The 576,716-nt window shown below is 42.2% G+C and overlaps 5 protein-coding genes and 1 non-coding gene across 20 annotated transcripts; 2 read left to right on the top strand and 4 right to left on the bottom strand.

Moving 5' to 3' along the window:
* The first annotated feature begins 147,994 nt into the window (after positions 1-147,994).
* On the top strand, positions 147,995-336,324 carry RAPGEF1 (Rap guanine nucleotide exchange factor 1). Of its 7 annotated transcripts, none has more exons than XM_036749198.1 (27): positions 147,995-148,266; positions 233,220-233,359; positions 233,971-234,084; positions 241,842-242,020; positions 247,793-247,949; positions 257,792-257,880; positions 259,079-259,234; positions 259,838-259,961; positions 261,760-261,943; positions 264,322-264,828; positions 279,316-279,503; positions 282,254-282,409; positions 302,418-302,690; positions 305,168-305,260; positions 307,204-307,292; positions 309,069-309,180; positions 311,306-311,381; positions 313,571-313,655; positions 317,044-317,136; positions 319,738-319,923; positions 321,279-321,363; positions 321,568-321,662; positions 322,610-322,688; positions 322,791-322,892; positions 325,306-325,403; positions 328,183-328,311; positions 332,320-336,324. In XM_036749198.1, the coding sequence occupies exons 1-27, from the start codon at positions 148,242-148,244 to the stop codon at positions 332,468-332,470; spliced, it is 3,765 nt and encodes a 1,254-aa protein (XP_036605093.1). In that variant the 5' UTR covers positions 147,995-148,241; the 3' UTR covers positions 332,471-336,324. The 7 variants fall into 7 exon arrangements, with proteins under 7 accessions (XP_036605093.1, XP_036605092.1, XP_036605095.1 ...); XM_036749197.1 differs by having other exon boundaries at positions 282,251-282,409; XM_036749200.1 differs by lacking the exon at positions 233,971-234,084 and having other exon boundaries at positions 282,251-282,409.
* A 9,746-nt stretch (positions 336,325-346,070) lies between these two features.
* Positions 346,071-352,107, bottom strand: PRRT1B (proline rich transmembrane protein 1B). The gene is made up of 4 exons (XM_036751412.1): positions 351,754-352,107; positions 347,870-348,435; positions 346,906-347,043; positions 346,071-346,649 (listed from the first exon to the last, which is right to left on the bottom strand). Exons 1-4 carry the CDS (start codon positions 351,761-351,763, stop codon positions 346,500-346,502), a joined length of 864 nt encoding a protein of 287 aa, XP_036607307.1. The 5' UTR covers positions 351,764-352,107; the 3' UTR covers positions 346,071-346,499.
* Positions 352,108-357,909: 5,802 nt separating this feature from the next.
* Positions 357,910-366,398, top strand: UCK1 (uridine-cytidine kinase 1). 2 transcript variants are annotated; one of them, XM_036748946.1, is made up of 8 exons: positions 358,308-358,447; positions 358,820-358,979; positions 360,246-360,342; positions 360,589-360,731; positions 360,818-360,912; positions 362,363-362,411; positions 364,271-364,317; positions 364,964-366,398. In XM_036748946.1, exons 1-7 carry the CDS (start codon positions 358,343-358,345, stop codon positions 364,306-364,308), a joined length of 687 nt encoding a protein of 228 aa, XP_036604841.1. In that variant the 5' UTR covers positions 358,308-358,342; the 3' UTR covers positions 364,309-364,317; positions 364,964-366,398. The 2 variants fall into 2 exon arrangements, with proteins under 2 accessions (XP_036604840.1, XP_036604841.1); XM_036748945.1 differs by lacking the exon at positions 364,271-364,317 and having other exon boundaries at positions 357,910-358,447.
* POMT1 (protein O-mannosyltransferase 1) lies at positions 366,198-403,316 on the bottom strand. The gene is made up of 20 exons (XM_036748944.1): positions 402,631-403,316; positions 401,086-401,233; positions 398,169-398,275; positions 397,347-397,397; positions 396,774-396,920; positions 391,694-391,805; positions 390,237-390,302; positions 390,057-390,150; positions 389,618-389,773; positions 386,618-386,748; positions 385,252-385,347; positions 384,282-384,374; positions 379,056-379,152; positions 377,044-377,136; positions 375,796-375,916; positions 375,151-375,248; positions 374,021-374,134; positions 369,570-369,696; positions 368,839-369,016; positions 366,198-367,454 (listed from the first exon to the last, which is right to left on the bottom strand). The coding sequence occupies exons 2-20, from the start codon at positions 401,205-401,207 to the stop codon at positions 367,280-367,282; spliced, it is 2,178 nt and encodes a 725-aa protein (XP_036604839.1). The 5' UTR covers positions 401,208-401,233; positions 402,631-403,316; the 3' UTR covers positions 366,198-367,279.
* A 1,095-nt stretch (positions 403,317-404,411) lies between these two features.
* PRRC2B (proline rich coiled-coil 2B) lies at positions 404,412-510,684 on the bottom strand. 8 transcript variants are annotated; one of them, XM_036751747.1, is made up of 32 exons: positions 510,299-510,684; positions 461,352-461,521; positions 459,877-460,054; positions 457,255-457,357; positions 452,181-452,253; positions 447,493-447,636; positions 442,353-442,594; positions 441,819-441,940; positions 441,244-441,386; positions 440,674-440,764; positions 435,875-436,067; positions 434,181-434,496; positions 433,285-433,472; positions 429,496-429,706; positions 428,440-428,662; positions 425,689-427,776; positions 424,117-424,322; positions 423,576-423,721; positions 422,584-422,725; positions 420,033-420,115; positions 419,205-419,396; positions 418,876-419,070; positions 418,285-418,371; positions 417,474-417,578; positions 417,057-417,246; positions 416,013-416,110; positions 415,272-415,399; positions 414,714-414,954; positions 413,039-413,218; positions 412,568-412,659; positions 411,136-411,217; positions 404,412-409,250 (listed from the first exon to the last, which is right to left on the bottom strand). In XM_036751747.1, the coding sequence occupies exons 2-32, from the start codon at positions 461,464-461,466 to the stop codon at positions 409,119-409,121; spliced, it is 6,729 nt and encodes a 2,242-aa protein (XP_036607642.1). In that variant the 5' UTR covers positions 461,467-461,521; positions 510,299-510,684; the 3' UTR covers positions 404,412-409,118. The 8 variants fall into 8 exon arrangements, with proteins under 8 accessions (XP_036607642.1, XP_036607644.1, XP_036607643.1 ...); XM_036751749.1 differs by having other exon boundaries at positions 413,039-413,215; XM_036751748.1 differs by having other exon boundaries at positions 419,205-419,393.
* Positions 416,632-416,715, bottom strand: LOC118845174. Its single transcript, XR_005010039.1, has one exon. It is a non-coding gene; the product is annotated as a small nucleolar RNA SNORD62 (small nucleolar RNA).
* Positions 510,685-576,716: the final 66,032 nt, after the last annotated feature.

The raw sequence follows: 576,716 nt of genomic DNA, 5'->3' as shown, positions 1-576,716 counted from the left end.
TTCAATGGATGGAAATAGTTGGGGGAGGGAAGGGAAAGTTTGGAGTTTGTTCCAGGTATGCAGGAAGATGTGAGCAGGACAGAGATGGGAAAGAATAGGGTGATATCATGGAATGAGAAGTGATATAGTTTGGTTTGTAAGTAGACTGCCTAAAGAGGAGTCTGAGAGAAGGTTAGAAAGATCCATTTGGTGTTATGCCATGGAGGGCCTCAGTGCTGGTCAAGTGGGTATTTTATTCTTTAGGCAATGGGCAGCTGTTGAAAGTATAAGGATAGAATAGTGATCGCTGTGCATTAAATGTATTACCATGGGATTTCAGACCATCCAGTTCAACTCATACCCAAGAACCCCTTCCACACTATCACTTAGTGTTTATCTAGCCTCCAATTGGAAACCTACTCTAAGGTGGAACCCGTTTCCCCCAAGACAGCCCATTCCCTTTTGAACAGAGCAATTCATCTTTTATTAAGCTGAATGCAGTCTCTCTGCAACTTTTGGCCATTGCTCCTAGCTTTTGGTAGCAAGCAGACATGGAGGCAGAAATAAGGCATCTCTAAGGATCAGAGAACCAAGGGGTGGAGTCCAGGGTTGCAGTATAATGAAAATGACAGTAATGGCCAGGCTAAATAGTATGGTGAGACGATGGCTCTGAAGTGGTATGGAAGCCTGGTTAAGCAAAAGCTAGTTCTTGCTAGTGGTCGAGTTTGTAGTGGGGGGAGGTAAGAATAATGACAAGAGCCTATTTATTCCACTTGATTCAAAATTACTCAGGCATCAATATAGATGATGGATCAGAGAGGGGATAAACTAGAGAGACAAGAAGATCACTTAGCAGGCTATTACAAGAATCTAGCTGAGATGAGATAAGACCCTGAACTGGAGTATGGTTGCCATTAGACTGTAGAGGAAGTATGGCATGTATGCAATATCCCAGATATAGAAACAACAGAACTTGTCAGTCGGTTGAATGTGTAGGATGAAGGAGAGGAAGGAGTCAAAGACTACTCCAAAATATGCAGGGCTATGTACTAGCTGTCTGTCTTATCTCCCCAGCCCATCTGTAAACTTTTTGTAAACAGGAATTGTGCTTTATACTCTTTATATCATTCACAACACTGTCTAGCGCTTTGCATGTTGTATGTGCTCAATAAAGGACCATTGGTTGTTTTGAAAACAGTCAATCAGTTGATATTATCTCTGTTTTGAAGATTAAAATTATTTTCTTCCCCAATATCAAGCAGGAGCAAGACTTTATACATTCCTGGCAACCATTAGAGTCTTCATTCCATTACTAAGAGGTTGGGGACCGTTACTGTATTATAGACCCTTAAGAGTTGCCTAATGCAGAAATCCCCTGAACAGCACTACTGCCAGGCTGTTATCTGCTCTAAAGCTTGCAGTGTTGAGGGGCTCACAACACAGCTCATTTTGTTGTTGGTTAGCTCTAATTGTTAAATGTGTGTGTGTGTGTGTGTGTGTATACATATATACATATATATACACATATACACATAGTTCCTTGTATTGAGCTAAAATGTTTCCCCGTAATTTCCACCTGTTAACCATGAAGACAAAGTCTTCTTCCTTTTCCATCTCACAGCCTTTCATCTAGATGAAGACATTAATTATTCAGAGACACAACAAGTGGCACTTTGATGGAGGCCTACCTGAGAGGCCCTTCCTTTCTGTACCTTTCTGTATCCCCTTCACGCTCCCAGGTGTCCAGTGCCCTAATGTCTTTATGCTACCTGGGCTCTCAACTCAGGTATCTCCCCATGACAAAATCATTTCACCCAAGCTCAAACCTATTTTTCTTTGTCCCAGTCCTTCTGATTCTCTTAGGAATTTGACTGATAAACTCATCAGATCAAAGCTGTGAATGTCTAATAATTAGTTTAATGAATCGCCCCCTCCATTTTATCCACCAACTTTCAAAAAGCTAACTTTTGGGGGAAAGGGTGAGATTCAGCCACAATAACATGCCAGTGGGAGAAATACTGGAGGTTCCCCTGAAGCTGTGTCCCATAAGTGGTTACCAGATCAATCTGTGTTAAGGCCAGTGTTGTCTCAGCCCTCAGAATCATGAGGTAACACTCAGGCAGTGTTGTTTAAGGCAAAATCCCAGAGAAAAACAGTGGAAAGAGCAGGCCTGACATTCAAGACAGACCAGATTTCTAGTCCAAGCTATCTTGTTAACACTCTGTGTGATCTTAGGAAATCCTTCCCCTCTGAACCTTAATTTCCCCATCCATAAAGTGAGAGAGGGTTAGATGAGAATCTCTGAGATCTTTTACAGCTTTAACATCCTGTGGATTTTCCTAAGGTGGCAGGATGAAGGGGAAGTTCTTCCAGGTACTCTCCCAGCCACAAGCATTAACCTCTCCACAGACACTAGCTCTGGGGAATGGAAATCAGCATAAAAATGAAACAGGAATTCAATCAGAGGCCTTCAGGGGCTTAGTAGAGTGGGGTACAGGGTGAAATGGATTGAACTGCTCTGTGGCCATGGAGAAGACAGGCAGAGAACACTGCAAAGCTATGAAAAAGGAGAGAGTGCTGGGCCCCTTTTCCCAGACAGGAGCTCTTAGAGCCAGAAGCCAAGCTGATGTGGATAGTATCAGGGTCACTGCAGCCTGCATCCTGCCTGGATTCACCCATCTTAGTGAAGCAGGGCAGCACAGAGGAAAGAAGTCTGAACCAGGAGTCAAAAAATCTGGCATCTAGTCCCCATGGGATCATTAGCTTGCTGGGTGACCTTAGAAAGATCCTTGCCCCCCATACTTGTTTCTCCATCTGTAAAATGAGATTCCTTTCCAAATTCATTCCAAAAGATCAGTCTGGCCAACTTCTAACTTGGGACTCACATCTGAAAATATTTGCAAGTGTCTCATTCTGGCTTGGGAGATGGGGAAGGAAAGGAAGGGCTAGCCCCTCCCAGATCATGTGTCCACCAAGTGCCTGAATCATGCCCTTTTCTCTTTATCAGTCTGAAACTGCCCCATTCTGTACATGTCTCCTCTTAGGTACATACATTCGGGGGCAGCAGGCTTAATCGGTTACTTCATTTGCTGCAAGGAGAATATTGTGTGGACTTCAGTCGACTCAGAACTCATTAAGAGAAAATGTTAAAGTGCCCACAATCATTCTCCCTCTCTGTAGCTGCATTTGCAAAAGAAACAAAACTTAAAGACAGTTGGTATTTTGTTAGTTGATTTTACTAGTTGACCCTTTGTTCCCCCAAAGAAATTAAATTTGGAAAAGTGAAATTAATTAGCAGCAACCAGGGCCCACATTCGAGTAACTTTTTTGTCTTGTCATATTCTTGATCCTGTGGTTATACAGTTCAGCTTTGTGCTGTCCTCCAGCTTGGATTGCAGAATCTCAGAGTTAGAAGAGACCTCAAAGGCTGTCTAGTCTAATTTGTACCTGAATAAGAATCCTTTCCTTAACAAACCCAACAGGTCTCCATCCAATCTTTTTTTGGGGGGGAAGGGGGCGAGGCAATCAGGGTTAAGTGACTTGCCCAAGGTCACACAGCTAGTGTCAAGTATCTGAGGCTGGATTTGAACTCAGGTCCTCCTGACTCCAGAATCAGTACTCTGTCCACTTCACCACCTAGCTACCCCATCCAATCTTTTCTTGAAGATCTCTAGGGATGGGAACCCTCAACTCCCAAAGCAGCCGATTCCATTTTGAAGGAGCACTGATTGTTCTTAAATCAAATGTAAATCTGCCTCTTTCAATTTCCACCCATACTGCCTAATTCCATCCACAGGGGCCAAGAAGTCCTATTCCTTATCCTAATGACAACCTTTCAAATGGCAATTATGCCTCCCCACACCTCAGTTTTCTTTAGGTTGAATAAGCTTGAGGCCCTTTTTCCTGATTTCTTCTTATCAACTGTGGCCTACGAAGGGCAGACTATAGACCAAGACGATCACCTCCCTATCTTGTATAGAAAACTTCTTGATAGAGGATGACCTTTTTCAGCCACTGAATCATGCTGTTGATTCATATTGACTGCGTAATCCACTGACCATTCTTTTAATAATATATTCTACAGCCCAAGAGAACATTATACACAGCACCAGTAATACTGTGTGACGATCAACTATGGTAGACTTAGCTCTTCTCAGCAATACAATGATGCAGGACACTTATGATGGAAAGTGCCATCCACATCCAGAGAGAGCTGATGGAGTCTGAATGCAGATTGAAACATACTATTTTCACTTTTTTGGGTGTTTTTTCCCTTTTGTTCTATTTCTTCTTTCACAACATGACTAATGTGGAAGTATCTTTTACATTATTGCACACATATAACATATGAGATTGCTCACAGTCTTGGGGAGGAGGGAGAGGAGGGAGAGAGGGAGAAAAATTTGGAACTCAAAATCTTTCAGAAAATGAAAGTTGAAAATTGTTTTTTGTGTAATTGGAAAAAATAAAATATTATTAATGAAAAAATTGTATTTTCTACAATATAACCAGGAATCAGAGTCAAGCTCACCAGTCTATAACTACTTAAAAATTCTGCTAATTTCTGTTATTTGAAAAATCAAAATATTTTTCCTCCCTTAATCCTTTGGCACCGCTCTCATTTTCCATGATATTTTGCAGATCACTAATAGTGGTTTAGTGTTTTTTCAGTATCCTGGGGTATAGCTCATCTGGGCCAAGTTACTTGAATTCATGAAGGGCAGCTCTCCTACCATCTGCCTACTTATCTTGGGGCCTTGTTCCCTGTTCCACATTTTTGTTGTCTTTCAACTCCAACAGTTATCCCCTTGGTAGGGAAAAACAACATGAAATAAGAGTTGAGCAGCATTGCCTTCTCTCTCCTAATAATCGTCATTGTGCCATCTACTTCCTAGCAGCTGGTTTTTGTTGTTATTGGTGATCATCCACTCTTCTCCAAGGTGGCCAAAGTCTGGAGAAGGAAATGGCAAACCACTCCAGTGTCTTTGCCAAGAAAACCCCAAATGGGGTCACAAAGAGTCGGACATGACTGAAAATGACTGAACAGAAGCCAAAGTCTTATTTTCCCCAAGAGAGCTTTGTCATCTTTAGTTGTCCTTGCCTTGGTTTTCCTTTGCTTAGGTCACTCTGAACTGTCATGCTCCTATTCTTACTGAACTGAGCCAGACTTCTGTGTTTATCCTGTTACCTGTGCTCACTTCCTATCACTGTGCAGGTCTTCAAAAAAAAAAGCTACCAAGTTACCTATGCCCTGGTGTCAGTCTCTTTAGATGCCCTTTCCTTTTGTTTGCATTGGAATTGTCTTCCCTTGTGCTGTCAGAACCTCATTCTTGAGAACTTCTCACAATTAGTTGCCCCCTTGTCTTTACGTATTTCACATCCTGCCTTGCATCATCACCACCATCTGCTTTCTCCACTCCTATTCCTGGGCTGCTGAACACTCTGGGAGGAAGTCACGCAATTGTACTCGCTGAATCTCCTTGCAACAGAGTCGTGTTATCTAATCTCAATCGGATCCTCACTTATTCTTCCTTGATTGATGCTTTATCACAATTCCCACAGCAACTGATCTAAACCTCCTCTCTCTCCACATCCCAAAGCCACCTACATCCCACTCGACAGTGTCACTCTCACTTCTTGCTTTACCCAGAAAATTGAAGCCATCGATTGTGAGCTTCTCCATGGGCCCCTTTCTACTCCTCAGAACCCCTCTGCATCCTTATCTATCTATCCTTTTGTTCCAGCCTCAGAGGGAGGTGTCCTTTCTTCCTCTCTAGTCTCAGCTGGGCAGTGTAGGTAGACAGAATGCTAGACTAGGATTCAGAAGTCCTTCTTCAGATACAGTCTCTTTGTGACCCTGGTCAGGTCATGTAACCTCTATGCGGTTTCCACCACAGCTGCTTGGGTTCCTCTGGACAGATATGCTAGTGTGAGTCTTTACAAGATATACCCTGGTTTACAAGATTTGCCATGGTTGGTAGATTCCTGATAGGGAGACTTGATGAACAAAGTCTCCTTCCACAGGTCTGGGGTTAGGTTGCTGTATGTTTTGGAGATGGCATCAAAGGTAGCTTTAGACAAGTTGCCCAGAGTGGCAGTACAGCCCCCAGTAGAAGTGTAGCAGTCATCAACGATGCCAGTAGCTCTCAGGGCACCAGAACTGATCCATATCGCCCAGTGATCTTGCAGGGCACAGTGTGAGGCTTGCCAATCTTGTTCCTCCAGTAGCCATGTCTCATAGGAACGATGGACAGCTTGGCCAGAATGATAGCACCACGAATAGCCATGGCCACTTCCTTAAAGCACTTGATGCCCTGGCCAACATGGCTATTGTAGTTGCCAGTGGCCACAAAAGCCTTGAAAGTCATAAATTGTCCAGCTCTGATCTGTTTCTAAACAGCCAGGAGCTTCAGAACCTCATTGTTCAATAAGGGCCCCAGAAAAAAATCTGTAATTTCAGACTCCTTGATAGGAAGGGAGAAAAGATAAATCTCCTCCAAAGACTTGATCTTCCCAGATAGTAAAGGGGGCGAACCCAAGATGGTTGCTGGAAAGCAGGGACTAGCGTGAGCTCCCCGCCAAATCCCTCCAAAAACTTATAAAAAATGGCAGCCTGGATGGTCTCTGGGTGAGGTCTATCCCACACGGAGCTGGGAGCTGGGAGCTGGGAGCTGGGAGCGGAGCAGAGCAGAGCCCAGCGTAAGTGGCTTGGACCAACCAGACCAGGAGCCGGGCGGAGCGGGCCCTAGCGCCCTGAATCAGTGAGCTGCGGCAGTTACCAGACTTCTCAACCCACAAACACCAAAGACAGCAAAGAAGGTTAGTGGGAAAAGCTTCAGGAGTGGAAGGAGTTCGAGGTTCGGCCACCGCCCTGGGGCAGCGGAGGTGGGGCAGCTACAGCTGCTGTTGCTTCTGGCCCCAGGCCCACCTGGTGGGAGGAATTAAGTGGCGGATCAGAGCAGGAGTGCACAGCCTGCTGAAGATCTAAGCCCAGTCCGGGTTGGGGGTTCTTGGGGAAGGAGGAGTGCTGGTGTGGCAGAGCTGGCGCATCCCCCCCAAACGTGGAACATAGAACTCTTTAGTCTACAAGCAGTCATACCCCACTGAAAAACTCAAGGGTCAAGTTAGTTGGTTGGGAATATGGCCAGGCAGCGAAAACACACCCAGATTCAGTCTCAGACTTTGGATTCTTTCTTTGGTGACAAAGAAAACCAAAACATACAGCCTAAAGAAGTCAACAAAGTGCAAGAGCCTACACTAAAAGCCTCCCAGGCCATGGAAGAGCTCAAAAAGGATTTGGAAAAGCAAGTTAGAGAAGTAGAGGAAAAATTGGGAAGAGAAATGAGAAGGATATGAGAAAACCATGAAAAACAAGTCAATGACTTGCTAAAGGAGACCCCCCAAAATACTGAAAAATACACTGAAGAAAACAACACCTTAAAAAATAGACTAACTCAAATGGCAAAAGAGCTCCAAAAAGCCAGTGAGGAGAAGAATGCCTTGAAAGGCAGATTAGCCAAATGGAAAAGGAGGTCCAAAAGACCACTGAAGAAAATACTACCTTAAAAATTAGATTGGAGCAAGTGGAAGCTAGTGACTTTATGAGAAATCAAGATATTATAAAACAGAACCAAAGGAATGAAAAAATGGAAGACAATGTGAAATATCTCATTGGAAAAACCACTGACCTGGAAAATAGATCCAGGAGAGATAATTTAAAAATTATTGGACTGCCTGAAAGCCATGATCCAAAAAAGAGCCTAGATATCATCTTTCAAGAAATTATCAAGGAGAACTGCCCTGATATTCTAGAGCCACAGAGCAAAATAGAAATTGAACGAACCCACCGATTGCCTCCTCAAATAGATTCCCAAAAGAAATCTCCTAGGAATATTGTCGCCAAATTCCAGAGCTCCCAGATCAAGGAGAAAATATTGCAAGCAGCCAGAAAGAAACAATTTGAGTATTGTGGAAACACAATCAGAATAATCCAAGATCTGGCAGCTTCTACATTAAGAGATCGAAGGGCTTGGAATACGATATTCTGGAGGTCAATGGAGCTAGGATTAAAACCTAGAATCACCTACCCAGCAAAACTGAGTATCATGCTCCAAGGCAAAATATGGATTTTCAATAAAATAGAGGACTTTCAAGCTTTCTCAGTGAAAAGACCAGAGCTGAATAGAAAATTTGACTTTCAAACACAAGAATCAAGAGAAGCATGGAAAGGTAAACAAGAAAGAGAAATCATGAGGGACTTACTAAAGTTGAACTGTTTTGTTTACATTCCTACCTGGAAAGATGATGTGTATGATTCATGAGACCTCAATATCATAGTAGCTGAAAGGAATATGCATATATATATATATGTTTATGTATATACATATATATATGTTTATGTATATACATATATATATAAGTGAATGTGTATGTATGTATATATGTATGTGTATATATATCTAGAGAGGGAGAGCAGACACAGGGTAAGTTGAAGATGAAGGGAAGATATCTAAAAGAAATAACATCAAATTAAGGAATGAGAGAGGAATATATTGAGAGAGGGAAATAGGGAGAGATAGAATGGGGTGGATTATCCCACATAAAGGTGGCAAGAGGAAGCAGTTCTGTGGGAGGAGGGGAGAGGGCAGGTGAGGGGGGAATGAGTGAATCTTGCTCTCATCGAATTTGGCCTGAGGAGGGAATACCATACATACTCAATTGGGTATCTTACCCCACAGGAAAGAAGAGGGAAGAAGATAAAAAAGGTGGGGTATGATGGAGGGGAGGGAAGATGGGGGTGGAGGTAATCAAAAACAAACACTTTGGAAAGGGGACAGGGTCAAGGGAGAAAATTCAGTAAAGGGGGATGGGTTGGGAAGGAGCAAAATATAGTTAGTCTTTCACAACATGAGTATTGTGGAAGGGTTATACATAATGATACACATGTGGCCTATGTTGAATTGCTTGACTTCTTAGGGAGGGTGGGTGGGAAGGGAAGAAGGGAGAGAATTTGGAACTCAAAGTTTTAAAAACAGATGTTCAAAAACAAAAAAAAAAAAATTTTGCATGCAACTAGAAAATAAGATACACAGGTAATGGGGTGTAGAAATTTATCTTGCCCTACAAGAAAGGAAGGGAAAAGGGGATGGGAGGGGAGTGGGGTGACATAAGGGAGGGCTGAATGGGGAACAGGGCAACCAGAATATATGTCATCTTGGAGTTGGGGGGAGGGTAGAAATGGGGAGAAAATTTGTAATTCAAACTCTTGTGAAAATCAATGCTGAAAACTAAATATGTTAAATAAATAAATTAAAAAAAAAAGACTTGATCTTCACATCCTTGACTATCCCACCCAACTTGTGACAGAAATCTATTCCTTGTCTTTGGCCTTTCCTCCCCAGGCCCTGCGGCCATGGCTCTGGCCTCAACAACAGTCCAACCTCGACCTCTACCTCAGCTCCCACTGCCAAAGCCATGTGGAAGCTACCTTGGCCTCTGACTCTGGAGCCCACACCCCACCTCTTCTCATGCAGCACTGGGGTGTCACCTACTCTTTGGTGTTTACTAGAAGTAGAAGTATTAATGCAAACTCAACATTGCATCTCCTACCTGTGTATATTCACCCAAACCATCTTCCATGCCTAGAGCCCACCCCCTCCTCATCACCACCTATTAGAATCTTCATCTTCCTTCACAACTCATCTTAGGTACAGCCTCCTCCATAAAACAGCTGTTGGCATTCCTTCCCTCCTCACATTGCCTTGCATTGCCTTAAATATCTATGTACGTGTTATAATCACCTAGTAGAATGCAAGCTTCTTGAGGGCAGGGGCTATTTTGTTTCTGTCTTATATCCCTAAAGCCTCGCACAATGTCAGGTGCTTAATAAATAGTTTTTGAATTGTTCAATTGAATTGAGTGTCTTTACTTACAGAGTTTATTTTATTTGAGCATCTCATGGTACATTCCAAATTGTCTGTGTTTTAGGGCTTCCTTAAGATGAAATGGGTCTGGAATAAATAATAGTGTTTTTCCCCTTTATCCTGTGCCCATATGAACTTAATCATCTATATGAGATCAGGTTAAAATGACTATCAAGGGCCACCTTGACAGGGTATGAAAAGATAAGCCATGGAGGGTTATAGATGATGATGGGGAGCAGGTGGCAGTGATGCAAAGGAAGGGGCAAAGCACAGTCCCATCACTCAGCCCTTGTGATGGAAAGAAATTCAGGCTGACCATAAAAATATAAACCTTGGGTCTTTTCTGGCACTACCCTCTGCTTCCCTGAGTCACTGCCCCACAAAATTTAGGGCCTTGGTCAATTAGGGGCTGCTCTAACTTTAATAGCCTAGTGGTAGAAGTTTATTTTTTAAGAGGGAATGGAAGGGGATTCGAAGTATAAAAAGAATGAATCAAAGAGAAATGCATTATAAAATGGGGATTTGCATGGTTTGTGATTGATATATGTGACATTCACATTGACCCAGAATTGTTATCAATTAGATGACTCAGAGGTCATCCAACTCAAACCATAACTGAGAAGTGATGCCCTCTACAGAATTCCCAAAAAGTGACCTCCAGTGATGGAGAGCCCACAACTGCCCAAGGCAGTCCATTCCACTTTTGGTCTGCTCTATCAAGAAGTTTCCTTCCATCAGACTAAATCTGTCAACCTCCATCTTCTTCACATTGTTCAGTCCCTTGGGGCCAAGCAGAACCATTCAGATCCCTCCTTCATATGACAGCCCCACAAATACACGAAGATAGCTGTCATGGCCTCCTTAAGTCTTCTCTTCTCCAGATGAAACAACACCAGTAGTTTCAAGCCATCCTTATATGTGATGGTTCTTAACTTTTTCATTATCATAGTCACCCTCCCTAGGAGTGCTCCAGTTTAGAAATGCTATTACTAAGATTTAGTACCCACAACTGAACATGATGTTCCAAATGTAGTCTGATCAAGACAGAAGACAGTGGGATTGCCACCTCCCTCATTTCTCCTCTCTTAATTCAACCTGAGATTGCGTCAGCTTAGAGGTAAGGGTTGCGTATTTCAAAATTGACCTGTATTGAACTTGCAGCCCACTAAAACTCACAGGTTTAGTGGGTTTTTTATATGAACTGTTTCTAGCCATGCTCTTATCTTATACTTATGCAGTAGATTCTTGACCCAAAATGTGAGCCTTTACTTTAATCTTATTAAATTCCATAATATTAGATTTCAGCCAAAGTTCCAGTTAAGATCCCTTTGGATAATCTTTTTGAGCCATTTCGACCTGGCCTAAGGGAAACATTTATTTGTAAAACTAGATAATTCCTTATCTCAAGTATCATCCAATTCCTTGTTTCTTTCCCTGACACTGTTGCCTATCCAAGTCGATAACCAGGATAGTGGTAGATGTCTCATACTCTAACAGCGTGTACAACCACATGAATCAGGGCTTGGGGGAGTTTAAACTCAGACTGAAATATCTTGGTATTTAACAATGGTGAGAAAGGACATGGCTGGAAAACCAGAGAACTTACAGTTAAATGTGTCACTGAATGTTCTTTTAGAAAGAAGCTTACACTTTAGGCAGATTTCACTCTGCTATCTTCTTTGACAACTTGAAATTGGCCATTTAGGAGAGGGCTGGACCTGAATTCAAATCTGGCCTCAGACACTGCCTAGCTGTGTGACCTTGGGCAAGTCACTTAATCTCTGTGTACCCCAGTTTCTTCTTCTGTAAAATGAGAAAATAACAGCGCCTGGTGCTTAGAGCAGCGTTCCAGGGTTGTCGTAAAGAAAAAAATGAGATAATATTTATAAATCACTTGGTAAACCACAAAGCACAGTAGAAATGTTATTATTGTTCTGGTTTGATACATTTTTTTAAAAAGACAGGCCTATTAGGAGCAAACAGAAATTTAATGGAGAAGAATCTCTTTTATTGAGAGGTTGGAATGAATGAATGGAAATGATGGTACCTAAAGGCTGGCAACTCTGGAGGAGATTATATAAGGCCAAGTGTAATGGCTCAAGCCGAGCAATGGAAGACAAAGCCCTGAGTTCTGGACCACCAGCCACTGGTCAGAGGGAAACTCACTGTCACTCATTCAAATAATTTTACATGTATGATTCCATAGCCAAAATAAAGTTGAGTTATTCCTCTATTTCCCTACATATGCAGCCTTGGTAAACAGTCGCACCGCCAACAACAAAATCACAGAATATTAGAGCTGGAAAGAACCTCAGAGCTCATTTGGCCCAGCTCCCTCATCTTGGAGGCTAGAGGAGCTGAAGCAGCTTGTTCAAGGTTGCTCATCAAAGCAGTGGGTACAGCCAGACGTCAAACCCAGATCTTGTGACGCTGTCCCCTATGCCACACTTCTTCCTTGCGTGAAAGAAGAGGGGTGAATTTGCATTTGTGTGAATTGGACCAATTAATTAACTAAAAATTTTATTGAACACCTGCTCTGTGCCCAGAACTCTAAGGGTATAGGGATTTGTCACCCAACATGCTGGTCAGCTCTGCCCCCACACTCTGCACCTCAGTCAGCCTGCCTTGCCACATGGAGCAGTCCAACAAGCCTTCATAGAGGATGTAGGATTTGAATTGGGATGAAATCCATGACTGGACTAGGAAGGGGCATACGTTATTCCAAAGAAACAGGGCAGGTAAAAGAGAGGAAAGCAGAATGTGGCATTGTATATTAAGAATGTGAGGAAATCCAGGAGCCAGAGGGAGAAAGCATGGTGGAGTGTATTTGAGCAGAGGCCTGGGGAAAGAGAAACAGAAGGGATTTTTCCTTTGGAGTGTACTACAGACCTCTTGGACAGACAAGGAACAAACAAGAAGTTTGGGAAACCCCCAAGCTAGAACACAAGCCCAGCACAGAGGTGTGATATAATAATGATGAGGGCCTTCCATTATCCAGATATCTGCTGGGGTTCTCTCTCTGCCAAAAGCAGAACAACTAATAATTTCCTGACTTGCCCTAGCGATAATTTCTTCTTCAAAAAGTAGAGGAACCAACATCAGGAGATACCATTCTGGATTTGATTCTCACTAACAAGGAGGTACCGGTTTCTGGGGTGAAAAAGATGGGAACCACTGGGGGAAGTAACCATTATATCTAAGAGTCTGTAATAGAGAAATAGAGGAAATCTGGACACATTAGTCTGACACACATTCTAGATTTTGAGAAAGCAGATTTCGAAAGGTTCAGTTGGAAGATAGGATTACATGGAGTAAAATGCTTCAGGGGAAGTCAACCTACAAGGGAATTCTGAAGACACAAAGAAAGGGAAAATTATTCCATTGAGGATGAAAAGGGGGACTTGTCTGAAGAGAGTGATATGGATACACAGAGAACTCATCAACCAACTTAGATTTTAAAAATATATGTACAGAAAATGGAAACAAGACCAGGTGACAGAGGATAAATATAAGAGAATGGCACAGTCCTGTAAAAATAGGATTTTTAAAACTCAGAATGAGCTATGGTTGGTATGGGAAGCTAAGAACAATAAAAAGGGGAGGGTAGTTTAGTTATGTTGTGAGAAAAAGGAGGATCAAAGAAAAGAGAAGACCTTTGCTTGGTTGGATGGGACAATGATAACTAGCAGAGATGCTCAATTCCTATTTGTTTCTGTTTTCTCTGAAAAGGAGACCTTTTTACTGGTCATGATAGAATAAAGATGGCTAGCAGGTTGTCGATACCAAAGGTAAATCAAGAGTTATTAAGAGACTGCTAACTGCTCTTGATGCATTCAGGCCATCAGGACCAGCTGAATTACCTCCTTTGGTGCTAAAAGAACCTGTAGCTGAGATTGCTGAGCTACTGTCAGTGATATTTGAAAGACTATAGAAAAGAGAAAAAGTACCATAGGATCAGAGAAGAGTAAATTTTCCAGTTTTCCAAAAAGAGAAAAGAAAAGAGCCAGCAAACTATAGGCCTGTGAGCTTTTGATAAAGTATCTCATATAATTCTTGTGGAAAAGATGGAGAGATATAGATTCGATGATGATACAATCAGTTGGATTCAGAACTGGTTGGATGGCTGAATTCAAAGAATAGTTGTAAATGATTCAATGTTAACTTGGCCAGAGGTCTCCTGTAGATTGCCCCAGGAATCTGTGCTTGGTCTTGTTCTATTCAGTATTTTTATCAGTGATTTTATTAAAGGCATGGACACTGTGCTCATCAAATTTGCAAATGACACAAAGCCAAGAGGGAGAGCTAACCCAGAGGATGACAAACTCAGGATTCAAAAGAATCTTGGCAGGCAAGAGCACTGGGCTGAATCTAATAAGATGAAACTAAAAAGTAAAGTCCTATACTTGAGTACAAAAAATCAACTTCACATATATGAGATGGGGGAGGCAGAGATAGATAGCAGTTGTTCTGAAAAAGATATGGGAGTTTTAGTGGACTGCAAGCTCAATATGAATTGGCAGGAAGATGTGGACACCAAAAAAGTGAATGCGGTGTTGGGCTGATTCAAGAGGGGTGTAGCTTCCAGAAATAGGGAGGTGAATTTTGCCCTGGTCTACACATCTGGAGCATTGTTTAAGAAGGTTATTAATAAGCTGAAGAGTATGCAGAGTGACTGGGCAACCAGGATGATGAAGGGCCTTGAATCTATGACCTGTGAGAAGCAATCTACAGAACAGGATATATTTAGCCTAGAGAAGAGAAGATTCAGGGGGGAACATGATCATGGTCTTCAAGTGTCTGAAGTACTATCATGTGGACAAGGGCCTGGGTTAGTTCTGTTTGGCCTCAGAGGACACAGTCTGGAGCAAAAGATGGGAGTTACAGATTGGCAAGGAAATGAGTCTGGGGTGTGCAGGGAAAAGGGAAAGAGGCCATCCTAGCTGAAGTGGAGCCTATGTATCTGAGTGTAACTGAAGATAAAGGGGGATAAGGTCAGGTTACGGGGGATTTTAAAGCTGGCCAGAAGATGTGGTGATGATAGAAAGCAAAGTAATATGACACTCTGGCTGTAGAGAGGAACAAACAGACCTCATCAAGGGTCCATCACTCTCCACATCTGGCTGAATATGGGAGACGATGGGGAGCCATTCCGGCTGCTTAAAGCAGGGGAACGACGTGATGAGAATCAGATAGCACCTCCCCGTTAGGTTGCATATAAAACATACCAGAGAAATATCTCATCTTTTGTTAATGGTTTTCTGGGAAGAAAAATCCCTACGCCTTTGTCTGACACATCCTATTCCTATACTTAGAATCATGATCTAGGCCTTATGCCTTTCCCTCCCACCCTGGACTTTCTACCCAGGTGAATAGCAGTTATGTATGTATATATATATATACACATATACATACACACACACATATATTAGTTGAATGCATATATACATATATACATACACACATACATACATATATATATATATATATATATATATATATATATATATTAGTTGAATGCAAACCTCTTGGAGTTAGCCCAATCCCCTAGTTAGCTTCTGGACCGATGGTGGAGTCTCCTTCAGAAAGATTAGATAAAGGATCACTCGTCCTTGGCAAAGTCAGTACCACTTTCTGTGGATAACTCCAGAATGTGCCCCAAGCAAGCTCTTCTCTCAATGTGAGTGGTTTCTGGGAGATGAGACTGCTTTTTGAAATGTTTTGTGTTTTTTTAAAAAGAGATTCTAAGTCTGTTTTGGACACCGGATAATTAGTTGTCATAAAAGCCAGAATTTTTCATGAAGCTGTTTGAATTTGTTTTCCCTTTAAAGACTAGTGTTCAAAACAAAGCTAGCTTCCCATTTGGCTGCTGGTGAATACAGGGAGAGCAATGAACCCTCAATGAGGTCGCAGTTTGTTCCTTGCTATAACCAGACTGTTTTATCATTTTGCTTTCTATCATCTAGATAGCAAAACAGCAGCACTGAATTTCCACGTCTGCATTTTAAAATTGGGGGTGGGGAGTTTGGAAGGAGGTGATGAGCAAAGGGAGAGAAGAAGGAAACCGAAAAGAAGACAAAGGAGTTTGACAATTTCAAATGGCATTTCATTATGCATTCCATCCTCCAAGCCTAATCCAGGAGAGGCAAGCTTTCCCAGGGTAATTATAATAGGGCATGCAGGATGGCGGATAAATGCTTAAGAAGAAAGCCATGTTCGAAAAGTGTTAGAAACTTAGCATGGAGAAGGCCTCCTAACAATGTTACCAGCCTTCGAAAGCTCAGCTTTTCTGTGAGAGGAGCAGCTTAGTGTGGGAGAAGGCGTGGGAGTGGGTTTCAGAATAACTGGGATACCTGTCTTAAGCTACTCCCTGACTTATAATCTTGGAGCCCATCTCTGAACAACAGGCATAAAGGTGGTAGGCTCCTTCTTTTTCATTCTCACGGTGTCATTCAGGCTCAGAAAGCTTAGAGCATCCAACTGTTTTCCCTCTCCCCTCCCTCTCCCTTACTAGCCTCCCAGGCAACTTTTCCTTCTGGGTGTCATTGACATCTGTCCCTTCTTTTCCATTTGCACTGTCACCCCTGTAGCTCATCACTTCATGTCCAGATCATTACAGTACCCTCTTAATTGATCTCTCTGCTTCTTGTCTCATAACATTCCCTCTCCCATCCTATCTTGAAATGCACAACTGCCAGAGTCATCTTCCAAAAACACCGATTTTATCATGTCACCTGTTCAAAACCTTCAGCAGCTCCAGATACACGAAGGATAAACTCTAAATGCCTCAACCTGACTTCCAAAGCCCCAGCCTACCTTTGTAGCCTTGTGTTTCATTGGTTCCCCTATCCCAATCCTGGCCCTTATACCTGCACAGTCAAGCTATGATACTTTTACACACCTTGGTGTCCCCAGTGCCACCATCAGAAATAACCTTACTCCTTTCAGGCCAGAACCTATATTCAAGGGACCTTGGGCAAGTCACTTCCTTTTAATGGACCCCACTTTTCTCATCCGTAAAATGAGGTTAAACCAAATCATCTCTAAGGTCTCTCCCAGCCCCGAGTCAATGATCCTGTGAACTCGAACTCTGCTCTTGTGAAAAGATTTCTCTAACCACAGCAACTCTTAGAAGCCTTCCTGTTTTAAATGCCCCAACCTCTGGCCCCCCCATACAGTCTGCTTTGTACTGTTAGTTATCTTGTATGGGCATAGGACTTATCTCCTCAGTTTTACCAAGAGCTTCTTGAAGACAGAGACTATCGCATTTTATTTATCGTTGTATTTTCTGTGGTGCCTAGTAAAGTACTATACCTATAGTCATATCTTGATGAGTATTGAATTGATTCATGTTTTCACCTGAAAGTATATAGATGTTTGTCTTTGGATTAAAACCTGAGAGGGCAGGGACTGAGAACTTTAGTATTTTAAGCAACACGTGGAGCCTGGCTGGTAAATATGAGTAAAAAAGAAGCAAAGGCTAGAACTGCAGGGTTTAGAGCCCAAGGGGACCTCAGTTATCATCCAATGCAGGCCTGCACAACCTGCAGCCTGCCAAAGGATTTTGGGCAGCCCACGAAAAATGCAGAGAGGATGTTTTCCTCTATGTTTTTCATGGGCCACCCCTGCAGGCTGTGCAGGCCTGATGTAATGCAAACTCACTTTACAGATAAGAAAACTGAGCCAAAAGGACTTTCCTAAGATCGTACAAGGAGCAGCACTGAGATGCTTAGCACTGTCATCTGACCTCTAGATGGAAAGGACCGTGCAGAACATCCTAGGCATTCATTAAATAAATAAGCATGTATTAGTTACATACTATGTGCCAGGAACTGAACACTGGGGATGTAAAGACAAAAATGAAACAATCCTCCTTACCCTCAAGAAGATTACATTCTACAGTGGGTAAACCATATGTACAGTCACAGATATCTAAAGTAAATACAGAGTAATTCGGTGGGGTGCAAAGGTGAGCACTGACAATTGGGAGAATCAGGAAAGGCCTCACGTAGGAGATGGCTTTTGGACTGAGTCGTGAAGGGAGTTGCTGTTGTTTCAAAGAGGACCAATGACATTGTGGCTTGCCTGTGAGTCGGATTTAAGTGAGGCAAGGTTGCACAAAGTGGTCAGCCCCGCTCTTTCTTCCTGAGTCATTGAAGTCCAGTGACGAGAAGACTGGAGATGGCCTGGGATGTAGTGGATGACCTTGGTATCTTTGATGTCTGACCAAGCTCTAAGCCTCCACAGCACCTGCTTTAGCTGCCTTCGTGGTGATTGGAACAATTTGTTCTCATCCACCCCTTCTGCTAGGGAGGGATCCCAGGAGGCAAAGGTAAGAAAGGCAAACATTCCAGGCAGGGGGATGGACTGTGTAGGCTGTGCAAAGGCATAGGGCAGGGGATAGACAAAGACAAGGTCAGAGAAAGCCGAGGCCCAGAGAGGTTCAATGATTTGCCAAGATCACAGGGCTGCTAAATAGAAGAGCCAGGACTCCCTCCTCCCCCAGATCCTCTAACTCTGAACCAACGCCAAACCCAGTGCTCTTTCCACTCAGCCACACAGCCTCCCTGGCCAGATGCTTGAATGCATAACTCTGCACTCCCTGTAAACTCACAGGAAAAAAAGTGCAGAGCATAAGATCCCTGTGATGCTAGTCAGTCCAAGTTTGCTTCCTACTGAAGCAAAAGTGAGCAACACCGAGGAGGGACAAGCATTGGAGCCTACAATGCAGTTCTGGTCCTTGTCACCCCAGATGTTTCATGTGAAGCAGCATTCTGGTCATTCATTCAGCAAGTGTTCAGTGAGTGTCCACTACGAGGAGGCCCTTGTGCCTTAAGGGAGGTAAAGAACAATAAGACACATCTTGCCCTCAAACAGCTTGCAATAGACTCAGAGTAGGTTTCGATGTTTCTGCTACATTTTCCTCTTCTGCACCAACTAGCTTATTTGATGCTTCTTCAAAGAGAGCTATGATTTCCTTGGTGAGTGTCAAAGTCTTAGGACTTTCCACAAAGGTGCGGCCCAGAGTGAAGGGAAGGACACAGCTTCTTGTTTACCTTATGACACAGGGTTGTTACCGCCCAAAGACTTTGGTGTATGTTATGCCTTGGGACTTGCAGCAGTTTGCAGAACAGCCTGCTGTGCAAGACTCTCCCTAGAGACACACAGTACACAAGAGAGTGCAGACTGACGTGAGAGAGGTCACCTGGGCTCTCAGAGCTGCGTGCACAAGTCTTGTCTGGATACATAGCAAGTCAGCTCTGCAGCCGGCTCCAGCTTCCCAACTCCAGTCGGGAATCTTGTGCTAGTTGGCTTTATGGATTATTTATAGGCAAAATCAGAAGGGAAGAGACTGCTGCCCACATCAGGGTTATTGGCATTAGCTGTTACCTTCCTGCCCCACAAATAAGTTGTCCTGCTTTCCAGATTGTGATAACTTTCACACTCTCCACACAGAATCATCACCTCTCCCCACTTTGATAGCCTTCATGAGCTGCTATGGATGGTAATATAGTGGTGACTCCACACTTAGCTAGTCTGTGCCTTGGACAACAGAGCCAATCATTAGATACATAGCTGAAGCCATTCTAGCTTGATAGGGACTTCCAGAGCATGGACTTCATTGGCTCAGCTTTTAACCAAGTTTTGCTGCTCTGCCATGATGGGGCATCAGGGGAGGAGGACATTAGTGGAGGACATACGAGGAGCAAAAATGATGATATGGTTGAAGTGTGGCCCAATAGCCTTGGGAGGCAAAGGCAAATGGCTATCTTCTCCACGAGTCACTATTCTGGAGACCTGCTGAGTATGCACATTTTTCTCCTTATAGAAAAACAAGAGAAATCATTATAAATTGCCCACAAATTCACAACATAGAGAGGATGTGGCCCCTCTGAAATTGTCTCCAAAAGTGGAATAGTGGGACATCTTTGTCCAAAGATGCAGTCAGTCCTTGACTCTAACATTAAAGACTGCTGCTAACTGATACCTCCAGGAGCTGGAGAAAGGAAAGAAACAACAGCTTGAGCCAATGGAAGGAGTCTTCGATATGGAATCAGAGGACCTTGATTCAAATCCCGCTTCAGTCATTTGTAACCAGTGTGAATGTGAGCAAGTCACCTAATCTCTCAGAGCCTCAGCTCCTCGTCCACAAAATAAGGCCATGGGGTTAGATGAATTCTAAGGCCTCTCCCAGCTCTCACTCAGTGACCCCAAAGGAGCAGTCAAGTGGGCAAACTCCTGCACTAGGGGTGGGGCTCCTGGGAAGCACAGGAGGAATGAACTCCCACAAGGCCGTAGGATCATATAGATTTAGAAATGGAAGAGAACTTAGAGGCCATCGAGTCCAACTCTTTCATTTCACAGAAGCAGAGACTGAAGCTCAAAAGGGTAAGTTACTTGCCTAGGGTCACACAAGTAGTAAGTATCTAAGGCAGGATTTTAACTTAGGTCTTCCTGACCCCAAGCCAGGCATTCTATTCACTAAGCTCTCCCAGCTGCCAAAGACAGAAAATGCTAAAGACAAAAGTAAATAGGAAGCAAGGCAACACCATGACTAGTTATTCCCCTTCCAAAGAGATTTCATATCTATGGTCTCCCTAAATCTTTTCTGATCTGCAACTAAATCCAACAAACATTTATTAGTCACCTAGCATGCACGAGGCACTGCTAGACGCTGGGGCCAGAGGGGCAAATTGAAAAATACATTCTTCCCCCAAGGAACTGATATTCCCCATTTATCCTCTCAGACCCCTCCCACCATCTTGTTTTGCACCTCTCTAACGTACTTACCATGTAGTACTGGGCAGTATTGTGTAATATTGAGATGTGTGTATATTGTCGTTCAGTAGTTTTCCAGTCATGTCCTAGTATCCATGACCCCACTTGGGTTTTTCTTGGCAAAGATACTGGAGTGGTTTGCCATTTCCTTCTCTAACTCATTTTGCAGATGAGGAAACTGAGGCAAACAGGCTTAAGTGACTTGCCCAGGGTCACACAGCTAGTAAGTGTCTGAGACAGACTCAGGTCTTCCTGACTCCAGGCTTGGTGCTCTATCTACTGTGTCACCTAGTTGCATATGTATATTATATGTAATATATATTATTTATATATAATATAAATAAAATGCTACCTGTACTTATATTGTATTCTCCTGCTAGACTGTGAGCTCCATGAGGGCAAGGATCATCTCTTCTCTAAATTTTTTATCTCCCCCCAGTAACTAGCACGGAGTTGTGTAGGCCCTTGTAGGCCACTGTAGGCATTTAATAAATAAACATAGGATCATAGAGTAAGAGCTGAAAGGGACCCTTTCACACATAAGAAGTCTGAGACCTGGTAAGGTGACTTCCCCAGTGTCACCCATTGAGGAAGTGGCAGAGATGGGATCTGAACCTATTCTGACACAAAGCCCAGCACTTTTTCTTCTCTGTCGTGCTGAATGAATGAGTATTGCTGTGTCAGAGTCACATGTCCCCATGTGGCCCAGATACAGGATTTCTACTTTACAGAGGAGGAAGCCCAAGCCCAGGGAAATGATCAGTTTGCCACCGTGACAAGTTAGTGGTCAAGCTGGGACTAGACCCTAGGTCTGCTGGCTCCTGGATCCCCTGGGCCTAACACTGGAGCTGCCCTCCCCCAGGGAGTTGGGGGTGGGGTAGTTCGCAGGCGACCATCTGGATTTTAGATCGTCCATGACTAAGGAGCAAGCCTGGTGGTACAGAGCAGAGAGGGTTGCTTTTTACACTTGGAGAAGTTAAAGGTCAGGAAATCGCATCTCCTTGAGTCACCAGCACACTTTCTCACACGTTTTTCAGATGCTTGGGTGGGAAAGAAAAGCCACCCACAGGCAGCTGATCACTTTTTAAACCTCTCCTCCAGTTTCCTCACCCTCTTTCCGAGGGCCCTCAGTACCCAGTGACATATAGCTGTTTCCTCCGTGTCCTACGTCAGCCTTTTCTTCTCCTAAAGCTTCATGCCCAAAATACCTCGAGTGGTTCTCCATTTGCTCCTCGCTCTTTTCTATGAATCTTGCCCCACCATTTCTCTTTACAGGGTTCCTTCCCCCTCCAAAGTTTCTATTGATCCTGCCACTTTGTAGGAGGAGCAGGAGAGCCGACACCTTTCATCTTCTGGCTCTCAGAGATTGTTTGGCCTGCCAGGTATTGGATGGGATAAGGGCTGCAGTCGTAAAGGACTAAAAATCTTTATGTGATCAAAGGATCCTGTCCTCTGCCAGGAGTTCAGAGAAGGAGTAGTGGCTGGGACAAATAAGCCCCCGGGGGATGAGGGAGGGGACTGAGTGCTTGTCTCGGGAGACCAAGCACAAAAGAGGTTGATGCAGAGAGCTGCATCAAGGAGATGAGAAAACATGCTTTGAGGACTGAAAAGTACATGTGTCATCAAGAAGGAACTCTAAGTGATATCATCTTCACTTAGGAAAATTCACAGATTGTACTTCTGTTTTGACATCTAGTAACAAGTCTTATTGTTTCATAAAAAGACTTTTGACTTCATTGACTGTTAGGATGTGAAAATGTTGGCCAAGATCCCTGGCACTGAATGGGAGATCTTATAATATGGACGTGGTATGATAGAGATCCAAGAGTTAAATATTCCTGTTTTACAGATGAGGAAACCGAGGGTAAGAGCTGGAAGGTGACTCGTCCAAGTTTCCTGGGCTTTGACTGTAGGATTCAGGAAGATCATTTCAGACAGTGGGGTTGGGGGCGCAGGAGAAGTGTGAGAAAGCACCAAGGCAGGATTGTGCTCCTCACGCTAGAAAAACAGTGAGTAGGTCAGGGGAACCAGAGCAAGGATCAGGCTGGGACCCTAGAGGAAGATGGGGCTGCAGAGGCAGACTAGGACTTTGAAAGTCAAGCTCGATTGTGCAGCATTCTTAGGAAAAGCAAGATGCAGGGCTATGGACCGCATGGATGACCACCACACTGTCCGTCACGGAGGCCCCTCTGCGGAGTTAACCTGGAACCTGTGTTTTCTTCTTGAACACTGGGTAAGGAGCAGCTAGGTGGCGCAGTGAGTAGAGCACCAGCCCTGGAGTCAGGAGGACCTGAGTTCAAATATGACCTCAGGCACTTGACACATGTAGTAGCTTGTGTGAAGTCACTTAGCTTGGGCAAGTCACTTAACCCCAATTGCCCTGCCAAAAAACAACAACAAAAAAAAAAAAACCACTGGGTAAATGTGGAGCTGGATCCTTAGAGGAGCTGAGATTGTGGGAGATCCACTTTAGAAAACACACCAACTAAAGCATAAGGAACTAACCCCGGGAAGTGTTCATCTGCTTTCTACAACTGGACCATTCAGTACCCTCATTGGAAAGAAATAGCCATGTGGTCTCCCTGGGGCAGGTCAGTGAGATTGTCCTTCCCAAGTGCATACAGTGGAACGTTACAGCAATGCCCATAAATGAGTAAAATGACACGATCTCAATCACACAGATACTAAGTGTTGGAGCTAGGATTTAAATTCAGGTGCTCGGACTCCTGGGCAGCTGCGTGGTGCAGTGGATAGAGTGGTGGGCCTGGAGTCAGGAAGTTCAAATCCAGCCTCAGACACTTACTAGCCATATGCCCCTGGGCAAGTCACTTCACCCTGTTTGCCTCAGTTTTCTCATCTGTAAAATGAGCTGGAGAAGGAAATGGCGAACCGTTCTAGTAACTGCCAAAACTGAACAGCAACAACAATACTGTGACTCCAAATCGGTGTTCTTTCCATGTGTGCAGGCAGGTTTTTGGCTCCACATAAGGAAGAGCTGCCTGTGAAGCACTCATGCCCACCATGGCCAGCGGAGGTCCTACTCTGGCATCATGACATCGGCATTCTCACCTGCTTGGGGAAGTAGCGCAGCAGCTGGTGTACCAGAAAGAAGTGCTAACCCCAGAGTCAGGACCCCTGGGCTCTGGCTTCATCTGCGCCACTCACTCTCTGTGTGACATCATTAATTATACTGTCTTGCCTCGGGGGCTACTGGGGTGCACACTATATATTTTTATACTTCATGCATCGCCTCCCAAGCCCTTTCAATTCTGGCCCCTTCCCTCAGTTCCTTATTTCCTGTTTGTGCTGTATATAGCTTGTTTTGCATATATTTGTGTGTATGTTGTCTCCCCTATTAGATTCTAAGCTCCTTGAGGACAGAGACTGTCTTTTGCCTTTTTCTGTATCCCCAACACTTAGCACAGTGATTGGCACATAGCAGGTGCTTCACAAGTGTTTATTGATTAATTATTGATCATTCGCTGTGCTGCCTCTTCCCTATCAGCTCTTTCTTCTCCCTGCTAGGGCTGTGCCTGTTTACTCGCCTCTAAAAGCTCTCCTGACATAACCTATAATTGCTGACGTGGGAAATCGGGTCATCAAACTTGCTAAAATGAGGTCCAAACTAAGAGTCAAGAGACAACGAATAAGTGCTAGAGGGGCTCCCCTAGGAATGCGGTGCACGAGCTTGAGTGTGGAGACTTCGGTGACAGCGCTCTTGGCTGCTCAGATTCCTCCCTTCTCTGCTAGAATTCCAGAGAGTGGGGTTTGCCTGCTAAGTGACTTCCTCAATTCTTAACTCACTTTAATTATACACACAGTTAAGGGAACTGTGTCCTTGGAAATTAAAAAGGGTCCCTGGAAATGGAGGCTTCCTTGTAAGTTAAGCTACCCTCACTCCACTCCTTCCACTCCAATTCCATTTGGATTCAATTCAATTTTTAAAAGTTTGTTAAGCCACTACTACATAGAAGGTACTCAACTAGATTCTATAAAGCTATAAAGACAAACACAAAATAGCCCTGCCTTAAGGTGCTTACATTTTACCGGGGGAAGGGGGAAAGGCAGGAGGAAAGGCTGTGAGAAACAACATGAACACAAAAGCCAATACTACATTTTTTTTAAAATAACATATATACACCATATATACATAGGTGCATATATAGTTGTAGATATGTATTAGTAAACACAAAGACTATACAAAGAAATACAAAGTCATTTCAGGAGAGAGAGAGAGCTGATGATTTGGGGAAATCTAGGAAGGCCTTGAGGAGGAAGGAGGTGAGGAGGTAACACCTGACCTTGGCTTTGAAAGAAGGTACAACCTATAAGACTGATGGTGGGTGGAGGGCACTTCCAGAGAGAGCATGCTCTTGCCACCTTTCAATACCAGCCAAGTGGGCAGGCCTAGAAAACCAAATTCCCTCTGTGGCTTGAAATGCCAGTCCTTTGGATGAGAAAAGAATGCTCCAGAGCACATAGTTTGGTTCAGGTACAGCCACCCCATGGCAGCTGGAGTTGCCCATACTTTGTGAGTAACTGTCTATTTCCCATCTCTTTGGAGTGGAGCTTTTAAGTAACTGTTTGCATGGAAACTTCTAAGAGCCCCCCACCCCCTCCCCTGCCCCCATGTCCCACCAGCCAGAGAAAGCCATTGATAGATTAGTTTGAATGAAGATTAATCAAGAATTTATGCCGATGTTTTCCCACTCACACTGGAGAGACCAGCTTTGATATGGCTTGACAGGGTCAGGAACACCTTGTTTTAATTAAACCTGAGGCTGAAAATTAAAAAAACAACCCAGCCATCAGCTATTGGCTGCTGAAAATCGAATCGATCAGCAATCAATGAAGAGGGATGGAATAAAAGAGTGGTATGTTTGAAATGAAACTCCAGATTCAGCAGATGCTTTTGAATAGCTGCCTTTATGAAGCATATTAAATGTAAATATATTTATTGGCATCTTCTCATAATGTGGCCTTTAGGAAGTGAGCTGTTTGCATGCCATGATGGATGGCTCTAAGAGCTGTGTTTGGGAACCCAGCCTGCATAGTACCTTGTTTAAGAGAAAAAGAACAATGGGACCGCCTCCCTTCTAGGGTGGGGAGTGTGGAGACTCAGTGGATCTCAGCAAAGCACAGTACACCTTGGAAAGGCCTCTGTCTTTCCAAGAGGCAGTCATTTACCTTGTCCATGCTGCTCGTTGGGGAAGTAGGAGGAATCATTGAAGCAGGAGTAGAAAGAGAATCCTGTTTGTGATGTACTCTGGGTACCTGAGAAAATGCGGAAGGGAGGTAAGGCACTATTTTCAGATGGAAGGATATATCATTCAATTCAAATGAATTCATCAGGGGTTTGGGGGTATTCAATAACCTTATTGGGGGTGGGGAGGTGGGAAGTCTTATATGCACCAGGAGCCCCTGAAACAGTGAAGTATAATTAAGGCATGAATTCTGTTGAACTGAATTGAAGGCAACAAACATTTATCGCACACCTATTTGGTGTAGACCACTAAACTAGACAAAGACATTTAGAATCATAGATCTAAAACTAGAAAGTACTCCCAGCCCCCACATTCTGTAGATGAGGAAGATGAAGTCCAGAGAAATTAAATGACTAGCCCCAGGTCGGATGAGTAGAACTTGCAAAGCCATGATTTGAAACCAGAGGAATTGTAAAAGATAGCAAGGCGGAGCAGAAATGCTGCCTCCAGAGCCAGGAGTCTTTCCACTGTATTGAGCAGCCTCCAGGTAAGGCTTAGTCCTCGCATTCATTGAGTTTGTGGTCTAATGAGGAAATATGACACACAAATAACTATACCATATAACATCACATGACGAAGGATGGGGGGAGTCTGGGAAATCCGCATATGGGAGGCAGCATTGAATCAAACTTTAAAGTGTGGCTAGGGGAAGAGGGAGAGGGAAGGCTTTATACTGCCTAGTCTACATTAGTGCCCACTATTCCAGAAACCACTCCATGCTCCATTCCAGTGAGGCCTCTCTCCCCTCAATATGCTCTACTAACTCCTAACTCCAAGCCTTGGCTCTGCCTGAAATGCCCTATTCCCCATCTTCTCCCACCTTTCAATCTAAATCTTGCCTCTCCTTAGGGGCCAGCACCTCCCTTGGGACTTCAACCAATCCAGACAATCACACAAAGGCAGAGGTCAACCCTTCTCTTGAGCCAGCTACTGACTCCTTACAACAAGGCCATCGAATCCCATCTACTCACTCAACTCTTTACCTGACTTCTCCCCTAAAGGCAGTTATACCTAGGGTCTGTGGAAGTGACAGCTCATCCATTTGCTCTTTCCATTTGGCCTCGATCTCTCTTTTATGGTTCCTCCTGTTTTCAGACCAAAATAGCTATTGGGGAAACAAGTTCTGGGCACAGCAAGACAGAACATCATTTCACAGGGGAGAGATTGCCGTCAAAACACAGGCCTACCGTCTTGGCACCAGAGCAGCGGGCTGGGGAGAGGGGGAGGCCACCTCGTCAGCTCTGCAGGCTCACAGCTGAAAATCGAGTTGGATTTGCACACAGACAAGCTGGTGATTCTGTGGTTAAAACTGTCCTACACACAAGGTGACTTTCCCATGACAAAATAGGCCCTAGCATAAATTATTAACGTATAGAATCTTGAAGTACACTAAAAAGGGGGGAGGGGGTTGCTTTTTGATTTTTCTTTCCTCTTTTAAAGAGATTTGTCAAATCTGCTCCTGGCAAAGAAACAGAGAATAGGGGAGTCTGGGGAGGGGGGAAAGAGCATTGAGAGCCACTGGCCTCTACTGCTCACAGAAAAGCAGGCAGGGGTGGGCTGCATGGAGGGGTTTGAAAGCAGCTCCTTCTCCTCACCTAAAGGAGACAGCCGCCTGGCTGGTTGGGCCTTTGATTTCTCCCTGACAGGGTGCTGAAGGATTGATCTGAGCACTGATAAATAATTCATGAGCTTTCGAGCAGCTGTGAATTTTGAAAAGCCAGTTTCCGCACAGCAGACTATGGGACTAAGAAAGAACAGTTTGAGGAGAGTGGTTTTTATTAGGAGGGTGAGGCACAGTGAGAGATGGAGCTTGCAGCCTTTGCTGGAGTCCCTGCCCTCCAGAGGCTTTGGCCTGTCCTCTGGATGCCCAGGAAGCAGAGGCCCTGGGAGTCACCCCCATCAGGAAGGATCAGCTCCAAAGGGAAAATTTGGGTCTTTGGGGAAATGATCTTTTTAAAGGCTTAGGGATTTACCTATTTGGCTCCTGCCTTTTGTAGGTGAAAATGGTGCCTCAGACACATGCGGGAAGCTTTGGGTTGGTTTTCTAGTGACAGAGGTGGAATTGCATGGAAACACCTGTACTCTCTTGCTCCCCTTTATGACCACTAGGACACAGCATCATAGGCACATAGAGTTAGAGCTGGAAAAAGGCTTGAAGGTCATCCAGTCTGAGACCGTCAGAGATGAGGGCTGTAGCCTAAGGTAGCTTATCCTAGGTCTCCACAAGTCCTATGGCTGGCCGATTCATAGCAGCAGCATGCCATAGTAGAAGGGCCAGAGAATCTAGACTCAGAAGACCTGGGTTTGAATCCTGCCTCTGCTCAGTCCTGCCACTGTGACCTTAGGCAAATCACTTTTCCCTTCTGGGCCTCAGCTTTTCAGCTGTAAAATGATTAATGCTGTCTAAAGTGCCTTCCAGCTCACAGTCCTGCGATCAATCCTCTGGAAGTAGGACTGGACTGAGCAAAAATTGGGCCCCGATCTTGGCCTATAAAGCCAGTTGTTCCTGTGCCTGCTTGCCTGCTTCATCTTCTTTAATGGATTCTCTATCCTCCTTGCCAGGGCAGCTGTCCCACACCTCTGGTCCCTCTTCAAGCCTCCTTCCCTGCCCCTCCACACTTCAGGACCTTGCCTCATACTTCACCTCTCCAACGTCATCCTCCATTCCCTCTTCCTTCAGTCTCTGATGATGAGTTGACCCTTCTCCAAGGCCAAGTCCAATTCCCCTACGCACCCTTTTGATCCCTTTCCCTTCCATCTTTTCCATTAAATTTTTCCCACCTCTAATCTTCAGTCTACCTTTGCCCTATCCACCGACTCATTCCTTGCAGCCTACGAACATGCCCATGTTCCCACCCCTACGTTCTGCTGGGAGGGCTTTGAAAAGTAAAAAATAAATCAGGGCAGTCATGGAAATCTGAGGAGGTGGCAGAGATCAGTAGCCACTAGAGGTATCCTGTAGGAGATGTCACATGAGCTGATATTTGCAGGAAGCTGGAGTCCTTTTAAGGGGAGAGTGGAAAGAGGGGAATAAGTATTCATTAAGCACCAGCTATGTGCCAGGCACCATGCTGAATGTTTTACCATCATTGTCTCATTTGATTATCACAACAACCCTGGGAGGTAGATGCTGTTATTATCCTCATTTTATAGTTAGGGAAACTGAGGCAGGCAAAGGTTAAATGACTTGCCCAGGGTCGCACAGCTAGTAAGTGTCTGAGGCTGGATTTGAACTCATGTCTTCCTGACTGCAGGCCCACTTAGCTGCCTGAGGTAAAGAGGGAGAACATTCCAGGCATGGTTAATGGCCTTGCAAAAGCACATAGAAAGAGAAGATGAAGGGCCGAGTGAACTAGGGTGGCTGGAACACAGAGTTCATGAAGGGGAGTGCTATGCAATAAACCTGGAGAGAAAACGTCAAGCAGAGGGGTTTATAGTTTATGTATATTTCTATATTACATAATATATATAATATATAGAGGGGTTTATATTTTATATATATTTAGATGACAGGGAGCCCCTGAGAGCAGAGGAGGGAGCCATAATCAGGCGCATCCCACAGGAGGGTATGTTGGCAGCTGTGTGGAGAGTGAATCGGAGAGGAGAGAAGCTGGAAGCTGGGTGTCCAGTTTAGAGGCTCCCAAAATGGCACAGGTGAGGAAAGAGGATGGCCTAAACAAGGGAGAAAGTCTGGGGAGTCAAGAGAAGGGCACAGATGCAGGAGGCAATATGCAAAGGGAATTGATAAGACTTAGGGACTCATTGGACTGGATGGGGTGAAGGAGAGGAAAGAGCTGAGGATGACGTCAAGGTTTGGAACCTGCAGGACACAAGAGATGATTATGCCCTTGATAGAAATGGAAACATCGGGAGGAGCGACTGGTTTAGTCTAAATCCTCCAGTAAACCTGGGAGGCAAGATTCAAGGCACATTCTAACAGCAATGAGTTTTCTCTTCATGAGTTTGATGGTGGATTGTTTTGTCTTCCCCCTTCAGGCTCTCTAGGAGCAGAGGCTATCTCTTGCTTTTTAGAAGTAAGCTACCACAAATTCTCAGAGCTGAATCACCAAAGATATGCAGATTTCCTAAAATGGTTGTAGCCAGCTAGCTCAGCTGGGTTTTTCACAACTTCATATTTGGGTGAACCATCCAACTGGGCTCTGTGGGTGCTTGCTAGGGTTCCGTGGGGCTACCTAAAAATGGAATCATGCTTTAGGTCTTCTGGCAAAACTAGCAATTTTTTTTTCACATTTCAGCTTATGGATAGATATTATTGCTGGAATTCAATTCATCTTCTTCTTCTGTCTCCAAATTACACTCTCTCATCATCACCCTGTTGTACTGTATTTGTTCCCAAGTATAACAAGAACTGGGCTAAGAAACAAATGATGGTAAAGCTTTGTCATTTGATTCAGGTTCTACAATTTAAATTATATATATATATATATATAGCCTATATTTGTATATAACCTATATATACATACATATGTGTACATATGTGTACATGTGTGTGTTCTGTGAAGTTTGGGGTCAGTCAAAGGACTGCACTTGAGGACCTAGAGGGCTACATGTACCCTCGAGGCAGCAGGCTCCCCATCCTTGTTCTAGACTTTTGAAAACTCCTCCTTAAAAGTATGATCTGTTTTATCTTTACAGAGTCAGCATGACAGTGAACAGAGAGCATAATGGCACTGGAGGCAGGAAGACCTGAGTTCCTGGTGAGCCTCTGACCCACACATACTGCCTTCATGAACCTGGGCAACTCTGCTAACTGGCATGGGTAGAGGGAACCTCCTGACCCGGATACATTAGATCACAGGTCCAGCAACCGCAACTGACAAGAGCCAGTGAGTTCAGCATGGTAGGACACTGGAACAACTTGACTTGGAGGCAGAAGACCTAAGTTTGAGTCCTGACTCTGTGACTTACTAGTTCTGCAATCTTGGTTAAGTCACTTTAAGCTCACCTGGTCCAAGTTACCTTATCTGTGAAATGGGACAATAACATTAATAATAATAATACATAACTCACAGGGTCGTTGGGAAGGTCAAACAACATAAGGTAATGGGAGGCCATCCTCAAGGTGCTCTGTCCTAAAGCTGGTAGAATAGCCATGCAATCCTTGTATCTGAAGGACAGCATAAAAATTAGATGCAATTTCACTGATATCTCCATTCCAGTTTTGACCCCCTCATGCTGAGATCTGTAAATGTGATTTTCCTGCACCCTTGAACACAATTTGAAATTATCTTCTCTGAGTTGTAAATGAAGTGAGGAAACGGGTTTCCAAGTATATAAATTATCTCCTAACAGCCAACACAGCCAGAGAGACTGGGTGGTATGGTAGAGAGAGCCCCCACCTGGGAGGCAGGAAACCTGGATTCCAGGCCAGATTCACCGCTGATGAGCAGCATGACCTCGCTCCCCTCATTCACTCTCCCCAAGTCTCAATGTCCTCCTCCATAAAACAGGGGTGGGGGAAAGGTGGTTCTCTCTAGTGAACCTACGCACTATAATAGTCTGTTGTCCTGTGATTTGCAATGGGGCCCTGCACCCAATTTTTTAACCAAAGGGCGTTCCAAGCAGCCACAATGAGTAGCTGAGAAACACCTTGACATGTTTCTCTAAGAAAAATTAATTACCCTAGTTTTCAGGAATAGAAATAGACAGGAGTTGTGGCTTTGGAATTCAGAGGCAGTTGAAGTCTGCATTAAATTTGGCATTTATGGAAATGGTGCAATAGAATCGGGATGTCTCTACTCGCATCCAAATCTAGAGGGATCTCTCCAGCAATAATACAAACCAGCTCAGAAGAATGTTTGCTGCAAAAAAAAAAAAAAGATTTATTAAAAAGCCCAGGGTCTCCACTGCCACAGCTCATCCAGAAACCATCATCTCAGAAGCCCTAGAGCACAAAATGAATCAGCAATGTCACAAGCCCACAGGCAGAGCCAAAGCTGGGCACCCATCAAACAAACCTGGGGAGCATGTTGGGGCTTTTTAAAGTCCCCTGAAGATGCTTTGTTTATAAGAGTTTTAAGGCCAAGGCCAAATAGACATCTCTTCACCAAATGGTGTCACCCCTGAGGTCACACTGGGGTCGATTGGGGAGGGGCACCTGGGGACGTCAGATATGAAAAAAGCCAGGCAGACTGTAGAGAGAAGTTTACAGTGACCAGAAACCAAGGACAGGCTAGGGATCAGAAGCCTATTAGTTAGAGGAGGGTTGGAGGAGCAGGCAGAACTCAGCAGTAGGATCCAGCATGAGGTGTGGAATTCAGGTAAGCAGGTGAGGTTTGTAACAAAGGCTGAGGGCGGGCTTCTCCAGAGATCCTGGGATTAAAAGATTTGGAGCTGGAAGGGCTCTTGAAGACCCTCTAGTCCAACCCCTTCATTTTAAAGATGAGATTACGGGCCAGAGAGGAAGTGACTTGCTTAAGATCCCCCAGCAGAACATCCTGTGACGCCAAATCCAGTGCTCTTTCCATTAGGCCACATTGCCTCCTCCAGTTAAGTTACTTAAGTCAAGCGCCAGCCATCAGGACACAGAGTTGGGTGGAGCCCTGATGCTGAAATGAATATCATCTGAGCTCAAGGCTCCTTTTCCATTCTCTGGCATCTAAGAACCGGCGTCAGAGTGAGGCCTGGAATCCTAGGACGGAAAAAGAGAGCGGCCGACAGAAGACGAGCCGGATGCTCAGAGAAAGAAAGTGCTGGGGTGCCTCTTCCCAGAACTGAGATCTGAGGGGGCTGAAAGGGGGGAAGGTGTCCTGGAAGTGGTGAGTGCTGAGCAGGGCCACAGACAATGGCAGCTGCCTAGGTAGGAGGAAATTAAGAGACTCGGTAACAGCTGCCACTTAGTTGCACTAATTACTTCTCACATTGAAATGGTGGTGCAAACCCCAGCGGAAAATGGCATCGAGGAAGCCTGTGCTGTTTAATAGAAAAGGACTTTCTCCTCCTCACAGTGATTACATGTACATGGTTAGCAGCCACTTCACACAGAGACTAATTAATTGCTAAGGGGAGGGCAACTGGGAAAGATTTCTCTCTCTCCCTTTCTCTCTCTCTCTCTCTCTCTCCCTCTCCCTCTCTCTCTCTCCCTCTCTGTCTCTCCATCTCCCTCTCCCTCTCTCTCTCTCCCTGTCTGTCTCTCTCTCTTTCTCTCCTTTTTCTCTCCCTCTTCCCCCCTTTCCTCTCTGTCTCCCCCTCCTTTCCTCTCTCTTTGCTTCTCCACTTTCCTCTCTTTCTCACCCTTCTTTCTCTCCCTCCACTCCTTTATTCCCTCTATGCTGAAGTTTTCTGGAAGGCTCCGAGTTCAGCTTTTGCTTTTAATCTCTGAGGGACATAGTGTCCAGCTGGCCTTCCCAGATTTATACATGGCTCTTTTAGCCAGCTGATGAAGCCGGCTCCTCTGGGGAAGGGCTCCGAATAGAGGCCAACCTGTCCAGGGCTGCCCTGGAACCTAGCCAACTGACCAGTACAGCAAGGTCCCACCAAGCAATTTGGGGAAGTAGATTCAATCTCCCGTTTCTTTTCTTTCTCATAGTTTTAGTCACGTATGTCTCAGCTGGGTTGTTTGACCAAACAAGCTTTCCTATATAGGCATATTGAAAAGCCCTGGAAAATGTTACTGATACACAGAATATCGAGCTCTGGCTTTAGAAACCCAGCTCCTGCCTCTCCCCCTCTCTCTCTGTTCCCTAGGCCTTCTGATAGTTTTATAGCCTGGGCTTAATGTGTTCTCATGTCCCAAGGACAGAATAATCCTCACTCCTTGGGCCTTAGGGCAGGTCCTGAGGAGCAGTAGTCTGGCTTCAGAAGATGCTCTGGGTCTATCAGTTCTAATCTGCTAAAATGCTATGTGACTCTGGCTAATTTATTTAACATGTCTGGGCCTCCATTTGCTTCTGTGGAAGCTAATTCACTATAATACTGTGCCTGGACACTTGGATCATATGGTGTATGTGTGTGGGTGTGTGTGTGTGAGAGACAGAAACAGAGAGGGAGAGGGGGAGAGAGGGAGAGGGAGAGAGAGGGAGAGACAGAGAGACAGAGAGAAAGGGGGGGGGAGAGAGAGAGAGACACAGAGAGAGAGAAAGAGAGAGAGAGAGAGAGAGAGAGAAGAAATTGGTTCTCAAAAAAAATCAGACCAGCCTGAGTAAGGCTGCTGAATCAAAGTGGAAAATGCAGGCCTTACTACCTACATTAAGTATTTCCTCAGGTCATTAGTTGATATAAATGAGAAGGCACAGGAATGGTTGCATGCTTATTAACTTTTTGAACTTGTAGCCAATGCCGAGTCTAATTATCTAATTTGTTGGTTATCTGGGATGCTGGCTTCTTCCCTTGTTCTCTTTTGCTCTTCTGGCTTGTGACTATTTCTCATCAGCAGAGCCAGTCTTATGCACTGGCAGAGTAGGTAGCAGCTTGCATACTTCAATATATTCCTTTCTTCTCATTTTTCTTCAGTGTTGGTACTGATTTTGATCTGTCCTGTAATTAACTGATGACCTGACTGCACACAGACATCAGATGCTAAAATGTTTCCTATCTGTATGGCAGCTAGGTGGATAGAGGCCTGGGCCTGGACTCAGAAAGATCTGAGTTCAAATTTGACTTCAGAGAGTGACTAGCTGTGTGACCCTGGGCAAGTCACTTAATCTTCTGTTTGCCTCAGTTTCCTCAACAGTAAAATGGGGGTGATAATAACGCCTAATTCAAAGGGTTGTCCTGAAGATCAAATGAGATAATATTTGTAAAAGAGCACTTAACACACTGCCTGGCACATAGCAGGCTCTATATTAATGCTGGCTATCATTATTACTATATAGTCAATTTCATTTTTGGTCACTAAATCCATTTAGTGCTCACCATATCCAATACAATTCTCTTCTTAAATAAAGTATCCATGTGGCTTTTTTTGTAGGGTGCAAGCCCTTGACCCCATTTGTTTCTTAATTCTAAATAGCCTACCCTACCAAAAACTTCTATACCTACCACTGATGCCTGAAATTCTACCATGCCAGATAATTCCTTTGGGTACAGGTTTCTTGTCCTTTATTCAAATAGAAATGCCCCTGAAATCTGGAACAAACTAAACCTTGGGAGCCATTCACATCTTCTCAGTTTTAAATCCTTTCCAGAAAGCAAATTTTAATTGGATGGAGAGAAGGATGCGAATATTTACTGTTTTGCCATCCATAGGCCTGTCTTGTCATCAGTGACTCCCACAAGAATTAATTAAGGCAAGGAGAGAAAGGGAAACTCCAATCCATCAATCAATCCATTTCATGCTATCAAAAAATTAACTACATGAATATAGGATAGGGAAGCTGGAACTAGAAAGCAATTCATGTTTTTTTTAAAAAAAAAGACTTGTGGATTTGGAATTACTTAAGAAAAGTCACTAAACTATTTATTTATACCCTTCGGCCTAGTGATCCTACTATGGGCATCTATCCCAGGGAGCTCAATAACAGCAGGAAAGGCCCCACGCATACCAAAATATTCATGGAAACATGTTTGTGGGAGCAAAACTCAGAAAACTCAGTGGGGATGAGAGAGAGAAGGACAAGAATCGGCAAATGACTGAACAAATTTTAATATATGAATGGATTTGGAATGTTATTGTACCATTAGCAAGGGCAAATGAGAAATTCAAAGAAACATGGGAAGATTCGTGTGAACTAAAACAGCTAGGTGACATGGCACAGTGGATAGAGTACCAGGCCTGGAGCCAGGAAGACTCATCTCCCTGAGTTCAACTCTGGCCTCAGACACTTACTAGCTGTGTGACCCTGGGCAAGTCACTTAACTGTTTGCCTTAGTTTCCTCATCTGTAAAATGAGCTGGAGAAGGAAATGGCAAACTATTCTACTATCTTTGCCAAGGAAATCCCAAATGGGGTCACAAAGAGTTGGACGTAACTGAAAAACAACAAAAACAATGCAGACTAAAGGAACCAGAAGAACAATATACACAATGTTAAAAGACATTAGAATTCGGATTAAATACCATGAACCTTCTTGATTTCAGAGGACTGAAGAAGCACCTTTCTTTCCTCTTGGTTCAGAGATGGTGGATTTACAAGTGTGGACTATTGTATATGCTGTTTGGTTTTGCTTTGCTATTTTCCTTTGTTATAAGGTTCATTCTACGGGGGAGGGGATAATATTGGGAAATGATGTGGCCGGAAGACAAAAGGAATTGACAAAGACCTGTCGCTATTAGTAGTTGACCACCAGTTCAATATGCACCAGTTTTAAAGCAGGGCTGCTGATCTTCTGCTGCATTACCAGAAATCTGGCCTCCACAATAACCATTGTCCCTGGTCGCTTTATGACTGAAGGGTCTAAAAGGCACCACCTTTTGGGTGGGACATTGACGAGCACAAAATGCAACCAAGATAGTGAAGGAACTCAAATCCATGCTACGTAATGATCAGTTGAGGGATCTGGGGGTTGTTTATCCTAGGAAAAGGATACTAGATGGGAGGGGAAAGGTGATACAATCACTATTTTGATATTTGAAAGGGTGCCATTTGGAAAAGAGAACAGCCTATTTTCCATGGCTTTAGAGGCAAAACTGGGACTAACTGGTTATAAATCACAGAGTTCAGCTCAATATAAAGACTTCCTAACACTATAAGCTGCCATGGAAGATGCTGATTTCCCTGTCACTAGAGGTATTGACACAAGGACTTGTCAGGGTCGCAGCATTTTAGGTAAGAGTTGGACTCACTGGGATCTAAGGCTGTTTCTCTTAGAGTTGTGGTTTTATGAACAACTTTGGTGAAGGGGTGAAAAGACCAGAGAAAATAAGGGTTTTGGTCTTCTAAGTCCTTCCAAAACACCTTGCCTTTGCAATTTAGAAATTGCAGCGTGTGGGTCAAGCTGACAGCAGCAGAGTAGAATCCCCTCCTGGAGGTCACAGGGGCTGGAGAGAGTTCCCTGCCGCAAACTGTCCTGACAGTTCAGTGACTCTTTCCAGCTCCCCACAGGGCTCCCCTCCCCTCTGCTTGCCTTTGGCAGATGCTGACTTGGGACATCTCTTCTGCAGAAAGAAAATGAAGCCACCTGTGAGCTCAGAAGAGGAAGGGTTTCTAGACCTGTTTTTTAAAAAGGCGCAAAGGCATTCTAGCCCAATCCTATCAGAATGCTTTGGCCCGAGAGCCACAGAGTGGGCCTGGGGAAGCTGAGTGCCCTCCAGGGATGATCACTGGGCTGGTCTTTTGTAGTGTTATTTCCTAATATTTCATTGTAGGAGCCTAGATCTGGAGCTGGAGGGAGCTCAGAGGTCATCTAGTCCAACCCCCTCATCTTACAGAAAAGGAAACTGAGGCTCAGAGAAGTGAGGGGATTTGCTCAGAGTCACACGAGGAACAAACAGTAGGGCTAGAGTTTGAAGCAACATCCTCTGACTTCCAAATTCAGTCTTTTCACTGCCTCCCTAATTTCTAATATGAAAATTTATTCACCCAACATTTATTATGTGTCTGTAGTATTTGGGGCTCAACATTAGACTCTGAGGATACAAAGACAGGGGATACACACACACACACACACACACACACACACACACGTGCGCGCACACACATCCTACTCTGTAGGAACTTAGAATCTTAAGGAGAAAGGAAGTGGAGGAGAAAGAGTGGCACCAAGAGAAGTACATAAGTAACTATGGTGAGAGACAGAGAGAGAGACAAAGAGAAAGAGATAGAGAAAAACAGAGGCACAGAGAGAAACAAAGACAGAGAGACAGAGAGAGAGAAAAGAGAGACAGAGAAGAGGGAGACTGAGATGAGAGAGACAGAGACAGAGAGAAAGAGAGAGACAGAGAGAAACAGAGAGATGGAGAAGAGAGAGACTGAGATGAGAGAGGCAGAAAGAGAGAGAGAGAGAGAGAGAAGAGAGAGAGAGGGAGAGGGAGAGGGAGAGGGAGAGGGAGAAGGGAGAGAGGTGTGTTGGTAAACAAAATGGGCTCTTAGCACTCAGTTCAACCAAGTGCCCTTGAAGAGTTTGGCCTTTGTTTCCTTGATTAGATTTGGGAGTCCTTGGTGACCTCCTTGCCTCAGGGGAGGGCCTAGTTTACACATGAGTTTGAGTGACATGTTTGGGACATCAGAAGCTTTTAGACCACGTGGGTTTAAGTCGCCTCTTTATGACGATTTTAGGTCACGTGGGTGAGTCACATGTGTGACTCACCCTTGACCCTGAAAAAAATATAAAACCAGGGGTTGACTTTCTATTTTTAGGAGCTCTTACCCACGGCCATGGTGGCACACGTGACTCTGGGCCAGCCCTTGTTATGAGCTCCTGGGCTGAACTTAGATGCTGGTAACTATGAATTGTATTTGGTCTGTCTGTCGATGTTTGTAATTTGTTTGTATTTTACTCTGAAGTTCAGGATGCTGGATTTTTCCCCTGAACTAAGTGAGTGGTATTTGTATGCTGGATTAAAGTAAGATTGTTAACCCCTTAATGTTGCTCTCCTTAGTAAAGCAGATCAAAAGAACCTGGGCTTTGGCAGCGTGCTGGTAGCGTGCTTGTTGTTGGGCTTGTGTTGGTCTTTTACCCCCACAACAGCTGCTAGCCAGATTGTCGAAACAGGAGGTAGAGAAGGAAGGAGAGGGAAAAGGAGAGGGAGAGAGAGAGAGAGAGAGATCCAAAGGAGAAGTCCGGCCAAGGTCTGATGAGAGATCACTATTACCTGGGAGTGTCAGGGGAGGCTTCCTGTAGGAAGTGGCAGCCCTGCTGAGCCTTGAAGGAGGGAATGGGCTTCAGGAGACAAAGGAGTCCTTTGCAGAGATGGGGGCATCGTCAACCAAAGGCACAGAGAAGAGAGAGGGCCGGATAGGAATAGGGAATGGAGAGCAAGTCCGTCTTAATTAAAACGTGGAGCATGAAAAGGGTGGGAAGGGAGTGTAGCCTTCTATGGTGGTGGGGTGGAGCCTGGTGGTGGAAGCCCTTGGGTGCCAGGATCATTTTATCCTTTGTTGGGTAGGCACACGAAGGCTGCTGAGCTACAGTCTCAGTGCCCATGTCCACCTTTGTAAAGGGTTCTTTGCCTTAGTTAGTTTTCAGAGTGTTTTCCTGTATATTTTCACAGTTAGCCTCACCGTCTCTGGTCCTCCCACTGCACCTCTGGTCTCCTTGCCGAAGAATTCATAGTGGACGGCATCATTCACTGTGAGGCCTGGCCCCAGAAATGCAGCCACACAGTCAGCTGAAACCAGACTCCTGCTCCACAGCACTTTGTCCTTCAGGATTCTAGACTCACTCTAGAGACCAAATTCTTAACAAGAAAAGGCAGAACCCAAAACAAAACACGGAGGCCCATTCTACTGCAAAGAAAAACAAAAACCACCCCCTAAACCACTGGCCAAGCAAATTCACAAATTCGCATCAAACTAGTTTGGTTTTTAAGTTGGCCAAAGGCCTGCAATCAGGCTGGCGAGGCTGGGAGCAAACAGATGGGAATCCTATATGAAGCTACTGACTCACTCAACTTACGAAGAAAAAAAAAACTCGTTAGTCAACGTTTCAAAGGGCTGCGACTTTGCAGGAAGCTTTCACAGGCCCACTTATCAAAGGCCCTCAGCAGCTGGTCCTGCCTGGAGCAGCAATGCCCAGGCATCCCACAGGGTGATAGCCAGCCTGGCTCACACCTGGGGACTCTCCTCCCACACTCCCTAGGGGAGGGTCCATTCCACCTACAGCAAGGGTTGGACAAGGCCAGAAACCATTTGCCTTTTCTAAGAGAGTTAAAGTTGCCAGGCTCCATTTCCCAACATGATATAAAAAGAAAAAGTCCTTGCCCTGGATTCAGAGGATTTGAGTTCAAATCTTACCTTTAACAAGTACTATCAGTGGGGGAGTTGCCAAACTCCCAAGGATCCTAGGATGCCATCACCTCTGGCCCATCCCCTTGGGATATCAAACAGGATGGCATCTATCACTGTGAGGCCCGGTTCCTGAAACACCACCCTGTATGTGGTATGAAGCCAGGGGCATTTTTTTTCAGCTCAGAAGGCAGCTCACAGCGTTGCTTCATGGCTGCCAGCCAGAGTATAGTTCTCGTGCTTTGTCACCACCCCTTGGGGTTGCACTAGTTGTCATGCAGAAAGACCCTTCAGTAGTTAGATAAATATATACATACATGTGTGTGTATGTGAATATATGTGTGTATACACACTTACATATACATATATACATCTATATTACATAACATGCATACTTACATATATACATATATATATATATACAATTTACAGCTAGAAGGAATCTTAGGGATGATCCATTCCAACTTCATTTAGTAAATCAGGAAACCTATATAAGGGAAACTTAATCAGGAATCATAAGTTAACTGAATTAAGGTCAAACAAAGAATAAATAGCAAAGTTAGAATTTGAATGCAAGTCTGCTAACTCCAAATGCAATGTTCTTTCCACTCTACAATGCTGCTCATAAGGAATTAGAATGCTATTTGGAGAGAGGGGCAGCTAGGTGGTGCAGTGGATAGAGCACCATACCTAAAGGCAAGAAGACATTTTCCTGAAATCTGGCCCCAGACATTTATTTGCTGTGGAACCCTGGGCAAGTCACTTAACCCTTTTTGCCTCAGTTTCCTCATCTGTAAAATGAGCTGGAGAAGGAAATGGCAGACCCCTGCAGTATCTTTGGCAAGAAAACCCCAATTGGTTACAACCAGTGTCTCTGATAAAGGCCTCATGTCTAAAATACACAGGGAACGGAGCCAAATTTATAGGAATACAAGTCATTCCCCAATTGAGAAATGGTCAAAGGATATGAACAGGCAGTTTCCAGAGGAAGAAATTAAAGATATCTATAGGCATATGAAAAAATGCTCTAAGTCACTACTGATTAGAGAAATGCAAATCAAAACAATTCTTAGGTACCACATCTCTCCTGTCAGATTGGCTAAAATGACAAAACAGGAAAATGATTAATGCTGGAGAGGATGTGGGAAAATTGGAACACTGTTACATTGTTGGTAGAGTTGTGAACAGATCCAGTCATTCTGGAGAGCAATTTGGAACTAGGGCCAAAGGGCTATAAAAATGTGCATACCCTTTGACCCAGCAATACCACTTCTAGGGCTGTATCCCAAAGAGATCACACAAGTGAGAAATGGACCAGTATGTACAGAAATATTTATAGCAGCTCTTTTTGTGATAGCTAAGAATTGGAAATCAAGGGGATGCCCATCAATTGGTGAATGGCTGAACAAATTGTGGTATATGAATGTAATGGAATACTATTGTGCCATAAGAAATGGGGAAGATATGGACTTCGTAATAACCTAGAAAGACCTACATGATATGATGCTGAGTGAGAGGAGCAGAACCAGGAGAACATTATACACAACCACAGACATATTGATTCTGTGATGACTAACATTGATAGACTTGGCTCTTCTCAGCAATACAAGGCTCAAAGACAGCTCCAATGGACTCATAATGGAAAAAGCTATGCACGTCCAGAGAAAGAACTGTGGAGTCTGAATGCAGATTGAGGCAAACTATTTGCTCTCTTTTTTTCTCTCCTTTTTTGATTTTGTTTCTTCTCTCTCATGATTCATTCCATTGGTTATAATTCTTCTTTACAACTTGACTGTTGTGTAAATAAGTTTAATGCAAAGGTGTATGTAGAACATATACGGGATTCCATGCCGACTTGGTGGGAGGAAGGAGGAGAGGGAGGGGAAGAAAATTTGGAACTCAAAAACTTGTGGAACTGAGTGTTATAAACTAAAGATAAAAATCTAATAAAAAAATAAAAAAAAGAAAACCTCAATTGGGGTCATGAACAGTTGGACAACAGCAACAAATGGAGAGACATATTGTGATGTAGAACTTCAGGGCTGGTAAGAGGCTAAGCAGTATGGTCTAAAGGAAAGAACACTGGACTGATAAAGTCAGAGACATGGCTGGAAATCCTGATTCTGCCTTTCCCAGCCATGGGGCTGTGGGTAAGTCACTGACCCTTACTTCACCTCCATTTCTTCCTATCTAAGATAATAGAACTTACACTTCCTGTCCTACAAGGTTCTGGTGAATACCATGTTTCAGGAGCCAGAAAGAACAATAGACTTTTCTTGTCCAGGCCTCCAACCCTTCCTTGAAGAGGCTCGGAATACCCTCCACCTCTGTGACACGTAGCTCTCCAGCTGGTGCTTAAAAACCTCAAGTAATGGAGAACTCACTACTTCTGTGGGCCAGCTCATCTCTGAAAGTTCTATTACTGTCCAGACTATAACCATAGAAGTTCTTCCTTGTGTTTAACCAAAATCTTCTTCTCCATAACTTTCCATCAACAATTCTAGTTCCACCCTTAGATACGCTGCCATTTTAGTTCTGCCCCTTCTCTTTCTAGAACCTGACAATCTAATTCAGCAGGTACTTATTAAATATCTATATGCCTAGCTTTATGCTAGGCACTATGGAGGATAGAGAAATACAAAAAATGGCAGCAGGAGGAGGTTCCTCCACCTTCTGTTACCAGCAGAAATCTCTAAATCTCTAAAATATCCTTCTGGATTGGTTGCAAGGTTGTGTGTGGGTTTCTCTCTTTCTCTCCCCTCTCCTCTCTCTCTCTCTCTCTCCTCTCTCTTCTCTCCTCTCTCCTCTCTCCTCTCCTCTCTCTCTCTCTCTCTCTCTCTCTCTCTCTCTCTCAAATGGAAGGTCATAAGATCTTGGTCTTTGCCTCCCTATTTAATGAAAAGAAAACCAAGACCCCCAAATATGGTGACACATCGAAGATCACATAGCAAGCTGGAGCAGATGAAAACTCTCCAGTCTTTGGACTCTAGTCCACACCCCGTACTTCCCTTAAGTTGCAGTGACTTCACAGCAGCAAGTGTGCTCTTTCTAGGTATTCCTGGGAAGCTGTTTTCCCCAGGCTGGGCCTCAGTCCCTACCCCCTTTTGCTTACTGATTTCCTGTCCTTCTTCAGCTAAACATGCTCTATGATCCATCCAGGTCACTGCCAGCTCAAGAGGCCAAGCTGAGGAGGTCACTGCTAACTATATGCTAATAAGATCAGGAGCCAATCAATTCCATCCCCCTCCTTAATCAGGCAATCAATGTGCACTGCAGGGAAGGAAAGCAGGAGGAGGGAGAGCAGGGAGTGGGAGCCGCCTAGGGTTTGGATGCAGACCATGCTCAAAGCCCTGCCCACTTCTGACTGCTTTTGAAATCATTGCTCAAGAATAAGGGGGGGAGGGGGGGAAGCACCTTTTTAATCAAAGTCCTGATCTCAGATTCGGCTAATGATTCCACGATTCTGCTGTAGCCTAGGTTGATTGAATACCTAAATACCCTCCCTCCAAATTGTGTTTGCTGTCCTTTTCCACCGAAAAGGAGAAGGACATCTAGAATGACCAAGCATTACATTTCAGAGCTGGAAGAAACTTGGGAAATAATTCAGGCCACCCCTTTCCTTTGACTCAAGGGGAAACAGAGGCTCAAAGAAGGGAAGGGACCATTGAAGGTCCCATAGTGAGTCCCAGTGGAAGGGTTTCACTCGAAACCATTACTCAGGCTTCTTGATTTGCAGTCTAATGAGCTTGTCATTCTGTCATGCTGACTTCAATTAAAAGGCCCTTGGTCTTTCTTTACAAGAAGCTGTTTGATTTTGTTTTTTTCGGGGAATTACTGAAAGAATGTAGGGGCACATAGTGATTCAAGTCCTCAGAGCGAAGTCAGAAAGACCTAGGTTCAAATCCTACTTGACACTAGCTGTGGGAACCTGGGCAAGTCACTTTAAAGCTCCGTGTGCCTCAGTTAATCCCCTAAAACGTATCTACTAAGTTAGAGGTGGGATGCAGTCTTTGTGGAGAGAGTTCCCTCAGCTGATGAAATCCCAGAGACTTTGAATAGAGAGAGGAAATGCTCAAAGGTAGCTCCAGAGGAGATCACGTTTCCTCATCTGAGCTTTTGTTTGGCCTCCTCTCAGTATGTGTCTTCCCCTATTAGACTCAAGGGTCTTGAGGGCAGGGACCGCCTTGCTAGCTGATCTCTTATCCCCAGGGCTTAGCAAAGTGCCTGGCAGCACATAAGAAGTGCTTAGTAGATATTTTTGCTTGCTTCTTTCATTCTCCTACATGTGACACAGCAGCTCCGGATATGCTCCTTGTAAAGCTCCCCCTCTCCCAGGCCACGTTCTCCTACTACACTCACAATTCCAAAAGACTCATGATGGAAAATGCTATCCACATCCAGAAAAAGAACTGATGGAGTCTGAATGCAGATTGAAGCATGCCATCTTCCTGTTCTTTATTTTTCTCATGGTTTTTTTTTTCTTTTGGCCTGTTTCTTCTTTCACAACATGACTAATACAGGAATATGTTTTACATGATTGCACATACGTAACCTATATTAAATTGCTAACCATCGTAGGAAGGGGATGGTGAGGGAGGGAAGGAGAGAGAGAATTTGGAATTCAAAATTTTTTTAAATGATTGTTTAAAATTGTCTTTACATGTAATTGGAAAAATACTATTAAAAAACCTTACCTTTCCAGAAGTATTTCACATGACTCTTCTTTGTGTATTGGAGTCAAACTGGTCCAGCAGTCATTTCCTCCCCTCATCTGCCCACTCCTGCCATTCTCCAAGCCGAGAATAAACAGCCTCCATAGTGTGGCCCATTGAAATCATGCTCTCTATTTTCTAGCCAAACAGGCCTGAACTTGGCATTCTACCTCCTGCCATTATTTCTTTGCACAGCCTGCCCCTCACACTTGGAATGCACTCTTTAAAAATTTATATGATTTTGAACTTAGCAAACACCAGAAAGTGGGCATTTCTGTAGGTATAGTAGAACATAAAAAGATGGTTGTACATAAAACTGCAAATCTTTATTGTGTACAATTTACTTTTCTTTGATAACTTTCAAATTTGCCCAACTTATTTGTGACTGTTTCTGGTCTTCCTTCTGTTCTCTTCTGTGTATTTAAAAAATGCTTTAATGATCCCCTCCCTTTTTGGTAGCCTAACCCTATCCCCTCCACTCTCCTACCCCTGTTGGAAAAAAACCCCGATACTCTTATAACAAATAAACACAGTCAAGCAAAACAAATTCCCATATTGGCCACATTCAAAGATGTATGTCTCATTCTGCATCATGAAGACATCACCCCTCTGGCAAGAGGTCACTGGCAGGCATCATCATGGCTACTCTGGAATTAGGGTTGGTCATTGCATTAATCAGAGGTTCTGAGACTTTGAAACTTACTTATCTTTACAATAATGTTGTTATTGTAGGAAATGTTCTCCCGATTCTCTGTGAAATGCACTTCCTTCCTTCCTTCTTTTCTTCCTTCCTTTCTTGTTTTCTTCATTCTTCCTGCCCTCCTTCCCTTCTACTTCTTATAATCGCTAACTTTTTTAAAGACTCAATTTATAGAAAACACATTCTACTTGGATATAAATTCAGCTGTGGCCTCTTCATCCCTCTTTAGTGGTTAGCGCCTTTTCCCTTCTCAAATTATCTATCTCCTGATCTCTTTACATGTTGTGTCCCTCACCATGAGCTCCTTGCAGACAAGAACTGTTTGGCTTTTTGTTTTGTTATGTTTGGGGTTTATTTTATTATTATTATTATTTGCGTCCCCAGCATTTAGCATAGTGCCTTACATATAGTAGGTACTTACTAGATTGGATTGAAATTCTTCCTTTCCTAAAACGGGCCCAGTTTAGGTACTGCCTTCTCCATGAACTCTTCCTTGATTCCTCCCCAACTAGAACTGTCTCAACCTCTCCACTCCCATCTCATCTTGAAGAAGCTGATGCTATAGTGAATATGGTGCTGGGCTTAGAGTCAGGAAGACCTGAATTCAAATGTAGCCTCAGACACGTAATAGCTGTGTGATCCTGGGCAAGTCACTTAATCTCTGTCTCAGTTTCATAATAACACCTACCTTGCAAGGTTGTTGTGAGGATCGAATTAGATACTATTTGTTAAAAAGTGCTTAGCACAGTGCCTGGCACATAGTAGGTGTTATATAAATTAAGTCCCTTCCACCACCACCCGAAACTCTTAGGCCTTCTCCTACATACTTTTCTCATCCAGACTTGTTGTAATTAGTTTGTTTGTATGTCTTCATTTTTCCATGACTCTGAAGGATGATGTCAGGATATGTCTGATGTTATCTGCATACTTCCTCATACCATATCTGCCTGCTTCTACCTTAAGCACAAAAAGGGTGCTAGCCAGGCTGGGGAACTGGCTCTTGCCCTAAACAGGAAGCAAACTGAAAGAGCAGATGCCTCTGTCATTTAAGTTTGTTTTGCGATTGCTACTGTGCATCTCCTTTTCTGCTTCTTTATTTCTTCTAGGTCCCCTGGTTGCTATCAGCCAAGACGTTTGAATGAATGAATGAATGAACAAAAAAGCATTGAAGTGCTATGTGCCAAACACTGTACCAGTCCTGAGAATATACATATAAAAAGAGAGTTAATGTCTGCCCTTGAGAAGCATACACTCTAATAAAGAAAGGTAACACACATAGGGGAGTGGCTCAGGGAAGGAGAGGTTTGGTCTGGACAGTCACGGTGATGATGGGTTGACGTTGAGGGCAGCCAGTAATGGTACCATGGATTTGATTACTTTGCCCAGGGAAAGAGATGAAGGCAGAGCGGGTTGGGGGGGGGCTGGGGAAATGGTACAACAGAGAGGTGCTGGCATAATGATAGGCAGATGACCAGATGGTCTGGATGGACAAGTGGGTGACTACGTTGTTGTTATTGTTCAGTTGTTTCAGTCATGTCTGATTCTCAGTGACCCCATTTGGGGTTTTCTTGGCAGAGATACTGGAGTTGCCGTTTCTTTCTCCAGCTTATTTTACAGATGAGGAAACTGAGGTAAGCAAGGTCAAGTGACTTGCTCAGGGTCACACAGCTAGTGTCTGAGGCCGGATTTGAACTCAGGAAGATGAGTCTTCCTGACTCCAGGCCTGGCAATCTATCCACTGTGCCACCTAGGTGACTAGATGAGATATTTGCGGCCTCTTGATTCCCGGCTGCCTGGTTTCTGAGCAGCGGATTGCACTGAGTTCCAGGATTCATACACACATTTGTTTCTACTTACTTGACGGCCTTTTTTTCTGTTAATGCCCCGTAACAATTCACGGAAGCAACCAGAGAGTATTGGTTACCATTCATCTAAGCCTATGCAATAGGAGGGATTAGGCACCATCAGTAAAACTCTTATATCCACCTGTTCTGTATCCTCTATATCCCTCCATCCTCCCCAATCCAGGGAGCACCCTGGAGAGTAATAATAGCTAAGCTCTCCGCTACAAAGTGAATAGCTGGCCACTCCTCCCCCTTGTGGGCGGTATCACTTAGATGTTATCTAAAGCGGTTTTGTGGACTCCCCAATCAGAATCTTGGCTCGGCTGCCATCCTACTCAGAGAACTCCCTTTTGTCTCACCCTTTCTGAGTACGCTGTTCTCAATTATTCAAGCCATCGTGTATGGTTAGAACAAGAATTTAATGGAATTTGATAAATGGTAATAAGATGTAAGCAGCAAACACATGTATTTCAGAATCAACAAATGCCACCTCAGCCTTCCCCATCTCCCACCTGGCTAGAGCTTTCCTCTCACTTCTTTCCTCTTCAGGATGGAACAAAACACAGTACACAGTGCTTCACAAGTGCTTAATTCAAATATCCTAACCCTTTTTGGCACAGAGTAAGGAGGAGCCACCCTATCCCCACTCAAAGAGTTTTAAAGACCTAGCAGTGGCGTTCTATATGATCCCAGGCTCCAGGATCTGCTCTTCGAATTCTGTCCCCTCCCCCATCCTTACCAACCCCTTTTGTGTGGCTTGCTCATCCGCTGGTACCCTACAATCTTCTCTGCTAGTGAATCAGGTGCCACTTGTCCAGGACTTCAGTAAACTTTGCCCACCCCTGTCATTCCCACACATCCCCCCCTGCCTAGTGTGAAGAGGCCTTGGGAGATCAACCAGGAGCTACCTTCTATGCTTTGGAGTCTTTCACTAGCAAAACAACTTGCAAGAGGCTGATTCCTTTCGGATCTAATTCTTGCATTCTCTTCCCCTTGCTTTGCATACCTTGAAGTTCTCTGGAAACTCGAGTGGTTAGCTAATTGTTCATTGGGAAAGTCCTTTTTAGCATCTAATTGTACATGACTCTGCAGGCCACAATGCGGGTGAAAACTGAGCTGCTTGAATAATGCAGTTGTTTCTTTCTATTATCACCACTGGAAAATGTGATCCCCTCTCTTGGAGACTGAGCCATGGGCAAGCATTGGCTCTCAACATCACCATCATTTGCAGTTCCTACAACAGGCCACAAGAGGGAACTGCTAATTCGTACTTTGAAGCTAAGGGGAGCTTTAAGGATTCCAACTCCGATTAGGTGCAGGAGTAACTGACCTACATGGTCTCGTTGGCTCCAAAGATACAGGTTGGCCAAGAGGCAGTCTGGTGCGGCGAAAGGAGCCTCGGACTAGGATCAGGCAAACAGTGGGCACGGGAAGAGCTGCTGAGCTTGGAAACCTTAGGAGCAGGACTCCAGTCCCAGGCCTGCTGTTGTTTGTGTCACCTTGAACAAGTTAACTCCCCTCTCTGATGACCCATCTGTGAAGTGAGGGGGCTAGATTAGTGCTAGCTTCCCTTCCTCCTCTAATATTACATAATTCTATTATCCTACTCGGTCGCACATCTATCATGCCTACTGTGAGCACAACACCTGTGTGAAAAGGGAGCAAATATAAAATATGGTGTCTTCTTTCAAGGAGTTCATAGTCGAGTTCACAAAACACACACACACACACACACACACACACACACACACGCACTAATATAACAGTCTTGGAGAGGTGCTAAAAAGAAAAATGCCAAAGTGAATGATACTGACAAAAGGTCTTTAAGAGCACAGAAGACAGAGACAAAGTCACTCTCCTAGCCAGCATCAGCACAAAATAAAGTGCTAGATTAGGTAGAGGATTAAGTGATCTCTACCACCCCATTGGCTTCAAAGACATGGATTGGCCAAGAGGCAATCTGGTATGGTGAAAGGAGCCTCAGACTAGGAGTGGGCAATCAATGTGTGCTGCAAGTGTTAATGATCAAACAGGTAGTAAATAAATCATTTCTGGCTGGAAGATCAGGGAAAGCTTTGAGGAAAGCGTAGGATTTCAACAGGTAAAGCTGGGAGAGGCGGTAAAGGGAAGGATATTCTAGACATAGGAAATGGCCTGAGCAAAGGCCTGGAGGTGGGAAAGTGAGGAGACTTGTTCCGGGAACAGAGAACATTACAATTTGGCTGAAGCATAGAATACACATCATATTTTAAAAGATCTGCAAGGAAGATTTCCTCAGGCTTCTTCATTCTCACAGAGTTCTTTCCTTGTTTAGGTTTAAGTGATGTTTTCTAAAGAGGAGAACGTCCCCCTCACAAGAGAACAGCTATAGTTAGAATAAATTTCTCCCCGCTCCCTAATTTATACCTACCAATTGGCAACATGGAGAATGGGATTATTAGTATAGACCAGTGAGATCAGACTCAAACTCAGTGGGGGCCACTGACCCAAATATTAGTATTCTATTGGGCTGCACATAGACTTAGAAAATAATATATTAACATTATCTATCATTTATTATATTTTATTTATTTTGTTAAATATTTTCTAATTACATTTTAATCTGATTTTAGCTTAACTGGGGAGTTATGGGCCAGATGTGGCAGCCCTCATATTTGACACTTCTGGTATAGACCAAAGCCCTTATCTTTATAAGAATAGTCCATGCTAATTAGAGACAAATCACTGTTGCTTCAGAGGCCTCTCTTTCTGGGAGCACCTGTTGCTGACTTAAAGTCGATGCGCCTTGGCCGTCTGGGTTCTGTTCATTGGGATCACAGACTGGCTGCTGCTGGCTGACCCAATGGTAATCAAAATTCTCCCCAGATAAACAGGAACCTATTAATCAGGGCCAGACTCCCCAGCCACATTATCACTCAATCATGCCCTTTACCAACAGGCAGTTCTCTGGAGACACAAACCCCAGGATCAAATGATGGGGAAAAAAATGGTTCTTAAAATATGGCCAGGATTTTTGAGTTGACTGCATGCAGCCTTCATAGGAAAATTACTGGAGCTATGGCCCTGTCCTTTCATGCCCCCTTTGCTGCCCTGCCTTCTCTTTCCATTGGGCTCTCTGGACTTCACCCACTGCCCCTGTTTTGTCATGAATGAAACTTCCCTTCATCTTAGACCTCTTCCCCTTCCTCCTTAACACCCCCCCCCCCCATATGGCATGACAGAAGAAGCAGTGAGCATGGAGTCACTGAGTCTGAGTTCAAATACACCCTCGGCCATTACTACTTGTTTCACCCCACCCCAGGTCCAACAAGGGAGTAAATCACTTCACCTCTCTTAGTCTGTTTCCTTATCTGTAAAATGAGATTTGGATTAGATAGTCTCTGAGGTTCCTGCATCTCTAGAAGTGTGATGATGTGATATGATGTGTGTGTGTGTGTGTGTGTGTGTGTGTGTGTGGTCTCTCCCAGCAGAATGTAAGCTCCTTGAGACCAGGAACTGTCTTACCTTCATGTTTGTATTCCCAGTGCTTTGCACAGAGCTCTGCACATATACCCTAAGCCCTAGGGCAGCTAGGCAGAAAGTGGATAAAGTTCTAGGCCTGGAGTCAGGAAGATTCCTCTTCCTGAGTTCAAATCCAGCCTCAGACCCTTACTAGCCATGTGACACTGGGCAAATCACCTCACCCTGTTGGCCTCAGTTTCTTCATTTGGAAGATAAGCTGGAGAAGGAAATGACAACACACTCCAGTATCTTTGCCAAGAAAATCCCAAATGGGGTCACGAAGAGTCAGACACGACTGAACAACAACACTCAGCCCCAAACAGATACTTCATTCATTCATACTATTTTAGTCTTCTTTCATTCACAGAAAACTAGGCCCTCCCTAGGAAACACGGCATCCTCAGTCATCCTCTAGTACCAAAAGCATCTTTTCCCATGCTCCCTTAACACACTTAGCCATGAGAAAGATTAGGCTTACTCCCCTTCTTCATCATCGCTTTCAGCCTCTCCCTCTGCCCCCATCTCTTAGTTTGGGGTTCATTCATTCCATCTGTGTCACCCTTCTTTGTTGGAGTCATCTACCGGCCTCTGGCTCATTTCCCTACCTGCTTAAGGAGTTTAATCACCTCTGTCTCACAGTCTTCATCTCCATCCAAAATCCTTCTCTCATGCTTGGTGACGTCAAAAGATGCATTGAAATCTCCCCCACAATTCTGATCTCCCAAGTCATCATCCTCCTAAACTCCTGTGACCTGCATTGTCATTATGCCTCTGGCCCCTCAGGGAAGGTCATGCCCTTATCTCAATATTGCACATAACTGAATTATTTTCATGACCTGGATTTCTGAAATTCCTCTGCTCATGGCTTCTTAGTTTTCCTACTCATACCTATGAGAGAGTTGTATGATCTGCTTCTGTTCTCATTTCTTTATAGTAGGATCTTTAATATTAAGGTCACATATTCATTTAGAATATATTGGAGAAGATGGTTTCAGTCTAACATCTGCCAGACCGCTTCATAGTTTTCCCAGCAGTTTTTTTTTTATCAAATAGGAGGCAACTAGGTGGTATAGTGGTTAGAGCACCGGGCCTAGAGTCAGAAAGACCTGAGTTCTAATGTGGCCCCAGACACTATGTGACCATGAACCAGGTCATTTAGCTTCTGTTTGCCTCAGTGTCCTCAGCTGCGAAATAGAGATAATAATAACACTTACCTTCCAGGGTCATTATGAGGGTCATTTGTAAGACACTTAGCACAGTGCCTGACCCGTAATAGCACAGTGCTTGGCACGTAGCAGGCTCTCGATGGATGCTTCTACTCTTCCCATTCTGTCTTAATTTAGGTTTTCCATTTTATCAAACGTAGTCATTGAAACAGCCTCCCATCTTTCCATATCTTCTATCTCCCTCCTCCAACATCTCTTCTGGCTTTTCCCTTCCAATCCTTTGTCACCATTCATGCCGTAACCAATTCCAACCCTGGATCATCTCCGTTGTCCACCTCAGAAGTTCCTGCCACCCATAGTGCTGAACACCAATGGAGAAAATCACAATTGTACAACTGTTTGAATAAACTTATTCAATAGAATTCAACAGACATTCATTGTATGTAAGGCACTATTCTGGGCACTAAGAGTACAAAAACAAAAAGGAAGCCGTTCCTGTTGGGGGATAATAGCTTTGGACAAATAAGTATGGTACTAGGAAAATTAAGGAAAGTACTAAATGAGATGATCAGAGGAATTCCGTTTTAGACACAATGAACTTCAGGGGCCTACAAAGCATGTAGGAGGAGATGGCTAGCAGGTAGTTGATGATGCTGGGCTATGGTACGGGAGAGAGGTTAGGGTTGAATTTGTGGATCTGGCCATCATCTGTACAGGGATGATTATTGAACCCGTGGGACCAGATGAGATCGCCAGCAGAGAGGATGAAAAGAGGAGAGAGAAATGGAAAGCAGAAGAGGAAGCCTTACCCAAAGCCTGGGAAACTCCAGTGCTAAGGGGTCAGAGATGGAAGATAACTCAGCAAAGGAGACTGAAGATCACTCAAACAAGAGATCCCGGAGAGAGCCACGTCACCGAAGGCCAAAGAGGAGAGTGTCCAAGAGGAGGACAGTCAGCGGTATCAGAAGGTGGAGAGAGATCAAGGAGGACTGAGTTTTTGTCCTGTGTTTCTCCCTTTCCCAGTCAAACTACCTCTGCGCCCTTAGTTCCCACACTTCTCAACCCTTTGTTTCTAACTCCACCTTCCCTCTATAACTCTACCAAGGATATCTTACCTGGCTTTTCCACTGGCCTTTTCTCAGTTTATGTTCTTTGAGCTTTCTGCAGCTTTTAATATCTTTGACCAACTCCTCCTTCTGGATACTCTCCCTTCCATTGGCTTCACCAACACTGCTCTCTTTGGGTTCTCCTACCTGTTTAAACATGACTCCTCAGTCTCCTGTTACTGGGTCATTGTTCATCTATCACTCCCCAGGGCTCTGTGACGAGCCCTCTTCTCTTCCCTACTCATTCTCCATTGGTGATCTCATAGTTTTCATAGATTAAATTCTTGCCTCTGTGCAGAAAACTACCAAATCTTTATATCCACCGATAATCTCAATTCTGAATTCTAGTACCTAATTACCAACTGCGTGCTGTCTAGCTCCACCTGGGTGTTCCATTGGTATCTCAAGTTTGACGCGTACTCACTCTCTTCACCCTTAGGCGTGTCTCTCTTCCACGTTTTCCCCTTCCTCTTGAAGGCTCCACTATCCTTTAGGTCACCCAGTTTCTTAACCTTGATGTCATTTTTGACTCTTTATTCTCCCTCATCACCACCATCCTTATCCATTCAGTGGTTAAATCTTATTGATTCTTCCTCCACAATATCTCTTCCATCTACCCCTTCTCTCATTCACATAGGGAAGAAGGAATAAGCATTTATTAAGTGCCTATTGTATGTTAGGCACCGCACTAAACTTTTGACAAGTATTATCTCATTTGATCCCACAAGTGCTTACTATAGACAATCACTACTTGCCTGAACTACTGTAATAGCCTCATAATTGCTCTCCATGATTCTAGTCACTCCCCCTCTCTAACCTCTTCTCCATACAGCTACCAAAATAACATGACTAAGGCACAGGTCTTAGGACGTTACTCCCATGCTCAAAAATCCTCAGTGGTTCCCTATTGTCATTAGGATTAATACAAATTCCTCAGCCTGGCATTTAAAGCCTTTCACCATCTGGTTTTAGTTTTCTTTTCTAGACTGCTTTCATATTAGTCCCCCTTATGCTCTCTTTATTCCAGCCAAAATGACCTGCAAGCTATTCCATGAAGACGCTAATCCCAGCTCTGTCCCTATGTCCCCATGCCTCGGCACCCCTTAAAATCTTCATGTTCCTTCAGGGCTCAGCCACTTCCTCCAGGAAGCTTTTCTTCCTCCTCTCTACCGACCTTCTTAGGGCTCTCTCCTTCCTCAAATCATCTTGCATTTGTTTATCTGTTTACATATTGTACCCCTCCCCCCCCAGTAGAATGTAAGTTTTGTAAGAACGAAGGCCAGTTTTGTGGCTGTTTTGCCAGGAGAGGATGCTTTGCATCCCCAGAATCTAGCATGATGCTTTACATGTTGCAAGCACTTAATAAGTGTTTGTTCAATTGAATTGAAGAGAGCAGGGAAAGGTCTTGACGACTGGGCCTCCTGGAGGCAGCCGCTTGGCAACAGCACCCTCAGAGGCATCGTTGGAAGGAAAAAGAAAGAGGATACACCCTGTGAGTGACCGGTGTTGGGAGAGGTGGTGGTGAGGACTAGAATGAGTGTTCAGCTCCGTTACAAAGTCTGTGTTGCCCCTGCTCGGCTGGCCTGCCTGGCACTCCACACAATTCCACAGAGACACTGCTGCCCTCCTGTCTTCAGACGGAAAGCTGTTCAAAGGGAACATTGTTTTCTTGTTAGATGGAGTTTTCCACACACAAAGACACATACACCAATCCAGAGAGGGATTGATTTTTACTTTTCTTATTTTTCCCACCGTGTACACATACTCTGATAAGGTCTTTGTTTTTGTCACATCCTATTTCTGTCGGCATCAAACCCTTTTTAATTGAAAAGAAACACATAGGCGCAGACAGAGAGCGGCTGATTCAGAGAAGGAAGGAGCGGCGAGATTGTCATGCTTAGTGTCCATCTGAGAGCTGAACAGGGCCAACCACAAGGCCATGGCTCATCATTTCATCTTCCCTCAATACCAGGAATGTCCCAAGAAGTCAAAATGAGCTTCTTACAAATCAGGGAGTCCATGCCATTTTGGAAGAAGCTGGGATCTTTCAGAAAAATCATGACCTTAGTTAATTCTCCCTGTTTAGTTTATTCTCCAGAGGAGATTGTAAAGATAGTCTTCTGCCACAGGGATAGGGTTGGTGGTCAAGGGCTGGATATGGCTTTAGGTTAAGTCCCCAGAGGGAAGAATGAGATGATCTCTCCTCCACTGAGGCTGAAGACATGTGTTCCCAAACTGCCCATTGGGCCAGAAGGGTGGGAACGTGGAATATTATCAATATCCACACTAACTTGTTACCCTACTTTCGAAAATAGGAGGAGTCCCCACTGGAGTAAGTTGTCTGGGTTCCCACAGCCTCTTCCCCAGACGTCAGGAGAAAATAGCCAAGAGCTCAAAATGTGTCGGTGGCATAGCGATCACCAACTTTAATTAAACTTCATTATTGCCCGGCCCTTTGGGTGTGCTCTGTGCCTAAAGCCCTGAGCACCCCACCCCAGCACCCAATGCACAAGGATTATGGCCCGGATATATACAGTACTGAAAATCAGGAAGACCTACATAGGTAATTGAGCTCCTGAGTTACATTACACTGTTCTGCCATCAAAATTTCCCACCAGACTTTGTTGCTCTCTCTCCTTCCAACAGTTTTATGGGTCAGGAGATCCCAGTTCAGAAGTCTAAGCAAGCTCTGCATTTATAAACTGCCTTCAGGCAGCTTAAAAACAGGAGTGAGAACAGATGCCTTATTAGGACAGAATGAAAGTAGCTACTGCCCTCTCCCCACCAACAATAATCATTCGCATTTATACAGTGCTTGAAGATTTGCACAATGCTTCCCCCAACAGCCCTGTGAGGTGGGTAGTAAAAGTGAAGCCATGTGGTGTGGTAGAACTGCTGAATTTGAAATGCTGACATTGTAATCATAGGACCTGAATTAAAATCCCAGTTCTGAGTGTGGACACATCATTTAAACACTCTGGGCTTTAATTGCCTCTTCTGCAAAATGGGAGGATTAGACTTGTTTTTTAGTTGTTTTCAGTCATGTCTGACTCTGTGACCCCATTTGGGGTTTTCTTGACAAAGATGCTGGAGTGGTTTGCCATTTCCTTCTCCAACTCATTTTTACAGGTGAGCAAACTGAGGCAAACTGGGTTAAGTGACTTGCCCGGGGTCACACAGCTAGTAAGTGTCTGAGGCCAGATTTGAACTCAGGAAGATAAGTCTTCTTGACTCCAGGCCTGGCACTCTAACTACTGTGCCACCCAGCTGCCCCAGAATTAGATTAGATGACCTCTTAAGTCCCTTCTAACTCTAAATCTCTGATCCTATGAGCCAAGAATTATCCTTCCCACTTCACAGATAAGGAACACGCAGCTCTGAAAAGGTTGACGCATGATCGTCCAGGTAAATTTCTGAAGCAGCACTCAAACCCAACCCTGTGATTCCATAAACTACCCCATGCTGCTTCTCAAGGCCATCCATGCTGGTAACATGGCTGGTGTTTCGGTGGTAACTCAAGGATACCCCACCACAAGACCAAGAAGTAGAGATAGAAAGAGGGAGGGCTTGGGATGCCCGGCCTTCAATCACAAACCAACACAGTCAGTCAAAAGGACTGAGCTTAGGCAAGAAAGATCAGACAAGTACTCACTGAGCGCCTTTCAAGCTCTGCGTGATCTGGGTGCAAATACTGTTCTTCCATTCACTGCCTACCCGTGCAACCTTGGGCAAAGAAGAACTCGTCTGGCCTTTAGTCTCCCCTGCTAGAAGATAAGGGGGTGACCTGCGCAATTTCTAAGATCCCCCAGAGCCCTAAATCTATGGTCTTATGACCCTACGGTCTGTTACATGTCCAGTCCTGAAACAGGAAAGACAATAGTAGAGACAGTAGAAGTAGAAACCACAGTATCAGTCGAGGAGACAGAAATAACAGAGTAGGTGAAAAAGACTTGGATTCTGGAGACCTGGGTTCTAACTCTAACTCCTATAATTACTAACACTCTGACCTGTGGTAAATCACTTCACTTTTCTGTGACTCAGTTTCCACATCAGTAAAATGGGGGTCATAATTCTCCCACTATCTACTTGTGGGAGAAAGTGCTTTGTAAACCTTTAAGCATTGTAGACATATGGGCTATTATCTTTTACGTGGAAAAAAATGGAGAAGAATTTAGTATTAAGGGATGTTTTAAGGCTCATAGAGCAGTTAGGTGGTGCAGTGGGTAAAGTACCAGGCCTGGAGTCAGGAAGACTCATCTTCATGAGTTCAAATTTGGCCTCAGATACTTACTAGCTGTGTGACCCTGGGTAAGTCACTTAACTCTGCCTCAGTTTCCTCATCGGTTAAAAAAAAAAGCTAGAACAGGAAGTGGCAAACCACTCCATCATCTTTGCCAAGAAAATCCAGAACATGGTCATAAAGAGTCCGACAACAGCAACAGTACAGTAGGGATCCAGAGAAGGAACAGTCGGAGAAGGATTTATGGAAGAGGTAGGATCGAAGAAAGACCTGAAAGAGTGAGTTGGAGTCACAAAAGTGTCAATTCCACAGAATGCCACACGATTCCCACAAAAGAGGGAAGTGGGGGGAGGGATTCCAAGAACAAAAGCAAGGAGGCTGGAGCAATACATGAACAGGGTACTAGCAGGGAGAGCAGTGAGGAGGAGAAGCATCTTTATGACTGGGCGTAGGCTATGTGTTGGGGAGAGAAGGAAGATGATTCCCTTGCCTGGACCCGGGACCCTTGTGATCTCATTGTAGCCACGCTCTTTCTTGATGACACAGTATTCCAAAATACATCTCTTTCACAGCCAGTATTTAAGTGACTTCCAAGGTTTCATCTAGTTAACCTAGCAAAATATATTGTCATATGTGACAGACATTTTCAGCCATTGGTGATGTTTTGCTTGACTTTTGCTTATTTATTATAAGGGAAGTCTCTTTTTTTTAAATTTAAGGGACAGAGAGTGAGGGAAGCTGGTGATAGTCTTGTCAAAAAAGGGTCATTGAGATTTTTTTTTCAGTTGCACAGAAAAGAACAAAAAGAAGTTCAGGAAACAGATAATCAGGACAGCTTAAAAACTGACACCCTCATTTATTATATACTGTTAAAAAAAAGTGAACTGTTCATAATAATGAAACTTTGTGGTTTCATATACAATCCTCTTTTTCTGTTCTTTGTTATAGAAATATTCATGTTTGTCAAATGCATAATAATAGAATAAAAATAATTTAATAAAAACAAACTAAACTATGTTGTCATGCTAATGAGGTATAGGGCCAAGAACCTCTCTCTCATTTCAGGCAACTGGCCTGTGAATGCAGCTCTATCTTTGTTGCCTGATCCAGAGGAGTAACTACTGATGGGAATATCAGGCACCATCGAAAGCCAGTGGGGGAGATGTTTGGTTGTCTATGGGCCTTCAGGGAGCACACAACATAGGGAGCTGCCAACGTCACTTACCCACTTATGTGGAGGGCCTTCCTTGTAGCTGTGGCTTTGTTTCCCACCCTAATAACTGACCCTCCCAAACCGGGGAGCCTGTAGATCCCCAGTTTATCAGGCCTGGCCAAAAAGCGGTCAGCAGGGACCTTTCCCATCTTGCCAAGGTTTGGCTGGCCTTTGTCACCGAGGAATTCCTGGCTCAGAGGCAGCCCCAAGCCAGCCCTACCATACAAACCTCACTACAGAGAATGCAAGGGGGGCCATGTGGAGAAAATCTGCTCTTAGTGAGTTAATCCTGGATCCAGGAGGACTGCCTGTCGAGAGCAAGCAGCCTCATCAGAAAGTTTATGGACAGGAATTAATCAGGAGCCTCAGGACAGCTGGGGGTGGGGGGGTGATGGAGGTGAAGGGGGGAGTAGGTTCCCCCTCCTAATCAACATAGGAAAGAATTCTGTGGAATATCAATGGTGTTCAAGACAAATCAGAGACTAAAAGAGCAATAGAGGTGAGGAAAGAAGGGAGTTGAGAACAGACTCCGGGAGCTGTTGGACAAACTAGGGTTGATTACCAGCCTGCCTCTGGTCTCTGAGAGAGAAAACCATTGATGACATGGAGAAAACAAAACATCCGGTAGGCCAGGAGATGCTCCCCCTTAGATTGAAAGGTCAGACTATTCAGTTATCTTACCCACCTAGTAACAGAAGCCAACGCAGAGCAGCTTTTAAAATCCAACTCAAGATTCATCACGTATGTGAAGCTTTTGATGTGTCAGAAAGTATTCTTTGAGCCTTAAAGTCCTCTGTGCTGTGAACTATCAATACTCGTCCAACTATACCAGCCTGTCAATACATCCAAGAGCTGGGAATTTCATCAGCGCAGATGTTCCATCCACTGATACAAATTACACCCCTTCTGTGACTTAGAAGAGAGTCTTCAAGCGTGGCTATGGCTGAATAATTCACCAGCCCACAGACAGGTGGCTGATGAGTCTCTTGGACCTTTACTAGGCTGAAATGTTGTCTTTCACCTGCCGCAGACACACCATTACTGATGCTTTTAATAATAATAACTAACCTGTACATACTTACATCACAAAAGCTGCAAGGTTTTTGTAAGGCTTACAGAATACTTTCTATACAACAACTCTGTGAGGTAGAGAGATAGTGTATTTTTATGCTCGTTTTGCAGATCAGGGAAGGGCAGCTAGGTGGTGCGATGGATAGAGCGCTGGTCTTAGAATCAGGAAGACTTGTCTTGCTGAGTTCAAATCTGCCCTCAGATACTTACTAGCTGTGGGACCCTGGGCAAGTCACTTAACCCTGTTTGCCTCACTTCCACATCTGTAAAAATGGAGAAGGAAATGGCAAACCACTCCAGTGTCTTTTCTAACAAAACCCCAAATAGGGTCACAAAGAATCAGACATGACAGAAACAACCAAATGATGACAACACAGATCAGTGAGATCAGGCTACTTGCCTGCAGTCACACAGCTAATAAGTATTTGTCAAGAATCAAACCCAGGTTTCCTAGCTATAACGTAGGTCAGTACTTTTTTCACTACACTATATTATTATTATAATTCAAAGGAGGTGTTACAACATACACTCTTCTGTACTTGTCTGCCACGTCCTTCAATTTATACAATTCTATTGCTCTCTTCTTGTATCTATAGATGAGGGTGTCCATCTGTCCATTTGTCTCATCTCCCCTTAGTCTGTAAGCTTCTTTCATGTAGAGATTAATATTCTTGCCTTGTGAGATCAAAGAAAGAGGAAAAGGACTCACATGTACAAAAATAGTTATAGTAACTTTTTTTTTTGGTAATGGCAAAGAACTGAAAACTACAGAGGTGCCTATCAATTGTGGAATAGCTGAACAAAGAATGTCGTATGAATGCAATAAAATACTATTGCTCTATGAGAAATGATGAAATGGACAGTCTCAGAGAAACCTAGAAAGACTTTATGAACTGATACAGAGTGAAATGAGCAGAACCAGAAGAACAATTTCTATAGTAACAAGAGCATTGTAAAGATGAACAACTTTGAAAGACTTCAGAACTCTGGTCAATGCAATGACCAACTAGGATTACAGAGGACTGGAGATGAAGAATGCTATCTACCTCCTGACAGAGAGGTGGTGGCAAGAAGCAGAATGAGACATGGTTAATGTGGCCATTTATTTCGTTGTTGCATATTTGTTACAAGACTTCTGTTGTTTTTTACAAGACTTTTGTTGAGGTTTTTTTTTTTCAGTTGGGGGAAAGAGGTGGGAGAGAAAATTAATATTTATTAATTAAAAAAATAAATTTAATTTTAAAGATCTTGTTTTTTAAAAAACCGCAATACAAACACCACAGCACAAAATGCTACAAGCCCCTACTGTTTTGTTTATCTGTTCAAACATATTCAATATCATCAATGTAATCCACAGGGAATAAAGACAAGGTCAAATGAGCAGAGAGGCCAGATTAAAATCCATTCATTAGTTCTTACATCATCACTTCAGAAGCCCATAATTTCGTTGGCGTGAGTTCTCCCTCCACCAAGGCAGCCTACAACACTTCATAGAAAGTCTTTGAGGTTTGTTGTGGGTAAAAAAAAACAGCACACTGTGGCTGACCTGGTGATAGGTCTCTGAACCTAGCCAGACTTATCCTCGATACAGTCTATTTCCAGTCCTTAAATGAAAGCCTTCCCAGCCTGACTACGGCCTGCCACAGTCTGCACTCTCTTAGTAAAGCCTTTGAGAACCCAGGCTGGCCTCTGAGCCACAGTGAGACCTGGAGTAGAAGAACTTTAGTGGAATGTAGTCATTTCAACAAAATGAAAGAATGCGGGCCTCTGGGAGTTCACTGTATAATGCTTCCTCTCATCTATGATAGTTTTATCTGCTGGATGCATTGAAACCTCACTGAAGGAAAAGATTGTATATTGCGCTAAATACCTGGGCTTATATCAGGTGTTCACTAAATATGAACACAGGATCACAGATCTATAGTTGGAGGGGGCATCAGACAGCATCTAGTCCAACCCCCTGTTTTACAGAACACTGAGGATTAGGGTAGTTAAGTGACTTATCCAGGGTTGTGCTTTGATATCAAAATGCTGCCCTAAGGGTTCTGTCCACATGATTTTTTTTCCTTTTCCCCCTCTCTCCCCATCCCCCCACCCACCCACCACAAACACATAGAAAAGCTTCAGCTCTTCAGGCTGAGCATGGATCTGGGGCTCTTTTCAACTTCTCTTGCCCTCCCAACCACCCCTTCCCACACTCCTTATTCTCTCTTCTGGATCCAACTACTTTCAGAACATCCTCAGTTCAAATGAAAGCTTCCCCATTAGCACTCCTTAAGCCATCATTCTTATCTTCACCATAACAAGTAAGTCGTTAGACTGGAAGGGAATTAAATGAGGTAAAGTGAAAAGATTTAAAGAGGATCTGAGGTTGAATCAGACCACAAAAGAAAAATCTCTGAAGGCTTAGCACATGGGAGAGATTTGAACCCAGCTAGGATAGGGAGCAACTAGGATAGGGAGATGGTTGGTTTGTCCTTGTGGGTATTACTTCATTGGAAAGTTGGGTGAGGCCTGGTGTGAGGTTGAATTGCAAAATAGGCAATTTGTCTTCAAGATAAATTCATCTTCCTTTTGCTGTCTCCCCCTAGACTAATCCTTAAGTCTTAACTGTCATATTATTTTTTCATGTGTATCTTGTCTCTCTAACTAGACAAAAAAAACCCCTAGAGAACAAGAACTATGTTGCCTACTCATACCTAGAAAGGGACCAGGCACTTAGTAAGTATTTAATGAATATTTGTTGATTACCTTTGCTTTGTAGTGCGGCCTGAGTGGAAGAGGTTTAGTTACTAATATATCCAAGGTATATATTCTCTCATATTTCCCATACACCCTGCATGGCATGTCCTCTGCTCACTTCTCTAGATGGTTTAGAATAAGTCTCTGAGAACATGACCTCTGTCTTTGTGGTTTGTCCTTCATTCACCTAAGAAACCAGTGGGAAGGGGTGGCTCAAATTTATATTGTCAAGGACATAGTAATGACCTTGTAACATAGAGTCATTTATAATCATTCAACTCTTTGGTGTACTGTCCAACTCTTTGTGATCCCATTTGGGGTTTTCTTGGCCGAAATACTGGGGTGGTTTGCCATTTCCTTCTCAAACTTATTTTACAGATGAGTAATTGAGGCAAACTGGGTTAAGTGACTTCCCCAGGGTCACACAGCTAGTAATTATCTGAGGCTAGATTTGAACTCAGGAAGATGAGTCTATCCAGTGCTCTATCCACTGCACCACCTAGCTGCCAATGAGTTCCTTTGAAAGCTTTAAGAATATTGGCTCTGGAACTCTTTACTACTTTTCTGAGGCTAGTATGGCAGTGTTTTGGGTAATCAGTTATGCAAATTGTGACTCAAACTCCTACCATTAAAGCCCTCTCTATTCATAGACCATGTCAAAGGTACAAATCAAATAGCAAAGGATGTGATTAAGACATAAAAGCAATCCAAATAACAAGGGAGAAATAATTATTCAACAGAGCCATGTTCCCCTACACAAAAATGGGTATAATCCCTTATAGGATACAGGGCAGAAACTTACACAGTGGGGAAGCCACCCCTCCTCAGCATGAATAGACAGGGTGAAGGAAGAGTCATTTGTTCTCTCATTTCATCTCAGTATTTTCTCTGTAGCCAGTTTCAAGATCTACCAGTCTATTGGGGCTGGATTTGCATCAGCCTCAGTTCTATGTTATGTTTTTGTAGAGGAAATTTCCTGGGTTCACATCCTAAAAAGTTTCTGGAACTCAATTCTATGAAATATAGACTGTGGCACTCGGTAAACAGCATCCCAAGAGGCAATCTCTGCCCATGTTGTCATAATGCCCCAGGCAGCTTGCAACATAGCCTAATGTATGAGATTTTCCCAAGGACACCCAGCACAGGGGAGTACAGCCACACAAGGAAAGCCACCCACATAATCAAACTCTTTACAGCTGCACTACTGTCCCTACAGTCAATATACTCAGCTCTATAACCACTGTATAAGGGCTAATTTAGAAGCACTAGCTCGGGGACCCCAGATCTCCCTGCTTTTTCTGCTGCCAACAGGCAACCTCAGAGTAGACAGATGCCTTCTTTAGGGCTACTGGAAATAGCTGGGTTTTTTTTTTTTTCTACAACCTCCCTGTCCCAACTAGCCCATTGTGGTCAGCACTTCCTCAGGGAGTTCCAGTCAAGTACAAAATACCTGGATCTGACAGGAGAATTCAATCAATTCAACTCAATGAACATTTATTAAATACCTTCTAAGTGTAAGGCACTTACTTGTGCTATGGATAGAAAAGTAAATAAGATACAATCCCTTCCCTTCAAGTAGCTTATAGTTGTGAGAAACGTGGTTTTGGGGATCACTGGACTTCCCCAAATTGGGAGAAAACACAGCTTTGGGGATCACTGGACTTCCTAGGCAGGGCCAAAGTCCTGAGGAAGAACCCTGTGATAATCCCTAGGGAAGGCTGTACAGACCACAGGACTCCCAGAGGAAGACCAAGTGGTAGCCCCCCCTTAATCTGTGGGGATCACAGGGCCTCCTAGGGGTCAGACCCTAAGGAGGACCCAAGTGATGGCCCCTTTAGAACAGCGGTAAGATCACAAGGCTCCTGAGACAGGGCCGGAAGTCCTAAGTGATGTCCCCTTACCAAGGCTGTGCAGACCACAGGGTTCTCCAAGGGAATCAGGAGTGGTAGCCCTCTTAACACCACAGTGGGGATCACAGGACACCCCAAGGCAAGATCCAGGAGTAAGCCCAGGACAAGCTCCTGCTGCCTATTGCTTCCCTTCACTTGACCTTAGGAAGATCCACGTGATTTGTCCATTCTCACCCAAAGAACCCAAGACCAGAGTGGGCAGAGGAAGGCATTTTATTACGTTCCTCAAGAGAGTGGGTGTAGTGCTCACTGGAACACTCACACTGATACAGCTGCAGGAGCAAGGGTAACCATTCCCTCCACTCCTGCTAGAGTTACGGTTAGTTTACAATCTTTATTTTTTACATAGTTTTCCTAGGTTATACAGTTTATACAGGTAGGATAATAAGGATACAGAAGCAAAAGTGAAGTTAATTATATTTTCCTTGTCTTAGTTTAGGATTAAACTATATTCTTTTACTTCCCCTACTTTCCCTCTTAAACATATGCAAATTATGCCAATCAGTAGGCCTGGATTCTTGACCAAGACCATACCCTAGATAAGCTTGAACAGGTTCAAGGGGTTTGGCCTCTCTAATTCCCCTGACTGCCTTCTCAAAAAGCACTCGGGATGCATACAAGCCTCTGACCTCTCACCTGACTGACCTTGAGGCCTGGTTTCTGCTAAAGCTGGGGTGGGAGAGGGCGGGGAAGCACACCTTTAGTTCTGTGGAAACAAAACTCCTCCTCCCATTTCTTACATAGTCTTGCAGTAGGGAAGATAAAGTATACATAAATCACTGTAGTACAAGTTAGAACAAAATGAGAGAGTGCTGGGAAAAGTCTTTGCAGGACAAATTCCTAGTGTTTGTAAGAATTATTAACATACATACCATTTTGTCTAAGGATAAATTTTTTTTATCACTGAGTTCTTACTGAAAGTATTGGTCCAGTGGAAGATGTTCACCCGGTGCCTTCAGTCAATTTGCATTTCCAAGAGGTGATCGTTTGTATATGCTTTCTTGCACTTCTAGCTGATCGAATCAGGGAAAACTTTACCAAAGGGATGGCCCCCAAGCTCAACTTTGAAGCAAAGGAAGCATTTCACCCAAGTATGGGGAGGGCATGAGCAAGAAGAGATCAGACAAGGGCAACTACCCCAATCTGGCTGGAACACAGTGCAATAGAATAGAAAATAAGGCTGGAAAAGTGGTTGAAGACAGAGGCAGTAGAACGGCAGGCTGCGGCACTGATCATTTTATTTGGTAGGTGCCTGCTAGTGTTAATTTCAAGATTTTTTGATGGGGAACCTGGACATGATGTTTTGGACACTGGCTAAGCGGAAGTTATAGGCAGGGAGACAAGACAAGAAATTATAGCAGTAGTCCAACTGAGAGGAAGTAAGGACCTCTTAGTATAAATGACTTATATTTGGAATTTGTTTTGTCTCCAAGGTCCTTTTTGGGGACATGGGAACCATGAGTAACATGTGTACCATGCACGTGCTTCCCCATGATAGGTCAGAAATGCTGGGAGTCAAGATGGCGGTTGGAAAGCAGGGACTTGCGTGAGCTCCCCCCCCCGCCCAGGTCCCTCCAAACACCTATAAAAAATGGCTCTGAACAAATTCTAGAGCTGCAGAACCCATGAAATAGCAGAAGGAAGCAGGGCTCCATCCCAGGACAGCCTGGATGGTCGCTGGGTAAGGTCTATCGCACACAGAGCTGGGAGCAGAGCAGCGCAGAGCCCAGTGTGGGCTGCACCTGGACCAACCAGACCAGGAGCCAGGTGGAACAGGCCCTAGCACCCTGAATCAGTGAGCTTTGGCAGTTACCAGACAACTCAACCCACAAACACCAAAGACAACAGAGAAGGTTAGTGGAAAAAGCTTCGGGGATGGAGTGAAAGGAGTTCACCATTTGGCCCCCGCCCCCGGGGGGGGGGGGCAGCGGGGAGCAGGGCAGCAGTGGTGATGCAGCTCTGAGGCTGCTTACAGAGCTACAGCTGCAGTTGCTTCCAGCCCCAGGCCCACTGGTGGGAGGAATTAAGTGGCAGATCTGAGAGGGAGTGCAGAGCCAGCTTAGACCTGAGTCCAGACTGGGTTGGTGGTTCTTGGGGGAGGAGGAGCACTGGTATGGCAGAGCTTGTTGTGTAGAAATAACTCTGAAAACAACAGCACAGCCCCTCAAACTTGGGACAAAGTATTCTATACTCTACAAGCAGTCATACCCTGACAAAAAACTCAAGGGTCAAGTAAGTTGGCTGGGAACATGGCCAGGCAGTGAAAACAGACTCAGATTCAGAATCAGACTTTGGAATCTTTCTTTGGTGACAAAGACCAAAACATACAGCCAGAAGAAGTCAACAAAGTCAAAGAGCCTACATCAAAAGCCTCAAAGAAAAACATGAACTGGTCTTAAGCCATTGAAGAGCTCAAAAGGATTTGGAAAAGCAAGTTAGAGAAGTAGAGGAAAAATTGGGAAGAGAAATGAAAGTGATGTGAGAAAACCATGAAAACAAGTCAATGACTTGCTAAAGTAGACCCAAAAAATACTGAAGAAAATAACACCTTAAAAAATAGACTAATTCAAATGGCCAAAGAGCTCCAAAAAGCCAATGAGGAGAAGAATGCCTTGAAAGGCAGAATTAGCCAAATGGAAAAGGAGGTCCAAAAGACCACTGAAGAAAATACTACCTTAAAAATTAGATTGGAGCAAGTGGAAGCTAGTGACTTTATGAGAAATCAAGATATTATAAAACAGAACTAAAGGAATGAAAAAATGGAAGACAATGTGAAATATCTCATTGGAAAAACCACTGACCTGGAAAATAGATCCAGGAGAGATAATTTAAAAATCACTGGACTACTTGAAAGTCATGATCCAAAAAAGAGCCTAGATATCATCTTTCAAGAAATTGTTAAGGAGAACTGCCCTGATATTCTAGAGCCAGAGGGTAAAATAGAAATTGAAAGAATCCATCAATTGCCTCCTAAAAAAGATCCCAAAAAGGAAACTCCTAGGAATATTGTCACCAAATTCTAGAGCTCCCAGATCTAGGGGAAAATACTGCAAGCAGCCAGAAAGAAACAATTTGAGTATTGTGGAAACACAATCAGGACAATACAAGATCTAGCAGCTTCTACATCAAGGGATTGAAAGGCTTGGAATATGATATTCTGGAGGTCAGTGGAGCTAAGATTAAAACCAAGAATCACCTACCCAGCAAAACTGAGTATCATGCTCCAAGGCAAAATGTAGATTTTCAATAAAATAGAGGACATAGAGAACTTTCAAGCTTTCACAAGGGACTGACTAAAGTTGAACTGTTTTGTTTGCATTCCTACATAGAAAGATGATGTGTATAATTCATGAGACCTCAGTATTAGGGTAGCTGAAGGGAGTATACATATATATATATATATATATATATATATATATATATATATATATATATATATATATATATATATAAAGAGAGAGAGACAGAGACAGAGACAGAGACAGAGACAGAGACAGAGGGCACAGGGTGAGTTGAATATGAAGGGATGATATCTAAAAAATAAAATCAAATCAAGGGATGAGAGAGGAATATATTGAGAGAGGGAGAAAGGGAGAGATAGAATGGGGTAAATTATCACGCATAAAAGTGGCAAGAAAAAGCAGTTCTGTAGGAAGGGAAGAGGGGGCAGGTGAGGGGGAATGAATGAATCTTGCTCTCATTGGATTTGATCTGAGGAGGGAATAACATACACACTCAATTGAGTATCTTACTCCACAGGAAAGAAGGAGGAAGGAGATAAAAAAGGGGGGAACGATAGAAGGGAGAGCAGATAGGGGGAGGAGGTAATCAAAACCAAACACTTTTGAAAAGGGACAGGGTCAAGGGAGAATATTGAATAAAGGGGGACAAGATAGGATGGAGGGAAATATAGTCTTTCACGACATGAGTACTGTGGAAGGGTTTTACATAATGATACACATGTGGCCTATGTTGAATTGCTTGCCTTCTTAAGGAGGGTGGGTGGGGAGGGAGGAGGGGAGAGAATTTGGAACTCAAAGTTTTAAAAACAGATGTTCAAAAAAAGTTTTTGCATGCAACTAGGAAATAAGATACACAGGCAATGGGGCATAGAAATTTATCTTGCCCTACAAGAAAGTAAGGGAAAAGGGGATGGGGGAGTAGGGTGACAGAAGGGAGGGCTGACTGTGGAATGGGGCAACCAGAATATATGCCATCTTGGAGTGTGAGGGAGGGTAGAAATGGGGAGAAAATTTGTAATGCAAACTCTTGTGAAAATCAATGCTGAAAATTAAAAATATTAAATAAATTAACTAAATAAATAAATAAAAAGAAAAAGAAGAAATGCCATGGCATTGTCACTGGAATAAGGAAAATCTAGTTCCCAGCAAAGAAGATTAACTTGGTGGTTCCTGGAATCTCCAGGATCAGAATCCAGAATATTATCAATAGGAGAATCTAGCTCTGAAGGGGACTTCAAACATTCTCTAGTCCAATCCCTTCATCTTACAGGCAAGTAAACAGAAGCCCAGAGAGGATAAGTGATTTATCCAAAGTCATACAGGGATATAAGAGGATCTTGGAAATCTAGTCCATTTATTTAATCTCACAGAAAAAAAAAATCTAGCCTGCAACTCAGTGAGGAATTAACTTGTCCAAAATCACAGTTACTGAGTGGAAGACCCAGGATTAGAGCCTTGTAGTGTTGTACTAAATTTGACAGCAAAGCTACAAGACTGGAGGAATGGGACCTCAAATCGGAAGCACCGTTCCCCACCATAAACCATTAGAAGGTACAGTGAGCCTCAAGAAGCCTCTTTGCATGGGACGTTGCCAGTAGTAAGAACCTAAAGCTGTCTGACCAGGAGGCACTGTACCTGGCCCGAATGACTTTGAACTGTGTCTTCTTTGAGCCCCAGTGGATTAGGAGACCCTAATGACCTGTCTAAAAGAAGACAGTGACACCTGACTTTCAAGGTGAGTTTTCATTATAAGGCATAAGCGAATGACTGAGAAGACCTCTACTGATTGGCAGCTTTTTTTGTTTCCACTGGTTAATAACCCTCATTATAAGTCTCTCAGGTTGCAACTTCTGTTCTCTGTGGACACAGGGAGACCTGACCTCACAATCCTCTTAAGAACCAGAATCTCATTTGTGATGATGGTTAATATTCCTGGCAGTCTTTACTAACTCTTACTGAATAGTTCCCGATTTTCCAGCTGCTCCTCCCCTGCCTGGCCTTATAATTTAACATAGTATAGTAGAAAGAGTACTGGATGCGGAATCTGATGACCATGGTCCAAATCCCACATCTTTCACTATTAAGTTCATAGATCTTGAACTGAAAGGGACTTCAGAGGTCACCCATTACCCTGTCATTTTGCAAATGAGGAAACTGGGGCCTGGGATGTTTAAGTAACTCACCAAGATCACACAAGTAGTGATAGAGATAGAGTTTGAACCCAGGACCTCTGACTCCAGAGGCAACACTCTTTCCTCTATACAACACTGCCTGCTTGTTCCTGCCTATGCGACCTTGGGAAAAGGACTTAACCTTTCTGGGCCTCTGTTTCCTCACATAGTAAAAAGAGGAGGTTGGCTTCTTAGGTCCTTTACAATTCTAGTTTTATGATACCACCATCCACATCTCCCCTTTCTCTACCTCTCCTTGACCATCCTCAGTTTCTCCTGGTCCTCTGGGGTGTGCAGATTGGGTCTGGACAGAACTCCCAGTTCAGTATAAAATGTATGCTCAGAAGTCTCGGAACGCCCGTGATGGTCTGGGCCCAAGAAAGAGTAATGCAGACTTGATGCCCTAGGGCAGATCTGGGCCCAAGTGAATGTAGAGCAGATGTTGTAGTGGGAGAAGTTGTAGATTTGAAGTCAGAGAACCCGAGTTCAAATCTTCACTCTGCTACATATCACTTCTGTGGCCCCAGTCAAGTCACTTCCTCTTTGTGGAACTCAGTTTTCTCATCTATGAAATGACAGGATTGGACTAAATGATCAATAACATCCCTTCCAGCTGTAAACTTAGATGAAAAGCTTAAATGTGACATCACCAGGTCATGCCAAACTGGAAGCGACACACACCTTCTGCACTCTGTGCTGCTGCTTCCTGGGTTCTGGGTGGGCAGCAGCTGCAGTGTCGGTGCTGGCAGTGCAGCGTGTGTCTTAACTCAAATGGGTGATGAAAAGGATTCTTGGAAAGTGAAAACTTTAGATGAATGCTTCAGGAAAAGAAGGGAAGAAACAAGAAGAGAAGGTAGAGTTTGCACTCCCTGAAAATTCTCCTGATGGGCATGCTAAGTGGGATTCCCTTGAAGAGGGGAAGCTGAGAGATCACCACATGGAGATAACAATCAGGAATTCACTTTATAAGAAGGCAGATTCCATGGAAGATAGAGGTGAAGAAGGTAACTCCCTGGCCATCAAATCACCCCACAAATGTCACACAAGGAAAAAAGCTCATCACAAGAAAGAGGAGAAAAGGAAATAGAAAGGTGGACATCACCTTCATTCAGCAGAATGAAACATGCCAGGGTGAAAGAGAAGGAGTGAGAGCATGAGCTGTGAAAAGGGCATTGGAAAGAGCAGGTTAAAGCTTGGTGGAAATGGGAAAGGCAGAAGAGGAGGGAGATAGCTTGAGAACTTGCCAGGAGGGAAAGGGATTATCTTGACCAGCTGGAGCTAAAAAGAGAACCAGAATGGAAGATGAGGGAGCAGCAGGAGGAGGAAAAGAGCAGAAGGAATGGGAGAGACCTCTGAGAAGAGGCATAAAGAACAAGAGTCCAGAAGAGAAGTTTCTGCTCATCACAGAACAATTCAAGAAGACTATAGGAGGGCATGGCAAGAAGCTAATCAAAGGGGAGAAGCCAGAAGAGAGGGATCCCCTATGATCCCATGACCTGAAAGAATGAAAATAAAATCTCACCCCTTTTAGACATCTGTCTGGGTAAATTATCAGGGCCATCAATAAATGTAGGCAAACAGGGAAAACACTGGGATGAATTTGGACGTTACCGGCACCTGTGTAGTTGAACCCCCATGGGCACCAACTGATGCCGGTAATTGGCCACTCCATGGATTCCTCTATGTTTGGGTCTCCTGGAAGGGATTTTAACTCATAGGTTAACATAAGAAGGGGAAACGATTCCCTCTCTCCATGCTAAGGCTTTTGGTAGACCATGTGCTAGGATTGGGAGAAGCCTCAAGATCTTGGGAGAGCAGGTCTAACTGGGCTCCATCCGAGGCTCGGGTGGTGTTCTCTGTTCTCCTAAATGGTGAGGCATGCATTTGCTGCACTCTCTCTTTAAATGTTATCTCATGTTATCAAGTCTCGACTGTTCTCAGAGCTTCGTTTCTCACCTCAGCTTTCATGTTCTCTCCAAGGCTGTGTCCTTTAGCTCTTCTGTTCTCTCTGAGCTTTTCTTCACGAGCCCAGCTTTAATCTCCAGTAACTTCTCTCCTTCCTTTCCTATGCTCTTTTAAGGCTTGTCCCCCTAAACTCAGCAGTCAGCGATCTCTCATAGCTTTCTTAGTCTTCCCTCCATATTTGCACTGAGCCTGTATACTTAAGCTCACTTCTCAGGTTGCCTCTGACCTTCTCTGAGTTCAGGCTTCCTGTTTTTTAGGAAATGGATTCCTCCTGGATGATTCTTTCCTCTCTGACCCTTACCCAACCTCCTCCAACCGGACCAAGGTCATATTTTCTTCCTGTGATTTGTTTCCTAAGGTCAGTCCTAAGTGTCTCCACTGGTTTTCTTGTAGTGCCACCCTCATGTGCTCTGCTAGCTTTCTCACCCAGCTCTTGTGTCTGTCTCTGAGCACCCCTTCTAATCTGAGCCCTCGGGTTGTCTCTGCTTTACTTTCTCTACCCTCAATAAGATGTTGATAAATGAATGCTGTCTAAGATTTTTCTTATGAGGTTGCTACTGTTATTGGAATTTAAGCCTATTTCTTCCCTCTGGCCCTTGTTCTCAAAGAGCCTAGAAAGGCTACGGGAGGTGAACATGCATATAATTGAAAGAAAGCCTTGAGACCAGTCACCTAGACTTCACAACTCTGTAGTCACCCTCAACTCTTCATTCTCCCTCCCACCAAATAGCCAGCCAGTTACCAATTCCTGTTGGTTGTAACTCTGCATCTCTCCTATACTTACTTCCCCTTCTCTCCACTCATGTGGTTACCACCCTCATTCAAGCCCTCATCACCTTAATATGGATTATTTCATTAGCCTCCTTATTAGTATTAGTGTCCCAGACACAAGTCACTTATAGGTGCCAAAGGACATTGCTAAAGCACATGTCTGATTATATCACTCCCTGCTTGAGAAGCTCCAATGGCTCCTTATTACCTCTAGGATCAAATACAATCTCCTTTGTTTGGCATTTAAAGCCTTTCACAGCTTAGCTCCAGATATTACTGTCTCCCTCCTGATATTACTTCATATATACTTTAAATTTACTTGTTTATGTTTGTAACATCTTCCTTGATCCACTCAACTGCTAGTGCCTCTTCTCTTCCCTCTCCTCCAGTCCCCTTGGATTTCTTTTGCATGTACTTATGTACCTAGATATTGTTTCTGCCAATAGAATGCAAGCTCCTTGAAGGCAGGGACTATTTAATTTTTCTTTGTATAGCTGGTGCCTAGAACAGTGCCTGGCACGTCGTAGGCACATAACATGCTTGTTAATTGATTAATTAGTTGACTTAAAGGGGGTGTTGAGGTCATGGTCCCCCTCCCAAGGAATAAAGCTGCCTGGGAGATAGGAGGAAATGAGTGTCAAGCTAGGAAGAAAGAAATTCTGCTACATCATGCAAATGATTTCTGGACCCAGGCTCACAGGCAATTAAGCCAGGATCTGAGAACTTGAATTCTGTAGTCCCAGGCAGACTCAACTTGTCTTCAGGGACCCTCTTAGATATAGAGGCCATATGATCCAGCTTGTCCTTGGTCCTCCTTGCTCTCCATTTCCGAACAACCATTTCAGAGAAGATGGTGATTCCTTGGAGGTGGACAGATGTAAGAAGTAAAACTCTAAATTTGACCTAAATTTGGCTTTAGACTGTAAATCTGGATTAGGAAGCCCCAGTCCCAAACCGTTTGGTTCTAGAAATCTTTCTATTTGCAGGTGTAGCTACAGGAATGCGAGATAAAGTCTGCCTGGTACCCCTTTCCCCGGCTCTTCTTATTAAGAGAAACTCCTGGGTAATCTGCACAGTTCTATTATAAACTTACAGGAGCATGGCAAATGTTGAAAAAAATTACTTTTGTTGGAGTTATGACACATACCCCAAAATAGGCCCAGTTAAATTGTATGTGGCTTGAGTATTGTCTTTTTTTTAGATTTTTTTTATTTTTAGTTTACAGCACTCAGTTCCATAGGTTTTTGAGTTCCAAATTTTCTTACCCCCCCCCCCCAGTCTCCGAGTACTGTCTTTCTTAAGTGGACAGAAAAAATGACAGCATTAATTATGTAGAAAGTGCAATATCTGATTGCCCATGCAGTGATGCCCATTTGAACCACCAGCCTTCTGGTCTTCAAAGTTACTTTTTCTGGCATGTGCCTGAGGAATTGCCTTTTTACAAAAGGGCTGTATGCCCAATGGCAGCCCCCCCCCCCCCCCCCGCCCAACCCCACAGCCTTCGGTGGTGACTCACTGACTGGGCTCAAAATTAATCTTGGGGATAGAATGGAATATTGCTCAAAATATTGAAATATGAAATCTGCTATTTATAACTTGTTCATGAGCCCCTGCCCTGTGCACACTATGATCCCATGGTTTATTATACATAAAGTAGAAAAGTAACTAAAGTTTCCAGAATAGAGGCATTCACCTCTAACTTTCTCCCAGATCCCTTCCTGGTTACTCTCTGAGATCTTCACATTCAGCTTGGGAAATCCTGACCACATTCAACTGTGGCTTATGGGAAAGGAATAAGGGTAAAGAAATCTGATTCCCCGTGAAGAATCATGTACTAGAAATAAAGGAAAACAGGAAAGACAATGTTTTCTCCATTCACTTGGCTGCAGGAAAATGGAAGTCAAACTGACTACCTGACTTTAGTAGCTTACTGTGCAAGACCCTGGTAGATCCTGAGGATTAAAACAAAAAAAGAGATCATTCCCACCTTCCAGAAGCTTACATTCTACAGCAGTACACAACATATATGCATGAATAAATAAATATAAGGTACTTTGAAGAGAGGGGATAGTCACAACTGCAGGGATTTGGGAAGGTGTGATAGAAGCAATACCTGTCACTACAGGCTGTGCTTGGTTGTTGTTAGTAGTTCTTCAGTCATGTCCTGGTCTCCATGACCTCCCTTGGGTTTTTCTTGGCAAAGATGCTGGAGTGGTCTGCCAATTCCTTCTCCAGTTTATCTTACAGGTGAGGAAACTGAGGCAACCAGGTTAAGTGACTTCCTCAGGGTCACACAGCTAATAAGTGAGTAAGGCCAGATTTTGACTCAGGAAGAGGAGTCTTCCTGACTCCAGGCCCAGCACTCTAAGCACTATGGTGCCACCTAGCTACCTGTAAGCTAGGTCAGTTTTCTCTTAAAAGGTACGTGCACCATATTGGAGATTTAATTAGCACAAGGTACAAAGGCTTGGGCTGCTGGTTGAGCTTCTTGGCGACTTATATACTCCACCACCCCCTCTATTTTATAGATGAGGAGGCCCAGAAACATTAAGTGATTCAGCCAGAGTCACACCAGAAGTAGCTGTTAGGGACAAGATTTGAACCCAAGTCCTCTGACTCTATATTCAGTGCTTTCCCCCCAGCATCATGCTGTCCCCTTCTCCTCCTACCTCTCCCTGTACTCTAATCCCTATCCATCTCCACTATGACCTTCTTGAATCTCTCCCCATCTTCCTCTGCTTCCATTAATCCCTTAAGGACTCCCCTCTTACTAACTCTTCTGTTGATTTATCTGCCTTTGTTTCCTCCATGTTCTTACACTCTCAGCTTTGTGTGAAAGGCACCTGATCTCCTCCCATATATTCCAGTCCTGACTACTCTTTTTTCATGTCTCCTTACACACTGGACCTAGAGAAGGAATAAAGGTGCTCCTTGATCTCCCCCACCGCCAGCCACTCTCAGACTTCCCTTCACTACTTTTCCTCTGTGGTTAATTCCATCCACGTAGCCCTCTCTCTCTAGATCCTAACTTCACTTTCCATCAACAGCTCTGCTTGGTTTGGACTCCAAGAACATCATGCCCCTCTCAGAATAAACTAACCACCTGAAATCTCATCATCGTGCTGACTGACTCGGTGTTAGATGCTCTAACTTTCTTAACTCCCTCAGCCTCCTTTCCCCTCTGACTGGAGGTCTAGAGGGTAGAGCCTTCCTTTATAAGGTGCTGAAATCTGAACTTTCCAGCTAACTCTCTACTTTCCATCAATAGCTCTGCCTGGCTTGGTCCTCACAGAACATCATGAGCCCATCCCAGATAACTTATGGTTCTACACACACACACACACACACACACACACACACACACTTTCCAGCTTTCTTTCATGTGTTATCTTCCCCCCAATGACATTGTAAACTCTTTGAGGACAAGAATAATCTTTCTTTTTCTTATTTGTATCCCCAGCACTTAGAGCAGTGCCTGGCACATAGTAGGCACTTAATAAATGTTTATTGAGTTTCCTTAATGCTGCTACATACCAGGTCACTGACTCTCCCTCTTTTCCTTCCCTCTCAGTACCTGGCTCACTATCCCACCTTTCCTTCCTAATTTCTGCCCTCATCCTCAAGGGCTTAAATATTCACGATGTCCCTCCAAACATCCCAGATCCCCAGGTCATCAGCCTCTTTGGTTCTAATGACCTTTATCACTGCTCTACCTCAACCACCTGCACGTTTGGCCATTCCTTAGTCTTCACTGTCAAAGTGACCCCCCAAATGATAAACCTCTGAGGTTCTTCTCCTCCAATCATTATTTTCTGTCTTTCCATCTCTCCCTCTACTTTGTTCTTCCTTCACCCTCACTTCAATCTCTAGTCTTTTCATACTTCTCTCTCACCAGCCCACTGCGTCTGTGCTGATCTCTCTTACTTCTTTCCAGTCTTGACTCAGCAAGACTCTGTTCTCCACCCTCTACTCTTCCGCCCTGCCCCCTTGTCCTTCTGTCATTAATACTCTCTCATCCCTCTGCCCTGGGTTGCTCCTACCCCCTATCTAAATGATGCCGGAGGAAGTCACAGCACCTTGCCAACTGAATCCACCAGAAGTCCATACTGTCTCATCTCAACTGCATCCTCACTGTTCCAGGTCAATCCTTTTATTTTTCTCTGGTTGATTCTCCTGGCAGATGTTCCAAAACTCCTTTTCTCTCCTCAGACCCCTAATGTCACTCTCGGCCTCCTCTCTCTCAGCAGATGAACTCACTCTGTACTTTCCTGAGAAAAATTTGGGTGTTCATTCTGAAACTGCTTCATTTCCTCTACTACATGCTTCAAAATCTTTCTGCCTTTTCACTTCTCCTCTCCTCCTTTTCTTCGGTCACAGGGGCCCATAAGATCTTAAATCTAGACATGGAAAGAACCTCAGAAACCACCTTGTCCTACCACCCCATTTCACAGATGAGTAAACTGAGGCCCAGAGAGGTTAAGGGACTTGCCCAAGGTCACACATGTGGCATTTGTCAGAGGGCTATTTGAATGTAGCTCCTCTGATTTCAGTGCCAATACTCTTGACTCTATGTGACACTGCTTCAAGTGCCTCTTCTGGAACTTTCCCCATTGATCATATTTTCTCCCCTTCTGTCCCCCTCCTTCTCTCTGCTGCCTAGAGTGCATTCCATCCTCATTTCCAACTTTTAGAATCCTTATCTCCCTCAAAGGCTCAGTTCAGGTGCCATCTCTCCTGTGAAACTTGATTCCCTGATTCTACCCTCTTTGCCTTTCTCCTCAATGTTTTCTGTAGTACTTTGTATTGCTATTGCCTCTAACATTGTGTTATGTTTATCTATGTACGTGTTGTATTCTCTAGCCTAGTAGACTGTAACCTCCTGGAGGGCAGGAACCATTGAGCTTTATATCTTTGAATCCCTAGTGCCTAGCACAATGCCTGGCACAGAGCAGACACTTCATAAATGATTGTTGAATTAAATTATTGAGTGAACCCCGCAGCAGCAGAGAAAGGCCTAATCATGGAGAGACTAAGGAATTGAGGCTGGAGACTCCTCTCAAGAGCTCAGGTGGCGCTGAGGATATTGGGTTTATACGCCCAAATCCGTTGGGTAACTACTCACAGAATGAGGTCAACTTAGTTCAGGTTCAGTGAGAAGTGAAAGTTTGACTTATTAATTTAAAAAAAACCCAACCTGATGAAACTGCTGCCTTATTGTAAATTGACTCAATGTCACATTTTAAATTCATGCCGACCCTGTTTCTCTGAAGGCCCTACAACTGGGAGAGAATGCTTGTGAAGGCAGCGATGTACACAGATAATAAACCATCACAGGGCAAATGGCCAGTAAGAAACAGAGCACAGTTCAGCACTGGCTGAACTTGTCACTTCGTCCCTACCTCAAGGGCCAGATGTGTGTCTGGGGCACAAATGTGCATTTAATATTTAAAGGTGTTTGGGGTCGGAGTTCAAGTCCACACACACTAAAGAATGAGATAGGACCTGGGCCAAGAAAGTGTCTAATTCTCTGTAGGTGTATGTGTGTTTCTATATATGTATGTATACGTAGCTATGTGTGCCTGTGTGTGTACACTCTTTGTATATCCATCAATGTGTTGTCTTTGAGTTGTTTTTCAGTCATGTCAGTACTAGAGTGGTTTACCATTTCTTCTCCAGCTCCTTTTACAAATGGGGAAACTGAGACCAACAGAGTTAAGTGCGTTGGCCAGGGTCACACAGCTAGGAAGTGACTGAATCCAGATTTGAACTCAGGAAGAGGAGTCTTCCTGACTCCAGGCCTGGCGCTCTATCCACTGTGCCACCTAGATACCCCATCCATCAGTGTACTGAAGGTTAATTTGGTTCAGGAAAGGTAGATGTGTTTCCCTTTTAGCAGTTACCCTCCTGACAAAGTGAGCATTAACCTTTGGCTAAACATCATTTGTATCTTCTGACCATTTTTCTTGAGCACAAACAGCGGCGTTGATCATCTTCAGTGTGAAAGGAGCAGTGAAAAGCAGACAGTGAAAGAAATGACTAGATTACTGAAACAAGAGAAAAATGTGCATATGGAGAACTGAAAATTGATCATTCCTCTGGTTGAGTAATTACTGGATTGTTGGATATCTTTTAGATATTAAGGAAGAATGATACTGTGCAGCTCCTTAAATCAGTTAAGGCAGGGCTTCTTAACTTGGGGTCCATGGATAGATTTCAGGGCTTCCATAAACTTGGATGAGAAAAGAAATGACATGTTTACTCCAATGGAATGTAATCCTGTGTGTTTTATTTTATGTATTTAAAAGCATTATTCTGAGAAGGGTTCACCAGTTAATTAGGCAGTCAGTCAATAAACCTTTAATAAGTGCCTGCTGTGGGCCAGGCACTGAGCACTGGGGAGAGAAATAGAAATAAAAGCAAAGATAGTCCCTGCTCTCAGGGAGCTTACTATCTAAATGGGAAGACAACACACAAAAAAATGCTGAAAAGACTGCCAGAGGGGTCTTTGACACACACACACACAAAAAAAAAAAAAATTAAGAATCCTTGAGTTGAGAAGCAGGTCTACAAGAATTTTGATAAATTTGATCATTGTTATATGAATAGAAACCTCATGTCATAGAGGATAGTGAGTGGGCCTTGGAGTTAGGAAGACCTGGATTCCAATCCTGCCTCATGCACTTACTAGCCTGTGCAACCACGGACAAGGCACTAACCTCAGTTTCCTTATCCCCAAAACAAGGACCATAATACCTGCAACACCCACCCAGTAATCTGGTTGTGAAGGCCACCTGTACAAAAAGCACTTCGCAAACTTTAAAATGCTATACAAAAGTTAATTATTGTAAGTGTGTGTATTTTCTATGGATGATAGAAACCTAGAGACCCAAGGCTTTCTTCTAGATGGAAGAAGATTGGCTTTTAAAGTATTGAGGTCTCTTTTTTGTATCTTAGATTTAATCAAATTTACTTTTTTTTTTAAATTTTTTCAGAATTTAAAATTTTTTTCTCAATTACAGATAAAAACAATTTTTAACATTTGCTTTTTATAATTTTTTAGTTCCAAATTCCTTCCCTTCCCCCACCCTCCTTGAGAAGGCAAGCACTTGGATATTGATTATACATGTACAGTCATGCAAAACATATTTCCATATTAGCCATGTTGCAAAAGAGAACCCAGACAAAAAACAAGAAAAATAAAGTAAAAAAAAAGTTTGCTTTGATCTGCATTTGATCTTCACTCCATCAGTTTCTTCCCAGGAGATAGACAGTATTTTTCATCATAAGTTCTTCAGAATTATCTTAGATCATTGTATTGCTGAGAAAAGGTAAGTCATTTACAGTTGATCATCACACAATAGTATATAGTGTTCTCTTGGTTCTGCTCACTTCACTTTGCATCAGTTCATATAAGTCTTCACAGGTTTTTCAGAAAACCTTCTGCTCACCATTTCTTACAGCACAATAGTATTCTATCACAATCTTATCACACAACTTATTTAGCCATTCGCCAATTGATGAACATCTCAATTTCCAATTCTTTGCCACCACAAAAAGAGCTGCTATAAATATTTTTTGACATATAGAACCCTTTTCTTTCATCTTTTTGGGATACAGATCCTAGTATTGGTATTGCTGGGTCAAAGGGTCTTTTGGTTCATAGTCTTTCGGGCATAGTTCCAAATTGCTCTCCAAAAAAATGGTTGGATCAGTTCACAACTCCACCAAAAGTGCATTGGTGTTTCAATTTTTTCACATCCCCTCCAACATTTGTTGTTTTCCTTTTATATTATATTAACCAATCTGATAGGTGTGAGGTAGTATCTCAGAGTCGTTTTAATTTGCATTTCTCTAATCGATAGTGATTTAGAGCACTTTTTATATGACTATATTTAGCTTTGATTTCTTTAAAAACTACTTGTTTATATCCTTTGATTTATCAACTGGGGAATGACTCATATTCTTGTAAATTTGACTCAGTTCCTATGCCCAAAGGGCTATAAAAATGTGCATACCCTTTGACCCAGCAATATCACTCCTAGAGCTATATCCCAAAGAGATCACACAAGTGGGAAAGGGACCTGTATGTACAAAAATATTTATAGCAGCTCTTTTTGTGGTGGCAAAGAATTGCAAATCAAGGGGATGCCCATCAACTGGGGAGTGGCTGAACAAGTTGTGGTATATGAATTTAATGAAATACTATTGCGCTATAAGAAATGGGGAAGATACAGACTTCATAATAACCTGGAAAAACCTACATGATATGGTGCTGAGTGAGAGGAGCAGAACCAGGAGAACATTGTACACAACCACAGATACATTGCTTCTGTGATGACTAACTTTGATAGACTTGGCTCTCCTCAGCAATACAAGGCTCAAAGACAGCTCTAAAGGACTCATGATGGAAAAAGCTAGCTACATCCAGAGAAAAAACTGTGGAGTCTGAATGCAGATTGAGGCAAACTATTTGCTCTCCTTTTTTCTCTTCTTTTTTGGTTTTGTTTCTTTCTCATGATTCATTCCATTGGTCACAATTCTTCTTTGAAACTTAACAATTGTGTAAATAAGTTTAATGTGAAGGTTTACGTAGAATCTGTATCGGACTGCATGCCGTCTTGGGGGAGGAGGAGGGAGGAGAGGGAGGGGAAGAAAATTTGAAACTCAAGAACATGTAGAACTAAGTGTTGTAAACCAAAAATAAAAAATCTAATTAAAAAAAGGATAAAAAAAATTGATTCAATTCCATATACATTTGAGAAATGAGGCCTTTATCAGAGAAATTTGTGGTAAATTTTTCCCCCAGTTTTCTGATTTTTACAAGTATAATTTGAATTAAGTTTTTTTAAGAGATTGGATATAAATTGGGCTGTCTAAGCATGAAGTAGAAAGCATTCTGGGTCTGGAGTCAGGAGACTTTGGTATGAATCTTGATTCTAGAGGGGTGGGGCCAAGGTGGTAGAGTGAAGCCATCAGTTTTTCCAAGATCTCCCAATACATTTCCTCTGTAACAACTTTTTAAAAGTGCCAAACTAAATTCAGAGTGGGAAAACCAACAAAAAGACATAGCAAGTTATTTTTCAACCCCAGGGCAGCTTAGGAAGCCAGGAAGAGAGGTCTGCGTACATTGGGGTAAGGACCAACCAAAACACAGAAGTGGCACTGACTTATGGATTGTGAAGTAGAAGCAGTGCCCATGGACAATAAAGGGACTGAACACGTGGTCAGAGATCCCAGGGACCCTTGTACTAGCCCTGAACATAGGATCAAGTGCCATTTGGCAGCTCTGTCATTCATTACCCAGTTCTGGGTTGCAGTTCCAGGGCAAAAAGAGAAGTGGTCATAGTTACAAGGAAGTAGGGGGCCTACCTGTGTAAGGATCAGAAAACAGACCAGAAGGGCAAGGACCAGACCTCTTCCCAGATCATACCACATTAGAAACACCAAAAACTATACAACTATAGAGTTGTAAAAGCAACAGAAGGATATAAAAGACAGAAGCTCAGGGTAGATATCCCCCCTCCACTCCCTGTCCAGGGGTGAGCAGAGCCCAACTCTGATATAACGTCCACAGACAAGAAGTAGGCTGGAAAAATGAGCAAACACCAAAAAAAGAACCTGACCATTAAAAATGTGCTATGGTGACAGGGAAACTCAAGAAACAAACTCAGAAGATTACAATGGCTTGAAAAGATCCACAAGCAAAGCCTCAAAGAAAAATGCAGACTGGACACAGACCCAACAAGAACTCCAAGAAGCATTAAAGAATCTTGATTCTAATCCTCAGGACAGCCAGGGAGTTAGAGTTCCAGCCCCCTCATATCACAGTTGAGGAAACCAAGGCCCAGGGAAGTTAAGTGTCTTCTCCAAGGTCACATAGTTGGTGGCAGGGCTATGTATAGAACATTTTAAGCCTCTTAGCTCTCAGGCTGCGAATCTTTCCATTATGCCAGTTTCCTCATCTGTAAAATAAGAGGTGGTGACTAGCTAATTTCTAAGATCAGTTCCAGACCTGAATTCTATTATCCTCTGATCCTACACCCTGATTCTCTCCCCTAGTTGTGTGTCCTTGGGTAAATCACTAAATGTCTCTGAGTCTCCCTTTTACCATTTATAAAAATGGGAATAACAGTAATTGCACCCACTACCTCACAGGATTGCTATAATGCTTCTAAACCTTAAAGTGGTATAAAAATGTGAGCCGTCATCATCGTCATCATCATCATCATTAAATATTAATATTACTTTAATCCTAAGAATAATACTTGACACAGATTGGTACTTTATGGTTTGTAGAATGCTTCACATACATTTGTTAGAACCACTCCATTACTTGGAATGACATTTGCCTGGAAATGTTATTTTTGGACAATATCTATTGTCAATGGCATATTTGATTATTATCCTCCACACGGCACTCGTTGGGGCACAGAGTCATGTGACCCTACTTGGTTCTCAAACACCACCCCTCTGGATCACCATACTCTGCTAAATTCTCTCACACACAACAGGATTTGAGCAGTGTTCCAGCAAAAGACAATCTCTGCTTTCTGAGAACCCACCTTACAGAGAATGGAAAGGCTGGACAACAGTTAATGGAATCTTTGGCCCCGACAACATCTGAAACAAAGAAAAATAGAGAATATCCCTTAGTCTTGTGCAGCCCCTGTCTATCTCTGTATTAATCATGATCAAGTAGTAGAGAAAGACAGAAAGAGCTAAGACTATACAGGACATGTCCAGGAGTCACACAGGATGAAAAAGGAAAGATGAGTTATTGCTTGCACTATTGGAGAGAGTTCTCATATAGATGAGATCACAGATAGATCCATTGAAGTGTTTCCCCATTATGATGGTGTCTTGTTTACAGAGAGTGGGATTTGAAACTAGAGGACCTGGGTTTGAATCCCTATTCTGGTCTTTACTGCCTAAGGGATTTTGCATAAATCACTTAATCTCCCCACGTCTTGGATTCCTCATCTGTAAAATGAGAAACCTAGACTACATGATCTCTGAGAATCCTGTGAACATTTGCAGAGAAGGGACACGTTGAACGTAATAATGCTTTCAGTGGTGTTTTGGGTATAGCCAGCATGAAATAGAAAATTGGGATACACAAACATGGTAGAGTAATCAACGTAAATAATTTAGACCTTTGCATGCAGAATGCAGATTTAGAATGCGACCGACCTTACTGAGGAATGGAAACAGACTGGCAGTTTGTAAATTACTGTTATTACATGCAAATATGGAAGAAGCTATGGAGTAATGCCAATGAGAGCTGCGAATTAATTTGAGCATATTGGGAATATTTAATGTGATATAAATTGGAAGTGGGATGAGTGTGCTGTGGCCGGTGTGAGCTATGCCAGGAGCTGTGGCTATAAACCCTCAGCCTGGGAGCAAAGGGCTTTGTGGCTTAAAATCAACTAGGCATTCAACAGTAAGCTTTAATGACTGTTCGATCTGTTTCTCAGAGATAATAGTAATGGCAGTAATGAGAGGATGTGCTTAAAGTTCTTTGCTGATTGTAAACCACTATGTGAAAGTTAGTTATTGTTTTTATTAGAAGCGATCATTTGCACTTGTTGTATTAATAATTGTCATTAACATGGTGCTTTAACCTTTGCAAAGTGCTTTACATCTAACTGTTTCATTTACACACAATGGCAAATACATGGATTCACAGAGGAGAAAGACAATTTGCCATAGCAGATAGGGCACTGTATTTGGAATCAGGAAGAACTGGGTTGGAATCCTGTTTATGATGCTCACTAGCTGTGTGACTCTGGGCAAGTCACTTGAGCTTTCTCTGTCTCCATTTCCTCTTCTGTAAAAGGAGGAGGTTAGACTCTATGGCCTCTAAGGTTCCTTCCGACTCTATATTTAAGATCCCATGAGATGGTCCCAAATAAAGTATTTGGTTGTGAGGGTTCTGGAAACAGTTCTTCTATTATTTCATAACTACAATTAAACTGATCTGATTTCATCATCTGGGAAAATTTGGCTCTTATGTCTTTTTCTTTATTTCCTATATGCTATATGGAAGGAAAGTAAAGGACTTGGGCAGAAGGCAGAGGTGGGTAAAGACTATGAAGGAAATGGAAGTCATATTGGGAATTAATCAACAGGTGCTTGGGGCATTCCTGTGTCCCAAGACAGGGGAGGAGGTTAGGTCTAGAATGCCCTAATGCTGCTAAGAGGAAAAGTAGTCGTGATCAAGAGACTTTTAGGTAGAGTAGGAATATGCTGTTGGTATGAGGCCAGGACAAAAGGAATGGGAGTTGACAGTGGGAGCTGTCAACAAGGAGAGGAGAGTGAGCAGTAGGCTTGGGAGGTCCCTGGCCAAACAGAACAGCAGCCGTATTACAAACCATTCTCACAATCATTAAAGGTATCATCCAGGAGATGTATGATTGGAAAAGGAGGCGGGCTGGCCATATAGTAAGAACGAAGGTTAACAAATACATGACCTAAGTGGTGCTATTCTTGTACCTAGGTAATGTTAAAAAAAAAAGAAGGCCTAAAAGAGGAAGCCATCGATCATTTTGGATAGGCCCCCACTGGAGGATATATGGGAGGAAATAGACAAGAGTCATACAGGATAAAGTGTGAATGGTTTTCAATCTGCCCAGCTGGAGGGAGTACCCACATCAGTGAGATAATGTAAGTATTCCCACAGGCCAGCTCAAACACCTATTAATAATTAGGAAAGGGTTGTGAGGCCTGGAGGCCTATGAGAAACTCAAACCTTCCTAAAGGTGAAACATTATAAAGGAGCTCATACACGGTATGAGGGCAGTTACACTGGAGAAAAGGCCCTGGGGGTTGGACAAACTGTGTGTGAATGGTGCAAGGTACTTGTTCCCTTTCAGTAGCTACAGCAGTACTAGGTAAGCATTGGTTGGTCTTGACTGGGCAGTCCTGGAAGAGTTTTTAGTGTTCCTCCAAACCTATCCTTAGAAGATTATATATCAGTCAAAAAGCAGAAGACTCAGCCATCATCCCAAACAACGCCCAGCAAAGCCAACTACTAGCGCCCAGATATCTATCTCTCCAGGTCCAAGGCTTCCCGCCTGATATGTGGTGCCGTGGTGGAAGAGTGAGTGGAAGAACTATTGGCCAAACAAGCATTCTAAATGTGCAAAAAGTACTGCCAGTTGGGGCAAATCACTCCTTGGAAATTTTCAGAACTTTTATAGTTTAGACTGTCAATTCAGTTTAGCTGATCTTCCCTGGTTATGAATATCTACTGTATTATGGACATAGGTGCGTGCGTGTGTGCGTGTGTGTGTGTGTGTGTGTGTGTGCGCGTGTGTGTGTGTGTGTGTGTGTGTGTGTGTGTGTGTGTTCGTGCGCACAAACACTGTAGGGATGCCCAATTTCATCATTATAGGTACTCTTTTCCCCCAGAGAAGATCATGACATCTCCACCTGGGTGGGTAGTCTTAGAGTTAATGTGACTAGTAAAATTCAGTACCTGGCATTAGAGAAGAGACATGACAACCTGTTTTGCTACTGCAACCAGAGAACCGTGAGACCTTCCCATGTGACTTGCTGCGGAAACCTTCCCTATATATTGTCTCCCCCATAAGACTGTGAGTGCCTCAAGAACAGGGTTCTGTTGGACTTTACTCTCTGTATCCCCAGCACTCAGCAGATGACTTTGCACATAGTAAGCACTTGGTAAATGCTTTATTTCTCCATTCATTCATTCACTTATTCATTGATTCATTCATTCATTTAATGACCAATATTCTGCTCATGAGCTTTTTTGAACTTAGAGCTCTTTTGGCTCTGATAAGGAGACCACCTCATTCTGTTGGGAGGTAAGGCGAGGGAGTCCTCAGGTGCAGAACGTTGCATGTATTTCTAGATTTTTGTGATGGGCTTGTCATTTTTGCTGATATTTTTCTCTGCCTTTTCTTCTTAGAAAATCTTTATTATACGAGCTGTCCCTCTGGGAATTTAGGTGATGTAAAAATCAAAATTTATTTTAAAAAAACCTTAGGCCTGGTAATTGATTGCCCAAATTGGTGGTGTTATCTTCTTGTTATTTATTAGAATTGGTTGGCAGAAAATGGGAACCAGGTGAAGCAGATCTGCTGTCTAGCTAAGCAGTCCTGACATATTTGTCCATGATGGTAGCAGAGGTGACCTGATAGGCACCATGAAGGAGTGACTAATGGCCCACACTTCAATTGGACCATGCTTTCATCTATTACTGAATTGGTTCTTTATGCTCATATTACTGACATTAAGAGAGGGGGGATCGTTTAGAAGAAAGGGCAATGGACTCAGCAGGGAGCCTGGGTTCAAATCCTGGCTCTCTCTCTACCTGTATGACTTTAGACTAGTCACCTAGCTTCACTGGGCTTCTCCCTATTTCTAAAATAAGCAAATTGAGATGATCTCTAAGGTCTTTTCCAGCTCCAGAATCTGTGATTTTCTATCATTTGTGATTTGCATTTTTAAAAAATAGGTAACACCCTTTTCTCCTGGTTCCATCGAGAAATAGAGTGGGAGTATAAAGGGAGGTAGCCTGGTGCCCATCCAACCCAGACCATATCCCATATCTTGGCTACATCTATCAGCACCAACTTAGGTAGATCGATTTTCCTATTTATTGCCTACACTTATACTTTCTCTGCCCTCCCTCCCACAGGGGATTTATTTTATTTTTGTAAATACTTTGTCTGCAATTATCTGAAGTTTCCCAATTCAGACCTTGGCCTTTACTTGGTGGCTTTATCTTCTTGTTAGAAAAACCACAGCTGATTTCCTGGCACCTGAGCACCTCCATTAACAAAAGCCTTCCTCCCACTACCTTTTCTTTCTTTCCTCTCTCTCTCTCTCTCTCTCTCTCCTCTCTCTCTCTCTCTCTCTCTCTCTCTCTTCCTCTCTCTCTCTCTCTCTCTCTCTCTCTCTCTCTCTCTCTCCCCCCCCTTCCATCTTTCTTTTTCTTCCTCAGAATGAATTAAAATGACACTTACATAGAGTTGATGTCAGATATGCCAACAGAATTCCAAATCTCTGGTGACTTCATTAGCTCCAGTGCCTTGAGTCAGCTCGAGTTCTGGTGCTTTCTTGTATCTCCCTATCTCTCCCTCAGAGGGGCCTCATTAACTGGAAAATATGGACCATTTAGTAGTCCCATTTACTTAATTCTTCCAACTTATTTTATCTTTAGTTTTCCTGATGCTCTGCCCTTTTGCCTGTGAGTTAGCTGGAACTTCACTCATTAGCACAAGGTATCTTCATAGAGTTAGTTGTCCACTTCCTTTTTCTCTCTCCTCTTCCTTCCTTCATTTTCCCAACCTCGCTGCCAGGAGTAGGGAAGCTGAGCCTCTGAATCCTCCTGATGGAACATCAGATCCTCAGAAACAGACATTGGAGGCAGGAGAATGGGCGCCCACCAGTGCCTGAGCCTGGAGGTTGTGCACCAAGAGCACTGCTTCTCTTCAGTGAGGGGCTTTAATTCTGCTTTCAGTGACTTCCCCCTATTCCTACTGACTTCCTCATTCACTTCCCACCTTCTCCCTCTTCTCTCTTACTTCTTTGTCCCCTCTCTCCTCTTTATTCAACCTTCTTCCCTGGCCTGTGTAGTGGGTAGATTATTAGGCTAGGAGTTAGGAAACTTGGGGGTCAGTCCCTGCTCTACCACAAAGTTTCTTTTTCCTCTTCACATCTAATTTTTCCCTTTCTTTAGTTCCTGTCTCTGTCGAGGCAATGAGCACTGGCCTGGGAGTCAAAAGATGCTTGAGGTATTAAATGCTACATCCCCTCCTACCCCACCCACCCCAGGACCATCTGCCTGACATTGGCACTAAAGGAGGAGGGGTTTGAGCACTACCTATAGGGTGATATCTGCAAAAGCCACTAGGCAGCATGCCAAGTTCTAGCTTTCCCGTCTTCCCCAGGCAAGGGGGCTCCTAGGTTCCACTCTCAAGTGGTAGTAGTAGTAGTAGTAGCAGTGGCGGTGGTGGTGGTAGTGGTGGTGGTGGTAGTGATAGTAGTAGTAGTAGTAATAGTAGTGGTAATATCATAGCTGACATGTATATAGCACTTACCATGTGCCAGGAGTTGTGCTAAGTCTTTTATAATGATCTCCTTTGAGTAATTAGCTCATTGCCAATTGAATCTGCTCAGAGCAAGACTGGTGGATAGGTTACCTTAGCCTATCAAATGAGATAATTTGTAAAACCTGAAAGTTGATATAAATGCTGTTATTATCTAATCTAAGGGTATGATTTAACTGGATCAAAAGTCGTGTTATGTGGTCATGTTTGTCCCCAACCCACAGTGATGCTTTTCCCAATTTCAAGTGACCTGAAAGGAATGACTCACTCACATGTTGACCAGAGTCCATTTGCTGCAATCTCACCTGGAAAAGGGCTCCAGATCCTTGCATTAGAGCAAGTTTTCTGGCTTCTGCCTCTCTCTCACCCTGCCTTTTGCTGCAGTCGCTGAGTCCAGCTCAGCCCAGAAGCCCATGTTCTATGTGATAGGCGCACCTATCTTCTGGTCTCCCACCTATCCCATTCACCCTGGCTCCAGGCGTGGTTGGGGATGATTATCCACCTGAAGTTAAACACTTATTGGCTACGTGACCCTGGGCGAGTAAGTCTCTCTCAGTCTCAGGATCCTCATCTGCAAATTGGGAGTAATACATCCTGCCTCACAGAGCTGTTGTGAACATCAGGTAAGATAACATGTGTAAAGCACTTTGTCAACACACTCTATAAATGTGAACTATTATTCATATCGTGTGCAGTAAAAACAATTCAGAGCATTATTTGACAAAACTGCCAGCGACAAAATACCTGAATGCCATGCAGAGCCTATCACACGCACATGTATCTATGGCACATGCAGACAATTGGCATATGAGCGAATAAGCACGTCAGCCACAAGCCCAGAAGTCAGGCATTCATGGTTAACGTGAGTCAGCAAAAACCAAACCACGTAAATTATAGTCAAAGAACATGGACGTGTGTTTGTGTTGTCATCTGGCACTGAGGACAAGACCTTCCGCCTCATCCGCAGCATCATAAGTTAGTCTGGTCACTGACTGTCTGATTTTAGCCGTTCCGTGACCTATTGATCTGTCCGTACTTCTATTGAATGTGGTGGACAGACTATGGCCTGGGAGCCAAATATGGCCTGTTTTTGTATGGCCTATGAGCTAAGAACGGTTTTCACATTTTAAAGTCAAGTTTTACTATATTTTAAAATGTAAAACCATTCTTAGTGTCCTCGCCATGAGCCTGCAGGCTGTAGTTTGCCAACCCCTGGGTCTAGGTGGACCATTAACATCCTCACACTTACAGGTCTGAATTTCCAAGCCTGAGTTGGTAGATGGTCCATAATGGCTATCAGCATCTGCCATCACTGTCATTGTTCCTAGGGGGTCTACAATTGAAGTACTAGGCAGAAAAGGAGCTGCCTTTAGATTCAGAACAAATTTGAATTGAGGTCTCCCTCAGGCTGAGGCAGAGTCAATGGACTTTACCATAGGTAGGTCAGAAGGAAGGAAACCTTTATTAAGTACCTATTCTCTGTCAGGCACTGGGTTAAGCATTGTAAAAATATTATCTGACTTAATGGTCACAATAACCCTTTTTGCAATTGAGGAAATTGAGTCACACAGAGGTGAAGTGCCCAGGGTCACACAGCTGGTAAGTATCTGAGGCCAAATTTGAATTCACATCTTCTTGACCGCAGGCCCAACGCTAACCCCCGAGTGACCTAGCTGCCGTACTATAGGTGACAGGACAAAGGATCTTCATCCAAATCGTCAGCTTCTGAGGTTCTAGCTCAGAGTCTTTCCACAGCTGGTGAGTGGGATCTTCTCAGTCTTTGTGGTTCATCGTCTATCACATCTTTCTTCCTGCTCACCGGAGAATCCGACTAACTCCCCATGAGCAGCAGGAGGTAGTGATGAGGCTTAGAGCTGGAAGAAACCTGGGACATCATCTTGTCCGGACCCCTCCAATTATGGATGAGTAAACTGAGGCCCAGAGGAAGGCAATGCTTTGCTCAGTGTGACACAATTAAGTAGGTAGCAGGGCTGGGATGTGAATGCAAGTCTTCTGATTCCAAATCCTACGTAGTCCCAACTGTGTGACTGGATGTGAGAAGAGTAGCCACTTCCATTTACATAAGCTTTAAGATTTGCAAAGTGATTCACACACATACATTCTCATCTGGGCCTCAAACAGCCCAATGAGATGGGTGCAAGTATCTCTCCAAATTTTAAAGACAAGGAGGTAGGTTTAGAGAGATGCAATGCTTTTACCAAGCTCAAATGCCTCATGAGGAGCAGAGTGGGAACTCAGAAGCAGGCTTCTGAGTCAAAGCTGACCATCCTTCTGGATACTTTACAGACCGGGAAGAGTAACTTTAGCTTGAAAGCAAAGGTTTTGCTTCCAAACAGAGACATGATGGCTTCAAGATGCAGAATGGACATGGCCAGTGTAGAAATTTGGTTTGTTTGACTAAGCATATTTGTTACTAGGGTTTGGTCTTTCCTCTCCCACCCCCCTCCATGGGGTAGAAGAGGTAAGAGAAAGAGAAAATCCAATGCTTGTTAATTTGAATATTAAAATTTAGTGACTGGATTAGATGAGCTCCAAGAACCCTTCCAGCTCCAACATTCCAGGGCTGATTACAAATTGAGAGCCTGTGAAGTCTCTCATCTTTTTAACCAAGTCTGAGCTTAGACCCCATCTCATAGTTTTTAACATGCCTTTAAAACCTGCAATCTTGAAAAAAATACAGTCTTCCTTTATCCCAGTCTCAAGAGTTCATCCTTTTCTCCTTACCTTCCCCCACCTGCTCTCTCCCCAACCTTGTGTAGGGAGATAGTACTTTAATCAAGAGATATGACTATTCCCATTAACTCTTTCTTGGCCTTTGGGTTACCAGAGATTGTGGTAAAACCTGAGCACTGCATCTCATTAATCCTCCCTGTCCCTACCCCACTTCGGGTAGCCATTAGATGCCCATCTTAGACTAGTAAAGGGAACATTCTGATCAGGCCAAGTGCCCATGGCAGCTATGAACATGAAGCCCATTTCAGGACCACAAAAGAGAGAGAAAAGAACTGGCCAGGATAGGGAAGAGAGAGGACAGAGGAGGTCCAAGGGAAGCATCTACTCCAGGAAAGAATAAAAATCTTCCCAGAAAGAAGGACTTTGGTCAAATCACTATATGAAATGGATTTGGCATAGCAAAAACAAACCCAGAAACTACTGTGTGACCTTGGGCAAGTTTCTAGGCCCCAGTTTTCTCATCTGTCAAATGAGGAGTTAGACTAGATCATTTCTAAAAAGTTCCTTCTAGCTGTAAATCCTAGAATGTTCATTTTTTTAAAAAAGTTAAAACTCCCTCATGAATTAAGACAGCCTCAACTTCTGTAGTGCTCTAATGTTTACAGAGCACTTTCCTCACAGCATCTCTGTGAGGTAGATGAAGACAATAACCTTATCCCTTTTTTACAGACAAGGGAACTGCAGCTTAGGAAAATAAAGTAACTTGCTTGTGCCATACAGCTAGAAATTGATCAAGCTGATTCCTGAACTTCCGGCCCTTCCACTCCACACTATGTTTCTTATTTCCAATGAAGAGAGTGACCTTGAAGTTAACAAAGCCCAGTTTGAAAGAAATTAGATGCCCATCAATTGGGAAATGGCTAGACAAGTTGTGGTACATGAATATAATGGAATATTGTGGTGCCATAAGAAACAATGAATACGATAAATAGAGAGAAGCATAGAAAGACTTACATGAACTGATGCAGTGAAGCTAGAAGAGCCAAGGAAAAAACATATACAGTAACTCCAACAATGTAAATGGAAAGATCAGCTACCATAGCTACAACGGACAGTGAATGTTGCAGAATTATAGTGATCAGAAGATACCTCCTCCTACTCCTTTGCAGAGGTAAGAAGTCTTGAATAATTATGTTCCTGCCAAGCTGGCCGAATTTCTCTTTGGTGAGTCTGATTTTTCCCCTGCTATATAAAGGTATGGCCCATTGGATTTTGGAACCTGGATATAATATCTGTACAGCCAGGTTGTGATTGAGTGGGTGCTGCGTATAGGGACTATAAACACCTAAACAAAGACATCAACTTCTACCTCCCGTTGCTATAGCTCATTTCTTCAAGTCTCTTCCCAAGTTCAAATGGACAATCTGGGGAATAAATAGGTTCAGAAAAATTTGGAACTATGCCCAAAGGGCTATAAAACTGTGTATAACATTTGGCCCAGCAATACCACTATTAGATCTATACCCCCAAAGAGATCAAAGAAAAGGAAAAGCACCCATAAGCACAAAAATATTTATAGCAGCTCTTTTTGTAGTGAACAAGAACTGGAAACTGAGGAGATGCCAATCGATTGGGGAATAGTTAAACAAGTTATAATTGCAATGGAATGCTATTGTGCTGTAAGAAATGATGAAGGGGATGGTTTCAGAAAAACTAGGGAAGACATATATGAACTGATGCAAAGTGAAGTGAGCAGAACCAGAAGAACATTGTACACAGTAACAGCAATACTGTAGCAATGATCAATTGTAAAAACTCTCAGCAACTCTGATCAATACAATCATCCACAAGATCTCTTCTCCCTTTTAGGTCAACTTCCCCTCTCTCAAAGCTCTAGCCATGAACTAATATGCTTTGATAGCAATTTCAAATAGCACAGGAACAGAAATGAGTATTTAATTCAAGGCATAGCAGGCTACAATAAAAATAATAACTAGCATTTACATAGCATTTTGGGGTTTGCAAAGCACTTTACAAATATTATCGCATTTGGTCCTCACAACAACCCTAGGAAGTAGGTGTTATTACTACCTGCATTTTACAAATGAAGGAACTGACCCAGGTAGAGATAAAGTGACTTACCCAGAGTCACACAGCTAGAAAGCGTCTGCATCTGGATTTGAACTCAGATATTCCTGATCTGAAGTCCAGTGTTCCATCCATTGCACCACCTACCCGCCTAGGATAGAAAGTCAAGGAAGGTCAAATTTCTTCTTCTTCTCCATCCTTCCTTCCCACTGATCAGAGGGGCAACCAGGAAGAATGTGATCAGTCAGGCATAGACAGAGGAGGTAGATTGCTAGCGCAGGATTCCAAGGAAGCAAGAGAAACTGTGGTAGCAAGTGTGGCCGCCTCGCTTCACAGTCTCTGGGGACGGTCTGGACCAGTCTGCTCTCGGTTCCAATTGGCTTTCATTGGCTTGCCTCTTGAGGCATCTCCCTTCATCAGGTCATCACATGGCTTCTGCTCTCAGTCTGATCCCTTTTCCCATGTTTTCCGTAGTTGAGGCTGGGGAGAGGGAGTGAGCTATGACCTGAATGCCCAATCCCCTTTCCCTACCAGCTTGGCAGGAGGAGCCAGGATCTGAGTGTAGCCCTTCTACCTTATTTTCTCTCTTTCTCTCATGTGTCTTGTCTCTTGAAGGAAATTACCTCAAAGTCAAAACGGTCATCTAGGTGGCCGTAGATAGAGCATGAGCCTGGAATCAGGAAGACCCGAGTTCAAATGCAGCCTCAGACACTTACTAGCTGTGTGACCTTGGGCAAATCACTTAACCCCTGTTTGCCTCAGTTTCCTCATCTGTAAAATGGGGACAATAATAACACCTACTCCCAAGGTTGTTGTGAGGATCAAATGAGATGGTATCTGTAGAGCGCAATGCCTGGCACATAGTAGGTGCTTAACAGATGCTTCTTTCCTTCCTTTCCCTCTGAGTCATGCCAGTAATCCCTCCAAGCGACCTAGTCTCCGCGTCAGTATCTCTGAGGGAGGGATCACAATGGAAAACTCAAGAAGACAGCAGACTTGTTTCAATCAAATATTTGAGGAAAAAATGATAAAACGTTTTTCCTGATGAAACACTAAAATTTCTGTACTCAATAATAACTTTACTTGAAAAATCCTATCTTCAGTGGCATGGGTGTCCTTTTCTCTGATCAGGACTAAAACCCTTTCGCCCCTTAGTAGACCGATTCACAAGCGGCCACGGCCTTCTCTCCCGCCGATCGATGACCCCTCTGAGTGCTGTTGGACTGGCCCTCAGATAACAGTACTCAAAACCTTTGCAGGCTGATAGGCCCTGAACTCTACCAGCATAACCTTTGAGAAAGAGTGATCATCTCCGTGAATCTCCCAAAGTCCAGGAGGAATTCAGGGGAGGTAGTCAACACAGATCAGCAGATAAAATATATACTGCTATGGGCATTGAGCTTAGAACTGAATTAAAAACATTTGTCTTTATATCCCCGATCTGCCACTTCCCGGCTGTGTGACTGTGGGAGAGCCATTTAACTTCTGAGTCTCAGTTTCTCCATCTGCAAAATGGAGAAAGCACCTGCCCTGCTTACCCCCACAAGCTTGTTGTGAGGAAAGGGTTATGTAAACCATAAAGCACTACAGAAGTGCGAGCAATTCTTCCTACCAATAAATCGACTGCTTATTAATTGACAACTGAATTTTCTCTGGGTTATTGGTATATTCAAAGAATGTCGGGTGGGACAAAGTGCTTATCATCTTGGGATACTTAATAGTTAGATGATGCTCTGAGATTTATAAAGCCCTCCCATTTCCCATAGTCATTAGGACTTGTCCACAGGATCTCTCCCCATGCCATAAATATTGCCTCAGTCATGGCAGTCATTCCACCTTGGGCACTGGCAGCAGGAACAAGATAGTAGTCAAAGAGACTCTGTATTTGATAAACTCATGTTGCGTGGTTGCTGAGAATAAGTTCGTGACTTTCCCCATCAGTTCGTTGAGTTCAGAATCCCATTGAGTTCATCTCTGTGAAGTGAAAGCTACCTACATACCTGGGTAGCAGGGGACAATTCAAATTCAGCAGGTATTTATTAAGCATGTATTGTGTTCAAAGGCGCAATCTGGGGACCAGGGTAGGGATGACATCGAAGTGGAAAATGACCGTCTCTGCCATAGGATATAATATAATAGTCATTCAGATAAAAGTACAGGACACCCTATATTTAAACAAATACAAGATAATCCAGCTGAATTCAGCAAAGGACACATCCCAGAACAGTACTCCAGTCAGCCAACAAGCATCCGGGGAAGTTTCTGGAGGTGAACCTCCTTTTCAGTCGGGGGAATCTGAGAAGGCTCCATGGAGTAAGTGGTACTTGCTCTGGCCTTGGAAAAAGAGGAGGATTTTGACAGGTGGAGATGAAGAATATGTTGCAGACACGCAGGAATTGTTCACACGAATGCCTGGAGGCGTTGGAAAGGAAGACAAGCTCAGGGAACAGCTAGCTGCCTGATTTGACCGTAATGATCATATAAGGAGCAGACAACTATCCTCTCCCTCTCTACACCTAAAGTACTCTAATAAAAGTACACAGTAAGTGCTTAATTAGTGCCTCTTTCATTCACAAAAGGAGAACCACATGGTGTGGTGGAAAGAACAATGAATCTGAAAGTGGAGACTCTGTGTTTCAGCATCGGATCTGCAATATCCTACTGTGCGACCATTGGCAAGGCATTTCACTTCCCGGTACCTCAGTTTCCTCATCAGTAAATGAGGTGTTGGACTAGATGATCTTTAAGGTCCCTTAAAGCTCCAAATCCCATAATCCTGTGAAAAGGCCAGTAATACACAAAGTAGTATTTCTAAGGCTTTTGAGTCCTCGGTTTGAAGGATTAACATTGCAAATTGCGCTTTGGAGCCTTCTTAATAACCCAGTAGCTGGCTCTGGAGTGTCTCTCCCCCTGGATTGATGAGGACGTGTTGCTCATTTCGATTTCAGAAGATTTCCCTACTGGCCAGATTCCCTTTGTTCATTTTGACTTTCTCATGGCTCTTTGGGCTACAGGCTACGTGTCCCACGGAGCTCCTCTGCAGCCCCTCATTTCACAACACCCCTGGGCATCTCCGGTGAATTCAAGGGGCTAGCCAGTAATTCTCCAAACAAAATTAATCTTACTTTCCTTTCATTAGAAAATAATAAACCATCAGGCTCGTGTTAGGGCTGGGTACAGATCAGTGACACAGAGAGAACAGTGACTCTAATGGACGGCCTGGCCTGGCTTTAGACACAGGGTGAAGGATTTCAAGGGACTAGAAAGGTCCCCAGTGTGGTCCCTGAAACCCTCTTTTGACAGATATCTGAAGGAGGGCTATCAGAGCTTCTTGCCTTTTGCTTTAAAAAGAAAATACTCCAGGAAAGGAGAATTCTCTGAGATCCTGTGAACGAAGAGTCTTGAGAACAGGTTTCCATAAAGAAATAAGGGAAGGGAGGCATGAGGCTGGTAGGGTTCTGTAGGTGGATGGAAGGGAGAACCACTAGGGGAGAGAAATGGCAAGAAATAAGGGGAGGTTAGGGGCACTTGAAGATGAGCTTTGCCGACTCCACAATATTATTCATGGTAGACACACTGCATAACAATTTTTGGAGGCAGGGTCTTCTGATGTATTGATTTTTGGACCTTGTCATTGCTGTTCAGTCTTTCAGTCGTGTCCGACTTTTCGTGACCCCGTACACCATAGCGTACCAGGCCCTTCTATCTTCCTCTATCTTTTGAAGTCTTTCCAAGTTTATGTTCATTGCTTCCATGACACTATCCATCTCATCTTCCTCTGCCCCCTTCTCCTCTTGCCTTCGATCTTTCCCAACATCAGGGTCTTTTCCAATGAGTCCTGTTTTCTCATTATGTGGCCAAAGCATTCAAGCTTCAGCTTCAGTATTTGAACTTCCAGTGAATAGTCTGAATTAATTTCTCTACGTAGTGATTGATTTGATCTCCTTGCTGTCCAAGGGACTCTCAAAAGTTTCCTTCAGCATCACAGTTGGAAATCATTGATTCTGCAGCTCTCAGCCTTCCTCATAGTCCAACTCTCAGAGCCATACCTTGCTACTGGAAAAACCACAGCTTTGACGATATGGACCTTTGTCAGGAAGGTGATGTCTCTGCTTTTTAGTATGCTGTCCAGATTTGCCATAGCTTTCCTTCTAAGAAGCAAGCATCTTTTAATTTCAAGGCTGCAGTCACCATCTTTGAGCCCAAGAATATAAAATCTGACACTGCTTCCATTTTTTTCTCCCTCTATTTGCCAGCAAGCAATGGGACCAGTCGCCAGGATCTTAGTTTTTTTGTGTTAAGCTGTAAGCCAGCTTTGCACTCTCCTCTTTCACCCTCATCAAGAAGCTTCTTAATTCCTCTTCCCTTTCTGCCATCAGAGTGGTATCGTCTGCATGTGTGAGATGCTGATATTTCTCCTGGCAACCTTAATTCTGACTTTTGATTTGTCCAGCCTGGCATTTTTGCATGCTGTACTCTGCATATAAGTTAAATAACTAAGGTGATAATATACAGCCTTGTTGTACTGCTTTTCCAATCTTAAACCAGTCTTGGAACTGGTGGCTAACAAATGATTCTTACAGGTGACATGGGAGGATATGACAACAGCAATGGCTTTGGACACTGTCTTAGGCAACCTATCATATATAGGCCAACATCCACGTTATCGCTACGTCCATGCTTAGAATTATAAAGTCTCACGGCTGGAAGCTACTTTGGAAGTCCTTTGGTCCACCCTAAACTGGAATCCCCTCTATGGGACTCCTGACAGTTGGCCATTCAGCTGTCTTCAGCTTCAACACTTCCAGTGACAGGAAGCTCCTTTTCTCGCATGGCAGCCCCTTCCATGCTTTCATAGCTCTGATTGTGAGAAAGGTTTTCCTAAGCTTAAAACAACAAAATTGCCTCCTTGGGACTCTCCCACATTGACTCCAGTTCTGCCCTCTGGAAATATGCAGAACAAAGCTACTCCCCCTTCCTTGGATATATTCGAAGATAGCTGTTATATTTCTCCTTTGTCTTCTCCCACTCCTTCATGTAACGCTTCCAGGGCTCCCCACAACCCCTCAGGTTGATCAAGCATTTCCCCAGAGATGATCTGGATCTTCTGCATTTTCCAGGATAGGAAAGTAATCCACTACATCTAGAAACCCTTGCCTGGCATTAGTAACAACTCACACTTGTACAGTTCCTTCCTCACCATAGCTATGTGAAACAAACATTAAAGGTATCATTATCCCCACTTTACAGATGAGAAAACTGAAATTCAAAGGGGGTGACATGACTTGGCCAGAGCCACATAAGGATTTGGGCGAAACATCAGAATTTGAACCCAAGCCTCTCTCGACTCCAAGCCCAGCTTTCCTCCCACCCCACCAGTCTGTCTCTCTTTAGGGGAAGCTTTCTCAGCCTGCCCCTTTGATGGAAACCTGGAAGTGGTAGGAGCAGCTTCCAGGCTCCTCTGTGGGATGCCCACCACTCACTGAAAGGGCTGGAGACTTTCTCTCCTTGGACTGACCCTTGTAAGGATCCCCTGAGATAGCTATGATGGAGGGGAGGCATACTGAGTTGTCCCAGCACACACACACACACACACACACACCACGCCCCGCAGGTGACAAGAAGCCGTCGGGCGTTTATGACAAACTCATCTATCATGGAAGTAAGGGCCATCATAACGCGAGGCTCACAAGGGAAGACAAAGGTAAGGATGCTGGAGAGCAATCGATACATTATTTAACAGTGAGAATGCAAATGACGAAAAATTAATGAAGGCACAGCGGCCCCCCGCCCCCCGCCCGCCTTCCCTCTCCCCTCCTCAGCTGTGAGAATGCTGACAAATTCTCTGGAAAATATCAAAACAGCCTCCGGCTGGAACCTGCCAGAGTGATGCACCATTATCTATTATTGATGTAAACCTTGACAAGTTTTCTTTTTAAGGAAGGAGAGCGAGGGAGCGAAGCTAATCTGTGTTTAAAGGGATAGGCACTCATTTCCCCCTCCCTGAGGCTGTCTGCCACTGGAGCTGGTGCCAGCTGCCATCCCCTACTATCGGGTCTGACCGGCAGAAGGCAGCCAGGAACATCCCCCTCTTCCCTTCCCCGCCCCCATCTCACCCGCAGGCTAGCGCCTATCTGATAAGATCTGATAAGATCAGGCTTTATCTTCCTCCGCTAGGGACTGTTTCCTGGGATTCAGGAGTGGGGGCAACAGGAAAATTGTGTATTTCAGTTTCTCTCCACATTCAAATGCTTTGATGCTCCTTGCCTCAGATTCCCCTCTGTGCAACGCTTCCCTGGGAGGTTGTGAAAAAGCCTGGTATTCGATTTGAACAAAGGAGGAGCCTCCCAGATGTCACAGGAGGCCACACATTGAAAGAGATGACTGGGGATCTCCTCGGGAAATGTCTGAAAATGAGGGAACTATTCAACCCTCTAGGATGATTTCGGACCTTCGTGTCTGAAGGCGAGGAGGTAGACTAGAGGGTCCCGTGAAAGTTCCTTCCAGCTGAAATCCTGACTTTCTATTTTTTTGTTCAGTTGTTTTCAGTCATATCCAACTCTTTGTCACCCTATTTAGGGTTTTCATGGCAAAGATGCTGGAGTAGTTTGCCATTTCTTTCTCTGACTCATTTTACAGATGAGGAAACTGAGGCAAACAGGGTTGAGTGACTTGCCCAGGGTCACATAGCTAAGTGTCTGGGGCTGGATTTGAACTCAGGTCTTCTTGACTCTAGGCCCAGCATTCTATCCACTACGCCCCCTCACTGCCCAGATTTTCTCCTTACACAACGAAAAAAATAGATCAGTAAATATGAGAGGTTTTATTATTATTCTTAGTGTTATTATATCAGTACCTTATTTATCCAAGGACTGATTATTTGGCAGTTTCAAGTATCCAGAGCCACACTGAGAACTTGCTACAGAAAAAAAGCCACAAATATTGTGCACTTTATTTGTAAGAAAACTCCTCAGGTTCTCAGTCTGAGCCCATTTACTCATACTTCAGACAAAATTCTAACAAGCCTGTTGTCTGGCTCTCTAGCTGACAGCTGACTAGAAGCAGCAAATTTGAAGAGGGGAAGGGGCCACTACAGGCAAATGCCCTGAAGATATGAAAAGCAACAGCCGACACCCTGAATGTAAAAGAAGGGATAGAAAAAGCTTCAAAAAGCAGACACCAGAATCCAAAAAGTATAGCATTCTGGGGCCATTTATCATAAAAGCCAAAAGCCCTAGACACTGGGAAACATCACCATGGAACGTGATAGTACAAAAATGGATGTCCATAATGATCATACTACCATACAGACCTAGAATATTGAAGATAGAAGGGACCTTTGAGCTCACTTAGTCAAGATAAAGAAGGAAACTAATGGGGCGGCTGGGTGGCACAGTGAGTAGAGCACCAAACCTGCAGTCAGGATGACCTGAGTTCTAATCCGACCTCAGACACTTGACCCATTTACCAGCTGTGTGACCTTGGGCGAGTCACTTAACCCCAATTGCCCTGCCTTCCCCCCTCAAAGGAAACTAAAAGCCAGAGGGGCAAAGAGACTTTCTCAAAGTCACTCAGTTATATATAGATGACTGAATGAATTTAGATTTCCTTTCTCCAGATCACACTTTGGAATCAGTGGGATTGGTGGATAATGATAGAAGGAGATAGAGACCATTATATCAAGGGTTCTCAATGTAGGGTTCCCAGTACCCCTTGGGGTTCCATGGATAGATTTCAGGAGTTCTATGAAATCTATGGGGAGAACACCTTCATTTTGAATAATCTCTAGCTGAATTTAGCATTTCCTTCAACAGTGAATGTGGGCAACAAACATTACTCTGAGAAGGAGTCCATGGGCTTTGCAAGACCATTAAAGGGATAGATGATACAAAAAAGGAAAGATCAAGACCTCCTGCATTACAATACGTTGCCCCCAAGAAAAGTTCTGGTCTGGAGGCATGGGAAAGGGAACCCTACCTTGAGAGGCAGAAAGAAAAGGAAGTCATGAGATAACAAAACAAGTGCAGGGAATATGACAACTCCCCAAAGAATGGCAATAAAAGATTGTGTGAGCCAGTGCCAGGCACCTATCTAACAGAGGGACGCAAACACAAATACGGGATGAATATTTGATAAATGTCACCGTCCAGGTTCTCGGCAGCCCAGACAGCATCCTTCCCCAGCAGGATTGACGGGTCCTTGACAGCACAGGGCTGCCTAAACCGAACGACCAAGTACCCTGTCACCCCATCTCCCAATCTCCAGCATAGGTCAGACAAAGGGCCGGCCAGGAGGTTCTCATTTGTGCTGGTTTCCATTGTATCCAAGAGCCCTTGAAACACCAGCTGCCCCAGTAGACCTTCCTGGGCCTGACACCTTCTGGGAATGCTGTGCCTATCTTAAATTAACACTGTTATCCTTCACTTCTTTGGCATTACTGGCAAATGAGCTGTAAACTTTCCAGATTACTGAAGCTTAACCTTTAAGTGATGAATCTTATTTATATTTTAAGCTTTTGGGATAGGAATGTTTTTAAAATGCATCACACACTTCCTTGCCTTCTGAAACAGGATACTGAGTAGACAGAACATATTTTAACTTTCTTCTCAAAGCATAATGGAAACACCAGTGGATTAGGTCTTAGGCAATTTGGGTTCTAGTCCCAGCTCAGCTATAACCAACTACATGACCTTGAACATGTCAGATCCCTGCTCAAGGGTTCAGTTTCCTGAGCTAGACGATGATTTGTGAATCTTTAAAGTCCCTTCCAGCTCCGATGCTTTGTGGCCTAAGTTTTTGTCCAATACTAAGTTCCCCCAGGGCTGGTATTCAATGGTTCTTATATCATGGAAGAGATGAAAGAACTATGGAGAAGCAAGAATGTAGATGGAGCAATTCACACAGTATGCCCTTCAAAAAAGTTAAATATTGCCTAAAAGTAAAATATTTGCAATATAATTTGGAAGGAGAATCTTAAGAGAAATTATACTCTTATGAAGATGCTATTTTCCATATGCTTCTTCTACCCCCCAAATTAATTTGTATTTATTTTGTATACATTTTGAATTTTGTTATCTGCGTACACATTGTTTCTGCCTAGTAGAATGTAAGCTCTTTGAAGGCAAGGGCTGACTCATTTTTGTCTTAGGTCCCAGCACCTAGCACAGTGCCTAGCACTTAGTAGGTACTTAATACATGTTTATTGACTTGAACTGGATTGACTTGAGTTGGCTGCAGTGTTGACACATCTGGGCAGCCCCCAGGAGAGGATGGTGGTGGCTGATGCCACTTAGAGATGCTAGGCCAGGGTTTCAGGGTAATTATTATTTGCAAGGCCCTAAGCAGTCCCCCGCTCGGGAGGTGGGCCCATTGCACAAGGTCAGAGGGAGCCAGCCTCGGGCAGAGATGGAAAAGCCCTCTGGATTTAAAAGCTTACAGAGAGTTTAATTAAAGGGTCTTACTGTTACTTTAAAAAAAATACCTTCTCCCTGCATTGATCCTCCTTCGAAAGGCACTTTCTCTAACAATATGTCCAGGGGTTTGGGGATATGGAGAGAAAGAGGGGAGAGGAGAGCATTCAGGCATTTTAATGTGGATAGGCATGGAAAAAGACTTTGCTCCCTTTGCTATCTGTTTCCCAAGAGTCCATTTTCTCTGTGAGCCCCAGTGGTCAAGCTTCCCCATTTTGGAAGGGTTTTGCTTCAATCTGCAAAATGACTTCATTAGAAAAGGGCTAAAAATCCTCCCATCCCCCACCCTTCGGAGGGCCTTTGGCTTGCCTCCTTGGTGCTGTCCCTGGAGGTGCTGGAGGTGGCTGCCGTGACACAGCAAAGAGGCAGAGCCCTGCGCAAGAAACTACTTTCTCTCTCCCTAGGGAATCTCCAGAGACTTCAGCCAATGGCCCCATATCACCTCGGGGCCTGGCAAGAATGCTGCTTCAGCACAGCCAGCATCCTGGCTCTATGCAAGCAATAGAGCTCTTCCCATGAGTTATTGCAGCACTAAGAAAAAGCCAGCCCTAGGTCCCAGATCTGTGCATTCTGCTGGATCTCTGCGCATGCCAGCATCACCCTAAGTGGCCCCCAGTGCAATGGAGTTTTTTTACAGGGCAATGGGACTTCTTCCTCATACAGGGCACTGTGATGCACAGGACACAGAGCCCTATCCCTGTGCAGTGAACTCTGCCTGAATGATACTGGACATTAATTAATCCTTGTTCATCCAATGAATCTTTGTACCTCAGATTCCTCCTCCGAAAACCTTGGCTAACTCACTAGGCTTAATGAAGTCCCAGAGGGATCATATATTTATGAAGCATCTTTAAGAAGTTTCTTGGGGGACAGGGAAGGGAGTGGCAGGGGGAGTGGATCAGGACCCCTGATCAGTTGAGTTCCTGGTGTCTTGATGTAATTACAGGATATTAGAGAAATGTGACAGAGACAATGAGATAGAACAGTTTAGTCCTTCCAGATGCTGAGCTGTTGAAGTTGCGTGTGGTAAGGATGTGTGCCAAGAGAGTTCTGGGGGGAAAATGTACTCACAACATAGTTTTAAGTTTAATCTGCATTATTACCATTTTTCCCATCACTTTCTTTTGTTATTGTTTAGTCATTTCAGTCATGCTTTATTCTCTGTGACCCCACTTGGGGTTTTCTTGGAAAAGATACTGGAGTGGTTTGCCATTTCCTTCTCCAGCTCACTTTGCACATGAGGAAACTAAGACAAACAGGGTTAAGTGACTTGGCCAGGGTCACACAGCTGGTAAGTATCTGAAGTTGAATTTGAACTCAGGTCTTCCTGACTCCAGGTCTGGTGTTCTATCCACTGCACCAGCTAGCTTTCTTACATCAGACAATCCATAAAATAATTAATCAAGTGCTGATTTTCATTTGCTGATTCTTACACTGAAAATTTAACAATCAGCTCTCCCTACATGGTATATCCCTGCATGTGCCACTTTCAGACTTTGAATGGTTCATTTGTACCTTGTAAGATCCTGAGACTTTTGAGGAGCTCCATTTGTATAAGTAAGTGTCAGAAAACTCAGCCAAAGATTGGTAGAGACAATAGGCTTGTCCAGTTTCATTTGTCCCTTCTGGGCCCACTTATTAATGTGGAAAAATGGAAAAGAATAGGAGTTTACAAGTAGGAAAACTGACCCTGCAGAGAAAGTTATGGAGAGAGCCTGTTATGAAGGAAGGCACCAACTGTTGAGTTCACCCTTTCTCTTGCATTTCTTAAAGTGTACAAGAAGACATTGGAAGGGATTTCTTTCTCTTTCCCCTGCCCTTGACATTGACTTCTTGTAGGAAAAGCATCCAATTGAACAGAGGCCAACTAAAAAGTTGGATCAAATTGACAAGAGAAGTCAAGAAGCCAACATCTCGAGATGAGATCCTTCTCAGGAGACATCTAGTCCAAGAGCCAAGACGCTTGCTGGTCTTAGGCATGGGTTCTGGCTCTACAGCTAACTAACTTTGTGATATTAGAAAAGTCACTTTACCTCCTCATCTATAAATAAAGGGATTGGACTAAATTGTCTCTATGCTGATCTTCCAACTGGTGATAGGTCAAGAATTGATTTAAACATGGCTTATCTGGCAACAGCTATTAAGGAATTCCCCCCTCCATCTCCTGCTAGATTACCTGGGAGCACATGAATGGGCACACTGTACCCTCAGAGGAGTGGCCATTTGGAAGGAAGGGTCCTTTCTGAAGAGCATTAGGAGCTGCTTTGTCTGCTCCTTGAGAACTCCTCAAACCTAAGAGAATGAACCTTCACCTTCACGTGGGCCATTTCTACCCAGGGTTACTAAGTGTGCCATGACAGACAGTGGAAGGCCAAGAGGAGGCATGCTCATCGTGTATCTTTGTGTTGCTGCTTAAGTAATGCAACCATTTGGTCATATGCCCAGATGCTTTAGGGCATCAGAATACAAGGTCTTGAGTTTCCATCTAAAATGGCACAGCTCTAACATTCTAATGCCCCCCAGTGGTTTTTCTTCCAATGCACAGCAGTGGGGAAAAAATGCTGGGTTTAAAATCAGAGGACCCTGGGTTCAAGTACTGGTTCTGCCAGTTGCTACCTGTATGACCTCAGACAAGGCACGGAAACTGACCAGTTTCCTCACCTATGACACGAGGAGGTTGGCTTATTTGACCTCTAAGTAAGGTAACTCCCAGCTCAGAATCTATGAACTGAGGAAACTAATTTGGCCGGAATAGAGAATTCATGAAGTGAAGTCATATGACTAATGTTTCAAAGGCAAATGGGAGCCAGATGAGGCCTTAAATGTCAAGCCAAGGAATTTATTTTTATGCTATTGGCAATGGGGAGCCACTAACATTTTTTTGAGTAGGGGAGTGATGTGGTCAGAGGTACACCTTAAAACGACTTTGGTAATGATGGAATGGATGTCCATCACACTCCTCTCTGTCCATTATACATTGTTTTTTCTCAATCACGTGATACAAACTTAATTCTGTTAAAAAGTGGCAAGTTGGCCTCATCAGATGCTGTAAGAATAGCACCGAAGTGTTACATCACCAGGATGATGAAATATGATTGGCCATGATTTACAAAATGTAGTTATTTTCATGTTATAAGAAAAGACTTTTTTCATGAGCTTTAAATTTTTTAAACATATGATTTACATTTTAGTTCCCTCAGAATAAAAGAAGGGGACTATAGAGACTCTGGAGAGACTCTAAGCAGGGAGGCCAATTAGAAGACCATTACAGAAGCAATTAGACTGAACGAGGGCAGTAGCTTTGTAACTAGGGAGTATGGGGATGGAAGAAATGTGGAAGGGGTGGAACAGACAAATCTGGCAGATCATTGGATGCAGTGGGTGAGGGAGAGGAAAGAGTCAAAGACTCCGAGTTTATAGACTTGAGCGATTGAGTAGATGGTGATGCCCTCAACGGAAATAGAAAAAGTTTGAGAGAGTGCCAGGTTTAATAATAATGCACTGGATTTGGGATGCCTATGGAACATCCAGGAGCTGATGTCCAGGAGGCAGTTTATGATGATGGGAGTTTAGGAAATGGATTAGGGTTGAATATATACAGATGTGGGAGTCATCTGCATTGAAATAACACTTGAATCCTTAAGGGCTTTTAGGAGAGAAAAGAGTATCTACATCAGAGCCCTGAGGAACACACATGCTAAAGGGTTAGAAGATAGGCAATGATCTAGCAAAGGAGACTAAGAAGAAGCGGTCAGACAGGTAGGAGGAAAACCAAGAGAAGGCAGAAGCCATGGGAGGAGAAAATGTCCAGGGGGAAGGAGTTGTCGGTAGTTTCCAAATCTGCAGAGAGATGAGGACTGAATAAAAACCAGTTGAAGTCATTAGTAACTTTAGAGGAAGCAATTTCAGCCTAGTGGAGAGGTCAGAAGCCATATTGCAAGGAATTGAAAAGTGAATGGGTGGGAAGGAAGTGGGGACAGTGAGTATAGACGATTCTTTCTAGGATTTTGGCTGTGAAAGAGTGGAGAGATGTATGATGACAATTTGAGGGAATGTCAGGGTCAAGTGAGAGTTTTCAAGGATTGACCTCAGCATGTTTGCAGGCAGTGGGGAAAGAAAACAGCACATGGGGAAAGATTGAAAACGAAAGAGAGAAAATGACGGACGAGACAAGCTCCTAGATGAGTTAGGAGAGGATGAGTCCCAGGGCAGAAGTAGGGACAGGTTGGCCTTGACAAGTGGAATGGCCATTTCTCCCTCAGAGACCAGGATAAAAGAGGAAAGGTTAAATGAAGAGGTCTTTTTGTTTGTTTTTTATTTTGTTTTCAGGAAGAGGGGGAGGAAAGGGAAATCCCAATGAATGGCTTCTATTTCCTTAGTAAAATAGGTTACGAGGACAATTGTCAAGAAGGGTGGGATGAAAAAAGACATGGAGCTTAGAAAGAGGAGTTTGAGAAGAGAAATAACTGCTAAAGGGAGTGGGATAGTGAGATAATCAAAGAAGAATAAAAGTTTTTAGATGAAGTACTGAAGGCCCATTTAAGATGAGATTCCATGAATTCTTAGTGGACTCAATAGACCAAATGGTGATGTCTGTGATGTGATGTCTCAGGCACTCAGGGCTTCAGTTTCTCCATTTGCAAAATGGAAGAATTGGGCTAGATGTTTTGTAAGGTGGATTCCAGGTCTAAATATAATGATAAACCACTCTGTTTCCTTTTCTCCTGTGGAAACAGTAGTTAGATAGCTCATTATCTCTTCAGGTGACTTAAGAGAACCCAGTTCAAATCAACTTCTTCATCTTCCTCAGAACATGCTGAACACAAATGAGACAAAAAAGCCCAGATTGTATTCTTACAATTGAGTGGCCCAAATTTTTGCCTTGTTTCATGCAGTTGGGACTAGTCTCTTCCATTTTTTTGGTTCCCCTCAGTGACTAGGATGCTGGATGAGATCAGTAGATCTGATCATTTGGTCTTTCCCAGGGTGGTTATACAAAACTTCAAGGCAATGGTACCATCCCTGAATGGATCACCTAGCTCTACCATGTCCCATGGATGGTACAACTCTAGCTTTTTTTACATCTTTGAACACAAGGATGAGAGTGACTGAATCCGTAAGATCAAATTATAGATCCAAAGGTCTTTGGATTTAGATCTAGAAGAGGACTGAAGGAATGTTTTGTCCAATCCCTTCCCTTGGGAAAACTCGGGCCCAGAGAGGTTTTCTAATACACCTAGATCATAGAACAGATTAGACTGTTAGAGCCATAAGGGAATGTGGGGATCTTCTGGTCCAGGACTTACCATTTTTGAGTCATGGACCCTTTGGCAGTCTGGTGAAATCTATGGACCCCTTCTCAGAATAAAGTTTTTAAATGCATAAACAAAAAGTACATAGGATTACCAGGGAAACAAATTATATTGAAATTCAGTTATTAAGATATTTTTTAAAATTAAGATTTTTTTTGGAAAACCATGGACTCCAGGTTAAGCACCCCTGATTAGGTGAACCCTTTTATTTTGCAGATAAAAAAAACAGCTACAGAGGGGAAGGAATCTGCCCTACATTAAACAGCTGGTTATTGGCAAAGTAGGGATTGGAATTTAGCTCTTCTGACTCACAAAGCAATACTCTTTCCACTACACCACACTCATTGGAGGCAAATGAGAGGCTTCTTCCTTTCTGGGATTCAGAACCCAAGATAAGGTGACAGAAGCAGACACATGTGGCTAAGATAGGGAAACAAGAACAGAAATGACAACTGGACTCATCACACATAATTTGTACAAGCCGACGTTAAGATCCCTTCTAAAGAAGGCTTGAGTTTGGTGGCGAGCTTATTCCGACTTGGCTTCAAGCCTGCATTTGTGGCTTTATAGGCTTTCATCAGCAGATTCAATAAGTGCCAACAGACTTGGAACAAACCTTGAAGATCATCTGTTAAGCCTCCTCCTCATTTTACAGATGAGTAAACTGAAGCCCAGGGGGAAGCAACCTGCCCATAGTTACCCAGAGAGATGGTAGAAGAGCTGGGACTAGATCCCAGAGCTCTACCTCACTCCAGATCACGTTGTACTAAACCAAGGTCAAAACTGTACCTGGATGCGCACTCAGACTAAAGCTTTACTTCTCTCCCTAGACTCCAGGTGTGAGCTGAGGGCCTCCCTACCTGCCAGGACCACAAAGCCCAAGCCTGTCTTGCAGCCACCTTCTCAGGATTAACCTGCACTCTTAGGGGCAATGAGAGGAGCCATCTGGACCAGCCCCACATGTTGTGTTCAGACGTAGATCCTGCCTTATTTGCCTTATTCATAAAAATACAAATTCACTTCACAAAATTACAGAATTTGCAGGTGGGAAGGGACCACAGAAGCCACCTAATCTAACCTGTACAGGAAAGGAATCCTTACCATATTATGCCTGAGAAATGGTTGTCCAGCTCCTGGTCCTGCCTTCTTGGTCCTAACTGAACAAATCTAATCTGTCCGCATGATCATTCTTCAAATACCTGAACATAGCTATCAAATCCCCTGAGTCTTCTCTTCTCCAGACTAGACATGCCCAGTTCCTTCCATCAATCCTCCTATGACATGGATTCAAGGCCCTTCAGAATCCTGGATGCACTCCAATGGATATTCTCCACCTTATCATCTTAAACTGGGGTGCCCAGTTTAAGCCCAGAATTTGACACATGCCCAGAATTAAGCACAATCCTCCAAATGAAGCCTGAGGGCAGTGGGACTACTACACCCCCACCTTGCTATTGCAGGGAGCCATTCCCCTCTTAATATAGCACAGCCCAACACTAACTTGTTTGACTGCACATTCCGAACTTACATGGAGTTGTCGGTCCACTAGAAATCCCAGGTCACTTTCAGAACAACTACTGTCTATCCATGATTCTCCCATCTTATACTTGTGAAGCTGATTTTCTGTACCTAAGTTAAAGGTTTTACATTTATCCTTATTGGATTTTATCTCATTAGATTCTACCCAATGCTCTAACCTGTCAAGAACTCCGGGAGCTTGGTTTTGTCTTCCACTGAGTTAGTTATCCCTCCTGGCTTGGTGTCATCTGCAAATCTGATAAACATGCCATCTATGCCTTTATCCAAATCACTAATAACAACATTGAAACAACACTGGGCCAAAAAAAAAAGAAACAACACTAGGCCAAACACAGATACATGAGGTACTCAGCTGGAGATCTCCTGCCAAGCGTACATTGAACCATTAAAAAATAACAGATAGTCAGGTGATGGCATTGGACACAAGGCATTGGACTTGGATTCAGGAACACCTAAATTCATATCCTGCCATAGACACTTACTAGCTGTATGACCCTGCAGTCACTTGACCTTTCTTTTTTTTCTTTTTCATATTTTTATTATTTAATATTTTTAGTTTTCAACATTGATTTCCACAAGATATTGATTTAAAAATTTTCTCCCCATTTCTGCCCTCCCCTCCACTCCAAGATGGCATATATTCTGATTGCCCCTTTCCCCAGTCTGCCCTCTCTTCTGTCATCCCACTCCCCACCTTATCCCCTTTCCCCTTACTTTCTTGTAGGGCAAGATAGATTTCTATACTGCATTGCTTATATATCTTATTTCCCAGTTGCATGTAAAAAAACAACTTTTTTTGAGCATTTGTTTTTAGAACTTTGAGTTCCAAATTCTCTCCATTCTTACCTCCCCACCCACCCTCCTTGAGAAGGAAAACAATTCAACATAGGCCATACACATATCATTACGCAAAACATTTCCATAATTGTCATGTTGTGAAAGACTAACTGTATTTCCCTCCATCCTATCCTCTCCCCTTTTATTCAATTTTCTCCCTTGACCCTGTCCCTTTTCAAAAGTGTTTGCTTTTGACTACCTCCTCCCCCAATCTGCCCTCCCTTCTATCATTCCCCCTCTCTTATCTCATTCCCCTCTACTTTCCTGTGGAGTAAGATGCCCAATTGAGCGTGTATGTTATTCCCTTCTTAAGTCAAATCCAATGACAGCAAGATTCACTCATTCCCTTTCACCTGCCCCCTCTTCCCTTCTAATAGAACTGCTTTATCTTGCCACTTTTATATGAGATAATTTACCCCATTCTCTCTCTTTCTCCTTCTCCTCACTCACTCCTTGATTTTATTTTTTTTAGATATCATCCCTGTATATTCAACTCACTCTATGTCCTCTCTCTCTCTCTCTCTATATATATATATATATGTATATTCCCTTCAACTACGCTAATACTGAGAAAGGTGTCATGAGTTGCAAATATCATCTTTCCATGTAGGAATGTAAACAAAATGGTTCAACTTTACTAAGTCCTTTATGATTTGTCTTTCCTGTTTACCTTTTCATGCTTCTCTTGATTTTTGCATTTGAATGTCAAATTTTCTATTCAGCTCTGGTCCTTTCATTGAGAAAGCTTGAAAGTCCTCTATTTTATTGAAAGTCCATATTTTGCCTTGGAGTATCATACTCATTTTTGCTGGGTAGGTGATTCTTGGTTTTAATCCTAGCTCCTTTGACCTCTGGAATATCATATTCCAAGCCCTTTGATCCCTTAATGTAGAAGCTGCTAGATCTTGTATTGTCCTGATTGTTTTTCCACAATACTCAAATTGTTTCTTTCTGACTGCTTGCAATATTTTCTCCTCAACCTGGGAACTCTGGAATTTGGCTACAATATTCTTTTTGGGATCTTTTTCAAGAGGCAATTGGTGGATAGTTCCAATTTCTATTTTACTTTCTGATTCTAGAATATCAGGGCAGGTTTCCTTGGTAATTTCTTGATAATTTCATCAGTCTAGGCTCTTTTTTCAACCATGGCTTTCAGGTAGTCCAATAATTTTTAAATTATCTCTCCTGGATCTATTCTCCAGGTCAGTGGTTTTTCCAATGAGATATTTCACATTGTCTTCCATTTTTTCATTCTTTTGGTTCTGTTTTATAATTTCTTGATTTCTCATAAAGTCACTAGCTTCCACTTGCTCCAATCTAATTTTTAAGGTGGTATTTTCTTTAATGGTCTTTTGGACCTCTTTTTCCATTTGGCTAATTCTGCCTTTTAAGGCATTCTTCTCCTCATTGGCTTTTTGGAGCTCTTTTGCCATTTGGGTTAGTCTATTTTTTTAAGGTGCTATTTTCTTCAGTATTTTTTGGTTCTTCTTTAGCAAATCGTTGACTTGTTTTTCATGATTTTCTTGTGTCACTCGTTTCTCTTCCCAATTTTTCCTCTGCTTCTCTTACTTGCTTTTCCAAATCCTTTTTGAGCTCTTCCATGGCCTGATACCAATTCATATTTTTCTTGGAGGCTTTTGATGTAGGCTCTTTGACTTTGTTGACTTCTTCTGGCTGTATGTTTTGATCTTCTTTGTACCAAAAAAGATTCTAGAGTCTGAGTCTGAGGCTGAGTGTGAGTCCTTTTACACTGCCTGCTCATGTTCCCAGCCAACTACTTGACCCTTGAGCTTTTTGTCAGGGTATGAATGCTTGTAGAGTAGAGAGTACTTTGTCCCAAGCTTTAGGGGCCTTGTGTTGCTGTTTTCAGAGCTACTTATACTCCACAGTCACTGCAAACTCTGCCACACCAGTGCTCCTCTTCCCCCAAGAACTGCCAACTAGGACCACGACCCAGACCCAAGCAGGGCAAAGCAAGAGAGCCCTGCCTCTGCACCAGCAAAGCAATCCCTGCACTCCCACTCTGATCTGCCACTTGATTCCTCCCATCATGTGGGCCTGGGGCCAGAAGCAGCTTCTGCTGGAGCTCTGGAAGCAGCTGCAGGAACTTCCTGCTGCTGCTGCTATACCACCTCCACCACCCCGAGGCTGGGGCCAGACCATGCACTTCTCTCACCCAGATCCAGCAGTTTTCCCACTAACCTGCTTCATTGTCTTTGGCGCTTGTGGGTTGAGAAATCTGGTAACTGCCACAGCTCAGTTATTCATGGCCCTACGTCCTGCTCTGCCTGACTCCTGGTCTCATCTCTCCTAGCACAGCCCATGCTGGGCCACACTTTGCTCCCAGCATGGTACAATAGACTATCCAAGCCGTCTTGGACTGGAGACTTGTTTCCCTCTGTTATTTTGTGGCTTCTATAGCTCTAGAATTTGTTCAGAGCCATTCTTTACAGGTGTTTGGAGGGATTTGGGGAAGAGCTTAAATGAGTCCCTGTTTTGCAGCCACCATCTTGGCTCCACCCTCTCACTTGATCTTTCTGTGCTACAATTTCCTCAACTGTAAAAAAAGGAAAGTGGACTCAATGGCCTCTGTGGACTTTCTGACACTAAATCTGTGACCCTATGAGTCCATCCATCTAATCAGTTCTGAATTCATCTGGTTGTATTTTCATCTAATCCATACATCTCCATCTTTTTCACAGGAATAGTATAAGATATTTTTATCAAGAGCTTTGCTAAAATTTAGATAAACTATATTTACAATATTCCCCCTGTGTATTGGTTTAGTAATCCTGTCCAAAAAAAAAAGAAGCACAAGAAACAGTGCTCTGGACCCAAAATCAGGACTCAGACTTTACTGGCTATGTGACCTTGGGCAAGAGGGCTTGCTGAGCCCTTTTCAGGGCTGGTCATCCATGTTTGGTGTCCATCTCTCACCCCTGTGGCTCCAAGAAGCTATAGCACAGCAATGACCACATGCCAGTAAAACCATCTTGACAGGTTGAGGATAGCCAACATTAAACCCACTGGCGTGTTAGGGTGATGTCTACCCCAAGCATGTGAAGACTTCCCCTAGTGGAATGGGCAGATGAGAATAATTTGTTCCAATGGCCATGAAGGTGGCTGAAGCAGGCCCTGTGGAGAGCTTAGAGCTTGGACAGATTTTTGAAGATGCCGAGGTCATCCACAGTATCCCAGGCCATCTTTCTTACCACTGGGCTTCAATGACTCTGGAAGAGAGTGAGCCTGTCAACTTTGTGCAAGTGTGCCTCACTTAAATTCAATTCATGCACAAGTCAAGACATCACCCTATGATATAATTGGTCCTCTTTGAAAACAAAGGATGAACAACTTTTATCTTGAGTATCGCCTCCCTATTAATCCTTTTTGTTCCATCATTTCCAGTAAAGGTTATTCTTTACAGAGAAGATAGAAACAATGAGAATTGAGCAACTCAGCCTTCTCTCTTTTGTCATACATGATTTTCCCATAGAATTCAAGCAAAGATTCTCTCACTTGTTTGCTCTTCTGTTTCTCTCAATGTGGCTTTAAAAAACAAAAACAAAAAATATCTTTGTTTTTCTTAGCATTTCTCCATAGCCTCAGCTCATTCTGAGTTATAGTGTTCCCAACACTATTTTTTACAGGATGGTGCCAGGTCCTTCCATTTGTTCTCTTTTATCTACACTTACTTCCATTTCCTGGATACTGCTTTTTAAAATATGAGTTGGTTGGAAAGTTCATTGTGCTTCCATACTGCTTTCTTCAGATGAATACCTTTTTTTTCCTCCTTGTTGGAATGACTTCCCTTTGTGTCTTCAGATTTTCCTTCTAAATCATCTTCCATCCCTCTTAGGCTGACTTTACCTGAAGCATTTTACTTCATGAGATCCTACCTATCTTTCCTCTGAGCCATTTGAAATCTGCTTTCCCAAAACATAGACTATACTTGGTTTTCCCTTCCTCTATCACAAATTCCAAGCTGGAGTAATCACTTCCTACCAAGGTTCCCATCATTTCCAGCCTGTAAACAAGTTTCTACCTGTTAGTAAGAATTAGATCCATAATAATATTTCCCCTTGTTTATTCTTCTTCCTTTTGAAGGAAGAAATTATCACTAAGACAAATAAAAAAGTTATTAGTTACTCTCCTTTTTGCAGAGATCTCCAGTAAACATCTATATAATTGAAGTCCCCATGGCTACTACATCATACCTCTGTGCCAGGTTTGTGATCTGTTTCCCAAGCTCCTCTTCCACTTAAGTGGTTTAGATTTATAGCAGATGGGTTAGCCCTCCAAACACTAGATTTCTGAATCTGAGTATAAAATTAATGCTTACCCTTCCTTCCTTCCTTTTTTGCTCCCTTCCTTCTTTCCTTCCTTCCTTTTAATTTTTTGTTATATGGTCATTTAGATCGCTATGTCAATGATTGTATCAGAGGCTTTCCTAAACACAACTTTTGATATAGAGAAAAGGGAAAGAGACTAGGAGATTGAGTCCCTTTTCTGAGAATAGATTTTGACAAAGAAAAGAGAGGCTGCTGACACTTGGGCACCTTGGAGGAAGGGAAAATACACAATCCCATTCACTGCTAGTAATCACCTATGTGACTTTGGGCAAATTACTTTCTATCCCTTAATTTCCTGGCTTTCCTCCCTTCCTCCCTCCCTTTCTATTTCTCTTCCTTCCTTCCCTTCTTCCTTCCTTCCCTTCTTCCTTCCTTCCCTTCTTCCTTCCTTCCCTTCTTCCTTCCTTCCCTCCTTCCTTCCTTCCCTCCTTCCTTCTCTTCTTCCATCCTTTCTTCCCTCCCTTCTTCCTGCCTTTCTTCCCCTCTTCCTTCCTTCCTAATTCTTTGTTATAAAAGATGACTCTCTGGGAAGGAGAGGTGAAGAGACAGAGAGGGAAACATGTGTGAAGTAAAACCAAAGCTATCGATAAAACTTAAAAAGAACAGAGCTGAAGTCAGTTTCCTCATTCGTAAAAGGATGGAATTGAGGCTGATCAGGAAAAAAAAAACTTTGTATCTGATGTCTCTGGTAAAGATTTAATATCTAAGATATATAAACAACCTACTGAGGAACTAAGACCAAAAAACCCCATTCCCCAGAAAAGAAGGGGTTGAAAGACATGAAAAAAATAATTCTCAAAGAATTGCAAATAACAATTATTGAAAGAATTCTCCCAGTATAGTAAGAGAAATGCAAATCTAAGCAAATCTGAAGATACCCAGCAAACTAGCAAAAATGACTAAAACCTGTCAAAGTCAATGTTGGAGGGGTTGTGAGAAGACAAGCATGCTAATATATCACTGGTGGGGCTGTGAATTGGTCCAACCACTCTGGAATGCAATTTGGAATTGTCTAAAGTCTGTGGCAAGGGGAAAATGAAATGACTGAGGAAACAAAGGTTCGCTCTCCCAAGAATTTTTTTGTTAGGTAATGCTTCAATCTGAGACCAGACTTCCTCAGGTTAGGTCTGGACCCCAAATACAGAAGGAGACAGACTTTTATACACAAAAAACAATTAGTCAAATAAGGCTAAGTAATTAAAAGGAAACAGTACAACATTATGTAATCTGATTTCTAATTGAAGGAAAGATTAGGGACTTTCCAAGTTGGGAGAGAGAGAGCAAACAGGTGCAATTCCCTGAATTCAGAAAAGGAGGGGTCCCACTGCCCCCAACTAACTGTAAACAATCAAAGGAACATGGGAACAATAACTGATCGATCAGTATGGGGCCGGTTTTCAGATAATACATATGGGTTGCTTGAGGTGTACAATTGTGAGAAGACTCCTTGCATCAATCTTTGGATCTGCCTGAGTTTCTGGTCAGCATAACCTAGGTCCTTGGTTAAGGTCTCTAAGCAGCAGGTGGAAGTGGTCCAGTTTCCCAGCCAGGCAGGACTTAGGTTCAGACAATACAATAAAGTTTTCTCACAATTCCCGCAACTGAATATGGTTTTCTTGCAAGACAAAAATTGGACTAGACCCATAATTGAATAGAAAAGGAACTGAGTTACCTCCAGAATTGAGTCACAAGATGGAATCAATGTGGTTCATGTAATTCCCACAATTAACCACATGCTGTCCTAATCCCCTCAATTCCCTCAAGTCTTTGACTCTGAGATTCTACTGCCAGGCATATACCCTAGGGAAGTCACTAACAAAAAGAAAGGCCCCATATATATCATAATATTTATAACAATATTTTTGTGACACCTTAGAATTAGAGACAAAATAGATGTTCGCTTTTTGGGGAATGGCTAAACAGATTGTGGTACATATATGTATCAGACTATTACTGTGCAATAAGAAATGTTGTTTCATTGTTTGTCCTTCGTTCTTGAAGTGAACCACGACATCAGGAAGGTGATGCTATGACTTGCAAGTGAATTGGATTTAAGCGAGGGAGGGCTGTGCAAAGTTACCAGCCTCACTTTCACCTCTGGAGCCATCTGGGTCCAGCGGCAAGAAATAAATCAGGGTGGCTGGTATAAGAAAGGACAAACATGATGAATACCAAGAAGCCTGGAAAGATTTGTATGAACTGATTCAAAGTAAAGTTAAGCAGAACCAGAAAAATAACATAGACAATGACTATGACATCCCTATTATACTGCAGTTCCTATGCTAGCTAACTTTTGTATCATGACTCACCACAACTTGGAGGGACCTTAACGATCATCTAGCCCAGGGGTGGGGAACCTTCGGCCTCGAGGCCACATCTGGCCTTCTAAGTCCTCAGGTTCAGCCTTTTGACTGAGTCCAAGTTTTATAGAACAAATCCATCACATCCACCCCCATCCCCACTTTCCGGTCTTGCTTTGGGAACCATAATCAGATCAATTCTCCCATTGCAACTGGAAAGGGCAGGTCTATCAGCTCCCCTTTGGCTCCAGTTATTCCTCTAAACCGTAATCCCTAGCCACCATTCTCCTATAGTATTAGAATGTATACTCCTTGGGAGCAGAGATTGTCTTGCCTTTGTATTTGAACTCTCGTTGCTTAGCATAGTGTTTGGCACATAGTAAGCACTTATACTTATTCATTCATTCATCCATAATCAAATATGCAGGTAGCCCAATTAATAATAGCCATAGATACAATCCATGCTCAAAGATTGCATCTAGCCCAACTAGAAAAAAGCTAGCTGTTTCCACCAGGTGCACCTCTGAGTGGGGGTGGCCAGATGAGGGGGACTTGAATGAATATGCAAGATTTAATATACACTGAAAGCCTGTGACAGAACAGCAATGTCCTTGGGGGTGTTTTCTAGCCATTCATTTCAGGTTTCTCTGCATTCCATGTTCTTGCTCGGAGGAGAGGCTTAGAACAGCTTCATGGAGATACTGCCTTTCCTCATTCTACTCTTTTCTGGATGCACCATAACTAATAATGCACTTTTCTATGGCATTTGTCTCACAATGATTCTGTGAGGCAGGTGGGGAAAGTATTTTTACTCCACTTTGCAGAAGAAGAAATTGAAGGGCAGAGAGGTTATGGGATTTGCCCACAGTTGCACAGTTGGGAAGTATCAAATCTAAGACTCAAACCTAGGCATTCTGAGCCTAAATCCAGTGAAGATGCGAGATACCACATTGCCTTCTTAGAAAGCATCTTGGCCCTGAGGCTTGTCCTTCCCAGCCAAGCTCCTAAAAAGGCTAATAGCACTTACCACTTGCTTTCTGCTTTCTGCCCAAGGTACTCCCAGCCCTTTCTGGAGGATCCAAAGAGCATAGGATGTTGAGTGGGGAGGGACATTACAGATCATCTTCTCTGACTCCCTAATTTTAGAAGAAGAAATTGAAGGCCATTGTTCATTCCTCTTTTGGACAGTCCTAATTGTTTGGAAGTTTTTCTTGGCTTTGAGCCTATTTTTTTCCCTTAACAACTTTCTCTCTTTCTGCCCTCACTGCCCCTTCCCCCTCCCTCCATTGTTCCTCTCCCCCACCCTACCCAAACATTGCTCTTAATTCTGTTCTTCTGTTCTCTGGGACCAAGCACAGCAAGTCTAAACCCTATTCCACATGACAGCTCTTCAAATGCTTGGAAGCAGCTATTATCTCTCTTTCAGTCTTCTCTTCTTCAGTCTATTAATCTTTCCTCCTTTGTCGAGTTTTTGTTATAATCAGCCCTCAGAACTTTGGTATCATAGTTTGCTGCAACTTGGAGGGACCTTAGCAATCATCTAGCCCAGGGGTGGGGAACCTTCGGTCTCGAGGGGTTCAGCCTTTTGACTGAGACCAAGCTTTAGAGAACAAATCCTTATATTAAGGGGATTTGTTCTGTGAAGTTTGGATTCAGTCAAAGAGCTGCACTTGAGGACCTAGAGGGCCTCAAGGCTATAGATTTCCCACCCCTGATTCTAGCCCAACCCCCTCATTTTACAGATGTGGAAACTGAGGCTAAGATAGAGGAAGTGAATCATCTAAGGTCATGTGTTTTCATATGTGTGCTTTATCTATCTAACCAGATAGCTGCCTAAAGGAAGAGACAATTTTCTTATACTTTTCAGTATCTCTCAAGGTACCTAGCACAATGCTAGGCATAAAGAAAATTCCTCTTGGAAGTTTTTCCTGGTGACTCCATCCCACAGTGATCGATCTCTCTCTCTCTCTCTCTCTCTCTCCCTCCCTCTCTCTCTCTCTCTCTCTCTCTCTCTCTCTCCTCTAACTCCTTCTGCCCTTGTCTATGCAGCATAATTAACCCTATTGTACAATGTCTTCTAATTGTCTGTATGGCACAATTCACTTCTTTATTATCTCAGTGGAAAATGCTGATAAATCTATTACTGTCTTGTTCATTAATTGTGCGCATATGTGTGTGCATGTGTGTGTGTTGTAATTTCAGCAAGATTGTAAGGTCCTTGTTCAAAGACTTTGGGTTTTTTTCCCCTTTTCCTTTTTTTGCCTATTTCTGTTATACCCCACAGCACTTTAAAACAGTGCTAGACTCACACTAGACTCAACAAACATGGGATGATTGATTGATGGATGTCTTCTTTTTGCTCTTGCAGAAGGGAAGAATTCACCACAGAGGACACTGAGTCCTTCATACCTTAGGAGGTCTTCAAGCAGAGCTTAGATAGCCACATGTCGGACTCAGCAGTCATGATCTGGGGGTGGGATTGAACTAGATGACCTCCGAATAGACCTTCCAACTCAGCAGTTCTCCAATCCAGTAACTGTCTGTGCGACCTTGAGGAAGTTGCCCTATCTGAATCTTAGTTTCCTCATCCTTGAAACACTGGAGTTGGACTAGATGGTCTCCAGGGTCTCTTTTAGCTTTAAAATTCTATGACTCTTTGAGGATAGGTCTATATCAGGACGGAAGTGCTGTAGAAAAATGCCTTGCATTCCATGCATTAACTTGATCAATAAGTGCAAGCCAAGCGACGACCCCCAACCCCAATTGCAGACATCTCACTCCTATCAGTTTTGTAAACCAGGCAAAAAAAAATGAAGCCCATGCTGGCATTTTGTAATCACTGCTTCCCTTTTTAAATGCTTGTTAGCCATCTCTTTAATGACCCATTCTAGAATTTTCCAGGAATCAAAGTTGAGCTCTTGAGTCTGAAAACTATGAGCCAATGAGCTTGACTTCATTTTCTAAGAAAATTACAAAGAGCCAGCAAGATTTTATCAAGAAGAGGTCATTCCAGACTAACCTCATTTCCCTTTTTGACAAGGTTACTAAATTGGTAGGCAAGGGGAATGTCACAGCTATAGTTTACCTAGAGTTCAGCATAGGTTTTGATAAAGTATGTCATAAAATTCTTGTGAAGAAGATTAATTTGCATTATACGATCATTTAATTAGATGAAGGTAGAACTGGTTGAATGGCTAGACTTGAGTTGTTGTTAATGGTTCCATATTAACGTGGCAGGAGGTCTCCACTTGGATGTGCCAAAGATCTCTTCTTGGTCCTATGCTGTTTAACCTGTTTTTCAATGGCTTAGATAAAGGCACATATGGCACACTCATTAAATTTGTAGATGGCACAAAGCTGGGAGGGACAGCTAACACACTGAATGACAGAGCAAAGATCCATGAAGATGGTGAAAGGCTAAGGGTAGTTATAAAGACTTATACTTGAATACAAAAAAAAATCACCTTTACAAATACAGGATAGTTAAACAAGATTAGGTAACAATTATTCTGAAAAAGATCTTGGGATGTTAGTTGACTGCAAGCTCAATATGAATCAATTACATAACACGTCATTCAAAAACATCTAATCCAATCTTGAGCTGCCTTTAAAAAGTGGTAGTTCCTGGAAAGATAGTCTCATTGGATTCTACCCTGGTCAACCTTCATCTGGAGTACTGTGCTTGATACTGGGCACCTCAGTTTAAGAAAAACATTAAGAAGCTGGACAGTGTCCAGAGGATGTCAACCAAAGTAGCCAAAGGCCTTGAGTTCATATCATATAAAGATCAGCTGAAAGAACACAGGATGCCTGTAGCCTGGAGAAGAGAAGGCTCAGGGAGGTACTTGACAGAGGTCCTCAAGTATCTGAAAGGCTGTCAAGTAGGGGAGGGATTAGCTTTGTTCTCTGGTGTCCAACAGCAGAACCAGAAGTCACAGGCAGATGCTACAAAGAAGCCAATTTAGGTTTGATGTCATAGAAACCTTCCAATAATTAGAGCTGCCCAAAATTGGAACAGGTTGCCTCAAGAGATGGTGGGTCCTCCCTCCTGGAGGTCATTAAGCAGATGCTAGGTGGCCACTTGTGAGGTGTGGGATAGTGGGGATTGCTTTCATGTATGGGTTAGACCAGATTATCTCTGAGTTCCTTCTAAATCACAGATTCTGTGATTCCTCAGATTTCTTACAGCATTTTTCTTGTACCTCCTTTGACATTATCATGCTCTACTGAGTATCACATTTACTTGTATGCATGTCATATGCTTCCTTCTCTCTCCCATTAGAGTACAAGCTCTTTGAGGGCATGGACTGTGTCATTTTTCATGTTTGTATCTCCAGTGTGGAATATAGCACCTTGCATGTGGTAAGGCCTTCATAAATTGGAAGGGGATTGAATTTAATTTAACAACATGCTTTATTGGCTAATGGATCACTTAAACATGTTTTCAAAAGCCCTAACGTCTAAAATGGCCCATTTTCTAATGGCTTTAAACTTTGCAACCTGAATAAAAAGTAGTATGCATTATGAAAGAAGTTGATCATCTCTTCATCTCTGTCTGCTTCAGTTTTCTGGGTGCGATAGCATCTACCTCTCAGGGTTGTTGTGAAGATCAGATGAGATGGCATTTGGCTGGGGGCAGGCTTCTTTTGAGAGGCAACTGGAGTTAAGTGACTTGTCCAGGGTCACATAGCTAATAAGTATCTGAGGTCAGATTTGAACTCAGGTCCTTCTGACTCCAGGACCAGTGTTCTATCCACTACACTACCTAGCTGCCCCTGAGACAGCATTTGTAAAACACTTAGCACAGTGCCTGGCACATAGTAGGTTCTATTTAAGTGCTTGTTTTTTAAAATATGTTTCTCCGTCTAGAGGAAAAATTGAAGGTGTGGCCCATATGGTGACCAAAAATGCGTATCTATCAATATTGCTCTTTAAAAAAATTTTTTTTTACCAATGTGGACATTGCTAGAGAGAAATCCTTCTGCTTTCTATATCACAGGCAAATTCCCTTGTAAGTCTCAAATTCCCAGTCTCTCCTTTCTCCAATCCATCCTCCGTACAGCTGCCAAAATGATCCTCCAAAAGTATACATTTGGCTGTATCATTCCACTGCTCAAAAAGCTTTATTGTCTCTAGGGTAATGTACAAACACTTTGCTTGGCATTTAAAGCCTTTTCCATTCTGGTTTCAGTCTACTTTTTCAGAGTTATTTCACATTATTCTTCTGCATGCACACTAGGTTTTAGCTAGCCTGATTTACTTACTATTCCCTGAATCTAGCCTTTCATCTCCCACTTCATGCTTTTGCAAAGGTTGCATCCAGTACCCTCCTCACCTCTGTCCCTAGAATCCCTAGCTGCTTTCAAAGTTCAACTCTTACATGTAGTTTTTCCCAATTCTCTGATTTGTTAGAGCTCTACTTCACACCCCAGAAATTACTCTGTTTGCTGTTTATATTTTGTGTTTGTTTATATATTATAATATAAGCCCTTAAATATATATGCATATATAATGTGTATATATATAAACCCCTTAAAGAAAAGAACTCTTTCATTTTTGTCTTTGTATCCCCCAATCCTAGTACATTTCTGTACACATTAGGTGATTAATAAATGCAAATTGAATTGAATTTCACCAAACCCCAATGCAATGCACCTATAATTGTAAAATCCCCTGCATTTTTTATTACTATCACACCAGAAAAACAGAAGAGCTGAAGGAATCCAGAGAGGTTAGTAAAATGATGAAGGGGATAACCACATGAGAAAATCCTAAAAAAAAAGGACTCAAGGGTAGATGACATCTTTTTCTTTTAAGCTCTTAAGACTCAACAAGCATTTATTAATCACCTGCTATGTGCTGGATACTGTGCAAGGTGTTGGGGTATTACAAAGACAAAAAGAATGACAGAATCAGTGGTATGTTGGTAGATATTTGACAATGACTCTCTTGGGAGAAATGTATGTATAATACACTTTTAGGTCTAATCTGCATTGTTAACATTTTCCCCATCACTTTCCTAAGTCTACACAATCAACAAAGCAGTAACTCAAGCCCTGATTTGTAGCGTTTGCTAATTTCTGAGGCATAAATGCTTATACTGAAAATCTAACAGCTGGCTCCAATAGCTGGTTTGAGCTGGCTTCAGCATACCCCCGGATCCTTATTCTTACAAATAGGAATTATTAAGGACAAGCTACATATGTTTGATTACGTTAAAATTTTAAAAACTCTATTCAATAAAAATAATAGAGTAGGAAAGATATTTATCACCATCATGATAGCTAGTATTTATATAATAATAGCTAGCATTTATAGAGTTTTTAAAGTTTGCAAAAGACTTTACAAATATTATCTCTCATTTGATCCTCATAACAACCCTGAGAGGTAGAAGTTATTGTTATCCCCATTTTACAGATGGGGAAACCGAGGCAGGCAGATTGAGTGCCTTGCCCAGGGTCACCCAGCTAGTAAGTGTCTGAGGTTGGATCGGAACTCAGGTCTTCCTGACTCCAAGTCCAGCACTTTATCCACTGTTCCATGTGGCTAGAAAGACTTTTATGAAATCCTGCAAAGGCTTTTTCACAAAAAAAAAAAAAAAAAACTAGAACACAGTAATTAGGACCATAAAAGAGGAAATGGAAATGAATGGGAAAACTTAGAGGGAATGACTAAAGGATTTTTATGACATGTTAATATTCATTTATTTAAATGTAAATCAAGCAAATTTAATTGCATATGTGTTTACTATTATTTTTATGATATTGTTTCTAGTCAGTAATTTTTTTAAAAATGAGTTTATTTCAGAAAGATGAAGGTTGAAAGGTGATATGATGAAAGTCAAATCAACAAACATTTATTTAGCCCTTTCTATGGGCCAAGCACCGTTCTAAGGGCTGTGGGTACATATGCAAGCCAAAGGAAAGATGATGCCTGCCCTCAGTGGATGTACAAAGGGAACTGAAAATCTAGAGAAAAGAGAGAAGGAAGATAGATGGTGGTGAAGAAGAGAAGTAAATACGGCTAAGAACTTACCAATGGGATGTGGGTGCTGCAGAGGCAGAAGGCAAAGGCAGCAGAATCATGGAGGAAGGTAATGTAACCAAGGTAATACAACCAAAGTTAACATCACCAAGAAAAGGGCAGATGTTGTGGCCATCTTTTCCCTACCTGGGATATGAGAATTATGAAGTTCCTCTTCATAGCTTCTCATTGCCTTTGGGATAAAATCCAAACTTTCTCATTAGCCTGGCTTTGAAAGCTCTTTACATTCTGGCTCTAGACTTTCTTTCTAGGCTTATTTTACATTATTCCCCTTTACACAATCTGTATTCCAGCCAAACTAGCAGACTTATTTCCCCCAACTTCAGTTCTCCATTTCCTCCCTCTGTGACTTTGCCTGGGCTGTGCCTCATGTCTAGAATCAACTCCCTTCTTCCCTCTGCCTGGCTTACTAATCAGTTCTTTCACCTATTGGAGGCCTTTCCTGATCCCACAAGCTGTTTGTCCTCTCTCTTCTTCAAATTATATATGTAATATCAATATCAATATATATTTATATGGATATAGATGTAGATGTAGATATATAGATATAGATATAGATATAGATATAGATATAGATACTTATTATATATTTTGGCCTCTAACCAGAAATGTGAGATCTTTGCGGGAAGACATTTTTTTTAAATTTTATCTTTGTATCCTCCATATTTAACACAAAACCTTCTGCACCATAAGTACTTAATGAAATCTTATCAGATTACATTGGATCAGATTGGAAGCTACCAGATGTTTTTTAAGAGTGATCTTCCACCCTGCCTTGTGTCAACATCCCAGGATCTCTATCTCTCTCTCCGTACCAACCAAGAGCACTTCTCCCCCCTCTTGCCCAAGGCACAAAAATTACTGGTGCTGGCTCTGTAGAACTGTTGTGAAGGAATGTACTTTGTAGAGGGGGTGACTTTGATGTTTTTTGAGGGGAAGAGTTCATTGTGTCAAAATAAAAGGGATCAATAAAAATTTTATTATCAATGTGATAGTGGTTGAGAATCGACTGGCCTCCTGGAATTTTATGTCAGAAAGACAAACATTCCCTCCCAGCCTTCAAAGGATGCCAGTAAAATTTTAAACCCTTATTACATTATATGTCTATATCTATATCCATATCTATCTATACCTATATCAATATCAATACACACATAAAAAATCCTATACACATACATGGGTGTGTATTTATATGTATATGTAAATCCTATACATACACACGTGCACGTGTGTGTGTGTTAACCATGGGATGGTTAGCTAGATGGTACAGTAGATAGAACACCAGGCCTGGAGTCAGGAAGACCTAAGTTCAAATCCAGCCTCACATACTAGCTGTGTGACTCCTGGCAGGTCACTTAACCCTGTTTGCCTCAGTTTCTTCATCTGTAAAATGAGCTGGAGAAAGGAATGGCCAACCACTCTAGTATCTTTGCCAAGAAAACCCAAAATTGGGTCACAGAGTCATACACAACTGAACAACAAATATTATACATACTCAAGAAGGACTTCATGAGACATTTATGGCTGGAAGGGAACTTTTAGACATTTAGTCCACTACTTCCTACTTGTTTTATAGAGGAATAAACTGGCCCAGAGAGGTGTTCAACATCACAGCTGGTTGGTACCCGGCCTCCCCCAGAACCCAGGTTCTGAGACTCCAAATCTATACATCAGAATAATCATGGCTCCGCCAGTGTTTGTGCTAAGGCCTAGGGAACCTTACTGTTATATTGTGTACCAGGCAACAGGGACAAGAGTACCATTGTGGTCCCCATTCAAGCGGAATGCAACCTTGACCGGCTAAGCAGGGTTTTGAGCTTGGCGTCTCCTTCTGCCATACTGTGCTGGCCTCTAGTGGAATGCGGCTGTAGTTCTGGAAAAGGGGGAATCTTGGATGGACCCTCCTCCTTAGCAACTGTTCCCTTCTTTGTGAAAACTCTCACAGGATCCTTGACTTTTTGGACATCATTTGCTAGCTCATCAAATCCTATCACTGGCGATACATATCGATCATGTCCTGAAATGATATACAGGGAGTGGAACATTTGTTGATTCCTGGGTTGGTTTAGTTTTTTCCTTCTTTAGAACAGATGTAAAAATGCCATTGGTTCAGGCTTCGAGGGAAAGTCATATTTTAGCATTGTAGTATAATTAGATAGGCATGCTGTGGAGGTAGAGAAACAGTCCTGGGTGGGGGAAGGGAAGGACCCAGAAATCAAGAGGCTTTGTTGAGGTCTTTGCCTAGTGAATCTTATGCAATGTTACGTCTATGAGCAGCGTACTATGAAAAGCAAAACAGAAAAATCCCGTATTCACACCTATAATTCGTACCTTACCACCTACAGATCACAAACATAATTATTCAATGTAGTTAAAGAAACAATGACTAGTCTAAAAAAAACCTTTGAGTTGTTTCTTTTTAAAATGTTTTACTGTTATCTTCTATTTTTACACCTTCACTTCCAAATGTATCCCTCTTCTCTTCCTACTCCTTCCAAGAGAGTCAAGAATCTTCCACCTGTAACAAAAAATAAACAAAAAAGAGAGGGGCAAAGGAGTTCAACAACACAAGCCAACTCATAAACCAAGTCTGACAGTTTTATACAATGTTCCACACCCACAGTTCCCCACCTCTGCCAAAAACAGAGAAAGGAGAATTTTCTCCTCTCTTTTTCAGGACCACGCTTGATCATTCTCATTACATAGCATTCAATTTAATTTCTGCCGGTGTTTAGAAAACAGATTTTTCCCCCTTTCCGTTTAAATTGCTAGAGTGATTGTTTATGTTATTTTCTTGGTTTTGGCAACTTCTCTTTGCATCACTTCATATACATGTTCCCAGCTTTCCTTTGAGTTCAGCTTCACCAGGGCCACTCATAATGTCTTGCTGGCTGTGACTTCAGTCTCTGACTACAGATGGGCCCAGGGCCAGAGAGAGGAATCGAGGAGTGGCAGAGGACCGGTGGTTGCGTTTGTGAACTTTACAAGTGAATTGCATGAGTTGATACAACTCTACCCTCCCCCAGCAAAGGTTCTCCTTTCAGAATGTGCGCAAGATCAAAGGACAAGGGACCTCAGAGAGGCTATAATCCAACTGCCCAAATTTAAAGATGAGGAAATCGAGGCCCACATTTGGATGGTTTCCCTGTTCAAAGTTGAAAGCATAGCAATAGGACCCTGAACGGAAAACAGATTTTCGTAGCTGAGCCAGTCCTCCCTGAATGGGGAATACCTTCAAGTTCTCCAGTTTGCAGCACTCCTTTGGGATCCGGTAATATAGGGAACATGGTTAGCTAGGTGATACAGTGGACAGAGTGCAGGGCCTGGAGTCAGGTAAGCCTCCTCTCCCTGAGTTCAGATCTGGCCTTGGACACTTGCTAGCTGTGTGATCCTAGGCAAGTCCCTGAACCCTGTTTGTCTCAGTTTCCTCATCTTTAAAATGAACTGGAGAAGGAAATGGCAAACCCCTCCAGTATTTCTTACTGAAAAGACCTCCAATGGGGTCTAGAAGAGTTGGACATGACTGAACAACAACAACAACAGCATGGGGAACTTCTGGCTCGGAGCTCAATTTTGTCTGGCCCTTGGACAAGCTCTAAGATATTTCTAAAGCACACATCTGAACACGTCAGTCCCCTGCTCCATAAGTTACAATAGCTCCCTTTTACCTCTGGGATCAGCCATAAGTGCCTTTGGCATTTGAAGCCCATCACAGTCTGGCTCCAACTTGCCTTTCCAGCCTTGCACATTACTGCCCTTTATGAGCTCCTCAGCCCAGTCAAACAAGCGTTCTTGCTATACCTACACACTACACTTCACCTCCTGTCCCCATGCCTGGAAGGTACCCCCTGAACTTTTACTTAGAATCCCTAGCTCCCTTCAAAGCTCAGCTCAGTTTTTTCCTGATACACACAGCACGGCTCGTACCTCCTCAGCAAAATTATCTTGTATTTATTTTATATGTACTTATTTCATATGTTGTCTTTACATATATTATCTCCCAAATGAGATAATAATATTTGTAAAGTGCTTAGTACAATGCCTGGCATATAGTAAGTGCTTAATAAATGCCTATTTTCTTGCCCCCTTCCCATAGAATGTAAGCTCCTACAGCAAGGACTGTTTAGTTTATGTCTTAATATCTCCAACCCCTACCACGGTGTTTGACACTTAAGCTTAATAAAGCTTAGTAGTTACTCGTCGAGTGATACCAAAAGGGCACAGCCTCATTTAGCTTAAAATGGTAATATCTTAAAGGGACACCAGATGGCGACATTATGCTATGAAAGCAACCGTTTCCTCTAAAAATGAGACTAAATTTAGAACATGAAGAGACCTGAGTGATCGTTTGGTCCATCTTGCCCATTTTGTAAAAGACAAAACCAAAGCCCAGAAAATTATCACACCTCCCTTCCCAGAAAATGTAAAGAAAAAAGATTTAAAGACTGTTATTTCACATCTTCCATAGGAATTAATCATAGATTTAGCATGAAAAGGATCTATAAGTTCAAGTCCAGCTCTTTCATTTTACAGGTAAGGAAACTGAGCCTCCAGAAAGACTGAGTGGTTTATCTAAGGCCATACCAGTCATAAGTGGAAGAGCCAGGATTTAAACCCAAACCTCTGATTCCAAATATTTTTTAGACAGTTCTGGCCTAGCCATATTCTCTCTCTCAAATTGTCGAGGGTTGTGACTTTTTAAAAGTATGATTAGTGCCAAATGAGATAGCATGTATAATCAGGAGGCTTGCAGTCAGAAAGACTGGATTCAAGTCTTGCCTCCGACACATACTGGCTATGTGACTTGAGGCAAGACTATTAACCTTTTGGTGCCTCTATAAGAACAGAGGAGTTGCTATTTGCATAGCCAGAGGGAGTTTCCACACAGGAAGGCACCTACCCCCATGAAAACATAGGTTGGTACAATAACAACTGAGATTAGTAAGTGAGTTGTTTCTTCTTTGGACCTGACAAACACAAATTTTTACCTTGTCAAGATTATGTTTTGAATAGCCAGTCTGTTCTTCCTCTTTCTCTCCCCACTCCACATGATTTCTCTCTGCTTTTCTAGTGTCCTTTAACTGGATTTAGTATATAAAATGCAAGTCACAATATTTGTCATGTTTTTGTATAACACAACTCAAGCTCCCCACCGCATCCCCACCTCTCAAGATTCTGGGTGGCTCCCATGAATGACTCCCGGGTGGTCATTTTCATCCTTTGGCTCACCGCTCCAACTGTGAGATGACTGGGCCCCAGTTTCCATCCAGGGACTTACGGTAGCAAAGTCTATCGGTAGTACAGCTTTCATTTTATGTGACAAATTTATAGAAGATGCAAAGGAACCCCAGGAGACCACAGATGGATACCAGGGGATGCGAAGTACTTAAATAACCCGTCACTCTCCTTGGAAGGGAATGAGCATTCTAGTTAATCCCTAGCCCTCTCATAAGGTGGTACTCAGTCTCTCCCAGACTTGCAGTGCCCCTCTAAGGTTTGGATTCCTCCTGCTCCTCCCAAAAAAGGCAAACCAAGTTTAGGGCTACTGAACAGACAATCCTCTCTTCACTAACTTGCTAGTCCTTCCCCTCAAGTAGGGTGTTGTTCAGGACCTCTGTGACTGAATTTCTTCTTCTTCAAGGATCTGGCTGATGATGGAAATCCCCTTCTTACTCTAGAATGTCTAAACTTGGGGGTATTCACAAAGCAACCCCCCAAGGCTGGTCCTGCCCAGGAAATCCCCCTTCTCTGGCTAGAAGACTTGCTTCTGAAGTTGTGCTGCCTAGAGAATTCAACATTCCCTCTACTCTACACAGAAATTTAAGGTTCATCAATAGCCCTTACCGGGCTTTGTAGTCATACATGTGCTTGCTTCCTCTGTGCTCTGAGTCACTCTCTCAACCCACACTTGGACTGATAGATCAAGTGCCCAGAGCTGAACTGCTACTAATCTCTTCAGGGTTCTAGGGGTAAGCCTTGAGAGGTTGTAGAGTTTCTAATATTGTTGCTCACAAGCCCCCATCCAGTATGTACCCCCAATGCCATTTGCCCAGTTAATATCTCCCCATTATCATCTGACCAGCTGATCTCTATTCAGTATCAATTAAGCAATTAACATTGATTAACATTTGTGGAGAAGGTATAAAAAGTACAAAAGGGCCGGAACTGGTGGTATATGCCTTTAATCTCCACTATTGGGGAGTCTGAGGCTGGTACAGCTCTTGAGTTCAGGAGTTCTAAGGTTTGGTGGGGCTATGCTGATTGGGTGTCCAAACCCAGTGTACTAATAAGGAAAGCCCCTGGAAGCAGGGGGCCTACCAAGCTACTTAAAGACCAGCAAACTGCCCCAGGTTAGAAACAGGGTATATCAAATCTTCTGTGCCGGTGAGTAGCATGACAGAGCCCATGAGTGGCCACTACACTTTCTACCTGGGCAAGATAAAGGAGAACCAGTCTCAAAAAAAAAAACCAACCAGAATAAAACAAAACAATGACCCAAATATTAACACCTCAAAACCTGAGGAGAGTGGGCTTAAGGGGCAGCTAGCTAGGTGGCTCAATGGATAGAATGCCAAGCCTGGAATTAGGAAAACTATCTTCCTGAGTTCAAATCTGGCTTCAGATACTTACTAGCTGTGTGACCCTGGGTAAGTCACTTAACCCTGTTTGCCCCATTTTCCTCATCTGTAAAATGAGCTGGAAAAGGAAATGGCAAACTACTCCACTGTCTCTGCCAAGAAAACCTCAACTGGGGTCATGAAGAGTTGGACACAACTGAAACAACTGAATGACAACAACATAGAGCTCTAAAGTTTGCAAGCCACTTTTACAAATATTATCTCATTTGATCCTCATAACAATCCTGAGAAGTAGGTGCTTTTCAGCTCTTTTTGTGGTGGCAAAGAATTAGACATTGAGGGGATTTCCATCAATTGGGAATGGCTAAACAAGTTGTAGTATATGATTGTAATGGAATACTATTGTGCTACAAGAAATGACGAGCAAGATGATTTCAGAAAAACCTGGAAAGACTTACATGAACTGATGCAAAGTGAAGTGAGCAGAACCAGAAGAACATTGTAGCAATATTGTATGATGATTCTATGGTGATCGACTGTAAATAACTTAGCTATTCTTAGCAACACAATGATCCAAGACAATTCCACAGGATTCATGATGAAAAATTGTATCTATATCCAGAGAAAGGACTGGTAGAATCTAACGGCAGATCAAAACATACTATTGTTCCTTTATTTTTTCATGGTTGTTGGAGTTTTTTGTCTTTTTTTCTTTCACAACATGACTAACATGGAAATGTTTTGCATGATTGCACATGTAAAACATGTCAAATTACTTATTCTCTGAGGGGTTGCGGGGGAAAAGGAGGGAGAGAATTTGGAACTCAGAGTTTTTAAAAATGAATGTTAAGGTACCACATCTCTCCTGTCAGATTGGCTAAAATGACAAAACAGGAAAATGATTAATGCTGGAGAGGATGTGGGGAAATTGGAACACTGTTACATTGCTGGTGGAGCTGTTAACTGATCCAGCCATTCTGGAGAGCAATTTGGAACTATGCCCAAAGGACTATAAAAATGTTCATACCCTTTGACCCAGCAACACCACTTCTAGGGCCATATCCCAAAGAGATCACACAAGTGGGAAGAGGACCCATACGTACAAAAATATTTGTAGCGGCTATTTTTGTAGTAGCTAAGAATTGGAAATCAAGGGGATGCCCACCAATTGGGGAATGGCTGAATAAGTTATGGTATATGAATGTAATGGAATACTATTGTGCTATAAGAAATGAGAAAGATACAGACTTCATAATAACCTGGAAAAACCTGCACGATATAATGCTGAGTGGGTGGAGCAGAGCCAGGAGAACATTGTACACAACCACAGATACATTGATTCTGTGATGACTAACCTTGATAGACTTCGCTCTTCTCAGCAATACAAGGTTCAAAGACAACTCCAAAGGACTCATGATGGGGAGAGTTATCTACATCCAGAGAAAGAACTATGAAGTATGAATGCAGATTGAAGCACACTGTTTGCTCTCCTTTTTTTCCTTTTGTTGTTTTTTTTTCTCTTTTGTTTTTGTTTTTGGTTTTTTTTTTGGTTTTGTTTCTTCTTTCTCATGATTCATCCCATTGGTCATAATTCTTCTTTACAACTTGACTGTTGTGTAAATAAGTTTAATGCGAAGTTATATGTAGAAGATATATCGGATTCCATGCTGTCTTGGGGAGGGAGGGGGAAGAGGGGGAAGGAAATCTGGAACTCAAAATCATGTGGAACCGAGTGTAGTAAACTAAAAATAAAAAAATCTTAATTTAAAAAAAAATGAATGTTAAAAATTATTTTTACATGTGACTGGGAAAAATAAAATATTACTAAGATAAAAAGTAGGTCTTATTACTACCCAGATCTTTACAGATAAAGAAACTGAGTCAAACAGAGACTATGACTTATCCTGGGTCATAACAACTAAGTATGTGAGACAGGATTTGAACTTAGGCCTTCCATAGCTTCCAACTTCATCACTATCCACTGCACCAGCTAGCTGTCATCTAAGACCTACCTTCTGGGGCTGAGAAAGCACACATATTGCTCACTTCTGCCATAGGATTTAGCAGGAAACCTATCAGTGCCCCAGGGCCTGCCATCTCTTGAGCCAGTTAAGTCTATTTCTATGATCTCTCCTCTTAGGCTTCCCTGGGGCAGATACAACTCCCACACACCTCTGCATAAGGCTATCATTTCCAGTTACTAGTGGGGAGGGACTATGTGAGAGCAAAGGCTTCCCTCTCCCCAGGAGCAAGTCTACTCCTCTGTGTGCTGGTGTGTCTTCTGAACAGGAGAAAGTAGGAAGGGACCCCCCAAAAGAGACAGCTGACCTGTCAGCTCATTTTTATAAGTCGCAAGCTCTTCCCAACAAGGATCCTTCTCCATGAGTACTAGGCAGTCGGTTATGTTGGCTGGAGGTTTGCAAGGCAGCCCAATGAATGAGAACCATAAAGTAGCACTTCTGTATCCTCTCTGCAAGAAATTTGCCAGCATGCCTGGATTCCAACAGTTGGGAGCCCCTCAGATGCCTCCATACAAAGTCTTGGAGGAAATCATCACATTGATCAGTACCTTCTGATCCTTACACTCAGAGTTTTATGTGCCCTAGTGTTAATTTTAAAAGGGATGAATGGAATCATATATCATTAGTTAGAGATAGAAAGGATCCTAGAGAACGACAAGCCCAACCTCTTCATTTTTCACAGAAAACGGAAGCCCAGACAAGTGAAGAACTTAGTGGAGAAGTTAGGGGCAAAGTCAGAACTAGAATATGGCTCTCCAGATTCTCATCCAGAATTCACAAGATCATAAACCTAGAGCTGAAAGGGACCTTGTATATAATCTATTTATCTAATATATAATTTATTTGACTAATCCAAACTTCACAGAACAAAAATTTAGATTCAAAGGGCCACACTTGAGGACCTAGAGGGCTACATGTAGCCTCAAGGCTGCAGGTTACCCATCCCTGCTCTAGTCCAATCCCATCATTTTACTGAGGAGCCAACTGAAGCCCAGGGAGATAAGATATGCCCAAGGTCAAACTAAGGTACTAAGCCTCAGAGGCAGGCATCAAACTCAGGTTCTCTGACACTGAATCCAGCCTTCTTTATACTGAATCACAGTGTTTCCACTAGCTCTTTCCTGTCAATCAGGTGATCCCCATATTTCCCATTTCCTTTCTAAAACAATAGCGATACTACAAACTAAATAAGGTTGCTGTTTATTTTTGTGGCCCTTGGTTGTTTTTTTTTTCTTATAGATCACATGATAGAGTCATACATTAGAGCTGGGAGGAATCTTATTGATTGTCCAATCCAACCTCCTAATTTTACAGATAAGGAAACTAAGGTCCAAAGAGGGTAAGTGAAGCCTTATTAAGCTTCAGGTCCTTGGTTACCAAAAACTTGACTCTCAGGAGAAAAAAGTTCCCCTTCCCAGACTTAAGGCAATGAAAGTCCCCCTTTTAAAAAAGCAAATATGTTATCTGAGAGAGATTACGTTACTCGAGGCTTAATGTGAGTTTGTTTGTCAGATCTTCTAGGTAACAATAGTTCCTAGTGAGATTAAATACAGCATAGGTCAATTTTGATTAGAGGAGAAGGATGAGGAAAGGTCCCTGAGGAGCACAGAGTACCACTGAAGAAAGGGAAACAGAGTGGAAGGTGGGAAGAGGGCAAGGTTGAAGGGAACAAGTGTCTCTGGGCCATTGAGGAAGCAGCTGGAGAGTAGTAGACACCAAAAAAGAGAAAAGTTTACAACAACGGTAAATGAACGTTGGTCCCCAGGGCCAACTACGGCCTGCTGCCTCCTTCTGTACTGCCCATTTTTAAATAAAATTTTATTGTCATTTATTTTTATTTGGCAAAGATCTGGCTGCAAATGCTAGATAACCTCATTCACCTCCAGCTTCTTTAGGGCTGATGGGATCTCCTGCCTCCAGGGAATAGCATCAGTAGTGTTTGTAGTCGAAAGAGACTGGAAATCCTTCCAAGGTCTATAGAAATAGAATTACTGAGACTTGTGTATTCTACACCTCCTTCCACTTTCCATTAAGATAGGCAGCTCTTCTGAGCATAAGAAGTGAAAACTGGGCCAAAGAGCTAAAACACGAGCTAAAGAGGCACATAGCATGTAGCTATGTCTTCACTTGGCAGATTAAACAAAGCATTTTTTTTGTTTTTCCAACTCAGGTTGGCTGACATCAACTCCTGGTATATTTCTGGCCCTCTAGCCTATATCCCACCCTATCCCATGCTATCAGATCATTTGCACCCCAAAAGCCAAAGTCCTCAGGAAATGTGGGGGGTGGAAATGCTGGCCTGGAATTTTTAAAATTCGATTTCTTGCCTTAGCACCTCGCTAAAGTAATTTTCCTTTCCTGAGCCTCATTTTCTTCAACTGTAAAAACAGCTCTTTGCGTTGAATTCAAAAGTTCTTTGACTCTGCATTTATTACCTAAGGAAAACAGAATCTGGAAGGATAATCACGTGTAGGGTTTTTTGCAGCTTCCTATCTCTTTGGTGAGCCAATGCCCCTCTCCCCGGGAATGTCCCATGTGGGAAACGAAATTGTGAGATACAAATCTAATATTGAATTAGAGCTGCTTCTGGGCCCAAGCGGCTTGGGCCTTATGTCCAGTCACCCAAAGAGAACCCTCTGCTCTGGACCTAGCAGGGTGCAGTCCTGGGAGAAGCCTAGTAGGCACACCTATCAGATTGGCAAAGCTAACAAAGAAGGAAACGACAAATGTTGTAGGAGTTGGGTACAGAGGGAGACAGGAACTGGCTTATTAATGTACTGTTGGTAGAACTGTGAACTGATTCAGGAATTTTGCAAAGCAATTTGGATGTCTCAAAAGTTACCAAACTACATACTCTTTGAGCCAGCAACGACACAACTAGATCTATACTCAAAAGAGAACAAAGAAAGAAGAAAAAGACCCATATGTATAAAAATATTTATAGCTGCTCTTTTTGTGTGGCAAAAAACCCCTGGAAACCAAGGGATGCCTTTTAGTTGGGGAATGGCTTAACAGATTATGGCATATAAATGTGATACAATGCTATCGTGCCATAAGAAGTGATGAAAGGTTATGGTTTCAAATAAACCTGGGAAAAACTAAATGAACTGATGCAGAGTGAAGTGAGCAGAACCAAGTGAACAATTTATACAATAACAATATTGTAGAAACAAACAACTTTGAAAGAATTAATGCAACGATCAACCATTATTCTGCCTCCTAACAGATGATGGACTCAGGGTATAGAATGAGATATGCATTTTTTGGACATGGCAAATGTAATAATTTGTTTTGCTTGACTATACACAATTATTTCAAGGGCTTTCTTTTTCTTTCCTTTTTTGGAAAAGAAATAAAATTGAGTTTTGTTCATTAAAAAAAGAAAATTTTAAGAAAAATTCATCATATCCTCTATCTCCAGGCTTTGGGGGAAAATGTTTAAGGCTTAGGTTGTGGCCCATGTCTAGGAACTTCCTAAAAGTGGGAGTAGAAGGGTATTAACATATGATGTAATTAGGTATGGTTCAGGTATTTATCTTCTATAAACAAAATAGACGCTAACAGACACAAAAGACTCTCAGTTCACAATGATATATATACCTTAAAACAGGATTCAGTAATTTATAACTTTATGATTATAATCTCAGGACACTGATACTTTAAGCTCACAAGAATATATAGTTTTTAGGACTGCTGATCAGATATTTTACATTTCACCTCAACTCTGCACTGTTCAATTCCTGGTCCATGTCTTCTGATAAAACAGGCCAGGTTTGAGTTAATCTTTTCATCAGAAAGGGGCTTTTTTTTCCCCAAGAGTTCTAAAAATAGCCACCCAGGGTTCTTTCTATTTGCCACCAGCCAATTTCAACCTTATGGGACACAGGACATGTAAGTCACCTCCAAATTTTGACACATCTATTCCGTGATAGGTACCCATTTGCCAAAGGTCAGGACAGGACAAATAGAAATGGGGCAATCCAAACCTAGGCTGAGGCTTGTCTAAGCAAAAAATGTTCTTTAGATTACATGTGCTCACGACCATGGCTGCATGGCAGCTGGGGTGGGGATAGAAAAAGTAACTGGAAACAGTCCTCACAGAATTCAAAGCTGGAAGGGAAAAGATACCTGAGGGTAGGGACACAAATATTCACCGAGTCATCATTTCATTCTATTCAGTGGCCAATAAGAGGACTCATCATCATTCCAAAGCACAAGTCCTTCAATGCTGTGTCACATGTGTCCAGCGGCAGACCCCAAAGAACCCATATGGTCAACCAAAACCAGGAAGGGCAACTCTGAGCATGTTACATGGGACTGCCCTCCTTACAGCAAGATGCTTTTCTATAGGCTTATAGAATGGAGCAAATGATTTGGTTTGGGCTTCTTATACTGCAAAGTCTATATGCAGTACCACAAGTACCATAGTACATACCCAAAGTGTTGCCCAGAATTCATAATCATGTCATACATGTAACTTATTCCAGACCCAAATATAAGCATCATTTGGATTATTTGAATCAACACTCCTCTTCTTTCAAACTTCAAAGGGTTTATGATTTCCTTGGTATGAGGCAACCCCTTGATACCTTAGTAGGTGGTTTCATGAGTTACTATGTCTCCCCAAACTGCATCTCTTTGTGGCCTTCTGCAATAGGCTTTTCCTTGTCCTTCTTTGAATTGATAATGAATTTATGAAATTATGAAATGGGGTTAGGCATGCCTGATTCTTTGGGTGCTCACTGGGAAAGACCTATAATGGTAGCAGGAAGTGAGGCTACAATCACGCTTCAAGGCAAAGAGAGTGTTGGGGCAAATGATTTCAAAAATGTGAGACAATTGGCAAGAGGGGTATAGAGGTAGATGGAGAGGGAATGGGGAATAGGGTGGTAAAGGAAGGCAGGCAGTGGGAGGGAGAGGATGGGGGAAGGGGAAGAGACACAGAGTGTCACGTAACTCTGCATTAGAGTTGGGAGCATTGCTTGTGCGGCAGGAGTTTGAGGTCCCATTTTTATAGAGTTTTGAGGGGAATAGACTAACTTATCTGTGCTACTTTGGGGTTAGTTCATTAACGTATACAAATCATCTCAAAGTTGTTGGTAAAACTTTAAAGTTAACATGTCCACTTCACCTCAAAATTATCAGCGCCTTTGGTGTTTTGCAGATATCTGGAACTTGCCTAAAATTTATATATTTTTGGACCAAAAATCTTGACAGCAGAGTCTAGATATCTTCCCAATTTCATACGTATTACCAGGATGTGATTTTCAGTTACTATATGAATCAATTTATAAATTATGCTCTTTTGACCATTGGGACAGTTTGTATGTGACTTCCAGTTTCTCCTTTGCAATCTTACTTCCTGATATGGTCCCTTCTTACTGGCTACTTATAAACTTGCTTAGCATACTGACTAGGAGGGGCTGGTCAGAGGACCAGAATAAGATACAGTTTTAACACACTCTAAACACTAGTGCCTCCTCTCTGTGATCATTTCCATCATATTGTGTTCCCCACCCCCCATTAGATTGAGCTCCTTGAAGGCAGAAACTGTTTTTGCCCTTTCTTTGTATCCCCAGCACTTAGCATAGTGCCTGGCACTTAGTAGGTGCTTAATAAATTTTTGTTGGCTGACTGGCCAGCATTCTGGTGATATGGCTCTGCAAACTTAGGAGGCTAGTTTTGGGGAAAACGCCATATAGAACGTTAGGCTCATATTTGAAGTGTTTCTAACTTGGTAAGACCAGTCAGCTCTTGTGCTCTTTAGACACAGTCTCTGAGAACCCAAGGTCATTTCCAAAAGATGATGAAGCACCACAGTAGGACTTTAGTTGAGGTTCTTATCCTACTATCTAAATATCAAAGAGTTGTCTGCTGTTCCAGACTACAACTTCCTCTATTTAAAAGGGGCCTAATTAGGAGCCAAGATGTGGCAGATCAGAAGCCTTCCAGCTAGGAAGACTTAGACTCAGATCTTGCCTCTGACACTTTCTAACTCTGTCATATTGGCCAAGTCATTTGAGGCAATTATTTGTAAAACTTGAAAGCACTATATAAATACTGGATATCATTATTATTACTACTAATAATAATCTTAATCAGCCTCAGTTTCTTCATCTGTAAAATAGGAATAATACTTGGAACACTACCACCATGGGGTAGTTTTAAGACTCAAAAGACAGAGTGGATCCCCACCCCACCACACACACACACACACACACACACAAACCAAACCTAAATTTATACTAATACAAAAAAACATTCCCATCTAAATTTAGAGTATATTCTTTTAAACATGTGACCCTTTTGGATGAATTAAGGAAGATAGAATTAAGGAAGTTCAGCAGGGGCTGACTTGTTCTTTTACTCCTTATGCTGGGTTCTAATCTGTTTGCACTTCTACCACAATCTCCCCATTCATTAGGTCATCTGTGAAATTCAGTGACTCATTTGAGGAAATGACAGCACCCACGTAAGATGTGCTGGCTATTGACCTCACATTGTAAACAGACTGGCAGGAAGCTACCATGGAAGCAAGAGTCTAATTCTTCCTGGTGTTTCTGTTTCGTGGTTGCTTTGGGTGTTACTCCTGAAAATGAACCACCACTACCACCACCACCACCACCAATAATGTAACAGTTCTTAAGCACATAGGAAAAAAGGGTGGCAGGGACAGAAGCAGATCAATCCTATCATGCCAACAACAATGACAAAATGCCAACCCCATCTAATGTGGGAACAGCTCCTATCAACTGTTCTCCTGGACATGAGAAAAAACATTACAAGGGCTTAGAGCTAGAAGGGACCTTAAAAGGCCTAAATTAATTGCAAAAAGGATAGGCCTATAAAGTCCAGCCACCTTTTTTTTCTCTCCCATATTTGTTCAATCAATAAACATGTATTTAATGACTACTTATGATCAAACCATTGTCCCTGGTGCCATAAGCAAATCAAAAAGGAAGTATGTGTCCAAGATGGCTGTGGAAGGAGAAGCAGACCACCCAGATCCAAAATACCTACTCCAGAAAAAATCTTTAAGTTCTTACCAGACCAAATAGTGAATATGAATCCAATGAGAAACTAGAACAAGTGATTTCTTCCACCCCAGAACTCCACAAGGTATAAGTCCATCAACCATAAGCCCAAAGGCAACAAGAAAAAGGTCTACCAGCAAAGACAGCAACAGCACAAACCAGCAGCCCCCCAGCATGACCAAAGATAGGCCAGAGATGCATATAGCTACTGTATCTAGCGTCAGCAGAAGCACAGGTCTCCCCTGAGCAAGCCCTACGGTACTCTGAAATCTCCAGGGTAAGGATCTTTTAAGCCCTTGGGGAGAGCAGTGACCAGAATAGAAAGGCAGTGCTCGGACTGGGACACTTCAGGCTCAGAGACTCTGAGGTCCCTAACATGGTCCTGAGGCATCAGAGGGGGTCTTAAATAGCTTGTGCTCTGAACCTCAAAGATCCATGGGGTGCCACAGCCAATGCGTAAATTTGTTCTACTTAATTATACATGTTTGAAATAGAAGTTTTGTTTTTCTTTCTTTTTCAAACAGGGGAGAGCAATGGGAGGGAAAGAAAAAAGGGTTGTTTTGGGGCTTTTTTGCTGATTGAAACTAAATTAATTCAAAAAAAGAAAAAAAAGAAATAATGAAAGAGAGAATTTCAGAGAATCCTAGGTAGTTCAAACTGATGCAGAGTGAAGTGAGCAGAACCAGGAGAACAATTTATACAAGAGCAGCAGCAATGTGAAGTAAAACAACTTTGAAAGACTTAGGAACTTTGATCTATTCTCTGACTCACTATGTCTGCAGAGGACCTATGATGGAACATGTTACCTCCTGACAGACACAACGGACTGGAGGGCAGAATAGACTTACATTTTTGGACAGAGTCATTCTGTAGGTTTCTTCTACTTGAGTATACTTATTTGTTATGGGGTTCTTTTCTTCTTTCTCAGTTTTTAATTTTAGAAGGGAGAAAAGGTCAAGATTAGCAATACTGATAACAAAAGATTTAAAAAAAAATAATGCACAGAAGAGAACAAAAGGATAAGCAGGATAGTTTTAAAGGAACATGTGGAATTTAGTATATAGATATATTAAAAGCAAGTGGTATGAAGTGTAGATTCACAGTTATGTAGATTTTTGTGTTCTGTTGTGTATATGGAAATGCTTTTTTAAAATGCATTTAAGTTCAGAATTTTAAAAATCAAATAAAATTAGAGAAAAAAATGAGATATAAGACATGGCCCCTCCTGCTGAGAAGCTTGCAGACTAGTCGAAAATACGTAACGTATATATAACTATGTAAATAATTAAGATGACAAGGAAGAGAATGCTTTAAAGTTATCTAAGGTCATTCATTCATTCAACAAGCATTTACTAAGCATCTATGTGCCAGGCCCTGTCTTAGGTGCTGGGGATGCAATGACAGAGTGAAACACCTGGATCTACACCCTCTGGCACCCTAATCTGCCCTTTCCCAATTTCATTTGGCCCCGGCAGGGATTACAGTAACCTCACTATTAAGTAAAACATGTCATTACAGAAGTAGATGCCATTGCACAATGGAGAGAGATAGGGAATTGTAGTGGAAAAAGCCTTGGCCTGGGAATAAGGCAACCAACAGTTTGGTCCCACTGTTTAACCTTGGGCAAGCTGCTCACTCTTTATAAGCCTCAATTTCCTTCTCTGGAAAATTGGGCTAGAAGGGGCCTCTTCTTTTAAAATGTAATGATGTCTTTTGTTTTTACATCTCCTAAAATTCTCCCTGGATCCTTCCCCCTCCCCCATCCCAGAGAGACAGACATCACATATAACCAAAAAAGAAAAAATTAAAGAAAAAACAAAAGAAGAACAAGAGAAAAAAATCAGTAAAACTCGTCAAAATGTCTTAAAAAATCTGAGTTTGTGCGATGTTCCACATCCATGGACCTTCTACTTCTGTAAATAAGTTGGGGATGGGAGGAGGGAAAGGTTTTTTTTTAATATCTTTTCTTTGGAGGCCATGATTGTTCATGGTAATTTTGCAACATTCATTTTCAATTGTTTTGTGGTTGTTGATTCCATTTACATTGTTGTAGTTATTGCGTATGTTATTTTCTTGGCTCTGTTTTCTTCACTTTGCATCAGATCATTTAAGCCATTCCACGCTTCTCTATAGTAATCATTTTCAGCATTTCTTACAGTACAATAATATTCCACTAATCCAGTTACCCCAATTTGTTGAGCCATCCCCCAATCAATGAGCATCTACTTTGTTTCCAGTTCTTTGCTACCACAATGCAGACTTTCATTTTATCAGTGACCTTGAGGTATATTCCTAGTGGTAGTATCTCTGAGTCAAAGGGTATGGATATTTTAGTCACTTCATTTACATAATTTCAAATTATTTTCCAAAATGGTTGTATTATTTCACATCTCCACTAACAAAGCACTAGTGTTCCAGTCTTCCTACATTTACCATTGCATTTTTAATCATCACTGCCAATTCGTTGCATGTGAGGCAAAGCCTAGGTACTGTTTTGATATGCATTTCTCTTATTAATCAGTAATTTGGATCACTATCTCTTCTACCTCAATTCAACAAATATTTCTTCAGCACAACACACTGAATTAGGTGCTGGGGATACAAAGGTGAAACAGACACAGGCCTGTCTTCAAGGATCTTATAGTTTGATTCAGAGGAGAGATGCAGGAGAAAACACACATAAAATAACTTCAAATGTACCTCAGAGATATTCTGGGTTCAGTTCCAGAGCACTGCGATAAAGCACATATCACAATAAAGTAAGTCACACAATTTTTTTTATTTCCCAGTGCAAATAAAAGTTAGCTTACACTAGCCTGTTGTCTATTAAGTGTGCAATAGTATTATGTCTAAAAAATCAAAACATGCCGTAATTAAAGAATATTTAATGCTAAAAAAAACTGCTAACCATCACCTGAGCCTTCAGCGAGTCCTGCCTCAACATTGATGGCTGCTGACTGGTCAGGATAGTGATTGCTGCTGGCTGGGGTGACTGTGACAATTTCTTAAAATAAGACAGCAATGAAGTTTGCCTTAGTGATTGACTCTTCATTTGAACACTTAGACGCCATTGTAAGGTCTAATTTTAATATTGTGTGTCATGGAATAGGGAAGCCTTTTAGAAGAGGAAGAGAGGGAATGATAGGGTGGTGGAGCAGTCAGAACACACACAATATTTATCAATTAAGTTCGCTATCTTATATGGGTACAATTAATGGTACTCTAAAACAATTACAGTAGCAACATCAAAAATCACTGATCACAGATCACCATAACAGATTTAATAATAATGAAAAAGTCTTATACGTTGTGAGAATTACCAAAATGTGACAAAGATACAATGTGAGCCCACGCCTGTTGAAAAGAATGGTGCCAATATACTTGCTTGACACAAGATTGCCAAACCTTCAATATGTAAAAAGCACAGTATCTGTGAAGTGCAATAAATTGAGGTATGCCTGTAGAGGCTGAATGTGATAAGTGCCCGTGGAATTTTCCTCACGCTCCTGTAGAAGATATTCAGAAAGCAATCAGTTGGAAGTACAGGACTGGAGTTCAAGGAAGACATTGGAAAGGATCCTATAGCAGCAGAAACCTCAGATCAGGAATAGGGCGTCTTCTCCCCAACCCCCCTTGCCGCCGTAATCTTGGACGTGTTTCTGTTAGTCTTTGATTAAACACGTATTTTTGTAATGAGAGGCAGCCCTACTCTGTTGGGTAGTGGGTAGAGAGCTGGCCTTGGAGCCAGGAATATCTAGGTCAGAGTCCGCTCTCTGACACATACTAGTCGTGTGGCCGTGGGGAAGTCATTATACTAACTTCTCCTGGCTCCAATCCAGTCGCTTCAGACCTTTCTACTTCCACCACAGCAGTCGCCTCGCCCTGGAGATGCCTTCTTCCCTATTGCCCCCTCCTCTGATTGGTGAGTTCCTCCCCAGAACCACCATTTAAGGAAGTCCCAGAGCATCTATGTTCACTTCTTTCCTGGTTCCACTTATGACTCTCTCCTGACTCTCCATCTTGTAGGTCTCCCCCTTCCTTTCCAGTTCCCTTTTATGTGTTACCCTACCCTATTTGTATGTTAGCTCCTTGAGGGTAAAACCTGTCTTTTTTTGTCTGCTTACATCACATATTATATTTAAATTTATTAACAAGCACCTACTATATGTCAGACACTGTATTAAGTGCTGGGAATACAAATAAGAAAAAGAAAAATAGTCCCTGCTTTCATGGAGCTTACAGTTGAAGGGTGGAAGACAACTCAAAAAAGGAAGCTGAAGGGGGAACAGAGCAAGTAGCTGGGAAATGAAGAGTTGGCTGGGCTTCTGAGCCCTCTTTAAAGGGAAGCTTTGGGAGGAATTTATGGTTTTTTTTGCTCCACTGTCCAGCCCTCTAATCGGGGGTGCAGAAGTAACCAAGAGAACTGATGCAATCTCTGGGGATGATGAATTTCCTGGTAGCTGGTAGTTCCTTTTTAGGGGTGGGGGTGGGAAGTGGTGCATAATGATAATGGAGTTGAATCCAATCCAATAAACATTTATGAAGTGCCAGGCACTGTGCTGAGTGCTGGGGATACAATTAGTTAAAAACAACAGCAATTCCTGCCCCCAATGAACTTAGGTTCTAAAGGGGGAGACAACACGAGAAAGGAGGCACGAAAGTGCCTGGGTGGGGATGGGGGTGGGATGGAGTGAGAACTGGACACCAGGGGAGCAATGCAGGGGCAATCTTGTGTCACGTTGTTGAAGCCAGGCAGGGCAGCAAACACAGACTGGAGTGATCTAAGAGTATAGTTTCTGCCCTCTACAAAAGAAAGCACTGGGAGGAATTTGGTGCTCTGCCCTCCAGCCCTCCAAACAGAAGGGAGAAAAGGCTGAGGAAGTCAATCAAGGCTTGAGTTAGCAGCCTGGTGGTGAGTTTAGAAGGGATGAGCTTATCCTGGAGGGGCATCTTGTTGAAACCAGGAAGGGCAGCAGATGGAGAGTGGAGAGTGCATCCAAATGGTGTAGCCAGAGGGAAATGCACTTAGCACAGTACCTGGCACAGAGCAAGCACTTACGTTTAATAAATTCTCCATCGCTCTATCTATCTAGGCCCCTGGCAATTCTCTAAGACAGTAAATTAGAGAAGAGTTGCTGATCTGCATTTGTGGAGGGATTTTCCACAATGGGAATTCCCTATCAAGGAAATCACATGTCTGGACTTTTCCCCAACATCCCCAAAGAAATAACTATTGCTACAACCTTTATCTGTTCCACAAAACCTATTTTGTTTTGCTAATTAGAATGCACTTGTTCAGCTTTGCTTCCTATCAGGCACTCAAGACTTCAACTTTGAAACACTGAATCCTATCACCAGTGGCTTGGTAGCTTAGCAGGGTGGGGGCTTGATGATTCCAGTGTTGGGGGAAGCTAAGGGATGGCCACATGCCAGTTTTGCTTCGGAAATGCAGCTGCCTCTATTACAAGGGAGAGGACTATGAAATGAGACATTGGATCAGAGCCCTAGTGCTCGGCAGCTATTCATCCGATTGAATAGTGAATGAATTTGTCAATCTTTGGCTTTCCTTTTGACCCCTGAAGGCCAGGAAGTAAGCAGACTGGAAACTTTTCGGCTGAGATCTGCACCTAGCTGTGCAGGGGCAGCTAGGTGGCACAGTGGATAGAGTGCCAGGCCTGGTGTCAGGAAGACTCATCTTTCTGAATTCAAATGTGGCCTCAGATACTAGCGGTGGGACTCTGGGCAAACCTCAGTGTCCTCATCTGTAAAATGAGCCAGAGAAGGAAATGTCAAACCATCCCAGTATCTTTGCCAAGAAAACCCCAAATGGGGTCATAGAGTCAGACGCAACTGAACAACAGCAACATATAGGTTAATGGAGCCAATGACCCACGGAGTAGGAAGAGAGATGCAATTTTGAACCTCAATATGCCCCATCTCTCTGCTACCTTCAGGGCTTAGCCCTGCTTTGCTGCAAATTGGAGAGCAATGGAGTCTTGCAGATCAAGCTGGGTGAGATGATTTTGTGTTGACCTGTAAGTGGCCAAAAGGTCATCCAAGGGCTGGTAAGTAGTCTAGTCACGTGGATAGCTCTTGGATTCAACCCTAATTAACCTTTCCATGTGTTTATACCTTTTATCCCCAAGTAGACTACAGGCTTCCTGAAGGCAGGGACTTTGCTTTGTTTTCTTTGTCTCGGGTTTCCATTCAGTGGGCCTTGGTGAATGCCTGATCCTTGGATTATGGATCTGGAGCTCAAAGAGACCATAAAGATCTTCATATACAATATCCCCATTTTACAGATGAGGTGACTGAGAGGTCAAGTAACTTGCCCAGTAGTAGAGTCAGGATTGAACCCAAGGGCCTCAGATTCCAAAGCTAGTCCTTTTCCCACTGTATCCCACTGAAAGCCAAATTATTTGTAAACTTTTAACTTTTCATTTTTGAGGCAATAATGGGGCACATTTTATAACAGGACCATGGATGAGATCTTAAAGATCCTCCTTGTTCAAAACCCTTATTTTATTACTATTGTTCAGTCCTGTTCAACTCTGTGACCCCATTTGGGATTTTCTTGGCAAAGATACTAGAGTGGTTTGCCATTTCCTTCTGCAGTTCATTTTACAGATGAGAAAACTGAGGCAAACAGGGTTAAGTGACTTGCCCAGGGTCACACAGCTAGTGTCTGAGCAAAGATTACTTGGCCAGGGTCACACAGCTAGTAAGTGTCTGAGGCCAGATTTGAACTAAGGAAGCTAGGTATTCCACACAGGTCACTCTGTCCACTTCACTACCTAGCTGCCCCACCCTATTTTAGGGCTGAAGAAACCAAGACCCACAGACATTAAGCAACTTGCCCCAGGCAGCAGATCATACCCCTGAGCCAGATCATACTAGCTCATAAGAGCTGGTAGTTAATTTCCAGTATATTTACACTTCAGAATTTGGCAAAGCTATAAATCATGCCTTAGTTTATTGTTTTGTTGATCTTCTAGATTTAAGAAAATGATGGATAAAATGTTAATGATAATTTTTTTAAGTAATGCAATTAAACTTAAAATATGTCTTGGGCATATTCCCTGCCCCCCCTCCGCCCCTCCCCCCCCCACCCAGTTGTTAAGCACTTACTAGCCCACCTCTAGCTCCAGGTCACATAAGTAGCAAGTGACAAATCGGGAATTCAAATCCAGTACTCTGTCCATTGAATCACCCTTCAGAAAGGGGCAGTGTATATGAAGCCCAAGACAGATCACACTGGGAATTATCATCCTGGAGTAGGTGATATACCACCCTATCCTGAAGCTAGGTTGCACAAGCATGAACCATGCCTTGAGAGCCTTTTTTATAGTTTTTCTATTTCAGTCAGTTCAGAGAGGGTCACAAGTTTGAAAAACTTCACCCTTTCTTGGCTTCCGGCATGATCCACTTCTGCCATGCTCTTTATAGAATCTACGCAAAAATCCTGGCAAAAATGAAAGAAAGGCTGTCGGGACCCCAGTGCCAGTGATCTCTCGTGCTTAGCACATAGCTGCGAGCATTTATATAACTCTCTGAGGTTGGCAAAGTGCTTGACGTGTGTTACCTCATTTGATCCTCACAAGAACTTGTGCCTTTATCCCCATCTAACAGATGAAGAAACTGAGGCAGCCAGAAATTAAGTGACATACTTGACTAGGAAGCTTCTAAGGAGGAATCTGAACTCAGTATTTCCTAACTCCAAGTCCAGTATTCTATCTACTAGTCACCCAGCCATGTTTAATACACATGAACATGAATTAATCTGAACTAATTGGACAGGGTACGCCTCGCCCCACCAGAAAGAGGAGTGGAGCTGGGACAGTCTGACTCTAGGTCCGGGGTGACGGAGAAGAACTTGCCCAGCAGAGAGCGCAGGGTTGGAGGGGACAAAAGTGAAGAAGTCTGGGAGGGGGAGGGGGTCCATTAGATTGGAAGCGCGTTGAAGGCAGGACCTGTTTGTTTCATTTGTGTGCTTGCACACATATAGTAAGTTCTTAATAATTGTTAGATGGAATATAATTGGGGCCTCGCTGGGAGAGGGTTTGGGGTCCGGAGGGAGAGTAAGGAAGCAGGATGAGGAAGAAGGTCGGGACCGGGCAGGGAGTGGCTAGGGCCCGGGAGAGGGCACTGCGTCTCCGGGGCAGGAGCACGCAAGGCCGTGGGCGGGCTGGCTCCCGGCTCGGGCCAGGAGAGGGCGCTGCGTCCCCGGGGCAGGGAAGGCCTCGGCCGGCTCCCGGCTCTCGGCTCCGGGCTCGGCCCGCCGAGGGCGCTGCTGGTCAGGGCCGCCGCTCCGCGCGCTGTCGTGCGGAGGCCGCCCGGCAGGTCGCGCTGTGGCTCCGGCTCTGGCCCGGCTGGCGCTGGCGGCGGCGGCGGCGGCGGCCCGGGCTCCGCGGGTCCTGGCGGCGGCGGCGGCTGGAGGAGGAGGAGGAGGTGCAGCGAGAGCAGCAGCAGCAGGAGCAGCAGCCGCCGCAGCGGGAGCAGCAGCCGCCGCCCGGGAGCTCCGGGAGCAAGAGCGGCCGCCGCCGCCGCAGTGTCCGCTCGGCCTTGGGCCGGCGCGCCCTCCGGGGAAGGAAGGACGGAGCCCCGCAGCCCCGGAGCCCGGGCCATGCTGCGGCAGCGGGACTGAGGCGCCGCCGAGCCAGGGCCGAGCGGAGCCTTCCCCGGGCCGCCCTCCCGCGCCGGCCTGTGCGCCCCGGGCCGCGGAGGAACGGCGGCCTCGGCCTCCGGCGCAGCCCGGAAATGTCTGGCAAGATCGAGAAAGCAGGTGAGAGAGGAGGCGGCGGGGAAGGGAGCCCCGGGGCCCGGAGGCAGCGGGCCGGGAGCGGAGACGAGGCCTGGGCCCGCCCGCCGTGGGGCGGTGCGGGCTGTGCGGGGCGTGCGTGCGGGGCTTGCCCCACTTCTTCTGCCCGTTTGTGCCGGGAGACGATTGCGTCTGGCGGGGGCCGGGGCGTCCCCCCGGGGCTTTGTCACCCAAGCGTAACCGCGGTCCCCCGCCCCTCCCCGCGGAGCCGAGCGCTCGGCCGTGCCGGGGCTGGGCCCGGGGCTTGCCTCTCGCAGCTCGCCCCGCGGGGAGCCCGCTGAGAAGGCGTGGGGGAGCCGGGCGGTGGGGACTCCGCCGGTCCGGGGAGGAAGGGGTCAAGCGAGCGAATGTATGGCGGACTCTGGAACCTGCCCCGGCGACCGGCAGGTTTTCTCCGAGGCTCCGGAGGGTGGCTTCTCCTGAGCGGTTTTAAACGTAGATACTTATTAGAACCCGAGTCTTTCTGTCTGTCCGTCAGTTAATGTCCTGAGCTCCCGCCGGGAACAGAAGTGAAATTGACATCTTGGAGGCCTCAATCTGAGCGTCTTTTAACTCGGTAGTTAAAAGGCAGTGGAGAGTGTAGCCCATTCTACCTAGTTCCTTGTTGGACACTGCATGCAATTTAATTTCTCCGATTGTGTGATACTTTATTTTTTAAAAAAGGACTTGAACGCAAGGTTTCCTATGTAATCGTAAGGGGACCCCCGCCCCCTAAGAATTTTTTTTTTCTTAATGTATTTTTTAAAAGTGGCTTATGGAGAGGAACTACAGACCTGGAAGAGATCTGTCAGGACAGACACGTTTAAAAGTATCTCCTAAGCTATGTGTTTGTAGCTGGGTTGGTTTCCCTTTTATAAGATGAGTAACAATGATTAAAGTGTGCCCTTTGTAATAGGCTCAGTGTTTGCATTGAACTTAAATTGTCCTCCACATACTTGGAAGGAAACAGGAAAGATGATTATGTGGACACACTTGAGAGTTCAGTCAGCCTTTCCTATCATACTAGCTTAGATCTGGAAACAGTCCATGTGTCTACCCCACATGGCTTGAGGGTAGGGCGCTACTATCTTATAAACCTAGATGCAAACCTCAGAAAAATCTTTGCTTCAACTCTTCTTTGTGTGTTCCTAGAACTCTAGGAGGGTTGTCTCCTGGGTGCCTGATTTTCCCAGTCCTGGGAATAGCCTCTCCAAAGATTTGATTACTGTTTTCCAATGTAGGGCAGTGCATTTAAAAATTATGCTGTGTTTAATGAGCAGGGCAAACATGATGATAGTGCTTAAGCTGAAAGATGGCTAGGGCTCTCCATGGTTAATGAGCAGTAGTAGTTTTAGTTGCAGTATAGTGTACAAGTTTCACAGCCTTTGACTAAGAAGGTGGGATCATGCATCTTGGAAGCTCCAGAGGTGGCTGATAATTTTGGTGTGGTTTTCTGGCCTCTGATCTTAGTGTTGTAGATAGATGCATTTTCCTATGATATAGCCCTGGAGTGGTCTCAGTTTACCCCTCTGTAAAAGGAAAGAGAATAAACTAGATAGTTCAATGGTTCTTTCTCTAGATCATTGCTCTGGGCATCTGTTTATAAGCAGGAATTTTCCAGAGGTGTGGTAACTTGTACCATTTTTTTTTCCCAGTCGGCACCACCATGTGTCCCATCACTGGACAAGTGCTATTCCAGAAATACCGAGTGTTAATCTGTGCAGAATTTCCTAGGGACTTCTTGAGCAGTGTTCAATCAGAATGGTACCATATCTGAAGTCTGGATTGTTTCTGAATTAGTGGTATCTTCAAAAAACTTTTTAAAATTGTCTTATTTTTAGACAAGGGAAGAACAGCTTGTAGAATAGAATTTTTCAGGATTTTTTTTCCATGAGGTCTTTTTAAAATGTGATGCATAATGGTCTGGCTGTGAAGATTCAACATGTGCCCCTGTCTAAATGCAGTAAAACAGATAACCATTCTCTTTAATTTACTGTGCTATGCAGGTGCCCCTGTCTCTATAGAGAAGGCCTGGTTTTCTCAAAAGTTTTGTTTAAATTGACTTTCAGTATCTTCTGGAGAGGTTCCTCCCTTGATTTCAGTCAATGAAAGGTTGGCTAGAATATTTTTATGTCTGTCAATGTACTTCATCAGCAAACATTTTTTGAGTGTCTACTGTGTGCTTAGTGCAGTGGTGGTACAGATAATCCTAGCTGTCAAGAGGCTTATAATCTAATACGAAACCAAGGCACTGACATAGAAAATTAAATAAGAATACAAGAATTATACTGAAACAGTGCTATATTAGATTGGAAGCCTCTTGTGGATAGAGACGTTGTAGTCACTGTGACATGGTGGAAAGGTGATTGGCCTTGGAGTCAGGAAGCTGACTTCACTCTTACTAGCTGTGTAAGGGACTGTGGGGGAGGGTCCCTTCACCTCACTGTGTCTCATTTTCCTCATCTATAAAATGAAGAGGGAGGGAGGTGGATGCAGTGACCTCTCAGGTCCTTTCCAGCTATAAATCCTTGGTCCTTCATACCCCTCACAGGCCCAGCCCAGCAAATAGCACTTCAGTGTTGTTGAATGATGCACCAAATAAGGGTACAGATGGTAGGTGCTTTGCCTATTCAGAGGAGGGAGAGAATCCATTGGAGTAGTAAAGGAAGAGGGTTCTGTGCAGAGATCAGACTAGGACAGAGAGAAGGGGGGATGCAGAAATGGCAGATTTAGATTGGATCTAAGGGGAAAACTTGTTAACAACTCAATCCATCTAAAAATAGAAGGGGCTGCTGCCTCTGGGAGACTTTGAGGCTAAGGCTAGAAGACAGCTTCTCAGCTGTTTTGTAGAGAATATTCTTGTTCAAGTTTAGGTTGGGCTGGATGATTTCAGAGGTCCCTTCTGACCTTGAGATTCTGAGCTCACACTGAAGGTGAGTGTTGAAGGTTTTGGAGAAGGCAGAAGATATTCCAGAACAAGGCATGCAGAAGGCAACAGGTCTGAAACAGAATTGCTGGTGGTGACGGAGCATTTGACTTGTGCTGGGTGAATTCCAGGGCCAATGATCAGGCCCAGAGAGAAGTGAGAGAGATAAACTTGGAAAGGTAGATCAGAGCCCAGGCCCTACAGGGTCCTAATGAGGAGTATGAACATTATCCTTTAGGTCAAGGCTGTCTAACCTTAGGTTTTTATTGAAACAATGACAATATATTTTGATTTGCCATTTTAGTGAGAGCTCTGCGGTAGCTCGGCTTTGTTTACTAAGGTATTTATGTAAATTTCTATGCCTGTAGGGGGCTGCGGGCTGCGTCTTGGACAGCCCTGCTTTAGTTGATGGGAAAGCTGATGTGAGGTAGTAGACCAAAACAGCATTTAGGATTAACTGGGGCATGATGGACAGAATGGATTGGATGGGGAAAGAACTTAGAGGTAGAGGAACTAGTTTAATGGAAATCCATTCAGTCAAGCTAGTAGAAAGAGTGCTGGGGTGGGAGTCAAGATATCCGAGTTTCTTGCTAGTCTGTCTCTGCCACTTAGGATAAGTCATTTCCCCTTCTGAGACTCAGGTTTCTCATCACCTCTCTTCTGGACTATTTGTGATAATCTACTGATTCATCTCCTTGTATCCAGCCTTTCCGCATTGCAAACCATTCTCCTGTTTGATATTCCTGAAGTGGTAGTCTGACCATGTCACTCCTCTGCTCAAGAAGCTTCAATGGACCCCATTGCCTTTAGGATAATGTACAAACTCCTCTATTTGGCCTTAAAACGCTTCATAATCTGGGTCCCTCCCATCTTTCTACGCTGATTACACATCATTCCCCCTCATGTACAGCCAAAATGATGTCCTTGTTTCGCCCTTTTGCCCAGCACATCTCATCTCTTGCCTCCTTGCTTTTGCATAGGCTGTATATGCCCCATGTCTGGAATGTTTTCCATCTTTACCTCTGCTTCTTGGAAATCCTAGGTACCTTCAGGGCTCAGTTCAAGTGCTGCCATTAAAGGACCTTTCCAGAGTTAGCCAATTGTTAGTCTCCTATCCTTTCTTCCTCTTCTCCCCCCAATCACTTTGTATTTATTTTATATATACTTTGCTTTAACTTTTCTTTGAACATATATGTACTCCCCCACCCCTACCCATGTAAGTTCCTGGAGGGTAGGGACGATCTCACTTTTGTATTTATGAGGCAGCTAGGTGGTGCCCTGGAGTCAGGAAGATCTGAGTTCAAATCCTACCTCAGACACTTATTGACTGTGTGACCCTGGGCAAGTCACTTAACCACCTCTGTTCCCTCATCTGTAAAATGGCAGTAATGATAATAATAGTAGCTCCTATCTCCCGGGGTCATTTTAAGGTGCTTTGCAAACTTTAGAGTACTATACGAGTACTAGCTGTTTATGCTGAGGAGGAGGAGCAGGAGCAGGAACGGGAGCAGGAGGAGTGGCTCGTTCTAGGTGGGAGGCGATGCTTGAGCTGAGCTTTAAAAGAAGCTAGGGATTCTAGAAGGAGAGGTGGAGGCAAGGAGGGAGAGCTTCACGAGAGCATCCCAGGTGTGGGGAGGGTGGGGAGGCAGCCTGTGCCAAAGCATGGGAAGGGCAGGATCAGCTCCATGCCATAATTAGATATTTGAGAACTTTACTGGAGATCGGCTCATTTATTAAGCACCTGCTGTGTGCAAAGCATTATGATAGACATGGAAGGAAACACCATAACAAGACAGTTGTCTGTCTAGTAGTTTACAGTTGAGCAGGGGAGAGGAGACATACACATATTTTATATATGTGTGTATGTATGTCCGTGCTTATACGTGTTATAAAATAGACTATAATTAGTGTTTAAATGAAACAAAATCTGACCACTTAAGAGGAAAAATCACTTTGGGTTTAGGACTGGGGAACCAGGGAAGGCTTTGCAGAAGAGGCAGAGAGAGGGCATTCCAGGTATGTGAGTGACCTAAGCAGAGACACAAACAGAGAAGTGCACAGTCTGCTTTTTGGAGCTTAGGCTTTGTGAAAGGGACTGACTTAAGTGAAGCTGGGAAAGGTAGGTGGGGGATCAGCTTGTAGAAGGCTGGGAGTCGTTGCCAGTTTTTTTGAGCACAAGAGTAGAGTTGGTTAATACAGCAGCAGTCTGTTGGATTGAAGGGGGAAAGACCAGAGGCATGTTGTTCTGAATACCCGCTGACTCTCTTAAACCTCCTTCCTTTCCTCTTCTGTCCCTAAGTCTTCCATCCATACTGGCCCTTACGTCAGGCTTTTACTCCCTTTCTTCAGGCATGTTCTTAACCCATGCATGGTTACAAAGTGAGTTGAGGGAGGGAAGGAGGGCTTACTAATAGATCATTACCAAGCTTGCTATGTGGCTTGTAAAGATGACTCATGTATTAGTTTGCAGAAAAACCATCTCCCAAATTAGACTGAATTTGAAGATGCCCTGTAAGCCAAGCAGTGTCATGCTTCACTCCAGTTGAATGTATTTGTTGTTGCCACAATAAGATGATGAAATGGAAAGAGGAGAGGCTTGGAAATGCTGCTTGATTTTACTTGTTGCCAAGATCTCTTCAAGCCTTGAAGCCCTGTCACTGAAGAGAGCCGCCCTCCCGCCCCCATTCTGACCCCCCAAAGCTGTGTCCATTTTCAGGGGCTAAGACTAAAAGAATCAGGGATTTCATGGGTTTAGCCTCTTGGTTTCCTGTTATGCAAGAGTTCAGTGGGAAAAGCCCAGGACTAGGAGTGCAGAGAATGGGTTCTAATCTTTGCTCTGCTCATATGACCTTGGCTAAGTTCTTCTCTCCAGACCTTAGTTTCTTTGTTTTGCTAATGAGGATCTTGGTCCCTTCCACTGCTCTAAGGTTCTGTGACTACCTATCTTTCTATGTATCTTTTCACCTTAATTAGATTATTCCAAGGGTAAAGTGTCATCTTGTTTTGGAAAGAGTGCTGGACCTGGAGCCAGAGGAGACCCAGTTTTTGAATCCAGCCTCTGACATTTAGTTAGTGAAGTCGTAGGCAAATTACTTAACTTTTCTGAGCTTTCTTCATCTATGAAATGATGATAACCATGGCTATACTGTAGTAACTACTTTACATGGTTGTTGGTAAGATTGAATGAGATAATGTCTGTAAACTGCTATGTAAACCACAAGGTGCTGTATAAATAATTGTCAGCCATCTTCGTTATCATTAGTTTTCTGTACTCCTCACAGCACCTAGCAGTGCTGAGTATATACTAGGTATTAAAAGATATATGTATGTATGTATATTTGTGTGTGTATACACACACACACACACAAAACAACCCATACACCTTCCTGGTCAGAAGTTGGATCCATTCAGCCATGTCAGACAGTATTGAAAAATGAACTCAAATTCTGGGGCCCTCTGATTCTTAGTCCCAAATTTCCCTTTAAAAGCAGTTTGTCATACTCATTGAATTGTCCATTTCTGTGTTTCCTTGGAGGATGCTAATGGTCCAGGGGTGGGGAACCTGTGGCTCCAAGGCCACATGTGGTCCTCTAGGTCCTCAAGTGTGGCCCTTTGACTGAATCCAAACTTCACAGAACATACACCCTTAATAAAAGGATTTGTTCTGTAAAACTTGGACTCAGTCAAAAGGCTGCACCCGAGGATCTAGAAGGCCACGTGTGGCCTTAAGGCCACAGGTTCCCCACCCCTGGACAGTTTCTTAGATAAGAGGGCATGAAGTTAGCTGAGGTCTTATGTTAAAACTTATAAAGGAATCATTTGGTCAATATTTAATTATCCCCCTCTGTAAATTTCTAGTAAAGCTGGGACAGAGACTTAAGGGTACATTCTAGGGAGGGCCAGAGACCCAGGGAAAAGGAACTGTAACTCAGCTGAAACAAATCTTTTGTCCTTATGGAGACAGGTCACAGAATTAGAAGGGACCTCAGACGTCATCTGGTCCAGTCCATTCGTGAACAAGAGTCTTCTTCATGGCATCCAGCCACTGAGTGAATGTTCACCCACTAATGTCAGCTTTGGCCAGCTCTGGCTTTTGTTGGGCCTGCTTGAGCTGTGTTTATTTGGGGCTCCTTAATGAATTTCTGAGATGTGGTCACCTTCTCTACCTGCTGTTTTCCCATTTAACAGCTTCATCTGATTGAGGGTTTCAGTTTTGGTTTTTTTATCAACTGCCACTTCAGAAATGTCTCAATGGTTTATGTCAGTTGGGGGGTCCCTATTACATATTCTTCTGTCTTCCTCCATTTGTCGTCAAATTATGTTTCAGGGAGCTTATGGATGGATGTGTCCTCTGTTACGTGCTTAGTTCCACTCTAGGGTGCCAGAGAAGGGCTTAGAGAAGGTAGTTAGAAAATTGGCATTTGATAAATATGAAAGGGGAAATTTCCCTTCTCTCCCTCCTTTCTTTCCTCTCTCTCCCTCTTCTCTCTCCTCTCCCACCCCCCTACTCTTTGGTTTGAAGGCTAAGGAATGAGGCAAAATGATTGATTGAAAAGAGTACTGGATTTGAAGTCAGAGGACCCAGGTTCATATCCTGGTGATGCCATTTCCGAAAATGAAGGGGTTAAACTAGATAATCTGCAAGGTTGTCCTTTCCACTTCCAAATCCGGGATCCTGTGCATCCTGATGGGTTTTTTAAAAGAGTATTTTGGCCTGTGCCCTCAGCATTAATCCCCCTCCGCCTTTACTACCTGCCACAATCCAGAATTAGCTCAGTTTCTATTCTGGAAGTCTTGTCAATTTGGCATCCCATGGCATATGGCCTTGGCTAGGGGGAGAAGCCTTAAGATATGAGCAAAACCCCTCCTTCCTACTCCCAAATGAATTCTTACTTCCCTGCTCATGTCAGCAGTAACTTTCCTGCCAGTTAAGTTTGGAAGTGAGGAAGCTCTGCCCCAGCTTTGTAGAAGAGCAACAGGGCTATCAAAACTTTGGGTGTATTGGGGGTGAGGGGGGCTTCCCAGAGCTCAGGACAGAAGAGGGCGATTTCATGCACTACCTGACAGCTCTCTAAATGGTCTGCCTCTGGTGGAGGCCTGACAGATGTGGCTGCAGAACTCACATTGTCGGGTTACCAAGCTCAGCCCTCAAACTCGTTGGAGCAAGAATCAGATGCTTGTAATGTTTGGAGAGGGAAGGAATGGGCAAGAGGAGAGAAAAGAAGACAGCTGAAGTCCTGTGGAATGTGATGTGGCTGCATTTCACAAATGGACAAAGAGAAGGGAAAAATCCCACAAAAAACTAAGGCTGGAAATAATTGTTCTGTTTGTTTACTGGGTGTGAATAATCACTTTTGCCACATCTTCTCTGAAAGGATAGCTTGGCTGATGCTTATAAATAAATAAGGAAATGAAAACATTTCTGTAGGTTCTAGACCCCTAGGATGTCAGAACTGAAAGGGACCATAGAAAGAATTTCACCTAACTCTCAATTGTTTTGCAGAGGAAGCTGGGGTCTAGAGAGGGGAGCAGCGATTTGCTTGAGGACACAGAGCTCTTTTGTGGCAGAACCAGAACTCATGGTCTTTGAAGATCTTTTTTTTTTGTCTTTATTAAATGTCCTTGCCAGTATATGCCTTGGAAGCACAAGGACCTTCCCATCAGTGGCAGCCTCATCCTAATGTTGCTGTGGGAAAAGTCAGAAGTGTCACTGACACCAAACACAAATTCCCTTTGCACAACCTTTTTGTACTAAAAGACACACTATAGCATTGGGGGAAATATTTGAGTAGAAAGGTAGGACATTGTACAACCCTGCAAAACTCCTGGCTGATGTGTTGTAATGGCAGTAGCAGTCAGGAGGCCTTATTCATGCTGTATAGACTTAGGCCAGAGCTTCACCTCTGTCCATCTGTTTCCTTCTGAAATGAGGAGATTGGACTTCCAGTTCTAACATCCTATGATTCTTGGCTACAGTTTAATGTATAATAAGGGTGGAGACAATCTAGTGAATGCTTTTTATAGCACCAGCCATGGAAGAGGTGCTTAATAATTATTTGTAAAAATACCTTGCATTCATATGGCATTTCCTGCCCCCTGCAACATGGCACAGTCACTTTTATGGATTTGTTTGACCTCATGATATTCTTGAAAGGTAGAGGGGAGGTGTGCTAGGCTCCTTTAATAGACAGAAAAACCGAGACTCTGAAAAATCGAGAGACTTGTCCAAGGTTACAGCAGAAAGAGGACAAGAATCTTAGAATTTTAGAGTTGGGAAGGGACTGAGGTGGGGAGGGGAGGTATGACTTGCTCAGGCTGAGACAGAGAAAGAATTGGTTCTAGAATCCAGGTCTTCTACTTCCAGTCCGGTGCTCGTTTCATGATATGTTATCACCTCTTAGAATCTGGAACCTCTTGGTCTGCAAATTTTCTTCACTACAGACTTAAACTAGCAAAAGTAATAGCAGACTCAGAGATGCCAGCATTGTCTTCAATTGAAATGACTTGGGATTTCCCTGGTGTTTTCTAACCCTTGTGTCCGTCCTAACTATTAAGGTGTGTCTGAATCTGCCAGCTGTTCATGACACTGTTTGGGAGTTCTCAAGTGTGGAAATGGCCTAAAATTTATGTTTGGTAAAAACTGAGTGAAGTGAAGCAGTTTTGGAAAGACCTTTTTCTTAGCTTTAGCAGGGAGCTGCCCTGTTTGGTTTAACTGTCACCAATTTAAGCTCCTAGTCAGTTTTCTGAGATTTGATCATAGGATTATAGATTTAGAACCAGAAGGAAGCCGAGAGCTGGAAGGGGGAGGACCTTAGATGTCATACAGTCTAGCCCTCTCATGTAACAGCGATAGAAACTGAGTTGGAGAGAGGTCAGGAGGCTTGCCAGGTCCCACAGCTGCTATCCGAGGTGGGCTTTGAAGCCAGGCCTTCCTGACTGCAGGTCTAACCCACTTCATTTTATAGATAGATGAGACCCAGAGACTTATAGTACCTGCCTGACATCACCTAGGTGGTCAGTGGCCAAACTGGGATTCAGATTCATGCCGTTGCCCTTTCTAGTTTACCTTGCTGTTGTATCTTGGCTTTTGCAATATAGTTGGGACTCACTGCTAACGAGAGGAAACTCAGAATTGGAATGGGGTACTGTTTTAGGGGTCAGGAGCCCTTGGAATTTTGTCCTGGGATTGCCACAAGGTCTTTGTGACCTTGAGTAAGTCATTTAATCCCTAGGCCTTAGTTTCCTCATCTGCAAAATTGAGAAGATTTGTTTGAATGACTTCTAACCCCCTTTCAGTTCTGATATTCTGTGTTCTAGGGGCTCTTCTAGCACTATTATGGGATTCTATGACATGGTATTATGGTAGGTGCTCTTCAGAGTAGAGATTTCTACCCAGGCTCCACCCAAGTAGGAAGCCTCTTTTCTGGCCAGGATTTAACAAATTCCTTTTGGGCTGAATTTTTTTTTTTTAAGCATCTGAGGCTGTTGAATGCCACTGGATGGATTTTTATGACCAAGAACCAGACTTCTAAATTGCTGAATCTAGAGGAAAAGTGGATGGCATCTCATTTTAGCTACACTAGGAACATTGGGGAGCTAGACTGATGAAAAGCTTGATTTTGCTTTCCTTTATGTCTGTCTTAAAGGCACATGGCAAAACCCAAGAAATGCTGGTAGCCTGTTGCCAAACTCAAGGCAAATATTCTCTTCCCCTTCTCCTACTCCTGCCTACTGCTTGCTACTCCTAGGGAACGTAGAAGCTGTCTCAGTTTTCTCTGCTATGGGGATGCTATCGGGATTAATTAAACCATCATTGTTCAGCAGTGAGGGAGAAATGATAGAGGACATTCCTGGCTTTTGGTGACAGATGAAATTCCACAATCCACTGAAGATTCTTGTATACAGGCAGACTCATAAATTGCCTGTGATAGCCTCAAGAAAGGTGATGAATAACCATCATGCTTTTCCTTTGATTAATTTCCATAGTTAGGCTAAATAGAGAAAGGCTAATTTATTTGTTTGGTTCTTCCTTATTAACCTTTGCCTCTATAGGGGCATTTGGTGGCTTCATTTAAATGTGTCTGGGAACCTTAGGTGGTTATGAGTGATAGGTGCCCCATTTGGAGGGATGGCAGAAGCCCAAGTCACCTTAATCCTTTGCTACTAAAGCCAGAAGATCCTTTCAAGCGATTAACATTAACCAAACTAATTTAGAGTGGTCCTGTTAGAGAAGCAGCCATGGCATACCTAGTATAGAGATTTTTAACCCAGGTTCCTCTTGGGAGTCCATGGATAGATTTCAGAGGGTCCATGAACTTGGATGGGGAAAAATACATATGCCTTCATTTCAATAGAGTTGGTTTCCTTTGTCATCCTGTGTATTCTATTTTATATATTTAAAAATATTTTCCCAAGAAGGGGTCCATAAGCTTTACCAGACTACCATCCGGGTCTGTGATGCAAAAAAAAAAAAAAAAGAAAAAGAAAAGGAAAAAAGGGTGAACAACTCCTGGTGTAACGGATAGAGAGCAGGCCCGTGGCTGTGTGGCCCTGATCTCTCAATGACCCAGGAAATTCTAAGGCTGAGTTGCACAGCAGGTGTGGATCTCTATTGGTGGCAGCTCCCCATGTGGAAAAAATAACAGATCCAGTCAAAAGTTGTCAAAGATGGGAGAGACTTTAGAGGTCAAAAAGTCCAATCACCCCACTCTGTAGAAACTTGTCTAAGGGAGGAAGAACTGGCTAGGCAGAGTCCTGGTGATTAGTCACTGGCAGTAGGGCTCCTGGCTTTCAGTGGTCTTCCACTACCCTGTTTTGCTCTTTATTTATACTGAGTTTGTTAATGGAGTTTAGAAATATTTGTTTACCCAATATGCTTATCAGAAGACCAAAAGGATATGTGTATGTATGTGTATATAACAAAAACATGTGAGCAAAAACAAATTTGCATTTATTAAGACCCTGCTATTTGTAACACAAGAGGCAGTCTCAGAGACAGGAAGAACTGGGTTCAAGTCTCCTTTGACATATACAAGTGTAACCCTTGCAGGTTATATAACCTCTCATTGCCCCAGGCATCTGACTAAGCCTGCAAAGGATAGAAAAATAACTCATCTGCATTGGTGGAGGGAATTTCCTTATTGGGAGTTCCTTATAACAGTGAAAGTACAGGTCCCAACAGACTTTTTGGTAAGTTACTGATTTATTAAACAATTATTACTGGGAATACATTATCAAGATACATGAGACCCCCATGGAGTTGCAGCATTAGCACCTATCTACTGGACAGGTACTGCAGATGAACACTAAGTTGGGCCATAAATTGAACAGGACAGCAAGATAGATTGCACTTGGGAAAACTGCCCACTTTCAGTGGTCCTAAGCTGCTCCCTACCACCAAAGTCCGTTAAAAAATTTGTTTTATTAAGTTTTATTCCTATCTTTTGTTTTCAGATCACCAGCATTTCTCACTGTATTCTTCCCACTGTCCCTTTCCAGAGAGCCATTCCTTAATATTAAAGAATTTAAAAAGAGGGAGGAAAAGTTCAGCAAAGCTAACCAACACTTTGAAAAAGCCTGTCATCATATGCAGTGTTTCATACAACAGCCCCTCACCTCTGCAAAGGAGGTAGAGAACATCTTTCCTTATGTCTCTTCAATGGGGCCAAGGTTGGTCATTAAAATTTCATAGCATTCAACTTAATTTGTTTTGTTGTTGTTCCTTTATGGAGATAATAATAAAATGGGAAGTAAGAAGTGCCCAGATAGCCAATACAAATTGGAGTATGAGAAGTGTAAAGTGCTATGAAAAGCCTGAGGAGGAAGAGGAGGCCACTTTTGCCTGGCAGGGCTTTATGAAAGGCCTCCATCCAAGGACTGTCAGCTATTACCTGGCCTTCTTTGAGTTTGGCTTTGTGGCACTCTAGAGCAAATGACATAGTCCCAGGCCATTGATCACAAAACCTGGAGAAGCCTCATTAACTAGAGAGAGGTACCCAGAACCTTAGAGAAGAAAGGAACTTGAAAGATTATCTAGCCAATCCCCAGGGTGACAGTGTAGTTTTCAGCAGAGACAGGATCGAGTCCTATTGACATTACAACCATGGCAAATGATATAGGATATAAAATGATGCAGGATTTGTAAAAGTGATGGCGTTTGTCTTTAAAACAGTAGCAACAAAAGCTAAAAAGATTGAGCCCCCAGTAAAAAGATTAGCCTGTTGTTAAATGTGAGTGGTTTGGATAGATTGGAAAGGATTACACTTTTTTATTTTATTGTAGGTATATTAGATAGTGAGTAGATGACTCCTGGAGCCTGCTGAGTAGTTGGCAATAAACACAAAGTTTCTGACAATTATCATAGTGCAGAATAGATAGAAATGAGGCTTCATTTCTATGTAATCGATGAACTTGGCATTTATTCAAAAGATTTGCTGAAGCCATTTGCTGCCCTCTCCCCTTACATAAAGGACTCCCCAAAAGCCCTACTCCCCACTGCACGCCACCCTCCTTCTCCCAGAGGGACATTTTCCCTCACCACCTTTTTCCCTAGTTAAAGAGAGAGGAATCAATGAGGAGAGGCAGCTTGTGCTAGCAGTCATTGGAAAATGAAAGGCAAGGGAGGGGAGTGGAGAGGCCCTAGGGATGTGACCTAAAAAAACCCTCTGAGGCTGCCAGTGGTGACTTGGGGGTCAAATTTTTCTGGCCCTGCATCTCCATCCTTATCTTTCTGTTTTCATATCGCTGTGCATGTTTAGTTTAGACCTTGTGACTATGTCTGTAATTACATCAGGGCTGGATGTTTTAAATCTAGAATTTATCATCTTAGAGCTTCAGAGGACCCTAGAGACTGTCCATTCTAGCCCCCTCAATTCACCGAGGAGTAAAAAAGACACAGAAAGGGAAATGATTTGCCTGAGGTCACAAAGCTGATTAATGGCCAACCCAGAGTTTTGAACCTAGTTTTCCTGACCTCCAGAGCAGAGGTTCTTAAAGGGCCTACGGACCCCTTTCAGAATAATATTTTTACATGCATAAAATTAAATACATAGGATTACAAAGGAAACTAGTTATCCAATTATATGGATAGGGGTTTTTTCATTTTGTTTTTTTTTAGGTTCACAGACCTGAGGGTAAGAACCTCTATTCTCTAAACCACCATATTTCCTTCCTTGCTTGAATTCTGCGTGACACCTAGCACTACTCTCTATCTTCGTTTCCCTTAATTTTGTATGAGACAGTTCTCACCCCCAAGAATATTGGTGGAAGAGTTTTACTTCCCATTTCAGGAAGTAAGCAAGTTAGGACTCTCAAAGAGAGAGCACCAGTATTACTTTGGGTGTTTTTCCATAACCAACAGTGAGTGGGAGGTCTGGCTCATGATTTAATAAATTTGAGAAGAATGAAATTATCCACACTGAACTAAGACTCTTAAAACCCTACTATTTATTTATTTATTAGCAATTAAAGTATTTATTTATTAGCAGTTTTCTCCTAAGACTTATTTGTCTGCTCTGTGAAAGATTTAACAAATTTCATCTAAATTTTAAGATTGACAGGTTACTGTGAATGTTCGCTAGAGTCTGACCGGCTAACTTGAACATTAGACAAGTCATAACTTAAATGCTTCAAAGATTTGTGATCTCATCTTTGTAGGTATTCCCTCCATTGATGCTGATTGTAGCCCTTTTAATGAAGTCTTAGGAGATGGTTCACTAAGTCGCTGTAGCCTAAAAAATCTACTACCTTGGGAGCAACCTTTTAGTAATGAGACTCTCTGAACTCAGCTAGGTTGGCACAGACTTGGATGACAGGCATATGATCTATCACTGGGCCAAAAGTTTAAGCATTTGCAGTTTGGAAGGACCTGCCATGGCTTAGGTACCCCTTGGGCCTTGGTACCACATCGAGGACTTGAAAGAAGTTAGATCATGAAAAATGGAAACAGACTTTTGTTTTTGATTTTCATTGTACGTGGGAAGTGTTTTATGTAAAGATCATAAGATCATGGATTTATAAGGATCATAACTAGAAGGGATTTTAGAGGTCATATTGTCCAACTAATTAAATATTTTTAAATAAATTTTTATTGATGTCTTTTGTTTCTTACTTCCTCATGGTTATTCCCAGGATCCTTCCCCCTCTCCCTTCTCCTCCCAGAGGCTCATCCCTTAAAATAAATAGTACTTTTTTAAAAGAGGGTAAAAATTGGCACAACTGATTAATCCATTGAAAAAGTCTGGAAACATGTACAAGGGTTCAACACCAGTGGACCTCACACCTTCACAAAGGGTTGGGATGGTGCCAACCCCTTAATTTTATGATGAAGCAGTAGAGGCCCAGACAGGTTGTTACTTGTCCAAGGCCACACAGATAGTGGCAGTGTCAGATTTTGAGCCCAGGTCCTCTGACTCCAAATCCAGTGATCTTTTCAATGAACTATATGCGGTATCACTGTGTTGGTGAATCCTGTGCATTTAGAGGAGGGAGAGATTGTTTAGAGGGGCAGTCGTCAGAGAAGTCTATAGAGGAATGTGAGTACCATGTGCCTGGGACATTATGGACACCAGTCTGATGAGGGGAGAGGATTCATGTAAGGCAGGCAGAATTTTCAAACTAATTTGGGCTAGAACTACACTGATAGAAGCCACAAATGTTAGACTGGTGGTACAGAATAGGCATAAGATAAATGCTTGGGGGAGGAGGTCAGGAAAATTACGGAGCAAAGCAGAGGAAATTAATATTTTTTTATTTTTAGTTTACCACATACGGTTCTACATAATTTTGATTTCCAGATTTTCTCCCCTCCCTCCCCAAGACGGCATGGAATCTCATATAACTACCATGTATAACTTTGCATTGAATTAATTTATACACTAGTCAAGTTGTGGAGAAGAATTATGACCAATGGAATGAATCATGAGAAAGAAGAGACAGAACCAAAAAAAAAAACAAAAACCCAAAAACAAAAACAAAAGAGAAGAAAAACGGCGCACATGTAGTGTGCCTCAATCTGCATTCAAACTTCACAGTTCTTTCTCTGGATGAAGATAGCATTCTCCTTCGTGAGTCCCCTGGAGTTGTCCTTGCACCTTACGTTGCTGAGAAGAGTGAAGTATGTCAGGGTTGGTCCTCACGGAATCCATATATATCTGTGGTTGTATACAATGTTCTCCTGGCTCTGCTCCGCTCACTCAGCATTATGTCGTGTAGGTTTTTCCAGGTTGTTACGAAGTCCGTATCATTCACATTTCTTATGGCATGATAGTATTCCATGACCTTCATATACCACAGCTTGTTCAGCCATTTCCCGATTGATGGGCATCCCTTTGATTTCCAATTCTTGGCTACCACAAAAAGAGCTGCTATAAATATCTTTGTACATATGGGTCCCTTTCGCTCTTGTGTTATTTCTTTGGGATACAACCCTAGAAGTGGTATTGCTGGGTCAAAGGGTATGAACATTCCTGTGGCCCTTTGGGCGTAGTTCCAAATTACTCTCCAAAATGGCTGGATCATCTCACAACCTCACCAGCAATGTAACAATGTTCCAATTTTCCCACATCCTCTCCAGCATTTATCATCCTCCAAAGCAGAGGAAATTAAAAGTTTTTTCATATCCCCCCCCCAATATTGCTAGTACGGAGCACTCATTCCGTGTGTGTGTGTGTGTGTGTGTGTGTGTGTGTGTGTGTGTGTGTGTGTGTGTGTAAAAGTAATGTCATAACCAATCCAATAAGCATTAGCACCTTCTTGTGCAGTACACTCTCTACGTGCTAGGGACACGAAATGAAAACCAGTCATTCCCCTTCAGGGAGTTTTCATTCTGTTTGGGGGATACAGTATGTAAACATTTTAGTGGAAATGTTGCTTCATGAAAATATTCTTGTGGAATTTGTCTTCGCGTAAGTTGATTCAATTTAGGAAATACTGACGTAGAGTACTAGTGGGAGAGAAAGTTGGAAAGGTATTTGGGGGCAGATGTAGTGGACCTTGAACAGCAAGCTCAGGAGTTTGAACCTTATCCTGCAAGCAATTAAAAAAAGGATTGTTTTCTAAGTTCAGATTGTTTCCTGAATATACTAAGGGTTGTGAAATAGGGGACAGAAAGGAATCAGTATCTAAACTAAGGCATAAGAAAAAAACTTTTTTTTTAACATAACAGTACTTTTCTATCAAGTCCAGATGGGAGTCTTCTCTATCCCCTTTTTGATGTCCCTGTGCTATATTTACTTACTGGCACATTCCTGGTGTTTTTTTTTTTTTTCCAAACAAAAACAAACAAACAACTTCTTCAGAATTCAGGAGTGTTGACTTTGCAGTGAACTCTCTATTGGGGTTAGGTTTCTTTTTATAAACTAGAATAGCTCAATGGGGCCACTTGAAGTCACACAAAAGTCCTTGTGTGTAAGTGTGTGAGTGTGGTGGTTGTGGAACCTGTGGTCAGGTGTGAGCACTAACCCCCTGCAGTTTGCAAATACTGAAGACTGGACCACCAGGCAAGATAAGATGGTCATTGTCTGTTGTGGAAGTCTCTATGTTGCAATTTCCTGGGTGCTATCACTTTTAGGACTAATAATAATAAAAATAACTAACGTTTATGTAGTGCTGTGTGCCAGGCACTGTGCTAAGGTCTTAACAAATATTATTTCATTTGATCCTCAGAACAACCTTGGGAGGTAGATACTGTTATTCTCTCCCTTTTACGGAGGAGGATACTGAGGCAAATGAGTTTAAGTGGCTTGCCCAGAGTCACACTGCTAGTGGGTGTTTGAGGCTGGATTTGAACTCAGGTCTTCCCGACTCCAGGTCCTGCAAGGTAGCAAAACAAATATAGTTTGCTGTCTATAAGGACAAATTTCAGTGTGGTCTCTTACATACTAGCTACCAAAAAGGAATGCTGCTGCAGACGGAATTGGGCTGAGGAATTGAGTATTCCAGAATGTACCATAGAAGGATATTGGAGGGTAGTGAATATCTTTAAAACGAAAGTTGAGTTGGGAAGTCTGGAGCAAAATAAAGGGAATTTAAGCCTATTTTCTTTTCCTTTCATTCTGGGTATGTCCAGACTTGAGACTTGATTGCTGTGATAAATTCAGAGAATAGGACTTCTATTGATATAGACATGTAATAGTTTAGAACTCCATGTCTTCAAGAATGACCTGGAACACTGGGAGGAAGAGAGTTAAGTGACTGAGAGGAAGAAGTTAAGTTTGGCTGTGGGCACATGGCTGAATACTTAGCATGTGTCAGTTAGGATCTGATTCTAGGTCTTCTTGATTCAAAGGCCTGCATTTCTATGCACTCCACCACTTCACCTCTCAACCTTTTTCCATACCCTGCAAAATGCCAAATAATAAATAGTTTTGATATATGCACAATTTAGTATCTAAGAAGAGGAAATAGCACTAGCATCAACATTTTCTTGGAAAATCCCCATTCTTATCATGTAGAACACAGTTAGGATCATTGAGATAGGAACATTAATGGTGGGAGGGTATTGAATTGTAGAAAGAGCCCTTGGTTGGCAAAGTAAGGCAGGATAAACATGGCCTGTTCACCAGATCATAAACTCCTAGTCAGAAGACTTGAATTGGATTCCTGATTTCACTAACTATGTGCCTGTATTTCCTGCTGGAGTTGAACTAGATGGCCTTGAATTGAAAGGCCCTTCCATTCTAATTCCTATAATCCCATGATAAGGTTAGAAAGGCATTTGAGGGTCAGATAATTAATTTTACCATTGCAACACATAGGAATTTCTCATTCCTTTGAATCCATAAATAGAGTTCACAAATGTTGTTTTATACAAAAAAAACCATTTTTTCATATACGATAGAAATTTTTTAAAAATTTAAACAGTAATTTTGTGTTATATCATCTGGTGCCTCCACCAAAGTCCTCACGGCACAAAGTGCCTCATTCATCTTGGTGTTGAAGTGATCTTGTGTTCTGAAAGACAGTATATGAAGGTAGTGAAATCTCTGAGAGGTCTTTGAGGAACGGCCTGGTTGCACACTGGATGGATGTGTGTCATCCAGAGAGACGCCTAGCTGAGTTTGAAGTGGTTCACACCAGGTTAGTCACAGGACGGTTGTCACTCTTAAAGTCACAGAGGACTTGTAGTCTGCACTGGAAGGAGTACTTACCCTGATAAAACCAGTGCTCTTTGAAATATCAAAGTATGCTCTAATATTTAAAGTCTAGGCAACAGATTAACTATTAATATTGAGCCAATTTCTGTCTTCTCTGACATATTCAGATAACTGGAAAGGTGCTCCATCCTAAAATTCCTTTTTCAATGTATTATTTCCTTTGGAGACAGATAGCATGCTTGGGAGTCTCTGAAGAGGAAGTGGCTTCAAAGGGGAACTTAGTATCCAGTGTACAGTGACTGATTTCCTTCTGGCATGTGGTTCTGAGCATGCTCTTCCTGGGCTGGGTGCTTCATCTCACTGCTAAAGTCTGTGATTTGAAGTTGCTTGGTCTCTGTTTGTTGATTTTCTATACCCAGCTATAGTTCCCTCTTTGAACATTCCCACAGTGCCTGACTGCTTCCTGGCATTGTTGGAATTTTCCTCTGGACGGGAAGTGGCCTTCATCACATCTTCCTCCCAATAGGCACATTCCACACACCACGCTACAGGCAACTGAAAGGTTACACACATGACCTTGTACTTTGGATGTTTCAGTGGCTGGGAACATGTCAGGACATTCTGATCCCCGTTTGTCCTCAGAGGGATGGGATATGAAAGACTCTTCTCCTAAGACCTTAGCATCGTGGGGTAGTTTTAGAGACAGTAGACTTGGAGTCAGACTTAGTTGTGTGAATATGGTTCAGGAGGCAACGTGACATAGCTGATCAAGCACTGCACTTGGAGGAAGAAAGATCTGGGTTCAGATCCTGCCTCAGACATTGAATAAGCTCTGTGGCTGTGGGGAAGGATCTTACCTTCTCTGAGTCTTATCTGTAAAAATGAACTAGTTGGACTCAGTGACCTCATAGTCATTGGACCTTTTTAAGTCTGAATTTATGACCCTGCAACTCACTTTCTTTCTCAACTTGTTTCCTTATCTGTAAAAGAAAATGATAACATTTGTACTGTCTACCTCACAGGGTTCTGGCCCTGCCCTCTGGAGCCACACAGAGTAGCACAGGTTCCTGTCTAATGTCACAGTCCCTCAAAGAGTTGAAGATGGCCAGTGGTTACCTGCCCAGACTTCTCCAGATGACCACTGCCAGTGCCTTCCTTGCTTCCTTACATGAGGATAGTAAATATTTATTTCATTGACCTGGGTTGATGGCTGAAATGACAGGGTTGATCAAATGAGATAATCTGTGAAAGTGCTTTATAACGACAGCCTATTTTTATTTCATATGCATATTATTATTGTGTATATCTTGTATGTAATTAATTATTTGCATGTCATCTGTCTTACTAGAATGTGAGCTTCTTGAGGGCATGGGCTGTTTTTTTGCCCTTTTTTGTATCAACACTACACACGAGCACGGTGCCTCGTACATGGTAAGCTCGTTCGTTGAGTGATAGATTGCATCCAAACTTTGATTTTGCCTGAGAAAAATGATTGCCAGATATTTTTGCCTGCAAGATAAGGATTGGCTCCCTATAAGAGTTTGGGTTTAACACTGTGTGAGATGAGGAATTCGATTTAGATAATATCTGAGGTCCTTCCAACTCTCATAGTCTGTGTTCTGTACCTTTGCCGTTGCAGGAATAGGGACTTGTACATGGTGAGGTGCTTACCCAAAAGTGTCTTGGCGTGATGACTGCGAACCCAATATATTAAAAAAATTAAGTGACTCATTTACATATGAACTTAAGGTTTACAAAATGCTTTCCATACTACAACCCCATAAGGATAATAGTCTTCGAAGGACTGCCCTCCCTATTTTTATAGGTGAGAAAACATCTCAGTTTTAGCAGAGAGCTGGAGTGACCCACCCAGTCATGCAGCTAATAAGAGCAGATTCAGGATTTGAACCCAGGCCTCCAGTGTTCTTTCTACTACACAGAAAAAGTCCTTTAAAAACATTATTTAAATTTTTTTTTATTATGAACTTGACAAACATCAACAAACATAAATATTTCATCATAGAAAAAGATGACATATTATACCCTGAAACTTGTGTACAGCTTGGTTTAAAAAAAAAAAAGTATATGTGAAATTTAACATGGTGTTTCCACTGTTGCCCTTCTTATTGGTGTCCCCTTCTGAACTTCCTTCTTTCTTCTGTGTATTTTTAAAAATGATTTATCGGCACTCTTTTCTTTCTTTTCAAATGATCAAATGAGATAATGTTTGTTAAAACACTTAGCATGGTACCTGGCATGTAATCAGTGCATAATAAATGCTTAGTCTCTACCCTCATTTCCTCTTTTTGTGACATCAGTTATTACTAACCCCTTGTAAATCTTCCTTTAGCCCGTCTCAAAAAAAAAAAAGCAAAAACCCTCTATAGTAACAGATGAGTGTGACCAAGCAGAGCAGATCCACACATAGGCCATACATGTGTCACGTGTCTCATTCAGCACCTCTTCTCCATCATCTGTCTCTCAGGAGGTGGGCAGCATGCCTCATCGTCAGTCCTCTGGACTTATGATTGACCATTGCATTGATTACAGTTCTTAACTTAAATCTTTCCTGCTTGTTTCTCTTTATAGCCACTGTATGAATTGTCCTCCTGCATCATTTGGCTCTTCTGAATCCGTGCGAGTCCTCCTAGGTTTCTCTGAATCCATCTCTTTTGTTGCTTCTTACAGAACAATAATATTCCTTCTAACAGAACAATAATAATGTTTATCCACATGCCATGATTTATTTAGCATTCTCCAGTTGATGAACATCTGCTTTATTTCCATTATTTTACTATAACAAAAAGTACTGCTGTAAATATTTTTGTGCACGAGTCCTTTTTCATCTTTCTTTGATCTCTTTGGGATATCTGGGTATTGGTATGTCAAATAATGGGTAATGCGTGTCGAAGGGCACACACAGTTTAATGACATTTTGGGTCTTGTACCAAACTGCTTTCCAGAAAGTTGAACCAATTCATTGCTCTACCAGCAGTGAGTCTGTTTTTCTATAACCCCTATAACAATTGCCATTTACCAAATTTGTCATCTTTTCCAATCTGATAAGTGTAAAGTGGAACCTCAGTGGTTTGAATTTGCATATCTCTTATTGTTATTGATTTAGAACTTTTTTATATGGTCATTGATTACTTTCCTTTCTTGGAAAAACTTTTAGAAAGTGCCTTCCTCGATAACAGTCCAGTCCTATGAAATCTGTTTTCACTAGGCTGATTGATCATTTAATAGAGCCCTGCTTCTAGTCTTCCTACAAAGTGAAGACTAACAAAGCAAGTGATCATTCCCAAATTTATCTAGTTTGTCTCTTTCAGGTTGGAGTGGGGAGAAAGGGTTGGTGTGGTGTGAGGGAGAGGGGACTAGGCCTCAGAATAAGTGGGCTCCAATTCTGGCTCTGCTGTGTGGCCTTTCTCCCTCTCTGTCTCATTTGTTCCATGTTTGACCCAATCTTAAAGGTCCCTTCAAGCCTTACAGTGCTAAGTTAGGACACATATTCCTAGTGAATGTATTAGTAATGGTACAGTTGCAGCTGACCACACGATCACACCTGCTGCTCATTCATGGCTCATGGGCAAGAGATGGAAAAGAGTCATCCCTATTGGCAGCATGTTGTACTTCCTACTTCTGAGAGCATAAGTCATTTTTATTTGCCTTGCCTGTTACAGTTTCAGTGGTATCTGAACAACATGAATCAGTCAATAAATATTTAATAAGCAGTTACGGGGGGAGGGGTGGGGGACTAGGTTCCAGAGCTGGGAACTGCCTCCTGCAAAAGAAGAAAGCGGGGAAGGGGGGGGTGGGGCAGAAGCAAGGATGGAGAACATTCCAGACTCAGTGGGCAGCTGATACAAAGGCAGAGTCTGGAAATGGAGTGTCCTGTGTGAGGGGCAGCAAGTAGACCAATGTGGCTGGGTCACAGCTTGGGTGGAAAGGTAGGAATGGGTCAGGTTGTAAAGAGCTTTACATGGAGGATAGGGATAGGTCCTTCTGCTTTGGGGTTGCTAATATGCACAGCTTTGGGGATGGCCTCTTTAAGACTGTGATTTAAATCAAAGAATTAGAAAGTCTGTGGGTTGGAAGGGACCTCAGGTCATCAGATTCAACCCTTACATAAAGTGTGAATTGCCTTCATTTCATGCCTGAGAAGTAGTCATAGAGCTTCTGCTTGGAAACCTATGGTAGTAGGAACTCTCTACCTGCTGAGACAGCTCACTTTGATATTGTATAACTCTTAAGAAGTTTTTCCAGATATTGAGCCAAAATCTACTTCCCTACAACTCTTACTCATTGGTCTTCTTTCTGCCCTCTGGAGCTGTATAAAATAAGTCTAATCCCACTTTCTCCTGGTAGCTCTCCAAATGGTTGAATACAGCTTTTCTTCCCCCTCCAGGTCTTCTCCAGGCTATACACTCCCAATTTTTTTCAGTGGTGCCATGTGCAAAGATAATAAGTGCTTGCTGGGTTAAATTGAATTGAATATGACAATAAGGATCCATCATTAGTGATCTCATAATGTAATGCCCATTAACTGAACTGGCAGGAAAAAAAGGACAGTTATGGTTTTCAGTAACACTGGTTAATTTAATTCAATAGACATTTATTAAGCACCTTCTGTGTGCAAGGTGCTGGGTGTACAGAACAAAGATGAAATGGTCCCTAACCCCAAGGAGCTTATGTTCTGCTGAGGAAGATAACTGAATCACGGCTCGCTGTGGCAAATTTCTTCTATAAACTGAATTGGAATGGATAGCCTTCAGAGGTCCCTTTTGGCTCTAAACCTATTGGCCTCTTATCTTAGAATACAATAATCTCCTACTTAGAAATACATTCTGGACAGTTTTATAAATGGAGATGGGGTTCCTGGGCAAGCCCATAAAAACTGTCTTAACCCAGAATATAGCTGAAATCCTGAGCTCCACCCCCTCTGGATGCCTTAAAACCCCTGTGCCTGAAGCTCTTCTGTTACCTGCAGGTAGGGTCTGAGTGTACATGCAACACTGGGTCAAGAAGAGTGTGACAGTGTGGAACAGGGCAGCACCTGCTATTCATATATATGGATGAGTCCAGCTACTAAGTTAGGAACTGCTATTACAATAAAGGAATCCGTGGCAATACGCTATATGTTCATTAATAGATTATTTCTGAAGTATGATGTTTATTAAACAGCAGTACTTAATATAAAAAGATAGAAATGTAATCAGATACTTGTCCCAGGAAAACGTTAAATCAATAAAATTATTATAGAATTCAGTAAAAACCAATGAACTAGCCATTCTCAAATTCTTTGAAAAAGAAAGCTTTGTTGCTTTATCCTGCCAAAAGGGAACAGGGTGGTTCTTCTGATGCTGCTGAGGATGGGAAGACACTAATTTAAAGGGTGGATATTTTATCCAAAATATAGTTTTTCAACACACCTCTTTAGTCAGGGCTTTTTTGGCAGTGGAGAGCCTCATGGTGTGGGCATCACTAGGCTATTGTGTATTGTCCATAATGTCTTGTGCCCAACTAGTGGTGTAAAAGATATCCAAGAAATAAATGATTGCAAAAGGTGGCGATCTGGTCACATATTAGGAGTGACATTGCACTGGTACCCATTGAAAGAGAAGGCAAACAAAAACCCTAAAGTTGGCCACCAACGTGTGGGGTAGATTTTTTGTGGAGGTCGTGGAGAGTCATGGACAAGAATCACACAGGATGAAAACGTTGATGAGAAGAAAAAGCCGTGTTGATGAGATCACTACATTCATTCTCAATCTCTGATGTCCTTATAGTCCTGGATGGGAAGGACAAGGAAATGGAAGTCCATAGCAGCAATTAGTTTTCTCTTCATCATTTAATAAATCCTTGTCGATTGATTTTCTGTTTTGAGGAACCAAACTTTCATTGTACCATTTTTCCAGTTTGAAAAATCTGGATCTCGTTTCGTAAAATGCTTTTGAGATCCATGCATCTAAGCTGTTTGTTTTCTTGCCACTCCTCTCCTCCTCAACTCCCCACCAAAAAAGGTCTGGTACCTTCTTTATTGTCTCAACTCTGAATTGGTGTTTGGTGGTTATACCAGGGTCAGTTGAGATCATATTTTGGTTTTATCTTCAAAATCATTATTCCCTTTGTTACTGGCTTGAGATGATTGAAAGAGGTTAAGTGACTTGTTCAGTACATGTCAGAACTGGAACTCAAAGTCATATCTTCTGACTCCAAGATGAGTGTTCTTACCTCTATAACACTCTAAAAATTAGATAGATATACATATAACTTCTCTTGTTTTTTATTACCTTTGTTTCCCAACATAACCCTCTTTTCCCAGCAACAGAACCACCCACATAACAAAGAATAAAAAGAAAAAAGCAGCTAGGCAAAACATTAGTCAAGTCTGACAGTATATGTTGTGTTCCATCTCCATAGCCCCCCACCTCTACAAAGAAAGAAGAAAGGTACATTCTCAGATTTACTTTACTGCTCTACCTATCCTAGTTACAGATTCCTTCTTGAAGAACTGGATTCCTTTTGAGACTACATACTCCTAGCATGATGGTCTGAAGCAGGCATTTCTACGTCAAAAATGCCATTATTATCTCCCTGTCTTCATGGTATGCTGGGGTCTTCTCGCAGTCTAGTTTGAAAGAAGATATGCTGGGTGGTTTGGGCCAGTGCAACCCTAGGGAAGTCTCTGTGGGCCTCAGCTTCTTGACCTGAGAGAATTAAACTAGATGGTCTCCAAAACAAGAGTTGGTTTGAGCTCCAGAAATGGTCACTGGAAGCTTTCCTACTGGAAAGCTTTGAATGTCTATGACAGCCTGCATGCCAAAGATACTTCAGGAGATGTCTTCTCAGGAGATGTCAAATTCAGTTTTAAAGCCAAATCAGAGTCCTTTGAGACCTCTCTTCCCCATACCCTCCACAATTTTCTCATTATATTCTTGCTCATCTGTGTTTTCATTTTCATCTTCAGTCCCTAGTGAATGAACAAGTGAACACATCCATCTAAAATTCACACTACAAATCTTCCCAGCTTTCCTGCCATTTTTTCCTAAGGCCAAAATTATACAAATTTCCCCCCCCCCTCCCATTTTTCCCCCAGCAGACCTGTATAGAATCAGGTGGCGCCAAACTTTCTCCAGGGAAACCGCCTGTACCAGTGGAACGTTGTGCGGTTTGAGGTCTTGCTTTAATTAGTCCCTGTTTGTCCTTAGTGATATTTTTTTTCTCTGGAAACTTATAGTGGGAGGTTTAGCAAAGAGGTGTAGCCCCAGGTTTTACAGATTCCTTGGGGCTGTTTTTTTTTTCCTTAGGAGCATAGCTGTAATTATAGTAGCTTGTTTATGTTGATGTAACACATAACTCACCGTTGACTGTGCACTCCTTGGTTCAGGGTGTATAAAAGCAGGGCATGGTTTTTCCAGGCTCCAGAGCCGGGTTTTCATCAGGGCTTTGAATGATTCTTATTTCTCTTGGCACACCCCAAAAAAAAATGATGCCGTTTATATCTTAGTATTTTGGTCACCTGATTTTATCCCCCTTCCCTCAGAGGGAAACGACAGTCTTGAAAGTGTGCTTTGAAATACAGTTCATTCTGTGAGGCCACTGCTGAGCCGATGAGTAATGAACCCCCAAAGGAACTGGCAGCAAAGATTTTCTTAATATAGACTGATTACTGAGACACACCGGTAGGACCGATAGCACGAACTTGGGTCTAATTTTTCTCTGGACTTGAAGAAGATTCAGATGTCAAAGGCTCTAGTCTAATTGCTGAAGTTTTCCTCGCAATCAGGACATGAGGAGCAAAGTTGTTTTCATGGACTGTGACATGAGGTGATTCAGGATTCGGATGGAAGGATGAACAGTGACTTGGTCCTTCCTGAGCAGTGTAACAGAGACTGGTCTCAGAAAGGAACTGGGATCTGGTTGATGTAGAATGGGGAATGTTAATGAAAAACAAAAACCTTGGAAACAGAGCAACCTGTGCCTTTGGAAACAAGGTAAGGGACTCTCATGTAATTGTTTTTAGGGACAGAAGAAGTCCTCCTACTACTAAGAGTACTACTAATGAGTATTCTACTTTAAAAGTGAACTGATACAGCCAAGGCATAGTGATGGTTTTTTTAGGCTAAGAAACTGTTTTCTCATTTCTTTGACGTGGAGAGTTTGTAAGTAATTAGTTAAAAATTAGCAAATAAATCTCCAAAGGATTCAAACAATTCCTCCTTGTCTTGGGTTTGGCAGGGCTTTGCTCACAGTATACTTGGGCTGAGATGGTTTATTCAGATGTGAATGTATGTGGATATTTGTTGATAGTTTTCAGTTTTGTTGGGTTTTTTGAACCAATGTTTTGGTGCCTGGGCTTTGATCCCTTACTGGTATTTTTGTAATGGGACTACTATTACTTAAAATTACTTAACATTATCAAAAACAAGACGTTTGAGGAAAGTTGACAGCAGTTGGCGAATGCACAGGTCAGTGAGCATCTGCCAGTTACTAGCTTTGTGACTTTGGACCAGTTACTTAACCTCTGTGGACCTCAGATGTCTAAACTCTCCTCCAGCTTGAAATCCCATGAGCTTATGAATAGAGAAAACTTTTAGGGAACATATCTTTCCACTGTCTTTAAGTATCTGAAAGGCTTCCATGTGGATGAGGAAAAAGAGACTTATTTTTTGGTGTCTTCAAAGGGCAGACCTTGGGTCCAATGGCTGGAAGTTACAGGGACATGAATTTCAGCTCAGTACAAGGAGATACTTTCTAGCAGCCATTCAGTAAAGGAATGAACTGCCCAATGAGGTAGTGAGTTCTGCATCACCAGAGGCCTTCCAGCAAAGCCTGGGCAATCACCAGAGGGGTAGTATATAGGGGATTCTGTCAGATCCTGAACTGCACTAGATACATACAATGACAAAAAACACAGGATGTTAGAGCTGTTAAGGGAGCTTCAGGGTCTCTGAACTACCTTCTGCTTCTGTGATCCTGCTGCTAATAATACCACCTTGTGATGGGAGAGCATCTTGTTTCTGAGGAGTTCAGAGTACTTCCTGTGAATGATCTAATATTTATCTATTTAAGGTGTGGCAGTGTTTTCAATTAATACTTGTTAAGTGTCCACTGAGTACATAGCTCAGTACCATATTATTATCTTTGTTTTATGAAACAGTGGAGAGACTGAACCGTGAACATGGGCTCAGCTGGCGGAGTTAGGGCTTTCCCTCACCTGCTGACCCTTCCCCTGGGGGCTGGCAGCCATCTGCCAACTGCCACCAAGGAAGAGAGTCAGTGGGGAGCACTCCTTGCTCCTAAGGCTCAGTGGCAAGTGGACAGCCTTGAACTTGTGACCAGCCTTCCCTCCTTCTTCCTTCTCAGTGTCAGGTGTGTAGAAAGGACAGGGATGGGAAACCTGCACATACTTCTTTCAAAAAGTCGATAGTACCCCGCTTGTAGAGCATACTATGTTGTAGTGATCTGAGGTTAATTGATTAGGAATCACACTAAAACACAGGGGTGTTTCAAAATCTGAAGAAATCTGTTTCATGTTTCATACAGCTGAATCCTAGAAATGTAGAGATGAAAGGGTCCTAATCAGATAGCATGAAGTCCACCTTCCATGTTCTACAGGGGAAGAAACTGAGGTCTAAGCAGCCAGAGTTATTACCATGTGTATATTTATTGGTTTACATTTTGTCCAAACCCAGTAGAATGTAAGTTCTTTGAAAAGAATGCTTTTTTCTTTTTCTTTTTTTTAAATCTTTGTATCCTAAGTGCCCCACACAGCACCCTGGAATGGACTGAAGTGAAAGGGATGGGCTTATGATTTTACTGACATAGAGAACTGCTAGATGAGGAAACTCATGCAAGCTGCACTTCCTCAGCAACTTCCCCATCATGAGAGGTCCCGCGACTTGCCCAGGGTCACGCACCTGTATGTATGAGAGGCAGGGCACACGGTTAGTAGCAGACCAGAACCAATACTAGAACCCAGGTCTCTGCTTCCACCACAGGGCTCTTTCTACACCACATTCTTTCTCCTTACTGTCAAGTTGTCTCACATGTGTAACAATTTGATCAACCAACTTGAGCAAGCAACTTTTTTAAGCCTTTATTTGGTTTATTTGTTTGTTGTTGTTGGGCGGAGTTGTCCTATTTTAGAAAAACCCATTGGTCTGAGAAAGTTTCAACTGGAGGAACATTTTTTACCTCTATGTGGGATGACAACATAGTATAAGATGAAAGTAGGCTGCCTCTAGGATTCCTTTGGTGTGTGGGTTGGATTCAATGACTGTCGAAGTCCTTAGCAATTCGCTAATTTTATATGAATCTTTGATTTAGATGCAGATCCCAACTCTCCTACCTTTTATCTGTGTGACCTTGGGCAAGTCTCTCCATCTCTTCAGGTCTGCCAGTCCTCCTTGGGATAAATGTCCTATGCAGTCCTCCAGATTTAAATCAATTATCCTATGATTATTTGCAGAGAGAGATAAACAGCTAAGTAGAGCTTCCTTCTTTAAAGGAAGTATTTTAAGCTTTACTGCTTGTAGCCATTTCAGCAGCTGGGTACAATTGCTTGTTTGTTACCTGGGTTATTTTTTTCTTTATTTTTTTTGCCCCTCTGGGGAGAGGTGAGGAAAGAGAAAGTAAATTTTTGTTCATTGAAAACAATTTAAATTAAAAAAAAAAGATAAGCATGCGAGGAATAAAGCAAGGAAAAAGAATTATAGACCAATATCACTAATGACCAGATGCAAAAATATTAAGTGAAGTACTAGCAAAGAAAAAGGAGGGTGGGGGGAGATTATTGATCTCAGGAAAGGCTTATGGTTAATAACCAAGGTGAAAAAAAATAATCCCTATTAGCAAGGGTTTTTCCTTGATCCCTAAATCTCTTTACCTAATTGTTGACAAATAGCCGGTCTTTCTTAAAGTCTGGACTTCATTTGCTCAGCATGAGTGAGCTCAGGGACCAGAGCTCCCCACCTTCCCCTGCCCCCCAAAAATGGTGTTAAGGGATAGAGGTTTCCTGCCCTGGTGGCTGAGCTTTCAAAAAAAAAAACCAAGGGCTAGAGCCGTTCGCCTGGGAGACTGCACACACAGTTTGTCTCCCTGTATTTGGAAATGGAAGTGGCAATGCTAGAAAGATATATTTAGTAGCTATATTTAATGAGTAGCAACCACTTCCTTCTTCTGATACTGAGTTGTTGCTCAGTCATTCGTGTCTGACACTTTATGATCCCATAGGCCATACCATCCATAGGGTTTTCTTGGTAAAGATCTGGTGGATTAAGGCAAACAGACTTGCCGAAGACTTGCCCACAGTAAATGACTAGCCCAAGATCACATAGCCAGTAAGTGTCTGAAGCTGGATTTGAACTCAGGTCTTTCTGATTCCAGGCCCAGTGCTTTATCCACAGAACCATCTAACTGCCTCCTTGATACTAAGAGAACCCTCTAATAAATAACATGAAATAACACCTCTTCTACTAGATCTATATTCTAAAAAGATCTTCAAAAGGGGAAAGGCTTCATGTGGAAAAAATATTTATGACCACCTCTTTTTTGTAGTGGCAAAAAGTGGAAAACTAAAGGGATGCCCATCAATTGGGGAATGGCTGAACAAATTCTGATACATGAACATAATGGGATACTATTGTGCTATAAAAAATGGTGAAAGAGATCAATAGGTTCAGAGAAACCGGGGAAGACTTACGTGAACTGATGCAGAGTGAAGTGAGCAAAACCAGGATATGATGTTAACATCATTGTGAAGAAAAACAACTTTGGTAGAGTTAAGAACTCTAATTACTATGTGACCAACCATGATTCCAGAGAACCCTTGATGATCTATCCTAACCACTTATAGACAGAGGTGATTGATTCAAGATACTGAATGAGACATACATGTTTGAAGATGATCAGTGTGGGAATTTATTGCAAAGATTTTGTCTTTTAAATTGGAGGTAGGAGGGAGAGAAAATAATTGCTTGTTAGTTGAAAAAGAAAATGAAAACTTAAAAAAGTAAACAAAGTAAAATCATTTTTGAAAAATTAATGAGGCCTGTATAATGGGGCCTAGGACATGACTTTTTGTTTTGTTTTTTCCCTCTAAGGGTTTGTGGCATTTGGAGTCAACTGAACTGAACAAGTCAACTCTAGCTTCTCTTTTCAAGGGATAGACATAGGGATTGGTCCTGTTATTTCGTTGTTGAAAGAAACACCCATAGGAGGGAGCTTCATCGGCTGATGCAGGTCATCACCCTCTCTAATTTATCATTTTAGGTGCCTGGAGCACTGAGATATTAAGTGGCTTGCTGAGGATCACACAGCCAGGATGTCCACAGAGGGTCCTAAACAAACAGGTCTCCCAGGCTTCTAGGAAGGCTTGCTCTCTTGACCCACTTCACCATGCCTTTCCCTCTTTACAAGGACATTTAAAAATCTAATTTGTCTACGTCCTTCCTCATCGCTAGGATGATTCACGTTCATTTCTTGGCACTTACACTTGACACATACACACTAAAAGAATGCAAACTCCTTTGTAAAATTAGGGGTCAGATTAAGTGACCTTTGAAGTCCTTGATTTTCAGTAATTCTGTTACTAAACTAGCTTTATTAATAAATGGCACAAGAAAAACAGAATTGTGGAGGCCATTAATTTTTTTAAAAATTCTGAACATACATCAAATGAAATGATCATTTCCATTATACATAATAGAACAGAAGAAAAAGGATTACACATTAAAGGAAGCCATTTAAAAAATCATTTTGAAAACAAACATAAATCATCTTTGGATTTTCTACCATTTAGAATTGTCCACATAACTACTCTTATCTTTCTCTGCCTGGATATTGGAAAATTGAAGTCCCTATCCAGCTGTGTGGGAGCTCTGCTATCCCCCGCCTCCCTCTCCCCTTCTGTTATGTCCCTCACTTTAAAATCAATTACACTTAATGAGGCAACTTCTCTCTCTAATGAATTTGACCAACATGACACTTCCTTTTAATCAGAAGCTGGATGCCTACTATTTTTCACTCAGCACTGATAGATTTTAAGGTGGGGGCTAGAATGTATCTTTCAGGCTCCATAGAGGACTGGAGTTTAGGACCCAAAACCTGAGTATAAAGAAACTCACTCTTTCCAGTAAAAGCAGCTCTCTCTGAAGACAGTAGGTTAACCTGCTTATATTTTTCCCCCTTCTGGTTTCTGTAGTCAGTTCTTCCACCATTCATCCTTCGTAAAGGGGGGCAAAATTACTACTGATTTGCTGGCAGATGTAGAGTGAATCTTAACTGGAAGATATGTCATTGTCTTCCTGAGCTTAAAATGGTAGACAGTAGAGAATTACTACCTGCCCTGGAAAATCTGAATTTGCAAAAAAGAGACCAGCAAATGATTCAGGTTACTGGAAATTGTTGGCTGCCTAGAAGGATCGCTTGGGCCAGCCATTGTTCAGTGCATTTAATTTTGTAGATTTTTATAGATGATTCTTTGACTTAGAGGGAGTGGACAGAGACATTTATAGCTGAGTTGTTATCCATTGGCAACAGAAGAGACTAAAAAATGGAGTGAGACTAACTCTGAAATTACAATGCTAGACTGTTTAAAATCTGAGTCACCAAGGAGGTAGCTTAATGTAGTGAGAGGCAGAGAAGGAAGGGAGCCCTAGGTTCAAATCCCAATTGGTTATATAACCGTAATAATGGGAATGATGGGGATAATAACCTTTGCCTCACTGGGTGTAATGAGGATCAGAAGAAGAATATCTAGCATTCATATGGCACCTACTATGTGCCAGTAACTGTGCTATTATCTCATTGGATCTCAGTAACCTTGGGGGGTAGGTGCTGTTATTAGCCCCTGTGTAGTTAAGGAAACTGCGGCAAACAGAGGTTAAGTGACTTGTCCAAGATCACACAAAATTGGGTCAAATTTGTCTGAGGTTAAATTTGAACTCAGGTCTTTCTGATTCCACACCCAGCTGAACCAGTACCCCGTGTGTCAGGCATTGTGCTAGTGATAGAAAGATAATAATGGAATAGGCCCTGCCCTCTGGAGCTCCCACTAAGGGGAGGGGTAGAATAGACCTACATGACCAAAGACCAAGTAAATACAAGGGAATTGGGTAGCAGAGCTCTAGCAGCTGGGGGAGCAGGAAAGGCCCTCTGGAGGAGGTGAACTTAGAAAGAACTTAGTGATTTGGTGAAAAGGGAATGCATTCCTGGCCCTTGAGTGTCCAGAGTCAAGGAAATGGAATGCTATGTGTGAGGAAGGCCACTTTGGTCAGACCAGAGAGTGCGTGAAGGGGAATAATATGTAATGAAACTAGAAAGGTCGGCTAGAGCCAGGCTGTGAAGGGCTTTCAGTGCCCAGGAGAGCCATTTGGATTTGATCCTCAAGGCAGTAGGGCACTACTGGAGCTTACTGAGCAGGTGCGTGGCGTGACCTGACCTGGGATATAGGAACATCCTATTGACATCTGTATTAAGGACAGTTTGAGAGTAGAGGGGACAGAATTGGGACAGAGGGACAAATTGGGAGGCAACAGGTTGGACAAGATGGGATAGGGATCGGGATGAGGGTGTGTGAGGATGGGGATGGAAGGGAGGGGAGTCCTGGAAGTAGAATGAATATGCGAGGGATGAGGGAGAGGGAGGAGCTGAGAATGCTGCTGAGCTCATGGTGTCCCTGACCTTTGTAGATGGAGCTTGACAAACCATCCACACTGGCTGTTAGGATTACTCAGACTCTGAATCCAGACTCTGTTACTGTCTGCCTGCATCAGCTTAAGCGCATCACTTCCTTTTTCTGTCAAATGAGGTGATTGAGCTAGATAATTCCTATGACTTTCCCAGCTCCAGATCCTATGACCTTATAGGATACCCTGCAGAGTGGACCTGCGCTCTTTTTGTAATTGGTACGGCAGCAGACAGAAAAGTTCCTTTACAGGAATCATCTTACCTGCAGAGAAGAAGCCCAAGTGGGCAGAGGTACCCTTTTCCCTCAGCAGCCAGGGGGCCATCCCGGGCTGGTGGATGGAAATGTTAATGATCTGCATGTTTATGTTCAGCGTGGGCGTGTAAGTGTATGAAAGTAACGCCTCTCTGTGCTTGAGCTAACTTGAAAAAAAGTGTCCTTTCCTAGAATAAGGCAGATGGGGAGCTGTTCTTCTGGGAAACGGTGGGGGAGGAGTTGGACTGGGACATTTGACTCATTTGGTCTCATGCTTTCTCTTGCTGATGTCACAGGGGATAAATTCTACATATTGGTAGTTCCAACCAGAAATGTCATTTGAAGCAAAGTGGCATAGTAGATAGAGCATGAGACTTGAAGTCAGGAAGTCTTGAGTTCAAATTCAGACACGTTCCATCTGGGTGACTGGTCAAGTCAGTTTCTTCATCTGTAAAATGAAGATAATGGTAGCACTTCCTTCTCGGGGCTGTGGTGAGGATAAAATGAGATGATGTTTGTAAAGTGCTTTACAAACCTTAACGTGCTATGTTATTTATTATTATTGTTAATAATGATACTTGCCTAGGCTAGTGCCAGCTTTGTGCCAATCAGGTCACTCACAATAATGCTCTCTCTAGACAGAGATAGTACTGCCTGACTGCTCTATCTCACAAGCTTTTCCCTTCAGAGCCTCTGGGCCACCTGCTCCTCTGATTGCTGTCCCTGCCCTCTGTAGTGCACAAGAGACCTGGATTCTAGACCCTGACTCTCCCATTGACTCGCTGTGAGACCTTCAGTGAGCCACTTCTCTCCAGCTTCCCGGAACTCCAGTGTTCCAGTGGATTTGTTATCTCACTGAGGTCGGTGCTGCTTCCCTCGGCGCAAAGCTCCGTCCATCCATTCTTTCTCATACCATTCAGCTCTCTTCTGTGGCAAACCCATAAGTTTAATCTGGAGCTGGGAGGGACCTCAGAGGCCATCTGGGTGAACGAAGAAACTGAGGTCCAGTGAGTTCAATGACTTGCCCCAGGTCATGCATCTAGTCAGGATTTGAACCGAGTGGTTACAGAGCCAGTGTTTTTTCCACTATTTTGTGCTTTGGTTGTGATTCTGATAACATCCTTTTCAGTACTTCTCCTTGGTAATGCCCCGTTTATAACATGGTATAGTCTTCTCATACCTACCATTGGCCCCCTCCGTTGCCCTTTGGGGGATCCTCAACTCCAATTTCTTCATCTGTAAAATAATTAGATTTTCTCCAAGTTCCTATTGGCCCTGATACTCTGCAGTTCATTGATTTCTGCTTTTATTTTTGCACTGACAGTACATTCATAATAATGGCCCCAGCATCCTACAAAATCTTGAAATACCTTCAGTAGCTTCAAGGAATCAGTTCCATTCAGTCTAGTTTTACTGTTAAGTACAATTAATTATGTTGATAATCTAACTGTGATATAGAATTCACCAGGCATTGGAACAGAAAGGAGCAAGCGTTAGAAATAAGTAGATATAGTCCAACCCCCTCATTCTGTGGATGGGGAGGCCGAGGCTCAGAGAAAGTAGCTTGGCCAAAGCCGACCAGCCAGCCAGGCCTCATACCAAGGTGCCAGATCAGTCCATGAAAGGGGATGCCCCAGCACCGATTCACCATTTGAAGAAGCACTGTATTATTGATGCTCACTTGTCTCAGGGCCTCAACATGATCTTGCATAGAAATCTAAACTCTCATCTCACAAAACTTTTTACCAATCTACAAATGGTTCCCCAGCCCTACCCACACGTACTGATGATGCATCTGATGTTGGCAATCACCAGGAGTCCAAAGATAGTCTGGGATCCATGCGAGGGATCATAGTTTCCATTTTTATGAGAAAATTTGGTTCCTTGCCTTCTTCCCCCACTTATTAGGCCTGGCCTTATCTCTTGTAAGACTGGAGGACCACAGGAAAAGGATATGTAAAACCCTTTACTTATTATGACATTTCTTACCTCAGAGCTTAATGAGATTATAAAATGCCTTCCCAGTGTAGCAGTAGTATGAGCCTGGGATTGTTCTTAGCATTATTATCGTAGTATTCATGCTTTATGACTAACTGCCTAACTCCTCTGTCCTCCTGCTTCTGGATACAGAGTGACTGACTGACGGACTGACTCACTGAACTCCATTTCTGCTACCTCTTATATACATAAACAGAGGCTTGGGCTTACATATCATTAACACAGATGGACACGCTGTGATTAAATAGTTGAGTCAAAAATTAGAGTAATGTCTTTATTCCTTGGCACCTAGTAGGTGCTTAATAAATGCTTGTTGAACTGAATTGAATCCTGCCCACTCCCAATCACAATATACTATCAACCCATTTTCCTATTTTTAACCCCAGCATCTAGCTTGGGGTCTTCCACGTAGCAGATATTTGCTTAATATATGTTTTAAATTGAATTGAATGTAGAGATAGCCTGGTGCAGTAAAAGAGCAAACTGGATTTGGAACCAAATCATGACATTGTCATTAGTTTGATCTTGGGCAAGTCACTTAATTTCTCTGGGCCTCAGTTTCCTCAACTGTAAAATGAGGGGGTTGAACTAGATAGCCTCTGAGGTTCTTCCAGCACTAAATGTTTGATCCAGGCTTTGAAATCAAAAGGGTTGGTTCAGGTTCTACCTCTGATGCTTATTATGTATAACCTTGGAGAAGGCCTTAATCTCCCTGGATTTCAGGTTTCTCCTCAGTCAGTGACTCAGCAAGCATTTATTAAGCACTTACTATGTACAGGGCATTGTGCTAAGGGCTGGAGATGAGAAGAAAGGTTAAAATAGTTGTTGCCCTCAAGGAGCTCACAGTCCTATGGGGTAGACAACATGCAAACAACTATGTTCAAACAAGGTAAAACAGGGTATATTGGAGATAACTTTGAGTACGATGATAAGGGGGTTGAATCAGATTGTCTCTGAGATTCCTTCCAGCCCTAACTTTGTGATCCTGTGAATTGAGAGTAAGTCAACCCCAATAAACAGGGATCACATCCAAATGTCTTTGGTTCTTCCACTGACTCTTGATGTCTAGATCAAGAAACTTTAGAGAACACCTAATCCAGCTTCCCCATTTTGCAGATGAGGAACCTGGGGTCCAGAGATAAAGTGAGCCTCACAGGTCAGAAAAAGCAGAGCTAGCAATTGGGGTTGGTTCAGAAGCAAAGCTAAAGGTCCCTGCATACCCTCTTCAGTTGAACTGCGCTAGTGTTCCCAAACTGGCCTGTGCACATATTTTTGAGCAGTTGACATATGAATCTTTAGAGTTCCCCATGAACTGATTATCCTTAAGTGGGAGATCAGATGAAGGAAACGGGAACCAAAAGTGTGAGGGAATTTTTCTCATGAGAATTCTGGGGTGTGGGCATGGGTTGGAAAAGGGAAGGAAACTTCACGTTGTCATCAGATAATATTTCTAAACTCAGAACAATATCTATCTCTGGCCACCAGCTTGAGGAGATGTTTTACCCTGGGAATGTGGATAAAAAGTATTCCCTGTTTGGCTATTTCTTCTTCAGCTGTATAGAGGGTGTAACCATTGTTTACAGAGAGCAACAGTGGCAGGAGGCCAGTTTGTGTCTTTCTTGCTTAGATTTTTTCAAAGATTTTTTTTAACAAGGCATTTGATTTTAAAAGCTACTTGGTGCTGAAATATGCATCTGCTTTTTAAACATCATAGCTTTGCCACGTATTAATTCTGTGAGTTAAGTTTGTCTTGCCAGTATTGTTCCTCCTGTGGGAAGGTGACTGGAAAGAAGTCTTGGAAAGCATTTGTTGCCTAAATTCTCAAGAGGACTGAGTCAGTAGTTCCATCTCTGCCATTAATTAACTATGTGACCCTGGGCAAGTCATAGGATAGTTGGATAAGGAACTTGAGAGATCATGCATTCCATCCCTTTTGTTTCACTGATGAGGACAAAAGTACCTTGCCCAAAGTCACAGAGGTTAGGGGGCAGCAGAACTAGAATTCGAATCCAGGCCTTTTGACTCCAAATTCAGTGTTCTTTCCTCTCCACCATGCTGATACCCTGCTATAACTTCTCAGTTAACTCCTCGTCAGAAATGGAGATCATAAATACCTGTCTGCTTTACATTCAGTCCCACTTAGTGTAATGTACATGTATTAAATGCCTATTGTGTGCTAGACACAGAGAATATAAGTACAAATGAAGCAATCTCTACTGTTAAGCAACTTATATTCCATGTGGAAGTCGGGCTTGGGTTTTAAATAAATAAATTCAGGGTAATTCAAAGATGGGGAGGATAGCCACATCAGGGAGAGAAAGGAAGATCAGTGGGAAAGGCTCCTATGTAGAGATGACATTCATACTAAGCCTAGAAAGAAGATAAGGAGTCTGAGTCATGGAGGTGAGTAAGGGTTGTTTTCTAGAACTGAGGGAATGTCTGTAAATGACTGGAGGCTGGACATATTTGAAGGAACAATGAGTAGTCCCATTTGGCTGATGCACAAAGTATGTACTTGTAGGTCATATGAGCTAGCCTTAGAAAGGTGAGTTGTAGCCTGCTTGTGGAATACCTTAAATACTGGACTGAAGGGGTTGTATTCTAACCTGGAGGTAATAGGGAACTCCTCAAGATTGGGGACAAAGAGTGATGTGGTCAAAGCTCTGCCTTAGGAAGATTGTGACAGAGGAGATTAGAGCAGAGGCCAGAATTGGAGACCATGTAAGAGGTTGTTGGCTATGCAAGTAGAGAGATGTTGATTTTGCCTCCAAAATAAGACTTGACAACTGATTGAATGGAAGTTTAAGGGGAAGGAAGAAGTTATATATTCTAGGTTTTAGGAGCAATCTATGGAAAGATGATCATCGAACCTATGGGAACTGATGGAATCACCAGAGAGAGTTGATAAATAGTAAGAAGAGAACCAAAGAACATCTTGAGGGACAGCTCTGCTTATAAGTGGGAAGCAGATGTTGAACCAGTAAGGAAAGAAAACCGAGGCTTGGTGTGGTGGGTTGGAGGAGACCTTGGAGAGAACCTCATGAAACTCAAGGGAGAAGAGAGTATCCAGGAGCAGTGTGTGGGCACCACCATCAGAAGCTGCTGAGAGGTCTCTGAGTATGAGAACAGAGAACATTACATTTAGCTGTTACGAAAACTTAACCTTGGAAAGGCAGTTTCAGTGTTGAGAGAATAGAATGTGTGAAGGAATGATAGAGATGAAGAATTTCAAGAAATAGATTTGTTTGAAGCAATGCAGAATGAAGAAGGCAGAACCAAAGGAACAATCTATACAATAACTGCAACCATATAAAAGAAGATATTAAGTGGCAACAAATTCTAGGTCAAATACAGTAGACAAAATTGATACTGATATGTTAAAGTCAAAGTTCACACTTTTACTCACTTCGCTAACAGTAAACTAGAAAAGAAACATACTGTTATTTGCAGTCATTCTTAGGCAGCTTTGCTTAACTTGTCAGGGATTGTATTTTGTGGGTGGTTTCATTAGGAGTTTGCATGCCATGGAAGAAACAAACTAGATCCAAAAAAATTTTTAAGTGGAATATGTAAAGCACTTCGTACAACTGCACGTTTCAGATATTGTAATTCAATGAGCATGTATTAAGCACCTAACTGGATATCAGGCATTGTGCTGTGTACACACAGAAGCAAAAATGAGAGAGTTGCTGCTTCCAAGGAGCCATAAGAGCTGACAATGTGGGGGATCAGGGAAAACTTGCTGGAGCAGGGGGCATCTGAGAGGTAGAGCAAGGAAGGGACCACATTCCAGGTGGGCAGATGGCTCACATGAAGACAGAGGAAGAAGGCGGAAGGAGCTTTGGGGAAACAGAGAGGAGTGTAGTTTGTCTGCTGTGTATATACGGTGTATGAAATGAGGCTGGAAAAGGAGATAGATGGGAGCCAGATTGTAGAGGACCTTCATTGCCATGTCAAGGAGCTGTGTTTTATCCTACAGGCAATGGGGAGCCCTTGGAGTCTCTTGAGTAGAGTGAGACCCTTATTTGCCTCAGATTAATCTCTACTCTTCAGTTTTTGGATCTGTCAAATGACAGAGTTAAACCTGATGGCTTGTAAGGTCCCCTCTAGTTCTGAAGCTGTGGTCTTAAGATCCTTAAGAAGATGATTGTGGCCACTTTGTGGAAGGTAGTTAAGAAAGGTGATTGAGAGAAGGAAGACCAATTGCCTTATCACTTTGACATGTGAGTGGATCATTTTAGCAGATCATTCAAGGATTTAGAGCTGAAAGGAACTTTAGAGACCACTGAGTCCAACTCCCACATTTTTCGCTAATGAAAATGAAGCCACATAGGTACCAGGTGGCAGGGCTTGGGAGCCTTTCTTCCATTGAACCAACACTTATGGGCACCCATTGTGTGCCAAGCACTGTGGTAGATAACTGAGCTCTATGAGAGAGGCCTTGTTCTTAAGGAGTTTGCAAGCCAGGAAGTAGAGATGAGAGGAAGGGAAGGAATTTAACATTTAACTAGTGCCAACTATCTCCTACGTGCTTTACAGATGTTAGCTCATTGATCCTCACAACAACCCTTCGAGAAAAGTGTGTTGTTATCCCCATTTTATAGTTGAGGAAACTGAGGCAAACAGAGGTTAAGTAACTTGTCTAGGGTTACATAGTATTGGAGGCTGGATTTGAACCCAAATCTTTCTGACTCCAGGCCCAGTGCTCTAGCTGCCTCCATTGAAATAAGACCTCAACATTAATAACTAAGAATAAGTATATGTTAAATGCCGTAAAGGTGATATAGGCAGTATATGCTTTATAGAGTTCAGAGGAGTGATCTCCCTGGCAGGGACCAATGAAGACTGCAAAAGGACTGATGCTGAGCCGGCCCTGAAGGATGGGCAAAATTTAAAGAAGAGAGGATGACATTCCAAGTAAAGTGGAAGAAGTGGGAAAGTCCCAGAATTGTTACAGGAGAGGATGAGTAGTTCAGGTATGTGTGAGGGGTGGGGTGGGGGTAAGAGGTTGCATAGAGAGGAGCCTAGATGGAAAGCCTAGATAGGAGAGCCTAGATAGGCTGGCAAGATAGGGTGGTACTACTGAGGAGAGGGCCCTGAATGCAGGTTAAGAGGCATGCACCTTCCTGGATGCTCTCATTTCCTGAGTGAGGCTTCAGTCTGGCTTGAAGAAATCAGGAAAAGCTAGGCCGGCACTCAGTAGAATGCACTGCAGTTTAGAAGGTTATTAGCTTTCATAGACTCATAGGAGACAGAGCTAGAATGGATCTCAGGGATCATCTAGTCATTACACCTTCATTTATAGATGAGGAAAATGAGGCTCAGTTTCAAGTGTCTTGTCCACAGTCACATAGCTAGTAAATAGCTGAGTCAGAAATTGAACTCAGGCCCATCTGTGGTCAGCACTCAAAATAGAGTTGAAGATGCTCCCCAACAGCTGATGGCCTGGCTCCCCATTCAACAATTTTACCCAACAAACATTATTAAACACCTACCAGACCTGCTTGGCACTGGGCTACAAAGATGAAAAATAACAGTCTGTACCCTCACAAAGCTTCCATTAGAGAGGGGGGATATGGCATATACACAGGAGTCTAATTCAAGGCGACGGTAGTAGGAGCAAAGGAGGGTTTAGTACAGAGTGCTCTAGGAAAACACTTGAGAATGATCTTGAGGTCATAGATAGAGAACACTTTGGGTGGGAGATGAGTAGGGGAAACAGAATGGCTGCAGGAAGGAGGAACAACCAGCCTAGGCCTTGGAGGAGAACAGGGATCTTAATAAGCGGATATGAGGGCTGCCTACAGGGATGAATTGCAAGATAGGATTAGGGAACATCTACTAGTCAGTCCAGTTTCACCAGAACAGAGAGTGCATCACAGGAAGTGTCATGGAAAGAAAGGTGGTACTCAGATGCCATACCAAGGAATTTCTATTTTAGACTGTGGGGAGTCACTGAAGGTTTTTAAGCGGAGGGGCTGACAGTCAGACTTGTACATTGGAGAAGTTATTTTGGTAGATGTCAAAAGGTTAGCTTGCCTTCAGGGGAGAGAGAACAGAGGCAAGGAAATCAGTTAGGAGGCTCTTCGAGTAGCCCGGACTGGAGGTGCTGGGGATGTGGACTAGAGCAGTGGCATCATCAGAATCTCTCCTCCCATGAGACAGCACATGTTTCTGAGCACAGACCACATGACTGTCTGTCCCTTGAACTAATAAGCATTTGCCTTGTGGAGTTGAAGGCACTGTGCTCTCTAAGTGATGGCATTCGAGGACAGCAACCCTTGCTGAATGACCGACTTTATAGTGTTGTCTAGTGCAGATTGAAACCCATCAGTTTCTCATTAGATATGAATAGGCACTGGACATTTAATAATACATTCCGAAGCCTCTACAAATTGTACTTGGTTCCTCCTTTGCCTCAAATTACAGTAATCAGCATCTCCAGCGGGAAACTGCTATTTTATGTCTTTTAAATGGCCTATTTCTTTGTTTATTATTTACTGTCCCTGGTAGCTCCTAAGCCAAGCCAGACCACATTAGCATCAGGTGTTAGTGCTCTTCTAGGAGAGTGATGCCGGAGTCATGGCAGTAAAGGTGTTTCTGGTGATAGAAGCCAAATGTTGGAACTAGAAGGAGTTTGAGAACATAAAATGTCAGAACTGGAAGGAAACTGATAATACAGGATCATGAGAATGAAGTGGGTCAGGATTTTCGAGGTCATCTGGTCAAATTTGCTCATTTTACATTTAGAGTGTAGAATGCCGGACTAGAAGCAACCTTGGAGTAAGGCTTGAGACATTCTCCTTCCTTATTTCTTTCTCTTCTTCATAGAATCTTCATAACTTCCTTCCAAGCAAGCACAGCTGAGGGGTCACCTCCTTCAGGAGGCATTTCCTTATCTTCCCTTTGTCCTTAGTGTTCTTTCTACCCTCACCCCAGAAATTACTTTGAATTTATTATGCGTATTTTGTATGCCCTTATTCAAAATTCTTGTCAGTGTATATCAGTATTGTTTTCTCCCTGCAGAATGTAACCTTTTCGCCTATCCCCAGTGCCTAGTACAGTACCTGGTACCTATTAGGGAGTCACTGATGCTTGTTGATTTAAACTGAATTGAGTAGAATGCAGCATGGCTTAGTAGATAGGGCATTCCACTTACAGTCAAGAAGACCTGGATTCAAATTCCACCATAGCCACTTATTAGCTGTATTACCCTGGGGAGGGCCCTTTACCTCTCTGTGTCTTAGGTTCCTTGTCTATAACATGAGAGCATTGAAACCAATTCTAAGGTCCCTTCCAAGTCTAAATCTATGATCCTCTAATCTTAGCCCTCTCCCCATTTTACAGAAAAAGAAACTGAAGCCCAGAGAGATTAAATAATAGCAATTAATAATCTTTTATACATGTATTTAAAGTGTCAGATATACATATATTATCTCTTAATCCTTACAGTAACATAGGGGTCTTGATTTGGATATTGGGCAGCCAGGGAACAAGAGGGAAGCATGAAGACCCACATAGGGTCAAATCCCAGATGTTTGCCTGGCAAGCCAGGAGTAAGAAGTATCGCTCAGAACTGGCCCAGACTGTTGTTTAATCGTGGCAAATAGAGAGAAGCAGGCAGCCCAGTAGAGTGGAAAGAACACTGACCTGGGCTTCCAAGGACTCCAGTTTTCATCCTAGCGGGTTTATTTACTAACCCTGGGACCTTAGAGACGTTGCTACTCCTCTCTGGGCCTCACTTGCTTCGTTTGTAAAATGATGGGATTGATAAACTCAAGAACTTCTAGAGTAGAATTAGGATGGGGAGAGCTCTTTGTTTGGATTTGTTGGAGAGTTGGAGATGATCAGCCTGGAAAAGAGATGACTAAGGGAGAACACCATGACTGCCATTGCACATTGGAAGTGCTCTTGTATAGAGGAGGGATGAGACATGTTTTACTTGGCCCCAGAGGGCAGAACATAGACTAATGAGCAAACTTTGCAGAGACAGGTTTTAGCTGGCTGTACAGAAAAGCTTCCTCACATCAGCATTGTCCACAAAGTGCCACAGGCTGCTCCAGGAGGTAGTGAGCTCCATTTCCCTGAAAGTCTTCAAATGGAGACCTTTGAGATGTTGTCAAGGGCATTGCTGCTCAGGTCCAGGTTTGGACTAGGTGACCTCAGACATCTCTTCTAACTTTGAGATTCTGTGACTAAGAAATCTCCAAAGTCAATAGGAATAATGAGAGACAGGGTATACAAAGCTTATTCCTGAGAACCGTCCTCTGAGGCAGGTGATACAGCTGAGGCTTAAAGAGGTAAAGGGTTTGCCAATTAGCTTGCTGTTTAGTAGGTGACAGAGCCAGGATTAGTCAAACCCAGCCCTCCTGTCTCCAAAGTCTAGCACTCTTTCCATGCCACCAAAATGGAAAAGTAAAACAGCCCTACCTGTAGTATGTTTTTTATTGTTATTATTTATATGATTAATTATTATAGTAATATATTTAAAATATTATATATTAATCATAATAATATATTATTAATAGCAAGCAACCAACCTCTGAGATAAAATATCAGCCAAGTTAGTCACATATTGGCTGCTTTACTTCTCTTTTTCCCCCTGGCAAGAAAAGTCTGTGCTATTGCGATATGTACAGTAGCAATTATTATCACTGCCATTTGACAGGTTAGTAAATGGAGTCTTACAGAGTTTGTGACATACCCAAGGCCTCGTGACTGGTAAGTGACAGGGCTTAGTCTGAAGCCTAGGCCTCCTCTGTGGAAGCCTGCTGCAACTTCATGCTTAATCAAGCTCTGTTTTGGTTGTTGTCTAGGTCCCCAGCACACGAACACTGTCCTATGTGGAAAATGAGGCTGTCAGCCTGTCTCCCAGGATGAGATGGTCAGCATGAAATGCACTGTCACAGTGAGACAGAGAAGAGTTCAGTTACTGGGGTAGATGAGGGCGGAGCAGCACTAAATGGGGTTAAAAATATACAAGGCACCAGGCAGGTGGTGGGTTATAACAGGACAGTGACTGAGGGCCATGAAGATAGCTAACTGTGTTTGGGTACTATGAGGGCAGAGAAGGATCTCAGGCCATAGCTGGGAAAGTCTTGGGTAGCATAATAACAGTGACAATAATAGCTGGCATTTATAGATTACCTGCCTCATGCCAGGCCCTGTGCTGAGCGCCTTATAAATCTTATCTCATTTGGGCCTCACAACTACCCTGTGAGGTAGGTCCTGTTATTTATCTGCATTTTGTGGTTGAGGAAACTAAGGCAAACATAGGTTACGCCACTTGCCCAGGGTCACATAGCTGCCAGTGAGTGTCTGAGGCCCCATCTGAAGTCAGGTCTTCCTGATTCCAGGCCCAGTACGCTCCAGGTTTTTCAGGTATTAGAACCATTAGACGTTGCTTGATGACAAAGTGGGGAAACATGCATTTGCTCTGAACTCTCTACCTCCTCAGCTTTATTTCTCTAATTTGGGGAGCTTTGCTCCATACAGCACATGTTGGAGAGAAGTGGGAATGATCACTTACAGCTAGCATTTCACATAGCATTTTAAGGTTTTTCAGAGTTCTTTATCTGTTCTCTCATTTGAGCTTCACATCAACCCAAAAAGGTACAGGAGCTATTATCATCCCTGCTTTGCAAATGAAGAAACTGAGTCTGAGCGAGATTATAGATCGAGAGATGTAGGAGGGATATTTTCCTTTTTTTTTCCCTAGGAAATGATCCTATCTAATCTAATCCAACAGAATATTTATTAAGTTCCCACTGTGTGCATGGCAGGATACTACATGTTGGGGACAGTTTTTAAAAAAAAGTCACCGATCTCAAGGAGTGAGGAGATACAGTAGGGATAGGCCAGGGTCTGTGATTTCAGTGGTGTAGGGCATTGGTGTCAAACTCTAATAGAAGTGGGGGCGGCACTATTTTGTGTATAAGAATTCCTACAGGCTGATGAATATTGACTTAGTTTTAAAATGTTATCTTTTTTTTAACTTATTAAATTTTCCCCAACAACATTTTATTCTGGTTCAGACACTTGAGATTATAGGGGGCAGCATGTTTGGCCCCTCTGGTGGGGTACTGGAGCGGGTGGGCAGGGTCTCTGTAACCGAAAGTCTTGAGAGTTGCCTAGATCTGTGGTGTCCGATTCAAATAGAAATGAGACCATTAAACCATACTGAAGAATCCCTGTGGGCTACCTATTGACTTAGAAAACCACATATTAACATTATTTATGTTCTATTGTATTTTTGTTAATTTCGTTAAATATCTTCCAATTACATTTTAATCTGGTTCCAGCCACACTTGAGAGTGTTGAGCAGTGATCATGCCTGAGGCTGGCTCTCAATCTACTCCACCTTGCTATCTCTGAAACAGATAATGCCTTGGGGATAATTTGAGGAGAAAGGAGAGAAATCAACTAAGGCATCAGGGAAGATGTTCAAGCAGTTCAGCCTTGAAAGAAGCTCAGAGACTCCAAGAGGCAGAAGTGATAAGGGGGTGAATTCTAGGTTTGAGGGTCTTGCCTGAGCAAAGGCACTAGGGTGGGAGACAGAATAGCATAGTTTGGTTGGAATGTAGAAAGTATGAAGCAGAGTAATGTGAAAAAAAATCCTGTAAGGTAGCCTAAAACCAGATTTTGAGAGGCTCTCAATTCTAGGCTGAGAGATTGCCTTTTGTCTTGGAAGCACTAGTGAGCCTCTGAAGGCACCTGAGCCAGGGGAATGGCTTGGTCACATGTGTGTTTGAGTAAGGGTTGCTTTGATAGCTGTGTGGGGGATGGATTTGAGAGGGAGACAGGAATCAATTAGGAGGTTGTTTCAGGAGTCTAGGTGAGAGGCAATGGGGGCCTGAAGGGGTAGGGTAGATGTGAGTGGAGAGATGGGGATTGATGCTGGAAATGTGGAGATGGAGTCAACAAGAAGAGGCAGCTGACAGGTTATATGGATGGGGGGGCGGAGAGGGGGATAAAGTTGAGGAAGATTGTGATTTTCCAAAGAGTGGTGTAAAATAACAAATATTTCAGATCTGTTAAATTGCCTCACTGCTGTGACTTAAACATGCCTAGTGTGGGGAGTATTGATTTTATCTACAACAGTAGCAGCCAGACCTTCAGGATTCTGTTGAAGGCTCATTTACTTAGGGCCTTTATTAACAACAGACATTTTATGAAGATCTATTCCTTCTTTTGTAGTAACCCTAATACAAATACTGAAGAATCATAATAGCTCTCCCTCACTTCTTGCAGTCTTTTCTTAAGAAATACTTCCAAGGCCAGCTGTTCCTCCTGGCTTAGGAAGCTTAGTAAGAAAATTAGCCTTTGGAGGGGTAGGAGAGCTTGCCACAGCCACTTGAGAATAGCTTTTTTATTCTGAGGAACAACATCTACAAAGGGTGAGCTGAGCCTAGCACCTCACTTCCCTAAAGACTTTTCGACTTGATGAGCTCAGGTAGTTTGGACCACCACTTTACAGACAGCAAGCTGCTACCTCTTACCCTGTCTAGCCATGCTGTAAATCTGCACCCCCAAAAAGGGAACCAAGCAAAAGAGTGGGAATGCTCAACATAGATGTGCCTCCAAATCTCAGACCCCACTTTTGCGGGTGGGTTGATGGTATCACCTTTTTAGAAGCAGGACAGTAGAAAGCTTCTCTCTGAAACTTGGTGTTTCTTCCCCTTAGGCTTGTTCACTTTTAAAACCTTTCCTTCCTTCCTTCCTTCCTTCCTTCCTTCCTTCCTTCCTTCCTTGCTTGCTTCCTTCCTTCGTTTTTTAAATTAAATCACTCAGAAGCTGTGAAGTCTGCCTTTGGTTGGCTGTCACAAGCAAAGTCCTGTGCTGGAACTGAGGCAGATGGAGATGAATGGCACAGACCCTGCCCTCAGGGACTGTATGGTCTGTGGTGGAGACAAAACTTGTAACCTACCTTGATGGTGTGAATATAGGCTAAACGTCTTCCCAGACCTGGCTTGGATAAAACCTAAATGTATTCTGTAATTGGAGTTATTTTTAGTGTATTACATACATGTGTGTACACATACACACTTTTTCCTTTGAGACCTCATTTTTAGAAATGGAACCTATATTTTAGGGAATGGCCTATATTAGGAGCTATACAGGATAATTCAAACTACACCAAGATAAAAGCATGGGGGAGATACAAACATGTGATGGTGGGGCAGAGTAAAAGGAGGTTGCTTCTCTAGGTGGAGGTGGTTCTATATCAGGGACAATTTCATTGAGGAGTTGCCACTGGAAGGGGGCCTTCATGTATAGGGGAGTATTTCTGCAGGTGGAGATGGGCCAGGAAGTACCCAAGCATGATTATCTAGAGTGCTGCAGGCATGTCTAAAATCTGACATGAAAACAAATGGAAACTGTTGGAGCAGATGGTCTCTGAGGACCCTCCCAGCTCTTAGGGTTCTTTGATTCTAAGTTCTGTTTGAAGAGCAAAGTCTGCCCAGAGAGTTATTTGTGGTAGGCTCAGGCCTGGTTGTTGACCTCTTTGTGTATTTGACAGCCCCTCGATTCCCTGCCTGTTCTGCATGTTCCCCTTTACCGTATTGTCATTTGGTACCAATAACTTACTGGCCCCAGGGCCAGAACAGCTGCTGTCCCCTCTGATTCTAATTAGGAAACTAGCAGGAGAGAAGGGGTCTGTGCGGTAATGATTCAACCTCTTTACCTCAGGCCTCTTCCTCTGAACCAGTGTCATTAGACCTTTGAAGTAAGGACTGTGCAGAGAAGTGATGAATTATTTTGGAAGGTCATTGCCAATGAATGACCTTTATAGGACGAGTCCTGAAAGTTCAGTTTAATGACTAATGTGGAAATATTTGTAATGTGATTGTACATGTATAGACTACATTGGATTGCTTGCTGTCTTGGGGCAGGGGGTGGGGCGGAGGGAGAGAGGGATAGAAAAATTTGGAACTCAAAATCTTATAAAAGTGAATGATGAAAACTAAACATAAATAAATGTATATGGGGGAAAAAAGAAAGTTCAGTTTACACTTAAAGAATTGAATAGTTTAGATGAATTATCAGACAGTTTCATACTGAGAAGACACTTGTTCCTGTCCCTTCCATTTTTAATGAGAGGAACAGGAAGGTAGGAAGGAGCTAGGGTCTATGCTCATTCCATGCTGAGGAACCCTTTTATTCCCTAGTATATGGGAAGTGGCCCTTTGTTTTTGGTTGTATTTTTAGCAAACTGTTGACAGAGCATGGGAATCAGGAAGCAACACTTGTCTTAGCCTTTATAGAGTTTGATTCAAGAATAAAGAACAAATTATTTTTGTCCACATCTTGATTTATAACACATGAAGAAGTGACAAATAGAATCTTCCCAAAGGTAATTTTGCAAGAATCCAGAGTCAGGTGCCAAATAAAACCTACGTGTGTCCTGCATAAATTCTGCAAAATAAAGGTCTCTTCTAAGCCCTGATATTGTGTGTATATGATTCAAATAAGTGTCTAGCACCTTATATACAACTGTTAGTGCCAATTCTAGGTTTATGCCGTTATTTTATAAAGTTTCTTAGCAAGTTTTCAGTTGTCTTAATGGGATTCATTTGATAGGATTTTATTAAGCACCTACTGAGTTTTTTGCAAGGCACATTTTCTTCAGATCAGGTTCAGCCAATCTCTTAATATCTGCCCAGTAGTAGGAAGAATGAAGTCTTTCTCATCAGATACCAAATATCACTTTGTCTGGCATCTTTCTTATTGTGAACATTCATTAGATTTATCAACCTTGGCATCTTATCTCTCTGACTCTCCCTTCATCTTATATAAATTTCTTCTCTGTCTCAGCCTGAGCATAGTGTGCTGAATATAGTAGGCATTTGATAGATTTGGAGGTAGAGGAGACTCAAGCAATTATCTAGACCTACTAGATTCACTGAGGCACTGAGAGATTGTGGTTTTTCCAAGGTCACACAGGTAGTCAGCTGCAGAGCCACAATTTAAGCCTAAGCCATCTGACTCTAAATGATTATAATAACATTTAGCATTGACATAGTGCTTTAAGATCGGCAAAGCACTTTACATATTTTAAAAAATAGTAATGTATTTGGGCGTTTAGGTGGTACAGTGGATAGTCCCAGGCCTGGAGTCAGGAAGACGCATCTTCCTGAGTTCAAATCTGGCCTCAAATTCTTACTAAGCTATATAACTCTGGGCAAGTCACTTAGCCCTGTTTGCCTCAGTTTCCTCATCTGGAGAAGGAAATGGCAAAGCACTCCAACATCTCTGCCAAGAAAACCCCAAATGGGAAAGAGGCAGACGCAACTGAAACAACGGAACAACAGCCAATTACATAGTTTATCTCATTTAATCCTCATACTGACCCTGCCAGCAAGGTAGGTTACAGATGAGGAAACTGAGGCTGAGAGAAATTAAGTGACTTGCCTGAGGTCACACAGTTAATGTCTGAGACCTCTGGGATTCCTTCTAATCATTAGGCAACCCAACTGCCCTGCCTCTGGCTCTTCTCTTCCTGCCCCCCACTGGGCCACACTACCTCACAAGTCAGTATTTGTTCTTTGCATGCCCTGAATGGTTAAATTGAAAAAATAGTATTCATGCTAGTTAGCTCCTTGAAAGGATTTTTTTTTTGCAAGGAGGCACTTTGTAAACTCCCCCTAGTAGGGTAAAAGCCCCATGAGTTCACAGTGCCTCCCCCATCGTAGTTGCTTAGTATTTGTGTTGATGGTGCTTTTGGTTTTAATCTAAAATTGTCATTTTACCATTTTTCGTTAATATTCTTTACACGTTCTTACCACGTGCTTTTCTGGTGCTCTGCTTTTCCATTACTTGTAGGAAATATAAAGCTTAAGACTTGAACACAGAGCAAGTGAGTATTTTACTTTAAACGACTTGGGGGGAGGGGTCACCTCCTAAATAAGATGACTCCAGTTGAAGACCTTTTGATGTTTTGTTAATAACTATAATTTAAGTGTTTGTAAGCACAGAGTGATATTGATTCAGGTGGATTGTGAACCAGTTGTGCTTGTAAGGCCTCGGTAAATTTTAGTAAATTCTTGATGAGGCCTGAGTAGTGGAATTTGGTGACTTTGAAAAGGAACAACTCTGAGTGAAAGTGTTGGCTTGGAGACCCCCTCCTTCTTTCCCAGCAGCTATTAAGGCTACAGATCACCTCTTTGGCTGATATCATTGCTACCCAGGGAGATAACTGAGCATTGACTACCCTTCACGAAAAAGGTGTGAGCCCAGGAAACTGCTCATTTTTATTGCCTTTCATGGGTAATTGGGTTCTTAATGAAAATGTTTCCCATTAGGAGGTCCCAACAAGCCTTCACACATGAGTAACTCAGTATGATTTTTACATGAAGTAGGGCTATGCAAAGTCTCCCTGGATGGATAGTTAGAGGATGCTACAAGCAATCAGCAGGGTGTTGCCTTGAAGTTATTGGATTCATGTGATGCTGATACAGGATCTTGATTGACAAGTTAATTTTCGATTTCTGTGGAAATCTTAAGGGGCTGGCATAGGGGAGTGCTCTTCTAATGCATGCCTTCCATGACATGAAGAGCAGTGCCTCTGGCTCTCCTGGAGAAGTCATGGGGAATATTTTTTCTATTGGGTGCTTGCCAAACTGCATCCCTGCCCTTTACGATTCTATTCAAAAGACCAGTTGTGAGTGAGTTGGCTTGGTTCTGAGTTCTAGAGGGAGGCCTCTTGACATTGAGTGCATAAGTCTCCCTGTTTTCCAGTAAGAAAGTGAGCCAGACTGTGGCCAGTATAATCTATCAATTAACAAGCATTTATTAAGCACTTACTATATCTCAGCCAACCCCAGACGATACAAAGAAAAAGCAAAACCAGTCCCTGTCCTCTGGAGTTTATGTTCTAATGGGAAAAGACACCATATGTATAATTTGGAATGTGTAAGATTCCTACAGAATAGATGTAAGGTGACCTTAAAGAGGAAGCCACCAGCAGCTGGAGATATCTGGGAAAGACCTTTGACCACTAGTGTTTGAGCTAAATCTTGAAGGAATCCAGGGATTCTAAGAAGCTACAGTGAGATCATTCCCAGTAGTGAGGCACAGCTAGTCCAAAGGCATGAATATGGGAGAAGGAACATCTTGGACGATGACTAGCAAGTAGACCAGTGTGGTTGAACTATAGAGTAGCATGTGGAGGGGTCATTTGTTAGAAGACTGGAGAGGTAGGGAAGAGCCAGGTCGTGAAGAGCTTTAAATGCCTAGCAGAAGAGTTGTTTTTTGTTTTGTTTTGTTTTTATTTGATTCTAGAGGTACTAGGGAGCCAGTGGAGTTTATTGAGTAGGTGAATGCCATGGCAAGACCAATTCTTTAGGAAACTTGCTTTGGCAGCTCCTTGGAAAATGGCTTGGTAGGGAGACTGATCAGGAGGCTGCTACAAAATGCACCTCTGAATTAAGGGAACTCGAACTTGGCACTTAACATGAGGCAACACTGTTGCAACCATCCAAGCAAAGAGGGGTCCTCAATGAGGTTCAAAATACTTCCTTGATTCTTTAGGGAAATATTTTCTTAGCATCTCCACCGGATGATTGGTTGCTTATTATATATTATACCAAACTTCTGAGTTTCCAGGCTGATTTTCCTGAAGGATGGACATGCTTTGCAGTACAACTCAACTTAGCCTTTCCTTATAGTGACTCTATCTTATTGGCTATGTTTGAAATGTGAATGTTTGAGCCATTTCCCTTAATTTAGACCTTTCTCTTTACTAGAACCACCTGGCATGAAAAATTTGAATTAGCATAGCTCAAACTGCTCTGAAACATAACCCCGTGCAGAACTTGTCTAGACCACAGTGTCCCTGTATTTCTACAAGAGCACAGCCGCAAATGACCCGGGTGCTCGTGATAGCTGACATTTGTAGAGGGCGTTAAGGTTTTAAAAGTACTCTACATCCCCTCTCTCATTTGAACTTCTCAGCAACAGTTAAATAGGCAGTGGAGAATATAATGGATCTCTACTCTCAAGGTAAGGAAACTGAGTCTTGCAGAGGTAAGATGAAGAGCCTGAGAACACACAGTAAGTAAGTGACAGAGCCAGAACCCAAGCCTGGGTCCTCTGACTCTGAATCTAGAATTGTGTCTGAGTTACTGAGGCAATTCTTGATATTGGTATGGGTAGGGGATGGGTGCTGTTATTTATACAGCCATAAACTTGAACAGAAAGGGATCTTAAAGGCCTCATTTTATAAATGAGGAAAGTGAACCTCTCAGAGAGGTCGAATGACTTGCCCAGGTTAACACAGGTAATGTATCAGTGGTGGAACCTGAACCCAGGGCTTCCTGACTCCGAGTCCTGTGTTCTCCATTGCACCAAGCCCCCTCTCACTGGACTCAGGCTTTCTGAAAAGTGAATCCTAACTCTTTTAGGGCAATTTTCCTAATGCCTTAAAAGAAGGGAAAATGATTGAATACTTTACGTCATGACTGTTGTTAATTAAAGTAAAATAATTCTGGAGTCGACCAGTAGTCTATTTAGCCTTGTAAATAACAGAACTGAAAATGAGCTGAGACCTACCTTTTTTGCAAAGCTTTTTGTGCCCAACACAACTCATGGACTATGGAGGTCCTCTGAATTGTATGTGGAAAGTCCTCCCTTATATTTAACTCAATGGGTGGGAACAAACTTTCCTGTAAAGGTCTGATTTTGGCTGGCTGCTGATTATAACCTTGGAGCATGTATTTATGTCTCTTTGACCATCCTTTAGGAGTCTCCAATTCAAGACAGAAATTGAGTTACCTTGGTATCAGCATCCAAGTGGGTGATGGAAAGATGGCATTGAATTTGGGGTGAGGAAACCTGTGTAGTGTGAGGGAAGTGTCTCTGAGCCTTCAGTTTCCTCTGGACTAGCTAATCTCTAAAGACCCCTTCCAACCTTAATATTCATGTTCAAAGTAAGGTCCTCTTCAGCTCTGACAGAAGCCTTTGACAGGTTTCTTCTGCTTTAATATTCTTTGTTCCAGGATTACATCAAGCTTCACTATAATAAGATCATCTGGTGGGAGGGAACCTGGTTGTCTAACCTGTGCTTAGTCTTAAAGGTTAAGTCTATCATAGCTTCATTTGGGAGCCATTTCTTTCATTCATAAATTTGTCCAAAAGCTTTTAAAATAGAGTTATATTATCTTGTTTGTACTGCTTGGGTCCCAGTTTCCTGATTGGTAAGATAAAAGGGTTGGATTATGTGGTTTCCCAAGTTGCCTTCCAGCTCTATCCATATCTCTGCGTCTGCACCCTGTCTGAAGTTGGGCCAGAATACATTAATGTGATCCTGTTACTTCTGCTCAGAAACCTTCAGTGGGTTCCTGCCTGACCTTCAGTATAAACTCTCCTAACATTCAAGGCCTCTACAGCCTGATTCTAGTCTCCTTTTCCAGCTTCATCTCAGGTACTCCACGGCTTGTCCTCCCCAGTCCTGGGCTGACCTCCACCACCCTTGTGCTTTTGCCTACACTGTCCCATGAGCCTAGAATGAACCCTCCTCCTGGCCGCCTCATTCCCACTCCCTGCCCTGAAACCCTTCTCTTCCCTCTTCAGGTGCCACCTCTTCTCTGTGCAGCCTTCTTGCATCCCTGCAGCTGGAAGTGATCTTTGCTTTCCCAAATGTCTTGTGGCTTTTCTGTGAATTTTTTTCTTTTTATTTCTCCCATTCTGATCTATACACACATCTAATCCTTCTCCTCTCCCATTACGTTGTAAGTTTTTGGAGGACCGTGTTGTCTTATTTTTTCCTCTGTGTCCCCAGTATACATTAGGTGCTTAATAAATGTCATACCAAAACTTACCTTGTTTCAGTTTCCAAAGAGGCAGGATAAGGGAGTTGTGTGTGATATTTCTGGATTTGATGCAATAAAGGACACATTGGACTCAGTCAGAAGGTATGACTTCTTCTAGCTGTGTGTTCTTAAGCAAGTCAATTAACCTCTGAACCTCGGCTTTCAAGACCAGTCCTGCCCACCTGACAAGATTATTAAACTGAAATAAGATGAGAAAGTTCTTCACAAAGGACTGTGCATATGTAATTTTTTTTCCTATCACTAGCTCCTGAGCACAGTGCCTCTCACATAGTAGGCACTTAACAAATGCTTGTTGAACTGAACTGAATCTCATCCCAGCACACATAATAGGTGCTTAATAATGTTCATTGAATAAGTTAATATTGCTCCATTTGCAGCACGATTTGCCTACAGTGGTAGAGAAAAAGAAGACAATGCAGTAGTGAAGTCAGAAAGTTAATTAGTACTGTTTCTAATAATATGTTAGTTTGATTGCATTCTTCTAAGCTTGGAAAGTATTTTGGCCTTTGCTTGTATACTTCCTGTATACTGCTTCTTTCTTTCTGTTGTAGCTATGCCAGCTGCTAAAAATGTCACTTCGTGTTTGCTGCAGCTTGCCTCTGGAATAATGTGCAAGACCACGAGGTGCTGTGGTCTTGTACTAAAATAGCATCAGTGTCTGTGGCCCCCATGTGTTGTCTGACCTGTGTGTAATTGTGGGATCTGATTAATAGAAAAGCACACTGTTGCTCTGCTCACATATGCAGTCTCTGAGAAAACCCCCAGAGTGGGCCATCTAGTCCACCCCATACCTGACCCAGAATCCCCTCTTCAACATCACTCACAAATGGAGAGCAAACCTTCGTTGGAAGTTCGGGGGCGGGGGGAGCCCTACCACTTCCGTCAGTGCCTCGCCCATTCAGCTTCTGGAGGTGCTAATGCTTAGAAAATGTTTCCTGATATCAAGTCGAAATTTGCACCTCTGTAGAGTCATAAAGTCATCGATTTAGAGTAGGGGTGGGGGGTTGGGGACCTTGAAGACCATTAAGTTCAGCTCCTTCATTGTACAATGGAGGAAACCTAGGTCAAGAGATGTTAAGTGATTTGCTCAGGGTCACACAGTGTTTGAGGTAAGATTTGAACCCAGATCTTTCAGACTCTAGATCCAGCACTATACATCATACTACTTCTGCCCATCGCTCCAGGAGAGTAAATAGCTAATAAGTAAAGGTTAACTCATTGTGGACATAGAGAACTGGCCATCAGCTCTTTGATTAGGAATAGGTATAATGAACTTTTAATATTGGGGTTAATATTAGTTAATTAATTAATATTAATTAACAATGATTGATTAATATCAATTGATATTAATAGTAATTCTGGAGTTAGAATCAGGAGGCTCTTGTGAAGAAAACTTTATAAACTATGAAGTACTGTTTAAATGTGAGCTTTCATTGCTTTCTTTGCAAGAAATTTCCACCAGGCCACAACCTAGGACTGACTGCTAAGAAGACCTGGGAGAATCTGCTGACACAGGAACATCCCTAAAACTCAGGCAATGCAAAGAAGGCTTGAACTGAAGGCCTCTTAGAGAGCATCTGGTGTCCCCCCCCCCTTTCATTTTATGAATGAGGATGCTGAAACGTTTCAAAAGGAAATGATTTGTCCAAGGTCACACAGTAAACTCTAGTGGCAGAGCTGACTCATAGGATCATGGATCTAGGACTAGATGTGACCTTGGAGGTCATCGTCTAACTTTTTCACGTTGTTCCTTAACTGAGCAACTCACCTTACCTGTGTCTCTATCTTCATCTGCAAAATGAGATGAGACCAGCTGACCTCTGAAGTACCCTTCCATTTTTAAATCCTATACCGCTAATCAAGTCAAATTTAAGAAACCTTTATTAGATACCTATTATGTATGCCCTGGGGTATATATAAACCATATATGGTGTATATAAAGGCACTGAGGATATATAAACCATGCTTTCTGAAGTTTACAGTCTAATGGGATGGAGGGAAGAGAAGTACAGAAATAAGTTTCAGTTAAAGTCATGTGAGTTAAGTTCAGAGGAGAGATTCAGGCAGAGCACAATGGAAAATTTGAAGATTCCTTACAGTAAATGACAACTGAGCCTCCCTGAAGGCTGATAACTAAAGAAAATGTGTAAATGGTGTTTAAACTCATTTATTTTCCTTTTAAAAATTATTGATACATGTATATACTTTCACCCTCACCTACCCTTATATCAAATTATTAATACATGTGTATACCTTCACAAGCCCTTATATCAAATTATTAATATATGTGTATATCTTCACCCTCACCAGCCCTTATATAAAAAAATTATAAAAAAAATGAGGAAGGAACAGTTTAGCAAAACTAACCCAGCACATCAGCCACATCTGGCAGTATTTGCAACATTTTTCACCCATAGTCCCCTACCACTACTGAGAACAGAGATGAGCTATCTTCTCATCTTTTATCCAGGATCAAGTTTGTCATTATAATTATGCAGTGTTCAGTTTGATATATTTTTGTTCCTTTCATTTATGTTGTTATGATCATCATATATATTGTTTTCCTCGTTTTGCTTGCTTTACTTTGCATCAGTTCATATGAGTCTTCCCAGTCCCTGAATTCTTCATATTTACCATTCCTACCACACAGTAATATTCCATGGCATCTCATGTACCACAGTTTGTTGAGCCATTCTCCAGTCAGTGGGCATCTACTTTATTTCCAGTTCTTTGGTATCACATATAAATATGTTGGTGTATATGAGACCTTTCAGTCTTTGACCTCCTTAGATATATGCCTAGCAGTTGGGTGTCTGAATCTGAGTCACCTGTTTGTTAAGCAATCAGGGTTCAAGTAAACATATTTCATACCTCTTCAAATCCCCATCCTGAGTCTTCAGAGGATTGAGTGCCCGTTGTACAGTCTTCCAAGAGAGAAATTATGAGTTGAGTGGGTAGGTAGAGAGTTGATTGTATTATTTCTATAGTACTGTTTTCTTTCTTTCTCTTTTCCTTTCTTTCTTTCTTTCTTTCTTTCTTTCTTTCTTTCTTTCTTTCTTTCTTTCTTTCTTTCTTTCTTTCTTTCTTCCTTCCTTCCTTCCTTCCTTCCTTCCTTCCTTCCTTCCTTCCTTCCTTCCTTCCTTCCTTCTTTCCTTCCTTTCTTTCTCCTTTCTTCCTTCCTTTCTTTTCCTTCCTTCCTTCCTTTCTTTCTTTTTCTTCCCTTCCTTCCTTCCTTGTACATGAGGATGATCTCCAGTATTGAATATTTGTGACCAGTAAAATGGAGAGCCCATTTTATATTGTGGTTTTGCATATCTCCCTGTGTTTTTGTGGGGGCCAAAGTCGACAGGAGGCAGACATCCAGAGTTAGCCTGTCAGGTTCCAGCAAGGCCGTGGTATAATTAGTGCTTATTCTGTAATGTGATTGGCAGTGCAACACTCAGAGTAATTATAGTCCCTTCACACAATTTTTTTTTGCTGTAATGATTATGCACACATGCTGCAAGCATTTTTTATTTTTTAATGTCTTATTAGAAACTTAATATTAAATGCCAATACAGCTAATTAAACTTGTTTCACAACTATTTACATTTAAATAAATGAATACCAATGCATAAAATACCATAATAATTTTCCCATCATTCTCTCTGTCTCCATCAAGATCCTTTGTCCTTCTGATCCAACTCGCTTTTCCTCTTACATGGTTTTAATGTGTAGCTGTTTATTCTAATTCCACTTTTTTTTTTTGCTTTGCGTCATTTAAGACATCTTTCCAGATTTCTTTGCATTCTGCTGTTTTGTTGATCTTAATTGCATTATATCATTCCATTCCATTCCATTAATGGATCACAATTTATTTGTTCCCCAATTCTTGGACATTATAGGTTGCTTTCATTTTTTTTTCAATTACAAATAAGACTATTATAAAGATATTTGATAATTTTTTTTTATTTTCTGATAACATTTTCAGTATGTATTCCCATCAATGGGATTACTGGGTCAGAAGATATTATTTCTGCAACTTTTACTGCTTACTGCCTGATTAATATACAAAAATATTCCACTAACTTGCAATTCTACTAGCAATGAATAAATGAAGTAATTTCTTCATAACCTCGACAAACACTATTTTGTTGCTTTTAATTATTTTTGCCAATTTAGTAGAAAGAATGCTAGATTTAGAGTCAAAGAACATAGGTTGGAACCCCATCTATGCTACTTAAGTTAGTCAACAAGCATTAAGTGCTCAGCTTAATATGTGCTGGGCACCGTGCTCATTGCTGAGAATACAAATACTATCTTTGTAAACTCTGGGTAAATTACTTGACCTCTCTAGTCTTCAGTTTCTTCACTTGTAAGGTTATTACATGGGTTCAACAAACATTCGTTAATTGTCTGCTTTGTGCAAGGTTTTGTGTTCTGAGTTGGGGATGCAGAAATGGGGAAAAATGCCTCATGTTCAAGGAACTTACATTCTTGGCGGGGGCGGGGGGGGGGGGCCCGAAAGGTGAGGTGAGGTGAATGCAGCACGTACACAGATGCATTTAATACCTAGTAGAGTGTGATGGTAACAAGGGGAAAATCACATTCAGTTGGGGCAATCAGGGAAGGCTTTCACCAAAGAAGTGGTACCCAAGCTGAGCTAAGAAGGATTTTGATAGAAATGATAGGAAGTGCATTCTAGGCATGAGAGATGGCTTGCCCAGTTGAGGAACAATTTGACTGAGGAGTAGTAGGAGGTTGGAAAAGTGGAAAAGGTAGTCTGGAGCCAGGGAACCCACCAAAGCTTTTGTCAAATAAAACTCAACTCAGATATGCATGAGTTAAAGGCATTAGTGGCTTCCAGTTGTCTGTGAGATGAAATATAGCTTCCTTAAAATGGTATTTAGGGATAAGTGATCAAAAAATGCCTTGAATTTAGACTTTTGGAAGAGGGGCCAACCTTCCGGAGTCAATTTGAGTTCATAGCCCTTATAAAAGCGAATGTCTGAGATAAAGTGGTTGCCACACACTTGAATTGACCTGGAATTTAACCAAGCTTCAGGACAGATAGTTCTATGCTAATATTTTTGTTTTGATGAAAAATTAAAAAACATCACCACAACCAACCCCAAAGAGTACAAAAATATTATTGTAAAGAAACTAAATATTTAGTTCTCTGATCTGTGGTGTTTCTTAAGCTTAATCACAACAAGAAATACTTTTAAAGAAAGTAGATTTTTTTTTGTTTTGTTTTGCTTTAAGCACCCTGAATAGGTACCATCCATACTATAAGGGCTTTGAAGGTTTTTTTAATCCAAACCTCTTATTTTATACATTAGGAATTATAGAATGTTAGATTTGGAGCTGGAAGGGATCTCAAAGACCATCTAGTCCAACCCCTTTATTTTAAAGATGTGGAAACTGAGGCACAGGGAGGCTAATTTACTTGCCTAAAAGTACTTGGTAGTAAGTTGAGATATAGGATTGAAATTCTGATTCCAGGGTTAATGATCTTCCCCCCTTGCCATGCAGTCCCTCTCTAGTTCCATAACTGTAGGGTGTTCCTAAAGTCTGGACACATAGGAAATGTGGAGTTATTGCATCAAGTTCACGTGAATCTTGCAAAGTGCATCAACCTTTGCATCACAAATAATGGAAATCATATTGAAGATATTATTTGTTAATATTCCAATTAAATAAAATGTAAATTTCATTCATTTCATTTCTTGAAAATATGCATTTTTGCCTATATGTCCAGACTTTAGGAACACCCTGTATAATTATGAACTATAGAGCTTCTCTCTGGGATGCAGCATAATTCGGTGGAAAGATCAGTGATTGGCCTTAGAGGCAGAAGACCCCGTATTGAATCCCAACTGACCCAGTCTCAGGGTTCTGAGGCAGAGGGAGATCACATTTGGCCATGGGAGAGAAGAATACAAAGCAGAACCAGCCTGATGGAGATAGCCTTTTTTTCTCACTGACCTACTATGACCCAATAAAAGAAATTTTAGATGGGATAGCCTAGAAGATGTTGATTTCTTGTGGCAGTCTTGACCCTGCTTGCATCAAAAAGAACTGGAAGAAGTAGCATCATCCCTTCCCTCTTTTCCCTTGTGGCCAGGTGAGCTTTGTATGGCCCCCAGCCCATGCCTGAAATGACCTTTTGCTCTTTTCTGATCCCCTAGACTCCCGCATGAATGGAGATGATGTCCCCTTTCTTCCTCTGTCCCCAGCTCTATTGGGCATCACCTGTTTCCCCTCCCACCACTGCTTGCCCAAGTCAGTAATTATCTATATAATAGTGGTGAAGGTAAAAACTCACTTTTATAGAGTGCTTTAAGGTTTGCCTGAGGCTTTTCTTCCAACATTCTGTAGAACAAATAGGGCTGGTATCTTTGACCTCATTTTATAGATAAAAAAGCCAAAGCTCGACACCCCAGTCCCATAACTAGTAAGTCAATACTCACTTTCTAACCCAGATCTCCTGACGGTTTCTCCTCTAGACCACACTACATTCTAATAAAAGATCCATTGGCTAGGGAGTGCATATAATTTAGATGTGTTTAACCTGTGGTAACTCTGCTCAAACATTTTCCTTTTTATGCTCTTGAAGGCCTGAGTTGGAATCTCATTAGCTTTGTGACTCTTGGCAAGTCCCTTAGCCCCTCGGAGCCTTAGTTTCTTCATCTATAAAATGGGAATGAGTATTGCTCCCGCCTTACATCATTGTTGTGAGGCTCAAATGTTTTCAAACCTTAAAATGTGAGTTATGATCGTATTTGTTGCTTATGTAAGCCTTGTTTCAGAAGATACCTCCTGACACACACTTTCAGGAACACTTTGAGGGACTTCCCACTCACCTGGCTCAATGCTCCAACTGAGTTGAACATGGTAGCTCCAACTTCTGGCCCTCATATAAGGATAGTCACCAGCTCTCCGTACTAGCATGATAGATGCTGGCTCACGAGTCTTCAAATCATTGAAGCCTTAAATCTTTAATCATTAAATGAAGCCTTAAAATAATTTTATTTACAGTTAGAACATAGAAGGGACTTGTATTAGAGTCCAAAAAGCCTCTGCTTCCCTCTACAGCCTGAATCATCCCTTTAGCTTGGACAAAGTGAGTCAAAGGAAAGATTTGCACCTTGTTGCACCACACTCACCATACTGCTCCTCTGCCAGTCTGATAGACCAACCTTGTTCCTTAGCTTTCCTCAGGATTCTTGTTCCTAGCCATTCCTTTAAAAGTCTCCCCATCTATGGAAGGGGAAAAGGTAAAGCTAGCTTCCCCCTAGGGAGATGGCCTTTACCTAGGGGTAAGAGCCTTTGGTAGTCCCCATCACATTTAGATAATTAGTAATACTTCATGTATTAATGTTTGATATGGTCACATATTTTTAAGACGTGGGAAGGATTGGAAGAAGCCTGAGAGATCATCCAGTCCAATCAACCTACTCATCTTATAAATGATGAAACTTAGACTCTGAGGAGAAAAGTGCCAGAAGGGTTTCCAGTGTGTGAGAAGGGCCTCCCGCAGAAGGTGGTGTTTGAGATGAGGCTTGAAGGAAATCATGGCTTTGAAGAGCATCCCAGGCCTGAGGGAGATAGCCAGGGCAGGAGCCCTGGAGACAGGAGATGGGGGGCACCGTGGGAGAAACAGTAGGTAGACTAGTTTGTCTGGACCATGGAGAGCATGGTCCCTTCAGCCTATGATGGAAGCTGATCAGGAAATTGAACATATTTTTTTAAACGGGGAGGGCTGAGAGGGATAGAAAATAAATACTTGTTAAGTGAAAAAGAAATTTTCCATTTTTTTAAAAAGGCCCTAGGGTGGAAGGAGTAGGGAGCTAGTAGAAATAGCACTGAGTATGGAGGCAAAGGTTGTGGAGTTTGAATACCACTCTGCTGCTTACTGCTTCAAAGTTCTAGTCACCTGGTCTCTCCAGGCCCCAGCCTCCATATCTGTAAAATGAGAGGAATTTGACTTAGATGATCTCTATGGTCCTTTTCCGTTTGGGGCTTGGGTTTTTTGTTTTGTTCTGGGGTTTGTTTTTTTTGTTTGTTTTTGCTTTTCTTTGTATCCTCAAAACTTAGTGCTATGCTTGACATGTAAGTAGATATTTAATAAAATACTTAGTGACTTGTTGACTAAAGCCTGTGATCCTGTGCCTGCCCCTCCCTCCCCAACACATCCCTCATACCCTGTGCAAGTGCTTCAGAATCCTGCAGACAAGAGGAAGATTTTGTCTTCCAGACCCAAATATCATTTCACCAGCATGATTACATAGAGGGAGAACATTGAAAAATGAGATATATTCTTTGTAAGGTGAGCTGATTTTCCTGATGGGTCTCATCCAAGATTGAATGGATTAGATAGGGTCTAAGTGCAGCTCACCTGAGAGTCTCCGTTCATCATGCTGTGTATCCCCTCCAGAATTCCAGACATTAGATAGGGTCTAAGTGCAGCTCACCTGAGAGTCTCCGTTCTTCATGCTGTGTATCCCCTCCAGAATTCCAGACACCACCAATGGAGAAGGCTTTCAGAGAGATGACTTAGTTTTCACAAACTTGGGGGTTCTAGGAAAGGAAATAATTGTGTCAGTCAGTATGCTTAAGTGTTAAATTCCAGATTCAGCAAAAACAATTATTTGCATTTGCTTAGTATGTTTATCTAAGTCCATCAAATAGCAGGGCAGCCTCTTATAGCAGAAAAACAACCAGAAAACTTCGGCTGTAGCCCTAGTTCTGCTAGTAAACTAAACTCACTGTATGACCCAGTCCAAGTCACTTCTTGCTGGGCCTCCATTTTTGCCCAAGGTCACACACACACTAAGTTTCAGAGGTGGAATTCAGTTTCCTCAATTTTCTGTAAAATTCATGTGGTTGGCATGCCTCTGTTTTGATCAGAGCTGTGGGCATAGGAAATATATGATCTCCTGATTGTGGCTGTTGAGCTGGAAGGGATTTTATCCCTTTTAATGGTCACCTAGTCCAGCACCCTCATTTTACTAGTGAGAAAACCTCTGATGTCCCTTATGTGACTTGCCCAGGGTCACACAGGTGGCAAATGGCACACCTGGGTCTTGAACCCAAATCCTGTGAATCTTAAGTGACAGCATGTTTATTTTGTTCAGGTTGTTACTGGATTAGGGCCCCAAGTTTGACCGTGGTCCCATTACCCTGGCCTTTATCTTCACAACACCAACTTAAAACTTTCAGAGCTCAACTTCCTTGACAAGCATTTAAGAAGGGCCCAAAGAACTCAGCCAAGTTTTTACCCTTTGATAAAAAGACCCCATTAGGTTTCCAACCAACAGTCCTTCAGTCAAAACATGAGTAGTAGCATAGCCAAGCGACCTTTCTTTGATGTGAGGTAGCCTGAATGAGCTGTTTTATTTTTGGAATTTTCCAGAAGGGTATGATTCATCTTCTACATGCAGATCACAAAGTTGAGGTCTTTTCTTTTAATCCATGTGGTAGCATGCTTCTCCAGTGATCAAAGCTGTGAACACATGTAATAAATGATTCATTTGCTGGGTCTTGACATAAGAAAATGGCACCAAGATGTGTTTTAAATCACTAGGCAGACATACAGAGTATTAATACTCCTAGCCTCCTGCTCTGCTTTCCTCTACATGGTAGGCATCTAATAAATGCTTATTGATGATATATAGGGACCACAATTACCCTGCCTCAGAGAAAACATCTAGATGAATAGGAAAAGATGATTCTGGAATGAGAAATTCGTTCATTTACCTTTGGCTTTATGTACTGTTTTCCTGATTATTATATGAATTTATCACATTAAGAGAAGAAAATGAAGATTCAAATATAGTGAATGTTCTTGCACGCTCTTCCTCCAGGACTTCAGTCAGTTGACCTGGGTCCCAGTTTAGATCCCACTCTTGATTGTGTGACTCTGAACGAGCCACCTTCTTTTCAAAGTGACTCTGAGCAAGGAAGCAGCTGGATTAGATGATGAAGACATCCCTGTGATTTGTCATTACCAGAGGTCTTGATTCTGAATACCATTGCCGTGTGACTCTGGACAGGCTGTGATCGTTCTCTGCTATCAAATGAGGGGCTTGGAGAACCTCTAAATCTTTAAGCCCATTACCTTAGAGTCTCCCCACCCCCAGTGGCTGTACTGTGGGAGTTAAGTAAATCCATAAATCAACAACATTAATCATGTTTGCTTGGTTTTGTTTTGTCTATACCTGTCATGCCACTGGTGGACTTTGGGTGAATGCAAATCGGCTGCAACTCCTCAGTCTTGAGCCTTAAAGAGTCGCCCGGGTCACTGAGAGAAGTTCTTTCCAGTTCTAGATCCTATTAAACCCTATAAAAAATGGCTGTAAAAGCAAATAAAAGCATTCTCTGCTAATGTTTCATGTGGAATAGAGACGACTTTTCATGTCTTTAAACCTAGATAAGAAAAAAATGGCTTGCCCAGGGTCACTTAGCCAGCATGTGTCAGAGGTGGGACTGGAGCTCAGATCTTCCTGCCTCTGAGGTCATCTTCCTATCTACTGTGCCATGGTGCCTCGTGGCAAAATTAAAACTGTAAAAATAGTAAGAGGAATAATAATAGTAATAACAAACTGCATTTGTGTAGTATTTTTAGGTTCGCCTCCCTCCTTTTCTGACTGTATATTTCCTGGGCGATATCTCTTCTGCCCCTATTTACAGTAACCACCGCTACCAACATGGGTATAGTACCTGTTTATAGTTTATTAAGCAGTTTCTCTTCCGTATTCATTTGTGTTTACACTAACCCCATGAGCTACAGACATTATCCTCCATATGCAGCAGTCTCCCTATCATTGGCATGTCCTGTTCCTCTCCCCTTTGCCCCCATCATCATCATCACCCTTTAGGTCATTGGCAGTTTTGGTTTTTTAGGAACCATGAGGTTTTCCAGACAGGAGAATACAGCCTGAGGGCAGCATTTTCCAGGTGCTAGAGGTGAACCTTTTTGATGGAACTTGGACTTTTCCTACTCTATAACCATTAGGAGAGGAGAGACTATCAACATCAGCCAAGGCCCCAAGCAAGACTCTTTTGATTTTGCCTGCATGAGGCTAGGCTGTTCCATTTTTCACATAAGACAGTCTCTCGACAGGACCTTCTGCTTAGACCACTGAAATGGGAGGGAGGGAGAGAGAGCATGAGCCAGTAAAGAAGTTGTAAGTGACCCCTCACACGTTTCATTCCCAGAAAAGGGGACTCTGGCCCTGCCATCAGGTTAAACTGGAAGGAGGGCTTTCTCTTAATTCCCCCTCAAGCCTTGGAGACCAAGAGTGTCGCTTTGGAGACATGGTCATGTTCCAATTCCTCAGCTCTGCTGGAGAATTCCAGAGTCTTTCACAAGTCCTGGCCTGCCTTGGCAGCCTGCTGTCTCTCTCATTTTTCTCCAAGTGACTTCATGAAGCTCTAGGAGCCATCCAGTATATTCTTTCCCTCCCTTTACAGTATCCCAAAGAACCATCAGGGTGTGTTCCTCTTTGGGGACTGAATGACACAAAGGCTCCTTATATCAACCCCAGGCTGGGCTCACATACTATGAAGCTGCAGTCAGAAGGTGGCTTGTGTGGTACCTGGCCTGTAACCCCTCCCTCCTGGCTCAGTCCCTAACTCCAGAATTTTCTTCCAGGGTGGGAGGGGAGAGAGATGAGCTTGCAGGCTGATTCTGACTGAGACCCACCCATTTCCTTCTCCTCCCAGTGAGCTATTTCTACGTGGGGTCAGAAACAGCTGGAGGTGGTGTCTCATTCCCTGTTGCTTAGAAAATAAATAAATGAAGACATGCTCACTGACAAACACCTTCCCACCCCCAAAAAAGGGCTCCTCTCCTTTCCCCTGGAAGCCCCACAGGGCAGCATGAAAAATAATGAATTCTCTGAGTCACAGAGAGCAGCAGTTGCCAGCTCGGATGGGGGTGGGCTATCTCTTGGCCCAGGGAAGTTGTACTTCTGCAGCTGCTGCATAGGACAAAAATCCTACCCCATCATTGTATCGTGGAGCATTAGCGGGGAGGGGGACCGTCAGGCTTCCTGCTTGCAGATCCTGGCTGTCTTGCCAGTGACGTGATGCTGAAGAATGGGTTCCTTTTGCAGTCCAGGAACGTTGTTTGGATTCTAAAATGTGTGTTCTCCACCTTTTTCCTCTGCACCCTGGCAACTCTCCTAATGTACAAGTCCCTCAGAGAGACATAGGCTGTTACAAACAGCCCCACCCAAAGTACAGAGGTTAGGGTGGACCTACTTCCTGTATGATGGAGGACCCTCCACAGGGTTTTTAAATCATTTGACATCCTATGGCCCCACCTACTTTGCCCCTTATGGTATTGTTGTTATTAATGATGATAAATTATTGTTTTAACATTTGATGGTGTGTTTTGTCTCTAGTGGGGAAAAAGTCTTTGCATAAACAAGATAGATTCAGGCCCCTGAAGGTCTGTGATGCTGGCAGCCTTAGAAATCTCTAGGTTGATTTGCAAGCATAGTAGAAAGAACCCTGAACTAAGAATCCATTCCCTGTCACAACTAAAATAGGTCTGTTAACCTTTGTGGGCCTCCGTTTGCTCATCTGTAAGATAAGAGGATTGAACAAGATATCTCTAACAGCCCTTGCAACTTAGGATCCATGATCATTTCAGGAAAAATGTTTTTTTTCTCTTCTGGGTCTTGATTCTCTTATTTGTAAAATGACAGTGATGCTCAGAGATAATCACCAAAGTCCCTGCTAGCTGTAATGCTGTGTGACACAGTAACACTCTATCTGTGTGTTGAGAACAGAGCGACAGCTAGAAAGCTCTGCGGGCCTGGCCCTCTGGTGTTTGAGTGGCACTCAGGACCCCCTTTCAGTTCTCTTTTATGTTTATTCTGTGAGCAAATTAAAAAAAAAAAGACATGTGAACTGTTTTGTTCTAGAAATGAGACTGGGGAGGGGGGAGGCCTTGAAACTCATCTGGTGCCACTTAGTGACAAATGTCCATGCTTCACAGGAGATACTCTTAACAAACAGCTATGTGTTAAAGGGATGGGGATAGTTATAAAGGTTGTGGTTTAGATGAAAATCTTATAAGACTCATGCGCTTATTTCACAAAGTTACTGAATTTTCCTTCTGGTTCCTAATCCCCTGCCCTAGGGTGGTCCTAGGATCGTAAATCAAGGACCTTAAAGGTCAGTAAATCTAACCTCTTCATTTTAGAGTCAATCAATAAGCGTTTATTAAATGTTTCCTGTGGTGAGAATACTGAGTCCCAGAGAGGTCCACTTGCCCAGGTTCACACAGAGTTGGTAAGTGTCTGAGGACCTGTGGGATTCGCTCTGGTTTTAGGACCACAGAATGGTAGATTTAGAGCTAGAAGGGGAAGGGGAAGCCATCGAATCCAACCCCCTCAGTTTAGAGATAACAAAGCTGAGTCTCAGAAAAGCTAGTTGACTTGCCCAAGCTCACACAGGTAGTAAATAACCAAGGTGGTAGGTGACTTCAGGACTTCCTCTCAGCTTCTGCACCCTACTCATTGTTCTTTACTGCCTCTCATCTTGAAGGGAATTTGTACCTTACAATCAGACGGGCAGGTTTTTGGTTTTTGTCATTGTTTTTCCACTAGAGACTGCAATTTGGCATAATGTGGCCTATCATGGTTAGCTCGAGGACCTTGCAAAGTGACCGAAGTGGGCTTGACAGACTGTTATTTTAAGAGACAGCATACTGTTGCCTGACATGAAGACTCTGTGCCTACATATAATTAGCATTTTCCTTGACTCTTGGCTTCATAGAATTAATTAATAGAGAACAGGATCTAGTATAGAGGTTCTTAACCTGTTTCATATCTTATACCCTGTTGACAGTCTGGTGAAGCCCAGGGACCCCTTCTCAGAATAAGGTTTTCAAAAAATAGATACAATTTCAAAAGAAACCCATAATATTGAAATATTCTTATCAAAATATTAAAAGCTCCAAATTCATGGAGCTCAGGTTAAGAACGCCTCGACTAGTCCAACTGTGTCTTTTTACATAGGATATAAATGAGTTTCTTCAAAGTCACTCCCCTAGCTCATCTCCCTGGGTCTCAGTTTTCTGCATTATAACAAGGAAGTAGATTAGAGAGCTCTTCAAAGGTCCCTTCTAGCTCTAAACTTACGATCCTAAGTGGCTGAGCAGATATTCCCTTCCTGGTGTTCTTACTCCAAACGCAGAGTGCTAGCAAACCCTACCTTTCAGAATCTTTTCATTGGTGTCTTGCCCAGAAAGGGATAATTTATAGAAATTTTTAATCAGATGGACTTTGATCTGTACTGAAGTTTGGTTTTTGTGAGGTCGGGTTTGAAACCTGAGGGTAGAAGTTTTGTCAATTTTAGATTTAAATATTCATTAAGGCAAAATATGTATATATATGTGTTTGTGTCTTCATATGTGTATGATTTTGTGTGTGTGTGTGTGTGTGTGTGTGTGTGTGTGTGTGTAACCTTCAAGATCAGACAGGACAGCCACCTTTTATTTTTTTAACACATGTCCTAAATGAGTACCAAATGCCTATGGTTCAACATCATTTCTTCTGCTTCAAATCCCATTGCCTTTTCTGCTTAAGCTTGCTATTGCCGGCCATCATCTGAAGGCGGGATCTTCATCAGTGAGATCTTGGAATGCAAGTCTGCCATTTGAAAATGATATTTGTACTGCATAGTGCTGCCCTTGAGAAAAAAACCACACACACACACACACACACACACACACGTACAAATGGACTAGATGGGTCATTTTGCATTTCTGCCTTTGCTGGTTCAGCCTAGCCTTTTAGTTTCTTGTGACCCCAATAACCCGACAAGATAAATAAGTCCTGCACCTGTTTTCAGATTCTGTGGGGTTCTGTTTTTGGCAACCTCCTTGCCAGTATCAGCAGATGTGTGTACTTTCCAGAACCAAAAAGCATTACCAGATATCCTTACTTGGCAGCTGATTAAGGGAGAGAACAGGTAGGATCATTAAAAAGTTTGCATTTGCATCCTTTTGATTAAAAAAAAAAATTGTTTGATTGGAAAGGCAGCTTGGGAATGCTGGAAAGAGCATTGGACCTGGAGTCAGGAACAGCTTGAGCTCTGATTTGGCCTCTGGCTATGAGACTGTGGGCCAGTCACTTAACCTTTCTGAACCTTCTTATGCTTCTCTTTAAAGTGGAGATAATTATTCCTGTAGTAGCTACCTCTCAGGATTTTTGTGACTCAAAAGAAATAATGAATATGAAAGCGCTTGGCATGCCTTAAAGCACTATTTTGTTGACATCAGCTGTCCCTCATTATTCCATTATAGGATGGCAAGGTAATGGAGAAAGCTTGGTGTCACAGGAGAACCTGGAGACAGGTTTTCTGACAGCTAGCTTGGTTTCCTTTTTTATTTTTCCCTTTTTCTTTTCTCCAGCTGGGTATGCCAGTGGATAGAGCTTGGACCTGGAGCCAGGAAGAGCAAGGTTCAAATCTGACTTCGGTACTTGCTAGTTGTGTGACCCTGGGCACACCATTTAAACTCTGTCTACCTCAGTTTCATCAGCTGTAAAATGAGACACCTACCTCCCAGGATTGTTATGGGGTTAAAATGGAATCTTTGGAAAGTGTGTTATAAATGGTAAAGTGCTATATAAATGCTGGCCGTTGTTATTATAGTTGTAGCTACCTGTAAATTGTGGATAATAATCTTTGCAACCTATCTCACTTGGTGCAAGGATCAAATGAGATGATGTGGTTTTGTGTCCTGCCTCATTGCGCAACACCATGGTAACTAGGTAGGCTTTTTCAAGGATGGAGCAAGAAACCTAGAAGGTGGCCATTAGAGCCAGAGAAGCGGTGTGCTGTGGTGGATAGATTATAGGTCTTAGGGTCAGGAAGCCCTGGGTTCAAGTCTCTCCTGAGATACTTACTAGATGTGTGGCTCTAGGCACGTCACTTCCCCTTTCTGACTTGTAAAATGAGGGAGTTGGATTCAGTGGCCTCTAAGATTCCTCATGGTTCTGAATATAGGTCCTTTGACCTCTCAGTTTATCAGTATCTAGAGGAAATTCTCAATTCAAGGGTTTCTGAATGGACATCCTTCAAAGTCCCTGAGAGAGGTGAACAGTCATAGTTGTGTACTGATTACTGAGAGCTCATGGAACAGGTGTGGTCATGAAGAGCTTAGTGACTCAGATTTAGGGTAGACCTAAAGGTTCCTGTGCCAGTTCCACCAGGGAAAACTTGCACTTGGTCTAAAATTCTTATTGGCCAGGTACAGAGCTCGAAATCAAAGCATTCAGTAATTCTGTCGCTCTGTGGCCAACACTCAGCCTAATGAAGCATTCTTTCATTGAACATTTGCGTCAAGTGCCAGACCCTACAAGCTTTACAAAGCATGGACTTACCAGCCTTCTTTAGGACTTAAACTACAGATTGAATCTTTTTTGATCAAGCATTTTATTAGGAATTTGTGTAGTCATCAGCAAAGGTGAACACGGAGCTAGTATTTTTGTCAGCCTCATATGTGATTTGCCCTTAATAAAAATAGCAGCTCATATTTGTTTGATATCTTCCACAATAGCCCTGTGAAGGAGGTGGTATAAATAGCATTTGTCAGACTAGGGGGTTAAAGAAAGGGGTTAAATGTCTTCCCCAATGTCACAGCTGGCACATGTCAAAAAGGAAAGATCTGAGCTTGGGAAGGTCAGGATGCAAGAACGTGGAAGAGAAGGTCTGGGTTTGTTTTTAATACTGCATTTTAAGAAATAAGGATCTTAGGTAATAAAGATTTTGGGGACCAGAATAATTTGCCATGGCTGTTGTTCTTTGGAACAATGCATTGCTTTCTGGGTAACTAGAATTCTGACAGGTCCAGAAACCATGGTTTAGGAGAAACAATTAAAGGAGGTGAGAATGTATAACCAGGGGAAGAGGAAATTTAAGGAAACCTGTTAAAATTTCTTTCAAATATTTTAAGGGTTTCTGTGAACATAAGGGAGCAGACTCATTTTGTGTAGCTTCAGAGATCAAAGTGGGAATAGTAAAGAGGTTCAATATAAGAAAGACCTTTTATTTATTTTTTTTTGTTCATTTTTGAGGGGGAAGGGAGGGCAATTGGGGTTAAGTGACTTGCCCAAGGTCACACAGCTAGAAAGTGTGTCAAGTGTCTGAGGCTGTATTTGAACTCAGGTCCTCCTTACTCCAGGTCTGGTGCTCTATTCACTGTGCCACCTGGCTGTCCCAAGAAAGACCTTTTTAGCTATGAAAACTGCCTGGCAAAGGAATGGGCTGTCTCTGGAGATACTCAGTGGAGGTTAGGTGGGTCATCTGTTGTGAAGGTTGTAGGATATATTAGGCAGCTCTGAAATCCATTCTAACACTAAAATCTGTGTTTCAGTAATACACAGACATATGTGGGTATGATGCCTTATTGTGGCATGGAGGTGACTCTGGGTTCTCAAAGCTATACCAGCTGAACCCAACCTCTCGCATTTCTCATGAGTCTGGGAAGGCTTTGGGTGTGGGCATCTGCCATCCGAGTAGCTGCCTAGCTAATTTTGGAGAGACTCATCACCAGATTGGCCCCAGCATGACGGATCTTTTTCTAGTAACTACTCTCAAAGACCATCTACCAAGTCACATAGGGGTTGCAATTTATGTGGATGAAAGTGGTTTACACACTGATAAACCCACCCATTCTAGAAGCACTCAGTCCATCTACAAGTATTTATTAAGCACCTACTCTGTGCCAGGCACTGTGGCTATAAAGAAAAGCAAAAAACAGTTCCTATTCTCAAGGAGTTCACAGTCCAGTGGAGGAGACAACACACGAAGAACTGTGTACAAACAAGAAATATACAGAATAAAATAGAGGTAATCAGATGGCAGAAGGGCCAGCCATCATGTCCTGTTGTGCACAAAGAGTGACTAATGAAGGGGTTTTCCTGAGGTGAGGTTTGAGGAGTCATTCTCAGCACTGAATAACCACATCTTTTTTTTTTGTATTCTCATGTCATAAGGACTTTAACTATCCTGAACCCCACCATGTGTGGGTGAACTCTTCTGACACGACTATATGTTTCACTCTGACTTTATGGAAGAAATACTGTCATGGGAAATCCTGGTGGAATTCACATACACTTGATTAACTGTCCTTTTCCTGTCCATTTAACGTTCATCTCTTCCCATTCTCCTGTGAGGTAGGTAGCGTGTGTACCTTGGAACAGCACAGTGGCACAGTGGGTAGGCCACTGGGCCCAGAGTCGGGAAGGACTTGATTTCAGACCCAGCCTCCATGTCCTCATCTATGGAATGGGGATAATAATACATAGCACCTGCCTGTCAGGGTTGTTGTAAGATCCAGTGAGACAATGCTTGTAAAGCATTTAGCACAGAGCCTGGCACGTAGTAGGCACTATATAAATGTGATGATGGTGGTGGTGGTCATGGTAGTGGGAGTGTCCTGGGAAAGCTTTCCTTATTTGTATTTGTAACCAAACCTTTGAATCTCTTCTGTCCCTCTGTGTCCCTTGCATTATAAGCCCCTTCAGATTTAAGCTTTCATGGAACGGGTCCTTCATCTCACCTCCACTTCCTCATCATCCAACCCTTTCCAAATCTGGCTTCCACACACCATCCTCTTGAAGATTTAACAGTGACCTCCTTAGAAGTCGTGGACAGGGTAGACTTGGCTCCTCTCATCAATGCAAGGTTCAAAGACAACTCCAAAAGATTCATGATGGAAAAGGCTAAGCACACCTAGAAGAAGAATTATGGAATCTGCATGCAGATTGAGGCAAACTTTTTGCTCTCTTTTTTTTCCCTTCTTTTTTGGTTTCATTTCTCCTTTTTTCGTGATTCCTTCCATTGGTTATAATTCTTTACGACTGGACCATTATGTAAATATTTTCAATGTGAAGGCATATGTAGAGTCTACATTGGATTACGTGCTGTCTTGGCGGGAAGAAGGGGAAGGGAGAGAAAATTTGGAACCCAAAAACTTGTGGAACTGATTGATGTAAAGTAAAAATAAAAAATAAATTTATTTAAAATAAAAAGAAGTAGCTGACAGGGGCAGCTAGGTGGCACAGTGAGTAGAGCTCTGGCACTGGAGTCAGGAGGACCTAAGTTCAAATCCAGCCTCAGACACTTGACACATTAACTGTGTGACCTTGGGCAAGTAAGTTAACCCCAATTGCCCTGCCTTCCCCCCTCAAAAAAAAGAAAAAAAAAGAAGTAGCTGACATTTCTATCAGAGCCTTGACTAATCAGCACAGCCTCGGACTTGGAATGAAGAAGACCTGGGTTTGAGTCCTTTTTCAAACACTAGCCATGTGTACAATTCTGGGCAATCATTGAACCTCTTGGAGCCTCTGGTATCCTCTGCGAAATGGACGTAATAAAAGCCCCTACCTCACAGGATTGTTGCCAGGATCAAACTAAATCACAAAGTGCTTTGCCAACCTTAAGCACTTGTAGCTGTCAGCTGTTATTATTAATGATAGTAATAAGGTTTTATTTAGTTAATTCTGGCTTTATAATAATAATAGTTCCCATTTAAAGCTTTAGAGTTTATCAAGCACAGTGAGATGAATAGTACAAATATTATTCTTGTCCCCATTTTATATATGAGGAAATCGGCAAAGTCACTTATCCACAGTCCCACGGCTAGCAAGTATCAGAGCCAAGGCCCAGTTTTCTGACTTCAAGTCCACTGGTCTCCACGTTACAGTTTGCTGCCAGCCTGTGAAAGGTTCAGAGATTTCAGAAAGCCTCACCCTAAGTTGACTTTACTACCAGGCTTATTGATAATAAATGAACCACTAACAGAACATTCTTTAATAGGAAAAGGCCTTGAATTGGGTCTAGGCAGTCCAGTGGGTCTGCATGGCTCTGTGGATTGGGGCTTTGTACTGCGATAGAGAGAGCTCTGTGCTTCAGTTCAGTGCGAGCCAACTCCAGCTGCCTTCCCATTCAGATTCAGAGTGGGGCAGATAAGCCTAAACCCAGGGGTTGGCGTATTTCCTTTGGAGTCAGAGCCTGGCATCATGAATATATTCATTAGTCATTTTAGATCAGGGGTTCTTAACCTGGGGTCAATTTTTAAAAATGTTTTTATATATTTTGGTATAATTGGTTTCCTTCATAACCCTATGTGTTTTATTCTAATTCATTTAAAAACAGTATACCAAGAGAGGTCCATAAGGTTTCACCTGATTGCCAAAAGGTTTCATGACACAAAAAAGGTTAAGAATCCAGATGTTTCTCTCTGCATGTCTTCCCCTCTTTCTCTCCAGGTGAAAGGGCTAATCTAACTAGCCTAAATAAATCACTCCCTCTGTCCTAATCAAAGGTACCATTTAGACAATGGTTGTCAGAAGGGGTGTATTATAAAATGCTGTCCTTGAAACCAGGGCTAGGCTGAGAAGACAGTTCTCTTGCATTGTAGTGGAGAGCTTTCTGCCTTTTCCTGTGAAGTCTGAACTAGACACGTGCTGACTTCGGGGAGACAGCCATGCAGTCCTCAATAGAACTATGACTCAACGTCTGGAAGCCATCCAAATCCAGCCTTGCGAGGATCCTTTCTTTCAGAAGAAGGATGGACTGAACAGCCACAAGATCAGCATTTTTCAACTTGAACGAAAACAGCCAGTAATCTCAAGGACCTAGCAAGTCCACAGAGAAGGAATTTGAAGTGTTAGTTTGCCTTTTAAATCATACCATGCTAGAAGAGAAATATCCAGGCAGATGTAATAGAGGAGGATAAGAAAACCACCAGGAGAGGGAGGTTTCACTTTGGGAAAGTAGCCAAAAATTAATTAATCTCTTTCTCCTTGACTCCCTTCCCCAAGGTTCATTCATGTTGCCTTGATATTTTACATGGGGTCTGCTAAAATGTCACATAATATATTAATAGAGTAGCCAGAAACCCAGAGCTCCTCCCAGAGCAGGCTTTGAGGTTCTAAAGCTATGTCTGTAACCAGAGCATTCATCACCTCTGGGCACGCACCCCTAAAGAAGCAGTGGGACAACCCTCAAGCCATTCAGTTTGACTACAAGCATGTATTATGAGCCTTCTGTGAGAAAGGCAGGGTAGTCACCTTCCGTCCTAGTCACATGACCCGAACATATCACTTAACCTCTGAGTGTCTCCCTTACTCTCCCTTCCCTCCCCACAACCGAAAAGATTGGATCGGGAGCTCCTCTGGGGCAGGAACTGTCACCTTGCCTTTCTGGCATATAGTAGTGGGTGCTTAATAGAAATATTGACTGACCAGCTGACTCTAAGTTGCAGAGCTGCTGCTGACCTGCATTAGAGGGAATTTCTTCCCAGGGGATTTCCCTGGCCAGTGAAATCATAGGTCCAGTCCCCCTCCCCCCAAAAAATAGTGCAGATGCTATAAAATGCTTGGGATAGAAGGACAAAATTGACGAAGTCCTCCCCTGGCAGGGTCTATATCCTACTGGATGGTGCCGTCTCCCTTAATTACCTAATTGTTAGCTAGGAAATCATGTAAATCCAATGTAAGGTAAATGTGAGAGCTGTTAAAGGACAAATAAAGGTGCCATCAAAGGTGCATCTCCCTTTTACTGGCTTCTTCCTGTGTCACACAGTGAACCTCCCTCCATCCCTGAAAAACCTTCCCTTAACCGTTCTCCCCCGTCCCACTACTGTCCCATCAGGAGTGGTCTGGTAAATGTGTAACAATGGGTCATCCAAAAACACGGCACACTTTTGTGTTTAATCTGCATTATTAACATTTTCTTCAGTACTTTCTTAAGTCTAGACAATCAACAGTCCAATAAATCAAGCTCTGATTTCTAGTGTTTGCCAATTTTCTGAGGGATAAATGCTCACATTGAGAATTTAACAATCTCTCTCAAGCCTGGCTAAGCTGGCACCAGCCCATCCTTGGCAATCCCTGTTAAATCTAGAATTAGATGTGTGTGTCCATGGCATACCTCTGCTTCCTCATCACCCCATCACTCTTCAGCCCCTTCCACTATAGCTTCCACACCCACCACTCTAATGAAGCCATCTTCTCGAAGGTTAACGGTGACCTCTGTGGAAGTAGCTGACATTTCTATCAGGCCTTAAGGTTTACCAAGTGCTTTAACTCATCAAAGCCTCCAAATAGGCCCATCAGTAGATACTGCAGGCATTATCCCTGCATCACAGGCTTAATAAATTCAAGCTGAGACAGCAGAAGGAGAAGGTACATCTAGAGGAGGCTATGAGTTCAAGCATAATTTGAGGCTGCAAGATATGGGCTGTCAACATGCTTCTTGGTGTGTGTCCTGACATCCCTTTATACTCACTCTTCAAAGAGAGTCTCCCCAATACATTGGAGGTATTTTGGTTCCTTTCGTATTTCAGGAGTACCAGTGTGCCCTCCAGGCCAGCTCATCTACTGAAAGGCAGTGTGCCGTAGAATGTTGAACTTAGGCTCAGGAACTGGGTCCTCATGAGTCCTGCCCCTGGCCCTTGACATGTCAGTTCCCTCTATGGAATGGAGATCATAACACCTGGAATTCCCATCTCCCAGAACAAGTTAACAGAAGTACACCTCTAACTGCCATCTCAAAGGCTTCATTCAGTCAGAAGACCATCTACAATAGGGGACTCACTTCCTCTCCACCTTTGCCTGGCATTCAAAGCTCTACATTTTGGTGCCACTCTTCCTTTCTGGCCTAATTTCATTCAGAACCTTTCTATATACCCAACACTGTGGTCAAACCAGACTGTTTTCCCACAGCATGCTCTCTGCTTTCCCCACTCTGTGTCTAGGATGTCCTGACTCCCCACCTCGACATCTTTTAAAGCTTGGCTTACATGTTACCTTGTCCAGGAAGACTTCCTGCCTCCTCTCCCCTCAATCAGTAAGGTTCTTTTATATCTCAAGTGATTAGCGTGATAAATTTAGGAGAGTCCCAGATAAAAGGACTGAATCAAAGCCCCTAGTTTCAGATCTTGAGTCAATAACTTAAAACCTGTATTACCTTGAGTAAGTTACTTCTGTTCTCTGCACATCAGTTTCCTTATTACAAAGTAACACTATGGAAAAAGTAGTGGATTTGGAGTCAGAGGATGTGGGTTCAAATCCTGCCTCTGAAGCTCCCTTTTTTAAACTTTTTTTTTTAATGAACAAAAATCTTTTCTTTCCCACTTCCTTCCTATTAGAAAAAAAAAAAGCAAAACCTTGTAACAAACATGTAATCAAGCAGAAAGAAAAAAATTCCTGTGTTGGGCTGTAAAAAAAAAAATCTCATTTTCTTCCCCTTCTTTTCCCTGTGTGATCTTGAATGAATCACTTAACTTTTCATCTGGTAAAATGAGGGGGTTGATCTAGACAGCCTCGAAGTCCTTTCTAGATCTCAGCCTATACTACTGTGGCCAGATGCTCCCTGAGGTCCCTTTTTGCTCTAAGACTTATGAAATTCCACTTATTATTAGGTCTCATGGGTCTCACCTGTCTTGCCAGTTGTGTGACTGTGGGCAAGTCACTTAATCTCTCCAAATCTCAACCAACCAAAATAAGTTATAGACCCTGAAGATGAAATCCCCAAGTCCTTGACAGATTGTTACCTACATATGTTTACGTGTCATATTTCCGTTAGGATCTTGTCCATAAGGACAAGAATAGGTGTTCTTTCAACCTTGTATCTTGCTTGAATGGTGCTTTGCTCACTGTAAGTACTAAATAAATGCTCGTTGAATACAGTTGAACCAAGGCCAATCTCTGCTGCAGGGTGTTTGACTTTTTGAATTATATTAGGAAAAGGCCAATAATTCACTTTAGACTCAAAGTTCCCAGAGATTCCTCCTGTCGTTTGTACAGCCAAGAGGGACTTTTTCCCCCCATTAGTATGGGATGGGACCATGCACCTTGTTTTGAGTTTAACTGGTTGTGTTTATGTAGACTGTAGCTCACTTGAGAGTCACAAAGCAGTTTCTGGCCATTATTTGTCATTCTTTTCTTGGGTTAAAAACAGGGCTTCTTTTCAAAGCAAATGCCCTCCACTGTGTAGTATCTTGCCATATGCTTCTTTTGTAAGGTGCGTATTCTGTCACTGACATCACAAGTCCTAGCCTCACAAGTACAAGCGTTCTTGGAGGCTCCAGCCATCCTTTTTTCACTTCTTAGCAGAGCACAGCGTCTCCTCACCTATCACAGCGTGCTGTTCGTGCAGGTCGTTCAGATCACCCGAATGACAGCTGAGCAGTTTACCTACTTGAGAGCATGCCTGCTTTGGTCAGAATTTACCAAGACTGCTCAAAAAAACTTTCTTGATAAATTTCTGCTGTGAAAACTGCATGCCTCATCTTCAGTTGGAATTTGTTAGATTCTTAGCTCTCTTGATTCACTTCACTGTGAATTCACCTCAGTCTCCTTTACTGGTTCATCATCCATCTTCCACCCCTATCAACTCTCTCCTTTATGATCTCATCTGCTCTCATGTGTTCAGGTATCATCTCTATGCAGATTACTCTCAATCTAAATATCAAATCCGTGTCATAATCAGATCCAACCATAACCTTTCCGTTAACTCCATTCCTATATTACTAATTCCCAAAGTGGAATGTATTATCTTCCCCACTATGGCCATCTTTCCTCCAGAGTCCGAAGTCACCCAGGTTGTAACCTGGGAGTTATTCCTGATTCTCTCCTGTCCCCCAACCCCCACATTGAATCAGTTGCCAGTTTGTTGACGCAATGTCCATAATGTCCTCTAGCATCTCCCTCCTTATTACAGAGTGGCTCAATGGAAAAACTGATGGATTTGAAGGTGATTCAAATCTTGACCCTGCTACTTCCTTTAAAAAAATTGTTTTCAGTGAACAAAAATCTATAAAATCTATTTTCTATCCCTCCCACCTCCCTCCCATTGGAAAAAAGAAAAACTCTTGGAACAAATATGCATAATCTTAATAGCTCCTAACAGTTTCCTTGCTTCCATACAGAATCCATACTCCCTCCAGTTGCCAGAATAGTCTTTCTAGGGTATATGCTTGACCACGTTGCTTTGACCTTTTAGGTTTCCCTATTTTCCTCAATATAGAATACAAACTCTTTTACCTTTTATGTAAGGCACTCTGCACATTTTGCACATTGTACTCAAATGCTGGGATGGATTTGCACATTCGTAGAGGTCGATATTCCCTCCAGCAATGCACATCACAACTCATGACTGCCCATGTTGTGTGACTCTTGCTCATGTTTGCCACAGGTTGGTCCACTCTGTATGCTTGGGGAGTAGGGAGTGGTTCTCGCTTTTTCCTGGCAAAAATATGCTAGTAGAGCACATAGATAAACCATCACTTATCCATGTGGCTCTCACCACGACTCTTTTCCAATTACATATTTCTTTGATGACACCCTTTATTACAACAAAAACTGACCTATATACCTACTTTCCCACTTATATAATTTTTTTGGTGAGAATAATTGACACCTTCATCCTTAGTGAGGCTATTAGTAGAGAACAGGCAGGTTTTCACAGATGATGTGCTGCATTAGACCTCATCTTTGTCACCACAGAATCTCCTGGAAGATGGAGAAGATCATTGGAAGATGGAAGATCCCATTGTGCTTGTTATTTGTTGGTTATTTTAAAAAAGCATTTGATCTAGTAGCAAAATGCTGCAGTTAAAGCTGTCTTCCAACAAGGTGTGTTCCATATGTACATCACAGGGTTATAGATTTGGGGCAAGAAGGGAATTTAAAGTCATCTGTTCCAATCCACATAGCATTTTACAGATGAGAAAACTAAAACCCAGAAAAGCTAAGTGATTGGTCCAAGGTATCAGGCATGGGGGCTAGCCTATGCGAAAGCCTGAAGGAAATGAGATGTCATGTAAGAAGCATAGCAAGTGGTACAACTTTGCTAGAACATAGAGCGTGTGAGGACAGGGTGTGAAATGAGTCAAGAAAGATGGGTGGAGCCAGATCATTTAGGGCTTTTAATTTTATTTTTATTTTCAGTTCTGAATTCTTTCCCTCCCTAACCATTGAGAAGGCAAGAAATACTATGCCCATTTTATATATATGAAATCATGCAAAATATTTCCACAGTAACCACGTTCTGGAATGGGGTGGGGGTGGGGGCAGGAGAGGAGGAAAGCTTATGCACTTTGAATCCATGAGTTCACTATCTGGAGTTAGATAGCATTTAACATGAGTCCTTTGGAGTTGTGGTAGATCAGTGTATTGATCAGAGTTGATTAGCTTTATAATATTGCTGTTACTGTGCACATTGTTCCTCTGGTTCTGCTCACTTCACTCTGTATCAGTTTATTTAATCTTCCCAGGTTTTTCTGAAACCATCCCCTTCATCATTTCTTACAGCACAGTATTATTTCTTCACACTCATATGCCCTAACTTGTTCATGCATTCCTCGGTTGATGAGCATCCCCTCAGTTTCCAATTCTTTGCCACCACAGAAAGAGCTGCCGTAAATACTTTTATGCATACACATGCTTTTTCTTTTTTAACCTTGATGTCAAATCCTTGGTAGAGAATATCGTTAAGTCAGAATGCCTCCTGCTGTAAGCCACATGGAGAGGTCAATTCATGACTTCACCTGCCTTTTTCAGCACAAGGCAGTGATATGTGGCAGGGTGAACTGAAGTAACTGGAACCTTGTGGAAAATTCTGAACATTTAATTTTATTGTTCTTTATGTTTGTGTGGTTGTGGTTTTTTTAGTTTGTTTTTTTTTAAAGAAATTTGGTTGTTTAGTTGTATCTGACCCTTCATAACCCCATTTGGGGTTTTCTTGGCAAAGATACTGTAGTGGTTTGTCATTTCCTTCTCCAGCTCATCTTACAGGTGAGGAAACTGAGGCAAATAGGGTTAAGTGACTTGCCCAGAGTCATACAGCTAGTAAAGTGTTTGAGGCCAGATTTAAACTCAAATCTTCCTGATTCCAGGCCTGGCACTTTATCCACTTTACCACCTAGCTGCCCTTTAATATTGTAGTCACTTATAAAGAAACAAACTATGATGTCATAAAAGCCTCAAGCTTCATCTGGAAGAAATGAGGAATAAGCCTTGTCTTTAGGAGTTGCTGACCATTTCGGGTATCAGTGGCATATATAAGTAATAACCTACCCTTAAGGTACTCTGTTTTCCTTTTTTAAGTTTCAGGAAACTTTTGAAGTAACCTATAATTCTGAATTTGTAGGTCAAATGAGAAGTAAACCTGGTTATGCAGTTTGTATATGAAGGATGCAAGTAAAGATCCAGAAATAGATGGAAAGACCTTATAGATTTTTATAAGCAGCATTATGTAAACACAATTCAATTCCAATAATACTGTTACAGTACATACTATACAATCTGATAGGGATTGAATTGGTAGGGAATGGAAATTGGAGGCAGTAGTAGCCTAAAGCCCAGCACTTGATAAGACTTTCCTGGTCAATATAATGTCAGTAAGAACTTGCCATCAATAAGTAATGGAAAGAGCTGAGGAGACTCAGGTTTGCAGCTTGGCTTCCCGTCTTGGCTCTCAGTCTCTGTGTGACTCTGAGCAACCATTTCCCTGTCTGGGTCTCAGTTCCCTCATCTGTAAAATAGGGGGTGAGTTGAATTGATCTCTCAGATATCTCTGACATTCTGTGTTCTAGGATTTCTTCTAGCTCTGATGAACTTCTACAGAATGTGTGTCTGTGATGTCTCAAGACTGAATAACAAGATGAATGGGTCAAGGCCTGAGAGAGGGGGCTGGTTGATTTGAGCGGATAGCAGTGTGCCTTGAACCGTGATTCTGGCTTAAAACTGAACAGGTGTTCCTGCCCTGTTACGACTGGTTGGGATCTTCCTTCGTAGATTTAAATTTTATGATGAATAAATAATTGAAGTGGTGTAAGGGTCAGCAGAAACCTGTTAACAAAATACTCCAGGCAGTTTCTCCTTATCACCTACAAGATCAAATATAAAATTCTCTATTTGGTATTCAAAACCCTTCATAGCCTGCCTTCCCCCATCCCTTTCCATCTCTCTTACATCTTACACAACCTCTTCTCTCTTTTCATTCTTTGATCCAGCAACACTGGTCTCCTGGATCTTACTCCATCTCCCTACTCCAGGCATTTTCATTAACTGTGCCAGTGTGCATGGAATGCCCTCCTTCTTCATCTTTCCCTTCTGGTCTTCCAGGCCTCCTCCAAATTCTGGCTAAAATCTTACCTTCTGCCAGAAGCCTTTTCTTATCCTGATCCTTTTTAACTCTTGTACCTTCCCTCTGTTAATTGTTTTAGTTAGTTGCATAATATCTCTCCCACTAGATTGTGGGCTCTTTAGGGTAAAGATTGTCTTTTTCTTTTCTTTGTATCCCCAACACTTAGAGCACTGTGCCTGGCACATAGTAGGCTTTTAATAAATGTTTATTGATTGATAGCTTGCAAACCGACATTATCAAAACCTAATTCTGTACTAGCTAGTGCTGGCCTTAATTCTATTTTAAAGTAAACAAAAAAGAAAAACTGAAAACCCTTTACCACCTGATTATTTGTGTCTAATGATGAAGCTTGTTAAAGAGTATTAAATTCTATGGTAGGGGAGATTTATGTTAGATACAGTATTGCTTTCAAATGACGACTCTAAGACAGTGATCCTTACATTCTGGCAGAGGGAAGGCTACTAGGATTATATTTCAGTCTAATTCAATAGTTTTATATTTTCTTTCATGTTGATATGACCTCAGTCTTGTCTCACTCCTAAGCTACAAGCAGAATCCTGAATCTTGGCTGGTTCAGCATTAGACCCCCATGAGGATGGACTCTAATTTAAGTAGTCAGTCAATAGAAGAGAAGGTGGAATTTCTTTCCCAAGTTTGGTGCTAAAAAGGGACCTGCCTATAAACTTCCTCACTAACATCAAGTCAAAATCATGAGATTTCCCTTTCTCCCTTCTACACATTCACACCCCACTATGTTCCTTGTAAACCTAGTCTCAGCTTTGGTACTTTTCTGAATGACCATTGTTCTGGACATCAGTTTTCTCATTTCCAAAATGAGGGTTTGGATTAGATGGTCACGAAGGTCCCTTTCAGCCCTAAATTTTATGCTTTTATGATTTCACAAGACAGGGTCCCCAGGGTCTGTTTTGCCCTCCTATCCCCAGCCATTCCTTTCAAAGGTCCTTTCTAGTGAGGGAAGTCATAGAGGAGTTGTGATGGAAGGAAACCAGCCTTTCTGCTAGACCTGTGGCTGAGTTACTCTAGCCAGGTAGTGTAGAGCTGGTCAGTCTGAGGTTTGGTGCTATTGCAGTGCTTTTATGCTTATCAAAGGGGTGATCAGTCTAGCCTTCTTCTTACCTGTGGGCCAAAGTGCAGCTCTCTTCTAGATAACTCCCAAGGTCAGGTGGCTTATCTAAAGTCATCCCTCTTTCTGACTAAGGGATAACTGTTAATGGGATGGACTTGAACTTTGTTCCATTGCCTGAGTATGTACAAATTGGCTTTTTAAATTTTATTTAGATTTTTTTATGTTACAAAAAATGTTACATAATTCCTTCTTGCTATCTTTTAGAATTGCCTCCTTTCACCCAACCCAGGTTTTCACTCAGTTTCACCTGTTTCCTTGTCTTCTGTGGTGTCTAAATAGAAAACTTCTTTTATTTCTGAACTGAGAGGACCAAGTACTGGACTGAGAACCAAGAGACCTAGGGATGGGTTTTTATTGGAGCTCTGCCACCTGCCTAGCCATGTGACTTGAAGGCTACCATTCCCCTCTTTAGGTCCCAATTTCCTTATCTATAAAAAAAATAAGGAGGTTGGACCGGATAACCTCTAAGGACTTTTTCCAGCTCCAGCATTCTATGAGCCTATTTAAGCATATTCTTCCTTCTTGATGTATTCATAGGAAGTCTATAAAGTTATAAGGATCCAACCTAATGAGCTATTAAAAACTTTTTCCCAAATCCCTTTGCCTTCTCCTAACTCTATAACCCAAAGAAACCAGCCTACAAGGAGATTGCTGGGACTAAGATGTCCCAAAACAAATTCATTGCATTTTTTTTTCCTTTCCCTGAAATTGAACCTGTCAGAAAAGCCAAAGAGTCTGTTTACGTTGGGTAGTTTGTTCACTACCACAAGCAGCAAGCTTAACCTGGGCCATTCCCCTCCTCACTCATAGTGCTTCTACCTGGGGTTGTTTTCAGATTCTCAGCGCTCTCATCTCTCCTCCTTCACCATGAAGCTGATGGACAAATTTCACTCACCCAAAATCAAGAGAACACCATCAAAGAAAGGAAAACCAGCCGATGTGCCTGTGAAAACCCTTGAGAAACCTGTGAACAAAGTAAGTAGATGAATGAGGCTTCTCCGCATCTCCTCTTGGGTTAGTCTTGCTCGCCTTTACCTGCTGGGATTGATAGGGGCTTCTGCTGTTTTTAAATTGCATTCCCGGGAAATGTTCCTTCTAGCACCTTGCACCTATTCCATAGTAGTTCATTATTTTAGGAGAGGCCTTCTGAGTTGCTATAGTATGAACCATTTAGATGGTCAGTGTGTTTAATTTTTATCAAAAGCAAGCTCAGTTGGCTCAAAGCCATTCTCCTTTTCTAGCTCTATAATCCTTTGGGCATTTAAGCAACTCTTTGTGGAATATGCCTCATGTTCACACCCCTCCGATGCCACCACCTCCCCACCCCAAAGTTTCCCACATTCCCTGGCGTGCAAATGCACCACCATGGAGTTTATGATTTCCAGATCATCTCTTGGCTTTAGGGTGTGTGCTTTTAAAAATGCAAAGTCTTTGAACCTTAGCCAAAGATGTCCTCAATTGCTGGTAACCTCAACAGGGAGAATCCAGCAGATGTATTGAAACAGCTGCTGATGTTGTCAACCCCTCCCTCCAGCCTAAAATGGCCATTTCAAGCCCTGTAGGAATCCAGGTTTCCTCTCTTCCAGGAGGCCACAGACAATTTTCTACCAGAGGGCTACCCTCCTCCCTTGGATCTGGATCACCAAGCAGTACAATTTATGTCCACCAGTGCTGTGGTTCCCAGGTCTCAGAGGCAGAAGGTCAGTGTGACATTAAGAACAATTGGGGTTGCCTTCTACTTCAGTGAACCCTGATCCCGTGTTTGGGGGGGGATTAAGACAACCTATTTCATTTTTATGTATTGGGTTCTCTGTTTTCTTAGGGGTGGGTGGTGGCTGTGGGTTCAAAGAGCATTAAGGAAATAATTCAAAGGGGCCTCAGATGCCATCTTAAGATAAAATAGAGAGCTGGCAGACCAATGGTCCTTGGACAATCCTCCATGCTTCCGTGTACAACATGCTGGAATCCTTTCAGTTGTTGGGTTGTGTGAGGTACTCCTCGGAGTCTGTTCTTGGTAAGTGGGTGTGTTTCATCTCTCAACAGCTGTCTTTTCCAAGTACCAAAATTATCTGAATAGCTTAGAAGGGAGTAGGATATTCTGGGGAGAAGGGAAGAGGGAAGATATGGGTTATAGTCAAGGAAGGGCATGTATCTTTTAAGGCCTTGAACTTCACAGGTAGAGAATGACTCTGGATTAAGATGTGAAGGGCTCAGACAGTGGGTTCACAAAAGCTATGCCAGCAAAGTGAAATTCTAGTAGGACCTTCGAAACTAGAAGGGCCATCAATCCAAGTTCTAGTAATAGACTTTATCTGCTCTTCAAGGACCAGCCTAGTCTAGTATGGAGTGGCTTATCCCCAAAAGGTTGGCCAGTTGATGATATTTTTTTTTATCTGTAGTGACCCATACAGAGGAACCAACTTCATGAAAGCTGGAGATCATATTGGAGATCAACAATTAATTAGCATAAGTAATATCTTCATATTGACCTGAAATCATAACAGTATTTTTTAAAAGGCTTGATGATTCAGGACAAAAATCAAATAAACCTTAAAAAGAAACAAACTCAAGTGACTGTCAGAGGTGGATTTATAGAAAAGGATGTCCTAACCATCATCGATGACACAACTTGCCCATAAATGTTGGTGCTTTGTGCTTTTGACTTGACCTAGAGTTTTGTAGTGTGACTGTTTTTCTTTTTGAGATGACTTTTCAGAGTACCTTAAGAAAATGCTGCTTAGCTGTGTAGGGCTGCGGAGGAAGGGAGGTGGAGGAAATTTTATTGTCTTATTATAGTAAAGTGAATTTTTGGATGAACTTTCCCCATAGCAGGAGGGATCATAGGATTGAAAGTGAAATATTTAGATTTTGCAAGAGCTGACCTAAAACCCAGATTGCAAGACCATGGTTAAGTAGTAAAGTAGGAGATTTGATCTGTGCCACAATTATTTTTTATTAAAGCTTGTCTAGCAACCTCCTAGAGGATAGTTTAATATTAAACTCTGAGGAGAGTGCGAGATGTCATATTGCATCAACCTAGACTGCTCAACTTCAAATGATTTACTAACAGCCGTGTTCACGCTTTGCCTGGAGCCTGTTGAAATATTATTGGGTTTACTAGTAGGACACACAAACCCTTTGGCTTTTTAAAGGAATAATCTCTGCTTAAAGGGGTATGGGTATGCTGGATAGTCTTCTGTCTTTACTGTTCTCTTTATCATCATCTGCCAATTCTCTGCCTGCCAGAGAGTATTTTCACATACATCTGAATGTATGGAAGCCCATTTTTTGGCACAAAGAACCTTGGGTACAAAGCTGTTTCAGATGCTTTCTTGTGTGTAGCCTAGAAGAGGAAAAGGGGAAAATAGATGTTAAAATGTCATTTACTTGGTGGGGAATCCTAAAAAAAAAAAAAAGATACCAGGCAGATGGTCTGAGCTTGGGGGAAGGCAGAAATAAAAGGCAGAGGCTTCGCAAGGTACAGAATGACTCATGAGAGAGGAAGATGGAGAGTTAGCCTGAGGTTTCAGATAATGTTCTTTGGCCCGGCTTAATTCCTTCTTTTTGATTATGCCTCTTTAAGGGGTAAATCGCTGTAATCAGATGATAAGCCACTTGAGTGATTATGCTGGACAAAGTAAATATAACAGGGCATTTTTCTAAATCCACACATACAATGAGAACATAAGGACAGCCCAGGAAATATTGGGGAGTCTGCCAAGGTCTAGGAACCCAGACCATGCCAAAAAGATTTTTAGGATTTCTTTGTTATTTTCTGAGATTCAAGATGGTTGTCTTTTGATTGATTTTTGCATTTTGATATTTACCTATGGGGTTTCCATAACACTTTTCCCATGGAAAATATGAAGTATTCCATAAAGAATTTAAAATTTTTTTAGCATTTATAAAAAGAAACAGTAAGATGAAATAGAGGGAAAAAATGAAATAAAATAAACAGAGCCCCAAAGGGGAGTAAGACCCAGGGAGATTAAGCCTTTCCATGAGTCCAGGCATGTTCCAGGCACTGTGCTAGGCATCAGGAATAGGAGGACAAAAAAGGAAAAAGAGTCCATGCCCTCAAGGAGCTTAGATTCTCCTGAAGACAAATAGAAGCAAATGGTGATTTGAGTAAGACTGGGGATGCTGTGTACCAGCACTGTACAGTATTGGGAGATGCCAAATAGCTTCATTTGGATAGATAAAGAGTGATAACAAGAATTAGTAATAGACCCAATGGCTCTAACAGAATAATACAGTGTAATAGAAGGAGCACAAGACAGGGTATTAGGAGATATCCCAACTCTGTTACTAAATGTGTGACCTTGGCCAAGTCACTTCCCACCCAGTCCTAGGCTAGGTCTCAGTCAGTCAATAAGTATTTATTAAGTGCCTGTTATATGTCAAGTACTGTACTAAGATCTAGAGATACAAAGAAAGCCCAAAAAACACAGTCCCTACTCACAAGGAGCTCACAGTCTAATGGGAGAGACAGTAGGCAAACAACTATGCACAAACAAGATACAGACAGGGTAAATTAGGGATATTCTCAGATGGAAAGCACTAAGATTCAGAAGGACTGGGAAAGTCTTCTTGCGTAAGGTAAAACTTGAGCTGAAACTCGAAGAAAGCCAGAAGACAGATATGAGGAGAAAGACTGTTCCAGTCATCGTGGGCAGCCAGTCGGGGGATGTTGTACAAGGAACAGTGAGGAGGCTGGTGTCATTGGATTGCAGAGTATGAGGAAGGGAGTTAGGTGTCAGAAGACTGGAAAGATAGGAAGAGGAGAGGTTGTGAAGGACTTTAAAAGCCAAACAGAGAATTTTATGTTTGATCCCAGAGGTAATAGGGAGCCACCAGAGTTTATGTTTCCCTATCTGTCAGATGAAGCATTTGGATAATTTGTTATCTAATGTCCTTACCCTTCCAACATTCTGTGATTCTCTCTTTCATAGAGTCCTCTCTAGTTCCAACATTTTCTGATTCTGATTTTGGAATTTATGATAGTTTATGACAGCTGATGTTCGCCTCTTTGCTGACCCCTGGTTTTTATATTTTTTTTGAGAATAACAAAACTATACTTCTTTAGAATTATCCTAATAATAATTATAACTCTTTACAGATTGGCCTTGCCCCATGGAAAACCCAAATTAATGTAGGCCAAATATACTATAAGTACATTGAACATTTATAATTGACACAATTATTGGGAATACCAATGGCACCCAATTAGGGGAATGGCAGCAAAAATACAAATGATTAATCAAACACAAAAGTGGACAGTTATCTAACTTTTATATGATGCTACTTATACCCTGTGGAGCTTCAGTGAATACTTGTTGACTGATTACAGAAGCAGTCTATCTGAGGACCAAGTGAGTGTTCTCCTGTCACCAGCTTCCCAACTAAGCCTGTCTTACATAGACTATTATGAAATAACTGAGCAGTAGTTATTGAATCATATGGGAAGAGCCCTGGAGTGGGAGTCAGGAGACATGGATGGGTTTTAGTCCTGATACTAATTCCCCATATGACCTTAGATCTCTTCATTTTTCTTTGTCCCATTTGTCAAATGACTAGATTTTCCCTGAGGTTTCTCCTAGGCCTAAACTTATGGTTCTAAAAGCATAGTATTAAATAATTAAATCTTTCATCTTTTTTCTTTTCCTTTTCACTTTTCATTTTTTCTCCAGTCTTTACTTCTTCCCACCTGTGCTTTTCTTAGTGGGCGTTTCTTAGTGGGGCGAATGTGGGGAGGCTAAAAGCGTGGCTAACTCCTGACTGAGGCCCTTATTCCCATATTTAGAATTCACTAGTGTTGTATGATTATTTGAGTCAGTGGCAGTACCTTGAGCCTAGTGCCATGAGCAGCACATGTCAGTGAGAGAGTTGGCCCTGCTTGCCTTTGGTCCTGAGAATTCGTGTCTCAATCTAAGTGAAGTGGAGGGATTGAGTGCCTACTTCTTGCTCAGGCTTCTTGTAAGTAAATATCTCAGCCTAAACTGCTTGGACTGCTGACTGAATTTTCCAAGAAAGCCACAATTTAGTAGCTGGGGGGACTGGGGGAAAGAATAATGCCCAGAGGACATTAATTCTAGAAGTATTTGTAGGAGAGTTAACATGAAGCCTGAATCTGTCAACTCCTTTATTAGGAAAATCTGGCTGCCTCCCTAAATGGACAGATTTGACAGAGAATCTTAGAACAGCAGAGTTTCCAGGGAACTTTCAGGTCCCCAACACCATGTCATGAAATCCTCTTCTCTACTCTGAATTGCCCATTGCCTTTGGAAAGGTTTTTCTACCCCAGTACCAAAGCTTCTCACAATGTTTCCTCCAGCGAACGTCTTTTCTTTTTTTCAGCTGTTACCATTGATTCTCACATTGTACAAATATTCCCAGAGCTCTGCATTTTGTAGGCTTATAGGATATCAGGACTGGAAGGGGGCCTTAGAGATCAGCTATTCCAACTGCCTCACTTTATAATCTTTGAAAATTGTCAGTAGTTTTTTATTTGTGCACAAATGGGAACACTACCTCCTTACCCCCGCCCCCCGCTTTTTTTCATATGCACTGAATGAAGGCCCCTCTCCTCTTTTCCTTCTATACTATTTTGTTTGATAATCTCATTAGCTCGCGTGGAATCAATTATCTCTACGCAGATGATTCATAGATCTAGTTATCCATCCCTAACCTCTCTCTCCTGATCTCTGGTCTTGAATCTCCAACTGTCTTTTAGAATCTTTAACTAGATGTCTCATAGACATCTTAAGCTCAATATGTCCGAAATTGAGCTCATTATGTTTCCCTCCAGCCTCTCATCTCTTTTAACTTCCTTATCATTATTGAGGATACCACCATAATCCCGTTCACCCAAGCTTACAACCTGGGTATTGTCCTCAGCCGTTCACTGTCTCAACCCCCATATGAAATCTGTTGCCATGCCCTGTCAGTTTTACCTTCATAATATCTCTTGGATATGTCCTTTTCTCTCCTGATTCCACCACTACTGTGGTTCAGACCCTCATCATCTCACACCTGGACTGTCGCAATAGGCTTCTGATTGGTCTCTGAAATCTTCCATCCCTGCAGTTCATCCTTCACTCAGATTTCAAAGGGATCTTCTTAAAATGCAGGTCTGAGCTGACCACAGCAACATTCCCTGGTGCAATTAAATCTAAGGGCTTCCGATCCCCTCCAGGATCAAATAGACAATCCTTTGTTTAGCTTTTAAAACCTTTCCTACTGATCCTATTCTACCCTTCCAGCCTTCTTAGACTGTACTCCTTTGCCTGAACTCTGAAATCTAGTGGCATCAACCTCCTTGCTACTCCTCCTAAAACAAAACGCTGCTCCTCCTGACTCTGAGCATTTTCACTGACTGTCTACCATATCTGAACTCCTCTGGCTCCTCATCTTCCCCCTCCTAGCTTCCCTGACTTTCTTCATATCCCACCTCGGAGAAGCCTTACCCAGTCATCCTTAATGCTGTTGCTTTCCCTATGAGATGACATCCAATTTATCCTTTGTATGTCTTGTTTGTACTTAGTCATTTGCGTATTGTCTCTTCCATTAGACTGAACTAGCTCCTTGGGGGCAGAGACTATTTTTTGCCTTTCTTTGTACCCCCAGCTCTTATTATGTTGCCTGGCATATAGTAAGTGCTTAATAAAGGTTGTTGACTTAAAATGGTTTGGATTTAACATTTATTCCTCTTCCAACCCTCCTTGTCTCTCCTTTTTTGGGAACAAGAAGCTAGTTTTCAGGTTCAGGAGCTTAGTATGCACAGACTTTTCATTGCTTTCCTTTTAATTATTCAAAGAAGCTACAACTGGGATGGTTAATAAGGTTTGATTGGCAGAGATGTTGGTTTAAATCTAATGTTGCTTTCTGTGTTTATGGGTGCATGTCTATTCTTTCGAGCATTCTCACTGGTTGAGTCCACTTAATGAAGTCACCCAAAAGAGGGACCAGTGGTTTTGAAATCCTAATCCCAGGGAAGACACAGGATGTCATTTCCTTCGCATTTCCTTGTTTAAATTGTAATTATAATCTCTATTACTTGGATAGGTTATCCATTTTGTGAATATTTATCATTATCTACCATTCCCTTTTCTCTACCCTCCATCTTGATCTCAGGCCACTGAGAGAAGAGAGAGATTGGAAACAGCATAATATAGTGGAAAATTTCCTGGATTTGGAGGCATAGGGACCCAGATTCAAATCCTGGCTGTGATCCCTGCTATCTTGTGTGACCTTAGGCAAGTCACCTTGTCCTAGGCCTCAGTATTTCAGCAGTAAAATTAAAGAGTTGGACTAGATGACCTTCCTGGTTCCTTCCTGCTCTAGCTCTAGGATCAGATGATCCAGACTGGGAGGGGGAATGGTGACGAGCATAAAAGGGGCGGGCCATGTGAGGGTCTGCCTTTCTGTGCCTGACTACTTGTGCCTTATTGCATCCCAAAGTGAAATGACTTGGGGGGGGCTTGGTGCCTTCTGTTAATGTGGATCATCCAAAACGGCATATTTTCTTCTCCTTGATGCAAGAGAGCTTTTACTGTGAGCCAAGGAAGCTTGGGTCCTGACAGCCACTGTTTATGCTTTTCCTGAGTGAATAATCATTGCCATCTCCTGGTTACCAGAGCACCGACTTCTCACCCAGAGACCACTCACCTCTTGGTGGTTCCCAAGTCTTTTATGATTAATTCGTTTTTAAATTGACACGTCCCCTAGCCATTTGGAAGTCGTTTTGTATCCAGTGGAAAGTTATGATGGGGTATTTTGTTTTTAACCTTCCTAAACCTAGATAGGCTTATCAGTCTTAGAGAACTATGGAAAGAAGATTCCTCATATAATCTGCAACCTATCTATATGTGTCTTAGGGGACCCTCCTGCTGGTGGTTTTTTTTTTTTTGAGAGGGGAAGGTGGGGCAATTGGGGTTAAGTGACTTGCCCAAGGTCGCAGAGTCCTGCTGGTTTTCTAAATATCTTATAGCCATTAGCAAATTGGTTGTCACAATACCCTTGATTAGCGGCGCTCTCTGTGCGGGGTTGATGGGGAATCTAAGAAGGAGACAGTGTATGACTTTTCAAGGCCACAGGCTAATAAGTCTGTTTGAGAAGCCAGGAAGGGAATTCAGGAAGATATATCTAAGCATCCTATGTCCAGGTACCCTGGAAGAAGGCAAATACCACATACACACGCATGCACACATGCATGCACATGCACGTGTGTCTGTGTATACGTGTGTATATATCTATATATATGCATGTGTATGCACATACCTATACATACACATGTCTACATGTGTTGTGTATCCCCACTGCCATCCTTTGGGTGGGATTTTCTGTGGCTGAGAGCTTTTCCTTTTTTCCATCAGCCTCAGACTAATTTCAGCAAAATAAAAATAGCTTCTTTTAATCTCTCTCTTTTCCCCTCCTCATCCTCAACTCGCTGTTTCAGAATCTCAGCTGGCTGGAAGAGAAAGAAAAAGAGGTTGTCAGTGCCTTGCGCTACTTTAAGACCATTGTGGACAAAATGGCTATTGACAAGAAGGTATTGGAAATGCTTCCAGGCTCAGCCAGCAAGGTCCTAGAGGCCATCCTGCCGCTAGTGCAGACCGACCCTCGAATTCAACAGAGGTGAGTTGCTTTGGGTTTTTGCAGAGGGTCAGAACTGGGTAAAAACAGTTCCAGAGAGTCCAAAATGTCAGTAACCAGGTGCTACCACGGGATGGGCCCGGCTGATGTCATCTTTTGTGTCCTCCCCCTTCCCTGCACTCAGTCTCTGCTTTGCTCAAATGAGTGCTTGCCTAGGATCACAGGACTTAGAACGCAGAGGACTCTCTCATTCAGGGGTTCTTAACTGTTTGTGTGTTATTGACTCCCTTCTTAAGAATAATGTTTTTAAATGTGTAAAATAAAATATATAGGATTTAAAAAGGAAACCAATTATATTGAAAGAGAATTTTATGTGCGTGTGTGTGTGTGTGTGTGTCTGTATGTATCTACGTCTATCTGTCTTTCTATATATATAAAACCAATTTCACGGATCTGGATTAAAAACTTCTGATTTAGTCCAATCTTTTCCCTATACGGACAAAGAAACTGAGACCTAGAGAGGGGTAGTGTCGGGTCTAAGAACACACAAATACTAAAGAGTAAAGCTGCAGTTAAAACTCGGGCCTTCTGACCCCAAATCCAGGTTGCTTTTCACTATATAACATAGTGCCTTCTCACCACACTCACTATGCCATCCTCTCCTGCTTCTGTGCCCCACCTGAAATGCACCCCCTTTCCCTTTTAAAATTTGACCCTGATCAAATGCCACTTCCTAGAATCATGGAGTCCTGGAAAAGGAAGGGGCCTCAGCAAGCATCTAGTCAATGCCTGCCAGAAGATTAAATCCCCCTTGATGTCTCCAAAAAGTGACCGGTTAGCCTTGGCCTGAAGACCTGTGATGGAGGACTTATGTACCTTTTAAGATAGCCTGTTCCATTTTTGAACTGCTCCAGTTATTAGGACAATTTTTCCTTATGTGGAGCCAAAGTCTGTCTCTCTTGTAACTTCTCCCCAGTGGTTCTAGTTCATCTGTGTTCTGAGACCAAGGAGAACAAGGCTGACCCCTCACCCACACAATGGCCCTTCAGATATTTGAAGATAGTTATAACACCCCCCCCCAAAAAAAATCCCCAACATTCTTGAGTCTAATCAAACTGAATGATGAATTCGAAGTTCAAAGGGCTAATTGTGAATGCAGCTCTGCCTCTCCGTGACCTCAGGCCTGTTTCCTCATCTTCAGAAAGAAGTGTTGGTATTTGATGACCTCTGGGGTCTCTTTATGATCATTTCAGCTATCTCTCCTCTGGCATGTTTTCAGGTCTCCTCTTCTATGAAGCTTCCCAACATTTCTCCCAGTCAGGTGTGATCGATCTCCTCCTCGTGTTCTGAAACCACACGGCACTTTCTTTGTCCCTCTCTCACAGCAAGCATCTAATCAAAATCCTGTCTCCTTCTGTGTGGTCCCCTGATGAATGCTTTGAGAATCAGAATTGTGTATTTTTCATACTTATGTTCCCCTCCCATCACACATAGTAAGCACCCACTAAATGTTTTTTGAATTGAATTATTAAACTGTTTGCAGTAACTGAACTGATCTGGACACATCTGGATCTTCAGCCTTAAGATATTAAATCCAAGTTCATGGTTCATATAAGATATAACCCTCTCTCCTACTCTGTTGGCTCTCCCAAAGATCCTAGGTTATTGCAAAGTTGAGTTCACATCTGCTAATATGTGCCAGTCTAGAAACCTGAGAGAGAAAGGCTGGTCTTTCCAGCTGCTTTAGCTTTGTCAGGAGTTCACATGAATTGCTGCTCTTTGATTCCAACAACCCCATTCATTTCAGGACAACTTATCAGACACCTATTGTATGTAGACCGTTGTAGTAGGTACTGGGAGAAATACATTGTTTAAATGAGAGGTGGGCCCTGCCTTCGGAAAACTTACAGTAAGGTAGTTCACCGCAACCCCCTCTGTGCTCTCTCGTCTGTTTTCTTCTCTGTAAAATGGAGATACCATCAATAACACCAACTTTACAAGGTTATTGGGAGTAAGATACTTTGTAAACTTCAAAGTATTTCATAATTTAGGTTACTAATTTTTGACACACAAATATAGGTAACTGTAGTCTATAATAATTCATTTTTTAAAATGGAAGCAAGGGCCAAATGAGGTCTACGGGAGAAAAGAGTTACCAGCCAGGGCATCAGGATCAGGTTCCTAGAGGAAATAAGGCTTGAAGAATGGGTGAGGATTGAGCAGGCGCAGAAGAGAAGGGGAGGTCATTTCAGACATAGGAAACAACGTGGACAAAGGGCCAGGGGCAGCAAAGTACTGTCTGTGAATTGGGATTCAGTCCAGTTTGACTGGCGTAGAGGGGATGGAGAGTTGAATGGTAGGGGATCAGGCTGGTGGTTGCTGTTGTAATTTGTCCTTCATTCTCCAAGAGGACCATGACATCAGGAAGATGATGCCATGCCTTGCAAGTGAGTTGGATTTAAGTGAGGGAGAGCTGTGCAAGGTCATAGGCTCCTCCAGAGCCATCTGGGTCCAGTGGATAGTTATAGATCAGGATAACTGGAAACTTCCCAGATGCAGTAGGAGACGCTGGCCTTTTTAAGCTAAGGTCTTTCTGAGTTCTCACTTTGAGGCAACACCCATTGAGTGATTTAGGCTGGTTAAGAAACTAGCCAAGGTATGGTCCCTTTTATCTAATCAAAAGAAAAAAAAATCAGTCTGGAAGGGGAAGAGAGGAGAGGACAGAGCTGAGTAGCCCAACTGGAACCGGCCAGTTGAGTCCGCAGTGGGCAGGTTGGACCACTCAGAGGTTGTTGTTTGACCTTCATTCTCAAAGAGGACCATGATATCAGGAAGATGATGTCATGACTTGCAAGTGAATTGGATTTAAGTGAGGGAGGGTTGTGCACAGTCACTAGCCTCACTTTCTCCTCCCAGGGGATGAGGCTGGAAAGAGAAGGTAGTATCAGATCAGGATGATCTTTGAATGCCAGGCAGAGGAGTTAGAACTTGATTCAGTAGTCAGTAAGAAACCTTGGAGGTGAGGGGTGGCATCAACAAATAGATATTTAAGAAAGACTATTCTAGGCATGATGTGAAGGGTGAATTAGAGAGGGAATGCTTAAGAAAATTATATGGGACTGAGACTTTGGATGCCAGAGAGTGCATGTCTCCCTTGAGGAGTAAAGCAATAGATTTGTCCAGAACAACCCATTCTTGTTAATGATACATGAAAAGCTTTTCGTTTTGTTTTTAATAGAATAAAATCCTCAATGAAAGCAAACCAGGATGAGACAGGTCTTGAGCAGCTGTCAGATTCCCTGCTGGTTTCGTGTTTTCCTGCTATATTACCTGTTGAGAATAAATGCATCCCCATTTTGATTCTTTGAAATGGCTTTGTACTTGTGTATCCCCCTGAGACTGAAGGCTTTATGAGCTGCTTTCAGAAGCTGACAGTGAGGGGAATATTTTCCTTCTTTGCAGAGATAAAGCAGAAGAATATCTTACCATTTCCCAAGGAACCATCTGCCCCCTAGGCTTCCTTCATAGGATTTTAGCTAGTTGGCCCATTTACACATTGAACTAGCCCATATTGACGGAAAGCTAATTGGAATTAATCTTAGAAGAGACAGTTGGGATTTTTATATAGCAGAAAACCAATGCTTATCCTGGAGCCTTGCTCAACCCTTGTCCTCAAGTTAATTTGGCAGCTAGTCATCACATGTGCTGTTTTGTTCATTCATTTAAGAGGCAGCATGGTATCATGGAAAAAATCACTTGATTTGAAGTTGGAGTATGGAATTGGAACTTTCTAACCAGGTGACCTTGGACATGATTTCTCATCTGTAAAATGAAGTGGGTCAGACCAAATGGCCTCTAAAGAAATTTATTAGTCCTCTACTGTTCCTAAGTGCCCACTATATGCCAAGCACTGTGCTAGGCACTGGGAGAGATCCAAAGATAATTACATTTATAGATTGTAGGCTCTATAAATGATGACAGATGATTCTCCTTCGCTAACTTATCAGCCAACGTCTTGGAAGACATGTTAGAACAGCATCTCTCTAGGTATGTACAAGACTGCTTTCCTCCATTTCAGAAACAGGGAGTTGACTGACCCACCATGCAGCATTTTCATAATACCTGCCCCTCTCCTTCCTTTCCTGACAGCAAACCTAAGAGGAATATTATTTTACGTACAAGCTAGTGCATAGAAGATTGAGGGGAGGCGGGCCATGGTGTGTGCAAGAAAACAGTATAATTTTGGAATTCCTTTTGTGCTTCTAGGTAAACATTACTATCATAAGGAGATGGAAATGAGTTGTGTAAAATGGGCTTTTTGATTTTTACTTCCATGGAAGATTAATCAGCCTGCCAGAATTACTTGGGAGGAATTCCTTTTTAGGCAATGTCTCCTCATTATGGGAATATTCTTGAGAAGCTAATGGAGTTTTCAAAGAAGGATTGTAGGATCTACAACCAGAAGGACCTTAGAGATCCATTCTGCAGATGGGAAAGCGGATGCCCAGTGAGAGGACATGACTTTTACAAGGTCCCCCAGCTCATAAGTGGCAGATCTGGGATCTGACCCCAAGTGTACTGCCTCTGACTCTCAGTCTCCTTCTGCTTAGGCCACTATAAACATTAAGGTTCCCTCATTTCTTTCCTGTCTCCACATTAACCAGCCCCAGACTCACAGCTGGTCCTTTGTACCATGGCTTCTTGAAGCCTTGTTTTGTAGACATTTTTCTGTTTCTAATGGGATTTGGAAGTAGCTTGCATTTTAGTCTCACTCCTCTTGTTTGAACATGTACCGACAGAACTGAGTGATGGGCTAAGGGGAAAAAAATGTAACTTTCCTTTGAGCCTTGGATTTGCATGACTTTTTTTTCTTATCTGATTTCCAAGGCTTTGTCATATGAGTGTTTTTGCTAAGCACTTCCATTTTCATTCTGCTTTGAAACACTGTATTTTCTTCCCCCAAATAGGGTGTTTTATTCCTAAATGGTTACCTCAGTCCTGTTCTCTCCTCTGCCTCCCAACCAATCTTCCCCCACAGAGGAAGGAAAAGGTATCCATTAAACACCACCCCCACCCCACCCCACCCCAGTGTTCGTTGGTAATACTTAATGCATCGAATACTTAATGCCCTGAATGAAGAGAAAATGGTTTTTGGCCTTTCAGGGAAGCATAAATGAAAGTTATCTGAAAAGTGATTCTAAAGTACATGGCAACATTATGAAAATATCTTTTTCTTGGCTACTGCTGCATAGCCATTAAAGCAACCTCAAAATAACCAAAGTTTCTTTTTTCTTAAACTTATACTAGAGAGCAAATGACCTCACAGCTTTGGACCTTGATCCACACCCCATGACCCCACCCCCAGTAAAAATCACAGATCTGAAAAGGTTTGGCCTGTGAGAGACCAAGTCACAATAGAATACAGGAGCTGAGAAGTTGAATGTTTTTTTCACAGTTTACTAAGGGAGAAATTCTAATAAATTACCAATGAAATAAGATGTCATGATCTCTCTTTCCAAAGAACCTGCCATGAAACCTGCCATGAAAAGATCACGAGCCTTTGGGTCACAGTTCACAAAGGTGGTATGATGTTATGTAGACTGTGGCTGATAAGTAAATAATACCCCTTTATGGAAGAAGATAGGGAGACGCTTTGTAAATATTGAAATTTGACCTCAACACTATTGATGCTGCCAGGAAAATCCACCTGCATTGGAATCGTATTCCATTTTCCCAACAACTCGTTCAATGGTAGGATTTCTTAAAGTATCAGACCATGTTCTTACCAGTCCTCCCATCCTTCCTCCCCTATAGCTCAGCCATCTCCTCTTGCTACAGCCGGGTATACCAGAGTCTAGCCAATCTCATTCGCTGGTCAGATCAAGTGATGCTGGAAGGTGTGAACTCGGAAGATAAAGAGATGGTCACAACTGTGAGAGAAGTCATCAAAGCTGTTTTGGATGGAGTGAAGGTACTGTGCTCCAGGTGTCATACATCTGGGATGGGACATGCAATAAAAGGAAATAATCATATTTGGATATAAATTCTTCTGACCAGCAGAGTCTCTTAGGGGCACCTAAAACATAAAGGACTCACTTGTGACATTAATACATTTTAATCTCTTCCATCATCTCAGGGCTGAATGAGCTGTCCTGTATGGTTATTTCTTCATTCTCTTAGGAGAGGTTTATCTGGTGACTTTGACAGTGCACACTCCCTCATCTGGCAGTTTAAGAACTTGCCAGAAGCAACCCATCTTCATTGAGCATCGTATTAAATTGGCAGCAACCTTTCACACTGCATGTCTGACAGGGCATGTTTTGTTACCTGAATGAAATCTGAAGGGAGATGTTCTGAGAAACAACAGTTCAGCTATCACCTCTTCCTTTACCAGAAAGAGCTTTTTGTCAATTTTTGGTAGGAAAAACTAGACTCATTCCCACACAGGGACATTGCCTTAAGACTTCTGCTTGGGAGCAGGCAGAGGTTGTAGGCTGAATCGTTCTTTTGAGCACTTGACTAGTCTGGAAACCTACTTCAGTTTTGCATTCTTTTAAAGTGGATTGCCCTGTTGTCAGATTCCTAAAAGATACGTCAACATGACTCCCTTCCCCAGTAGCTCCAAAGGAAAAAACTAGAAACCAGGCATTCAAGTTACAGAGAGGCAGTTGCTCCCTCAATATAAGGAAGGCCTTTCTACCAATTAGAGCTGCCCTACAATGGAGCAGAATGCATTATGAGCTCCTCAAAATTAGAGACTGAGTGACAGTTTATCAGGGATGCTATAGGAAGAATTCCTGCATTTGGGAGGAGGGAGGAGGTTGGACCAGATATCCTCTAAGGTACATTCCAGCTCTTAGCACTGTGTGCTAAGGTCCCTCGGAGCTCTAACGTTCTGTGTTCTAAGGTCCTTCCAAGCTCTAACATTCTGTGTTCTAAGGCCACCTCCCAGCTCTAACCTTCTGTCTTCTAAGGTCCCTCCCAGCTCTAACATTCTGTGTTCTATGGTCCCTTCTAACTCCAATGCTCTGTGTTCCAAGGTGCCTTCTAATTCCAGTGCTCTGTGTTCCAAGGTGCCTTTCAGCTCTGACGTTGTAGCTTCTCAGATCTCTTTCAGTTCTGACATTCTCTGTTCTGAAACCTTTTCCAGCCCTAATAAATGTTGTTGGTCCTTTGCTTTTTTACCTAGCTTTTATTTAGTATTTTATTTTCCCCCGGTTACATGTAAAAACAATTTTTAACATTTGTTTTTAAAACTGTGAGTTCCACATTCTCTCCCTTTTTCCCTCTCCACCCCTCCTCAAGTCCTTTGCTTTTTTAACTGCTCCCATGTAGCTTTCTTTCTAAAAAGAGACACTACTGAGATGCCATGTTTGAGGGATACATGGCCGTTGAATTCACCTTTGGGGCAATGTATCCCTCTCATTCTCATCCCAAAGGGTGGTTTAAATAGGCTTTAGCCACTAGCCCTTCTAGGCCTTCATCTAGAAATGCTCACTCTTAGAGGTATTTTTTTTAGGCCAGATTTTCAGTGCTTTTGACCAAATGAAAAATAATTTTCAGAAGTTACCAAGCTCAGAAGGTAGTTAGATTGAGTTTCTGAGCATGAAAACTTGCAGTGTTCCTGATCTTATTTTCCACATAGAGTCACGAATATTAAAACACCATCGTATCACTTATCTGCTCTGTCTAAAATAGTCCTAGTTGTGACTTATGAAGCAGCCAGTACATACTTTTGTTGAAATTGTTCTCAGTTGACAAGCATTCAAGTGCCCACTATTTACCAGGCACTGTGTGAAGAATACAAAAGAATACACAGACAAAGCTTTCAAGGAGCTTATATTCTAATGAAAAATACATGTGTGTCTGTATATGTGTGTATGTGGTTAGATAGATAGATTGTTCTATACAGAATACATACAAAGCAAATACAAGGTAATGAAACACCAACACCAGGAAAAGCCTCATGCAAAAGGCAATGCTTTAGCTGAGTCTTGATTCCAAAAGATAGAGGTGAGGAGAGAGTGCAAAGCCTGGAGTTGGAAGATGGAACAGCAAGAAGGTCCATAATGCTCCACTCTGGAGAGTGCACGGAGGGGTGGGCATCGTGGGTAACAAGCCCTGAGAGGTAGGCTAGGCTGAGTTTGTCAAGAGCTTTAAATACCAAACAAAGGATTTTCTCTTTGATTTTAGAAGTCAGAGGGAACCTATGGAGTGATTAACTCAGTTTTATGATATGATTAGACCTGTACTTTAGGGAAATCACTTTAGCAGTGGGTCAGAGGGTGTGTGCATCTTAGAATACGTAGAATAAAGTAAAAGGTGTTCTCAGATGTGGCTACCCTCACACCCCAGACATCTACAAATAAAAATAGGGATGGGGTGGGGCAGCTAGGTGGCTCAGTGAGTAGAGCACCGGCCCTGGAGTCAGGAGGACCTGAGTCCAAATCTGGCCACGGACACTTGACACACTTACTAGCTGTGTGACCTTGGGCAAGTCACTTAACCCCAATTGTCCTGCCTTCCCCCCTCCAAAAAAAATTGGGATAGGAGGCAGTGAGGAAGTATGCAGGATCTGCTTCCAACTGTTACAGTAATTGAGGCTAGAAAGTTGTTAAGCTTTTTAGTTGTTAAGATTTTTAGTCATGTAGAGACGTCAGGTGCTATTTCCAGGAGTGCTTGAGTCTGAAGAAAAGCCCTGGATTGTTTGCCTTACTCCGGAGACCATCTGGCTTCTAGCCTCCCCTGTTGACCTATTTAGGTCAGGACACCTTATAAGCTCATGTCTTGGTACTGTAAAAGAACTGTGCTCAGCCCTGGGGGAGAGGAGGAGGGGAGACCAGCAGCACTGAATACAGAAATGAAGTATGGTTGTGAGGATGTATTCGTCACAGTTGGAGGAGAAACTCTGGCACGTTCCTTTGAACTGACTCACCACCTTTGAAGTCACTCATTCAGTTCCTAAATGTGATCTGTTTTTAACAGGGTTACAAAAGCATGGGGGGGGGGGTTCTCCCTAAATGAGTAATATAATTTATCATCACATATTTCCTCTTCTGTTCCCCCCACCCCATGAAAAAAAAAACCAAAAGCTCTACACCTGTAAACAGGTGAATTATTTTCTAGATTGGCACCTTCCTAGAAATCATGACTATAGATCTTGTCTGTGTCATCATGCCTCGTGTCATGATTACTTACATGTACGTAACCATATTCCTGAAAAAGCTGTATATAGATTGAATCATATTTAAAATGCACTAAGAGGGTTCCTTAAAGGAAATTCCTGGAGGATCTTTTTGTAAAGCGAAATGATCACCCCCTAATTTATCTCAACTGTAAATTCAGACTCTCATGCATGGAATGTGAAGTATGCCTATGCTCTATTTTTTTTAAACCTTCATAATATCCCATTTGATATTTTGAGAATTAATGTTTCCCTTTAGCAAACCTGCTTAACTAGAACACGAGATAGAATTTTTTTTAACTCATCAAGGAAAAAGAAAGATTTTTGGGTGTAGAACTACCACATCTGCTCCAACCATTGTAAGGAACAGCAGTTTTCCTTTTTATTTGACCCAAACGTGTTCTTTCTCAGTTCCATCCTATTACTCTTAGTTATTAGATTGCCTGTTTTAGGCCAAGAAATCTTTTTATATCATCAGGTATTTGTAGATTATTAAGTTTTTCCAGTAATTCACAGTTAACTTTAGTTCCTTTGGCTTCTCAAATCACATTAAATTTCAAGATGAATGGGACCTCAGAGCAGTTTAGTCTGACTTCTGTCTCTGAGGCCAGGTTTGATAATAGAGGAGGAAACTGAAGCAGGTTACCCCACCCCACCCCCCCGCCCGCCTTTACCTTTAATTTTTGAGTTGGAATTTCTTCCAGCTGGTTGTGTTTTTTTCTGATGCAAGGGTGTCCTGGTTTCAAAATAGTATTCCAAGTACAATTGCTGGTGCTAATTCAGACATTTCCCAGCACCATTAGTCTTCTGTCCTCATTCTCCTTCATTCTCATTTGACTTTGGAAGAATTTGAGCCTGCCTCTGGCTGCCTTGTTTCTAGCCTTTTTAAGGAATGCCAATTTGTATCTAGAAGTGAAACTCTGAAGAGCTTTTCTATTGGTATTATCCAATCACACCGAATGCACTTCTCTATTTTGAATGCTTGTTAACTCAGTTCCTACATGAGGAACAAACTTTTGCTCCTGGTTTGTTAGAGTTTTGAAAAATCTTGGGCTGTGGGCAGGATAGAAAAACCCCCTTTTGTCACCATTATAATGTTGCATTTGTGTCAAAAAGTCCTGTAAAATTTATTAAGCAGCATCAGTTAAGGGAAACATTTAAGTTGTGTGTAATCATTACTCTGGCCAGCCCCATATTCCAGGGGTTCACAGAGCCTCCTCAGTTAAGGCCAAAGAGGTGTGAAGAATCATATCTCTCAAGAACTGATCTGTAGATGAAAGGACCAGGACATGGGCTGGCGAAGTTGATTTAACAGTGCCCCGACCTCAGGCCCTCGAGGGCCAGATCACCTCCTGTGTGACTTAAGCAGGCAAACAAGAAGGGAAAGACAGAGATGGAAGAGATATAGGCGACCTGTGTCTATAGAGTAATGTAAGTTTCACCTTCAAAGGTAGACCTATAAGAGATGGTTATTGACATGGAGTTGCTACTGGGGAGTTGTGCGAAGTATGCTCTTATTGGTGAATTTCACCCCCATTGACCCTGCCAGTGAATAACCTGGCTGGGAGCACTGCCATCAGCTGGATATTTACCACACCTGTCTTCATTCCCCTATGCTAGACACATTCCCTTCTTGTCACCAAGGAGAGAATGAAGACATTAACAAAATGGTTTACCTTTAGCAACTTGAAACCCTCCTATCATTTTCCTCATTTTTATGTGGATAAGGTGAACAGTGAGAGAAGGAATGAAAACTCTGGGCTAGTAGAAAGAGCATTAAATATACCTTCAGGTCCTCTTTTTGCCTTTTACACAAGAGCCAGCATGGTCCAGTGGAAAGCCACCCTAGTCTTTGGGTCAGAAGCCCTAAGCTTGAGCTCTGGTTCTGCCTTTCCAGCTAGATGACCATGGTGAAGCCATGTAAGCTCTGAGTCACCATGTCCTCATCTGAGGTAAAACACAGACAGTCATATTTGCACCACCTACCTCACAGAGCTGTTGTTGAGAAAAGTACTTTGTAAACCTTTAAGAGAGTTACAGAGAAGTGAGCTATTTATTATAAAGTACGTAAGATGTTTAGGGAAGATAGACCTAAATTCTTCAGCATTTTAAAATTTTTAAACTCTGTTTTTGGTCTGAACCAGTGCTTTAATTGATGTAAAAAACTTCTACCAGTACATATGAACTTTTTTTTTTCTTTACTATTTAGGTAGCCTTAAAAGAGCTATCTGGAGCGGTGATTTTCAAAATGTGGTCCAAGCATCCTGGGGGATCCCCAAAGTCAAAACTGTTTTTATAATAATACTAAGATGTTATTTGCCTCCTGAAATCCTCCTCCCTTTCCATCTACATATCTGTATGAGGCTGGATCATGGTCATTTACTTCAACCAAAACAATATATCACAGCAGAGTCAATCAGATATGAGAATCGAGTAGTCTTTGTTAATCTAGACAGCAAAGAGATTTGTAAAAATATGTAAGACACTGCCACTCTTCTTATTAAATATTTTGTTTTGGAAAATATAGTTATTTTTCATTAAAAAATACATTATGTTAATGTATAATGGGTTTTTTATTTTAAATTAATATTTTTTTCAAATTTTATTAGTTTTGATTTCAAATGTAGTAAATATCAGTAGATATAATCCAAACAGACAAAAGCTCTTTGAGGTCCTCAGTCATTTTTAAGAGGGTAAAGGAGTCCTGAGACCAAAAAGTTTAAGAGCTGTTTATCTGGGGCATGGAAAGGATCACAAATCCATTATGTTTCAGAGACAAAGACTTGAACCAAAATCTTCCTTCCTCTGAGATCAGTTCTTCATCCACTTCACAATCCTGCCTCTCTGTATAATCTTTAGGAAGAGTATTCTCTTAATATTCACCCCTATTTCAGTGATAAAGTCAGAGGTATTCAGTCTGCTGCATTCGAATATTATATATCAGGCAGCTAATATTTGAGACTAAATTAGATCAAAGATGAAAACAAGGTGATGTCACAGAAGTTACAGAACATGCTCTATTTGTCAAGTTGCCAGCAAATCCCCAGAAAATAAATTTTTGTTTCGTGCTTAAAATGTCATTTACTTTCATTCCTTTTGCTGCGTGTACAATGTGGTATCATCAGTCATTTGAGCTCTCAAAGTGTCTGATCATGCTTCCTAAAAAAAAAAAAAAAAAGAAAGAAAGAAAGTAACTTCAGTTTTTGGGTCCATCACCATCTCTTACAGCTTGCTCTGAAGGAGGAGGCAGCAAAAAGTGAAGGGAAAAAAACCTTATGAGATGCCCCAGGAACACAGATGTAAGTGTTTTCATAGGCACATAGGCTATTGGGTAGAATAAGACCTGAGCTGAAAGGGACCTCAGATGCTATCCAGTCTAAAGAAGGTATCCTTTTTACAGTATTGCTGGCAAGTAGTCATCTGGTCTTCACTTAAATGTCACAGGCAAAGAGAAACCAACTACCTCCCAAGGTAGCCGATTCCAATTTTGAATAGTACCAGTTGTTGAAGGTGTTTTTGCTGACATATCCAGTGGAACTCTGTCTTCCTGTGGTTTCCATTGATTTCTTCTCATCATTCCTCCTGACCAGTCTCCCCTCCCCCCCACCCCTACCACCACGGAACACTCCTAATCCCTCTTCTTCCCGGTAGTCTTTCAAACACTTGAAGATGGCAGCCATGCTTCTCTTGTTGGTTAAACTTCCCCAATTCCTCAAGTCAGTCTTCCCCTCCTGTGACATGGTCTCCAGTGTCCTCCCCATCCTGGTCACTCTCCTCTTGGGTGTAGGCCTGGTGACTTGAATCATTGAGGAAACTAGGTGTGTTCTCTTAGCTTATCTAATCCTTCCAGTGCCCTCATCTTACAGATGAGGAAAACTGAGGACTGGAGGGTTTAAGATGACTTTCCTAAGGTCGTAGCTTTCAGAGCCAAGACTTGAAACCGGGTGTCTCATTGGCAGTCCACTGTCGCTCTCTCCTCCATGCAGTTACCTGTGGGATTATCTTTTACAGCATTCTGTGGTTATTCAGATTGACCAGTAAAAATACATTCTGGACACATATTGGACTCTATATTCCTTTAACTATGTCAATTCCATTCACTTACTGGTAGGAACACTAGGAATGCATAAAGGGGGCAAAGTTAACCTTATCATTTCAGAGCCAGCTCTATAGAAATTTAACAAACTCTTCTTGTACCTACATGTAAACCAAAAGCTTGAGCAAACAGATGGGCCTTCAGTCATGCCCCCAAGATCAGTCAACTCCAGCTGTACTAGCCAGAAAAAGGAGCTAATTCTGAAAGAACTGTACTTGACTTTGTTAATGCTTATGCATCTAATGGAGCAAAAATTGGTTAACAGCCACTCCCCAGAACTGTGCTGACACCCTGTCATCATTGGCTGGAGTCTTGAAAGGCCAGGTCAGATGTGATCTGGGGATTCACACAGAGGTCTTGGTGGCCACAGTGATCCCTAAGGCCTCCTTTCATCCAGCAAAAAAAAAATATAGGCAGAATTCTACACGTGTAGTCTCTTCAAGCATGAAAGTTACTCATAGGGAAAAGAGCTCCAAGTTTTTTGTTTTGTTTTGTTTGCAGACCTTCAATCCCAGGCCATAGAAAGGGTGAATGGAGATTTGTGACCATGCAGCAGGCTTCTCCTTAGAAGTCTGAAGGAAGGCTTGCATGTATGTGCATGACTTTCTTTGATTCTTCTCCCATCCCTGAAGAAGTAGAATCTACAGTTGCTGTTGCCTCTCTCTGAGGGACATTGGTCACCCAATGATGATCACTCTAAAAGAACCGTAACCATCCCTGCAGAACCAGGCCTTTGCTTTAGGTTTCTGATGTGGGATGGAGGAAAGGAACCTGCCAATATTAGCTACATTTTATCCTGTCCCTCTGACCCACCTGGAGAGAGGGTGGCTTCCCCTTCGACCCTCACTGGGGCAAGGGTCATGCTGTCCTTTCTCAAGGTGCAATCATACCCTTGTTTAAACTGTCCTCTGCTCACCCCAAAAGAAAATACTCCTACTTACAGCTGTGATGTCTAATGAAGTTTTGAGACATTCTTTCATCCCTCAATAGATGTGAATAGGCACCCAGCATTTCATTGCTCCCCTTCACCCAATATGTAATTTAAAAGGCTTTCCTATGCATTGTCTGTCCCACAAATTTGATTAGGACTTCTGATTTGATAGTTCCAGTTTGTAGCAGAAGTGAACATTCACTTTTGTTGCTCTTATAACAGCCTTGTCAGCTGGCTGGCCTTTGTATCTATAAAATGCTCACTCTCTCCTCAGGTGGCATTGTGGGGAAATGAGCCATTCTTATTTTGATGGCTATTGGGCATATACATAGAGTGGGATTATCACATGCTTATCTCCTCCTCTGCTGCTTTAGCTAGAATAGTCAGATAGGTGGTTGCCCTTTAAGTGTTTATAAAACTTTAATAACTCCTAGGGAAATACTAACATTCCCCTCTTCCTCTTTCTCCTGCTAGTGTCTCCCCTTCTAGAATGGGAGAGTAGCCACTCCAAATGCCTCTCTTGAGTGAAGCCTCATTCTAAAGACTCTGATGGCACATGCTTTATGCTTTTATAATTGAGGTTAACTTTATAGCTCTTCACCTAGGGGCCAGCTTGCCATTCCATCTTTCTTTGGCCCACGAAAAAGTTAATAAGAAATAAGATTAGACTCCATACTCAGAAACTGAAATGCCAGTGCCTTTCTCCTCTGCTTTTCTGTTAAGATTCAAAAGTAGTGTTGCTATTGTTATTTTAGTAATGTCTTTCACCCACTATCCATCCATTCCTGCCCTATAAATGTTTCTAAAATTGCTTTTTTTTCTAGATGTAAGACCAAAGGTTGTCAGAACACTCTCCCCTTTCCCTTCCAACGTATGTGTGTGTACATGTGTACACACACACACACACACACACACACACACACACACACACACACAGAGGCTCTGGAGTCATAAGACCTGAGTTCAGGTCCTACTTGATTCAGGCCTCAACTTCCTCAGCTGTAAAATAAAGGGGTCAGGCTAGATAGCCTGTGAGGTCCCATCCACTTCCTGTAGAATAGATTCCTATAGAAACGTGAGTAGTTATTATTTTACAATATGACCCACTTCCTCTCTTTTCTCCACTCAGAAACTCCAACCACCAGCTCATAGCATGGACACACGCAAACACCAAGACTTTAGGGAACTAAAGATTAGCTCCACCCTACCAAAAGACGAAGCATCCTTGCTCCAAAAGGAGTTCGTTGGTCATTAAACATCGTGTTCATCTTTCTGGTTTTTAGAAGCAGTAGACTATTTCTTCTGAGAAGCAAGAACCTTTGTGCTTTGGAAATTTTTTGGCATGAAACAAAAAATGGGTATTTTTGGAGGGGAGATTTGGGGAAGAAGTTCAAGTAGGTACCTATGGTAATTTCTTTATGGTGTCTTGTACTATTTGCATTTTGGAAAGCTGAGGGCTAGACCCTACAAAAGACATTCCAGTAGAAAGGAAGGACCCCAAATCCTTAGCCTTAGAGAGAAGGTTGGTTGGATGATAATGGAGATGAGAGGAGAGTTTCCTTCATTGGTGCCTGCCTCACGATTTTTCTGTTTTGGATTTAGGAGCTCGTCAGACTCACGATAGAGAAGCAGGAGCATCCATCTCCCACGAGTCCAGTTAAGCCCAGCTCACCAGCCTGCAAGCCTGACAGGTAAGTTCTTTGGCCTTGCTCTTAGAATAGGGACTCCATAGCCAAGAAAGAAATGGTAGCCAAACCTGGTCATGCCTTTGAACATATAGTGGGTTACTTCTGATTGCATGAGCTCTTTTAATCTTACATTCCTAGATCCTTAAGAGGTATCTCAGGATAATGGAAAGAGCAGGGGGCATGGAATCCAAGCACTTTGGTGTGAATCCCAGCTTTACCCGCTGTACAAACCTATCCAGTTTCTTTACCCCTCTATTTCTTTATCTAGAAAATAGAAAGTGGTATTCATACCATCTACGTCACAGGGCTGTGATGAGGAATGCCCTTTGTAAACCTCAACGTGAGATATACCTGGTATCTGTTTTATGGTCATCAATCTAGAAACATACTGCCCCAAAGATGATACAGGAGTTTTGAGTGGTGCCTGCCTATGAGTGTTTAGGAAGAGGCCTTTAGAAATGCATGGTCTGATTGCTTTGTTTGACAAACATTCTTGAGTTTTGGATGACCAACATCTTTTTTAAAAAAAACCTGAGGGTGTTGTAGGTGTGTTCTTTTGGTCTGGGGCTTTTTGTTTTTGTTTTCTGAGGGGGATGGCAAGGAAATTGCATGGCATCATTAATTGTACCAGAACAGTTGGCTATGTTATGGAAAAGTGAAGCACTTTACTCAGTCGCATGTTATAGGCCAACATTTGGCAACTTCTACTCATAACTCTTTAGAACTCATAGAAGCTGAAAAACCAGGTATTGTTCTCTAATTTTACAGACCCCTTGAGGGAGGGGTAACAGGGCTGGAATTCCACCTTCTCTCCTCACTCTTAGACCCACATCCTTCTTACTATACTGTGTTGCCTTTCTCTAAAAAGACTGATAGTTTGCCATTCTCCAGATGTTTTTCTTTCTTTTCTTCTTAGTGCATATTCCTGTACATATGCATTCATAGAGGCATAGATTCATAGTTGAAGGGTGACCTCAGGTTATCTAGTGAAACAGCCTCATTTTATGGACGAGAAAACTGAGGCCCATTCAGGTTGAATGCCTCACACATGTAGCACATGGTAGAGCCAGGCTTTGGAACTTAGGTCCTCATGCAGTAGGTCCACAGTGCTTTTCCCTGTGACACTCTGAAATCACTCTATACCAGGGGCTCCGTCCACCTGGATCCTCAATAATCCCTATCTCTCCTTCAAATTCCACAGCCAACCTGAGCTCCCATTGACTGACCGAGAAATGGAGATTCTCAACAAGACAACGGGCATGTCCCAGTCAACAGAGCTGCTACTTCCCGACTCCACGGATGAAGAAGTTGCTCCTCCCAAGCCCCCCCTCCCTGGTATCCGAGTGGTGGATAATAGGTAACATGACCCTCATCAGCCTCCTGTTTTCCAAGTTCTTCTCCAGCCTCCACCTGCCACCATCAGTGTATCAATGGCTGGAAAGCCTGAGTAGTGCTGGTAATGCGACTTAGTGAAGAATTTAGATTTTGGTTGAGTTCCTTGCTACTTAAAAGTTGGGCCTCGTGACTTTGAAATGAAATATTCATCAGACATTTTCTCTACCTCTTCATCTCAGCCAAGTGAAAGCTGAGGCACTTGATTCTGAGTGAAGGAGAGTCCGCTGATTTGGGGTTTCTTGTTATTTATAGGGCTTCATCTGGCAGAAGCGAGAGTCACAGTTACGTGTGAAGACTGGGTTGTGAAGTTTTGACTTCACAATGTGGCTGATTTATCCAGACTTTGGCAGGGCCTCTATTATTGGGTTCTGCTGTCACTGGGAAAGTTTTCAAGCCTGCCTCTGTTGCATCTGGACACATTAGTGGGGAAAGAGTTTTTGGGGCCAACTAGCTTATGTCAGAGAAAGAGAATATTCTTGTGAATATCTTTGACTAGATTGGGAAAGTAGACCTCTTTCTTCTTGCTGAGTTCTCTTAAGAGGCATTATCATCTTTTGTCTTACAGTCCTCCACCAGCGTTACCACCCAAAAAGCGACAGTCAGCACCATCTCCTACCAGAGTGGCTGTGGTAGCACCCATGAGCCGGGCCACCAGTGGCTCAAGTTTACCTGTTGGAATCAATAGACAGGTAATAGTGTCACAGCCATGAAGAGCAGGAGATGGGATTATCTTTTGGCCTTTGGTCATCTGCAAGCTGAAAGCAGTACTCTGGTAGTTATTTTCTGATCTTGGAAGTGGCCTGTAGGCATCTAAAAAGACCTTAACTATAGAAACTTCGTAGGACCCTAAATTTGGAAGTGGAAGGTACCTACAAGATCATCTAGTCCAACTCTCTTCCCACACACCCTCCAACCCCCGTCATTACATAGATAAAAAAATAAAAACAAGGAACAGAGAGATTAAGTAATTGGCCAAGGTCACACAGGCAGTAAGTGACAGAGCCAAGATTTAAACCCAGTGCCTCTAGACATACTGTTTTCACAAGGCATGTTTCTGCCTCTCCACTTTCTTCTAAAAAGATTTTTGTAAAATTGACTTTGGAATAGGGATTCTTAACCTGGGGCTCATGAATAGATTTCATGGGGTCTAGAGACAGTTACATGGCACAGTGAATAGAGTGCCAAGCCTAGAGTCAGGAAGACTCCTCTTCCTGAGTTCAAAATCCAGCCTCAGACACTAGCTGTATGACCCTGGGCAAATCACTTAACCCTGTTTGCCTCAGTTTCTTCATCTGTAAAATAACTGGGAAGGAAATGGCAAACCACTCCAGTCTTTTTGCCAAGAAAACACCAAATGGGGTATCGAAGAGTCAGACACATCTGAAACAACTGAACAACAGCAACAAATGAATTTTTAAATACTTTTATATCTTTGTTTCAATATGATTGGTTTCCTTTGCATTCCTATGGATTTCATCATATACATTTAAAAACATTATTCTAAGAAAGGGTTCATAGGCCTCACCAGACTGCTAAAGGGGTGGTCTGTGACACAAAACACCTGGTCTAGAATTATAAATGTCATGGCATTTCCATGGAATTCTATGGAAGGGAGCCCCAGAGGTTACCGGACCTTCCCCTTCCCTTGGGCAAGGCTCTGTATAATGAATTGGAGGAGCTCAGTGTGGTGGAAAGAGCCGCAGACTTGAAGGCCAGGGACCTGGGTTCAGACCCAGGTTCTACCTGCTTTTCATTCCCTTGGAAGAATGACTTTGTTTCTGAGCTTATGGTCCCTTATTTCTGAAGTAGGGATGATTCTTATCCCTTATTCTCCCCTGGGAGTGGGAGAAGTATGTTGAAAGCCCTTTGTTAATTTTAAAGCACCATATAAGTGGTAGATATTATAGCCACTTAAATGTTTATGGGCGCTGATTTTTCTCGGTGTGAGCATTCCTTCCTCTCTCAAGCTTACCAGGGTCTTTGAGCATCCCTGTGTCTAGAAAATTCCTCACCCATCAGTCAAGCTAGTAATGAACCCCTCCACACTTAGCTAGCTTAGTCCTCCAACCACAGGCCCATAGTCTGTCACTGTACCCATATTAGAAGGCCTTTCACTTTGGGGGGCAGGGGGGAGTGGGACCTGCCAGTCACCCAGCAAGCATTTTTGCAGCATCTGCTGCATTCCAGGCAGTGGTGATACAAAGACAAAATGTGTTTTTTTGGCGTAGCCTTCAGGAACTCAGAATCCCCACCATGGCACAATGTAGCATCAAGAGAGTTCGTTGTCATACAATTCTGAAAACCTTCCTCCTGTAACCTATCGTCATTTCTATTTGTAAGGGGGGGAAGGAGAGAGGGGATATCCCAACTAGGCTGCTCTTAGTAACTTTCCTCTTCCTCTCTGTGAGTTCCCCTACCTTTCCCCTTCCTTGTCAACAGTGCTATTTCTCAAGAGTGATTTGAATTTGTCGTCCTTTTTCACACAAGGACTTTGATGTGGACTGCTATGCACAGAGGAGGCTGTCTGGAGGCAGCCACTCCTACGGTGGGGAATCCCCTCGCCTCTCCCCGTGCAGCAGCATTGGTAAGCTGAGCAAGTCCGATGAGCAGCTGTCCTCCTTGGACCGGGACAGCGGACAGTGCTCCAGGAATACAAGCTGTGAAACACTAGGTGAGTCCAAGCTTGTGTTAAGCTGGCTCTAACAAGTCTGTTGTACAGTTACTAAAGCCAGAAACCTCTGAATGTGTTGTTTCCGCTTTGGCGACTTTCCAGTCATTATTGGTTTCTACACCTGTAGTATAACCCACTTATATAATAAGACTGCTGAAAATTAGCAGCCCTATTCATTTGGGCCTCTTTCCTCCCACTTTGGATCATGGACCTGAGAATTCTGCCCCCTTAGATTTTGTTGTTTCACCCTTCATGTACAGCTAAGAAATTCCATAGGATTATTAGACATAGTGTTAGAATGGACCTTAGAGCCCGTTAGGTCCATTCTCCGTGTTTTATAGATGAGAAACTGAGGCCAAAAGGGCTTAAGTGATTTACCCAGGGTCACATAGATAGTGTGTATATGAAGCAGGATTCAGATTTGGGTCTTTCTGACTCGAAGTCCAGCATTCTATCCGTCATGCCTTGTCGCCTCAGTTTCACTCTCCTGAGCAGGATTTTATAGAAGCAGAAATTAGGTTGACACTACTCAGGGTGTCCCCAAAGTCTCAGAGCAGTTTTAGGCTTTAATAGTTATTTAACGTTTGTTTATTTGTCATTTATATATTTATATAATTGTTATTCCTATGTTTACTTATCTAAACATTTACTAGTTCTTAAAACTTAAAATTATTCTAAGACTTTAGGATCACCCTGTGTATCTCTGTACTTCTTTCATTCAACAAACATTGCCAATTTTGCTAACAACAGACTATGACTACACGTAGCACAACCACCATGAACAACACCATGATCGTGTTTATTTTTCATCCAAACCACAACTAATCAACAAGAATGTATGAAGCACCTCATTGCACTGTGCAAGAAACAAACCGTGCCTCATGTTCCTAAGGAGTTTGTGATGTAGTACAGGAGATAAGAGATGTACAGATAAATCTACTTCCACTTCGAATGTGCCGAGTACATCGTATTCCAAGCGCAGCTTTGCTGCGAGATCAGAGGAGAAGAGCAGTCCCTTTAGAAAGAAGTGGTTCCTAAAGTGGATGATATTTGACCTTGGCCTTGAGGGATGAGTAGGATCTTCAGAGATGTGAATGGGATTGGGGGAGGGCAGGTTACTCCGGGTGCAAGGAATAGCATGAATAAAAGTGCAGAACAGGAAGGCGTGGGCTGTTTGGGGAACACGGGAAGCAGGATGGGCATGAGCTGTACTTTGACTCTTCCCTCTCTGCACTCAGTTATTCTGCTGTGAGGTCTGTGAGTATGCCTGCAGGATCTTCCTAATAGTCAGGCTTTATCAATTACTTGTTGTTGGCCATCCTAATAATAAGTACATCATGTGTTTTGCTGCTCAAACTATAACCCAGTTCCAAACCCAACCCATTTCTTTAAAAACCTGCTCTTCTAAGGAAGCAATAGAATACTGTGGGGCTTCAGGCAGCACTGAAGACTGCTGACCTATTTTAGTGGGAGCTGCAAAAAAGTTGGAGAATTATTTCAGATGCTCTTTGCGTTTGAAATGGATGAGACAGCACTGGATCAGAGGGTCATGTGTTACAGAGCAGTTAAACCAGGCACATTAGAGGAGCCCGTGCTCCATGGTGTAGTTGCCCCTTTGGCACTTATCCATACACAGTACTGGTTTTCATGCCTGTAGTGCTGACTGATTCTGTAACATGGGGGTAGCTGAAAATAGCAGCAGAAAGATTTTCTTTTTCTGAAATTGGAGGTGCTTCTTTTACAGATGTCTAATTAAAACACGTTTGATAAAGGGGCCTTTTAAAGTTGCGGCATAGATCCCTAGGTTGTAGTGTTTCTCATCTCCGAAGTTCAGGGCTTAGTCATATCAGCCTCCATAAAGTGTTCCTGTACTCTGAACCTCAGTTTCCTCATCTGTAAAATTAAGAGAATTAGACTAGATCGTGGTGTCAAATTCAAATAAAAAGAGATCCCTGCAGGCCACATGTTGACTTAGAAAACCACAAATTAACATTATCTGTGTTTTGTTGTATTTTTATTTATTTTGTTAAACTTTTCCTAATTACCTGTCTCTGGATTAAATGACCTCTAAGGTCCCTTCCATGGATCTGTAATCCTATAATGTAAAGAGAGTATATAAATGGGAGATTTTATTTTTTTCTATTTTTTTCTTGGCAAGTCATACCCCCAAAAAAATTTTTTAAAGGGACTACACAAAGCTGCTATATGGATAGGAGCAGGGATTGCTTTTTCTCTTGACATCTCAGATGATCGTAAAAAGTGGGGAGGGTGGCGAGAGTAGTAAGAGGAATTGGCGGGGGGGGGGGGGGGGGAGGAGAAAGATTCTGATTTGCCTCCTGGATAACAGATGCGTTTGTTTTTCCTGTCACTACACATAGATCACTATGACCCTGATTATGAATTTCTACAGCAAGACCTCTCCACCGCTGACCAGATACCTCAGCAAGTAGCATGTAACCTTAGCCCATTGCCAGAATCTGTTGGTGAATCTGGCTCTCCTTTCCATGGACGTCCTTTCCAGCTGCCACCAGGCAACTCCCCACAGCCAGAGCTTGGCAACCCCCTAGCCACGGTGCATCCTATGGACATGCCTCCTGCCCTGCCTGAGAAGAAACGGAGGAGTGCAGCCTCTCAGACCACGGACAGCTCCGGCAGTAGAGTCTCCTATGAGAGGCATCCTTCCCAATATGATAACATCACAGAGGATGATCTCCAGAACCCAACCTCTCTCCAGCCAATATCTTTCACGCCATTTGCTGCTGTCCTCCCCTTCCAGCAAGGGGGCTCTTCAGCACCTGTTGAGTTTGTGTCTGATTTTGCTGCTCCTGAGTCAACGGGTGACCCCGAGAAACCACCTCCTCTGCCTGAGAAGAAGAACAAACACAGTAAGTTTTTGATGAGAGAATGTTTGTGAAAGTAAACTCATAAATGTAAAGTGTTCTCATCACTATTTTCTTTCTTCCCTCCCCAAATTCTTTCTCTTTCCTGCTTGATGCATGAGGGTGACCAGTGAGTTCTACAGGGGGACTAAGGTACTTCCTATGCCTTTGCCTAGAGGGCCTTTATTGCTCCATGGGCATTAATCTGTGTTGAGGGAAACTCAACACCATTGAAGGAAAATTTTTGGAAGAGCAGCATGTTTTCTGCTACAAAAGACACAGAAGACCCCAAGCCTGAAGACCTGGATTTGAAGCTAGACTTCAGTTCTCACCAAATGGGTGACCCTCGGAAAGGCACATAAGAGCCCAAGGCTTTAGTTTTTTCATCTGTCAAATGAGGGGATTAGATGAAATGATTGCTAAGTCCCTTCCAGCTCTGAGTCTGTGAGGTAGGAGATCTGGCTTTGAGTCCTAGCTATGCCCCTTATAATCATGGGCGAGTCACTGAACTTTCTTACAGTCTATCAAATGGAAATAAGACTACTTGTTTCATGGAGTTTTTAACAAAGAAAGCTCTTTGTCATCTATGAAGCACCATTTAATTGTGAGCTTTTATCATACTAATTTATGATTGGCTATTAGAAAAGAATACTCATTTTATTTATTCTGTTCCAAATGGGGCCTCCCTGGGAGGGAGTGGCTAGTAAAGAAATACTTAAGTCCGGAAGTGTGTGTGTGTGTGTGTGTGTGTGTGTGTGTGTGTGTGTGTGTAAACATTTGAACATTTATTAAGCACCTTTTATGTGCCAGACACTTCACTAAGGATTAAGGATAGAAAAAAGAAGCAAAAGACAGTCCTGACCCTCGAGGAATTCACAAGCTACTGGAGGAAGACAAATAAGCAAACAAATATATACAAACAAACTGTATACAGCATAAATAGGAAAAAAATGAAAAGCAGGAAAGCACTAGAATTAAGAGGGGTTGGGAAAGAGTTCCTGTAGAAGATGAGATTTTAACTGAAACTTAAAGGAAGCCAGTGCGGGGGGTGGGGGGAGGGTGTCTTTAATTACAAAGATTCGTGGGCCAGTTTTTCTCTGTTTATTCCAAACCTGACATAACAAAGCATGGTGGGAGAGCTGGTTTTGTGTGTGTGTGAAAAATGCATAATTGACTTCTTAACAAAGGAATGAAGATTATAGTTCAAGTTACAGAAACATCCAACAAGCTCAGGAGCATTTTCTTGGTTAATCATATCTTAAAAGAAAACATAGAAGTGCCTTCCACCAAGCACCTGCCCTCCTGAGCAAGTCTCCTGCTCCTTTGAGAATGGGACCCAAGGTGGGCTCATGGGGCTTAGGCCCAGAAGGGCCCTTGGGGAGCATCGTGGCTGTTGAGACTGGGAGGAGTTAAGTGACTTCCCCAGGGCCACACAGCTCGCCAGCACCTGAGCCAGAATTCAGACGGGGTCTTCCTGACTCCACCTTCCGTACCTAACTCTTCTTTTAGTTCTATCTGCCTAGAATCATAGAGTCGTAGATAGAGAGAAGAAAGGGCCTTCAGAGGCCATCTTAGTCCACTCCCACCCTGTTTTACAAATAAGGAAACTGAGGCCCATAGAGGGGAAGTGGTTTATTTGGGGTGACACAGGTAATAAGTAGCAGAACTGGGATTCAAACCTGGGTCCCAATTGCAAAACCAGGGCCTTTTCTACTCTGCCTCCCATAAATCCTCAGTTTCTCAGAACTGTATAACTAAGGTGTGACCAAAGGACCTAAGGCAGATCCAACATCATGGACCATGGCTGTATCCGGAATGATTTGCAGTTTTTAAAATTTTAAACAAATCCTTGAATTTGGGGTTGGAAGGGTCCTTACCAATCATTTCCTAAGTTAAACGATTTTTTTCAGCATCACATATAGACAAAATGAGAACCCAGCTCTCTTGCCTCCCAGTGCTCTTTACACCAGACCATATCACCTTTGAGATGGTGCTGTTTGAACTACTTGTAATAAGATGTGCACTTTGAATGGTCTTTCCAATATAAGTCACAGATTCGTTCTCATCCATCTACCTGATTTCCACATACACCAAAAACCCAGCCAGAAGCAGCTGTTGATGCAGTGGGTGGGGTGCCACTATGGAGGCTGTAGCTGTAGAACAGAGTGGAGTGAATTGTCTTAGACACAGATCAATCAATTGATCTGTACTAGGTGCTGAAGATACAAAGATAGAATTGAAACCTTCAATGAATGTATATTCTGTCAGTGGAGATAACATGTACACATAGTGGACTAGGTAACCTCCTGGCTCCTTCCAACTCTGCATCTGTGAGGCCATGTGCATACACAAAAACACAAGAGAATTTGCTTGATCAGATTTGGGAAAGGCATCATATAGGCGTTGGCCTTTGAGCTAAGCTTTAAAGGATTGAACCCATAACCTAAGTTCCATCAGGGTAGTCTGCTAAATCTCTTGAGTGAGCCAACTGGGCATCCACGTGGAGCGGGCCATGATGGGACATGACCATTCCACATTGCCCCAAAGCCATTATCCTATAAGTTAGAGTCAGAATGCTTCTGACTGTTTCTGGTGTCTGAAATGGTCATTATCAGTATACACAAATAATCGTGTAGAACTCACAGTATGTGTGTCGCTTGATGGAGTTCCGTAGGCCAAGATTGGTAGAACATGGAGGATAAAAGACATAATCCTTCCCCCTCAGGAGGTCATTGCTTATATACAGTATTGTTTAACTAGGCCTCCAGAGGTGATTTTGAAAGTCTTCATCATGAAACCAAGACATCCTCAAATGTTCATCTTAGGTCACAAAGCAGGAATAAGTGTTTCCTAGATTATTCAGGTTAGAAAGGACCTTAGAAACTCCCTTGTCCATCCACCTGTCATGCACACGAGGAAGCTAATAGCTCCAGAGGAAAAGAGACCTGCCCAAGTAAATGGAGCAAGGCCAAGATCTCCTTGACTTCAATGAATGTATATTCTGTCAGTGGAGATAACATGTACACATAGTGGACTGTCAGAAGTCATTTCAACCTACCCTTCTGCCTCCCCCTTTGCAGGTTAGCTCATGGGACCGTGGGACTTAGAGACAAAAGTGACTTTACAGATTGATTAGTCTAGCCTTTTACTTTACAAATGAGTAAACTGAGACCAGGAGGAAGGAAGGAATTTGTCCAATGTTACACAGATAAGTGGAAAATCTGAAATTTTAACCTCATATCTTCTGATTTCAAATTCATTACTCTTTCCAACACACTATGTGGCTTCTCCATTAATACTTATGTCCTTTGCAATAGGCATTGTGGTCTGGAAGTAGAAGAACCAATTTTACATGAGAGTTGTTTTCCTTATATAATATATCTATGGCCTGAAGCTTAGTCTATGAGCAAGTGAGTGGCCCCATTCTGTCATGGAAGTAAGGAAGCCCAGGCAGTTGGCCAGTTCTTTCATTAATATGGGTAATATGAATAAACCACTGCACTCTTTTTCTAAAATAGCATTCTCAGCTGTCTTCCCCTGGACTGTCACAGTGCCCTCTAAATATCAATCCATATCAATCGGCAAGCATTTATTAAGTGCCTACTGTGTGCCAATCACTGTGCTAGGGTCTGAGGATACAGACAAAATAGTCCCTACCTTCAAGGAGTTTACATTCTCTCAGGAAAGCCAGTCAATCCCAAAATGGTGATCAGTTGACCCCTCTAGTGTGAAAGCTTGGCCTGTTGGTTTGGTTACAGAAATAGAGAAAGGAGATCACATTGCCTTGTCTGTGTTCTACTCTGAAGATTGACCCAGCACCATCAGTGTGAAACAGAAAGCTATTTGAGTTATAGCGACACAGCATGACATAATGGATGGATAATGGGCCAGCGTTAGACTCAGGAAGAAGTCCTGGGTTCAAATGCCGCCGCTTCTTTCACATGGTGGCCACATATGTGATCTTGGGCAAACTTTATAACATTGCAGGACCCCACGCAATAACTCCTTGAAGCTCTAAGGTACAGATAATGTGCTGATCTACGTTGGTAGTGAGAATTGCTGCCCCTCCGGGAGTGTCCTGTATTATTGAAATTCCATGTCTGGTCCCCACTTCCAAAAAGTGGATTTTGCCTGTCACGGTCTTAAGCTAGAATCCTGCAGTGTCATTCTCTACTCCATGTAGCTCAGTCCAGTTCCCTAGCTGTGTGGTGCAGGTCCTGTGCTAGGTGTTGATGATACCAAGCAAAAACGAAATAGGCCCTGCCCTCAGGGAGCTGACATTCTAACAGGATACAACCTATACAGAAGCCAACACAAAGTAGTTACTTAAGAGGCAGCATTGCATAGTCGATGAGTCAGGAACATATGGGTCCAAATCCTGCCTTAGACATGTGCTTTCTTTTCTACCCTGGGACAAGTCACTGAACCTCTCTGAGCCTTAGTTTTCTCACTGTAAACTGGGGATGATAATAGCCCGAGGCTCAGCTCTGTTGTGAGTAAGAGTCAAATGAGATGATGTCTCTAAAGTATTTTGCAAACATTAAAGCTCTATATGAATAAAGCTCATATTATGATTGCAAAGAATATACAAAGTAATTTCTAAAGGGAGAAATGCTACTAACCATAGCAATTGGGAAAGGCATAATTTAGGAAGTGATCTTGAACTGTGCTTCAGAGGAAGCCTGGAATTCTCCAAGGCAGACTTGAGGAGAGAGGACCTTGTATGCATGGAGGACCATTTTTCAGAGCCGTGGAATCTGGAATTGGAATCTTAAATATAGAGAACTGTGAGTAGCACACCAGTTTGACTAGGACAGAGTGTGTGAAGGGGGTTAGTAGTAATATGAGATAAGACCAGAAAGGTAACTGAGAGCCATATTTTATGTGAGAAGAAATAGGAAGTAATTGAAAATTTTTGAGGGAGGGAGGGAGAGAGAGAGAGAGAGAGAGAAAGAGAGAGAGAGAGAGAGAGAGAGAGAGTGAGCGAGAGGGAGGGAGAGAGAGAGAGAGAAATGAGATCTGTATTTTAGGAACATCAGTTTGGCAGATGTGTAGGATTAGAGAAGGGAGAGGCTGGAAACAGCATCAGTCTTGGAGCAATACCTGTTTGCCAGCACTACCATTTAGTTTGCAAACATTTACAAAAACAAGTGCAGTAATCCAGCTTGAGATATGAGGTTGCTTGGCAGGACTGATTGAGGACACTCATCCCCAATCACACATATCAGTGGGTGATACTTTTGAATCACATATTGTGCTGCCTGACCGTGGGTAGTGCTGAGAAAGATGTCAACAGCCCCCCATCTGTCTGTTTCATTTCTCTTATCTGCCATGGAATTTCCTTCCAGCGGAAGGCCCCCTCAGCCTTCCTATTCTCTTATCTTCCTCCTGGATCCACCAGCTCTGCTTAATGGAGTTTCTGAAGCCCATCTCAGCCATGGCTTGTTGGCTGGTTCGGCCAGCAGCAGCCCACCCCCTAGAAAAACAAGTTGACACCCTTGTCCTGAATTCTGCTGGTAGTCAGCACTGTCCCATTCACACAAGAAACACTTCCATGCTTCCCTTCTCAACTTCCCACTTATGACCTACCCTTCCCACAAAGGGTATCATGATCACCCTCCTTGCTATTTTAGCTCCAGTGGAAGAGAACTCCCTTGCTGCAAGTGAATGATTTCTGGAAGTAGACTACCTTTGCAAACCCCCCACTTTCTCTGGCTTCCCTCTATGGCCAGTTTTGGGATTAAAAGTTTTAGCATTTTTCCTTCTCTTCCTCCTGGCTCCTTCTCACACTGCCTCTGAGACCTATGGTAGGAGCTACTACACATTTAAAATGTTCAAGGGAGTAAGGGCAATAGAGATCAAATTGAAAGTGCTCTGGATTGAGAGTCAGTGGACCTCAGTTCCAAATCTTATGAGCCTAAGAACAAAGATATTGCCTTCCAAATTCAGCTTGAGAGGTCTTGCCCATCCCTGTCATCATCTCTATGCAGCAAGCCCCTTCATGTAAGAAACCAGGGCTTCTCCCTTCTCCCTTCATCTAAGAAACCAGTGCTAGGGTACTCTGGCTGTTGTAGGCCAGTGATGTAATTTCCCATCTGCTTTTTGAATTGATGCCTCATTAAAAACCACAGCACTAGGGGGAGGGGTCTGCAAAGAGCAATCCCAGGAATGTTTCCATTTTCTCAATCTCCTATAACAAATGGGAGCATTTAAAGACTCAGTGTGCCCCCTTTTAACTTGTCTCAGTCTGCCGTGCTGAATTCCAGGCTCCCGTTCCTTTCCTTTTCTAGCATTCTTCTAAACATAAAAATGTAGACAGAGAATGCATTACAGCATGGTTGGAACAGACACATGGTGTGTTTACTATAGATGCAGGCACATGGTTTTATTCTTGGCTTGTTAGAACTCATGTTGTTGGGCATTTGCCTTCTTGGAAAAGGGAGAGATACCCCTTTGTGAAGAACAGAAGCAAAAAGGAGATAAGCATACTTTTTTCTTCTTTATGGTAGAAGTAGAGTTTTTATTCTTTATGTCAAGGACAGTTTGGGGGCAGGTAGGTGGCACAGTAGCTAGAGCACAGACTTGGGCTCAGGAAGACTCATCTTCCTGAGTTCAAATCTAGCCTCAGATATTTACTAGCTGTATGACCCTGGGCAAGTCATTTAACCCTGTTTGCCTCAGTTCCTCATCTGTAAAATGAGCAGGAGAAGGAAATGGTGAACCACTCCAGTATCTCTGCCAAGAAAACCCCAAATGAGGTCGTGAAGAGTTGGATACAGCTGAAAACAACTGAACTAGGACCAATTCCACAACAAGAACCAGTTACTATAGGAATCTTAATAAAAGGATGAAAATGTTTTCTTTTAAGTGAGGCACACGATACATTTTGTTTTTACCTCTCCTATAAACATTGACTGGATGTGTCATCCCCTATTGCCATCACTAAGCGTTCGCACCGGTTGGGCAATATAACATGTTTTGGCCTTTTTTATACCCTCCTTACACTGAACCAGCATGTTGTAGCAGATAAGGTTCTGGGTTTAGTGTTAGAAAGACCTGGGACCAGACCCTTCTTCTGACCCTTATCAGCAGTGTGACTCTGGACAAATTTCTTAACCTCTCTGGACATCCAGTTTTCTCATCTCTAAAATAAGGATAATAGTTGGTTTTGTTTGGTGTTCAGTCCTGTCCGGCTCTTTGTGACCCTACAGATGAGGAAACTGAGGCAACCAAGAGTAAGTGACCTGCCTAAGGTCACACAGCTAGCTGGATTTTTTAACTCAAGAAGATGAATCTTCCTGACACCAGGCCAGGGCTAATGACTTTGCACAGATAGGCCTCACTTAAATTCACTACGGTGCAAGTCAAGACATCACCTTCCTGATGTCATTGGTCCTCTTCAGGAACAAAGGATGAGCAACAGCTCTACCCACTGCTCCACCTAGCACCTGGTACCTATATATAATATATACCTCACAGGGTGAGCATGAGGCTCAAGTGAGATAGCCTATGTAAAGTGGTCTGTGGGGTGGACATAGTTGTGTATACCTGTAGCGTACACCTGCTGCTGAGAAGGCTGACGCTGGTGGATCACTTGGAATCAGGAGTTCTGAGCTACATTTGGGCAAAAGCATGCCGCTAGGGGCAGAGGACCACTACGCTGCCTGAGAATGGGAGAACCAACCCAAGTTGGAAAAATGGAGCAAGTTAAATCTTCTGTACTGATCTGTGTCCAAAAATAGAGGAAAAGAAATTGGTAAAAGAGTCTGTGAACCTTAAAGCCATGCATACTTGTCAGGTATGAGAAGCAGTGTGATGTAGAGACAGAGGCAGTTTTGGAATTAGGATAAACTGGGCTCAAGTCTCATCCCTGGCACACATTGGCGAGGTGACCCTGGGCAAGTCACTTAGCTTCTAAAAGCATCCAAACAACTCTGAAACTCATAAGTTATTCTTTCCCATCCATCTCAGTAGAGGGAGTTTCCTCTCTGAAACTAAGGGGAAATATTTTCTTATCTACAAGGATGAGACCAGAAGTCTAAAAATAAAAAAAAGCTAGTTATTATTATGATTATCATTAGTATTGTGTTCCTCATCATTTTAAAATCCACTTAGTTTGAATTAAGTGGGCATTCGCCTCACTAGGTCACATTGCCCCCTGAGATGAGAATGGAGTTACTCTCCCATGGGGTACCATGGTAAGGGGGGCTCTATCTGAAGCTGCCCCACAGCATGGCAGGACTGAGCACTGAACTAGGACACCAAAATTCTAACGCTGGTTCTTAGCCATGCCACTTAATTTCTGTCCTCCGTTTTCCCTCGTGTTTATGACAGAGATAATAGTTCTCCCCTACCTACTTCACAGGGTTGTCTTGAGGATTAAAAAAGTGATGAAAACCATTCCTTACATTTCAACAGCACTTTGGGGGGGGAGGAGAGAAAGGGGGAGAGAATCCAGCACTATTTACACCTAAGCCTTGTTATCTTTTGGATAAGCTATAGAAATCAAGAAACCATAGCTCATCAGAGAACCCGGCACTTCCTCCCTAGGCAGGCGTTGGAGCGCCGGTGTCCTGGATAGGCTCCAGCTTTCATAATTACAGTCTGCCAACCTAAACTCCCCCCTCAGCTTCAATTGCCCACTGCTGCTCCCTTCTGTCGAGTCATCTAAGTGATGCCTGCCAGGGGTGCTCTTGAGCCTTTTTGGGAGGGCCCCTTTCACACGTGTCAAGTCTGCTGGGTTTCTAAAAGATTGTGAAGTATTATTGCTATTCCTAAGTACTTGGGAGGTGATGGGCTTCTCCTACCGAGGAGTCCTCTTTCATAGTGGAAAATCATCTTGTTTGGTGAAATGGTGATGATGATGATGATGATATTTAATAAATAAAGGAGGAGGAGGAGGAGATGATGATGGTGGTGGTGGTGGTGGTGATGGTGATGACAATGATGATGATGATGATGAAGTATGACACAGAATGACTTAAGGTATACAAAACACCTGGCATACATTATCTCATTTGATGTGCTATTAATTCCCCAGTATTTTGGAGGAAACCAGAGCTCAGATTAAAGAACTTGTCCACTGTCCCATAGCAAGCTGATAAATGACTGAGGTAAAGTTCACACCCAGATCTTTCTGGCTCCAAGTTCAGTGCTCTAATCATGGGATCATTTAGAGCTCATTGAGTACAAACCACTCCCTTTAAATCCCGGATTTCACAGCTGAGGAAACTGAGTAAAGAGATGAAGTGACTTCACCAGAGTCACATAGCTGGTAAGCGTCGGAAGTCAAATTTGAACTCCTGGCTTCCTGACTCCCAGTCCAGCATCCTTTCCAGTATACCCCTCCTACATCTTTGTCCAAAGGAGGGTAATTGCTGGTACTTTAAGATAGTCTTTATAGGTTCTGTCTTCCTGAAACATTATATATCCAGAAGCCACATTTGGGGTGAGGGTGGAAACAAAGCAGTTTCTTTGGAATTAGCCTTAAAGCTTCCTCAGATTGAAACTGGCCCTGGAGTTGTGCTTTTGTGTTGGCAGGACCCAAGAGGCTGAGTTCATGTAACGGAGACCGCCATCCTCTGCTCTTACACCGCTGCCCTTTATTGTAGAGCTCTGTGCCCTCCAGCTGCTAAAAATTGTCTATTTATGTTTGAAAGGAGGCTTTGAAATCAGCCAGAAAATGTTCTGTGGGCACCTGGAGCCTCAGGGGGGCTAAGAAAGAAAAAGAGAAGCTCCTGCTCTTCCTAACTAACCAACTCAAAGTTGCTGCCCCTTGCTCATTTCTCTAAGCTCCGTTTAGGTTTCTGATTGAGCCAACCTGCCTTTATGCCAGCCCGAAAATACAAATGCACTTGTCCTGTTTTCAGACATAAAAAATAGTTCTTGAAGTAGTTCCCTGGAGAGAAAACCTTTTTGGTTCGCTTCTGAATTTTAGCTCCGTCTGAGAGGTAGTGGTGTCGTAGGAAGGGGCCTGGTCTTAGAGGCCTCCAAATCTTGGTTCTGACAGTTCCTAGATATGTGTGAACCTGGTTAAGTCATTTAGCTTATTTGAGCCTCAGTCTCAGTCCCCTCTCCTGTAAAGTGGGTATAATTACATGATGCTCATGCTGCCTTCATCACCAGTTTGTTGTGTTAAAAGTACTTTGGAAACCTGAAAGTACATTAACATTGTAATAATTTTTGTCATCTGACAGTTGCTCAGCAGTGAAGTGACCAAAGATTAAACTACCTTGGTTTTTTAAAAAAATCTAATTTCTTTCCCATGCATTTCACCACTTGAAATGCCCGTACTAGAATTTAATTTCTATTGCCTAACAATTCTTGAGCTTCTTAGGATTGTAGATAAAGAGCTGGAAGGAACCTTAGATGCCATCTAGTCCAATGCCCTCCTTTTGCGAAAAAATGAAATTGAGGCCCAGAACAGTTAAATGCCTCTGTCTATGAGTGCTGGCAAGGGTGTAGTAAGTAGTAGAGCTATGATTGGAACCCAGGACCTCAGATTCCAAGGTCATCCATCTATTTATCCAAATCCACTGTACTGAACTACTTCCCATTATGATAGCGCCTGTCCTGCCTCCTTCAGCCAGCTATTGTGAGGGTCCAAGCATGTCACCTGTATGTGGATCTTAACCAGCCTAGATAGAGGCCAGCAGCTTGTAGCATTCTCATTCCTAGTTGTATTATGTTTTTTTTTTTTTGCTTCAATTTGGATCATTTACATTATAGTACTAGACTTTAACCCTCCTTCTACTTTGCCTTCTCATCCAAAGACTTGCAAATACCTTAAGCCCAAGTAGCCAGAGTAATTACATAATTATGAGTTAAGTAATTAAGTAATTTTAAAAAGCCAAGTCTCAATCAAAGAAGGGCTGGGCAGTCCAGGTTCTCAATCTGCAAGTACTGATTAAATGCTTCTTCAGTGAAGTGTACTGGGATATACAAGCAAACCAAAGAAACTGTCTGCAGGCCTTCTCTGGCCATAGGTGAGGTAGAACTCTGGTTCCTGCCACTTGGTAGCTGGGATCCCTTCCTTTGTTATAGTAAGAGCCTGGCCACAACCACATGCCAAAACCTGCCTCTGGCAAAAGCCTGTTTATTTGCTAGTCTTGAGATCCAGGCTTCTTAGAGAAACCCTCCAGAGTCTGCCGAAATGGATTTGGGTCTACAGAGGAGACCGAGGTGACTTTAGCAGTTGAACTTGTAAAGCCTAATGAAGCGCAGGCAGATGCCCTCATGTGAGGGCTTAGGGCTTCTGCACCTGCTGTCATATTGGGAAGTGTCCCCAGGATGAGATCACCCCGACAGACAACAGCTGAGCTCTTTGTTCTGATTTCTCACCTCCCCAGGCAAAATCCACTGGGCTTTGAAACATCTCCTTAGGTGTATATCACACTTTGCAGAACAAATAAAGACCTGGCCGCCTTTCCTGGCAAGCTGATGCTCTTGCTTCAGACAAGTACACAATGAAACTATGGCCTCGTGGCTTTTGTAGTTGGTGATATTCAGAATTCGCAGCTTAATACAAGCAAAAGGCCTTCTGAAGGGATTTTAGGGAAAGGGACCAAAGGTGCATTCAGACAGTTTACTTTTCCAGCCTCTTCCCTTTTTAAGGTGCCCCTGTCCTTCCAGATATGAAATTGATAATCCATCTTCGTTGGTCAGCCAGTATTGATTAAAGCGTCTGACACAGTGCTAAGGGCTGGGGGGTACAGAGTCCTTGCCCTCAAGGGGCTTACATTCTATAGAAGAGACAGCACATAGATATTTAATAAATAATGTACAGAATATACAGGATCAGGATAAGGACCAGAGCTGTGATTTCATCAGTATAAGAAGCTCCTCGATGGAGAAACTCCCTCCACCAGTGTAGGTCAGCAGCTTCTGTCTGCTTTAGGGTCTCAAGAGAGCTGCCAGACTGAGAGGTGGTTTGCCCTGAGCCCTGGTCTTCCTGGCTCTGAGGCCAGCTTCCTATCCACTATGCCAGGCAGCCTCTCAAAATACAGACAAGGTTCTTTTGAGGAAGAAGGCATTGGCAGATGGGAAGATCCAGAAAGGCATTTGAGCTGAGCTCTGAAGAGAACAAGTGATTCTAAGAATCCGAGGGAAGAGGGAGAACATTCCAGGCCTGGGGACAAGGAGTGGAATTTGGAGTGTGAGGAACCGTGGGAGAGTCACTTATAATAAAGCTGGAAGGGCAGGTTGGGCCCAGGGCTTGTTGAAGGGCTTTGAATGCCAAACAGAGGCTTTTTGTTTGATCCTAGAGGCAATACAAGTGACACACAGTGAGAGCCATTTATATATAGCCCTTCAAGGTTTGCAGAGCTCATGCCGTACCTTAGCCTCACATTGACCCTTGGAGATAACTGCTGTAGGTATTATTTTCCCCATTTAACACCCAGGCTGAGAAAGGTTAAGTGACTTGCGCAGAGTCACACTGATGTGGATACAAACAGTACCCTAAGAATTCCCTTGTATTCCTATTTTATCCCTAATATTAAGGGTTGACTTTGTGAAGCCCCTAGTTTATTCTGTAAACCTGAAGGTACCCTAAAGTCCTTTCCCGCCTTGTCTTGAACGTGTACCAAAAGAATTGCTTGTCTCCCTTATCCTATGTCCCCCCGTACTTTAATTTTTAACCTGTGTCCTCCTGCCCTGTGCTTAAATCCTTAAATCATAAAGAATTCCCTGTCTCCCTCATCCTATGTCATCCTGTCCTGTCTTTAATCTTTAACCCCCATAAAACTACATCATCATTCTGAAACCTCTATTAAGCATAACTCCCCCAAATACCAGAGTCTTACTTAGCTTTCTTGCTAGGAGACCCGTACTGTTTTTGGGTCAATAGAACTCCCAGTGGCTACAGAGAAGGTCTAAGTGAATTCTTTCCCACCTGAGCCAGCTCTACCGACTCTAAACCGCATTGACACAGTTAGTGTGGGTCAGAGGCAGAACTGGAAGCCAGCCCCAGCATCTACCCTATCCACCAGCTGTCCAGAGCAGGGCCTTGGAGTCCGAAGGCTTGGGTTGGCAGTCTGCCAGTGATTCTCATAAAATGGGAATAGTAATCTTGGTGCTCACCCACCACTCTAGATTACTGCGAGGAAAACACTTTGTAAACAAGTGTTAGAAGACCATGGAGTACTGTTTTTACCGTTTTTCTTTATGATAATAGCTAATATTTCTGAAGTGCTTTCTAATATATTCTCTATAGGCTATCACGTTTCAACCTTACATTAACTCTTTCAGACGGGTGGAATGTATCTTATTTTCCTGATTTTGTAGATAATCAATAAACATTTGTTAAGCACCTACTATGTGCCAGGCACTGTGCTAATAAGTACAAAAGGGAGTACAAAAGGAGGCAAAAGACAGACCCTGCCCTCCAGGAGCTTCTCATCATCTGGTGAAATTGGGCAAAGAGAGTTGAAGTGACCTGCCCAAAGTCGCACAGCTAATGAGTGTCGAAACAGAGACTCCGACCAAGATGCTCCGACTCCAAATTCAATGTTCTTTCTGTTACCCACTAAGCACTTTACGAGGCATGTTCCTGTTTCAGGCTGAGGAGAGCTTAGATCATAAATTTAGAGAGGGGAAGGATATTTGGGGTCTAGTCCAATCGCTTTATTTTGCAGATGAGGAAACTGAGGCCCAAAGTGGGGAAGGAGACTTGCCCAAGACCACATAGGTATTAAGTAACAAAGTCAAGATTTGAACCCAGGTCCTCTAAATCCATATCTAGCCTCAGGCTAAGAATGATATTTATGCTTAAGAACACCAATCATCATAATGATCACCCATGATTCCAGAGGACTGATAATGAAGCATGTCACCTGCATCCTGAAAGGAAGGCGATAGACTCAGAATAAGACATATTTTTTGGACATGACCAGTGTGGAATTTTGTTTTGTCTGACTAAGTGTATTTGTTGAAAAGGTTTTTTTTTTCCTTGTTTGTCTTTTCTCAGGAGGGAAAAACAGAGAAAATAGAATTTTGTTAATTGAAACAAATTTGTTTTAAAAGAATGATATTTCATTTTACCCACTGGGGGCATGATAAATATTCAGATTTATTCAGAGATTTGTTAGAACCCTTAGCATGATGTGTCCCCTCAGCAATTTCTGAGTAACACCTTTTCATTTGAGAGTGATATTAGGATGGCACTTAAGCCCTTTAGCCTTAACACTCAGCACCCCCCAGTCATCAGCAGTGAGAGTGCCTAGGGTGGAGGCCAGTGCCGTGGTCCTTCCTGCTGCAGAAGCTAAGGCTAAAGCCAGCTGAATTGGATGTACGTGCTAAGTCTGGCACAGTACAGTGAATCCCCAGAAGCCCCGAGGAGGGAGGAACAGGCCCAGGCTGGGAAAATGGAGCAAATCAGAGCTGGCATGGTTGTCAACACTGGGGTCGGCCCTGAAGGAGACCTCGTGTGTGCTTCCAGCCTGGGCGAGGTAGAGAACCCCAGGCTCCAAAAACAAAACAAACTTTGTCTTTCAGTGCTGGCCTACATGCAGCTCCTCGAGGACTACTCAGAGCCCCAGCCTTCCATGTTCTACCAGACGCCCCAGAATGAGCACATCTACCAGCAGAAAAACAAACTCCTCATGGAGGTCTACGGTTTTAATGACTCCTTCACCCAGGAGCTGGCCCCGCCCCCTGCCCTGCCCCCCAAGCAGAGGCAGCTGGTAAGTGGCACCCCCTGGGCCCTGCCCAGTCCCACCCTGACAGCCTCGGGAGTTCCTTGAGGCAAATGACTGTCCTCATTCTCAGGCAAGAATTTCAGGTCTGAACCTACTAGGTCTCCATGAGCTAGGACAGTCCTTGCATACCACTTACTAGGTCAGCTATGTTCTCTTCCCATTCAAGTCTCTAGAAATGCCCCCATGTTACTCGGACCTTTCATATCTAGCTGATGTGTTTGGTTTGTTCTTTAGCTTCACTAAGAGGCTTCTAGTCTCCCAGCTGTCCTGCTGTGATGGAGTTTGTGTGGGTGTGTGCCCAAAGGACATTGCCTTTCTCTGCTGATGCTCACTCTCCCTCTTCCTCCTCTCTTCTGGTTCAGAAACTAACACTTCCAGGAAGGAAAAACTTAATCAGGGCATAGGGAATGGTTTGTGTACAACCCAGGGCTAGTGTCTCTACTTAGTGGGGCCTAATCCCTCCTCCTCCCTACTTACAGTGCAGAGATATAAGGATCACATGGATGTAAAGGGCTTTCTAAACTATCAGGTGCTATAGATTTCTACACTTGGAAAGGGAGAGAGTCAGAGAGAGCACCATCTCTCTAGCCCTGGCCATAAGATGGCCCAGTAAAAATCCAACATTGAGGGAAGAGCATGACTTTCGTCCATGAGTTTTTGGCCTGTTTTTGCACCCTGGAGCATTTTGGCATTCTGGTAAGACCTATGAACTCCTTCTCAAAATAATTTTCTTAATGCATAAAATACATAGAATTAAAAAGAAAACCAATTATATTGAAATACAATTGTCATATTTTTTTAAAGACAAGTTCATAGACCCTAGATTAAGAGCCTCTACTTTAGACAGAGCCATCCTGTATTTTAGATGTCCTATGTTTGTTTCTCCTTTTAATTAATCGTAGGACCCTAGATTTAAAACCAGAAGGGACTTTACAAGCCATCTCGTCCAACCGTCTCATTTTACCAATGAAGAAACCGAGGCACAGAGCCATGAAGTGACTTAATCAGCATCCCACCAAAGTTTGGCATCTGAGGCAGGATTAAACCCAAGCATTCCTTACTCCATGTCTGTGTTTCTATCCATGACAACTCACTACTTCAAAACCCTCCTGTTCGAAAGATGTTCTTCACTTTTAATGAACTTTAAAAAAAAAAAGTCAGCATCAAAGACTAACCCTACTCAGGGGCATCCTCCCAGAAGCCCTTCTGTGCTCCTGTAGATTGCTCACATGGACCCTTTTTAGAAGGACCCTTTTTATCCTTCAGCCATCTTCCCTTCTCTAGCAAAAAAACAAAACCATGCTCCCAGAAGGGAATTCCAGACCCTTCCAGCCTGAAATGTGATGTTCTGCTTCTCATCCACCTGCTCTGGTACCTCCTTAACAAGAAAAAGTAGAAAGTCCCAGCATGTTGGGCGATTTTCCTTTTCTTTTTTCTCCATTATAAGAGACTCCCTGACTTTTCCTAGAAGCAGAGGCCAACTGGGGCATCAGTTCCATTTTTGTGCCTGCTCTTTAGTGTCAAGAGCAGGGCTGTTGTCGTCACTGGCCAAAAGCCCATTTCTGATTGGTGGAGCATTTTCCCTAGCTTCGTCTCCATTAAGTCCTTGTCTGCATTGGTGTTTTGATGACCCTGGCTGAATTGAGGCCTTCAGTTTAGTAAAAAGAAATAGCCATTTCTAAAATTGTCTTACGAATGTTGTTTAAAATATCATTGCCACTTCCCAGTGACTGCCTCTTCCCCAATAAAACCTTCCCATGTAACAAATTAGTATAATGAAGTGACACATTGGCCAGCTCTGAAAATGTGTGTCCCATCCTGCAGCTAGAGTCCACCATCAGGCTGAACAGGGATGCTTTAGTTTGTTTGGTTTTATTCTCTGTGGTAGTCTCATCTAGGGTAGAGAACTACTTGAGTGAACATCAAATGACCTGGAATCTTGTTCTGGCTCTGCCCCTTACTGCCTGAGTAACTTCGGATAAGCAAATTCCCTTCTCTGGGCATGCAATTCCCCATCTGCAAAACAGAAATAATACCTGCCCATCTCCATTGCCAGACAGTTACTGTAATAATGATGAGATGACAGATATAAAGCCATTTCAAAAAAATATTTAAGAAGTGGGAGTGGAAGGGCATACATACAGAGGCCTTACAGCCATAATGGCCCCAGGGAACCATTAGCCATGAGTTTGACCAGAAGACTGTAGAAACCCTGCCACTCTGTGAGATCTTATTTAGAATGGAAATGCTTATTTTCTCCTAAAGCAGAAGGGCAATTCTTACATGCAGATATTGTAGATAGCACATTGGCTGCTGCTTAGGTGTCTCCTCCAGACTACAACTTCTCACAGGCTCCTAGGTTTCCCAGACAGGTATCCGAAGATTCACTAGGGGCAGGTATCCTTTCCTTGTTATGGGGGCTTGGGGCAGAACTCTTTGGTATAGGCGGCCCAGTAGAGAAGAGATTCCAAGATGTTCATCCAACAGGTCCCAATGTGCCTTTCCTTTATTTTACGAAAACATGTTTCCTGCACCCTGTGTTGGGCACCCAGTGTAATTAATCTGCAGCAGGCATTGTGAGTCAATGAACTAACTCAGGAACTAGCTCTTCATCTCCAAAGGGACTCTGAATTTAGTTTTGTTTGGCCTGTCCACTTCTCCTTTATTCACACTCTGTTGTTCTCTGCTTTTTTTTATCCTTCCTCCCTTTTTGCCCTCTTGTTTCCGTCCAGCAGGCCTCCTATGCTGCCTCTTCCTTCTCCTCTGTCTCCTACTGTGTCCAGCCAACTAAAGTGCCCTTCACGCCTGAGGACACCAGTGCCACTCAGGGCCTCGGTATGTCCATCTCTAACTCCTTTCTCAGCCGGCACAGCTCCTTCCCTGTGCACTCGGTGAGTCTGTTCTTCCAGTTTCTTTACCTCCTTAATGTTGTGTCTCTGTGTTGGTGCCTCTCCCTGGTCTCCAGAGAGACTCTGTCTGCATTCAGTGCCTCCCGAGAGGATCCATGCTGTCAGGGATCCACTTAGCAAGAGCACACCTGATCAGAAAAATCCCAGTTCTACCTGTCAGCAGGTAGTCTAGAAATAGACAGGAAGGGAGCATGGGCTGTCTCTCCAGGGCCTTGGGTGGATTAGAAGGTTTATCTTGGAAGGGGCAGATGGGGAGAATCTGGCTTTAAGATTCACAGGCAGATGCTTGACCATCTGATTCTCCAGTCTGCCTGTCACCTGCAGTGCTACCATGGTGTGTACTTGGGGTATTCTGGCTTGGGTGCTTTACAAAGGTGGTCTTGAACACTCCCCAGGTAGAAGGTCTCGCTGTAGATGCTGTCCATCCCACTCCTCCTTGCCTCAGTTCTGTAGCTTTTCTATCTTTAAGCATAGAAAGATGCCAGCTGGAACAACGTAGGTAGTTAGGAGCAGAGAGAACAAATTTTCCTGAGTAAGGGATTGGTAGGATGACAATGAAACAGAAATTGGCATGTTTAATAAAACCAATGAGTGCTGGATTTGAATTCAGAACACTTGGGTTCAAGTCCAGTGTGTCCTAGAGGTAGTGAGTCCCCTTTCCAGCAGACTGCTCATTGGCTATGTTATAATGCTGGTTCCTTGTGTGAGTTGAGCTGGATGGAATCCTTAGATCCAATGCTTCCTTTGCCACCTATGACCTGTGTGTCACTAGCCTCTCTTGGCTTCTAGTCCCTCTTCCATAAAATGAAGTTTGGACTAAGTGCAGTCTGAAGTTCCTTCCACTCTAATCTGCGATCACATAACCTGCACTCTAGTCCTGTAAACTTGGGGCCAGTCAATCCCTCTAAGTGTTCTCATCTGTAAAATGGGAAGAATGATATCTACACTATTGATCTTATAGGGTTGTTGGGCAGATTAAAAGATTAAAAGTGAACGTAAAGTATTTAGTAAGCTCCAAGTAGTGATGGACGTTTGTATAGTACTTTAAATTTTGTAAAGCATTGTTACATACTTGGTCTTATTTGTAGTACTGCAGGTGTCCTGCTGAGTATGTACCCCCTCTTACAAATGCAGAAGGAAGGTGAAGCTCAAAGAGGTTAAGGGATCGCAGAACTCTTTAGGAGCAGAGGCAGAATGTCAACACATTTTCCTGGAGCCTGGTCCAGTACTGTCCGCTGTGACCTAAGTAGCTAGTTGTTGATTTTTAGAGATAATCCCTGACCATTTCTCGGGACTGTTATAAGAATAAAAAGGGAATATATGAGAAAACTACATCTGTAAGGCATGCTGCTGTTCTACTTTCATTCAAGAGAATCTGAAACTATCCCACTACTTACCTAAAAGGCACAAGTAAAATCTGTCTTCTTCCTTTAGTCCGAGGTGAGGGAGGTAGGGGGGCCAGTCTGTGAACTTGTTTTTTTTTTAAATACTTTTGATAACTTTATTTCAACATAACCGGTTTCCTTTGTAATCCCATGTATTTTATTGTATGTATTTAAAAATATTATTTTGAGAAGGGGTCTATCGGTATCATCAGACTGCTAAAAGGATTCCAGGACACAAAAAAAGTTAAGAACCCCTGATTTAGTATCTTAAGAGGGTCATCAGGAACCCAGGTTTTTTGTCTGGGTTTTGCTGTTAACTTGCTTTGTGTCCTTGAGCAAATCCCTGACTTCTGAGTCTCAACAGCTGCCTAATTTTCTTTGTGATAACTATGACCTCTAGGGAATTCAATTCAGTTAATTCATCAAGGACTTAGTAAGCACCTAGTGTGTGTCTACAAAGTGTACTAGGCAGAGGGAAGAAAAAGCAAAAGCTCAAAACAGAACTATCATTGTCCTCATGGACATTCAGTTGTGAGTCACAGAAAGCTTCTCATCATCCTTAAAAACAAGGAGTCATGTATGTAATGGCTCATAGAGAAGAGGCAGAGTGTTGGATCAGGAGTCAAGAACACTTGAATTTAGATCCTGCCTTAGCAGGATAGCAAACCCGCACGTTCTAGAGGTCCCACACAGTAGAAGGCCAGTGTGGTCCCCCTCCCCACCCCTTTTGTCTGGGCAAGTGTCCCCCAGCAGTCCTTCCTTACCACATAACCTTCTCATGCTTCTGGCTATTGACTATGCTCTTTATCCAAGCACAGAAACTAAGTCAGGATTGTCCTGAGGCAATTTCTGCAGTAACCCTTGGAAGCCATTTAGGTTGTGATCACAAGTGGGTGGAATGTTTTTCTTTAGAAATAAAAGACATTTCATGGGAAGGAGATGACAGAAAGAATTACTTGGTGTATTTAAACACATCATAGTGTCTATGGGGCACTGATGTAGTTTCAAAACATTTCATATTTAAAAGAAAATGTTCCAATTAACCTATAACCATTTATTAAGTGCTTACCCCGTAGTAAGCAGTGGGGATACAAAGAAAGGTAATAGTCGCTGCCCTCAAGGAGCTTCCGTTCTAACAAGGGAGACAACGTGTATGTAAAAAAATACAAGAGGAGATGGAAAGGAGCCTAATAGAAGACTCTGTTAAGATCCCAGGAGCTTGGCCAAAGGAAAGTGCTTCATTAAAAGGAGATTACAGCTGGGGCCCAAAATGGCATCTTGTAATGTGTTAAATGCTTAGAATATTTGACAGCTGACACACTGAAATGCAGAAAGGTGGTTTGTTCTAGCATGGTACCCTGGCATTAATCATCTTTCTGACTTTAGTATCTAAGAGATGAGACACAGCTAAGCTAGTGGGGTTTGGAATGCTACCAGGAAACACCCTTTAACCCTGGACAGATCACTCCTGTACTCCATCCAGTGTTGTTAGGCCTCAGACTTGTCATAGCACAGGGAGCCAAGGGAAGTAGGGCAAAGGGTGAAAGGACTTTAAAGACATTGAAAGTATCTCTGGCCACCTACCCTAGCCCCTTTTTTCACAAAAAGTTTACTGCCCAAAAAAGCCCACATAAGCAAATCTGTAGAATCTACTATAAGATTGAGCTGTAGGCACCTACTAGTTTTAAAGGAGATTTCGATTTGGGGTCTAAATATTGTTCCCATACACATCTACCAGATAGAAAGCAATTAGTGCTAATTGTTAAATTAATTTATTTGCTCAGCTCTGTGTTGCATTATGCTAGCTGCTGGTAGAGATATAGTGATAGCTCAATTCTTCTATTAATTAATAATAGGAATCTTAATTTGCATTGTACAAAAGAGCAAAACCCTTCTTTAATTTATTCTGGCGCAACAAAGCCAATGCAGAGGATAGATCAGTCAGGCAGATCACTGAGAGAGCATGGACCTCTCTGCCCCTCATCCCTGCCTTGTTCAGTGGCAACTGCGCCTACCTCAAGAAGCATCCTGAAGTTCTGGGTAAAAACTACTGTAGAGTGCAGCCCTGTTCCCGAGACAGTGCTACAGACAGGTTGAAGGAGAGGAGCACCTGGGATCCCTAGAGGCTGCCTCTTCCTAGGACTTCAGGAAGACTATAAAATTCTATGCTCGTGTTGAATGCTTGACAGCTAGGCAACAAGCTAGACAACAGAGTGCTGGAGGGCAAGTCAGGAAGACTCAATTCAAATCCTGCCTCAGGTACTTACCAGGTCCCTCTCTGCCTCAGTTTCCTTGTCTTTAAAATGGGAATAATTATTATAACACCAACCTCCCAAATTGTGAGTCTAAAAATGAAATAATACTGTAAAGCACTTTACAAACCTTAAAGTGCTATATGAGTGTTCACTATCATCACCATCATCATCATTATTATCATCATAGGATTATGATAACAGTCTCTTCTCCATGCCACTTACTCTCTTTTGGGAGAGCTCCATCTTTCTTTATTAGTGTTAGGTCTTTAAAAGGCTCTTGGGTTTTTTATTGGTTGTATTTTTTAAAATTGAGGCAGCTAGTTGGTGCAGTGGACAGAGCATTGGGCCTGGAGTCAGGAAGACTCATCTTCCTGAATTAAAAAATCTGGCCTCAGACACTTACCGTGGGCAAGTCATTTAACCCTATTTGCCTCAGTTTCGTCATCTGTAAAATGAGCGGGAGAAGGAAATGGCAAACCCCTCCAGTATCTTTGCCAAGAAAACTCCAAATGGGGTCTTGAAGAGTCAGACACAATTGAAAACAACTGAACAACATTTTTATGTTTCTATCTACCTATATATCTGTCTACAGACACACACACACACACACACACACACACATTTTGTTTCACTGAAGCTCATTGAAGGTAGCAGCTCTTCTCTTTTTGTCTTTGTATCTCCAGCACCCAGCACAATGCCTGGCCCGTAGCAGGCAGCTAGTGAATCCTTGGAAATTGATTATAAGAGGGAAATGAAGAAGGGTTTCCATGCCCTGGAAAAATTTACACTTTTTGAGAAAATAAGACATAAATGGCTGTGAAGCTACACACCCCAAGTGTGAACAGGGTAACACAACAGAACAAGAAGGGTGTCGCAGCTGATTCCAGTGGGCCCAATAAATGCTGCCAGTGTTCTGGAGGAGTTTGGGGAAGGGCAGCGATCATTGCAAGGCAGGGGCAGTTGGAGAGAACTTGGCAGAGGAAGGCCACTTGGGCTGGGTCTTAATGGACAAGTATTATTTGTGCAGATGGAGGTGACCTGAGAGGACATTTCAGGCTAAGGGGGGGGGGGGGCAACGTATGGCACTTTTGGAGGGCAGTGAAGAGACCCGGACGCTGTGTCATTGGAGATCAGCCTGGAAAGTATTGTCCTAAATAATCTATTGTGACTAGAATGGTATCTTGGCGCAGTGGTCAGGGCACCAGGTTTGGAGTCAGAAGACCTGGGTTCCAATCTCGCTTCTGCTGCTTAACTATCTACATGCTTTTGGGGAAGTCACTCAATCTCTCTGAGCCTCAGTGTCTTCATCTCTAAAATGAGTTGAGTTAGATTAGATGACGTAGAAGGTTCCTTCTAGTACTAAACCTATATGGTCAAAACTATTTAAAGTTTTTAAAAGGTGCTGAAGTAAATAACAAAAAATAACCATTCTCTAACTCACTTTTATTCACTTTGTTTGAATGGAATGATTTTTTCCAAATGGTTTGCTCTACTTTCTGTCCATTCTTGTAACTGTGTTGTCTGAGTCCCTCAGAGTGACCCTGTCCTCTTCTGCTGCCCCTGGTCTTGCCTTGTCTTCTTTCCTGGCCTTGATCCCAGCTTTCCCATGGGCTATATTCTCAGCTCAGCCTGCACAATTTGGCTCACATTGCACAGGCTGTGCGTCCTTCCCCTCTCTCTCCCCTTCCCCTTAGTACTGGCCCCTCTGCAGCTATTCCCCTGTCTCTGAGTCCTTTCCAAATTGGACATCTGAATTCTCAATATGGCTTCTCTTTCCCATATCCCTTCTCTTGACAGTGGGGGGTGTGTGTGTGTGTGTGTGTGTGTGTGTGTGTGTGTGTATGTGTGTAAGTTCTACGCTCTTCTGGTTTATTGTTGTAAGAGAATTTGGATTGGATCCCTGTATGCTTTGCTAATGATTTAATAAAAATACCCCTTTATAATTGTCAGGCTTATGTATGCCCTGAAGATATGAGATCCAAGAAGTTAGAAAAATCTTCCCTTTTAGCCCCTTCCTCCAACACACGTATGTGTTCAGATATGTGTGTGCTCATATACACATTCATACACACACACACACACACACCCCTCCATAACTGAGACCCATGGTGTTTACTATCAGATATAACTACTGTGAGATTGGAGAATAATTTTTTACCATTCTGGAATGACATTTGGAAAAAGAGCATTTGTTAACAGACCCAGATTTTAAGAAGCTGATTTGAAATACTCTGAAGAATTGGTTTTCTTAAAAATCTTAAATTAATTTGTTAAAAAAAAAATAGAAAAAGAAAAAATCTTTGGGGTGAGGAAGTTCAAGTTATTTCACCTTGAGAGCTTGGGACACACACACACACACACACACACACACTCCATAAAGCAGCTGGTACACCACCCTAGGTAAAAATAGGATAACTGAGATGTCAGACCTACGTGTTGGTGGCCCAGCACATATGTTCATACCAGAAGGCTTGCCTTAATGTAGACCGTAACTTCTGTGTAGCACTGTATCCTCCTCTGTCAATAAAATAGTGAGAAAGATTTTTTTTCCTGTTTATGTGATGTCCTAAATCAAGGGAGGGAAGTGTGTGAGACCATATTTTTGAGAGTTTTAGAGGAAAATGTCTCAGAAAGAGCACCAGCCTAATTGAAACTCTGCTCATTGGGTGTCCCTTCCCCCCTGTAGACCCCTGTGGGACCAGAATATGATCCTGACAGTCCCTCTCCACTCTAAGCCCTCTGAACTCTCTTTGAGAGGCCTCAGAGAGTCAAGCAATATTGCCGTGTGCATCACTAAGACAATCTGGGAAAAAATAAAAAGAGAGAAGACATGATGAAGCAGGGAACACAGCATTAGACAAGAAAGGGAGCACTCTGGGATGGAAAGTGAGAGTGCCAGCAATAGCAGTCACCCAGAATGTGATGGTACAAGGTTTTATTTTGCCTTAGACATTGGTACCTGAGAGGAAGAATACTGCAGAGGCATTGGCCATCGTTTCTGTTTCCTGTCTGCTTTTGGTCTCACCTTCCTGTTTCTTTTTTTTTTTTGAGGGGGGAAGGCAGGGCAATTGGGGTTAAGTGACTTGCCCAAGGTCACACAGCTAGTAAGTGTGTCAAGTGTCTGAGGCCAGATTTGAACTCAGGTCCTTCTGACTCCGGGGCCAGTGCTCTACTCGCTGAGCCACCTAGCTGTCCCTCTCGTTTCTTTTTGGTACGTATTCTTAATACTACTTGGTTTTTCCCCTGCAAGGATGGAGGAAGAGAGTCAGGATGAAGAATAAATAGAGTGCTGAGTTTGAAGAAACAGATGCCTGGGTTCGAATCCCACTTCCGACACTAGCTGTGTGGCCACAGGCAAATGCTAGAACCTTTCCAGACCTCAGTTTCCTCATCTGTGACATGAGGATAATACTACTTGTTAGGTCCCTGCTTCACAGGGTTGTTGAAAAGCTCTGGTATGGAAAGCACTTGGCAGACTTTTCAACACTGTAAATGTCAGTCATTATTACAAAGGCCCTGAGAGGGGGTTGCAGAGGCAGCATAGAGCACCAGCCTTGGAGTCGGAAGACCTGGCTTCAGGTCTCTAACACATACTTGCTTTCTAACAGTGGGAAGGTCCCTTAACTTCCCTGCCCCTCGGGCAATTCTGTAAGGCTGTAAGTTCCCATCCTGCTGAGCTGCTGCTTAGTGGGAATTTCCACACCAGGGAGTCCCCCATAAAGATAGACTCACAGAACTGGACCAGAAAAAAGAAGGAAGTGGGCAGAAGAGACCGGGGTCAGGCCTCTGACCCAGCTTAGATGACTGGACTGGCAGGAGAGACAGAGAACTCTAGCAGCCATAAAATACCAACCTTTGGGGAGCAGTTATAGCCTCTTCTGTAGAGTTATTTAATATTTGTCTTCCCTAGCCCTGGTGGCTCAACTATGTGGGCTCCAAAACTCTTCAGAATATATTTCCTCCAAGGTTGTGTCTAATCTCTGAGTCCCTATTGGAAGAGATGATGATGGTGGTGATGATGATGGTAAAAACAGTGATAAAGACAACAGCAACTCAAACTGATATGGTGCTGTAAGATTTGTAGTTTGCCTGCTTCCAATTCCTCCCACCACCCCCCCCCATTATCCTTTCAAGTAGGCAGTGTAGATGTTTTTATCCCCATTTATAGATGCTGAGACTGAGTCTCAAAGAAGTGAAGTGACTAGCTTAGGACTCTTGGCCAGGACTTGAACCCAGGCTGCCCACCTCTGAACCTCAAACTCCTAGAAGTTTGCTTAGCCAGCATTGGGGGTGGGGTGGTGATGCAAGCATGGAGGCCCCTCTCGTCCCACCACATCCCCACACTGGCTCATCTTCCTCAATCACGTATCTCTTTATGCTCTTGATCCTGGTGAAGTTGAGGATTTGTCAGATGCTCCCTAGAGAGAAACATCTTCCTGGCAGAAATCCTTTCTTGAAGTCTGTCTAAGGAATTCGATTTTTCCCTGAAAGGGACTTGTTGACTTAATGGGGAATGGAAGAGAAAACCAGCATCAGAAATCTTCCCTCCTTTCATGCTTTCATCTGAACAGATGATGTGGCCATTTGCCCTCTTTAGGTTCTTCTCTGGGATTTGGCTTTAGAAATCTATTTACTCAATAGAAAGAAGGTTGCCGCCTAAGCTCTTAGCTGGTCAGGACGGGACAGACAATTTCAGCAGAATGTGTTGGTGGACAGGGATCATTTTTACATGAAAGCTATGTTTTGGGCACGTCAGACGTGGTTAAGGTATTGACTTCCTGTCTTCAGGCAGCCAGAGAGCGTGTGTATCCCCCTCGTTGACTTGGATAATCGGTGTTCTTGGACAAGTTTGTGGTCTTTAGATGTCATAACCGCTGCCATACTCTGGAGATTGGTACTCAAGGACCTTCACGATCTAGCCTGTACTTACCACTCCCAGTTCTTTTCATACCACTTCCCTACGCTTCCCGTCACTGCCTCAGCCCTGGCCAGACATAGTTTGCTGGCAAACACGCTAGACTGGTCATCATGAGACCTGCTTCCTAATCTCAGTTTCACCACTAACTAGGCATGTGACCTTGAACAAGAGCCTTCACTTCCTTGAACCTCAGTTCCTCATCTATAAAATTAAGAGGATCGGACCAGGACATCTCTGAGAGCCCTTCCAGCTCCAAACTTCTCTTATTCTACAAGGTGGCTTAATGGATGAAGTGCTAGACCTGGAGTCAGGAAGAGCCGAGTTCAAATGCTGCCTCAGACACTTACTAGCTGAGTGACCCTGGGTCTTAACAACTACCTACCTCGGTTTCCAAATCTGTAAAGTGGGCATAATATTAGTACCTATTTTCCAGAGTTATTGTAATGATAAAAATTAAGTAATATTTATAAAGTGCTTTGCAAACCGTAAAGTGCCATATAAATGCTAGCTGTTATTACTATTACTTATTGCTCCCTGAATATGACAACTCGTGCTTACATAGTGAGATTACCTCCCATCTTGTTATGTCCCTAAATCCTTTACATGTTGTTTCTCCCATTAGAATGGGAGCTCCTCAAGGGCCTTTTTTGCATCCATGGTGCATAGCCTAGTGAGGTGCTTAATAAATGCTTATTGACTGGTTGACTAACTTACTAATCGATCTAGTACAACAACCTGATGTCAGTACAAATTAGTGCACATATCATCATCTCTGTTTTACAGGTAAAGAAACTGAGACTCTGAGAGATTAAGTGACCTATGGTCACAGAGCTAGGAAGTATTAGAACCTGAGCTTTTCTTCCTCTCCATTTATCTAAATTCCTACCCTTTGATTAATCAGTTAACCAGGACTTTTCAAGGCCCAATACAAGACCCACCTCTTCCACAAAGCCTTCCCAGACTTCCAGCCCTTAGTAACCAATTTCTCCTGTGAAACCCTGTAATGCACATTTTTCCCACCCTTCCTTTGGCAGTTGGGTTCTCTGCCTTGGTCTGTCAGTCATCTATTTACGCCTGTGTCCTATCTCCCATCTAGCTTGGGTCAAATGGACCCTTCCAGGGCAGGCCTTCCTCTAACGCCTCTTTGTAACTCACAGAGCCTCCCCCAGAGCACTGCATATTGTAGAAGCACCCTCAATGTTGACTGGCAACACTTTGACTTATCTTTAAGGCAGGAAGCCTATCACAATGATGGGCCTGCCCCATCGCAGGCTGTACCTCATGGTTCATTGTCATCCTCATCAGCCCCCGCTCTGCCAGCAGCTAAGGCAACCTTAGTGGTGACCAGGCCCTGCAGTGCTTTTGTACTGTGGACAGAGGCCTGCTTCCTCCACATCCGACCCCAGCAGGCTTTTGCCTGATGAGTTTTTTTGTTTTGAGTTCTGTGGGTAATTGCTATCTCCTTGGCTCTCAATGTGTGGTTTTGTTTTTCTGGTCCTGCCCTGCTCTTACTTTTTGTTCTTCCTGAAACCAAAAACTGGGTGATGGTTTGACTAGCGCTACCCTTCCCCCCACCAGCACCACCTTGAAAGCTCAAATCTTGACGATATTCACACTTTCTTCTCCAGTGACTTAAGTCTGCCTTGTTGATCCTCTGAACCAGTGTGAATTCAGGCCTACTTAGAAACCAAGAATTCTGGAACTAATGCAGAACCTTATCATCCTGTTCAAACCCCATCTCACCTTCTGCCACCACCTTTTCATTTCTAAGAAGAGAAAACAAAGGCCAGGGAAAGGGAAATGGCTTGACCAAAGTCATAGAGAGAATTAATGGGTAAGCCAGAACCAAAACCTAGGCCTCCTTACTTCTGGCCCAATGTTCTTTCAAGCATCAAATTCCAGAGAAGAAGAATATAGGACTCTTATGATTTTTAAAAGTATATTGATTTAATGAATTAATTTAATATTAATAATTATTTGATATTTTAATTTAATATAAATATCAAATCATTGATAAAAATGGCCTATGGCCTTAATATGAAAACAGAATCCTTCCCAGTGGTCCCACTGCCAAGTCCAGTTTCAGGCAAGAAGGAAGGGTACAACAGGGTCGAAGTCCAGCCTTTGGTTGGTAGTTACAGAATCATCTGGGCTTCCATGAGGACCAAAATCCACTTGACTATGGGGTGAGAGTTGGACAAGCCTCAATTTCCACCTCTTATCTCTCACACAGAGTTTATGATTAATATCCATTTATATCATTTGAGAGAAGCTAGTGCCCTGAAAGCATCAAAATGAGGGTGAAATGTATAAGACAAGACGATACTGACATGCCTTAAACCCAGTTCAGGAGAGTTTGTTAGTCTCTGAAACACCCAGCAGACTTTGTCAGTAGAGGATTTTGCAAGGCACAAACCCAAAAACAATATTATTGTGAAGCATTAGTGTATGGTAACCTATAAAGAAATCACATTTTTAAATTTTTCAATATATCTTCTATGCATTTTCTTTTTATCTTCCCTATGACTTTATAAGATAAATCATATTAACCCCCCCCTTTTCTTTTACAGAGAGGGAAACCAAGGCATAGAGAGGCTGAACCAGAGTCAAAGCCTTCTCACCAACTAGCACAGGGGTGGGGAACCTGTGGCCTCAAGGCGTGATGTCGCATGCAGTAATCACATATAGTCTAGTAATCAAATGGATACTGAGATCTGGAGGAATCATAGAATCATAAATTTAGAGCAGGAAGAGACCTTAGAGGTCATCATTGAACCCAGTTCTCCTAGTTTTCCAGATAAAGCTCAAGAAGTTAAGTGACTTGTTCAGAATCATACAGCTAGCATCCTAGGCAAGAGTCAAACCCAGCTCTTCCTGATTCCACTATTCACTACATCATGCTCTTGAGGGTAAGGTTTAGAGAAAAGAAAGATCTGTGGGTTGGGCTCTGACAGTGACATTTCTTTCCTTTGTATTTTGAAACATCATAGCATGTCTGCATTCCCTAAATAGAGTTCCAATTAGAGGATAAATTAGATCCCCAGTCGTGCTGTTTAAATCAGAGCATTCTAAAAATAGTATGATGAGATTTCTAGGACTGAATCTGAGTCTGTTCCTAACATCTACTAAATCTGTTGCTATCAGGAAGCAGTTGATAATATTAAGGTCAGTACTTAACAGGCAGTGTGCTGAGTCTCTAACAACATGCTAGATATATTTGGAAAAACTTTAATTAGCCATGGAGCCACTGGTAAAAAATGTTGTGGGTGGGGGAATGACGTTTGGTTTTTTTTAAGTATTATGATTTAAGTTGCAAGAAAACCTTGTTTAAGAAGAAACTTATTAAAATTTTTATCACTCCTCCATATCACTACTCAAAATACTCCAAACAAAATATTTCCTTAGAATTTTCAGGTGACACAAATAAATTTGAAACCAGAACACACACCAGGGCTGATGAAAAACTGAAAACTCCCCCTGGATTTCTTCCCAGTGAGGTTTGTGGCACTTCAAGAGTCCAGCATCTCTTCATTCACCAAATAATTCACAAGGTCAAGTAGAATAAAAACCACTGCCCACCGACAAACCCAAAGAGGGCTGTATGAGCCAGCCGGCCAGCCTGAGAGTCTATCTCTGATGCTCCCAAACTGGGAGAGAGAGTGAGTTACTTCCCATGATGCCAACTTCAAAACCCTCCTCTCTCGACAGTATATAAAATGTATTTGTGAACTGGTGACATAGTAGCAGCCTATTTTATAATTGACTAAACCACCAAGCTGCAGAGTTTGTCTTTGGATACCAAAAGGATGTCTCATCTATTAAGTCCTGGGCAAGTGGCACATGTGGGGAATAGTAGAGAGAGGCCTGACTTGGAGTCAGGGGACCTGGGTTCAGATCTTGGATCTGTTGACACTAGCTGTGTGACCATAGAAACCCTCTGAGCCTTTGCTTCCCCATCTGTGAAAGCAGGATGATAACACTTATTTGCATTGAGTTCCCTATTCCAATGGAAATCACAGGGCTAGTCAAAAAAAAAAATTCTTGTTTAATTAGTTCACAGGGCTATTTCGAGTAAACTGCTTTGTAACCCTTTAAGTGCTCAGTGTGAGCCCTTATGAACTGTTATTATCACAAGCAAAGACTAAATCGAGACCAAAGAAGGAGAGAATTTGCCTTAAATTTCCCCAAATTCAGTTCCAGGGAATGTTATCCAGAAGAGCTCTAAGTTGCTTTGCTAGGAATAAAAGCCATCAGTCAGGAAAAACACACTGGCCTGGCATCTCCTAAGAGGGTGTGCCAACTTTTTTTGTCCCTTCCTCCACCCCCAGGGGCCTTACATGGTGCTGCTATACAGCTGTTAAAAGGCTCAGTCTTGCATCCAAAATAAATAAAATTAGTAGCAACATTTATTTAGGAATTGAGTATCTCTCGTTGAAAGAAGCCTTGTTCTGAAAACAAAAATGGCTTAGTACCAGTGCTGAGTTATGTGATCCAAAGATCATTACTGACAACACTGCTAGAATGGGGCTGCTTGGGTATTTTCCCACTGATATTTTCCTTGCAAAAAAGCAAGCCCAAATCTCACGAGAAAAGCCAAGTTTCCCTTTGGTACGTTCAGTCTTGTTATCCTGTTTTCACTGCTGGGTCGATAAGAATTGAATTGAAAAATTCCCACTATGGGAACCACCTGCCCAGTGAATCCTAAAGTGAGAGCTCCTCTGTTTTACTAAGTGGTTTCTGGAATTAGTGAGGTCAGTGACCTGCCCTGGACGGAGGTGACCAAGCACCAACAGCTCTTGTCCTTCCCCAGCCCTCCATCACATCAATGAATAAGTCCATTCATTTACATTATCACTTTCCCCTGTCATTAGTTGGATCAAAGAGCCCTGTTAAGCCCAGCACAGGAACACTCTTGCAAAAGACTGGGTTCTCTGAGTAACTGGAAGGCAGTTTAATGCCAAGTCCTGTGACCTGTGGCTGTGTCTCTCAGTTGCTGGCGGACAGACAGCCCTCTGTAACCATCTCCCTGGTATTCTTGGAATTTGCAGAATGAAGCAGAATGTCTATTACACTGAGGACACTGAACTTTTCATTTAAGACTCTTCTTCCTCCTCCACCTTACCAAAAGAGCACCCAACCTGTCTTCAAAGACGCCTTTCTCACTGGGACTAGTAGAGAAAGTGTCATTTTGTAAATTGTTTGGAATTGGCCAGCTGTGGGCTTGTTTCCTTCCAGTTTGCACTTGGGCATTTGGAAATGAACAGGCGACCTTGGGACATCCTAGCATCCCTAAGAAGGTCTGTGACTCTGACCTTGTTTCAGAATGGCAAATACTGACTGACTTACTTTTAGAAGTGTTTCTCCTCCTCCTCCTCCTCCTCTTCCTCCCCCTCTTCTTCCTCCCAATCCAGAATATTTAATGTGTAATGTTATACGTACTTGTGACTTCCTGCAATAGGCTGTGATTTCTAATGATTTATGGGGTGTTTTGTTGGGTCACAGCCCATTAAAGCTACCTAAATAACACACTGCGATAACTGCGTCCTCCAACCTTTTCTATATCTGTATCTATGTATCTCTATCTCTCAACCCTTATCTGCAACTTTCTTCTGCACCCCCAGCATCACAATGCACAGTGCCTTCCCATGTGTGAGGCGTCTTTTTGCAAGTCAGCGGCTAAGGCGAGGAGACCCACAGGCAAGTAAAACAGTGAATTTACACTCCTCGTGGCTGGCTCCTCCTCCTTCCTTCTTTACAGAGAAAGCCAAGCAAGTGGCCCAGAGCCCACAGGCTTCTCACTGGAGCCTTGTGTTGAATGAATGGCCTGCTGTGCTGGACGCAGACATAGGGCTTCATTGCAGACCTGGCTCCTTACATGCTTTCACCAGATAAGTGACTCTGGTGTGCTCAGAACTGTGGGAAATGTAAAGCTCAGGTAAGCTATAGGTCCCTAGGCTCATGGAAATGGCAGTGTAGGAGAGAGGTCAGACATGAGCACGGCTAACTGTAATAGAAGATACTCTTAAAAAGCACCAGAGAGATGAGCAGCAAAGTGTCCTGTAAGGTGTAAGGAAGAATGCAACTGGTGGGCAGGAATCAGGAAGCCCTCTTAGCAAGAATGACATTAGAGTCACTACTGGTCCCTGAGTCGGATGACCTGGGTTCAGATCCCACCTCTGATCTTGGTCAAATGACCTAACCTCTTGGGCCTCAGTTTTCTAATTTATAAAATGAAAGTATTGGACTAGATGGTTTCCGAAGTTCCTTCCATCTCTGGATCTGCAGGCCTATATAGATCATGCTCTAAAGTGTGGGAATTCAGCAGGCAGAGTAGGAAAGAATGTTCCAGCCATGAAGTACAACGTGAGTAAAGGCACAGAGACACTTTATCAGTTAGTTAGTCAGCATGCATTTATTAAGTACCTGCTGTGTGCTGGGTGTCAAGAACACAAAGACAAAAGTGAAACATCTCTGTTCTCAGGGAGCTTACATTCTGTCAAGAGATCTCCCAAAAGCTTTGTCTTTCCTAGATATGCACACTATCTTTCTTTACCCCCTCTCTCCCCACTTACTCTTGTGGACAGGTGACTTTTGTATATATTATAACCATCTGGCATCTGTAAATTTGGAGTCTATAAGGAGGGAAATGTGGTTCAGAGGGAAAAAAAATATTGAATTTAGGGTTAGGAGACCTGAGTTCAAATCTTATCCTTGCCACTCACTACCTGAATGACTTATGGGCAAGTCATCCAACTTTTCTGGGCTTCCAGTCCCCTATCTTCAAAAGGAGGAAGTCAAACCAACCCACCTCCAAGGTTTCCTGCTACCTACATCACTTTGGACAAGTCAGAAAACCCCTCTGGCCATTTCCCCACCTGTAAAATCCCAGGGCACTGATAATGGTGCATGGTACTCACCTCTTGAGAGAGAACTAATGGACTCAGGATGCAGCATGAGACACACGTGCATTTCTGGGCATGGCCTGGGGCAATTTATTTTGCTTAACTGTGCATATTTGTTACAAGGGTTTTGTTTTTCTTGGGGCGGGGGAGGAATGTGGGTGGGAGAAAAAATAAATGCTTGTTAATTGGAACAAATTTAATTTTTAAAAGGAAGGGGAGATTGAAGTAGATAGTTTCAGGGCCCCCTAAATCTCTTATCCCAGGGTTCTTCAGTTATAAAACAGTAACTCCAGAATTGGTTAACCATGCTAACAGTGTTCTTCAAGAGACATCACACACATAACATATCACATCACCTTTCCAAAACATTATGTAGAAATATTCCTGTCTCCAGACAGGCATCTCACAGTGTTACAAAATCCTGAACCCAAACAAGCTTGTTCTGGCTATAAATAAAAATTCCCCACTACATAGAATACTGCAGCCTGTCTGAAGCTGGGAAGCTGGCACCAACCAGACTCTAAAATAAACTCCTGGCGGTGGTTTCGTGGGGAGGCCATTGAATGGACAGCATCTCCCTCCTCCCTTCCCCTGCGAATAAAGATGACCTGTAGCGGTTTGAAAAAGATTCCTATGGGGAATCAATAGTGACTGGCACTGATTGAAATGGGGGTGGCAGCAGGCTGTGCCACAGTGTTGCCATATGCCACAAAGAAGCAGAAATGAGGACCTTTGTGGCAATTAGAGACGGTCCCCTCCGCCAGCACCATCACCAAGCCCCTGCCCTTTTTTCAGAGGTACTTTTTGTGTTTGGCTCTTGTCCCGGCACGACTGCATAGTTTGAATACCAGAGTTCCTTATAGGCCTGCTGAGCTTTGAAGGGAAGGAGGGGCTAGCTGGGACCTTTTGTCCAAATGACACAGAATCAGAAATGCCTCACTTCTGTTCACACACACACACACACACACACACACACACACCCCTTTCTCATACCTCTAGTCCACACCACTAGTGAAGCTTCCTGGTGGATCTCTTTTCCTATAGCTAATATTGATAACCAGCAAAAGCGGATCCCAAATAGGTCCCCCAGATCATTGCTAAGTTGAGGGAGTGATGGGAAAATGACTGTAATTATTGTTTTCCTCTGACTGAACATTTATTAAGTATATATGTAGATGTATATAGATTATACATACATATGTGTATCTCACACATGCGCGCACACACACACACACACACACACAAAATGTATATCAGACACCATGCTGGGACCTAAGGATGCAAGATAAAACCCAGCAAGGCCCCTGCACTTAGAAAATGTAGCAGAAAGAGAGCTGGCCTCAAGGTCAGGAAGAGCTGGGTTCAAATCCTACCTTTGTGACCCTTGTGAAGTCACTTTATCATCTCAGTGACCCCAGGCAGCTCTCTAACACTCTCATTTGCAGGACAGTTATAGATCTCCATTGGTAGAGGGTGGTTTTTTCATTGGGGGTTCCCTATACCAGTGAAATCACGGGTATAGACCCTCAAAAAGGACCTACCTCATTACTCGTGAGATCATATGTATCAACTGTTCTGCAAACCTTAAGACACTATAGATAACACCTCATATTGTTACTAATCTAGTAATGGGAAATCAGACATACAGATAAACATGGTTTAAGGTATAAGGGCAAAATAGTGATCCAAACAATATGCAATAAGGGAATGTGGGGAAGGAGGCCTTATTTTTGATGGTAGAGGGAAATCAGAGGAAGCTTCGTGGAGATGGTTGTACCTGTGCTGTACCTTTAAGGGTTAAAAAAAGTTGGTTCGTATAGGTAAAGATGGGAAGAGAATGTATTCTAGGTGAAGAGGGAGACCTGTACGAAGGTCAGTTGGGCTAGAGCGCAGAGGGCATGAAAGTGTGTTGTGATTGCTGCCCTGTCATTGGGAAAATAGGTCTAGCCATCGTGACACTTCTCTCCCCAAGGGAGGTCTCCCCCACCCCCTCCCCAAGCCAGGAGCTTAAGCCTACAGGCAGCAGCAGTGGGACAATGAAATGCCAACTGATAGGAGGCCAGGGGCTCAAACTGCTGAGCCCGAGGGATGATGACTTACTGGGGATTTAACTTTCTCTGCCAGAGAGAAGAACGTGTAAGTGGTGCCTTTATTCCAAGCAGCTGAAAGTAAACACAGAGATAAAAGCCGTCAATGCTAGTTGGTCAGCAAAGTTTATGAAGGGCCGACAAGGTGCTTTCACTCAGTTGTTCATTTAATCAATATTTACTAAGAACACCTCTGTACAAGGCACTATGGGAAATGAATATTCCTGCTCGTGTGGAACGCAGTCTGCAGCCAGGAAGGTAACAAGAACGGACTTTTATGATACACATTAAGTGTTGCAAAGCACTTTACGTAACATTATCTCACTAGTGCCTCACACCAGGGCTGCTGGGTGATAGCATGGATATTATTATCTCCAATTTGCAGATGAGGAAATGAAGAGTGAGACATTAAGTGACTTACTCAGCTGTTGAGTTTCAGAATTGTTTTGAACCTGGGTCTTCTGACTGCAAGGATGGCATTCTTTCCATCACTCTGAACTACTCTTTAGATGATGTGCCTATATCCATTCCTTTATCATCTCCCATTCATCAAGTACACTGTGTCAAACACATAGGCGAATACTTTACTCTCAGGCAGCCCAGTCTTATGAATGGTACAGACAATAAAAACTAATAATTTACATTTACATAGCCCTTTATAAATGTGGTATATTTGTAAAGTATTTTTCTCACAATAACCCTATCAAGTCAGTTGTGAATTCAAAAGAGGGACGAGTTCCTTCCAGACCTTGGTCAGACAGCCTGAGAGTGAAGCATTGGGCACCATCTGTGAGCTCCTTTTCATTTCAGTCAATGCTGCCTGCCCACAGGAAGGGTCGAGCTTAGGGCCTGATACACAGTAGGTGTTTAATGAAGGTTAGTTGTATTTCAGTGTTTTGTTTTTCAAGGGCCAACAGCCTGTGAGATTTGTAAGAGGTTAAGGGTGATGCTCTCTTTTCTCTGCCTCACTTTCCTCCTGAGCTAGGCGATCTCCGAAGCCTTTTCCAACCCTGACCCTCTTTTGTTCTCGTCTTTACTTTGGGAGCCCAGGTAATGCTGTGAAGCCAATTTCACCTTCCTCCCTCATTTCCGTGAGAACAAAAATCTGAATGCATTAGCCAGAAGAAAAATGTGTGCTGTCTGTCCCATTTGCATTCAGTTTCACTATGAATTGCTGTTTCTTCCTGTCCCAGCTAGATAGATGAAGTTAGGCCAGAGGCACAGACACCTCCTGTAATAAGCACCTACTATGTGCTAATTACTGTGCTACACATTATTTAATTTGATCCTCACAAAAGCCCTGGGAGGTAGATGCTACTACTATCCCCATGTTACAGTGAGGAAACTTAAGTGATTTGTCTAGAGCCATGCAATTTTAGTAAGTGTCTGTCTCTGAATTTGAACTCAGGTCTTCCTCACTCCACTCTTTTCCTATCCACCAGCTCACCTAGCAGCAGTTCTTCATTCCAGAGGAAAAGGGAATCATTAGCAGCAGATCCTCAACAGAAGAGATAGCACTACAACCCATTGCCCAAGTAAAGGGGACTCCAGATTTGTTTTTCCATGTAAACTGTGGTACCTCCCTTCATCAGTGTTGAAGGACAGCATACAGAGCCTTCTTCTTGTGGTCTAGAATCTTGTCTACTACAGCAAGCCTCCTCCTTACACCCGCATCCATTCATTTATTCATCAGCTTTAGGAACAGAGATAACTAGAAGGGTAGTTCACTTAGAAATTCTTTTTAAAGTTGGAGTGGGCACCCACAGAGACTTCCCAGACATGTGTTTTGGTAGCCAAATTCTGGAGGCCTTTTATGAAGCTCTTATACCTTGCCTGCTTCTCAGAAGACTTGAGATGGCTTACAAGTTACAACAACCAAAAATAAAGCTATTAAGGATGAAATGAAACAGAGGCCTCGCAGAAGGAACAATGGGAATAGAGGTGCCAAGGATGACACAGTTACTATAATCGGACCTTGAATTTGAACCCAAGATTTCTGACCAACAAGTCAGAAAGCTTACATGACTGAGCATTTTCTAACGAAAGAAAATATCATAGCTTTGTTTGCCCGCTTCCTGAGACTTAGATTTCCTTGAAGTGTCTAGCAACTAAATCCTCTATGTCCCTAACACAGGTACAGTGTATGTCTGGCAGCTCAAGCCTTTTATGGAAAGCTTGTGTGTAATGTCTTATCCACTGAAGAGTTGTGAGTCAGAGTGGGAATCTTAATTTAAAACAAAAAAATAGGTAGAAATCTTGTGTTTAGTTTCCTGTTCTGATAGTCCTTTTAAAAAAAATTAGCATTGCTCTAAAGCTACTTGCTCAGCTATGGTTATTCTAATTACTTTTTCTTTTGTCTGTCTTTTCTGTCTTTTCTCCCTTTCAACCGTGTGTGTGTGTGTGTGTGTGTGTGTGTGTGTGTGTATCCCACTTGCTTCCTTAGTATAAGTCCGTGTTTAGGTCCTACTCCCAGGACTTCATGCCTCACAACCAAGCTTCCGTTCCACCTTTCCTCTCGTCTACCTCCTCTTCCTCTCCACATTTCCCACCTGTCCACCAGTCTCAGAGCTCTGACCTAGCGGTGCCAACCACAGCCATCCTGCCTCCCAGCACTGTGGATGGGCCCAATTCCTGTTCTCAGGAGAGCAACTTGAATGGGAATTCTGTCTACCTTCCTTCTGAAACCTCTTTCACTGATTCTCTCCAGACGCCTTCGGTGAGACTTCCAAAAAAAAAAATGCAACTTCCCATAGGACTGTGAAATTTTTAGAGTGTAAAATTTTGTTTTTCCGAAATACCATCCCTTCTCTTCCTTGTTCTAGTGACAATAAAACCAGGAGTTTGTGTGAGAGTGAAACAGCAAAACTAGATTTTGTGTGTGAGAGAGAGAGGAAGAGAGGGAGGAAGGGAGGGAGAGAAAGGGGGGAAGAGAGGGAGAGAGAGAAGAAGAGAGGGAGGGAGGTGGGAGAGAGAGAGGAAGAGAAGGAGAGAGAGAAAGAGGTAGAGGGAGGGAGGGAGAGAGAAAGAGAGGGAGGGAGGGGGAGAGAGAGGGAGGGAGGAGGAGAGGGGGGGGAGAAGGAGAGAGGGAGGGGGAGAGAAAGAGAGGTAGAGGGAGGAAGAGAGGAAGAGAAGGGGGGAGAGACAGAGAGAGCGCAGATGCACAGATATCACTTGGGAGTGAGGTGACCTGGGTTGAAGTAACAGATCCTTTTGCTGGCAGTATGACCTTGAGAAAGTCACCTCCCTATCTCTGAGTTGCAATTTTCTAACCTGTAAAATGAAGGAGTTGGATTAGATTTCTGTATTCTCTGAAGTCCCTTCTGACACTAACATTCCGTGAGATTGTGAAATAACATTGACAACGTAGAAACACAATGTCTGTGCTTAAATCTAAAACTGTTTTATATAACAAAGTTCACATCAAGCCAGTCACTGAAATGAAATTATTAAGCACCTACTATTTGCCAGGCACTGTGCTAAGTGCTGGGGATACAGAGAGGAAAAAGTTACCCATTGTTCATGAGTAGGCAGGGCCAATATAGTAAAAATGACAATTTTACCCAAACTAATTTATATATTCAGTGCCATCCCAACTAAATTACCAAAAAATTATTTTACTGAATTAGAAAAAATAATAACAGAATTCATTTGGAAGAACAAAAAGTCAGGAATAGCAAAGGAAATAGTGGAAAGAAAAAAAACAAAGGAAGAAAGTTTAGCAGTACCAGATCTTAAACTATATTATAAGGCAATAATTATCAAAACTGTCTGGTACTGGCTAAGAAAAAGGTTGGTCAATGGAACAGCAGCAAACAAATATATAACTTTGTATTTGACAGGTATAAAGACAAGATTTGGGGATAAGAATTCATTATTTGGTTAAAAATTATTGGGAACACTGGAAAGCAGTATGGCAGAAACCGGGCATAGACCAGTAGTTTATACCATTTACCAAGATAAGGTCAAAATGGATACGTGACCTAGATATAAAGAGAGAGATTACAAGCAAATTAGAAAAACGTGGAACATATTACGAGAAATATGGATAGGCAAACAGATTATGAATAGACAAAAGATAGAGAACAAAGTTAGGTGTAAAATGGATAATTTTGATTATGTTAAATTAAGAAAGTTTTGTACAAATAAAAGACAGTCCCTGTTGTCAAGGAGCTCCCAAGCTAGTCAGGGAAACAGCAAGCAAACAAACTCTATATAGGAATAATGAGAAGAGGGAGGGCCCTAGAATTAAGAGGGCTTGGGAAAGGCTTCCTGTAGAAGATGGGACTTGAAGGAAGCTAGAAGGTGGAAATGAGGAGGGAGAACATTCTAGCCAGAGACAATGCCTGAAGGCTGGAGATGGAGGATCTTGTTTGAGGCACAGAAGGGTCACTGGATTGAAGAGTATGTGTTGGGATGGAAGGTGTGAGAAGACTGGAAAGATGGGGGGCAGGGGAGGTGGCTCTTGCCATTACATCTCACATACCACAGGGTGACTATTTAGAGTCAAGTGACCAGCCAGATCTTACCATATATTATAGAAAATTCGTCTCAGATTCTGGTTCTGTTTACAGGTGATCACATCTTCCTTCCAATTGCAGACACCTTGGGAAGTAAAGGCTGTGCAAGCCAGTTCTTTATTCGGCTGCAGGGAGGGACTTGAGAACCTTTCAGGCCAGTTGCCTTGGTTCCATTAAACTGCCATGTGAGTCAGGATAGTGGGGGAGACCCTGCCGCTCCATTGGCAGAAGGGGCAGAGAGAAAATCCAGGCTTGACTTTTCCCCATGCTGAATGGTTTTCACATGCATTACCATATACGCATCTGTGTTCTGTTGCCAGACCTTCTCTTTCCACATCAACGTCTTCTCCAGCTGCACTGGGGGACTGCTGTCCCCTCCGCCACTTACTCCTTGCTGCCTTAGGACCCTTCGAGAGGTCCCGCTTTGTCATCTCTCTGAGAGTAGTCAGGAGAATTTTTACATTTATGGCAACACTAGTGGAGAGGCCAGAGGTGGGGATGGGGTCTCTGCCCTCTGACCCAGAGGACGTGTTTCCCCGTGAGCAGAAATACACTTCCTCTCTAAGGAAAGAGGTCATCGAGTCAGGATCTGCTCTGTTGGCTACTCACGCTGGACTTGAGGGGCTGCTGCTGGGCTCCAACACATGTGTCTTTCCTTTCATCCTGTCTCCCATAGAGCGAAAACGCCAGTGAGGATGCTGGTGAGGGTGAATATGTCAATCTGTATTCCTCTGGCCAAAGCAACGGGGAACTCCCTCACTCTGAAGGAGTAAGTAGTGCGCAGAAGGCAGAAAGAAGCTTTTGGTGCATGCTGAATTCACATGGGGTGGGGCAGCCTGCTTTCTCCAAGCCCCCCCATCCACCATCAGGATGCTTCTGTGTGGCTGTGCTGACTTACCCACCGCCATGTGAATGGAGGGCAGCCCCATTCAGATGGAGAGCAGAAACATCTTTGCTTCTTTTCAGGCTTTGGTGACTCTTTCCCTGGCAGTGGTTTTCCTTTGGTATTTGTTTTGATGCACGCAGCAGTCTTGGTGATAGGTCTGGGTCTTATAATGAAGTGTCTCTATGGGGCTTTTCCCTATCCCACCTTCTATGGTAAAGAGCCTGCCATCCTGCCCTAGTGGAACAGAGAATATAACTTCTCCCACACCAAGACTGAGCTTCCATTATCAAGCCATTTCCTCTTCCTCCTCTTCAGCATGTGTAATGATCCTAACAAACATTAGTAAATTCCTCCCAGAATTCTGGGTGAGTCACCCAGGGTAGCAGCTTCTGTGTTTATGCATACACTGCACATGTAGCCATTTGACGGATTGCTCGACATCTCTATCTTCATTCCATTGTCGCTCCCATTCATGACGCTCAAGGAACAACAGTTTTTCCGAACGTTCTTTCTGGTTTTGATTTAGTAAGGCAGGCTCGAGTTAGAAAGCATCATCTTTCAGAAACTGTGTGACAATGGAAAAATGGAAACCCAGTGATGCCGGAAAGCAACTGCTTGGGTTCTTTGCTGAAGGGGTAACACGAGAAGACTCTCCTAAGGCCATCTACTAGATCCTTACTTTGGCCTGGGTCACCGATACCACAAGTTTTGACCTTGTTATTTCGTTATTGAGTGCTCAGTCTTGGTTCTGTCACTCAAAAAGTTTGGTCTTCCTTTTGTTTATCATTAAGACAAACTCAAGGTCTTACCACGTATCCCTGCTCTCTCCTTTATGCCACCTCCACCCCAAAAAAAAAACCCTTCTGTGCTCACACTGAGCAAGCCTAAGCTCAGGGTCTACAAAGTTAGAGTTCATCTCAGAATGTCAGGACATTTGCAGCTGATGGACCTGGGCCTCCCCATGCTGAGGGAGCTGGGATATTTCTTTCCTTGTGCTCCCAGTCCAAAGTCATCCTCCTCCTCTGGTGGCCTGGTGCAGTTCCATCTCTACATGAGAGAAGAGAAATTCTGATTTGCTTTTCTTGGCTATTTTCCCTCTCTGATAAATGGCTAACTTCAGTTGTCATGTTTTTCTGTTCTTTGAACTCTACTCCTGCTGTCACACTGCGTACATTCAGACTGCTCTGCTTCCAACATCACCTCCAGCACAACAACTACAATGTTGGAGTTTCATTGTTTTTGCAGAGTTGCATAAGTTGGGAGACCCCGAAAAAGAGAAAGTAGGGGAAGAGAGCTTCCACATCTAGGCCTGAATCTCATGAAGGTCAAAGTATTTGAATTTCCATTGGGCCGAAACCAGTATTTTACTTATAATCGCAAACTCTAGTAGTGTGAATCCAAGTCATGTGGCCACTTCAAGGGATTCATCATGCACATGCATGAATATGCTTTGGCAAGGTGATTATAGGAAACAAAAACTGGAAAAGACAATTGGAAGGGCAACCAAGATGACTTGAGTTTAGCCAATGATAGAACATAAGGCTTTTCGTTAACCAGAAAGTGAGCAAAGATTTCTTGAGAGAACTTCCAAAAGGCACTTGGTTTATTTTATTTCATTCAGGTTGGCAGCTGATAATGTGTTATAATTATTGGTGTCATTTCACAGGGTCAGAAAGAAACCAAGAGGCAAGACGTTAGTCCCAAGTGAAGCTCACAGGTTTCCTATGTAATTAACCCTGAGGTTCCATTGTTAAATCTCCTAAGAACATGCAGGCAAGAATGCTGGGAGACCAGTGTGACGACCAAAGCCTTGTTTCCTTTTTCAGGAATCACCAGCTACAAAAGATGGACACCCCAAAGATTCCTCCTCACACGGCAGCGCCTCCGGGAAAGAAAACAGAGAAGGTGGAGAGAGGTAAGAAATGTACTCACCTGAGCCATTTCCTCTTCTTCGTCTCTTTCCATCCCTAGATCCCCTCAAAAAAAAAATCAAAGGCCAGTCAGATCCAAGCATAGGTGGAGTCTCCTCCCTGCCACTTGGTATACCAGGAGACCTGGACTTTGCTTTGTTGGAGTGAGAAAGGCTACAAGGGCTGCTCTAATTTTAAGGGATTTTGTTTTTTTTAGTTAGGAGAGATGATTTTTCACTTTTTTAAAATGAGTTGGCAAATAGTGGTGCCAGAACATCTAGTTTGTCCTCCCTCTGCCCTCCATGGACTAGAAAATGTAACTTTCAGAGTTTCAGAGTCCTCTCAAAGGAAAGACAAAATTAGCTGCAATGCCCAGCTTCCAAACAGATTCTCATCTTCTTGTCCTTTTATGAAGGTAGAACTGCAGCCAGGCTATGTGAAAGACAGATGCTTAGAGCTATCATTTCTAGAGGTGAGGACAGAGTTAAACTGATATGTTCCCTACAGGCAGCATAGTTTAGCACAGTGGTTCTCAACCTGGAGTCTCAAGGGTCTGTGGATAGATTTCTGGGCATCTTTGGAATTGGATGGAAAAAAATTACATCTTTATTTTCACTAATCTCTAGGTGAAATTTAGCATTTCCTTCAGATGTTTAAAAACATTATTATGAGAAGGGGTCCATGAGCTGCTACACCTAGACTGCCAAAAGGCTCCACAACACAAAGAACGTAAAGAGCCCCTGTTCTAGCAAAAAGGACACTGGCCTGGGGGTCAAATGGCCAAAGAGTTAGTCTTGGCCTAATAACAAGTAGTAAATTATGTGCCTGAATTCAAATCTGGCCTCAGACACTTACTAGCCATGTTACCCTGGGCAAATCACTTAACCTCTGCCTCACTTTCCTCATCTGTAAAATGGTGGTGATGATAGCACCTACCTCCCAAAGTTATTCTGAGTCTCAGATGAGATAATGTTTGCCAGTGCCTGGCATATAGTAGGCGCTATATAAATGCTACCTGCCATCATCAGCATCATTATTATTTATTCTTACCTTCTCTGAACTTCAGTTTCCTTAATTCTAAAATAAAGGGGTTGAATTTTATGACCTCTGAAGTCTCTTCCACCTTTAAATCTATGAACCTATGAAGTTCCTCTCATCTTAAGTCACTCTATACAAGTAAGAATACAGTGATTTCATCCACATTAAATTCAGCAAACAAAAATGCAGCCTTTCTCACAAAATCCTTCTAAGCATCAAAAATCAGCAATGAGGATTTTTTAAATCACCCTAAAACAAAATATTGTAACTGACCAGAGTCAGGCTTTTTATTAAATAGGAGGTACCTCTGAGATCATCTAGCTAGACTCTCTCATCTTACAAATGAAGGAACTGAGTCCCATGGAAGGGAAGCATTTTATCCAAGGTCACACAGCCAGTCAGTCACAGAACCAGGACCAACTAGAGTGAAAATGTTCTAACTTCCAGTTCCCATGCTTTATGCCTTGTATACTTCTATGGGAACTTGTCTTCCCCATTAGAATGTAAGCTTCTGGAGAATAAGGATTGTTTTTTTCTTTTGTCCTTGTGTCTACAATGCCTGACACGTAGTCAGAGCTTAATAAATACTTGTTGGTGAATTGATTCTGTCATGATTCCCTTTACCTCTTAGGGCTTAGTGAACCCTAGAAAGCCTCATCCATCATCCAGACTCACTTATCACTTCCTTGCCCTGCTCATTCTTGAATCTCTAAGAGGCTTGATCATCACCCTTCCTCTTCCAGGCAGCTGAAGTCCCCAGATGGTTTGGAATCGACCCAGTCTGAGGAGGAAGTAGACGAGCTCTCTCTGATTGACCACAATGAAATTATGTCCAGATTGACGTTAAAGCAAGAGGTGGGTAATTTAGGCTGTTCCCTTAAAAAGACCCTGGTTTCAGAGAATTTTACACAGCTGGACAGAGGGGGAAGTGGGCTTTGGGTGGTTTCCAACCTCCAAGGAACTTAAATACCAAAGACCATGTGACTGAGAGGCTACGAGGATTCCCACCAGTTGGTGAAAATGGCAGCCACTTTCCTGCTTTGTACAGCATCAAAATGGCTTCTCTGCATCTTTAGGCCTGTAGACACAAACTCACCCACCCACCCCTGCCACTACAGACTTCCTCCGTCTCTTGCCTTCTCATTGAAGAAGCGACATGACTGAGTAGACAACACCCTGTGCTTGGTGCCAGGAAGATCTGGCTTCACGTCCAGATGTTGGCTATGGGCAAAACCATTCCATCTCTCTGAGCCTCAGTTTCCTCATCTGCAAAACAGAACTAATCCTACTTCAGGGGGTAGATGTGTGACACAACTGAGATGATACGTAGAAAGTGCTTTGCAGACTTTAAAGGGCTATGTAATCATCCGTTGGTATTATTTTCAAATAGTAGCTAGAGAACCAACCTTGAAGCCAGAGAGACTTGAATTCAGTCCTGCCTCTGACACATACCGACCAAGTGTCCGGGCAAGTCATTTGCCCCCTCAGTGCTCTTGGCAGCTCCCTAAGGCTAAATTGTGGAGAAGGTGTCGACCTGCATGGGTCGAGGGAGTTTCCTATGCCAGTGAAATCATTCTGTTCCCTGTCCTGATCATCATTATTAATTGAATATGGCAGTCACATCCTGTGAGGCAGCAGCCCATCTATGGTACCAGGCAGCTTCAGAAATTCAAATCACTTGACAAAATAGCCTGGCCATCCCTTAAGGAGTTAGCACTGCTTCTGGGCTCTGAGGCCAAGGCAGGCAGGCAGATAGACATCCTTCTTGGTATGCTGATGTACCAGATTGGCCCTCCTTGACTTCAGGCCAGTAGAGTAATGCATTCATCCTGAAAAGCTTTCAACGTGTCAAGGAGTATGGAAGGACCGCAATCTATCACTGGCCAGCACTTACAGGAGGCTCACTTTGACAGCTGGGATCCACTGAAGAGAGGGCTGAGCCATTAATAATCCCCTAAGTGCTATTTCATGACCCTTGCCAGAATTTCACCTGAAAAATCATATTGTGGGCCTATCCACCCTGCAGCTAGAAATGCAAGGTGCTTCTAAGCCCTCTGGATAGAGGGGAGACCAAAGTGCCTGAGGATCCCAGGTGCCGCTCAGGAGTGTTTGCCCTGAGCATCAAGAGGAGGGGCAATATTGGCTCTTGATTTGGCTCCAGGAAGACATAGTACACAAACATTTGGTGGTTAGAGCCCACACTTCGAGACCCTAGGTTCCATGTGTAGCACTGACACCAGCCCTGTGACTCGGTTTTTTTTCTCTTTTCTTTCCTTCTTCACCCAAACAAGGAAAGCTAAGCTGAGTTCCCCAGGTCTTATGGGGTTGCTTGAGCAGCAGTTGAACAAAGCATAAGGTTCTTTGTAGTCCCCTAGTAAAAGGCCTTGTGGATGTGCTGTTGTGGCCGAGTGGTGATCAGCAAAACACCTGCAAATAGGAACAGATCCAGCTCAGGGAGAGGCCTGAGCACAGAGCCATTTCACTGGAAGGATGGGGTGAACCTGACCTTCGTAGGAAGCTAATGCCCACCTGAGCCATTTTCCTTCTCTCCCTACTCACTTTTCAGATTATCTGTTAAAACCTTTCCATCTTACCTGGTGCTTGAATTCAACACACACTGTTAAGACATGGAGATGAAATGGGTATTGTCCCATTGTCAGGTGGCTCAGTTTCCTCTGACCCACCTACGCCTGAGAACCCCAACTTCTTACCCCCATTTCCTCTACATGGGTACATAAAGACGAGCTCATGTCCTTGGTCCTTAGAGGCCTGTTTTTCCACTCTTGGCCACTGAACTGGGACCTCCATTGGGTTATGTTATGACTCTTTTTTGTTCAGTGATCTCTCAGGTATGACAGCCCTAACCATCCTGTAACTTTTGTGTTCACAGCCCTAAGCCCTTATATGTGAGACTGAACCAGAAAAGAGACTTGGGAGCTTCCCCTCTGCCCTGTAGTACCCATTTCTGTTTTCATTGCAGGGTGATGATGGTCCAGATGTCCGTGGGGGATCTGGGGATATATTGCTGGTCCATGCAACTGAGACCGACAGAAAAGGTTAGTGAATTTGATTGTTGGGGAGCAGGACCCTGCAATACTGTTTAGCCCTGGCCTGCACCCAAGAAGCAAAAGCTAAAGAATCCAGTCTTGGCTCAGCCCCTCTCTAGACTGGTAGCATTGCTCTGATTCATGAGCATGGCCTGCCCCACAGGTGGGAGCTAGTTGTTTGAGGGTATATGCCATTGACCATAGGGGAAATTCAGGCAAATGAATATACAGGAATCAGAAAATTCATTCCCAGCACTAGAAGAACAATGTAGAATGGCATGCCTTATCGGCACTGGGTCATCAGCATTATCTTTGTAGGGGAGGGACAATGGGCCATTGTTGTGTTACACACTTTTCATCATGAACCCTGTACTTCATCCCACTATATTAATCCAGCCTCAAGCTGTGAGGGCTTCATTCATGTGCATTCCTAGAAGATTGTTGGAAAGGAGTGCATTGTCCTCTCTGGTGAAAGAGAATGGATAGAGGAGTCCCTTAACCTCTCTGGGTGTCCCCTCCTTGTCTCTAATGAGGAAAGTGGACCAGATGATCCATCGGGCTCCAAGTACTTATAAAAATCTACTGTGCGCCATGCACTGCTAGGTGCTGGGAACACAAAGACAAAATGGATGAGTCCCTTCCTTGCCAGGGCTTTTATTCTAGCAGGGTACAGTGAGCTGAGGGTCCATTTCCAGGACCTAAGCCTCCCATCCTGTGTACAAAATGCTTGATTCTGCTGCCCTCTTAGGAGGAAGTGGGATGTGAGGAAAGTGCCTCTATTGGTAGAAGAAAAAATCCCTCTGACATAGAGAACACTAGACTTGAAGTCATGGCCCAGGTCTGCCACTCCCTCCTACTGTGAGACCTTGGACCAGTCATTGAGCCATCTCATTTTCAGTTGCCTTATCTGTAAATTGTAGAGAATAGACTAGATCAGAGGTGTCAAACTAGTTTCAAGGCTATAAGCAGGCCACAGAAACAGATTAAAATGTAACTGGGAAATGTTTAACAGACTAAATAAATATAAATACAATGCAACATAGATAATGTGAATTTGTGGTTTTCTAAGTCAATGATACCACTGGACTAGATTTTTTTTTAGGTTCCTTTTAGGTTTAAATCATTAACCCTGTAAATTAAGGCTAATGCAGGTGAGTCTACACAAACTTTCCCCAGGCTCTCTCATTTATTCATTTAACACTTAGCACTGTGCTGGGGACTAGAGATACAAAAGTAAAAAAATCCCTGCCCTCAAGGAGCTTCCAAACCAAACTACAGATGTGGGGGGAGGGGGCAGGGGCGGAGAGATATACAGATAAGTAAATAGAAAATATATGCAGAGTCATTTTGGAGGGTGGGAGAACACCAACAGCTAGGGGGAGTCAGGAAAGGCCACAAATTCCAGAAGAGGTGGCCCTTAAGCTGAGCCTTGAAGAGAGCTAAGGCTGCCACAAGGTAGAGGTGAAGAAGAGCCCTCTGAACATAAGGGGACAGACATGAGGGAAGGAATGTTCGATACAGCAGGCGGCCCAGGCCAGTTTGGCTGGCATGTAGAGGGCATGAGGATAAATCAGTGGGGAAAGTAAGCACCAGAAGGTGAAGGGCTTTCAACACCAATGGAGTTTTTATTTTATCCTAGTGGTAATTGAGAGTTATTGAAGCTTCTTGAGCACAGCTGACAGACTGATCTTCTGTGCCCATCCAGAAGAGACTGTAGCCCTTTCCCTTGTTACTTAGGCCAGTGGCAGCCTTCTCCACCTGGGCTGGCACTCCTCATTACACTCACAATGAAAATTTCTTACCCTAGTTTTTTCACCCATTTTTCCAAGTGACTAAAAAGGAAATGGGAGACCTTTTTTCCATTTCCACAGAACATAGAATGTGAGATATGAATGGGACCTTAGAGAGGAACCTTCATTTCATGGAGAAGGAAACTAGTGCCCAAAATGGTTAAGTGATTTTCCCAAGGTCACACAGTGAGCCAGTGGCAAAGCCAAGCCTGGCACCCAGGGCTTCACACTCCCAGGTCATGCCTGGTCCTCTGTCCCTCCGTGCAAGGTGATGGGGGGGGGGGTGGAGGGGGAGGTGCTTCACTTAAGGATTTTTTTATTTTTATGGAGGTGGGGGTTCAAAGTGAGGGCAGAAGGTATTGTCATGTCAAGACCCAGTGAATGATCACTTTTTTCCCTCCTTTTTAGATTTGGTTTTGTACTGTGAAGCCTTTTTGACAACCTACAGGACGTTTATCACCCCTGAGGAGCTCATTAAGAAGCTACAGTATAGATATCCTTTATGCAGTGCCATCAGTGATTTTCAAGTCGTTCCCCCCACCACCTCCAGAGTACTGGGGTGACTGAGTTGGAAGGCTCTGAGGGGTCTGAGAAGGAAGGATTCTGTTAGCCACGGAGGGTTGTGATTACAGGAAGTTTTCGGCATGGTCTAACTTGGGGAATACAGGCTTCAGCCTTGCCCCAATCCTTGTGCCCCTCGACATTCGCACTTGTGAACTTACACTAGAGAAGCTGAGACCCAGGCCTGGAGCATATCCAGGACAAAGGGTGGAAAGGTGGCTGGAAAGGTCCTGAAAAACATGCTGTACAGGGGCTGAGTGGAGGGACCTGGAGATGTGTAACCCTGGGAAGAATAGACTTCAGGAGGGACACATGACTGTTCAGGTATTTGAAGAATAAAATATGAAAGGGGGACTTAACTTGGGAAGGCAGCATGGAATGATGGGTAAGGTGCTGGCGGTCTTCAGGAAAAGCCTGGATTACTATTTGTCAGGGGACATTAGAGGGAATTCCAGTTCAGGTAGGATTAAGCTCGATGACCTCTGAAATCTCTCCCGGCTCTGAGGTTTTGTAAATACTCAGACAGATTGGCCATAGTCTTGACAGTTTGAAGCATCTTCATCATTCCAAGCTTGCTCAGTCATGAGGTCTCAGGTGTACAGCAGAGTTCTCACCCTAAAAATGTCGGGAGATCCTGATATAGGAGGTAGAGGGGTCAGAGAGCGTCCTTTACCATACCTCCTCTCAACCCCCACAACTTTGGGCAGTCAGAAGTGATGTTTCATGAGGAGGCAGGAAGTGGTTCAAACTGGCTAATTGATAGTCATCATTTCTAGATAATCTGGTAATTGTGTGAGCACACTCCCCACACCCACACCCCTCCCAGGACTTAGACGTATTGGCCTGGTACTGGGTGGTCTTCTCAAATCCTGTACAGATCAGCCCACTGTCTACAAAGCCACGTAGATGCCTTGGTCCTGATAACTTACCAACTAAGATCCTAGGTGAGATAGACATTTTGAGGTTGTTTTGAAGAAAGTCCTTTGTAAACCTTAAAGCCCTATAGAGATCAATTGGTATCATAAGAGTAGTTAGATTTAACTCCTCCCCCAGTCACTGACTGGCCAGGATGGAAGGACTTGAAGATGTCATATGAGAATTGGCTGAAGGAGCTGCAGGAGAGAAGGCTTAGCATCAAGCATGATCGCTTTCTTCAAGTATCTGAAGGGCTGCACTGTGGAAGAAACGTGCTCGTCCCACTTGGCCTCAGAGGCAGAACTAGAAACAGTGATAGGCAAAGTTTTGCTCAGGTATCATAAAGACTATTTTCTCCTCTGATACAGTCACTCCATTGAGGCTCACAGAGGGCACTGCTTGCTGAGCTGGCCCCACCAGAACCCACACCCCTCTCCCTCCTCTCTTCCTGGATTCCAAGTCTGCCAGGGCTGCTGTATTCCTGCAAGAAGCTCCCTAAGGAAGCTGTGAGGGCTGGCTTGATAGACCTTCTAGCCTCGTAGCTCAACACTCCCATCTGCTGGACAGATGTAATTACTATTTCAACACAAGGAGAGAATCCCACTTCCATTGACCATCACCATGCCCCATGGCCATCCTGTGGCCCTGCTGCTTCCATAGTTCAACATCGCTACCCACCCCTTCTCTGCAGCACCTCCCCTTGGGAACACCCTTCCCTGCCGGCCCTCCTTCAAGTCTTGTAAATTTCAATCCTAAAAACACATCTTCTGGACGAGACCCAGCACATCAGCCATTGATGTGAATAAAAGAGACCCGGTCGTTTTAGCTGTCCTGAAGCTCAGCATGAGCTAGCTAAGTGAGAACAGCTGCTGAGGAAAAAGACTTAGGGGATCTTCAGAACGAGAGTGAAAGGGACAACACTCAGTGCCCTGGGCAGTTTTCTGCTATTAGTTAGAAACAAGTTGTGGATATACTTCAGTGAAAGGAGTTTCCACACCAGGAATCACCTCCCTACACCTATGAAGTCACATGTACAGAGCCATCCCCGCCCCACCTCCAGCCCAGAATTTGAATAACAAAATGAGGTGATTGTCTCAGTGCACCCTACAAGAGTTAGATGTCTTAGGATCATAGAGGTAGGCCTAGGAGTCTCAGAGGCTGTCTGGTCCATCTTCCTTTTACAGATGAGGACATGAAGGATCAGAGAGCCAAAGTGGCTTAGAATCTGTACAATCAGGATTTGAACCCTGGTCTTCATGACTACAGATCTAGCATTCTGTCCATTATGCCAACACCATCTCATACTCTAGAGCAGGGCTTCTTCATCTTTTGTGACTCCTGGACCCCACTGGCAAGTCTGGTGAAGCCTATGAACCCTTTCTTGAATAAAGTTCTTAAATACATAAAATAAACTGCATAGGATGACAAAGGAAAGCAGTTATGTTGAAATAGTTATCAAAATAACTTTAAAGCAAGTTCACAGAACCCCTGCCTGACCCGGAGTCTTATATGCACTTCTAGGTATGTACCCTTTTACAAGGGACATAGAGGAGGGAGCTCAGGGTGGTCTGAAAGTGGTGCCTCACAGAACAGTCAAGGGAGCCAAGCATGTTGAGCCTAGAGAAGAGATGACTTAGCGGGAACCCTTGGATATTTAGAGACCAGCATCTCCTAAAGGGTTGTCACATGGGAGGGGAAGCAGACATTCTGTGTAGCTCCTGAAAACCAAATTATAAGCAGTGCATGAGTGTAGGGAAGTAGGGAATCACAGAGAGGTAGAGTTCATGGAGTCACGCTATATCCTGACCTTAAAAATCATCTAGTCAGACATCCTCATTTTAAAGATGAGGAAACCGAGACCCAGACTCACCTGCCTAAAATCAGCGGCAGAGCCAGGATAGTCAAACCCAGGTCGTCTGCCTCCAGATCCAGGGCACGACACTGAGCTCTCTCTCCCTGCCCTAGAGAGCAGCTGGCATCGACCTGTCCAACCATGTACTTGGCTGCCTTATGAGACAGTGGAAATATAAAATACATTCCTGCACTAGGTAGGAGATTGATCTGGAGTCCCTTTTAAGCCTAACAGTCTGTGGTTAGTACACGCTATAGAGATACTCACACACGCCTGTTCCTCCCAGGGCTTTCCAAGAATTGTTTTTGTTTTGATCCTTCTCTACATCCCTCATGTTCTTCAAGGCAGAATTGGATAGTTAGAGCCCAGCCAAGGGGGTTGACCTCCCTGCCCTCTGGCCTTTCCAGAAATTCATCTCACTAAAAATTGAACTGACCTGGCTGATAGAAGCAGCCCAGCCAGATTGGTTCTCTGAAGCCTGAGTCGGCTTCAGCTCCTCCCTCCCCACTAGCTGTGTCAAAATGAGAGTTAACTTCCTTAGCACATGCTTCACATATGAGAAATTCTGCCCCTTCCCTGACACGTTCAAGAAGCGAGTCAGCAAGAATACCTTCTTCGTGCTGGTGCGGGTGGTGGATGAACTGTGGTAAGCACTCTCGTTCCCTTTGTCTTCAGGAGGGATTGGGGTTGGGGACAGAAGGACACAAGTCAAGGCCGATTCTTTAGACCTTTGGTATTCTGAGACATTCCCTCTGCTGGGAGGGTTTGTCCCTAGGTTGGTCTGCCCCTTCCCTCCACACCTAGTACTGGCTTCCAGGAGTATAGTCTCATCACTAGGGTGTGCAAGCTGTGATGGCTTTTGATTATTTCTTCCTCTCATTTTTTTGTCCATTCACCTATCTGCAAGGGATAGAAGCTAATTGGGAACAGGGCCTGTATCTTTACTGTGTTCATAGTGCCAAACTCGGTAGGCTACATTGCATCTTTTAAAGATACTCTCATGATAATTCTACCTTTCTAAAACCTGTTCTGTGAGAGGGTATCTAGCTGACCTCCCTCAGCCAGACCAATGAGGCTCATCAATATCAAGGAAGGAGCTCATTCCTTCATTTAACAGACACTTATTAAGTGCCTACAGTGTGTAAGGCCCTGTGTTGGCCCTAGAGATACAAAGACATCTGCAAAAAACACCTGTCTCTCAAGGAATTCACAGTCTCCTGATGGAAAAACCATGAACCACATAGCTACGCTACAAGGCAGAATGCAATTAGGCACAAAGTACTATGAAAATCTTGGGACAGAAGAGATCAATCTGGGTTGGTTGGGGAGGAAGGTTAGGAAAGCCCAGAATCGAGAAGTCTGCTTAGGAAGCTGTTCCAGTCATCTAGACAAGGAAGGATGAGAGCCTGAGAAAAGAATGAATTTTAATGAAGTGGAAAGATGCAGGAAATGCTTCAAAGGTAGCATTGATAGAGTTTAGCAATTGATAGCTTACGGGAGATAAGAGGAAAGATTCAAAACTGCCTGGGGGCTTACACGTCTTGGTGACTGACAGGCCCCTCCCACCCACAGAACTGGAGAATATGGGACAGGGGCAAGTTTTGGAGGAGAGTCAACGAGTCTGTTTTTAGACATGTTGAATTTGAAGCGCCAACAGGCCAGAACAGATGGAGAGAGTTAGCCAAGAGTTGTACATATGGGATCAGAGGTCTAGGGAAAGGTTGGGATTAAAGGTACAGATACACAAGTTATTTGCATAGAGGATATAATTAAATCTCCAAAAGAGAATATAGAAAGAGCCAAGGACAGAAGCATGGAGGTGCCTCCCTCTAAGTTGTGGGATGAGGAAGCAGATCCAGGAAAGGAAACAGAACTTTCCAAAGTTCTCTGGGGCATGATCTTCCATGAGGCAGATTCTCTTAGCTAGGAACATTGCCCTGTAACTTTCCCAGATGAAAAAAATCAAAGGTGAGGTGTGATGCTGGAGTAACACATTAGGTGCCCAAGGGGAAAGATAATCCAAGATGCTCCAGGGCAACCTTGGCAGCCCAGAAACTCCTTCTGGGCTCAGCAATGCCCACATAATCTTCCTAACACCTCTGATCACATCTCTCCTCTCCTCAAAAGCCTTCAGTGGCTCCCCATTGCCTTCCAAATAAATCATATACTTCTCCTGACATTCAAGGCCCCCAATGGACTGTCGACAACATTGTTTTCTCACTTTATCTACTACTGTTCCACTTCATGTAAGCTGCCATTAAGCCAAATTGGTTATTTACTTTTTGTACTCTTTCCCGTCTCCTTTGAATGAATGAATGAGAATATATTAAACATGTACTATGTGCCAGGCACAGTGCTGTATCTCCTTTGTACTTTTACTCAGTCTGTCCCACATCTTTACTCCCATGCCTTGAAAGGTCTCTCCTTTTTCCTCTCCACTTCCCCTTGTTCAAGGACCAGCTTGGATGTCACCTCCTCCATGAAACCATCTCTGCACTCTCTACACGCCACGCTCCCACCCCCCCCCACCCCGCCCAGCTGAAGTGATTTCTGTGCCCTCAGATGCCTGAGCCCTCTGTCTGGGAGCTGTCCGTTGTAGTTACACCTGTGTCGTAGCACCTGCATACCTCAGTTATCCCTTCCATCAGCTCGTGAGGTCCTTAAGAGAGCTCTTTATGTCCTTTTTTTATCTTTGTACCTGTAGGGTCTTGTACATTGTGGGTGTTTAATTAAATTGAATTGACCTGAATAGCCACCAAGAGCTGTTTAAAACGGAATTGAAAGCTAGAAGCATTAAAAGGAGGAGTAGGAGGGGGAAAAAACACCAAGCCCAAGACATCCCAGCATTGGTGGCTCTGTTGATTACTACCCATGTGACCTTGGGCACATCATTTCTCTTCGCTGGACTCAGTGACTGCAAAGGTCCTTCCCAGCTCCAGATCCTATGGGCACACTAATCCTCAGTTCTTCTGCCTTTGAAATCTGTAAACTTTTTTTTTTTTTTTTGGCAATGTAATTTTTACCTTCCCTTTGATTTCAAGGTGAGCCTCTCAAGGTCTGTTTCTCTCAATGTCACCATGGTTATGGTTGCCCAATGGCTTTGACTTTTCCTCCTGGGAGGCTAGCCTTGGCCCCCAGGGGCCCATCGTGGACACCTCTTTGAGATGGGTGGATAGATATCTGTAGGGCATAAGTGATTCTGCACCTGCTTCCTCTGGGTGATGTGGGTCTCTTTATCACACTTCAGCCTAGTGGAATTGACCGAAGAGATTCTAAAGCTCTTGATGGAACTCGTGTTTCGGTTAGTGTGCAGTGGGGAGCTGAGCCTTGCCCGAGTTCTCCGGAAGAATATCTTGGACAAAGTGAACCAGAAGAAGATGCTAAAGTGTGCCAACTCTGACCAGCCCCTGGCTGCTCGAGGAGTGGCCGCCAGGTGAGGAGACCGGCCCTTGAGCCAACCCTCCCCAGCCTGTTCCTATGCCAGCCGAGTCCTCCAGGTCACTAGTACATGAGCCAGGTGAGAGACAACACAGTGCACTGGATTGGGAGTCAGGAGACCTGAGCTCAGATCCTGGCTCAGTCACTTCCCACCTGGGTGACCTTCTGCCAGTCCTTAGCCTCATTGGGCTTCTCTTCCCTCGGTTATAAAATAAGAGAGTTGAAGTTGGTGGCCTCTGAGATCCCTGCCAGCTCCAAAACTGTGAGCTGTCCATCAATGCTTTTCAGCAGCCTTCTCCCACCCACATTTCCATCCACTGCCCCCTCCACCCCAGATCCTGCATTCTAAGACTTAAGTGTTTAGCAAGCCTACAGCAAGGTTCCTCTAGAGACCAGTCCCTTGTGTCTCCCAGACTGCCAGTCCTATAACATACTGCTGCTTTGGGAGTTTTGTCATATAATTACTGTTCCTGAGGGAGGGAGTCAGCCCCTTGCTCAGGGTCACACAGCTGGTCTATGGGAGGGGCAGAACTTCAACCCAGACCTTTCTGACTTCCTCCAAAGTTAGACCTTAATCCACTCCACCATGTGCCTCTCCATATAGTAACTACCAGATTGCTGAATTAGCACCCCTACAATGAATTCTCTTCTAAAGGAAGTCTATATGGGGTGTCCCAAAAAATCTTAGTGCCTTAAAAAAAATCTTAAACGCGAATAACACTGCAGTGATACTTTTGCAACACCATGTATGTATGTATGTATGTATTCATCTATGAATACACTGAAAAGTAATTAAATAAATTTATTGTAAAAATATATTTACAACCTGTATTTGTAGAGGAAGCTTCCTTATCTGGAAGCTCCTTATGCCAGTGAGATCCCAGATCCAGCCTCAATTGCTGTTAATCTTCATGAACAATGATCAGAAAGGTAGGTGAGACCCACTGCATCTCCCAGAATACTGAGCTGTATTGGAGTGAGCACGTCCCCAGAGTTACCTCTCCTGGTCAGTTTTCCCTCAGCTGTGTAGAGACTGTCTCCACTGGGACCAGGAAGGCTAGAATCAAACCCTGTGTTTTGAGGGAAGAGGAGGCAGGTTTCTCTTTTTCTGAAGTGTGGAGCAGTAGACAAGAGGGTGGAAGCACCATGCGGTAAAACCACCACAAAACCAAGGTCAAGTCGCTTGCCCCACTGAGCCTTCCTTTGCCCCATCTTTGAAATGAGCAAGTTGGATTAGATCATGTCTGTGTTCCCATCCAGGCTTAACGTTCTAAGTCCCTTCCCATCCCTAACCTTCTGCCCCTCCAGGTCTACTAACGTTGACTCCTCGCCCCACCTCATCTCTTTCAGGCCTGGGACTCTGCACGACTTCCACAGCCATGAGATTGCTGAGCAGCTGACGCTATTAGATGCCGAGCTCTTCTATAAGATAGAGGTATGGAGCCCAGGAGCAGTCCCCAGAGAAGGGAGAGAGGGAGGGGAGGGCCCAGAGAAAGATTGAAGCCAAGCTTGGGACTGCCCCATCCCTTTGGAGGCAGGTTGTAGGTTGTCAGGGAAGGGCTGGGCAAGGCTCTGAGTCACAGGGAAAACCAAGGTGTTCCAGCTGTCAGAGTATTTCATACTTCTTTTCTCCTTTCAGATCCCAGAAGTTTTGCTTTGGGCAAAAGAGCAGAATGAAGAGAAGAGCCCTAACTTGACACAGTTTACTGAGCACTTTAATAACATGTCCTACTGGTAAGGAAAGGCACAGAGGCATCTTCACCTTCATTGCTCTCTCTGCATTTCACAGACCTCCTGCTGCCAAGCTTAGGTGCACATGCCCACCTGGGAACACTTTGAAAGAATGTTCTAATTCCCCAAATTCTGAGGGCAAGGAAACCAAAGCCAACCTGACCAGACCAGCCACCCCCTAAATAGAATAGGTTTCCATCTCTGTAAACAAGGGAAGGACACTCAGCCATTACATGGATTGTGATTGTGGTTAAGTTTCCATTTAAGACTTTCCTTTGGGGTTCTTAGCACTTGGGAGAATATTTATATTTCAAAATTGGAAACCCAGAGTTTAACTTTGACCTTAGGAGCCCTAAAGAACTTCTTTTCCTCTCAATGAAGGATTAGTCTTAGCCTATAACTAGGAAGTCAGATGTCTAGACATCTTTAGACCATTGACAGATAACTACCTTCCATTGCCAAGGCATCTCATCATCTTTGTTAATTTACTCAGTTGAAGAATGGAGCTATTCTGAATGAAGATAAGCAGGCTGGGAGGGCCTTTGTATCAGAAAAGGATTTTGATCTAAAGAATGCTCCAAGGTGGTATATCTTAACCTGGGGTCCATCGACAATATGTTTCTCTGCATTATTCTTCCATTACATCATCTCCCTTAGTGGCTTATAAATTTTTCAAGAACAGGGATGGAATCTTCCCTCTGTCTGTCTCTTTCCCTCTCTCTCTCTTCTCGAATTCCCTTTATGAGACTTGATATTCTTTGCCTTTCAGTCCATACCAGGTAGGTAAGGGGATAAATGAAAGGAGGGAGGAACGGATTACATGGAGAAGTGGGTGGGTGGGTGATCTTGTAGGAAGAAGGACAGCCAGTCACATCTCTGCTATTTGGAAGCCCAGAGTCAAAATCAAGTTTAGGAGTGACCTCAGTCTTGTTTTCACTCCAATGTCACAGGGTTCGTTCAATAATCATGCTGCAGGAAAAAGCCCAGGACAGGGAACGGCTCCTTCTGAAATTTATCAAGATCATGAAGGTAATGCAGGCTTAGCCATAGCTCTTTGGCTCTTTGGATTGCACGAAAGCTTTTCATTGCTAGATAGTACCCCCAATAACAAAGGCTCCTTTCCTCTTGTAGCACTTGAGGAAGCTAAATAACTTCAACTCCTATCTGGCCATCCTTTCAGCACTGGACTCAGCACCCATCCGAAGGCTGGAGTGGCAGAAACAGACCTCAGAGGTGAGCTGGTACGAGGGCCTCTGCATCTGGAGTTTTACTGACCACCGACTAAGAAAGGAGCCAGTCATTCATGCGTGAACTTACTATGTATACACAAAGCATTCAAGAGTAAGACATAAGCCTAGCCCTCTGGAGGCTAAACTTTGAGCCTCCCTCAGTGCCTAGCATGGCACCACACACACAGTTGGCACTTAGCAAGTGGTGGTAGTGTTTGAAGGACAAAGAAGAGAATTTCTGATTGTTTTCATCTTCAGTGATGAATTTTATTTAGTTGAGTCAGCAAATACTTATTAATTAAACTCCTGTAAGGCACCAGAGATACAGAGACAAAAATTTATAAGACACAAACTTACTACCTGTGACTATGGTCAAGTCTCTGGACCTTCCCAGGCCTCAGTTTCCTCATCTGTAAAATGAGGGGTTTGGACTAGGTGGTCTCTGAGGTCCCTTCCAGATCTAAAGCTTCAATCCTATAATAAAGAACTTACAAAATAGTATGTCATTTTCAGTGACACTTACACAGTGAATCCATTAAGCAACAGGCATTTATTAACTGCTTCTTGTGTACCAGTTACTATTATAGAACACAGTCAAGACAAAATCAAAAGAATGAAACAGACCCTGCCCTTAAGGAGTTTTCTTTTGGAGATAACATATAAATAAATACCCCAAAAAAAGGCGTGGGAGTGGGGGGAAGATAAAGAAGAGAAGTAAAGGGGAGAAGAATCAGGTACAGCCTCATGTAGGAGGTAGTTTTTTGCTGAACTTTGAGGGAAATTAGGGTTTCTAAGAGACAAAGAAGAGGAAGGACAGCAGTGAACTCCAGCGCCAGCACATTATAGGCCTTTAATAAATGCTGATTGGTGGAATGAACCAGTGAGGTTACCTCATTTCATCCTAATCCTAAGGCACACAGACCACCAGCCCTGCCCAATGAGACGTTCTTGTGAATCAGCCAGCGTTCAGTGGGGTCAGATCAAGAAGAGATCGTTTCCAGCTGAGGAATCGTTAAGATGGTAGGATTTAGAGCTGGAAGGAATCATAATCACCTGGTCACAGGTACTAGAAAATCCTGGACGTTAGAGCTGGGAAGTTGCTTGAGACCATCTAGTCCAACCCCATTATAAAAGAGGAGGCTGTGAAGGGACACAATTGATATCACTGAGGTGGCCTAGCAACCTGGTCCCTGACTCCCCATTCTGTGCCCCTTCCACCACAGCATGTTAGACTCTTGTGTGCCAGACACTGAGCCAGGCACTGGAGATACAAAGACAGAAATATGACAGTCCCTTCCCTTAAGGAGCTTACATCCCATGGGGAGCACACAGCAAATCAATCAGCCAGTCAGTCTTATTAAGCATCTACTATGTGCTGGTCGGTGTGCTAAGGGCCAGGGGTGCAAAAAGAGGCAAAAGGTAGTCCCTGCCCTCAAGGAACACATAATCTAATGGGGAAGACAATGAGCAAACAAATAATTACAAACAACTATATGCAGGAAATAATTAGAAGAGGGAAGGCACTAGGGTCAAAAAAGGTTGAGAAAGGCTTTCTGTACAAGATGGATTTTTGGTTGGGACTTGAAGGAAGCCAAGAGGCCAAGATGAGGAGGGAGAGCATTCCAGGCATAGGGGAGAGCCAGAAAAAAACGCCAGCAGTCAAGAGATGGAATGTCTTGTTCATGGAACGGTAAGGAGGTCAGTGTCGCTGGGCTGAATAATGAGTTTCGGGTAGTAAGGTATGAGAAGACTGGACAGGTGTGGGGGAGGTTACGAAGGTCTTTGAATGCTGAAGAGAGGATTATAGTGGATGGAATTAAAGAAATGCATGAATGAACACATGGGCTGTCATTGTAAAAAGATAACCCTACATCAGTGGAATACGCTTCTAGAATAATGATGGACTTTTATTAATCCAGCCTCATTCTCTGTCTCAATACCCCCTTCTGACCAGTGGTAAAGCAGTGGCCCCAGGCATGCCTGAGGCTGAGGAGCACTGCTTACATTTGTGAAACAGAGCAGTACCAAGTGGCCCATGCAGCAACTAGACTCACAGTTTCACGAACATCACGCTGTAACTGACCATTCTTAGCCCCTTGATAACGGATAAGCCTGGGCTTAGGTACACAGAGGATTTTGACCTGGGAAGATGTTGGATCTTAGTTGGCTTATTCCTGGACCTGTAGCATGCCAGAGCTGGAAGGTATCTTAGAATGAGAATGTAGGATGTGAAAACCGAGGGACCTTGGCTAGCTGACATATGGACAAGAAAATTGAGATTTCAGATCATTAGTCTTGCCCAAGGTTGTCCAGCTGGTTAGTAGCCAAGCCAGAACTGAAAGCTGATTCCCACAGTAAGATGCTCCAACCACTGTACTATACTGCTTTTTCACATTTGTCGCTTTGTCCTCCTCTAGGGCCTAGCCGAGTACTGCACTTTGATTGACAGCTCTTCCTCCTTCCGGGCCTATCGGGCAGCTCTTTCTGATGTGGAGCCTCCCTGTATCCCATATCTGTGAGTAGTATCTTCCTCGGGCTCAGAACTTGATTTTTTCTCCTCCTTTGAATAGGAGAGACATTAACCTCTCTCTCTTCCTGCGTAAAAACCTTAAATGACAGCTTCCAACCTTTAAATAAGAGTCTTTCTCCAGTGGAAAGGGCCCTGTGTGCTGACGTGAGCTTTACCAAGTCCTTTCATGAATTTCCTTCTGTGATTGTTAAATACCTCTAGACTGTTCCTTAGAGCTAAGATGGTGCCACAGAAAGAATCGGCTTCCCTCGTCGTCCTGAAGCCAGGTGGCTCAGTGCATTCTGCCCCACTGGGGCCCCAGAGCCTCGGGTGAGAGAGAGTATAGCTGTGGTGCACAGGACTGGTGCACCTCATGGTGGAGGTGTAGACGGCTAATCCAGGCATCATTACTCATATAATCCTCCCCCCAGCTTATTTCATCTTGAACTTTTTTAGTGGTAACTTGTTTTAACACATTCAAACCTCTACGTAGTTCCAACTGCATCCTCTAAAACAAGTAAAATAAACGTGGTTGGAATTGATAGAACATGCAGCCTTCCCGTCCCTTAAAAGAAAGGGCTGAGGGTATTTCTAAATGGAAGTCCAGTGTGTAAGTAAGGTAATCTAGTGGTTTGGGTTTTTTTTTTTTCCAAATTTTGTTGCCGTTTGAAGTTGTGTCCGTTCGCACAGAGTAGAAAATAGTCTTTTACATAGCACCTACTATGTGCCAGGCGCCATACTAAACACCTCACAGACTCATCTCATTTGATCCTTGTGACAATCCGGTGAAGTAGGTGCCATTGTTATCCCTATCTCACACTGAAGGAAACTGAGGCAAACAGAAGTTAAATGACTTGCCCAGGAACACACAGCTACCAAGTATCTGAGGTCAAATTTGAACTCAGGTCTTCCTGACTCCAGGTCCGGCTCTCTATGCACTGCGCCACTGAGCTGCCTGAAATAATTGTCTCTGTTGTTCTTTTTGACGCTGCCTTGTTCACCCTGTATCATTTCATCTATGTTTCCTATCTGCGATTCCTTCTGACACAGTACTTCCATTATGTTCATCTCTCATCATCTGTCCGGCCGTTCCCCGGTCATTGAGCAGTTTTTTTTTTGCGTTTACCAGTAGTTCTGCTTGGAATCTTTTTATACACATAGGTCTTTTCTTGTTGTCGGTAATTTCCTTGGGGTAGTAATGAGAGCATTGGACCAGAGAACATGACCCGTTTTTTCACCTTTCTCACATAATCATTAGACCAGTTCACAGCTCCACCAGCAGTGAATCACTGGACCTGTTTTCCCTCATCCCCACCTCTAGGGAATTTTTTCATCTTTTGTTGTCTTTGCCTCGTTTATGAGTATAACAGATTTGTTTTCATTTTCTTTACTGTGATTGACAATTTTGAACACTTTCTAGATTGTCATTAATATCTTACATTTCTTCTTTTGAGAACTTTTTGTTTGTATTCTATTATCATTTATTGTGAACCCTCCCTCCCCACCTTACTTTAAAACCTGATTTTACAATTAAATGGGGAAATCATTCTACTTAATTCTTCCCATATTGTAGGCAATCACAGATAGCCCATAAAGCGGTCACCACTACAAGGATATAATTACTTCCCTGTAGTCGAGCCTGTTGATAAGAACAACTGAGTTATGAATAGTAGCTAAGCCCTTCATTTACCTACCAGGGCCATTCACGAGGCTTCAGCCTCTCAGAGAGACCTCGCAGAATGTAGAATTGAGAAGTGCCTTAGAGAGCATCTGTCCCAACTCCTCATCTTACAATGAGGATATTGAGGCCTGGAGAGGTCAAGTGAACTTCTCATGGACATCCAGCTGGTTGGCAGCAGAGACAGGACTCAGACTCCAAAGGGGCAGCAGTGGCGGCAGCAGCCGCTGCTAGACAAAACGATTAAGATTCAGGAAAACTACATGAAGAAAACAAAACTCCCAGTTTGATGGACAGAGAATACATACAAGGGGTAGCTATATAAGCAAATCCATCCATTATTCTTTTGATGTCTCAAAAATAGGCAGGACCTGCCTGCCACAGAGTTTTTCATTTGACACAAATTTCTCTCCTTTTTTTAATGTGTGAATTTTCTTTTATTATCAACTCAACAAATATGAGAATTTCTATATACAAAGAACAGAAAACAGGATTGTATACGAAGCTGAATTTCCATTTAATGCAGTTTAGGGTTTCTTTTTAAGTATAGATTATATTTAGAGAGGCAGCTGTTAAATAGTAGATTGAGAACGGGCTTCCAAGCCAGGAAGGCCTGGATTCAAGACCCACTTCTGACACTTACTGAGCGTGTGACCCTGAGCAAATCACTTTAGCGTCAGTGCTCTGGGCCACTCTCTCAAGACTATAAGTTGAAGGAGAGGTGCTAATCTGTGTTGGTAGAGGGAATTTACTATATCACTGAAATCACAGGTCAAATCCCCATCCCCATGTTAAATCTAACATGGTGGTAACGAAACTGCCCTGCTTGTCTATCTCCTTCTGAATATCCTTATACTCTCTTCTGTGTATTTATTAATATTTCATTCCCACTTCTTTTTAACAAATATCTTTTGTGCAGCACTACGCACCAGTTAATTCACTGAACCACCACCCCCACTACCCCACCTGTCCCCAGCCCTCTCTTATAAAATAAGTATAGTCAAGTGAAACAATGGAAACTAACTTCCCCAGATAATCTTCCACAGCGCTGTGGTTGCCCAGAATGCCTTGTAAATCACTAATGAAAAGCCTCATTCATCACTCTAGGGGCCTGATTCTACAGGACCTCACCTTTGTTCACCTCGGAAACCCAGACTACATTGATGGGAAAGTGAATTTTTCCAAACGTTGGCAGCAGTTCAACATCCTGGACAGTATGAGATGTTTCCAGCAGGCGTAAGTTCTGACAGCAACCCCCCACTACTGATCACCCCGTAGTGCTTCCAAGATGTCCTCGGGGGACAGCTCTTCCCATCACCAATGCAGGGCCCAACCCCTCCATACCTTCTTTGGGGGATATTATTTCATGAGTGTCTGCAGCCAAAAGGATCATCACCAGATGGCCAGTGTCATGGGAAAGCCTTTTTGGTCTTAGCAGTGCTAGTCCTCAGTCATAGTCTGTGGGCAGGCCTGACCTGAAGTTTTTCTAGCTCAGTAGTCCTAGAGAATTGTGCGGTTTATGAAGCATTTTTCATATATGTTATTTCACTTGGTTCTTGTAACTCAGTGCAGGTAAGTCATTTGGGCAGGTGTTGTTTTGAATAGGGAGAAATTGGTATGAGACACATGAGAAACTGGTCAAACTAGTAAACTTTGGAGTCAGGAGCCTTGGGGTTTAAGGGGGAGTCGCAGAACTGGAAGGGACCTCAGAAACCAATCCCTACCCGAGCAAGAAGAATTCCCTTATAGGACACTAAACAAGTGGCCAGCCAGGTATTGCTTGAAGGTTTTCATTGAGGGGGAGTAGCCCTCCCCCTACTACCTCCCAAGGCAGCCCAGTCCACTTTGAGGCAGCTAACTGTTAGAAAATTTTCCCCAAATTAACCTCTCTACAGTATTTACCTATTCTTCCTAGTTCTTTCTGCTGGATCCAAGTAAGACAAGTCCAATGTGACAGCTTTTGATATACCTGAAGATAGCCATCATATTTGCCTCTCTTCTCGTCTTCAGACTAAACACCTCCGGTTCTTTCAGCTAATCTGCATATGAGTTCAAGACCCTGTACCATACTACGGCCTCACTCTGGTCACTCTCTACTGTCCAGAGCCTTTCTGAAAACATGATGGCCAAAACTGAGCCCAACACTCCAGATACAGTCCGACCAAGGCAAAGTCCCAGGGCACAATGCTCTCCTTGTTGCCAGAGACTACATCTTTCTAAATATAGTCTAACGTTGAATTTTCTTTCTTGGCTGCCATATCATTCCTGTTGGCTGATTGAGATCACAGTTCCTCCAAGACCCCCATTTCTATTTCAGATGAACCATTGTCCAACCATGTCTCTCCAATCTTATACTTAGAAAGCTGATTTCTTTTTTAACCCAAGTGCAAGATTTTATGTTTGTCCCCATTAAATTTCATCCGAAGTGCAGCTCACTGTTCTATTCTAGCCTGTCGTCTTTGGATCTTGGTCTTTCATCCGGCTTGTTAGATACCCTGCCTTGTGTCATTTGCACATTTTATAAGCATGACATCTCTCCTTTCATCCAAGTGATCAATAAAATGCGAAGCAGCACAGATCTAAGCACACATTCCCAGGACGCCCCACTGGAGGTTTCCTCCCAAGTAAACACAGAACCATTAACCGCTGCTCTTTGGGTCCAGCTCAACAGCCTGCTCCGAGTCCACCTAATCATATTCCCATACAGCCCACAGACAAGAATATTGTGATGCTGTTCACTGTTAATGCTTTGCTAACCCTAAGTAAACTCTAGAGGGAGGCAACATTCCGTATAACGGAAGGAGCACAGTCTGAAGAGTCAGATCCCAACTTAACTGCCCTGTGTGACCTTTGTGAGTCACCTGACTTCCCTCAGCCTCAGTCTCCTTATCTGTAAAATGGAGGAACTGGGCCAGACAGCCTCTCGAATCTCTTCCCACTCTGGCTCCACAATCTACCTGTAGCATCCCTGGGATCGACCAGTCTAGCACACCTTGGAGAAAAATAAATAAGATGCATGTGGCATGGCTTTGACTTTTTGTGATTTCCACTTTCGTTTCTAGATGTTCATTAACTGTCCCTCTGAGTAATACATTTCAGAATTTGGCCAGACGTCAAAGTCAAGCTCACTAGACTCTAGCTGGACAACTGTTCTTTCCTTTTGAGAATTGGGAAAACATTTGCTTTCCTCCCCAAATATACAATTACTATTGGTATCCTGTTCTCCATGGTGTTCAGAGACCACTGGCATGAGCTCAGCAGTCACGTCTGCCAGATCTTAATAAAAATAAAGAAAATTTCATTGATATCTTTTGTTGTGACACCACAGTGTGACACAACATGCCTCCAGTTTACCTTATACAGTGTACCTTACAGTATGCATTCCCAGCATACCTCCCCAGCAGCAAACCATCCTTTACAATGAAGAAAAGTAGTCAAGCAAGACCAGTAGGCTCAGTGACCATACTGGTAGTCCACCACTTCTTGACTGAAAGGAAGAAGTCCTATTTTATCAACTGTTGTCCAGCAGCAAGATTGATAGAGTTCATCAGAATTTGGATCCCTTTGGTGATGATTTAGTTCACACTGTTGCCATGATGGTGCATATAGTTCCTTGGTTCTGCTAACTTCACTCTCTGTGTCAATTCATACAGGTCTTCTCATGTCTCTCTCAATTCCTCATATTTATTTTCTTGTGGAACAGTAATATTCCATTTCATTCATGTACCAGTTTGTTCATCCATTCCCCATTCATTGGGTACTCACTTTTCTTTCCCTTTTTTGATACCACAAAAAAGGCTGCTATGGATTCATGGGAGCCTCTCTTCCTGTCTTTGACTTCCTTGGGACATATGCCCTATAGTGGAATCACATCTGCCAGTCTGTTGTGTACCCAAGGGAAAAGTTCATAAGAGCCAAGTGATTTCAATTCATAAAAGGCACATATGTGCTCCTTACTTATCTTGGGTGTCAACTCACTGTTGGCCATTTTCGTTCTGCCCTTTTCAGTCCAAATTTTCCACTTTTCCTTGGCAGAGAAGACAGAAACAGAACACAAGTTGACCAATTCTACCTTCTCTCCACCATCCAGCGTCCATCATCCCATCGACCACAAGCAGTGCAGTGATTCTGCCCTCTTCTCTGTTCTTCTTTTCTTCAGTGTAGCTTAGAACCACAAAAGCCTTTGTGCTAACCATAGCTATCTTCCCCAGCCTCTGCTCATGCCATACTTGAACACTCTTGTCACTATTCCTACAAGGCCATGGAACATGTGTTTGTACTCACCTTCCGTTCTCTGTCCACATCTTTTTCAGATCTGGCTTGGGTGGTGGGGTCCCTGTACATGCACAGTAGTATCTTTAGACAACTCCCAGCTTTCCCTCTCACTGAAATTAGTGTTCATCATGGCTTCAGAATTTCATTCTTAAACTTCCCATCCCTTTCCAGACTGACTTCCCCTGTAGAATTTTAGTTTATCAGCACTTAGCCATCTGTTCTCTGAATTTTTCAAAATCTGCCCTCTTAGAATCTATCCGGAGTGAATGTGCAAGTCCCATGCATCTGTCCTCTATCACAAATCTTAAGGGAGAATCATCACTTCCTCCCAAGGGCCCCATCGTTCTCACTTTAGTAACCAGTACCTCCTTCTGGGTGGCAGATCCAGAATACAACTTGCTCTGCCTTTGGAGAAGTGAAATTACTGGGTCACAAACTCTAGCTTCCTCATCTCAAATGCAGAGGTAATAATACTTCCTCTTCTTACTCACAGGGTTGTAGTGGAGAAAAACACTTTTTAAATCTTTACATGGCCCTATAAATATGAGTTGTTATCATCATTGTAATTGGTATTTCCCCATTTTACAGATTGAATAAATAGAAGCTCTGCAAATTAAGTGACTTTACCAAATGTCACGCAGTGGTGGAATAAAAACTAGAACCTTAGGTATCCTTCCTGCCCCGTAGTGCAGTGCTCCTTCCACTCCTTGGAAACAGGTGGACTTTGAAGCAAAGTTCCTGGAAAGGGAGATGAAAGTATTTCTAGGGGTTTCTTAAGAGAAGCCTCGGGCCAGGGCCATTCAGTGAGTGAGGTCAGAGAATGTTAGAAAGGCTCTTAGAGGTCATCTCAGCCAGCCGGCCACTTAGGACCAGACTCCCTTTTATAGTTTCCCTGACACTGGTTTGGAGACAGTTTTCTAGGTTACTTGACTTACCAGATTTCTGCCTTTTTTGCATCTGGTTTTGCAGACATTACGAAATCCGCAGAAATGAGGATATCGTGAACTTCTTCAATGATTTCAGCGACCACCTGGCCGAGGAGGCCCTGTGGGAACTCTCTCTCAAAATCAAACCCCGGAATATAACACGGCGAAAAACAGATCGAGAAGAGAAAACCTAGGAGGAGGAGCAGTGAGCGAAGTTATCGCTCAAGAGACACACAGAAGGCAGCTATGAGACTGGAATAGACATTTGGGCCTGTTACTGGACAACTCACCCCAGCGGCGAAAAATGATTCTCCTCCCACCCCACCCCCATTCCCTCCACCCCCCTGGGTCTTCAAATGCCCGATTTTCGGAGCCAAATAGCTTGTGCTTGGGCTCCCTGCCCAGTTGGACAGCAGCTCCCAAGCACCAAGGCCAGCCCCTCCAGCCAGTGCAGGAAATTCTTCTCCACGGCCACTTCCATTTTTCCCGGATGCAGCCAAGACTTTACTCCATACCTGGAGGTAGGGGACACAGAAGAACTCAGTGACTCTGGCAGATCCTGTCCAGGCTTTGTGACTGGTTTGTGACCTGGTGTTTTCCTTTTTGGATGGTTGACTGCTTGTCTTCAAGCCCTGTTTAACACTGTGAAGATGCAGTCATCCCAGGCCCAGGCAGTGGAATGAGGGAGGAGCCCCTGTCCAAGCCCTCCCCCACCTTACATATCTTTGACTTTCCTGAAAGGACAGAAGGAGGGGCTAAGAAGCCTAAACACCCTTGGCATTAAGGACCGGGCCCCCATATGAGGAAAAGTTGTGTAGGTTAGGGAGGACCTAGTCTCTTTGTGGAGGTTGTTTTGGGGATGTGTGCACAGGCTGAGGATAGAATTGAAGAGATACTTTCCCAAATAGCCAGAGTTTACTTAGTCGCCGAAAGGGGGCTTCCATCGGGCTGGGGACACTGGTATGCGTTGCCAAGGTGTCATCTCCTGCCTGCTTCCAGACTCGGCTCTCTAAAAGCAGAGGGTGTCAGACACCTCTCTCTTGTCCCTGCAGATGGTCCCACACCTTCAAAAAGCTGTTGTGGTCTGGGTTTCCCAGGAGCTGGGACTCCTTAGTGACAGTACCAGTCCTGGCTTCCTGAGGTATGGAGTGCAGGGGCAAATGTCGGTGTCAGAAAGGATGGATGCCAGGATGAGAAGGTCCAAGAAGTTCTGGTCTAAACCACAAGGCCTTGGAGTGGCTCCGACTCGGATCAGATAGAAGGGAAGCAGCCTATTTGATCAGACAGACAGATGGGTCCTTCTCCAGGGACAGAAAGGGAAACTACCCCACCCCCAACACCCCCTTAATGCTTTATCATCTTCCCACACTTAAAAGGCGCCTCTTCAGTTATTGATTCCTGTGAAGCTTCTTTTCGAAGCCCTGCACAGTCAGGGAGAGGGGCTTGGAGCAAGGCAGGGCTTTACCATTAGAGAAAGAAGTTTGGGTTCAGCTTCAGTTCCTGGAGGCTCATTTTCTGGAGTGAGGGAAGACTGTCTCGACTTGCAGAGTGTGCCTGGAGAAGGAAAGATAGGTATGAAGGACGTTTCTCCTGTTCTGTTTCTTTCTCCTCCCAATCTGCTGCCAGCCAGCCCGGTACCTTCCGTCTCTGGAGGACTGTGAGCCCGCTCGATCCCGAGTTCTGTCCCGATCTGCTTAGTGCGTGCCTTAAACTTCACCTTCCATCCCCTCTCCGCCTCTTCTCTTGCCATCACCTTCCTTCTAGGATGCTCCAAGGCCTCTTGGGAAGACTTCACCTCCACTAGCCCTTCCTGCCAGGTTTATGTTGCACATCAAATCCATTTTTGTCTTTCTTTAGGAAGAGTTCTGTTTCTCAACAAGATTCACTTTAGGTGACCCCCTCCCCCTATTTAAGCCATCTAACAGAGGAAGAAGGCATGGCTGTTGGAAATAGGCATGGTTCTCCACCTGGTCATTTAACACATCTGGGTTCTCATGATCTTTGGGGCATTTCTTTGAATCCACATCAGCACTCCTTCCATGCTGCTTATGGAGAACACAATTGGCCACATAGATTGACAATCCAGCAGATCTTGAGGAAGGAGAGATGTAAACTTATTTGGGGAGAATTTTAGACTTGCTATTTGGGGTGAGGGGATGGAAACCCTCTTGCTTAGGCAGAACCGAGGGCTTCCCAGCAAAGGGAGAGAATCTTCCAGCAATAGATTCCTGGCTCCTGCTGTTGATCATCTGGGACATTTTTACAAGCAGACATCCCACGCCAGGAGGCTTTGGGATGGATGAAACCGTGACCTCAGTGGGGGCAGGGGTGGGAGTGTGGTGGACACAGGGGGCTTCATGCAATGTCCCCCCTCCCCAGTGGGACAGTCGAGTGGCCCTCTGGGGTTTTCACTGCTTGCAGCCCCAGTTTTAATGTTAATGGAACAAAAAAAATCAACATCTGTTGATTATTTAAACAGATGTGGGAGCTTTGTTTTTTTAGAGACCACCAGGACATTTCATTTTGCCGTCCATTGTGGGCCTTTTGGCATCTTTTATTAAGAAGTCATTTTTTTTCTGTAAATAGGAGAGAAAAAAGGAATCTGACATGTTGGGCAGACCTAGAGCCGCAGTTCTGAAAGTCACTTATTATTTAAAGTGTGCATTGTAGTCTAGATGCTCACTAACAGTATTGTTTGTGTGAGGTTTTTTTCCTTTTGTTCTGTTTTCTTTCTCTTTTTCTAAGTTGTCCTTTCATTTCAATCTTTTTCCAGCTTCATTCCCACATCTGCCTCTGGACCCTTGGGTTTGGGGGGAGGGGTTGCCCACTGAATGTTGGAGTGAGTGTGTGTGTGTGTGTGTGTCTGTGTGTCTGTGTGTGTGTACCCGTGAGTGCTTGTGAAACAAATAGGTGCTGGGGGGCCCAGAAGAAGTCCCGAGTTTGGGTCCTGGGAATGTAAGATGACCCCTGGGCTTTAGGACAGGCCTGTAGGAGTCAGTCTCTGACTGCTGACCCTGGCATGTAGTTTCTGAGTTTCTTCCTCAAAAATCAACCCCAAATACTGCCCCTGCCCCGCAGTCAACTCCAGCTACAGATTTGTTCTTGTTGCTGGCCTTAATTGCTCAGCAGTGAGTTAGGGATACCCTTTCCTGACCCTCTCAATCTGTGAGCAGGGACCACTTTATCCGGCCTATTTTCTTTGAACATTCCCCCATGGGGGGAAGGGTGCAGAGATGAAGAGAAAAATGGGTATACATCTTTGCTGTTGTGTCTCTAAGGGAGCTGGCAAAGGTTCCACCCAAGATATGGCCACAGGGTGAATAGTCCCAGCCCTGCATCGCAGGTGCCTCCCTGCCTGCCCTCCCAGCACCTCTCCTGGCCTATGCCATTTGTGGTCTGAGCCCAGTGCCTTGGTGAGCCCAGATGACGCAACTGAGCTGTCATAGATGGAAAGGGATCCATCCTTGTGGTATCCCTGATCTGTGGCCCATTGCATGAGTTCGAAGAGTGAGGTGCAGTATTTTTTAATTTATTGGTGAATATTTGGGCTTTCCTTATACCCCACCATCAGAGTTCCCCTTCCAGCCTCTACCATTCCCCAGCTCAGTGCCACAGACCTGGGACCGCCATACATATTTCATTTCTTACAGGGGAGAGGGGAGGGAAGTGCTGCCTAAAAGGACAGAAGGGATCAGGCTTCATTGCCTTTCCATACAGGAAGGTGGGTCTCTTCTGCCACATATGTGTACTGGGCAGGTGTAGCCCAGGAGCCAGTGGTGAGCCCATGTTTGAGCTAGAAACCACTGATTTCCTCCTGCCTTTTCCTTTCTAAAGCCTGCCCTCCTCAAGGCCCCTTCCCCTCTCCCCATGTTACATTGTACTATATATTCCCTACTAACCCATCCCAATAGTGACATCTCCCTTGCAGACATTTCAAATGTGTAACTTTTATGTTAAAGAAAAATAAATACCGATGAAAGCCCCCGGCCTAACGATCATGTTTACAATGCATGCAGCCGTGTGTGCGAGATTAAAGTGACAATCAAACACACCCCTCAGGCTGGGCTTGCCTCCTGTGTTCTGTGGCTCTCCTCTGTCTTGGGTTGACTTAGTGATGGAAGTGTTGGAGATGCATAAAGAGCCTCCATTTCTGTGCATTTGTGAGGCCTCCTGGTGACAAGGCAGGTGAGAACCGCCCAGGGAAGGGGGAGATTACACTGATTTTTGACCCCCAGAAGTCAACTAGGAGCCATGAGCAGAAGTCACAGGGAGAGATTTCAGCTCCACGTAAGGAAAAACCTCCTCCTACTAAGTAATCCATATTTGGAATGGGCTGCCTGGGAAAGTGAGGAATTCCTTATTAGTGAAGGCTTTGAAGAGAGTGGATCAGCATTTTTCAGTGACATTGTAGGAGGTTCTGAGCCTGAGAATGCTGTGTAAAAACCAGACAGAAGTCATAAAATGTATCTTCCTCTCTCCAAAAGTAAACCATAATACTCTTCACGTCTCTGTCCCTCATTTCCCCCTCTGAACAGGAAGCCCAATAATAGTCATGGGGCAAAGGAAGACCTAATGTAGATAATAGTTGGCTTAAATACATGGATGGAGGCAGCTAGGTGGCTCGATGGATAGAGCACTGGGCCCGGAGTCCGGAAGACCCAAATTCAAATGTGGCCCCAGCCACCAGCTGTATGACCCTAGGCAAGTCACTTAACTTCTGTTTGCTTTAATTCACCAGAGAAGGAGATGGCAAACCCCTCTAGCATCTTTGCCAAGAAAACACCAAACTGGGTCATGAAGAATTAGACTCAACTCAGCAATCGCACAACACCAAAAATGCATGGGTTCCCTTCAAGTACTTCAAGATGGCATCTGTGCTTTTCTCACGATGAGCACATTCATAGACCACCTGCTGTATGCAAAGACCTGTGTTGTGAGAGATGGTCATAGGCATTAGAAGACACAGAGCCCTCCCATCCACAAAGAGGTTACTGTGTAATAGAGGAAGTACAGCACGTCTGTGATGTAGGGACACGGTGCCAAAGGAGACAAATGGACAGGATAGAGAAAACTAATTTGATAAGATGTCTATGCTAATGAGTAACTTTGAAGAGCCAGAGAGTGCCAGGCTGATCTGGCCCAGCCTGTGGAGAGGTCTTCAGTACATTTGTCATCATTTTTCCTATTGTCATATGATCCTGCAGAGCTATTTTGATGGTCTTCAGATGGGATGGAAACTGAGCGTGCTTAGTTCTTTTTTAAACAAAAGGGGGAATGATGTAGGCCAGGGCTATCCAAAATGCTGTGCAATTTGTGGGGCCTGCCTACAAGCACAGAAATTTACATAAATGCTTTAGTAAACAAAGCCGAGCTACCCCAGAGCTCTCACTGAAATGGCAAATCAAAATATATTGTCTATTGTTTCAATAAAAACCTAAGGTTGGACAGCCCTGATGTAGGCAATACTATTAGCTGTCTTGGAATATCTTTATTTTGAGATTTGCTTTTCCATACATCCCATGATGTATTGGGCAGAAAAAGGAAGACCTAGATTCAAGAGGGGTAACTTCTCAATGCTCTTTGCAGAGAAGGTGCTGGCCTGCATTAGTAGAAGGACAGATGAGAAAGTAAACCTGGAGAGGTTAAGTGACTTTCCCACAGCTAATAGGTGTCTATGGCAGGATTTGAATCCTGGACGCCAAGTCCAGCTCTCTCTACGTTAGGCCATGCTACCCCACCTCTGGAGTTTACAAAGGGGGAGCTCACTGTGGGCTAGAGTGGTCACGGACCTCCTTTGAGAAGAAAGACGGGGCAAAATGAATGGGGTGGCATAAAGTTGTGCATGGCCCCATTGAGAGCAGTAAAACTGATTGGAGGAGAGGTCTCATGGAGGAGGTAATAGTAGCAGGGTCAGGTGGGGCTTGCAACAGCAGGCCAGATTGCTTGGATTTTATCCTGTAGGCCAGTGGGTACCCAAGGGGTGTGTGATCAGAGGATGGAATGATGGGTCACAGCCAGGCCTCTCCAAGGTAACCAGTCATCATAGTTTGTTCCCCAGTACTGACCTAACTGTCTTGTTTCATCACCTTCTAAGCCAAAAGTTTATCCCTCAGGGCATCTAACCTAGACTTGGGTACCCACTGATGCCTTTGGGAAATACACCACTACCCACATACTTACCAAGGGGGAAGAAAAGGGATTACTTGATAAGCGCAGGTGATCACGAATAGTTTGGAGACAACCAGCTTCCTGGTTGTCCCCCCACTGACCCTCATATCTGCATAGCAAAGGGTGAGGATGAGGCAGGGGTGACCAGACAAGGCCACAGAGACCTCTTCCCTTCTCTGAATCCTTGAGAGGAATGGGTAGAGAACTGAGCTTGCAGTTAGGAAAAAATGAATTCAAAGCCTACCTCAAGCTAAGGGTCAGAAGGGAGGAACATTTTGGGGAGCAGATGGAATTGGCAGCACCAAGACAAGCATGGATCCGAGCATGAAGCACCAGCCTACATCTTCTCTCATTGCTTCCAAAAGGCTGGAGTCCACTAAGGGAATGATCCCTGTTAAGACAAACAAGGAATGCCTGAGCCCTGACCTCTCTGTGATGTGGCTGGATTATTTCAGGGCTGAGAACATTGAAAATTTCCTCTGGAAATAACCATAATCTGTCAGCCCTGTTCTTATCCCAGGATACTGAGATGGGGACCATTCTCTATGTGTGTCTGTCGAGATAGAAGGAGCTGGGGATGTTTAACCTGGAGAAAGCAAAATGAGGACCAGTAAGAGAGTTGTCATAGAATCTTAAGAACCAGAGTTGGAAGGGTCCTTAAAGATCATCCTTAGAGATCATTTTATAGATAATGAAACTGAGACTAGAAAGGAAATTTAAATGTCTTGTCCATGATCACTTAGCTTCTGAGTGTTAGGACTAGGATCCAAACCCATGTCTCCTGACTCAGGTATTACTTGAGATAAAGACCCAAAGTAAAGTTGTAGGGAAGGAGAGAAAGAGGAGGCAGAGTTTGGAAAAGGGTTAGTGCTGGAAGAGCCCCAAAGGTCAATCCCCCTCCTTGATAAAACTAGAGTGTTTGGAGTGACCTGTCCACGCCAAAAAAAGGAGTGAGGAATCAGAATCCTACCAATTCCACTTACCTATCTTGAAGGAAGAGAAAGAAGGAAAGGAAGAAAGAAAAAGAAAAGCATTTCTCAAGCACCATGTGCCAGGCACTGTGCTAAATATTTTTAGAGAGTGCTTTGGGTATAGGAAATCTGGAAATAAAATTTTATCTTTCTGAGGCACCTGGTATAATGAAAAAGCACACTGAATCCTGGACAAGATAACCTATGTCCTAAGTCTGTATTTGTACTCTGCTACTTCTCTTTGTGGCCTTAGGAAAAACATTTCTCTTTTCTGAGCCTCAGTTCCTTCACCTATAAAACTGGGGTGGGGGGAGAGATAGGGCAGGCTGAAGTAGACGATCTCTAATTCCATATTTCTCACCAACTCTCTACCCCCCAAATAATGATTTCCTCTCTTCTCCATTGTGTGGAATAGGCCATGTACCAGGGAGGAGCTCAGCTTGGTTCTCCCTCTAATGATATCCATGAAACTCCACACACGCAGCCATCATCACCCCTTTCCCCTCCCCCAGTAGATACTGTATGCTCCTGGTAACCCTTTTGACCAGAAACATGGGTGGGATTCTCAACCAGGTATTTGTACTCCTCTCTGCCCTGTTTTCTGTTGGTCCTTGGAGGAAGGACTGGGGCCTGAGGAACACTCATACCTAAGCCCTCTAGAGGTAAGAAGAGTTGAGGTCAGGGAACCCAGGTAGGTCAAGTTCTTGGGGAAAGGAAGGAGGAAGGCCACTTCTCAAGCCTGCTGCCCCCAAACACTGAGGCTCTGCTGTTCTTTTGTGGTCACTGATGAGGTCACACCTGCTTGTTTGCTGAGATGGGTGCAAGCTGACCTATGCTCACGTAGCAAGGCCTCACATGTAGCATGGAGGGTGTAATTGTGTGGTTCTAAGGGAAGCAGAAGAGACATCTCTAGCTTCTTCTCCCCCTACCCTTCTCCAGAGGAAACTTTATTCACTGACCAGAGAGGAAGCTGGAGGGCAGGGGGCAGAACCCACCACTCTGCTGTCCCCAAAGAGTGGAGTTACCAGGGGATGGGTTTCAGATTCAATCTAACTTCTTATTGCTGTTCATTGGTGGGGGGAAGAAGGACCCCAAGACTTACTCTTGCCCCCTCTGGGCTTCTGAGATGAAGAGGGGAATGGGGCAGGAAGAACTCAGCACCCACCAACTTCTTTTAGGCAGGGAAGGGAGGAAGGAATTAGGGGCTCTTTGCCCAGTAAGGCAGACATAACAAGTCATGGCTGGCTGTGGACAGTCTGAAATGTGGAGCTGGGTCAAAAAAGGTTTGGAATCTGGATGGAAAGGCCAGGATCCCCTGGTTCCTGGAGTGTCTGGAAAACAGAAAGTCACCCACTTCTAGAGAGAAGGGAGCACTCCTTGAAGAAAAGAAGAGGGCTGCCCACACCTCTTCTGAGTAACCAACAAGTTACTCAGACAAGCAGGTCCAATGAGAATGGATTACTTGTTTGGCAGTCCCAAAGCCTTCTTGGGGGAATTCATTGCCCCCAGTTGCTTGCTTCCTCTTGGCCTGGGAAAATTTGCCCTCAGGACTTCTCCTTTCAGACCACTTCTAAGCAAATACAACACCCACATGCCTCTGCCTCAAGTCAGCCATTCCTAGTTCTGGGGAGGAGGAGAGTGACTATACAGATTCATCCCCACTCACTGCCCTCCCCCAAACTAGGTCCATTCTGCCAGTTCTTAGACTGCCTTCTGAGCAAGGGAAAGTGAAAAGGAAGTCCAAAAGAGGAGGAGATTTTTGTTCCACCAGGTTGCTGTTGTAGGCAAAGGTGAGGGAGCGGTCGCCTTTGCAAGGAATCCATCCTCAGGAGTCCCGGACAGCTAATTGTCTGGGAGGCAGCCCCAGTCACTGGGAACTGCTCTATAATGATTTATTAAGCACTTAACTGTATGCCAGACACCGTGCTGGGTGATGGAGATCTCTGCCCTCGAGGAGCTTGTAGTCTGACAGGGAAACAATGTGCACAAACATGTAAGAGTGTATTTTGTACACCGGTCTTCACACCAACCCTGGGAGGTTGCAGGAAGCAGGAGATGGAGGGACATGTTCACTTAGGAGCTGTGTGTCCTCTTAGCCAGGCGCCAATTGCCATTGTGAAATGCCCCCCCACCATGGGGCATCTAAACAAAGACCTATGCCCTATAATCTAATCAGATTGCTTGGCAAGCTCATAAGGAACACTTCTTAGACTCACTCAAGACTCAAAATCTATCTCCTTCCACTCATCGCTCCTGGTTCTGATCTCTGAGGTCGAGAAGAATGAAACAAAAGCTTCCATTTGACCTTCAAATACTTGAATTCAACCGTCTTATCCCACCTCAACCTCTTCTCCAGGTTGAACATCCATAGGCATCCATTTTTCTTATGGTATGGAGTCTCTAGACCGGTCCTCTCACCATCCAGGTTGCCCTTCTCTGAATACACTCTGGTGTGCTAATGTCTTGCCTAACATGGCACCTGGGACTGAATTGAATCCAGCCCTCCAGATGTGGTCAGACCAGAACGGCTTCTGGTACAACTATCACTCTCCTGAGATGCTGACTGCTACATCCTCCCTGGGCGATTGTCATCAAGTCGTGTAACCTCCCTATATCTTGGCTGCCTCGTCTTACAGATGAGGAGGTTGGGCTAATCGATCACTGGTATTCCTTCCAATAGGAGAGTGAAACTGATGTGTCCCTCTCCCACTGGACTGGGGAGACAGAGTATTTAATCAGGAGTCAACAAGCACTCCCAAGGGACACGTGAATGGCGACAGCCATTTTCTGGGTAATGCTGTCTGTTTAATTTATCCTTTGATAAGCTTACCTTGCTTTTTATTTTAAGTAAATGCCCTTGGGCTTTCCTGTCATGTACAGTGGGTAGAATACTGAGCTTAGAGTTAGAAAGATGAGTTCAAATCCTTCCTTACACACTAATTAAATTGTGACTCGGTTTCCTCTTCTTTAAAATGCGGATAATTGCACCTGCTGCATCGAGTCGGTGTGGGGAGCTAAATGAGAGGACGTGTGTAAAGTACTTTGCAAACCTTACAGTGATCTATAAATTCTGACTATTATATTACCATGTCACATGCTGAATTCTGGCTCATTGTGAGAAGATTCAGGAGGGGCTCAGTAACCAGGTTTTTGAATTGATGAGGAACTCAAATAACTTAGGAATGTTCCAGTTGAGATGTGCAACATTTACAATATACAAACATACATTCACACAACTCCCAATCAGAAACTACATACCACACTCATCACCTTTACTGGGCACCCCACACGTTAGACCAAAGCCCTTAATTTCCTACCATAAAACCTGAGTCCTTTACAGCAAAAACTCTATAGCTTCCTTCAGGGCAAGGCTGTCCAACCTTAGGTTTTTATTGAAACGATAGACAATATATTTTGATTTGCCATTTTAGTGAGAGCTCTGTGGTAGCTCAGCTTCCTTTACTAAAGTATTTATGTAAATTTCTATGCTTGTAGGCAGCCGCATTTTGTACAGCCCTGCTTCAGGGTATAGAATGGGGTCAGAAAAATTGGCAGAAGTAAAGCTGTGGGGATGAATGAGCACAGATTTATTTCCTTTGATCACAATGACCCACAAGGTCAGAACCTACTCCTATCCCTGCCCCTCCCACTGGAAAATCAAAGACTCTCTTCCTCAAATCTGGGAAACTTTGGGCCCTAGAACTAGTAGGATCTCCCCTGTCCTTGGCCCAGAGCCCCCCAAATCAGTGTTTCTTCCTATTGTCTCTGGCCTAGAGCCGGGATATTCACAGAGGGAAAAAGCTCACGGAATTGGAGTGAAAAGCTATTTTTTTTCTGAATGTGTGTCCTGTCTGCTCCCAACTAGACTGTAAGTTCCTTGAGGGGCAGAGGCTATGCTCCTGGAGCAGCTTGTCTAGATCTCTCCTTATGACGATCCACCGGAAAAGAAAGACATGGTTCAAGAGAGACGAGGGTTGGAATCTGGCCTCTGACACTTACCAGCTATGTAACCATGGGAGAATCACTTAATTTCTCTGAGCCTCACTGGGTTATTTTAAGCATCAAATGAGATCATATATGTAACAGCCACCCCAGATTGGCTTGAGCTGTGAAGCTGCCTGCCTTGTACACAGAGGGAGGTGTGGTTTAGGATTAATTAGGTGTGAGTAATAAAGACAAACTACTCATACCTTGGTTATTTCAGGGTAAGCTGGAGATTCCCTAAGGAAGTTGTTGGGGTCAACCAGGCTTAACTGCAGCTCAGAATGTTTGACCTCAAAGAATCCTCCAACCTCAGCCTCCCAAGCATAAAGGATTATTCGTGGGCCACTACACCCAGTGCAACACCCTCATTTTCAGATGAGGAAACTGAGGTTAGGAAGGAAAAGTGACTTGGCCAGGTTAGTTTCCTTATCTGGGGGTTCCCTATACAAATGAAATCACCTGTCCGGTTCCCATCCTTCGTAGACTTGGAAACTGATTGAAAGTAGGAACTATGTGGTGTTTCATCTTTGTGTCCCCATTGGTGAACAGGTGCTAATACTAATGACCACCACCACCAATAGAGTCTCCTGAGTACTTTCTATCATATCACATCGAATACAAGGTCCTGTTGACTCGCACTAAATTATACTTTGTTTTTTCATCCACAGGGCCTGCCTTAGGAATAGATATGCTAAAATTTGTTGGTGGGTTGATTCAAGTTAATTAAATGGGAAAGAGAAATTAACTTTCATGAGGCCAGAGACCTAATCTTAATTTTCTCCAGATCTAGCTAACACCAGGCTTCGAAAGCATGTGTCATGTGTCCCTAATACCACCAGGTGGCAACAGAGACTCACACTTTCCTAAGGAGCTTTTCCCACCTCTCCACCTGGTGGCAGAATGTGTATATGACACCCACCGGGAACCGTTTAGTCATGGAGGAGACATAGTGGGGTTCTAGACCAGGGCTTCTTTACCCTGTTTGCAAAGAGGATGGGACCCCTCTGGGAGTCTGATGAAGCCTATGGTGCCCCTCCACAGAACAGCATTTTTAAATGTATGAGACAAAATACAAAGGAAATCTATCATATTGAAAGTTACCAAAACATATTTTTTTCAGTATCACAGACCCCCAGTTAAGAACCCCTCCGTTAGACTATAAGCTCCCCGAGGACTGTCAGCTGAATGGACGGAATACTGGACTTGCAGTCAGGAAGACCTCATTTCAAATCCTGCCTCAGATACTTCCTGGCTAAATGACCCTGGGCAAGTCACTGCTATCTGACTCAGTTTTCTCATCTGTAACATGGGGATAAGAATAGAACCTACCTCCCAGGGTTGTTTCGAGGCTCAAATGAGATAATTATAGAGTGCTTTGTGAACTTGAAAATGCTCTATAAGCATTAGCTGTGATTACTACCTCTTCCCTCATATAGGTTCCCCACAGGGAACCTGCAACCTCAACCTTGAGGACCTAGAGGGCCACGTGAGTTCCCAAGGCCGCAGATTCCCCACCCCTGACTGGCACTTAAATAGCCTTTTAGAGTTTGCAAAAAAATTTACAAAGATTATCTCATTTGAGCCTCACAGGCACCCTGTGAAGGGGGTGGGGAGGCTCTTATTACTCACATCTTACGGCTGAGGAAACCAAGGCAGACGGAGGTTAAGTGAGTCGAACAACAGGGACTCAGAAGTGACTGCTGGATCCAGAAGGGCAGTACCTTTGGACAAATACTGCTCACCTCGGTGGTGTTAACCTCCAATAGAAGCAGGGGCCATTAGTCTATACATAAGGATCGCTGTGGGTCACATTGTGACTTAGTTTTAAAAGGTAATATTGTCCGTATTTTATTGTATTTTAATATTTTTTTGGTTAAATATTTCCCAGTTACATTTTAATGGTTTGAACCGCACCCAGGAGTGTTACTGGTGGCATGCAGCCCATACACCTCCTACTTGACGCCTCTAGCTTACTAAATCTGGAGGATGATGCCCAAAGCAGAGAGATTTGGAGACCCAATGCACGGGGGCACACACACACACGCACACACACACACACACACAGAGTGTTTTGTTCAGGATTTTCATTTATTGTCTAAACATTCTCACCTGGTTTCAGGAAGTTAAGGTTTGAGAGAGTCACTGTGAAACCTGTGGCTTTGGGTCAGATGGTCAAAGGGGAGAGAGGAGGAAGAAAACAAAGCCTTGGGATACAGGTGAGCTCATCTCTCCAATGCATCTGGGGAAATAAGAAATACTGATTGACTCTGCCCCGGGCTCTCCTTGGAGATAGGGATGAAGGAATTGCGGAGGAATTATTATCTTTTCCTGACAGCCTCCCGGACTTTGGAAAGTCCTTGGGGGAATGGTTAGTCCTCTGGTGCCTGGTAGATGCTGGGTTTACTAATAAGAACACTAGCGTGCTGCAGGACCAGTGCAGAGACATCATAGGATGTGAGGCTGGAAGGGACCTTGGAGAGGTTATCTAGGCCAACTCCTTATTTTACAGAGAAGGAAACTAAGGCCCAGAAAAGGGAAACAAGCAGTCCAAGGACTCTCTCTTCCCCCCACCCTCCTCCCCTCCTCTCATCTCTTTCTTCTTCTTCCTGTCTCTGTCTCTCTCTGTCTTCTCTCTCTCTCTCTCTCTCTCTCTCTCTCTCTCACACACACACACACACACACACACACACACACACACACACACATTTTGAGAGCTGGGAAAACCAATAGAAAAGCAGAGATTGGCCCTGGGTGGGGAGTTCCACCACAGCTCATGAAGGACCCGTGCTAACGCCCCCAATATCTCAGATGGAGTCCTGGGCCAGAGGATAATGCACAGTGGTGCCACAGTGAGTTCCAGTAGAAGGGCTGGCCTCCCCATAGCAGAGTCCCAGGGGCAGAGTAGCCGCAGGTGGGCAGCTGAGGAGCAGCACTGTAGACCCTGCTCTCTCCCTGGAGGGCAGGCAGGAGAGGAGGGAAGAGTCCACGGAAGGAGAGCAGCTTGGATATGGTGGGCACTTTCCTCTTCTATGTCCTGGGCAGCAGCCGGGGCAGCATCAGCAGCCAGGTGCCGCCCTGGGCATCAGGAGGAGATGGTCCCTCAGGGAATGTAGAGGGCCACTATGACGTAGATGACCCAGCTGGTAGACACGAAGACCCCAAAGAGCAAACTGAAGAGCACCAAGGAGCGGGCCTTCTTGGAGGCCTGTTCTGCCTGGGCCAGGTCTCCCCGACTCAGAGCCGCCCTGGTCTGGGGCAGAGGGACAAATAAGGCCAGAAGTGAATAGGGCGATTGTTCCAAGAACACCAAGTTTCCCTCCCTCCCCTCACTGGCCCCCAGCCCTGGGGAGCCACGGCATTGGGGTTAGCGACTTCCAGGAGAGAGCAGTCCTAGACTATAAAGTTTAAAAGGGGCCGGAGAAGGTGAACTCCTGGCACAATCCGGCTCCCAGTACCCTCCCTCTGCAGCCCCGGCCCAGCATCGCCCTAGCTGTGGCCTGGCCTACCTCGTGAGAGTAGACGATGGCGATCACCCCAGTGATCAAGCAGCAAAAGAGGGTCACCAACACAGACTCCACCATGTAATCCTTAGGCAGGGGCCTCCGGTCCATGGCAGCCGACATATTGTTCATGGGGCTGTTATACTGCAAGGGAGGATAGAAACTGAGGAGGGGGGTTCAGAGAGTGAAAGGGGCCCTAAAGAAGGGAGACACCAGGACCAAGTCATAGAATCACTGCTCTGTACAGCTCCAGAGGTAACTGCATCCCCAGCCTCAGTGCAGGGCAAGTATTATGATGCCCATTGTAAAGACGGGGCAAATTGAGGCCAAGATTAAATGAGGAGGACCAAACTCCAGGCCCCCTGAGGGCTCTAACATACCACCCAGTATCCTCCCCATCCAACCAACATGGTAACCCCATCCAACATGGTAACAGAGAAAAAACAATGAATTTTTAGATCAAACGAGATAATGTGTTTTTAAAAAGCACTGAACCCTGACTAGAACATAGTAGGCCCTGCATAAATGCTTACTCTCTTCCTTTCCCTTCCCTTCCCTCAGAGCCAGGAGAGCAGGATTCCAGTGCCTGACCCTGGCACTGACTGTCTGTGACCTTGGGTAAGTCCCTTCTCTATGCCTTATTTTTTCTCATCTGTAAAATGAGGGGATTGGCCTCCCCTTCTAAGGCAGCACCCACTAAGCCCAATGACAGGAAGGCCGGGCCATAGTGGAGTGTGTCCAGGGGCTCAGTCTCTTGGGTTGTCTGCCCACCCTGAAAAATGGTTCATAGACTAAAGCCCCCCCTAACCACCACCCCAAGTGGGGAGCTGTGGGAAAAGGTGCCACCCTCAAACTAATCCCTCTACTTGGGAGGGAGAGGACTGGTCATCTAAGTTGCCTCCCCATCTGGGACCCCGAGGGGGCTGGAAAGGAGAGATGAGGATAGAGATGATGCCACCGTGCCACCTACGATGGTATAGGGGAAAGCTCCAGAAGACAGGTTTGGTGATGGGTAGAGTGATGAGGATGAAGACGCTGGAGGGTAGAGGGGTGTTGGAGAGGGTCCTGATGAATACAGAGGTGTGGCTGATGGCGCTGGTGGGAAGAGAGGCTGTGGTGAAGGCCCTGGCTGGTACAGAATAGGCATTTGCCCAGAGAAGCCAGCCTGGAATGGAGGGTAGAGCACATGGACAGCCTTGGGATCCGGCGGGGTGTAGGGTGGGGGCTCTCCCACGAAGCCGATGCCCGCTGCACACTTAGGCATCTGCCCATTCTCAGCAGGGTTGGGCTGTGGAGGACTCAGGTAGGATGAGGCTGTGCCATCATTCCAGGATGCCAGGTTGGGCAGTGGCGGTGGGTCTGCTGCAGCCGTCTCTCTGCCCTCCCCATTAGCCCCGGGGGCACTGCCCTCCTCAGCTGGTTCTCCTGCAGCATCCGAAGCATTCCCTGTGTCTGAAAGCTCATGGCTGGGGTGTGTTTCTGAGGAAGGAATGGTGGTGCTGCTGCTGCTGCTGCTGCTGCCTCTGGCTTCTGGACCTTTAAAGGAAGGACAGTCACGTGAGACCCACATCACATATCTGAACCTGCTTATAAGTTCCTCTGCCCCAACTCTGTAGAACAGAACTTAGAAAGAAAGGTCCAGGGACTCGGAGAAGCTGCTGTTGTACTCTGTCTCCTTTCCCCCACATCTGCTGCTTGGATACCTACAGAATCAGAGAGCAGGATGCCAGAGCTGGAAGGGAACCTAGAACCTAGAGCACCAATAGATGCCAGCCTTTCTTCATTCTATAGATGAGGAAACTGGAGCCTGAGAGAGTGGAATAACCACCCCCCCACCCAGGTCACATAGGCAGTAAGCCACAGGGCTGGGATCTGAACACAGATCTGGCAGCCGACCCCCAACTCTCACCATGACAATATGCCTATTCATTAGTGGCCGAGCTGCCAGAGTCACCTTCCCAAAGCAAAGGGCCGCCTGTTTCTTTATCCTGTCTATGACTTGTTTCTACATAGGTTTTTGTTTCCATTATATTTTTGATGCTATTTGATTTTAGTTATATTTTTATGTTATATATTTCTTTGTATCCCTGGCACTTAGCACAGTGCCTGGCACTTGGTGCTTTAAAAAATACTTGTCGATTGTGGCTGGTGGTTCTTCCTTTTCCTTCCCACCCCACCCCCCCATTCTATATATTCCAATAGCTCTCTGTTCTCTCCAGGATCAGATAGAAAATCGTCTGTTTGGCATTCAAGGCCCTTCATAAGCTGATCCCTGCCCCCACTTTGCAGTCAGCTTACACTGTGCACCCCAAGGTGTCCTGAGATCCAGCCTCCTGGCTGTTCCTCCACACCCTGACTCCTGGCCTCCTCTCTGGCCATCCCCCAGCCTGCACTGCTCTTCCTCTTCATCTCCTCCTCCTGGCTGCCCTGGCCTCCTTCAAGTCACAGCTAAAACCCCACCCTAGGAGAAGCCTTTCCAATCTCCCTTAATGTTAATTAAAGCTCTTGTTGACTATTTACAATTTATCCTGTACACAGCTTATTTCTATAATAGCTGTTTCAATGTGTCCCACTCCCAGCCCCCCAACCGGGCCTTAGGCTGTGGGCTCCTAAAGAGGAGGGATTATTCTTTACCTCCCTTGGTGTCCCCTGTGCCTAGCCCAGCGCCTGGCACCAATAAGCCGAGACTAAGCAGGCCTCACAGTGTGGCATATGATGTGGCAAGTGCTTATTAAGTGCTTACAGATGGATTAATAAAGGTTTGTTGATGATTCACTGACCTCAGCAGGGCACTTCCTTTGACGCTCTCTGGTTTCTGTGGTGGGGGGCCCAGCTCCACTCCCAGCTCTCCCATCCCATCACCACGGGGTTCAGCACACCTGGGCCAGGTGTCTCCCCCTTCCACGCTAGCTGCCTCACTCTACCCCAAACCCCAGTTATCATAACATAAACCACAGCTTCTCCCCCTGGCCTCACCCAGGCAAATACCAGGCCTGATCAGGTGCAGATAAGGTTAGGGAAAGTAAATAAATGTCCAAGCACGGGCTGATAGGGGATATCTTTGGAAAGCTTTTGGGGCCTCAGGTTTCTCCCAAGAGAGCCCCAGACTCACCTGATCTTACGTCAGGGGCCAACAAGGCTCTGAGGCTCAGGCTGGGGCCGGCCCTCTAAGAAAACATCAGTGTCCAGTGGAGACATTCAGATCATGATTTGGACCCCGCTCCAAGGTGGGGGAGGGGGGCTGAGTTACCAGAGGCTCCTGCCAAGGGGATCCCAAGGGGAGGCGACTAAAGGCCTTTGGGGGATGCAGATGGGAAGGTGAAAAGAATCTGGGCTTCTTCACCCCCCACCCCCAGCCCACCCCCCATGGCTGGCTCTCAGCAAGCTTCCATTTCCAGATCAAGGCCGCTGACAAGGCTGGGCTTCTCTCACCAGCAAAGTGAGCCTTGCTCTCCAGAGGCCCCGGGCCCCTCTGGAGCAGAGACAGCCAGTGGGGGTGGGAAGGAAAGGGCCACCAGGCTTTGTGTAATTCCTCTCCCTCCCCAGTTTTCTCTTTCTCCAGCACTTCCCTTGTCCCCATCCTCTTCCTCCTCTTTCCCCTCCCTATCTGGCCTCTCCATTTCTCTGCCTGTCCCTCTCTCAGGCTTTGCTTTTCATATTTCTTCCATTCTGTGAAGTGCCTACTGTGTGCAGTGTACTCTGTGAGGTTCTAAGAGTGTATAAAGATGATGGGGTCTCCATGCCCGGCTTCTCTTCTCTAGGCATGGACTGGGCACAGTGACTGGGAGGGGGAGGAGGAGGGACCAGCTATGGCCACTTGCTGGATTCTACTCTGTCCTGTGACCCATGCATGTCTTCACCTTTTCCATAGAGCCTGAGTGGGGGGCATCTTGCTTTCTTTGTCTCTGTTCACCCTGCACCCCCTATCTCTGACCCCATGGGAGAAAAAGGGCCCTTTCTCATAATGGGAATTAAGTTGCTAGAGTAACCACTAATTTAGTCCTGGGCTGGACGGTCTATTACCACAGGACTCAGCCCATCTCTCCCCACCCCCTCTCACCAATATAACTGTTCTTCTCTCTGCCATTAACCCCTGGCACTAGTTGATCTCACACTGAAACCCTAAGACCTCTCTGGCCTTAGAGGCTGTGCAAAGCTTGCTGGGCTTGGGATGAAAAGAACTGGGTTCAAATCCTGTCTTGGACACATATCAGCACAGTGAGGACCTCAGCTTGAAGTCTCTGATTGTATGACATTTCCTGGAGATCCCAAGATGCACCAGTCCTAATTCTTCTCTCCTTTCCTCCCCCTACCCTATGGCCCCGGTAAATACTCTTCCTTCTCTGTGCAAATAGATGACTACTTGTTGGTTGTTGAATGATTGACTGATGGCAAACAATCGGACCCACCTGGGGTCCTTGGAATCCGATTTGATGAAGGTGACTCCCCTCCTCACCTTAGAAGTGGTCAAATGAAGACTTGTCCATAAGTCCCTCTGGAATCACAAGCTGCTTCCCTTCTTCTCCTCCTTCTGCTCTTCCTCCTCCCTCACTCCCTTCTCCTCCTCCTCCTTCTGCTCTTCCTCCTCTTCCTTCTCCCCTCTCCACTCTCTCCTCCTCCTCCTCTCTCTTTCCTCTTCTTCTTCCTTTCTGACAGTGCTCTGGTTCTGAGTTTCCTAGAAGCCCAGCATCTGCTGGCCCATTTCTGTGGGCTGTAGACAGGGGACAGAGAGAACCCAGGAGGGAGCAGGGGGTGAGCATGGCACCTGGGTGAGAGCTGCTGTCTACTCTGCAGGACCCCCCCAGACCCCCTGGGGAGGGCCTCTTCTCTCTCTGGGGGTGGGGGCTCTCTTACCTGGCTCCATGGAGAACAGTCTTCTTGGGCTGGGCAGGGGGCTGGGCTGCCCAGACCACAGGTGCTCCTTGTGTCCGCTCCCTGCCCCGTGCCCAGAGCCTGCAGCCTGCTCCTGCTCAGTCCTCTGAGCAGTGACTGTCCCGCCCTGGGGCTCCTCTTTCCTTGCTGGGCTCCAGTTTCCTGTTGTCCCACTTGACTCCGTTAATGATTGATAGGCTCGTTTGCGGCCGGCTGTGTCAACAGGGAGCTCTCATTCCTGGGCCCCTCTGTACCAGTTTTTTCCGTGCCCAAGGACCCCACTCTGCGGGATGGCAGTGCCTGGCAAAGCTGATGGGCCCTGCCTGATGGGAACCGGCTGGGAGACTGACACCTCCTTCCTCTGGGGCCCAGGGCAAGGGAGGCAATGCTTCTAACCTTTGATCTGCAAACAGCCCTAGCAGCCAAATCATACTCAATAGACATTCTGGAGGGTCCCAAGGTGACAGATTATCACGGTGCCACTTCCCGGCTGGTGGAGCCCAAGGAAGGGCAAGTCCCTTCTGAGGTCTCAATCACTCCTTTACACGGGCCTTCTGGGAAGCTGGGGAAGAACTCAGAGGGAGGATCAGCAGCTCATTTGGGCTCATGAAAAAGGACAATTAGGCTTGCCACTTAAATGCTAGATACACAGTTGGTGCTCAATAGTTGTTGGAGCTCAGTCAACATTAGGTATATATTTGGTGCTTCCTAAATGCTTACTGAAATGAACTGATTTTAAAAATAGTATTTTAAAAACTATGTCCAAAAACTATATTAAAAATTATTTTAAAAATAGTATTCAGTGTTACATCAAAGAATGGAGAGGACAGAGATAAAGCTAGAGAGAAGCAGGGAGGGATAAGAGAAGAAAGGTTAGGGGCGTCTTTCTCTGGACCCCTCTGAGCTTCAGTTTTGTAATTTGTAAAATGAGGGTAATGATAATGATTATTCCTACAGGGCTGTAGTAAGGAAAGTGCTTCTTAAAGCATTATAGAAACAAGAATAGAACTTTAGGTATAATCTCTGAAACCGAGGCCCTTTCCAAGCAATCCTGGAGCCTGCAAGGCTCTAGGGAAGCCTTGGACCTTAGGACCTTCCTTCATTCTCTACCCAGGGCTGGGAAACTGTATTCAGTCACAGGGTCGCACTTGAGGACCTAGAGGGCCACAGTCTGCAGGCTCCGCACACCTGCTTTACACCTGTCCCCATTCTATGCAGCTTGGTAGCTGCTCTTTTGGGAGTGCCGTCAGAATAGAGAGGTTCAGGGCTTAGAGGCAGAAGGACCTTAGAGGCCATCTGAGCAGACCCACTTCCTTTTACAGATGAGGGAACTGAGCCAAGGGAGGTTGCCCAAGGTCACGCAGGTAGTTAACCTCAAAGGTGAGATTCGAACCCAGGGCCTTGGATTCTGGAAACAGTGTTCGTCCCACTGCACAAAGCTAGATTCATATTGTGAAAGGCCTCAAGAAGTAGGCCAAGAATTTCACAATAGCTTTTGTGATATTTTCTACAGATGTGTCATTCCATTCATTTTGGGTGAATTCTTTTCATCCCAATCAGCAGTTTCTGTACTTGGCTGTCGGCTCTCTCTTTAGTCTCGACCCCTTGGGCTTGGGCTAATTCACCATGTGGTTTGTGTGGGAAGGTTATTTTAAGAGATCTCTATCAATTCTCTGTCACATCTCAGCAGAGTAAGAGCATTCCTGTTTGCCTTCTGTATTGTGGGGGTATGGGTCACTAGTCAAAGGGTCTGGAACAGATCTTAGGAGGATCAGCAGAATTCTCCTGACTAAGATGTTCAGAGGAGAGGCTAAGGGCAGTGAATAGAGGGCTGGGCCTGCAGTCAGGAAGACTCATCTTCCTGAGTTCAAATCCAGCCTCAGACACTTCCTAGCTTTATGACCCTTGGGCAAGTCACTTAACCCTGTTTGCCTCAGTTTCTCCATCTGTAAAATGAGCTGGAGAAGGAAAGAGCAAACCACTCTAGTCTCTTTGTCAAGAAAACCCCCAAAGGGGTCACAAAGAGTCAGACACAACTGAAAATGACTGAACAACAACTCTGATGTTCATGAGTCCCAAAGCAGGAGGGAATGGGGATGGCAGAAAAGACAGTGAGGGGCAGTAGACAGAGCACTGGTTTAGGAGTCAGGGACTCTGAATTCAAATCTTGCACTTGACAGTCACTATCTATATAGCATTGGACAAGTGACTAGGCCTCGGTTTCTTTATCTGTAAAATGATGGGGTTGGACTTGATGGCCTCTGGGGTTCCTTCCAGCCTTAAAATTATACTCTCAGGACAATGAAGGACCAGAATAAGAAAAAAAAAATCCTCTGCTGGCTGTAGAGCATTTTAGACCTCCATTGGCAAGAACAGAGAGTAGAAAAGGCCATCTCTTAATTATAATAGTATCCACTCCGGATACCTACCACAAAGCTTTGCATATGGTGAAAGCTAAATGATGCACGGGTCTGAGCGAGTCATCATTTGATCAAAAGTCTTCCTGGCTCCCTATTGCTTAGAAGGTAAAATAGCAACTCATCAGCTTGGCAAGTTAACGAAGTCCTCCCCACTATGTCTCTCTGATGAGGAATGCGTAACCCTCACCCTTTTTCCCAAATGAATTGGGGGGGGTCTACTTCTTGAGGGAGAAACAATGAGAAACCCATTATCTCAAGTACCACTTAAAGCCACTTTAGGGGGCAAGGGGATTCCAGAAGGCCAGTAAATGAAGTACCCAAACTAACTGGGGCCCCTCCGACCAGGGCTGGACAATGGAATGATGACTAGATTTTATGTGAAATTCTGAACTTTTGTCCCAGATTACCTCATCTCTCCACTCTCTTGCCTAAGTGTCCCTGATTACCTCATCTCCCCCACCCATGGCAGATTTTCCTCTATAAGAATCCCTAGCTTCTTCTGGCTAGTGGGTGCCTCTCTGAACTGAAGGCATCTCCCTTAAGTGGGTGGGTGCCTCCCTTAAGAAGCTGTCTCCCTGAATTGGCCATTTCTCTTGGGGAGCCCTCTCCCTTAAACTGGGGCTTAAACTGGAGCTGCAACATTCTGAAGTGGTGGAGGAACCTGCTTGGGGTGTTGTGTTACCTGGAATAAATGCCTTTACTTGATTTGGAGACAGCCTGAGTGAATTCTTTTGATATGACCTTGTGCCCCAACATTTTGAGATGCCCCAAACCTCAACATTTCCAGCCTTATTTCACATTATTCCTTTTCAAAGACTCAAGTTCCAGCCAAATTGGACTAGTCACCGTCCAGAGATCTTATTGTACCCCCTCTGACCTTTGGTGCATTCATTCACTCAGGCTATTTCTCCTTTACCTCTCAGCCTGGTGAAATCCTTTCTTCCTTCAAGGCTGGCTCAGGTGCCATCTTTTCCTGAAAAGTCTCCTTAATCTCCCCAGTCAAAAGTGATCCCATAAAATAAAATAAGCCTGACTTTGATACTTGCTATCTGTGTGGTCTTGGGCAAGTGGGTGACACAACAGATAGAATACCGGACTTGGAATTAGGAAGAAGTGAGTTCACATTCTGCCTCAAGACACTCCTTGGTTGTGTGATCCTGGACTGGTCAGTTAACCTCCCTGTGCCTTAGCTTCCTCGTCTGTAAAGTGGGGGTCATGACAGCAACCACGTCACAGGCTTGTGTGAGGATCGAATGAGTTAACATATAGTAAATAGTTTACAAGCCTTAATGTGCCCTAAAATGCTAAATATCATCTTTACTCCCTCACTCTGGCTCCAGTTTTTTCATCTGTAAAGTGAGGTGGATGAACAAGATGATCTTTACGGTCTCTTCCAGTTCTAGGTTGCATGAACCACACCCTTTTCCTAAAGTATTTTGTCTATTTTTGACATTTCTCCTAGTACTTTCTTAAAGGACATTCGCTGATTTCAAGTGAAGCCTTGAAACTGCCTCTCTCCTTTGCCCCAATTACATTTTATCTTGTATGCTACCTTTCCCCGCCCCCCCCCCCTTTTTTTTGTTTAAGGTCTGTGATTTAATTGGTCACTCTGCCTTGCAGAGAGTATTATTGGTGTTGAGCCTAACCAGTAACAAACACCGGGTGAGGCATAAAACAAGGCACTGTATGCCTGCCAAAAGTAGCCACCATCCAGTGAAGACTTCGGATCAAGGCAGGATTCCCAGAGAGGATGGTGTCCTCCAGGTGCCTCTGGGTGAATGACATTGTACTGATTGAATCAAACCCCAAGACACTTGAGAGCTTCCTGGAAGAGCTACCCACAATCACTCAAAGGAGTCTGGCCTTTTCATCCACACAGGAAACACCAAATGGATGAAGAATATCTAATGCAGGGATTTCAAGTAGTATCTGAACAGATACCCAGCGGAGCATGTCCAACAGTCTTATACTCATGATGAAGCTGGACAATGAGCTAGGCTTAGGGCTGGAGGGGAGGAGGAAAGCAGGCTGAATGGCTTTTGGGAAAGCCTGCTTATTGACCCCAAGCTTCCCAAACAGCAAGCTCCTGTCTCTTTAATATAAACTCTTACTGTGTGGAAGCACTTTTACCACTATTAGCACTGCTACAACTATAGTTACTGTTGTTCAGCTGTATTTGACTCTTCATGACCCCATTGGGGGTTTTCTTGGAGTGATTCGACATTTCCTTCTCCAGCTCATTTTACAGATAAGGAAACTGAGGCAAACAAGGTTAAGTGACTTGCCCAGGGTCACCCAACTAGGAAGTATCTGAGGCTGGATTTGAACTCGTCTTCCTGACTCCAGGCTCAGCACTCTATCTACTGCCACAGCCTCTTCCTCCTCCCTCCCCCTTCCCCGACACCTACTAAACAAAGACTTCTACATAGTTGGTGGCACATTGATAGGACATTGAGCCTGGAGTCAGCAAAACCTGAGTTCGAGTCCAGATTGAGATGGGTATTAGTTGTGTGACCCCGAGCAAGTCACATTACCTCTGTCTGCCTCAGTTTCCTTGTTTGTAAAATGAGGTCAATTAGTGATAAAGGGGGCACCTCCCTCTCAGGGTTGTTAGGAGGCTCGAATTAGAGAACATTTGTAAAGAGTGCTTAGCCCAGTGTCGGCACAAAGTAAGTTCTATATAAATGTTTATTCCATCTCTCCACTACTAAGAATTTATGCAGCACAAAGCACTGTACAAATATCATCTTTTATTATCCCCATTTTGCAAATGAGAAAACAGACCAAAAGAGATTAAGCGACCTTCTCAGGGTCTGAGGCTGCATTTGAACTCAGGGTCTACTATGACTCCAAGTCCTATACCCCATCCACTTCTAGTTGCTAACTAGACGTGATGATCACACAGGAGGCAACGGAAGTGTGAAGAGGCTACATCACATAACCAATGCGGATTCGAAGGAGAACAAGAACAAAGCACATTCTCGAAGATAGCCAGCCAGACTGCTCCCTGAGAGCCCTCCCTTCTTGACTGGGGGTAGGGGGAGGGAGGGGAGGGGGAGGGGGAGAGAAATCAAAGAAGGCCTTCTGCACATTGAAGGAGCCAGATAGGTTAAATTTTTTTTTGAAGGCAATCGGGGGTTAAGTGACTTGCCTAGGGTCCCGCAGCTAAAAGTGTCTGAGGTCAAATTTGAGCTTAGGTCCTGGTGGCTCCGGACCGGTGCTTTATCCTCTGCACCACCTAGCTGCCCCGGGTGAACTTTTACAAGAGGACCCGGGTTTCCCAGGACAGGCAGGTGGAAGGCATTCATTAGAGGGAACTCCAGAAGCGCTGACATCACAAACCCATCTGAGTATTTGAGAGGGAACAGCCAGCGAGGAAACTTTAAGAGAACGGCCGGAGGTTTAAGAATTCCCGGGACTCGGGCAGTAACGAGGTCCTTGCACGCGGGTCTCCCGGACTGGGGCTCCGCTCTCCGGGTCTTGCTGATTTGTGTGCACGCTCTATCCCTAGGAAGCTGGGCTTTGCCATGGGTTTAATTTATCCGTCTACAGGGGAGCTCCGGGAGGGGCCTGGGCTGGGATGAAGCGGGGAGAGGTTTGCCTCTGTTTACGTTTGGGTCCCACACCAGGGAGTGGTTCTGTTGACACACACCGGCTCCGCATCCCGGGAGCTCACTGTAATCTCACCGACGCTAAGTTTCTTAGCAACGGAACCGGCACCTTGGGAGAGCAGCCCGGGGCAGGGGTGGGGAAGAGGACCTCCTGGGGCCGGCGCTTGCTTAATGCAACTATCTAGGATGGGCGAGGGCCGGGGTAAATAGCACTGCTCTCTTATTAGAGTGGTTTTCAGAGTCAGGGAAGGAGTAGCCGTAACTCCTAAATCGCCCCTCCCGCCCCCCAAGAAAGGCTGACGGCTCGGTAAAGGGACATTTAATAATCTCGAGCATGCGCTCTTCCCTCGGGCCGTAGCTGACTACAACTCCCGCGTCGCTCCGCGGCGCCGTGGGGACCCCTTAGCAACTAGAACCTTCGCGTGGTGTCCGCTGGGAGTTGTAGTCTCGGGCGCTGCCTCTGACCTCTGTTCTGGGGGCGGTCGGGCCAGCTGGAGCTGGGGGCGGGGGGGAAGCCGATGCAGGGAAGCCGAAGTGGCCATGGCCTCCGCTAGCGGCGGCGGCGGGGCGGCCGCTGCGGAGCCCGAGCGCCCCCACCAGCGGCCCTTCCTCATCGGGGTGAGCGGCGGCACGGCCAGTGGGAAGGTAAGAACTCGGAGTGGGGGTCTCGCCTTAGAGGGGGAGGACGGAGCCCCCCTCGGGAGGCGAGGAGCCCGTCCCGCGCCCTGCAGCGGAGCCCGCCCGGGCCCCGCGGGGCTGGGGGGCACGACCCGCGGGGTGACCTGGGGGCCCGGCCCGGGGGCGGGCAAGTCAGTGGGCCAGAGAGCGGGGGCAGCGGCTGGGCCCGGCGGGATCTGCCCGAACCCTCCCCAGGGCCCCCGCAGGAAGGCGGGGCTCTGTGGGGAGCATCCCCCCCACCTGTAGCCAGCCCGGACCTTGGACTGCGAGGGCCGGGAGAGGCCTCGGCCATCCCATTCGGACGGGCTTGAGGCGGGGGTCCTCCCGGCTTTCCCCCAGTCCACAGTGTGTGAGAAGATTATGGAACTGCTGGGCCAGCACGAAGTGGACCACCGCCAGCGCAAGCTGGTCATCCTGAGCCAGGACAGGTTCTATAAGGTCCTGACCGCCGAGCAGAAGGCCAAAGCGCTGAAGGGCCAGTACAACTTTGACCACCCAGGTAGATCTGGAAAGCCAGGGGGTGGGGGGCCCGAGGGACGGGGTGGGGGGGGAGGGTGTCAGAAAAACAACGGCAATCATGATTCACGACACAGATAGACCTTTTAATTTACAGAGCACCTTCTTCCCGCCAGCCCGTGAGGCAGGTAGCATAAATATTATTCCCATTTGACAGGTGAGGGATCTGAGGCTCAGAGCTTGATCGGCTCAGTCATATGGCCACTAAGTGGCAGAGCCCCGGTGCTTGTTCCACCGTTCGCCTTTCCTCCTCCCCCTCCCTATTTCTTTCTCTCTTTGCTCTGGTCTGGGACAGCCCTGGGGAGACCAAGGTGGTTCTGTGAGCTAACCGTGTTAGGGTGAGGTCCTCTTCAGAGCTGTCCCTGCCGAGGAGGATGGATTCTTAACTGAAGCCAATCAGAAGGGCTTCTTCCGTGAGGACACCAGCTCCTCCAGGCCCTCGGCAGAGCAGCCAGCAGGATCCCTGCACTGCAACCACTGTCATGCGGGTGTTTCTCCCTCAGATGTTTCCAAAAACCCATTATACAAAAATAGGTTCTTTACAACTTCCCTTCCATTCCCCTGAAGGACGGCCACTGTGTTCCCTCATTAGTCCCTAACAGCAGAGGTCTCAGAGACTTCTAGTAGCCAATCTAAAGGCAGCTGCAGGAGTTAGTGTGTCAACAGTAGCCAATGAGGAGCCCGTGGATCCCAGCTCCTGAGTGGGAACCTACAGCCAGGTAAACAGAGAGATCTGGGTGATGCTCGGACTGCTCTTAACTTCAGTGTTGGCCCTGTCTTCCTCAGTCCTTCTCTAGAAAAAGAAACATTGCCCTAGTAAACTTGTCCTTAAAATGACTGTCCTAGAAACACAGAGCCTGGTCCTTGCTTGCCTCCTAGAAAGAACTTTGAGAATGCCAGATCACTGCCTTGCACTTAGTAGGCCCTTAATATGTAATTTTTTTGGGTTGAGCACCATATTCCTGGTGGAGATAACCCTAGATACTGGTTATTGCCAGATAGCTCTCTTTATGAACGTGTTCATCTTGTGATTTGCAGAATCTTAAAAGGCTGTGTATCTGCTAGATGTTAATTATATTTCATTCACTCTGTACAGCGTTTGATGCTCTATAAGTACTATTGATTTTTTTTTAATTGCCACTAGCTAGCTACAGGCCATATCCGTGGCAACAGAATCTATCTATCCCTATTTACAGCACCTATGTAAGAATAGCTTGGGATTGTCTTGCCTTTTGTCCCATCTCTGCAGATGCTTTCGATAATGATTTGATGCACATGACCCTGAAACACATTGTGGAGGGCAAAACCGTTGAGGTCCCGACCTATGATTTTGTCACCCACTCAAGGTAAGCGGATGGTTTCTGGGAGGGCAGAGAAGGGCTGTGCACTTCAAGCCCGTTAGATCTTCCTCTCAGGTGCTTACAGCAAGGACTTCCCTGCAGCAGGCCCTGCCCCCAGTCGGTTTCTGTGGATTCTTCGTGATCTGCCCCTTCCAAGGATTCAGTGCCCCCAGGACCGAAGCTGGTTGTGCAGACTGCCCCGGTGACCCTCTCTCTCCTGCAGTGTCCCATTTCCTCGCCTCTGCCTCGCAGGTTACTGGAGACAACTGTGGTTTACCCTGCGGATGTGGTTCTGTTTGAGGGCATTTTGGTATTCTATAGTCAAGAGATCCGGGATATGTTTCATCTTCGACTTTTTGTTGACACCGACTCAGACGTGAGGCTCTCTCGTAGAGGTAAGGGGGGATGCAGGAGTTCTTGAACTCTGACCTTAGACAATTATACATATGATGATCTAAGGATGGAACTATTACTGTTTCAGTTCTCCGAGATATGAATCGTGGGAGGGACTTGGAGCAGATCCTAACACAGTATACCACCTTTGTCAAACCTGCCTTTGAGGAATTCTGCCTGCCGGTACCACCTTTGAATTTGTTTTAAAATGACTTTTACATCATAGATTCAGTAATCCCCTTCAAAAGGCTGTGTTGTTCAGTTTCAATAGGATGTTGAGTCTTTAGATGAAATCTAGTTTATATGTAAAGAAAGATTTGTATGTCATTTACATGTAAGGAAGTATTTATGTACAATTTATAGATGGAGGAATTTGTGTGTGGGGAAGTATATGGTTTTTTTTTTTCATTCTGTTTTTTTTGGAGGGGGGAAGGCAGGGCAATTGGGGTTAAGTGACTTGCCTAAGGTCACACAGCTAGTAAATGTGTCACGTGTCTGAGACTGAATTTGAACTCAGGTCCTCTTGACTCCAGGGCCAGTGCTCTACTCACTGCGCCACCTAGCTGCCCCAAAGTATATGTTCTTTATATGTGGGGAGGCATTTATTTGGAGGGAAGAGCTTAGTTGGCCTTATATCAAGTCCCCTAAATAATTCCACTCTTTCTCCATACTGATTTTGGCCAAGTCTCTGAGGTGCCCAACTACTTTGAATATTTAAAGGATAAGCTTCTTAGTAAACCTTTAAAATTTCAAAATTAACATGATTGCTAGCACTTCTCACTGATTTAGAAACACTGAGAGTATGGATTTATGTTGGAAAACTTTTTTCTCTCCAGATGTCTGACTTCATCAGTGTAGGGTAGTATCAGTGAAGAAACACCCCCTCCAATTCATATGGTCACGAGTTCTACAAATTTGCAGAGCCTTAAAAACGTATAGCCCCATGTAATCCTGTGCTTAAATCCTCCATTTCCAGAAACTAATTTAGCATCAATAAATTGGTGGTTTCAGACTTTCCTAAATACATAAACATATTTAGTAAGTCAGCCCATTCATATTAAAGATTGCATTGGCCAGCACTGGCCAGGTTGTATGAGCAAAAAGCAGCTGTCATAACCATGTGTTGCTCACAATGCCATGAGACTTTTTCTGGTAGTGAAGCTCACTTCTCTGTGTCCAACACTTTAGTATTTATTTACATTTGCTTCCCAGCTCCTTGTATGGTCAGAGGTGATTGGCTGGATCAGAGTAGAAGAATATCATGGATTGCTAGGAGGTGAATCTAGAGCCTTGGTTCACCTTTGTCCGAAGTTGGGTCTGTAGTACCGAGAGATGGGCCATACAGGTTATTTTTCACAAGAAACATCAATGGGCAATGAAAATGATAGAAAGTCACTGGAGAACAAGGTTGTTTTCTCTTGGCTTTCAACTTGACTCATTCTGTCTGATAGAGTGATGGGCAACTCACATGGAACACCCTATCCATTGTTGAGGCCATTGAGACTCACCTCTCTAAACCCTCCCATTGTGTACCCCCAGCCAACGTGGCAAGTTCAAGGTAGGGTGAATTCCACTGAAAATTGCAGTCATCCTAGAAAAACCTGCTTAAGAGGACTGTTATTTTGTCTTGCAGACTAAGAAGTATGCTGATGTGATCATCCCTCGAGGCGTTGACAATATGGGTAAGAAAAATGGCTGACCTCACTTACTCCTCTGAGTGCCTGAAATTTCTATCTTCTGAGATGCATTTTGGCCCCCATTCTTAAATGTAGTTTGATGCAAAACCCCCAGATTTAAAAGCCTGAGGGCATGCACACGTATCTTCTTGCCAGTTTTATATCTACTTTAAAATTACATTTTAAAACTTAAACTTGGAAAGGAGTATTTTAAGTAGATTTCCTTACAGACATTAATATAAAACCATGATAAAGTGCCAAGTTATTGCTTCCCACTGTTTTTACCCACTGGGGTTGACAACAGTGCAAAGAGCTATGCGGCAGAGTTTCCTAAAACAGTCATTGGGTGGGGATTGAGTTCAATGAGCTAATAAGACCACTCATTCCCCTGGCTCTAGATAGAAGCCAGGGAAATACAATGATTTTTGCTTCCCATTTCGACTTCCTGGTTTTTGCCTGCTTTGATCACTCATTAACCTCTCTTCCTTTGAGATTCATGCTATTCCTGTCTACCAGAAACCCAATCAAAATCCTGGTAGCTGTTGTCTACAGATTCCAGGTTACTCCTTTTCATTCCTGAAAGAGTTCCATGTGTAACACAATTTTTCTCTCACCCCTAACTCTTGCCCTCATACTAGGGGACTTCAGCATAGGTACTGTTTCTCCTTTGTATACCCTAACTGCTCACTTTCCTTAAACTACTCTTCCACCCCACCTTAGCCACACACAGAGATGGTCAGACCCTTGATGTTTCTATTATTCATAGATGTACCACCTCCATGTTCAAGAATTCCAAAATGCCCTTATCTGGCCATAATTTCTTGGCTTTTCAGCTCTGCTTTCTCCTACAGGTTCTACTTGTGGTCTATACCATGATCTCCAGTCCCTCAATCCCTTGATTCCCAGGCCGTCACCCCTGCACTAGCCACTCTCTCCTCTTTTTCACCCAAAGCCAGTACAGTTCTACACTGTCTTCCTCTGTTGAATCCCCAGCCCTCTCATATCACTGATTACACCCAGCCAAACCTCAGCCTTGGATGACTCTCACCATTTGTTGCCTTCACTACTACAAGCATGCTATTGAACAAAGGTGATGAAAATCATGCAACCATTCTGACTGTGTCCACTACATATAAACATTTATATTACACAGCCTTGACTGGGCCCTCACTGCTGCAAGGCAATCCTTCTGTACTTCTATAACATCAGCTCATTATCTCGTTGTTCACAGTGGCTCTTCTAAACATATTCATCCCTTCTCAAACTTCCCATGGCTCCCCTCTCCCCTAACCTTAGCTGAGAACTTTGCCTCATATTTTACAGAAAAAAAAATGAGGCCATGCACTGTGAGCTTCCTCTTCTATTTCCCTCCTCTCATATTACTCATAAGGCTTAATATGTCTCACATGATAAAGTGGCCTTGCTTCTTAACAAGGCTAACACCATTGCTTGTTCAAGTGACCCCATTCCATCCTATCTCCTCTCCTCACCCCCACTCTCTCATTTTCAACCTCTCCCTCTCTATTGGCTCATGTCCTATTCCCTATAAACACGCTCATATCACCTCCATTCTGAAAAAAAAAAACAACCCTCATTTGATCCTTCAACCCCTGCTATCATCTTATATCTCTTCTGCCCTTTGTAGCTAAAGTCCTCAAAAAGGCCATCTAAATAGGTACCTGCACTTTCCTCTCACTCTTTCTTAACTCCATTACAATCTGGCTTCCAACCATATCATACCACTGAGACTGCTCTCTCCAAAGTTACCAATGATCTCAATCCTCCTTCTCCTTGACCTCTCTGCAGCCTTTGACACTGTTGATCACTCTCTCCTCCTTGATACTCTCTTCTCTCTAAATTTTCAGGACACTACTTTCTTTCCTGGTTCGCCTTACCTGGCTAGAGCTTGCTGGTGGGTCTGCCTGAATCATCACTCCAATCCATTCAGCCACCAAAGTTATTTTCCTAAAACGCAGGTCTGATTAAGTCACCACTGCCACCCTCTAACCCAATTCCGTAAACTCCAGTGGCTCCCTACTGCTTCCAGAAGCAAATATAGAATGCTGTTTGTCATTCAAAGCCCTTCCTAACCTAGCCCTCTCCTACATTTCCAGTCTTCTTACACCTTACTCCCAGCCACATACTCTTTGATTCAGTGACAATGACATTCCATTTCTCAGCTCTGGACATTTTCCACTGTCTATTCCCCATGCCTGGAATGTTTTCTCCCCTCATCTTTACCTACTGACCTCCCTGGCTTCCTTTAAGTTCCAACTAAAATCCTGTCTTTTACAGAAAGCCTTTCCCGACCTCTCTTAATTCTAGTGCCTTCCCTCTGTTAATCATTTCCTATTTATCCTGTATAAAGCTTGTTTGCATATATCTGCACATCTCCCTCATTAGCGTGTAAGTTCCTTGAGGGCCGGCTTGTTTTTTGCCTCTTTTTGTCTCCCTAGCATTTAGCACTGTGCCTAGCACATAGCAGATGCTCAATAAATGTTAATGATTGACTGCTGTCTCTGGAGAATCAGGGCCACATCTGTACTTATCTTTTGCAGTTGCCATCAACCTGATTGTACAGCATATTCAGGACATTTTGAATGGTGACATCTGCAAATGGCAGCGGGGAGTTCCAAATGGGCGGAGCTACAAGAGGACATTTCCTGAGCCTGGAGACCCTACTGTTGTCCTAACTTCTGGTAAACGGTCTCACCTGGAGTCTAGCAGCCGACCCCACTGAGGAGCTGGAGGCTGTTAATCAGCTTATAGGGCAGATCTTCCTTGATGACATCTGTATAATGAATGGGTCTGGAGTCACTTTTTTTTTTTTAACAAAAACCCTAAGCCCTTTAGAAATACTCTTTTAGCACCTGTTATAAAATGATTCTAAGATGAAATTTATTTAACCATTTAGGAATAGAAAAATGTTAATTTTATTCAGTTTTAAAAGTGGGAAATACTAAAAGGACCTTCTTGATGTTTTCAATCTTCCATGTATTCAGGAGGCTTCTGAAATCTCTTTGGGCCACCTGAAAAACGCCTAACACCTGCATGAGTGAACCTACTATGCTTGCTTCCAGAAGTAATGCTAGTAGCACATTTTAAAAATAAATTGGGGGTCTGGGTCCTGGCTGTGTCGCTGGTACGACCTTAATATGAACCATGTCTTCTTTCCTCCTGGGTTATACACAGGGCAAATAAGCAGAGGTGAGAATGCTGATAAGCACTTTAAAAAAGAAAAACATAAAAAAAACTACTCTGAGTAATAAAGGAGAGCATCTCCTATTCTGAATGCATTTACTTGAGGACCTAAAAGGACTGACAGCTTACTGCAGAATCAAGATTTGCCACTAGAAGTCAATCAAATAGTTCTGGTGTTTGTGTGGTTTTGACTCGAATGTAGCTATACAATGCCCAAGCAAACAGCTCCACCTGAGGCTGCCCACATTGTTCATCTATACCTAGAACTTGCCAAGTCAAGGCTCACCTGTCCTGGGATCTAGGACACATGCTGCCTACCGCCAAACCATTCACATTATTACTCATTGCCATGTCGGGTGCATGCTTTCCTTAGAGCTAAGTTACACAGTGGAATCTAGGGGTTCAAAATGAATGTTGTTGCACAAATCAGCCCTCCAACTGCTGTACTACTTATCATATATGGCCTAGCACTGAATTGCGTATATGAGAATGTTTTGGTCTATATGGTTCTATTTAATCTTTCCTCCTAACTAGTGTTCAATTCCCTCTTATATATATGTACATTATATATATATACATATATAAAAGCTGTTTTATAATCAATCTCCTCATGTATAGCCACTCATGGTTTTCTTCTATCAGGCATAAATCATTATAGTTACTATGAGATACGTAAGACAGGGAACTTTGTTTCAGGTCCTTTGGTTTTCTAACCTATAATTACCTAAAATCTTTGTCATGCCTAATGTACTGTTTTGGGACTAATAAACAAACACCAAATAGTAGTGTTCATTTGTCTCTTTAAAATTATTTTTTTTAATGTAAACATAAATCAAATTTCAGAAAGAAAAATTACAGAGATGACTGTAACACCTTTGAGTTAGGGATTGGGTTTACTTAACATAAAGCCACCCTACAGCAAAAGCTCATAATGAAGATAAAAAAAATGCCATAGCAATAAAATACTAGGATGCAGTAGGCTTTTTCATCTGGTAGTCAGAAAACTTAAATGAATCCTCATAAGAGGCTTATGACCAAAGTAACTTACCTTCCCATCATACAGACTGGGAAAATGGAATTATTCAAGAATGGCTTCTGTAAGGTCCCACCAAAGATGAATACTCAGCTGTTGCTCTGGTGCAGTAGGTTTACGAAGTATTCATGGCAGCATGAGTCTAGCAAAGGAAAAACTGAGGACAATAGCTATTAGGACTACCAGCAGTTTCCTAGTTAAAAAGCTGAACTGTAGTTTCATCATAGACTCTCAAGTTTTTTTGGGCTATGATTTCTTTTCGTCTCCATGTGGCTGCAGGGTGTGACTATGTTAATCAGTTAAATGAATGAGGGTTTTGTTTAGTTAAGGGCCACAGGAGTCAGTGGAAATAGTCTGCTCTCTAGTTTCCAGGAAAAGACTTGTCCTTGCTCAAAATGTAGTTAATTTTTTCTACGGCCTTCTCAATGGTGAATTGAAACAATTAAACAAGTTGTGAAGTTTTTAGTTACCTCTTCCCGTAGTTAAAGGCCAGGAACTCAACAGTTTCTGTATAAGTTATTCTTTCAATTCCAGAGTAGTTTTGCTTGTTAATAAACAAAAGCAAGAAAGAAACGAACAAGGCCTGTTCTACTTTATCCAACTCCCTATCTCAGATTTCCACTAGTTTATTCTTTTTCCATTAGTGTTTTCTGATCAGGATATCCCAGCTAGACTTCCAACGAAGGGCCTTGAGTTCATTTGTTGAGAGAGATTGATCTCCATAGGTTATTGGGCTGAAAGTGTGATAAACCAGATATGCAGAGGAAAACCATACTATGATTAAGGAGTTGAATATGTTCTTCTGGAGCTGGGATCTGTGGGATCAGAAGATAAACATACATGAGAGATTAAGAATATATGTATACAAATACATAATAAACATTTACAGAGATACTTTACAGTTTCCAAAGCATTTCTGCACATGTGATCTTATTGGATGTTCTCAAGAATTCTAAGAAGTAGATGAGGACAAATGAGGAAACAAGTTCAAAGATAATAAGGAACTTGTCCAAGTCATCACAAATAGTGGCTGAGCCGGGCTGGACACAAGCCCAAGCGTAATTAATATTCTTTCTATTGCCTCTTGCTGCCTCTCCAAAAAGAATATTGTTTTCTTCCTCCATCATGCTACCCGCTACCCCAAGAGTAATTATTGCTTTTTGTTATTTAGATCTGGGTCTCCCCTATTTCACCCCAACTAGAAGTGCAGTGGCCACTCACAGTCTCGATCTCATGCAGACTGGTGGGACAGCTTTGGCCTGTTGTTTTTGACTTGGGCTGGTTGCCCCTCCTTGGGCAGCCTGGTGATCCCCTGCTCCTGATTTACCCACCATGTTGGTGCTAGACTTAGTGTGGACTCCTGATGGACTTTAGCTCCACTGCTGCTTGGAACTTCTAAGCTCAAACTACCAGTCTTGGTTTCCCTAGTAGCAGAGATCATGAGTGTGTGCCACGACACCAGGCTGGGAATAATTAATTGTACCTGAAACCCATTCCTCCTGACTGTTACTTCTGTTTTTGAGTACTACTATCTTTCCAGTCATCCAGGCTCAAAACTTTGGAATCCTCTCCAACTCTTTACTATTCTTCATCTATTATGTCAAATCTGTCTCCAGATTGTTAATTCTAACTCCATAACATCTCTGGCATCTATCTTCCTCTGCACTCCCACTCCCACATTAGTTTAACCTCTTACTTAAATCTCATTTGAACTAATTACCCCCTGTCAGTCTCCCTCTACTCCAATCTAGACTGACAAGAATATGCCAGATTCATTTTTTTGAAAGGCAACTCTGATCATTTCTTTTACTACCACCTAAGAAAGTCTAAACTTCTACAGACACACCTTCCACATCTAACTGAATGAGATTACTCCCTTTTGCTTTGCTGCTTCTATGACTTAGCTCATGCTATGTGGAACCATTCTTTCCCCACATCTCAACCTATCTGAAGCTTTATGGCACTTCAGAGCTCTATTTTGCATGTCTCACATGTTCCTACTCTGTATCATAGTTATTAGTATGGCATGCACATAAATATTTCTGAAGGAGTCATGTCTTATTTATCTCTGTAACCCCCACGGTGCCTTGTATACAGCAGGTGCTGAATAAAAATTCTTGTTGAATGAATGGGAAAATGTATTCATTCTTATGGTCCCCCCAAATAATGTTATTTAAAACTACAAGTGACCCCAAGTACCTGCAGAAGTGCTCGCTCACATGCTGCAGCACAATGGGGAGCAGGATGATTTGGAAGGTGAGAGCCGGCAGGTAGTGGTAAAGGAATAGTGTCTTCTCCATCATAAAGAAGGGGAGATAGTTCACAGCCCAGCCCCCGCAACACACAGTCCCAGCCAATACCCAGAGCGACCAGGAATCTGAGGGAGAAAAAGAAGGGAAAAAAATCATCTTACACTTGTGCCACCAACAAGGAAATTTAGCCTTGCCTGCTCGAATTGTTTAACTCTCTTTAGACTTAAATATAAAACAGCAAGAAGTAATTTCTTAATTTATTTCATTTTCCTTCCCATATTCTCCATGGAGAAGAAGTAGGATGTTTGGCCAGGGCCCATTTTTTCCATCTTGAACTGATGTAAAATCACTGTCCCAAGGAAGGGAGATCTGCAGGCTGAAAGCCACTGAGGGACCGTATTTAGAAAACTCCTCCTGCCTATAACCCTGCACTGTAACACAGATGCCTGCAACAAAGGGTGGGAAACTAATTCCCTCTGCCCCCCTGGGAAAACAAAAATAGAAACAGAAAATCCACCAGAAGGTGGGGGTTCCTACTAACTTAATATTTACTGTCCCCCAACTTAGGGCTCACTGTACCAAAGCTGTCTGTCCAGCTGTTGCCTTGAGGTACACTGAACTCTAACTAGAATTAAAAAGAAAAAACATATAAATGAGAAAAAAAATACCTGTACCTACCTTCAGGGATGTCACAGACATTTCTCCTCCGTCTGAGCAGATACCAGAAAAGCAGAAGCACATAGGCCAAAGTGGCGATATTGGCTGAAGACCAGGTCAAAGCATTTCCAAGCAGGTGGATCTGAGCCTATAAACATACAGGGCATTACCGTGGCCATTAGGCCTTTATACACACAAGGTGGAAAAAATGATTAAGTAAAAAAACCCACTTATTTTTAGCACAGTCTGCAGACAGTTCCTTATAAAGACAGGCTTATAAAGGCACTCAAGTGTTCTGCTCTGAAGAATGGTAAACTGAGGAGTAAGCTGTATATTAAATGATGTCTTTTCTTTTCCCAAAATAAGTATTTATTAACTAATTTCTATGTGCAGTGCACTCTCAGGTACTGAGAGCAGAGACAAAATGAAAAAACAATGAAACCAAAATCAGCCCCTGTTCCTTGAGGAACTTCTCAGTAAGAACATAGACACTTAATAGGTAACTTTTAACAAACTTTTTCACAGGACGATCTGAGTGAAGCCCAGCGAAAATGCACCTACAAACTCTAGGCCTTTGCTGTAAGCACTGCGAATGTCATTCCCTTTATTTCAGGCCCAACTTTGCCGTAAGTAAATCTCTGCCTAACTTCTGTGAGCAGGAAAGAGGGAAAAGCAGCAGGTGGACCTCCCTGCCTCATGGTTCTCTCCACACCGGTCCATCCTACGTTTGGCTTTCAAACCCATCTTCCTTTAACAAGGGTCTGACTGTGTCATGGCTGTATTACAGAGGAATCTGGGAAACACAGTGGTTGCAATGCTGGACCTGGAATCAGGAAGACATGAGTTCAGTTACCGACTAGCTGTGTGATCATGGGCAAACTGAAGTGGCATAGTGGATAGAGTGCTGGGCCCGAAGTCAGGAAGACCTGAGTACAAACCCCACCTCAGTCTCTTACTGGCTGTGTGACTCTGGGCAAGTCACTTATCCCGTATAACTCACTTTCCTCAACTGTACCATGGGGGTAAGAATATCACCAATCTTCCAGGGTTGTTACGAGGATCAAGTGAGATAACAACTGTAAGCACTGTACCTGGCACATAGTAGGTGCTTAATAAATGCTTGTTTCCTTCCCAGTCACTTAACCTTTCCAAAACTTAGTTTCCTCAACTGTAAGATGGGGATAGTAATAGCATTTACCTCTGAGGGTGTGACGATTAAATAACATAGTATTCATAGGGCTTTTTGCAAACCTTGAAGCACGATATGAATGCTAGCCATAAATCACTATTTCATTCTCCTATTCAGATGGCTCCCTATTGCCTTGTGAGGAATGATGCATTTGGGCTCCTGCTCTATTCTAATCAGTACTAATCAGTTTGATATTTTACATAAATCCTATCAGGATAATTAGGTAAGATGGTTTCTTACAGTAGGCTTCAAACTTAAATCCAACATTCACCACTTATTTACCAATCATGACGCTCACTTACACAGCCACAAGAAAAATATCTCTATCCTGTTTTGCTCAAATTCCACGTCCAAATGCAGCAAGGATGGATGCCTTGATTCTTTGGAAAGTCTCCCAATTTGTTTTTGGTATCTGTACTACTTGTACTGTCTCCTCTTGTTCAACATGAGGAGGAACCCATCCATCTCATGACCAACTAATCAGTGGAGATCCCTTCATCCAACCCATGACCCCCATGCCGCTATACCACTTTTTAGCTGACGCATCATTTCACCCTCAAAACAAGATCTATTAACCAATGGGATTTTGTGCTTTGCAGCCTCTCCAGAGGGTTCTGCTACCAAACCCAGGATCAAACCCTATAAAAACAAGGTCCTTGGGATGAGGGGCATCTTAGATCATGAGGAAGATCTAAGGTCCACTTTATCAGAGTGGGTCATGGACCCTTTAATAAACTGCTATTGGCTTAGAGCTCTGCCTCAGTAGTTTTTCTTGCAGATTGGTCACTTTCAGACCCCCCGGCCTCTAGATTAAATACAAAGTCCTCTTCCTTTTAAGCCCTTCATAACCTAGCACCCTCCTACCTTGCCAGTTTTCTTGTACTTTATTTCCCCAGGCACACTCTGCAATCCAGCCACTGGCCTCTTAGCTATTCCTCAAACAAGATACTCCATCTCCTGACTCCAGGCATTTTCTCTGGCCATCCCCCTACGCCTTGAATGCTTTTCTTTCTCATCACTGTCTTCTGGCTTCCTTCAGGTCTCAGCTAAAGTCCCACCCTGTACCGGAAGCCTTTCCCAATCCCCCTAGTGCCTGCTTCAGTGATGATCTCCAGTTCATCTTGCATCTATCCTGTTTGTACATAGTTGTCTGTATGTTGTCAACCCCATTAGACTTAGAGCTCCCCGAGGGAAGGAACTGGTTTTTGTATCCCCAGTGCTTAGCACAGTGCCTTATCCACAACAAGAATAAGTGCTTGACTGTTAAGTGCCTTTACTCAGTGAAAAATAATTGCTTGGTAAGGGGAAACTATACTACCATGACAGCCACAGAGCCTGGCTGCCCAGTAATACAAAAGCTTTTAAGAACTCCTCCAAAGCAGTGATCATTAAAATGATTTGATACTGGTTTAAAAAAGAAAAGAGAAAGAGAGAAAGATCAACCAGAGGAACTAATTAGGTATAAGACACAAAAGAAAACAAACCTAAGATCACAGTGTTTGAGAAACACCAAAACCCCAGCTATTGGGGGAAGAGCTCACTTACTATTTAACAAAAACTACTGGGAAAACTGGAAAACAGTATGGCAGAAATTGGGCACAGACCAATGTCTGACATCGTACATCCAGAATAAAATCCAAATGGGCACACAATCTAGGTATAAAGGCTGATACTATAAACAAATCAGGGGACCAAGGAATAGTTTATCTGTCAGATTTATGGAGAATGGAGGAATCTGTGACCGAATGAGATAGAGAACATTATGAAATGCAAAATGGATAATTTTGATTACATCAAATTGAAACGTTTTTGCACAAACAAAGCCAATGCAACCAAGATTAGGAGGGAAGCAGAAAACTGGGAAAGGATTTTTACTAGTGTCTCTGATAAAGGCCTCATTTCTAAAATACATAGAGAACTGAATCAAATTTACAAGAATACAAGTCATTCCCCAATTGATAAATGGTCAAAGGATACAAACAGGACATTTTCAGAGGAAGAAATTAAAGCCATCTATAGTCATATGAAAAAATGCTCTAAATCACTACTGATTAGAGATACAAATCAAAACAACTTGGAGGTATCACATCACACCTGTCAGATTGGCTAACATGACCAAACAGGAAAATGATAAATGTTGGAGTAGATGTGGGAAAGTTGGAACACTAATTCATTGTTGGTGGAGCTGTGAGCTGATCCAACCATTCTGGACAGCAATTTGGAACTATGCTGAAAGAGATATAAAAATGTGTATTCCCTTTGACCCAGCAAGACCACTTCTAGGGCTGTATTCCAAAGAGATCATAAAAATGGGAAAAGGATCCACATGTACAAAAACATAGCAGCTCTTTTTGTGGTGGCCAAGAACTGGAAATTGAGGGGATGCCCATTAATTGGGGAATGGCTGAACAAGTTGTGGTACATGAAGGTAATGGAATACTATTGTGCTGTAAAAAATGATGAACAGGTAGACTTCAGAAAAACCTGTTAAGACTTATATGAACTGATGCTGAGCAAAGTGAGCAGAACCAGGAGACCACTGCACACAGTAACAGCCACAGGGTGAGAGGATTGATTTTGAGAGATTTAGCCCTGCTCAGTAATGCAAGGACCTAAAATTTTTCCAAAGGACTCATGCTGGAAAATGCCATCCACATCCAGAGGAAGAACTATGGAGTCGGAATACAGAGCAAAGCAGACTATTTTCTCTTTTGTTTTCTTTCTCACGGTTTCTCCCATTCGTTATAATTCTTCTGTGCAACATGACTAAAGTGAAAATGTGTTTAATAGGAATGTATGTGTTGAGCCTATATCAGATTGCATGCTGTCTTGGGGAGCGGGGGGAGAAAATTTAAAACTTATGGAAATGAATGTTGAAAACTGAAAAAAAAAAAAAATAATTAATTAATAAATTGGGGAAAAAAAATATATTCCGTGGTAGTGGAGGAAGTAGGCAGCTCCCTTCAGAGGTAGTTGGAGGGGCAGATTGATTTTTTTAAAAAGAGAAAAAAGAAATAAATGTGGTATAAGAATAAAAGGCATCAATAAAATTATCAAAATGAAAAAAAAAAGCCTCACTCCATAATATCTGGTGGGGGTGCTCATTCTTAGTTACCCAAATGCGTACATTAAAGAGAGACACAGACTTCTGCTTTAAAGAAATATAAGGATTGAACATAATACGCAATCACAATGGAGTTCTTAAAGAAAGTAGAAAGCGCTAAATTATTCATGTGGTTTGCTAGATGTCTGCATCCAATGTCCCTTGCATTCTCCCACTTACACTGGTCCTGGGATGTAGCCAATAGGCGATATTTGTCTCCAGTGTGAGCCACTCCAGGGGCGAAGAGCTGTACTTGTGCTCAGTTTCTTCACTTCTCAATGTCAGCATCTTCCACTAAAATAAAGCAGGTTTGCTAGTTCTTTGATTCAAAATTATAAGGTAATTATTCAAGGAAGTTGTTCAAGGATTCCCCAGATCATTTTTACATTGGTCAGATCTTTCAAAAGTGTATCGGGTACATTTCTGCTGTTCACATGAGCTTGAAGTTCTTTCTAGATCAAAGGTATTTTAACTCGTGGCCTTCAAAACTCCTGAGCGGGGCCAGAAACAAATTAAAATGTAAATGAGAAATGTTTAACAAAATAAATAAAAATGACAACAGAGAAAATGGTCAATATATGCTTTTCTAAGTCAATATTGGCTGGCAGGGATCCACTTCTAGATTATACAGCAGGAACAGGCCACATGGAGCATTAGGTGGTGTAAGGAGTACCGAGACACAGCTATGTCATGAACAAGCTTTGTGACTCTGAGTAAGTCACTTATCATCTGTAAACCTGAGTTTCCTCTCCTCCACTGTAAACAGTACTTCTTAAAGTGTAGGTCATGATCCCACATGGGGTTGCAATCCAGTTCAAGAATCACTGAAGGCATCTCAAGTGGAAAACTTTTAAGAAGCCCTGATCTATAAAATGAGGAGACTGGATAGACTAATGATGTCTAAGAGGTCCTTTTTACCTCTAATATTCTATAATTTTGGAATTTTAACTAACTAAAGTTTCCATTTCATCAGCTAAAGAAGGAGCTCAAACATATCCTTTGGCAAAGTGTACTAATTATGGCACAGTTATAATAAGTCTCCCTTGTTAAATTCACAAATCCTACCTGCAGAAGCTCAAACCCTGTACGTAGCAGAATTAAACTGATGGATCAACAAAAGTTCTGCTTTCTACTTATAATTAAAAGGAAAGAGATAACACATGGAACTTATGTGTCTTCAGTTCAGAGCTCACACGACAATAAATTATTTAAATAAGGCACAGAAGGCAAGGTTTAGTTAGAAAAAAGCACTAGAATTAGCCAGTGCCCAGCAAGCAGGCTGTTTCCCAAGCATACCCTAGCCCACTCACCTGCAATTCTGTGAATCTGGCCATAAAACTGAGGTTTTTGCTGATGTCAATCTGAGTAGGGGAATGCAACTCCAGCTCTCTCTCCTTTTGTTCCTGGCCTGAAAAGTAAGTAACAAAATAGTCTAAGGTCAGTCATCCATTAAAAGAAGCTATTAAACTCCACCCCCAGCCTTTTAAAAAAATCCTACCTCCTTTGACTTCCAAATGACTAGTGAGCCAGCCTCGGTCAAAGCTGTATCATTCAAGGTAAACTCCCCTTCAGCAAATTAACCACTGGGATAGCCATGAATTTATATTTCACTCATGCTTAAAACTCATCTGGCACTGAAAGAAATCAGTTGCCTTCCCAATGATAATTAAAAAGACCTTTAGTTATTTATAGCTTTGGTTACCTTTTGCTGGACACAAACATTCTGAAATTTAAGTAGAGATAATGGGGAAAAGATTTACATGGTGAGAGAGAAGAAAAGCCAGCAGAACTCTCAATAGAATATAAGAATTCAGCTTTCAATTTTTTTTTGTACAAAGTCCTGCATAGATGAAAATATAGAGTTTTCCCAAATCACATTAACTAGAGACTAAGGTTTTCATTACAAAGATACATCAGTCATACCAAAATGGACTTCTAACTCATTCAGGACTTACTTTTCCCATATCGGTGTTCCTCCACGTTCCATACCATGCTCTGGTGATAGCCTTTGGACAGTTTTTCACCAATGATCTCCAGCTGCCGATAACCCCAGTCAGGTAATGATGCTCCACTCAGCTGGGGGGGGAGGAGAGGGAAATCAAAACAAAAGATGGTATTGGAAAAGAAAAGTTTCTCAAATCTGCCATAATTGGGCTAAAGTGTTAGGGTTACTGCTGGTTCATTCCTGCCCATAAGAGTGCACCTTATTTTTTTGCTATGATGTCCTCATTTTACAATTATTTGGACTAATAGCATTACTTCAGATAAACCACAGCATCAAAAAAGCTCATTTTGCCAGTAAATTGGAAGAGGACAAAAGATGGAAATAACAGATGTTGGAGGAGTTGTGGAAAAACAGACACATTAATACATTGTTGGTGGAACTGTGAAATGGTCCAAACATTTTGGAAAACAATATGGATTTATGCTAAAAAGTTAACTAAAATGTCCACATCCTTGGACCCAACCCCACTACTAAGCATATATTCTAAGGAGATCAAAGCCAGAAAGAAAGGTCCTGTGTATAACAAACTATTCATAGAAGTACTTTTTTGTGATAGCAAAGAATTGAAAACACAGTAGGAAATGCCTAAACAAATTGTGTCTTATGAATGCCATAGAATATTATGAAACTATAAGAAATGATACATATGAAGAATTCAGAGAAGCAGAGAAAGACTTAAATAAACTGATACAGAGTTAAATAGGCAGAACCACAACATAAATAGAAAGAGTAAAAAACAGAAACTGAACCCTGTGCAAATATGATGCCCATGTTTGGCCCTGAAGAAGAAATGAGAAAATGTACTTCTTCCTTTCTTTACAGAGATACTGAGGACTATGGATGCATAATGCTGGACTCAGTTGATGTACTAGTTAGATACTGTGGAAATGCTTTTTTCTCTGTCTTTTAAAATCTGCTCCATAGGATGGTTGTATGGGGAAGGGGAAGGGATATATTTAGAAATAACGGGCAATACAAAAACAAAAGATTGATAAAAAAGATGTTTAAAAATCAAACAGAGCCATCTTCAATATCACAGGGGTAAAAATGAAATCTTAGCAAAGTCTTCCCTTACTTGTTTCTACCCTCTGCTTTTTTAGCCCTTTTAAAGCCTGATCAGACTGAAAAGTCAAACAAGAAGAAATTGAGTACCTACACCTTGGGAAAACCCAAGGTCCTTCAACTATGGGACCCTTACCTTCAGTACTGCTGAAGTGTTCACGTGTACAAACCGAACTTCTGACAATATAGTCTTCCATATATCTGAATCTGACTCGCGGTTTACAATATCCTAGAAAAAATCAGATCTCACTGCATTACTTTTGTTTCTCTTCTCCAGGGGCTAGTAATTTTCATAGGCAGAAGGTTCAAAGGCCTATATGAGGGAGGCAACACGGCAGAGAGGGAACTGACCTCAGAGTCAGGCAGACTGGGGGGTCAGGGCCTTCTGCTCTGTGCCGGCTGGGTAACTGAGCAAGTCCCCAAACCTCTCGGTATCCCTGACAACTCTCTTAAATTGTAATTCAAAGCAGGCACTGTGCTGCATGACTGAGGAAGGTTCTTCACCAGGAGTTACATGTATCAACTAAATCATAGGTTCAGTAGGAAAAAAAAGGCTAAAGGTTAATAATCATCAGATCCTACAACCAGCACCCAATGAAAGACAACAGGCAGTTCTTTTTGGACCACTAGCAACTCCCGTAACACAAATGACACTGCAAATCACTTAGAAGTGGTGATTTTTCATAGCTATACACAGAGGCCCGTGACCCACCTGGCAAAGACAGAAAAGCACAGGAGAGGTCCATTTTAAAGGGTTTTTCCTATTTTACATTTCTGTAGTATCTTTTCACAAATGAAGCTCAAGGTGCTGAGCCATTTTAAGAACTAGGCATTTCTTAAACATATTTAAGCGCAGAAGAGGGAGTGGCAAAAATCCAGGTCAGTTGTTGTCAAAGCCAGGACTAACAGTAGCACCTGCCTGGTACAAAGCTTCCTGAAGGTGTATTTGACTGCAGTTACTTAAGATGAGCATCTGGCAAAAAAGAAAATATTCTGCCCCTTTATCTTTTAGTAAACTCTTTTAAGCTCTATTCTCCAAATGCCTCAAAAGAGAAAATAAACATACTTCACAAATGGACTTGAGTTTTTAAGTAACTGAATACAACTTCTAGTTAGAATCAAATCAGAATTCTTTGCAATAACTCACATTTTGTATTGCACTTTAAGGTTGATAAAATACTTTCCTCAGAACAATCCAATGATGTAGTTAAGGCAAGTATTATTATCCCCACTTTACAGAGGAAGAAACTGAAGCTCTAAGAAGTCAAATGACTTCCCAAGGCTCACAATGCTCAGGCAGGATTTGAAACTAAGCCTTCTGTTTCCAAGTCCAGTGCACTTTCTACCATACCAAGCTGTCTCTCCACAGTGGGTTCAAGTATACTATTCAACTTAATTCAAAAAGCATTTACTGAGGGTTCACTGTCTGCTGGGCACTGGGCTAGGCAGTGAGGATATGATAACAAAATTGAAACAGTCCTTCCCCTTGAGAACCTTACCATTTACCAGGGAGGGTGTGCGTGGAGGGGACAAAATGTACACTGATAAATATGCACAAAACAAATACAATTTAAAATTTGGAGGGGCAGGGGAGATCTGGAACGGCTGCCTGCAGAAGGTGGCACGAGGGGAGCTTTGAAGGAAGTTAGGAGTTCTAGAATAGGAAAGAAGGGATGAAGAACATTCCAGGGATGGCTTGTCCAAAGGCCCAAACACAGAAATGCTATTTCCTGGGGACACAAAAGGCTAGTTTGGTGACATCAAATACTGCAAGAGTGGGAGTAATGGGGAAATCTGTCTGGAAAATAGGGTGGAGCCAGACTATCAAGGGCTTTAAATGCCAGTCTGTATTTTATCCTAGAACAAGGAAGCACTGGTTTTTGGAGGTACTATTACCTTTAATAATAATCTTATTAACTTATCAACAAAAAACTCTTTTTCAACATAACACTTAGTATCTGATGTAGTAAAAAAAGCTCTGGGCTGAGAGTCAGAATGCTCCCACTAGTGCAATTCAAAACCTGGCAGAGCCCCTAACTAATGTAGTGATTTGGGACAAGTCATTTGACCCCTCTGGGCCCCAGGTTCTTCAAGTGCAAAACGAAAAAGTTGGATTAGCTGCTATCTAGAAAATTCTATTCAACTCACCACTCTCCAAAGGTTCTGTGCTGGCATGGAAATATTATAGTCGATGTAACAGGAAATTTCTTGAGAGTGTGGACTCAGAGGTGCAGCAACATCATGCCTGAATCAATGAAGACAATACATCATGGAGAAAGTCCTCTGTACTGCTTTAGATGGTTCTTTGCCCATTTTAAAATTACTTTGGGGAACATTTGAGATGTAAAAAAAAGTCTGATTTTCAAACACAAAGAACTGGCCTCAGGAAAAGGTGAGTAAGTTGTTCAAACTTTTATCGATGACCTAGATACCCATAGATGGCATGCCTATCAAAACATTCTTTTCACTATTCCTCACTCACAACACTCCGTTCCCTTTCTCCACACATTGCACAAGCCACCCCTTATGCTTTCTCTCCTTGCCTCCACTCCACTATGTTGTAAGAGCTGCTAGAGAAGGTAGTATGGGAGGGGTGTGAGGAAAGAAGAGGTTTTGAATAGCCACTGTGGAGAGTGGGCTGGAGAATCAATTAGGGAGGGGGTAAAGGGACTGACTTGCTGCAGTGAGAGCCCAGTTGAAGTTAGGTGATAAATGTGTACTGGTTCTAGGCAGCACAATTATGGGACTTCCTTCACCTCCCTTTAATAGCACTTAAGTAGGAGTAGAAGAAGTAAATGGTCAAAGTAATCTGGGGGTGGTGTTTGATAAGGAACAAGTGTCAGTAAAACAAAGGGGATGATTACAAGGTTGAAATTGGGAAGGGAAGAAAGTGAAGCTAGGGTAAGGGTGATGACTTGGCAAAGTTCTAAAAGATAAAGGGACTAGATGTCATGGTGAGCATAAAGAAGAGTTTTATAAAGAATGAAACGTGGTAAGAGATGGAATGATAGAAAGCCATGGTCAGATAAAGGAATATCAGAAGAGAAGAACTGGGTTTTCTTTTCCCCCATGATATAAGGTTGGGAGCTGATATAAAATCAAAAGGCATCAACAAAGTTTTAAGAATATAACAGAAGACTGCCAAATGTTAAACACAGCTAAACTATATCACTGATGTAAATTATATTCATCAATAACATTCTCATGACTGACCAATCTAGTGATTGTCAAAAAAAGGAAACAAAGTTGACTCTGGTAAGACCTGCTCTCAATGAGCCAAGCTAGCTCCCCTTGTTTTTAAACTCACTGATAGATACATTTCGTTTTGACACAAATATTGAATAGCCAAACAAAATCCACTACACATACTTCTTGAAAATCTGTTTGACTATGAACAGAAAGGATGTGTCCTTTCACTTGGATGGTATGGTATTAACACTGAGCTCTGCCTCTGACCAATTTTGTCATCTCTCAACACTGACTTAAATCACACTGTTGTGGTCACTGTATGTGTGTAAGTATTTGGGGCTCTGCTTTCATCATACTCCATCACGTGTATGAGTCCATGTTCTTTGAATTCATCATATTCATCATTCCTTAATATTCCATTATATTCACATAACAGCTTGTTTAGCCATTTTCCAATAACCAGGCAAACGTTTTTTTTTCCCTATTTTTTATAATCAAAAGTACTGCTGCTCTGATTATTCCTGTACATGCAGACTTTTTCTAATCTCTCTGGGGGTACAGTCCTAGTAGAGGGATCTCTGCTTCAAAGGCTATGAGCAATTTGGTAGCTGTCCCCCTGGGATTCCAAGTTGTTTTCAAGAATGGCTGAAACAAATCTGTCGGCTGTGGCTGTCTGCCCCGAGGTGTACGCTGGCAATTGCCACCTCCTTCTAATAACACGCTGCTAAATGCACTGAGTACATTTTTGTAATTAAAATGAAAGCAGACTGCGTAATTATAATGACCAAGCTGGGCTAGAAGAGTTAAGGAAATGCGCCTCTCTCCCTTCTTCGCAGAAACAGGGGACTCTGTGTAGACTATTCCGCACACTGTCAAACTGCTTTGATATGCTAGTTGGTCTCAAATTACTTTTTCTCTTCTTTAATCTTTTTTCCAGGGATGGTTCAGTGTATAAGACATAGGAAGCAGACATTGGAAAGGAAGGTTATATAAAAACAAAAGATATCAATAAAATAGCAAACATAATTACCATTAGCATTTGCATAGTGCTTTAAGGTTTGCAAATCACTCTACGTTTCATTTGATTCTCACAAGGACCCTGGAAGGTAGGTGTTATTATTATCCCCACTTTACAGTTAAGGAAACTGAGGTAGATAGAAGTTAAGTGACTTGCCCAGGGTCACATAGCCACTAAGTGCCAAAGGCTGGACTCGAACCCAGGTCTTCCTGACTCCAAGTCCAGCACTCTACTGTACCACCTAGCTGCCCCTGATTAAAATAAATAATTTATTCTAGACTTTTGCCAGGAATAGAAATCAAGCCTAACCATTTGCAGAGTTGATCATCTTCTGTGTTGTAAAAACCAAGACATCTGTCTTTCTCCAGTCCTGCTCTTTCAGAGACCACTGTCATGAGCTCAGCAATTACATCCCCCAGTTTTTTCAGTACCCTGAGTTTTTAGGTCCCCTGGGCCAAATGACTTAAATCCATAAGGGGCAGCTAGGTATTCTCATTGGATCTCCTTATGTATCTTGGTTATTGAGGCCTTATTACCAATATTGGTGTATGCCCTGTTCAGCCCAAAGATCATTCTCCTTGACAGAGACCAGAAAAATAAGAGCTATGCAGTTCTGCTCTCTCTTCACCAACCATTATCCGTGAACCATCTGTCCCGGGCTGCCATTCTAGCCTTCCTTTCATCTTTTCCTCAATGAAATTTTTAAAACCCCTTTGTGTTCTCCTTAGCTTTCATCACCAGCCTGAGCTCTTCCAGGATCAAATATAAAACCTTTTGCTAGACTTTTAAAGCTGTTCAGAACCTGGCTCCTGCTTTCAACACAGCAACAATGGCCTCCTGGCTGTTCCTCAAACCAGACACTCCATCTGTGGACTCTGGCAGTTTTCAATGACTGGTCTCCATGCTGGGAACTTTCTGCCTCCTCTTGGGCTAACCTGGGTGGTCTTCTTTCAAGTTTCAGCTAAACTTCTACCTCTTTAGCGAAGCCTCTTCCTGTCCTCCTCAATCTTAGTCCTTTCCCCTTGAGACTGTCTCCAATTGATCACACACACACACACACACACACACACACACACACACACACACACACACACACACACCTGTATGTAGATATATATACAACTACTTACAAACTACACACACACACATACACACAACACATACACATGTATTGTCTGTAAATGGTTGTTCATATGTTGTCTTACCAATGGAGACTGCTGAGCTCCTAAAGAGGAGGGAATGTTTTTGCTTTTTTCCTCCCCTACCTTTCTTCATATTCCTAGCACTTAGTAAGGTGCCTGGCACAAAGAAGGTACAGCTATGAAGCCTGACTTTCCTTTAACAAACAAGGATTAGAGAACCCCCACAAAGCAGCAATATTAAATGATTAAGTAATAAATGCTTCTTGACTGGCCTTGATTCGAAGCTCTAGTATTCCTAGCCTTCTTACAGGACTAAGCCAAGATTTTGTATTCACCCTCCATCACCTGCTCTAGCTCCCATCTGCATATACACATTTTTCTGAAGCCTTTAAGGTGCATATCAGACTATGTCTGGATTTCTTCTCCTCTGCCATAAAATTGAAGATGGAGTACTTACTAACCCCCAAAGCTCCCACCATTTCCACTTGAGCATTTAGCTTCTCTTTGTTCACTAATCAGACCCAGAACAGAAGTTTAAGCAACTGACAAACATTTATTAAGCATTATCATTATTAAGCTCCAGGCATATAGCTACAAAGAACCAATAATCAGAACTCACACTTCTAATGGAGGTGACGATAAGTACATATATAAGTATAAACAGAATAAATAAAAATAAATACAGGCTAGTTAAATGCAAGGTATGTAAGGGAGGGAGAACACCAGCAGTTAGAGCAGAATCAGGAAAGACTTCAAGTAGAAGGTGGCACTTTAGCTGTGGCTTCTACGAGGTGAAGGTGAGAAGGTGGTGCATTCCAGACATGCTAGATGAGATAGCATGGAATGTCCTCTGTGAGGAGCCATGAGAAAGCCCATTTGCTGGACTAAGTGTGCACAATGGATAACGAGGCTGGAAAAGTAAGCAAGCTGGGGCCATGTTGTAAAAGGCATCACCACAGTGTCATTCATGAACAGGATCATCAGAAACTCCCTTTGTCACTCAGGCTTTGCACAGGATATTCTCCATGACAGGAGCAAACAGCTTTGGCAGACAAAGGCAGCAAGGTGGCATAGTGGATACAGTACCAAGCCTGGAGTCAGGAAGATCTGAGTTCAAATCCAGCTTCAGACACTTCCTAGCTGCATGACCCCAGACAAGTCACTGAACCTATTTGCCTCAGTTTCCTCATTTGTAAAATGGAGAGAATAATCCCTACCTCCCAGAGTTGTTGTGAGGATCAAATGAGATAACAATTGTAAAATGCTATTAGCACAGAGCTTGGCACACGGTAAGCACTATATAAATGTTGGCTATTATTTTTATTTGCATTCAGAACAGATTCTTAAATAAAGTTACTTCTGTAGTTACACTTATCTTGTAGTGGCTTCACATATTCAAGAGAGACATCCTGTTAGATGAAAGCACTTAAGGCTGTGTTTCACTTTCCTGATCATTTTTTAGGCTATTCAGAATGAATGCTAAAATCTCTTCCTGTTATTCCTGGTCTACCTTACCCATAATATGTAATAGTAAAACAAAACAAAATTTCTTGAAAGACTTTAGTTGCCCTCCCTGACATGAACCTCAAAAGATGAGGACTATACTTCCAGATAACTTTAGCTTTTTAAAATAAATGTTAGCTCTATCACCCTTCTTGAATCCATGCAATATTTCAAGACTGTCAAGTTGCCCATTTCACTAAATGCTACGTAAAGCAGAGCTTTCCTTTGTCTTGAAAAGCATCTTCTCCAAAGTTCAAGGGATACTGTGTAGTTGTAATACTCTTTCAGCTGCTGAACAACTAACATAAACATGCTGTAATTTTATGCACCTTAATCATACACATTTCCAGAATGAAGTTTCCTAACTTGATTATGCAAATGAAAAGGTCAGGTACATCAATTAGGAAAATTAAGAAGCCAGAAGCTACAATTTCTTCTCACTAACCGAATTATGTCTGAACAAAAAGTGAACCTGGAGAGAAACAACAAAGGGAGAGAACAGTGAATGGTAGGAACACTTACGTATTGAGGAAACGAGTTGTAATTCCATGGACCAGCTGCACAATATCCCCATGTCGTACAGGCCTAGGAGGATTGGTTACCACCAACTGATGCCTAGTTAACAGATAAAAGAATCTGTATATACACACGGAAGGAATAGCTTGGGCTATGTCACACAACAGTTAGCAAAACAGCTGAGCCAACCAAGGAAGAGACAGTTAACTAACATTAAAGACAAATGTAATTTTGCACCTTCCAAGCCAACAGTATCTTTTCTTTATAGAGAGCTTGTGGGTACTTTAAAAGAATTTTTCAAATATTAAGAAAAATTCCGACAGAAATATTGTTTATGTTAGTTTGTGCTATATATAAAGAAAGTTTGTGAAATAAAGTTAAATTTCAGTTCCTATTCCTCTTAATACAAATGATTTCTAAATTCATATTTGTGTAAACAAAAGGAGAGTAAAAAGTTAGCTCTAAAATAAAACTAAAATAGGTATTTCAAAGTTACAAAATTCTGAAAATAACTCAAGCTATATTCCTCATATCAAATTCCATTTTGCTTCACATTTTCAAGTGAAAGGAGCACTAGATTTGGAGTAAAAGGATCTGGGTTCAAATGTCTGCTCTGCCTTTTATAACCTGAGCTTTAACCTCTCTGGCCTCAGTTTCCTCATCTGTAAAAAGAAGGAGCTGGACTAGATCACCTTTAAAATCTCTTTTAGCTCTAAATCTATGATTCTATGACCTTTTCATTTACTCCAATTATCTATGGTTTTATGGGTTTTACATCTCCTACTAACAACCAAACAGAATTGCCCATTGCGAAAATACATACTATGATCTTCAAGAAACTACTTTTCTAGTTACCAGACAGAAATATTAAAAAATCCAAAAAGTTCAATTATGTCTGTTGTAAAGAGACACTAATTACTACTAAGGACCAAGAACTTGGTGATGCCCCTGGAGGAGTTTCCTTGTAGGTACTCACTTCCCAGGATCTTTTACAATCCACCAGTTATTGACGTCTTTGAAGGGGTAACAGGTCACCTGTTGCTGGTGGGAGCTGCCTCGGCCATTTTCATACCTAGAGAGGGAATAACGAACACAAGAATAGGATTTTAGTCAATTTAGCAGCAAAGCTACCTTTTTTTCTCATTTTCTTTGGATTGGTGAAGGAGGCCTTATCACACCACTTAACTTATCAGTTAGTCAACTAACTCTCCTGTTGTTCTACACAAATATAAAGAAAAATTTCATTTATACTAAAAGGCATCAAGGCACCCAAGTTTAATTTTATTTAATATATTTTCTCCATGCATAGGATAAATTAATAATATAAACAAGATTGTAGTATTGAGGATAAACTGCTTTCAAGAATCCCAGACCCTGATATTCTGGACTTCCAAATCATGCATCTGCTACTATTTCATCCTGGAACAGTGCCTCAGGCCTCCGTGTCCTAGGACATCCTATCAGCCTCTTGGTCTGCTATCCTGGAATATCCCTCTAAAAGGCCCATTCCCCTTTCTCCCATCAGTGTGTTCCTCTGGGAACCTCCATTTTGTGATGGGGCTCAGGCCAGCCCTCCTTAACTCCTTTCCTGGCCTTGTTCCAGATTTTTTGGTCTTCAAAATAACCTCCCTCCAATCTCCTGCTACTTTTTAGTTTCCTTTTACATATTATCTTTTTCCATTAGAATGTAAGCTTCTTAAGGGTAGGGACTGTCTTTTTTTTGCTTTCGTATTTATTTGCATCTGGATCCTCAGGATGTGCCTGGCACATCATAAGCACTTAAGAAATGCTTATTTCCTTCCTTCCTTTAGCTCTCTACGAGCATCACTTTATACATAAGATTGATACAGATAAAATCTTTTTGCGTTTAAGGAGACTATAAAGCTCAACTAGTTCAACGCTCTCGTTTTACGGATAAAGGATATAACGCCCAGAGAGTTTAGAATGTGCTGATTACAATTCATTCTTGTCTATTCATTGAGAGTAAATCTGTCAAACTTTCTACCAGGTAAGAATTTGGTGGACTACTTTAAACCACAACACTTACTTTTCACTACTTCAGGCTATCCACACAATCAGTCCAAATTAGCAAGTTTTAGTGTATGTAGAGGTGATTTGACTTCTGCAGATGTCAAACATAATCTCTACTAGGTTTTCTTAAACAGAGGACATCATAATGTCAGCATAACAAAGGTATTCATTAAATCCCTCTGCAGAACTTGTAGCAGAGCTGGAATTTTCAAAGTGATCACTTTGTCAATCACCAAGCTCTATAAGGCAATGCTGCTCAAACACATTTCTAAGATGTGTATCTTAAGGTGTAAAATGTTCCCGTTTGTTACCTGATAGGGTAGGTGTTCTTATGTGAATGAAGCCAGCAGGGCATGGGTTTACCTAAGACATTTCTCAGGGTGATCTGGGAGCCATAAGCTACCTCCAGTGGCTGGCCTTGTGTGATCCGAGCTAATCCACCCTAAAAAATAAATTAAAAAAAAAAAACAACTAAAAATTTGAATCAGAGATTCTATAGAAGTCTATAAAAGTCTATAAAAGAAGCTTACAAAGTCATTCATTTGTAACTAGCAAAGCTATTCTGAGTGGCTGAAGCATGTTTTCTGGGATTTATTTTGATAACTACCTCTGAGGAGATAATAAGGCAGTAGGATTTTTGTGTATCTATATATTTCTGATATTTACCAATCAAATGCTTTTTAAGAATAATAGCTAGTAAGCACATGACTGTGTATATCTGTCGCAAGGGTTCTGCTGTTCCCTTTTTTCAAAAGGAGAGGTAGAAGGAAGAGAAAATAAATACTTGCTAATTTTTTATAAATAGTAAGAACAGTGGGATATTGTAAACTCTACATCTTTCAGTCAATTATGGGATAGCAAAGATGTAGTATACTGTGGAATACTGCTTGTGAAAAAGCCTATTGATAAACTCACTAAATATGCTGTCAACGCATGTGAAAGTGATGTTTCAAAAAAATCTACATTTGAGTATTTGCATACTTGCAAGATGAGTCTAAAGTATAACTGAATACCAGAAAAGTGATGCTCAAAGATAAAAAAAAAATCCAAAAGATAGCCCAAAGCAGCTGCCAATCAGAAAATCTAACAGATTCTTACCCTTTACTAATACATCAATCAGTATACTTAATGCTTTAGAAATAAAAATGGAGAACCCCGACAAGATAACTGCCCTGAACAAGAGGCAACTACTCAATTCTTACACATCTACTCCAGCAAAACCCTAAAGTTTATATAAGACTCAATAATTATCAAGAAATCCAAAGAGAAACTACAGTAAATTATTTGTTCTAAGGGGCAGCTAGGTGGCACAGTGGATAGAGTACTGGCCCTGGAGTCAGGGGGACCTGAGTTCAAATTCGGACTCAGACACTTGACACTTACTAGCTATGTGACCCTGGGCAAGTCACTTAACCCTGACTGCCTTACCAAGAAAAAAAATTATTTGTTCTACTCCAGAACCCCATAAAAAAGGAGAGGAAGGAAATAGGAGAGAAGGAGCTATTGGTGCCAGCACAGAGTAGCCTCCTATAACAACTACAGAAGGCTAGAGACATTCTGTATGCAAAGCTAGATGTCTGGAGGGCAGAGAAGTTCTAGAGTGATCAAACAGAGGGTAGAGGCAGCTAGGTTTCATGGTCCTTAGAGCAGATATCCCAGGCTCAGGAGCTCTGAGATCCTAACACTCCATACTGAGACACCAGAGAGCGTCCTGGAGATCCAGCACTCTGTATCTCAAAGATCCAGGGGGAGGGAACCCCTGAAGACAGAGATCAGCACAGTAATCCAAGAGACCCAGTGCAAAACAAAACAGAGCTGACTATTTCACCTGAAAGCACAGCAGGGAGAGGAGCCTGCTGTAGCATAAAGCCCTAATAATGTGGCACCTAAAACTGGAAAAACAAGTAAAGCAAGAAAACACCACCCAACATCAAAAATTACTGCAAATTATGCAGTAATTGTTAACTCTATCAACTGTAAGCAGAGATTCAGAAGAAAAAAATCAATTTTTCACAAGGACAGTACCTAGAAGAAATGAAGCAAGTGATTTAAAATAATTAAATGAAAGCTCTGTAGTAAAGAACTAGAAAGAGAATAAATAGCTGAATAGAGAAAATGGTGAACCTCACCCCAAAAAAGGAATCCCTGAAAACCAGAATAAACCAAACCAATTAACTATTCTACGAAACTTTAGGAAGTATTAGAATAAAATTTAAAAAAACTAAATAGGAGAAAATATAAGACAGAATAAAATATAAAATAAAAAACAAATGACTGGGAAAACAAGGAGAGAGAATTCTAAAAGCACTGGATTACCTATCAGTCCTTATTGTTAAAAAGCCTGGACATGATAGCTCAAGAAATCATAAATAAAAACTGCCTAGATCTATTAGAATCAGAACGCAATGTGAAAATAGAAATAATCCACCGATCTTTCCCTAAGAAAAACCCCAAAAGAAAAATCCCAGGAATGTCACAGCCAAAACCCAGAGTTTCCATGTTAGAGAAAAAAATACTGCCAACAACTAGCAAAAAGCAGCTCAAGTACCAAGAAACCACAGCCATGATCACAAAAGACTTGGCAGCTTCCACTAAAAATAAGAGGAGATCGTTGTAATACAATATTCCAAAAGGCTTACCATCAAAATCAATTTATTCTGCAAAGCTGACTATACTCCTATGGGGGTGATGGTGGGGGTGGGGTGTGGACCTTTAATGCAATAGGGGACTTTCAAACATTTTTGATACAAAGCCCACAGCTGAGTAGTTACTCTGAAATACAAACAAAAGGGTCCAGAGAAACCTAGGAACTGGTTAAGAACTTTATCGTTTTAAAAAGATATTAAGAGGGAAGATGAGGGAGGGAATGAAGGGAGGGACAGAATTTGGAACTGAACATAATTTAAAAAAAACAATCTTAGTTGAAACAAATAAAAGAGGGTTGAACATTCCCCCCTCCCCCAAACAGTTTAATATAGAAATCATATCAAGCTCAACAGGAAGCAAATAGGGAGAGAGTTAAGAAGGAGGACAATACCAGAGATAGAAAAGTTACACAAAACAGATTTCCTGATCATGATGAAAGAGATGAAAAAGGTAAAAAAAAAAATGAAAAACAAATGGAATGGATTTTTAATATTATATTAATTTTTCCATCAAATTCTCATTCAGTAAAATAAAATTTACGTAAAGCACTTTGCAAATCTTACAGTGCTATGTAAACGTTAGCTACTATTGTTTAATGATGGTTCCACAGGACAAAATTCTAGGTTGCTGTTTTAATGATGCCATTCCTTATTTCTACTTCTTACCTCCAAGCTGGCTTGGAAAGCACTAGACATAATTTGATCATGAGGTCCAGAGCGGTATAGTACCATCAGATGGATGTAGAAAAAAGATAAATACATAACTATTGGTATGACCAACAAGGCCACTCCTCTGGCTAGCAAATGACAGAATACACGAGCCTGTCAGAATATTTAAAAACACATGATTACTTCTTCTTGTCAAAGATAAACTCCGAACTTTAAATTTCCTTTATATCTATTAATGTATCCCCACTTGAGAAATATAAAATGCACGAACTTTAATGACCTATTTTTTTCTTGTTAAATAAACTGGTAAGGTGCAATGAGCAACCAACAAACCACATTCATTCACATCAGAGAACTGATATATTTTTGTGATACTTTATCTGAAACTATGCTGTCTAGCCAATAAATCTGATAACCGATAGATTTCAGTACGTACATTTGATAAAGCTTGGTCTCCAATCAAGTGCCAGGCATGAACTGAAGCAATAGTAAGTAGCAGTATATAAGTGAAAAGGCCCATATATTTTATCCTGAAAATACACCATAAAGAAATAAAACTGGGATATAAGAAGCAAAGTGGGGGGGAGGCAAATCCAAATAAAAGAAATGAACTTACCCAACTGCACAAGAACAAGAAACTCCAGTGAGAATTAGCCAAACCCACCAGCTCACAGAGAATGAGCTAGGATGAGAGGATAAAAACATAAAAACAGTCCTCATTATTGTATGATTGTCAAAGTTACATAAAGATCAAGGATGACACAGAGGGTAATTTCTCTGGATTATGTGGGTACAAATTAACAACCAGTTACAACAAACACTTTATAATAGTCTCTATACCCAAACTGGAAGGATTGCTCCCTGTGCTGAATTTCCCCAGTTGAGTACACGTTATAGAGGAAGCAGAATAAATTCTTAAAGTGAAGGGCTATTTATAAAGTTAAATGTTTGAGCTAGGTTTAAAATAACAACTAGAGTAAAAACATGATACAGGGTGTCCCAAAAGTCTTCAGCCATGCCTGACTCTTTGTGACCCTGTATGGGGTTTTCTTGGCAAAGATACTGGAGTGGTTTGCCTTTCCTGCTCTACTGGCTTGAGGGAAAGAGAGGTTAAATGACTCGTCCAGGGTTACACAGCTAGTGAGTGTTTGAGATCAAATGTGAACTCAGATCTTCTTGACTCCAGGCCCAGAGTTCTATCCACTGTACCACCTAGCTGTCTCTTCTAAAAGTCTTAGTGTATTTTAAAGCTTTAATAACTTTAGAAGATAAATAGTACAAACTTACAAAAAAAAACACCCAAGATCTGAAATGCAAATTATTTAAATTTTAAAATATTGATGTTTCTAATTAAAATTCAATATAACTACCATTTTGTGATAAACACTGCACTAGTCAATTTTAGACTTTGTAAAATCTTTAAAGTGCTGCTCAGTGAATAAAAGGCTTGTAATCACTGAAGAACAAGGTTTTGATGAATACATGACAGTTTTAACATTACTCCACAAGAAAAAGTGTCATGGAGAGAGATCAGGTGACTGATGAGGTAAAGCAAGAGAATCTTCTCTACTGATGCACCTTCTGAGAAAATGTCATCCAGAAACTGTCAGACGTGCCATGTGTAAGGACAGGGTGCTCCATCTTGTTAAAATTTAAAAAACTAATTATTTGAAAAGCAGAAAATTAAGTATAAAAAATTTAAATAATCAAACTTTCAAATTATGTTTTTTGTAAGTTTGCAACATTTATACTTCTGAATATATTAATGCTTAAAGCTGCACTAAGATTTTAGGGACTGTGTGTACGTGTATATATGATATAGGAATACGCACAAACACACGCATATAAACATGCAATGTACAATATGGTTACCACAGGGGCCAAGTTTAGAAGGTGTGAATAATATAAGCATTCTAAATGAAAGATAAAATATGCCTATAAACATCACCTAATACAATCTGAAAACTAGTATCAATTTAGCAAGCATGCTCTCAAATACAAGATACTAAAGTTCAACTGGAAAAAGCAACATACGGATAATTTCTATTAAAGGATTCATCAGAGTAACCTTACCTGCATTTTTGGGAATTAGAGAACTTCAGGTAGGACAATACAGCAAGGAGATTAAAAAAAATTAACAATGACTCCAACAGCATCAGCCTAGACTGAGTAATTAAAGAATTCTCTGTTATAAGGAGAAAAAAAAAGAAACAAAAATGAACCACGACCAAATTTATGGAAATGAACCCAAAACATCTGGGATTCTTTTATACTTTCTGAATTGTCTCACTGTCCCACTCACCAAAGTGGCTTTTCCAAAACCTTTTATTCCTTCTCAGACTTTCTAGGCCTCTTCCATCCCCTACCCTCTCAGCTGAGAAAACCGTCTCCCATTTCCCTGACAAAATTGAAGCAATTAGCCTATAGCTCCTTTCTTTCTCCCTTCTTCCTCATCCCACATCACTCAGAAGCCTTCTGCCACTCTCTGCCTTGACCCATCTCACATGAAGAGGTAATCCTCCTTCCTGACTCAAGGCAAACCCCCAACCTACACAAGGGATCCCATTCCATTTTGTCTCCTCCAGCAGAATGCTCAGAGCAGATCCCCTCTCTCACTCATCTTCAATCATTCCTCGTCTACAGGCTACTGCCTACAAACTTGTCCACATCTCACCTATCCCTATCATTTCATTTCTTTCCTCCCTTTCGTAGTTAACTCCTCTAGAAATGCGTCTACAATGGATAACTCTATTTCCTTTCCTCTCACTCTTTTCTTAATAAACTATAATATGACTTCTGACCTCATCGTTGAACTGAAACTGCTCTGTTATCAATGCTCTCTTAATTGTCAAATCTAACGGCAAAAAGAAGTACAGGGAGCTCCTCACTCTCTTCTATCTCACACACTAGCCTGAAACCCCACAGGGAAATCCAAGGGAACAATTATAGTGAGTCATTATTCCAGCCCAAGTTGGTGCAGGCTTAGGGAGCCGGAGAAGTCTTCGGACGCTGGCTGGCGACAGGGTCTGGCCAGGAGCATGCACAGGGGAAGCATTCCAGTATAGGGAAAGGGTATGTATGCAATAGGGCAAGAAGAGGCTCCAGATCCAACATAAAGGGGCCTAAAGTTGTATACAAGGGGCACTAGGTGGCACAGTGAGTAGAGCACCGGCCCTGGAGTCAAGAGGACCTGTGTTCAAATCCGGCCTCAAACACTTGACACACCAGCTGTGTGACCTTGGGCAAGTCATTTAACCCCATTTGCCCTGCCTTCTCCCCTCCAAAAAAAAAAGAATATAAAGTTGTATACAGTAAAAGGTGGTGTTCACTATCCGGCTCCAGTCACAAATCCAGTGTGGATGGAGAAGCAGACCTGCGCCGAAGGGTTACTTTGCAGGGTGAGGACCAGTCTGTTTGCCTAGGCTGTATACTGGGAAAAAAGCAAGTTCAGAAGCAAGCAGCAGCTATGTGGCTTGGACCCCAGAAATGGAGTGGGGTCATGTTTCATCTTATAGCCCTGCCTATAAAGGAATAACTAAACCCAAATCCTGGATAGGAGCTTGTAGAGGTCAGACCAGAGAGCACTGAAAACTTGCAGATTCCTAGCCTGAGCTATCCCAGTGATACATCACTTAAAACCCCAAAAAAGCAGCATCAGGAGCAGTTTAGATATTCCCTCCAGAACTGCACAAAGCCTGACCCTAATATAAAGTCCAAAGTCAGGAATGGGCAAACAATTACAACAAAAAAAGAAACCTGACATTAAAAACTGTTAGGGTGACAGGTTTTCAGACACAAACCCAGAAGAAAATGACTACAAAATATCTATAAGTGAAGCCTCAAAGAAAAATATAACTTGAGCATAAAATCGATTAGAATTCCTAGAAGAGAAGAATCAAGAGTTTAAAAATGTTTTTGCAAATTAATTGCGAACACTAGAAGGAAAAATTGGAAAATATATGAGCTATTCCAGGAAGAAATGGAATGAGAATTAACAGCTTGGCATCAAAGGTACAAAATCTTGTCCAAGCAACAAATACCCTGAAAATCAGAATGACCAAATGGAAACTAATGACTCCACGAGACAACAACAAAAATCAAAATCAAAAGACTGAAAAACATAGAAGAAATTATAAGGTACTTCATAGTAAAAACAGACTGAGGAAATATAATTGAAGAATCACTGGACTATGAATGCCATGACCAAAAAAGAGTCTAGGGATCATGTTTCAAGCAATCATTAAAGAAAAATGCCTATATCTCTTAAAACCAGAGAGGAAAATGGAAACAGAATTTACTGGCCACCTCCTAAAAGAAACCTCAAAATAAAAACTCCCAGGAACATTGCAGCCACAATCCAGAGTTTCCAGGTCAAAGAAAAAAGACTGCAAGCAGCAAGAAAGAAAGAACTGAACTAGGGAGCCCCAGTCAGAAACACGTATGATTTAGCAGTTATGAACGTAAAGGAGCAGAGAGCTTAGAATATGGTATTCCAGAAGGCAAAGGCTTAGGCCAAGAATAACTTCCCCAGCAAAACTGAGTATAATCCTACAAAGCAAAAATGGATCTTTAATGAAACAGAGGATTTTCAAGCATTCCTGATGAAAAAGATCAGAGCTACATAGAAACTCTGAAATACAAACACATGAATCAAGAGAAACAAAAAGGTCTGATTATATTCCTTTTAAAAAAGTGATTACATTCTAATATGGAGAGATAATACATGTGTCCCCTCAGAACTTGGTCTTCATCAGGGATCATAAAGCAAGTCTAATTAGACAGAAGCTGGGAGTAGTTTTGTTATTTTTTGCTGATCTTAAAAGAAGGAAAGGGAAAAGAAGAATACACTAAGGGGGAAAGAGAGAAGAAAGAAAACTATCTTATCTTATTCTATAATCAAGGTGTATAAACAGAGTCTCTCAAACACTGAGAAAGGGGTGAGGGGACTAGACGACACTTGAACCATACTATTATCTGAACTGGTCAAGGGAAGGACACACACACAGAGCTGGGTACAGAAATACATTTTACTCAACAGGCAAACAGAAGGGAAGGAGAAAGAAGAGACAATAAGGGCATATTAAGGGAGGGTTTGTTTTGCTTAGGACTAAATGCAAGAATTTGTTTTGCTTGACTCTGTAACTGTGTTTTCAGTCGGGTGTGGGACAAAAAGAGTTTCACTAATTAAAAAATTTAATTAAAATTATTTTAAAATAACTAATGGCTTTTTCTCAGTCTTCATCCTTCTTGCCCTCCCTGCAGTCTCTGACACTGCGGCCTCCCTCTTCTCTTTGATACTCTCTTCTTTTGAGGGTTCTGTGTCACTACTCCAGTCTGGTTTTCCTTCTACTGACCTTGATCTCCTTTGCTGGATTGTTGTACAGGCCGTGCCTGAAAATGATGGGGGTCCTCTAGGGCTGTCTCGGCCCTCTTCTCTTCTCCCTCTATACTATTTCACTTAGTGATTTTATCAGCTTCCCTGGAAAAAATTATCATCTCTACACGGATGATTCTCCAGAACTACTTATCCAGCCCTATGCTCTAATACCGTCTATTGGACATCTTGAACTGGATGTCCTGTAGACAAATCAAACTCAACATGTCCAAAACTGAACTCAGTATCTTCCCCCCACCCCAACCTTCCCCTCTGCCAAACTTCCTTATTATTGTCAACTGAATCATCATCTTCCCAGTCATGAAACCTAGGTATCATCCTCAACTTCTTACTCTCTTTTACTCCTCTGCTCTGCATCCAATGTCTCGCCAAGTCCTGTCAATTCTATTTGTGTAACGCACTGTATGGGCTCCCTATCTAGGTTGATACTGCCACAACCCTAGCGCAAGCCAACATCACCTCATGCTTGGACTACTGCAGCAGCCTGCTGGCTGGTTTCTTTCCTATTCCCATCTATCTTCCACTCAGCAGTCAAAGTGATTTTCCTAAAGTACAGGTATGAACATAAGAACTCCCTTCCTGCCCCCTCCCCCCAATCTCCTAAACTCCAGTGGCTCCCTATATCCTCCAGGATCAAATATAAAATCCATTGTTTGGCATTCAAAGTCCTTCACATCCTGAACTCTTACCTTTCCAATCTTCTTATACTGTACAGGTATTCTGTGACCCAATGACAGTGGCTGCCTTGCTGTTCCTCATACAAGACACTCCATCCCCCTACTCAGGGCATTTCAATGGCTGCCCCCCAAGGCCAGGCTTCTCCAACTTCCTTCAAGTCTCAGCTAAAATCCTACCTTCTAAGAAGGCTTTCCTGATACCCCTTAATACTAGTGGCTTCCCTCTGAGATTATGTCCAATTTATCCTGTATAGATCTTTCTTTTTTTGGAGGGGGAGCGCAGGGTAATTGGGGTTAAGTGACTTGCCCAAGGTCACACAGCTAGTAAGCATGGCAAGTGCCTGAGGCCGCATTTGAACTCAGGTCCTCATGACTCCAGGGCTGGTGCTCTACTCACTGAGCCACCTAGCTGCCCCATATCCTGTATAGATCTTAACTGTACACAGTTGTTTTCATATTGTCTCCCCCATTAGATTCTGAGTTCCTTCAGAGCAAGGACTGCCTTTTGTTTTCCTTTGTATCCCCAGTACTTAAGCACAATGCCTCAAACATAGGTGCTTAAGGAGAATGACTTTAACAATACAACTTCATTTCATTTGTGAATAGGCTTGAGATGATTTAAAAAAACAAAGAAAAGAAAGGCTTTATGAGAAGTATTTGTTTATTCATTACTCTGGGGAAATTTTAAGTAAGTCAGATATCATCATGGATGTAAAAAATATTGTTCAAAACTGACACACGTTCCTATGTGCACCTTATAGCTCACCTTTTAGGCACCATCAAACTAGTGTATTAGTCCTCCTGTGATTCCTCTGACTGTTGACTGTAAAGTGCATCAATCACCAATTCCTACTCCCAAAAGTTGGAAAATGAAACCACTAGCTCTTCTGCAAAGTTCTTGAGGTTAAATCATCCTCTGGGCTTATTATGAAACATTTTAGAAACAAGTAGATGGTGCTACAGGGCAAACAACCAATGAATGAAATTCAACTTGCCCACAGTATGTCTAGTTTAAGCTGCCGAACTCCCTCTGGAAATGTGATAATGTTCTACCAAGAATGACTCAATATACTGTTCTTACCTATCAGAATCAGAAGTGCAGCTCCAAGAGCAGCGTAGTGGGAAAAGTGGAGCTCTAATACAATCTGGTAAGCTAAAGGGACACAAAGGGCCCCTGCTAGAGCTGGCAACAGGCGCAAGGACCACACTGGCACATTATTACTGTATTCTGGAAAAGACAACCAAATATCAGCACGCAGATTTTAGCACAGATGACCTTAGCATATAGCAGGCATGCTTTCAAATGCAACAACGGCTAAGTATCTGCAATACCCAAAAAACAATTTACATGATTTTGGATTAAGGTAGCAACGTACAAATCAGTAGTCATCTATGTTTTGCAACTAATAGTGATCATACAATAGAACCACTTGTCATGAGAAAAGAGAGGATGAATGGGGATCCAAATATCCTTTACTATGCTTTTTCAAGAAGCTCTATAACCCTCAACACTTCAGATTTAACATTTCACTGAGGAAAAAACCCACACTGCTGATTTTTAAAAAGTTATTACCACTCAATTCTAGTTTGAAGAACAGTTAATAAAGAAGGAACATTTAATAAAGAATGAGTTAAAATGAAAAATAACCTTTACCTGCTCCAATTCTGTTCCATAAAAAGTTGCCATCAAATCCTCCCAAATAACCTAAAATATAAGGCCAATTCATCAATAAACATTTGTTGTTATTAAAAATATTAACTAGAATTTATATAATACTTTAAATGCATTTTCTTATTTGAAATTCATAACAACTTTCTCAGGTATTACTCCCATTTTACAAATAAGGAAACTAATTCACCTGAATTGTCTATCATCCAAGGTCTTAGCAACTTGGTAACATCAGCAGACTTTAAGACTGTATGTTCTCATGTACTCTGATCATCCAAGTCCAAGAATAAATCAAGCTCTTGTGGTTTCTTCTTCTAGAATATTCTAAATTGCAATGAAAACTAAAATCAACCTTATCTTTTCCTGTACATTTTCTAACTGAGCATTCAGTTGTTCAAACTTTAAGGACTACTGAGAATGTTCTTTTATTGGCTTTTCTTTTTAACCTTTTTGTTTTGTGGACTAGGCTAGAGGTAAATTATAGGTCATGATTTGCCCCATAAATGTAGGCCCAGGTTTTCTCTAGTGAAAATTTATGATCTATAATTGATTCCAAGAAGTTCCTTGAAAAGATTTTATAGGATATAAACCCCAACTCTCAGCTGTAACTCTGCCTTCAACCCTAAACCTTAAGGACCATAAGCTATCAGCTTCTAACTAGTTTAAATTATACAAATGAGAGGTTATCATTTTATTTTACTGAAAGTAAAATACAGAATATTTCCTCCCTACTAAGAGAAAACTTGAGAAAGAAAAACTAAAATTTTCTTAGTCAACAGATATTTTTAAAGTTTTGTCAAGGCTTACCTCCAAAAGCAAGCAACATGTGGCCAAGTGGTGGTCCACTCCCATCCACAAAGAAGATCTGCTTCATGTAAAGTGACACAAATTGCCCATAGTAGACTTCATCAAAGCTGGAAAAAAAAATTAAGAATAGTATCACACCTAACCAGAATTTTCAGATGTGAACTTAATAATGCCTATAATGTATTCACACAATGCAAAGTTTTGCTGATTCTACTGTCTCAATATCTCTTACTTCCATTTCATTCCATTTATGCCATAACTAATCTAGTTATGGCCCTGATCATCTTTTGACTAGATTACTGAAACAGCCTCCTAATTGATTTCCCTGCCTCCAGTCTCTATCCTCTACAAAACTGCCAAAATGATGCTCCTACAGTATAGTCTGGCCATACACCCCCCTGCTCAAAAAGCTTCAATAGCTCCCTGCTGCATTTAGTTCAGACTACAACTCCTGTGTGGCATTTAAAGCTCTTTACATTCTGGATCTGGTGCAGGAGTGGAACATTCCTTGCTCCTCATGGCCTTCCTGGGTTCTCCTCTACCAGAATCCTTTGAGAACCTCCTATGAGGTCCATACAATCCGCGTTTACTACCCAATCAAAATCCTGGTAGCTGTTGTCTACAGACCTCCAGGACACTCCCCGTCCTTTCTCATTGAACTCAGTACCTGGCTCACAGTGTTTCTCTTCTCCCCAACTCCTATCCTCATTCATAAGAGGATGTGAGCATACATATTGACACTCCTTCAAATACCCTAACCTCCCAGTTCCTCAACTTACTCATTTCCCATGATCTATTCCTCTACTCCCCCTCAGCCACACACAAAGATGCTCGAATACCTTTTATTTTACCATTATCCATAAATTCACCCACTCCATATTCAGGAATATCTTCTGAAATACTCTTATCTGATCACAGTCTCTTAACTTTCCATTTCTCCCTTTGCCTTCTAATACCAAACTCTATTCTCTGTCTATACCGTAACGTCCGAGCCCTTGACCCTCCAGTTCTCTCCCAGGCCAGGACATCTCCCTTGCACTAACCACTGTCCTTTCCTCATCTTGGCCCCTCAGTGAACTTGTTCAGCTCTACAGTGTCCTCTTTTCTTGAGTCCCTTGTGTCCTTATCATATCACCAACTGTGCCCTGCCAAGTCCCAGCCTTGGGTTCACTACCATTTGTTGCCTTTGCTCCTACACACGTGCTGCTAAACAAAAGTGGAGGAAATCACACAGCAGTTCTGATTGGGACCACTACAAATTTGTTACATAACCTCAACTGGGCCCTCGTTATTATTAGGCAATCCTTCTACACATCTCTAATCAACTAACTATTGCACTCTCCACAGTGGCTCCTCTACACTTTTTTTCCTTCCTCAACCTTCAATGGCTTCTGCCATTTTACTGGGGAAAAAAAGAGACCATTTCCTGTGAGTTCCCTCTTCTTTCCTCCTATTATCATATTACTCTGATTCTCACATAAAGAGGTAGCCCTTCTTCTAGCCAAGGCTAATCTCTCTAACCACATAAGTGATCCCATTCCATCCCGTCTCCTCCAGCAGACTGCTCCCTCTGTTAGCCCCACGCCCTCACTTATCTTCCCTCACTCCTGGTCTACTGGCTGCTTCTCTACTGCCTAAAGACATGCCCAGGTCTGTCCTATCTTCAAAAAATCCTTAGTTGAACCATCCTCGATAATTACAGTCCTACCCCTCTCCTGCCTTTTTCAGCTAAACTCCTTAAGAAAACCGTCTGTATGTGCCACCAATTCCTCTCTTCTCACTCTCTCAACTCTCTCCACTCTGGCTTCCAACCTCATCATTCAACTGAACTCGCTCTCTCCAAAGTTACCAATTATCCTTAACTGCTGCATCCAACGGCCTTTTCTTAATCCTTGTCCTTCTGGACTGCTCTGGTGCCTCTGATACTGGAGACCATCCTCTTCCTGTTGATATTCTCTTCTCTAGGTATACAAGACACTACTCTTGCTTCTCCTACCTATCTGACTGCTTCTTCTCTCTGGGCATTCCTGTTCCCAGCCCATAACTGAGAATGTTAAACTCTGAAGGATAACCATCACCTGCTGTCATCCAATAGGACTTATGATTATTGTCTTCTTGGAAGTGGCTTTTTAAAAAATTATCTACAGGGAATTACTATGTTTGTAACTGTTCATTCTTTCAGGTAAGCAGGAAATTTTAAAATACAGATCCTAGGCCAATAAACCAATGTTTATTCCTGAGGCAGTAACTGTAGTTCTACAAGCTAGATCTTGTAAGTATAGAACAAAAATATGTAAAATTTAGCACAGTTCTAAGTATAGGTGGAAAAAGAGTCTTACCCAGGAACATTTTGTTTGCTTTCATTCATTCAAAAAGCATTTATTGAGCACCTACTATATGCTACTCTTCCTTTTCTCTAGTTTCTATTATTATGGTGACCCTTCTCCCCAAGGCCAGCCCCATTTTATGTTGGATTAATCCCATCCTCCAGTATTTTCTGATTGCTCCATCAAACATATGCTCGCTCGTTCTTGCACTCTCTCTCTTCTCTCCCTTCCCTCTTTCTCTCTCCCTCTCCCTATTGGTTAACAGCAGGTAATGGATATCCTTCAGAGTTTAATACTCTCAATTATGGGCTTAAGAACCAGAATGCCCAGAAAGAATAAAAAACATTTTTTCAACATATCAAGTTCCACATACCATTGTTCTGTGTCGATAAGATCTAACTTGGAGGGTTTATACTGGCTTATGAACAAATCAGTCCTGATCCTCACTTTCAAAGATATAAACTGGCTGAGAATCATTTCTTCTCTTTAACATTTTTTTAAAAGGCATTTTTTTCACAATCAAGTCCTGAAACAAATGCAATTTAATTTTGCTAAATTCTGGAATTTGAGAGATGCAGAAGTTGGCTTACACTACTGCCCGTGGATAGGACAATCTCCACAATCGACTCAACAAAGCCACTACTGTCAGAGCCACTAAATTCAAGTTGATCTCTGCAGTTATAAGAACAGGGCACTTCAAAAACACTACCATCTTGTGGGAAAGTAGATTGAGTCACCCTGTAAAATGGAAAGAAACAAGCCACAGTCAGCAAATGGGAAGCCACGATCAAAAGGCGAAAATACTTTTTAATGGAATCATATTTGGTTAAAACAGCTGCTGTACTAAAAATACGAATGAAATAAGCTTTGTAGAGACACATAACTTTGGGCATGTCCCACCCTCCCTCTAGCAGTTTTCTCATCTATAAAATAAGGAGGTTCAACTAGATGGTCTCTAAGGTACCTTCTAGCTCTAAAATTCCATATGCTTCAATGACAGGGCCATACAAGGTTGAGATGTAGCCTGTTGTTACGGACAGAGGGCTGTCAGTGGAGTCAGAAAGACTTGTATTCAAGTATTGCCATATTAGCCCATGTGTCCCTTAACCTCTCAAGGACCCAGACAACTAAGGCAAATGAGTTACCATCTGCATTAATGGGGACACATGGTGAGAATGTAAGTTCCTTTACAGTGGGAACTGTTTGGCTTTCTATCTACAGGATTTAGCACAATGCCTGACAGAGTAGGCACTACATAAATGTTATTTAACTGAAGGAAGTTTGCATACTAGGGATTGACCCTCACATATGAAATCACTGATCCAAACCAAGGGGGAAAAGGACAGGGTCAGATAGATAGGAAGATATCTTATAATGGAAGAGGCATGAGACTGGGGTGGGGAATCTGCAGCCTTGAGCCAGTCAGACTAACAGTCAGAAAATCTGGAGTTCTCATCCTGGATCTGCCATTAATAAGAATGTCTATATTCCAATTCTTCAAGAATGCATGATTTCATCAGTATAAGTTGCAGATTATTACTTTTATTTCTTTTAGTAGATGGGTGTAAGGTTACCACAGCCAACTTTCTACTGAGATGATGCTGGCTGCACAGTTGCAATTCGGTGAACTCCTCATTGGTCAATAATTGAGGCACTCCCTGTTTGGAATTACAGGGCTTGTGCTTTGTTAGCTTGGCCAGGGTAACCAGTGAGATGATGCATGGAAGTGATACTTTAGACTAAGTCACAATAGCTGATTGCTGTACTCTATATATTGCTTTAAAAGCACTTTATAAAGGGACAGGGTAAAAGGAGAAAATTGAATAAAGAGGGACAGGATAGGAAAAAAAAAAACACTTTATATACACTTGATCCTAAACAATAGGATACGGTGCCCATTTTACAGATGATGTGGTCAGATGAAGCATAGGGAGCTGACCTCTAAGTCCTGCTTCTGACACATACTAGCTGTCCGACCCCTTGGCAAATCACTTAATCTCTCAGTGGTTAGACAATTCGCTAAAACAGGGGTTCTTAAGTAGTGAAAAGATATTTCCAGAGCTCCAGAACATATTGATTTCTGTTGGTGGCAAAGTCAGAGGTCTGCTAATGCTACTTTAGGGTTTGATGCCTACCTTAATAATGGAAGGAAATGCCAAATTTCAGTTAGAGGTTGCGAAAATGCGGAAATAATTTGGGTTTTTTCCCTCATCCGAATCCACAAAGTCTCTGATCCGTGGCCGTGATCAGAGTGAAGAGCCCCTCCCTACTCCAAGGCCGTCAGCTGCAGAGAAGGTGCCACCCTGCGTAGGTGGAGGGTGTGTCTTCCCCGGGGAGTTCCCTATGTATGCCAAAAAATCACAGGTTCGGAGCTTACGGACGAGGAAACTGAGGCTCGGAAAAGTTAAGAGACTTGCCCGAGGGGTCACCAGCTGGTGAAAGGTGGAACCCGCCTTCGCTCCGGACGAGCGGCAGCTGCCGCCGACTTCTGCGGAGCCTCCCCCGCGCACGGTCCCATCCGCTCTGCCTCGCTTTCTGTGCAGTCGCTTTCCCCCTCTGGGCCTCAGTTTCCCTCTCTGGTCAGGGAGGGGGTCTGGGTGCGGCGGCCTCTACCACCCGAGATTCTACGGCCTTCGAAGGAGTAGGCGAGGATCGTAGAGGACGGCGCCGGCCTTAAAATCACCCGTGAGGACATTTAAAGTTAAAACCACCTAGCTCGGGAGCTGACTCCCGCGGCCGCGCAATAGCTCGCCAACTCCACCTCGGAACCTCAGCAAGATGATCCACCAAACCCTGAAATCAGGCTCGATTAGCTACGCCTGAGATGCGGTCCAACGGCAGCGACGCGACAGGTCACATGTGCATCGCACTCTGCGCCTATTCGTCCAAGTAGAGAACGCGCTTGCAAGAAGCGAATGGCCTCCATCGCGCATGCGCACAAGCCAGACAGCCGCTTTCCTGACCCTCCGCCCCCAAAGCTGGAAGTCTTTGTGCAAACCCCGCCCCCCCCAACTTCCCCCGCATTCCCGTGACCTGGACAGAAAGTAAGCTGTACAAGCCCAAGGAGGAAGCAGTGTTTGGACGACAGACCCTTGGGGTTCACACTGCTCTTACTGGATCTGTTTTCCAACCATCCTTCGGTCATCTTTCTCGGCAGTTTTACAGAACTGCTTGCAGGTAGGCAGGGGCCTGATCTCACCTTGGAATCTCTGCCTGGAACCTTTGCCAGCACTTGGCACTGTATTAAGTTTTTGTCATCCATATTTTAAGCCGAGTTTCTGACTTAACGATTTATAATAGCATGCATTCAGTGAGTAGCCCCTGCCTTGTTCGTTCATCCTCTGCAGAGAGCTTTCTCCTGTATATACCCCTCCCTGCTTTCCCGGTGACCTTTTACCTAACTAAGGTTTGACCAAGATATGAGCATTGAGTGCAAGCCAAAGGACAATTGCAGCTCTTCACAGAGTGGGGAGTGATTTTATATTTTGACCCCCTTTATCTATAAAGCTCCAGAGTCAGATTCAAAGGCCATGCAAGACGGGAAAGTAAGAAATAGACATTTTATCAAAAGCTCTAATGTTTTTACATCATCACCAATGCAGAATGAATTCAGTAAATTGGGTGAGATCTCTCATATTAGGGATATTTATGAGATAAGGAATTTATCCCTGATGCTACTTTTTTTTCTCAGTGAGGATTTCATGTTCTCTGTCAGCCTCCCAGTGTGCAGTACAAATTCTTTTACTGTACTTAAAGTAAAAGCTGGCCAAACAACAAATAAGTGATTTTCTCTTGGGATTTTAAATAGATTCCTGAACTCATTTCTTAACATGCACAATCTATAAATTAGCCATCCAGGAGATACACAAGTCAATCTGTCTCACCAAGCAAAAGTACCAAAACAAATTACACAAAATTTGAGAAAGCAAATATGCTTTATTTTTAAAATTTTTTTTATTTAAATAAGGAGAATTCTTTCATATGGAAAGAGCTAATACAATCACATATTTGAAAGGAGAAACAATAGGTACTGAAACGGAGGGAAAGGGCAAGAGAGTGCCACCACTGGCCTGGTGATTCCGTGATTCTAGTTTCCCATCCAAGTTAAAATAGTTTCCAAAAAATAATATATAAACAGGTTGCACATTACACTTTTATCCATCGTCTGCCCTTTCAAATATCTGGTCTACATGAAAAGACAAAGAGAGGAAAGGCCAAAAAAAAAAAAAACCAAAAAAAAAAAGCCCAAACAAAATCTTTTACTATACAGGGCATGAGGTTAAAAGCTTTAAGGAGTACAATATCCCCAATTGAAAACAATGAATGTCATCGTAGAGCCTAAATGGGTTTTCACTAACAGCTGCCTCCACATGCTAAGGTGGCCGTAAGACACTACTACCATTTCCAGGGCCACCATAATAGGATGGGTGAGGGAATTAGGGGAAACGAGGCAGCTGTTAGATGTTCTGATGAGCCAGGGAAATCACCGTAGCCATTTACGCTGGCCACAACGGTAGGGACAGCTGACTGGGTGACTGCCAGATTTTCACACACGCCACAGATTTATCTAAATGTTCTGAATCACAAGGAATTATTACAATCCCAAACTAAGCCACTTGTCCTTGGGTCACGCCAATGAGTTGGGGGGTTCATTTTCCTGACATTTGCATTTCCCACTCCAACAGAAAACGTAACAAAAGAAAACTTCAGTGCCACTGGCTTTCAGAGTGTTGTCTCCGAGCTTACCCTGTGGTTGAAAAAAAAAAAAAAAGGCGGGAAGAGATGTATGGAATGGGAAGCAAACATGCACCAGCTCCCCTGCTCACTAAGGAAGGAAGCCAGCAAGCAGTGAGGAGTAGCTGGGTCATAAGGACCTGTTGTGTGCCTGGGAAAACTTGCCACACAACGACTGCATTCATACGTAATTTGTATGACAACCAAGTGCACAAACATGTAACACACTGCCTCATTACATATAGTCCCACGGCTGCAGTAAGAGTCTAAGATTTGCAGTAAACATCTAGAAGGCAGATCTAGGAGTGTAGAAAGGCCAACACATAGCTGGGCATAATTGATATCCAGATTTTAAGTGATACCCTAATGTCCCCAAATGTGGCTCTGCAATGGTTGTGAGGAAAAACTTTTTAGTTTCTGAAAATAGAAACCACACCTTCTGTCTGTACATCTGCGCATATACTAACTTTATCTTTTGTGTTTTCCCTTAAGATGAAACCTAAAGCCAGAGTTTAGTAATGCTGAACTTTGAAAAAAATTCCTGACAAGAAATGAACTAGACTTAATGTATCTGATAAACAATTAGTCACTCGATAAACAACATATTACAATTACATAGATATACTCTGGACCTTTGCTTACTCAGGTAGATAATAGAGTGGCAGCTTTCTAAGACCACTTGTGGAGCAACCCAGTTTCCTCTCCTCCTCTTGCAAACTGTACTGGTATCAACAGCTGGGGCAAAGCTGACGAGCATCCAAGACCAAAGCAATTCTTAAGCAAAGATTCAGTGAGTTAATTCTGAACCCTCACCTCAGTACCAGAAAAGTTAAAATCCACTATTACCTAAAAGGAACTGTAGGGGTTTTTTTGCTCTTGTTTTAATGTGTAATCTGCTCTGTTCCCTCCAGGGAACTGATAAAACCCCCACAGAAGCCTGTGAATATATCCGCATTGGGAGAACAGAGGTTTAAACTGCCAGGACTGGAAGTCACACTACCTGGAGCTTTTGCTCTAAAACCACACGACAGGAAGAGGGATATTGCACCTTAAAATGTTTCTGCACTAAAAACTGCTTTCCATCAGACAAAGGGACAGAGGAGCCTTGAGGCTCCTCACTGTCCCTCAAAAAGTCTGATTTTAAATCTGTATCTTAAAAGGAGAAAAGAAACCGCAGCTGAACAGTTACACAGTGGTAGTGAACGCAATGAAATTCACATGCAATTTCTTGGCCTTTCCTGCACAGAATAATTCAGACATTATATATAAATAGAGCAGTGAAACATTTACTTTTTTTTTCACCTAGACCTACAACATCAAATACGTATAAATAAATTCTAGTGTTTTGGGGAAGTAAAAGAGAAAAGGATAGGGGAACAGGTGACCTTGTTGTCTTGATTTTTCTTTTCTCAAACAGGAAGTACTATCATTTTGATGGCATTGTATAACTGAGGGATGTTTTATTTTCAGAGTCATCTCTGTAACAGCATTTAGGACTGTCATGTATAATAGGATAATGAAAGGAAGAATAATTTTTTTTCCCTTTTGATAAGTAAAAGTAGTAGTGTGCACCTAAATCTGGTGTGAACAGATTTAAATGAGTCTCTAAACTACACAAGTAGAGACTTAAATTTGTGTGGCCTGAGCTGACAGACTTGGAATAAGGACAGCTCAGCAATGACCATGGTCTGGGGGAGCAGAGGGAGAAGTAATAAAGGTAGAAGACTATTCATATGCTCACACAAGCTCCAAGGCATAGGGGAGGAGAAGGAAAAGTAGATGTATGCATGGGGCAGGCCAATGCTGGGTCGATCCAACAATAGGGCATTCCTTGGAGAACAGGCTCCTGGGATAAGGCTGTTGGGAATGAGAGAGAAAAATAGTCAAGCTGGTGTAAGTAAGGTCTGAGAGAGGCAGGTTGGTGAAGGCTGTGGAAAAAAAGAAAGGATTCTTAACCAAATTTCCCTGCCCCAGTACAAGACATACTGACACTCCACTATAAAGTTATAACCATCATCAAAATAACAAGGAATTTAACACAGTTCTGTAAGGATTTGTGTTTTCCCACATTCTATGAGGGGCAAAGAAGGAGATGCCATTACTTATGTGGGGAAATAGCATGAAGAGCTGTGCCTACTGTACAAACATCCGTTATACCTAGCTTATAACTTTAATGCATCCCTACGAAACCTTGGAGGACCCAAATCTTACAAGATCACCTGACAGTCGCCTCTACAATGCCCTTCTCATACAAAAGTCTTCTTTGGAACCACCAGTAGATAGATAGCAAGCTGTAGTCATTCCTATCAGCAGATGGCTGGCTGGTTATCAGAAGAGCATGGGAAAGATTGAAACTTCCTCCCCCTAACCTGTGAGTGACAGAAGCACAACTTTTTGTTGTGTTTGCCTTGTAAAGAATATAGCTCGCACAGACATTTAGCTGGAGGAGTTCAGTTGACTTAAGACATGGTCCATTTTCCAGAGAAAATAGTGATGATCTTTGAGACGCCTGCTGTAAAGTCCAGGTTTCATATGATCCAGGAGTAGCCTAGGTCTGCTTTGCTGAGGGAAGAAAAAGACTTAAAAATGCCTTGCAGACCATACATTTTTGCTAAAAGACAAAAAAAAAAATTGTGCACCATTACTGCTATGCAGATCAATTTCCACTGTTTCTTTAGTGACGAATTCTGCATTAGATAGGAAAAAACAGAAGGACCAGAGGCCACTTAGGGAAGGGCAAAGTTCAGAAAGGAGCTTTAGAAAATAAAACAAGTGCACACATACATCAGCCCAGAGGGGCAGGGATGATGGAGAGAATTGGCCTACACAACACCGAGATGGATAAACAACTAGATGGAGCTACCAGAGGAACCTCATGAGTCAGTTCTTCTCATTCATGCAAGAGAAGTTTGGAACACACCAGTGAGTTAGCAAATCCATGATTTATCCCTGGCTGTCTTGGGAGGCAATCTCTCAACTAGATTTAGATGGGCCTATGCATCTTCCCTCATGCTGAAAACGTCATCCTGTTCCTCTGGGCAACAAACTTCCCACAGTAACCAGGACAGGAGTCAACATGCAATCAATACACCAATCTATCTTATGCCTTAGTTACAAGTTCACTTCTAGCGAGAATCAAGAATGCCTTATTACCAAAAGCTTGAGAGGTCTCTCTTTCTTTCTTCTGCTTCTTTTTTTTTTGTTTTGGAAATAATCTCAAGGGAAATAAGTGGGGAAAACAATGGTTTTAGAGTCAGTTCTTAAGGTAGCATTGCAACGTATAAAACGAAGGAGAGAGGTTAAAGGAAACTATTTTGGTTAGAAGTGATGGATGGGAAGGAGCAGAAGGAACATATAAATGTTTTGCTATACGCAGATATAGCCTATTTTTTTGTTTTTTCCTTCGTTAAAAACCTCAGCTGCCTTTTAAAATGAAAAGCCTCAAACTAAAATGCCCCTGCTATTACCATATTCCTGTGCCTGGGTATCACTCTGCTTGGAGAAAGATTTGGGAAGAGAAGGCTGCTGTTGCTTAATGAGCTGTGTAACAGCAGGGGGGACTGGGAGGTGAACCTGCACTGCACAAACCATTTGAGCCACTCAACAGTCATGGTAGGGAATGAAGGATGGGGCGGGGGCAGGGTTGAAGGGATCATTTGCCTCTTTTGTTATTAGAGCAAGCAGGTCAATGTCATATCCGTTGTTGGAACAGAAGGGGGTGGGGGGAGAAAAAGGGGGAAGAAGGGAGGAAAATCTGAAGATGTCACTTGAGTCAAGTCAAAGTCAAGTAGCTGGATGATGGATCTGGCGAGATCTCCAAGCATCCAGTTCTGTAAGGACAGCGGCGGTGCTGTGTATGAGCTGGCATGGCAGGCATCAACAGGCACTCCTAGGCCTTGCTCTCCTCAACTTTCACCGCCTGAGGTTTGATTGCTCCAGTTCGCTTCATCTGTGTGGCAGAGGCTGATTCCTGCAATTTCACAGCTCCCAGGCTGGGTTTATTTTCATCCACTCGTTTTGCCTTTGGACAAACAGAGAACAAAATAAGCTTAAAAAGCTGAACTCCTGATCAGATACAAAGCTCCCACCATCCCCCTTCCTGATGTAGGGCTGCAAAGAAAGAACTAAGTAATCCATATTTTAGCTGAAGTGCTAGACTCAAAGGTAATTTTAAAAATTCTTATGAAACTGGCCAATTACTATAAAAACTTTTAGCAGAGTGATCTGGGGAGAGAATGTAGTGATGACCTAAGTATGTTTGTGAGAGAAATACTGTAATAAAGAGGCTTGGTGAACTGGTGCTTTACCAAGCTGAACAGATTCTTTTCAATTCATGACATGCATCTCAAATGTGACAAAACACCTTCAGGGAGACCTCCTGATTAAGGTGGGAGAGGAAGAAAGGCGAGAGATAGCCCAGCAACTGTCAAAAGCAGGCTTACTCACAGGATCCACATGAGGGTTGGAAGGGACCTTAGAGGATATCTAGTCACGTTTCCTCATTTTACAGATGAAGGAAATGAGGCCCAGAAAGATTAAGCAGCTTGTCCAGTGTTCCAATGGGCAGAATAGAGATTTGAACACAGATCCTCTGATTTCAAATGCAGCCCTCTTTACTCTAACATGCTGCCTGTCACATTTAAGATATTTTCAGTAACACATCTATTAGTCTTCAAGCTATACACCCAAGAAATGACAGTCTAGTTTATAAAGTGTATCCCTGCAGGCCAAGGGTCAGACAATGAATCCTCACAATAAATGTTCCACAATTCTAAATATCTACACATAGTGCTATTAAAAATAGTAGCCAACCTTATATAATAGTAGCTAACCTCAACCATGTCTTCTCCTTGCTCCCAAAGAACAGTTATTATTTGGGGGAAAAGCTTTGAAAGTGAATTCCATTCAAATCAAGAGGTCACTTCAAAACATTTGGTGAAGTGCCAAGTTTTGTTACTGTTGTTTCAATCATTTCTGACTCTTTGTGTCCCTATTTGGGATTTTCTCAGCAAAGATACTGGAGTGATTTGCCACTTCCTTCTCCAGCTCATTTTATAGATAAGGAAACAGATAAACAGGATAAAGTGACTTGCCCAGGGTCACATGTGAGTAAGTGTCTGAAGCCAGATTTGAACTCAAGAAGGTAAGTCTTCCTGACTCCTGGTCCAGAGCTCTATCTACTTCACCTCCTAGCTGCCCATATGAATTGCCCACATAGGGATCAATAAAAATCCACATATGCTAAGTTCTCTGGGACTTTCTTGGGTCCTACATGTTTTAAGAGTAACAGCCCAATACAGTGATGAAAATAATACTAATAATGTTCTTGTTCTTGCAAAATAGGAAAACTTAATTCCATCTAGACTTAGCATCCATCAGTGATTTCACTCAACCAAAGTATTACAGCAAGGCCAACTAAAGCACACAACACTTAAGTCCCTGTCTTTGCCCATCTCCATTTCTAACACACACACACACACACACACACACACACACACACACACACACACACACACTCACTCACTCACTCACTCTCTCCCCATTAAAGCTAACACAGAAACCTAATAGTCTTCTAGAGTGCCTCTCTTCATACAAAAGATCTCTACATATTTTTAACATTATTCCTACATAGCATCACTCTTAGAAGAGGGTTTAGCATCGTCCCTTGTTCTAAGAAGGAAAGGAGAGTCTGAGGCCTAGAAAAAGAATTAGCTCAACCAAAGGATTGGGGGCAGAGATGGGAAGAGAAGCCAGGCAGCCTGACTACCAATCCCATGCTCTAACCTCCTGCACATTCCTCCTTTTAAAAAAGGAGTATTCTCAACAGAATGAAATGTTCCCCTCTCTTTGGACACTTGGAAAAATGTCTAAGAGTACAGGACAAGATCTGGAAAGCCATCTTCTACCTGTTGAACGTAGTGTCCCTGCACAGAGCCCATGTTAACTGCTGGTCCAGATGGCTTCCCACTGGGGCTAGCAGAGCTAGGCCTGAAAAAACCAAAGGGAGTGGTTGAGAATACACAAAGTATCACCACAAAAATGGAACAAAAACCTAGTATATGGAGGAAGCATGAAGAAAGGTCCTCTTTGGCCAGGGGCATCTGGACCCATCTGGGCAGTCTGCAGAACACATAGATGAAAAATTTAAGGCCCAAGGCAACAGAATGGATGGAGCTAAAAACCAGGAGAGGTGTTCTAAGGACAGAAAAGGCAGAAGCATATGGGCATTAATTCTCAACTAAGAATTTCAACCTTAGTATCTGAAACAGATCTCAAGAAACTATGAGATATACATACACACTTCAGTGATGCTCAACAACAGGACTAATGAACTTGACATTCCTCTGATGACTTGTGTAATGGTCAATGTAAACTGAAACACCAGAAAACACCTATTGTAAAATGAGGTTTTCTTGGTATTTTGGTTTAACCTGATTACTAAATTAACAGCTCCTTGAGCTAATGTTTGGCAACCTAACAGTGAATTTAAGCTGTGACATATTGGTGTATATAACCTTCAACTGAAAAACAAAATATATCAACAATTTAATTTTAAAAATGGAATGTTATAGAAATAGACACCCACCTTCTAACTCTACCTAAAGCAACTAAAGAAAGATGGATAATGAAATAAAATTTCCCAAATACTCCAAAGGAAGTAGGAGAACACTCTATTTCCAACACTGAATCAAAACAAATATCTAAGTCCAGCTTCAGATGCTCCTTTCCCTATCCCCAAACACTTACAGAAGGCAATAAATTTGCAACACTGTATTATGGTTATCTCTGTATGTCTCACTCCCCCACCCAAGTTAGGGAGCTGCCACAGGTTCAGATAAGAGTAAAAAAGCCAGCCTGCTAGTTTGGGGCTAACTATGCAAGGTACTGGAAAAAGTCCTTTCCCCGAGGCATAACTGGCCATTTATGGTGAGAAGATCCAATTGAGAGGTAATTCCCTTCTCAATAAAATGAGGCTTCCATCTCTAGACTCCTTGCTCTATTAAGACCCTTTGGTCCTTTGGAGGAAGAGGGAAAAATCTCACTTTCTAACAAAATTTTAAGCATTTGCCACCCTGACTTCCCAGGAAATTCTTCAATTCTATATATTATTTAGGATGATCAAACTTATACTAAGACTTTTCACATGCCCACTTAGGACTTTCTAATGCCATGTGAAACACAAGTTATTTAATAAAAGGTACAGCATTAATGCTCTAACTTGACTTCTCCTGGCATCCCAAAAAACAATAGTTAGGCTACCCAGTGTTTTCCACAAGCTAACGTTTAATCACATGGAGTGTTTGGCTGTTCAGGATCTAACAGCCATAGCTTCTTTACCTGTAGGTCTGTGGTGATGGAACAGACCCTCCAGAAGGGATGTTCTGTTTACCGTCAGCGAAGTGAAACCCCTTCATCTCCATCTGAGAGGACTAAAGGAGACCAAGAGGTAAGAATCCATCATGTGGTGAAACCAGGAGATAGCTCAGCCTTTGCTGTACTATGCCAACAGGGACAGACTGGGGTTTCTTGTATACAACAGACACTAGGCTTCCCACATAGGTCAACATCTTTGGGATTAAACCAAAACTCAAACTCTAGGGATTAAAAATAAAGGATTTCTTAGAAACAGGACACTTAGGATAGGGTAATGGGAGGCTAGTGTTTTATAACAACAAGGAAATGACCAGAAGGCTCAAATCTTAGATTCTCCTCTAACTGGACTCAACTGTTCTTTAAAAAGAATAAGGTAATAAAATCCAACACCAAGACTTTCTCTTGGACCACAATCTGATTAGGGTCAATCTTTACCTCTCTGCTGGTAGCAAGGACAGAAGGCTGGGATCCAGGTGGAAGGATTCTTCGGGGAGCTCCTACGGAGAGATTCTGCCCCTGAGGCAGCTGAATGGACTGTGGTAAAATCAATGGCTGCTGACCAGAACCATAGCGAGGCAAAGGTAGTTGAGAGCCAGGCAATGGCATCGTTAACTGCTGAAAAACATCAGGTATTCACTCAAAATGGACAGTTTAAAAATCCTACTGTCCCCGCCCAATGTTTGAAAATTTTTATAAAAGACAGGTAGACATAGATATATGTATCTTTATAGAGATAGCTAGCTATAGAAAATGTCTATGCATATGTGTTTTCTTTCTCCAGTTCATTTCTGTTTTCCTTAGTGTAGACCAAACCTGGTACCACTAACCAATCTGCACTGGGTAAACTGTTTTGACAGAGACAATAAAAGCTGCCAGTGCTGGGCCTTCAGCAGGATTTTGTTTCAGTGGCATAAAACCGAGTTGAAAATGGACTCTGAGACTCCATGATAATAACAGTGATACTGCAGAGATACAAGGTGATCTGAAACACATTGTGACACTGGCTTAGGGACTGCAGATACCCAGAGTAAGGGGCTGAGGTTTTTGGAAGGCTTTAGTTTTTTTTCTTTTACAAACAGAAAATACTATATATTATTAAGTCCTAGAAAGCTTCTTTATCTGTTGCTACACTGTCCCACATTAATCAGTTCACTGAAGATGAACCTGATGACATGCCAGGTTTCCTTTTTACCAATAACTTCCTGAATCTTATGCAGACATGAAGAATTTTACCCCGATTTTTGATCTTCCAGATACAGTGCTTGAGATCAAAATTGAAATTATGTTTAATAACACAGGGACTGTCATCTTTTGCCTTTAACCCCAGCACCTAACAAAACACCATGCACATACACAGATGTTTAATAAATATTTGTTGAATCAAATCCTGTAATGTCAAGAAATAGTGGGGGTGAGTCTATAGCAGGTAGGAACTAAATGAAGTCTGTGGGATGAATAAGAAGCATCTTTGTATATAAAGTACCATATAAAATCCTGTTCATTAATAAGTACCCTGTTATGCAAATGAAAGTTAAATCATGCCCCACCCCCCCAATCTATACAATAAAATGGAGCTCACATCTTTAATAGTGAAAATGTTTAACCCAGGCATTATTCTGAAACTCAGGCATGGGTATTATAATGGGAACATTTATTCTATGGAATGTTTTGGTTTTTTTTTTTAACACTGATTTCACTGTGTAATAAACTCTTGGCAAGGAAACTCTCACTCTATCAGTGTCTATCCATACTGAGAGGGTGACTAATTGACTTTCCCCAGGGTCACACAACCAGTATTTGTCAGAGACAGAACTTAAACTCAGGTCCTTTCAACTCTAAGGGTACCTGTAGTATTGACTGTTGTAGAGAATGATAATTGTAGGAATTAATTCTTTCTTTTCTCTATCTTGTACCTGTTACAGCTTAGTACTAAAGAGTTGTGGCTCATAACAGACAAAAAGAATACAAAGGGAAAAATGGCCCTATGCTTCTTATCCTCTGTCAGCTAAAATACCATAGCTATAGAGATGTTACCAAAGCTTTAAACACAAACTAGGAAAATTAAAAAACAAAATAAAATTATGTTCCCCAATGTCAGCTTATTTCTAACCTGTGTTAGCTGGGAGTCTATCATCTGGGAGGCCCCCATTCCAGCTGCCTGATTGAGCTGACTCTCGTACACCAGAGCCTGGCTTCCATTCATTGGTTGATAAGGAGATCCAGACTGAGTCTTGACCATCTCTAAGGGCTGCATGCCCGGAAAAGCAGAATAAGGAGGCTTCAAGGCAGTTCCTCCAGTTAGGACCATGGTGTTGGGCTGGGACAGGCTGGGGTGCATGTACACCTGAGATCTAAAGAAGGAATCTTTTTATCAGAATGAGTTCATTCTTAGATAACCACCACTTCCACCCAAGTTTTACCAGGCTGGCAAAGCACTTGAAATGTTGATATACACAAAGCATCGAACTTTTAACAAAGCTATCAACTGAGCCCAAGAAATCTATGTTCCAGTAATTAACAACAAAGGCCTATCAGTAACAATGGTCAGGCAGGGCAAGGAAATTTAAGTCAAATTATATATTCAAGGCCCTATTCACAAACTGACTTCAGAAAGAAATACAGGGTGTCCCTAAGACTTTTGGGATGCTGTAGTACATATGCCTGTTACCTAAAGGGCTGTATGGAACTATAGATCTCCTGAGACTGGGAGACAGGAAGTCCACCTCTCAACCCAAGCTGAGCTTGTGCCTGTAGAGATGTATGGAGAGAAATTGGAATCTGCTGGGCAGCTGCAGCCTGGGAGGAAGAGAAGGGAGAAAAAAAAGCAAGATGATGAGAAACAGGAACAAGAGATATCTCAAGCCTTTTGTTACCCTAACTACATATTCTCCAGGGATCCTTCCTAACTGATACCAGGCGTGGGGAACCTGCGGCCTCAAGGCCACACGTAGCCCTCTAGGTGCTCAAGTTCGGCCCTCTGACTGAATCCAAACTTCAGAGAACAAATTCTTTAAGAGGATACCTGGATAAGACCATACAACAGTATCCTTATTTACCCCCAGTAGCAGTCTTGCATATGGTTCCATAGGAACTGAGAGGAAGGCTCACTAACTCAATGAGGCAAAGCTCCAGAATGAATCCTTAGGCATCAGAGATAAAGGCCCTCTTTTCAAAATCAGTGCAAGTTCACTTCTATAACCATTTCATCCTAAGGTACCCTAACAATGGCTAATAGGCCTTCTTTCCTGTCATCACATCAAGGAATAAGAAGGCTAATTTCAAAGGGAGTAATATGTCAGGAATCCCAACTGGAAGAAAATTTAACAGAAGGAAAGGATTAATTCAAATATATTTAACTTGATATTATCCCTTCATTCTCACACTGTGGTGACATCTAGGCTGCACTTACCTGTTGGTAACTCTGCTGCTGAGGTATCGTTTGGGGGACCAGACGAGGCTGACTTGCAAACACATGGCCATCCAGATACAAAGGTGGGATATGGTTACCTAAAATTAGAAATCAAAAAGAAAATTCTGCAGTCTTCCCATTTTAGGCAATCCCAATTAGACACTTACAAAGTAGGAACAAAAAGGTGACTGGGCACCTACAAAATTCATCACCCTTTTTCTCAAGTCAGTTAATGCACATATATATATATATAAAGTACTTTGTATACTCTAAAGCATTACACCAATATTATCGGTTTGAAAACATTCATGCTGCAGATAAGATGCCAGGCCAGGCCAGGCATCACAACAAGCCAACTTGCCAACTATAGGTGGATATTTGTATTTTAGATTCTGGTATCTGAAGAAGGCTTCAAGGAGCTATTTGAGCTAATATGCATAACAAGAAGACTTGGTCTAAGGCACTAGGACTTGAGGTGGCAGACCTAAATGTCACAGAGGAGAGAAGACTGAACTCAACCACAGCCTTCCTGCTTTCTTAGTCCTCATTTTGATCAGACTTTAGGAGTCTAAACAATGTCAGGTGAAGACGGTAGAATGGAAGTAAAAGCAGCCTTAAGTCTCTCAGGTACTGTCTCTTCATTCCCCTTTTATTGAGTACACAGTGAAGGGTCAGAAGGATCTACTGGAACACATCACAGAGACTCAATGCTGGTGGGGAGCAGGGTGAGCTGGGGGACTCAAAACTCCTATAATCTGTATTCACAGAAAGCTGCTTTTCTGGGACACCAATATGTAGAACTTTAACACAAATGACCTAGGACCACATTTCTCAAAATTGCCTTTGGAAAGGCAGTAGTAAGCAAGTGATGGTTAGCCTCATCACAAAATAAAGGTATCTATGGCCATCTGGACTTAAGAAACTCATATTTACATAGACTCCAAAAAAAAAAATGAAGGCAAGAAGGGTGGTTGCTACAACATAGGTCTCTCTTGGTAACCTGGAAGGAGCACTTGAAACCTGGTTGGGATGGGAACAAGATACCTGGAATAGAAGAAGGTGCTACAGATGCCACAGGCATAGGTGGCATGGAAACTCCGCCAAAAGAGCTGTAGTTGACCCCACTGGAAGCTCCAACACTGGAAGGAGGCTGGATGCCTGAACCAGCTCCTCCTGGAGAATTCTGCTCAGGCAAACTGGGGGAGTTCTCCCAAGCCTTGCGCGCAGACTCCATCTTTGGAAGGGGGGGGGAGATAAAAATTACTAGTAGTGATAGCAGTAGATAGTGAAAGCAGCTACATATATATATATACATATATATATAGCTACTCAGGGAAATTCTGAGGGTTCAAGTGTAAGAGGAAAACCAGGATGAAGGCCAATTATTCAGGGTAATTTGTCTTCCCTACCTCTTTACAATAAATAAGGTTTCAGTCATTCAAACAGTACCAGGGCCCTTACCTTGAGAGTGAGGTCAGCTGTAGGGAAAGACATCGGGTTCAGACTGATGCCCCGCTGGAGGTGATGATCTCGTCGGAGAATGGGAATAGACTGTGTTAACCCTGCCTGGAGAGAGCAAAAAGGGAAAGTCATGAGTACAGCATGGAAGAAAAAGTCTGTAAAGGAAAAAAAGAACTCAAAAGATGAGGAAATTAGATGAAAGCTTGAGTGAAACAGTAGTCTTAACTTTCTGGCACATACACCCAGAAGCTGATCTGCTTGTGGCTAATGGAATACCTTGATAGTCAAAGTTAAAATAAGTTTTCTTTTGCTACCATGGAGATCTTGGGAATGACATTGCATACTTCATCAATCCACACTCTAGATCTGCGCAAGCTCCATTTCATGACTTAAGTGGCTTGGATTTGACTCAAATTTCCAAGGAAGAGTAGTGTCTCAAAGGGTTCAACATGCAAGTACAATACTGCCTGGCCTACATGAAATTTACCCAGAGACTGGTCCTTGGGCAGGAATGGAAGATTTCACAGATGACTAAGTTATGGAAGTGCCAATTACTAATAAGCAATATGGACAAAGCAATTGGGTTGCCTCTACTCCGTGGTCCAAATCCATTTGCTATGAAAGGAACTGCTTAAAGAGGCCCCTTATAAAAGGACAGATGCAGTCTAAAGCAGTTGTTACAAAGAATAGTTGGAAAATTCACGTCAGCTAATTCTCAAGAAAATGAAGATGCTTTTAATATTTCTGTATTTCTACCATCCAAACAATGATAGGTGGGCTAAACAGAAGGTAGGAGGTAGGTTACACTTACGTTACTGGCTAAGGCATCCTGCAGTTTGACAACTGGGTTTGCTGACGTACTGGAAGCAGAGCCAGGAGGCAAGCTGAAGTCAGAGTCCTGAAAGAAGGAAATATCCATCCCATTCAGACCATTCCAGGTCCATGCTTTAGGGGCACTAAAAATATAACTGATTTCCAAACTCAGCAACCCAAAAAATCCACTAAGAAGCATTAAACAAAGAGCCACATATTCAGCCAAACATTCACCCTGTGCTCAACAAAATGACCTGTTTTCCAAAGGCACACTTGAAGGCATAGAGTTTAGGAATTTTCACCTGTTCCCATTCCCATTTGCTTTCCTGATAGAGACAGTAAACACAATATGTGCTAAATTCATCCTGAGAACCTGGTTTGTGTCAGTAATGAAATCTATCAGGCAATTTAAATCTACCTAGAATTCATAATATTTAAACTTGACTGTAATCTTTTCTCCTTCCCATCTTGAACTACCCCGTCCTTCTAATTTCCAGAAGCATCCCCAGTTTTATCCTTGTACCAAGTTTAAAAGCTACCAAACTCCCATCCCAAAATAAGAAATGAAAAGCAAAAATAAAATCCTCACTTTAGGATTGACTCCAAATTCAATGGGTGGAACAGGCAACACGGAATCCACATGAATCTCCACCCCATTAACAGGTGGGACATTCCCTTCCAGGCGCTCGCCACCCTCAGAACCCTTTCTGTTTTTCAGAGAGCGCTCATTGCCGATGGGTCCAGGCTTGTGCTCCTTGTTCTGTCCAGAACCTTGTTCTGAATCCTTAAGGGGAAAGCAGAGAGGCTAAGACACAAAAACCAAGAAAGCCAACACTCTCGCTTTTACACAACCCCGAGGAAAACCAATGTCCAAACTGGCCATTTTGTTCTCAGATTGGGCTATCAAATGCAGATTACCTTTTTCTCAGATTGCTTCTGAGCCTGCTCCTTCTGGCAATCAGATTTGGGTTCCGCCAAGCCAGGCCCATTCATCTCCTCTGGTTTTAGAGTGCCATAGGGGGAACTTCTCTGAGAGGAGGTCGCAGAAGACTCCCGAGATTCTGCACTCAAGTCAATGCCACTATCTCCCTGGCTGCTTTTAAAACCCTGCTATACAAAGCACAAAATGGGTTAAGACTCTCATACCCCATCAAACTTAAAAAGCAAAAATGCAAGGGGAAGGTATATACTTGTAATTAGGACAGAAGGGAGAGACATCTTTATAATTAACCCTAAACACCTCACTGTACCTCTTGCCCATCTAGATCTCTAAATGACCTACGATTAGTACCCAACATCACCAAAAAGATTACCATATGTGCTAACCCCACTATAGCTTCGTAACCAGATGGTCCCTAAACTGAGGCTGCCAAACTCATTTCACTTATGACCCAAACCAGAAACTCCAGTGTCCTCAAGGATAGCAACTGCTATGTCCAGTAATCTCATCTCCTCACCCGTGTTATTTTATATAATTATTCTTTCCCAGTATAAGTAGCCACAAGGAAATACTTCTTTAATATGAGAAGCATCACAAATTAAGACTGCAAAGCCAATTCTGAACTTTAGTTTGCCAGAACTCAATTCAACCCAGAATCAGCCTCTGTTTCAAGGGACATAAGTTTTACAGGTGGTAGAGCTCAGGGGGAATTACCAAGCAGAATAGAAGCAGCAGCCCCAATCAGCTATAATACCAACTGCGCAAAAGTGCACTGACAAACAATGAGGAAGGAAGGGACCACTCACTTCTGTAGAGCTGGACTCCGTACTGGTAAAGGCATTGACAGCTTTACTCCAGGAATCGCTGCTGGGAGGCTGAACTGGAAGAGCTAAGAGGCAAGAGGAAAAGGAGTAAGGGAACATAAGCCAGCAGACTAGAAGAACTTGGGTTTGTAGGCTTTCAAGAAGGTTAACACAAGTACATTCCATTACACAGAAACTCAACAGAAATCCAAATATAAAAGGATAAGCCAGGAGACTGATGTGCTCCATAGAACACGATTTTCAGTTTCCCTCAGTCACGTGCATTACTCAATGTGTTCTTACACCTACATTCTAAACTATTGTTTTTGTACCTCCTCAGAGCCTTACCAAGACAGAGTCTAAGCAAATATAGCTATGTGTTTTTGTAGAAGCATAGGAAGTTTGATAGAAAGTATATGCTATTCAGTTAATCTGGTATTGTTTTCCCTTAACCAATTATGTTAAATAGAAAAATAAACCTAGCTTCTCTGCATTGATATTTTTAAAATTTAGAGTATCAGAGGATAAAAATGGGATTTAAATTTTTTTTCATTATCAAAAGTTATTCTACAATGTCTCAGAAACAGAATTTTCCCCAGAGCAATACAACACGCAGCAGTGTAGAATATTGTAAAGAGCAATGGATTTAGAGTTAGAAGGCCTTGGGTCCAAGTCCTACCCCTGCCACTTGTGGCCTCTATGTCTCAGTCCTTCCATCTATAAAATGAAGGGTTGGGCAGGGGTAGGGAACCTGTGGCCTCGAGGCCACATGTGGCCTCGGGTGCAGCCTTTTGACTGAGTCCAAGTTTTATTAAGAGGATATGTTCTGTGAAGTTTGGATTCAGTCAAAGGGCCGCACTTGAGGACCTAGAGGGCCATATGTGGCCTCGAAGCTGCAGGTTCCCCACCTATGGCTTAGAGCCTTTTTGGACATCCATTATTTTCCAGCTTAAAACTATGATTCTAAGATATTCAGATTTACAACAGGAACATAGAACAGTAATATGCAGAAATACAATTGGCTTAGACATCTCTGTTTTCTAAAATAAGGTGCAGAATTTATGTTTGCCTTCACATGAAACTGCTTGCCATAAGTGGAATACGGCTGGAAAGGACATACTGGAAGGTGTAAGACTGCAAGAATCTCTGACACACAACAGTAGTGTATTTCCCTTCCTTGTTATTTTCCCCCAAAAAATAAGGAAAGTGGAGAAAGTCACTGGCTGAAATCCTGTCAAGATCACTAACACATTATGCTGAAGGCAGTGAGGAGTTTTTCTAGGTAATAAAGTGTCCTTAATAAGCCACTGTTCAACCAAAGTAGCCAAGCAGAGGTGGTGGTTGTTTTTTTTAACCCACTTCCACCTGGCTTTTTTATGTGCCCCCTGTAAACATGGCCAATGTAGCAGGATTTCTTTTTTTTTTTAATTTATTTAATATATTTAGTTTTCAGCATTGATTTTCACAAGAGTTTGAATTACAAATTTTCTCCCCATTTCTACCCTCCCCCCACTCCAAGATGGCATATATTCTGGTTGCCCCGTTCCCCAGTCAGCCCTCCCTTCTGTCACCCCACTCCCCTCCATCCCCTTTTCCCTTTCTTTCTTGTAGGGCAAGATAAATTTCTACGCCCCGTTGCGTGTGTATCTTATTTTCTAGTTGCATGCAAAAACTTTTTTTTTTGTTTTTGAATATCTGTTTTTAAAACTTTGAGTTCCAAATTCTTTCCCCTCTTCCCTTCCCACCCACTCTCCCTAAGAAGTCAAGCAATTTAACATAGGCCACATGCATATCATTATGTATAACCCTTCCACAATACTCATGTTGTGAAAGACTCACTATATTTTGCTCCTTCCTAACCTATCCCCCTTTATTGAATTTTCTCCCTTGACCCTGTCCCCTTTCGAAAGTATTTGTTTTTGATTACCTCCACCCCCATCTTCCCTCTCTTCTATCATCCCCCCCTTTTTTTATCTTCTTCTTCCTCCTTTTTTCCTGTGGGGTAAGTTACCCAATTGAGTATGTATGGTATTCCCTCCTCAGGTCAAATCTGATGAGAGCAAGATTCACTCATTCCCCCGTCATCTGACTTCTCTTCCCTTCCTACAGAACTGCTTTTTCTTGCCACTTTTATGCGAGATAATTTACCCCATTCTATCTCTCCCTATCTCCCTCTCTCAATATATTCCTCTCTCATCCCTTAATTTGATTTTATTTCTTTTAGATATCTTCCCTTCATCTTCACCTCACCCTGTGCCCTCTCTCTCTGTTTGTGTATATATACACACACACACACACATATACATACATACACACTCACATATATATACATATATATACACAAACATATGCATATATATATGCATATTCCCTTCAGATATCCTAATACTGAGGACTCATGAATCATACACATCATCTTTCCATGTAGAAAAAGATTTCTAAACTTAGGCTTCATCAGGACTTCCTCTGTTACCACTAGCTGTCCAAATTCTACCCACATGCAGGCAGGAGGAAAGGTAAGACATGGCCCAACTGGGTGACCTCCTGAGCTCACCTTGGGTGTTACTCTCCCAGATTTCTGTTCCCAGGCTGCTGCTGGGCACTGCTCCATCCCCTTGCTCTAAGCATAGGTTATTGTGCTTCTTAGCAAAGCGAGGAGGAATTCGTGATGATAGAGCACGGCCTTTGGTAGGCACCTGAGGAAAGAGTTAAAAGATAATTAGCCTAAACACTATCCCAAAATACAAAATTCAAGACCTTCCTGCCAATTCAATCACCAGACACTCAACTCGGACTTTGAGATTGCTCAGAGGCTCCAGATTTTGTCTCTCTACGTACCTCACTCTGGTCCTGCTTCCCTCCTTTTCATAAGACTTCATCAAAAGTCTAACCTGGAAACAAGCAGTACAACTGCATTCATGAGGACTTATGATGAAAAGTGTTATCCATTTCCAGAGAAAGAACTGATGGCATATGAATGCAGATTAAAGCATACTTTTTCTTTGCTTTATCTTTTTTTTTGTCTTGTGTTTTCTTTCACAACATGACTAACATGGAAATATGTTTTGTGTGCCTGCACATGTATAACCTATATCAAATTGCTTGCCTTCTCAATGGGGGGGAGGAGGAGAGGGGAAGGAGGGAGAGAATTTGGAACTCAAATTTTGAAAAAAGCAGCAAATGTTAAAGATTATTTTTGTGTGTAATTGGGGGGAAATAAAATATTAAATCATTTTTTAAAGATTAAAAAACATAAAACTATGAAAAAACAACTGCATTCATGCTATCAGACTCTCTATCTAGGTAAGAAAGGAAAAATCTTAGACAAGTTAAAGAAACTGAGTATACACACAAAACTCCCCGGCATTTTTGCATATACCTATTAGTATTACCTGTGCTTTCTTACACGTTTGTTTTTGGAAACTGAGTGAAGCAAGATGGTTTTGTAGCCCCTGGAGTAGGGAAGCAATCTTACCGTTTACTCCCTGCTCTCTTTAGTATCAAACTACTTGTCTTCCCTCTTCCTACCTTCCTAGCTCTACTCACCTGGACAGCTTGCTCTTTCTTCCTCCGCTCTTCCTCCATCAGACGACGTTGCTTTTTAGTTAAAACCTCAATGAAGCCTTCACTCACCATGGAACCCACTTCATTTTCTTCTCCAGGGTTTGAAACCCGATTGTCTATGATAGTATCTGAGTGGCGGTTTTATAAGAAGGAGAAAAATTTTTTTTCCATTAAAGTCAATAAGTATCATGATTTATGAGAATACCCTAATCTCAGAACATTAGGTTACTCTCTTTAGGTTGCTAAGAGCTCACTTTGTCTGTAGTACAGGTACTAACCCAACTGTATCAAAGAGCAGTCCTTTTACTATCTAGGCAGAGACCACCTGACATTTATCCTTGCTATATCAAAGAGATAACACCCTACTCATCTCCCACATCCAATACTAACTGAAAAATGAAGTCTTCCATTAGGTGAAGGGATAGACTAGCAAATTAATGATAAAAAAGTTCCTGGTTCTTGCTTCCTTTTTGCTGCATCTTCTCTGTACTCCCTAATTTCCAAAGACTTATCAGAAACTCACTTCCATAACTTAAGTCAAACTGTGGAAGGGCCTCTCCTTTCTCTCCTGCCCTTTGAACAGCCAACTTGGATTCTTTCTCTGGCTTCTTCACTGGTGATTCAGTGATGTCAGAGTTGGTGTGGGCAACTCGCTCCAGACTGTACGTGGAATGACTGCTCCCACTGTTAGAGTTGCCAACACCTCCAGGTAAAGCCTCTTCTGGAGACCTGAAAAAGGAAGCAAGTATGATTAAACTCAGATAAGCCATATGCCAACAGAGAAAACAAATAACCTTAGTGTACGTGCATGTATGCGCACTCTCAGTACACACACACACACACACACACACACACACACAGCCATATCAGAGCTCTTTCTAATCAATGCAGGCCATGTTCTTGCTTTTCCTTGTAGTTTCATTTACAGATTTTATGAGCTAACTGATGGAGTGGTCTGAATGCAGATTGAAGCAGACTTTTTTTACTGTTTTTTTTTCGGTCTGTGTTCTTTTGCAACATGGCTAAATGCCCTTCCTAAACACATTTTACAATTCTACCCATAATCTATTTTTGGCTCTTCCCTCGAGTAGAACCATATGGAAATAACAGGAAAGGCGCAGAGAGCACAAGTTCTTCTAAACATCATTAGCTGAGGGCATTTAAAGCTAGAAAAGACCAATATTTGAGAACATAAACTCCGCTCTAGCATCTAAATTAATTGTTACTGCCCAGACCTCAAGAGTATTCATTTCTTCAGTCCTATGAAGACAGAGGACTTAAGGGAAACCAACAATCAAGCAGTCCATATCTTTCCAAGCCAAGAGTAGCCTGTAGGTTCTCCCAAGGGAACAGTAGTGACTGAGAAGAGAATATCCACTTCAAAGTTTCTATCAGAGATATGCGTGTACAGCTTTAGGCAGTCCACGCTATCAAGCAACAGTGGAGACAAATTCTGACAATTATTTCCATCATCGCTTGTCCCTTGCTGCACCGAGTTAACATTCCAGAAGGAGAATTGCCTGCCTTCCTACTGTTGGGATGCAGGACTCCTAGAAAAGCTGACTCAGTGTAGCCAGAATGCTACAAATCTCCCCGGACAGGGTTGCTGACCAGAGAAGCTTTGAGTAGAGTAATCTGGTAAACGAGTTATTGTTTATTATCTTGTTGCAAAGAAAAATTGCTTTCCTTGCAGTGATCCCCTGGGCAGGGCTTATGAAACCATGAAGGATGCTAGACTTTCTAGTATACAGGCCAGATGTAAGGCAGTCCTTTACTTTTATCTTCAGAGCCACAAGAAGATACGTGTGTGTGTGTGTGTGTGTGTGTGTGTGTGTGTGTGTGTGTGTGTGCTTTAAAGTCACAACAATAACAACAGAAAACATCATTGCTTATGGTTGATGGAGAAAAAAACACCATTAACAGTGATCTCAGCAGTTAACCTTTCTGGTATGCAACTTTAGACTGAGGGAGCATCTGACACATGTGTCAGATATGTGACAGAGAGAGATATATATCTACCTTTATGTATGAAGCTCTACGTGTTTCTTTGTATTTTAAAAAAATGAAAAAACAAACAGGGATTTTGTGTCGTTACCTTTTGGCTTTCAAAGGTGTCCCATTCTGTTGGGTCTCATAGCGGGTAGCAGATCCGTTGCTTCCTTGTCTTACAGATTTCTCTCCAAACCCTCCAGGTTCCATCTTGCGGCTCTGCCTGTCCACTAGGGGTCTCTGGCTAGAGAAGCTCCGTTTGGCCAACTCTCTCTTTTCACCCAAACTGGTCCCAGACAAGCTACTATCCAGCTGGGGATCAGCCTCAGTTGTTCCACCTTCCCGCCGCTCACGCCTTTCACTGAAGTCACTGCTCTCAGATGCTGTCTCCCACTCTTCGTTGGCATGATCAGAAGAATTCTGGTAGGAGAGTTCAGGGGTTCTCCGGCCGGATAGGTTGCTTTTCTCTGCCAGAACCAACTTTGGTCTTCCTGGCCATTGACCAGAAGAAAGTAAGTTTGATCCCTCATCTGTACCCCACTGGCCTAAGGACTCTCGTTCTTGTCGGAGGCGCCTAAATCGAGGAGGTTTGTCTTGCCTGGGGGGCCGCCGTCTCCGGAAGGGCCGGTTTTCCACATTTTCAGAATCTGCATAATCATCCTGGAAAAAGGATCTCTTATCATCCAGGCGACTGTCTTCAAAGCCTCTTCCACTGAATGAATCAGAATGTTTGTAATTATCTTGGATATAGTCTCGATCTGTTTGTCGTCGAGCCCCAAAAGTATCTGAAGACATACCATTGTTGTATTCTTGCCAAGAGCCTCCAGTATTTTTGCCCTGCCAATGGGATGATTCCTTTGGCACAAAGCTTCTCCTTCCATACCCAGAGTTACTCAGCCTTGGGGGTAGCGCTCGGCCAAAAGCTCGAGGGGCTCTGTTCTTAGCATCCAGACTACCGTGGTCATCTGAATAGATCTTGTTAGATCGCCAGGAATCTTTGTAATCACCTTTCTTCAGCTCACTCTCCTCTCTTTCCAGATGGGAGCCTTCATTCCCATTATCTGATCCCCTCTGACGGCGCCGTTTAGGAAGTTCTTCATATTCAGAGCCCTCACTGTGAGTCTCACTGGCAATTCTGCGTCGGGGTTTGCCTCTAGGGAAGTCTTCAGATTGATTGAACTCACGGAGACTCCTCCCTCGGGTACTTCTTTGGTTATTATATATTCCTCTCCCACCAATGATACCACCACTACCACAAACACTGCCACTACTTCCACCAGTACCCCGACCTCGGAAAGTGAATTCTCTGAAACCTCTGCCACGGCCTCTATTCTGACCTCGGCCTCCAAAGGCTTGTTCTTCATCTATAAAAATCCAATTATTCCTCTTTGTTGGAGGAAGATCATTGGACTCCCTTGACACCTTGGTCTCCCAGGCCTTATCAGGTTTCTCTTCTTCCTCCAACTTCTCAGTCTCATGGCCGGTGCTAGTTTGGGAGGAGCCCTTCTGAGCCAGCAGGGAATGTGAAGAGTTGACCGATGTAGGGTTTCCCTCATCAGTCCCATCATTCTCAGCTTTGAGTGGCTCCTTCTCTTTGGCTAGATGGAATTTATCTTCCCCCACTTCCTGCTTAATTTTTTCCAGTTCCTTTTCCTTTTCTTCAACCTTGAGAGCCTTCAAGACCGGTTTCTTAATAGGACCAGATCTCCGGGTCCTCCCGATTTGTTCCTGTTGCTGGTTGTTAGTGTTTCGGTTCTCAGGGACCCATTCTGTCTCTGAGGCAGGCTGTTTGCAGACACTCCCCTCCTTTTTCCATGGGTCAGAGCTGAAGGACTGCTCCTCCTTAGGAGCCTCTTCTTCTAGATTGTTAGCTGTGTCATGGGGCTTCTGCTGATGTCCAACATCCCAGTTGCTATATTCTGGTTTTTTATCACCTGGGACAAAGTCAGACTCTAAGGGGGAGCACCTGAGGTTTGTGTGGTGAACCCCAGAAGCAACTACCTCCTGCACATTTTCCTGGGGTGAAAATAAAAGCTCCTGGCTTATTCTTTGTGATGAGAGACAGCTGTCAAAGTCTGTTTGGGCCTTCTTGTCGAAAGCATTCAAGTACTCATCCCCTCTCTCCTCAAAGAGATCGTGCTGGGCACTTATACCTCCTGACCTTCCAGCTGAGGGAGAGTAAGAGCTTTCATTCCTGAAAAGGAACCAGAAAAAAAAAAAAGTAAATGTGATTCGAATCTGGCTTCAGGAGGGAAAAAGTTGGGTGTTTTAAATTTCAAGCATCAAGATAATTCTCTATCTTTAAAAAAAGCAATCACAAACCCACAAGTCAGACTGTCTGACTAATTTGTCTGTCACTGTCTTTAGAGTACACAACACTGAGGAATTCATAACCCTGGGATACACAATATATCATCCTGGAAACAGAATGAACTTGGGGGAAAGCAATGGTATGCTGAATTCTGAGTCCACTAGGTAATCAGCATTAATTTCCTCTACTTTAACAACTAGCAGCCTTGACCCACCCACTGTGAAAAGAAGGTCTTGACGTTCTATTGCATGAGAATAAGGCAGTACCTATTACTGCTTCACTTTAGTTATCAAGAATTCTTTATTGGCTTTCAATTCTGCCAGCAGTTTGAACTTTCTCACAAAGAAGCATCCAAAGAAAAATGCACATGTCCAAAAGCCCTGTCTCACCCTTTTTCTCCTAAGTGCACATAAAGAGGTCTAATGTACCCCTTCACCTAACTAGCATCTCTTTCACTGAACCCTCACTTTCATCTTGTAAGCAGGGACTTGTAGACTCCTCCTCAATTAATCAGTCATAGGTCAGTAGCATCACATGTCCTCTCACCTGGCATGTACTCCTTCAACTGTCAAAGCTGGGTCATTTTGCTTTGGGTTTGGGAGAGAGTACCCTTTGTTTTGAATTGTCACATAGCTCTCTTGGCTCCACACAGGAGCAGGCTCCATTGAAGTCGATTTCCTTTCTTGGACTGGGGGTGGACAGTTCTGTTCCTCAGAGTGACAGCCAGTCCCACTGATGGAGTCCTGTGGCATCATTGGTTTCATCATTCCTAAAGATAGCAAAGAACTGATAACTATAATCTTATTAAGAATCCAGCTGCACAGTGGGGAACAGTGCAATCTTTTCCCTAAAGCAGAAAAAGGAGGTGGATATGGAAACCTATGAGCTGACTGGAGAGAACATTCAAGAAACAGAAAAATGGGAAAATGAACTGGAATGTTGCCACTCATCAGTTACCAATCTACAAAGCTTATATCTGTAATACATCAGAAATAACTTTTAAAGAAATGAGATGGCTTTATGATGGAGAACTATAGTAAAGTCCCATATTAGGGGTCTTTTGCTACTATAAAGCTAAGGAAAATGAATTAAGGTCTCAGAAGCCTGCCCAGGGTAAACTATATGCCATTTTGATATTTCACAGGCTCTATATCTAGCCATTGTTTGTCACAAAGGTAAAAGGTTCTAGAAACTTGCAGGAGCTTCAATTAGTCACAAGGCTTCCATAGCTTCAGGAAATTAGCAGGGAGAAAGAAAAGATGAGATTTTTTTGTTACTCTACCTAAGTAAATTAAGATAAAATCATGGATTAAGATGAAATACACTGATCAATTTTGGTTATATCATTTAACTTTGTGGGAGCTGAAGTTCCTCATTAGTCAGATTTGGGTCAGACAAGACAACCTTCAAAGGTCTTTTAGTTCTAAGAACATATGTAAAAAGAAGTTCTAGGAATATAAACTTGTGTCCCACTCCTACCCCCTCCTGCCCCACACTTAAAACCTACAGGTGAACAAGGGGAGAATGTTACTTTTTTAAAATGCTAAAAGAATCTGGCCAGTTGAATAATACTGGGTTAGCTCACAATTGGAAAGCTCTTACCTGAAGGATGTAGAGCTGAAGGATAAAAGTCAACAGGGGTTCGAGCTGGAGGTATTCGTGGATCCATGTAAGGGGGCATCATCATCCAACGAGGATCAAATCCCAACATCTGAGGGTGATGTGGGTAAAAGGTACGCTGAGGGTGGGAATGGGAAGGTGGAGGATAGACCTGCTGCTGCTGCTGCCAGTGCTGCAACTTGTACAGCTGTTCCTAATCAAGATGGAGAATGGATTTGGTAAGGTACAAGACATCAGAAACTGGAAGCACCCACCCACAGGCATGTTCTTCCAGCTTTGATCAAACAGATGCCACAGTTTTGAGAGATTAAGAACTAAACAAAGCAGCATCTCATATGGAACAGGAAAATAAAAGCAGGAAATAACTACTGGAGAACCGAAACCCAGGAGCGCTAGCCTTTATGGACTTGGCCTCAGGCTCTTGTATCTGGTCACAATTTATTTGGACATAAAAACTTCCCAAAGTGAAAATTACTTTATGTCATCAAACCATCGAAATAGACATTTTGCTGCAGTACAACACAGGTAGTTTCTATTCAATGCAATCTAATGTCTGGAACTGATCACTATCCATCCTTTCTACAAAATCAATGTAAAGTGAAAAATCAAGGAATTTACCCTAGAGAGAGCTTACTTCTCCCTTACCCTACTTTGTTCCATAAGCCCAACAGTTTAATGGTTTTGTTGAAAAAAATCAATTCAACACACATATCCTTGCTAGTAGGACACATGTTAATGCAACATTATTCAACATAAACCTCCTCAAGTAAAAACAGAAAAGGCCATCTAATCTGCCTGCTAATATTCTGTGAGGGTACAGTAGATTCCATATGGAAAAGAAGCTGGCTGAGGGTCAATATGCATAAATAGTGTATCCTGCAAATACTCAATAAATGTAGCATATCAAAAGATCCTGGATGCTCTAGCAAAATCTACTCTCTAGGGCAATTTGGCAACTGGTTAATGAAATATCTGTAGGAGAAACATGATGGCTATTTTCCTTCTTTCAAAAATAGAAGCAAGACATGAGAACTCAGCAGAGGTCCTCATGTTCAAACCTCAACTGTCAGCGGAGGAGCCGAGCACACAGCTTGTCTACTGGTTTCTTCTAGTTTGCCTGTTTAGCACTTTCAGCCTGGTGCTGGTCCATTCCACCTCTCAGTTAAGAGTTAACTTCAGTCACTGTTACTAATGTGCTATTTAAATGAAGTTATCCAAAATACTTCCATCAGTACTGAGACACCTTACTTCATGAATGTGCCTTACTAAATTCCCAGTCTAAGAAAAGCACAAAAAAAAAAAAAAGCCCAAGAAGTTAACTGTTCCTGTAGAAAGCATAGGGTTCATCTGGAAGCTCCCGAAGCCTTTGGGTTTAAAGTTCTATGGTTACTCCAAGAGTCCTAAAAACTTCCAAGCAGAATGGAGTATAGTTTGGGGTGTGGACACTAAAGGGAAGTGGAGACAGTGATGACCAAAAGATCCAAGGCATTCCTAACATGGAGCTTTAGTCACCCAAAGGATGCTACTTTGACACAAGAAGTGTTCTTCAGGGCCTAAAGTACACTGATTTATATACTGCTAGCCAAGTACATTGCCTTGTAACTACCAGGAAAACAAAAGAAAGACCAAGAGTTTCTTTCTAGAAACAAAGAGTCTTCCTGGGGGTGGAGCCAAGATGGCAGCTAGAAAGAAGGGACTTGCCTAAAGCTCTCCCCCAGAACCCTCCAAACACCTATAAAAATAGCTCTCAACAAATTCTAGAACTGTAGAACCCACAAAATAGCAGAGGGAAGCAGGGCTCCAGCCCAGGACAGCCTGGAAAGTTGCTGGGTAAGGTCTATCTCACCGTGCTGGAAGTGGAGCGGAGCAGAGCCCAGCCTAGGCCGCGCCTGGACCAACCAGACTGGGAGCCAGGCGGAACAGGCCGTAGCACCCTGAATCAGTGGGTATGGCAGTTACCAGACTTCTCAACCCACAAACACCAAAGACAACAGAGAAGGTTAGTGGGAAAAGCTGCAGGGTCGGAGTGAAAGGAGTTCCTGGTCAGCCACCACCCAGGGGCAGCAGAGGTGGTGCAGCTCTGAGGCTGCTTCCAGAGTTACAGGTGTAGTTGCTTCCAGTCCCAGGCCCACCTGGTGGGAGGAATTAAGTGGTGGATCAGAGCAGGAGTGCAGAGCCTGCTTAGATCTGAGTCACGGTCCAGGTTGGTGGTTCTTGGGGGAGGAGTAGTGCTGCTATGGCAGAGCTTGCTGTGTAGAAATAGCTCTGAAAACAACAGCGCAGCCCCTCAAGCCTCTATACTCTATAAGCAGTCATACCCCAACAAAAAGCTCAAGGGTCAAGTAGTTGGCTGGGAACATGAACAGGCAGCTAAAATGGTCTCAGATTCAGACTCAGACTTTAGAATCTTTCTTTGGTGACAAAGAAGACCAAAACATACAGCCAGAAGAGGTCAACAAAGTCAAAGAGCCTACATCAAAAGCCTCCAAGAAAAACATGAACTGGTCTCAGGCCATGGAAGAGCTCAAAAAGGATTTGGAAAAGCAAGTTAGGGAAGTAGAGGAAAAACTGGGAAGAGAAATGAGAGTGATGCAAGAAAACCATGAAAAACAAGTCAATGACTTGCTAAAGGAGACCCAAAAACATACTGAAGAAAATAACACCTTAAAAAACAGACTAACTCAAATGGCAAAAGAGCTCCAAAAATCCAAAGAGGAGAAAATTCTGCCTTGAAACGCAGACTTACCCAAATGGAAAAGGAGGTCCAAAAGACCACTGAAGAAAATACTACCTTAAAAATTAGATTGGAGCAAGTGGAAGCTAATGACTATGAGAAATCAAGATATGATAAAACAGAACCAAAGGAATGAAAAATGGAAGACAATGTGAAATACCTCATTGGAAAAAACACTGACCTGGAAAACAGATCCAGAAAAGAAGGAGGAAGGAGATAAAAAAGAGGGGACAACAGAAGGGAGGGCAGATAGGGGAAGGAGGTAATCAAAAGCACACATTTTTGAAAAGGGACAGGGTCAAGGTTGAAAATTGAATAAAGGGGGATAGGATAGGAAGGAGTAAAATATAGTCAGTCTTTCATAATACTTGAGTATTGTGGAAGGGTTTTGCATAATGATACACATGCGGCCTATGTTGAATTGCTTGCCTTCTTAGGGAGGGTGGGTGGGGGAGGGAAGAGGGGAAAGAATTTGTAACTCAAAGTTTTAAAAGCAAATGTTCAAAAATAAAAAGTTGTTTTGCATGCAACTAAAAAATAAGATATACAGGCAATGGGGCATAGAAATCTATCTTGCCCTACAAGAAAGTAAGGGAAAAGGGGATGGGGGGAGTGGGGTGACAGAAGGAAGGGAGGATTGGGGAATGGGGCAAACAGAATATATGCCATCTTGGAGTGGGGGTCAGAAACTCCTGTGGAAATCAATGCAGAAAATTAAAATATTAAAGAAATAAATAATAATAATAAAAATGATCTGCCAAAAAGCAAAGTGAGCAGGATCAGGAGAATAATTTATACAAGGACAACATTACTGCAAAAAAAAAAAACAAAAAAAAAAAAAACAAAAAAAAATAAAAGTGTGGAAAAACTTAAAAAAAAAAGTCTTCCTTGTTTTTAATAAGTAATAGCTATAGAATGAGCTACCAATGTCCCCATTTTAATTGCCCAACTCTTAAAATTACTGATTGGCAAGGATAAAGTTAAATCACCACTTTGTTTTGTTTTGGAGGATCCTTTTAAACATTTACTGTCTTTACCTGTTGCTGTTGTTGTTGGCGTTGAAATCTAGGGGGAAGTGATTTTTGGTATTTGTTGAATTCTTGTGCAGGAGATGCAGATTCTCTGAGCTCCTCATCACTGCTGCTCTGGGTCACAGCATGAGGGATAGCTGACTCTTCTTCATTATAAGTAGCAGGAGATTCCTGGGCATGTAACTCAGGTGTTGCTGTAGAGCAAAACATAGAAGGAATATATACCATCACTTCACAAAAGCACTGAAAATGGGACACCAGGCATCATCCTTCAACATTCACATTGTGTTGTCCTCATACATTGTTCCCTCTTTTTAGCTGAGGTCATTAAGGGAAGAAAGAAATTTTATGACACATGACTTTAATAAATTAGGAAGAACTTAACTGCACAAGAGTACTCACATAATCTTTCAGCTTTTAGGTTCAGGACTAAACAACACTCATTTGGCCCCTAAAATGCCTTTCCCTTTGCTCCAGCTATAGACAGTGATTGCTAAGGAACAATCCTCTTCCAAAAACAAAGCAGCTACCTTCAGAGCCAAAGGACACACAGAGAAAATTCCCAGCCTGGTCAGAGCAGCGGCATCAAATCAAAGAGCAAGTCTCAATTTTGCCTATCTCTACTAATAAGCCACGCAACTCTAAGCAAGTTTAATTCTCAGGCCAATGGTTTTTCCAATTTAAAAAAAAGCCACCAGAAAATAAGCCTTAGCTAAACTTCACCCAAACTTTGTTGAAACAATGTTATGACACAAAGGTAGTGCTTATAATACACTCCAGGGTTGTCACAGAATGTTGCTATGTAATTATAAAAGTATTATATCATTTGCCAACCCCATGGATTTACCCGATGAGTGATGAGGCTGTTTGGAGTTACATACCTGAGGAACAACAGTTCGTACCTTTGTGGAAAGCCTGGCCATTCTCCTGCGGGGGACTTTTCTCCGTGGCTGGGGATCGGGGGGCTTCACTGTCTGGGTGTTTCTGTGCTTCACTGGCCTTTTGGGCTTGCTTGCACTTCTGATCTAACTGTTTGAGCTTGGCAGCACAGGCAGCCAATCTCTCCTCCCGAGCTCGACGCTCCTCTTCCTCCCGGCGTCTTCGGGCTCTCTCCACAGCCTCAGAGATTTCCGAGGGTACAAACTTCTGCCGTGGGGGCAGCTTGTCCTCTTTGTCTTCCACAGACTGTTGCCGAAGCATGTTATTTATTGAAGGCTTCTACCAAAACAAGAGAACCTATGATGAGATACCACTTCAAAAGACAACAGAAATCACAAGTCTTAGCCCAACAAAGGTTGTGCCCTATGCTTCCCAAGTCACTTTCCAAGGCAAAAAGAGCCACAGGTCACAAATCCAGACATCAGTAGGCTTAGACTACTAGAGCACAGGGCCATGGTTCCACACCTTCACCACTCTTTAAGTAACTACTCAATTCCTCCAGCCCTTTAAAAAATGGATAATCCTCCAAGTATACAACTCCATAGTGAAATGATAAAATTCATTTTCATTCATACAAAAATTAAAGTGATTCCTACCTAATTTATCAAAAGAAACTGCAACCCTCACCAAACTATGATAATTACTTTGAGTACTGAAGATAAAATAGGAAAACCTGAAGATTTCCCTTTGAAGATGCTGGATTGCAAATGGGTTACAAAGTTTAGTCGGTGAAGGGCAATTTACTGACCCATCAGGGCTCACAATACAAAGAAAAAATGGTTATTATTTTGCATATTCTGACAATACCTGGACTGAGATATTCACCACATCACAGATTTGGCAAGAAGTATTACTTGAGGGGCAGCTAGGTGGTACAGTGAGTAGGGCACCGGCCCTGGAGTCAGGAGGACCTGAGGTCATATCCGACCTCAGACACACTTGGCACACTTATTAACTGTGTGATCTTGGACAAATTACTCAACCCCAATTGCCCTGCCTTGTCCTCCCTCCAAAAAAAAAAGAAGGAATTTCCTTCCTCAGAAGTTCACTATACATGAAATCACAGGCCCAGTCCCTATTCTAGTGGGAAAAAAAAGAAGTATTACTTGAATGGTCATATTAATTACCTAAAAGATACCTATTCCATTTAATCTATAAAATGAGGACAATACCTAACTCCGAGGGTTTTTATAAAGCTCCAAGGATACATGTAAAGCCATACTGAAAATGTTAAAGCAACAGTAGTTATTATGATTCACAGAATACTGCAGGTTAAATATAAACCTTCTCTTATATGCCTTATATTCAAATTGTTAATGAGCCACTCATTTGAAGCTAATAAAATATAATCAAATCTAGACTTAAACATAGGATAAAATAAGCCACAATTATCCATTTTATAAAAATATTTACAACAGGATTCTTTTAAATAGCCATTTCCCAGGGACATAAAAAAATGATACAATTTATATACTTTTTAGGGACATACATATAGAATTCAGTGGAAATACTATACCCTATGATTAGTTAAATGCCCTGTTTAGTTATTGTCTTGGGACTACCAATGTGGTAAACTATGATTCTTGTCCTAATCAATGGAACTTTATATTTTTCCACCTGAATGCTAAGGCATAGACCTCACATACATCCAACATACCTGATAATCAGGGGTTGGGGTCCAACTATTCAGCTTCCTAGAAGGTGGTTGAGGCTCTAGCACCTTACGGATGGCCCGAGATATGCCCATAGATTCACCCCAGTTCTTTCCTTCATCCAGGGTATGCTTGACATCAGCACTGTCTGCAGAACTCAGGGACAACTGTCGCTGTCTTCTTGGATCCCAATTGTTCCTATAACAAAATTCCTTTTAAGACCATTTTAAAGAAATTCTGGTCCTTCTAACCAGCTTCATCTGAGAAGTCCAACAACCCCCTACAAAGTCATTAACATCACCAGGCCATAATGAAGGAGAAAAGCTAAAGTCTAGTATGAATAAAGAAGATTACTCACATGTAATTAGACTTCTATTTAAAAGCCACAGAAATCATATCATAGAATTTAAAGGTAGAAAGGACTTTAGAGATCAAATCCAACATCTTTTATTTTAAAGATGAGCAAACGTGTTTGGAGAGGTTAACTGACTTATCTAAAATGATAAAGGTAGCAAACGGAAGAGCTATGATTCAAACAAGGTCCTCTGATTCTAAATCTACTAATCTACGATTCTTTCGATTATAACAGAGTATTTCCTAGTTGAAGACAGTTTGCTTTAGATCTAGAAATCAGTCTAAATATTTACAAATAGGTAATTATTTTCTTCCACAGATTTTAAGATAAAAACAAAAGAGTAATAGAATGGGACATCAAGTTGCTATAGGGCAGAGGATGAAAACTCTGGTGTAGTCAAATTATATTAAAAAGCAATTAGGAAATGTTTAACAAATTAAAAAAAATACCAACCTAGCTAATGTTAATGTGTGATTTTCTAAGTCACTATGCAGCCTTGAGGGCTGCATTTCTATTTGAGTCTGACATCAGAGCCATAGGATCCTGATTCCCAACCTCAGTACGTGATTCACCTAAGTCTTTACAAAACAAGGAGCTAACTGTGATCAATACAAAGATCCATGAGAGTTCCAAAGTATTCTAGAGAGAGAACTATGGACTCTGAGTACAAACTAAAGAGTATTTTCTTCTTTAGTTTTCTTGCTTTCTTCCCCCTATGACATATCTAATGTGGAAATGTTTTGCAGGATTTCATATGTATTATATATCTTCAATCCACAATGGGTGGGGAAAGGGCTAGAGAGAGGGGTGTGTATGAAAATTGGGAACTGAGGGAGCTAGAAGAAAACTGACATTAAAAAGGGAGGCCTTTGTTTCTAGGACAGGTTTGAAATTCTTTAAAAAACTGGGAAATTCCCCAAAGAAGATGTGACAGGTAGAAACTGCTACCTGACAATCCAGCCCACACTTCTGCTCCTTCTCCCTCATCATGTTTCTCCTCTCCGACCATGGACCCAGTTCACCCTCCCTCTGCAGTGCCTGTATCCCATACCAGTACTGTGTGAGGGACACCACAGGTTGCACAGTGGACAATGAACACTCTAAATCCACTTAGAAATTCTTATGTGTGTAGTTAGGCCAAAATCTCGGGTTTTGTTTAGGAATTTCTGCATGTTCTGGCTTTGATGCAATCAATATGGTGTCATTCCTAAACAGAATCACCTTAGGAGACTTGACACTCTTCAGGGAGGGAATCCTTCAACCTAGACTCTGAGCTGGACCATCTCCATGACAGTAGTGTTCACCTCTGTTGGGTATTCCATCTCTCAGTTTTATGCCTCAATTGACATTAACAATTGAGAGAGTTTGACATTTTTCATGTTAACATTTTGTATGATTCTGACATAAATGGGAGACACTTTGTTGAAAACTAGTCTTTAAGGTAGTGGTTTTACTCTATCGAATCACATACTTTTTACAGTCAATTAACAGTAAGTACAGTGGTATCTTGTGTTCTCTACACCTTTCAGTCAGTACCTTTGAAATATGTATGGCCTATTCTATTAAAAATTTTGCATAGAAAGTAGACAGATGAGTCTAGTTATTGAAATTCTCATGGCTCGTTTTCTTTAGTAACAAGAAAATCTTAAAAAAAAAAAAGAAAATCTTAAATATCCTCCCCTCCCTCCCACACCCACATGCCCTCCAATTGAGTTACCTCCAGCATGAACAACCCATGTATATGAACTGTATCTCTTTTTTGTTTTCTGCAATGTCATTTCCAGTTCCTCCAGTAGCTGATCTAAGACTAAATTTTTATTTAAGTCAACCAACATTTATTAAAAGCCTACTAAATGTGAAAGTACTTAGGATACAAAAACCCTGCCCTAAAAGACCTTCTATTCTACTGAGGGAAACCAACATGCATACAACTAAATCAATATAAAGAAAATACTAAGAAATTTAGAGAGAGAAGAGAAAATAAGAAAGGAAGAGAGAACACTAATAATTAACTGGGGGTGCAGAGAGAATTATACTAGTGCCAAAGCATGGAAAAAGGTGTGATGCATGGGAACTATACTATGTAGGAGGCTAGTTAGACTAAAAAAAGATGGGATGAAGAAGATTAATAAAATAAAACTGGAAAGGTAGGTGGGAACCTGATTTTGGAGAGCTTTCAATGCCAGGCTGACGATTTTATATTTTATTCTAGGGGCAATAGGGATCTACTCAGCAAGGCAGTGCGGTGGACAGAGAAATCAGGAAGATCTGAATTCAAATCCAGCCTCAGATATTTCCTCAGTCATTTAACACTGTTTGCCTTAGTTTCCTCGTCTGTAAAACGAGTTGGAGAAGGAATGGCAAACCACTCCAGTATCTTTACCAAGAAAACTCCAAATGGGGTCAACAAAGACTCAGACATGACTGAACAACAGTGAATAAATATAAGAGTTTTGGAGTAAGAATTGATGCTGTCAGATCTTTCGTTTTAGGAATTCCTATCTGGCATCTGTGAAGGATGGATTGGGAAAGGGAGACTGAAAGCATAAGGAACAATTAGGAGGCTACAGCAACAACTATCCAGAAAAGAGGCCAGAAGACCCTGAACGAGCGTTAGGGCTATAGAACTAGGGAGATTTAGGATGAACAAAAGTAGTATTTGTGAAGGTAAAGCAACAAGATATGCTGACTGATGACTGAGAAAGAGGGTTGAGAAAAGAGGAAAAGAGACAAAGAGATTGAGAATCTGGGTAAACAGAAAGGTTCTGGTACGTGAGCATGAATGAGCAAGTTCAGGAGAGACAGATGGCTCCACCATACTTGACAGTGAAGTTACAAAGATATGGATCTTTTCTATGTCATTCTGTCACTAAGCACTTATTAAGCACCTACTATATGCCACAGGCTGTGCTAAGTACTGGGGATACAAAGAAAGGCAAGAGACAATCCCTGTTCTTAAGGAGCTCAGCTGCTAATGGGAAGACAACATGAACACAATTATGTACTAATAAAATACATGTAGGATAAACTGGAGGAAATATCAACATAGGGAAGGCACTAGCATTAAGGGGGGGATCAAGAATGGCTTCTTGCAGAAGGTGGGACTTTAACTGATACCTGAAGGAAGCCAGAAGTCTCTAGAGGGAGATGAGGGAGAGTGAGTAGGGGGCAGCAAACGTAAATGCCCAAAGTTGGGAGATGGAGTATGTAGTATAACAAGGGGCCCAGTGTCGCTACACAGTAGACTATGTAGAGGGGAGTGAGGTGGAAGAAGACTGAAGAGACAGAAAGGGCTTTGAACTCCAAGGATTTTAAACCTAATCCTAGAAGTGATAGGGATCCATGAGAGTTTATGGAATGGTGGACAGGGAAATTTGCAACATGGTCAGACCTATAGACCAGGAAATGTGCGACATAGTCAGACCTATACTTAAAGAAGATCAATCTCTCATGGCTGAGTGAAGGATGGATTGCTGTGGGGAGAGACTTGAGGGAAGGAGAACAATGAACAAGCTATTGTGATAGTTCAGATGTGAGGTAATGAGGGCCTGCACTAGAGTGATAGCAGTGTTAGAGGAGAGAAGGAGACACATACTAGAAATGTTGCGAATATAATGTTGACAGGCATTGACAACGATTGGGGTGGGGTGAGAATGAGGCATCGAAGATGACCCCTAAGGTTTCTAGCCTGTAGGAGTGAAGGGATGGTGGTGACTTCAACAGTGAGAGGAGAGTTATGAAGACAAGGACTGGAGAGAAAGAGAGTAAATTCAGTTTTAAGATATTTATAGGACATCTGTGTTTCATCTCTGTCACCATACTTGCACAATTTTATTCTTAAGTGACCTTGGGGTGTGTTTTGCATTAAGCTTTTCTCACTGTTTTATGAGTCAATACTACTCATTATCTTCTGCCATCCTTCTCTTTAGGCTCTTATGGGTGAGTTTCTATATTCTAATACAATGTTGCACTTGGCCAGCATCCCTCTATACGGCAAGGACATTGAGTGTTTTCTGGATGAGGAAGTTTCAAGATCTTTTGGTCTTTTTACTGATATCTTTCCTCTATAGATTTCCTAAGAAGAACCTACATTTAGCGGCATCTTCCTTTTTCCTTCTGATTCTGTTTCCTGTGAAAATGTCAAGATCAGCCATTTTGAATTTTTCTGCTTCACTGGCTGTGGCAGTCAAAGAATTCAATTCCAATGGTGATGCACCATACTTTTCACCAGGTCTTTTCACCATACTTTACCATACAGGTTGGTTCTCAAAAAACAAAACATGGAGTATTGCTAGACCTGTGGAAGTCTTTCCAAAATAAAAGAACTTGTCAGAGTTTATGGTTTAGTGACATGATGAGGCATTATAGTAGCACCTAAAGTTTATTTTAAATATCCTCAAGTCTAGACAGCTGCTATTAGAGAAACCAGACCAAGCAGAGACTTCTTACCACTTCTGTCTTCCATCCTTAAGAGCCTCCTCCTCTTCCTCATCTTCACTGAATTTCAGTTTCTCTGAGTAATCCACTTCATCATGAAGGCCTATAACAACAGGAGGGCCAAGGAGGAAATAACACGAGAAGAGAAATTTAACATCTTTCCAATGTGGTGAGGGAACTCAAGGCTGGCCTCTCAAATCAGTTGCTAAGACAAAGAATACAAAACACCACCAGTGCTACAGATAAAGTCATGTTCTGAAATTTCCCATTACTCTGAAATGCAATACCCAGTCCGTCTCACACAGAGAAAAGAAGCCCACCCAACTGCAAGAGCTATCATGAAAGGCAACTGCTCATGTATGATGGCCAATAAGAAACCCCAGTTCTGTTGCCATAAAATGTAAACCCTCTAAGCTCCTCTATACCTTTCCCCCTCACTTCCAAACCAAGGGGAAACTTATGCCAAAAGGGATACAAAAATTTAGTAGCCCCGTCAAGAAGCCAGGAACACAAGTGAATTACTATTATTCCTACCTTTCCAAACAGTCATTTGAAAACCAACCAAGCAATAGAAGTTCATACCTGCCCAGCCATCATCTGCATCAGTATCAAGTTCATCAAGCCCTTTGAGATTCTCAGCATTGATAATGGTGGGTCGTGGAGCCCGTTCCCCTAGCTGCCTTATGGGGCGTGTTGGGCGGGACATTCCTATTCTGTTTTCTTTCCTGTCGGAAGGGGGAAAATGAATAATGATACTGTATATGCCAGTCACATAGACTTCAGGAAAATAAACAGTTTTCTTCCTCCTGTCTTAATTCCTCATGATTAAAGTTTCAAGGGTATATGTGATGCTTAAAATCATTTCCTGCAGCCCTCCTTTCAACCTATTTTCATATGAGAGCAAGAAGGCCCTTTATTTCATTGTGTGAGTATAACGGCCATCATTCATTGTTCCTGGCACCCTGAGAAAACACGTAATGCTGTTACAACTTCCCCAAAGACTTAAAATTAAAACCCAGTGTCCCTTGTCCATTATAGAACTAGTATATCGAAACCCAAGATAACCCACTTGGCTTACAATCTTTTTCATTATACTCTTAAATAAAAATTACATGTGCCTTGTGTCTCCACACATCAAATACAGTAATCTTACTTACCCATCTTGGTCATTCATCTGGTACTGTCTAAAAGGAACTCGAGGTTCTAGGCGTAGTTGAGGGAGAGGAAAAGACCCTCGTTCCATTGTACCCTGGGTCTCTGGTGACTGTTGTGAACACATCTGAAACACAATATTGATAAATACTTTTTCAAATAATTATACAAAATAGATGATTCTTGTCAAATCTGACTTGCCTAGAAAAGAACAGCTGAGGAAGAGAATAGTAGGGCACCCTTAGCTTTCCTAATTAATCATCCCAAAACTGTACTAACCCCCACCCTTCATTTCTTTCCTGCTGCAAGTTAAAAAATAGGAATGACTCTGTCTTGGGGAACACCAACTTTTTTTTTTTATACTGAAAAACCAATGCTGAAATAATAAAATAATAAGAAAATGCAAAAGGGTGGAAACCTCTAAAATTACACATCTGGGTAAAAGGCTTTGGATAATATGAAAAAGACTCAGCCATCTGAGCTAAGGTCTGCTGGACACAATCCAACTTCAAGAAAAATTTTACACGCTTAGGACTTACAAAAGCAGGAAGCATGTCATGGTATGTAGGTGGGTGGTATACATTTCCCATGAACTGTGAAGCCCCTTTTCGGACAGGCTGAGCCGGGCGGAGAGAAGGCTCCTTAGAATCGCTGGTACATGTCGAGGAGGGGGCTCCATCTCCTGTACTTGAGTTCTTGCTGCCCGGCTCAGTCGGGGAGGCGGTCAGAGATGTGGCAGAGGTTATGTTCCGCCCACCGCCCTCCCTCCAGCTCGTCACATCTGGAAATTAAAAGGGGGCAAAAAGGAGGGAGGGGGAAGGAGCGGTATGAGGTTATGAAGGTCAAAGGGACCCCCTCTTTCATAAAAAAAAGGTATCTAAATTGAGGAATCAAGTTGAATGTGGTCAAGCAGAAATCTATCACGTGAGTATGAACTCCAAGAATAAATGGGCCTCTCTAAAAGGCATTTCATCTGACAAGAGAAAATGAGAAATATGGCCCAATGTCAGGGTCCTGGTCCAAACATATAGATCAGCACAAGCCCACAGAACTAAGCCTCCAAATAAGTTAAAGCAGGTATAAAAACAAATTAATCTCTGGTCAATAGTAATTGAAATTTTTAAAAAGCAGTAACCTATAACATTTTACTATAATATTTTGGTTACACAATATCACCAAATAGCATCATTTAATTTTGCATTGAGAGCTACTGGGAAATACAGTTACAGGCCAAAAAACAATTTAATTGAGCTAAAAGACTCTTCTTAAATAACTCCTAGTCAAGAGCACCACAACATAAAAGTTTACTGAAATGTATGTCCCAGAAATATAGGGTTTCCCATATCTTAACCAATCCCGTAAAGGTCATGGGATTTAGAGCTAGAACGGACTTTGGGGGTCGTCATCCAGTCTCACTCTCATATTTTATAAGAATCTGAGACTTAAGAAAATATAAGTTACTTGTCCAAGGACTACAGGTGGTAGCAAAGACAGGATTCAAACTCAGATCCTCTGATTCGAAATATATAACTCTTTCCCATTACACCACATTAAACACTTGGTCTGAGACAGAAGCGCTAATGTCTGTGTATCTCTGAGAAGAGTCATAAAATCAATCTCTGGAAAAAATCTAAGACTTGAACATCTCATCCAAATTTCTAAGTCATAGGAGTTTACTTTACTGGCAGCTTGAGACAGCTGGTGGTGCAATGGATAAGGCACCAGGCCTGGGGTCAGGAAGACCTGAATTCAAATCTGGCCTCAGACACTTACTAACTGTGAGACCCTGGGCAAGTCACTTAGCCTCTGTCTGCTTTAGTTTCCTCAGCTGTAAAATGGGAATATTAATAACACCTACCTCTCATGATGGTTGTGAGGATCAAATGAGATAATATTTGTAAATTTGTTTAGCACAATTCCTGGCACATAGGAGGGGTCACGTAAATGCTTATTCCCTTCCATACCCCCTTCTCTATTTTATAACAGCAAACCAATCAATTAAAAAAACCCTTGCTATATCCCAGGCACTGTGGTAGGTGCTAGAGATAAAAATACAAAAATGAAATAAATCCTGTCCTTAAGGAGCTTACAATATACACATCAGTCAATTATTCACTTAGTTTTTGAATTTCAGTGATCAGTAAACTTGCAACCTCACAAAGTAACCCTTCAGAAATTTCCATTAAAGCCACAATCTGCCTCCCTATAATATCACCCTCATTGGTTCTTGTTCTGTCCTTTTGAGTTATAATCTAATTGCTTTTCCAAATAACAATTCTGCCATTTAAAACTGGCTATCATGTTCTCACTAAATGCCTTTCATAACAATGGCTAGGGGGAGAATTCTTAACCAAACAAGGAATAAAAGTAAACATTTTCTAAAAGGTTAATTTTGAATCTGTAAAATTAAAAAGCTTTTGTACTAACAAAGATCAATGTAACTAGAATAAAAGAAACTACTGAATGGAGGAAAGCCTTCATATCAGATATGAAAATGAAATCAGATGAAAGTCTAACATCCAAAACACACCAGGAACTAACATAAATATAGAAGACCAAAAGCCATTCTCTAATTGATTTGTAGTTAAATAATAAGAACACATTTCAAAAGAAGAAATGTAAATTATCAACAGCCATTTGCCAAAAAAAAATGGTCTAATCACTACTAATAAGAGAAATATAAATTAAAACAATCCTGAGGTTTTGTTTCATACCCTTCAAATTGGCAAAAATGATAAAAGACAGGATATCAATGTTGGTACTGTAGAAAGATAGTCATATTTAATGTACTGTTAGGGAAATTATGAACTGTTTCAACCATTCTGGAAAATAAATTGAAATTACATAAAAAGTTACAAAATTGTTCATGCCCTCTGATCCAGGGTACCTATGCTGGGCATTATACTCTAAGAATATCAAAAACAAAGAGAAAGGTCCTACAAATACCAAAATATGCATAAAAGACTCCTTGTGGTAGGGGAAAACTAGAACCAAAGGTGTTGCTAATCAATTTGGAAATGGCTGAATAAAGCACGGTATATGAAAATAATGGTTTATTGTACCTTAAGATATGATGACCTTGAGAAATTAAGAGAAAGACAAGAAGATTTTTTAATGAACTATGCAGAATGAAGAAAGCAGAATCAATGAGCCTTTATTGTGTGCCAATATGTTCCAAGCACTGTATCAGGCATTGGGGTGACAAACAGAAAAGTGAAACAGGCCTTTTCCATCCCAAACTCCTAACAGGAGATACCTTATGCATATATAGGTAACTATAAAACATACAAAGGCAGATACTAGGTAATCATGAAGGGAAAGGCACCATATGAGCTCCAAAGACAAAGAAAGGCCTCATGTCAGGAGGGATGCTTGAGCTGAGTCTCAAAGCCAAGGGTCCCAAAAGGTAGAAGTCAGGAGTCCAGTCTTAGGGGCTAATCCATAAAGGCATGGAGATGGCAAAGAGAGCGTCCTGTGTGGTGATTAGCACAAAGGCTAATATGGCTGGAACCCGGGGGGGCAGAAGCAATAGGCAGGATTGGGTTAGGTTGTGAAGAGCTTTAAATGATAGTTTCTATTTCATCATAAAGGTAACAGGAGGCTGATCAATCATTAAGTATTTATTAAGCACTTACTATCTGCCAGGAACTATGCTAAGCCCCGGCACTGGAGTTACCGAATGAGGAGATGACATGGTCAGAATACTTTAGGAAAATCGCTTTGGCAGCCATGTGGTAGATGGATTAGAACAGGAAGAGGGATGGGGCAAGGGACACCAATCAGGAAGCTACAGCAACAGTGCAGGCAAGAGACAATGAGGGCCTAAGCTAAAGTGGTGGCTAGGTGAGAGGAGAGAAGAGGATTCACAGGAGAGTTGTTAAATTAAAAGAAATATTGAGACAATTGCAACTGCTTTGATATGGGGGTAAAGGAGAATAAGGAGTCAAGCATAATGCTTTGGTTGCAAATCCAAGTAAAAAGGATGGTGGTAACCTCAACAATGCCCCGGGTCAACAATACTAGGGAAGTTCAGAAGAGGCAGGGGTTTAGGCAAAAGGTGAGTTCTGTTTTGACCATGGTGCGTTTGAGATGTCTCTGGTATATTTAATTTGAAATGTCCAATAGGTCATTAATTGGTGATGTAGGGTTAGAGCTCAAGAGAGAATTAGGGCAGGATCTAGAGTTGAAGAGAACTAAAAGAACAGCATATTATTGGTCACAACTTAAAAAAGAGAGAAATAAAAGTAACACTAAAAGAGAAAAGAATTCAAATTAGGATAATGACTGGTCTTGTTTCCAGGGGACTAGAAATAGATTTCCTTCCTATGGATAAAGGCAAGAGTCCACAAGTGCAGAATTAACTGTGTGTGTCTTTGTTAAGACAGTAGAGGGTATGGGGAGGGTAATTAGGAAGTGACAGCGACGTGTAAAAAAAGTCAACAAAACAAATTTTAAAACCTTTATATTAATGCATCATAAAACTACATAACATATTTTTGGCAGCCAGACCACGTTGCTGATTCCTACTGAGTCTTAATCAATCATTAACCACTGCTAAGCCAGTACTACCTGAATTCCACCCTGGTGTGTAGAAAACCCGTAACAGTAATACTAATAACCACACAACCCACTTGTCATGGCATGCATTGCTCCCTGTACAGGTTAAGCACAAATTTACCATAGGTATAGTTACCATCACTGATTCATGGTCCTGCTGACAGAGTTTGCCAGAAAGATGTAGTTGAGATTACTGCAGATAGAGATAGCAGCAATTTATCCTCTATTGAGTTAGTAAGAAAATCCAAGGAATCAGAGAAATGTGAGAACTGGAAAGGACCTCACAGTTCTTCTAATCCAACACTCATTTTACAAATGAGAAAAGAGGCTTGAGTACCCAAGGTTATAAAAGTAGTTAAATGGCAGAGTTGAGACTGGAATCCAAGCCTCCAGTTATCCAGTCCAGAAATTCCCCAGTTTAAAACAAACTTAATTACACTGTTCAAACATTTGATTCAAAGTGAAAGCAGTTCTACCATACCTCAATGAGAGGATAGAGAAGGAGTAGGGTTTGGGGGTTATTTGGCACATGAGAATAAAAGCAGCTTAATCACTTTAATTGACAAATGAATAAACCACTTCCAAATGTTTGAATCAAATCCTAATAAGCAGGTGCTTCTTTTTGGGTGCTCTGACTAAAATAGGAAGGGAATGATATGTCACACATCCTTAAATGTGGCCCTCTGTCATATCTTTCCCAACTCCCTGGAGAGAACACAAATAAATCAAAACTGACAGAAGTCTAACTATAAGTGGAAGGGACATAGTGGCACGGATCATTACTAGGATCAGTGACCCAATCAACTAACCTTTTGCCTATCAAAACCACGACTGCAAAGAAACTAACAACTGTATGCCAGAAAGGGCACGTAATTCTAGATTTTCCATTAGCTTTCTTGAACTAATCTTCCTCCTCTGTCACTAAGATGACAGGAGAAGTAACAGGCAAGAACAGCCCAGGGATGACAGAATCTGGTAAATGCCAGTTTCTCCACTGGTACCTCGGGGCCCCTTGCGATTTTGGTCACTGGACAGAATTTCAGACAGGATGGAAAGACAGAATGAAGAAAAACCACTGCTGCTTCAATGAGTGGTCAGATACAGGGAATCCTAATGACTTACTCTGCGGGCGGAGGCTTGGTCCTGGCCCATACGACAGATCTAAGACGCCCTTTTCTTTGCCAACCTTGTCCTGCTCGCCAGCTGCTTTCAGCGTCGGAAATTCCTCGGGAGAGAAGGATAATAGTCGGCTTGAGCCCCTTGAACCTGTCAAATAAACCAGGAAGACTTAGTAGAAAAAATGAGTTAAGAACTAGGAAAACTTTGCATAACTAAAAAATTTTAAATCTGAATCCATGGCTCATTTAAAGCCAGGATATACTAAAACAGAATTGTTTTTAAATAGGCCACCCTAGGTTGATTAGAGAACAATAGTAGTGAGGGGCAAAGGTCATGTGTTCCATCCTGAAAGTAGGCAAGTAAACATCTTTCTGCCCGAAGACCATACACCACCATACCCCTACCACTACAAACCGTCTTGCAAACGAATACAGTTGGTTATAAGGGAACAGGTGACGAGATGCGGCTGATGGGGCTGATGGATAAGCACAACTTCACCACCACTCTTGGAAAAAAATAAAATGTAAATTTCATGCCTTCCTGATGATGAGCCTGACTACACACACATGACTACAATGAAGCTGCAGACACTGTCTTCGGGAAATTCAACTGAAGTGTATCTGGCAGCATTTTCAGACGGCACCTATATCACCAGGTGTTCCCAAACTGTTCCTACCCTAGATAGATGTTTAGTCTATCTTTTTCTGCTCATTTTTGTTTACATCTCTTCAAGTCCCCTAACCTCAAACAGTTAGCCCTCGGGGACGAGTGAAGCATTCAAGAACTCACAGCGGGATTTAGTGAAATTTTCTGAAAGACGAACAGACCTCTTGCATGCCATAAATTTGGTGAAGCCAATAACAACAATAATAATAAGAATCACACACCAAATGCCTGACTGTGGCAGGTACTGTTCCCTGTGCAGTTTAAGTACAAGCTTCCCTGAAGTATAATTAACACTAGTGATTCATGGTCCTGCTTAACTAAGGCAGATGCTGCTGGAATTACTGCAGACGCAGAAGGCAGCAACTCATTCTCTGCTACAGCTAGTAAGGAAGTTCCAAAGCCAAATAAGCCTGCCATGGTAATAACTGTACACATCAGAGTCCATTTATAAGTGTTACAAAGGAGCAACTGCTGTAAAAGATGTGTCTAGCTTGCAATTGTTTCATGGTATAAAAGGTCATTGGCAAGCATAAAATATAAAGAGGTTTATTTTTTAAAATGAGAGATTACTGGATCTAAAAAAGCCAGTGTTCAATATAGCTTTTTTTTTTTTTTGCATTTTCCTTTGCTCAGATGGCCATGGTAGCATAATTATAAGCATTAAGCATATACCTGATTTCTATAGTATCTTAGGAAGAAAGGCACTATATAAATCCAAGTTATCATTATTCATAGAAAATCTTTAAACTGGACAAGTCCTTAGATTCTCTAGTCTAATTCTTGCATTTTACATATTAGGTAACTGAGATGTAGATGCCAAAAGACAAATAATCACAGATTAAGGGTCCAGCCGGAGGAAAGGATCCTGGAGGTCATCTAGACTAGCCTGTTCATTTTTACAAACGAGGAGACTGAAGTCCAGAAAGTTAATATAAATAATGATAAGTGGGATGTAAGCACCTGTCCTCTGACTCCAAATATACTGCTCTTTCCATTGCTTCTCAGTCTACAATCTATAGAAAACACAAAAAGATAAATATTGCTAAGTTAAAAATACTGTAACTTCTCACTTTACAGGTCACTCACTCGTCATTCACCTGAACTTGTAACAGTGACACTGCCAATGACACACACTAGCCAAATACACACGTACACATCGTACCGGATGCTAACTCACCCTCACCTCCCTAACACACACGTGAATCTGCTACAGATCGCCCCCCTGTAGAAATGGCTGGCAAAATAGTAGATCAAATATAAATAAATCGCTGGGCTACAATCATCTTTATAAAAGCAGCATCTCAAAGGCCAAACGCCAGGCCTCTCAGCCGAGGGTTGGGGCACGACTGAAACCCAGCCCTTCTTTCTCATCAGTTACCTCAAGGGAGAAGGATATAGCCTGGTTTGTGGACAATTAATACTTCAGTATCCAGTACCATCAGCCTGGGATCTTTTATGAACACCACCTCCGATAGCTAACAGACTGCAGAGCCAGCATGTAAACCCCACTCCTCTCGACTTCAAATCCAGTGCTCTCCCCACTGAACCACACTGCCTTTCACCATTTAACACGGCTCCTATTAAGATTTCTTTCAACTTCTATCAATAGTGCACAAACCTAGTTAACTGCAAAGCCACTAACTTAAAAAAATTCAGTCACTAGTCTCAGATGGGGATTTCCCAGCCCCATAGGAATTGAGAAATGGAGGTATTGCAGGCAAATTCAAGGTCTTCCGCAGTCTGTTAACAGCCCACCATTTCAGTCTTCTCTGGGATTATCTACTCCACACGCTATGGCCAAACTGGTTGGCCTATTCACTGTCCCCTTAATACACCATATGCTTATCTTGTCTTCATACCCTTGCTCAAGTTTGTATAGGGCTTGAACTCCAGTGTAGCCTTTAAAGTTCAACTCAAAAAAGTGACCTCCTCTATGACATCTTACTTAAGTATCCCTTTCCCATACCCACCTCCTATTTCTCTGTGGCCTCTGCTTGGGATCTGACCTCATACAGCACTTTGCTTTGAAACTCTCTAATGCACTTAACGTGAATGCTTTTCATTATGGTTATATGTGTTTGTGGCTTATCCTCCATTAAAACGTAATCCCCCTGAGGTCCTTCCTCAGTTTACACCTTAATGGAGTTTACATTCTAACAGGGGCATAAGGTATTAGCTAAACTTTGTATTTCCACCAACAACTAACTAGGAGTACTATGCATATATATGGTAGGAACATAATAAATGTTGGGCAAGTTAATTGAAAATTGGCTTCTAGGGTCAAAAAAGTACTAATGCTAGGAAAAAAACCAAGGAGTCCTGAAAAACCACTCTTCAAATCACATGATCATATCATAGGATCATAGATCTAACAACCAGAAAGGACCTCAAAGGCTGAGGCAATGTGATACAATGAGATTTTACTGGAATTGGTTTCAAGAATCAAATCCTGGCACTGCTGCTTACAACCTGTGTGACCTTGGTCAAGTCACTTAAGTCACTTAAATTACAAGACACTTAAATTCTCTGAGATTCAGTTCTTCATCCATATAATAAGGGGATTGGACCAGATGACCTCTAAGCTCCCATCTCTAATAGATATGATCCTAGTTTCACTCTCTCATTTTACAGATTAACCTTCCACAGAAGTTAAATGACTTGCCGAAGATCACATAGGTAGCATGTGGCAGAGGTAGGATTTGAACGTTTGGCCTCTGATCCCAACGTCACAATTTCTTTCACTGTACCATACTGCCTCTCCAAGCATTAGAGCCAAGATTTGAAATGTGATTATTACAACTATTTTTTTCTTAAGTATTTCATAACCATGGTCTGTATGTATGTTAATCCAAAATGTTTGTAATTTCCTAACACCAGTCTTTCCACCAAGCTATGAAAACTACTTAATAATTCCGTATACATATTTAATAAAACCATCACACCCCTCACTTTTTATCTGAAACATCTTGTTAATATCCAAAGTAGGGACCAAGAAATAGAAGTAAGTAGCCTAATTCTAGCACCAACCAGCACTATGAACCAAATGTATTCACAGAAAGTTCTTACATTGCCTGCTATAAAACTATATAATTTGCCTGACAAAGGCTAGGGTATTAAAATTCTATGGAAGAAAGAGTGCTTGTTTTAGAGTAAGTAATAAAACTTTCTCACAAACCAAATCCTTTCTCATCCCCTTTCCCCATTCTAAAATGTTAAGGCTTCTCACCTGTAGACAGGGCTCTCCTAAGGAGTTAGGGCAAATTTCCCCCTTGTTTATTAGTCTTCCCAAAGTGAATAGATCGATCACCACCATGATGGCTAGAGGTGTCCTTACTACCTGCAGGGAAGCTAGTTTTGTTCTTACTTTGAAATTTATGTTGTAGTCATTCCTTTGGCCTGTATTCCTTCCAGTTCAAGTTTGACCAAAGAACCTCAAGCATTTATAGAACCAATAGGAATTTTAGACTTGTATGAATTTATGGTTTTGAGATAACCTCTACTCAAATTCAATATTATCCCTCATTCTGGACAGTTGTCAATCATTTATTTGTGAAATTACAGAAAAATCTCCCTTGATACCTGCATCTGCCCCCTTTTCCTCTACAGGTTTAACATACATAATTGCCAATAACCAAGCAACAAATTCCCTAAGGGGGTATTATTTATAGCCCAATATCCAAAGACAGTGCAAGGTAATGCAACATTTCTTTGGGGGTTCTGGCAAAGAAATATACAATCCTACCAAACAAAGCTATTCGTAGTACAAATTACAGACTGACAGGGTCTCCTGTCAGCTCTCCTATATACCCTTTGACATGAATATTTCTTTCAGAATACAATGATTTCAAAGAGCCAACACACTGCAAAACAAACCAGCTACATACACAGCACAGCAGCAGTAACATAATATTCAAAGGCTTTGGAATTAAGCTATTCAGAATCATCTTGTACAATGCCAGACCAAGTTAAGGCTAACTAGGCCCACCTCAGTGGTTCACTATATATCTCCCTCTACCCACACTCACCACCTTCGTGTCCTACTGGCTTTCCATTCAGCTGTGCCCATGACTTTGGTCCACCTGGCACTGAATTTGTATTCTATAAAAAGGAAGGAAGAAAACAAAAATGAGGCTATGGCTGGTTAGTTTTGGTTAGAGTACAGTTTAAATGAAGCCAAAATTTTTATTTCAATCCCTCTACTGAGTCCATTCTATGTTCTCTGGTGCCCACCAACTACATACACCTCCAGTCTTCCAGCCATTTTAAAACTGCACAGTATAAGACCTTGTGAGATGTTGCAGGGCAGAATCAGCAGAACTAGAACTATACACACACATACATAGTGTCTGCAACTATTTATCTTTTCTCTGGAAGAGAAGGAAGAAAAATAGAGCTAAAGTAGAACTTCAACTAAGTGTGGAACAAGACACATGAAAGAAAAGCATTTTCTTTGCTTGGTTGTTAGTTCATTTGATTTTCTTGTTAAAGCTTAGAGACTGTTAATAAAATTTTGACCCCTTTTTTGGTTCATAGCTACTAAATTTATGACTTTTTAAATATTAGTTTAAACTGTATGTCAGTCATAAAGGGAATTAGTCTGAGTACCAATAGATCAGTGAAAAACAAACACAAAGAATAAAATAGTTATGGTTATTCTTACTCTGCATGGCACAACACTCTAGAAATACATCCTCCCTCTTAATCTAAATTTGCTGGGTCTCAAAATTAATCCAGTTTTCCTCATGGAGCTATTATTCCTTGCTGTAACCTTCACTAGGGTCATTATTAACTGCTTTCCTCTTCCAATTAAAAAGGGAGATAGTTAAAAAAAACAACAATAACAACTTAAATGATTTGGGTGACTGACAGAGATGCCCTAACCATCTGAAGACTCTTCCCCAACCTATCCCTTCAACAGTCAACCAAAAAAAGGAAACAGTGCCTAGAGCCAGGTATAGTGCTAAGTGCTAAAATACAAAGAAAAGCAAAAAATACTCTCTGCCTTCGAGGAGTTCATGTCAAAATGGTAAAGAGAGCACACCAGCTTCTCCCAAGCACAGAAGAGTTGCTTTTACACTCCCATTCTGGGAGCTACAACAATTAGGGACCCTCTGGCTACCTCTACATTTTTAGTCTAGAAAAAAGTAGGCAATAAAGACATATTTTAAATATCATATTTAAATAGTAAATAAATTAATATCAATATAGGTAAATATTAATATTGCTTAAACCTGTATAACAATCAATATAGAATATAGAATAATATTGCCCTAAATGGTTCATCTAGATGGCATCATTCCCCTTATATCAGCAACTCCCCATACATAGCATTCCATGTCCCATCTTCAGGCCTTTGTAGTAAATCTATATTCCTAATTATATCTTCTATTAGCTCAGGTGCTGCTTCCTGAGGCAATTCTTTTTTTTTTTTTTTTTGGAGGGGGGAAGGCAGGGCAATTGGAATTAAGGGACTTGTCCAAGGTCACACAACTAGTAAGTGTATCAAGTGTCTGAGGCTGGATTTGAACTCAGGTCCTCCTGACTCCATGGCCAATGCTCTACTCAAATGCACCACCTAGCTGCCCCCTCCTGAGGCAATTCTTAATCCTCCCAGTTGCTAATACTTTCCTCCTCCCCCAAATTACTCTGCATCAGTTTTGTATTTCCTTACTTGTGTATAAGTTCTTTTCCCTTCCCCCACCTCCCCCCAAAAAGAAATTCCTCAAGGGCATTAACTGTCTCACTTCTGTATCCCTAAGACCTGGCATGAAACAGATGCTTTAAAAAAAAAAACTGCACATGTCTAACGAACAGAGTAGATCTCCTGTGATTTTTCATATGAAATATAAATGAGTTAACCAGCACTGAGTGGACAAAGGTGAAGACTAGAATAAGTCACTGGAAACAAAATCAATGCAGTTAGAATGAGAAAAGAAGCTGTCAATCGGAGGGGAAATTATGGCTTTCAGTATTTCTGATAAAATTTTTATATCAAAGATACAAAGGGAACTAACATAAATATGAGACCAAGAGTCATTCCATAATAGACAAAAAGTCAAAAGCTATGAATAGTTTTCAGAGGAAACACAAACTATCAGTAAATATATGACAAAATGTTCCAAATCACTAATAAGAAAAAATTCAAATTAAAGAAACTCTTAAGTTTCACATGATACTTTTCAGGTAAAAGATGAAAAAAATTAACACTGGAAAGGCTGTAAAATGGCAGGGAAAAAACTATGGTAGAATTGTGAACTGGTTTAAGTATACTGGAAAATAATTTGGAAAGTCACTAAGCTGTTCATGCCCTTTGACCTAATAATGCAACTACTGGGTTGGATACAATATACCCATAGAAAGTGAAAGACAAAAGGAAATACCACATAGTACCAAAATATTAATAGTAGCATTCTATGTAGAATCAAAAAAATGGAAGCAAAGTAGGTGCCAATTGATAGAGGAATGACTAAACAGACTGTATGTGATAAATGAAAGTAATGGAATATTATTACAACATAAAAATGACGAATATGAGAAATTCAGAGAAATGAAGTGTTGCAGAATGAAGAAAGTAGGACCAAGAGAACAATAGTATACAATGACTACAATAATGTAAAAGAAACAACACTAAAAGACAAATGAACTGAAGCAATGAACAATCTTGATTCCCGAGAACGAAGGACATACATATCACTCTTAGTAGAGTGGTGATGGAAAATGTTTTTGCATAGAGAACAAGGCAGAGCTGTTCCATCATTCAATTTTGTTTAGCTCTTTTTCTTTGTTACAAGGGAGAATTTAATGGGGGATAGAGAAATACAAAGAAATTACTCTGACATTTAAAAAAAAACCCCAAAAGGCTTAAATTAAAAAAAAAAAAGAAGTCATTGGACTGAGCAAGTAGGGATATGACCCTCCATCAAACTTGATGGGGAAGAAATTGTGCAAGCATTGAAGAAAAGTTTCAGCTACTGCCTTGTCTACCCCATCCTGCACTTGCTCCAAGTCTATCTGCAGCCAGGAATGTGTACCTTTCATGCCAGTCACAAGCATCCCATTGCACTGGGAGCAAATGCCAATGTGACAATGGAAGAAAGCATTAACTGACCAGTCAGTTAGACTTAGTTTTGTCCTTAGTACAAAAATTGCCAAATCGTGTCTCTTTTGAAAAGCAAAAAGTACGAAAGAATTCCAACTTCACTATCTTATTTTCCCAGCCTAAGAAGAAGCACTGAACAACATGCACAGCATTTAAAGAGCTCTAGGAGTGACTAAAAAAAAAATTAAGCTTCAAACTCTGGGAAATTAGATTTGAACTCAACCTTGTGTGTTCTTTAATGGGTGACAGCAGGGCTCAATTCATTTGGAACAGTCAATCTTGCATCTCAGGCTGGTGTGGTTTTTAAGTTTGTGGGGTTTTTTAAAAGGCTAGTGCGAGACAAAAAGCTTTTGGCACTGCCACATACTTACCCACATTTCAATTAAAAATTTCAAAAGAGGAGAAAAGTTCTGAAAAGCCATCCCCTGATCAGATAACAATATAATCTAAATGTAATTTATGTTGCAAGCATTTATGTACTTTAAGGATTACAAAGCCCTTTAAACGTTATTTTATTTGATCTTCACAACAGTCCTGGGAAGTAAGTGCTATGCTCATTTCACAGCTGAGGAAACTGAGACAGAGAAAGATTAAGTTATTTACTTGCCCAGGGTCACACAAGTATCTGATACAGGATTTGAACTCAGGTCTTCCTAACTCCAAGTCCAGCACTCTATCTCTGTGGCATCTATCTGCCTTTCAAGATATTCACTGATTCTCTGATATCTAGGTCTGGATCTATTGTCTTTTAATGTGCATTAACAACCTTAGCACTGAATGTACTTCACCACATTATAATTTTCTAGCCACCAGGTAAATCTATATTCCTACTGATATCAATCAAGCCCAACGGACAGGCCGTGATGGAGGGAAGGGGAAAGTTAGGAGGGTTAATTCAATAACTTAAAAGAACATTCTGTTTACCACCTCCTTTATAAATCCCACTTTACCAATGTGGAAATGGAAAAACGATCAAGCAAAAAGTGCTTTGCTATAATTCTGTGTAGGCTGGTGTTTCTATAAGCAGAAGATCACTCAACAGCAATCAAATTGGATCTCCAATGCAACCATTCTGGAAAGCAATCAAGAATTATGTTAAGAAAGTGACTAAAGTATTTAGACCCTGATCCAAAGATTCCACTGCTAAGCATTTACCTAAAGGAGTTCAAAGATAAAAAACAAAAGGTATACATACACACAGATGAGCATACATGCATGCATGCACACACACACGTGTGTGCACACACACAAACATGCGTATACACACACAAAATGGCATTTGATGGCATTTTTGTAGTAGCAAAGAATTAGAAATAAAGTAGATCACCATCAATTGGGGAACAGCTAAACAAAATGCAGTATGTCAATGTAAAACTGTTCAATAAAACAAACTATGAAGAATACAGAGAAACATGGGGATACATACAAACTGATACAAAGTCGAGTAGGCAGAACCATGAAAACAACATATACATATGCAAACACTACAATAATATATAGGAAAAGAACAAAATCATCAATTAAAATGAAATCACACTTAACTACAATGATCAAGCTTGGCTCCACAAAAGGAAAAAAAAGCACCACCCTCCCTTCTTTGTAGAGGCAGGAGATTATAGGTGTAGAAAACTGCATGTAACATTGGTTGACACATTGGTTAATTGTGCTGAAGTGGGTTTTTTTTTCCCCTTCTTTTTCATAAGGGATGGCCCTCAGAGGAAGGGCTGAAGAAAGGTAAGAGAAACAGAGGGAAGGAAAAGACAAGAGGGAGAAGAAAGGACACCAAATCTGATCCATTTGTTATTCTGTGGTCATTCTTTAAAACAATATCTGTTAAATATAAAATATTTGATATCACAGAAAGATTTTCCAAAGTCTTATTCACACGCCAGACTTCTCGAAAAATAACAGAGGTCATGCACAGCTCCCACTTGTTCCCAACAAAAATGTGAAGGCTACAGAGCTTAGGGAGCATTTAGGACATGGACACTAGCACCTACCTCCTGACTGATTGATTGTGTCGGCTTCTGTAAATTGGAGACAGATTTCTGCAAACCCGGCTGCAGCAGCGACTCCTGCGGCTGTGCGGCCGTCACACTGGAACTAGATAAAATCAGCACAACGACCAGCATTATTAGATAAGATATTGCACGGTGACAAAACCCCAGAGGCTACAACTGCTCAACTGTTTGATGGAGGTAAAATCTACTACTTTATTACTCCCTTTTAAAAAAAAAAAAACCAATTCTTTCCTCAACATTCTGGCAAGAAATGGGAAATTAAGCCTTTTACATGAGAACAGAACAGCCCTCTGCCCTTCTATGGGGCATTTGTCTACAAAAGCTCAATTTTTTTTTTTACAAAAGATAAAAATGAAGAGAACTCTATAGAGGGGATGACTGAACCACAGAAAAAGAAACTAACTTTAAATGCTCAGTGTGATGCACTGAATTCTCTAGTCTAAGATCTTCATGTTTTCAGGGATCATAGGATATATCTAGTCAGACCTCTTCATTTTACAGAAGAGGAAATTGTCAGAAGTTTCGCCTCCTTGAAACACAGGTAAGTTTTTTTTTTTTTAACAACAGAGAAACAAAAAAAAAAAAACATTTTTTAATGAGAAAGCCCAGTATTCTGATTTAGTAGCTCAACCTAGTCACTGCTTTTCCAGCTTTGGGGGTGGGAGTTAGGGGAAAATGCAATAGTTTGCCCTATGTTAGGAGTTCATTTGTCAACCGAAGTTCTTCATTCCTCCTCCATTCCTGCTACAATCTAAGCCTTCTTTTTAGTCACTACTCCACATCAAAAAGAGGGCTGCTGTGGAGAGGCCTTTGGGGCTTTCCTACATTTCACTGTCTCTGCTCAGTCAAGTCCAGAGATGTCACTTTTGGGCCTCCTACCCCCAAACACTAGGATGCAATCAGCCCTAGTTCTAATTATCTTTCATCATTATAGGAAAGAAATAGCTGGAGTAGAAAGGAAATAATCACCCATTCCAGCATGAACACCTGAAAAAGCAGTAGAAGGAATATAGAGAATGACTGAGCAAGCACGATTTCTTCTAAATAAATTTCCTCTTTCACCTCACCCCCTGTGGATCTGCTCTAGCATGAATATTCCTCATTAAGGCTGTCAAACATTTATTATTGGACAATCTCAAATGGCATCCAATCATTTTCTCTGAACCACAAGGAGAGCCTAAATTTCACTATTCATATATCATGTATAATACTTATTTTCAAGACAAAGCACACAAGATTTTGGAACTTGTGTGGAATGATTCTTAAGAGATGTGTGTGTGTGTGTGTGTGTGTGTGTGTGTGTGTGTGTGTGTATTTCAAAGGATAAAAATGTTATGTTTTCATTTTAGCTAGTCTTAACACCTTTTCATCCGATTATATTTTGGGTTTACTTTCTAAACCTGCATACACTGGCTCACTACAGGCAACATGCTACAATGCAAAGAACACTGGCTTTAGAATCAGAGGATCGGATCTTGAATCTCAGAGAGCTCACAATCTCTTGGGGCCTCAATTTTCAATTGTAAAAAAAGAAAAAATTAAAAGACTGGACCAAGTGATTTATAAGATCCTTCCTGGCTCTCCAAATCTTAGTTACCCTCTATATAAAGTAGGGATAACTACACTCTACCTACCTCATAGGGCTGATGTGAGAAAAGCACTCTGTAAAACTAAAAAACTCTAGGAATGTGAAAATATTATTATTAATGGATCAGCTCACCATGCTCCCTCCATCTGCCCACCTACCTTACAAGCTATCCCCGCATGGGTTTTTAATAGACTATATCACTATCACTTCCAGTGATCAGAGAAAACCATGTTCTGAGCTACTTTTACCTTCTTGTTCTAAGAGGACAAAACATACTGATGGTCTTCTTGTCCAGCAAGTAGCTCTGACAAGTAGTTCTGTGGTAGGCAATTATGAAGAAACTCTTTCCTCTCATGCCCCAATTCCTTCATCCTAAAATTGACCCTCTTAGAGTCAACACTCTGAGATTACAGATTACAGAAAGCACTATGACTAGAAAATGTTAACACCAAAGTCTGTCTAGTCAAATGAAATGTAAACGACCATATAGGGATTCTCTTAAAAAGTTGCATGTGATTAGCCAGAAGACCTCAAATTTGCTAAAGTACATGGTTTTCTTTGACCCTTGTGCTCAGGAAACAGGGAATGTCATATATTAGTTCTCAACTTCCCAAGTAACTCTGCAATATGTTACCCAGAAGCAGTATAGAGCAAGCCATTACAGAAACTCTTTGATGTAACAGGCCTTTTCTAACGAGACCAAGTGTGCCTGCTTTTGCAAACAAAAGATACTTTAAAGACCATATTAGTCATAAGAATTTCTTCCATTTATTACATAGTACCATCAACTCTAACATTTAGGCAAAACAAAGATAGGAAGCAAGAATCATCCATAGCAAAGGGAAGCTAAAGAGAAGATACTCTTCAATCTGATTTCCCCTAATTCTCAATTTCAAAATTGGAAATGCTACAAAAGGTAGACCCTGGGAAACGCTGTAGCTTGAGCTGACAAGATAACAAACATTTCCTATCTGACTAAGTCTATGATAACATCCACAAGCAATCTCCCTTACCTCTTTTGGTCTGGCTGGTCCTGCTTGTTTGCCCATCCTGTACCGTCTTTGGGCACTATAATGATGTTAGGGTCGTTTCCTTTGTTTTCAGACTTCAAGCTTGGCAGGTTTGCAGGAGGTGGCATTCGCCGGGCAGTGGCAACTTTCCCGAGACTCTGTAAGCCATGTCTAGGAATAACTACAAAATAGGAAAGGATGGTAATAAATATTAAAAGCCACCAAAGGAGCTAGACCATATCAATGAAGTTTCAGTTTCAAATCCTGAATGACAATGATTTAAAACAACAAACACAAAGAATACAGCCACAAGTACAAACTACAGCGTTTATTGTTGAGTCGTTTCAGCCATGTCCAACTTTTCTTGATTCCATTTGAGGTTTTCACGGCAAAGATGCTGGAGTGGTTTTCCACTTTCTTCTCCAGCTCATTTTATAGATGAGGAAACTGAGGAAAACAGGTTAAGTGACTTGCCCGTGGTCACACAGCTAAGTATCTGAAGCCAGATTTGAACTCTATCCACTACACCATAGAGTGACAAAAATAAGAAGTGTCCCTCTCTGTAAATAATTGTAATAACACAGGAGAGACAAGAGTCCTATTTCCTTATCAGATTATAAGCTCCTTGAGAGTTATAAGTTTTAGTTTTCATCTTTTTATCTTAAGAGCCTAGCAAGAATTAGAAACCTTATTTCCTGGTCTCACACCCTAATGGCTCATTTTAGTTAGGAATCACTCTATAATCTTAATTTAAAAGAGGAAATTCCCTGATAGGCTAAGACAACTGGACTCTCGTCTACAGAAGGCCAAACTATGAAGGCAAATTATTGAATTTTATAAAAAATCATGATGGGTATGAAAAGTTCAATATGGATTTGTTCACTACATAATAATAATTACAGCTAAGATTTAGATAGCACCTTATATATCTATCTCATTTTACTCTTACTATAGGGTAAGTGCTATTATGACCCCCATTTCACAGATGGGGAAACTGACAGGAAGAGGGGTGAAATGACTTGCTCAGCATCACACAGCTATTTTGCAGAAGAAAATGATAGTGGCAGGAATCGAGATAACAAAAGAAGGGTTGGGAGGATAGGCTGTCACCTTGAACCTCAGACTTGAGTTGGTTTCAGGACAAATAACAAGTGTTATTTGACAGAGAAGTCACTGTACTTACAGAGCTCAATACTTCAAGAAGCTGTACAGGCTATAAATACAAATGGCTTTCATCAAGGCTTTCCAGAATGGTAAATTAGGAACATTCTGAATGTCTCCCTAACTTTTAGGGCCTTTCATCATGGGAGCAATCATGACTTCCCACAAAATGCTTCTGTTGCCACTGTTAAGGCTGAATGATGGACTTCATGGATCACAGTGGTTTGAGCCAGCATGATAGTAATTACTGTGTTCTTATGGCTTTTAATCTAAACATTCTTATTTAAGGAGAGTAACCGGTTTCCCTGCCTCCTTACCTGTGCTTCTGATAGCTTCTACTGACTTTCCTTTATACTTATCAAATAGGCTGAGAGTCGAGTACTTGCTTTTCCCATCCTTTCCCTTGGTTATTTGCCCCAAACGATCTGACATTGCGATGAAATGTCATCTAGTAAGGAAATTTTTCTCGGCACCACTCCCGATTTGCCTTTAAAAGAAGAAAGAAAAGAAACTGCAGTTAGCTCACACCCTCTGATCAAACGCTAAACTAAGAAAATCTGGCTAAGATATGAAAAACTAGCATCTATTAGAAAGCCACAATAAATGCAACATTTTAGCACTTTTGGTAATCTACATCCATGTCAAGCTTCAAGATTGCAGAAAATTGACTAAATACTTGTATACATCAATTTAACTAATCAAAGAAAACAGACAAAAGTCAAACAAAAAATAGAGACTTCACAATCCATTTACTCTCTAGTGCTATTCATTTCAGGCAAAAATCAAAACACCAATGGAGAAAAGAATACAAATAGGAAAGAAAGCATTAACACATCTGGTTAGTCAACAAAAACATAAATTTCTGAAGGTAAACAGGGAAGATTAAGTATATATATAAACCAGAAAGTCTTAACAGATTAACATTACGTTACGGACAAATGTCTAGTCCTGCCTGTCCTACCTACATTCCTACATACTTCTATCTTTGCCTTCACAACGCAGATGCATAATGACCTTTGAAGGTGGTCTGAGAGAAAAAAGCCAAGCCTAAGAAGTTTCATTCGTGTATCTGACACTCCAAATCAAGATCATTATTAGACCCCATGCCATCCTTTTCTTCTGATGTCCAATTTCTATAGGAATAATATAGGCTTTGTTTTATTTGTAGGACTATTTTCCCCCTCATTAGGATAAGGTTAAATGTGTCTTATAATGAATCTGAATCAACAAACTAACTGAAGAAAAAAGCAAGAGAGTAGAAAAAAATCTTATATTGTTTGAAAAACACTTATTGTACTTAAGTATCTTTAAATAAAATATTATTCTATAAAAAACTGGAAACCAAACAAAAAGATTCTAAGTCCTTAGAGGCTATGATTGTTTTGGTTTTATCTTTGCATCTATAGTAGCATGGCGGAGCATAGTGCCTGGTAGAAAACGGTTAAAACTTATTGAATGAGAGACTCTCCCCGGAACTTTACCAGCATCAGATAATTCAACCTAGAAACTGTCCTGTGAGATTCAGGTATCAATATCCTAAATAATGAAGAACATGAAAGAACATGAAGTGCAAAGAGAATCAAGGAGCCCACTCTCATGAAACTGGTACAAGCCTAAAAAAGGAAAGCATACAGTATAGATCATGCTGCCATGGGTACTTCTGATTTCACTTCTCTCTCCAACTCAGCCTTATATAGTATCTCACCTCACTATCCAAGACCTACACCTCCTTTTTTACTACATATGAATAGAGTATTACTACATAGTTATTGGTTAAGTTAAACTTAAATGACCCACAAATTAGAAAGCTAAATGAGTAAAGGCAAAACTATCCTGAGTATTTTGAGGGCAACTTTTCAGTATTCAATTTAAAAAGTAAAGTTAGTATTTTAATATAATACTGTAAAATTTCAATTTACTGTCCTGCTTATGTATTAAAGAGGTGGTTACAGCCAACTCCATTTCATATTTAAGTTAAGGCCATTAAGCCAGATAACTTAAAACATCTTTATTGTTCAGCATGTTCCTAAAATATATTCATTTACTTTGCTGAATTATTATGTATTATCTTGTAAATGACAATGTTTTAAGTTAACAGAATGCTCCAGTGCCTCAGAATCATGCTTATGAATATCATTAATAACCACCCAGTAATATAGGAAGAATCAGTAGATGGGTAACATAAAGAGTATAAGAGATCAGGTTTAAAGTGTACCAATCTTGAACCACACCCTGGAAAATTTTTAAAAAATATCCTGACTTGTTTTGTTGCAATTTGTCTTCTTTCCAAAAAGTGGGGCATGGGGGGAAAAATTCAGCTAATGGGAGGTTTTGATATCCCTGAATATGTTAAACCCATCATTAAATTTCAAACTACAAATGCGCAAACTGAAACTCAATTCCCATCTCATTCTATATACACATGGCATTTTGGATTCCTCTATCAAATCTGCAACCCTAATAAGCAACGGGGCTAACTCAAAGGTATACTACCAATATCCTGATACTGACTCAGTGAAATATTCAACCATGAGACTGAATCGAATCACTCAAGATTTTCCTAGCAATTAATTTTCTTTAGCATATATTTAGGGGTTCTTTTGTTTAATCAAAACCTATTAAGCACAAATTCCAAATGAAAACACAATCAATTCTCCAGCTATACATAATTCCACTGAAATTTGCTCTTACCCAGAGGCTCCTTCTCCAGCCTTAATAAAACATTGCTGCTTTTAGTAATTTAATTAGCATCCCATCTGCCAATAAACAACTCTCTTAATAATGTACACATATCAAACACCTCTCCTACTTGAAGGTTTACAAAGTACTTTCTTTACTCCAATCCTATGAGCCAGCTAATGATAGCATTATTATCCCCTTTCACCGGTAAGAAAACTGACTTAGAGTGGTAAAGCCACTTGCCTGAAGTAACACAATAAAGGTGGGTGCTGAGTCTCAAACTTAGGACTCTTTCCACTCTACTGTCTCCCAGTTTAGATGAAGGCTGTAGCCAAAAGGAAGAAAACAGGAACTTCATTAAACCAGAGAAGAGTTTAAAAAGCCAGTTTTGGGGCAAGGACCCAAAATGCCAGGAAACAGAAGTTAAGTCTTACTGTCAGAAGCTATTACTGTTTAGAAGTTATCATTGGGTAAGCAGGAAAAAAAAATGGGGTCTAGAATTCCTAGGAAAATGGTGTTTTAAAATGTGGGAATAAGAAAGTTAAATATAAAAATGAACACTGGACTTTTATAGGATTTTAGAGAATGATACAAGAAATTTTCCCCAAGCAGTCCTCCCTAAATAGTATGGGGCTACACTTCAGGACAGAAATTCAGGTAAAGGGGGAAAAATACATAAATTTAATATCGTAGTCACTTCAGTTCAACAAACTGTAAATCTAAATTGATATTGTACAATTTCCATCTTTTAATGCTTCGAAAAACTTCTGTATATAATGCCTTAACAAAGGTAATTTTCAACTAAAAGTATTCAATTACCTACAGATTTTATACAAAAATCCTTACAGCCAGTGCTTATTCTGGATCTGCCAATCTAAGAAGTATCTGTACTCCATGAATTTCTACTGCAGTAAATAATTGTAATGTATCTGCACACATCTAACCCATACATTTTAGAGATACCCTCCCATACACACACCACCACTGCATCTTAGTTTCCCTGGCTTCTTGCTAGACTCAGCTCAATCTCACCTTCTGCAGAAATCCAGGGAACCCCCAGCCCCTCCCAAAGCTGCTAGTGCCTTCCTGTTTCAAATTACCTGCCATCTACTCTCACTCTCCCCTCCCCCAATATATATGTGTATATGTATATAAACACACATATTTATTTATTATTTCTATCTTGTATGTAACCTAGTTATTTACATGTGGTCTGTTTTGCCCTATTACAATGTAAGTTCCTTGAGGACAAGCACTGTTTTTTTACCTTTCTTTGAATCCCCAGCACTTAACACAGTTACTAGCATGTAGTAAACATTTGATAAATGCTTGTTAACTGACTAATCCAGTAGGAATACAGAAAAATTCCAGGGTACTTTGCAGCATGGCTTATGGAAAAATGTGAGGGAAAAGATCTGCCAGAAATATGTTCCTCAATTCTCTACTTGACTGCTGCTTTTTTGGCTAGCTAGGTTGATGGTTCTCACAGTTGAAAGTCTTGAGGACAAAGCATTAAGGCCAAAGTAAACACCCTCGAACTCAGTCTGTGGGCATTTATTTATTATAACCCCGGGCTTCTTGTCAAAATCTTCCTGTCCCAAACTTTCCTCCATTATTTGGTGAGGTCTGGTCAAAATTATCTCATCCTATCTTTAAACAGCGATAGTCTTCTAGATGACAGGAGACAACCAGGGCAATTAGTAAGAAATAATTGTCCTGACTATCTAATCGGTTTCTTTTTTTTGTTTTTTCAATTGACAAGAATATTTTCTTTCCCTTCCACTCCTCCCTCCCCACAATTTAAACAAAGAAGGAAATTCTTGCAACAAATATGCCTAGTAAAGAAGAGCAAATTTCTATATTGCTCACGTCTAAAAGCCTATGTCTCATTCTGTATCTTGAATCCATCATGTCTCTATCTGGAGAGGTCATTTATCTGTTATTATCAATTCTCTGTATCATGACTGGTTATTTCATTGATCTGTCTTTCAGAGCTGTTTGTCTTTCCAAAGTTGTTGTTACTGTATAAATTGTTCTGATTCTGCTCATTTCCCTATGCCTCAGCTCACACAAGTCTTTCCAAGTTTCCTTGAACATTCCTTTCCTTATTTCTTATAGCACCACAACAAGTACTCCATTCATTACATTTAAATACTGTAATTTGTTTGGCCATTCTCTACCTGACAGACACACCTCTTTAGTTTCTGGTTCTTTGTCACTTCAAAAAAAAAAGCTACTATAAATCTTTTTGTACTCATTGTCTTTTAGAATGATCTAGAAATAACGTACTAGTTAACAAGTACCTATAGGCTCAAAGGCTCTTACAGAGCAAAAAGAGACCTTTAAAGGACATCTAGTCTAAGCTCCTCATTTTTCAGATGAGGGAATGAATTACAGTTCAAAGACTGCCCACAGTCACACAGGTAGTAAGCAACAGAGCTAGGATTTGACCCCAAGTCCTTCCACCCCAAATCCACTACCCATTTCTATTTCACTATAAAGCTGGGCTAAGCAGACCAGAAGTTGTTTTAATTCTAGCCTAAAAAACACTGCTGCTTACTATCCCTGTGTGATATTAGCCAGGTCAATTAATTAACCTCCCCCGAACTTACAGTTTCCTTGTCTATAAAACCAAAGAGACATACCAAATCATTTCTAAGGTCCCTGGAAGCTCTAAATACTATGAACTTCCTTCTTATGATTAGTTCCAACAGGGTTACACACACAGTGGATGAAGAAATTCTTTAGAGTGGTCATTTGAGATCAAAGTGCTTCCTCAAACACTTGCCCTTCATTTTTCCCATACTTTTCTAGGGCTTGATCAAAAAATATCAAAGCATGAATACCTGATTAGCACTGTAGAATCAATCAAGGGGGAGCTCTAAGTACTTACTTTATTTTATCCCCTTAGCTTGATTGTAAAGTAAGTAGTCAGTGCAACACTGCAATGGTAACAGAAAGAGTTAGTCAAGATCCATGGCATTTACCCACTTTGTCTCATTCAGACACTGTAGAGGACTGCTAACTGCCCATCCTGAGGCTTTTTAAATTGAGAGCCAAATAAATTCTCACATGCAATAAACATAATGCTATCAGTTTCTCTCACTTTTAAGACTAAAGACAGGTTAAAATTGTGGCAGAAATCTGTAGTCACAACAATAAAAATCAGAGATCTTCGCCATACAGACACAAGGTGAAAACAACGAATCATCATAGTAAACTAGCCTTCTCATCTTTTGGCACAAAGAAACTGCCATCCCACCCCCACTCTTGCCCCCAAAAGTCAGATATAGGTTATGCATGTGCAGTTTGGTATTATATTTCCATATTAGTCATTTTGTACAAGAAGACTTGAATAAAAGAAAAAAATGAAAGAAAGAAAGTGAAAAATAGCATGCTTCAGTCTGTATTCCATCAATATCAGTTTTTTCTCTGGAGGCAGATAGTATGCTTCATCATTAGTCCTTTGAGATTGTCTTGGATCATTGTATTGCTGAGAATAACTTAGTCATTCACAGTTCTTCATTGAACAATATTGCTGTTACTGTGTACAACATTCTCTTGGTTTTGTTCACTTCACTATGCATCAGTTCATGTAAATCTTCCCAGGTTTTTCTGAAACCATCTTGCTTGTCATTTCTTGTCCATTTCTACAATAATATTCCATTACAATCATATGCCACAGCTTGTTTAGCCACTCCCCAATTGATGGATATCCCTCCTTCATTTCCAATTCTTAGCCACCACAAAAAGAGCTGCTATAAATATTTTTGTACAAATAGATCATTTCCCCCTTTTTCAGATGCCTTTGGGATATAGACCTAGCAGTGGTACTGTTTGATATACTTTTCATTATCTAAGAGATTCAAATAAGAGTGAAATAACTTCTATAAAGCAACAGGTTGCTTTTTTTTAATCTATCAGAGTTTTCATTTATTATCAAAAATACCCAGCAGAAAAAGACAGAAAAAATTCCATTCAGAATAATTACAGTATATGTAAAATATCTGTTAGTCTATTTACAAAAACAAAGGAGTTATAAGAACATAACTATAAATACTCTTTACAGAAATAAAGGACTTAAAATAACTTCTCGTGCTAATATAATAACGACAATACCACCTAAATTAAACAGGCAATGTGGAATAAGAGAACCAGAAACCTGGAGTTCAAGTACCACTCCTGACATACATGGGTTGTCAGTCAGTTAACAAACATTTATTAGGTGCTTACTATGTGCTAAGCCCTGGAGAGACATCCAAGAAAGGCAAAAAACAGAGCCCTGCCCTAAGGGAGCTCTCTCTCATTCTACTGGGGAATACAACATTTAAATAACTAGGTACTAAGCAGCAATGTGTGGAATAGATGGAACATAGTAATCTCAGAGGAAAAGGGGGGGGGATGGGGAGGAAGATGCCAAGAAAGGTCTCTTTGCAGATGGTGAAATTAGAGATGGATCATAAAGAAAGTCAAGAAGCTAAGAGGCTGTGTGAACCTGGGCAAGTCAATTAACCTCTCAGTGCCCAGGTAACTCTCTAAGCCTCTTAAGTAACAGAGAAGGTTCCAACTTGCATTGCTAAAGAGATTTTTTTCTCAACCAGGAGTTCCTATGAAATCACAGGTCCAGTCCATATATTATCCAAATGTCTACCAACTAAATTAACTTACAGATTCACCACCATAACAAACTACCAAAAAGTTACTTAACTGAACTAGACAAAATAATAACTAAATTCACCTGGAGGAACAAAAGGTCAAGGATCTCTATCTCCAACTATAGTATACTACGAAACAGTAATCATCAAAAGTATTTGACACTGGAGAGTAGGTGGGGGGAGAGGGGAGAAAGGAACTACCAGGACAAATTAGGTACATAAAAACTAGAAGCAATTAATCATAGTAGCAATGTTCAATAAGCCCAAGAACATCAACTACTAACATAAGAGCCTCAGTACTTGGCAAAAACAAAAAAATCTAGGAGAAAGACTTAAATCAACATCTCCTATTATATATTGCACCCACAATAAGCTCCAAATGGAGAGATGATCTAGATATAGAAGGCTATGATAAACAAATAATCAAAAAAGGAAAGGAGATACTTTTCACAATTATGGATACAGGAATTCTTGACCAAACAAGGGGTAGAGATTATCATAAAAGAAAAAAAGGGACAATCATGATTACATAAATTTTTTGCACAAATAAAATCAACACAATTAGAATTTGAGAAGTTAAGTGGGAAAAATATTTGCAGCAATTTCTCTGATAATGGTCTGGTATACAATATACGAAACAAATAATAAAAACAAGAGTTACTCTCCAATCAGGAAATGATCAAAAATTAAAAACAGGCAATTCTAAAAAGAAATCAAAGCTATCAACAACTATGAAAAAATGCTCCAAAATCATTAATAAGAGAAATGAAAATTTAAACAATTGTAAAATGCTCACAACCATCAGATTAGCAAAGATGACAGAAAATGACAGTTGTTAAACTACTTACTAACACTAACTGGTAGAGCTCAACTGGTCCAGCTATTCTTGAATGCAATTTGGAACTATGCTCCATAAGTCATTCAATTGTGCATACTACTACTACCAGCTACTAGGCACATGTCACAAAAAGAGCAAAGACAGAAGGAAAGGACCCACATGTACAGAAATATTTATAGCAGCGAGGTGACACAGTGGATTGAGTGCTGGGCCTGGAGTCAGGAAGATATGAGTTTAAACTCTGACCTCAGACACTTGCTGTGTGACCCTGGGCAAGTCACTTACCCCTCTTTGCCTCAGTTTTCTCATCTGTAAAATGATCTGGAGAAGGAAACGGCAAACCACTCCAGTATCTTTAACAAGAAAACCCCAAATGGGGTCATGAAGAGTCAGACATGACTCAACAATAACAACAAAGCGAAGAGAGCAGAGCCAGAAGAACAAGTCATATAAATGAGTACAATATTATGCAGAAAAACAACTTTGAAAAAATTTAAAACTTTTATCAATTTGGACTTCTGAAGACTGATAATAAAACATACTTCCCACTTATTGATAGAAGGGTGATGGAAATGATCAAAATGCAAAATGAAGCATACATTTCCAGATATAACCATCATCACACAAAATTAGTTTGCTTGGCTATACTTATTTGTTACAAAGTTAAGTTTGTACAGAGGACGGGGGATAGGATAGGCAAAGTAATGATAGTGATGTCCAAAAAGAGCATCAGTGAAATATTTTAAAAATACAAAGAAAAGAGCAGAATGTTTTTAGAAGGGGAGAAAGACAAGCAAGGCAGTAGCAACATAGATGCCACTTTGTTAAATTTTATATTTTAAAAGAAAGACATAAATTCTGTGTGCCTCAATCTCCCTCATCTAAATCCTCATGGGTTTTGTGGGTTTTTGCAAGAGCAGAATAGCTAATAAAGATTGCAATATTTTAAATCATGTGTTATTATAAATACTACTGGTTGTAAAAAACATACACAGGATTAAAAGAATAGTTGCGGATCCAAGACAATTCCAAAGGATTCATTATGAAAAATGCTATCCACCTCCACAGAAAGAACTGATAAACTCCGAATTCAGATTGAAACATTTTTTTACTTTATTTTTTGCAACATGGCTAATACGGAAATATGTTTTGCATAAATTCACATGTATAATGGGTATCATATTGCTTGCTTTTTCAATGGGGAGCGGAGAAACTGGAGGGAGAAAATTTGGAACTGAATAGAAAAATAGTTTTAAAAATTTTTTTAAAAAGAATGCTTGCAAAATATAAGTCTTCCATATCTAATTAAAATATACCATCAGGAAGTTCCAGCTGACTGCAGCTGTTGCTGGGACAGAGCAACCAAGCAAGGTCTGTTTACATAAAGAATCCGACAGCCAGCTAGAACCTAAGCAAAACAAATAATCAGGATTGTCCTAATTTTGGATAAGGGTAGGACTTATCTCCCAGCCTACAAGTCATTTACCAGAAGAATCTCTCCTCTTCTCCCAAGTACTATGCTTTTTTACGGATTTTCAATGTTAGGAAGACTTGTATATATAGTAAGACAAACTAATGTTTGACAAGCTGATCTGAGTCAGAACCCCCGTCACTAACCAAAGACTAGCCAATCTCACCAGACAACTATCATTCCAAACCACCTCATATAATATGCAAGCTACCTATGGTTGGAGCCAATATTCCCTCTGGAGACTCTTTTCTGGTATAGATGATGAGAAACATCCCTCAAGAAACTCTCTCATGTATAAGCAGATACCATCTGACTAAAAGACATTGTAGCACAGGCTAAAACTTGCATGACACATTTTTATTAATTAGTTTCTATTGAGAACCTTCACTGAGCTACATACATGTTACACAAAATACATAGCAGAAACAATTCCTGATAAGAAAAGGGCAAGTCCCCTAAACAAGGAAAAAGAGCTGCTCTCCTAATTCAGAAAGGGCAATCATTCCTGATCCAAAGTGCCAGGAACTATGTCCTGTTGTGAATACAAGGGAGTGAGGGGTGGGTTACTTCCAAAAAACTAATTTGAAGTGCAAATATAGACAGAAATTAAGAAAGAAGTACCTGAAATCCTAATTCACTGTGCCCTTTGGAATCTCCATTCTATTGTCAACAAATTTCCCTTCATCCTAGGTCTTTCCACTCCTACACACCCTTTCATCTTCTGGCACTCAAAGAAATCTGGTTTTCTCCAGAAGACACAGCCTCCCTGACCATCCCTTCCAGTACTGGATATACCTTCTCTTGTGGCCCCTGACACCATGGACCAGAAGGAGGAGCAGACATACTCCTTAATTCCTACTGCCTTTGCAAGATCCCAACACATCTACTCAGTCAGCAACCTCTCCTGCGAACTTCACTCCATATAGATATATCCCACTATGCAGACTCTGATGACGGCTCTCCAAAAGCCCACAGGGTCATTCTCTCTTCTTTCTGAAGTAGTTCAGTACCTGGCTAAGTATTCCTTTCTACCCTCATCCCTTTTCTTATACTTTGAGACTGCATTATATATGATGATATGATGAGATACACAAATACACACACAGAGATCATCATATATAACGTAGTCCCAAAGTATGAGATATATCCAAGTCTCTATATATGTATATGTGTATGTGTGGGGGGGGGGAAGGAGGGAGAGAGGGAGGGAGGGAAGGAAAGAGAGAGAGAGAGACAGAGACAGAGACAAACAGAGAGAGAGAGAGAGAGAGATCTCCTTAAATGATCTCCCAGTTCATCAGCCTCTTCAAATCTCCTGACCTTCACTAATTTCACAGGATAAGGTGGCTCTTGTCCTTGCCAAGGCAACCCCATCTACATGCACCCTTGATTCAATCTCATCCATCTCTAGTAGAGTGCCCCTCTTTATGATCCCCATTCTAGTAGGCACTTAATAATGCTTCGACTGACTAATCTTATGTTCAACATTTCCCCCAAAAAGCACATTTTTCTGCCAAAAACTTTCCCCTTTCAGATTTCCCCAAAACTACTGAGGATACCACTATCTTCCCAATCATTTAGGTTAGCAACCTCAGTGCCATCCTCAACTTCTCACTTGCACTTGCCCTATATATCTAATCTATTAAGTCCTGTGGCTTTTACATTCACAATCTCTCTCCCACTTACCCCCTTTCTCTTGCCTGGACTTTTATAATCACCTTCTGATTGGTCTTACTGCTCAACTGTCTAACCCTATTTCCTCCAGGATCAAATATAAAATCCTGCTTGGCATTTAAAGCCTTTTTAATCCTGGCCCCTTCCTACCTTCCTAGTCTTCTTATGTTTTACTCCCCTCTGAATATCTAATTAGCCAGCAACACTGTCCTTCTTGCTGTTCCTAGAACATGACTCTCCAACTCCTGATTGTGTGCCTTTTCACAGGCTTTCCTTTATGTCAGTAATTCTTTCCTTCCTTATTTCTGTTTCCTGGCTTTCTTGTTTCCACTAAGACAATCTAAATCCACCTTTCAGTACGAAGACTTTCCCAATCTTACCCAGTGCTAGTGCCATCCCTCTGTAATTACCTTCCAATTATACTGATATATCTTGTAAGAACAGTTTTTTTTTTTTCAATCTGTTTCCCCCATTAGAATGTTAGATCCTTCAGAGCAGGAACTGAATTTTTATCTTTCTTCTCACTCCAGCACATAGCACAGCGCCTGGCACATAGTAAGCACCTAATAAATGCTTGCTGACCAACTTACAAGTCTTCCACTACACATCAGCTATACAAAGAAAGTCATACCTTTAATCCTCCTTATTATCCATAAACATTCCACTTCCAGGATCAAGGAATAGGAAATCCCTCCATCTCTCCCAGAGTCTTATTGTTCTTAAGCCTATTCTTCCTATTCACATGCTGCTGAATAGTAATGGAAGAAGACTTCAAACTAGGTCAGTTACAAATCTGTTATCTAATCTCAACTAGGTCCTCACTCTTGCAGGGCAATCCTTTCCCTTTTCTCTAATTTGCTATTACATTCTCCCCAGAGGCTATTCCAAACCTTTTCTCAACTCCTAAAGCTCCCAGATATTTCATCCCCACCTCGTAGAGGAGGGCTTCATCTCATATTCGGTGGCAAAAGAGGTCACTTACCCCAGCTCTTCTTTTCTTCCCTATTCTATATCTCAAAACCTCTGAACATCATACCCTATATTCTCTTTTGTTCCAGTCTCTGATGAAGAAGTAGCCTTTCTTGCAAAAGTTAACTTGTGCCCTGGATTCCATCTCCTCTGAACAAACCCCAATAATCTTGCATCCCCACTCCCATTTTTTGGCCATATTTTTAAATTTTACTATTTATTTTTAGAATTCTTTTCTTTTTAAATTTTGAGTTCCAAGTTCTCTCACTCCCACACTTTCTCCTACCCCTTAAGAAGGCAATCAATATATCATACATATGTAACAATCTAAATGAAATAGATGAATATTTATGAAAATATAAATTGCCCAAAATTAACAGAAGAGGAAGTAGAATACTTAAATAACCCCATCTTAGAAAAAGAAATTAAACAAGCTGTCAATGAACTCCATAAGAAAAAAACCCCAGGGCCAGATGGATTCACGAGTGAATTCTACCAAATATTTAGAGAACAATTAATTCCAATACAATATAAACTATTTGGAAAAACAGGTGAAGAGTCCTACCAAATTCCTTTTCTAATACAAATATGGTGCTCATACCTAAGCCAGGAAGAGCAAAAACAAGAGACAGAAAACTATAGACCAATCAGGAATGCAGGGCTGGTTCGATATTTAGAAAATCATCAGCAAAGTTGATCATATCAATAACAAAACCAACAGAAATCATATGATTATCTCAATAGATGCAGAAAAAGCTTTTGACAAAATACAATATCCGCTTCTATTAAAAACACTAGAGAACATAAGAATAAATGGAGCTTTCCTTAAAATAAGTAGTATCTATCCAAAACCATTGGCAAGCATTATCTGTAATGGAGATAAGCTAGAAGTCTTCCCAACAAGATCAGGGGTGAAGCAAGGATGCCCATTATCACCAATATTATTCAATATTTCACTAGAAATGTTCACTAAACCAATAAGAAATTGAAGGAACGACAATAGGCAATGAGGAAACAAAATTATCACAATTTGCAGATGACATGATGATATACTTATAGAATCTTAAAGAATCAACAAACTAGTTGAAGTAATTAACAACTTCAGCCAAGTATCAGGATATAAAATAAACCCACAGAAATCAGCAGCATTTCTGTAAATTATCAACAAAGTCCCACAGAAAGAGATGGAAAGAGAAATTCCTTTTAAAACAACTGCAGACAATATAAAATACTTGGGACTCTACCTGATAATACAAATCCAATTACTATATGAACACACTTACAAAACATTTTTCACATATCATATATGATCGCGCGCGCACACACACACACACACACACACACACACACACAAAATCATCAACATCATCTGGAATTTGGCTACACTATTCCTGGAAGTTTTCATTTTGGAACCTCTTTCAGGAAGTGATTGGTGGATTCACTCAATTCCTCTTTTACCCCCTGGTTCTAAGAGGTCAGGGCAAATTTCCCGTATAATTTCTTGAAATATGGTTTCAGGCTATTTTTTTTTTTAATCATGGCTTTCTGGTAATTGGATAATTCTTAAAGCGTCTCCCCTCAATCTATTTTCCGGGTCAGTTATTTTTCCAATGACTTATTTTACATTTTCTTTTTTTTTCCTTTTCATTGTTTTGGCTTTGTTTTATTGTTTCTTGATATCTCATGGAGCCATTAGCTTCTACTTGCCCAATTCTAAACTTTAAGAAATAATTTTCTTCAGTGAGCTTTTGTACCTCTTTTTCCATTTGGTCAATTCTGCTTTTTAAGTTCTTTTCTTCAGTGATTTGTACACCTCCTTTTCCATTGGCCGATTCTGCTCTATAAGGAGTTTTCTTCAATGAAATTTTGTGCCTCTTTTACCAATAGGCCAATTCTGTTTTTTAAGGTATTATTTTGTTCAGTGAATTTTTGTGCAACTTTTACCAAGCTGCTAATTCTCTTTTCATAATTTTCTTGTAACACTCATTCCTTTTCCCAATTTTTCCTCTACCACTCTTCTCTTTCTTGAACCCTTCCAGTAATTCTTGTTGGGATTGAATCCAATTACCATTTTGCTTTGAGGCTTTGGCTGTAGCTGTTTTCAGTTTTCTTTTGAGTTTATGCCTTGGTCTTCCCTGTCACCATAGTAGCTTTTTTTGTGGTCAAGTTTTCTTTTTCCCTGTTTGCTGATTTTTTCCAGGTTTCCTTTTATCTTTTTTTTTAATTGTCAAGTTGTCTTTTTCTTTACCATAATAGTTGACTTTTCTAATATACCATATGGTTTTCAAAATATTTAAAATTTTTTTTTATTTTAGACTCAAATACCAGAATACAAATACAGAACAAGAGAAAAGAAAAAAAAATTACAAATTTAAATATTGAAACTTAAATTAAATAAAAAGTAAGAAACCAGCCTATTTCTTGACTTTGAACTTTTTATTAAAGTTGGGATCTGCTCACCTGGGGATGGGAGAGGCACTGTCCCAAGCTTTAGATTTTTTTTTTCATTTCTACATTTTATTTAATATTTTTAGTTTTCAATGTTGATTTTCACAAGAGTTTGAATTACAAATTTTCTCCCCATTTCTAACCTCCCCCCACTCCAAGATGGCATATATTCTGGTTGCCTCATTCCCCAATCCACCCTCCCTTCTGTCACCCCACTCCCCCCTTCCATTTTTCCCTTACTTTCTTGTAAGGCAAGATAAATTTCTATGCCCCATTGCCTATATATCTTATTTCCTAGTTGCATGCAAAAACTTTTTTTTTGAACATCTGTTTTTAAAACTTTGAGTTCTAACTTCTCTCCCCTCATCCCTCCCCACCCACCCTAAGAAGGCAAGCAATTCAACATAGGCCACATGTGTATCATTATGTAAAACAGTTCCATAATACTCATGTTGTGAAAGACTAAGTATGTTTTGCTCCTTCCTATCCTCCTTTATTCAATTTTCTCCCTTGACCCTGTCCCTTTTCGAAAATGTTTGCTTTTGATTACCTCCTCCCCTATCTGCCCTCCCTTCTATCATCCCCCCTTTTTTATCTCCTTCCTCCTTCTTTCCTGTGGGGTAAGATACCCAATTGAGTGTGTATGTTATTCCCTCCTCAGATCAAATCCGATGAGAGCAAGATCCACTCATTCCCCCTCACCTGCCCCCTCTTCCCTTCCAATGAACTGCTTTTTCTTGCCACTTTCATGTGAGACACTTTACCCCATTCTATCTCTCCCTTTCTCCCTCCCTCACTCAATATATTCCTCTGTCATCCCTTAATTTGATTTTATTTTTTTAGATATCATCCCTTCATATTCAACTCACCCTGTGCCCTCTGTCTCTCTCTCTCTCTCTCTCTCTATATATATATATATATATAAAATATATATATATATATATACACACACACGTATAATATATATGTATGTATGTATGTATATGTATATTCCCTTCATCTGCCCTAATACTGAGGTCTCATGAATTATACACATCATCTTTCCATGTAGGAATGTAAACAAAACAGTTCAACTTTAGTAAGTCCTTTATGATTTCTATTTCCTGTTTACCTTTTCATGCTTCTCTTGATTCTTGTGTTTGAAAGTCAAATTTTCTATTCAACTCTGGTCTTTCCACTGAGAAAGCTTGAAAGTCCTCTATTTTATTGAAAATCCATATTTTGCCTTGGAGCATGATACTCAGTTTTGCTGGGTAGGTGATTCTTGGTTTCAATCCCAGCTCCACTCACCTCCAGAATATCATATTCCAAGCCCTTCTATCCCTTAATGTAGAAGCTGCTAGATCTTGTGTTATCCTGATTTTGTTTCCACAATACTCAAATTGTTTCTTTCTGGCTGCTTGCAGTATTTTCTCCTTGATCTGGGAGCGCTGGAAATTGGTGACAATATTCCTAGTTTTATTTTTGGGATCTTTCTAAGGAAGCAATTGGTGGATTCTTTCAATTTCTATTTTACCTTCTGGCTCTAGAATATCAGGGCAGCTCTCCTTGATAATTTCTTGAAAGATGATATCTAGGCTCTTTTTTTGATCATGGCTTTTAGGTAGTCCAATAATTTTTAAGTTATCTCTCCTGGATCTATTCTCCAGGTCAGTGGTTTTTCCAATGAGATATTTCACATTGTCTTCCATTTTTTCATTCTTTTGGTTCTATTTTATAATATCTTGATTTTTCATAAAGTCACTAGCTTCCACTTGCTCCAATCTAATTTTTAAGGTAGTATTTTCTTCAGTGGTCTTTTGGACCTCCTTTTCCATTTGGCTAATTCTGCCTTTCAAGGCATTCTTCTCCTCATTGGCTTTTTGGAGCTCTTTTGCCATTTGAGTTAGTCTATTTTTTAAGGTGTTGTTTTCTTCAATATTTTTTTGGGTCTCCTTTACCTAGTCATTGACTTGTTTTTCATGGTTTTCTCGCATCCTTTTCATTTCACTTCCCAATTTTTCCTCTAATTCTCTAACTTGCTTTTTCCAAATCCTTTTCGAGCTCTTCCATGGCCTGAGACCAGTTCATGTTTTTCTTGGAGGCTTTTGATGTAGGCTCTTTGACTTTGTTGACCTCTTCTGGCTATATGTTTTGGTCTTCTTTGTCACCAAAGAAAGATTCCAAAGTCTGAGTCTGAATCTGAGTCCATTTTCGCTCCCTGTTCACATGTTCCCAGCCAACTTACTTGACCCTTGAGTTTTCTGTCAGGGTATGACTGCTTGTAGAGTATAGAGAACTTTGTCCCAAGCTTGAGGGGTTGCGCTGTTGTTTTCAGAGCAATTTCTACACAGCAAGCTCTGCCACACCAGCACTACTCCTCCCCCAAGAACCACCAACCTGGACCGTGACTCAGATCTAAGCAGGCTCTGCACTCCTGCTCTGATCCACCACTTAATTCCTCCCACCAGGTGGGCCTGGGGCTGGCAGCAACTGCACCTCTAGCTCTGGAAGCAGCCTCAGAGCTGCATCACCTCCGCTGCACCCAGGGTGGTGGCCAAACCGCAAACTCCTTTCACTCTGTCTCAGCAGCTTTTTCTTCTAACCTTCTCTGTTGTCTTTGGTGTCTGTGGGTTGAGAAGTCTGGTAACTGCCATAGCCCACTGATTCAGGACTCTAGGGCCTGTTCTGCCCAGCTCCCAGTCTGGTTGGTTGAGGCACAGCTCATGCTGGGCTCTGCTCCACTCCGCTCCCAGTTCTGGACAATAGACCTTACCCCGCGACCATCCAGGCTGTCCTGGGCTGGAGCCCTGCTTCCCTCTGCTGTTCCATGGATTCTGCAGTTCTAGAATTTGTTCAGAGCCATTTTTTAGAGGTGTTTGGAGGGACCTGGGGTGAAGCTCATGCAAGTCCCTGCTTTCCAGCCACCATTTTAGCTCTGCCTCCACGCTTTAGATTTTTTTCATGCTGCTGTTTCCAGAGCTAGCTTTGGGGGTCTGCACATTTTCAGTGCTTCCAGGGTGGTGTGGTTACTGCTCTCCTGGTCTATGCTATGGTTTTTACCCAGGAAGGGTCCCTGGTCCCCTGCATCCGCAAGCTCTATTGCTCCTCTCTGCCTTGGAACTGTGACCAGGGCCCCTGCTCCCTTGTGATGGAGCACAAGTGCTCTTCTCCACCCTGGAACTATGACCCAAAACTGCTTATGGGCAATAAAGGTGCCAATCAGAGCCAGCTACACCCAGTGTCATCTAAAGGTTCCCTGTAATTTTTTTCTGACCAGTTGTACAACCCCCTTACCATTGTCCCACTCCCAATTTTCCACCTCTCCTCAAGTGTAGGCTCCTTCCCAGTTGCCTACAAACAGATCCCAGATCTCTCACCCCCTTCACCATACTACCTACTCAAGCTATTGTGCATTATTTTTCTCCTCTTTCACAAACTCCCAGGAAAAGCCGTCTATACGCACTGCTTCCATTTCCACTCTTTTCACTCACTTTCCAACCTTTTGCAATCTAACTTACAAACTCATCATTTAACTGAAACTGGTCTCCTTTAAGGTTACCAAACTTTTAATTGCCAAATACAATGACTTAAATTTTCTCCTTCTTGACCAGTCTGTAGCTCATTTGTCACTTTTAACTAGCTCCTCCATCTAGTGATTCTCTTTTCCTTGGTTTCTGTGACACTGTTCTCCTGGTTCTCCTATTTATCTTGGTCACACCCCAATTTCTGTAGCTGGATCATTATTCTGGTTCAACTCTCCATGTTGTTGAACAAAACTTGTTCTCCCATTCTTGGTGATCATATGACACCCATAGGTTTAATTACCATCATTATGCAGATGCTTCCCAGTTCTCTAAATCTGGTTTTCCTCTCTTCTGCACACCAGTACCAGGCAACGTGATGGGGAGAAAGTGCTGGGCTTGGAATCAGGTAGATCTGGGTTCACATCATGCCTCAAATGCTTCACAGTCAGTGGGCAAATCATTTAATCACTGTCTGACTCAGTTTCCTCATATCTAGTTTGAAGTTATTAATTGTTTCTATGATGTGTTCTTTGGCCCACTCATTTTTTAGGTCATTTAGTTTCCAATTAATTTTTAGTTTATCTTTCCATGGTCCTTTATGACAAATAATTTTTATTGCATCATGATCTAAGAAGGATGCATTGACTATTTCTGCCTTTTGCCACTGGATTGTGAGGTTTTTGTGCCCAAGTACATGATCAATTTTTGAGTATGTGCCATATATCACTGAGAAAAAATACGTTCCTTTTTATCTCCATTCAGTTTTCTCCAGACGTCTGTCATGTCTACCTTTTCTAAAATTCTATTCACCTCTTTGACTTCTTTCTTGTTTATTTTGAGGTTAGATTTATCAAGTTCTGAGAGGGGGAGGTTGAGGTCCCCCACTAGTATGGTTTTGCTGTCTATTTATTCCTGTAACTCCCTTTAACTCCTCCTCTAAGAATGTGCATATATGTTAAATAATGATATTGCTTCATTGTTTATGGTGCCTTTTAGCAGGATATAGTGTCCTCCCTTATCTCTTTTAATTAGATCTATCTTTGCTTTTGCTTTGTCTGAGATTAGGATTGCTACTCTTGCTTTTTTAACTTTAGCTGAAGCACAATATATTCTGCTCCAGCCTTTTACTTTTACCTTGTGTATATCCCCGTTTCAAATGTGTTTCTCTCCAACAACTTATTGTAGGATTATGGTTTTTAATCCACCATTCTGCTATCCGCCTCTGTTTTATGGGAGAGTTCATCCCATTCACATTCACAGTTATGATTACAAGCTGTGTCTTTTTCTCCATCTTGTCCCCCCCACCCATTTATGCTTTTATTTTTCCCTTCCACTCCTCAAGAGTTTTGTTTTTGATCACCGCCTTCCTCAGTTTACCCTCCCTCTTGATTCCCCTCACTTATCTTACCCTTTTCCCTTGCTACTTCTTCCCTCCCTTCTAACCACCCTCCCCCTTTCTTTCCCCTTTTCCCTCCTACTGCCTGTAGGACAAGTTTGATTTCTATACTTATCAGAGTATGTTATTTTCTTGAACTAAATCCGATGAGAGTAAAGCTCATATACTACTCTTCTTTCTCCCTTCTTTCCCTCTACCATAATTTGTTTTTGTGCCTCTTCATGTGATGTAATTTACACTTTTCTACTACCTCCTTACCTCTTCTCCCAGAACCCTCCCTTTACATCTCTTATGCTTTTTATCATCTCTTATGTTTTTTATCATTATATCAGTTATTTTATACTGACATCCACAGTCTATGTGTATCCCTTTCAATTGTCATAATAACTGTATTACTCTCAAGGTTGACATATATACATACATACATATATATATATATATATATATATATATATATACACATGTAAAACAACATAACCCTGTATAAGGATGTAAACAATTTGACCTTATTGATTAACAAGGTTTGTGGGGTTTTTTCCCCTTGTTTACCTTTTTATGTCTCTCGAGTTTTGTATTTGAAGATCAAATTTTCCATTGAGCTCTGGCCTTTTCATCAGGAAGGTCTGGAATTCCCTTATTTCATTGAATGTCCATCTCCTTGCCTGAACAATTATGCTCAATTTTGCTGGGTAGTTAATCCTTGGTTGTAGTCCAGGCTCCTTTGCCTTTCAGAATATCATATTCCAATTTCTCCTGTCATTTAATGTAGAAGCTGAAAGATCCTGTGTGATCCTGACTGTGGTTCCTCAATATTTGAATTGTTTCTTTTTGGCTGCTTGCAGCATTTTCTCCTTGACTTGATAATTCTGAAATTTGGCTATAATACTTCTTGGAGTTTTCAATTTGGAATCTCTGGGGGCGATCGGTGGATTCTCTCGATGACTATTTTCCCCTCTGGTTCTGGGATCTCAGAAGTTTTCCTTGATGATTTCTTGGAAGATACTGTCCAGGCTTTTTTTCATTGTGGCTTTCCAGTAGACCAATAATTCTTAAATTGTCTCTCCTGGATCTATTTTCCAGGTCAATTGTTTTTCTAATCAGATATTTCATGTTTTCTTCTATTTTTTCATCCTTTACATTTTGTTTGACTATTTCTTGATGCCTCATAGTTATTAGCTTCCAATTCTAATTTTTAATGAATTGCTGTCTTAATTTTACTTTTGAGTCTCCTTTTCCAGTTGGTTGATTTTACCTTTCAGGGTGTCATTTTCTCTAATTAGATTCTGAATCTCCTTAGCCATTTCACCGATTTTACTTTTTAAAAATTTGTTCTCATCAGTGATTTTTTTTTCCATTTTTTCTTTTACCTCCCTAATTTGGTTTTTAAAATCCTCCTTTAGCTCTTCCAGGAATGCTTTTTGGGCTTGAGACCCAGATGTGGGTACACTGTCAATGGAGTCCTCTTTCGAATTGGTATTTTGATCTTCTCTGTCTCCATAGTAAGAATAAATCGTCCTTGGTTTTTTCATGTTCTTCTTCATGTTGGTTAGCTTTTTCCTGGCTTTAATGTGGATTTCTGCTTTTGGGGCTCAGGGAGCTCTGTCCCAGGTTTCTTGTTCTGGGAATTGTGAGCCTAGTTACTGGCTTTGTGTGTTATGGCCTCTGGTTTCCTGAGGTGTGGGGGAGGGGTTGGTTGTCTGGTTCCGGGAAGTCCTCTTTTCCCCTGGGGCTGCTCTCTAGCATTGGTGGTCTCAGTCATTGTCTGTGCTGGTATCTGCCATTTCCCCTGGCTGTACAAAGGCATGTCTGGGTTCCTGGTGTTGACCCTTGCTGGCTCTACCTTTCTGGGACTCAGGAATTCCCGCTGTTTGGCTACTGAAGCCCCACTTCTGGCTCCTCTATTCCAGGGTTTTTCCTGAGGTATTCTCTGGGTCAGGGAGGGAGGGAGGGATAAGAGCCATTTACCTGGCCTCCCAGAAGGACTCCCAGAAGTTCAAGAAGGTGAGTTTCAAACCTTTGAGCTGCAAGCCTCAGGAGTAGATGTCTCATGGCCACAGGCGCTGTCTTGTGTCTCCTGTTGCTTCCACAGACTCCCATCTTGTGCTGGGAGGCCTGGGGATCTCTGCCGGTTTCAGGCACCCGGTAACTTTCTCCCAGCCTGGATCACTGGCTGGTTTCCACAGCTGCTTCCACTTTGGTGCAGGTCCACGCGCCGGGTGCTCTCCCAGCCTACAGATCCATCCTGTCAACCCTGCAGACTCTCCTGGCTTGGAAATTTGCCCCACTCTGTTTACTAGTGGCTTCTAACTCTCTCAAATCTGCTCAGATTCACTTTTTTACAGGTATCTGACAGAACTTGTGAGAGAGATCCGGTAAGACACTGTTTTCATGCAGCCACCTTGGCTCTGCCCCCTCCCCTCATATCTAGTTTGGACCACTGTCCAAACCACAGTCTCCTAGTTTGTCTTCCTGCTTCCAGTCTCTCCACTCTCCAGTCTATCCTCTACATAGCTGTCATACTAATATTTCTAAAGCAGTTCACATCACCACATCATTCTTCAACTTAAGAAATCCAAAGGCTTGCGATTTTCTCTAGGATAACAAAGGAACTCTTCTTTTTAGCATTTAAAGTATTTTACAATTTGCCAGCCCACCTTTCTGCACAGTGGCAATTCTCTTTCACCCACTTTATGATCAAACTGGTCAATCTGCTATTTTTTACATGCCATGGTCCATCTTGTAACTTCCCACTCCATGCCTTTTGCATAGCTCTTCCCCGCCGCCCCCCCATGCCTAGAATGTACTCTCTTCTCATCTCAGCCTTGCAGAACTCTACGCACTGAGGTCCAGCTCAAGTGCTCCTTCCTATAGGAGGCAGTGTAATACAGTGGAAAAAATTTTAACTCTGGAGCCAGAGGACCTGCATTTGAATCTTTCCCCTGATGCTTACTACCTATGTTCCCTTGAACGAGTCACCTTCCTATCTGACTTCAATTTCTACATCTGTAAAATGAGGATACTGAGATGAATATTTTTATGTCTTCTAGTTCTAAATCTGTACTATTGTGTGCCTGTTCTGATGTCCCACTAGTTGTTGTTGGTCTTCCCCCAGGAAGTAACACTGTATCCCCTTTGTATATATCTTGTGTTCACTTATCTTCATTTGTGTTGTTTCCTAGCATAATGTAAGCCCCTGTCATGACAGGGCCTATTTTACATTTGTCTTTGTATCACTAGAGCCCACACAGTGTAAGGCACATATCCAGCACTTAGTAATTATTAAATAAATGGAAAAGAGTATACTTTTTTTTTAAAAGGGTAGGAGTGTACTTTTTTTAAAAGTAGGGCAGTCTTCTGACCAGTATCAGGTAATAGAGCAGACAAAGATGACCACTGGTAGTGTCTCAGGTATTCAAGAAGTCTACTGGAAAGGGCTTACACATATATAAACTGGAGCCGGAAGAGACCTTGGAGGTCATCTAGTTCAATATGTCCCTCATTTTACAGATGAGGAAACAGAGGTCCAGCAAGAACAACTCACCTGAGGTCATATAGGTAATAAGTGCTACTGGGGGATTTGAACCTAGTCCTCTTGGATCCGTATCCAGTATCCCCTTCCATTATATCATGTTCTCTCTTCCAGGTGACAGCCCTTAAAATTCTGAAAAACAGTTATCATGCTCCCCCAAACTCGCCTCTTCTCCAAACTGAACATCTCCCGTTCCTTCAGCCAATGAAGTAATTGGCATTACAAGCCAATGCTTGTCATGATCTCTATTTTCTTCATTGCTCGCTATTTATGCTCCAGCTGTGAATGCACCATTCCTAAAATGTTTTACCTAGAACTAAACACACTAAAGATATGGTTTGATGAGGGTAAAATACAAAAGGACTATCACCTTCATCATTTTTATACCCTATTATCTTTCTATTAATTCATCAAAAGATCCATAACTATTTTGGCTGCCATTTTACACTGATGACTCATACTACTGAGTTTTTAGTACACTAAAATTTCAAAATCTTTTTCACGTAAACTGAAATTGATTTTTTTAAACTGAAATCTAAGGTTTTACATTTATTCTTATTAAATTTCATCTTCTTGGATTTGGCCCAATATTCTAGTCATCTTTTGGATCCTAATTCTGTCATCTGGTGTACTAGCGCTCCCTTTAAGGTTTATTGTCTTCTGCAAATTTGATAAATATGTCATCTATGTTTTAATCCAAGCCAGTGATAAAAATATTAAGCATCACAAGGCCAAGGACAAGAGACTAGGGCAATCCACTAGAGACATTGGTCCTCTTTGGATATAGTCATTGTCAACTAGTTCCAAATTTGCCTAATTGTAATACCATGGTACTGACAGACAAAGCTGTTGTTTTCAGAAAGAAGAGCTAGTATACTTGACAGTTAGGATCCAAAAGATGCTGACAAACATTGGACTAAATCTAGTGAAGATGAAATGTAATAGAGACACAAGTAAAGCCTTACATTTAAGTTTTAAAAATTAACTTCACAAGTATAGAATAGGTAAAAAAAAAAAAAAGTCCTGGGATGAGAGCTCTAGAGGACCTGGCTCTGCCATATGCCACCCCTGTAATTATAGGCAGGTCATGTCACCTCTCTGAATTTGTTTCTTTGAGAAGTTATGTTCTTTTATGACCTCTCTGATTCATTCCAGCTTCAAATTTACAATCCTATGATCTTCCTACAAGAAACAATTAGGCAATAGTTTCTAAAAGATCTGTGGGCAAATTGGCAGTTGAGGAAAAAAAAAGAAGAGTCAATGTTGAAGGGCTTATGGAAAGACAGGCACACTAATGCATTATTGGTGGAATTGTGAATTGATCCAACCATTCTGGAAAGCAATTTGGAATTATGCAAAGAAAGAGATTTACCTGTCCATACTCTTTGACCCCAAATTTTCACTAATAGGTACATATGCCCCAAGGAGGTCAATGACAAAAAGAAAGGTCTCATATAAATTAAAATATTTGTAGCATCACTTTCAATGGTAGCAATAACCTGGAAACAAAATAGGTACCCGCTGACTGGGAAATGGCTAAACAAAATTTGATACACGAATGTAATGGAGTTTTACTATGCCATAACAAACGATGACTAGGATGATTACAGAGATGGTGGAATGATTTACATGAACTGATACAAAGATAAGTAGAACCAAGAAAATAATGTAAAAAATGACTACAACAATGTAAATGGAAGAACAACAATAACAAAACTGAAACTAAATGCTGTGAAATTATAATGACCAAAAATAGCTCTGAAGAAGAGATACGGCAGATGCCTCCCCCCATTTTTTTCCGAGGTCGGGGAGCACAGGCGTAAAACACTGAGCATGTTGGATACATTGGTTTTGCTAAATATTTTTCCTTATTTCTTTCTTCTTTACTCTAAGGAATGGTTGGAGGAAGGAGGAAGAATACAGTGAGAATGTAGATTACATAGAAACAAAAGATTACAATAAAAAAACTTTTGAAGAACATTCAAATTTTAAAGTGCTATGGAAATGTAACATTGTCCTATATATGTAAAACCATAAAATGATATGTAAATATCAGGGAGAAAAGCAATCATAGCATTTTTTTTTAAAAAAGCATCAAGCATGAGTAAAAGACCTTTTATTTTGAAAATTAAAATGGATAAAAGAAAAAATGGTCCAGGGGTTTTGACAGACTTCATGAGCACAATGGTTAAAAGTGATATATGACAGTCTAAAAAGCTAATGAGATCTGGGTTAGAATTAAGAGAAGCATAGCTTCCCAGGGTAAGGTGGTGACAGCCTCAGTAACTGCGTTCAAATCAAAGGCTGGATGGCCACTTGTCAGGTACATTGTAGAAGGGATTGATTTTTTTTCTGCTATATAATGGAATAGATAACTACAAAGGTGCCTTCCAATTCTGAAATTAATACTTTTATGATCATTCAGGCTAGAAGTGTCAAACATCCATAGCTTCCCACAACACTCCCAAGTGCCCAAGCACCACTTGAACAAATTAAAATGTAACTGGGAAATATTTAACAATATAAATAAAAATAGAACAGAATACAGATAATGTTAATGTGTGGTTTTCTAATGTGGGCAATATGCTGCCCACAAGGATCTTTATGTGCTGTTTTAGTGGACCCTGTTTCCATTTTAATTTGACACCCCTGATTTAGTCTGCATTTCTACATCTTATTCACAAGGAGAACAAAAAATAGTTCTTAAAAAAAATTTATTATCACTTTTGTTTTTCCATCTCAAGTCATGGTCCATGTATGACCACTCCCTACCTCCAACACAACACATTGATTCTCCCCTCTCTCAAAAAGAAAAGCAGATTAATCAAAACCAACTAACCCTATGACCAACCTACAGGCCCTCATCCCTCCAAAGAAAGGAAAGTCTATTTGCATTTGTTTCCCTATCTCTTTCAGGGTCCTGAGAAATCTTTTTCAAAAGTTTCCTGAACTTATTTTATTATTATATTATATTATTAAATATTTCCCAAATACATTTTAATCTGTTTGGGCTTTACTTGGGTACTTGGGAGTGTTGTCTCTAGCTTTTCCCTGTTGAGTTTAGTATAAAAAAATTTGAGGTTAGACTGACATAATTATGTTTGATGAGAACAATCTGGTTAGCTCTTAGACTATCACTGCTACCCTTTGTTAATGATAAGTCATCTCTTTAATACTTCCTAAAATTTTTTCAGGAACCAAAGTTAAACATACTACATTATAACTTGTAGACTCTATTCCCTTTTATGAAAACAGGCTCTTCCCAAAGAGGAGAGAGTTGAAATCTCTGAAGAAGAAATAGCTGGGTGTGCTCCAAAGAACAATGATGTGGATCCATCCACAGGTGATAAAATAACATGAGAGCTCATCTAACCAATATGGATCAAAAAAAGAAGAGATGAGCTAATGGTGGATGGTGACTCCCTGCTATGGAGGTAGTGAAGCAACAATTGATTTACTGGCCTGCTAAAAGTAACAGAAAGATCTGTCATCTTCCTGGGGGCACATATCCATATTCAAACCATAACACAGAACCTCTAAAACTTGTCATAGTAGATAAGCTATTACCCACTTTCGGTGATTCATGTATGCATAAATGATACTCTTCTAGCACAGCAATGGATACTGACGAGAGACCCCTTGCCAAATCCCTCATGGTATAATAGCCACAACTATCACAGTTTCATCAAAATTTCCCTCCACGCCCCGCCCCCCACAGGCTTGTCCTAGCTTTTATAATCCTTCCCCAAAGAGTCTATACTCCAGTTCACATAGAATTTATCAGAAACCATGGAAGAGGAGAGACCAGCCAATATGGCAGAATAGGAGGAAGCAGTACATCCCAGCTCCCTCCAACAACAATAAAAATTATCTAAGAATCTTGACCAAGGAGTAATTGGAAAAACAAAAGGACAAACTAAAGTAGCTTGTGTTTTCAGTCCAAGATCACTAATTTGACCTACATGGAAATGAGCCCTGAGCTAGGCCTGCAGCATAGGGACACCCAGTGCTGATCTCTGACTCAACCCTTGGCTCAAGACAGAATAGAGAGGTTTCCCACAGGGATTGAGAGCTTGGACTCTGAGGTCAGAGGCACACCAGCAGCACAGGGATAACCAGTTGATCTAGGACTCAGCCTTGGCCCAAGCCAGCAGTGCAAAGTCTTTGATAGCTGATCAGGCCATCAACATGGGGTCTTTCAGAGGGACCCAAAAATGTAGACTTAGCACCCAGAGCCCCAAGTCCTACTTAGCCACAGTTCATTGTGGCCTCAGTCCCCTGCCCAAGAAAAGTAGCAAAGGGGTATCCAATTAAGCTATCTCCCAGAAGAGCTGCGATTACAAATTGAGCCCCCTGGAATTTCCAGCTAGGCTATCAAGGTTTGGCTGCCTAGAGCAGATCTCTGAAAGAATTACTAAACAAAGATTAATGACTATTACAAAAAACCATTACAAAGCCAGAGATAGCCAAGACACAAAGTCAAAAGATTCACTCCAAAACATCTACAAGCAAATCCTCAAACCAAACAAAATGAGCATAGCAAGGTACACATACAATTTGCCAACAAGATTAATTAGAATTCCTAGAAGAAATTATGCAAGTTAAAAAAAAGTTTTAATATTATAAACAAAATAAAACCAATAGAAAAATTAGAAATAAGAGCTATAGATGAGAGAAACTTGGAAAGAGAATAAAAGAACAGGATACAAACGCAACCCAAGTAACAAGAGTTCCTGGAAATTACAAAGGACCAAATAGAAGTTAATGACTCCATGAAACAAAAACAACAAATATTAAAACAAAGACAAAACATGGAGAAAATAGAAAAGAAAGTAAAGTACCTCATATCAAGAACAAGTAACCAGGGCAGCTAGGTGGCAAGGTGAGTAGAGCACTTGGCCTTGGAGTCAGGAGGACCTGAGTTCAAATCCGACCTCAGACACTTGACACATGTACTAGCTGTGTGAGTCACTTGGGCAAGTCACTTAACCCCAATTGCCCTGCCCCCCCCAAAAAAACAAAAAACCCAAATAACCTAGAAATGTACCTTTAATGAAATATAGGAATTCCAAGCATTCTTGATGAAAACAACAGAAATGAATAGAAGAAACTTTGAAAGATACACATGGAACTTAACAGAAACATAAAAAGATAAGGAAAAGACAATAAGGATGAAGTATCTGCATTTTATGGGGATGGAGAGATTATATAAGCATACCCTAAGAACTGTAATGTTAGGTGAGGGTCACAAAAAGAGTCAAGTAAGATGGAGGACCCTAAGAAACCTTTACTATGTTTTGATTATTTTAAAAGAAAACAAACTGGAAGGCCAAAAAGAGTAAGACTGAAGAAAAAAAGGTGATGAACTGGGGATAGACTTAACAACTCATATAATGTGAGCATGTAAATGTGGGGGGTGGTCACCTCAATCTCTCTTTGAACTGATGCAAAGTGAAATGAGCAGACCCAGGAGAATAATTTATATTATAACAACATTGTAAAAACGAACGATTTTGAAAGACTTGAAGAATGCTGATCAACCATCATTCCAGAAGACTGATGATTGAGAATGTTGCTCATCTCCTGACAGATAACAGACTAAATATACAGAGTGAGAGACACATTTTTGGCCATGTTCAATGTGTAATTTGTTTACTTGACTATGTTATTTCTTGTTGGGTTTTTTTTTGGGGGGGGGGGGGTTAGAGTAGATGCTTGCTAAATTTTTTGTGTAAGATTTAAGCCTGAATGTGACTTCCCTAGAAAACACAATAGATAGGGAGTCAGAAGACCCAGGTTCTAGCACCAATACATATAACAACCTCACTGTGCAACTTTGAACTTGGAGCCAAAGGATTTAAGTTTCAAACCTGCCTCTACCACAACCTGTGTAATTTTGGACAAGTCTATTCAGCCTCTCTAGCCCTCAGTTTCCTCGAATACAAAATAAGCAATTTGGACTGGAGGTCTCCAAGATCTCATACAGTTCTAAATCTCACTGCTAAAAAATACAACCTCTCTCCTCACCAATTTATACCCACTAATGGGTGTACGGTTACGACTTTGGTTATAGGAGGACTCACCATCTGTCCTTACTGTACCTACTTATCCCTTAGACAGGCGCATACTGCACAGCACATGGATATTCAAACGGACTTGTTCTAATTCAATAATTCAACAACTACTGAAGATTTACTAGGTACAAGGCATTATAACAGAATGCACTTAATAAGAATATTTTATTGATAGGAAATACACTCTCAGTCTGTTAAGAACTGCTGGCTTAGCTTCTCTTTTCTATGAACAGGCAGTTAATTTAGTGATTTAATCCAAAAGGCATTTATTAAGGGCTACTCAGTGGCAGCAAGGTTGCTCAGTGCAGAGCACTGGGCCTGGAGTCAAGAAGACTCAGGTTTAAATCCAGCCTCACATATTTAGGAGCTATGTGATCCAGGGCAAGTCACTTCACCTCTATTTGCCTCGATTCACTGGAGAAGGAAATGGCAAAGCACTCCAGTATCCTTGCTAAGAAAACCCCATGGACAGCATGGTTACAAAGAATCAGACACAAATCAATGAATAGTAACAATAACACACTCCCAGAAAGTTAAGATGGATGTTTACCTCAGAGGCTACAAAAACTAAATGGTTTTTGCCTTCAAGTAGTTATATCCTACTACTAACCTGCTGGTGCTCTGCTCGCAGGAAATGTAAGTTTTAATCTCTGAAATTTTTTTTTGTTTTTGTTTTTCCTCTTAAAGACCAGCCTTAACCCCAAATCACTCAGATCCCCAACCAAGCCCTAATTGGCTACTGTTTGGACCCTGACTGGCGCTCAGAATGAATGTAAATAACAATTTTTTCTGTTTTGGCCAAAAACCCTGATAGTCTTCCCCTCACAGACTTATTTTTTTTAAAGAGGCCATTCTTTGCCTCATTTTATTAAACCTTAATCACGAAATGGGCACTGCCTCAGTCAAAATGAGATCTGGTAAAGACCTTAGCTAGAAAAGGCCAAGGTCCCCCACTGCATTCTGGGCCATCTCTAGTCATCCTGATCCATATCTGGCTCAGGAGGACAGAGTGAGGCTAGTGACTGCACAGCCCTCCCTGACTTAAATCCAATTCTCTTGCAGTTCATGGCATCACTTCCCTGATGTCATGATCCTCTTCGAGAACAAAGGACAAACAACAACTACTAGAAGATACGAAGTGGAAGAGATAAGTGGATGTCAGCTCACGAAAGGAAAGAGAACATTAACAACTTCGATACAGAAAAGGCTTCCTAAAGGTATCACTTGAGCTAAGCCTTGAAGAAAGCTAAGGGTTCTGCTAAGGGCAATAAGAAAAGTGAGAAGGGAACACATGCCAGGCTTTGGACAGACAGAAAAGCACAGACTATGAAAAGCACAAAGGTGGCTGATGGAATACCAAGTTCAGGGAATAATAAAGACAGCAATTCAATTGCAACATGGAGTATAGCAAGAGAAGTAATGTAAAACCTGGAAAGGTAAGATGTAACCACCTTGTGAAGGGCTTTGAATGCTAAGTTGAAAAATTCATATTTTATCCAGGAGGCAACAGAGAACCACCGACAAACACGGAAATGACTCAACACTCACATCTCATCTCTGTGCGTTTGCACTAAGCCACATATTCTCACCTCCACCCCTTAGAATCTTTGGCTTCCTTCAAAACTCAGCTCAGACCCCACCTTCTGCAAGAGGCCTTTCCCATTTCTCCCAGCTGCTAGGGCCTTCTTCTCTAAGGTTATCTTCTTGTAACTATAGTTAGTTCTGCTGTAATGAAAAGATTCTTTCCTAAAAATTATTGTACTACGTAAAATTGTACAACAGAAATCACAGGGCTCATGGGAAAAATGAGATTGGGGGCACAACAGTCAAAACTTCATCAATGACACATTAAAAAAAAAGGTGGCAACCCAATAAAAATGGCAGCACAGTCTTAATAAATGGTTAAGAAATTTTAAAATATTACAATAAATAGTCACTGTAAGGAAGGCTGCTGGCTTCACTTGTGCTCTGGTTCCCATGCTGATAAAGTCCCAGGTTACAGAGGGCAACCTTGCATGACAGGATCAGAAGGGAGGATGGAGAAAATGGAGGGAGGAGGGGAGGCCCACAAGGTTGCAGACCAGCCCTACCACCCATAACTCCAACAGGACCTGAAAATATATATATGTTAATTTATATCTCCAAAAAGACTTGAAATTTACTTGCGGAAGTGGGTAACAGAAGAGTTGTAAGTTGTAGTTATTTCAAAATAGTGTTATACAACCCTGTAAGATAATATACATAGTGAACCAAGTAGCTGGTAGATGCTTAAGCAGTATTCCTATGAGGCTTGGTTCAACTAGGTGTAGTTTTCTAAGTTCTCAGGAGGAAATCACACATAAACAAACAAGAAATTTGGTTTGCCTGCTCAAATTATTCTGCAGCTGCATTAGAACAAATTCTCTTTTGGTAAATTTTTAAATTTCAAACTTAAAAACAAAATAAGAAACATTGCCATGTACACAGCAGACCATAAGAGAGGATTCAACATGAAACAACAAATTTTCATTTTAAGAAAACCTATGTAATAAATACTATACATTGTTTTCAAAGCTGCCCAGCTTTTCTTTGCTTCCTTGGTGGTTTTCTTTTGTTCTCTGCTGTACACTTATTACTTTGTTTTTTCCCCTCCCTCCACTCAAAGAAGGCTACAATTAAGCATGGATATATACATATAGATATCTATAAACATACACATATACACTCATACATACATATGTAAGACCATGCAAGAACCGCTCAAAGAAGGCTACAATTAAGCATGGATATATATGTACATATAGAGATCTATAAACATACACATATACACTCATACACGTATATGTAAGACCGTACTATGCTTATTTCTTCCTATCATCTGTTTCCCTGAAGGTGGACAGCATCTTCCTTCATAAATCCAAGTCTTTCCATGTTTTTCTAAATCAACCAGCTCATCATTTCCTACAATACAGAAATATTCCAACCCAATCATATCTTATCTGAGAGACTGTCTGTTAAAGTTTTTTTCCCCCAATTTTCTGCATTGTTTCTATTCTTGGTTACATAGGTTTTATTTATACAAGAAAATTTTAATTTAAAATAATAAAAATTATCCTTTTTACACTTCAACAATGCTCTCGTCTTATAATATAGTTTAAGGTTTGATACTGCTGAATCTATTTCCTTTACATCTTTCTTCCCTGGTTTCTTTGAAGTTCCTGACTTTTTGTTCTTTCGAATGAACTTTGTTATTTTTTTCCTAACTCAGTAAAATAATTTCTTAGTAATTTAATTGGGATGACATTGAATAAGTTGATTAGTAAGGCAAAATTTTCATGTTAAAAATTATATTGGCTTTATCAACTCATGAATAAAAAATAGTATTTCAATTATATGGATCTGAGTTTATTTGTAAAATAAAGTATCTTATGTTTTATGTTTACATTTATATAGTTCCCATGTTTGTTTTGGCAGGTATATGCTCAGATATTTTATACTGTTAGGTATTTTAAATGCTCTAAAACAATACTGAATAATATTGCTGACATTTGGTACAGTTTCTCCCTTTTTCACTTTTGGTTAAATCTAATTTAACTTTAACTTTGTATGAGATCATAATTATTATTCCTGTTTTTTTATTACATACTAAATTCTACTCCAGCCTTTTATTTTATCTTTGTGTATATCTCTCATTTTTATGGTGTTTCCTGAAAGCAACATATTGTTGAATTCAAATTTTAATCTGCTATCCATTTTCATTTTATTGGTAAATTCATCCCATTCTCATTCTAAGCTACAATTACTTGTTGTGTATTTTCTCACACTATTCTCACCCTATTTACCCTACTCCTTCTCACTCCTCTGCTTTACTTCTCCCTGCTACCTTGCCTTCCTATTCCTTAACCTACCCACCCCTCTAAGTGTCCCTCCCTTATCCTCTCCTCTAACCCTAACCCCTTGCCCTCTTATTTCTTTCTGAATTTAGAAGACTTTTATACCCTTTTAGACGTATATATTGTTCCCTCCTTAACCCATTCCCAGTGAGAGTAAAGTTCCAGCACTACCTGCTCTTCCCCCCCACTAGACTCTTCTTATCAATTTTTTCCTTTTATGCTTCATTTGTATAATTATTCCTTTTTATCTCTCTCTACACAATTTTGTTTTAGAATCACATCATCATACTCAGATCAGCCCATGCCTTTCTTTCTATCTAAATGATGACAATCATAAGAGTACTACTAATATTTCCACATATACAAAGTAAACAATTTGACCTTATTGAGTCCCTTCTAATTAGTCTTTAATGTTTACCATATATTTCTCTTGGATGTTATATGTTGAATTTTCCCTTAAGTTCTGGGTTTTTGTCACAAAAACCTGAAAGTCTTTGAGTTCATTAAACATCTTTTTTTCCATCTGGGTAAGTTACCCTTGGTTGTAACCCCAGTTCTTTTGTTCTATGGAATATAGTATTCCAAGACCTACGGTCCTTCAACTTATTAGCTGCAAGGTCCTGTGTAATCCTTATTGTAGATCTATGGTATTTAAATTGTTTTTTTCTTGTTGCTTCCAATATTTTCTCCCTAACCTGGGAGCTTTGAAACTTGACTATGATATTCCTGTAAATTTTCCTTTCAGGTGATGATCAGTGGGTTTTTTCTATTTTTGCTTTACTTTCCTGTTCTAGAACTTCAGGGCAATTTTCCTTGATAATTTCTTTTAATATTGTATCAAGATTCTTTTTTTACGGCACTTTTCAGGTAGTCTGACTATTCTTATATAATTTCTCCTCAATCTGTTCTCCAGATCAGTTGTTTTCTGATGAGATGTTTTACTTTGTCTTCTATTTTTTTCATTCTTTTGATTTTGTTTTATGATTTCTTGGTGTCTTGGAATGTCGTTAGTTTCCCCTTACCCAATTCTAGTTTTCAAGGAATTATTTTCTTCCTTAAGTTTTTGATTCTCTATTTCCAGTTGGTTGATTTTGTTTTCATGATTTTCTTGGATTTCTCTTATTTTATTTTCTAATTTTTCCTTGATCTCTCTTATTTGATTTCTAAAGTTCTTTTTAAGTTCTCCCAAGAACTACTTTTGTACTTGGGACAATTTGATGTTTCTCGCTGAAAAAGGAGTTGCTTTTTTTACCTCCATTATCTTCCTCTGAATATGAACCCAGATCAGCTCTATTCCCATAGTAACTATCTATGGTTGGGTTCTTTCTCCTTTGCTAACTCACTTTTGTTTGTTTTGTTTTATTTTGTTTTAGCAGCTATTAGTGTGAAGTTGTAGTCCTTAAGTATGGGGAAATGATGCCCTAAACCTCAGGTCCTTTTTTCCTCCCTCAAGTCCTTCTTACTGTTATTCTCTGAGGTTTGTCTCTGGACCCAACCTTGAGCTCTCCTCTCCACTCCTAAACCTCGGCTAGGTCCTCCAGTCACACTCTCCCACAAATGATCTTGCTCCTTACAATCCCTCCAATGGCTACAAACTACATCTGTCCTCTCTGCCCTGGAACTGAAACCAGAGACTCTGCTCTCCTACAAGTACCCACAGGATCTCCACCTGTCACTACTGCACTCACCAGGTGTGTGCTAGCTCCTTCTCCCTGCAGCCACAGCCCAAAACCTATCTGGTCAGCACAGCTGTGCTTGGTCCCTCAACAGTAGATAGTTCTTCAATCTTTTCCTACTCAGTGGTCAGACTCCTCCCCTCCACACACACACTGTCTATGAGACAAAAGTTTCTAAGGCTGAGGCTGTCCTCAGGCCTTGTTGTTTGTTGATTTCCGCAGAGTTGGCCTCCTCCATCAGGTCTTTCCTAGGGTCTTCTCAAATTGTCTTAGGAGAACAACTGCTTTATCCTGTAGTTATTTCTGCTACTCTGAGGTAATGTTCTGTCTTTTTTGTGTAGGAAATTTGGAGAGTGGAAAATGTTCTGACCTACTCTGCCATCTTCCCAGAATCCTCCCTGAAAAAATTCTCCTTTTCAAAACAAGCATTATAGCAGAACTAACTACATCTTTATATACATGTTGTCTGACCTGTTAAAATGTAAGCTTCTTGAGGCTTGACTTCTTGACTGTTCCTGCCTTTCTTTGTATCTCTAACACTTAACTGTGCCTGGCATGTATTAAGCACTTAATAAATGCTCAACTGATTGATGACCAGAAGATTATTTTAGCAGCTGTGTGGATTATGGATTGGAAGGAGAACTGACTGACTGGGAAGCAAGTGCAAGTAGAGTATGCTAAACACAAATGTGAAGAGAGGTGTGGTAAACACCTCCACTGCCACTACTTTATCTTGGATCTTTGTGTTATTCTGCTCTGATGGGTTACTTTGGATACTGGCTATTTGAAAGGTAACCATAAAATAAAGACACACCAAGGCCTAAGTTATATTTCAGTCTTCTTCTTCGCCTGAATATTTTAACTTGTATAATGAATTAGCAAGTGAGAATGGCTCTGTGTAAAGACCAGATAACTTGGTGCTCTTTATTATAAGAGTCCAATACATGAACAAGACAAGGATTGGAAGAAAAGTTGGATATAACATATATAACATTTCTACTGGACTATTCCTTGTAACCAGATCAACAATGCACTGTAACAGTGAGCCATTAATGTGGGACCAACACAAAATTCAGATGAAATCTGGGATTTCAGATCTGCTAGCTTCATATTAAAGAAGAAACAAGGAGCTCAGGAATTCTGGATTTGCACAAATACTGAAGACTAACCAGGGCCTAAGTTTTTGGTTTTTTTTAATATAAAGGAATGGGGCATGGGGGGTGGGAAGCAGACTAAGATATGGAAGTCCTTTGTAAAGTAGCTCTAAAATAGAGAATGAAAAAAATTAGCCTTATAATCCCATACATTTATAAATGCCTAAGTGGAATAGAACCACTAATCTCTAATTAAATGAATTATCCAGGGAGTCAAAGGACTTCAGCAGCTAATGCCTAGAGAGGGACACAGGACACATCCCTTTCCCTACAAGCTTCTTGAAAAGGCATTTCATTCCACGCCCCACCCCCCAAGTACAGCAACTCCTCCATGGGTCGAGCTAGTAAAGTTGAAATCCAGGAAACTAGCAAACTTGGAACAGCAGAGCTTCACAAAAGCCCCCAAGAAAATTCCTAGGCCACTACAACCTAGAATTAACTTCTTCCATTAACTTAGAAAAAGGACTATAGTAAAGAAAGAATTCATCAGGCTTTAATTTCCATTCCCTAGGTAGGCTAAGAAACCCCACTCAAATTTAAATAACTTTGGGATGGAATTTAAATGTATTACATAAGTAAACTCCACATTCATAATAAAAGAAAAGCAAAAAAGCAGAAGCAGCTTTGGGGGAGTACAAATAATACTGGATCAGACACACTTGTCTTAAAGGAAGTCACTGTTTAATAGGGGAGCTAAAGATGAAAATAATTAAGTACACATAAGATATGTAGAGAGGAGAGTAAAAAATATCAGAGGGGAAAGCCTCCAGTAGGTGAGAGTTGAACTGGGTCTTAGAGGAAAACTAAGGGAAACTAAGAAGTCTCAGAGGCCTGCGGGATAATCAAGGCAAAGGCACAGAGACAAAAGGTGGAGTGTCTAGACTGAAGAACAGCAAGTAGTCTGGTATGGCTGGATCAGAGTGCTTGAAGGAGAATCAAGTGTAAGACTAGAAAGGCTGGGAAGAAGACAAGTTTTTTTTAAAGAGTTTTCAATGTCAAACAGAGGCATCCTGGAGGCAGTAGGGAGCCACTGTAGTTTACTGAGTAAAGACAGTGACACCATCAGATCCTCAATTTAGGAGTATCACTTTGACAACTGAATGGAAAATGGATTGGAGTAATGGGAGACAAGAGGTAGGAAGACCAAGAGACTACTGCAACAATACTGATAAAAGATGGCGAGGGCCCAACTCTGGTGGTAGTTGTATGAATGGCTGGGGGGAAGGGCGGGAGGTGGAGGGTGGGGACAGAGATGTTGAAAAGGTAGAAATGACAAGTTTGGTAACGTATTGGACACATGAGATGAGAGTGAGGTTGGAGCCTCTGGGACTAGAATGACAGCTGTATCGTTGGCAATGAGAAGGAAACTTGGAAGAGGGAAGGGTTTGTGAAGCAAGAGAATGAGATCTCTTTTGGACATGCTGAGTTTTAGATGCCTATAGAAACTACAGTTAATGATGTTCAAAAAGCAGCTGAAGAGTACTAGTCTCCTGAGCTGCAATCCCAGATCACCAACTGCCATCTGAACATCTATCTACATATTATCTAGCTATAGATTTACATATTTAGCATCTGGGGATAAGGACCTAGAATTGAGTCTTAGATCTATATTACTTGCTTCCTGTTTGACCTTGGAGAATTCACCTTTCTGGGACTCAGATTAAATACTCAGTTAAATAAAAGAGTTTAGGAAGACCTCTGTGGTTCCCTTTCAACTAATAAAAAAAATAATAACAACTACCATTTGTATAGCACTATGTTGCTGGGCACTGTGCTAAGCACTTCACAATTATTATCTCCATTGGTCCTCACAAGCTTAACCCTGGGAGCTATCATTATCTCCATTTTACAAATAAGGAAACTGAGGCACAAAGTAGATAAGTGACTTGCCCAGAGTCAGAGGGCTAATAAGTGGCTAAGGCTGCATTTGAACTCAAGTCTTCCTGACTTGAAGCCCATCACTCTATCCACTGAGCCACTTAGCTGATCTACACTCTCTTCAGATCTGACTCTTTGATCATATGAAGCAGCTGGTTTAGTAGAATGAATGCTGAATTTGGAGTCAAGAGAGACCTTGGCTAAATCTTGCCTCTGATGTTTACTCTCTATATTATTATGGACAAGTCATCTCTCCAAGCCTTCCTTTCCACGTTGACAAAACAGGGATCCACTACGTATGCACATCTACCTAGCCACTGTGGGAATCAAGTAGGTGAATGTCAACCATTGTTATTATTCTCCTTTAGGGCAAAAAAAGGAGAAGGGAGAAAACAAAGTATAAGGAAACCAGAAATTAAATTTATTCCCACCCCAGCTGCCTAGAGGAATGTAAGCTTCACGAGGAAAGTGACTGAGTCATTTTTATCCTCTATTCCTAATTCAGTAGGTTACACATAGTAGAGACAGCTTGGCATCATGATTAAAACACCTCACTTGAAGTCAGGAAGATTTAGGTTGATTCTCAACACAGACACTCAATAGCTGTGTGATCAACCCTGGGCAAGTCACTAAGCCTCACAGGATTGTTGTGAGGGTCAAATGACAAAACATATGTAAAGTGCTTTGCCAACTTGAAAACACTATAAAAATGTTAGCTACCATTGCTACTATGTAATATGTTGAATTTGAATTACTCTCCGTAAGTCAAAAGACTATAAGTGAAGCTAAATATTTACTCTCAGCTACACTATCCCTGCCCCCACACAAGGTTGCAATAGGAAACCTGGTCTAGTTTGCATAATCACAGTCACAAGAGCCACCAAACAGATAATACCATGTTTTGTGTAATGGAGAGAATAAAATGAAAAGGACCAAATGTCCTCCAATCTCTATCGCAATGGCTGCATTTCTAGACCACAAGCTTGCTGAGATCATTATAAGGACTGATGGGGGGGGGGGGGGGGGCGGCGCACCAAGGGAAACATGGAAGTTTTGCCAGCATTATATACGTATATGTGAAAGACAATATGAAGGAGTGGCTAAAAAAACAGACCTCAGATTTGGATTTAAGTAGAACCAGAAAGCCCCTGTTTCAAAGTTCTTGAACCTCTCAGTGCCTCAATCAAAGGTCTAAGACCACAAATTATAAGGAGGTGGTGATCTGAACTCAAGTGAGTTCCCTCACCTTGGGTTCCTTATATCAATGAAATAAAAAACCTGACCCAAAATTATACATACTTCCAAAATCACTAATTTCACCAGTATTTGTACTCTCCCTACCAACACAAGTCATATTCACTCCCCTCTATCTCTTCCTTTGGTAAATAGTCTTCATGAGTTGCTAAGACCAAAAAAATACAACACGTGGTACTAACATTCTTTTATAGTCATATATATGTGTATGTATATATGTGTATGTAAGTATATATGTATATGTATGCATGTATATGTATATTGTGTATGTCTCTGTGTGTGTGTAAGTATCAATCACCTACAAATCCTCTTGCCCCACCAATAAAACCTTGTACTTAAAAACTGTGCAAAAAAAAATTGTTGGAACCCATAGATTATCAGACTTTTATAGTGTGAAAAGACCTCAGAATAGTCTAGTTGGAACCTTTCATTTTAAAATAGAAGAGAAAACTAAGGTGTGTGGGACAAGGGGAAGGGATGAGAAGGTAACTTCCCTAAGATGGCACAATTTTATGGCAAAGCTAAGGCTAAAAACATAGGTATTCAGATTCTGAGTTCAATATACCACGCTGCCTCCCTACAGTCAGACTTTCAGGGTACTGGATAATAGAGCTATTTAATCAGCTATATTCAGTACCCCTCTTATGTTATCCTACCATAATAACATATTAAAAGCCAACCTGTCTAAAAAGAATCGCAAAGTATTTTTTTTTCCCCAAAGATCAAAAAGAGCATTACCGGCACTACCAAGAAACCATAAATAAATAGTCCAACATTAGGAGCTTTCATACATAAAATTACCTGGCAACAATTACAGACAGCCATAGTTTTTGTGGTCTTTAATAACTGAAAAGCCTTTGGGGTTATTTGGATTTAGGTAGGTAGTTTTTTGTTCAAGTTTAGACTTCCAGACACAACCAGGAGATTTTTATCAGACGAAATACAAGACAATTTCACTGGAGACAAAATTACACTCAGAAAGGAATCTGGAATCAAGGCTACAATGAAACTTAGACTGGGGACAGCAATCAACAACATATCCATCCTTAAAAACAGTCTCAACAAGTTCAGCGATTCTCATTGAAACCTTACTACAAGAAGTATCATTGCATTGATGATGTCATTGATTTGGTTAGAAAGCTGCACAATAGACTTTAGTCCAAGTCCTGCCACTGACATCACAGTGACCCTAGGTAATTAATTCACTTATCTTCTCACCACTCGAGGCAACCCTAAGGCTAAGATGAATGGACAATGTCAACTTGTACTGGTAGAGGGAATTTTCTCACTCAGGAGGTCCTTCTATCAAAGACATCACAGGTCCAGTCCTCCCTATTCTTATCCTTCCTTCCTACAATAAAATACAAACATTTTTAACATACCTTCTGTGTTTAAGGGACTATGCTAGGGGTGTTCCAGTATATGAGAATATTAAGATATTAGTAACATAGTTTTAATACATGGTATTTATTACATGATAAGTACAAACGAGAGCTACCAAAGTGCTATGTGAAGCACGAGGGGGAAAGGTCCTTATCAATCTTATTAGGAGCAGAGGAAGTCTGGACTTCATGGAGGAGATGGCATTTCAGTAGAGCTTAGAGGTATGGGTAGTAATGCAGCAGATGAAGAGGAAAGAGAGCATTGCACCAATAGGGACCAGTGTTAAGAAGAGCAGATGCTTGCTTGTCTGTAATAGGTCCTTTCCTTCTCATGTTCTGGCCTGGGCTTAACCTAAGAACTAACTGCAGCACCATCTCTATTCTTCCATATACATTGATGATAAATCCTCTAGCTAAAAGGGTGTGAACAAAAATTTCATAAGGAAGGGTAGATCTAGCCCTTGCTTACATTTGGAGAGATTAAGCAGAAAAAGGAAAAGCAAAATTGTACCTTCAACTTAAAATCAGTGCCCTCCATCCCATTCCACCTATCCAAAAAGAAAGGTAGCACCAACATTAACCACACCAAACCTGGAGTTCAAGTTTGTCTGTTTCTACCAACTAAGGTCTCAACTCTCTGGCATCAAATCAACAACAACCAAAAAGATTTAAGAAACCATTTTACCATTTATATTCTGGGAATGATCTTTTGACTATAACATATAGCCATTCACACGGTACAAAATCAAATTAAAACAGAGCCTCGACAAACCATTAAAAAGAACTCTCTTTAGGCAGACACTAACAAAGGCCCTTCCCCACACCAGCACCATAGTATCATAATAACAATTTGTACCTCCTATACCCCTCATCTTTTAGGAGCTCAAATCCTTACTGACTTAACCTAATTAAAATACCACCCAGGCATTGCCAAAAACTTAATTTCTGAAGCCACTTTAAAGAAGTCAACTTATTTGTGATCTTGAAGAATTGGGAGGGGGGTGGGGGGGGGGGAAGATAAGCAAGCATTAGCAGAGATAAAATGATGAAGTAGTGATCTATTATATAACACAAAAAACAAATGGCTTAAAGGATTGTACCATTCATTAACTTGGGAGATATAAACAAGAGATCAGTTACCAAATAAATTCCACTCCAATAATAAGAAACATTAACAGTAACAAAACAACACACTAGTGCAACACAAGAGCCTGACAGCCATTTCCACAGGGACTGCATGAAATCTCAGAACAGGGGAGGTATCTGAATTTCCTCTGCCAGGCTTTGGTTTCTGAAAGCCATGAAGAAAACATCTATCTCAAGAACCATCATTTTACGTAAGAATAAGAAATTCAACTCTTAAAAATGCATATCTGACAAATCTCTCTATAATTTCATCTCTAGTCCTCATCTAATGAGACACTGAGAGCAACTCCTATTTCAATTTCTGCAGCAGGAAACCACAAGTGCTAATTATTGCTGTAACACTTCTACACAACATTCACACCAAAATAATCAAGGATTAAGGTAAAATACAGGAGAATGACCATGACAACCTATACTCCTCTAACAATTATTTTCATCTGGACAACTACATGAATCCAAATAATCCAAAATGCTCCTCAGTTTTAAAGTCCACAGGCAGGCTATACAAATTAAGATGTTTCACTCTTCCAAACTGTTTCAAAATACACATTCTATTTAATCAACCAACAGGTTACACCCACTACCACAAAGCAGGAATACAGAATTAACTTCCCAGGTTGGACGCGTTCTATGGTTGGAATACAGAATTAACTTCCCAGGTTGGACAGGTTCTATGGCTGGAATACAGAATCAACTTCTCAGGCTGGACTTTGTTCTTATGTAGAACAAAGCACTTCTCTACATTCTGTGTCAAAACAGAACTTGCCCAGAAAATGTATGCACTACATAAAAAAACTATAATCCTCTTTCCAGTTGGGCCAGCATAGATAATTGCAAATGTTCTGCACAAAGAGATGGGTCAGCAGCATGTGAAGAGTTCCAGCTATGGCTTTCAGAGGCCAAAGCAATTAATTACCCAGCCAACTCCCTACTCAAATCCTTGGACTGCTGCTGGCCATAACATATAGATAGCATTCACCCTTAAAGTAACTCAGTGCTCTCTGGTAAGCATGAAAATCTGTGGGCTGGTTCTTTTACAGAGGTAAACAAATTTCTAATTTTTGGTGAGAAACATTTTTAATATTTCAGAATTTGGACTCTAATTTCTAATAATTGCTCAGTTCCAATTTGCATCTCACTGTTTAAGGTCTTTGAAGTAAAACTATGAGTCCCTAGTCTAAGACGTCATATAGTATGGTATTTGGACTAGAGGGGAAAGTTCAGGACTGAAGGAAAAATGGCAGCATAAGTAAGAGAACTGCCCCATATTACAAAGACAAATGAACAACAACAAAAAAAAAACTGTGAAAAGAAAAGACAGCAAAGACTATGGTTATCATGATGATTTTTTAAAAAGTCAGTAAACAGAATACAACATTTAATTTAAAACAAACAACAACAACAAAAAAGAATACCAACAAACTTCATTCGACTGCCAAGTAGGGCCCTGACAGGGAAAAAAAAATTATTACAAACAACTCTAGATAAACCGTATTCTGGCTTATAAATGTCCTCCTACGTATAAAACCAATGCTTCATAAACCAATGTCTCTACTAGCATTTTTTTTTTTTTGCACACAAGGACACAGAGCCCCAAAGCCTCAGTTAGGTGATGTTTCTCAGGACACATCGAAAGCTTAAGATACAGCTTAAGAACTGGACAGAATCCAAATCTTAAGACTCACAATCCCTGGCTCAAGTCACTAGGGTAAATCTCTATGTACCTTAGTGGGTCAAGAACTCCCAAGTGCTATCCACAGTAATAAACAGTGATATCATTGGTAGCAAAAGCCCAGGCCTGCAAGTTCCCAATGGTGTGCAATACCAAGAAAAACTACAGTTTTATATAGCGTCTAACAGCTTCTTTAAAAAATAATTTTATTTCAAGCAGTACAGCTCACTAATTCTCATTTTTTACTCTTCCTTAAAGGCATAAGACTCCTAAAAGCTGCACAGGAAAGTCCACACAGAAATTCGAATAAAGAAATCAAGTCAAAATTCAAGATATCATAAAAGATAATATAATTATTCTGTACTTTTACAGGGAAATTTTTTTTGAAAAAAATTTTTAAATACAAGATTCAGTTACATGCAAGTACGAAGTCCAATAGACATTATAGTTTTAAAGGCAACTTGTGTTGTTTTCAAATACAATCAAGACAATCTAATTCAGTGAATCAAAATAAAGCATTCTTCATAGTTAATAAGAATCACTGCCAATTCAGAAATACATACACATGACTAGCAAAAGAAGAGTATCAGAAATGGAAAGAAATCAAACAGGAATGATCAATCTTAAATGGTGGAATAATGAAAAGTCTTATCACAACCTACTGCTATTAATATTCTTAAAATGAATAATAAAATAACCTTTCAGTGAAAAAGAGGAGTCAAAGTCTAGGAGGAAATGCACAATATTAACTGACCAATAACCAAACTAAAAGCCATAAAAAAATGCAAAGCAAAAGGCAACCAGTCCCATTCTCAAACTAGTTCTGACATGCCATTCCTGACATTCCACTCTCCCAGCATTTTCAGACTCTCCATTCCACTTTATTTTTACTCCCTTGGACCTGAATAAGAAGTAGGATGACAGAAGGCAAGCCTCACCATCTTTGTATCACAGGAACAACAACTCTCCACTTGTGAGAGCACAAACAGAAACTACTCAGAAAATCTTCAGTTCTCAATTATCCATGGGAAGCAGAATAAGTGACAGTATTGATAAATGAATTCAACTGGTATTCAAAACGTTGGGATTTTGTCCCCAGTTTCAACCTCCCTCTTCAAAGAACCAACTAGCAAAACTGACAAGTTGATTTTTTTCTTCTCATCATTTCCACTGTCCTCTTCATAAATAATAATAACTTTAGGAAGTAGCCAGCAACCACCAAAATGGCTAACTAAAAGTGATTGGAAACTCTAACTCTCAAAGATAAAAGGAAAAGTGAAAAAGACTATAAGATAGGCATCAGATAAATGAAAGGATGACATTAACCTGCAAAGACTGCCATATCCCACGGACAAAGAGAGCTAGATTCTATGGACACAAACTAAGAAAGTGTGAAAAATGTTAACAATTAAGTATAAACTTAGTAAATGGAAAGCACAAGAGCTGAAGGGTCCCTAGACTTCATCTAGTCCAAGCTTCTCCTTTCACAGATGATGTTACTGAAGCACAGAGAAAACACAAAGTAACAAAAGAAGTTTCTATCATTCTCTTGACTATTTCCAATAACAATTTACATGGCTTATTTGGCAAGTCACTTAGTGTCTGGGCAAGAGGCATACTGTCTCAGTCTTTTGTCTCAGAATTGGGTCCCTCTCTCTTTTCCCCTGCCCCCTTTTCTGCAGAGGACTAGAGTGCTATCTAATAGGGTTCCTGATAAATAGCTGGAAAGGTTTGGAATTTTGGGAAGGAAATTTCACCCTCATTTGGGTGCCAAAGTATGGCTAGTAAGCCAGAACAATACTGTTTTTGACTCCAGACACAGCACTTCAGAGGTGGAAGGTACCTTGGAGTCCATTAGTCAAACATTTTACAGATGAAGAAACTAAGGCCCAGAAAGAGGAAGGGATTTCCTCTAATTCACACAACTACTAATAGTAGATCTGTAACTGGAATCCTGGTCTCCTGCCTCCACTTTTGCCTTCCTATAACTCTAGCCTCTCCCCAATCCAGTCCATCCTCATCTGTTCAACTAACCTTCAAGTGCAAGTCTGGTCACGTCACCATTCAACAAACTCTAATGGCTTCCTGTTGCCTTCAGGATCAAAAAGAAAATCTTTGGTTTGGCTTTTGAAGCCCTTTTAACCTGACTTCTTCCCACCTTCCTAGGCTTCTTCCACCATACTCCCTTCACTTATTCTGAGATCCAGTGACTCTGGCCTCCTTTTGTCTTCTTCTCACAAGACATTCCATCTCCTGGTCAGCTGTGGCCTATGTGTGGTATTCTCTCCTTCCTTCTTGGCTTCCAGCAAATCTCATCTAAAAGCCCGCCTTCTACAAGAAGCTTTTCCCGAGTCTTCTTAATGTGAGTGCCTTCCCTCTGAGAATATCACCATTTTAGCCTGGATATATCTTGTTTGCACATAGCTGTTCACATCTTGTCTCCTGCCCCCCCCCCCCATTACATTGTGAGCTCCTTGAGGGCAGGGACTGTTTCTGTTTTGTTTTGGCTTTTCTTTGTACCCCTAGAGCTTAGCATAGTGCTTGATTCATAGTAGGCACTTAATAAATGCCCGCTGAATTCATTTTCCATTACATCACGCAGCCATCCTCCTTGCTATGTCGTCAATTGACATTTAGATGATACAGTTCAAATTAAAAATAAACTGGGGAAATAAATTAGTGAGGAGCTCTAGCCAGACCCAACAACCAAGAAGATTGGCAGGAGAAAATATTCTACCCTAGGAGGAGTAAATACAAAAGGGAGAAGCAGAGAAAAAAACAAAATGGATTAATTAGTGAAGGCTCCCCAAGTACACTAAACCCAAAAGGCTGAGTCCCTGGGGGTTTACATGCTGAACAACTTCAGTTCTGTCATAAATACAAAGAATAAAGATAACAGTCATAAAATCTCAGAATTACCCAGAACCTCGGAAATAATTTAGTCTAACCTGTAGCTGAACAGGACATCCCTAACAAATACTCACAGATTTAGAGCTAGAAGGGATCTTAAAATGCTATCTAATGCAACCACCTCCTCATTTTACAGATAAGGAAACTGAGGGCTTGACCCATAGTCACACAAGTAGCTGAGCAAAGATGTGAACCCAGGCTTTCTGACTCCAAATCCAGCACTGCTTCCACAGTACCTTAATGCCTCAATTAGAAGACCACTCTATTGGTGGGAAACTCAGTACCAGTACTTCCTGAAACAACCCATAGTACCTCTCTAATTATTAAAGTAGTGACTGGCCTGATGTAGGTTCCCTACAGTTCCAAAATGCTGCTCTTGGGTTCAAAGAGGCAATTATTTTGAAACCTTAGCCTCTGTTCACTGAAAGAGGAGCATTAATGGCACAACATACACACCTTTGGTTGTTTTTCTCTTTCTCTTTGCAACCTCAACCGTTTTCTACTCTCCCATACCTTTTTTCCTTCTCTTCCCTCTTTGTCCTAGGGTTCCCAGGCACAGCTACAGGCGCTGCTAGACCACACAGGTGGCATTCAGGGCTACAGAAGTTACTAGACCAAGTCTTGAGAGTAACAAAGAACACTTCCTTGTACCCTATATATTGCTGAAACCTGCATTTTTATTTGGTTATGTAGTAAATTCTTTCCCAAATCATTAAAAGTAGAAGGTTACACAACCCAAGCTAAATTGATGGCAATGTGTTAATTGAACCAATACAAGAAAAGAAATCTGGATGACAGTAAATTTCTCACGGGGCAGTTTCAACAATTCTGTAAACAAATGGACACCTGGTGAAGGCTTTGCCCTAGGTAGCCATATATTTAGCAAATAACAGATTCAAAGTTCTTAAATATCTCTCTTCTGCCATTATATAGCTGCTCATCTCTATCTTAAAAATCATCTTTTTCTTCCATATATTAAAAGGTAGGTTTTCACCACTTGGCATATAAAACAGCACCTTCCTACTTTATAAGGCAAATCCAGCCAGCATTTCCAACAGTACTGTTTCTTATTTGGAGGGGGGGAAGGGAAGCCATCTGGCAGGCCCCTGAACAGTTACATCCTGTTTATTATTAAATCTTTTTAGCAATAGTGCTTTAAAATTGTTTTTCCAAATAACCCCCTTGTTCTTGGCACTCCAACACAGACTCATCTTTGGGGGATATTGAGTCTCTCCTGCTCCTTCAGCACAAACCAATAATCACAGCTTATCCAGCAACTCCATTTAAAACACACAGTGAAACCTAGCCACCATCCTAGGGAACTCATGGAATTTAATATTCTCTCTTTCTGCCTCCAAATACCATAGAAGCTGAGGTCTGAGATAGTGAAATGGTGACTATTAAATTCCATTTCAACGGTGCCTCAAAAAATTAGAAAGAAAAAATACTTCTCCCACCTTTTCAGGACCTAAGAACCTGGAAACTAAAGACTGTCCCTTCTCCAGTCATATCCCCAAACACCTAAACCAAAGAGAGCAAAAAGCTTGTTTCTTGCACTATAAGGTGTTCTCTCTTCACAACAAGCAAGTTACCAAAAATATAAGCGATTTAATAAAAAAAACAATGATTCAAATTCTGGAACAGACATAGGAAAAAAACTGGCATAAAAATGGAAGGCTACCTCAAAAATATGCAAAAATATGCCCTTTGACTGTTCAACAGCAATGTTTTGTCGTCTACATCCTTCTGACATTTTAACTTGGGAAACTGGAGAGGGAGGTAAGCAAGGAAGAAGGTGAATGGATCAGAGATATACGGTTTGCAGGAAATCATAAAATCATCCTATCCAGCGTAAGCCTGACAGTGCTTTAAAAATAATATACACACATATACTGAGCCCTCTAGAGCGCAGGACGCAGGTCCAAAACAATGGGGTGAAAAGACATTAAAAAAAAAAAAGCCCAGCCCTAGACACCCGCTAGGAAAAGAGGTGTGGGGGAAAGTACCTCTGCCCCCTCCTCCCGCAGAAAAAGAAAAGAGCCACCCACATACACAGACACAGAGAGAAACACACACATCCCCATCCCCTGCGGCCTTACAACCAGGGAGCCAGAGAGAAAAGGGGCAGGTTGGGGGAGGGACCGAGGCCCTGCAGCTCGCAGATTCACAAATCTGGTTGGAAAAACAGCCACCACCATTGCAAACTGGGGGAGGGGTGTTCAGGCAAAAGATTCAGACTATGCCCGGCCCCGTCCCCAGCCCTTTGGGAAGAATTTGGAGGAGGGGGGCATTCACACACCCTTCCCCAGAAATCCTAGACTCGAGCATTCCTGGGGACAGAAGAATTGAGGTGGGAGGGAGGGGAGAAGAGGGGGAAATAAAATTGGAGAAGAAATGGAAGGGTGAGCAAAGAGAATTTGGGGGGCGAAAGAGAAGGGGAGCAGAAACAATTTAAGGGCGAAGAGGAAAAGTAAACGGGGGGGAATGAGATCGGAGAATTGAGGGAGAAGAGAGAGATAATTAGCTAGTAAGGAGAGAAGGGTTAACAATTTTGCGGGGGAGGCAAAGAGAATTGGGGAGAACGGTGGGGGGGAGGGGGTTAGGAAGGCCAGAGAGAACCGGGCGGGGGGAGGCGTTCAAATCCAACCTGGCCTCTTCAGACTCCGACTGGATCGGGAATTGGAGGGGTGTCACGGCGGTGTAAACAATGAGCAGAAGAGCCAAGGCTCGACCCAGTCTCTCCCACCCTGCCAGCAAGGATTGAGGGGGAGGGGGTCCTTGCTTCCCTGCCCCCACTCTGCAAAGGGAAGGGGGGGGGCGCGCTTATTCTCCCTGTCACCCCGCCCCCGGCGCCCCCTCCCCCTGGCGTGAGGGCGGGGAAGAGACAAAAGCCCAGAGAGGAGGCCGAGGCCCGGCCCGGCGCCGGGGCCGGGGCCGGGGCCGGGGCCGGGAGCAGGACGGCTGCAGCAGCAGCGGCGGCGGCGGCTCCAAGGCTCGGGCTCCATCTTAGCGCTCCTCGGCCCCTCTCCCCCGCCCCCCCAGAATCCGGCCGCGTCTCCCCCCGCGCCCCAAAATAGCCACCTGGTCTGGTTCCGGGGGTCCGACAGTACCGAGAAATCCCAATCCGGCGGCGAGAGGGGCGTTCAGGCAGCAGGATGGCGGCGGATTGAGAGGCGGCGGCGCTGGCGGAGCCTCCCGAGCCTCCTCCTCCTCCTCCTCCACCTCCTCCTCCTCCAACTCGGTCCCCGGGTCTGTGTCTGTGTCTGCCTCCCTCCTCCCTCGCTCGCCTCCTTCTATCGCTCTCTCCTCCTCCCCGCCCCCCGCCCCTGCCCTCCTCCTTCTCCTCCACCTCCTCCTCCTGCCCCCCCACTGCCCGGCCTGTCAATCCCAGTCTGCCTGTCTGTCTGTCTGTCTGCCTGTCTGACTGCCTGCCTGCCTGCCTGCCCGCCCTTCTGTCTGGTGTGTCTGTCTGGATGGAGCCGCTAGTCCCGCAGCCACTGGCCTCGAAACCTGGACAGCGCCCCCTGCAGGGCCTCCTGGGAGACCCGAGCCAGCGCGCTCGCCCGCCCCGCCCCTTTCACTCCAGTCTGAGCCCAAGAAAGGAGGAGAAAGAAAAGGGGGGGGGGGGGCGGAGAGTGGCAGCCTCTTCGCCTCGCCCCCGCCCCCGCCCGGCCTCGGGGTGCATAGGCAGGCCGCTGGCCAGGAGGAGCACGGCGGCTACGTTCCGCCAGCGCGTTTCCCGTGCAGGCGTAGCTCTCCCCAGAAAATTCTATCTTTGTGTTTGCGGTTATTAATAATGTTTTGTGTTGTTACATGTCGCACGTAACCTGCGCGCTCAGTGATATGCCGCGTTGTGGAATGTGATGCGGCTGTGTGGTCTCCATTATCCAATATATCACGGGTACAGTTTGGGATGGTAGTGGTGATACAAACTGGATACTCTGTGTAGGGTGGTTTTAGGAGAGGTGCATGGTCCAGGGGTTGGGGGCCTGGCTGGGAAGTCACAGAGATGTGGGTGTAAGTGTCTACTCTCAGTGTCTCCCCCCTGCCTCCCTTTTCCCCACCCCCGCAGCTAAATTAGTAATCAACAGGTATTTATTAAACACCTAAAAGACGCTGCTAAGGGGAGACTTAAATACTCCCTACCTCGAAGAAATTTACCTGCTATAAGGGAGATGGGTACATGTACAAAAATGAAAGTTGCCCATATAGATAGGATCTCAGGTTTAGAGCTGGAAGGAACCTCGAAGGCCGTCTAATCCAACCCTCTCATTTTACGCCTGAGGAAACAGACCCAGAAATCTGGAGGGACTTATCCAGCCAAGGTCACTCAGGAAGACGGAATTCCAAGTCTCATCTCATCTTGACTCCAAGCCTCATCTTCTCCCCACTCTACCAGGCTGCCTCTTAAATGCAAATTTCACACACATACATACACACACACCCAATAGTATGATGTTACATGTAAAGTCTATAATAAATATTATCTAAGATAGCACTATAGCAACAGTGTGGAGCCTGGAGGCCTTAGAATCAGGAAGACCTAGGTTCAAATGTTGCCTCTTACTATGTGGCCATGGGCAAATTAATATTTCAGTACCCCAGCCCCAATTACCAAATTACCGACTAGTTGCCAATCTGCATCATCTAATAAACAACAATTATTTCTTAAGCACCTCTTGTAGACCAGGCACTGTGCTAAGCTCTGGGTATATAAAGACAGAGGCAAAATAGTGTCTGACCTCAAGAACCTTGCCTATATGGAAGGAAATAACACATTTGTATCTGTTCATCAAAATCTGGTACATACAAAGTAGATACAAGATAACGGCTCTAGCGTCTAGGGGATCAGAAAGGTTTTCTGCAGAAGGTTTCACTTTAGCTGAGTATCAAGGGTTCCAAGAAGAAGAGGTAAGAAAAGATGATTCCAGGCATGGGAGTCAGTACACAGAGCTGGGAGTTGGAGCTTCACGTATGAAGACCAGCTTGTAAACCAGGGGCTGAACCAAAAACCAAACCCTCATCTGAAACGAAAGAGAAGGAAGGTGAAAAAACTGGAAAAAAGTAGGTTGTGAAGACCTTTGTATGGCAATCAGAGGAATTTGTATTTTATTCTAGAGATAAGAGAACCATTAGAGTTGGGGTACAGGGGATAACATGGTGAGATCTGCTCTTTAGAAACCAGCTACTGTGTTTCTACAATGGGAGCTGCCCACACCAATAAAGTTACAAGGTCCAAACCAAAAAATTTATTCATTAAGGCCTAGTGTAGGCTGTGTCTGGCATTTAAGGGCCAACCTAATTCAGAGAAGTTTATCACGGCAGATTGCTGAAATGTTAGCCTAAGTGCCTCAGGAAGACAGAATGTATAGAAAGGTGGTTGTCATTTGTGGTGTCCAGAAATTAGGACTTCATTGAAGTATATATTATGTTATATATTGTTTAAATTAATAGGAAATCATTTGAGTTACATTTATATATATTTTATATATGCATTTATATATTTGTATTTGAACTTAAAATTCAAAAATGCTTTCTCCAAAGGTCCTACAAGTACAAAAATATTTATAGCAAATCTTTTTGTGGCAAAGATTGGAAACTGAGGGGAGGCCTAGAGATTGGGGGATGGCCGAACAGTTATGGCATATGAGGGTGATGGAATACTATTGAATTGTAAGAAATGATGAGGGGGATAATTTCGAGCAACCTAGGAAGCCTTGCATGAATTGATACAGAGTAAAGTGAACAGAACTAGGAGAAAAATGTATACCATAACATTAACATAGTAAAAATAATTTTGGAAGACTTAAGAATTCTGATCAATGCAGTAATCAGCTATGATTCCAGGGCTATGATTTGACAGAGGTATCATTTATTCTCTCCCACCCCATCCCCAACCCCACCTCCAACCCCTTTCTACCATATTGCCGAAGTTTTAAAATACTAACATTTAAGGTACCTGACATCCCCAAATGGAGCAGTTCCTCCAAATATCCCCAGATTGCTAAAACATAAAACTCCTTAAGAACAGAGCCTATTTTACTTTACCTTTGCATGTCTCCCAAGAGATCCTCCTTGCTCAAAACTGGCTGAATTGAATAGAATAAGACAATTGAATTGAATGGAGCAATCCTACCCCCAAGTCCCTTATTTCCTCCTATCTCAATAGAGCAAAGGTCCCAATTAGGCTTGGGATAGGACCAACTTTAGCCTCCCTGCCTTGAGCTGGCATGTCTGCTGCATCTGTTAGGTAGCAGACTCCAATAGATTTTGCAAGAGAGTTCCCCAATGCAAGGACCATAGATGGGATTTAAAGTTGGAAGGGACCCCAGAGATTAACTAAATCCAGCACTATCATCCTAGAGGTGAGGAAACTAAATCCCAGAGAGATAAGGTGTTTGGCCCAAGGTGTCACAGAGCAAGGGTAAAGATTGGAACCCAGTTCTTCTAACTGGTAGTCAAACATATTGGGTCACACCTGTAGTTCTGTTTCTACTTACTGTACAGCTAACATTATGTAACATACTGTGAGATCACAAGGCTCCCGAGACAGGACCAGAAGACCCAAGTGATGGCCCCTTAAGAAGGCTGTACAGACCACAGGGTTCCCCAGGGAAATCCCAAGTGGTAGCGACCCTTCATCTGTGGGGATCACAGGGCTTCCTAGGGTCAGACCCTAAGGAGAACCCAAGTGATGGCCCCTTAGAATGGCGGTAAGATCACAAGGCTTCCAAGACAGGGCCAGAAGACCCAAGTGATGGCCCCTTAAGAAGGCTGTGCAGACCATAGGGTTCCCCAGGGAAATCCCAAGTGGTAGCCCTCTTAACACCACAGTGGGGATCACAGGACTCCCCAAGGCAGGGTCAGGAAGTTAGCCCGAGACATGCTTCCGCAGCTCATTACTTTCCTGGTAGCATAACCTTAGGAAGATCCATGTGATTTGCCCATCCTCACCCAAAGAACTCAGGACCAGAGCGGGCAGAGGAAGGTATTTATTACACTCCTCGATAGAGCGGGTGCAGTGCTCACTGGGAACACTCACCCCGATACAGCAGCAGGAGTGGGGGTAACCATCACCTCCACTCCTGCTTGAGTTATGGTTAGTTTACATTCTTTACTTTTTACATAGTTTTCCTAGGTTATACAGTTTATATAGGTAGGATAATAAGGATACAGAAGCAGAAGTGAAGTTAATTAGATCTTCCTTGTCTGAGTTAGGATTAATCTACATTCTTTATTTCCCCTACCTTCCCTCTTTAACATTTGCAAATTATGCAAATCATTAGGCCTGGACCCTTGGCCAAGACCAGACCCTTGAACTGACATGATAAGCTTGAACTGGTTCAACTGGTTTGGCCTCTCTAGTTTCCCTGACACCAGGATGGCCATTGACTTGACAAATAAGTGTTAACTCATCTATATGGATAGCTTCTGTGGGAGCAAAACCAGATACCATACTATCTTTTCTTACAATCCTAACTCTTCTTGAGTTCCATATATGAAATGAGAGTTGTGACAATGCCTACTTCATCACTGTGCTATAAACATTCTGTGTGTGTATACATGCACACATGTGCCTGCATGCCAGTGTGTGTGTGTGTGTGTGTATATTTATACAGGTAAAGACATGGTGGAATGCTGTTATAATATGGCTCATTATTAGATAGACCTGGATATTTGTTATTGTTATTTCATCATTTTTTAGTTGTGCCTGACTCTTAATGACCCCATTTGGGGTTTTCCTGGCAAAGATACTAGAGTGGTTTGCCATTTCCTTCTCCAGCTCATTTTACAGATGGAGAAACTGAGGCAACGGTTAAATGACTTGTCCAGTTTCACACAGCTAGTAAGTGTCTGAGGTACTGAAGTAGGATTTAAACCGAGATCTTCTTGACTCCAGGCCAGGCCCTCTATCCACTTTGCCACCTAACTGCAGGTCTAGTCACATACTCTGAAGCACAGAATATACATGCAGTCAGGGATGTGCTAGTACATGTTTAACAATCAGCTGTTGTGATATACTTTTAAGTTTAATAGTGAAGAGTCAAGGATGACTCATTGGGAACTTGGGTGACTAGAAGGATGGTGGTACCTTCAACAGAAATCAGAAAGTTATAAAGAGGAATGGTTTGTTAGACTTTTTTTTGTTTTGGGGTTTTTTTGAGCTTTTTTGTTTTTGGAAGGAGGAAGATATAATGAATTGTGTTGTAGGGATGCCTATGGGACATCTGTGTTGAGATGTCCAGCAGACAGTAGATGATTGGGTACTGGAATTCAGGAAAGAAATGAGGATTATATGATATAGATTTGAGTGTTAGATGCACAGAGATGATCATTTAAAAGTGTCCCTCCTGGCCTTTCCACCATTTCCTGCTGTGTTATGCCCTGAAGCAGCTGCCTATCCCTGAGATGCCAGTCTCTGCCCCTCAGCTACTGCTCAAATGTCAGTGAATTCTCTCCTAGAAATTAGGGTGTATAATGCTTTCAAGGAACTTTTGTAGTAGTTGAGGGGAAAAGACCATTGATTCTGGAACAGGGGCACCCGAGAAGCCCTAGAAGCTTTAAGAATGCAAAAAAAAAAATGAATCTCTAATGTGGAATTTCAGGTTTATGATGGATAGAGGGAACAGGAAAATCTTCTTAGCATCCTTCAAATGCAAGCAGGTAGCCAGCCATTCTGCCTATTACTAATTAAGATTAGATCATACATTTTGGAAAGATTTTCAATAAGTGTTGAACCAATATGGGCTTTCTACTTAAAGAAGAAAATTAATTAACGGTAATACTCCTCCCTTCACTCCAATCACTCCCATTCCTTGAGCATGTTAGTAAGTCAAGGTTTAGGGGCAATGGATTAACCCCAGAAATACTTCCCCTCAGAGAGCAGAGGTCAGGCTAAGCCCACTAAGCCTTGTAGAAGCTAGGAACTTTTCAAGAATGTAGGTTATATTTGGGAAAAGTGTTGATGAGTGGCATTGCCCAGGCAATACAGGCACAAAACAGGTTTTTAATGAAACGGTCTTGAAACTATTCCTTCCCAAATAAATTAATTAAGTTAAAAGCATTTATTGAGCATTTACCATATGCCAGGCGCCATGCTACGCACTGGGGATACAAACAATGGCAGTCTCTGCTCTCCAGGAGTTCACAATTTAGTGAGAATGACAACTTGCAAACCACTAAATACAAATAAATTAGAAGTAATGTCAGAGAGAAGGCCCTAAGGGGATTGGGAGATTGGGAGAAATTGGGAGGGGAGAAATTTCCTGTAGAAGGTGAGATTGGACCTGCAACTTGAAGGAAGTCAAGGAGGCCAATAAGAAGAGAGAGCATTTCAGGGGCATAGCCCATGAGACTAAACTGAATCGGGAGATGGAGTATCACATGTTCCAATGAAATCCAGTGAATCTCAGAGTATGTGGAGTGGGAAGTAAAGTTTAAGATGGAAAAGGTAGGAAGAAGCCAGGTTATGAAGGGTTTTAAAAGCTAAGTCCTGTGGATATGCCTTAAAAAAAAAAGTCCCTATTCTCAAGGAACTTACTTTCTAACATAGGAAGAAAACTAGGTGAATGATGACCAGGGAAAGGAATTTGTTCGAAGAAGTGGAAAAGTTGGGGAGGAGCTCATGTGCTGATAGGCAGTTGATGAGATGACTTATAGGGATGGCTGGAAGACTAATGGGATAAGAAGCTGAAACTTGTTCCTGTTTCTAGATTTGCATACACTCAGTCACCAATCATCTGGGTTGGATCCTAGGGTGGGAGCTCCAAAAATAAGTGAATTAACTGGGGGGGGTGCTGTGGGGTGACAAGGCTCAGACTTTAGCACCTAAGGTTTCCAGAGACCTTCTTCCACTTGTCTTTGATACTGACTCTTCCTACAGCATGGATCTCAAACCTTCTCTAAGGGATTGACCAAGTATGACCTTCTTCAGCTATTGTTGCCCACTCTACAGGGGTGCCAGCCACCAACCATAGAATTTATCAGCCATTTGGTCTCAGAAAAAAATAAGGTGAAAAAAAATAAAGTAGGCTATTGTCTCTCCTCCACCCCTGGCCCTTCTCCAACCCTCTGGCACTACTTTTAACAGCCCAGAAATAAGATGGTGAGGCAGAAAAGTGCTGAATTTGGAGTATGAGGAGATGGGCTTGAATTCTGATTCAGCTACTATCTTTGAGACTTTGAGCAAGTCCCTTCACCTCTCTGGGCCTTAATTAACTCACTCTTAAAGTGAAGAGGTTGGATTAGATGACCTCAGATATCCCTTTCAGCTCTAAAAATCTGGAGAACCCCTTCCTGACCATTATTTTTTCTTCTGCTCCCTGTATCTGGGGGCCATCTCCAGTGGTCCTGATCTCTATCTTGCCACTGGCCCCAGATGGCTCTGGAGGAATAGGTGAGGCTGGTGACTTTGCATACCTCTCCCTCACTTATGTCCAATACACTTGCTAGTGGAGGCATCACCTTCCTGATGTCACCTCTTTTTTCAAGAACAAAGGACAAACAACAACAAATCCTTCCACTAAAGATGTAAAGGACTGATAACCTGAGTTCCTACATTCTGGGGAAGGTTTGCATTTTAACATCTAAGCTTTTCACTTTGTAGCTCTGTAATTTCAGGTCTCAACCAGAAATGGGAAGATTTTTGTTTTGTTTTGAGGTTAAAGGGTTTTCCCAGCCCCCAGACCTTCTATTTATAAAAGGTAGTTTTATATTTGACCCCAGGTAGGTTTCTTTGACCAATATTTGCTGTTATTCAAATTCCTAGATCCTTTACAGTAAGGGAAAGGAATACTGGCTGACTTGTGGCCCCTATATTTTGTGTCTCCTCTCTAAATCTGAATAAGGTTGGCCTGGAGAAGTTGCTAGAGGGGAGAAGATGTTATCCAGGGAAAAGAAAGTGGGCAGTTCTGGTGAGGCTGAAATGAAACACAAGAGTAAAGATTAGTTGTACTATTCTGAGGGAAAAGAAAAATGAGAGAATCTGAGGGTAAAAGAGTTTTCTAGACAATAGAAGGGGGAAAGAGAAAGATCAAGTAAAATGGGTAATTTGGAGAGGGAGAGCTGGAAGAAGATGGAGAAGAAAAGGGATGGTTATTTTGAGATTTAAATCAAATATAGCTACTTGTGCAGCAAGATGGGAGATGCCTACCCATTAGAGGATTTATGAAATGGAGCCCAGATGGCAGAGGGAATCCCTAATCCCTAACTCCAAAATTTGGAAATTGATCTTTTTCTTTACCAAAAGGGATGCAAGAGACCATCTAGTTTAATTTGTATGTCTGAAGAAAAATCCCTGGCCCTCTACCACGTCCAGAACCAGTGGTCATTCATCCTCAGCTTGAGGACCTTCTTCTGGGGGCCGGGGAGGAACCATCATCTTTTGACACCAGCCTAACCAGATCACTTACCCCCACTGAGAAGTTTCAGTGTGGCTCTCTTTGGCCTCTAAAATATGACCAGTACACTTGTTCAGGCCTTCCTCATCATCTCTCACCTGGTTTGTTTAATTAGCCTCACAGCCTTGTGTCCTTCTTTTCTCAACTCCATTCCAAATCCCAAATGGATATTTCAAAAGCATAGATCTGCCCACATCTTTCGTTCCACCCTATTGCTTTCAAGATAAAATAGGCCTTTCACTATCTGGATCTCACCTGCCTTTCCAGATTTACTCACCATTACTTCCCTTTATGTACACTATGTTCCAGTCAAACTGGCCTATTGACTGTTCCCCACATAAATTACCCTATCTCCCAGCCTCAATGCCTTTGTAGAGATTAACCCCCAAGAGGCTTATTTTGATTTTTGATCCAATCATTCAATAAACATTTATTAAGTGCCTTCCATGTGCCAGTGTAAATAAGGTGAATTTTAGTGTAAGGTAGATTTTAGTGTGTGTAAAGTAGATTTTTGTTATTATTTCTTAGAGTTCAGTTTCCCAGGATCTATGGCCATAACAACCTCAGTTTCCCAGGATCCGTGGCCATAACAATCTCTGTTTCCCAGGTATTAGATATGAGTTCCCAGGGCCATGGTTCAAAACATCTCCACCATGTTTGCGCAGCATTATATAAGGATAAATAATATAAACATGTGTGCTGAAACTATAAACATCCACTGCGACTGTGCAGTAAGACATAGGGATGAAGTGATGTAAACTTGTTAGGCTGTTGCTGACAATATGCCTACTTTGTCTGATACCCTATAAAATAGGTGGTCAGTGAGTTGGGAAACCTTCATGGTTGAATGCACAAACTGGGATGCTGTGCGCCTTGATCGGCCCCCATCAAGGATCAGGAGGGGGGAGTCTGTGTTTGCCTCAACTGGCCCCCATTGAGGCTTGAGGGGATTTAGGGGAACCCTGTAGGGTTGAATGCACAAGTTATGCCTGTCTTGATTGTCTCCATAGAGACTTAGGGATAGTTGCCCTCATCCCCCACCCCCCACCCCCAGCCTTGCCAGCTCCTGGGAGAAGGGTGATTAGGGAATACTGTAGGAGTTTGTAGTGCTTCCATTATCAGCAATACTGTTAGAGAAAACTAGACTAGAATAAAGCTTATTATTAACCCCTTTGAAGCTGTCTTTCCTGCCTGACCAAATCAAGAGCGAACCTGTTGGAGGCTGGAGTCCAAACCTCCAGTGCCTCCTGTGTATTATCTAACAGCCAGGCACTATGCTTAGCTCAGGGGATATAAAGAGGCAGAAGACAGTCCCTGCCCTCAAGGGGCTTACAGTCTAATGGAGACAACCTTCAAATAAATATATACAAAGTAAGCTTTACATAGGATTAATAGGAAATAATTAACAGAGGGAAGGCACTGGAATTAAGGAAGTTGGGGAAGGCTTCCTATTGAGGGCAGCATTTTAGTAGATACCTTAACGATGCTTTCTATTTTGTACGTACTTACTCTCTTTCTCCTTCACTACCCCCAAAGAATGTAAACTCCTTGAAGGCAGAAATTATTTTCTTTTTTTTCTTTGATTCTCCAGCACCTACTTCAACACTGGGCACATAGTACACACTTAATAAGAACTTGTGGCATGAATGCAGGATAAAATGCTAAGTCCCTCATTTGGCACTTGAAGGTATTTGGCCTTCACTATTCTGGCTCCAGCCTCTCTTTGCTGATTTCATATTCCTTTCTGTACTGTCCATGTTCCAGCCAAACTGGCCCATCTGTTGTTCATCTACAGTTTTATCTCCTGCCTCTGTACCTTTGCCCAAGCTATTTTCTGAGCCTGGAAGGTTCCCCCTCCTCACCTCCACCTCCTGCCATGCTTAGCTGGGTTCAGGATTCAGCTCCTGTGGCATCTCTCACTCTGGACCTTTTCAGAATTCCAGCTATTGGTGCTTTCCAACTCCATGTTACTTTGTTTTCACTTTGTATGCTTGTATATTTATCTATCTGTGTATATAGGGTTCTTTGAAGACAAGGCTTGTTTTCATTTGCATTTTTTATAAAGCCTTCCTGAATTGAATTGAATCAAATGTGGCCCTTCAGTGGAATAAAAAGGTGAGAGTGCTACCAAAAAACTCTCCAATTTTTGAACCTGAAATGATTTAATCTCATTTTCTTATCGGGATTTAGATCCAGTAAATTTAATTCCATCATCGTTCCTGCGATGCATTGGTCTGGGTTCCATCTTCCCAGAGGATACTTATAAAAATCAAAAGAAATTATGTATTTATGTAGATATATAGTCCTTGACATTGAGGCTTATTTTGAAGGTAGCTAGGTGGTTCAGGGGATAGAACACTGGACCTGAGAGTCAGGAAGACCTGAATTCAAACATTGCCTCAGACCTCTACTAGCTGAGTAACATTGCTGAAGTTATTTAACCTCTGTCTCCCTCAGTTTCTTCATCTGTAAGATGTGGATGATAATAGCACCTCCATTATTGGGTTGTTTAGAGGATGAAATGAGATAATGGTTGTACAGCGCTATGTAAATGACAGATATTATTGTTCACAGAATAGATTTTCTTTCTACATTCTATAGAAAATGTTTTTAAGTTTTCATAAATGGCTATTTAAAAAGCCAGATGGCTAAATCAATACGAAAATCAGCATGAAATGCTTACTAATATTCGACTCCAGTAACATCAACCTAGGGATTAGCTGAAAGAAAAACAAATAAAAATAAAAACCAGGAAGGTCCAGTATCCTTTGTCTCCACCCTTCTAAACCATTCCTCTTCCACACTTCCCTATTTCTGTTGAGGGTACTATGACCTAGCTAGTCTCCCAGGTTCATGACCACACAGTCACCCTTGAACCTTCCCTCTTTCATATGCCTCATATTCAAGCACTTTCTAAATTTCTTCAATTTTACCTCCACTGCCTTTCTCAAAGTTGTCTCAATGGATAGAGTGCTAGACTTGGAGTCAAGAAAACCTGCATTCAAATTCAACCTCTGACATTTACTAGCTCTGCGACCCCTGAGCAAGCCACTTCACTGCTTTGTGCCTCAGTTTCCTTATTTGTAAAATGAGGATAATAACAGTACCTACCTCTCAGGCACGTTGTGAGGATGAAATAAGACAATATTAACTTAAATACTATAGAAATATAGAAACATTAGTATTATTTTTATTGCCACTAACACAGTCTGAGGTCAGACCCTCACTGTCTTTTACAGGAACTATTGAAAATAGCTTCTAATTGGTCTAACTCCCTTCTGTCTCTCCCCTCTCCAAACCATCCTCCACCTGGCAGTCAAAATAATCTTGCTAACACTCTTCCTTTGACCACTTCAGCCTTCTGTTCAAAAATCTCCAATTGTTCTTGATGTCTCCAAAAGAAAATTTGAGATCCTCAGCCTAGCATTTAAAGCCTACTCCTCTCTAGCTCCAACATTCCTTTCCAGAATCATTTCATATTGGTCCCCTTCACACTTTCTGTCTTCCAACAAAACTTTGGTTGTTCAGTTGTCTTCAGTCCTGAAGCCATTTGGGGTTTTCTTGGCAAAGATACTGGAGTAGTTTGCCATTTGCTTCTCCAGCTCATTTTACAGATGAGGAACTGAGGCAAACAGGGTTAAGTGACTTGCCCAGGGTCATATAACTAGTAAGTGTCTAGTCTACTAGTTATTCCCAGAACTCTACATCCCATCTCCTACCTCTGTTCATTTGTACAGACCAAACCTGATGCCTAGAATATATTTCCTCCTCATCTTGACCTCTCAAGTCTTTAACACTTCTTTAAGATTCAGCTTAGGTGTCTCTACCTTCCTGAAATCTTCCTGATTCCACCCATACACACACCCAGGGTTTTACTAGACTGTGTTTCTCTCCTTCTCTGCCTTTGAAATTGCCTGGAATTTACTTACCCATATATCAGTCAGTAGAATTTCCTTGAGAACTCAGGCTATTTCCTTTGTCTTTTGTATCCTCAGAGTCTCCTCTGGTGCTGTGTACTTAGTAGGTGCTTTATAAATGTTTGTCAAATTGAAAATAAATTAACAAAACTTATCATCCTATAAATATTTCTCACTAGCTCCCCTCTGAAACTCTGAAGATCTTCCCCTCCCAGACTGATTTTTTTATGAAGGCAAACTAGGCCATCTTTTGCCTCAATTCTTACCTAGCCTTTAACTACTGAATGAACATTACCTCAGACAAACTGAGACCTGGGAAAGACATTAGTTTAAAAAAACCAAGGGTTCCTGCTGCATCTGGGGTCATCACCAATCATCCTGACCTATGCCTTGCCACTGGACTCAGATGACTCTGGAGGAGAGAGTGAGGCTGATGCCTCACTTAAATCCAGTTCACTTGCAAGTCAAAACATCACCTGCCTGATGGCATTGGTCCTCTTCAAGAAAGAAAGATGGACAACAACTAGTCCCTCTTCCCTCCTAGGAGATACCCCCTAAAATAGTAAATGAAATAGGTAGTCTGTCCTATTTACCTGGGCAAGAAGGTAAGTGGCTAATTGCAAAGATGAATTAAGTGGAGACACAATAAGAATCCTGTACCAACTATAATAAAGGCTAAATAACTCGATGTTAGAAACCAGTATCATCTCAGCGGGGCAGGGTAAGTATCGATCAATAACAGGACCCAACGAGGTAAGTAATGACAGTACCTGGATGAGGAATTAAAATCATATCCGAAATAATGAAACTATTAGTCCTCTAATGAGTGGAAATTTCAGCCATGTCACAACAAATCCAAGCACAGCTATGTCAGGGGAATGAGCAGTGGTGTTTTCCAGTGAGCTCCTTCCCACTAACATAGCTTATTCTGTATCAGTTGGACCTAAGCAGCTGAGTTGAGTTGGGTGGTGGTGGTGATGATGATGATGATGATGAAGATGTGTGCACGTATGTGTGTGTGTGTGTGTGTGTGTGTGTGTGCATTTTCTTTCATTCAGGGAAATTTGAAGTGATTTGTCACTATTGTGTCAAACAGTACCTGTGAGTTCACCGACAACTGAAGAATGGAAAGGACCTCAATTAAACTGGCAGAGGTCCTCTTTACCTCCATGGTTCATAAAAATGAATGTTTAAACTTTCTTATGCATTGATTTGTTCTTCAAGCATGCATTGAGGGCTAGCTGCATGCAAGACTGCAGGGGAAGGCTCTTTAATGCAAAGGGGAAGGCAGTCTCAGTTCTGAAGAAGCTTATAGTCTATTTGAGGAAACCCCATATGCCCATAAAAAAAAACCCACCACAGTTGTCTTTAAGTGAAAAAACAAAACAAAACAAAACCCCAAACAGTTCCTTTTAAAAACAACTAGTAGTGTAAACTGAATCTAAAATGCTACAGGGATCCGTGGTGCAGGACAGAGAGGTTAAAGTCAGATGGGGTTAGTCATCTCTAGCAAACTCACACAATCAATCTATAAGCATTTATTAAGCACCTACTGTGTGCCAGGCAATGTGCTAGGTACAAGGGATACAAAGACAGAATGAAAAGCCCCTCCCCTCAAAGAGCTTACTCTTCTAACAGGGGAGATATAAAAATATATACAAGTTAATTAGGGGGTGGGGGAGGCACTTGTAGCAGGGGTGATAAGAAAAAGTCTCTTTTAAAAGCTGGCAGAAACTGAACTTTAAAGAAAACTGGTGATTCAGAGAGAAAAAGGTGAGGCAGGCATGCATTCCAGGCATCGTGCAAGAGCATGGAGATGAGAGATGAAGTGTCACGTGTGAGGAACAGCAAGAAGCTCAGTTTGGCTGTATGTGAAGGGAAGTTAATGATAAGCTAGGAGCAGATTCCCTTTTCTAAGCAAAACATGTGTCCTATCCAAGGCTAGCTTCACCACTGAGAGATGGAACAAGACGGTCACGAGAATGGCTTGATTTGAGAGGTAGACCTTGCCTGGCAACTCTCTGCACCTAGTAATTAATTTCCACTCTTAGACTTTCATTCCTTTGGAAGTCAAAGAAGGCTTTTCCTCCTTCTGTCCAAATTAAAAAAAAAACAACTATGATTTTTCTAGGAATTATAGTCTTTATAGTTAGAAGGGAATCTTGGAAACCATTTAGTCCAATCCAATTAATTTAGAGAGGAGGAAACAGAGACCCCGAGAAATTAAGTAACTTTTTCCCGAATCACACAGATAAGGCAGGAGCAGAGCCAGAATTCAAACCCAAGATCTCTGAGTCTAAAAAATTCAATACTCTTTGCACTATACCACATTACTTGAGAAATACAGGTCAGTGAGGATAGGTTTGGCAAGTTTGAAAGCTGGAATAACTCTAATCAATGCAATGGCCAGCCATGATTCTAAAGGATCAATGATGAAACCTGTGGCCCACCTCCTGAACAAAGAGATGATGGACTCAGGGTTTGGAATGAAATATATATTTTTGGGCACAGCTAACGGAAGAATATTTTTGCTTGACTATGCATATTTGTTGCTAAGGATTTTTTTTCTTCTCCCAGTGGGGATGATGTTGGTAAGGAAAGAAAAACAGTTTTTGTTCATCGAAAAAAAATAAAATATAATTAAAAAAGAAACTGGATTTGGAATATCATATAAAACAACAACTCACTGGCTAGTCAGTTTTTAACTTTTCAATCGTTTTAATGTAGTATAAGAATAGACTTCTTTTTTTTTCTTCCTGAACCAAGTAACATGACCCTTAAGAAACCACCTCTTATTGGCTGAATGGTTTACTCTTTATTTTTTTCTTGTTAGATATGTTCATGTGAATTCCAGGAGTTGTCAGTCCCATTTTGCAGATAAGTAAGTTAGGGCACCATAAAAAGGGACTGGCCTTGCCTCAGGTCACAGGACACCAAGTAAGATGGTTCTAAGCAAATACTTAGTGCATGGAAACCATTCAACCTTTCTTTTGTTGGTTGCTATGCAGCTGTTACAAACCTCCTGCATTCTACGCCTGAGACATACTCTGTTTCAGTGGCAATTAAGAAAGGTCCCAGGCCCAGAACTGTGGCTCTCGATTTTGAATCTGAGGCTCAGTGTTTTCACATGAGACCGTCTTGTCTAGTGGAAAGCATTGTAGATTTGGAGTCAGAAAACATTGGTCCAAGTTTTGACTCTGTTGCTTACCTCTATAAGCCTCAGTTTCCTCATTTATAAAATGAGAGGGTTGGAATTAGGTGATCTCTAAGGTTCCCTCCAGCTCTAAAGGCACTGACACCGAAAGATCATTGGGCTTTTAATTCTGTTGATGCTGTATGCCTCATTAGCATGTACTTCTGTATCCCACATGATTAACATGGGCCTCAGTATTTGTTGGTGGATAGATTCAAAAACAGCATATATGTATGCAACATGTATACATGGATTGATTACAAACATATAACATATTTTAATGCAACAATGACAAGAAAACCCAGCTCATGTGGATACAATACCTCACAGTCAAAATGTTCTCTTTTGCAAAACCCATGTGAGATGGTGCAAACGGTGTTATTTCCATTGTACAGATGAGAAAAATTGTGGCTAGAGAATGAAGACACTTCAAGAGTCACACAACAAAGCAAGTAATATCTATGGACAAAGAATACTATAATAAGATACAGCAAGACAGAGGGAAGGAAATACACAATACTGTAAATTTTTTTTTAACCACAAATAGGAATGGCTAGTTTAGTTTTTGAGGCAGGTGCTACTAAGTGCAAAAGAATACTCCCCCATGAGAAACTATGGGAGACAACCAGTAATAATAGGTCTTAATGTTGCAGCATCTCAATGCTAGTGACCTGTCTAGGAGTTGAACACCCAGTACAGGGCTCTTTTAGTGAAATTACATCACTAGGTATAGCTCACCATTATGTATTATAATGCTCTGTAATTTATATACCCCTGTATTTCTTATCCAGACTATACCTCCCCATCCCCCCCCAAAACCTCTTGCAGTTCCTCAGTCTCTAGTTCTTCATTCTGAACCCATTGACCTCTGTGAGATCTTCCCTATTGACAACATTCATTCAATTTACACATTTTCCTGGAAAGCTGCTAAGTCAAGACACTACAGTGGATAGAAAATACAGGCCCTCATGGGCCTTAGAGTCTAGTAGAGGAGAGTGGATAGAGTGCTGGGCCTGGAGTCAGGAAGACTCATCTTCCTGAGTAGAAATCTGGCCTTAGACATTAACTAGCTGTGTGATCCTGGGCAAGTCAGTTGACCTCGTTTGCCTCAGTTTCCCCATCTGTAAAGTGATCTGGAGATGGAAATGATAAATAATTCCAGTATCTTTGCCAAGAAAACCCCAAATGGGATCACCAAAAAGTCCCGACATGACTGAAACGACTGAAATACATTCAGGATCAGTGAATGATTTAATCAGTAAAGGAAGTCCTGCCTCAATCCCAACTGGTCTCAAATTTAGTACATAATCTTAAATAGTTGCTTGAGGCTCAAGAAAGGTTCAATGAGTGTTAATTTAGTGTCCTAGGTAGGATTTTCACCCAGGTCTTCCAGATTCAAGGTCCAGCCTTGGGGCCTCTCCTGGAGAGGAGGGTGGGAAACAACTACACACAAATAACCATAATACCGAGTAGACTATGTTAAGAGCTATAAAGAAAAAGGTTTATATTCAAATTCTATAAATAAATAGCCTTGCCTGAGGCCACCTTAGCCCTTTCTTTCCGGGGACAGCTCCCAGGGAGAGCTTTGGAAAATAGCTGGTTTGACTGGCTAAGATGCCTTTTGTACCAGATGAAGAGAAAAGTAGAAAACAAACAAACAATTTCAAACACTTCCATATGTTTCCTGCATATCTCTCACCCTTTCTTATGGTCCTTTCTTGGTCGCTTCCAGGCCTCATGAGCTCCCTCATATTATAATCACTGGCCTGAAACAGCCCTTCTGCAATCACCAAACTCCCACACATACACTTTGTTGGATGAGTCAGGGCCCTGGTTCATTATACATAGAACACACAAAGGTTACAAAGGAAACTAATTATATTGAAATATATTTATCAAATATATATTTGTCACTGACCCTGCATTATGAATCCTTGATCAAATCCAAGTCTTTCTTCATTTAACAGATGGGGAAGCTGAGGCCTAGAAGGGCAGCATCACCTGCTGAAGGTCCCACCTGTAACAAGCGATGGAGCTGGGACTCAAACCCAAGGCCCCTGACTCCAAATTCCAACACTCTTTCCCACTCCTGTCTCTAGCATTCACTTGACAGTCTTTGCAAACCTTAAAACTCTATACAGGCATACCTTGGAGATACTGCTAGTTCAGTTCCTGACCACTGCAATAAAGCTAATATCGCAATAAAATGGGTCACATGAGTTTTTCGGTTTCCCAGTGCATATAAAAGTTATGTTTACACTATACTGTAGTCTATTAAGTGTGCAATAGCATTATGTCTAAAAAATGTGCATGCCTTAATTAAAAAATACTTTATTGCTAAAAAATGCTAACCATTATCTGAGCCTTCAGTGAGTTTTAATCTTTTTGTGGTGGAGGGTCTTGCCTCAATGTTGATGGCTGCTGACTGATCAGGATGGTGGTTACTGAAGGTTAGGATGGCCCTGGAAATTTCTTTTTTAAAAAATGTTATCATTTTTATTTAGTATTTTAGTTTTCAACATTGATTTTCACAAGAGTTTGAATTACAAATTTTCTCCCCATTTCTGCCCTCCCCCCTTTCCAAGATGGCATGTATTCTGATTGCTTCGTTCCCCAGTCAGCCCTCCTTTCTGTCACCCCACTTCCCCCCAAACCCTTTCCCCTTACTTTCTTGTAGGGCAGGATAGATTTCTACGCCCCATTTCCTATATATCTTGCTTTTTTTTTTTGAGCATCTGCTTTTAAAATTTTGAGTTCCAAATTCTCTCTCCTCCTCTCTTCCCACCCACCCTCCCTAGGAAGGTGAGCAATTCAACATAGGTCACACATGTGTCATTATGTAAAACAGTTCCACAATACTCATGTTGTGAAAGGCTAACTATATTTCTTTCCATCCTATCCTGTCTCCCTTTATTCAGTTTTCTCCCTTGACCCTATCCCTTTTCAAAAGTGTTTGCTTTTGATTACCTCCTCCCCCATCTGCCCTCCCTTCTATCATCCCGCCTTTTTTTATCCCCTTCCCCTTACTTTCCTGTGGAGTAAGATACCCAATTGAGTGTGTATGTTATTCCCTCCTCAAGTTGGATCCAATGAGAGTATGTCACTCATTCCCCCTCGCCTGCCCCCTCTTCCCTTCCAACAGAACTGCTTTTTCTTGCCATTTTTATGTGAGATAATTTACCCCATTCTATCTCTCCTTTTCTCCCTCTCTCAATATATTCCTCTCTCACCCCTTAATTTAATTTTATTTTTTTAGATATCATCCCTTCATATTCAATTCACCCTGTGCCCTCTCTCTGTATATATATATATTCCTATCAACTACGCTAATACTGAGAAAGGTCTCATGAATTACACACATCATTTTTCCATGAAGGAATGTAAGCAAAATGGCCCTGGCAATTTCTTAAAACAAGACAATGAAGTTTGCCTCAGTGATTGACTCTTCCTTTCATTTAAACACTTAGAGGCCATTGTAGGGTTACTCATTGGCCTAATTTCAATATTGTTGTGTCTGAGGGAAGAGGGAGGCCTGAGGAGAGGGAGAGATGGGATCAGCCAAGTTTGAAATATTGAAAGAATTACCAAAATGTGACACAGAGACATGATGTGAGCACATGCTGTTGGAAAAATGGCACTGATAGACTCGCTTGATGAAGGGTTTCCAGAAACCTTCAATTTGTTTAAAAAAAAAAAGCAATATCGGCAATGCATAATAAAGTGAAACAATAAAATGAGGTATACTGTATAAATGTTAGCTGTTGTTCTTAGTCACACATTGCATTATAGTCTTGTCTGTCTGTGAGTGTATTTTTTCCCTTACTAGAGGGTAGGGACTGTGTCGTTTACCTTCTCACATCCCTCACAGCCTAGCACAGGACCTGGCAAATGTTGATCTCTACTGGTCACCCCAAGCACAGGGGGTTATTCCGCCACTCTAACCTCCCAATCCTATGCTGTTCCCCAAACCAGCATTAAAGAGATCATCCACAGCACATATCCACTGGCTTGGGAAGAAGCAGGCTCTGGGTATAGCCTGGTGAAGGGTTTAGTACTGTGGGTAACTGAGTAGAGTTAGAGATGGGTATCTGATATCCTACAGTTTGTCTTTCCCTTCAGCAAAAGTAGATATTACAAACATATCTCTCTTCTAAATTAAAAAAGAAGATTAGCATGTTAAAGAACTCAATCACTACAACCACCATTCAATACATCTACATATTCATTATAATTCATTTTCCCTCTAGCCTCAGACCCTTTAGGACTTGGGGGAGTAGCCTCCTCATTACACTGAAATCTGGAAGTGAAAAGACCAAAAACTTTCCCCTATAGATGAATGAACAAATGAATAAAGCATTTATTAAGCACCAATGATACACAAATGCTATGATACACTGTGCTAACCTCAGAGGATACAAAGGGAAAAGTCAGATCGCACCTAGTTCTCTAGAAACTCACCTTCTAATAGAGGAGACAACACATAGGAATATTTCAGCTGCAAATTAAATGGAAAAGTCCCGTTGTCCTTGATGTGCAAGGGCAAAGCCAGAAGTGAATGCCTCTACTTTAGAGTCCTTATTTAATGTCATTATTCCCAGGGCTCTTGAGTTCAAGATCCTGGGCTGACCCCTTCAGGGGAATGTCCTTATAGCAAGAACAGAAAAGGGAAGGCAATGGGAGACTCCACCACCATGCATCCCTTTCTTACTCTTTTGTTTCTACTCTGGTCCTGTACCTTCCTCTTCTCTTCCTCTCTGTTCCTATTCTGCATCCCCTTCCTCTTACCCCTTATCTAGACCTGCCAGACTATTGCTTTGCCAAACTGGTATCTCTTCTGGCTGAAGGGATTAACAGATCCCTTTTCCTATACTAATCTGATACTATTCTCCCCTAATTTACATTTACCTTTACCTGTCTTTGGCCAAGTTTATGGTAATTACTCTCTGTTTAGGATGTTTTGTTTCTCACACAGCATCTAGAGGCCCCTAGATGGCACAGGGGATAGAGGTCTGGGCCTGGAGTCAGGAAGACTTGAGCTCAAATTTGACCCTCAGACACTTACTAGCTGTGTGACCCTAGGCAAGTCACTTAATCTCTTCTGGCCTTGCTTTCCTCATGTGTAAAATAGAGGTAATATTAACACCTTCCTTCTGGGATTTTTGTGAGACCTAAATAAGATAAGATAATTGTAAAGCATTTAGCATAATGCTGGCACATAGTAAGCACTATATAAATGTCAACTGGTAGTGTAGTAGTAGTGGTAGCAGCAGCAGCAGCAGCAGCAGCAGTAGTAGTAGTAGTAGTGGTAGTGGTGGTGGTGATGGTGGTGATGGTGGTGTAGTCCTTTGCCTTGGACCTAGCAGAGGCTTGATAAATGTTTCTTGAATGAATGGGAGGATAATTACTATGGCACCTTACTTACCTTCAGTCCAATGGCCTTTTCTCAGCCCTTATCCTTCTTAACTTCTCTGTAGATATGAACATTGATTGATAATTTCTTCCTGTTCTGACATGGTTCTTCTCTCAGTTGTTTGACACTTCTAAGTTTCCTTTGCAGTATCATCATCCAAATTTCTCCCCTGTTCCCCTTATTATGTCTATACCCCCAGCTCTCTTCTCTGTCTTTACTGTTGGTGATCTTATCAGCTTCCATGGGTCCAATTTCATTTCTATACAGATGACTTACAAATCTACATATCTAGTCTTTATCTCTCTTCTGAGCTGTGGTTATTAATTTCTAAGTAACCATCAGCAGTTGAGGTGGCCCAGAGTGCCAGGCCTGGAGTTAGGAAGACCTGAGTTCAAATCCAGCCTCAGATCCTTACTAGCTGTGTGGCCCTGGGCAAGTCACTTAACCTCTGTTAGCCTCAATTTCCCATCTATAAAATGAGCTAGAGAAGGAAATGGCAAACATTCCAGTGTCTTTGCTAAGAAAACCCCAAATGGGGTCACAAAGAGTTGGACACAACTGAAAAATGACTGAAAGAACCATCTTCTAGACATCCTCACTTATGTCGTTGTAAAAAGATCATAAGGTCTCACCTCTTGTAGGTAAGATTAGTTTTTCCTTAAAAGGCATTGAAATTGTCCAGGCCTTTAATTGGCTTTTAAGGCTTAGCTTCCTGGTGGCCTGAGTACAGGGAGGACACAATGTTTCTGACCATAGAGTAGCAGCATGAAGGACAGCCCAGGGGAGCATTCCTGTGCTAAATGAGTCAGTCAGTAAGCATTTATTAAGCACCTACTATGTGCCAGGCACTGTGCTAAGTGCTGGGGACATTGTTGTTGTTCAGAGTTTCAGTTGTTTCTTACTCTTTGTGATGCCACAAACCATAATTGTCTATGGGGTTTTCTTGGCAAAGATAATAGAGTGGTTTGCCATTTTCTTCTCCAGTGGATCCTTTTGTCAAGTAAACAGAGGTTATGTGACTTGCCCAGGGTTACACAGCAAAAGGAAGTGTCTGAGGCTGGATTTGAACTCAGGTCTTCCTGACTCCAGTCCCAGCAATCTATCCACTGAGCCACCAGATGTCCTGCTAGGGATATAAAGGAAGGCAAAAGACAATTCCTACTCTCAAGGAGCTCAAGGCTGGATCCTCAATAAATATCCTTTCCTTTCTCTAAATGTCCTTTCCCTGCTAGGTGGACTGCATCCTTTAGTTGTTACTGTTTGTCCTTTGTGCTCAGAGAGGACCAAAATGACATCACTATGTTGGGGTCAAGGTACAGTGTGTCCAACTGTGGCTGATTAGCCCAATACAAGCTTGGGAGGCTCTACCACAGTTCGGGTACAAATAGTCTGTATGAACATTTGGGGGGAAGTTGTCTCTAAATTTGCACATCTTGTGTTTCTTTTGAGCTACCACAATTCTACTTTATTCATAAAGCACGGCACTTTCTTCGATGAAGCATATCATGCTGGATGATCCTGTACCAGTGTCTCCCATGTCTCATAATCAATAACAGACTTTTTCAGAGAGACCTTGAGAGTATCCTTATATACATATAACTACCATATGAGCTTCTGCCTTGTGTGAGTGTTCTGTAAAATAGACATGGCCAGCCCATCAGTATTACAATCTTTGCATTAGAGTTTGAATGCGTGGCAGTTCAGCTCCAGAAAGGACTTCAGGGTCCAGTATCTCATCTGGCCAGGTGATCTTCAAAATTTTCCTGAGACAATTCAAATGGAAGTGGTTCAACTTTCTGTCATGGAGCTGGTGTACTGTCTAGGTTTCACAGGCATAAAACAATGAGGTCAGCATAATAGCTGTATAGATTTCCAGTCTGATAGATTGCTGGATGGATTGCAGTTATCTTATTTTGTTTCAGTCTCAGACTTGAGTCACTAGATTGGTCTGGTCAGCTCTGGATGATCATCACCTGGATGTCCCATTGGGCATCTCAAATTCAACATATTCAAAACATAACTCATTATCCTTCTTTCTAAATCTACCTGTCCTCTTCATTTCTATGCTCTTGTCAAGGGCACCACATTCTTCCAGTCACCCAGGTACAACTCAGGAGCCATCCTTGGCTCTTTCCATTTTCTCATTCCTCATGTCCAATCAATTACCAAGTCTTCTGAATAGTCAAAATAGAGGTCACAGCTTACACATAATAATAGTAGTGATAATAGTAGCATTTATATAACACCTACTATGTGCCAGGCACTATGTTAAGTGCTTTACAAATGTTATTTTATTTGACCCTAGGAGATAGGTACTATTTTAATTCTCATTTTACAGTTTAGGAAACTGAGGCAGGCAGAGGTTAAATGACTTGCCCAGAATAATCCAGCTAGTAAATGACCTTAAGTCTTCCCGACTTCTGGTCTGGAGTAACGATCATATATTTTATTCATACTCACATTGATAGCATTTATATAGTGCTTTATGGTTTGTGAAGCACTTTACATAGTTAACTCATTTCAAACTATTAGAACCTCATCTGAAGCCTATTGACTCTTATTTTAGACACATTTCTAACAAGTCAGATTAATTAGTTTCCCAGTGGAAAGAAATTAGGCTCAATGAATTAAAATGGAAATATGCAGAGGCTGGAAGGTGGGATTCTATTCTGGAGGCTATTATAAAGTCCAAGTGAGAGGTGATAAGGACCTGAACTAGGGTAGTGTCAGTGTGAGTGGAGAGAAGGGAAAGGATCCAAGAGATATGGTGGAGGTAGAACCAAGGACACTTTAAAGAACATTGATGTATATAACTAGGAGGTACAGTGGTTAGAGGGCTGGATTTTGAAGTCAGGATGACTAGCTATGTGGTGTTGGGCAAGTCCTTCAACTTCTGTTTACGTTGGTTTCCACATCTACGAGACAGGGACAATAACAGCCCCTATCTTATAGGATTGTTGTGAGGATAAGGTTTTACTGTATTATAAAATTATTACTCTTTCAAACTCTCTGTTCTCATGTCTTAGGAATCAATTGTTCCTAACAATGTGTCATATGTTACTATGCATTATTATCTTTGTCATTCCTTGTTCCCCTACTAAACTGTGAGCTCTATGAAGGCAGGGATACCTTTCCCCTTCTTGCCCCCTCCCCAACACATAGTGCAGCACTCTATGTATATAACAAGTACTCAATAAATGTTTATTGAATTGCTGAATCAAAGCTCATTTCTGCCCCTGTCATTCCTAGAAGTCTCCAGCTCTCCAGTTGTCCTCATCCACTCTCAGCCTTAGAATTTAGTCTCACAGCTCACATTTCCTGGGGAAGTCCAGTACTAGGTCAGCCATCCAAAGGATTCCCAGGGCCTCAGCTCACCCTTGGAACAGGGGCAGTCTGTGTTTCCTTGGGAAGGGCTAGAGTAGAGTGTGGCTTTTAAGTCCCCACTGCAGGCATGCAGGACAGAGGTGACATGATTAGAAAGAGATGTCAAACATGCTCTGAGACTTAGAGCTAGCCAGGTTCTTGGGGGAGCTGTCCAGGAGCTAGAATGAGACACTCTTATGCAGGGATTTTGCACTACTTTGGCCTAGTAAAAAGTTCTAGGACACACATCAATTGGGCAATGACTAAACAGATTGTAAAATGTGAATGGAATGGAAGTTTACTGTCCTGTAAGAAATTATGAATATGATGAATACAAAGAAGTAAATTAAGTAGAAACAGAGAAACAATGTATACTGGTGATGCCAAATTAAAATAGAAATTCATACTTAAGGATATCTTTGAGCTACATATTGACTTTCTTTGAAAATGTAATATTATCTATGCATGTTTTACATCTTTATTTATTTATTTATATTTCATCTACTTATTTATTTATTTATTTTTCCACTTATATTTTAATCTGGCTCAGCAGTACTCACCCACATTCAGGCCCATATGAGAGTCCACAGGAGGGCAGAGTGTTTGACACCTCTGATGTAGACAATGACTATAATAATGTAAATGGAAAGAACAGTAGTAACAGTGATAACAACAACAAAGCAAATGTAAGGGAATGCTACGAAATTTTAATGATCAAGCTTGGCCCAAAAGAAAAGCTAAGGGAAAGTACCTCCCTCCTAAGTGGCAAAGTGGATGGGGCTGGAGTCAGGAAGACCTGAATTCAAATCAGCCTTAGATACTTACTGGCTGTGTGATCCTGGGTAAGTCACTTAAGCCCATTTGCCTCAGTTTCCTCATCTGTAAAATGAGCTAGAGAAGGAAATGGCAAACCACTCTAGTATCTCTGCCAAGAAAACTCCAAATGGGGTTACAAAGAAGAGTCAAGACTGAACAACAACACCTCCCTCCAGTCTTGGAAGGGGAGATAGAAATCTCAGTGTGTAACATCAGAGTTAGTTAATATTTTTGTTAGTTTTGCTTAATTTTTTTTTGTTCTTTATTATGAAGGATAGCTCTCTGCAGAAGGGAAATACATTGAAAGATGTAGATGATTGATATAAAAACAAAAGATATCAACAAAAAACTTAAAAGTAATGGACACAAAGGAAGCAGCATGTGTAGTGGCAAGAGCTTTGGATTTGAAGTCTTCTTACTTGAGTTCAAACCCCAGTGTGGTGACCTATTAGCTGTGTGACTTTAGGGTACTTAATCTCTCTGTGCCTCAGGAGTTTCATCTGTAAATTAGGGAGTTGGTTGAACTAGATTATGAGATCCTTCCTAGCTTTCGATTCTATGATCCTGTGGATATAAAACATAGCTGGAAATCATTCCAGTTTAATAATTCACTAATATCAGTAGCTGGCTGAACTTCACTTGCTATCTGGGCAGCCTTTTGATGGTTTTCATTGGTTGCTATTACTTGCTAATTAGCCTGATGCTGGGTGACAGACAGTTCAGCCAGCCAATGATGAACAGAGGGTGGAGACTACACCTGCCATCTTTCTTCACCACTTGATCCAACATAAAAGAAAGTCCCTGTCGGTAATCTTGGGAATTCAGTAATACCTGGAAGATATTGGGCCTACCATTCTTTCCCCACTACTTATAAATCCAATAAAACTAAAAGTCCCTAACAGAAGCCCAAGGGATTTAGTGATATACCCTTTGCTAAATGTAGCATAATATTGTTACAAGCATCTAGGAAACATAAAACTCTTCAAAACAATCAAAACCTGAATTGAGACTCTCTGGACAAGGTTTTCAGGCAGCTTGGATAATAAAAATATCAGATCTAGAAAGGATTTCTGAGACCAACTATTCCAGCCACCTAATTTTAATGTATGCAGGACACCGAAGCTTTGAGAGAAGTGATTTGCCAAAGGTCACACGGCTAATTAGTGCCTGAATTAGGACCAGAATTCATGCCTCCTGACTCCCACTCTAGGGTAGCTAGGTGGTGTAGTGGAGAGAGCACAGGGGTTAGAGTCAGGACCACTTCAATTAAAATCTGGCCTCAGACATTTACCAGCTGTGTGACCCTGGGCAAGTTACTTAACTCTGTTTGCCTCAGTTTTCTCGTCTGTAAAATGAGCTGGAGAAGGAAATGGTGAACCACTCCAGTATCTCTGCCAAGAAAACCTCAAATGGGGTCATAAAGAGAAGGACATGATTGAAACAACTGAACAACAAGAAGATTCCTAGTCTAATGCCTTTTCAACTATATGATCTTGCCTCTTCTACGTCTTCCCAATCACCTCAACCTCAAGGAATTCCTCCAAAATACTGTATTTCCCCATGGATTAGACGCACCTTAATTTTGGGGCCCAAAATTTGAAAAAAAATGTGTTACATAAAATTATTGAACTCAAGTTTTATTCATCTGCTCATAGCTTTCAGGCATCTTTTGGGTAAGTCTGGTGCATGTATGCATGCTTAGTCCATTCTGTTTCATGAAACTGAGGCACCAATTGTGTCCTCCTTTGAAATCAGTAACTTCTTTTTCATCAGCAAGTCTTCTTGCCTCATGCTGAGCCATCTTTATGGACACAGGAATTCCAATTGCCCTTTGCTCTTCATTCCATATCTTCAATTCCCTCTCTAAATCAGGCCCTTTTGCTGACTTGCCTCTCATGGCCTTCTCCTGCTGTGGTGTTTTCAGTAGGGTTTCTTCTTCCCATGGCCAGTCTCAGATTGTTTTCTCAGTTGGAGGAGGACCAAACTTACATTCAGCAGCATGATTTCCATTCACTTTTGCAAACTGGATCACTTTTAACTTGAATTCAGCACTGTACGAAAATCTTTTCTGAGCCATTTCTGGGCAGAACATGGCAAAACATAACCTAATATACCAGTAACAAATGTAAAACAATGAGGGCAAAGACAGCAAGCATGAAAAAGTGGGAAATGCAAGTAAAAAAATCTACAACCACTATATAAGAAGCACCCAGTTTTTAGACCCCAAATTTTTTGAAAAAGGGTGTGTCTTATACATTTTTCAGACAGAGAAGCAGCATGGTGTAGTATGGAGTATAGGACATTTGGTCCTAGTTTTAGAGACAAAAGGCCTGAATTTGAGACCCAGGTCTGACATTTAATAACTTGCGTGACTCTGAGCAAGTCACTCTGCCTCTGTGGACCTCAGTTTGTCCATTTGTAAAATGGGGATAATAATAGTTGTGCTCTTTTCCCTTTTTGGAGGGAGGAGGCCAGGGCAATTGGGGTTAAGTGACTTCCCCAAGGTCACACAGCTAGTAAGTATGTGTCAAGTGAGTCCGGATTTGAACTCTGGTCCTCCTGACTCCAGGGCTGGTGCTCTACTCACTGCGCCACCTAGCTGCCCCTGCACTCTTTTCAATGACTGATTCCATCTCCCATTTCTCCCACTTTGCACATGCTTAGAATGCTTCACTCCTTTGCTGGAACCTCTCTGAATCCTTAGCTTTGAAGCCAGGGCTCAGTTCACATGTTACCTCCTGCAGGGGGTGTTTCCTGATCTTCCAACTGTTATTGCCTTCTCCTTCCTCAAATTACAGGGTGTTCCAAAAGACTTGGTGCAGTTTTAAATCTGCTCTAAGTGCAAGACAGAGGCATTGCATGAACTGAGACTTTGATGATGGTAGGAATTCGAAGAGATGAAGATGAATCCAAGCACAAGGAACAGCTCATGCAACGGAGTGGAAATGGGAGTTGGAATATATGTACATATACACATACACACGTATATATACCTACATACAGACATATATGTCTATACATGTATTTATATGTTGTATCTTTTCTACAGTAAGAAAGGAGTATACTTACCTGTAACCTGGCCAGTCAAGAGTGAGCTCCCTAAGACTTACATGATCTGATGCTGAGTGAGGGGAGCAGAATCAGGAGAACATTATACATGATCACAGACACACGGTATCTGTAAGGACTAACTTTGATACTTGGCTCCTCTCTTCAATGCCAGGTTCAAAGACAGCTCCAAAAGACTCATGATGGAAAAAGCTATGCACATCCAGAGAAAGAATTATGGAGTCTGTAAGCAGGTTGAAGCAAACTATTTGCTCTCTCTTTTTTTTCTTTTTTTTTGGTTTTTGGTTTTGTTTCTTCTTTCTCATAATTCATTCCATTGGTTATAATTCTTCTTTACAACTTGACTATTATGTAAATAAGTTTAATGTGAAGGTATATGTAGAACCTATATTGAATTACATGCCGTGGGGCGGGGCGGGGTAAGAGGGAGGAGAAAGAGGGGGAGAAAATTTGGAACTCAAAAACTTGTGGAACTGAGTGTTATAAACTAAGAATGAAAAAGAAATTTTAAAAAATTTTAAAAAGAGTGAGCTCCCTGAGGGCAGGAATTTTCAATTTGTCTTTGTAGGCTCAGCAGCTGCTTAGGTGCTAAATCAAGTGGGTGCTTAACAAATACCTATTGGAATGGTTATTGTGAAGAAAGCATTTTCTAATCCTGATGGCACTACAGAAATGGGAGCTATCGTTATTTCTCTTTCTTCTGAACTCTTTTAACATTCATTATTCATCTGACACATAGATACTACTTTCAAGTAAATTAAAAAAAAATTGCTAAGAGCACCTGCTGTGTACAAAATATTAGCATGGGTATTATGGGAGATACAACGTTTAGAATTTAAATTTCGTGCTTCTCTTTTGTAAATTCCCTGAGGGTAGGAACTATGGCATCTCTTCCCATTGTTCAATGCCTTTCCATTTCATTCCAAAAACAAGTATGAAGCACCTACTGTGTGCAGAGTGTTGTGCTAGGTTGCTCTGGATCATCACACTTCATTACCTATCACTTTTGCTCTCACATAGTAGGCAGTAAAATATGTAATTTTTGAATCATTACTTTTTGAGGGTATTTTGGGTTTTTGCAATGATGGTTAGGCCAAATAATTGCACTCCCCCGAAAAATCTTTTTCCACTAGAGGGCACTGTGGGCCAGAAACCACAGGGCCACAACAGTATTTGGTTGAAGGAAAAGGTAATTGCTTCAACTGGGACTGCCCAGAGGAGAATGCTTTCACCCAAGGCATGTCCCTGAGTGCTAGAATGATTGGTAGGAGGTTAATAATGAGAACCTTGGCAAATGGGACTTCTAGTGCACTTTATTACTCCCCAGGTACAACCACTGGGCCATGTCCCAGTGAATTCCTGACTCAGAAGAGGCGGACCAGGGAGCATTGCAATGGTCAGGCCTCCTTTGGCCAGAGGGCTGGCTGGCTGGCTCTGGACCATGGGGATTCCGGCTTCCAGGCCGATCTGGGCAGAGGTATCCCTAAGGCATGGTAAATCTGTCTCCTGTCACCCTCCTGGGGTTGCTATAGGAACCTCAGAACCAAGCCTCTGTCTTTGGGGGGAGGGGAGGATGAAAAAGATCTGAGGCTCCCAGCCCATAATCCTAACTCCCTCTGCTTCCAGCAGGGATACACACACAGAGCTCCCCCTGATACACATAGCATCACCAAGGCAACCAAAGCCTGGGGCTGGCTGCCTGGCAACAGTAACCCTGCCCCCTTTCCACACACACCTCCATGTTTTCCTTTTGTGACATCTCTTCCTCTTCTGTCTTCTCCAAGGCTCCCTTAAGTGGTTATTTTAACCAGATGTCACTTAAGTACAAGTGATAGCCTTGGGGTCTGAGGCAAAATGACTTCTCCTCCCTCTTCCTCCCCTCATCCTTCAACCATAGGCCTGAAATCATGGAATCAGCTCCAAAATCTAATGGGTAGAATTATGGAATCTCAGAATGAGAAGGAAACTCAGAAGGCCTTCAGTTTAACCCACATCTGAACAAGAATCTCCCTAATAGCATCCCTGATGAGTGGTCATCCAACCTCTTCAAGATCTCCAGTGAGGGGAAGCCACCAGCTCCCAAGGCAACCTGTTCCATTTTTGGAGAAGCTCTCACTGTGGAGAGGTTTTTCCTTCTATAGAGCCTAGATCCCTAAACCTCTGTAACTTCTAATCCTTGCCGCTAGTTTGACCTCTGTGGCTGATCAGACCATCTGCCCCCTCTTTAACATGCCATCTCTTCAAACAGATGAAGATTTAGTATTCTGTTCAGTATCTTCACCTGGCTAAGCATTCTGAGCTCCTTCAGTCATTCCTGGGGAAGTGAAGGTAGGGGGAACATTCCAAAATATATACACACACAAGAGCTGATCCTCAGGACCCTAATTATAAGAGGTCAGAGTCTGAGATATAGGAGCATAAAAATGACTTAGGAACCATTTAATCTGACCCCTTCTTTTTACAGTTGAGGGAACCAAGTCCTGGAGAAGTTGTGACTTGTTCAAGGTCACATAGCTTTTGAACATGGGTCTTTTCACTTCAAGGCTAGTGAATGCTCTTCCCTGGGCTCCAGAAGAAGGCTGAGTAATGCAGCAGCAAAGAATCTAGGAAGGGTATTTGAAGCAAGTGACACAAAAAAAATTTTCACTAGGAAGAAAAACCCTGAATGTGATAAATTCGGGAAAAGCTTTGGTCTGAGCTTAGTTCTTGCTCTACATCAGAAAATGCTCTAGGAAAGAAATAGCATAAATACGATAAATGTGGAAAGAGATTCAAACATGATTTAGATTGAATTAAATGTCAGAATATCCAGGATCATCAAGGTTTAAAGCCAGAAGGGGTCTTGCAAGTCCAAAGCCCTCCTTTTGTAGTGAAAGAAACGGAGGCCCAGAAGAGTGAAGTTTTTGCCTAAGGTCACACAGGTATCAGGGTCAGGATTCAAACCCAGAACCTTTGACTCCAAGTCTAACATCTTTTTCACAGCATCCTTCTCCAAGCTGTGATTCTATCTCCACAATGTCTCTTGAATGCATTCCCTTTTTCTATTCTCAGGGCCACCACTGTAGTTTGGGCTCTTACCACTTCTCTCCTGGATTGCAGTAGATTCATGATAGGTTTTCTTGTATGTAGCCTCTCTCCTCTCCAATCCACCCTCCATGCAGTTGCCACAGTGATGTTCCTACAGTACATCTGACCATGCTTCTCCTCTGCCCCATAAACTTCCTTGTCTCTTTATTGCTTCCAGGTGTTTAAAACTCTTCACAGTGTGCCTCTTATTATAATATATTACTTCTTATTATATATTGTTGTTGTTAAGTCTTTCAGTTGTGTGTGATTCTTTGTGACCCCGTGGGCCATAGCACGCCAATGCTGTCCATGGTGCTTTCTTGCCAAAGATAATGGAATGGTTTGCTATTTTCATTTCCAGGTCACATTTGAACTCAGGTCTTCTGGACTCCAGGGCTGGGACTCCTTCCACTGTGCCACTTACCTGCCCCTTTGCAATGAACAGAGTTAATTTCTTTAAGTATTGACTGATTTGATCTCCTTACTATCCAAGGGAGTCTCAAAAGAGCCTCAACTTAGCCCTCAGAAAAGTGAATAGAGTTAGCCTCACTAATCTCTAAGGTCCCTTCCAACGCTAAATTTTCTGGTCTTTATCATTTCACCAAGGATGGGGCCATTGAAACACAAGGTTGTCAGGAAGAGGTCCCTCTCAGCCAGAAGGCAGCCAGAAGAAGGAGCCAGCCAACTCTGAGAGGAGCCACAAGGCATAGATAGAGGAGGGAGTGATTAATAGCAGGGCCAGTTGGTTGATGGTTGGCTCCGGGCCTGGAGGGCAAGAGACTTTCACCTTGCCCTGGGGGTATGAGTGGCATTCTCTGTTCTTCCTTCAGCCCTGGCAGATTGGTGGCCCTGGGAGGCTGGCCAAGGGGTTATTAATAACGGTGCTGAGTCAGGAGGTTCTAGGGTTTCAATGTCACAAGACGTTGGGGCTGAGCAGGTTGGGGATATTCTTGACTCCCCTCCCGTCTCCCTGACCCCCCCCTTCCTCCTGCTGAGGTTAACTGATAAGCACAGCAGGCCAGGAGTCTCCTTGCTCAAGCAAACTAGAATAAGGGGCCCCTTCTTTTTCCTGTAGGAAGTTTACACACACACACACACACACACACACACACACACACACACACACACAGAGCAAGAATGCTGGAATCCCTCCAGAACTGATAGGGAAGAAGTGATATCAATAGTTCTTGCAAAGTGACCATTACCATTGCCAGCTAATTCACTGAGTTTATTCATTTAACACCTAATATGTGCTTAGACAGGCAGTGTTTTGCTAGGCTCTGAACTTCCAGTGATCCATGACTTTGTTAATATGAGTGCTTCCTACCCTAACACATAGATCATAGCTCCATTAGCTGCTGGGGCTGAAAAATTCATCACCCTAGGGCCAACATTTAGGTGATCAGGCCACCCCTTTGAATTTAGGTAGGATGGTCCTTGGGTTGAGACTGTAATCAGTCTATCACTGTGGGCATACTCTATGCCTCTCCATTTTGGTAGAACTAACCAGTATGGTATAGTTGAAAAAAAAAAACAAAAGCAAAGAAATATCTGATTTGGAGCCAAAAGACCTTGGTTCAAACCCTAGCTTAGTCATCTACTACCTGTATGACCTTGGCTAAGTCACTTAACCTCTGTACTAGATTATCTCTAAGGTCCTTTACAACTAGGTTCCAATCTAGGCTCTGTTATTTATCAACTACGACTTTAGGCAAGTCACAACCTCTCTGGGCCTTAATTTCCTTATCTGTAAAGTGAGGGGGTAGACTAGATGGCCTAAGAGATCCATGGCAGCTCCAAATCTATGATCCCAGGACCCTAGGCTGAGGCAAAGAGAAACATTCACCAAGCATTTATTAAGCACCTACTGGTGGTGTCAGGTACTGTGTTCACACTCTTATTTTAGTAATAATGGTGGTAAAGATTTGATGATTGTGTTGTGAGCAAGAGGTGGGAGTTGGGGTGTGTATGGGTTATCTAACTTCGAGGAATTTATAATCTCCTTAGAAGCAGGGGCACAATACATGTTCACTCTCATCATATTCTTTATGGTTGGAATGTGGAATGTTCTTGTTCAGTCATGTCTGACTCTCCATTTGGGGTTTTCTTAGCAAAGATACTGGAGTGGTTTTGGGGTTTTCTTAGCAAAGATACTGGAGTGGTTTGTCATTTCCTTCTCCAGATAATTTTACAGATGAGGAAACTGAGGCAAACAGGGTTAAGTGACTTGTCCAGGGTCACACAGCTAGTAAGTGTCTGAGGCCGTATTTGAACTCAGGAAGAGGAGTCTTTCAGATTCCAAGCCAAGTGCTCTATCCACTGCACCACCTGGCTGCTGGCCCTCGATCATCCATCTTTAAAGACTAACTCCAATTTAACCTCTTCCAAGAAACCTTCCTTTATCTCAGGTAGGAGATGGCTTTCTCTCCCCTAGCACTGTGTTTGCATTTCTCTAAAGTACTTCTCGTTTAATGTAGTTTTGTGTTTTTGTTTCATCTCAGTACTCACTGGTACTAGAACATGAGGGCAGCGATCTCTCTTATTTAAGCTTTCAGCGTTCCTCGGCACTGAATGCAGTGTTCTGTGCAAAGAATCATAGATTTTGAGTAGGAAGGGATGTTAGAAGGACTAAGAGACCAACCTCCTTATTTTACAGATGAGGAAACTGAGGCAAAGAAAGATTCCTTTATCCTATTGTCTGAAGCTGGATTTGAACCCAGGTCTTCTGGACTCCAAGCCTAGTGCCTTATCCACTACATCACTTAGCCACTTAACCCTTATCATCACTTATCCACTTAATAATAAATGTTTGATTGAATGAATGATTGCCTCATCATTATAATCTAATTCAATAATTTGACTATCATAACTAACTTTTAAGGAGAACAAAAGGTATGACTATCGCTGTTTTACAGATAAGGAGACAATTTAAATGGCTTGCCAAGACCACACAGCTAGTAATCTCAGGGGAAGGTCTGAACCAGATCCAGGCTCTGGCCCCTGTGTCATGCTACTTCTCAACCCAAAATGTTCTCCTGTTTCCTTTTCTGTTTTTTTTTTGAAAGGGGGAAGGCAAGGCAATTGAGGTTCAGTGACTTGCCCAAGGTCACACAGGTAGTAAGTGTGTCAAGTATTTGAGGCTGAATTTGAACTCAGGTCCTCCTGACTCCAGCTTCTCACCTTTTCTAAGTATTACCCATCCTTCAAAGCCCAGGTCAAGTCTCAAACCCTTCATTGTTCCTTGACAACTCCAGTCCACGGGGACTTCATCTTCTTCTGAATTTTTATAACTGTCTATACCTTTATGTTGCATATTCATCTTTGTACTGTTAGTTATCTTTTAATGTATGTCCTGTTTCTCCGATCCAGTTTATAATACAAACATGAAAAATGACATGATCCCTGCCCTTAAAGATTTTATAGTGTTCTAGAACCAGGACTAGACTATAACTCAGAGACCCTTGAAGGCAAAGACTGTATCTTTTCCATCCTTGTATCCTTCCCAGCCCCAGCACAGGGTCATTAAATGTTTTTTGATTGACTATCATAGCATAAAATTCAGGATAAACTAGCTCTATCTTGAATGCAATGTTTCTGGAACATTAGAGAACAGTTTGAATTCATTCCCCAAGGCAGCCCATAAAGATGGTAGATGGTGTTTCAACAAGGGCCCAGTTTCAGCAAGAGCACCCATTATAGAACCATTTATCATTGCTAGGCATTCTGGGTTTGGCTTATTTTTCACTTGGGGAAGGAGAAATAAAACTTTTGGCTTTCCGGTCCCTCTTCCCAGTTTGTTGGCATAAGTTTGAGCACATTGGGTAACAGGAAGGGGGTTATCTAAAAAGGAAGATTGGGAGCTGCTCTTGTTGCTTCAGCCAGCCATGAGAAACCACCAGACGGATGGGGCAGGAACAACAGAAAAAAACTCATTTCCCCTCCATCTCTCACCTCTCCCTCACCCCAGTCTTGACACTTCTCAAGACATGACTCCCTAGGAAACAGAATGCCTCTCACTTCTCTCAAATTCAAAGTTGGTGGGACTGGGGAGGAATGGGTAGGATTGGAACAAAGGGTCCCTCTTTGGGTCTGGGGAGAAATATGACTCTGTAGGTCTCTTTTGGGACACATGGGTCAAAGAGTTTAATACTATAATTGAACCTCAATTACTTTGGATGCTGATGGGGGTAGAGGGTGTGATGGGAGAGTGGGGGAGAACTAAGATTGCCTTTTCTAATTAAGTAGTAGCTAAGTCCCCGCCAAGTACTAGAAGACTCTTGCCACATTCCCCATCCCAGTTCCCTCTCAGTTTTCTCCAAGCTAAACACCCCCAGTTTCTTTGCCTGTTCCTGTTATGGCACTGATAGACAAGAGTCTTCTTGGTTGCCTTCCTCTGAATTCACTTTACTTTGTCAGTATCTTCCCTGAGACGAGGGACCCAGAGCTGAACAGAAGACTTGAAATGTGGTGTGACCAGCATGCCATCACCTCACTCGTCCTGCATACTCTGCCTCTCTTTGAGGAAGCCTAAGATCCTGAAGGTCCCATCTTTACTGTCTTCACCCATCTGAAACAGAAGGTGAGCAGGGAAGCATAGTGAAAGATGGCCAGGATTGAGAGCAAACCCCTTCACTTCTCTGGGCTTCAGTGATTATTTACAGGTTTTATTATTGACTTTTGTCTTTCACACTCTATTTCCTCTTATCAGTCCCTTTCCTTAGAACCCCTTATTATCACAACAATAATAAAAACCTGTTCCGCCCCCCATCGATCAATAGACACCCATCCTGCTTCCAGTTTTTTTGTTACCAGAGTGCTGCACTGAATATTTTGTTACACATATGACCTTTCTTTTTGTTTTTGCCTTTCATGGAGGGTATGCGGAGACTCACTTTTGTCATCTGGAAAGTGAGGGAGTTGTACTAGATGCCAAGATTGTGCCATAAATAAAAATTAATTAATTAATCAGTTCTCCCAAAAAACATACCCAGGGCATACTTTTAAGTTTAATCTTCACTATTCACATTTTCCTATCACTTTCTTTTTAAAAAATATTTAAAATAAAACTATTGTTTATTTTTAACATTCATTTAAAAAAATTTTTGAGTTCTAAATTTTCTCCCTTCTGCCCCTCCCCCACCCACTGAAAAGGCATGTGAAATCATGCAAAATGTATTTCCATATTAGCCATGTTGCAAAAAAAGTAAAAAAAGGCAAGAAAAATAGAGAAAGTAAAAAAGTATGCTTCAATCTGCAGTTCATCAATTCTCTACCTGGAGGTGGATAGCATTTTCTATCAAGAATCTTTTGGAATTGTCTCTCAGTCACTTTTTAAAGTCTAGACAATCAATAAAATAATTAAATCAAGCCCTGATTTGCAGAGAGTGGGATTTCTGAAGTATGAGTGCTCACACTGAAAATTTAACCATCAGCTTTTCTCAAGACTGTGTGAGCTGGCTCCAGCACATGGATAAATGATTTCTAATGTTCTTTTCATCTCAGAACTTATTTTATGAAACACAACACAGAAACAGGTGATAAGCAAAAAAGAGGCCCTCAGTTAAATGAGAGATCACAAAATCCATCCACTTTATTCAGAAATGACTCAAAGGGACTGAAGATTCATGAAATCCATGATTACATGTAGCCAGCTTAAAGCTATGCTCCACATTCCTTCCAGCCAGCCATCCCCACCCACATATCTTGCCATCTGCCCTTTTACTGCATGTATACTCACCCCATGCTCCTCTCTTTCTATGTTACCCCCCTTCTCTTCCCTCACCCCCCCCCCACTTTTCGTGTTTTGCTCTGCGATCTATGAATCAAATAAAGACTGGCTTTGCTGCTGAAAAGGGTAAGTGCCTTTTGACTCCACTCACGGTCAAGAGACCAAATCCTTGGCCACTACTCCCCTTTATATATTGTCTCCCCCTAGTAGCTTGAGAGCAGGGACTTTTGTATTTGTTTCCCACAAAAAGTGGCAGTGGGCAACTTAACAGAAAATCCATGAAAATTAATGTAAAAACTGAGAAGAGGTATGGGTTCATTCAGTTTAGGAGCAAACCGTAGTTGGCCCTAAGGGCTTCAAAGCATTATAACATAGGGTAAAAATATAACTTTGCAATGATGATCTGGAGTTGCTAAGAAAAAAAACCAAGTATGAAATAATTTGAGATATTCCATGGAAGAAGGCAGTGGAACATGTAATACATTTTAGAAAGACTATCATAAAAATTATAACTAACAGTGGGGGCCCTGAATATCCCCAAATGGGGAAATATTGCTAAATACCTCTAATTCCCATTCCAATTAGCTTAGTGCCCTATAAATAAATTTGAGATACTAAATATGTCTGTTTTCAAAGTGTGATATAGTGGACTAGCTCAGAAGTCGGAGAACCTGGGTTCAAATCTTGCCTCTGATTACTACCTGTATGATCTTGGGTGGGGATAGCTAGATAGTGTAGTAGATAGAGCACTGGGTTTGGAATCTGGAAAGCTCGTCTTCCTGAGTTCAAATCAGCTTTAGACACTTCCTAGCTATGTGATCCCCGGCAAGTCACTTAACCCTGTTTGCCTCAGTTTCCTCATCTGTAAAATGAACTGGAGAAGGAAATAGCAAACCACTCCAGTATCTCTGCCAAGAAAATCCCAAATGGAGTCATGAATTGTTGGACATGATTGGAAAATGACTGAACAAAGATCTTGGGTGAATCACTTAATATACCTGGATCTCAGTTTCCTCATCTGTAAAATGAGGAGGATGGCTTCTGAGGTCCCTTACGATTCTAGATCAATGACCCAGGGACCTGGGCAATACTCGTCATGTTTGCCCTTTTCGAGGGTGGGGCCGTGGGGAGGGAGAGAGTTCACAGCAAAGACATTGCCAAACGGCCTGGCCACCTGAGAACATGCTCAGATAGCTGGGGAGCAGGTGTCCTACTCTAAGGGAAAAACAGCCTTCTGGCTTCTCCAGCAATTTCCCTCTTTCCCCCCAAAACAGTTTCAGGTCTAAGGGAGCCATCTTCTTGAGACATGGAAGGGAAGCTCTTTCCATTTGTGTCAGCCTGTGTTGTGAGCCTGATTTCCATTCCTGGCAGGAGCCAATTGTTCCAAGTGTCCCAGAAGTAGCAGGAAGCCATAAAAGACTGGCTGGTGCCTTTGGAGAAATTTTATTTTAATCACATTTTTAAGCTATCCCATATGTTGATGGCTCCATATTTTGTATCTTCTGTCTCCTCCTTTTTTTTTAAAAAAGAAAGAAAGTAACAAGCAGCTCAGCAGCGTGAGCTTCATCAGATCTTCCTTTTACCCCAGGATCCCTTCCCCCATCCAGGGTTCTGTTGGAGCCAGTTTGTACAGACTCTTGAGAGCCAGTTGTTAAATTTTTAGTGTCAGAATTTATACCACAAAAAGTCTAACTGCTACTAGTCAGGGCTTGATTTATTGTTTTGTTTATTGTCTAGACTTAACAAAGTGATGGAAAAATGTAGATGATACAAATTAAACTTAAGATTGTCATACATGCACTACCCCCTTCCCTTCCCCCCACCAACTGGTTGTCAAACATTTACCAGCACACCCCTGCCTCCATCCCACCTGGAAAAGAAGAGTTGGAATTTCAGATCCCAAGGTCTTTCTCCAATGAGCTGAAGAGAGTGATAATGCTGTATCTTGGGACGTGCCCCATGCTAAAGGAGAAAGGAGCTAGCTCTTATTCTGGCTTCAGAGCTGCCCTATGAGGACTCTGGGCCCTGTTCAGGGACTTAGCTGGCACCTCACATACTCATGAGATAATAGGGAAATGCCACCTTCTTTACCCAGCAAACTCCTAGTTCCATCTGACTGTCTCCATGAGGGCATTTTAAATCTGATGTACGGTATCATTCCCCTGTAATGATATATGATGTACCCTAATATCTGCCCTTCCACAGCCTCTGAGTCCCATCTTGAATCTGCTTGGGAGAACTGTTGTTGAGGATCTGAAAACATTTCTAAAGGCTCAGGAATAGAATTCTCTTTTTTCAGGGGGACCAGATGAGGCAGGGAGAAGACAACTTGGTCTAGCTCGAATGGTGAATCCTTGGATTCAAACAGTATTATTTTGCCTCTTTATCTACATTGTAGACTCCCAGGGGCTAGTGACTAAATCCCATACCTGTTTCTATTCTTCTCAATGTTTAGCATATAGTAGGCTTTCTTTAAAAAAAAATTATGAACTTGACAAACATCAACACACATTGATACTTGTATATAAAAAGAAGCATAGAAAAAGAGCATTATATAAAAAACTGCAAGTCTCATTGTGTGATTTCTAGGTGGTACAATTGGATAGAGCACTGGACCTAGATTCAGGAGAGACCTGAGTTCAAATCCAGCTTCAGACACCTATTAGCAATGTGACCCTGGGCAAATCATTTAACCTCATTCTACCTCAGTTCCTTTTCTAGAAAACAGGGAAAATAATACCACCTATTTCCTAGAAATTGTAAGGAGAAAATGAGTTAATATTTGTAAAGTGTGTCACAAACCTTAAAGTGTTACGGGAAAGAAGTTAGCCACTATTATCATTGGGCTGCTAGGTGGCACAGTGGATAGAGTGCTGGGACTCATCTTCCTGAGTTCAAATCTGGCCTCAGACACTTACTAGCTTAAGTTACTTAACCCTATTTGCCTCAGTTTCCTCATTTGTAAAAAGAGCTGGAGAAGGAAATGTCAAACCACTCTAGTATCTTTGCCAAGAAAACCCCAGATGGGGTCTCGAAGAGTCGGATAAGACTGAAACAACTGAATAACAAGAACAAATTATTAAATTTAACAAGTCAGTGTTAATACTGCTTCTGTGTTACTTTTTATAATTCCTTCTCCTCTCTTCTGTGTATTTTCTGTGCATTTTAAAATGTTTCATTGCTGCTTTTTTCTTTGTTTTGGGAGAGTATCACAATTCTTAACACCCCCCCTCCACTGGGGAGTTTCCTCTCCCCAAAATAAAGCTCTCTTGTAACAAGTATAGTCAATCAAAACAAATCCACACATTGGCTGTCACTTAGTAGGTTTTCAAGTGAAGTGTTTGTTGATTGCTTAAGTTAAACAGAGGAATTGGAATTTTGCTTCTTCCTTTGCCTCAGAAGAGGGAATAGGGAGAAAAAAAACCCTGGTAGCAACAACCCAAAAAAACAATTCAGGAAAACCATTATTAATTGTCATCTGTGACCCACAGCTGGATGACCTCTACAAAAGAGGCCCAATCCCCAGGACTGAGGCTGCTCCCATAAGAACACATCTGGACTATTGGCAGAGAGAGCTTTCCCAGGGCTCCCAGCAAGGCCCTAGGCTTTCAGGGCTAGAAGTTCCACTCTTTCCCACTATCATATTGTTCAGGCCTTGTTATGAAATGCAACAGTTAGAAGTCTGAAACTTCTAGAAGGCATGGAAATATCTTCTGGTTTAATTAGCAAGGGGAAAGTAATTCTGAGCAATCCCAGGAGTGTTTCATCACTGGCTCTGATCCAGGTTTTAGGCTAGACCTGGGAACCCTGCTGGCTGTACCTATGTGAGCTTTTCATAGATGTGTGTGTATTAGTATGACTGTATGAAAGTGTTGATGTTTGCGTATGTGTGAGTTCATGTATATGCTGGCTAAATGACCTTGCCAGAGTCTATTTCCTTTATCTATAAAAGTCCCTTATATCTCTAGTCAAGTCAAGGCAAAAAAAAAATCAACAAGCATTTATTAAGCTCTTGTGTCAGGCACTGTGCTAAATGCTGGAATACAAATAATAGTAGAAAGGAAGGGTCCATGCCCTCAAGGAGCTTACGTTCTAGTGAGGGAAGATAATACAAAAAAAAAGAGATATGAAAAGAGGGCAGGGGCGCGCGCACGTGCGCAGAGGCTGTTTAAATAAGACCACATGGAATATTTAATAATTATATTTTTATTTTAAGATGGGTTGGGAGAATTCAACATGATATAAACATGCCAAGAATTAATTAATTAATTCATTCATTCATCAAATACACATTTCTTCAGCATGGATCATGTACCAGGCACTGTTCTGGGAACTGAGAATACAAAAACAAAAATGAAATGATCCCTGCCATCAAGGAGTTTATGGCATAAAAATTTTAAATTTAATAAATTTAAATAATAAAATTTAAAATTTAATAAAAATTTATTCCATTAAATTTATCAACTCCTCAAGGAGTTTACGGAATATGATGCCTTTTCCCCAATCTCTGCCTTGGAAGGTACCTTAGCATTCCTTCTGGGTAACCCCTGGCAGAAGTACCAATCTCTTATTCAACATTCCTGTTCTAGTATAGGAGTAAGAGCCCTAGACTTAAGGTCAAAAGAATGTTACTGTTGCTGCTCTACTGATAGCTTTGTGGAACCTAGGTAGTGCAGTCAATAGAGTGCTAAGCTTAGAGTCAGGAAGACCGGAATTCAAATCTGGCTTTAGATACTTACTAGTTGTGTGACCCTGGCCAAGTCACTTAACCTCTGTTTGCCTGAGGTTTCCTCATCTGTAAAATGGAGACAATCATAGCACCTGCCTCTCACAGTTGTCGTGAGAATCAAATGAGATAATAATTGTAAGATGTCTAGCATAATATCTGGCATGTAGGTACTATATTTAGCCATTATTATTATTAATTGTAAAGCACTTAACAGTGCATATAGTAAGTGCTATATAAATGTAAATTTATATAAATATATAAAACTATATATAAATATATAAAGCTATTTTATCATTACTATTATCATTCTGTTTCCCAGCTACTTGAGTTTGCCTTTGTTATATTAAAAAGACAGCTCAGCAAAACAAAATAACACAAGGACCACATCAATGAATCAACAAGCATCTAATTAACTCCTACTAGGTGCCAGGTACTAGATAAAAATACAAAAGGGAGATTAACCCTGACCTCAAGGTGTTTACATTCCAGGAAACAGTATTTGCAGATAAATCATTATAGGATCTATACAGAAAATTACAAAGCAATAGGCACTAACAGCTAGGAAAACTAAGAAAAGGATATTGCAGTAGCCTCCTGGTCCAGGCATCTGAGCTAAGCCTCGAACAGTTAGGAATTCCAAGAGGCAGGGGATGACGATGGAGAGAATATTGTACTCTGAGTTGGCTGGAGCATAGACTGCATGAAGAAAAGCAATCTGTAATCATATTGGAAAGAGAAGCTGGAGCCAGATTGTGGAGGGCTCTAGATGACAAACAGAGCTATTGGGAGCTACTGAAGCTTCGTTTCTGAGGAGAGAGTAGAGACATGGTCAGAACTATGCTTTAAAAATATCAATTTCGTAGCTATGTGGAAGATGAATTGTAGAAGGGAGAGGCTGGATATGCAGAGTAATCAATGGGGAAGCCATGGCAACATTCCTGGTGAAAGGAGATGAGCACCTGGACCTGGGTAGTGTGGTGTGAGTGGAGAAACTGGGACAGACATGAAAGATAGGGAAGAAGTGGAACTGATGTTTCAACAATCCGGCTAGCAGCTGTTGTGGGGGTGAAAGACCAACACAAGCCCAACAACAAGCTCGCTACCAGCACCCTTCAAAAGCGCAGGTTCTTTTGATCTGCTTTAGTAAGGAAAACAACGTTAAGGGGTTGACAAGCTTACTTTAATTCAGCATACAAATACCATTCACTTAGTTCAGGGGGAAAAGCCAGCACCCTGAACTTTGGAGCAAATTCAAACAAATTACAAACATTGACAGGCAGACCTTGTCTGATTCAAATCCCAATACATAGTTACCAGAGTTTAACAAAGTTCCAACATCCGGGTTATGAACTGGAGAGCTCTCAGCTACAGCTGCCCAGAGTCTCCTCACCTCACCACCACGAGTGAGAGCCCTGGGCAAATGGCTCTGTCTTCTCTTCTTATAGCATTTTAGACGTCATCAAACATCATCTGAATGACCAGAACTTAGGCTCCTATGATTGGCTCTGGAGTTAGCACCTCCCCTTAGGGCCCTGGGAGGTTCACACCTACATAGGTTTAACACCTAATAGGGGTTAGAGCCTGGGGCTTAGCACTTAGTAAGACTCAATGAAATACACTGAATTACTCAAAGGAAATGAAAGCCAATGATTTGGTTGAACTGAGTGCTAAGATCCCATTTTGTTTACCAACATAACTGGTCAGTTGATTGGATCAAAAGGATGAGGAATAGTGAAAAGTTAAGAAGGATTCTGAGGTTGTAAATCTGGGCAACTGGAAGAATGATGGTGCCCTCTACAGTAAAGGGGAAGTGAGATGGAGGGGTGAGTTTCTGCTTTGGAAATGAGTTTGAGATGGTTATGGTACATTGAAATGAAGATGTCCTGCAGGCGTCTGTAGATGCAATCCAGGAGAGATATGAGGTCTAGATATGTAATCTGGGGAGTCAGCTGCATAAATATGAAAATTGAATCCATGGGAGCTGATAAAAATCACCAAGAGACAATTCAAAGAGAGCAGAGAGAGTGGGGAGAGAACATTGGGATGCACCTATCTATAGGGGACAGGACATATATAGTGGAACTCCAAAGACTGAGAAGGATCCACCCAAGAGGTGGGAAGAAAACTGTGAAGGAATGAAGCCATGAAAAGCTAGGGAGGAAAGGGTATCCAGATGAAGGAAATGGTTAACAGTGGCAGACACTGCAGGGACTTCAAGAAGGACAGATTTAGCAGTAAAGAACTGAAGAATGACCTTGCAGAGAGCAGAGTACTGAAGTGAGGAAAATGTGTTTCCTCATCTGGAGCCAGGAATAATCATCACAAGTAATTAGAGTTCAGCTGCCTCTCAGAATTGTTTTCACTCACATTATTATAGGCATTGTGGATCTCTCCCTTTTGGTTCGGTTTGCTTCATTCCACTGGCTTAATCCAGGTCTTCCTACTTGCCGGCCAATACGACCACAGGCAAATCATTTTTTACCAGGCTAAGTTTCCATTTCTTTATCTGCAAAATGGACGTAATAATACTTTTATTAATTAGCTTATAGGGTAGCTTTGATGCAAATGAAATAGTGTAGGTAAAGAACTTTATGAACCTTAAAGTATGGTATAAATGTCATCTGTTATTATATCTGTCTGAATGTATCCTATGTTTCCATATGCATCTTTATGTATGAGCATGAATTAAGATAAATAGTTAATTAAGATAAGCAACCATGTTTGGCCTTAGAGTCAGGAAGACTTGAGTTCAAATCCTTCCTCGGACACTTACCAGGTAGGCTGTGTGACACCTGGGCAAGTCACTTATTCTTTCTTAGCCTCAGTTTCCCTATCTATAAAATAGGCATAATAATAGAGCCTACTTCCCAGGGTTGTTGTGAAGACCAGATGAGCTAACCTATAAAGCGCTACACAAAGGCTAGCTGCTACTGTTATTAACAATATGATTAATATTTGCCAAATGGATAGATAAGTAAGTAAGCTCATAAAATTCTAAAGGATCTTAAGAGACCGTCTGTCATTTACGGGTGTCATAGAATCATATCTTAAAGCTAAACGTGTACATACGTGTGCATAGGACATGTTTTATTTTTATGTTACCTCCATAACAAACAAATTCCATCTCCCCTACCCAGCAAGCCATCCCTTATAGCAAAGATTAAAAAAAAGAGAAAAAAAGGTTTAGCAAAACCAACCAAATGCATCAACTGTAGATAGTAGTATACACTCATCATCCCCTATTTCTGTAAAAAGAAGGGTACAGTGGTGCATCTTCTCAGCTGGAGTCAAGTTTGGTCATTATAATTACCTAATACGCAGTTTAACTTTCTTGTTCTTTTCATTTACGTTGTTACAGGCATTGCACTTACTGTTTTCCTCATTCTGCTTCCTTCACTCATTATTAGTTCATATAAACCTTCCCATGTTTTTCTGAATTTTTTATATAATTTTTCATAGCATAGTAAAATTCCACTATAATAATCTATTACATGTTTAGCCATTCTGCAAATGATGGGCATTGACTTTGTTTCCAGATCTTTGCAACCCCAAAGATTGCTGCATGAATATGTTGGTAGATACAAAACCTTTCTGTCTTTGGGGTATATGGCTCATAATGGAATCTTTGGTTCAGAGGGTATGGAAATATTCATCACTTAAAAAAAAGTTTTTACAAAGGGATGTTTACTTCAAAGATATAGCAAGAATAGAAGTACAAACATCCCCTCTTTCCAATACCTGGGGTGGGGAGTGGGGGATACTCTCCATCACTTTTTGAACATAATTCCAAATTGCTATCCATAGTGGTTGAGCCAATTCACAGCTCCCAACAGTGTATCAGTGTGGCAGATTAACTTTTTCATTATTCTAGTACTTCAAAAGATTTGGGATTTTATCAACATGGATACTGCCAGGACCAATGTCAATCACTAACCTTTCATATTTTGATAGATGGGTTACTGTGAACCAAACATATTTCACCTGGTGGATGATCTACAGGTAGTGAGCCTGTTCATATTCAACCAGGCTTAGCTAGGCCCATTTGGATGATGGTCCATTGATCAGCGAATACTCAAATCCTTTGTAATTGGTCATGTTTACCAGAGCTTGTGCACTTGTAGTATATAACCTGAGAGAGTCCAGGGTCACCTCCAGGACAGGTTGAGGTGTCCAAGAAAGACTTCAGAAAGAGATCTTTGTTCATGTTTTAAATGCGACCAGATTATTCATTTCCTTGCTTCCTGCTCAGTATTTATCGTAAAAGGTGAGAAGGTTTAGGGAAGGATTCAAGGATTCCATGTAGGCAATGACATAAATAAAATCGGTGAATGGACCTCTCTACTCTGCTTTGACTTCAGGGGAAATGAATTCACATTTAACAAACACTTCCAAGTCTGAAATCAGATAGTTCTGCCATCTGTGAAAGGTTCAGAGGAATGCCCATTGGAATGCCCTTGCATTTCTCTAATAGTAAAGAATTTCAACAAATCAATCAATTGACGAACATTTATTTATTGTCTACTATGTGCCAGGTGCTGTACTAAGGTTTAGAAATATAAAGACAAAAGTGAAATAGTTCTTGGCACACAATCTTACAGGAGAAATAGGATTTACATATATTAGTACATACAGAGTATATACAAAATGAATTTAAGATACTCTTTGACTGAGCAATACCACTACTAGGCCTGTATCCCAAAGAGGTCAAAGAAAAATGAATGTACAAAATATATGTACAAAAATATTTATGCCAGTTCTTTCTGTGGTGGGAAAGAATTAGAAATCCAGGGGATGCCCCTCAGTTGGGGAATGGTTGAACAAGTTGTGGCATGTGATTGTGATGGAATACTATTATGCTATAAGAAATAATGAGGGGGATGATTTCAGAAAAACCTGAGGAAGACCCATATGAGTGAAATGAACAGGACCAGGAGATAACTGCACACAGTCACAGCCATATGGTGATGATGGTCAGCTGTGAAAGACTTAGGTACTCTGATCACTACAATAATCTCAACTATTCCAAAGGACTCACGATGAAAGATGTTGTTCACCTCTAGCAAGAGAACTGATGAACGCTGAGTGCAAATTGAAGTATAATTTCTTACACTTTCTTTATTTTTCTTGCTTTTTTTTGGTAACATGGCTAATATGGCAATATATTTTGCATGTGTAATTGAAATCATATTGCTTACTTTCTCAATGGGTGGGGGAGGGGCAGGCAGTAGCAAGAGAATTTGGAACTCAAAATTAAAAAAAAAGAATGCTAAAAATAAATAAGTAATAAATTTTATTTTTTCTTTTGGTCTGTTTCTTCTTTCAAAATATGACTAATATGGAAATATGTTTTACATGACTATACATATATAACCTATATCAGATTGCTTACTGTCTTAGGGAGGGGAGGGAAGGGAGAAAAATTGGAACTCAAAAAATTTTTTAAATGAATGTTAAAAATTGTCTTTACAAGTAATAAATTAAAAAAACCCCAAAGTGAATGCAAGGTAATTTTGGGAAGGAGGGCACTAGTTGCCAGAAGGCTCAGAAAAGGCTTCATGTACAAGGTAGCATATGACTTTCTTTTTTAAAAAAATTTTAATCAACAAAAATATACCTTTTCTCCTTCCCACCTTCTTCTCTTCCTCCTCATCCCACCCCCAAGGTGGCTCTTAAGCTGAGTCTTGAAGGAAACCAGAGATTCCAAGAGGCAGAGCTGAGGAGGGGGTAGATTCCAGGCATAGCACATAGCCAATGGTATCCAGACACATAAAGATAGGAGATGGAGCATTGTATGTTTTGAACAGAAAGTACTTTTTGTCATGTCCCAACTATGTTTAAGGACCGTTCCTCAGTGGTGGGGAATAAAAAGAAAAAAATGGACCCCTACCCCAAGGAGCTTACATTCTACTGGCACATGTATTTAGCTAATTATAATATAGAGAATGACAGGGGAAAGAAGATATCCAGTTAAATTGTCTGAGGAAACTTAGGGGGTTAGTAGTAGGAGGTGGTACCTGATTTGAGTCCTAAAGAAAGATTATGATTATGAAAGGTGGAAATGAGCATGGAGTGCATTACAGGCATGAGGTGATAGCCAGAGGTAAAAAATGGAATAATAAATTCAGGAACCATCCAGCAGACTAGTTTGATTGGGACATAGAGTGAATAAAAGGGAATAATGAGAAATAGGCCTGGAAAGGGAGGTTGAAATTAGACAGTGGAAGCCCTTAAATCTCAGGCTCTTGAGATTTTTTATCCTAGAGGCAATAGAGAGCCACTAAAAGATTTTGACTAAGAATGCATGCTCAGATTTGTGACTCATGAATATTACCTTTATATTTAATTTTTTTTATTATGTGCAAACAAAAAATTTTAACATTCACTTTTTAAAATTTTGAGTTCCAAATTTTCCCTCCCTCCCTTTCCCGTCCCTTGGGAAGGCAAGCAATTTAATGTATCTTATACATGTGTAGTCATGCAAAACATTTTTAATATTAGCTGTGTTGCAAAAGAAAACACAGATTAAAAAAAGAATAATAAAGAAAGTTTAAGGAAAAGTATGCTTCAATCTGCATCATGAATATTATCTTGGCAGTGGTGTGGAAGAGATATTAGAAAAGGGAGGGACTGTAAGTGAGACCAGTTATGAGGCTGTGAGAAGTGAGAGGTATTGAGGGCCTGGCATTTGTGAAGACAGGGTCTAAAGATGGCATCTGAATTTCTGAATTACAGCTTAAAATGTAAGGATGATGGACTCTTGGGCAGATGTAATGTTAACAGGATATGAAGATCTTCCCCACCCATTAATAGGCCTCATGGTGGAGCCCATTAAGGGAAGCTTGCTTAGGGGAGGCCCGCTTGTAGGAAGGCTTTCACACCTTTTAATTAGGTACTAAGTCATGGAAGTTGTGATGCCTTCTGGCTCTGAGAAGTGCATATATACTTTGAGTTGGTATTTTGCTTTGGGGGCTTACTTATGAGAAGGATCTTTTGATTTCCTGGTTGATACTCTGAGTGGACACATGTTCAGAGCTCCCTGACTGCTCAGCTGTAAAGGTTCTCTCAATCCAGTGATGTATGTAAAGTATACAGCAATATTGCTTTGATTCAGGCAGTTAGAGCCCTGTCTGTTGATCTCTGTGCTTATATTTTCTCTGATGTTCAGGGTGCCGATTTTTTCCCTTGATAACCCCCTTTTGAGCAGTTTTTCCTAGAAAAGCAGATTAAAGAACCTGTGCTAACAGGCCATCCTGGGTGTGCAGGGTGCTTGCTGTTACAGCAGGGATGGAGTACATTTATTGAGGGACAGAAAAAAAGTGAGGATTTTAGACTACAAAGAAAGAAAGAGGGAGAAAACTGCATATGTTCATCTACTAAGATTGATAACAGAGAGTGGTTTTATTGTAGGAGGAATAAGAACAGGAATGATGCCCAGTAAGTCACAAAAGACAACATCTGAGAAGGGTCCAAGATTAAAAACCATGGCTTCAAATGTCTTTATACACAAATGTACAAAGTATAGGCAATAAGCAAAGAGAGCCTAACACAATAGTGTGAGTTTGACCCAATAGGTATCATGGGACCCAGAGCCAGAACATGGTTCTAGAAGGGTATACCCTTTCAAAAGGAAGAGAACAGGTAAAAAGAGAGGTGGAGTGGCATTGTATACTGAGAAGGTATTTTCATATGAGAAAATTCAGAAAGTGTGGTATGGAGCATTTGCATGATGATTAATGGGGGAAGAAGCAAGGGATATTGTCACAGAAGTATCACACAGACCATCTGTACAGAATGAGGAAATGGATGAAGAGTCTAGAGTCCAGAGTTATTGGAACCAGATAGTAAGGCTGAATTGAAGCTTGATGTGACAGTGATGGGAGACTTAAATTATATTAGCTTTCTCTCTGCCAAAGAAGAGAAGCTAATAATTTCTAGGCTTGCATTAATGATAATTTCATCCTTTAGAGCAGAGGTTCTTAACTTAGGGTCCATGGACCTGTTTTGGGATTCTCTTTTTTTAGTTTATTTATTTTTAAATTAATTAATTAATCTTTAGTTTTCAATATTTACTTCATAAGATTTTGAGTTTTAAAATTTCTCCCCCTCCCTCTCCTCTCTCCTCCCCAAGACAGCTTGCAATCTGATGTAGGCTATACTTATACATTCATATTAAACGTACTTTCACATTAGTCATGATGTGAAGAAGAATCAGAACTAATGGGAGGAACCACAAGAAAGAAGAAACAAAGCAAAGCGAAAAAAGAAAAACAGAGCAAATAGTCTGCTTCCATCTGCCTTGAGACTCCATCGAGACTTTCCCTGGATGTGGATAGTATTTTCCGTCATTGTGAGTCTTTTGGAGTTGTTTTAGATCCTTGCATTGCTGAGAAGAGCTAATTTATCAAAGTCAGTCATCACACAGTGTGGCTGTTACTGTGTACAATATTCTCTTGGTTCTCCTCAGTTCACTCAGCATCAGTTCATAGAAGTCTTTCCAGGTGTTTCTGAAGTCTGCCTGACCATCATTTCTTATAGTGTAATAGTATTCCACTACATTCTTCCAGCCATTCTCCAGTTGATGGGGGATTTCTAATCCTTTGTCACCACAGAAAGAGCTGCTATAAATATTTTTGTACAAGTGGGTCCTTTTCCCATTTTTATGATTTCTTTGGGATACAGACCTAGAAGTGGTATGGTGTATCAGTAAGGCAATAATAACAACACAGATGATAATTGTCAAAATGCCTATGTAGTTCTGTATCACGAAGTATATGACCCTCCACATAGAAGGTTGAAGAAGTAAACCATTTATTCAGACGCAGGAGAACCACATCCCACAAGCCATTTACCCAATCTATCTGAGCAGTAAAACATTCAATACATAATATCACAACACGGAGCCTCGCCATCCCAAAATCTCTCTGACCCACTGCTGGGGTCTTCCCAAAAACAAACTCACAGTACAGCTAAGTCATAGTCCGTTCAGCTCTAGCTCTCACGACAGCCATTAGCAGCCATAACTGCTCTCTCGCGCTCTCTCTCAGCATTTTCTGTGACATAACTTCCTTTTCCTGTCATTAAGCTCCTCCCACCACATGTGACCCAGGCTTCCTGTGACATAAGCAGGTCATGTGGCCCATTAATGGGTGGAAAAGATCTTCAAATCAAAATTGCTATTACATATTGCTGAGTCAAAGGGAATGCACAGTTTTATAGCCCTTTGGTCATAGTTCCAAATTGCTCTCCAGAATGGTTGGATCAATTCACAACTCCACCAATAATGCATTAGTGTTCCAATTTTCCCACATCTTCTCCAACATTTATCATTTTCCTGTTTTGCCATGTTAGCCAACCTAATAGGCATGATGTGGTACCTTAGAGTTGTTTTGATTTGCATTTCTCTAATCAATAGTGATTTGGAGCTGTTTCACAATTCTTAACTAGACAACTAGGTGTCATACTAGATAGAGTGCTGGGCTTGGAGTCAGAACACATGAATTAAAATCTTTTCTCAGACACTAATTAGTTTAACTCTGGGAAAATCACTTAATCTATCTGCCTTAGTTTCCTCATCTATAAAATGGGGATCATAATAGCACCTACCTTCTATGATTACTGAGAAGATGAAACAAGAATATATATAGAAAGTCCTTTGGAAACTTTAAAGCTATATGTAAATGCTAGCTATTATTATTTTAAAATATTTTGATAACTTTACTTCAATATAATTGATTTTCTTTGTAATCCTTTTATCTTATTTTATGCATTTAAAATATTATTCTGAGAAGGGATCCGTAGACTTCACTAGACTGCTGACTGGGTCCATAACACAAATAAGGTTAAGAACTCCTACTTTCAAGGGTGTAGGAAGCAATAGGGTGGGGAGGAAGATATCTATTCAAGAACTGATTATGATTAACAAGGAGGCATGATTTGTAGAAGAAATCAGAAGAACTTTGACAGAGATAGAGACAGAATTTGTGGTGCAGAAGAAAAGGAAATCCACACATAGTTTGTCATGCACAAAAGATTTTGGAGGCACCATTTTCAAAAGGTTCAAAAATGGAATAGATAGGACACCACAAAATTCTAGCAGCAAGGATGGCAAGTTCTTAATAATAAAGCTCTGAAGACATGAAGGAAAAATAATTCCTGTGTAGAGGACATAGGAGACTTGCCTAAAGAGATTGATATGGATGTCCAAGGAGCTTAATGACCATTTTAGAAGGAAATGAAGACAAGTAATGGAGCATCCATAAAAAAGCATTGGATAGTTCTGTTAGAGCAGTGTACAATTGGTAAGGGCTGAGGGTGTTAAGGAATCCTAAGTGGGGGAAAATTGGTTTGCCGGTTGGTGTTTTAGAGTTATACCCACTCTGGGCTACTCTCCCAATTTGCCTTCACATGGGCATGTTGGATCCTCAGAAGGGTAAGTGCTGCTTCAAGTAATAGGGGTAACCCTGTGTGTAGTAAGATCAGTTGGCATAAAACATGCTCCTCCCCAAATCCTGGAGCACACACTTGAAAATACAAACAGCATCCACAGGAAGAATATACATTGGAGTACAGTGGTGGTGAGGGATATCTTTAGTATAAATATGCCACAAAAGGTAAATCACAAACTCCTTTACCTTAAGGACCCAAAAGTTCTTTCTGTCTTTGTACAGCCTTTGTGAAATTCACTGCTAGGCATATGGAATCTTTGCTGGATAAGGCAATCTGCTAATCTTCCAGGGCTTGTTCTTTGATGGGCGGTTGTAGGTCCCACTACCTCTGGGTGGCTGGGTGGGTGGGGGGTTGTTGTGTTCTTTAAGAAAGGGCAAATACAAATCCGGCCTCAGACACTTGACACATGTACTAGCTATGTGACCTTGGGCAAGTCACTTAACCCCAATTGCCCTGCCAAAAAACAACAACAACAAAAAAAACCAAAAAAAAAAAAGAAAGGGCAAATACCCTTAGCCTAGAGTGGACAGAAGCCTCTCTGGGTCTACCCCCCTCAAGGCCTTTGCTCTGAGACTTGCCATCTTCCAGGTAGGAAGTGGGAGAAGAGGTGGTGGCTTCTCCTTTTGACAACTCTTCTGAATTCAAGGCTGGGGCTCCATGTGAGACTTTGCCTTAAATTATAGTGACCATTCAGGACATTTCCCAAATCTTCATTTCTGCAGACTAGACCATAACCAGGTCAATGACCATCACCAGTCAGGTGGTCAGTCAACAGGCATTGATTAAGCACTTGTATTCCAGATACCTTGGCTGGGGTTCAGGGTTCCCCAATATTTTTAATCTAATGTCCTTTGATTGGTCTATGGAAATCAATGGCTAGGAATGAGGTAGGAAGCAGTCTATGCTCTGGAGATTTGTTCATTGTCTGGGTTGGTCTTTTCATATGAGAGTCACTCAAAGCCGCAAGGTGTGAAATGACTCAACCATATCTGAAAGGTCCTCCCTTATATTTCATCACCTCTGTCCTTGCCCCTTATGGTCTAAAGGATTTGTCCTGTGAAGTCTGGATTCAGTCAAAGGGCTGCACTTGAGGACATAGAGGGCTACACATGGCCTCGAGGCTGCAGACTCCCCACCCCTGGTCTACACGTTTACCGAAGTCCAAAAGAATGACACTCTCACCCTTACATATTGGGCATTGCTGTGGTTGGCCTTGATGATTTCAAGTCACCAGGCCCACTTGAATTCCATTGGGGATAGGGAAATAACTGGAAGATATGATTGCAAGCCACTACCAAGGATCTCTGAAAGATCGGGAAGGTCAGGAAAGGTGCCGCAGAATTGGAAAAGGACAGATTATCCTAATTTTCTTTTTAAAATAGATTTTTAATGATATTTTATGTTTTTACACTTCCTAGAATTTCCTATTTGCCTCCTTTTCCTCCCAGAAAGTCATTCTTTATAACAAGGATTTTTTTTTTAAGAAAGAAAAAGGAACAAACCTCAATCAAAACATTGATGCATCCAAAAGGCCTGACATTACATCAAATGTTCCTGGACCCTGACCTCTGCAAAAAAGCAGGAGAAAGTGTCTTCTTACATTTCTTCTTTGAGGCCCAGTTTGGTCTTCCTAATTTTGCGACATTCAGCTTTTATTTCTTTGTGGTTGCTGTTCTTTCCACTTACATTGTTTCAGTCATTCTGAGTGAGTGTAGTGTTCCTGGCTTTGCTTACTTCTTTTTGTATCAGTTCACAAGGCTTTCCACACTTCTCTGTATATATCATACTTGTCTTTTCTTAGGGAGCAGCGATACTCTATAACATTTATGCACCACAATTTGTTTAGCCATTCTCCAGTTAATGGACCCCCAAAAACTGGTGCTGCAAATATTTTGGTGTGTATAGAGCCTTTTTTGTCAATGACCTCCTTGGGGTATATATGTTTAGTAGTGGGATCTCTGGATCTGATGGACATTTTGGTTATTTTATTTACATAATTCCAAATTGTCTTCCAGAATTATACAAATTCATAGCTCTAGCTATGAAAAAAGGGAAGAGAACAGAGTCTGTAAACTATGGCGAGTTTGAGATCAGTTCCTAGCAAAATTCTAGAATATGTTATGGTGTTATAACTGGGAAACATAAGAGCTGTATTGATAAGCTGGAGAGCTTCTAGAGGAAGTTGACCAGGATGCTGAAGGACCATGCTATATCCAAAAGTGAGTTGGAGTGACTGAGGGTGGTTAGCCTGGAGAATAGAAGCTTGGCAGGGTCAGGGTGGGGACAGGGTACGAGAGTTGTCTTCAAGTATCTAAAAGATAATAACATGGAAAAGGGATTTGATTTTTGCCACTTAGATTCAGAGCAATTGGTGGAAACTGTAGAGAGGCAAATTTCAGCTCCATGTAAGGAAAAACTTCTAACCATTAGAGAGATGCCAAAGTGGAATGAATTGTCTCAGGTCAGACTACAGACTTCTAAAGTCCTATCTAACTCTGAAGCTCTGTGACTCAGAATGGTGAGAAAGGGGTAGACCTGAAAGATGTGGAGAGAGACTCAAGAGGACTTGGTGGCTGACTGCATGTGGGACATGAAGGACAGTAATGTGTCAAAGATGATTCCAAGGTTTAAAACTTGAGTGAATGTGAGGTTGGTGGCGCTATCATTAGCAATGTTTGGAGAATGAACAGGTTAGGGGAGAAGATGTGGAGTGCAGTTTTAGACAGGTTGATTTTGATGTTCTAGTGAAACATATAAATTGAAATTATAGAACTTAAAGCAGAAGGAATATTGAATGATCTAGTGCAAACCACTCTGCTCCCATAGTCCTCCATCACTCTACAAACAGGAGGGAGGTATGTTCCATCATCTGTTTTCTGGGTCCAAGATTAGTTGGGTTTTTGTTGTTGTTTGTTGTTGTTTTCACAATTACTTCTTTGTTGGCTCCCTCAGAGAGTGGTTTTGTCGACATTATTGTAGTTATGCATGTCATTCTCCTTGTTTTCTTTACTTCACTGTGTCAGTCCATAACATGCACTAGTATTCTTTTTCTAAACTTTAAACATTTACTGATATCTTTTCTTCTAATATCCCTTCATTTTTCCATGTGTCCCTTTCTCTTCCTCTCCTAAAGAGTCATCCCTTGGAACAGTAATGGGGGATTGATCAAAGAAGGGGCACGTGCATGGGATCCAAGTGGAAGTTTGGTGACCCTGCTTGGAGCAGCCCAATTCTCCACTTTGGAACACTTGCAAACTTTCTGTAATTGTTTCCTATCTGATTAAAGACAAGCCTTTTAATTGGCTGCTGAGACAGAACTGAGTGTGCATATAGAAATCACTAACCCAACAAATTATCTGTCTCTCAGCCTAGCAGTTGGAGAGAAGAGGAAGAAATACTGCCACATGGCTTCTGTCCCTTTCCTGCTCTAACATCAAGAAGTATTAGAGAAATGAAAGGTCAGAGGAGCCAACAGACTTCAAGTAATATGAATCCATGGAAGAGACCGCTGTGGCTGCATAGTTGAGCAGGGTGAGGTGTCAGAGCAGGCTTGAGGGGTGACCTGCAGCAGTGAATGGACTCAGCAGTGGAGACGCTGTGCAGTGCAAGGGCGACTGGAATTTAGACATGAACTTGGGGAATCAAATGCTTTTTGTAGCACCCTCTTGAAGTTTGAACTCACTTTCCCCAGGTTCCAAGGTAGTAAAAGGTGAAAGTGTTTCCTTGCTCTGGGGTGGGGGAAGTTTTCACACTATTGTTCACGCTATATCCGTTCAGTAAGCATTCCTTTGTAAAAGGTAATTGATGTTAATTGGTTAACTGACATTGAGGAACATTTAACTGGTTAAATTGTTAACGGGGCACTAATCACTTATATTGATGATATTGAGAAACTATTAACTGGCACTGGTTAATTGATACTGGAGAGAACACACCAGAATGGGAACTTGAGCTGTTCACATTAGAAAGATGCCCCAGTTCCTCAGGAGGTAGCCCTAGAACCCCGAGGGGGAGACATTGTCACTCTTTGGGGACTTGATTTGCCAATGAGAGTGAAAATTCAAATTAGGACCCTACAGTCAACATGGGTAACATATGAACGAATAAAAAAGAAAAAAAATGAGTTCTGCAAAACTAATACATCAATGGAGTCCAACATATGCAATGTTCAACACCTATAATCTCCCTCCTTTGAAAAGAAAGGAAGTAGATTATATTCTCATATCTCCCCTTTGGGACCAAGTTTGACCATAATATTTAGTTTAGCTTTAGCTATCATTGCGATTCTTTCCATTACATTATTGTAGTCATCTTATACGGGTTTTCTTGGTTCTGCGCACTTCACTTTGCATCAAGTTTTCCCAAGTACAATAGTTTTCTAGTACATCGATGTTTGAAAGTTTGTGTAGCCATTCCTCAATCAGTTGGTGTTTGCTTTGTTTCTAATTTTTGCTTACGTAAGGAGGGCTGGTATGAATACATTGGTATATACGAGACTCTTCTTTCTGTTTTTGATCTTCTTAATTTATATATTCAGAGTGGGACCCAAGTTATATTCAATCAAGATTTGAACCCATCTTTCTCCCTACTCTAAGTCCCCACTTGATCCATGTCTAACTGAGCAAGCCAGAGTGACAGGGAGGAACAGGAGAGGACTGGGGGATTCCAGCCCAGAAAGGGATTGGCCCTTTGCCATCTTTGCTCAGCGATGATCGGAGCCCTTCCAAAAGCCCAACAGAAACAGCTTGTTCCCATAAAACCTGAGCCAGCAAAGGAGGGGCTATGGCAGAGGGGGACGATCCCTAAACCCCATCTGCCCCATCTGCTTGAGGCTGTAATCCAGATTTGCTGCTTCCTGGCTGCCCTTTGTTGTTTTTGCAAATGAAAACTTCTCTCTGGTGGCCAAATTTAATCATCATGAAAGCCCAGAGCTTTCTCTAGGTCATGGAGGTGACTCCCAGTCACTCCCTAAACCCTAATTCACTACCCCTCCCACTCCGACTCAACCCAAACCCCAGCCAAACAAACCTAAAGTATGAAGTACCAGTTTCCTTTATGCCTTGGGTTTGTATATCATCACCTCCACAGGAGCAGCAGGCCCAAGTGGATGACAAGTGAGGCTGCCAAAGCAGCTTGTGGATGTAACGGGAGCTTTCATGGTTTCTCTGCATCCTCTTTAAGTCTTTCATGCTGCACAAAGCAGTTCTTTGCCTTCTGCCCTCTACCCTCTGCCTCTTTACCCAAAGACCTTACTTTCCTTGTTTTAAAAAAACAAGGCATTTGGACTAGGTGATCACTAAGGTCCCTAGCATCTCTAACATTCTCTCACCTAAGCTCCTTTCCACCTCCATCTGTCTGGGTTCTGAGCTGTCGTCCGTCTCTAGCATTCTACCATATGGTCCTATGATTTCTCTAAGACATCAGATTGAGAGATCACAGGATTTTTCTCGCGCCAAAGAGCTCATCTTGCTGACCCGGAGCAGAGGGATGTCTGGCCTGTTCACTGTACCAGGAACAGGCAAAAGGCTCCCCTGTCATAATGAGTGTCTGGCATATATACGAAGCACCTGAGATGGCATCTCTCCATGTGGAGAACCTGGGAAGCCTGCTTCTGGGAGAATTGTGCCTTGTAGAGGCTGGAGCATGTTATAAGTGGCTCTGATTGGCTAATCATGCGTTCAAGAGAGGGCCCTTTGATTGGCTGTGGAGACATGAAAAAAGTCTGTCAATTTCACTTATTTCCCTTCTTGCCTCATCTTTTAGCTTTATTCAGCGGCTCGTGGGGCGTGATGAGAGATCATACTAATGCTAGGGGTTTTGAAATGTTGGGAGAATGAGCCGCAGGAACCCGGGAGTCAGAGTCCAGGCCAGGTTTTGAAGCTAATCTATCACTTAAGTTCCAAGAAACAAGGAGTGGTCTTTGGGAGTGCCTTTTAGGACCTCAGGCCAGCAAGGAGTTCAGTTGAGAACTCATCAGGCCGTCATGGTACATCTGGATATGAGCTTAGCAGTTAGCCAATAAACATGTATTAGGGCCCTACTACATGCCAGGCACTATGCTAAGTGCTAAGGATGTAAGTACAAAAAAGAAAGAGGATCCCTGCCCTCAAGGAGCTCACAATTTAAAGGGGAGGAGGAAGAAAGCACCCAAAAGGAAGCTGAGAAGCAGGAGGTAAGGGAGAGACGAGGTACCTAGTGTGGGGGCATGATAACATAATGGAGATGTCCAGCGAGATGAAAAGATGGCTGGCCTGGGTGCCCTCCCAAAATGGAGGCTTTGGTGGGACTGACGATATGTAGGAACTGACTTAAATTATATATAAACCCAGTCTTTCCTACCCCAAAGACTGAGGTAGTGTAGAGAAAGTTTACCCCTGAGGTGCTGGGGGAAGGATGTTTGTACATTTGTTCTTGCTATATCTTTGAAGTAAATATTGATGTTCAGTGGTTAAATGAAAATGAGGTGCCAGTCACTTGTCCCTCTAACAATGAGGACCAAGAGTCAGTGGGGGCTTAGAATAGTAGCATTAGAGAAAAAGCTACCCCAACCCCACAGGATACCCTAAAACACTGAAGGGAAGGTGTAGCAATCCCAGCTCTGGGAGAGTGAGCCAGAGTGGACCCATCACACGATCTAGGATCTATTTAAGTTAATTGTTTTGTGAGTTGGGGGGAAAGGTTTGGGGACCTGGGTAAGGGAAATAACAAACAAAAAAAAATCCAGGCTGGAGGAGAACAAATTCTACCAGTCATATTGGGGCTGAAGCCCCACTCTGGGCTAGTCCATCCTCTGTCAGTTGCCATTTCCTTAGAATAGGAATGGGGAACCTGCAGCCTCGAGGCCACATGTGGCCCTCTAGGTCCTCAAGGGGGGAATCCACTTGGATTCAGTCAAAGGGCCCCACTTGAGGACCTAGAGGGCCACATGTGGTCTCAAGGCCACAGGTTCCCCACCCCTACCTTAGGCATTCCAATATTTTTCAGCTGCAAATTAGGGGCAGCTAGATATAGTGCACAGAGAGCTGGCCTTGAAACCAGAAAGATGTAGGTTCAAGCCTCATCTCTGTCACATATTGGCAAGTCACTTAACCTCTCATGGCCCCCAGACAACTCTCTATAAATTGTACACTATAAATTGTGGAGCAGTGACAGATCTGCCTTGGTAGAAGAGGTTCTCCTCATAGAGAACTACCTAAACTATTGAAATCACAAATCAAGATCAAAAGGTGGGGGTGTGGGGTGTGAGAGGGGTGGGAGTGTGAGGAGAGAAATGACATGGATTAAATCGAGGGAGAACCAAGTCCTAGAGCAGGCTCTCCTTCTAACTTTCTTTTAGTTTTCTTTGAGCAACAATTTCTTCATCCGTAAAGTCTGTCCAAGCTGAAATCCCAGGTTTCTTACCTATTTAAACAGTATTTGTCCCTCTGGCTAGCTCCTCTAAGTGGTCCCTCTGTCTCTGGGCTCCATCCTCTCTTGGCTTTGCTCCTTCAGCCACATCCTCATCAGGATGACCTAAGGGCTCTTTGGAACATATTTCTTCTTCATCGATCTCAATTGAGTCTCAGTATCAGGCCCATTTGTGGCTCAGCCTCCCAGGCTCAGTCTTGCTGCTGGGCACCACAATGTAGGAATGGAAGAAGGCCCGGGTAGAAGAGCCCATGGATAGCTACAAGACCCTTCTCATTCTGCCTGGTTTATTTCCTTATAACCTTCCCACCAGATGAGTCTCCTCATTGTGCCTAAAATAGGTTAGATATATTTTTATGGTAGGAAAAAATTAGAAACAAAGTAAATGAGGTTGGATTAGTTGGTCTCTAAGGCCCCATCCAGCTCAGATCTATGAGTCTATAGAGGCCTATTGATTGGGGAATAGTTAAACAAATTGTGGTGCATAAATGTAATGGAATATTACTGTACCATAAGAAATAATGAATGAAAAGAATTTGGAGAGGCATGGGAAGACCTACGTGAATTGCTGGAAGTAAATAGAAGCAGAAGAATAATCTACGCAAGGACAATAACAAAGTAAATTTTAAAAAAAATTTAAATTAAAAATTGATCTAATTTAATTAAAAATTTTAAATCTGCTATATATTTACAATTACCCACTTTTAATCCAGAGAAGAGATGAGAAAACACACCCCTTCCCCCTTCTTCATAGAGTCATAGAGGAAGGGAATGATGGGCATGAAACACTGCATTTAATACTACACTCTGTTGATGTTTTAGTTAAATTTGCTGAACTGATTTCTCTCTCTCTCTCTCTCTCTCTCTCTCTCTCTGTCTGTCTGTCTCTGTCTCTGTCTTTGTCTCTGTCTGTCTGTCTGTCTATCTGTCTCTCTCACATACACACACACACACATTCCCTCTCTCTCTCTAGTTTCCCCTCCCTCCCTCTCATTTCCCCTCAGCTCTGTCTTTCCCTCTATCTCTTTCTCTCCCTCTACCTCTCCCCATCCTGTTTGCCCCTAAAAATTCTTTGTTTAAAGGATGGTTCTTTGTGTAGAAGAGGAAGGAAAGAAATATGTTTGGAAATGAAGGTGACATAAAAACAAAGGATATCAATGAAAAATTTTAAAATATATTAGGTACATTCCTGTCTAAGCCTTTGCTTACTTTTTTTACAGGAATGCTTTTCTCACTTCTTCAAATCCTATTCATGTCCAAGCCCCACCTCCTCCGTGATGGGGACTTAAAAACATGAAAATGAAGGTGACATAAAACAAAAGATGGGGACTTTTGCATTTTGATAGAGGAGACAGTTCCTTGACTTGAATAAAGCTTTCATGGCAGAATTTCAGGCATCTTCAAAGAGCCACTGGGGAAGAAAGCAAGGGGGCAGGGTCTTCCTGGTAAACCTTAAATGTCACCACAGAGGTGGCTACTTCTTTTACTACATATAAGACTGGTTCTAAGACCATAGAGCATTTCTTTACCCTCCACTCCCTGTAGCTTTTGGCTTTAGAATGTCGTTCCCCCCACCCCCCATTTCTCCTGAGCCCAGAAGAGAGGTTATTCACAGTAACTTAGTGAAAGAAGAGAGTGGGTGAAAGACTCTTGGGGGAAATGGGAGACCAGGAAGTTATCATAACCTTAACTTGAAGACTGATGACCTAGTACCAGTCAAGGCATGGTTAACTCCAGCTCTCTACAAGGCTTCCTTCCTCAGGAGTCATGTCCTCTATATACCTTGAGTGGTATGGAAAGGAAAGGGTAGGCAGACTTGACTCTGGGAAGCTTCTTTTGAGACAGTTCACCAGGAGGTTAGGCCAGAATCCATGGGACTCTTGTGCCCTTTCTTCTCCTCACTCCTCAAAGTTTCCAGTAGTAGCTACTATTAAAACAGCAAAGCTGTTTGTAGCCCTATAAAGACCACATCCATCATTCTTTCCTTAGCCGGTACTCAGCAGCAACAGGGGAAGGTTAGGGACCCAGATGTAAAAGACCACAGAAGGGCCTATTCCCGAAGTGGGCATCCCTCTCAGAGACTGAAAGATGAAAGCAGGGAGGCAGAGAGAAGGCAAGCTGAAAAGATCTCCCCTGAGAGTTGAACCATGATGACCAAAGGCCTCCTTCCAGCCCCTCAGGGTTACAATGGAGACAGAGGCAGTTTTCTCTCATTTAGAAGAGGCAGGTAGGATTGGAATATGCATCTCTGCTAGAAAGCAGCTGAGTACAAACCACTGCATTTACAGCCTAGAGCACACTTAGGGGCTCTACGAAAAGCCTGGTTAGGAGGGCAAAGGTGGGAGCTGAGGGAGATGGGGGTGAGAAGATAAATTTTTCCTACAAAAATACTAGTATTCACATTACAGTATGTGCCATCATGTTATAGCAGCTAGAGTGCCAGATATGGCATCAGGAACACCGGGGTTCAAATACTGCTGCTGAGCTAACTAGCTGTGTGACCCTGGGTTTACCTTAACTTCTCAATGCCCCAGGCAACTCTTTAATAATGTAAGTGACAGAGCAGGTGCTGATTAGCATTGGTAGAGAGAAATTCCCTATACAAGGTCAGGTCCAAACATACATGGTATACACATACATATACTCACAAACACATATATGTAACATGTGTAGATATAGATGTAAGGGACCTTAGTGGTTATCTAGGCCAACCCTCTCACTTGACAAATGAAGGAACCATGGCCCAGAGAGGGGAAGTGACTTAGCATTTGTCTGTGCTCTTTCCTCTGTGCTCTCCATTTGTTGAACGATTGAATGGGGCAGGCTTGCACAGGGAGGCAGCTAGGGTGGCATTCTGGTGGATGCCAGACTGGCTGCCCCAAGTTGTGCCACATAGCATGATGCAATACCATGCTTGAACATTGAAGACTGTGCAATATTTTTTCTTAGCATATTGCTCCAACCTGTCTCAGAGCCTTATGAAAAATGCTCTGTTTTCTTGATGAAATAAATAGATTCACCACATACTGAGAAGTAGTCTTTCACAGTATGGGTTCCAGTTCCTGGGGCAATGTTCTGTTCCCTGGAGAGGACTTCTCCCTAGGTGCATAGAACTATAGGATTCTAGATTTAGAGATGGAAGAGATTTTAGAGGCCAACGAGGCCAATGCGCCCCCCACTGCCCCATCACTTTATAGAATCTAGCTCATCTGGATTTTAATAAAGTTCTTGATAAAGTATTTCGCACAATTCTTGTGGAGAAGGTGGAGAGACACAGATTCGATAATGATGCAATCAGAGGGATTTAGAATTGGTTGGATGGCCAGACTCAAAGGGTCATTGTTAATAGTTCAATGTCAATGTGGCAGGAGGTCTCCAGTAGAAGTACCCCAGAGATCTGTCCTTGGCTTTATGATGTATGTTATTTTTATCAATGAGTTGGATAAGGGCACAGATAGTATATTAATCATATCTGCCGATGATACTAAGCTTGGAGTGGTTACTAACACATTGGATTGCAGAGTCAGGACCAAACAGATCTTGACAGGTTAGAGCATTTGGCTAAGTCTAATAAGATGAAATTCAATAGAGATAAATGCAAAGTCTTTCACTAGGGGAGAAAAAAATCAATTTCACAAGATAGAGGAAGAATGGTTAGACTGTAGTTGTTTTAAAAAGGATCTGGGGGTTTTAGTGGACCACAAGCTCAACTTGAGTCACAAGTGCAATGTGGTAGACAAAAAACCAAATCTTAGGCTTCAGTAAGAGGGGCAGAGCTTCTAGGAAATAAGGAAATGACAACCCCACTGTACTCTGTCCTCTTTCAACCTCATTCAGAGTATTCTGTTCAGTTCTATTCACTATTGTTTAAGAAGGACATTAACAAACTGGAGAGTGCCTAGAGGAGGGCAACGAGGAGTGTGAAGGTGCCTGAGTACAAGACATATAAGGATTCAATGAAGGAATGAGGCATGTGTTATTTGGACAAAAGAACACTCAGGGAGAACTATTTTCAGACATTTGGAGAAATATCATATGGAGGAAAGATTAGACTTAGTCTGACTGGCCCCAGAGGACCAGAACAGAGAGAGAGAGAGAGAGAAGAGAGAAAGAAGGAGGAGGAAGAAAAGGAGGAGGAGGAGAAGGAGAAGAGAGGAGGAAAAAGAAGAGGGGGAGGAACAGAATGGAGAGGGAAGGAGAAAGAGAAAAGGGAAGGGAAGGAGGGGGAGAGAGAACACAAGTACAAGCAAACAAGATAGTCACTCCCCTCAAGGAGCTTACATTCTAATGGAGGAAGAACACACAGAAAGAGGAGCTCCAAAGCTGGGGGAAGGGTACCTGCACTGGGGTGAGGTGGCTGGTGAGGATTCAGGGAAATTCAGAGAGTGAGTTGAACTGGGACCAAAGTGAACCTGGCTGGAGCCCCTCAAAAAGTGGTGACCAGGTGAGGGAGACAACAGTCTGGAGAGTGGGGCTTAAGATAGAGGTTCCTCCAGAGTAGAAAGAAAGGTGGCTAGTGAGGCAGCAGAGAAATCCAGAGAGTAACCAATGGGTGGACACCGAAAAGAGGTGAATTGAGGCTTAAGAAAAATTGCCTAAGTAGATCTGTTCAAAGTGGAATGCTCTGCCTCCAGAAGTGACAGCTTCTTTCTCCTTGGAGGTCTTCAAGCAGAGGCTGGATGATTTGCTGTCAATACATTATAGTGACCTCTCTTTTGGAGTATGGGGTGGACTGTCTACTGAGTTACTTTCCAACTCTCAGATTCTGAGGCTCTGTGACTCTGTCCTTGGTAAGCTAAATAACTTGTCCCCAGGGTCCTAAAGGTAGTAGCAACTGAAGCAGAATTGGAACCCAGGTTATTCCAAATTTAGTGCCCTACCCACTATTCCATGTTACCTCTAAACAAATATCATAAGATCATGGATTCAGAGATAGAAGAGACCTTAGAAGTCATATACGCACAGAGATATACACATGCCCACACAAACTATCTATACTAAAACATATATATAGATACAAACATGTATAGATACATACACTGACCTACATAGGATCATATATAGTACCAGATTTAGAAGTGGAAGATACCTTAGAGGTCATCTAATCCAACCTCTTACTTAACAGATGAAGAAATTGAAGCCCAAGGAGGTTAAGTGACTTCTCTAAGGTCACACAGGTAGCCAGTGACAGAGACAGGAAGTTAGGCATCCTTTGGGCGGATGGGATCTCTGCCTTAGAAGTATTCTATTTTGGGGTAGGAAGGATAACGCCCCCAAAACCCAGGATCATTTAATGTTAGAGGTGGAGCGCCTGGATGATGGTAAAGAAAGATTGTTGTGTTTTTCCTTCTTCTCGAAGCAGACCTTGACATCAGGGAAATGATGACATGACTTGCAGTTGACTTTGATTCGAGTAAGGGCAGGCTGTGCAAGGTCACCAGCCTCAGTTTCTCCTCTAGAGTCATCTGGGTCCAGTGGCCTGATATTTATCAGGATGACTAGAGATAGCTCAGGATGCAATGGGAGACCCTGGCCCTTTTGGGCTAAAGTTTTTCCAGGTTCTCACTTTGAGCGAGGCCATTCAGTGAATAGGCCCCTCTAAGAAAGGAATCAAGGGATGGCCCCTTTAATCCAAAAAAAATCAAATTGAGAATGGAAGACCCTTTGGGGTTGCTGGGTAAAAGAGAAACAGTTACTATTTACAGAAAAAGAAAAGGGTACCAGTGGAATGAGAGAAGTTCTTTGAGAAAAAGTGAAAGGAGTTGGGATGGTAATAAGTCTTCACCTCAGTGAAGTATTCTTCTGAGGACTCTGGCCAAAATCAAAAGGGGCAAGGGAAATTAGGTAGCTCCCTGATCCACTGGACTGAGGCACATGAGATTGCCTTCAGAGATAGAGTCACAAGCCCAGCCAATGATAAACTTAAATTGAAGCAAAAGAGTGTCCAATTACACACTTAAAAAGACAACTCCTCCCCACCCCCACCCCCACCCCCCAAACCAGAAACCAGGCTTATTTAACAGCAATATGGCATGCGATTGGAAGAGCTTGGACCAGAAGCAAACCCTATCTCTGACAGTACTGTTGTGACTTGGTGAAAGCATTGGCCTCAGGTTCTTCTTTTGTAAAAAAGGTTAGATTAGATGAGAGCTAAGGTCCTTTGCAGTGCTGGCGTTCTGTGATTCTGTAATCAGGGAAGGCTTTCTGCAGAAGTGAGTTTTGAGTGGGGTATGGAAGGAAGGATGAGCCATGAATTAGTAATAATCCCTAACACCTACACAGCTCCTTCTATTTTTTGAAGTCTTTTCACATGATTATCCAATTTAATCATTACATTACCCCTGTAAGGGACATACAATGAGAATTATTATCATTATCTCCATTTTACAGATGAGAAGACTGATGCTCAGATTAAAAGCAAGTGAGATGCAGAGCTTGGCCTGGGAAACAGGTCTCCAGGACCTGCTCTAGGGCTATTTCCATTACTTACTGTACTCTTTATGTCATGCTGGAGTGATGTAAAGGTAGGAGACTGCTGCATGGGGTGGAAAGAGATAGGTGCAGGTTTGTTTGAGTAGAATGGAGAAATGAATGGGGGAGGAGGTCTATTATTCCCTCTTTGCTCAAAAAAGAAAAAAAGAGGTGTCTAACTCTTACATCTTTGTCACACTGGGCATCAGTTTCAACTATAAAATAAGGGACTGGACTGGATTGGGGGTTGGGTAGTCAGTTAACAAGCATTTATTAAGCACCAACTCTGCATCAGGCACTGTGTTAAGGACCAGAGATACAAAGAAAGGCAAAAGACAGTCCTTGCTCTCAAGGAGCTCACAATCTAATAATCTACCACATGCAAATAACCACATAGAAACAAGGTATATACAGGGTAAATTGGAGATATGAAGAGAGGGAAGACACTAGCAATAATGGGGATTGGGAAAGCCTTCTTGTGGCAG

Source organism: Trichosurus vulpecula, chromosome 3 (assembly GCF_011100635.1).
Source record: "Trichosurus vulpecula isolate mTriVul1 chromosome 3, mTriVul1.pri, whole genome shotgun sequence".
Classification (NCBI taxonomy): Eukaryota; Metazoa; Chordata; class Mammalia; order Diprotodontia; family Phalangeridae; genus Trichosurus; species Trichosurus vulpecula.
The sequence above is the reverse complement of the archived record's forward strand: the minus strand, read 5'-3'. Positions and strand labels throughout refer to the sequence as shown.

Excerpts from the sequence above, each read along its gene's own strand:
- PRRT1B (XM_036751412.1), bottom strand. Across the intron at positions 347,044-347,869 it reads GAGCTTTCCCCTATACCATC|TATAACAGCCCCATGAACAA; the intron begins GTAGGTGGCACG and ends CCTCCCTTGCAG. Across the intron at positions 346,650-346,905 it reads CCATCGTCTACTCTCACGAG|ACCAGGGCGGCTCTGAGTCG; the intron begins GTAGGCCAGGCC and ends CCTCTGCCCCAG.
- RAPGEF1 (XM_036749197.1), top strand. The coding sequence starts at position 148,242 with ATGTCTGGCAAGATCGAGAAAGCAG. Across the intron at positions 261,944-264,321 it reads TACAAGCTGTGAAACACTAG|ATCACTATGACCCTGATTAT; the intron begins GTGAGTCCAAGC and ends CACTACACATAG. Across the intron at positions 264,829-279,315 it reads TGAGAAGAAGAACAAACACA|TGCTGGCCTACATGCAGCTC; the intron begins GTAAGTTTTTGA and ends TTTGTCTTTCAG.
- POMT1 (XM_036748944.1), bottom strand. The coding sequence starts at position 401,207 with ATGGTAGTGTTTTTGAAGTGCCCTGTTCTTATAACTGCAGAGATCAAC. Across the intron at positions 377,137-379,055 it reads CACAGAACCTTTGGAGAGTG|GATATTGTAAACCGCGAGTC; the intron begins GTGAGTTGAATA and ends GATTTTTTCTAG. Across the intron at positions 369,697-374,020 it reads GGCTACATCCCAGGACCAGT|GCTCAGATCCACCTGCTTGG; the intron begins GTAAGTGGGAGA and ends GTATGTTTATAG.
- PRRC2B (XM_036751747.1), bottom strand. The coding sequence starts at position 461,466 with ATGTCAGATCGTTTGGGGCAAATAACCAAGGGAAAGGATGGGAAAAGC. Across the intron at positions 436,068-440,673 it reads AAGGATGGAAGACAGAAGTG|GAACAATTGGGATCCAAGAA; the intron begins GTAAGAAGTCTC and ends ATTTTGTTATAG. Across the intron at positions 417,247-417,473 it reads CAGCTGACCTCACTCTCAAG|ATGGAGTCTGCGCGCAAGGC; the intron begins GTAAGGGCCCTG and ends CCCCTTCCAAAG.
- UCK1 (XM_036748945.1), top strand. The coding sequence starts at position 358,343 with ATGGCCTCCGCTAGCGGCGGCGGCGGGGCGGCCGCTGCGGAGCCCGAG. Across the intron at positions 360,913-362,362 it reads TTGAGGAATTCTGCCTGCCG|ACTAAGAAGTATGCTGATGT; the intron begins GTACCACCTTTG and ends TTTGTCTTGCAG. Across the intron at positions 362,412-364,963 it reads TCGAGGCGTTGACAATATGG|TTGCCATCAACCTGATTGTA; the intron begins GTAAGAAAAATG and ends TATCTTTTGCAG.